The sequence below is a fragment of the Pseudoliparis swirei genome, chromosome 3 (assembly GCF_029220125.1).
Source record: "Pseudoliparis swirei isolate HS2019 ecotype Mariana Trench chromosome 3, NWPU_hadal_v1, whole genome shotgun sequence".
Lineage (NCBI taxonomy): Eukaryota > Metazoa > Chordata > Actinopteri > Perciformes > Liparidae > Pseudoliparis > Pseudoliparis swirei.
This window is the reverse complement of record NC_079390.1, coordinates 14,513,810-15,090,525: the sequence shown is the minus strand read 5'-3', so window position 1 is coordinate 15,090,525 and position 576,716 is coordinate 14,513,810. Positions and strand designations below refer to the sequence as shown.

The following is a 576,716-nucleotide window of genomic DNA, read 5'->3' as shown; positions in this document are numbered from 1 at the left end:
TTATTATACATGCATGTCTAAGATAAGATCAAATAAGATAATCCTTTAATTGTCCCACAGAAATTCAGCAAAAGGTATATTGCAAACAAGAGACATAGTAAAAAAGAAGAAAAAGAAGAGAAACAAGATCAAAACAAGTATAAATAACCAGATAAGCAAGAAAATAGCAAGAAAAACAGAAAAGACTCCACAATAACTGAAATATTAGATATATTATATATTATCTATATATTTACAGACAGAAAAACTATTATTGCACATGTATTTATATTTTTATTTTTTATTTTGTGGTCTATATCATGTAAGCACATGAGTACTACATTCATTTCATACTTCATACAGTAACAATTAGTGATTCATATCATAAATCATACTTCATACAGTAACATGTATTAGTAGTCATTCATATACAGCATACTTCATACAGTAACATGTATTCGTAAGCTATTAATTTCATACGTTTTTCAGAGTAACATGTATTAGCACTTGGCTCGAGCTAGCTATATGAATTAGCCGCAATCTTATGGTGAGCAGAAGGTATTAGCAAAACATGTTCTCCATCTCGAAAGACCTTCGACGATATTAACACATTTATTGTCTCTTTTATTTAGTAGGCCTACGTCTTCCTTTATTTTCGGTTGCTTTGCAGTGAAGGCAGTGGTTGTGAATGTTGGAAGAGAAACTTTTCCTACAGGTAGACTTTCACCATCTGAAGGGAGCTGCATTGGCGCTTGTCGAACCGCCAATAGGAACGCCCCCTTTCTGTCTGAAATTAGCTGTGATTGGTCAAAGCAGGGGCGTCTCTAGGATTTTGATAAATCTGGGGTTTAGCCAGTGCAGCTGCTCGCCATGTTGGTGCCCTAAGCATAACTTCTTCATGATGCCCCCCTGAGATAGAAAAGTGACCCACGGCGATCGTTGTCGACGGGGGGAGGGGGGAGGGGGTGCTAGTGAGAGTGTGCTCACCTGTGTGCGCGGATGTGTCGGCGCGCATCACGGCAGAGCGATGCGACCCGAGAAGTGTTAACGGGGGTGCCACTGCTGAGCGATTAAATATATCTCTTGTTCTGCCTGTTTTGTGATATACATGCCTAAAAGGCGCCTAATATTTCTAGACTGAAATAATATCGGCATTATAATTATTATAACTATGAGGATTTTTTTAGTTGCCTATTTTGTGGTGCCCCCTCAGGACTTGGTGCCCTACGCGCAGATGAGTGAAGCAGCGAAATGTTTAGACATAGAAACAGACACCAGCTTGCTGTTACGTGCGCCTGCTGCCAGCCTGACTCCGCTGTTTTGGGTGAAAGACGTCACGTGCGACCTGGAGGTGTTAACCACTTGTGTGCCAAATCTTTTTATTATTATTTTTTTAAATTAACATTCGGGGCTGGGTTTAGCCCAGAAGAGTGAAGCAGCGAAATGTTTAGACATAGAAACAGACACCAGCTTGCTGTTACGTGCGCCTGCTGCCAGCCTGACTCCGCTGTTTTGGGTGAATGACGTCACGTGCGACCTGGAGGTGTTAACCACTTGTGTGCCAAATCTTTTTTTTAATTTATTTTATTTTATTAACATTCGGGGCTAATTAAAAAACATCCGGGGCTAGATTTTCTAAAGCCTGAAGACAGAGCCAAGAGGGGGTGCAGAAGTCTAGTTTTCTCTCAGACCTTCTGAATAACAATACACTGAAAGGTTATTATAGAATATCTCCCATGTTAATACAAATCTCCCTCCAGCTGCTTTAAAGAGAAGGTATGAATAGGCTTCCAGCCAGTGGTGGATAACTCAGCTCTGTCACGGGGCTGGAGAGGAAAGATATGATTGATGGCTTCAGAGGGCATTATTTCACTTCATCACTTTCTTGGCTGAGGCGCACGTCTTACTTGACACAACACTGTTTTCATGACATTAATCACAGTGCATTACAGGGTCTATACTAATGCACGCGCCGCCGGGGCTTCACAACTCTCTGAGGATTTTTGAGATTGTTGTTTTTCAATTACAGAGGTGTCACATGATGCGGAGCCACACACCATTATTTAGTAAAGGTTAGGCTCAAGTTTGGTGGATTACCCCCGGAATTTAGCATTTTCATCGAAATGTCACACCTTTCAAAAGAGGAAAAGTAGCACTTAATGGCTCCTCTGGGCTGGGGTGGGGGTCTGGGGGGGGGGGGGGATCTTTCAATGTCAACATTATTTAATTGCCTCACGCGTTTTGAAGGTGCTCATTTTATTCAGCGGCTTTGAGAATCTCTATCTCTTTTCACTACACCCCACACACACACACACACACACACACACACACACACACACACACAAGCAGACATCTGATTAAAGGACGCCGCCTCTCCTTCTCATCCTCTTGTGCTCACAGGCTGCTCAGAGAGAATGGGGAACTCTCTCAGTCCCATAAGAACACACTCACTCACATGTCACATATGTCTTTCACACATACAGGAATCAGACAATTACTCGCATTAATAACACAAAAGATTTTTAAAAACAGGGAAGCATCATTTGGTGCAAATGGAGTGGGACGAGAGGGGGGAGGGGAGGGGCTGGGTTCTAAACGGGGGCATCAAAAAAGGTAAATTGGAATAAAGGAGAGGAAGAGCGACTGGGAGGAGGGCAGAACAGAGGGAGGGTTGAGTGCCAAATAAGCCGCCTTCTCTTCTCCCATCATCTCAGGCTGTGCGGCACCGGAGCGAATTCCCGACATGTGCACCTGCGCGCGCCATCCAGGGACGCTTCACCGCAGCGAAGGAGCGTGTTTATTTCATAAAACCGCATGAGCTCGGAGGCAGAGGAGACGGCGGCGGAGGGAAAGGAGAAGGCGACACGCAGGGAAGTGGATGAAGAGTCTACAGTTAAGGTCTGGACCTCCCCCGCTTCTTCTGATCTGTCATCCCTTTTGAAATGTGCGTGGCACGGAGACAGGGCACGCTGTATCCGGAGGCTTTTCTCCTGCTTTGCCGGGTCCATATTGAGCAAGTGCACGTTGGACATGGAGATGAGTTCTTCAACCCCACCTGCCATCTGTCTCGGTGAATTACAGAGAACTTTCACGTGGGTAAAAAGTCATTTGAAGAAGACTGTGTGGATGAATTTGTTTATGATCTGAGCTTATTTCTTATTACTTTTGCAGTTTTCACAGCAGAAAATATCATCTAACTGCGGTGAAATAACAGAAACATCATTTGTGTTTTGTACAGCCAACTTTAGTTTTCTGAGAGCTTGTGTTATTGCTGGCTCGGCCTAGCATCACTGAGATGTACCTTTATTTAATTAGACTTTGGATGATCTTCAAGAGGTCCTTTTGAAACGTTGCTGCCTAAACATACAACATCTTCATCTATTATGTGTCACGTATCGCCAAATAAATTGTTTCTTTGATACAGAAGCTCACATTGATTTAAAATTGAACATTCATTTCCCACTCGCAGGATATTTGTCTTGTTCTCACTATTTTAAAACTTTGTTCATTAATCATCAGCAACAGCAATGCCTACGCAAAAGCTGAGACAATTTAATGTGATCTTCCAGCATTGGGATATTCTAGTGATGGTGCTTAACACAGCACACACTGTACGTCAGAGTGTTATTGATTAACACTTACAAATGTGTTGCAAATAAAATTGCGAACAGGGATAGTACTGACAGTGCAGCTTTACAAAACGAGGCCGGAGAGATGCACTTTGCAGACATTGACTTTTGCATTCTTGATTCAGACATTAACAGCAGCATTAAATGTGCTGTTTGAAGGTAACGGCTTTTTTGCCTTGCAAAGCTGACTGCCGTGTAAAGCCTTATCGTTCTAAGTGATCAGCACAGAAGATGAACTCTTTACTCCTCTAGACAAGAGTTCTTTTTTACATCTCAAAATGTGTTAATTGCAAGTGTTTTTCACAGTTCACGAAACTACAAGCACTTCAAAAAGTGAGAGAATTCCCACAAATCTTTTTTTCTGTAAAACAAACTCTCCCCTGTTCCCGGTGTAAAACGTAAACCTGTACTGTATGCGGCTTCATATTCCACAACTGCACCAGCCTTGGATCATTGCCATTTGATCTTTATGGACATTTGGTAGGAAGTCTACGGATTTAACGCCTTTGAGTCAAATTGTTTGAGGTTGTTTTTGCCCACTTGCATGCTGGTTTAGATCAGAGGCAAATTCTGGCTTCAAGTGGAGGGAATGCTGCATGAGCAGATCAATATCAGACCGGCTCCTGGCAAAACCATCATCCTATGGAGCAGGATGCTGACTGCTCTGTAGTTCCCACTGTAGTCTAACAGCAACAGTATCATTAATGCTCATCATGGGAGTTTGTGATTAATGACGGATAGTTAAATTTACCAATTATTTTAAGTATCCAGTTCACAGGCACGCACGATCACCTCGCTACAGATGCACTGTAATGAAGTGTTTTCACTTTCCTTTCCTTAAAACATGTAAATCAGGGATCATTAATGCACTTTGTATATCAGCATCAAATTTCTGATTAGTCTGATTATACTAGAATGTGTGCAGCATCATCCATCTGCATGGAAACAAATGTGTCCAAAAACGCTGTGATTCAAGCCACACCAAATGCCATGGGCAAGGAGATACAGCATGTCCCGCTGCAGATTCTTGATGAGCTAATGAGCTTCACACTTCATTGTACCTCTGCACAAATGTGAGTGGCTGTTGTGTCGACAGCAAACAGCACAAGTGAGGAGCTATGTTTTTTTAACACACTTTGAGGTAGGAGCTTGCAGAACAGTAGGTAGGTGCAGACACATACCTGGTCTACTAGGCTAGGTTGAGTTCCACTGTGGTATAACATAATATTGAAACATTACGCCGACCAAATGTGGCATGTGGCATTTCCACCTGCAAAACAGGCTATTTGTGATTCGTCTCTTGTTCTCATATCCAGCGGTGGACATCTTGGGCATCAACTGGTTGAACAGGGGATGAACAAACACCTGGTGCACTCCAGACATCTAGAATTATATAAAGCCTTGCACAACTCAATTTGCGAAAAAGCAACAGATCGATCACTGAATACCTCCATCAGTTGTTCTATCAGTGGTGGAGGGAAAGAAAGAGAAAGAGCAGCAGTGTGTGTTTCTTCAACTAAATGTGCCCTTGTCATAATGATGAGATTAGTTCAAACTTATTGCACTTCTTTTAAAGTCCCCCCCCTGAAAAACTAGTAAGCAAGTTAATGTGTGTGTTTTGCACAAGTGTGTTTGTAATCAGGGTTGGGGGATTGCAGAATAATATGATTGTATATAATGGGAGCTGCTGTGTGTATTGCAATTGAGTTGAGGAACTCACATGATTACTGATTGTGCTTGCTGATTCTATATGGGGCTGTCTTTTTTTGTACTCGTACAATACTTTCAATCAGTGAAATGTGATTGAATGCAGATGTACTCAAATATACCAAGGAGATTGTACGCCGACCCAGGGGAAAATCTTGGGCCTTGTTATTTTCTTGTAAACGGGTTTTATAAATTAACCACGTTGAGAAATGATTGATTAGGTTTAGGCAACAAAACCATGCATCGACGTAGCGCAACGACGTAGCGCAACGACGTAGCGTAACGACGTAGCGCAACGACGTAGCGCAACGCCGACGACGTACGTAACGCAAGAAAAGTTACATTTAAAAAAAATTTAAATTCTGTGTTTGTGTCTACAATGTCAACATTTTTCCTGGGCAGCAGGGTGTGGAGACACATACATGCATGTTGCCTATTGTTTCACTTCAAAGTCTGCATTTAAATCTGAGCCTTATGTTGCTCACACCATTATGTTTTGTAGCTTAATGCAAGGTCTCTCAAAAATAAACCACATGCCTTGAGCAATATGAAGACACTTTTTTAAATTGCCCACAAACCTATTTGTGATTATTACCACATTTCTTTCAAATGTAGAGACGGGGACATTCTGATGTCACTTTAAGTCAAAATGAGATGCTGCTCCATTAACTGTGACAACTTGCACAGAATTGTTGTTTCTCGCTTTGATCATGAGAATAATTGGATTAACCTAATTACATGCCGAGCAGAATAGTACACTTGTCCACAGCAACGTGTAAACACTCGGATTTGTTATGGAGCTGATTGTCATTTGCCTGTAGCTGCATATTTGAATTATATTGCAAGAATACAGCAATTACGACATGGAAATATAGGCGTCTTAGAATAATAATTACTTTGATTATGGTCATATTTAGTAAACTGATATTGTGATAAGGCTTTCATTTTGATGAATGCTGATTTCTTCAAGGGAAACAAGCACATAATTATTCACTCCATCAACAAATGCTGTTTGCAAAATAGCAAAGAAAAGGAATATTTACAGAGGGAACAGCCTGGTCAAATTATTCTCAAACTCTAAAGTACATGCAGTAATTAAATTATTGTGTGCCCATAACTAAGATATAGTGAATGATTGGCTACATATCAGCAGTAATAAAAAGTTGGAAATAGGTGATCTAATATGTGTTAGACAAAAAGTTCTAAACTTTTTAATTAAATTAGTCTCCAGTGCAGCAGCGTTTAAGAGGATGATACAATGTGATCCTCACCTGAGAGCACAATATGGGAATTGGTGAAAGGACCAACAACTGTGATATCACCTTGACAATGAAAGTGGATTTTATTTTTGAAAGATGGGACTCGTGACGCGTGACGAGAGCCAGGGCAGTTCAGTGCGACACGCTCCTCATCTGCTTATCATAAATGTCAATGAACTGAATTTGATTTGGTCGTGTGATTTTACTGGCCAGCACAACAGCTTCTTCCAAACGGACCACAATCTAAAAGCACATTTAAATAAAATGACTGCAATAAATCGCAAGAGGATATTATATTTTATTAAGACTGTATTTCAAGGCCGCCGCATTATGCGAGGACTGCCGAATATGTAAAGGTATTGCACTGTTGCCAGTATTCTGCCGTTGTGTCTCTATCCTCAAGTTGAAGTTGTAATATGCAAAACTGCCCTGCTTGTGTTGGAATATATCATCACATTACTGGGTGAATGAATTGTACTATCTGTATTCAATCCTTTGAATGCCAGCTAAATGAATACAATGATTTTGTGGCACATATTCGTAGACAAACTTTTGAGTACTTGAGCTGATGTAAGTGAAATAAAACCGTGAATGTATTTGGCTTTATTGTTCCAAATGTTTGCCAAATGTTTTTGTGTTTGTTCTGTTTTTGTTTACTTTTACCACTGAAGCTACAACAATCAAAGGACCATTGTGTAGGATTAAGTGCTGAACTGCAATTTATCATGTAGGTATACATGTAAAGCTATTGTAACAGTAGTGCACATAGAGAAGAGTCATTAAGTCGGCAAACCTGCCCTGTAATGTCTGTTAATAGTGCAATATTTCCCTAAATATTACTAACTTTAGCTACTGGTCATACCAGACCCAGTAAGGCGGGAGCAGTAAAACCCCTTCATGTATTGGTTTTACCAGTGGTGTGTTTTATTGTTTATGAATTTAAAGGTTCATATCACCAGATTTGGAGCATTTTAATTTCCTCTCAACATGCCAGAGCCGGCGGCTGTTAGCTAACGGTGCTAAACGTGCTAACAGTGCTAACGGTACAAACTACGGACTGGTGCCGACAGAGCTAAAAGTGTTTATCCGGGGGCATACGCTCTCTGCTCAGCTAGACATTACTCTGCTATATCTTTATGGAGACAATACTTGTTTTTAGCTATATTCGTGCTGTGGATGTCTTTTATTGCACATTTATTCAATTCAATTGAGATTATTTTATTTTATATAGCCCTATATCACAAATTACAAATTAGCCTCAATGAGCTTTACAATCTGTACACATAGACATCCCTGTCCCAGGACCTCACATCCGGGGACAGGGATGTACACTTTTAATTTGTAAAATACTAATAATGTGTTGTTTGTAGTCTTGCTTTAGGTTATTGTTTTTTCCACTGTTCCCAAAAAAGAATAATGTGACCAACTTTCACAATTTTGTTCAGTGATGTTCTTCAGGTGCATTATATAACATTTGGTATGAGAGTTGTTGCGGTTGTTGTTGCTGTTTTCTTTCTTCAAGCCCATGTTTACACAAGACGATTCCCATCGCTAACTGTACTGTAAGTGGGAAGATTCCCGCGTCTGAGCTGTGAAATGCGTTGCTGGCACAGTGCTATGCGGTCCTCATTCACACTTTCACTGAAATGTCAGACTTTGCCCCGATCATACTTGCAAACACTCACACTAAAAAGCTGTAATTTCACACACACACATATCAAATGTGTGACATCACTTTCATCAGTGTTACATTGGCAGCCCTGTCCTCAATGCTTCCTTGTTGTCCCCTCACCATGATGTCATCTTTCCTTATAGAAAACAGTGTTACAATGTGTTACAACAACACAGGGAGGTTGTCAAGTATGGACTCCTCCCCCTCTTTGAGAATTTCATATTTGACAAGTTAATTTAATATTTACATAGACATGAAAAAATGACGACTTGCCGACAGTGAGAGGAATATTCTGTTCCGCTGGAAGCCAGATGAGAATATCAAACATCACTCACTGTGCTCACAGGAAGCAGTATTTACCCAACACTTAGGATCCATCTACAACGTTGGTCCACACTGAGGTATCTCAACAACAAAGAGAGATTGCCATAACGTTGTGTGCAGACATTCATGGTCCTCAGAGGATGAACTCTGCTGAATCTGGGGATCGTCTGACTTGTTGACCACTGACCAAGGTGGTTTACCATGACATGTTTAATACATGTTCATGTTCCCCTCAGAATTAATTGTATTCACTTTTATGGTCATCTCACTTCTTGTGTAATGCCACCACATGGTCGTAATTTAAATGTATCCAATAATGTTTTATGACCAAAATACCTGCAAAACGGAAGTAATTCTTATCAGCCGTTGCTGTGTTTTATGCAGCAAAAATCCGTAGGGCACCAAGGGTGTGTTTGTTTGCATTTAAATCAAACTTCTCAATTGTGTTGATTCTTCATTGAAAAAGTCACATAGTCTCTCTTTAATCTTTACGGTTTTAAACTGAAGAATGTTTTTGGGGTATGCGTATAGTTGATGGACATTTTGAATGTGCCCCCTCTTTTGAAGGGTCTTCTTATGGGTGTGTTGTGGTTGCGTGGTTCTGTTGGGAAAAAAATGTAAGCTTTCTGAATGCAACTTAGAAAGCTAAAACTAATGAGGCACAAACAATCTGAGTTGCCCTTACAACCTCAAGAATAATAGAAGCCAGGTTCTTAAAAGCAGCACTCATTGTGCCATGTCGTGTCATATTCTGCAGGATGTGAGAAATGACACCACAGAGATAGAGCTGTCGCAGTAAACACCACTTATTATCGCCCAGATGATTTTCAAAGGATCCACCACACTGGAAAATACAGGTGTTATGCTTCACAGTGTTTCCATCACATACACATCAATATTGCCAGCTTAAGCAGCTATTAATTGAGTTTCAATTTCAATGATTTACATTTTAATAGCACACCTACACCTCTTTCTGGATGTGACACCGTTGGAAGTGCACCGCCATCTCATTAATCGCCCATCTGTCAACATTGCATGGCATTCCTCTGAGCCTCAGCACATAAACAGATGCAGAGAGAATATTGATTGAATAAAGTGATTAAATAAGAGAAAAGAGTGAGAGCGCAAAGCAAAACCATCAGTGGCTCCTTTTGAGTCCAAACTTCTGCTTCATCTCACTTAAAATGTCCTCTTATCAAGCAAATGTGTTGCCGTATTTCTTTCTCCGGAGTGTCATGTGAGGACAAGGTGGCAAAACGACAAAGTTCTTCAGAAATGGGACTTAAGGCATTACATTTCTACTGGATATATAGACACCAGTCAGGGAAGAGGTGTTGAACTGAGACTAGCTATATTTTTACAATTAATCTGTTTACGTGCATTTGTTACTGTAATATCGCTGCAGACCACAATGCAGCTCATACGCTTGGTCATGAAAGGCTGCTTTTGAGCGTGCCATCTTATTTGGCTCCTTAATAACATATGCATGAATAAACAGCTTATTTCCTGAGGAAGATTCAGTTGAGTCAAGCGATAAAAAATACCCACAGAGGTGATCAGATGCATACATATTAAAATAGCCTTTTTCATATGGAAGATTATGATGACTGATTCGAATCACTGGCATAATGAAAACACATCATGGTGTTTGCGCTCAACGTAATTGAGGGTCATACGTCGGAGGAAGTGGGAATGGAGAAGTAAATAGAGAAGGCAGAGGTTGAAATTGAAGTACAAATACTGGTTCCATGTATGTCAGTCTGTGGCCTCACGCCTTCAGAAAGATGCAGCATGTCAGTCCATTTGACATACGAGGTCGGATATTTATAGAATATGTGATAATCCATCGTGTTGATGATACTGGTGTTTTTTCATAAGACTGCAGACATAGAAACAGAAAGCAACAGAACCTATCAAGGTTCTATCAGCTACCTTTTAAAAGGTTCTCGATACGATATTCAGAGCATTAATATGGCATCAAACATAGTTTCTGTGTGAAGAAACACTGGAGCGATATCTACCCTAGCAGAGAATCAAGTCACGATCAAGCTTTCTCTGCTTTGTTTATATAGTGAGCCGACCACGTGTGTCTTTAGGTGAGCGTTCCCTACTAGCTCGCTAATCGCCGCCGATCTGCACTGCACTCATATGGCACTTACAGCTGGAACACCATCCTGATTATCGTTGTGGAGCGTAGTCACCCGCCTTCCGGTTCCAACTCAGATAAACGCTGTTAGCTCTATCAGCACTGTTAGCGCCGTATGCACTGGTAATGCTGTGAGCACCGTTTTCTCGTAGCGACCGACTCAGCCTTCGAGATAAGCAACTTTAACTATTTTATTGTTCATGCCAAATTTTTGCGGTTGTGTTACTTCCGTGAGTTTACTCGCTGGACTATTTGTGGTTATTCATAGCTGGAAGATGGAATAAGTTATCATTTCCGACAGAGACAATGGACTAAGTTTCAAATTTCAAGTTTGTACACTACCGTTCAAAAGTTTGGGGTCATCCAGACAATTTCGTGTCTTCCATGAAAACTCACTTTTATTTATCAAATTAATTGAAAATTAAATAGAAAATATAGTCAAGACATTGACAAGGTTAGAAATTATGATTAATATTTGAAGTATTAATTTTGTTCTTCAAACTTCAAGCTCAAAGGAAGGCCAGTTGTATAGCTTATATCACCAGCATAACTGTTTTCAGCTGTGCTAACATAATTGCACAAGGGTTTTCTAATCAGATATTAGTCTTCTAAGGCGATTAGCAAACACAATGTACCATTAGAACACTGGAGTGATAGTTGATGGAAATGAGCCTCTATACACCTCAGGAGATATTTCATTAGAAACCAGACGTTTCGACCTAGAATAGTCATTTACCACATTAACAATGTAGAGAGTGTATTTTTGATTAATGTTATCTTTATTGAAAAAACAGTGCTTTTCTTTGAAAAATAAAGACATTTCAAAGTGACCCCAAACTTTTGAACGGTAGTGTATGTGTTCGAGAGGGAGCCGCAAGGCTGATTTCCATCGTCTGTCCCCCTGCCAGAATGTACAGGCTGAGTGTCCTGGAGGAAAAGGTCATGCCAAAATGCACGAGTAATAAACTACAATCAATTACATTGTAATGCTGATAATACACAACAGTTCGGTAATACAAAGTAAACAATGGATAAAAAAGAATCGCATACAATTGTAACACCCTGTTCTGTTTCTCCTGTGTTCCGTGTCTCCTATGTCTCCTCTGTGTCTTCTCTGTCTTAATTGTTTAATTTCCTGCACCTGCCCTCAGCCACTCTTGTCTCGTTACTGTCTGATGTCGTACACCTGTTTCCCCCCCTATATATTGTGTCAGTCTTTCCCTTGTCTGGGTCGGATTGTCGTCTCTAGTTCTGTGTCCTTTTCCCGTCGTCCTGTCCGTGTTCCTGGTTCTGCCTGCTTCGACCCTGCCTGCCTGCCTGCCCTGACTGACGATCCTCTGCCTGCCCCTTTTGGACCTTGTTTTTTTGTAAACTGTTTTGCCTCATTAAAGAGTGTTTTTTATTTTTATTTATATTGCGTCCAGCCTGTCCCTCTGCGCCTGAGCCTCACCCCATTACAAGAACCTGACAACAATTAAAGAAACAAGAGAAAACATCACCAATAAATATCCACTATTTCTGCTTTGTACATGTTGTGGAAGTTCCACAAACGTCAGAAAATCAGACTTAACTTGCACGGATCAGGAGAATTTTCCACTTGCGCCACTCAGCAGAAATTTGCATTACTCTCATCCATTCACGTCTTTCCTTGACTTTGTATGAAAACATTGCTTTGTGTTTGATGTGAGCGCAGCGTTATTATTAGGCATATCGCTTTTTCCCTTGTTTCTGGTCTTTGTGCTAAGGTCTTTTTAAATTAACTGAAATAATTTCACGAGTGCTAATATTGGATTTTATTTCGATATAACTTCCAGCATTGATGGTTTTGCAGCTGTTCTTTTCACCAAGCTGAAGATATCATCGCTGTCCAAACTCCAATATATTTCTGAATCGGATTTACTAGTTGGACTCTGACATGAATGGATTCCTCGGCAGCTCGTATATGAACAACATGATGTCAACGTGTAATTTTTCTGCAATGATAAGTCATGTCCTGACATTTATTTGCTTCCCTCATAACTCCTTCATGCTGGTGAACAAATTAACATTTCTCTGACTTTGCACCATAGGTGTGATTCATAGTCAATTATCTAGACCACCCGACTATAAGAAGCATCATTTACAGCAACTGCACTTTGTCACATGTCATATAACCATCCTCTTTAATTACTGATATGAGCTGTACTGTCTTTCACACAGCTGCCCCTCTCCATCTGAGTTATTTAGAGTACAGACATATTTATTTATTTGTTAACTCTACGCCATTATTCACGTTTTAAGCATAGGAACCCATTCAGAATGCACTCTTTTCATATGCCTTGTCAGGAAATGAAAGCAAAATGAATAGACAGGCCCATACTGTCTGTCTAGTGAACCATGTGACAATAGCTGTTTATGCCTTGGATAAACAACAACCACGTTATGCATGGCTCCCTCAATTTCTCCAATCCCGCTTCATCCCCAAGTGAGAGTTCCATTTGTGCGTCTGTGACATTTTTCATATGATTTATTCTATTGTCCCAAGTCCTCCGGCCATGGCTGCCCCTCCGCCCCGTCCCCTTGCCATCAGCTTTGATAATCCCGGCCTTTGTTTTTCGCAATGAGAAGCAGCATTCTTCCAGAGGGATGACCTCCTCTGTTTCTACAGGGGCTGGCACTAAGGACGCGACCCTACTCGGGGATTGGATAGCACCCCACTGGATGCTGCGAACCAAATCCGTGCGTTGTCACCCCAACGCTGATGCTCATATGTGCACCAAACACGCTCTCCTTCCGCTGGAAGACAACTTGATGGATCCCTCTGTTCACCACAGCTGACACATCAGCACCTTGAGCATTAGCACAGCATTACAGGATTAGATTATGTGACTACAAGTGGATCACCGCTCATTTCTGTAAGTATACATTTCTTACACTTATATTTCCTATTTGTATGATTGGAATTACGTTGCATTGTAGTTCATTCAATTGACAAGTCAGTTATATTGTTACTGTTAAACAGCAGTGAAATTCAACACCTTGTTTCAACATCTTGTTTCACAAAAGTTGAGCATCACCGGGAGGAGAGAAGCTGAGACGAAAGGTACTCAAGTGAAAAAATATTTCAGAGAGACTCAGCCCTAAAATCCCACCGCACCTGAACATTAGAATTTCAAACCACCCGCGCACCGAGGCACTGGGCTCAACTTTTACACAAGCAAAAGGAATACATCAGATTACCTGCAGCCGTCAATCAAATACAGACACATGCGCCCGTCACCGTTAGGATTGAAGAGATTAATAACAGTTGGCTGGATTCAAATGGCAGGAATCAGGACTAAATGAAAGGAAGTCACATTCCCATGCCATTTGGATCTCTTTTTCTCTTACTGTTTGTGACTCGGTCTGGCACCTGCCTGGAGGAGCAGCTCTGCTGTAACGAGGGTTCAGCCTGGATACAGTTTGCGGTGTCAAAGCCAGGGCTGATAAGTTGGCGGTTGAACACAGCGCGTGGTCCTTAGTGTTGTTGCTCAGCATCTTTGAAGCCATCTTACTAGATCCCGCTGTCTCAAGTTCCACGCAGCGCTCTCCAGGCTGTAAATCAAGGAGGTCTCAGCCTTCAATTCATATCTGCCTCATAGGCCTCGGCCATTTGACTGTCATTACCACCGACAACATTAATATAGAATTACCCCGCTGGGAGAGGAACTATAAGACGCGTCTCTGAGATGTTTGATATGTAGAAAGACCTATTTATAGCTTTTGCGCGGCTGTGCCATACATTTGAAACACACAGCGAGAAGCTTTCGATATTTTTAAGTGAGGCCGGCACCATCTGGCACTCATCCTCCTCAACTCCTGGTTCTTTGATCCAGTCGAGGTCTATTATTAGCGAGCATTGGGCTGGAAGCATTAGGTCTGTGATGTAGGCTGCAGTCGAGCAGGTTCATATGTGTAGCAACGCTAGTTATTAATGGCTGTTTGGGCATTTCTCATTAAGCCATTAAAAAGGCCACGAGGGCAGAATGACACCCTTTGTAATAAAGAGAGAAGCGTTAGAGAGCACAATCAAAGGATTGTGCTCAAACGGACACGAGTCGACTGCAATGTAAATGTGTACAGGTCTGTTTTGTGTCATATAAAGGGGTAGTGAGTCAGATGTGGCCACATGCTCCAAATAAATAGGGGCCAGCATTTTATCTCTACTGGATCTCTACAATCTAATTATACAGTCATCATAAAATAGGAGCTAATAACAAAGCAAATGACGTACTAACAGCAGGGAAAGAATACGCAACATTCGACCAGACTGCTTAAATTCTGAGAGCCCGGCAAAAATAACACGGCCGGTACGGTTTGATAGTGACAGAAATGAGATAAGGACTCGAGAGAAGGAGATCGGGAGCAGCTCCTGTAGTTTCAGCTTCAGTTCAGTTGTTCTAGTCGTTATTCCACCTTCTAGACTCTGAGGTTGTCGGTTGGTGTTTTGACAGGCACCACTTGACTTGGCTTCATGGCTCAGTGCTTGCACAAAGTAAAATTGCCATGTTCACCGCAGAGTTTCCACAGCGTCGCAACTGCTTTATTTTGCATTTGCATTAAAAGGAATTCAATGATGATCAAATATAAGATGCAGAGAATCTGGAAAATGCTTTACAGGTGGTTTTTGGTGTTCTGACTCATCTACTTTCTGGAGGTCATTGCTGTGCCACCAGATATATTGACAGCTGCTGCTGGTTTTCTTTGTTTGTTTATCTGTTGGCTGAGGAAAATCTCAAAAACTACTCAGCACATTGGTACTGCTTCTTAACAGGTGACATATTTTGGAAAGAAAACACTGATTAGTTTATGATGCTGAAATAACTTTACATTGTGTAGACATGTTTGGTGTTCCCTGCACTCAAAGAAATGACTCATTGGATGAACTCAATTAAATTGTTGGCAGGTTTTCCATCCAATAATTATATGCAACTCCAACTCAAATTTAGCACATCAGTGCAATAAAATGTAATTAAGTTAGTCCAACTCATTTGTATCAAATACATCTAAAATAAAATAACGATATTCATTAAATTTAATTAATTTGTGTTTGTCCAACTCAAAATATAACCTAACTAATTAAAAAAATATGCAAACTCCACACAGAAGGAATGCCCCAACTGGGAATTGAACCCACGGCCCTCTACACCACCATACAGAGTCTTCACCTCATGCAAACAACTGATTTTCAGCTGGCGCATGCACAAAGGGTAGTCCCCAATGAAACACATTTATTTTTAGTTGATATGCATACCATCTCACCTAAATAAATCTAATAAATGAAAGTATTCATACATTTTGTGTTACACCCATTAAATATAAATATCTATTTTGTAATTGATTTATTTAAATGTATCAAACAATATTTAAATGTGTCACCTCGAAGAAGGGCTTGAATCGTTTTTGTGAGTATAACCTAAATAAATCTAATAAATGAAAGTATTCCTACATTTTGTGTTACACCCATTAAATATAAATATCTATTTTTGTAATTGATTTATTAAAATGTATCAAACAATATTTAAATGTGTCACCTCTAAGAAGGGCTTGAATCGTTTTTTTGAGTGTGGATGCCTTGATTCAACACTAAATATCTTCAGAGGGCCACGCACACATATAGGTGAGATAGCTGAGCATGAATCCACGGATTACTTGTGGTGTGTATGCAGAGAAGAAGAAATTCTGAAATTAGTTTTATTAGCAGGCAGCACTAATATTGTTTTTGCTCTGTGGAGAATTGACAGCAGCGTTTGAAGGTGATCACATTCATGGATGGATGACTGAATTCAATTCAATTCAGTTTATTTGTATATAGCCCAATTTCACAAATTACAAATTTGTCTCGGAGTGCTTTACAATCTGTACACATAGACATCCCTGCCCCGAAACCTCACATCGGATCAGGAAAAACTCCCAAATAACCCTTCAGGTGGGAAAAAGGGAAGAACCCTTCAGGAGAGCAACAGAGGAGTATCCCTCTCCAGGATGGACAGGTGCAATAGATGTAATGTGTACAGAAGGACAGATTCAGAGTTTAATATATTCAATGAATATGACAGAGTGTATGAATAGTTTGTAGTAGGCATATTCCACGATGGAGACCTCCACGATCCATCAGGCAGATGGCGGAAGAGAGGAGGAGTGGGCGGAGTCTCAACAGTGGGCGGAGTCTCAACAGGGCAGTGGCGTAGTTGGTAGCAGGAATTCCACGACCCAGACCTCGATGATCCATCAGGCAGATAGGATCTATGCCGTCTCATAGGGTCCGATGACCCCATGAGACGTGAAGTCAAAAGGACTCCGGGGAGAAAGCAGAGTTAGTAACGTGTGATTGAGAGATGAAAATTCATCCCTAAGGAGAGAAAAAAAAGAGGAGATAGGTGCTCAGTGCATCCTAAACGTCCCCCAGCAGCTATAAGCCTATAGCAGCATATCAAGGGGCTGGACCAGGTGAACCTGATTCAGCCCTAACTATAAGCTCTGTCAAAGAGGAAAGTCTTAAGTCTACTCTTAAACGAGGTGACTGTGTCTGCCTCCCGGACTGAAGGTGGAAGCTGGTTCCATAAAAGAGGAGCTTGATAACTAAAGGCTCTGGCTCCCATTCTACTTTTTAAGACTCTAGGAACTACAAGTAGTCCCGCATTTAGTGAGCGCAGCTCTCTAGTGGGGCAATATGGTACTACAAGCTCCTTAAGATATGATGGTGCATCACCAATCAAGGCTTTGTACGTTAAGAGAAGAATTGTAAAAGTGATTCTTGATTTTACAAGGAGCCAGTGCAGAGCAGCTAGTGCAGGAGTGATGTGATCTCTTTTCTTAGTTTTAGTGAGAACGCGAGCTGCAGCATTCTGGATCAACTGGAGGGACCTAAGAGATTTATTAGAGCAGCCTGATAATCCGGAGTTGCAGTAATCCAGTCTCGAAGTCACGAACGCGTGAACCAATTTTTCTGCATCTTTTTGAGACAAGATGTGCCTGATTTTTGAAATATTACGTAGATGAAAGAATGCAGTCCTTGAGATTTGCTTTACGTGGGAGTTAAAGGACAAGTCCCGATCAAAGATAACGCCAAGATTCTTTACAGTGGTGTTGGATGCTAGGGCAATGCCGTCTACAGAAACCACATCACCAGATAATTGATCTCTGAGGTGCTCAGGGCCGAGTAAAATTACTTCGGTTTTGTCTGAGTTTAACATCAAGAAGTTGCAGGTCATACATGTTTTTCTGTCTTTAAGACATGCTTGAATTTTACTTAGTTGGTTGGTTTCCTCTGGTTTTATCGATAGATATAGTTGAGTATCATCTGCATAGCAATGAAAGTTTATGGAGTGTTTCCTGATAATATTGCCCAAAGGAAGCATGTATAAGGTAAATAAAATTGGTCCAAGCACAGAACCTTGTGGAACTCCGTGATTAACATTGGTGGTTATCGAGGCGTCATCGTTTACAAATACAAACTGAGATCGATCTGATAAATAGGATTTAAACCAACTTAGTGCCGTGCCTGAAATGCCAATCGACTGCTCCAGTCTCTGTAACAGGATGTCATGGTCAATGGTGTTGAATGCAGCACTAAGGTCTAACAAGACCAGGACAGAGAGGAGTCCTTTATCTGCTGCCATTAAGAGGTCATTTGTAATTTTCACCAGTGCCGTCTCGGTGCTGTGGTGTTTTCTAAATCCTGACTGAAACTCCTCAAATAAACTATTATGATGTAGAAAGTCACACAACTGATTTGCGACCACTTTCTCAAGGATCTTGGAGAGGAAGGGGAGGTTAGAGATCGGTCTGTAGTTAGCCAACACCTCTGGATCCAGAGTGGGCTTCTTCAGGAGCGGTTTAATGACAGCTACTTTGAAGGAGTGTGGTACGTGGCCTGTTAGCAGAGACACATTGATAATATCTAATAGAGAGCTGCCAATTAAAGGCAAAACGTCTTTAAGCAGCCTCGTCGGGATGGGGTTCAAGAGACAGGTAGATGTGTTAGAAGTAGAAACTGAATGGGCCTATTGTGCACAGGCCAAGGGACCCAACATGTTAGGCCTTGCCTCCAGCGACAAAAAAACATTCAAACAGACTCAAAAAGACACACAAAGACTGCAAAGAAACCCAAACAATAATCCACCATGGATATGGATATTAAAACAGTGGCTTGACGGATACAAATTATCATTACATTTGGACAGAACCAAGCTTTTGCTTCTTTTTTTAAAACTAATAATAAACACAGACTTACAAGTTAAGATAGATAATGTTAATATAGAAAGAGTATAAATAAACTTCTTGGTGTGATTTTAGAACACACATTTAGCTTGAAATTGTATTTGAGATATGTATGAGTAAATATGGCAAAGAGTGTTGCAGTTCTGGGACGAACAACGCTCATTCTTTATCTTAAAGCGCATCTGAATTACAGAGTGCAGGAGTGGGGTCACACGTACAAAGGCACATTGTGCTCATTAAGCTGGTTACAAAAAATAGCCTTGAGGAAAGTAAACAATGAAGGAAATCCCTAACAGAGTAATTTACAATTCTTAAAGTCAGATGCTTGATGATTTCAGATTCATGTGTCTTGTAGGATTTAAAGACTTCCTGGCCACCAGGAAAACATTTAGTCAGTTTTTTCAACAACAAAAAAGAAGAAGTTTGGACCACTAGAAAGAGTATGTGTATTTCAATGTGTGGTATGAGTTCATGGAATGGTTCAGATGAAGAAGAAAAAAAGAAGAAATGTATAAAAGAGAGGTACAGGGGTGAGGAGGGGGCCTTGTCTGTCTCAGGACTGTAAAGGTCAATGTAGTCATTTTTATTGTTTTCTTACATTAAGATGACAATTGAAGTTATTTCAGTTGTAGAAAAGGACAGGAACGTCAAATTGTTTACCTCCTCCTACTCCTTTTCCAACGTTCCATTACATTATCCAGCTTATCCTTTTTAGGGTCACTGGAGCCGATCCCAGCTGACATTGGGCAAAGGTGGGGTTCAGCCTGGACAGGTCGCAACATATAATATTTCTTTCTTTAATTAGTTCAAAGATTTCGTTGTAGGCGTTCACTTTTCATTTCATTGCTTATTCTTGTTTTGTTTTGTTATTGTTTGTTAATTGTTCAAAATATATCTTCCAACTAAATCTAAACATTTCAACATAGATAGATTATTTCAACACTTAATTATAATTTGCATCCAATGTTGACCGAATTGGCTCCACTGCATATTTAGATGAGCCCAAAAGAAGTTGTTTAATTCATTTTATTCACTGGTTGCTAAATTATTGCTAGCACGGCTTATTTACATATATCATACATTTCCATGACAAGGTAACCGCTGCACATAGACTCAAATTAATATAATTTCGCTTGTAGCTCATCCATGTACTGTATTTTTACAGACATTCGCAGGATGTAAGTGTGACCCAAAAAGTCTGTTTAATGTGTATTTAGATGCAGGTGAAAGGAGCAACATTCTAAATGTTCAGCAAAATACTGATTTATACACATTTAGATTGTTGTTTGACCTGAATCTGTGTCTAATGTAGCGGAGAGGACATCACTCCAAACAGCCGGGGTGCTCTCAGCTTTGACATAATTAAACTTAAAATGTGTGAGCAAACTGATGAGTAGGGGGAGAGCGAGTCATCTCTTATCAACATGATGCGAGAAGATAATCAGCTTGTCTAAAGCAATAACAGACTGTTCATACATGACCCCGTTAAACCTATCCCGATGTGTTAATTAGCTAGCACAACCTTTGATCTCAGGCTGGGATTGATCCTTTTTTAATCGAGGATTAGTTACGTCTAAAGCGTTGTGATTAACTGGCGGAGGATGCGTCTCATGAAGAGACTCCTGCAGAGAAGGGAAACAAAAGAGCTTAGTGACATTGCATATGTCTGTGCTGGAAATTGAAGAGAAGCTCTTCTCTCATATTTTATCTTCATTTTATGTTTAATTACTCCAGATGCACCACATGTTCTCAAACATCTAAATCTGCTCTTCCCCAAGTGCTGAATGATAAATCCCTCTTGATCATAAATTGGAGGCGTGTAGCCAATTGCTCATGGGAGGAGAGTGGTCGTCCCATAATCACAAGGTAGCCGGTTCGAACCCCGCTCTGCCCATAGTTGCCTGTTGAAGTGTCCTTGAGCAAGACACTGAACCCCCAGGTGCTTCACTGCAGCCCACTGCTCCTTAATAACTAAGGATGGGTCAAATTCTGACAAGAGTCTCCCCACAGGGATTAATAAAAGTGTAAATTTCTTATATCACTGGACCAATAGCAATTTTGTTATAATCCGGTAGTTATAAATAGTCTAAAACAAAAAATAATCTGAGTTTTTATGATATTAATGTTTTTTAATGTCACTCAAATTTAAAACGACCTTTCTTTGGATGACCAATTTGCAGACTGTGAAAGCAAGATGTTTTTTTCTTATCTTGGTCAGAGTGCTCTCGTAGAATGTAAAATTAGAAGCACATTAATAAAACAGTAGTGAATCCAAAATTACTAATTCGAACAAAAATATAAGGACATTTGTTCTCATGTCGCTTTTTGCATGAGACCCAATGTGTGAAATCTCTACAATCGGCATTTCCTTTTCCGACCTTCATCCACACAAAAGCCTGTATGACCCAAACAAATATCAACTCAACCATGTGTAGACGGCCTGGCTGTAAACTGCCTGAAACGCACTGCAACACAAATTATATTTTGGTAATGAATCATAACTAAAGCACAGATAAACAGCTGAATATGGAACATTTGCCCCGCAAATTCGGTCTGGAAATACCCGATCACAGACTCGTCATTGTTTAGATTGAACCCTCCGGGCAGGTCACATGACCACGAGAACAAATTCAACAGAGACAGAAACATCTCCAGAAACCTTGACCGCTTGTCTGCGTTGCTTTTCCCCGAAATAAATGAGAGATAGATTCTCATCCTACGTGTGTTTTCTCTCTGCAGGGATTGTCGGCTGAACTGGACCCTAACACACTCCCCTCTCCTCCGGGCCTCTTCATCCAGAGCCTCAGTCCTTAAACTGACCATGGGTGCTGGCTATAAACATAGGTATGATAATTTGGATTGTATTTTATATCAAGAGTGAGGTCCAGTAGCAAAGCAGCGGTGGTTCAGAGTCTCGCTAAAGAACTCGTGGACATGAACACAAGGATGGAGTTTGCATCAACTGGGGAATGGCACATTGGAGATAAAGGCATGGCTGTAATACAAGCCAATGTAAAGGCCAGGCTTTATATTTATATTTGAGAATTTACAGTATGAAGAACATATAGACCGTAGTTGTATCAAGCGTTAATGGAACCTACGGAAGAGTGAAACTGAAGACCTCTTCAAATTACAAGGGCAACAATCTCTGTAATACAGAAGTAGGCTTTTAAAATGACACGAAAAAAAAAAAAGCTCTGAGCATTTTCTGACCTATTTTCTGCCGTGCAGCAGCTCCAGCAGGCTGAAACAGCTTTCTACCACAATGCCTCCTTCCTTGTAGTTTGTGCCCTGCAGCCGCAGTGTGTTGACGCTCAATAGGCAACCACCAAATATGGACTTCAAAATGCAATTCAGATATAGCGATGGGCCTCTAGAATGGGAAACTCAGTCAACCAGCTCATGCCTCATTCAAGGGCTGAAGACAGCAAGCTAAGTATAACTCTAAAAGCAACACATTTTTCCTTAAAAAGAAAGGAATGACTGAATGGATTCGGGAGAAAGACACTTTTCACTTCATCCATCCATCCATGTCTGTCTGTCTGACGGCATGAAAACAATGTATTTAAAACATATTATTCCTTTTCTTATACAGCATTCTGAAGGAATGACACGTTTAAAATATGTTCCCTGATATAAAAACTCAAACAAAGTTAATAACAAAAATGTTATTAACTGAATATACCAAAAATAAGAATAAAATGTACAAAACTATAACAGTAATTGGATATGATATCAGAGATATAACTATAACTATAACATTTGATTTCCAATAGACGCTTATTTCGTTAGCTTGTTGGTCATTTCTCAGCTCTCCGGTTCTTGTGATGGTGGGTGACTGTAGGTCAGTGGTTCGCAGGTCCGTCTTTCATTGAGAGGATCGGTGGTTCGATCCCGAGCTATCCCTAGTCGATGTGTCCTTGAGCAAGAAGCTTAACCTCAAATTGCTCCCTGTAGCTGTGTGTAAGATTGTAAGTCTCTTTGGATGAAAGCGTCGGTTGAAATTAATGATTGTGCACCACATCTTGTGTCATGTGCCTCGCAGGTAGAGGCATGACTCAGGTCTGACGCTGGAGATGCCGAAGAGACGAGACATCGTCGCCATTGTGTTGATCGTGTTACCTTGGACACTGCTCATTACAGTTTGGCACCAGAGCGCCATCACACCTCTACTCGCTAAACGGAAGGGTAAGGGGAACGAAGCTGGGGAGGTTTTTTTCTTCCCCTTGCTCCACCTCTGATTGGCACTAACCCTGAAACAAAGTGTGTGAGCCACTGCCACCCTGATAAAATCACTGCCCAATTTTAAATTAAGAGCAGAATTGATATAAAAATGCTTCAGTGTCAAGTTACACCTCAAAGGCCCAATCCAGACCCGTCATCATCGGTGGCAGTTACGGCTCCACCATGGCTCACCTGCAAGATGCCTGATCCTCCTAATCAAATATCTTCAATGAAGTTTAAATTTGGGTGCACCTAAATTCTGTGATGGTGCACCCAAATAAAATTAGATGCACAAAAAAATCAGATGAAAAATGTCACATTGTGATAAAATGTCTAATACACCGAGGATTACCGATATCATAAGTGTTTAGCATCAAATTATCTTCGGATTAAAGGGAATCCCCAATTCAATTCAATTCAGTTTATTTGTATAGCCCAATTTCACAAATTACAAATTTGTCTCGGAGTGCTTTACAATCTGTACACATAGACATCCCTGCCCCAAAACCTCACATCGGATCAGGAAACACTCCCAAATAACCCTTCAGGGGGAAAAAAAGGGAAGAAACCTGGAGGAGAGCAACAGAGGAGGATCCCTCTCCAGGATGGACAGATGCAATAGATGTAATGTGTACAGAAGGACAGATTTAGAGTTAAAATACATTCAATGAATATGACAGAGTGTATGAATAGTTCATAGTAGGCATATTCCACGATGGAGACCTCCACGATCCATCAGGCAGATGGCGGTGGGGAGGAGGAGTGGGCGGAGTCTCAACAGTGGGCGGAGTCTCAACAGGACAGTGGCGTAGTCAGGAGCAGGAATTCCACGACCCAGACCTCGATGATCCATCAGCAGATAGGATCTATGCCGTCTCATAGGGTCCGATGACCCCATGAGACGTGAAGTCAAAAGGACTCCGGGGAGAAAGCAGAGTTAGTAACGTGTGATTGAGAGATGAAAATTCATCCTTAAGGAGAGAAAAAAGAGGAGATAGGTACTCAGTGCATCCTAACACGTCCCCCAGCAGCTATAAGCCTATAGCAGCATATCAAGGGGCTGGACCAGGTGAACCTGATTCAGCCCTAACTATAAGCTCTGTCAAAGAGGAAAGTCTTAAGTCTACTCTTAAACGAGTAGACTTAAGACGGAAACACACCTGAATATGTCTTCAGTGGTGGTCATCACGCAGAGGAGGCTCACTATTATCGTTTCCCCTCCTGGCTAGATGACCGACGGGATGGTCGCGCCAACTCTCGGAATACTTTTGCCCTCAAGGAGTCCTGTTCCCTACAGAACAGGGACATCGTGGAGGTGGTGCGCACTGAGTATGTCTACAGCCGGCCCCCGCCGTGGTCTGACGTCCTGCCCACCATCCACGTCATCACTCCCACTTACAGCCGGCCGGTGCAGAAGGCAGAGCTGACACGTCTGACCAACACCTTGCTGCACGTGCCCAACCTGCACTGGCTCCTGGTGGAGGACTCCCAGAGGAGGACCACGCTGGTCAGCCGTCTCCTCCAGGAGACGGGACTCAACTACACCCACCTGAACGTGGAGACGCCCAGGAACTATAAAGTACGCGGGGACACTCGGGACCCGCGAATACCTCGGGGGACCATACAGAGGAACCTGGCCCTGCGGTGGCTCCGGGAGACTTTCGGCAGAAACAGCAGCCAGTCTGGGATTGTCTACTTTGCAGACGATGACAACACGTACAGTCTGAAGCTGTTTGAGGAGGTAAGGGTGTTGCAGAGCAAAACATGACGCATTGTCTCCACCTCATCCTTTCACCGATGTCTTACTTATTTACACTGAAAAAATAAATAAATAAAAGAATGCATCAAATGAGTGATCCCTGTCTCTGTTTTCAAATACCAGATGCGTTCCACCAAAAAGGTGTCGGTGTGGCCCGTGGCCTTTGTGGGTGGCCTACGCTACGAGTCCCCTAAGGTAAACACCTTGGGCAAGGTGTACGGCTGGAAGACTGTGTTCGACCCACACCGGCCCTTCGCCATCGACATGGCTGGGTTTGCTGTGAACCTGCGCCTCATTCTGTCCAAACCCCAGGCTTATTTCAAGTTACGGGGAGTGAAGGGAGGTTATCAGGAGAGCAGTTTGTTAAGGGAGCTGGTCACGCTCAGCGATTTGGAGCCGAAAGCTGCTAACTGCACTAAGGTAGGAAAACTGGGCTCTCTGCATGTTGTGCAACCCCTGCACATTGACAATAAAACAAGCTGCTTGTATAAATGCTGGCGTAATAGAATGTGTCTGGAGATCGCTAGCTGTCATAACAACTTGTTCTTAAAGTCCATAAACTGTCAGTTTACAGCCCTGTTCAAATGTGCTTCATTCTGCCTCTAGACATTGGTTAGCAAGTATGATATAGTGTATTACAACTGCCCAGCTCTGCCAGCCAAAATGTAAGTTGTAATGTTTCATCATACTGGCTGTGTTTCTGCCTGTCTCCATCTATTTCTTTTTTACCCGCAGGTATTAGTATGGCACACACGGACAGAGAAGCCTGTGCTCGTAAATGAGGGCAAGAAGGGATTTACAGACTCTAATGTGGAGATATGACATCATCTGACACAGGTAATGGCAAAGATTTAGAAATGCAAATTACTGCATTTCCACACTGATTATTCTTCACTCATATGTGCACGATGAGATATGAACCTTTACTTGAAATAGATGTCTGACCTTTACAGATTTTTTTTAATCCTGCAGATTTAGCTATGATTGGTCACAAGCAAGTTCAGCCACACTAGCGGCGTGGCACTGAAGGTGTCAATGTTGCTCTGTGAGTCAGTCCACCACTTGGGCCCAAACTAATATTGGATCCTGTGAATGCTTGTTTTCACTGTCCCCAGAGGATGAATCCTACTGACTTTGGTGACCCTGTGACTCTTTCATATAGCAGCACCACAAGTTTGACATTTAGATTTTTGTGTGAAATAAATCATTGTCCACTCGACGGATTTTATATTTTATAAAATAGTCCAAATGACTTTGGTGATCTTCTGACTTTTCCTCCAGCGACATCATCATTTAAAAATGTTTAATTTGTCCAATACTTTGGTTTGTGACCAATTACTTGCTAAACTAATGGCATTTCCATCAGCCTCAACTGTACTTCGTATTTAGTGCTAAACAGCTAACATTGCATGCTAACATGTTAATTTACCAGGATGGCGAACGTGGTGAACAAACCTGCTTAGCATCAGCATTTCAGCACTGCAACTGTGAGCATGTTAGAGTGCTGTAGTTAGCTTACAGCGGGGCTGTATGCTCTCGGTTGATTTGTTTGTTAAAAGTACTAACATGTGTCTTTTTTTTCATGTCTGTTCCTTTAGGGGCACTTCTCCATTGGACGTGGATTCAAACCAACCTCAGAGCTCTTTCCAGTAATATCCAGGCGTCCAGAATATCATCGCATCACAGTACAGTAGATGTACTTCACCAATGGAGGCACATCTGTCCGCCCCAGGAGGCAGCACAAGCCGGGTGCTTGGACAGACCACGGAGCATCAAAGCACAACTGCACATAGAACGTGCTGCTCAGAGCACTGGTTGATGCGAGTCACCGGTAGGAGTTGCCAAACGGAGCTTGCCCACTGAGGGCTCCTCGGAGAGCCGAGACAAAGGATGTTACGTGACTTGAACTGCGGGAAGAGATGGCACGGCAAGCAATAAAGAGCCCTCTGAGCGCAGACACCACCAGCCAACCATTAAATAGGTCCTTTTTGTTCTGAGGCGAGCTGGCTGTTGGGCACAGGGCTGCATGGAAGAACAAAAGGGGCCCTTGTCTTAAGTGAGTCAGCACTGACTGACAGACTGCACAGAGGGGATCTGAGCCCCCCCCACCCCACTTGTACTGTACAACACTGAGCTATTTAGATAGCACCCTGAACCCAGCACAAATTAAAAGTCCTGATACTCCTCAAGACACATTCACACATACTCAGCACTGTCACACTGCACACAGTGAGCACACAGACACACATGCACTGAATAGCACGAAGCAATGATTTATTACAGTATAACAGCGACGTCTTCTCTTAAAGTCATTTACTCCAAGCTCTTGTTTATTCCTGACATGCTGTACACTACTGATTGCACTACTCATTATTTAAAAAGAAGATTCCGTATCCCTTGCCACCTGTTCACCTCACAGTCATCTGCATATAAGCTAATTAAGATCCTACTGAGTCAACTGATGGTTTCTCAGTTGAATTATTTATTGTTTCGGTGTAACTGGTACCATCACTTGTTAGTCGTGAGCTATGCATGTGCGAGTCAATGGGATACGAATCCATCACTCTAAAAATTGGATGTACATCCTTTCAAATAGCTGTATTACACAATCTAATTATCCTCTCCATGGATGGCTGGCTTGCAAGTGATGATTTCATACCCCATTGACTTGCAGTGGCACTGCTTACAAATGCTAATGTTCTCAGACTATGTGGCTGTAAGGAGTTTGGTGAGTTGCCAATGTTTCAGGCATCCAAAACTTTCACTCAAAGATGGGGGTCTGATTTTGCTACAATGCTGCTTGTGTTTCATTTGAAAGCTGTTCACGTTCACTCCTGCTTCAGCTCAGATTGTCCAATAAAGCATTTTTTTGTTTTTTGCACAGAAGATTTCATCAACTGCACTCTGCAGTATATTCACACAAGCAATACAAATTCAACAGAAATATCAAATACAAATATATTATCCTATAAGTGGAAATCCACGGGTAAACAAATATACTTGGTAATTTTGCTCTGTGTGAAGAGTCACCGTATCTGAAGGTACTGTATGTATAAAGCTATAAACTGCTCCCATGCAAACATGCCTATCTCTGATTTTAATAGGTGTCTGTGTATATGCATATTTTAAGGTATCATATTAGACAAGGGCCATGATATGAATAATATTAATAGTTTGAAGGTTCGACCTGAAGTAAGAAGCAATTTGTCAAAACACATTTTTACACAAAAAACAATGCCCATACAGGCAGATATGACATTCATTGGATGTCTGCTGCCATGCCAAGATCAGGCGTGTCCTCAAAGTGGACCTTGTAGTCACCCTCCTGCTCTTCAAACACAATGGCCTTATTCATTTCAACAGAAAAAAAGTGAGAGACAAAGAAGAAGTTACATGTAAAAATGTGTATTTTAAGTCCATCATAATGCCAAAAGTGAGTTAATAAGATTGATACCACTATCATGTCGGTACGCTGACAATAAAGCTAAAGCCAGTTAGGTTAGCTTAGCTTAGCAAAGGGAAAATAGCTAATTAACTTGGCTCAGTTTAAAATAATATTCCACCAGCAACTAAATAAAATGAATAAAGCTCTCTTATTACCATGTTATACAGCTTTGTTTAGTCCGTATAAAGCCTCAATGTAATGTTATTTTAACAGACATTTTCTTAGGCTAGCTGTTTGCCCCCATTCCTCGTCTTCATGCTAAGCTAAGCGAGTGCATACATGAGAGTGGTATCAATCTTCTTATCTAACTCTCAAGAAAAAAGCAGAGGGTATTTCCCAAAAAATTGCTGGTTTGTGCTCAGTTGTACCTGGTTGATTCCACTGTTGAGAAATGGACCGGGGAGGTAGAGAGCCTGCTGGGGCCCAATTGACCAGTAGCGGCCCAGATTCAGCCCATTGATAAACACAACACCTTTCTCCCAGCCCTGAGGATCCAAAGACAATTTCAAGGTTTCACACACGTGAAGTATTTTTCATAACGTGCACAAAAATGTAGATAACACAAAAACTATACATTTAATTTCGCTTACAGGCAGCTTCACAAATGTGTCACTCGGATACCGGAAGGCAAACAGCCTCCCCATGAAAAATCCAGGGAAGCTGGGAGTGTCGGGGAGAGATCTCCAAGGTGCCTGATAAAGACTGAAATAAGGAAACCACTTCAAACACACTCTTACGACAAAATGAAAGTGATATGCAATCCTTTAGATTAAATAAAGTGTACAAACCTATCAATAAAGCTGGGTTTCATATCCAGGCTGTACATTGTAAAATCCCTCAAAGGGGTATTGTTTAATAAAATGTCTCCCACAAGGCCTGCAAGAACACAAATCAAAATAGTCTTGTACGCTACCCACTGAGTGCTTGAGTGATTTAACAGCAGGCATAGCGATGCACTTCATATTCTCTGTCGATCACCTTTATGTTGTTTGTCAAGGTCCCTTCCATGGTGAACTCGTCCACAGTTTTCCACCAATAAACTCAAGGTACGTCGTCCCTGTAGGGATTCATTGCTTTTATGTATTTTGCAGGTCTTAACAGCCAACACTTCAGCATCCATCACACCTCATAACTGTGAATGACGTTTATTGAACAGTGTCCAACTCGATGCCATACCTTACCATCAGGAACCGCCAGCTCCAGATTTTGGCGCTTGAAAAGACCAATGTAGCTTCTATCTACAAACACCTAGTAGGACAAATATCGCTGTCAAATAGGTAATATTGTCATACATAACCCATCAATTCTGCTTCACTTGAATGACATATCTCAAAGGTGGCTTTAGGTTTGCCAGCAAAGACCACATTAATCATCAGAACACAATTTCCATGTGCTGTATGTCCTGAAATGTGTACTGTGGCATACCAACAACATGGAGTCACCACTGATATAAAAGGAATGGCTCAACATTTTTGGAAATGCACCTATTCTCTTTGAGAATGAGAATATTGTTCCAACTTTCAAATATTCATCCAGCAGTTGGAACCAAAGGGAAACAGCTAGCCTGATTATGTCCGATGGTAACAAAACCAGCCGACAAGCACTTCTAATTTCCACTAATAATCACATTATATTTTATATCTGAAGTCTTGCTGATTGCTAACATCAAGAAGTCCCTCCACCTGGTTGAGAAATTGTTTGGCACATAATCTTCTGTCAAACCATTGCCCTCTTGTGAAATGGTTTCACAGAGGGCAATCATATCTTCACTGCAAAAATTCCCTGGGCGTCAAATTCAGATGCTCGGTGACCAGCGACTGATACCGACGCACAAGACACCATAAGCGTCTGTATTAGATGCATTGGGCATTCAAGTCACTACTATGTAAACCCGTCCGCTTAGAAAAATGGATACAGGAATGCGATGATGAAATATAAAGACGGCTAGTTGGAATGAGAACATGTTGGAGTGAGATCATGCCAACACCGTGAGGACTCACCAGGGCACGGTCTCGGACATTGTCTCCAGACTTCAGTAATCCTCCACTGGTGATGCTAGCCTCATACAGCGTGTATCCATAGGACTGGCCGTTCCCGTTGTTCACAGGTAGATTCTCCATGCTTACCGGCTTGGCTGACTTAAATGGCTGGAGGGAACAAAATGAAATTAAAAAAGCAACATTTTCTTTGTTTTTCATACACATATAGACAACAAATAATCTTACATAAAACGTACTCCCTCAGTGAAGCTCAAAGCATCCCATAATGATAGGTGCTGGTACATGATAGCAGGTTCATAAGACTCCCTGTAATGCAGGGCTGGCATGTCAGGGAAACTGCCTCCTCCTGCACAGAAAGGTCAAAGACAGCATCAGGCGTAGAGGTTAGTCACAGCCCGTAATCACATACTTCATTCTCATTCCAATTTAGTGTTAACTTACTGTTATATAGAGAAAGTAAATCTCTGAGGAGGTGATACTTTGGAGTGTACTCCCCCGCCTCAGACAAGGGAGCATCATAATCTGAAAAACATTACAGTGTATCATAGATTTACTATAATCTGCTGCCACCTGCTGGGTCTTGAGGTCATTGCTGTTCTGTAGACGCCAAGGAGCATATTCTCCATCTCTGACATGGCAGTAGGGATGGGTAGAGTTTGGGTTGTTTCCGATACCGGTGCTAAACCGGTACTTTTAAAACGATACCGGTGCCTAAACGGTGCCTGAATCGATACTTTTTTTTTTAAATGCACAATGAGGACATTAAAAACCTCTTCGGCCATATTCCCTGTAGAAGCCGTTATCATGGAGCACTGACAAACAACGGATATCAGACTGTTAACATACACAATATATGTTCTCCATTATATGATGTGATATGTATTGTCATGTGCAGACGTTATAGGGTTAATCCTGTCACTGTTTTGATGGGCAAAGAGAACAACCAATCAGAGGTACTGAAGATGACACGTGACAAATAAAGTGTTGCTTCTGACAGCGAGAGTTACACTGAAACAAAGTGATGCCCCACGGTCTTTATTCCTCCGTCATTATATTCCCGGTAACACCGGGTATACAGCCGGGACCGCTGTACATCAACACATCTGCTAGCAGACTGTCACGCTCGTAGCTAGCGAGCTAGCTTAAACATGGTTATAATGGCTAATTTATTATTTCTTGGGCTACTTTTATGAATGCAAGACTTGCAATCAACGATACGGTACTAATCTGAGTTACGGCTGCTCGTCATAATCGGTATCCACGTGTTCAGGGGGACCGGTGACGGTTTCCCCGTAGCGTCCAGCCTGACGCTGGTGTGCTCGACACGGGCTCACGCCATCACACACCGCGCAGCCTCCGCTGTCAAAGTTAAATATGAGAGGCTATCGCAACCTGCTGACAGGGCGGAGTCACCAGAGAAGTTCACAACAATAGTTTTTTTCAATTTCAATCGGCTCAGGCACCGGAAAGAAGCACCGAAATGTGCGTTGCGTTTCGGTCCGGGTAATACCGGTTGTATTGGAACCGGTACCACATTGGCACCAGTTTCCGGTACCCAACCCTACATGGCAGTGCTTCATCACTATCAGCTTCAGTGTCTTGCTCAAGGACACTTCGACGTGCAACTATGGGAAGAGCGGAGATCGAGCTGAGTACCTTGTGGTTACGGGACGACCACTCTCCCCCATGAGCTACAGCCGACCCAAGAACATTTGCATCAAAGACAGTTTGTTTGTAACAGAACCAACCGTAGCTGGGGACCAGAGCTTTGTAGGAAGGATCGGCGTGTGCTCCGCTCATGAAGCCAAAGCTGGAGCCTCCGTGGAACATGTAGAGGTTGACAGACATGCCCCGCCTCAGAATTTCTCTCACAGTTGACATCATATCTGAAAAATGTTCAACACGTTCACACTGTTTAACACATTTACTCCTTGACATGAACATTAAGGTCCCTGATACATGGAAATCATAATACAGTATATAAATCAAGTCACTGACAATGTGGCCCTCTGCTGAGCTGACATTAGCATTTGCATTGTTGGCAAATAGCTTATGCAAAAGAAAGTGGTAGGGAAATGTATTTAATGCAAACTAGGGAGTGAGCTAGAAAGCATTTGTTTACAAAGCACCGTGACCTCATTATTGCTGGTGTGTAAAACTAAAGGACTCGTCTATTTTCGTGGGTGTGAGAGGCCAAAGTTGGCGTTCAGACTGAAAACAGCCTTTTCGTTAAGTGGTTGTGTTTTGAGTCAGAATTGGGTTTTACTGTTATGTATTTTTTTCGAAGCTTTCAAAAGGCCACACACAGCATTTGGACCGAGACAAACTTCATTAATCCTGTTAATATCAAATTATTTTGGAACCATAATAATTGTGAAATGTGTTTGGCCACCAACACAACAGTACGAAATATTGGGATATGGGAAAACCTCAATATGCAGAAGTAATATTGGCAATTTCTGAATGAATCGTATCATTGCAGGTCCTCAGGCAGTTTTCAAATAGCCAAGATCGAGGGATGCATTCCAATGAAAAATAAATTTGATTTATTTTTCATTTTCACCTTTATTAGATAGTTGATGGTGAGGAAACAGGAAACGTGGGTAGAGAAAAGGGGGTACGTCATGCAGCAAAGGCTCCAACATCTAGCCCTAGATTTAGCTTTATCTTGGGCTAAAGTACAAACAATTCAGCCAACAATCAGACCAAGGATGACCCATGCAGGCTACTTAGGAATAATAGGTTAGCAGAGACAGAAAGGTGACAAGGAGAAATCTTCTTTACCCTCTGGAGGAAGCACATGGTGGAGGTCCCCCCACACATCATGCCAGCCAGTCCAGTAGTCCATCACCATGGTGGGACTGTTGGGCTGACAGACACACCATCAGCTCACCGAGCCAACCGTCCAGTGTTTCATTACCTGTCTGTGTGACATTGTTCAGTGCCAGACGGTGGAACAGTGATGAGAGCTAAGATACACACCTGGATGGTGTTCAGATCCTGGATCTCCCTCTGATTCAGCTTCTGCAGTTTCAATGATCTGATAGCTACCAGATGGGAGATCACAAGGTAAGCTGTGTGTGTGTGTGTGCGTGTGTGTGTGTGTGTGTACTAATAAAAGACTGTACCTCCATCCACACCCCCAGACTTTAATGTGTTGTGGTAATCTGATGTGAGCAGGAGCTCACTGATCCCTTTGGACTGTAAGGCCTTTCAAAATAAAACAGAATGTCAGATACAATTGATTTATTCTATCAATATCAATCTGTTTATGCATATGTGTTGTCATTGAAGTTTAAGGTGGCATTTTAATCAAGCCAGCCTATTGCATCACCTCTTTAATGAAAAGCATGTATCTTTCATCCTTCGCAAAGGATCCATACTCGTTTTCAACCTGCACTGCAATGATGGGTCCTCCTTTCTTGAACTAAAAAACACATAAAGAAAACATATAGTTCAAGTATTTTCAAGTTAAACGACCTGCAGTCGAAACAGACTTGTTTTTAGCTTTGGTGACAAAAGGCGACCTGCAGTGGAACCACTCTTGGTATGAGTTTGTCAAAAAAAGTATTGACAGCCTGAGTAAAGCCCGGATGAGTCGTCCTCAGCCTCATGCTGCCGTCACGGAGGAGCCAGCTGCACGAGACAGAAGAAAAACAAGAGGTCACAGAGCTGCAAGTACAACAGGGGCACAGTACGTCTAAAATACCAGACGGAGATGCACACCCTGGGTGAGTCTTCGCTTACAGCAGCATGTGACTTTTGTGAGCCAAAAAGTGGCACGAAGTGGCTCACATTAAGTTGCTTTGGTGCATTCAGGGAAAAACTAGTGGGAGCTAAACAAAGAGTTTAAATCTGTATCTTACCGCAATATATATATATATATATATATATATATATATTTAGATTAGATTAGATATTCCTTTATTAGTACCACAGTGGGGACATTTCAGGATCACAGCAGCGGGTGCACATTAGAGCATTAATAAAAGATAAAAAATAAAACACAATAACAATACTAAATACTAATACTAAAATACTAAGGCAGTGACCAATGTGAATTTCCAGCAGGTTAAAGTGTCCAGGAAAATAAAGTGCTGAGTGTGCCAAGATCTCCAGCGATCTTATACACAACAAATCTGGGTTTCTATATGCAATAATGCTAAAATTGTTATACTCCAATAATTATAAGAATACTAGCGCTACCTTGGCAGTCCTCCTAGGTCCAGCTCAGAGGAAATGTAGGGGCCTGGACGCAAAATCACCCACAATCCCAATTCAGCAGCAAGGTTGATATAAGCTCTGAAACCAACACAAAGGAGACAATGGAAACACATTTTTTCATCTGCAAACACAAAGTTCAGACCCCCAAGCGGGACCCCGTATCTCATTGTTTGAGGAGCGTGAGACGTGCTAGGCAACAACGGCGGTAGGCCGAGGCGTCACATCCCATGTGTGGTTAGTTGCTTGATAAGCTGCTGTTGTTGGGGAGATGCTGCCGTTGTCAGGTGGGACCTCTCTGCATCCAGCTTCTCCCCGGAGCACCGGGGCTTAGATAATGAGAGGGAGGGGACAGTATTCCCCACACACCCTTACAGCAGGTAGTAGCCTATTGCTAGAACAGCGACGTTGGCGCGAGGTGTTTTCATTCTTATGATGGATGTATGTTGGTTGTGCATTTCGGTTTAATGCGACATACAATCATGAACACTAGTCCTTACACTAAATCCAGCTGTGTGTGGAAGTTGAAAACCCCTCTCTCCGGCTGGTGCAGACTCCACGGCACGTACCTGCGAAAACGCAGGATGTTAAACATTCGTGCCATTCCGGAGAGACAAAGCACATCCACAGTCGTTGTTCCCATACGTCGTGAGGGTGTTGATGCCACAGGCCTTCATCTTCATCAGGCGGTCTCTCCAGTAGGCCCTGGGCACGCGGAAATAGTGGACGGATCCCCCAAGGACCCGAAAGGGCTCTCCCTCCAGGGTGAACTGGGACGCGTTGGCACTCAGGCCCACCTTCCTGCTCATCCTCTGTCCCCCCACTGGCATGCTTGGAAGAGAAGTTCAATTGTGTCACACACTCACATATTGTAGCACACAGGCTATTGTGCCTGAATAAACCACATGACATCATTTTGACGGCATCTGTCATTGGCAAACAAAGTAGGAACATATTTGAGTTTTGAGGCTGGATGTACTTCAACAGATTTAGTAATGTTACATTTCATACAAGAGCTCCTATTTTCACTCTATATATTTTTTTCTTTAGCATCCTTTATGATATATTTAGAGCAGCTCTACATTTGTATTCCTGTAGTGAAACACATTCCATGAATAATAATGATACTGCATTGTGAGTACAGCCCAGTCAAATTATTTCACTTCAGAGTAGCTTTACTTAATAGCATCACACCAGAATAATAAAACAATATACTATTTTATAGTGTCTGTGCACAACAATTTAGCAATTCATTAAGGCACTGAATTAGTTGCAGTGTCAGAGTTGCTCGAACTGAAAAGACATAACATTGAGAACTTTACTTACCCGACATATTTGTAAACAATGAAGCCAACAATACACACGCAGATAAGTGCATATTTCCTTTTGTGAACGTTTCTTATCCTCAAGACAACCATCGGTGCAAGGAGCAGCTCTTCTCCTGTGACATGGGTATCAGTGGTGGAGGTTTACAGCAGCATCTGAACACAGAGCAATGCAAGACGCTGACTTGAGTGGCGCACCGCCTAGTGGGAGTGCCCCTGGGCAATCGAACACACCTCTTCATAAGGCAGTCTGTGCGCGTGTGTTCCTCTTCGGTTCGTAAAAGGTATAGGTGAGGGTGACAAAATAGTTAATCCACTATAACAACTTTCTTGGCAGAAATATAGGTTCAAGAATAGTGTCTATAATGTTGTTTATACTATTATACTTTACTATTTGAAAACTTGTTGTAAAGACGATCAACATATCTTAAGTTAACAATTGTGGGGTTTTAACATCAGAAATTGCGAATATAGAGAATGGTGATGCATAAGAAATGCAGTATAACTGAAACCGTAGTTATATATGAGGATTACAAAATAGTTAATCCACTATAATAACTTTCTTGTCAGAAATATAGGTGAAAATTAAAAGATGTATAGGTTCAAAATGAGTGTCAATAACAGGGGTGCTCACACTTTTTCAGCATGCGAGCTACTTATAATATGTTATATATGTATTTATTTATATACACACAAACCCTGAAAAAGCAGGGTTGTCATATTTTGTTTGACTGTAAAAAGTAATTTACAGTGAAAAATTGGAGTAAACTCATGAGCAAGAACAGCTGATGTGGTGACGTCATCAAGTTAGCTGCTGTTCCAATCGCAGAAAGACCGTCCTCCCGTCCTTCGGAGTCTGGACTCCCAAGACCAGACTCCGAAGACCAGACTCCAAAAGAACACAAGTCTGTACTCAGTGTACTTTGAATTGAGAAACGGCTATTGTCACTGTAAATAACCCCTTAAAAGGTGTATTGTTTCGTGTTGATTGCCTTCTTTTGTATCTGCTTTATTTGTTTTTATGTATGCCTTTTTATATTGTATTGTTTTAATGATTTTGTATATGTTTTAATCTACTTCCTCTTAGAGCTAAATCGGACTTTTATTTTGAAATGTTAAAAGGAAGCGCACCTTTATTTTGTTAAAATTCAAACTTGACGGTACGGCTAAATGTTACGGACGGATGCGCATTTCATATAAAGTTGTAATAGTTTGAATGGTCCCGTATGAGGCTAATGCTCTTACGGTGGTGACAAGGAGGTATTTAAGAAAGATTTTTGGTTCAATTGTATTCGCCGAAAGAAAGAAAATAAAGAAGTTCACCAGCAGTAAGTCTCACGCAGATTCAAATACGGGGATCCGTTACAGTCACCATGGAAACATTGTCACATGACATAAGCACTCTGGTTCTGTGCTGTGACGTCGTTAGTGAGTAGTGACGTCACGGAGCAGCGAACCAGAGTCTGTAACTAGCAGTGACTTCCAGCAGAAGTTACGTCTGTGAATCTCACAGAAACCCCCCTCCACCCAGGGAAGTGGCTGAATTGGAGAAGGGGGTGGGTGGGCTCTGCTGTGAGATCACAAAACGGGTGGGTGGGAAGGTGATTCTCAGAAATGAGAATTGCCAAGGACAATAGATAAAGAGAAACAAAGGAATTCATTTCTTACATAAAGAAATTTAAAAGGTCACTTGCACCCCCAAAAAGTGAACACTTTTTGGGGGTGCACGTGACTTTTTAAATTTCTTTATGTAAGAAATGAATTCCCTTTTTGGTTGCTCCGTCCCGATGCGCGCAGACACGCCGGCATCGGAGCTCTGCTGCGCGCGAGACGGCGAGGCGAGATTTTTTTACGCGACACGTAGACAGAAATGACCTGCTGTTGTTTGGATACGATCAAAAACAGACGGCTGTTTAGTTTAATACAAGAACAAAGACGTGCTCTTTAAGAAAAGGGACCTTACATTACTTCTGCTGTAATCTGGCGCTTTAGAGAAAATTATAGGGTGGCGGGCGGAGATTTCATAGGGGCGGGCCAATTTTTTTTAATGTCATGCCATCTACCAATACTACGCCGCGATCGACTGGTAGATCGCGGCGATCGACTGGTAGATCGCGATCGACGTATTGAACACCCCTGGTCTATAATGTTGTTTATCTCGGGCGATCGAAGTATACTATTAATAGTGGGAGCGGAGGCACCCTCCCAACATAGTCAATAATATTATACATAAGAAATACTTAGGGCACACAAACATTTACAATCATTGACAATACGCGAGTTTCCCGTGTTTTACTGTTATTCTTATAACAAATGAGATGCTCTATTCATCTCCCGTCAGCCTCCAACAATGAAGACTACATTTCCCATGATCCTTAGTAATCGGAGCTTGCGCAATATGTTTTGCACGGTCCTGGCTGCTCCGTAGTGTCTGTTTGGTTGTTGTTGTTGTTGTTGTTGTCACGTTGAGGGGGCAAAAGAAAGAATTGACGAAGTTAACACAAGCCCGGGCTGTCGCATGAGGTAAGGAGGACACCGTGGGCAGCTGAGTGCTCGGCCACTTCACGCGCGTGTTGAGTGCTCGTGCTGACGAACAACAGCTCGGTTAAAGGAGTTGTTGAGGGGTAACAGTCAGCTAGCAACAAAGACAGACGAGCTAGCAGAGCGTTAAACAAACCAGGGAAAGTCAAACTGTGGGAGCGGAGGCACCATGCTAACCACACTAGCTGCACACGAGGGGCTTCGCTTGTAACGCGACAGTCGTTCACACTTTAGTTGTGTCGAGCTAACGTCTCTCGAGCTAACGTCGACCCACCGAGTCGCTCACTCAACGTGGTGAACGTTTTCCCTTTGGGCTTTTTATACAACCTGTATAATCGACCGAGACCCAGTCCGTTGGGCAATAAAAGAGGGGACGTTATTACTGTTTAATACACGTTATTATTGTTTAATAACGTCACCAAGCAGACACGTTGATGGCTGCGTTAAACAAGCAATAGACAATAGCAGCATACATTAAGCAAATATTAGTTCTGCATTTCTCATTTCACAATGAGGATAGGACACAACACATTAATAATGAAGTTGGAAAGTAGTTTGCTTTATTTGTTTCCTTGTGTGATCTCCAACTGCAACTCAGTTGGAGATCACACTGCATAGTGTCCAAGACAAAGACAATAATTAGCTGTTATTAAAGTGTCACGACCAGAATAATGTGTGTCATTGTTCTTTGAAGTAAAATAATAACTATGTGATACTAAAATATATGTTTATGTATGCATTTCAAAAAAACTAAATTGAGAAATGCCAATATAGCTACGCTAAAAAAACAGGTGATTATTTTTCTTGTTGTACTGAATTCTATGACTGATATTAGATGAAGCTGACATGTGTGGGGCAGTTAAATGAACAAAACAATGTGCCTCTAGCAAGTGTATCTCCCAGCACACAAAGTGAGTCTTGTTCTGGTTAGATCTGCATCTTACAGGCTATTGTTCATTTCGAGAAAGAGTTCTCCGCCCATGAGCTCTTGCCTTCCTTCCCTTTAATCTGTTGGTTCTGGCTTGTGGCAGGTTACTGGCTGAGCCCCTCCTTGCCATGAGCGCTGACCACCAAGTTGCCAGCCCCCCCTCCTTCTGCAGTTGATGGATCTGCAGCTGGTCCAGAGATGACAGACAGCGTCAGGGCCTTCTTCTGCAATGTTGCGACGGTCAGCAGACACACACACAAACACACACACTGCTCACACATAAGCTATGATACAACGGTCAAAGGTGTAGTAACTGTTCATTGACAGTGAAACATATCTAGGTTTTATAAATTCAACGTTATTTTTGAAATAGCAAAGGCATACACCCACTGGCCACTTCATTATTAAAACTAAATCGAAAGGTGGTTATAATATTTTGCAACCTTCATGCATGTGAATGGGGATAAACATCACATGTCTGACAGTATCAACAGAAACTGAAAATGTGTGAGCTTCATAAAAGTTATACAGATATGTTGTATTAGACTGTACAGGTATACCTAATAAAGTAATTAGTGGGTATAGTCTGTTTGTAGGACATGTTACCACTGACAAATGTAATGCACAAACAAAATTGTGCTTTTTAATATAATGTTTTAAATACATACGTATAGCAAAATAGACTTTGTGGAGCATCATATGTGGTGTTCAATATTACATAAATAAAAAGGCGTAATGAACTGCTGCTGCTAAAACTGTTATTTCACTTAGTAAACCAAGCTCACAAATACACCTGCCAGTTAGTCAGCTAACATCCAGCCTCGCTAAGCCAAATAAATAGGAACAGATATTAGTTTCTGTCTGTGTGCAATCTTTACAGCAGCAGCATCTCATTGGTTGATTCAGAATAACTTTAGCATTGTTGATGCTTTAGCTAACGGGAGCTAAATTGGCTAAACGGGTAGCAGTTGGTGAACTTGATGCTTAGGAGGCCAGGGATTGGCTGAAAGAATAGAGGGCGGGGACTACACCACTGTCATGAAAAACGTGACTGTGAGATTATGTTATTGGGGAAAATAAGCTGATGAAATTAATTTTAAAAAATTGTCCTATTAAGGCATAAATAACATTTCAGAACGTTAAAAAAAGTTGAGTCTCAATAATATTTTTATTTATTGAGTTAGACATGTCATGAAATCTGCCTGACCCAATAATAATTGTAGAAAATATGTGTGGTTTTGTTAGCACAAAGTAAGAAATTTATAAAATTCTGGATCAATGACATAAAGCATCCTTTAAACCATCACATTCTAAAATATTTTCTTTGGGATCTGCCTTCAAATATCTGTCTCAGCCTAATTCTTGTGTTCAACAAGCACTTAGGAGACATGGCAAAGCTCCATCATTACAGCGGCCATTTTTTACAAGTTAGAGACAATCACCGTATGTGTATTTTATGTCACTCTGGGTTCTCTAGGGGATCAAGGACTCCATATTGGGGATTGGAACAATCTCCAAGCTGGATGCCCGCATCCAGCAGAAGAGGGAAGAGCAGCGGAGGCGAAGGGCCAGCGGGGCCCTGGCACAGAGACGGGCACAGAGTGAGGAGCGCAGACCAGACAAGTAGGCCAAAGAAGAAGCTGCATATTACGGCTGCACTGCTACTAATTTTCTTACTCAGCCCGAGTCAGATATGCTCATAGATGTCTGGGTCTGCATACACAATTGCTGTTTCTGGGATCAATAGCAGATCTTCTATACAAAAACGTGCAACTCCTCCTATCCTCACAAGACAATCTCAGGAGAACTCTCTGCGCACCATGTTGTGCACCATTTCTCACAAGCTCCACCAGTCAAATGGCTGTAATTACACAGAGTTTACACGGCTTGAAAGTAAGAGTCCGGTCAACAAACTCCCCTGAGCATGCGTCGTGGCTCTTTGCACGTGTAAACAAGAAGGGGTTGGAATTTGCTCCGTATGCTCAGGTCACTGTCAATACTGAAAATGACTTTATAATTGTGTCAATACAACATATTATTTAACATTTAATTAATAATAATGATTTAGACTTTAATAGCGCTTTTCTAGTACACAAAGACGCTTCACAGGGGACAAGAGACAAAGAGAACAAAACAAGAAAGCAGACAAAACAAACAAACAGGATGTATGGTAACAATAAGAAAGGAAAGCAAACTGGAGAAGCTGTATGGGTCATATCGGGGGCAAGTGAAAGCGAGTTGGAAGAGGTGTGTTTTGAGGGCGTGCTTAAATAATGGTAGGGTGGGAGCCTGACGGATGTGGATGGGGAGAGCGTTCCAGAGGGGGGGTGCAGCTGCTGAGAAGGCCCGGTCACCCCAGGTCCGGCGCTTGGTCCTGATGATCTTCAGAGCGGTTGTGCCGGCGGACCTGAGGCAACGGGTTGGAGCGTGGAGGGGGAGGAGGTCTGAAAGATAGGGAGGGGCCAAGTTGTTTAAGGCTTTATAGATGATGAGTAGTAGTTTGAAGTCTATCCTGTACTTGACCGGAAGCATTGTAAGCCGTTAGAGTATCCTCATCATTCGGTGAGAACATCCGTGTGATTAAAATGTTCCAAAAACTTCAGTCTGCAATCGGAGACGTGTTTACAGCATCCATCAGGCCGTCTGACTCTCGTTAAGGGAGGAAAGTCAAGTTTACCTGAAACCAAATTACACGTGTACTATTCAACAGTGATGCACATGAATGTTGTTTCATTTTCTCTTTCAGTGACCCCAAAGTAGCCAGCAGGATCTTTCAGTGCTGTGCCTGGAATGGAGGAGTGTTCTGGGTGAGATCTTTAAACTTACTGTGACAGAACACTCTTTAAATGCCCCCTCTGTTGCATGGGGAAAGCACACGTTGAAGACTAACTGTAGTTTGTCATTTCTCTCTCCAGCTCAGTCTGTTTCTCTTCTACCGGGTGTTTATCCCACTGCTGCAGACTCTCACTGCAACAATCATAGGTATGTATGGCTGCTAGTGAATCTGGGGTGGGCTCTTGGTATCGTGGTAGGGACCAGTCAGTCAACAGCTGTTTTTGCTCCAGGTGACCCCTCCCTCCATGGCAGCGTGTGGACCTGGTTAGAGTTCTTCCTGACCTCCGTCTTCAGTGCTCTCTGGGTTCTCCCTCTGTTCGTCCTCAGCAAGATAGTCAACGCCATCTGGTTCCAGGTCAGGCCCTGCCGCTTTGCCAGGCTGTAATGATGTGATGTCAGAGCAAGTGGTCTTTTAAAAAATCTTTTTTAAAGCTACGCATAGATCCCCTCACATAGTTTTACACGCCTCATCCACACACCTGCATCCTAAAGGCCTTTTTGGACATGCTGGTATTGTAGTTGCATTGTGAATTTTTGGAATAAAGTAGAGGAAGTGGAGGTTTCTGCCACAACTTCCCCTACTTCCAATGTGCATGGAGAAGGGAAGAAGCCTGATGAATGTATACTGTACTGTCATGTTATATTGCCATCGCAAAGCAAAAGACTGTGTCCCAAATCTTAATGTTAATAATGTTGTTGTTTCTTCATATGCTTTGCTGACACAGGTGTCGATATCAGGGTGTTGTTCTCTGTTGCAGGATATAGCCGACTTAGCATTTGAAGTGTCTGGATGTAAAGCGCAGCCGTTCCCCAGTGTCAGTAAGATCATCGCAGACATGCTCTTCAACCTCCTTCTCCAGGCACTCTTCCTCATTCAGGTACATCCTATGTAGACTGATGCCTTGGTCTTTCTTTTCTTTTGAATAAGATCATCCCTCACTGTGCCGGCAGTTTATACATGTGTACCAAGAACCTCTCCAGTCATCTCAGAGTGTTTGAGTTCAAACGGTGACAGTAAATGTTAGAGATGCACCGATCAGGTTTTTGGTGCCGATCACCGATCACTGAAATCAGTATCTGCCGATCACCGATAATACCGATCACCGATCACTGAAATCAGTATCTGCCGATCTGATAATACCGGTCACCGATCACGGTGTTGATTGAAGCATTCTATTTATTGTGTAGCATTATTGCCTAGGACTATGAGGAAATACATATATAAAGCAACTCAAACATTAAAGAAATTACCGATTTCTTCAAACATTTAGGACTTTTACTTTGAAAAATGTCCTAATTGATACATTAAAATAGTTTGATTGCTATTGTAGGGGATTTCAGATATGTATGGAACACATCTGCATCATTCATTTCCTGGAACTCTTGGGGAAATCTATTTACAGGACTTTTTTTAACATACAAAAGTCTGACTTATTTTTATAAACTCTTCCTTGGTCCTGTAAAAATGTTTTAATGTTAGCATAATTTAAGCTAAATCTCAGAAACGATCTATAAAGATACAAAATCAGTTCATTGTTTACTTTTATATGTAATAGTGTATTATTTGTCGACATCTTATTTTGATAAACGGATGTTGTTTCACGTGGTTCTTTCCGCTAACTTTGCAAAACCGGACATGTGAGTGTCGGCTGAGTTGACCCAGTGATTCAACTCGGGGGACGGGAACGCCGCTCGGTGCGTGAGGATCCCCTCGTGGACCTCTGACCTCTGCGGCCCTCGCCAGGCGTGTCGTCTCCGTTGCGATGCGCTGCGATTGAAACGTCTTTGATAGTTCTCGCAGATGTTACGTCATCTGATCGGCCTGCCACTGCTCCTCAACCAGAGTCCTCCAACATGTCAGGCCAACAATTACGTAACAGACTCTGACTTCAATTTTCCAGATATAAAAAAAGCTTTGTTGTTTTATTCTGAAAGTCAATAATTATTTTGCACCACAGCTGATCTGGATACATTTTAAACAAATAGTACGACAATCGAAATCTCTAAAGCATGAATATGTACATTCCTCTCTTCCTGGTGAATATCACTGTGATCTGTATTCCTGTGGTCCTCTAGGGAATGATTGTTAGCCTCTTCCCCATCGATGCCATCGGACAGATGGTTAGCCTCCTCCACATGTCGCTGCTCTACTCCCTGTACTGCTTTGAGTATCGCTGGTTCAACCACGGTGAGATACTCGCATTCAATTCTAGACCCAGATAATCTGGATTGATTGGAGAACCCAAACAAAACTGAGGCTGTTAATGTTTGTTCAAGGCATTGAGATGCACCAACGGCTGTCCAATATCGAGAGGAACTGGCCCTATTACTTCGGCTTTGGTCTGCCCATGGCTCTTCTGACTGCCATGCCCTCCTCATACATCATCAGGTGAGACTGCTTTCCCAGTGCAAACCTCATTTATTTTGTAAAAAACACTAGATTAAATGTGAAAAAATCATATTGTTTTGTTGATTGTTGTTTTTTACAAATATTTTTGTTGCGGTTCTATTGTCAGTATCACCTGTGTTACATTTTTGAAGGAAAGGAAATACCTCAAATGTTAATTGCTGATGAAAATAATAATTAGGTATATGTAGCCTTGTTTTTTACATATTCTTTGGTTTAAGAGTGATTGTGTATGTTGGGTTTGTTCTCCAGCTGTCTTCCAGATGTTTGTTTTACACATTATCATCATAGAAACAGTTAGCAGGTTACTTTGTTCTATACTGTACCTAAAAAAATAATAAACTCCCAAATATGTTTAACATAATTCATCAAGATGTGCACATGAATATTTCCATAGACCTAAAAATTGCTTATTTTTACTTGTGTGTTTTTTATTTATTTTTAAGTTCAAATGCAGTTTTTATGGCTGTGCCGTCAGTTAGAAGAAGAGGCAACTCTCCTAATTTGGAAGTTTTATTCTTGAACATTGGGAACAGAATATATAACACAATGATCTCAGCTCGAATATTTACAAAACGTCAATTCATGACTTCAGTTCCTCGGGATTGTTAAACTAAAAGATCAAAAAAGTACTCTGTAAATACTAGTCAGCAGCACATCTGGAGAATCACTCACGTTATCCAGGGTCAGGCTCCTCTCAAATCCAAAAAGCTTTTCAAATGTCAATCATGAAATATATTAAAATAATGATAAGAGAGTTGTTTTAGGGTTTTGAGTAACACAGGTTTTGAGTAAACATGACGATTTCTTTTTACAAAATACCACATAACATGGAGTAGTTATTAAAAGAGCAGGAGTGCACTCTGGGGAAACGGACCTCATGTTTTCTTTGGGCTAAGTTATCCTTTACTGCATTTACCGTATGCAATGTTGTTCTTCATTCTCTACCTAGTGGCTGCTTGTTCTCCATCCTCTTCCCTCTATTCATCATCAGCGCTAATGAGGCAAAGACGCCATCAAAGCCGTAGTGAGTCTGAAATAAAGAAAATTTTCCTATAAGAACATTTTTTTCTTGTCATGAGCTACTGATCACGCTTGTGTTCCCCCCCACTCTTTCAGCCACTTCCAGCTGCGTCTCTTCTCCCTGGTCGTTCTGATCAGCAACAAGCTTTTCCACAAGACGGTCCACCTGCAGTCCTCCCTGACGTTGTCCACTTCCTCGGAGAGGCTGTCGTCGCCCCACACCTCCCCGACCCGCCAGAGACCTCTCCCCACCCAGTGAAGGAACCGCTTGAAGGAGATAGGAAAAGCCCTCGGTGTGGAAAAAGTGATTCTTCCAGGCGGATTTCCTTAATTGAAGATGCCATGTGGTGTAGGACAAAGGGTTTACATCCATCTAATCTCTACCCCTTTACCTATTCGTTTGCAGAGCCCACCAGACACATTTTCAGTGTGACACAAAAAAATCGACTGCCCTGTGCCTCACTCTCAAAACACATTATATACTCAGCTCTTGACTTGTTTTCTCTTTTCAAAATTCTGTTGATTTCTTTTTTGTATAATGTGCCATTTGAGTGACTCCTTTACTAAATGACAGCACAAGAAATCTTTTTGTTTGAATATGTTTAAACAAATGTGTGACGAAAGGATTTTTTAAGCGAAGGGGCTTGTTTGTATTCAGAAGCAAAGCACAGTCTTGTTGTACCCACATTACATGGGTGTGTCACGTTGAAAGTCACATTCCTTCCTCGCAGATTGAATGTTTTGTTGCACATAGATGTGTTTTTATGTCAAATCATGGTGTCCTATCAGTTCCAGAAATAACCTTGTACAGTTAAAGGAAAAGAGAGTCTTTTTTAATCCTGTAAGAGCTTTGTTTATCGTAGAATATACAAACCAGTACAGGAGCTGCTAAAAAACAAAACAAGGATTGGTGACCTTAGTAATGGAAACCAAGTCACAAAGTCACTCTTGTCGTGTGTTGAAGCTTTCTGTCTCATCCCAAATTGAATCTCACTCCACCGTCCGATGAGATGCGCATGGTGGCGCCAGCGGAGGAAAAGCTGCCTGAGCGTTTTCAGTCTGAATAGAGGAGGTGAAAGGAGAGATGACACTGCCAAACTGTTGCTTCTATGTTACGTTTCTTTCACTTCAACCACTACAATGCTCAACTCTGCAATACAGGAAGGAGTCGCATAGTTAACGTATTTGTATCCTAACAAAAGAGTGATCGGCCTTGATCCCCTTGCTCTAGTCCCCCCCCCCTTCCCAGAGAGAACTGAAGTAAATATTCAGTAACTGGTCCAGAGGGATCATCGGGCTGTTTGATTTCTGTGCTGTACATAATGTCAATACACCCTGAATGTTCAACCAGAAGCCCACCACCACGCAGCCACCCAGATCTTTCTCTTTCTCATCAGAGCGGGGGCGTGATATTTCTTTTTTGAAAAACAATGTGCAATTATTGTAAGAAGAGCATAGTGTTTGTGCAGACTGATGTATGTGAGTGAGGTTTTGTAAAAGTAATATGTCTATTTAAAATAAAATTGGTCAGTATTCATTACTTTGATCACTGTTCAGGGCTTTTGATACCATGGTGAGGAGTATACAGGACATTCAATCTCGACAGTGAAAAGACAAGGTGGGAGGTTGGATCTCACACAAAACATGGAAATAATGTTTATTCATAATTCATTATTTCATAATGTAATTTCAGAGGAAAGTGGATTTGATTTCAATTAAATGTGACATCATTAGAATAATAGATTTGGGTTAAAATAAAGATATATTTTGAGTTTGCAGTAAATCTGCATCATTGAGAAATATCTTTATTGTGACATCTTCCAAATTGTTGAAATTATGGTTTTAAACTGTTAAACCAATTGTAGTGGTAGCCTACGTTAACCATTTATATTAACTTTTTTTATTTTTATGTATCTTAGGTTGCGCCATTGGTTCATTTTATCACCAGTGTCTCGATTGTTTTACCAGTAGGGGGTGTGACACGTTGCTCTCCTCACTAAGGACACGTCACTACAGGACAGCGGCAAGAGAGGAAACTACGTTTGAATGACAGCCGGAGGACCAATCAGATGGACGTGGCATTACTGTTGAGTGACGCTCAGCCAATAAACGCGCAGTACAGCGTTGTGGGGGCAGGATTAGTGCCTAGTGAAGGTTGTGTGTGAATAGTGTATGAGTAACAGGAGCGAAGCGGGTGAGTCTTGCTAAACATTAAACGTTAAATCTGTAAAATCATCCATGTGCACCAGCTTTTATTTTAGGCTCTTGTCCTGCTGCCATATGTGAAGGTGGCGCCGATACTATCCAAAAAAGCCAGAGAAGAGGCGCGTGGTTGGGCTGGTCGTTACACGGCAGCTAGCTTGTTAGCTTCGCTAGCTGCTCTCACTTTAAACAGGATGGGAGCAGCGTCAACATTAGCCGCCGGCCTGATGCTGACTGACTATAAGATGCTTTCTGCGCTAAAACGAGGCGTCCATTCATTATACATGTGCTCAGAATGCTGATCAGTAACGCAGTGAGCAAATATGACATGCTCATGTAGCTGCTCTGTGATGTAACTTGCCAGTAATAATTTAAAAAAAGGAGATGCTAGCTATCAAAGTTCGCAATACATGCAGCTGTGTTGAGCTTGATGGTTTGTGTGTTAGCTTTGCAAAAGCTCACACGATCTGAATAAAACGGGCAGAAACCCCTGCAAGTTGTCCAGTGCGGATGCTTCCTGGTTGCTGACGGCACATCGGAGTGCGTGGCCTTATCTGGTTGGGCTGGAGATGGAAGTTGACTCGGTGCAGTTGTGAAGACTTTGATTTCAGGAGTAACAGTTATCTAGCTGACTTGAAACCTGGCATTTAACGTGTTTGTATTTACCTGCATTTCCCTGTGCTGTGTGTACATGTTGGCCTGAAAGTGCATGTCTTCCCCCCTCCAGGTAGCACGGTGAGCTGTCCCTAACCTCGCCAAAATGACCAAGATGGGCTTCCTCCGTTTGTCCTATGAGAAACAGGACACGCTGCTGAAGCTGCTCATCCTGTCTATGGCGGCTATCCTCTGTGAGTCCTCTACTTAGCTCACACGTGAGCGTGGGTTCGCCAATACGCACAGCAATCCCATTGATCCATCTGCATTTCTCTCCCCTCAGCATTCTCCACCAGACTATTTTCCGTCTTGAGGTTTGAAAGTGTCATCCATGAGTTTGATCCGTAAGTTCTGATTGCGTTGTGGTTTTTTCCAAGGATTGCTACTAGTTCTGACCCCCCATTTTTTAAAAGTAATGTCTCACCTCCAGGTACTTTAACTACCGTACCACCCGCTTCCTGACAGAAGAAGGATTTTATAAGTTTCACAACTGGTTTGACGACAGGGCATGGTATCCTCTGGGGAGGATCATTGGTGGGACCATTTATCCAGGTAGGAATCTGAAATAAAAAAATTAAAAAAGCACAGTACAATGTGAATGATTACTGCAAACTCATTAACTTTATTCTGCGTTGTTTGATGCCAAAAGTAGAGCAGTACAAGCGCTATTTAAGGGTCGGAAGAGAGATTCATGTCTGCTTTTATTGGCACAAATGCAAAGCTCACTTAAACACCTTGTCTATTCTCTCTCACCAGGGCTGATGATCACCGCTGCCCTCCTGTACCACGGCCTACATTTTTTCCACATCACCATTGACATCCGTAATGTCTGTGTCTTCCTGGCTCCCTTGTTCTCCTCCTTCACCACCGTAGTCACCTACCACTTCACCAAGGAGCTGAAGGTAGAAAACGCATGACAAGATACACCACAATACACATGGTTAGAAATTCTTAATAAAATGCAACGCTGTGTTGCTTTAAAGGAACTCCAGAGATTTACCGTTACACAAATGAAATCAAGAGACTTAAATAAAAGTGGTCAAAATCAAAGCAGTTATTAGTATGGCTTAAACTCCCCAAAAAATACAATTCCCATGATGCAACACGATAGTGTCCTGGTTAGGCTCTCCCTGCCAGGTAAATGCCTATCTTTTGAACTCCTTACAACCACATGTAAACATAAGCTTTTGGTTAAATATTCGGTTCCTTAAGCGCAAAATTTATTCGAGAGTTATTTGCTCAGACATGAGACTGTTCTTTTCAAAGCTGCAGAAGACATTGTGCAACTGATTTCATGGGTTGCTGACTAGTATTTTTCAGGATAGTAAATAAACCGATCTTGTGAAATGGAGTGCCTCTTTAGAATCATATTAGTAATAATATAACTAGAATACACTTCATACGATTTAAATGAACTTTACTGAACACCCCCCTGCCGATAAAGACAAAAATAGAAAATTAGATCACCGTTTTTATTGAGATATGGATGCACACCCTGTTGCCACTAAATAGCCTGTTGTCTCTGTAGGATGCCGGTGCTGGACTGCTGGCTGCCGCCATGATTGCAGTGGTGCCTGGTTATATCTCTCGTTCGGTCGCTGGCTCCTATGATAATGAAGGTATGCACATGATCAACACATTATGTCAATAAAACTTAACAGAAAGATTCTTAATTATCTCCCTATGTGCTATTCTACTCAGGTATTGCCATCTTCTGCATGCTGTTGACCTATTACCTGTGGATCAAGGCAGTCAACACAGGGTCGGTGTACTGGTCGTCCGTGTGCGCACTGGCCTACTTCTACATGGTGAGGAGAGCTAAAGATGCACCTGTTTTATTTAACGAATTCAGACTTTACAGAGGTCCTGATAAGGTTTCTGTGGGTATCCAGGTCTCCTCCTGGGGTGGCTACGTGTTCCTGATCAACCTGATCCCACTCCACGTCCTGGTTCTGATGATCACAGGCCGATTCTCTCACCGAATCTACGTGGCTTATTGCACAGTCTACTGCCTGGGCACCATCCTCTCCATGCAGATCTCTTTCGTTGGTTTCCAGGTAATGTTACACAAGCTACTCTGATCCTCAGCAATGCCTCAAAAGTACAAAAGTCATTGGGCCTCATTCACTAATATGTCCATAGAAATGTTTTTACTTTGCTCACAAAACAAGCATCCACCCTTTGGTGGGAGTAGCTGATCCATATAGGGCGAGTCAATAATGAATTATGACAAGAGATTAAGGAAGGGCATCAATTCTACAGTTATGTTATGCATATGGACAATTTCTAAATATTTTTTTATTGGTTTATTTGGTAGGAACATTTCACATAAATATAACATTCCTGTAAATGCACCAATGTAAAGTAACGCTAAAACAGAATATAACAGTTACAAAGTTATGCATGTTTTACCCCTTCTCTTCTGTAATCTCTCGTAAACCAGCCGGTGCAGTCATCGGAGCACATGGCAGCCTTCGGCGTGTTCGGCTTGTGCCAGATTCACGCCTTCGTGGACTACCTGCGCAGCAAACTCAATACCGTGCAATTTGAGGTGCTGTTCAAGAGCGTTATTTCCCTGGTGGGCTTCATGATGCTGTCTGTGGGCACTGTTCTCATGCTGACCGGTAAGAGCGTGGACTTGGTCCATCAGTCGATACAGTAGCAAAACATTTCTCCTCCTTTCCTCTTGTAAGAAACTGATCATCAGTTATTTCTGCTTTGGACCATGTCTCCCTCAGGTAAGATCTCTCCGTGGACGGGTCGGTTCTACTCTCTGCTGGATCCCTCTTATGCCAAGAACAACATTCCCATCATTGCCTCCGTCTCCGAGCATCAGCCCACAACCTGGTCCTCGTACTACTTTGACCTCCAGCTGCTGGTCTTCATGTTCCCAGGCAAGTGCCCTCTCGACAGAAACACGCGTCGTCACGAGGGTTTCCTCGAATGGAGTGCCCAGCTTGGCGTGTTGTTGGGTCTCGACTGACGGTTACCTTCCCTTCCCTCACAGTTGGTCTGTATTACTGTTTCAACAACCTGTCCGACGCCAGGATCTTCATCATCATGTATGGAGTCACCAGCATGTACTTCTCAGCTGTCATGGTATGTCCTGTACAGAGCCTCATGCATCTCAAAGGACTCTTCAGAGAGCACTCCATTTGTTTGCTTTTGGGATTCGTGACATTTCAACCAGAAGGTGGCGCATTCGCGTCATAAACCAAAGCTACATTTATGGAATAACCTGTGTTTAGGAAAGCGATTTGGGTTAATTAAAAGTACTGCTTGTTGCCTCCTCAGGTGCGTCTGATGTTGGTTCTGGCTCCCGTCATGTGCATCCTGTCGGGGATCGGCGTGTCCCAGGTCCTAACCACATACATGAAGAATTTGGATGTCAGCCGGCCAGACAAGAAGAACAAGAAGCAGCAGGATCCCACCTACCCAATCAAAAATGAGGTAGGAGGCCATGGATGACTTGTTGGATGGAGGTGTCACGCACACGTTTGGACATGCTCCTTTACGTTTATGTGACCGCGAGAGTTACTGGCAGCATTTCAGATTAGATTACATCATGAAATACATACTACAAAAGATTAAACCAGTGCTCCCCAGACTTCTTTTTTTCCCCATTACTTTTTAAAATAATTTTGTGGTTAATTGATTAGAAAAAAGTGCAGACAGGTATGCGAACACATTCTGCGTCATTGATTATGTCACAGCCCCTCGCCCTTTTCTGGTGGCCTCAGGACTAAGCTACCTAACCGTATACAAAGAAGTTAAAAGTAGCTCTACCTCAACCAGCTACAGCTTTAAGATACTATCCATCCTATGATGTCATATTTGAGGAATTATAAATCACAGGAGAGATTTTTCTGCAAATTGTGTTGAGAGTACTTCTCTACTGTTACTTGGGTACAATTTTAAATACATGAGTTCTACTTGTAGTGCAGTTTTGTTTTCTTATGTTGTAGTATTGGTACTTTTATCAAAGTGTAAAGTCTCTCTTGGTCAGCTGTGTTCTTTCTTACTGATAAAATGAAACTCATACCAGCCACCATCGTTGGTTTCAGTAGTCGGGAATAATAGCATGTCGCTAGACAGAAAGGTTAATCCTGCATATTCCTACCAGGTTGCCACTGGGATGATTCTGGTCATGGCCTTCTTCCTCATTACATACACCTTCCACTCTACCTGGGTGACCAGCGAAGCCTACTCCTCCCCCTCAATTGTCCTGTCGGCCCGCGGAGGTGACGGCAGCCGCATCATCTTCGATGACTTCCGTGAGGCCTATTACTGGCTCCGCCACAACACCCCAGAGGTCAGGCATACCTAAGGAAATGAATATTATTCTCTTCAATAGGATTTTGAATAGTCTGCTTATTATGATGGACCATCATCTCAATTATATTTAAGGGCCGACACTCAATGATTTGAGTAAATTTGTGTTTCCAGGATGCCAAAGTCATGTCCTGGTGGGATTATGGCTACCAGATAACCGCCATGGCAAATCGAACCATTCTAGTGGACAACAACACGTGGAACAACACACACATCTCCAGAGTTGGACAGGTGAGCTGGGTAACCTTCAGGCGGGTAGAGGGTCCTGTTTTTTGGAGCGCTGCTAAACTGACTGGGCTGCTGTTTGTTCTTTAGGCCATGGCGTCCACCGAGGAGAGGGCCTATGAGATTATGAGGGAGCTGGATGTCAGTTATGTCCTGGTCATCTTCGGAGGACTGACGGGATATTCCTCAGATGGTATGTGCCCATAATCGGTAGCTCAGAGTCGGTACAGTACTTGCAACACTGTTGACATAAATACGCCTACACGCACATTCTCACTATAGATAGAAGTGTGACAGGTTTGGGTTTAAAAGTCTGTTTGCAATGTTTAAGATGTGCTATGAATGTTACCAGTTGGAATGACAATTATTTAAATAACAAGGTTTAAATTTCCACTCTTGCGTTGTGCTTTTGTTTTTAGATGTGATTTGATGTCTATTTTTTTAGATGAGAGCTAATGCATAAAAAATATTTTCTACTACTAAGCAGCTGCTTAGTATCCCTCCTCCTTTTTCTTGCGTTCACTGTGCAATAAGCTCCCAAACGGGTGTTTCTGAGTTATTTTTCAGGGATTTTCCAGACAAGAAAATATTAAGCTTGCACGTTCTTTGCATAAAGTAATGACTTTGATAGTTCACTGAATCGTCAAATGAGTCGGTCGTTGAATGTCGCCGAAAAGGCGGGGCAAAAATATAAGGCCTAACATGCTTCTCTAATGCATCCATCCGCCCGTCTCAGACATCAACAAGTTCCTGTGGATGGTCCGTATCGGGGGGAGCACGGACACAGGCAAACACATCAAGGAGCACGACTACTACACTCCCACCGGAGAGTTCCGGGTGGACCGCGAGGGCTCGCCCGTCCTGCTCAACTGCCTCATGTACAAGATGTGCTACTACCGCTTCGGCCAGGTCTACACAGAGGCCAGTGAGTAACTCCACAGCGACTCATGGAGCAGAACTGTGGACAAACACCCAGTGGAGAAGACTGTCAAAGCCGCAGCCTTTTGTCCTGTGATTCTGATTATCTCACTGATCTTCTCCGCAGAGCGACCACCTGGTTATGACAGAGTGAGGAACGCTGAGATCGGCAACAAAGACTTCGAACTGGATGTGTTGGAGGAGGCCTACACAACAGAGCATTGGCTGGTTAGGATATACAAGGTAAAGATGGCCGGCTCTTTCTCCCTCTGCTCTCGTCATTAGGAATCTGTCTGTAAGGGCGGCTTGAACCCCATATTGGTTTGTTGGTCAAGGTCAGATGTTCTGAAGCAATGTAGGAATTCACACGTTTAAGAGGAAACTGAACCAACATAAGTGTAAATGACATGTCTTTACAACTTAAACTTGGAATTAGAGTTGCAACAATTAGTCTATTTATCAATGTCAGTTGTCAGAAAGCTAATCAACAACTATTTGGATTATATTATATCATGTAACATAGTAGCATGTGAGAATCTGCTACTTTTTTTGGACTTGCGATATAGTTTTATTAAATTAAATAGAACAGTCTTTCTGAGGGTGGCTTATGCTTGTCTTTCCATATTTTAGGTCAAAGATCTGGACAATCGGGGTCTTTCAAGGACATAAACGTTGGTGAAACCGCCTTTTAGCGCACAGCACTGAACACCTTCCCCTGTGGTCTGCAGATGAGTGGCAAAAGAGTACTTTTTATACTTTTTGTTTTGAGGGAAGAAAATTGCATCAGAGATTTCTTTTTTGGGGTTTTGTGAATTTTTTTTTTTATTTTGTTATAATGAATTGCTCATCTGAGATCAGAGGGAGCTGGTGTCGAAATGTCCAGTCTGATGTCAGGAAGCGTAATTCACCGTGAATCGGTCAAAAGAAAGTTCCTTTAAGAGTGCTTTGGGTTTTTACAATGTGGTCTATTAAAGTGGGATTAAACATGATCAAATAGTTTGTCTCTTTCTTGTCTGCACAGAACACATAGACAATTAATTGGAGAACTCAAAAGAAGTTAACCCTCCTGTTACCAAATATACTAACACTATCCACCACCTTGACACATCCAGAATACCTGTGGAAAATATCACTGATTGACCTCAAACTTAAATAAAATATCTTGGTGTGTTAATGGCTTCATATTATTTCTAAGTACATATTTTTGTTATCTATAACATTAGAAATGAAAAACAATTTCTGTTATCAAGAATAGTAACACGTATTATGTTCAGGAAAATCACTTTCAAAATGTCCAACACTGAGGGTCTTCTCAGGAGGATGCCTCATAATCAGGGACCTCCTCATCTTGTCTCTCACGTTGTCACTTTCATGGTCAAAGATGTGACATCTCAGAAAACCTTAGTCATTTCCAGTTGAGAGTAGAGCACTGAGAAATGGTTCAGAAGGCTGTTGTGCAAACTAGTTTGTTCCATCCCCATGTGTGAACTATCAGTTCTCGCACTACAGTTATGGTTGTTAATTGGGGCCATACAGCTTTTTGAAGATTAAAAAATTGTTTAGTGACTTTTCCAAAAATCCCAAATGAATAAAATGTTGATGAATTAGGTCCAATTGACCCGAAGATCACCAATGCGTAGAGGACATTGAAAACATGTACATTTTGTTGAAGCGGAAAAATGTAAATGATTTAGAGACGCTAGATTTAAATTTACCCCAAAGATAAGGGTTAAACTAGCAGTTTAGGAATCTGCATGAGTCACAAAATGTCCTAACATTTTAATTCATCCATTAGTTAAACAAAGCTGTAAAGCTAATGCCTTAGGAAACTAGAATCCAGTGTTAAATTTCATTACCGAGGAATGATTTACTTTATTCTGCCAAAAGTATTTGGTTAGAAGCTCACGTACTTCCAAAATGGGCTGGATCAATTTTAATGTTTACAGTATTGCAATATATAGTATGTAGGATAAAGCTGCATTAATGACAGATACAAGATTTCTAGTTATTCAACCAGAGCATTACCAATAGGGATAAAGACATTCTTTTAATGCAGTGCATTTGGCAATACATGGAAACTTATACTAAAATAAACAAATGTCATATTACAGAACTAGGAATACGATTACCCTCCCAATATAAAAATTATTTTGATGAATAAAAGAACCATTTAACAACATCAGTATAAAGTGACCATTAGCTCCTGTCCCATACATTTAAATAACTTTTCTTTTGCACATCACACATTTACAGAGCCCCTCTCAGTCTGGTCTGACACACCGTCTGGAAGTGCATGGTTTTTTCTGTAGATGTAGGCGTTATCGTCATCCAGCTTCAGCAGCTCGGCCAGCGTCGACACGCAGGGATCCGGATCAACCAGCAGCGGCGGCAGGCGGGAGGCTTTCCGCTCGATGCGGCAGGAACGGCGAACCGGTGTGAGGAACTTCAGATCTTTGATGTTGCTCTGTCTCCTGGACCGACTTGTGCTGGCCTCCTTGTCAATCGTCTTCTTGACACTAATCAAAGGATGTTTGATGGAAATTAATACTCAAGTCAGACGTAAAAAGATAAATAATGTTGTTGTCATCGTTTAAATAAAAAGCAGATTGCAGAGGAAAAGTGGATGGACTCACCGTTGCAGGTACGGAGTGGTCTTCACACTGTACTTTATGACTGAACCATCCTCCATCTGTGGCACGGTCTCCTTCACGCACTTAACGTCAGTTTCTCCTACTTCGTCTTTCACTTGCTCGACATCCTCAGACATCTCTGTCCGCTCCCCTTCACATTCATACTGTGGTTTGCGGTCATCCATTACGACATCCGTCACCTGTGAGAGATCTAAAAAAAGAGACAAAATAAGACATTTGTGTACAGATTATTCATCAAGTGCCCCGAGTGAATGCATGAACCTTATTCCATTAACATCAACACAAATCCTAGCAAACAGCCACTAGTGGCCTTACCATCAGATCTAGAGGGCGTCGCCATGGCTTCCAAAGCATCACACAGGTTTACTACAATCTGTTAGGATGAAAGGGGGGTGGGGACGTGACGCAACATTAGAATTCAGATCAAATTTGAGACAGAAAAACAGCACGTCTTCTTACATCATCCACGTTGTCCTGCAGGTCATCATCAGAGGTTTCCAGCAGGTCCAGAGTGGTGTTCATGAATGCCGGCGTTCGGCTGCGTGTGTTAAACACGGCTCCCTCGGAGTCTGGCTCGCGGGCTTCCAGTCTGGGTTGAGGCTGTGGATTGAGCTCTTCATCAGGTTTGGCAGAGACTCTGGCTTTAGCGGGTTCCATCATGGCTGGTCTCTTGAAGGTCTTGCCCTTGGAGGCCTGCCACGCTGCCAGTTTCGCCCTTCAGGAGGAAACACAAAACCACTTTGAGCATTTCTAATGCAGTGGCACCGCAGATGGTGTGTGTGTACTATGCGTTACCTTTTCTCCTCTGCAGTCTCAATGGTGAATCTGTACTGACTGAGGGCACTTGAGACAGCAGGTTTGTCGACCTGCTTGTTAGTCACTAGAATCTTTGAGCTCTGAATCCCACTTCCCTTGGTGGAGGCCACTCTAACGTTTCTGGAGCTGGCACTGGCGAGCGTTGTCGCGAGGGTCCTGGCAGGAGGTCGAGCGGAGTGGAATCCAGCAGCACGGCTGACAGCAGGCTTGCTCACCTGAGGGGCGCCATCCATCACTGACTTGGACCTGGTCTGCGCAGGTTTGCGTGTGCCATGTACAGACAGGTCAGTAACAGAAGTGGACCTGCTTTTTGTTACATTTATGACCCTTTGACCCCCTGTTTTGGGTGCTGATGGTTTGGAGTCTGCCCCGCCCAAAGTGGCAGTTGACTTCCAAATGGATCCAATTTTTGACTGGACAATCTTGCCTTTGTACATTCCCAGAGTAGATTTTGATGACTGCTGAGCGGCCGGGAGCGTTGGAGCCTCTGTAACTATTTTTGGATGTTTCACAATCTGCTCGGTGATGAAGCACCGGCTGTGAGTTTGACGTAGTTTGACATCAGAAGCAGCACCTTTCTGCACAGTCTTCACCTTTTTCAGAGCCTCGCCAGACTGTGGGTACGCCTTGGCTTTAAGAGGACCGCTTCTGGCCCGGGTGTCCTTTGTATCGTTTGTCAGTTGGAAGGGTTTAGCGGACAGTTTGTCTCTTCGGATGACGGACTTGCTTCCATATGCAGGCTGAGCGTTCTCCTTGTTTACCTAATAATAACAACAATATAACATGGGTTAAAAAACAGCATGTAGTAGTATTATTTCAAACGATATTCATTGACGTAACGAACTTACCTTCATATCTGTGTTTCGTCTAGAAACTGCGACGTTGTCCATTGTGAAGCCTTGAGATGGAGACTTGAAAGGGGAAAAAAGCAATATATCATGTCCCCACAGGAGTCTCATGCACTCGCTGTATCTGAACATATATTTAGGTAAAGTTAGAAACGATAACGTACCTTGTTGTCATCTATGTTGTAAATTAGAGTACGAGGCGACAGTCCATCCACAGCAGCACAAGCAGCGCTAAATACGCGGCTAACGGCAAGAAAAGCAACATTCGATTTAAGTTTGGGTTCCTACGCTCCAATTGGTCACACTAGTATCGCGAGATGAGAGAGTTGGCCAATAGCGTGTCTTGAACTCAGAACGAGAAGAGGAGCAGACTGCGGTCATTCAGACTCCTCCCCTCCGTTTGAAAGTTTGAACCTAAATAGGATTCCATGGATACTGGGTCCGTGTACGTTTTGTTAGTTTGTTTTTTCGTTTCATTCCAAATACGGAATGCGGAAATCACGTGGTTTTTTCGTTTTCCGTCTGAAACCAAAAACGGAATACCACCTCCGTATTTCGTTCTGCCGTCTGAAACCAAAAACGACAGAACGGAAGTGCTTAAAATGAAAGTCAAAATAAAAGCCAGTGATACATATTCGTATGAACGTTAGAAGAATATTAATTAGTCAATATAAAGAATAAATAATTAAACCGGGATATTTTAACGATGCAAACACATAGCAGGGTAACGTTAGAAGAATATAATTTTGTCAATATAAATAGTAAATAATTAAACCTGGATATGTTAGCGACAGTGGTGACGACGGGAAGTTTAATATTCATGTACACAGCAAGAATCACCTTCTCACTTAATCGTTGCATTGTTTAATGCAACACAGTTCCTAATATAGATTAATCAAAGTAATTTGTCTGTGCAGAGTTGTTGCTGTTATTATATTTATATTTCCACCTCATTCTGCTGTTTCTTGGACGAGCACCGCAGAGTAACACATTTATACCGCTAGATGGCAGTATACCTGTTATTGATACATATGTATTTAACCCTTGTGTTGCCTTCGTGTCAATTTGACCCGATTCAATGTTTAATGTCGGTGTTCTTTCGGGAGTCAACAAACAAACATAAAGTACCTCACACTTAAACTTGGAAAATAATATTAATTCTAATAATTTTCTGGAGATTTTAATAGCTGGGGTCATATTGACCTCAAGGGTAAAATATGTTAGTAAATATAAAGGTAACAGGAGGGTTAAACATTGAATCGGGTCATATTGACCCGAAGGCGACAGGAGGGTGAAACATTGAATCGGGTCAAATTTACCCGAAGGCAACACAAGGGTTAATGCCGTTTATTTCCTCTGATATTTAATGTTCATGGTTAATTTCCAGCATAGTTGTATACATCATGTATTTACTTGTTTTATTTGGGACATTTTGGAACTAAACATTCCTACATGGAAGAGTGAGGATATGATGACCACGAGGCAATAGATATTGACAATTGAAAAATAAAGAGACAGTTGAGTTTTTCTTATTAAGCAGCCTTCAGTTAGCACCCAGTCACAGCACCACCTGTGCTTCACCTGTAACCTTCATTACTACATCATCATTACATCAACGGTTAATGGGGACAAGTTTTTAGTTTAGTTTTTAGTTTTATGTTTATATGTATGTGTGTGTATGTATAGTGTGTGTGTTTATGTGTATGTATGTGTGTGTATATGTATATATGTGTGTGTATATGTATGTATGTGTATGTATATGTGTATATATATATATATATATATATATATATATATATATATATATATATATATATATATATGATTCTTTGAAATAAGTTTTTTAGAGAAATCATAGGTTAGGGCACTTATAAGCTCGTTAGCTTCAGCCTCGACCCTTTCGGTCAGCCACTTTCTTCTTTTGTTGAATTATGATTGTTGTATATTTTGCTGATTGAAATAAACTAAATCATCATCAACATGTAACCTGTTCTGTTGTGACTCTGCTGTCAGTGTCTTACTCCTCTGACTACATCACATCATCATCAACATGTAACCTGTTCTGTTGTTACTCTGCTGTCTTAGTCCTCTGACTGCATCACATCATCATCATGTAGTACTTTGGTCTCCAGAAGGATGGAGCTCTGTGTTGTGTGTGTGAACATGTTTTGAGGAGCTGACTCCATGAGTTATTGTATCAGAGTCAGACTCCTCAAAACATGTTCACACACACAACACAGAGCTCCATCCTTCTGGAGACCAATATTTGATCATCAAAATAAATGAATCAATAAATGTAAATGCTGCCAGAGTTCCATTGATGATGTTGCATTGTTGTGGTCGCCGATAAAAGTCATAGCTGACCAAATATGTCGTGACAGTATATGTGACTAGTATAGTATATATATAGTATATACACTACCGTTCAAAAGTTTGGGATCACCCAGACAATTTCGTGTCTTCCATGAAAAATCACACTTTTATTTATCAAATGATTATAAAATATAGTCAAGACATTGACAAGGTTAGAAATAATGATTAATATTTGAAATATTAATTTTGTTCTACAAACTTCAAGCTCAAAGGAAGGCCAGTTGTATAGCTTATATCACCAGCATAACTGTTTTCAGCTGTGCTAACATAATTGCACGGGTTTTCTAATCAGACATTAGTCTTCTAAGGCGATTAGCAAACACAATGTACCATTAGAACACTGGAGTGATAGTTGCTGTAAAAGGGCCTCTTTATACCTCTGGAGATATTTCATTAGAAACCAGACGTCTCCACCTAGAATAGTCATTTACCACATTAACAATGTAGAGAGTGTATTTCTGATTAATTTAATGTTATCTTCATTGAAAAAAAAGTGCTTTTCTTTGAAAAATAAAGTCATTTCTAAGTGATCCCAAACTTTTGAACGGTAGTGTATATATAGTATATAGTAGTAGTATATAACCCCCACCTTTGGGGGGGGAGGTGGGGAGGGGAGAGGGGGGAGGGGGTGGCAGCTCTGTATGTTAATGACAGCTCTGTACATACACATGTGTGTGTGTGTGTGTGTGTGTGTGTGTGTGTGTGTGTGTGTGTGTGTGTGTGTGTGTGTGTGTGTGTGTGTGTGTGTGTGTGTGTGTGTGTGTGTGTGTGTGTGCGTGCGTGCGTGTGTGTGTGTTTTGGGGCTTTAGTTTGCAGGGTGTGGGGGCTGTTTGGGGCTGCCTTTATTTACACCGTTGAAATATCTAATAATAGTGTGCCTACTCCTAACTAGGCAATAAAAAACCTTGTATTCCCTTTTCTATTATTTTACACAATTGAGGGAAAAATAGGCCATGGGAAAAAACCTTAATTTTGTTATTTATTTTTAAAATGTAAACATATTAAGCGGTTATATGCAGTTAAGACACCAATGCATGTAGTCCATGCAATGTTTTTAGTGAATTAACTTAATAAAATGAACAGTCTGTGGTTTGTATGTGTTGTTTTAGGCTTTTATAAGTCCTTTTCCTGGGCTTTTATTATCGATATAGGGGTGTTTTTTCGAGGGAGGAGGAGGAGGTGTAGGAGGGGAGGGGATATTAAATAAGTATATATAATAAAAGTGTTAAAAGGGGGATGTTATTTGAATGGGCTGTTGTTTTAGGCTTTTATAAGTCCTTTTCCTGACCTTTATTATCGATATATGACTGTTTTAAGAGATCCTGTGCCGTTATTATCGATATATGGCTGTTTTTGAGAATTAGTAGCAGGGTGGCCTAAACCTTGGGGGGAAAGACAGTGGTCTGGCCTAACAAACCCTGTAAAGGAACAAGTTTGTTAATAAAATCACTTTTTATACATAATGACATTTATCCAGTTGGTGGGTTGACATTTGTCAACTCCAGCTGATGCCTTAGAAATCATTTTATTTTAATTTAAATGATTCAGTGACACTTTTAAATATTTAAATATCTAATAATAGTGTGCTGAGTGTCGTCTCCTTCTCTAGAGTGTCCCTTCTGTTGTTTGGATCACTGTCTATTCTCTGTCTTCTTTTTCTTTGCTCCTCCACTGACAGTTTGCATTTAGCCATGTCTGCCTACAGTACAGATAAAAGCAAAACATATAAATTAACATTTGTGTTGATCATTTATTTTATGCCAGTCAGTCAGTTTTGTATAAGTATTATGCCGCTTTATGTATTCGGATACATTTTATAAAGACATGCAATTCATTTCATCATGATATTTATTTATTAATTACATTTTTAATGACTTTTCTTTGCAATTAGAGCCTATGAGCTCTTGCAGAGGACATGTTAATTTGCATGTACTTTCTAGGGCAATGCATGCACTTGGTCAGAGGGCTATGAACATATATAAATATAGACAAAACAAACTACATTGGTGTAGTTAAGTCTTTCATGTTGATCTTTTAAAGTCTATTTCAATTCATTTATATCTGGATATTCAAGCCAAGCTTTGTATTTCAGTAAAATGTATGGCCAGTGTGTGTGTGTGTGTGTGTGTGTGTGTATGTTTGTGGTATTTTTTTCCTGAACTTTGGAAAATATTTAAAACTTTAAAATCCTGTTTATCCTTCCTCAATAAAAAATAACGTTGCATGTGGTTGCTGACGCCATCTGATCAGTTTAAAATTTGGAAGAATGTTGGCTTTTAAACATGTACACTTGCAGACACTAGCCCCTTCAAACAAGCTGATGGGGCTGACAGGCACATTAGAAAAGTGAAGGCCTGGAATGCCACATTTTCCTCAGATGTCACTAGAGATAATACGACTCGCTTGCTGTCCCCCTCTCTTCCAATAGTTACACCCCTTAGATAGAAGGGATGTCCGATGGCTGCCTCGGTTTCGCGATGTGCTGGTTGTCCTCTTGTAAAGGGGTCCCTAAAAAATGCTGCGATAGTCACACCCTCGTCTCTGATAGGCCTGGTGCTTGCTTTTGTAGCCAATCAAAACACTCCCTCTTTAACGACTACTTCTGACACCATCAAACAGGATAAGAAACATTCTCATCTCAAAAACTAGACAGTTTTAAAGAAGGTTTGCGTGGTATACAATAAACGTCGGGTATTGCGCGATGACACCCACTCTCCTATATGGCTACTGATATAGCGCAGGGTTTTGACGCTCGTTTTCAACATCCCTTCAGTTTGGTCGTTAGTGGCCCTTCAAATTGTGGAAAGACATTTTTTGTCAAGGATATTATTGCCAACGCTGAGAGGGTTATTTCACATCATTTTGATAACGTTGTTTACATCTACTCCTGTTGGCAGCCTCTATATGATCAACTCCTGCAGATACGAAACGTCAACTTTGTAAATGGCTTCCCAGAGTCTCTGTGCGATGACGTATTACTACCACCAGCCAAAAACAACCTACTCATTATAGACAATTTGATGAATGATGCAAGTAATAACATCGCGGTTCAAAATGTTTTTACTAAATATGTACATCATAGAAATCTCAGCTGTATATATTTAGTGCAACATTTATTTATTCAGGGTAAGGTTAGTCGTACTATTAGTTTAAACACCAACTATCTTGTTTTGTTTAAAAATCTGCGGGATAAATGTCAGATTCTATGATTGGCCAGACAAATGTTTCCAGGAAATACAAAACATTTTTTAGAGGCGTTTAATGATGCGACACACCCGGCCTACGGTTATCTACTCATAGATTATAAAGCCATGACCCCTGAACACTTGAGACTCAGAACGTCTGTGTTGTCAGAACAACCGGTTGTGTATATTGCTAAAAAGCAAAAGAGATAATGTCTCAGCGCATGCAGAGGAATCTAGCACTGCTCGAGTTGATATATAAATCGCCACCTAAGGTACGGAGAGTCATTGTGAGTAATGCCAACGCTGATTTTGTCAACGCCCTTTGTGAGATCGCCCTCAATGTGTTGAGAGGTAATATCCCCCTGACTAACAAACAATACACTCTCTCTTGAAGAAGAAGAACCTTATTAGACTGGTGGCCGCCAAAAAGGGTAAACTCACAAACAAGAAAAAGACGTTCAATCAGACCGGCGGCTTTTTATTCCCTCTGTTAGGGGCTGCTATTCCTTTTATAATTAGACTTATTAACAGGGGCAAGTGAGTAAAACCCAAAAGATGGACCATACCCAGAAAATGTTTCTGGTGCCACAGCATCAAATGGACTCTTTAAAACCCTCTCTGCATGACCAGCGACCTGGCTCTATAAGACAATCTGTGGAAAACGACCTTGATAGAGCCATGAGTGATGTATTAAAACAACCCGATACAGACATGTATGAGAAAGCTAACAAATATGCAGGTATTTTACAAAGATACTTGGCGGTTGTGAGACAAGGTGAACGAGAGAAGAATGTCTTGATGCTGTCATTACCTCCGGGCGAGAGTCATGAAGGCTCGAGTCTCATCGTCTCAAAAGAGGCACAGGATACTTGTGCCGATGCCCCTAAAAAGGATCTGATTTTGGGGCATGTTATAAAGCACATGCCTAAAAATAGTAAAAAACATGCTGAATGTATTTTGGATACTTTAACCAACTCAAACAATGCTGTATCCTGGACAGATAGGGGAGAGCTTATCATCAATAAGCAACTGGTGAGAGGTTCACACCTGTATGATTTGGTGAGAAGTGTCACTGCAGCCCATAATGTTTTAGACAGTTCTAGACCACCTGGGTGGTCGGTTTAAAAAAAAAAAAACACTCGCAGGATTAAATGTGCCACTATCGGCCATCCCCAACACGCTGGTCCGCAAGGCTGTTGCAGAAAATAAGATGTATGGTTCTGCTGACTTTAAGGCCATTGCTACAGACACCCGTACACCCACAAAGCAGAGAGGAGTTGTAGATAGTAAACACTTTAAGACCCACAAATCCTCAAAGTCTAAAGCCCATAGGATTGTTAATCCGTGGATGACCTTTTAAGTTTTTTTCTCATAACCATAACCGTCTTTTCTAACCCTTCTTTTTGTTTAATTTTTAACTCTTGTTCTTTTTTACTATTTTATTTTGTTTTCTTTTTTACTCTGACTGTATAACTGTGACCAACTGAATGTATTTCTATGAACTCATTAATGATGCCTGTACTTTTATGATTACATGAAGGTATTTCTATGACCCCAGTAGTATCTCTGTTGTTTTTTTACCATGCTACATCATTAAATGTTGTCAATTGTTTTATCATGAACTGCCTTACCCCATGTTGTGAATGAACTGATAATCATTTTTGAAACAAAACTGATATCCATTCTCATTTTTTGTATTAAAAAAAAAAAGTATATCATAGTACATTACAACTGCTTACGAACACTGTACACATGAAAAAGAATCGCCACAACACTCTGTAGGCCTGATTTTGTGAACGACTGCTGGACAATATTTTCTGTTGAATAATGTGCACGTTTAATTTGATAATTGAGAGCTGATGACCTCTCTGTGTGACATCCCAGATGGCTTTGATTCCCATCAAACTGCTCACTCAAAGAGTTGAGAGCTTATGACCTCACAAATGTGCGCATCGGGTGCTGATAGAAATGTCACGCTTGCCTGTCTTCAAAACTTGAGAGCCCTGCAGGCAGGGATGGATTAACCAACGGGCCTACCGGGCCCAGGCCCAGGGGCCCATGAGCTCAGGGGGCCCCTGGGCCTGAGCCTCCGCGCGTGACGTCGCTGTGATTAATTTGCAAATTTGCAAATTTGCAGACAGACGAATTGTATAGCCGAATGTCGTCTTTCAACCGCTGGCTGTCGAGGTGGTGCCCAGCGAATAATGTGGGCTACGTAGACAACTGGAAGACTTTCTGGGGAAAACCTGATCTGATGAGGAGAGACGGCATTCATCCCACGTTGGACGGAGCGCGTCTCATTTCTGCGAATATGACCAAGTTGATCACCGGACTTAATCTATGACAACCCAGGGTTCAGATCAGGAACCGGGAGCAGAGTTGTAGTTTAACACCCTTCTCTGCTCTTCCATTCGAGCAGTTACCCACCCTTGACTTTAGAGTAGAGACTGTGTCTGTCCCACGGCCACTTCAATTAAATAAATCAAAAGTAAGCAGAAGAGGAGTCGTACACAATAACCTTATACAAGTTAACACAATTATTTCAGCAGTGCAACAAAATAGGTCTATTAAATGTGGTCTCCTAAATATTCGATCTCTGTCATCTAAAGCTGTGTTACTGAATGATTTAATATCAGATAATCACATTGATTTATGTTGCCTAACTGAAACCTGGCTGAGCCATGAAGAATATGTCTGCCTGAATGAATCGACTCTCCAAGTCATATTAATACTCACATTCCTCGAGGCACCGGTCGAGGAGGTGGAGTAGCAGCCATCTTTGAATCGAGCCTATTAATTAATCCTCAACCAAAATTACACTACACCTCATTTGAAAGCCTTGTTCTTAGTCTTTCACATCCAACCTGGAAAACACTACAGCCAATTCGATTTGTGATTCTGTACCGCCACCAGGTCCATATTCAGAGTTTATATCTGAATTCTCAGAATTTATATCAAGTTTGGTTCTTAAAACCGATAAAGTTATTATTGTTGGAGATTTTAATATCCATGTGGATGTTGATAATGATTGCCTTAGTGCTGCATTCATCTCCTTGTTGGACTCGATTGGCTTCTGTCAGAGAGTACAGAAACCCACTCACAGCTTTGGCCACACGCTTGATCTTGTTCTTACTTATGGCGTTGACATTGAGCATTTGAACGTCTTCCCACAGAATCCTCTTCTGTCAGACCACAACCTCATAACTTTTGAATTTATACTACCGGAGTGTACTCCGTTAGTCAAAAGTTTCTACACTAGATGTCTAACTGATAGTGCTGTAGCTAAATTTAAAGAAGCGATTCCTTCTGTATTTGATTCGATACCACGTCTCAATATAACAGAGGACTCCTGGTCTAACTTTAGTCCGTCCCAGATTGATCATCTTGTTGACAGTGCCATAGGCTCTCTGAGAATGACACTGGACTCGATAGCCCTCTGAAGAAGAAGACAGTGAGGAAGAGGAGGTTTGCTCCTGGTATAACCTCAGACCCGCAAACTGAAGCAAGCGTCACGAAAGCTTGAACGCATATGGCGTCAACTAATCTCAAGAATCCCGCTTAGTTGGGCGAGATAGTCTTCAACCATATAAGAAGGCCCTCCGTAATGCCAGAGCAGCCTATTGCCCACCAATAATAGAAAAATAAAAACAACCCCAGGTTTCTCTTCAGCACTGTAGCCAGGCTGACAGAGAGTCACAGCTCTGTGGAGCCGAGCATTCCTATAAACCTTAGTGGTAATGACTTTATGAACTTCTTTAATGAAAAGATTTTAACTATTAGGGACAAGATTAATAATCTCTTGCCCATAACCAGTGCCAATCTGTTCTCAAGTGGAATGGCCTTGGAAACCGCTGTATGCCCTGGTGTATATTTGAGGATTTTCTCCTATCAACCGTGACCAATTATTTTCAACGGTTTCTACTTCAACACGTCTACCTGTCTCTTGGACCCCATCCCGACGAGGCTGCTTAAAGACGTTTTGCCTTTAATTGGCGGCTCTCTATTAGATATTATCAATGTGTCTCTGCTAACAGGCCACGCACCACACTCCTTCAAGGTGGCTGTTATTAAACCTCTCCTGAAGAAGCCCACTCTGGATCCAGAGGTATTGGCTAACTACAGACCGATCTCTAACCTCCCTTCCTCTCCAAGATCCTTGAGAAAGTGGTCGCAAATCAGTTGTGCGACTTTCTACATCATAATAGTTTATTTGAGAAATTTCAATCAGGATTTAGAAAACACCACAGCACCGAGACGGCACTGGTGAAAATTACAAATGACCTCTTAATGGCAGCAGATAAAGGACTCCTCTCTGTCCTGGTCTTGTTAGACCTTAGTGCTGCATTCGACACCATTGACCATGACATCCTGTTACAGAGACTGGAGCAGTCGATTGGCATTTCAGGCACGGCACTAATTTGGTTTAAATCCTATTTATCAGATCGATCTCAGTTTGTATTTGTAAACGATGACGCCGATAACCACCAACGTTAATCACGGAGTTCCACAAGGTTCTGTGCTTGGACCAATTTTATTTACCTTATACATGCTTCCTTTGGGCAATATTATCAGGAAACACTCCATAAACTTTCATTGTTATGCAGATGACACTCAACTATATTTATCGATAAAACCAGAGGAGAGCAACCAACTCTGTAAAATTCAAGCATGTCTTAAAGACATAAAAACATGGATGACCTGCAACTTCTTGATGTTAAACTCAGACAAAACCGAAGTAATTTTAATCGGCCCTGAGCACCTCAGAGATCAATTATCTGGTGATGTGGATTCTGTAGACGGCATTGCCCTGGCATCCAACACCACTGTAAAGAATCTTGGCGTTATCTTTGATCGGGACTTGTCCTTTAACTCCCACGTAAAGCAAATCTCAAGGACTGCATTCTTTCATCTACGTAATATTTCAAAAATCAGGCACATCTTGTCTCAAAAGATGCAGAAAATTGGTTCACGTTGCATACTTTCGAGACTGGATTACTGCAACTCCTTATTAGCAGGCTGCTCTAATAAATCTCTTAGGTCCCTCCAGTTGATCCAGAATGCTGCAGCTCGTGTTCTCACTAAAACTAAGAAAAGAGATCACATCACTCCTGCACTAGCTGCTCTGCACTGGCTCCCAGTAAAATCAAGAATCACTTTTAAAATTCTTCTTAACCTACAAAGCCTTGATTGGTGATGCTCCATCATATCTTAAGGAGCTTGTCGTACCATATTGCCCCACTAGAGAGCTACGCCCACTAAATGCGGGACTACTTGTAGTTCCTAGAGTCTTAAAAGTAGAATGGGAGCCAGAGCCTTTAGTTATCAAGCTCCTCTTTATGGAACCAGCTTCCAATTTCAGTCCGGGAGGCAGACACAGTCACCTCGCTTAAGAGTAGACTTAAGACCTTCCTCTTGACAGAGCTTATAGTTAGGGCTGAATCAGGTTTGCCCTGGTCCAGCCCTTGATATGCTGCTATAGGCTTATAGCTGCCGGGGACGTTTTAGGATGCACTGAGTACCTATCTCCTTTTTTCTCTCCTTAAGGATGAATTTTCATCTCTCAATCACACGCTACTAACTCTGCTTTCTCCTCCGGAGTCCTATTGACTTTACGTCTCATGGGGTCATCGGACCCTATGAGACGGCATAGATCCTATCTGCCTGATGGATCGCCTGGGTCGTGGAATTCCTGCTCATGACTACGCCACTGTCCTGTTGAGACTCCGCCCACTCCTCCTCCCCACCGCCATCTGCCTGATGGATCGTGGAGGTCTCCATCGTGGAATATGCCTACTATGAACTATTCATACACTCTGTCATATTCATTGAATGTATTTTAACTCTAAATCTGTCCTTCTGTACACATTACATCTATTGCATCTGTCCATCCTAGGAGAGGGATCCTCCTCTGTTGCTCTCCTCCAGGTTTCTTCCCTTTTTTTCCCCCTGAAGGGTTATTTGGGAGTTTTTCCTGGTCCGATGTGAGGTTTTGGGGCAGGGATGTCTATGTGTACAGATTGTAAAGCACTCCGAGACAAATTTGTAATTTGTGAAATTGGGCTATACAAATAAACTGAATTGAATTGAATTAACATTGTATTGATATGAATATGATGATATGACACGATGCGCCGTAGCCGGTATATGCTAGGCTTAAGTCATTCATGTCAGTAACAGGGCCCCAATAGTCCTACTCAGGGATGGATTAACCAACGAGCCTACGGCCCAGGCCCAGGGGCCCATGAGCTCAGGGGCCCTGGGCCCATGAGCCCAGGTGCCCTGTGATTCATGTCAGCAGGGCCCCAATAGAGGGATGGATTTCGGGCCTCCAGGGGCCCATGAGCTCAGGGGCCCGTGAGCCCAGGGGCCCTGAGCATAGGGGCCCATGAGCCCAGGGGCCCATGAGCCCAGGGGCCCGTGAGCTCAGGGGCCCGTGAGTTCAGGAGGCCCGTGAGTTCAGGGGGCCCGTGAGCTCAGGGGCCTGTGAGTTCAGGGGGCCCGTGAGCTCAGGGGGCCCGTGAGCTCAGGGGGCCCCTGGGCCTGAGCCTCCGCGCGTGACGTCGCTGTTATTAACATTGTATTGATATGAATATGATGATATGACACGATGCGCCGTAGCCGGTATATGCTAGGCTTAAGTCATTCATGTCAGTAACAGGGCCCCAATAGTCCTACTGAGGGATGGATTACCGAACGAGCCTACCGGCACCAGGGGCCCATGAGCTCAGGGGGCCCCTAAGCCAGAGCCTCTGCGTGAAGTAGCTGTTATTACCTTCGCATTGAAAATGCTGGAAGGTTATGTTTTGATCGCCGTGTATTTATTTATTTATTTGTATGCGTGTTATTCGCAAAACTCAAAAAGTATTGAACCGAATTGCATGCAATTTGGTGGGATGATTGTTTATTATCCGGGGACCAGTTGATTAGATTTTGGGATCGATCGGGTCAAAGGTCAAGGTCAAAGGTCATGAACAGGTCAAAATCTTTCGCAGAACTCAAAAAGTATTTAACCGAATCGCATGAAATTTGGTGGGATGATTGTTTATTATCCGGGGACCAGTTGATTAGATTTTGGGATCGATCGGGTCAAAGGTCAAGGTCAAAGGTCATGAACAGGTCAAATCTTCTTGAATCACATGGAATTTGGTGGGATGATTGGTTATTATCCGGGGACCATTTGATTAGATTTTGGGATCAATCGGGTCAAAGGTCAAGGTCAAGGTCATGGAAAGGTCAACATCTTTTTTTACCATAGCACGATACATTTTTGTCCAATTAGCATGCAACTAATGCCAAAATGTTCATAATTCAATGCCCAATCTTGTGATATGCGAAGGTATGCGCTCTACCGAGTGCCCGTTCTAGTTAACTTTGTATTGATATGAATATGATGATATGACACGATGCGCCATAGCCGGTATATGCTAGGCTTAAGTCATTCATGTCATGGTCATATAATTCGCGTTATGTTGTCTGCTCAGCTCCGGTATCGTTGTTCCATACGGACTGTTTTGTTAGCGATGTAAAAAAAAAAGTATATTTAATTTTTTTTTTGCGGGTGGGGGGGGGGGGGGGCCTTGACACGTCCAGGCCCAGGGGCCCGTGGTTTCTTAATCCGTCCATGCCTGCAGGCATGCCATTTACATGATATAGAGACAATAGGCTACTACACTCTCCGATGTTTGGTATGTCTCAAATTTGGAAACTAGACCAATTACAATAATGCCAGGTGGTTTGTAGAACATTCTCCTTTGAATAAACAGGCTGTAGAACGAGGATCAAATATATAATTGATATAGACATGTTTTAAATGGATATTCTTTTGAGAGCAACAGGACTGTTTATGGCTGTAACAAGCAACAGTGGACAATTCTATCCGGTAGGAGAAAAGAATGCAACGTAAATGATACTAACTACCGGGAAAACAGTTTCTTAATATCAGGTAAATCAGAGACCCGATGGCTAACCAACAATCAAACAAACATGAACACGTGGTCGCTGTGCTAGTCCGTCATCGAGCTTTGTTGAATTGTGTACCTAATATTATTGTCAGAGAAAATCAACGCCAGCTGTCGCGGTGTACAGCAGTGGACATGAAGAGAAAATAAAAATAATGTATTAAAGCCACAATCTTCTGCTCATTTGGGGCCTCCGTTTAATTCAGTCGTTTCCATGTTGTGATTACTTTGTGTGCAGGAGATGTAACAGTAAATCACGGCCTCAATTTCATTAGAACACTGACAGATTTTAGTTAATCGTGTGCAGGAGATGAATTCAGCGCACCGAGTCTAACTGGAGCGTCTGCGTCTGCATGAGGGGCCTGCGGGGGCCCACCAGAGGGCGCGAGAATACATCATAGGCTTTTCTCTATATCAGACACAATAATGGCAACAACTTCATACAGATTGCGCTTACCTAAACATTTTACTCTATAGGGCACAACAGACCTTTGCTGCGGTCGAAAAGTCCACACATTACAAATGAGTGGCGTCTGAGGGCCAGGGCCCCTAGAAGCATTTGATTGGTTGATTTTAATGGCGCTAGCAACCGAAAGAAGATATTGTACTTAAGCAGTGATGACTCCGATAGAATACGATTTATAACTTTACCCCTTGAGCAAAAATTGGAAGTAAAACGGTTAGAATCATATCCGACAGATAATAATACGGAAGAAGGAAAATATATATATATATTTTAAGATTCAACCATGAGTAGATCAACAGAAATAACTTGCTAACAAGGACACAAAGAGTAAAATGTGACAAAAAAATGTTTTGGACTTCTTCAAATTAGAGGATGTGTTTATTTATAAGATAACGACATTCAAGCATCATTCAGTGTGATTTACACTTCCTGAGAATATCGTCTCTTAAATCCAGATCTTCAGAATATACATTTAAGGGGTTCCTTTGTCTTCTTTTTGGTTCTGAGGAAACATACAAGGTGTTTGGCGAGGAGCAGCAGACTGGATGGAGACGAGGACATCAAGTTGATGGGATGCAGGTTTTTATTCATCGTTGATTTGTACCTTATTGTTACCTCTGATAACAAAGTAATGGACAGACAGTGATGGTCTCCATATATTTATTGCGAATCATTTTGAGAGTCTTAAATGTAAAAATGGGATCCACGTTTAACTCCTTGTCATCGGTACACAATGTACATTAGGATTACATTACCAGATTATCATTTTATGACCCATTCTTCCTCCCTGAGTTTTGTGTTGTAAGGTTAAAATCATATGTAGAAAGAAGTTATTGTATGTCAAAAAAAGATTATGAAAAGTTCATAGTATCGTAAATCAAGAAATTTAATTATTTAGTGCATCATGAAAAGTCATAGTGTATATGTGAATACAAGTGTTGTATACTATATTGAAAAAAGTCATACAAAATTCATATAGTATTAAAAAAAATAAAAAATATTGTCAATCATATTTCATATGTCAAAATCAGCAAATCTGTTTAGAGACCAAAAAAGCCTGTGACAGAATACATTTTCGACTGAACTGGTAATTTGTTTACATTAGTGGCTTATAACAAATAATACAAAAAGTATTTCTGTATCTGCTGCTCTTAAAATGTTAATGAATTCAGTAGTGCAAATCTCTGATACAGTGCATGCATGGCCTTTAGAGCCCATTTAAAACATTATGATGTGATAACATCATAATATTTTTAATCCTTTTTGTTTTTACTTACACTTATTAACTGGAGATATCCAGTAAATAACTTTAAGTTTAAAAAAAAGAAGGATGAAACTTCAAAATATTAATTACAGTGCATATATAAGATGTGAATGTGTAAGTCTAAGAGATTACACACAAGTATAAAGTTACCATATCTACAGGTGTCTATCAAATGTTGCCAAACCAGCCTTGGGAAATAGACAAATATGCTGCTTTGAAACAGAAACTTCTCTTTACTCTTTTCGATGATCCACAGATGGGTCCAATACCTCTTCCAGGTCCAAGGAGTGCACCCCCATCCTCTTGTTCTTGCGGCTTCCTCTGAAGTGGCCCTAAACACGACGCAGAGAAGTGGAACTGGAACACAAAACAAACAAACACACACACACACACACACACAAACCTACCTTTGACTTAGCCTAATACGAACCTTTACCAATGACCCAAATATCAGCGTCGGCCCCCAATGAACTGGACTTTATTCTGCAATGTGCCCCCAAAGTTAGTAACCACGTTTGGGCCTTGTCCCATGGCCATCCAAGATGTGTTGGCTTTATTTTAGGGGAACTCTCATGTCATCCATCTTTTTAATATACAATAAAAAGATAACTCGATATAGGCGGCAAATAAGTATGCAAGCAACTCGTTAATCTATCATTGAGGGTTGGTATTTTCATTCTAAATACGTCCAGATTAATAATGATAGTAATGTGTGAAATACATTAATTCCCTATGACTCAAACTTCACTTCAAAAAACGCGTTTATGATGTGAATTTGGAAACGTGGCATTGCAGAGAACATGAAATGATTTCAACCTTCGGGTTTTGAAAAGACTGCTGAGGATTGTGGGAAAGAAGCGCAGGGCGCCATTTGATGCATGTTGTTAAATACATCAACCCTCACAAGCGTGTTTGAACAAGGAAGCGAATGCGCCTTCAAAGTAAAATAACATTTAAAATCACAAACATGTATGCAGTAGATTATGTATATTTGACATCCTAGATGAATTGTAGACGGCTGTAAAAAAGGACAACACGAAAAATATAGATCATCTGGACTCGTTAGCTAGAGCATAAGTATAACTTTTATGTTTTTGCCACATGATTTGACAGCCAAACATAGCCTAGTTGGTATAGATATATTTTAGGGTGGTTATAAATAATGTCATACCGTAGAATATTTAGCAAAAAAAAGAAAGAAAGTGGGTTATTATACAAGGAAGTTATATATTTAGTTACCACGTACTTTACTTTGAAAGAACAAAACATCGGAAATGGTTTATCGACGTTTCAAGCTTGACAGCTAACAAGCGTTAGCAGCATAGAAGGGTACCCTGAAAAAAAATTGTTCCGCAATATAGTCCGAGTTTATTCTCACGAGCAAGATGCAGAACCACTGCGCTGTGCCGAACTGCACCAGTGGAAAGTCAGACCCTCAGCCCCTCTTCAGGTTCCCGCATGACCCAGAAAGGTAACTATTGCTAAAGATGCTAAAGCAAACAGGAAGCTCTCAGAATCCGCGGTTGTTTGTAACCCGACGTACAATACGACACGGCATTTAATTTAAGCCGCGGGGGGACTTTGCTTGAGTTATCGAAATTTAATTGTTGGTGATATTTAGCTAATGCATTTGACCCAGTTGCGCATAATGTATTAACCATTTTACAACACATAAATATATAACCCCATATACCTCTTTCCACGCGGACGTTAAGGAGGCTCACGTGCCCGTGCTTCTTGCTAAACCTAGGAATAACATCAGAAGAAGTGTTGCAGTTTGAAAAAGCCGGCGTTCAGAGATACTAGTTATTCTACACTAAAACAAATACGACAGTTGCATGGAGTAACTCTCAAATTCCAACAACTGCAGCGGACCTAATATCCTGATTGAACGTGCACGTCCATAACATTTGATAGCAGGAAAAGCAGAGGTGTAATTAATAGCATTATATCCAGGGAGGTGGGCTGGTTCCCGGGCCGTTGTCAAAATGTCTGCCCGGAAAAAAGGTCTTACATTTTCAGGATGAACACAGCGCAACTACTAGTCTATGATTGTATTAATCTCCACGTGGATGCTTGAAGGACTTTACTTGTCGGTGTATTTCACTATATTATATGCATCTGTGTCCATCCATCCATTACATATTAGCTGTATCCTCAGGAACATGCATTTGTAAACCAAATAAGTGACGTCTCTTATTGTTTGTGTAACAATCAACAGGTGGTGTAGTTTATAGTAGTAGATCATGCTATCCTCCGTTAAATAATCATTCCCTACTAACTAGAGATACGTGCACAGACATTATATTTTGAAAAGCAAGTTTAAAGCTAAATTAAATGTTTTAGTTTAACTTCTCCTTTCAGGTCCAAGAAGTGGGCTGAGAAATGCCAGAAGCAAGACCTCATCGACAAGTCACCCGGCCAGTTGTACAGATACTACAGAATTTGTGGGAAACATTTTGAAACATCTTTGGTCGATAGCGTAAGTTGTGTTTGCAAGTTATATTTGATTTTTTTTTCTCGCATTGCAGAGGATAATGTGTTCCCCAGACATTGCAGGACTTTTAATGGAAAAAGGGCTTAATCCAGTCTTGCATATTATTTCACAAATTATTGAATCAATACATAATGCTATGTAGTGCTTGGTGAATGTGTAGGTTACATAGGTTTTAACACAGGTTCAACATAAGTTTCTAAGTATTTCTTGTAAATGATGTTTTGTTTTCAGAACGCTCAGAGTACAGTGTTGAAGGATGACGCCATACCAACTATCTTTGATGTACCAATCCAACCTCAGAATGGACCGGTAAAGCGCAGTAAAGAGACAGTGGGTCAAATATATACATCTTAATTGATTTAAATAGGGGAAAATATATTTATATAGTTTCTATGACATCACATTTAATTTTCATTTAATTTGGATTTGACTTTTCTGATTGCAGACCAAAGATGATGAAATTGACAGCAATGAGGAAAAAAGTAAGCCAAAATATCAAAACATACATGTTTATTGCTCGCCAGTAAAAATAATGACTTCAACACCCATGTTGATCACATGATTAATAATTGATTTGTGCTCTATCTTGTAACCATTTCACGTTCCCTTTTTAGAACTCAAACTGTCTCAAGCAAACACCGGTCAGACCGATGTCCAGACACTCGCAGTGGAAGAGGAATACAAAGAGTATCTCAAGTCATTATTTGAAGTTCTCGTGCTGTTGGGGGAGCAAAGCATTCCTCCGACAGGGCCTGGTGATGACAAAGAGCATGGCATTGAGTCAAGCAACTTTCAGGCGTTGTTGGAATATCGCTTGACTTGTGGAGATGAAATCCTCAAGAAGAGGCACGACGCAAACAAGGAGTGCTGCTCCGCGGCTCTGTTGAACCAGTTGATTGAGGTGAGCGAGAAATGCATCCGCAGTAAGCTGGTGGAGGAGGTTCAACAAAATGGCTATTTTTCATTACTTACCGACGACTTGGTGAAGATCTTGGGAGAATGGTACCTCCCCGTCTTTCTCCGTTACGTGGACCAGTCTAACTGCCTGCGGGAGAGGTTTCTTGGCTTCTTGTCTTTTGAAGGAGACGGAGACGCCTTAGCAGAGTCACTGCTGTCTGAAATTACTGAAAAATGGGGCTTGGATATGGAGCAGTGTCGAGCCCACGCCCACTCCTGCACTGGGACACATTTTGGTCAAGTTAAAACATTTGCTGCCAAACTGACGGAGAGGTTTCCAATGGCAGTGCTTACACAAAGATCTACTCGTACATTGAACCTGTCGCTGGCAAATGGTATGGCTTTGTCAGGGGTTCAGCTGGTTTTGTCCACCTTTAAGAAGATTGAGTCTTTCTTCAGTCAGTCCCCTCTGCTGGTGTCGGAGTTGGAGCACGCCATTTCCATTTTCTACCCGGACAAAGAGGAGAAGGCCAAGGAACTGAAGGAGATCTGTGGAGCCAGCTGGACCAGACGGAATGATGCGTTTGAGGTGACGGTGGAAATCCTGGAGGCGTTACTACTCTGCGTGGACAGCGTTCACGACAATGAAGACATGAGGTGGAACGATCAAGTCACACACAAAGCCTTAGAGATTTCAAAAGCCCTAGCTGATTATGAATTTGTCATGGCGCTGATCGTGCTTAAAAATGCTCTGACAGTGACGCAGGCCTTTGGGAAGAACATGCAAGGGCAAACAGGGGATGCCCACTTTGCTACAAACAGTTTAAACGCTGTTTTGCACACCCTGAAGGAAGTGTCTGACAACATCGACGTGTATCACGAGTTCTGGACCGATGAGGCCGTCAACTTAGCCGCTGCAATGGAGATCCCAGTGAAGGTTCCACGGTCGTTCCTGAGAAAGCACCAGTTTGAATCTGGAGCCGTGCGGCCAGAGAGTCACTACAAAGAGCACCTGTCCGTTCCCGTGGTGGATCACATCATCAGAGAAATGACGGAAATCTTCTGCGAGGATCACCTGAAGGTTCTGAGATGTCTGTCACTGGTCCCCGCTCTCATAGAGCAGCACAAATCTATGCAACCCGAGGAGGAGAGTGTGCAAGTGTTCAAAAATGACATCCCTAACGCAGCGACCCTCTCCGCCGAGCTGCACTGCTGGTGGGTTAAATGGAGCAAAAAGGGCAAAGATGAGACCTTTCCATCCACTCTGCATGAGACACTGCAGCTGTCCGATGTGAAGTTCTTCCCAAACATGCTGGTGGTTCTGAGGCTGATCAGTATCCTGCCTACCTTGGCTCTGGAAGACGGCTGCGATGTGGCATACAAGCGCTTCCAGTTGTACATGGAGAACACGCCGGACAAATTAAAATCAAAAAGTCTCGCTCTATTGAACATGAACTATGATGTCGGGTTAGACTTGGACTCAATGGTTGAGGTCTACATGAATATGTACCCCGACAGGGAGGATGTGTGTCTTAGTCAGAAGTGATATGGTTGCTAAACCGCCACACAGGTGACCCACAGCTATGCTAATGTAGTATCTAGCTATCGTACTAAATTAGCATAATTGAAAGGCTGTCAAAATTCAGAATGTAAATTAAAGAATTGCTCGCAGAGTGGCATTAGTGAGTGAAAAATACCAAACGTCTTTGAAATAGGTTTTTTTTCTATGTTTGTATTTTGGGGAGAGTTGAGTTCGTGGTGAATTGGAGATCAGGACAACGTAGTGCGAGAGTTAAAGTCCCCTGTAAATAAGGCCGACAATGCTCAGCTACACCCGCGCTCTATCACTTTTCATCTTGCTCGTTGGTATTAGATCTGCAAATGGAGTGTATGCTTGTGACTAAACTGCTGAGTCCCCATCTGCTCTTTGACTCAAATTTCCACCATAGCATTTGGTGTTAATGATATCTGATATGATTAAAAACTAAACCCATTTGGACTACTTGCACTGTTTGCTGCAGTGGACACACAAAAATAAAATGTTCTCTCAGCCAGGTCTCCACTGCAAAGTAACATTTGGGAGTTTCTTGTTGCCCTCCCTTTTTTTTAGGAGGCTGTTCTCCAATGGAGGCTGTTTTCTTTCCTATTTAATGAAATGTGGCGTCATGAAAACCAATCATCTGTAGCTGAATACTTGTAGCTTATGAATTACATTTTATGTGCAGTCTACTGCAAGGGTTTAGAAAATAACTCTATAATTTGTATACAAAATGTTTCTTTTGTATAATAAAAATCATCCAAAAATGACTCATCTCTTGCTTGATTTAGACCCTTTTCACTCAAGACATTTTTTATTCAAGCAGAAAAAGCACTGCTGTGACTGATAGCAGCGTATTAATTCCTGGGCCATGAGCCAGATTGCTTCTGGGCTCTGTTCTGTGTGTTTTTTACGAGTCATAAGAAGAACTGTCATGCATACAGCACATATTTATGGAAGACATTTCTTCCACAACGACACATGCAGAAACAAGTAGACAGTTGCCAGTGATTTTCTTTTAATAAATACAATCAGAACATGCTATACTGTAGGTCCCAGTCAGTGTACACATTGTTCTTTTCTGCCAAGACAAATGGGAACAGAAATAAGATTACGGAAGACACAGAACCTAATGCAGACTGTTATAATAATTTGAAATGTCAGATTGAAATGGTCTATCCAAGAATAAATGTGTAACCAGGGTTTAAGGAGGGCAACATATCTACTTCACAAAAGTGTGAAGAAGAGGTAGATGTGCTCTAAATCAGAGAGAATCAAGTCAAACCAAGAGCAGTGCTACACTTCAAGATATTCATGTAACTCAAGTGTATATAGTTTTAATATTAATCAAACGTTTCAGCTTTTTCCTTGTGTTGTGTCAGGTATGATATAATTAATGAATATCTTACATAGTAGCCACGAAGAGCATGAATTCATGGTCGGATAAACCTAGAGTCGCTTGCACGCTTTGCTTGGTTAGAATCCAAAAGGGTGTGTACTATCTTGACGATTAAACTCTTTGGCAAGGCCCTACTGTGACATTTTGCCCTCTGCTGGTTAACATTTGCCACTGCACGGTTTAGTTCCTGGTTGATGGGATAACACGCTTTCGGCGACTCTTTGCTCACCACGCAACATCAACTTTTAAAAGCATGGAATAAGTAGGTTCTTAGTTTACCAAAGAGACATTTCAGCGAAAACTAACGTTGAAATTCAACGGTGTCGGTTGCAGGTCTTGCCCAAGGCATGACTCTGTAGACTCTCCCGCAGGTTTGCTCACTGTAGGCTTGCCAGCTTGCAACCGCCAGCGAAGCTAGCTAACTCGCTAGCTAGCAACATTGCAGTCCAAAATGACTGACTGCTGCGCCGCAGCGAACTGTGATTATCAGCAAGAGGGATCCGAAAACTCTGCTCCACTTCTCAGCTTCCCCCTGGATGCAGAGCGGTAAGATGTGTGCTTATTTCACTGCGACGTGGGTTAAAAACGAGCCGCCGAGCATGCCAAATGAATGTGTTAGCTACCCACTGTTAGCACTGTCGCTAGCTTAACATCATGTTGGCTAACAGTGACACAACTCTGTCGAAAATGGCGCAGACTAACGTTACTCTTGGAAGAAAAGTCCGTGTGAAAGAGACTCCGGGCCCGGGGACCGAAGCCAAAGTGTGATATTGGCGGATATATGTTTATCTTTGATCTCCTTTATTTCACAAACGGAGATAAAAATATAGTTTAAAACTTTTTTGTGTTGAAATTTAAATTGCCATCGGCACACGACACCGACCACCTCGGCGGTGCGGTAACGTTACTAGCGGCGCTGACGTTAGCTTAGCACAATTAAAATTCTTTCCATTGATCACGCTATTTGGCGTGATTGTGGCTTCCAAACTTCATACATTACATTTAATTTGAATGTGCAATTCACTGTACAATACGAAGTGAAACTTATAATTCCGTAGTTTTAACAGGTGTGAAGTAGCAGTCTAGCGCCCCCTTTTATCCCGCTGTTACCTCCAACGAGATGTTGTTTTTTTTTGCACTCTGCAATTGCGGTAGTCTTGCGCAATATGATTCTTGTGTTACATAAAAATTAATTGAAGGGCCGCTATCGAATGACGACTGCATTTCAGCTGGCTGTTACAGTCGTGTGGCCGTGGACAGGACACGTAACCTCCACGCCACACGAACACCTACTGGGTCACGGGGTCTGAAATGGTTTCATGTCCAGCCCTGCAGTGGGTTTGTTTTGTATTTGTTGACTCGCCTCCTTCTGCTCTGTGTACTCGTTTTTTAAGCTTGCCACAGCCACCCACACGCTATTGTGTTAAGTTGAGAGACGTACATCTAATGTCCTTGTGGGCAAAGCCACCCACCTTCTGTGCATATTCAATTAAATCAGTTGAAAGAAAGAAAGAATTGTGTTGTGAAAGCTTAAATAATCACACACATGCATGTGCAATAAGCACCCACATCGCCTCTCGCAGAGTTGTGTATGCATGTTTTGTCTGTTTTAAAAGAGTGTATTTGAGCTTGTATTTGCACAGTAATCTAGCCACACAGCAAACTGCAGTTTTTAGTTCAAACTGCCCAATACGTGGTTTGGACCAATGTAGTAATAGTGTCTGCATACACTTTCAATAACATTAAGAATTTGTTTTCCTGTTGAACTCTCTCAAGATGAATAGTTTTATTATTGAAATGATTATTTAATATATTCTTCCTTTTGAATGTTTCATAGCATTATAAACTAGAACAAGAAAAGTAGCCAAGCTCAAGCATTGAAGTCGATTATCTATCTCAGGGGTCTTCAATGTTTTTCAGGCCAAGCAGAGACCCCATACTTTTTTTTTATTTTTTATAAATTTTATTTTTATTACACAAAGTGTACATATTGCAATACAAAGGTTGTGATACAAATAGTTTGTTTTGCCCAGTCCCTTGTGCAACCTAGTCCCTGGTCAAAAACAAAAAAAACAAAAAAAAAAAAAAAACAAAAAAAACTAAAATAAAAGTCTAATCTAAAGTGGTGTATGTACACAGTGTAGAAGACGCTACAAACAAAGAGACAAGACTGAGTGTTCACACATATGCACTAACACACAACTCATATATATAATAATATAAGATAAGATATATAGCTACAACAACACGGGCAGTAGATCCTCTAAACTACAAAATACAATAAACTAAATAAAAAACAATAAAAACCCATTAAATGTGTGTGTGAAATTGCGTGTGGCGTGTGTGCAGTGTGGTTGTGTGTTTTTTGCTTTTAGGTTTTGGTTTTTGCTTTTTTTTTTTTGTTTTCAGTTTTGTTTGTCAGTAGTTTGTTTGTTAGTTCGTGTTGGTAAGTGTTTTTTGTTGAGAAACTTTTTTGTTGAAACATGACTTGACGAAAGTGGTTTTGTGCAGTTTGCTGCCACTGCCCCACCACTGGCTCCCTAGTGGCCTCTCTCTCACGTTTTCAACGTTACAGACAAAGTGTGCAGTGTAGAAGGTGCTATGTTGTTTGCACATCTAAAGAAACATTTTAGAGCTGAATAATGCTTAAAAGCTTGTAAAAAAAATATGTATTAAAAATTAATGTGTGATGTGTGGTTGGTCTTTTCCATTTATTTCAGTGCCTGTTTGTATGTATAATGATGTGACTTGTTTAACTGTTGTCTGGGAGGCTTGGCCATACAGTATATTAAAGATATATGAGAAAGAATCATTGCGTGAAAGTACAGCAAGGCTGCCTTGACTGGTATGTGATAGTGTATAGTGTATCAAATTGTGTTTTATATTAAACTGGGTCTAGTGCCATATATAAACATACGGTGGCACTCGATACAAAGCTATTCAAATAATACACAAATTCATACATTCATTTTTTTATGTGCATGGTACATTGAGTAGGGTGGCCGTGCCACTGCCATTCATAACCATGCCTTGTTAACATACCAATGCCAATTTACGTATATATATATATATACGTATATATATATATTAATACACGCAATATGTTGCTTCATGTTAATGTGTATTTAAAGACATTTCAATTTGGGGCAATAACATGAAAACTTGTCAAATCAACCAAAAATATCACAACCCCCTTATAATTGCATTTTGAACTACAACTAGGGGAACATTTTAGTGGGGGCCTTTGGTAGTGCTGAGAGTCACCATGCTCACCCAGTCATTATTTATTTTATTATTAATGCACACACATATTATGTTTGTGACCCTAACAGTTTATGCCTTTTCCCCGCTGTATTTTTCAGATGCAATCAATGGTTGAACAACTGCCAGCGTCAAGATCTGGCATCAGAATCTCCTGAGCAGTTGCATAAGCTGTACAGACTTTGTGCAAAGCACTTTGACCCCTCTGTGATCTCTCATCAGGTAAGAATATATTGCCCATTACCCTTTGTGTATTTATAATCCTAATAGTTTTAGTTTTACTCCGTTTTTTTGTTAGAATTCCACTTCTGCTGTTCCTAGTAAGCAAATACTATATATACAGGACTCTCAGAAAATTAGAATATTGTGATAAAGTTCTTTATTTTCTGTAATGCAATTTAAAAAAAACAAAAATGTCATGCATTCTGGATTCATTACAAATCAACTGAAATATTGCAAGCCTTTTATTCTTTTAATATTGCTGATTATGGCTTACAGCTTAAGAAAACTCTAAAATCCTATCTCATAAAATTTGAATATTTCCTCAGACCAAGTAAAAAAAAAAAGATTTATAACAGCAAAACAAAATCAAACATTTGAAAATGTGTTTCCAGGTGTTTCGAGTTAATTAGACGATTCAAGTGATTTGTTTAATACCCTACTAGTATACTTTTTCATGATATTCTAATATTTAGAGATAGGATATTTGAGTTTTCTTAAGCTGTAAGCCATAATCAGCAATATTAAAAGAATAAAAGGCTTGCAATATTTCAGTTGATTTGTAATGAATCCAGAATGCATGACATTTTTGTTTTTTTAATTGCATTACAGAAAATAAAGAACTTTATCACAATATTCTAATTTTCTGAGACAGTCCTGTAGGTCCAACTTTATACGGATAACCTGTATTACCAGTTTATTAGGGTTCAACAGCCAAGTAGTGATGCCTATCTTTGTGTTATAATTAGGGATGCACCGATCTGATCGGCCGATATTCCCATTATCGGTTTTGATCGGCGTTCTCAAAACGGCCGATCAAAACGGCCGATCAGATGAAGTAACATCTGCGAGAAAAACTATCAGAGACGTTTCGCGGCGCATCATAACGGAGACGATGCGCCCGGCGAGGGCCGCAGAGTGAGAGGTCCACGAGGGGATCCTCACGCAGCGAGCGGCGTCCCCGTCCCCCGAGTTGAATCACTGGGTCAACTCAGCCGACTCTCACATATCTGAGCCCCTATAGACTGATGCTGACGGTAAACGCATTCGATCGGGAGCGCGCGAGGGTTTTGATAAAGTTAGCGGAAGGATTTAAGTGACAACATCCGGTTTTGCAAAGTTAGCGGAAAGAACCACGTGAAACAACATCCGTTTATCAAAATAAGATGTCGACAAATCATACACTAAGATATAAAAGTAAACGATGAACTGATTTTGTATCTTTATAGATAGTTTCTGAGATTTAGCTTAAATTATAAAAAAAAAAATATATACACTTTTATTAATCCCCAAGGGGAAATTAGTTCTCTGCATTTAACCCATTCTTAGTTATTAAGGAGCAGTGGGCTGCAGTGATGCAACTGTGGGTTCAGTGCCTTGCTCAAGGACACTTCGACTTGCGGGAGAGCGGGGATCGAACCCACAACCTTGCGGTTGCAGGACGGCCCTCTTACCCCACTGAGCTACAGCCGCCCCCATTAAAAAAAGATTTTTAAAATTAAAATATGCTAGCATTAAAACATTTTTACTGTACCAAGGAAGAGTTTATAAAAATAAGTCAGACTTTTCTATGTTAAAAAAAGTCCTGTAAATAGATTTCCCCAAGAGTTCCAGGAAATGAATAATGCAGATGTGTTCCATACATATCTGAAATCCCCTACAATAGCAATCAAACAATTTTAATGTGTCAATTAGGACATTTTTCAAAGTAAAAGTCCTAAATGTTTAAAGAAATCTGTAATTTCTTTTATGTTTGAGGTGCTTTATATATGTATTTCCTCATAGTATTACGCAATAATGCTGCACAATAAATAGAATGCTTCAATCGACACCGTGATCGGTGATCAGTATTATCGGATCGGCAGATACTGATTTCAGTGATCGGTGATCGGTGATCAGTATTATCGGTGATCGGCAGATACTGATTTCAGTGATCGGCACAAAAAACCTGATCGGTGCATCTCTAGTTATAATGTTAAAACACACTGGTGTTTCTAATGTGCGTTGTGTAGATGCACATGGTGGAAATATTATTAGAAACACATCTATGCAATCAATCCATGTTATGCCATCACATCACCTGCAACTCAATGTATACCACAAGTTGGAAGTTTTTATTGCTATATACTCACCAACTTCCTTTAAAACACTTTGGTTTATTAGAAGGTCGGTTCGTTAAAAAATGTGGGTCAGTAAAAGTCACATTTTTGTTAAACAGCTGTTCAAATCAATATGGGTGAATCCAGTGATGCCAAGTGCTACTGTATGTGTAGTTGGAGTTCTTAAGCTCCAAATCACTCAATTGGAAATCCCTGTTTCACATAGAATATTGCAGATAAGCTTAAAAGTGGGCTCTCTTCTTTTTGCCTTTCAGAGCGCCTCCAGTTGTGTCTTACGGGATGATGCTGTTCCAACAATATTTGACTCAACAATGCCTGTAAATAATCAATCAATCTGCAACAGGAAGCGAGCTAGGGATCCTGTAAGTGTTTTATTCAATCTTTAAAAAGTCTCTTCTGAAAAAAATGTCAGCCAATACGACGCTAAATATGCAAACGTGTAATCATCCTTTCCATCTACATAGTCTGAAGAGGATCCTACATCTGTGAAGAAAACAAAAGGTACAGTAACCTGTTCACCTAATTAAGCCCCTTGAGTTGTAGTCTTTTAGAATACAATAGCCTCTGTTGTAAATATTTATTCACACATTTAATTAGCTTTTATTTATAATCCTCTCAGCTTTTCATTCAGGTTTTCTCTTTCCCATCAGAAAACACAGCAACAACAGAGGTGACTGAGGAGAAGAGCGAGGTACCTGGTGCAGCATCTGAACTGCAACACGAGAACCAAACCCAAGAGGATGGAGCCAGCTCTAAAGCAAAAGAGACTCTGAAAGTCTATTTCAAAGAAATCCTGGCACTTAATGGCTTCAGCATAAATGGTGCAAACGTCAGCAGTGACGAGTCGATCGGCGGTGCGAGAGGACAGCAGGCTCTCAATCGGATCTGCGTGGAGAAAATTGACAAGAAAGAAATCCTCCAGTTCAGCGAAGACCTCATGCGGGAGGAGATACAGAACAGCCTCAGGCTAGCGCGATTCTTCTCCATTCTGCTTCAGGATGTCACTAGTATAGAGGGCAAGGAGCAAATCCCAGTTTTCATCAGGTCTGTCACCGTCGAGGGGTTCCCACAAAAGCATCTCATTGGGTTCTTACCATGCGACATGGATACAGAGAATCTGTTTTACATGCTTCTGTCAGAGTTGCGAAACAAGTGGGGGCTGAGGATGGAGCACTGCAGGGGTTTGACTTATCTGGTTACAGGCAGCATGTGTCAGAAAATGCGAGACCTTACCTCCAGGATTCTGCTGGAGTTCCCACAAGTAGTTCTGTCACCAAGCAACCCATATGCCTTCAACATATGGATCATTCGCTGCATGCCTGTGCCCTCCATTCAAAGCGTTGCTGACACTGTAGAGGAGGTGGCCTCATTACTCAGGAGAACACCAGAGCTGTGCAAAAGATTGGAAGGAAAGATCCAGATGACGTATGGGCATATAAAAGGAGAAGTGGACAGGATCAAGACAGCCGTCGGTGAGAATTGGGAATATGGCACCGATGCCTTCCAGACCATGTTGGACATCCTGGAGCCGTTCCTGAACTGCATCAACGAGATGATTTCAAAGGTAGACGAAGATTCCGCCGAGCAGATGGCCAAGCTCAAGCCAGTTCTGAAGAATTTCAATTTCATCATCACACTTGTTGTTCTGAAGAACACCCTCTGTTGTGTGAGCATACTCAACTCGAGTCTCAGGGGAATAATTAGCATCAGCAGTACGTTGCAGTACACCATTTCCAATGCCTTAAAGCTGGTAAGCAAATACCAACAGGAGCTTGCAATATTCCACAGGAAATGGTTTTCAGATGCAATTGGCAGAGCAAAGAAGCTGGGAGTGGAGGTCACCAAACCAGAGGTGCAGCAAGGAGACGCAGAGGAAACGCCACTGGAGGACCTTTTTAGAGAAACTCTAAGCCGCCCTATCTTGCAGTATCTCGTTGCAGAGGTGAAGAGAGTGTTCAGCACAGAGATGGTAAGAATTCTCCGATGGCTCTCGTTAGTGCCATCTTACATGGCTGACCACAATTTCAGCATTCGTAGGGATAAAGTAGCGGACGCCAACTTGAACAACCTCGCAAGACCCGACACATTCTACGAAGAGCTCGGTTGTTGGGAGGTGAAGTGGAGGCATGCTAGCAAGCGCAGAATCCTGCCGACTACGGTGTTTGCAACACTCAAGATTCCAGATATTGGGTTCTACCCAAACGTGCAGAGCCTGCTGCGGGTGTTGGGCACTGTTCCATGTGTAAATGCAGAGGCAGATGTGTATGGTCAATACCATATGGTGCTGGAGCGGTGCCACTCCTACCTGAGGGGCACATCCGAGGACCAAAGACAGTGCAGCATGGCATACGTCTACGTGAACCAAGATGTCCACTTCAATGTCGAACAGATGGTGGAGTCCTATGCCCAAAAGCATCCAGACATCCTGCAGTTGCTGCAAACGGTGAGTAGATTTGTATTAGCAGAGTGCTGTTGAAATGTCACTGCCTCTTTAGTGATAAAACAGCTGTTCCACCTGAAATGACATTATACTGGGTGTGTTTTACAGGATGATGACACAAAGGAGAAGCCTCCCCAAGGTTAGATGGCTTTGAAATTATTTATTTCACAAATTTTCAGCATGCAAATATTTTGGTTCATTTCACAGCTATTCTATCACATAATATACCAATTATGGGAAACATTCCCTAAATAGAGCTCGAGACACAAAGATGAGCAGTGTAAGGTATTCTGAAACTGGGCACTACGCAGATGGTGGAAAACAGGCTTCCGGACGCGCGTGGATTAAGTTATCAACATTTAATGGCAGGAAATGTGAAACAAACATTCAAAGCGCTCTTTCCTCGTGTCCCGGCTCGGGAGCTCAGCCTTTCCCCTCGGGGCTTACCTGTGAAAAGAGGCCGGTCTCTCTGAGACACGGAGTTTTCTCTCACAGGTCGAAACGTCACTTCCGGTTCCGTCGCTTTCACAATAAGAATCTCGTCAATTAAAGTCACCTTCACAATAAAAGTCTCTTGTTATTGTAAGTCACGTCACGGATTTCAACCGGCTTCGTCAATCTATAATACTAACATACAGTCACTCTCATGCAACATACATTCATTCTTGCCATTTACATTTGCATAGAGTAAACATTACCCCTATGCTTCATAATACATTAATAACAATATCAATATTCTCCTTAATATTGTCTATTATAATATCTTTCTATATGTATTAATTTAAAACATAAGACCTCTGCAGATGTTATCAAAATAAACTATTACAACTTAACAGCAGCAGACTCAATATTGGCTTCATTTAAAAAATGTGTTTTTGATCTAAATGACCATTGCACCAAGTTGTTGTTAAACTACTATCTTAAATATGCCCACTTAGTTATCTGCTTATTTACTAATGTGTTCAACTGTAATGTCAGTTCACAATAGCTTTTTGATTTGTATTTCTCATTTCAGTGGCATCCCATGGAAACCATGCAGAAAAGGACACTGAAGAAGAATTACAGTTCCTAAACCTAGAAATGGACGCTGAGAGGCTTGTGGAGTTGAGGTGTGCAGAAACTGATAGAGATTCTCTCAAATCTGCTTTGCAAGCCGCGGTGACGGCTGCATACGGAAGCCAAAGCAGGCAACATGGGGACGCTTCCGCTCAGGAGGGAGAAGTCGAGTATGTGACCAAGTCGGAAATGAAAGAAGTTCTCACTGTGTGCGAGAAGGCCGTCAGGGAGGGAATCCTCTTGGAAGTGGGGACGTCATTTTTTTCCTTGTTCATTGACTGTGTGGTGAAGTTTGGGGAGAAAGACAATCTTCCACTCTTCCTGAGGTTTGTGGACAGTTTTGATGTCATGCGACTGGAGTTGATGGGATTCCTTGAGGCGGATCTTGATTGTGATGCCATGGGGCAGCGTCTGCTGGAAATAGTAACCGTCGAGTGGAGGCTTGATTTGAATAGCTGCAGAGGTCAAGCATACTTGGGCTCTGGTGACGTTTCCTACAAGCTGAAAGCCTTTGCCTGCAAAGTCCAGGAGACTCATCCTCTTGCTATAAGCACACACTGCTCTTCCTACTCCTTCAACACATGGTGGTCAAAAACCATCCCAGTGCCTGCTATTAAGAGAGCCCTGGATACATTCGAAGAGGTTTTGATGTTTTTTGGCAGCAGCGCTACTCTACAAAAACAGCTCGACCAGGTGATAGCGTTCGGTCTTAGAGAGAGCTATGAAAAGGTCCAAGAGCTACAGGGGACGTTCTGTGCCCTTTGGCAAGAGAAGCATGATTCTTATGAGGTGTTTGTGCAGATGCTGGAGCCCCTGGTTGAATGTCTGGAGAAAGTACAAACCAACCCACAGAGATGGAAAGCCTTTGTGTCCGACCAAGCTGGGGCACTCCTCTGCAAGGTAATGGAGTTTGATTTCATCATCGCCATGGTGGTCTTGAAGAATACATCTTCTTTCACAAGAGAGCTGAGTGCAGGTCTCCAGAAGGACCACTTCAGTGCTGCATCCCAACTTTGCCAAATCAGCGGAATCGTGGCCACTCTGAACCGAGTAAAAACGAATATGAAGGTGTTTCACCAGAACTGGTTTGACGAGGCCTGTGCAATGGCACAGAGTCTACAAGTGCAGATTGAAGTGCCTGAAGCTGCCTCGCAGACGGCAAGAGACGGCATGATGAAGCCAGTCGGTTTTTACAAAGATGGCTTGAGTGTACCTCTAGTAGATAACCTCATCAATGCCGTAAAGGATCATTTTTCAGAGGACCACAAAGAGGCTCTCAACTTCCTCTCCCTGGTTCCATGCTCGGTCACAGTGAGTTACATGTTTGAGAGCCTGAAGTCGAAGCCTCCTCTCTACAGCGGGGATCTTCCTGATGCTGACAACTTCTTCACAGAGCTGTGCTGTTGGAGAGTAACATGGAAGACCAAAGTTGCGTCCGTGACCGTCCCAGGCTCAATATTTCACACCCTGCGCCTGCCACTCATGCAGTACTTTGGCAACATCAATGCACTGCTGAGGATCATGTCCGTGCTGCCCAGCACAGCGCTGGAGGACTGCGGTGTCATAATGCGCCACAAGAAGTTCCAAGAGTACCTGAGAAACACAAATCCCAAAGACAGGTCCCCGTGCTTGGCGATGCTGCAGGTGGGCACCGACTTCAGCAGAGACCTGGACCGCATGGTGACCCAGTGTTTGAAGGTTACTCCGCAAGCCTTGGAGGGCATATGTCTGGTACGTGCTTGTGTATGATGTCATAGAAATGGCAGTGTGTTAAATTTCTATTTTTATTTATTTTACTCTATTTTATTAATTATGAATGACGGACTAATTTGTATTTACCTGGCTGTATTCACAGGACAAGGAATCCAAAAGTTTCAACAGAAACCCTGAAAACAATATGCAAGGTATGAATGTTTACATGTTTCTTTTATAACATCTAGTACAATGTCGATACTAAGTCATTTAAAGGAACTTTGTTGCCATGCTTTGAATGTGTCATAACGTTACATTTTCTCCCCCAATATATTTAGTTGATTGTGTCGAGGAAACCGAAGAGCCTAAAATGCATCAATCTCCTGACAAAGTGGAGGACCAGGACATGAAGCCAGCAGATGAGAATGGGCACTCTGGAGATAATCGTCAAAGTCTGGCGACAGTGTTCAAACTGGCCACAATACTGGGCAAAAAGAATATCGGTCTCTCTGACCTCTCAGAGGAGGACCGAGAGCTCTTCATCCAGGACCTCAGCATGTGCCACTGGTTTGGAAATGAGGGCAAATGCGCGCCCTCTATAGGTGACGATGAAATGGTGAACCACCTCATCAACGGAATCCGAGATGTCATACTGACTGAGATTCAGGAATCGCCGTTCTTCTCACTTATCACAGACAAACCTGTTAAGATTGCTCACAAGACCCACCTGCCGGTTTTTGTCAGGTTTGTTGCAGAATCGGCTCCAAAGGTAGAGCTCCTGGGTTTCTTACCATTTGATGAAAGCTGTCATGTTGATACACAGGCCAATAACCTGGCAACGATTCTGACCGAAGACTGGGGCTTACCAATGTCTCAGTGTCGCGGACAAGCATTCATGCACTTGGGCTCCGGTTATCAGAGCCTGAAGAAAATGTCTTTAGATTTCCTCCTGAGCTATCCTCTCTCCGTTGTAACGCCCAGCGAGTCTTGCGGCCTTGCCCATTGGCTGGCAGGAAGTGTGCCTTGCCCTTCAGTGGCAAAAATGTTGGACATCACAGAAGACCTGCTGCTGTTCTTTGATGAGTCTCCTAGTCTGGAGGGGCAGCTGGCGCAAGCTGTGGATGGGCTCTTGAATTGGCCAAGAGATTCGCTGGAGGAAATGCCAGAAACCTGTTGCTCGAGGTGGAAGAAGAGAGAGGACTTCTTTGACATCCTCGCCGACACATTAGAGGGCATCCTCAGCTGCCTCGATGCGGTCAGCTCGAGTGCCACAGGCGCCAAGTCGATGCATGCACAAGTTCTCGCCACCGCTCTGAGAAATCTGGATTTCATTGTCACCCTCGTGATTTTGAAGAATGCTTGTGCTCCTCTCCGTAACTGTAGCACCGTCTTCCGCTGTGGAAACCCTGCTGATATTCTCTGTGAAGTGGAAAAAATCCCCTCGATCATAGAGACTCTTCACAAAATGTTAGAAAATGTGAGTACTCTGCACTCCACTTGGTTTGAGCAGGCATTCCAGCTAGCAACCAAGCTAGCGCCTGAGCAGGTGTGCTTCTCGGAGGAAGCCAACAGCTATGAATCTCCTGAGATCTACTACAGAGAAAAGCTGAGCGTCCCTCTCCTCAGCAGTCTCGTTGACGAGATGAAGTACAGCTTCTCAGACGGCCACTTGAGGGCCCTGTCGGTCCTGTCCTTACTGCCCTCCTGCAATCCCCAGCCCATTCTGCCGGAGACCGCAGACAAGCCGTTTAGCCTCTACCTTGCAGATCTCTCTGAGCCCGAAGCAGCCGAGCAAGAAATCAACGCATGGGCCGCTGTCTGGGAGGAGAAGTACCAGGATGCTGCTCCTCCATCATCCATCGCTGAGACGCTAGTCCACCCTGAGTCGAAAAGCCACCCAACTGTCGCCTCACTGCTCAGGCTCGTCGCGGTCCTGCCCAGTGTCAGTATGGAGTGGGACCTGATGAAGACCACCCTGAATTCCACCAGAGACCTGCTAAAAAACACTGTATGCAAAGGCAGCCGACGGGACCATGTGGTGCTCCTCTCTCACTGCACCACTCTCCAGAGACTGCCCGAGGTCATTGAGAAGTGCATGGAGGTTGATCCAGAGAGCAGTCCATGTCTATCCCAGGTATGTTGCAATGGTTTGAACACTGTTCTTTGGTAATTGACAATGCAACGGAAAACTTAGTGAAACAGTTTTACAGCCATTCTAATCATCACCGCGTTTATATTTTTTTAGGTGCTTGGAACTTTGCAAAGACTAAAGTTGGACAGCGGTAAGTCTATTCACCGCAACTTGATTATCGAGAATCCAAGTGTCTTTGATTGTAATTAGGAGACAACAAATAATTAACATTTCTTTTCTTTTCTTTCTTTTTTTTTAAATCAGGAGGCTTTAAAGCAGACCCGGCAGCACCAACAGAATCGCATGCCTCCATCGTAGCACAGAAGCCTGCTGACGGAGAGGTGACATCGGCCGATCATGAAGTGGGCCCAAGGACAGCCGTGTCGTTCTATGAGCCACAACTGCGTGAGCAGATCCTCAAGGAGCTCTGGGACTCTCAGTTCTTTACAGTTATAACTGAGCGAGCTGTCGAAATTGACGGCGAACTCTATGTCCCGCTGTGCATTAGGTACCTGAACAAAGAGGACATCCAGTGTGAGGAAACACTGGCCTTCATCCCTTTTGGTGAAGACCCAGTTGTCTTCGCAGACGCTATTGAGACCGCCCTGTCTGAGAAGTGGGGGCTCAACATGGAGTACTGTAGAGGGCAGGCCTTGCTGAGTGTTGGTAAAGTCGGAGCTCAGATGAGGGTTGTAAGTTTAGCAATAGCTAAGAAGTACCCCCAAGCTGTCAGAACAGTCAGCTCAGCGTTGTCTCTTAATGTGTGGCTGGCTAGATCGTCCCCCGCTGAGGAAGCAGCCGGCGGAGCGCTTCTCATAGGGAAGATATTACACTGGCTCACAGAGGACGCAGAACGCCAGAACAAGCTGGAAGACATGATCATTCACGTGTTCCAGCACGACGAGGTAAAGGGCAACGAGCTGAGGGACAAGCTCGTCAAAAACTGGGATAAGAGTCACGTCATGCACGAGGTGATGGTGGAGGTGTTGGAAGCCGTCATGCTCTGTCTGAACGAGCTGAAGGGGGAGGGAAGCGCTTCGACCCGGCAGCAAGCGGCACAATTGTTCGATGCGATCCGAAACTTCGATTTCATCCTGTCGACTGTGGTGCAGAAGAACATCGCGAGTGTTACTAAAAAGCTAAGCCAGTCTCTGCAGGGCAAACCCTTAGACATGTTGCTTGCTGTGAATAATTTGCCTGACCTCAAAGCGTCCCTCAGTATACTGAAGAGTGATATTGACAGCCATCACAAGGCCTGGTTCGAGGAGGCCACCGAGCTGGCCTCCAAACTGCATGTCACCATGATGCACTCGGTGCTCCTCGAGCCACTGAGTGAGTTTTACAAGGAATCCGTCAGCATGAAGGTCGTGGAGCACTCGCTAGCAGAAATCGACGACCTCTTCACAGAAAAGGTATTGGATACCTTGAGGTGTCTGGAGATTGTGCCTTACGCAATGTCCAAAGTCGAAACCAGCATTCTTAGTGGTCTCGTGTTCCGCCTGTACAAGGACGACCTGCCAGATCAGGTCTCGCTTCACACAGAGATGAAGTCGTGGAAGGAGAAGTGGTTGGATCCCCTGGCCGGCTATCTCCCGACCACCGTGCTCGACACGCTCAAGACGTCGCAGATCAGAAGTTTCAGTAACATTGAAACTCTCCTCCGACTCCAGGTCATCTTGCCGTTTTCAAGGAGGGAGAGCAACTTCAGGCAGGGAAAACGAAGCTTACAGGAGTTCATCCAGCAGGAGAAGCGCTCCCTCGCTGAGCTGCACCCTCTGTAAGAGATGCCGGGCTTCAGTCCCTCGCTAGCGCCAACCATACCTAAGAACTCATGTGTCTCAGCCCTGATCGTGGTCCCGTGTTCTCAACCCAATCCTTCTGTGTACATTATTGATCTGAGTTCTTTGACGTTTCCTTTAGTTGTTATCCTGCAAACTAAGCCCTATGTTATTTTTCTTTTTTATCCTGTAGTTTGTACAGTTGTACTGCCCAATGGGACCAATGTCTTGGCAAAAAAAAAAAAAAAGAGCAATGCTTGTGTGCCTTGATGCAAAATAAATAATTCACCCCATGTAATCATGATAATTCAGATGTTGAAAAATGTCCCATTGGAGTTGACTGACTTCTGTATCGCTGTCATGACCTTATTCTAATGATTTATTGCACCCATAACCTTTCCTGGGCACAAATAGAAATGGTTAGTTCCATCATGTCTTCTGATGATTTCTCATGTTTCCTGTGTCTTTACAGGAATGAATTTGCTGTAAACGTATCTTTTGAAAGAATGTTTCCTCAAAAGGAAATCCTTCATATATATTTGTCAAAAAAGTAATAAAATTCTCCAAAAATATATTTTTGTTTCTTTCTTACTTTCTGTTGTAAGTTTGGACACAAGCATATATTTGTCATATAAAGTCCTCTTCACTAATATGTTATTTTGTACATGGAGAACACACTGCTGTCCAGGCTGACCGTTGAAAGGGCAGAAAGAAAAATAATAGAAGGAATCACTAGTCATTGGTCAGATTAATTGAAAATTGGCATCAAATAGTGTTGATTTAAAAAGGAAGAAGTTAGATATAAGTACACAAACATACCTGTAAAAAGATAGAATATTAACAGGTGTGTTAATATTGACAGCTATTCTTAAAACATCACAGTAGAACTTTGTTTAGGGTTAGCCGTATTGGAATTGGATCAATGAATATCAGATTGACAAAAAATCACTAACACTATAAAATCCCACCACTGAGTTGACTGCAGAGAACCCAAATGCACTGTTGTGTTTTTAAAGTAATTCTTCTTTTGGGGCCACAACTATTACAAATGTACATATTTAATGTAGTGTGGGAATTATATTCTTTGTGTCTCTAAAGTCGTCATCGTTGAAGGAAAGAAAAACATCAACATACCAGGTGTGTCCAGACCTTTGCCTGCTACTGTAGACGTGCAGGTGTCCTCGATGGGCTGCCATGTCTGTAAGTCACCACAAGGTGGCGCAGTGGGTCTGGAACTAGCCCGAAGAGGAAATGATTGAATTTGGTCAGGTCAGAAGTGCAACTCTAAATATATAAATATACCTGCCAGGTATCACTAAATGTAATGTGTACGTGTTGAATCATAATACTTGCGGGAATGGTTTTATAGTCATTACATTTCTTTGTAGAACTGAGAAGGTCACATTGAGATTCCAGATCTCTTCTGCCAGGGAGTCCACATGCAGTTATTGAATATGACTATATATTACTTTGGTAACACAACTGCAAACAATCTGTAGGAGTTCGTTTTAAAAAAAAGGTGAATGAAGAGATATTTGCTGTGATAAGCTTCGGGTCATTTCAATCGTGTTCAGTGCTGTCTGCCAGTGTTAATGATCGCTTACTGAGAAAAGGCAGTTCACCCTCCAGGGTATGAATTAAATATTAAATAACAAACAAAACTATTGCATGATTCACTCACTGATCAACAAGGAAGTGGGTTTAGAGAGAGGGTTGTCAAGGTCATATAACCACTACATTATCTCAAGATACCCGGTAAATATTTATTTGTTCATTACCTTTTGTCCTTTAAATGAAGTGGAAGACCTCTGCGATGCTGGGTATGCGAGAGGGACCGGTTCTACTCGAATTATCCAGTAATGCAAATCGAGGCTCCGGGGCTCCATTGTGCCTCTGTTAATATGTAATTTTAAGAACAAGTGTATTCTGTGAGGGCTGTGGCACAATGTCTGGCTTTCTTGTTAATTATTTGCTATGAATTCCAATCTGGTGTATAAGCCTTTATGAAAGGAATTTCAATAACACACAGCTACTGAACTGAGAACTAGAAAGGCACGATCCTGTTCGATGTTATGGGGGATGGTTTATTTTAAGCCATACGTCCTCTTTTATATAACTGTTGGCCAATGGCGATGTCCGCCCAAATGGTATACTGCAACTAAAGCTGCATGACGAGAAATACCTTTTCTAATTTATTCCCGCTTTCTTCACTAGAACAGCTGGTTTTTAGCCAGACTTAATAACTGACTGAGGCTACACTTACACAATACCCCAGGGCATATTTAAGTCCCTTTAAATTCCAGGTAGACATGATCCAGAGGACTACATTGAATCCACCCCCCCTCTTCCCCTGAAATCCTCTGTGACTTCATAAAGAGAAAGGCCGGCGCAGTTAAAAACCCCGCCATATGCATTCACTCTGTTGACGTGAAGCTGCCTTATCTTTTAACACCGATAACCCCACCGAGTGCACTTAAAAAGAGGAAGAAACACGTATTCTTCCTGTGAGCTGTAACAGCAGATGCCTCCCCGACAAAGCCCCGATTGTCGGTGCTCAGCTCAGTGTGAAAGGAGCATCTCCGTGTCCGCCGCTCAGCTGCTGAGCCGACGGATCTGCCTCCGCTGAGCCTCATCGCGGCCATGTGCGGCACGCAGGCACCGTCCCGTAACCCCATCCGCCGAGAGCGGTGGGGCCTCCACCGAGCGGTGTTTTATTTATTTACACGTTGGATGCCGAGGTGGACTTTGTTACGATTTCAAACCTCTGGTGCAGCCGGTGTGTTTGGGCATGAAGAACACATCCTCCATCTTGAAGCAAAACAAGGCATTGCCATAATTGACCCATGCACCAGGTTTCCTGCTGGAAGTCAAGGTTCTGCACTGATGTAAGACCCGTGGCACTCCGTAATCATGTCCATGCACAGCCAGGATTTAACTACACTCTGGAGGGGAAGACACAGGGCTTAAGTGGATTTTATTTCAAGGTTCCCTTTCAAGGAAAATTGGCAGCACAGGCCGGGATTCAGATCCTCCCCATATTACGAGCGGAACCTTTGGCTTGAATTATTCAGATGTCAGCTTGTTGATTGTTCTCTTTAAGAACACATCATTTTTACTTGCCATTGTAAAGCTACAGGGTTTTGAACTGGAAGTGAAATGTGAAAAGCTGCCTTTGGCGAGTGTGTTTTACCCGATACGGAGGTGTATAAGGGATTATCTGAACACAAAGCAGTAAATGCAATTTAAATAGATTGGTGACAAGCTTCACTTCAGGGCTCAGCAGAAGCATGCACACTGCATGTGGGCCTGAAACTTGCAGCTTGGCTTTTCAAATGCTTTCGCAATCCTCAAAGACGTACGCTTTAATCATTTATAAGGACGGTCTGGTGCTCTCACGCCTTCGCCAACCGCAATCTGAAGGCCAAATTCACGAGAACCAGATGCATCAATGGCAGTTTGGAGGCCCGCCGCCAGGCTGGTGCCTGTCCTCGTGATTCCTCTGACGCTCCTCTTCTCTCCGTTTACCATGCGGGACGTGCGCCCCCAGACTCTGCTGAAGACATCACCCCACCCACATGCTGCACCTCGACCCCCTCCGCCCTCAACACCTCTGGCTCCTCTTCAGCAACACCTCGTCAGACGCAGCGATGCGGCGTTGTGCGGCGTGATGAAGGACCTGTGTGAGACAGCGCTTGACGCTAGAAGCGATGTCTCTCTTTATTGGGGAAAGTACACCCCGAAATATAATTCCCATGTGTTGGTTTTGCCGTGACGTATGGCTCGGTTTTATACTTCATGACTTGGACCAGAGGAACGGCGGAGACCGTGACGTTGTCACGAGACAGATCGTGCAGCTGCTCCAGTAAATAATAAGACAAGATACTAATGTGATATAATTACCCCGAGATATTTCAGTGGATTGTTGGCTTACGGTAAGCGCTGCTCTACATTCAAATAAAACTTACTGGAGGACGATATCCAAAGATTCTGTGTCAAAACAAATCCAAATAACGTCATCCCATAACATCAACAACAACGGTCTTTATCTTCTAAAATGAATTCATCACTCCAGTCAACAAATGCAATAAATGCTTTATTTTAGGGGGAATATTCCCTTTAAATCGTGTTTGGTTCTCATGCAGCGATTCTTTTGATTTATGACACTGATGTACTTGTTTTGGAATCCTCTCCCTTTTGGCTGCTTCGCCCACAACGCAGGCAACTTTTGAAACCCCTTTTGGGGGTTCGGGAACGAGTGTCCGGTGCCGGTGAACTCCCGGGCTTCATGAGCACGCAGGCCCTTGAAGGCCTCCTGTAGGACCACATGACGTGTTCAAAGGTGCCACCCATCTGTCACTTGAAAGGGCTCCGTCCTCAAAGCACAGTAGAGACGGAGTTTGTAAACAAATGGCGTACGAAAGATGTGGGTCCAGTCCGGCAGATTGGACGCGGCTTGTTGTTTCTGAGGCGATCCCCACTGTGAGCTTCCACAGGAGGGGCAGCGGAGGCCGGTCTGATTTTCACGTGGCTGCGAGTCTGATTGAACCCTCTAGGAATACCGTTGGTAATCCATAAAGTTATTGTTCATTGGCAACAATCTGCTGGCAGCAGAGCCGTGCGCCGTTTACCGTTTGGTGGGGGATAAGAGGCGGCATGAAAACTAACCGTTACGGATGTGCTTTCCATTTGAAAATCCCCTTTTACGTTCCGGCTTCATTGTATTTACGTTGAGGCTGTTAATCAAACTCCTGGATTTCATTTTGATCAGGAATTGATCTATGATCAAATGGGTTTGGTTGGTAATCGAGAACAGACAGAAAGGAATGTACCTCATGAGAAATAAACATGTATTAGTTTATCATTGTGGTCATTTGATAAAAGAATTACAAAATAAAAAGGGACGAGAGCTTTAAATAAAAACATGTCTGATTATTTTTTTCCGATGAAGGTTTGGCAATAAAACTAAACTAAAGTTTACACAATTACATCTACTTCATTGTCTTTCACCTCCCTTTTAAATCAGGAAACATTTATAGGAGCAAAGAAAATAGATTCAAAATGTATTTTATTTGAGGATATTAGCAGCGATCATTAGAGCCCAGTTTGGGGTTAAATGTATCCCATGGGCGTAATAATAACCTGCACCCATTCAGGCTCTGATCCTCCTGCTGGGTGAAAGTTGAGTGCCCCACCCCTCACCCCCCTTTCCTCAGAGAGCCTCCAGATTTGTGATATTGGCACAATGCGGTGAGCCTGAGCACTTATTCTTTCCCAACATTATGCCAGAGCTGGGCAAACTCCATTTTTCATTTGGGCAATAATAACATATTTTAAAAACAGCATTTAAAAAAATTGTGATATGTACTTTTACACATTCAGTGTTTTACTAAAGACCAATAAAGTACCGTTTCTATTATTGTGCATTTACAGTTTGGGTTCTTAAAATTCGGGTTGTGATATCCCATAATGTAAAGGGATTTATTTTAATCCAATCTATTTTATTGGTTGAAACTCATTTGAAAATAAACGTCCAGCTCAGGCTCACCACATCAACCACATCGGGTTTAATTCATGGTGCCTCGAGGAAAAAGAAAGAAAAGTAAAAATAGAAAGTTTGTTTTGGAAAAGATCGAAAATGTTTTTAATCTAAATATAATACAACTTTTCATGCACATTTTCCTCCAGTAATCCAACCATGTCGAAAGCAGATTATGGAGACAGTTAAAAAGAACAACGTAACATTATCTCCATTTGGGCTGCATCCTAAATTCGGATTCTGCCTTATGTGACATGAATTATTTCAATTTGATGGACTCTTCTCACACACACACACACACACACACACACACACACACACACACACACACACACACACACACACACACACACACACACACACACACACACACACACACACACACACACACACACACACACACACACACACACCTTCCCTTCATCTCCCCCAAAAGGTGTCCTCCCCCACCGTGTTGCTTGGAAGGTGAGATGTGAAGATCAAGGGGCTGCGTGTTGATCCTAGCTCAGGAATGGAGAGACTGAGTGTAAGAAGGGTCGGACGCGCTCGGTCCTGCTGGAAGCACACACACACACGCACACACAACACACATGCACACGCACACACACACACGCACACCACACACACAGACTCCAACCTGTGCCCATTGGCAGTTGACTGCCATGTAAAGCACGTGGACTCACAGCCCCCCCCCCCCCCCCCCACTGTAAACACGGGGTCCCGGTGCAAAGCGTAACAGTGGGGCCTGTTTGGCCAACAGACTCCGACACACGATCCGGGTGTTCCCCAGAGGACGGGGTCTTGTCGTGGTCTGCGAACGTGACAACGCCTGATCCCCTGCTTCCCCGGGCGGAGCGGCTAGTGGCGCACGAGGGCGAGCCGTGTTAGCGACACCGGCCACAAGGTCAAGGTCTGGACAACAGCTCACTCTGGCCTTTGTCTGCGTGCTGGAGGTGCAGCAGATTCTCTGGGAAACTTTCCCCCCAGCTGGCTGAGCAGCGTATCACTAACAGAGAGGTTCATATTTAAGGAAATCAGCCGGTGCGGGAAAACCTGAAGGTTTTTATTTTGGAAAGAATGTAAAGAACACATGTTGGTTAGCATTAGTGAGCCATGTGTGTGCTTAGAATACCGCAATATGTCACAGTACATTACTTTACCTTTTAACTATTATGTGGAATACACACAAAGGAATAAAAATGAGTGAGTGTCGTTTCCGAAGTCAGAGCATCGTTCACATTTTAAATTGGAAATGATTCCTGTGTCGAAAAGAAATACATATTTCAATGCAGATAAAAGTGTGTGTCTGAGAGTGTGACATTACTATTGAAAAAATCTATTGTAAAGGCACAGACTCTCAGTACAGAGTCTCAGACCTGAAGAGGTTTGGATGAAACATACGAGACATGCACTTTTTCAGTAATAAAATTATTCAATCGTTTAATATTTTTCCCCATATGGCTGCATGTTTGAAAAGCGGATACAGTAGGAGCTAATTTCTTTTGTCATTTCAGTTTTGTATTTTTTTGTTTACAATAGTTTAACTTTGCCTTCAATTATACCAACACCGCATATCTGTCAATCTTTTTTTATCTTAAGAATTTAATGTGAAATAAAGTGTAATACCTGCATGTTGGCCTTTTAGCTCCTATTATAATTATAGCAATTGATGTGGTGCTAAAATTGATATTGGACATTGTTCTATATTATTAATATTTCAGCAGTGCATTGTGTATAGACAGTGAAACTATTTATAAAGAACATTGAACAATTATACAGGGATGTTTTTGGGGATAGGAAATACTTTATTCCAGAAACCCTTATAGGTTAAATATTCTCACACCAGTTTATAACCCTAACGTTACCGCCATTAATAATACCCTGGTGTCATGAAAATATTGGCGACTATTAAGCTTAATGATAAGGTCACTACAAAGTGTTCTTTAATAATCTCTATTGGCATTGTATGGGCGCATGATTCCAGAGCAGCTAACAAAATCCAATAAAACAGCCTTTAAAACCAGCTGAGTGTTTGGACTCTTCATCATCGCGGCCGCACTGAGACTCTCTCCTCCTCCCCGGGGGGAATAGTTCGGGTCTCTTATGTTTGAGCTCGAGGTTTCAATCCAACTGAAACGCGGTGTTTCTGTGCGCGTAATGATGCTCTGATGCTGATCTGAGATCAGCGGTGAGATCAAAGCTGGGCAGTGCCCCCCCCCTCCCCCCTCCCTCCCTCCCCCAAATCCACTCAGACTCACTCTCTCAGCGGTCTCTGTCCTGCCGCACTCACCAACCCGCTCTGCTGCGCACCATGCGGACCTGTCCGGAGCTCCTCCACCACCCCGCGCTGGATTGTACTCGTGCGTCGGGCTGACACCGACAACACGCGCGCGCACCCGACCAGAGGATATTGGGACTTTTTTATATTCTTCTTTTTCTTCTTTTTGAAAAGCAGAGCGCGGCGTAAAGGTGAGGATCAGGAGAGCGTCGCAGTTAATATACATGAATACATCTTTATTATGTTCAGTCGCAGAGTTTAATCTGTTCATTAAAACAAAAGTAAAGTGTGGGAAGTTTTGTTAAGTTACGGTTCGGATAAATAACGGCACACGTTATTGTATCCTTTGAATCATACAACAGATGACTTCCTCCTGCGGCTTATGCTTCTCTCATTCTCACATCTGGGCTAACAACTTTATTATGAAGGTTATTATTAAAAAATAAACATCTATTCACAGCCTTATCGGCCGGCGTGTCAGGTCATCGCCACTAATTCAATATGATGAATGGCCCACTTGGTGAGCCCGGTGCCGGCCCGGCTTATCGTGGCTCGGTGAGGGACACACATAGGATGGTGTGTGTCCGTGTGTGTTTGTGTGTGTGTGCGTGCGTGTGCGTGTGAGAGGCTATCAGCCTTTATCTTTCAGGGAAACAGGAGCAGCCATTCAGCCCACTTCGGCCTAATGTGAATGTAAACAGTCAAACCGACGCACATAGAGCCGCTCACTGCGCGGAGAGGATCGTATTTATAGTCGCGTGAAGGCTCCGAGGTCAGGGGCCAGGTCGGTGGAGGGAGACGAGTTTCACCGCGGCTCATTTCAATAATTAATATCGCGCAGTTTCAGCGGAATTCGCGCTTTAGAGGGAGAGAGAGAGAGAGAGAGAGAGAGAGAGAGAGAGAGAGAGAGAAAGAAAGAAAGAAAGAAAGTGATCATCTCTTCAGATCGCTTATCGACGCTTATCGCAGAGCGCTGCTGATGCTCCGCGTCCCCTGACCTCCTCCCTGGAGCCGGAGGGGGCGAGGGGACCACCACGACGGGCTGACCGCGGAATGCACTGAACACGCAGGGGAATAAAACAAATCAAATCAAAGCTCGTTACAACAACAGAAGGTCGCAGGAAGCCATTTGACATTGAGTTGCTCCACAGACAGGCCTCATGAGCATGGAAGAGAAGTCTTTGTCCTGGAAACTTGTTCTTTAGTTCAATAGTGTACGTAAACTGAGAAGTATTAAAACGTTTGATAATGTTTCTTTTTTCTTTCTTCTTCTTCTCTCAAAAACACTTCTTTATTTCATGTGTTTGACATTATTTACGTAAAACAAAAATCTTTTTCCACCATCTGAGATTTCCTTGTCGTCCGATCCGATGCATTTCTAAAAAGCTTCTGCGGCGGGTCGGGGAACAAACACTTCAAAAGCATCTGCATTGCCAAGCCATTGATGTTATTCATGTTATTAATTGCAGGGTTGAGAAGAGGAGGCCGTGCCATGAGAGCAGACTTTCCAGTCTGAGCCGAGAAGCCCGACCGGCTCCCCTTTGTGTTTGTGTCCTGTGTGTGAACTGGAGCCACCGTCCCACCATGAGGAGCAGCTCCCGTGTCCTGCCTCTTGGTGTGCTCACAGCTCTGCTGCTGTCTCAGGTCTGCTCTGGCATCAAATGGCTGTAAGTATTCTCAGGAGGGGCGCCGTCTCGCTCTTCGAGGGCCTTCGCGTTCAAACGGCGTCCAAACGGGCGACGTCACCAAGATACGAAGATATTGTGCGTGCGTCGGCAGGCTTCCGTGTCCCATGGAGAGCGCAGGGGCCCGCGGCAGCTTTGAAACAGGCCCCAGCATTCCCCGAGTTGCTCCTGATCAAGGGAGAGGCGATTGCATTCTGTACATGTGTATCTGATGAAGGGGACAGTAGATTAGCGAGAGGTTTCCTCGAGTTATCAAGGAAAACCCCTTCAGTAAAAGGAGCTCCAAGATCTCAGATCAAATGTGCCCCCCCACCCCTTCTGCTGTATAATAATAACAAGAAAATAAGAATAAAGAATAAGACGGGGGTGACACGTCACGGCGGCGCAGTGTGCGTCGTCTCGTTAGGCCTCAATCCCAGTCTAAATAGTGTTGGCCGCAGAGGGATGCTGTAAATGTTGACACAAATGTCGATCGCCTGTACCAGGCACCGCGATGGTTGTACGGTAAATTAACAGTAAACAATGACAAATATCTGTAAAATTCCCAGAGTTGCTATTTTATCCGAATTTGCTTATGTCTCAATCGAATGTTTTGCATGGCTTTGGTTGATGTTCTCATAAACGCTTTTTACATTTTTTACACCGGATCACAAAAGCATAAGCTTCTGCGCGGGCTTCCTCGGCCTCTTCCCAGAGTGCCTGTAGCTCTCCCAGCGGGCGGACCGCAGCAGAGGCTCATGGGAGCTGGGGACGGCATGTGCTCGCTCCGCGGTCCTGATGCACGGCGACGCAACGCAAAACAGATGCGGCTGTAAACACCTGCGAGTGCCGGGTTACCACCAGCCCAGGCGAGTCACAGCTTATCATCGGGCACCGAGCGGCGGCCCCCTCGGCCCCTCTAATGCAAAACAGGCCGAGGTGCAGGCGGCGCCGCCCGGTTCTCACGGGCTCTCTGCAGACCCGGGGAGCAGAGATCAGAGCTAACCTGCTCCGCCTGCGGTTTCTCCATGAAGTTAATACTCAATAACTTTCTAACGCTTAAATCAAAACGCAAACCTCTAATAGTGCGTAAACGGATGGTTTATGACAAACTGGGGCCACAGGGGACGGCGCCTTCTGTGGCGGCCATCGCGGCACATCTATGTAGTTTCTCCTGTGACTGTGGATCTGAATTTAGTGGGAGTTTTTTTTAAATATTCCATATCTTGAGGCCTCTTCTGTGCTTCAACAAAAGAAGAGCGCCGTGCCAAGAACGTGTCGCGTGTTTTATAAATCCTCAGCTTGATTTGCTTTTGGCATTTCCCCTGCGATAAGACGGCTCTTCTCCACAAGCGCGTGCCAGAATATTCCCCGGCGTGGAGCGTTATCCGTTTGTTCCTGCTGCGTCTCAGAGGCTTGAACAACCTCAAGCGGCCAACGCAGCTCTGGAACTAACTTACTCTTTCGGAGACCCGTAAACAAAGACAAATAAAGCGATGACATCACCACTGCTTGAGTACTGTGACGTATTGCAAAACGCCATCCCCTTCCTTGTGTTCGTCCCGTCCCCTGCAGGTCGATATCTCACGCCCCTGCGTCCTTACACATCAACCAGACCCAACACTGTAAGCTGCTGCCCGGCCTGGTGTCCTCCCAAGCTCAGCTGTGCCGCAGCAACCTGGAGCTCATGCAGACCATCGTCACGGCCGCCCGCGAAGTCAAGAAAACGTGTCGGAAGACCTTTGCCGACATGCGCTGGAACTGCTCCTCCATCGACATCCCCGCCGGCACCCAGAAGTATCGGCCGGATCTCGAACGAGGTACGGCCATTGTTGTCAACGGGTTGGAGGGACGGCGCGGATGCTTTGGTTTGCAAAGAGACGATCAAAGTTGAATGGATACGTTCTGCATTTATTGCAGTTCAGTAACTGGTGAAATGACCAGACATTAGTACCCCGATACCAACATGATTGCCATCTAAAGAACAATGTCCTTTCCAAAAATGATTGCCTCATCTTTCCACTTCTGCTGCAAGCCAGAAGAAAAGACACAGACAACAATCTGTTCATTTTGTATATTATGAAGGAAAACAACATTATCTGTTTGCTTTGCAGTCAGTCTTAGCTCTGCTAATGCCCAAAAGGACCTTGAGTCAGCCAGAGCAGTTAGTGTGTGAGTGTGTGTGGGCGTGGGGGGGGTGAACAGTCTGCACTGAACAGGAAACGGCTCATCTCTGTCCGGGGATGGTTTTGATCTAGCCAGCCCTCGGTAATACGTGATTTCTTCCCTTACTTCTAAATTGCTCCCCGGCCTTTAACATATGTGCTTTCCTGTGTGCACACATCACCCCCACTTACATCAGAGCTCACTCTGCGTTACCGCGGCAGCAGTGATGGACTAGGTTTGATCGTTTCATTTTGTGCACTCACTTTCTTTCTTTTTTCTTCTTTTCTTTACTGCGACGGGAGAGCTCTGGGAGGGAAACGGGAAAGATGGATTACTGAGAAGTCGATTACACAGCTGTGTTGGTTTGGGAACGTTGGAACCAACCAGAACTGTAAAAAATACTAATTAATCTCACAAAACCCAAACTAAAATGAGACTAAATATTCTGGTTGCTCCCTATATTACACACATACTATTTAATGTTTTACATTTCTGAATCTACTACTTTGTTACTAATAAGAACTGATATGATTATGACATTAATTAATCAGAACAGTCTGCAAGTATTGTTATCATAAAAAAATAGAATGTGAAGATTTGCTGCTTTTTTTTTGTTGGACAGAGAAGATGACGTCACCGAGGGCTGAGGACAGGAAACGTCACTATATTCTGATATTTAAGACCACAACATTACTTGCAGCCTTAATACCAGCTAACGACTGCTCACAGTGATGTGAGCCTAGCAGTTAGCATTCAAGTCAAGAACAAATTATATCTTAACGTCTCGGCTGTCAGTTTGCAGGAGAAGGTCTTCCCTTCTTTTACCATCATTTTGGTTTCTTCTTTCGTCGACAGGAACCAGAGAGTCTGCGTTCGTCTACGCCTTGTCCGCAGCGACCATCAGCCACACCATCGCGCGGGCGTGCACCTCCGGAGATCTGCGGCTGTGCTCTTGCGGCCCTATTCCTGCCCAGATCCCGGAGCCCGGCTATCGCTGGGGCGGCTGCGCTGACAACCTGCACTACGGTTTGATCATGGGCTCCAAGTTCTCCGACGCGCCCATGAAGGTGAAGCGCCCGGGCTCCCACGCCAACAAACTGATGCACCTACACAACAGTGAAGTCGGAAGACAGGTATGAGATACAGCGGTACTTTTGCTCGTCTTAGAGAAAAATATAAGCTTTTAAAATTTAGTTTTTGGCGAAATTAATAAAGTAGTTTGATCTTGAATATTTAAATATAATACAACAGTCTCTTGAATTGTGTGTCTTTATGCTCTCTCTTTATTACCGCACTGGTCGGATCGATGCTGGGCATCGATTGTTTAGCAAGTTCAGGTACTGGAACATTTGTGCCTGACATGTCAGGGTTTTTCCTGGGTCAAAATGGGTCTTCGGTGCTCCCAAAAAAAATTGTTACGCGCTGCGCGCGCACCATCTATTCGTGCACGTCAGGCTGTTGAGTGAGTGATCAGCAGCTGGTCGCTCGGTCCATTCGCGCACCTCACAGTTGCGTATTGATCAGACAAGAGGACACGCTTATCAACTCCAGTGTTTCCCCTCCCATTATAACTAGGGATTGGTATCGTTTGGGTTGTTTCCGATACCGGTGCTAAACCGGTACTTTTAAAACGATACCGGTGCCTAAACGGTGCCTGAACCGATACTCTTTCTTTTTTAAACGCACAATGAGGTCATTAAAAGTCTCTTCGGCCATATTCCCTGTAGAAGCCGTTATCATGGAGTACTGACAAACAACGGATATCAGACTGTTAACATACACAATATATGTTCTCCATTATATGATGTGATATGTATTGTCATGTGCAGACCTTATAGGGTTAATCCTGTCACTGTTTTGATGGGCAAAGAGAACAACCAATCACAGGGACTGAAGATGACACGTGACAAATAAAGTTTTGCTTCTGACAGCGAGTTACACTGAAACAAAGTGTCGCCCCACGGTCTTTATTCCTCCGTCATTATATTCCCGGTAACACCGGGTAAACAGCCGGGATCGCTGTACACCAACACATCTGCTAGCAGACTGTCACGCTCGTAGCTAGCGCTAGCTACGAGCTAGCTTAAGCATGGTTATAATGGCTAATTTATTCTTTCTTGGGCTACTTTTATGAATGCAAGACTTGCAATCAACTTTCCGGTACTAATGTGAGTTCAGGCTGCTCGTCATCATCGGTCTCCACGTGTTCAGGGGACCGGTGACGGTCTCCCCGTTGCCCAGCCTGACGCTGGTGTGCTCCACACGGCTCACGTCGTCACACACGGCGCAGCCTCCGCTGTCAGAGTTAAATATGATAGGCTCGTAACCTGCTGACAGGGCGGAGTCACCTGAGAAGTTCACAACAATAGCTTTTTTCAATTTCAATCGGCTCAGGCACCGGAAAGAAGCACCGAAATGTGCGTTGCGTTTCGGTCCGGGTAATACCGGTTGTATTTTTTATTTTATTTTTTCCATCGCAGACTTTTTTTTTTGCCTTAGGCGCTCGGGATTTGTCATAGGCGCTCGGGAAAACGGCGTAGGCGCGCGCCCAAATGTTGTCTATGCAGGAAAAACCCTGCATGTACTCTCTGTCGTCATGTTCAGGCATTGAAAGAGGCGCTGGTGATGAAGTGTAAATGTCATGGCGTGTCCGGCTCCTGCTCCATAAGAACCTGCTGGAGAGGCCTGCAAGACCTGAGGGAGATCGCCATGGATCTGAAGATCAAGTACCTTTCGGCCACTAAAGTGGTTCACAGGCCCACGGGGACGCGCAAGCAGCTGGTGCCCAAAGACATTGACATCCGGCCGGTGAGGGAAAACGAGTTGGTGTACCTGCAGAGCTCCCCGGACTTCTGTGCTAAGAACGACAAGCTGGGCTCCATCGGCACCCAGGACAGGTGAGGCTGCCTCGTCAAGACCTTGTGTTTGAGTGTGAGCGTGTATGAGAAAGACGGGAATCTTTGGCAGCGGGGCCGTTGTTTGGGGGAAGAGTTGTTCGCTCATCTCACTCGCCTGAGTGACAAGAGCGTTCCTGGGTGGCTGCTCGTCCAGGGTGTTGACTCTAGCGAAGTGCCGTCCTGCCTGGTGGCCACGCTCCGTCTGTGGCTTGTCTGAGCATGTGTCACTGAAAAGTCGTCATCTCGCTATCTGATGACTAATACCGTTATTCTTAGGGCTGAGTGGACTCCAGCTGATATCGGCTGAAGAGGGCCACACAAATGGGGAAACGGTCCGGCAAAGATAAAGGTTTATTTGCGCCGCTGGGCTCCGGTGTTTGAGTTGGGCCGGTGCTTTGTGCTCCGTGGGAAGTTGGTGGGCAGCGAGGAGCCCATTTGTCTGAGAGCTTGACTCATATCGGTCTAAACAGTATCAGAGAACGAGGGCAAAAATATGCAGCGCTTCTTGCAGACTCGTTGTATTTCTCAATTTTCCATAACCGAGTTGCAGAAATGGACCGCTTGTTTCTCAGGCTTTTCTCGTTTAACGTCCCGATCCCCCACTGATCATCTCTTCAACCAGACTTCATCAGTCTACAGCAAGTTGATTAAGCCCCTCAGGGTTTAAAAAGCTCCACCAATTGGCACGTGATGCTGTATATTTTAAATGTCATCCATCATATGACTGTCATATCATGTGTCTCTCACCCATTGGACCACTCTACAGATAACCAGAAGACATGCGTCATGTCAAGGACACTCGCTGCTCCCGATGCGCCCCCCCCCCTCGCAGCCCGATAACGGAGCAGACTCGCACAGTCTGCAGCATCGGTGCTTTCGCCAAATCACGAGGCGCCCGCTTTGCTGCCATGTGGCGCGAATGTTTGTGTTTGAGTTAGTGTGAGGGGATTGATTGTTCCCATATGACTCGATGTGGCGAGCGTAGCAATACGTGCCACCATTGGTAAGCTGCGGCTCAATCAACGGCACACGTTTGTTTTTTGGCAAAGTTGAAGTGCCATTGGCACTTATGTGGCCTTTTATGAATGGTAGTCTGATTGATTCTTTCCTATACTTGCATTATGTAAGACCCGCCCATCTCTGCATCTGATTACCTAGAACTCGATTCCTTCTTTGTAGAATTCATTCTATACGTTTATTGCTGATGAACTAGATTCGTGGATGGTTTGTAGGTCAATGACTTCAACTTTGATATGCCTTTCTGTATATTGCCCGAATTAATAATAAAGTTGGAGACAAAGTTTTGCTCCGCATATTGCCTTTCTGGATGGAATGAAATTACAGATCCTTTGGAGATTTAAATGTTGATGCGGTGTCATAATTAATGTGAATATGAATCTTAATGTTAAGCAGAAGTGTCCGATGGATAAAATGTGATTACTGATACGGAAAAAGTGTCACGTCATTGGGAAGAGATTGTGCTTTAGTCTTAAATGACATTAGTGTGCCTCTGCATCAACCAGCAGTGTGAACGGCACAACGCACAGTGCTGTCCTCTCTCTCCACTTACAGCCGGTGATATAACAAAATAATCTTGCTCCTTCTGCATACTTCCTGGCTCCCACCGATGTAATAAACCTGTCTTCCTCCTTCTCCTTCGCTCCTGCAGCCGCCTCAGTGTGTCCCTCTACGCGCTGGTCATTAACACCCTGCCATCATAAAACAATGCAATTATGTGGAGAAGACAAGCCAAAGAAACGGAGGGCAGCCCTGTGTATTCAGTGTGATTTACGGCAGGGCTATTCTCTGCTCATTCAAAGATGCTTTGGGCTTCTGAAACGCTCAAAAGGTTGAAGCACACAGGACGGTCAAGCGCTTTCACAAGGTCTATTGTGTGCTTCGTGCAAAATATTTGTGAAAAACATTGTTTTTAAGGCAGGAAACCACACTGAATATCTTAGCTGGTTGTTCAGCCAAACATGTTTCTCCCTTTTCTTCCTCTTGTTGAAGCCTAAAGGTATAGTTGTAGAACCAAAATAAATTATCTAATGTTTTCCCTTTTTTTGGTCTTATTTCAGGCAGTGCAACAAAACCTCGCTCGGCAGCGATAGCTGCGACCTGATGTGCTGCGGCCGTGGCTACAACCCGTACACGGAGAAGCTGGTGGAGCGCTGCCACTGCAAGTACCACTGGTGCTGCTACGTCACCTGCAAGAAGTGTGAGCGGATCGTGGAGAGATACGTCTGCAAATGATTGCGTGCCACCGACCGGTCCCCCAGCGGCCCTCTACTCGCAGCCAGCGGCCCCGAGGCTACAGATTAACCAAAGCACTACAATACGGAGAAGGCTTACTTTTGTCTTAAGCTTTTAGCATGTTTTATCTCAACGAGACCTGGTCTCTTCTCGGGTCAGTATAATTTTTTTGTATCGAATCTCCAAACTGCCGAATGGGCTTCTGAGCTTTTTTTCTCCGATTCACGAAACCTGGACGTGGAGAGCGTGGAGAGCGTGGAGCCAGTTTACGTGAAGACCGCCGTCCTCCTGGGTATTTCCTTTTTCTTGTTAATGATTATAAATCCCTCTAACAGGGATGTTGAAAGTCTATTTTATTATATCTCTAATAAAAAGAAATAATATAGGATTTTATGCTGAAGGAGAGAGTTTTGACTTTCCCCCTCACTAGACAGAGACTTGTTCGGCTTTATTCCACAGAAATCGAAAGGTTCTGATGGATCCGTGTGGTACTTTAAAAAAAAGGTACTATTACATTTTTCTTTCCTCTGCAACAATGGACAATAAAGGTGTGGGGGGGAGAGGAACACAAAAGGGAACTTCAAATTACTTTTCAATCATGGAACATTTTTGTGGTTGACGGTCTGGACTCTCGCCATGTGTCCTGTGTGGATCTGGACGTGCCTGCATCCTTGTGGACTGCGCGACGACTAGTAAGGACTTTGTGAAATGGTGCATTATCTCCTTCATGTCTAACATGCAGTTCAAAATATATTCTATTTTTCAGAGCGTATGAGCTGAACTCATGGATTTTGTAAACCACTATTGTGTGGGTGTACATACTGTTATTTTGTATACTGAAATAAAGAAATAAGTATTTATAAAATTAAATGGCATGGAACTTAAAAGTTTTTTCTCTTTTGCTGTAAACTGCAACCTTAAGGATGGACCGTATTTCTCGTCTTGCAGAATGTTGCCTAAACTGAGCAACATAATTCACTGTGAACCCACGTGTTATAAAAATGGAGTTTGCCACAACTTATAGCACACCGTGATTGTAACTCACAGTCCGTAACGGGCGGCAGGGTTCAACCTGACAGCCTGTTGGGAATCGCTCTCTGCATCAACCGAACCCTGGGAAAGTGTTTGTTTGGACATTCCACCTCCTCACAAAGGCCATTGCAAAGGGATTTGTGTCACACCTATCACACTCACACACCCATCTGTCTGGCACCAGGCCTCCAATGAACAAACAAAAAAGTCAGAAATCTAATTTATTTGGAGGATATAGCCAGACGGTTGGCCTCTCGGACGGGAGCAGACTTGGCGCGTACAGCCGAGGTATTACCTTCTGGCCAGCCGTGTGTTGGTTAAATTGGTTCTCATGATTCTACACTGACAGAAATAGCTGTGGAGGATGTCGGGCCCCATGCTGTGAGCTCACATGACACATCGGAGCACCGGCTGCACGAGCTGCACGCTCACTGGAGCTGGAGCACTCCCTGACCCCTACCCAGCCTGTGGACACGCACGGGAACCGCCAAAACAACCCTGTGTGATCTGGATCAACAACGCTGATAGGATTACTATCACCAGTCATTTAGCTTGTCGTGGCTAGTTACATGATGCTGGACTTTAATTTACATTTTTGGATGCAAAGAAAGGTTGAGAGGAGTTTATCAGGCACATCTATTTAAGGTTATGCATGACGATGCATGCAGCAGTTTGGCTGAAGCAAGTAATTGAACCATGAACTCTGAAGAAGTCGGAAGCAGTCCAAAAGCAAAACACAGGCAGTGAGGGTGGACTCAATGGACTGAGGTCTTCCGATTTCGGGGGCACGGAGGGTCGGCTAGTGCAGGTGAACGGGGATCCGCTCTGCATGCACACAGGCCCGTCCGTCGACAGCCTCAAGGACTCCTCAGTCACCGGCATTCCTCAGCCTGGCAGTTGGAGAGCATAGGGGTCTGTGTGTGTGTGTGTGTGTGTGAGAGAGAGAGTCTGTCACTGGGTTGACTGCTGTAGAAATGGGACGCCTCACCTGCTGCTTGTGGACCTGCACGCTGCCCTCAGATACAGGAGGCTCGGCCAGAGACGCAGGACCAGCAGCGAAATGTTGGTGTCACCGAGTATACAAGATGGTACTCTTCACACATTTGGTAAATCTCAAGCATGTGAAATACTCTCTGGACTGTGTAAAGCACTTTTGAATAAATGCTGACCACAATCAGCTCAACTCTTGACTCGCCTAGAACAGTCTCCCAAGTTAGGTCTAGAAATGTGCTAAATTACAAAATTGTGCTCAAATTCTTTGTCGCACAACAATAGCATGGAAGATTTCACGGCCGTAAACTAAACATGACATTCGGGCGGTTTAAGATTAAATAGTCTGACACGCTTCCATCTGGAAACGCCAACTGACCCCCTGAGCGGACATTGCTATCTTGGGCCGTGTGACTATTCAGCCGACCTCAGTCTAACCCTTCTGAAAAGTCTCACTGGGGTGAAATTTCACTATAAAACACGTCAGGTGAGGCCTGCGCGGGCTAACAATACGAACCAGCCATGAACATCGATTCGGTCCACATTTTTCGGTCCACGTATTTCTGCCGACACAAAGCCGCAGCGGGGCGGAAGAGTTGCCGAGTAGAAAATGGGTCATGAATGGGGTGGCCGTTTTGGAGAGGATGAGGTTAAAAAACAGCTTAAGCGCGGCCCTCATCGGGGCTGCTCGGGGCCTTTGTGTCTGACGACAAAACAAAAGTAAAGACGACCAAAAGAGAAAAAACGGAACTAATCGGCGCTGCAGTTTATGTGTCTTTTCTTTCTTTCCGTCTTTGTCAGAAAGTATCGAAGTATCTCTCGTGGTTGGAGTGACCCCCTCTTGCTCTGTGGGAATTGCCTGGTAATTGAGAAGGAAAAGAGAACTTTAATGGAGAGCAGTGAAAATATCAGGGGTTAATGTCAGCCCGGACAATATAATGCCAATTGCCTTTGTGAAGCCTGCGGCCCGGATAACTAGCTGTGAATGAGGGAGACAAAGAATTTGGCTGAAGTGGTAAAGGCTTTCAGATGAACTGACCCGTACTGTAAATTGACTTTTGTGGACCCCTCCCCCACCCCCACCCTCACCCTACAGCCTCTAAATAGGAACCCAGCTGTATGTGCTGTTAAAGGCCTTTTTTGGGGGGGGCGAGTGAGTGTGAGTGTGTGTGTGTGTATCCTCGGGCATGTTGCTGGGAGATAGCTGATCATGCAAAGCAGGCACCTTTTTTCTAGATAAAGGCAAGCCAAGCGGAGGGCTGAGGAGCAGACTGCGACACCACCGGGAGTTTACTTGGAAACTTATTTGGCCAAAGAGAATACAAATAAAGATTTGATATTTCACTGTGGAAAACTTATAACTTGTTTTGTCATCCTTCAATGTTTTGTGTGTTATGTTATTTATAGCCTCTTGTATTTCATTTCATTATTTATTTCCCTCTTTGCATGCCCAGGCCACTATGAAGATGTGGACACACGAGTCAACATATGTATAAACATATGAGTAAACCAAGCTTTGCCTTCATGTTATTACTCTTTTAAATGACACAACACTGAAACCTAATCCTGGAAGTAGCATATACTACAAAAAAGTCATCTACCTTGAATATATTGCAAAAAGAGATACAAAAAGTATAATAAACATAAAACCTATGCCAACATGCGATTAATATATTACACTTTAAACGGGATTTAATTCGGAAAATTTCGTTGTTCCCCATTAACCCTTGTGTTGCCTTAGGGTCATTTTGACCCGAATCAATATTACACCCTCCCCCCGCCTTTGGGTCATTTTGACCCGATTCAATGTTTCACCCTCCTGTTACCTTTATATTTACTAACTTATTTTACCCTTTGGATTCAATTTGACGCCAGCAATTAAAACCTCCAGAAAATTATTAGAATTAATATTGTTTTCCAAGTTTAAGTGTGAGGCACTTTATGTTTGTTTGTTGACTACCGAAAGAACACCGACATTAAACATTGAATGGGGTCAAATTAATCCTAAGGCGGGGGGAGGGTGTAATATTGATTCGGGTCAAAATGACCCTAAGGCAACACAAGGGTTAAAATATAAATCACTATTATTTTTACGACCACTATGTTCCCTCAATTCAAACGGGAGATGAGCTCAAGCGCAGACGTAACATTTTTTTGTCATGAGTCACAAGTTGATCGCAATAAGCCTACACTTTAATACAGCGCACAAATCAAGAACGCATGTGTGTGACTACTAGAACAGCTGAATGGCCGTACACATGCACATCACACTGAACTCCACACTGAAGGTGAACTCCAACAGCAAAGCCAGAATTATCCTCCAGAATTCTTTCAACTTACAAATATAGTTCAACAAAAAGCACTTCAGTTTGTCTGCATTGTTTGGGATAAAACTCATTCGTTCATCTTCAGACTAAACCCGACTTCAAACCGCTGCAACAGATAAACCTATGCTGCCATCATCTCAACATGCAGTGAATAAAGTGCGTATCTGGATGGAGGACCCTCGGCATAAACTAAGGGAACGGACAGATGAAAAGAGCCTTTCAGAGAAAGAGCAGGACTGAATTAGTATGAATAAAAGAAGCAGCGGGCTAAGCACGCTGGGAAAAGTAAACACCGGTCCGCGTAATCGCAGTCAATCTGGCGGGGGGGCGACGGAGCAGGCTGCACCCTCAGTCGAGGAGTCAACAAACCCGGAGGGAGAAGAAAAAACAGCGAGCTAACCACCATTACTGAGAGGGGTTAAAGAGGGGAGCGGCACGGCTTTATTCACAGGAAGATCACTGAAACAACGCCATGTTTACCCAGTTGTCTCGCGGCCGTACACAACGCACACAGGGAACTCTGGGTCGCACATTTAAAGATGACTTCCCAATCACAGTATCAGAGGGGTTTCAACTGCTGTGTGTGTGTGTGTGTGTGTGTTGGGAGAATATGGCGGAGACAGTTTCTGACGTGGTTCAAGGGCCGAGGGAGGGACATCCGGCAGCATTAAGATGGTAAATGCGGCGTCCCGGCCTCCCGCGCTGACCACAGAGCCGTCAAGGCGTCGGCCACATTGGCTCCATCTAACAGTCCGAGGTTCCCGATGTCACGCACAACAGATCAAAGAAATACGGTTAATGGCAGATATGAAAAAATAAATAGTTGAGGAAATCATGAGAACAAAGATTTGACGCAAGAGTTATCATTATGAGTGGTAGGAATACTTCTCCATCTGTCGATGCAGAGGAAACCGCGAGGGTATGCCAGATTTACAATAACTTTTTATGTGTGACAGATGTTTACTGTCAAATCATTTATTATAGTTTGAATATTTTCATGGGTCAACGAGAAGAAAACGTAGAACCGCTTGGAACAAACGAAGTCCCGCTTCATCCTTTTGTTTCAGTGTCCAGCTCTGGAAAATGAATGTATCGTTGGAAAAAGGGCTTTGTTTGTCACATATATTGATAGATTGAGAACAGATGTGGGCCCTGTTTATTTTTAATAAATATCCCACTCTTGTCGTGACGGTGGCCCAAAGGTTACATGCGAGAATAATTCTTCTTCTGGGGGTTTTGGTACCGCGTCGGCTAACTCTGTGGAGCTGCTGCCGATCGCTGTGCGGCTGGGCCGCAGTATTTAGTTAACACCGACAGTTCAAGGCCTAAGTGCTAGAAGTGCTCTTCCGCTTCCTTCGACAGTCCCAGTTGTTGAGTGGCTGAAACGTACACACGGCCCCTCGCCGAGGCCGATGCTCAGGCATGAGCTCAGTGCGGGGCTCCAATCCCGCCTCACCCGAACCTGCTTCACCGCCACCGCCGCTACTCTCTCAAGTCGCCTAAATGAATGGCCGGGACACTCAGACGTCTGTTCTCTTGCTGCCGCTCGGGGCGTATCGTAGAGAATCAATCCTCTGCCCTCGCTCAGGTTTGAAAAGAGCCTTTTTTATTGTGTACGCATGTTTGTGTTCATCTCCCCTTCACATGCAACATAATGGTGATATTGAGTGGTTGCCAGTTCACCCCCCCCCCCCCCCTTTCCTTAATTGCTCCCATATTTCTCAGTTTGAATGAGGTAATACGATTTATTTAGCAAAAGAGTGGATGGTAAGGGCAGCCAGCGAAGCCATTATGTGTGATTAGCACTACATGCAGCACTGATTTGATTTGTGAATTGTGTGATATATACACATTATATATACACATATATATATATATAGCATCCTTCATCAATAACCTGTCACTGAAAGTGAAACAGGTGCTGAAATATTGAAGGCTCCGCCGGTTTTGAGAGGTCAAATCAGCAAACTTCAGCTGATATGTTTGTCCGGATGTTGAGCAGTTTATGTTCTTGTCAAACACTTTTTAAATATCTGTCATTTCCCCCCCTAGAATTGTATCCCTTTAAGATAGAAACACAAGTTATGTTTTAGGTCCGTCTTTCAATCAGGGGGTTGGAGGTTCAATCCCCGCCCTAGTCGATGTGTCCTTGAGCAAGACACTTGACCCTGAATTGCTCCCTTGCGTCTCCAGTGTATGAATGTAACAGGATTGTAAGTCGCTTTGGATAAAAGCGTCAGCTAAATGACATGTAATGTAATGTAATGCTTAAAAATGAAAGAAAATGGTTGCTGTAAGTAAATTATAATTTCATTTTAGTACAACTTTGGTCTTTTGTGTATCCTTTTTATTGTAAAATATTGACAATGGTCAATATTAATATTTTTGTTGTCCCAATAAAAGTTAGTCTTACTCCACAAAATCTGGCGCTACTCGTCGGTGTGAGAGTTGAACGGTAAGGTTTTAGAGAAGAGGCAAGTGTTGGAGAAGTATTAACACACAACTGCATGAACAAGACTTAGATTAAACTGCACCAGTTAGTACATGTGGCCCCCATTCACTTCAATTCATCTTCTCACTGTTCTTTTATTCTCCGTTCAACGTGGATGCATCTCTTCAAGAGTTCAAGGTAACACGGGGTGAGTAACTGATTATTCCTTTACAAACATAGCATTAAAACATTGAACACAAATTGTACTTACTTGTTTACTGATATATTTATATAAATAACTTGTGTTCCTCTAGTGAGGACCAGTACTTTACTAACCCCCAGGGGAAATGTTTCCTTTTCACCGGAGGGGAGTGGCTTCTTTGACAAGGGATTGTGGGCGGAGCCCCGAGGAGCGAAGCTGTTCCACCATGCTGCTTCTGACCCAGAGCCCTCAGCCACAGGTCCACTATATTATACCTGCAGCCTGACGCCAGCCTGATTTACTGGCCTCCATTAGAGCTGGAATGGACTTAACCCTCGGCTGGGCTGTAAAGCTACATGATGTAGCCAAGAGTGGAGCCGTCACTCGGCGCCTCCACACACACACACACACACACACACACACACACACACACACACACACACACACACACACACACACACACACACACACACACACACACACACACACACACACACACACACACACACACACACAGCCCACCCACACACACACACACACACAGACGTAGCCCCCCCAGACACACACAGACACACACACATGCATATACACACACACACATACACAGACACACACACATAGCCCCCCCAGACACACACACACAAACACACATACACACACACACATATACACGCACACGCACACACAGCCCCCACACACACACACACGCCTTCTCCTGACTAACCTGCTCCATCCACTTTCCCGACCCGCTCTCACAACACAGACACTCCTGGAAATGCGTTCTCTAGATAGCTCCACCGCGGTTTGGGTGGGCCTGTCCAGCTCTGGCAGAGACGTCGGTCTCGGGTCCTCCAAATGAAAGAGTTCAGTTAAAAATACGGCCGTGAACACATACAGGGCGCATTGAGAATCCGATTCCCTCTGAGCACATTCGGAGGGGGTCATGGACACGTACCACTGCATTGTTAGTGTGATGTGGATGAATAGTGTACTTCTTGGCCACGTTAGTGTGTGTGTGTGTGTGTTTGTTTGTAGGCAACGGGAGCTTAATCTGTATTCAAAGAGGAATGGCCGGAGGTGCCGCTACAAGGAGCGAGCAGGTGTGAAGGGGTTAAAGCAATTAGCGCACGTCTCGGTCACTTCCTGCCGGGAGCAGCCTTTCCGATGCCCTGCCAGTGGTTTCTCCCGCTGCCCTCCTCATGGCCCTGCGCGGGGCTTCACATATCCAGCTCTATTCTAAATAGTGAAGTCCTAATATTTACTTCTCGCTTTTCAAGCCCAGGCGGAGCGGGGGCTGGGCGCTGTCAGTCAGAGCAGGCAGAGCGAGGTGGCAGGGAACTGATGCCCTCATCATTTCTGCCGAGAGAAACAAACATTTGTGCCTTTCAGGGCCTTGTGGAGCACTTTGTGGAGGACTTTGTGGCTCTGCACTGATGGGAGCGGTCTTGTTTGTCAGGTTCGTGTTTGCATTATGACGCTGTGTGTGTGTGTGTGCCTGTTAACCAACAAAAGAACTCATGCAGCTAATTCTGAGACCAACAGTAGAACTTGTGTTGTCTCGTGGAAAAAGTACCGCACTGCCTCACACCTAAAAAAAGACAGACTGCAGAAGTCCCGAGGCCGTGGTCACGTGACAGGGATGCCGCCGATCCGTGCTACGTTACGGACGACGCTCAAGCTCGGGATACTGTTCGAGGAATGCGAGGACCGACTTTAGAAGCTGTGGTGGAATGGGGTTGGTATGCTGGAGAGGACAGCCAGAAGAAGAAGAGTCTTCACTATTAGTTTGATCTGTTGTGGAATCTAAAATCTGCGTGACACCGTTGTAGCATTTAATCTTCTACTGTTCATCCTCACTGCTGTTGTTCAGTAATAGTTCATGATTCAGGAAGCTTTTCTTCCTCTTTGTTGGCACCAAAGTCTCACGAACAAACAAAGACCAAATATGAACCCTCTGTTGTGTGGAATGTTCCCCAGATATCTGATCAATGTCGCGTCAAGTCCCTCAGTAAAGCGTGTGTGTGATTGTCCAGCTGGTCACAAATGGTGTAGCCTAAAGCTTTTCCAAGCGTTGCGTTTCTTTATTACAGTCGATAAATTTAGCTGAAGAAGAGGGACAGATTTTTTCCTCTTGTTTTCCACTCCCCCCCCACCCCTCCCCACACCTAGAATATTTTAAATGTACCTAGAAATGTCATGAATATGTATAAAGTATGTTCTCTCCATGAGTTTCAGGATAGGGGTTTAAAAACACTTTAGCTTGAGTAAAAACCATAGAAAGAGAAAAGAAACCAATTAGTCTTTTCAGTTGCACGAATATGAAATGAGATTTGATCCCGAGCTCTCCATCTGTGGGCTTCTTGGCGTGAACCTCTGCCGGGAGTCAAGGCAGAACACACCTCGCTGTTTGACAGAAAGGACAAGGACACTTCTCAGTGATGGACGGCCTCTTCAATCCCAGAGGCGCTCACACTTCTCCTCGGCCTGCCAACTGGGGATTAGCACCACAGCCTCGGCTGCTGGCCCCAAATCCCCCCCCCCCCCCTCCCGATTCCTCCGCTAACCTCGGTGGTCCTCCGGCACTACCCTTCAAGCAGCGAACCTCCCTCACGACCCAACGTCGGCCTCCGGCATTCCTTGCTGGTCACATGGCCCTCGATGCTCGGCCGAGATCCGAGTACCGCGGGGTGCCAACATTCCAGCCTGACGGGCGTTTTGTTGGAGGGATTTCCTGTGGGCTTTCATGCCAGCGTGGAATGATCACTGGCCGTGACAGGTGGATCATCCATCTCTGATGCTTGGAGATGCCACTCTGTGCTCAAGAGGAGACCCATTTATATCTGCATGCAATTTATTTTTAAATGAATTGGTTGTACCAGGATGGACACATTTTATTCTTGTTAGAGAGTACGGACTAAACCAGACATGGGCAAACTACGGCCCGCGGGCCACATCCGGCCCGTTAGGCTTTTTAATCCGGCCCGCCGAACTTGTCCAAATCGCAACTTTGTTTACTTCCGGTGTGCGTTGGCGCGGAAAGTACTCGTCACACAAAACCCTTCACCATGATTTGTCAATCCGTTTGTCTGTCAAAATTTTTCGAAAAAAACAACCAATCAGTAAATCACAAAGGACCCGCCCACCACACAGTTGAGACTCATTTAGAAACAGCCGCAGTGATTTTGGCGAGCAGCGCGGAGCCTGGAGGGACTGCAGAGCCACGAGGAGGAACACGCAGCCAGAAGAGAGCCACTTGGACCGGGTAAGAGTCTTTACTACATGTTACGTGTCACGGTGTCCGTCCCGGTGTCCGTAACTTGTGCGCGGTGCTGACTAGTTTTGTATTTTACAGAGAGGATTCACCAGCGCCTACAGCGCAGCCTGCAGCTCCACCTGCAGCGCCACCTGCCCCGCCAGCAGAGAGGACTCGTGACATGATGTTATTATAGGGAAGCCATATTGTAAATAGTCTGTCAATAGTTGTGTTCTGTTTTCTATTTCACAACATGTATATAATGTGGATTTTTTTATTTTTATGTACAATACATACTTATAAAAAAAAAAATGTAATGGTCATTTTTTATTTGCACACACCCCATGAAACTTTATCTGCAATATGAAGTCATTTCTCAGTCCCATCTTTATCATTTTGGTGAATGTGTGACAAGACCACATCATTTTTACAAAAAAAATGTTAATACAAAATTTAGTTTTCCTCTTATTTAATTCAATTCAGTTTATTTGTAATTACAAATTTGTCTCGGAGTGCTTTACAATCTGTACATATAGACATCCCTGACCTTTGACCTCACATCGGCTCAGGAACAACTCCCAAATAACCCTTCAGGGGGAAAAAGGGAAGAACCCTCAAGGAGAGCAACAGAGGAGGATCCCTCTCCAGGATGGACAGGTGCAATTACATGTATCTAGCATTGTATTCAGATATTTCACTGCTTTTGTGAACCTATGACCTTTGGTAAACCAATTTCAAACACCAAAACAGTTCGTCCACATGAGTAAAGGTGTGTTTTCAGTAGAGATATGAATAATTTTTAAAAATCGAACTTCAATTGTCAGTTTTAGGGTTATATTTTCTCGAGTAAAGCGCTGTCAGTCTGTTTGTGACGGGGTTCATGCACATGCTGACCAGATGACGCCGCACATCGCCCTCAATTTAAAGACCCTTTTCTAGTTTCTGCTGCAGGCAGGATATTTAATACAGTCTATCTCTCAGGACAATCCGTCCATTATTTTGCGGGGTTTAAAACAATTAGAAATTATTGAGCTTGAGTATGTCGTTGGGTAATAATTTGTTTTGAATGTTGAAAGTGATTCCATTGATCTCTTTCCAGTAAATGTTTTTACTTTAACTTTGCACCTTAAATTGAAATGTATAAAAAACAGACGCAATCTCCAGGTTTAATAAATTACATTGCGTGTCCAAATGCTCCTGGCCCGGCCCCTCTGTCACATTTTAGAACCGATTGTGGCCCGCAGGTCAAAAAGTTTGCCCACCCCTGGACTAAACAAACCTGACAGACCCAAACAAACAAGCGGGTCTGGAGGAGCGGGTGCCAGGTATTCATGAGGAACGGAGGAAGGTTGCCCTTTCCGCGGAGGTCACTCCTTTTCATTTTGATTGTCTGAACTTGTGCAGCACGTTTGACCACACAAGGGCCATATTAGCTTTAAATTAGATCATGTTTCGTGCAGATTAAATCAGCCCGGCCCCTCAACGAGCTGCAGCTGTGTGTCCGGCTCTATTTTGACTGGGGTGCTTGAGGAGGCTTTGATGAGGGCCGTGGAACGGCTCTAAGAATCATTCATCCTTGCAGTATTTCACAGATTCGCCTTTGGTCCATCACGACGACTTAGCGCGGGCGCGGGTTGAGACACGAGAGGTGTCTCAAAAGAATGGGAATGGTTAAACGTTTCTATATTTGCGTGCGCACTCTTCGAGTTCTCTTTGTCACACACATGTGCAGACACTTTCGGTTGGCTGGTTTTATATGGAGGTGAAGGTCAGAGCGCAGATGTCACATAAAGGACTCTAATGGAGGATGATTAGCACGGGGACAGATGGAGGACTGGAGGCTGTGAATCCTGCTCTCCGTCCATCCCCACTCAGTTGGAAGTCCGTTTTCAAAAGAGTGTTCGTTCAGTTCTCCTCCTTCGCTCCTTCAGCTTGTTGCTCTCTCAGCATGCATTTGTTGCGATTTGTACAAATTAGATTCCAACATCTGCGCCGGAAAACTTTTGCAAAAGCAAATTCCTCCCTTAGTTGGTAGATTTCTGCCGAAGGTGAACAGATTCCGAGAAGGAAGAGGTCAGAAATCTTCTCTGGGCTGTAATTCTGTAAAGCGCCAAGATCCAAATTGCTCACAGCTTCGTGCTCTTCCCTAAGACCCTGGTTTCGTTAGTGGTGGCGACGGCTAGACAAGATAAACTAATTATTCGCAATGTCACTTTTAGTTCCGTGCTGAACTTTTTGCTTGGAGGGGCGGGGGATGGGGATGGGGGGGGGGGGGGTTGTGTAGCAGAAGGAATTGTCTGTCTGCATCGCCAGCAGTCAAAGGAAAGCATGAAAGCCGAGATGGGCACATGAGACGGTACCCTCGTTTCGCCACATGAAAAACACCCCGGTGGCTTTTTACATTAATCACGGCCGAGCCGCGGCGGGGAGGAACCATTCAATGTCTGCGCTTTCCGTGTCTCAAATATGGCATCTTTGTTTTCTGCTTTTTGTCTTCAGATGGACGACAGATAGTTTGTTTGTCAGGTCTGTCCTCTCCTCACTTCTGATGCAGGAGAGCTGAAACTGTGTGAGTGGAAGATAAACGGGAGAAGTGACGGACCATCTCCTCGACTTTCTGTTATTGCCGTGAGCCTTTTGATGGCCGCATCAGATAAAAAAGAAAATCCACTTGTTTACATTTAGATGTCGGTCCAACTGTGATCCATGGCTCTTCTGCCAGAATCAATTAGCACCTCCGGAGCTGCGGCTGCTGCTAATAAAAGCTCCAAGGGTCAGTAGAAAGCCTCGGTTCTACACGGAGGGACGTGCCGGGGATTCAGACGGGCGTACTTCCTCCTTCTCCACATGCCTGAGCAATGTGTCTGAGCAGTCATAGCCGGCAAATATGATTTATGAGCACCTACGCGCTGACCTCCCCTTCCTTAACACACACAGCCAAGAGGACAAGGTTACTTAACAAATCCAAATCCTCAAACTCAACGTCAGTCTCTTGGTCATAAAGCTCTTGTGTGTTTTTATTTCCCCTTTTTTAAACTCCTCTCCTCTCTGCACGTGTGGGCCTCTCGGAGCGTTGCTCTTGTGGCTCATTCTCTGACGCTCTACTGACCTTGCACTTTCCTCGTTCCCCTCAGCCCCAGGTTTGCAGGAGCTTGGACTGGCGGCACTGGCCTCTGACGTGCCTCCATGGGGCCGTGATCATTTCCTGTGCGCCCCTCTGCCCTTTCTCTTGCTGACAGTGGACTAATCCCCCTGGCTGCACTCTGCCTGCCAACAGTGGGGAAAAAATGCTTTTAAAAATGGAAATTATTACCCGATGGACATTAGGGATTTTTTGTTTCATTCATACAAACTTTAAAAAGTGACATGTGCTTTCAGTCCGAGCTCTGTAAAATGAATGAATGCATTAAAACCATGAAGTACATGAATTTAACGAGCACCATTTGGATTTTACTGAAATGACAGCAGTTTAAATAATATAAGAAAACATGCAGAAGATCATCAGAGTGAAGTGGAAATATTATAACAATGGACTGAAATATAATGGTATTCTGATGTAGTCTGTGGCTAGTAACGTGAATACCACATTTACTTATAAGGATGGAAATATTGTATTCGTTATTAAGAACATTCAAACCCTAACCCTGTTATTATTATTTAAAATGCATGATGTTGACTTGTAATGGAGTTTTTCATGTTGTGGTATAATACTTTTGACCATTTCATAGTAGGAGAAGCCCAGGTGTTACTCATAATATCAACAAAGGCTCCATTCTATTCATCCCAGTGATACGTCAAACATATTTTAATTATCAATTAAATGTATAGCAACTTATACAGTTCCAAACAGAAATGGGATTAGTTGCATATATGATGTCTGTGTCTGGGAGAGGATGCCAGCGTAGGAGTGCAGAACCGTGTGTGTGGCCAGTCCACCTCCATCAGCTGTAACGTGTTGTGAAATCCTCTGAGCATCCCTATGTCACACATCGGGAGACATCACTCACATTAAATCACGCCTGACTGGGTCTGTGACATAGAGTTGTTGTTATGATGCCAGACTTTTTCACAAAAGTGTCCATGAAGCCATGGAGCACAAAAGCGCCAAAAACAAAATGCTGAGAATGAACAACAGCCTCCTCTTCATCACCCGTGACAGACATGAAACTCCAAAGACACTTTTTAATAGCATCCTCTGATCTGGTTTGAGGTTGTCGGACGAGCCTTGTCTCTCTGGTCGTCCTGGTTCGTTGCGTTAAAACTAAATAGCAGCCATTCTGAATCAATGACTTGTGCAGAGCTTGCTCCTCCATAGAGGAGCTCCCACACGGGGCTCCTCCTTAAGGTCTCCTGTGAAACACACACTTCAGTCCCAACATGCAGACGCAGCACAATGTGGTGTCTAAAGCTGCATCCTATTCAATCTTTACAGTTTATACTGGGAGCCATCACCAGTAACAGCAACATTTATTAATGAAATACAACATAATTTTAAACATTAGGGATTGGGATTATGTTGCTAAATAATATTTATATACATGATCCTGATTTGGATTATCTTCATCTTTATAATCTTAACCTTCACGCTGATGACACAAATATATCATGTTATGAACTTTTCCATCCATCCATCCATTATCAATACCGCTTCATCCTCATTAGGGTCGCGGGGGCGCTGGAGCCGATCCCAGCTGACATAGGGCGAAGGCAGGGGACACTGTTATGAACTTGTGTGGACATTTATTGTGTGTACCAACTTTTTTTTAGGCTTGATTAATGCCTTTATATTTTTCGTTATTTTCCCGAATTAATTTGCAAATACATTTTTAATAGAATGTCAACAAATATTTAAATTTCCGTGGAGTTGAGGCTGCTGACTCCCGTATGGGTGTGTACATCTCAGCTGGCAAGAAGTGAGCTGGGCGACTGGTTGGCTCTTCAACCCGAACACGGATCCTGGCGGTTAACGGTTAGTGATTGATATATACAGGACTGTCTCAGAAAATTAGAATATTGTGATGAAGTTCTTTATTTTCTGTAATGCAATTCAAAAAACAAAAATGTCATGCATTCTGGATTCATTACAAATCAACTGAAATATTGCAAGCCTTTTATTCTTTTAATATTGCTGATTATGGCTTACAGCTTAAGAAAACTCAAATATCCTATCTCTAAATATTAGAATATCATGAACCAAGTAAAAGTAGGGTTTAAACAAATCACTTGAGTGTTTGTCAAGGCTCAGAAACACCTTGCAGGTGTTCCTGAGCCTTAATTACACAATCAGCTGTTATAAATCTTTTTTATACTTGGTCTGATGATATTCTAATATTTAGAGATAGGATATTTTGAGTTTTCTTAAGCTGTAAACCATAATCAGCAATAAATCAGAATAAAAGGCTTGCAATATTTCAGTTGATTTGTAATGAATCCAGAATGCATGACATTTTTGTTTTTTTAATTGCATTACAGAAAATAAAGAACTTTATCACAATATTCTAATTTTCTGAGACAGTCCTGTATATATATATATATATATATATATATTGTAATTACATGATGCACACCTCATGTTTGCTTACATCACACATGTGTGAATTGGGTATTGACCCACACCGGTCTTGGGTCATAAACTCCAGCTTGAGTTATTAATAACAGATTTCAGAAGAGCAGAGAAACTTTCAGCTGATGAATGTGGAGACAGGATGAACATACATCATTCTGCACGGTGAGTTAACAATCAGCAAACACACATTCTGGAGCAGAGGGGAACTTTAAACGATTTTAAAATGGTTTCAAAAGCAAATCGAAAAAAATATTCAAAATCAGAAGCACATGCGTCACGAGAATATTCCGAGGTGAAAATTGCTCTAACTAGATCAAAGCGGCTTTTTGTTTTTGACCTGTGACTTGTTGTCTCCTCCCGGTTTCACACCGCTGCTGCTGATTGTTGCTTTACGTTTACGCGCGTGTGGCTGAGGGCTCTTGGATTCTCTGATTGCGCCTCACTCGATGGAAACTGGCATGAACAATAAGAAGTGGATGTCGAGACACTCCGCGCGGACGGACCACCGTTCAAAAAGTTGTGTTTGTTTACTTTCAGGACGCAACAATGAAATTCTGGTCATCAGCTGGGTTAAACATTATCAGCGGTCTCTGATAGCAGCCCCAGCTGTATACAGGGGCCTCAGTCACAGCTTTGATGTTTATTCTACAGTTGTAAACATTTATGCTTCAATTAAAATCATATTTCATTTCTCGCACAAGCTGTTTGGAGTCGTTATGCTCCGAAGCCAAGCAATCTTTTGCATCTCGCTCTCTCTTTGTAATGACAGCTAGACAGAGCAGAGAAGCAAGATGGATCAAATATTTACTCTCCCCATTGTTCTCCCGGCGGCCTCTCGGCTCTCACATGCGGAGGCATCCGAGGGATGTAAACAGATTCATCTGAAGAATCATTAACAAAAGGGACTTGGCAGTGTGAAAAGCTATTTCCCCGCCTCTGGTCCTCTCCGCCATGAGGGGCCACGGAGAGCCTCTCAATGGGAGCCATACAGACGAGGATATATTCACAGCTGATTTAGAGGTCTGACAGCCACAGGATCATTACAGGAGAGCACGCAGTACTTAGCAGCAGAACAAATATTACCATAATTCATGCTGTCAAATCGAATTCCTCTCGGGATCTCAAAAGTGCTTCCAAGAGGTGGAAGTGCTAATTAGAAGGTTGTCTCAAACTATGCAGCCGATAAGGCCGTGCCTCTATTCTGCCACAGAGCCTCTTTCCTTTCAAACCCATAGCAACGTAAACAAACAAACCTTCATTTGACGATTACCAGACAGAGAAGTCACGTTTCTCTGTAATCACACACACCGCTCAAGATGGCGTGATGACAGCGTGTGATTAAAAAGTGCTCTACCTGCGAGGGATTCTTTTTTTAATAGCTGTGAAAAACCTGAACACACAGCAGAGACTTGTTTTACAGCTTTGCATGAGACGTAATGTTTGACCTGAGTCGACGTGAACAACAACACAATACATGATGTGGACAATGATCACTGATTCTTTTCTCATTATCTTTGTAGTATGAATACACTTCGAGTATTCCTTTATATTTTATTCAATAAACCTAAACTTCAATAGGACTACAGATGAAAAGATTAGTCAATTAGGCTGTTCTTGTCCACTGTTCATACTTAGACTTTTCTGTTTGCTGTTGCCTTTAATTGAACAAGATTCAAGGATATCAATCCATTTCTGCATCTCAATAATACATTTTATTTCTTTAACTGCATGACAACTTGTATTCTATTTCTTGCTTTTTGGCTGTTTTAAATGTTTTAATTAATGTTCTGAATTGTTTTTAAATCGTGTTTTCTTTTGCATGATGTTTTGATGCTTTTAATTGTTTTATGTGAAGCACTTTTGAATTGCCTCGTTGAAATGTGCTCGAAAAACTAGACTTGCCTCACCTTTCAAAAAGCAGCACACGTTACCGAGGGCCATAGGCTGAGGTCAGCGGACGCAGTATAAGAGCGACAGGTTGGGGTGGATGGACAGGTCAAACAAACACGAGTGAAATTGGATTCATGTTGACTTATTCTACCCTGATTTTATTTGTGTAATTGACACACTTAACAGCTTACGCAAACACACAAGGTGTGTATCAAACACTTATTTTATGTACAAAAAAAGCTTATTTATTTTACATATCAAACATTCTTATTGAACTTAACAAACTTATGCAAGTAGCAAACCAACTTATTTAACGCAACAAACACACTTATTTGAACCCAAATCCCAATGTTGTCCCGTGAGTTTTGTTCAGGTTCTGCTCTGCCGACGCTCGGCACTGATCACTGGAGTTGCTGGACATTGAGAGGAGAACACACACCACATGTAAACTAAGGTATCATTTGAACCATTATTTAGCCAATTGAAACCACACTAATGTAATACTTGATTAATAATTAAATCCATGAATTCATCATTTTATTTTGCTGTTGTTGTAGCCACTGTTTTCTCCTTTATTCTAATGGACTGAAGAGTGTTTTTGAGTTTGAAAATGTTGGTCAGAAAAGCAATTTGTTGATGTCACCTTGAGCCGTGGGAACTTCTGATAGCCATTTTTATAGAACAATAAACTAACCCATTAATTGAGAAAATATGTAGATAGACTGATAATGACCATTATTGTTGGCTGCAACCCTAAATCCCTACAGAGTGCCAAGTTATATATATCGACATAACAAACACAAGCACAACAGTCTTGATAATAAATAATGGAGATGATAAATGAAGGAAAAGATCTATGTGAAAAGACTCCGTCAGAGCTCAGTGACCAGCATAATCTCACTCCAGTCTTCCCTTCAGCCCCCTGACAAAGCAGCCACGGGGTACTTTGTTTCTCTTGAAACCCCAAACCGAGCATTGATGAGGACCTGAGATGTAGCGCTCACCGGGGAACAAAGACTTTTTATTGGAGTCTGTCCCTGCAGGGAGTTTCTGGCCTTTTACAGAGGCTGAGCCGCGTGAGCGGTCCCTGTCGCTCCCTGGTGTGGTGGGATTACGGGGTGAAGGCCCATCTGTCCAGCTGGAGCGAGCTGTAGAGGTCAAGCAGCCCCGCCCCCTTTTACATTCCTCTGCAGCACAATGCGTCTTCAAGCAATACTGTCACTGAAAGATAACAAAACATAACACAGGTATTCCAGGCAAACTGGTATCCCCTACTTCCTGAAGCGTTACTACATTGCATTCGTAAATCACAAATACATATATGTATGTCTATATGTCTATATATTGTATATATATATATATATAAATATATATATAATTTTTTATTTATTCATTAATTTGAAGTAATATTCAAACTTTTGACCGATACCCTGTGCACGGACCCTTTTATATTTGCTCCTCTGAACTCAGTCTTCCCTGGGAAAAAGTCCAGCGGTTCACAGGAAGTGATGTGTTTTTACTTTTCCAGTAACAGCTGCAACAGTGGCTTCTTTGTAATAAATCGATGAGCGGCATGTGTCGTTAGCACGAGTAGCAATAACTGTGGGGGAAAAGGACAAAGAAAAAAAAAACACCTGCAAAAAATCCAATAACATTTCATTTAGTCATCTTTCGGCGGGCGGATCGTATCATCAGCATCGTATCATCCAGCCGTCCACAGCGTCTCCCGGTGTTGCCGTTTTCCTCTTACAGACAGATGTGTTTTTACAGAGAAGTCTTTCTGCCCGCATCGCTTTAAGGCCTTGCCAATATGCTTTCACTTCTTTCATGAGCCTTTGTGTCTTTCCATCTGTTATATGACTTATTAGCAGAGTTGTTGGCCCTTGTGAGCCAGAACACCCAGAACTGACATTTAGGGAGGATTTGTTTAGCTCGCTGTGATCAGAAGAAAGGGGTCACACGCCGGTGATCCTTCACTCACCAAACAAAGATGCTCTGAAACTGTAAGCACCGGCCACAGGACTGAATCCAGCAGGTGTTTAACTCCAGTAGACAGAAAGCTCAAACATGTCAATGGTCTCTAATCTTCTATTGTTCCTGACGTTGGTATTTCTCTCTCTCTCTCTCTTTCTCTCGTTCTCTCTCTTCTTCACCTGAACACAGTCCAAAGTTTTGAGTAAGCCAAACTTGCTTGTCGAAATCCACCCGATTCCATTTGGACCCTGTGTGTCTGCGTCTCTAAGCTACGGCTCAGCTCTGCTATCTGTACCAGACTAGTTATATCCCTTTTTCTTTGTCTTCCTCCTCTCTCTTTTATTTCCCCCTCTATAAAGGTGAACCGAGGGTCTGAGAAAAACAGAACAAGAGGCCTGGCTGGTCAGGAGAGACCACTAGAATTTAGCTTATATAAACTCTGGGAGTTTTTACAAAAGAGCTTTACTGGTCCCTTGTGAGGGAACATCAATCACTATATGACTCAAATCATAAAATCCAACGCGTTGACGTATGAATCGATGGTTTCCCACGCAAGCGAAATCCAAAAATTTGCAAATTCCGCTGCACGCTTGGCTGACTCTGCCCACCGCGGTGGACGTTGCCTCCGAGCCCAAGTGTGACTCTTCCCTGAGGGGCTGTTGTGACTCAATCCCCATGATAGGTGGTGCAGTGTTTGCTATTCAGTGTCTCTGGATGGGGGACACTCAGCTAATTTGCAGGTCCTAATTGTACGCTCCAAATGATGCGTCGTAAATCACATGGCAGGGAGAAGGTTGGTCAGTGTGACACAGCGGCCTGTCGGAAGGACCCCAGTCTGACTGGCATCCTTTGACATGTTTTATTTGTTCTCTGTTTATTCTTCAGAGCAATACTACATTATAATGTCACCGTGTTATTGCCTTGTAGCCACAGTGTTGATGGAGAAATGGTCTTTTATGCCTGTGAATTAAAAAGCTGGCTGCATACCGAGCTGAAACTAGAGAGCAATCCAGGGCTCTCAAGTGTCACGCATTGAGCGTGAGACTCACGCATTTCGGTTTTAAGTCACGCACTCCCGCCACACATCGTATTTCTCACGCTGAAAAAACTCTCGGCTATTTAATGTTTTAATGTGCCGCAGCGCGCCAACATGAGCCGCGCTGCCCTCACCGTGGAGGAATCAAGCGCTCCCCTGGAGTTCTGCTGTGAGGAGCCACTTATCAGCCAATCAAAAAAAAGAAATGGGCTACACAATAGCCAATCAGAAAAAAACCTGTATCTGTTGTATCTGGGTAAGATTTAATCCAGCAACCAATGAAAATAAAGCATCCTGGAATTGCGCGCGACTGACTGATATCCGAAAATTTCGTTTTTGCCTGTCTTCAAAACTTGAGAGCCCTGGCAATCACACCTCTGGTACGGCATGGGCAAGGCTGCACTTCCTCAACATTTATTTTTTATTACATGTGGATCAGCATCAAATTATACGTCCTCCCAATTATGGGATAGATCTGCGAGTATTTTTGAGTGAGTGGTGCTTTGAGCTAAATGCTAACGCTAGCATGCTAACATGCTGATATTGAAGTTTAATGTTCCCCATGTTCATCGTTTTAGTTTAGTGTGTTAGCATGCTAACGTGAGCTCATTAGCACTCAACACAAAGCATAGCTGAGGGCAATCGGATATTTGGCAGGCGGCAACATCCGGGTCTGATAAGTGAAGCCAATGCGGCCGGGCCTTACACCTCCTTACACCTGCATGCTCGCTGATGGCCAGCAGAATACCATCCGGGTCAGACGGTAAGTCTATGAGAAAATGACTCTATCACTTTATTTATAACGCAGTAAACAATGTAAACATGTCATAGTTTATAATAACAGTTTATAGTCTCAAGTTTTCTTGAATAAAGCCTAATGTTCATTTAGTACATTATGGTCTCATAATAAGCAGGATATGCTTTAAGGCGGGGCTACCTTGAGATTGACCGGTTGCCCTCAGGTCGTTGTCCCGTCTCAGGGTCGTCAGTCTTTTCTTCTTACAACTTTTACCCTTTCACCGTGTTTTCAGAGGATAAAATTGATTTGTAACCATTCGGTCTCTTAAAAATATCGTATTCAGCGCGGCCAAGATGGCCATGACCAAAATGCCCGACCTGAGGCATCAAAACCATAACCCCCAAAAATAATTGCGTAACGTCGCGCTAAATATGTCCACTTCTTATTTACAGCCTATGGTAATTGGTCAATACAATTATTTATTGTAGTGAGGGGAAAAGTCAAAGTTGATAGAATTCATCCACAAGAGAATTTTAATATCTGTTGTAAATTACATGATGATTGATCCAACAGTTGTTGAGATATTTCAGTCTGCACCAAAGTAGCAGACAGACAGACGGACCATCCGTAGAGCGACGTCGCAAATCCTGGATGGAAAACAAAGTATAATCACACAGAAAACTTTACAGGAGCAGCAATGAGCTCATTGATTTACATTTTATTGAACGGATTTTCTGTCTGTTTTTTAAGGAAATTAGAATGAATAAGTCCATCTCTGATATATTTGACCTAAGGCGGCAGTACGTGTTATGTAGCAGAAGACGTGTCTGTTAGTTTTTATGTCAGTTGTGAGTGCTGACTTTACAAAAAGCAAAATGATTCACCTGATTAAGTCTTTTAAAGAAAAGAAAAGGCTGACTTTCCCCGAATACCATGGCAACCACCTAATATCCTGAAAGTACGATGCCACTTCATCAGACTGTGGTATTTCCTCTCTGGTTCGTCAAAGTCATCTTTCAGCCGCCCTCCCTTTTCTATGTAAAAGAGTGTTTACTTCGCTTCACAGGGGAACGGGACTGAACTGAACTGCATGTTGAGTGGAGTCGGGTTCAGAGGAACCTGGAAGCCCTAGGAGGAGGTGCCCGATGAAGACCTTTGACCGTTGCAGGACTTTGGTTTCAGGTCAGGCAGTGGACACACGCTGCCAGGAGCTGAATGGCACCCAGCCCTCCTCCAGAGACATAAGGTCAGGGGGCAGCTACATCAATACAGCCTCCTGACCTCCCCTCTTGACCCCTGGAGCACCTCATGTCTCCTTTTTTACCTTGGCCATCAAGGCCACGGCACTCGGCGGAGCTGCACATGTTACAGGTGTCATTAACAGAGAGATGGATAGACGGCCAGACATACAGGCCGTCACATATCTCCCGTGGTTGGCGACTTTGTTTCTTTGCAGTGGCTGTGACCCTCAGCAGGGTCGGCCTGATTTCGGGGATGACTCTTTCTTTCAAGCCTCAGGGGACCAGGCTGCAAGTCAGGCTTTATAGCGACAAAATGGATGGGCCGGGTACCTGCTGTGGCCTGTCGTTAGCCCCAAGACAGTTTTATCAGTTTAGACTCAATCTGGGCTCTCAGCTACAGAGGATTACATTTGCAGCCACTCCGGAGAGCCTTCCTCTGGTCCCCCCGCTGTGGGGAGCCGGAGAGCAAAGAAGCATCTTCACAAAGGATCCCGGTGAGGCAAAGTGAGAGACCTGCATGGGATTATCTGGCCCCATTCAGGAGTTGTTTGTAAGCACGAAACAAGACATGCCTCTTAAGTGTTGCTCATCCCCGCTCTTTGCCTCCGACTCTGCAGGAAACCGATTAACTGCAGTAATTAGAGGCTTTGATTTGACGTTCTGTGAAAGTGGGCAAAGCAGCGCACTCGGAGCGCTTTGAAGATACAGAAAGCGCATATTGTTGAAAAACTGATGACGATGATTAGTCGTCACAAAGGAGCGTGACAATCTGCTAACAAGCTCTATTCTAAACTCTAACGGTCCGCAAAGCTGCTTTTGAAAAGCGACACATCAATTTGCAAACGAGTTACAAAATGCTAAAACAGAGCGAAACAATGTGGTCAAATAAATAAATATGAAAAACTAGAAAACAGAATAAAACAATACAGAAATGGAGCGGCTACTCACAGCTGGAAAACATTTCAACAAAGAAAGTGTGGACAATGAGACGCTCCAGGAACAGCTCAGAGAAAACTAAAAAAGATTGATTTAGTATTGTGCTTTTTCTTTGCTACGTTTCAAAATTCAGAAAACTTGTATACCGTGTTTGTATAAAAGTTAATCTCTTATATACTAACGGCCGTAATAATACTATTCACACTGTCTTTTTGACTTCACAGGAACAGTACAGAGTGTGCGATTGGATCACAGCTCTGGAGTTTCACCCAAAATGGCTGCCAGCACATGGCGAACATGCAGCTTCTCTGTGGCCTTGATTCTGACAATTATGCTGCTCTCACACGAATGCTTTGTTTCTGACGTGTTCTTGGGGGCCGACAGAAACTCAAACGGAATCTGTTAATAATTTACAAAATAAGAAAGAACAATAAAACACTATCCTGAGAGCGCAGAGTCACAGAAGCGTGAAAGTGTGGCGCCCCGCTCTTTGAAGGAGGACGGCGCGTCAACAGTTGTTCAAATGTTCAGCCCGTTCTCATGGAACAAAGGAAAACTCCAACGGACACGTCTCGGGCTTTTATCCATTCTGGTTCATTTCCTTTGGCTTAAGATCTCGCTGGCTCATGATAACACTGAGCCAGCCAGCTCTGGTGTGATGTTGTGTTGTAAACACACAAGTTGTTCCTGTTTGTTCGGAGAGGCATTGTCTGTTTTCCATTGTCCTTCTCACGTGCTGCTGTGAGGTCTACTTTCCAGATAGTGCCGAGATGATTTCCTCAGACGAACGTAATAACTGGTTAAACACGGCGTGTCAGAGTGACACCCGTTGAGCTGTAGGATAATAGTGTTTCTTGTGAGCTCGTCATCCTTTCCTCACCGCTGAAGAGAAGAAACCAAACTTTATGCAAACCAGCGACTGAATAATAGAGAACATCGCAGGAAGAGAACGGGCTGTAAATAATAGATTAGATGTAGTTATTGGATCATTAAGATAAAAACAGACTAGCTTTGTTCATACAGTGCATTCTCAGTCGGCTATTTTAAAATAAGAAAAGTTGTAAAGAATGATGATCCACAAATGAAAATTCATTGCTTCCAAAATCTTGTGTTCATTGACCAGCGATCAAGCAGCCACCTCCGGACCACCGCGCATGCACGAGCGGGCGGCACGCTGACGGACAGCTGTTTGAACCAGATCTTCCACTGTTAATGTGATTCCACACAAGAATGGCTGCGCCACACACACACTTCACACTGCATGCTGTAAACAGCTGTCAATCAGTTGTGCAAAACCAAAAGGCCCTTGAGGTGGTGTGCTCTAAACTAGGGCTGCAACTAACGATTATTTTGATAATCGATTAATCGGTTGATTATTTTATCGATTAATCGATTAATCGGATACAAAAAATAAAAAAACTTTCATTTTCAACCCTTCATTCAAAACAGGGTCCGTACGGTCATGGAAAACCTGGAAAAGTCATGGAATTTTTAAATGGCTATTAGCAGACCTAGAAAAGTAATTGAAAAAAATAAAATCCCAAAATATTTGGAAAAGTAATGCAAATTTGTTTTATTCAAATTTTAATTTACACGGTATATATACGGTATGCTTTGGAATTCTCATTGTTAGTTTAAATACTACATCTTCTCACTTTGTCACGTATAGACAGAGTTTTCACAAAATGTTTAATCATGGAAATGTGGTTTAAAGTCATGGAAAGGTCCTGGAGATCCACTGGTCACCATGGTGATGAACCCGTCACAAACAGACTGACAGCTTTCCTCTCCTGAGCAGTGGTCCCCATGTGGACCGTCCCCCTGAACAATATCAGAGACGCGTTCCGATTTATAATTTTTTCACCTGGCCCGCTGCCGTTGAGATTGCAGTGAGACGCGGAAAAAATGTGAAGTGGTGCTCTTCGCAATAAAACATCTTTGATGGGACGTGTCGAGTCTCGGCCAATCAGCGTTCAGATGTCGACAGCGTTTGGGAAGTTAGGTTAGCTTGAATGTTAGTCCGCTACATCTGCTGCTATCCCGCTGCACGGTGTAGCGATACTAACAAAGTACCCGTACGTTAAAAACAATGTGATTTAGCATATTTTTAGTATTATCGATACTTCATTAAAAGAGCGATCAGAGCGCACGCGCTGCTCCGCTCCATTAAATGTTGTCTGCACGAGCAGCGCAGCGGTCACAGCGAGTGGCGTCGTGGTTTATCTCCGTTGCCTTTCTCCGTGGAAAAATATTTTCCGCTATCCGCCACGGAATAAATAACCACGTTTTCTACGTTATACTCTTGTGGAAATGCCACACACGTCGTGATATGTAGCGCCCTGGTGTCTGGGTTCATAACGTCACCCGTAGGCGCACTTAGCTCCGTGAATGTCTCTGACTCCGTGAATGACTTCCGCTTCCAGCGCCAAGAGGGCAGCAGCAGCCAATTAGATTCACTAACGGAGGAGCAGCTCAGCGCTGATTGGCTCTCACAACGCATCGTTCTCTCCTCTCCTCTCCCTCCGCTCTGGTTTCTCCTGCGCCGCTCTGCGCTCAACTCAACTTTGTTTATACTCCGCAACTTATTGAGCGCCGTAATAATCGCGCGACACAACGAATCGATAATGAAATTCGTTGCCAACTATTTTAATAATCGATTTTTAGCGATTTTATCGATTCGTTGTTGCAGCCCTACTCTAAACACTTAATCCAAGAACGGATTGTTTGATTTCACAGGAATGTTACATCGTTTTAGCAGATTTGTGGTTCAGGCTGTCTGTCTTTGTGGGAACAGATCAAAGACAGAAAGACATGCAGAGGTGGGGATCAGCGGATCATTGAGAACACTGCCTCAGAAAGTAAACAAAGTAAGTTAGCAAACAACAAAGACATGCCACAGGGAACAAAACTGCAAAACACATCTTTATATTCGACATCCAGTAAATTCTGGCAATTTTTAATCAAGACAGAACGAGACACATCAAAGTCGTAGGATCAAGAAAACAAGTACAGGAAATGAAAAAGACTCAAATGAACCTTGATGTTGTTGGAAATAGGCAACAAATAAATATCACTCCATCTTTGGGCTTGAGTCATGAAAATAATGTTTCAAGACTGAATTAAATTAAGTTAAACCAAGTGTTTCGTGAAAAGTTCTAGAAACCTGCATTACATCACCTGCCGCAGAAGGCCGCCTGGGACGACACATGTTTGTCTCCCAACCGTGGAAGTTAACGTCGCCCTGGTTCCCGCCTGAAGAAGCATCCTCCCATTGGGTTTTGGATTATGTCAGAAAATCAGCTCTAGTCCAGACACGTTTATGATATTTGTAAGTTTTGTTCAGCAAGATAATTATCACAAATCAACACAAATATTCTGATGTTTGAAGCGTCACTATAACCACGAGGAGTAAAACGTTAACATGAGGCGGTAAAATTACTCCACCACGGTCACATGAGCGTGAAGATACGCGACGAGGCTGTAAATTGGCATGATGATGATGTTTTGTTGTCATTTAGCCACTTGTGGCAACTGTTATTTAAAGCTTCACATTTTACAAGAGGGATATGTTTTGATGTATTTTATACTGTAGAAAAAAACTCTAAAATCTCTTAAGCTTGTGTTAACCACAAACCTTCAATCAGGCATCAAACCAAAGAAACTTAAAAAAACCCTGTTGACTTGCGTTAAGTGAACTGGCTACAACAGCACAGTTAAGACTCACACCTAGCTGAACTGAGACCAGACTCCACATTATTATCAGCCACTGCATCCGTGCAGAATCGTTCATGTCCGCGACGCATCTTAGAATTGAGAAATTGTCCACACCCCTAACTGCCATGGCGGAGCCTTCATCAATGGAGAGACCAAAAACAGAGCTTAAAATGTGAGTAACTATTGGATTTACAATTCACCAGTTGGCCCGAAAACACGACTGGAAATAAAGGATCATGGTGATCCATAATTGGGGATGTCAATAAGTTTGTGTATCAACATTGTGTTCCCAACTTGTTGTTCACAAGTGTCCCAAAAAACAGTTATTGCAGGTTTGAGTCAGAATGGTGAGCTCTTCTTCCACCACTGATTGCTCCCAGGTTTAGTAGGCCTAAGTACAATCAGCCCCAATTTGTAATAAATGTACACTTATAATTATACTCAAATGTTTTTTTCAAGACACTATTTTAAAAGTCAGAAAAAGAAGTGTCCACTTCTGATGACCTATCCTGTAGTACAGGGCTGTTCCACTTACATTATCAAAACTTGACCGGCAGAGAGGAACTCAACTATCAACGAGCAGGATGGCACAAGCATGACTTTGTGCAGGTGCTTTCATCTTCTCTCCTCCCGAGTGAATCATCCGCTGTGCCACCCGCCGGACGGCCGGCGGCTCTCATGCTAAATGCTCTCCCTGTCCTCACCCTGGGAGGACTGAGGCAATGCGGCTGAGGACTGAAATAAAAGTCAACTCTTTCTCCCCTGACCGCCGCTGACACCACAGGCCCTTTTGCATGCCGTATAAATGTTTTGACAAGAACAGGCCCTCGCCGCTCACGCTTATTAAAAATGTAATCGCCCGTCACTAAACGTGCAGAACGATGAGCAACACCTCAGGCCCCCCCCCCCCCCCACAAAATGGATATATTTGTTTACTTGACTTGCAGCTCCAAAATGTGCAGCGGAAAGCCCTGTCACAGCTCAGGAGCTATTGAGATGGAGGTTGGAGATTCAAAATATACTGACCTCATATTTGACTTGTGCTGACCATAAGCAGACATACAAATCACAGCCTGAACTCAGTCAACACACGGGTATCTGGTTTATTTGTGTCTCACTGGGCAGCGCACTCAGAGGTGATGCCTTTGTTGCTTTAGGCACTAAGATGATGAGGAGGCGATTTAAATTATGTTGAAAATATTGCCTAATCTCAGATATGCTGTGGCCCCTGGGTGCCCTGAGGGCATCTTGGCTCTTTGATGTCCCCCACCCCTTCTGTTTGCCTTGGTGGGTGGGGAAAATACAAAACCACCCCAGGGGTGGTTTGGAGCAATACTAAGACGCCGTTAGTGTTCAAATTTCAGATCATACTGACCGCCACAAATTCCAGTTAGAAATCCAAAACAGACGAGTCCTTTATTAATGTATAATAAGTAACCTATAAATGGTGTGGTTTGAAATATTTGACCAAACTGTATTCTAAGCGAGCTGTATTCTGATGGACTGTGATGAACTTTTAAAGACATCGCTTTCAAGGTTGAAGTTAAAACTAAGGTTTATTATTCAATAAAAAAAAGTTCCACGTGAAAATATGTTAGTATGACTAGTGGAACATGGTCTAGGAAATTAAATGTTTCCATTTCCTGGTGAGACTTTCAAATCCAAACCAACTATTTGAATAACAGAGTAGAATGAAGAAATCACAAGGGACGCACCGGTACCCATATCAGATATCGGGCCGCTACTGATTCACAGAGCAGGATCATATATCGGTGACATCTATGCTCTCTAGATCATAAACTATTTTAATTCCTGCTTTAGTTTTGACCAATTTTGTACTGCATGAAAACGGTTTGCCCTTGAATTGTAACTCCTGTCAATTTTTTTTGATTTTCTTTTGCTGGTGCTCCATTTGTTATTTTAAAAAAGATAAAATAAATTCAGTAAATTTACTTCTAAAATGTGTTACATTTTGTTTAAACAATGGTCAGATACCCAAAGCCAAGGTATGGGGACTAAAAAGGTCAGATTGGTGCATCACAGGTCTAAACCCAGGGTATAGACCTTTATTTTTTCTTGCGTCTCTCCTCGTTTATGTCGCTGATCTTTCGAATTCTTCACTGATTAGTGAAGAAGCAAGAATCATTAAAAAGAAACAGTGTTTCACTGTAGCAATATCCTTATAATCCAAATGTCTCAGAGTTCACCATTTACCCTGCAGTCCCCCTAAACCCGGCCTGTTTTTCTGGTTAAAATCTGTCTGTCAGTCGATGGTTATTTATGGCGCCGCTGACCTGCGTGCTGGATAATTAATAATAGCCTGATTCATCCCCGTCCAAATGTACACGTCTGCTCTGAGGGAGGACACAGCACAGCTCAGCACAGAAAATCCCCAGAGATGTAGTGCTCCCTGACTCCGAGGGCAGCCTGCAGGAGCACAGCAGCCCACAGTGCTCCTCCTGGAATAATTACCCCATCACAGTTTGTCAAAGGGAGGCAGACCGGTCACGGGACATAGGTTACATGTTGTTATTTTGTGATAATGGTAAAAGGGTTGGAGGGATGTGCGAGGTAATGGTTGGAGCACTACCATACCAAGGCCACAACATATGCAATCCACAAATGAACCAAAAATCGGTTTCTTGTGTTTTTTATTCTAGTCTCAAAGTCACTCCTAAATGTCTGGAGAGGAACTTAAATAAATGAGTGGACATGAGAACAGATTCCATTAACGTCTTGAAAAATACCAAAAGGGCTTTCCTCTAACCAGAGGCCACTGGGGAGCTGAGAGGGGCACCACGCCCGCCTTGATGCACGATGGCGGATCTGGTCTATATCTCCACAACTGCCGCAGGTCATATCCAGACACGACCTCTCCTCTTTCCTACAGCTGGTCCCTTAAACGCTATGTGGGGCGATCGGCGATACCTCTTTCTGTTGAAGAGGGAAATACAAATGTAGGCAAAGACTCTTGGAGAACAGCTTCGGAGGGACCGTATTAAAAAGGAGGGATGCTAAAGAGGGGAAACGTGTCTGGCTCTGAGGTAGACGGGAGGTGAAGAGTTTTTTCAGATTGTAAATGTTTTGCTATCCGTAACCTTGATTTCAGAGGGCGCTCTCGTGTATCTCAAGCATTGGGACCAATAATGCTGCAGCTTAAATACATTTCTCAACAATGGTGTTCGGGGACGGTTTCATCAAACCCCAAACTGCTTTCCAACAAGATTTGAACCAGTTTCTGGCGATTTCTACTTTTAGTGGGCCAGGTCCGGTGTTCTTTTCAGGACTGCACTCATCCACTTTCATAGAACTGGACATGTTGACACTTGGGAGCTGCCCAGCAGGACAGGAGCAGATGGAGTTCAACGCCTTACTGAGGACCCGGTGTGATCGGACATTGCTGTGGAGGGAGAGAGTTCCCACTTTCGAAGCAGAACCCTGTCAAAAACTGCACTCGTCAAACCCTAAATTAATACCTCCATTGGAATTGATTTTCTCAACAAAAAAGGCCATAATTCATCACAACATTCTGAGCACCCATCATAAAATCGAATATTTTGAAATGAATACCTTTATAACACCCTCAAACCGTCGGCAGCTCCAAAAACGCATATGGTACCAATAGCTATTGTTTTTCCAGTTCCAACTCCGATCTGGCTTGGCTGCGTTTCTCGGTGGGATAAAGAGGCCAGAAAATGTTCCTCGGATATCTAAAAAGTTTCCAAGAAAATCAGTGTTCATGATCCCTTGGAATTATGGTGCAAATCCGACACTGACCCAGCCTGATATTCACACTGGACGGGCATTTCCAGAATTATTTCACAAAATCCGAGACATGGATAGTCAGAGGTCTGAAACCAAGGCCAGCGCTGACCATATAGTTAGTTAGGCCTTTGTATTCCTCTCGGAACATCGGCCATTGATGAATTGTTTCCACCCTCGTCTGTCCTGAGCCATCCTCTCCAGCTGTTTCCACGTCAGCCCCTTCTTCTTGAATTCCTGCTCTGTGCTCCTTCTCCAGGTGTTTTTGGGTCGTCCTCTACCCCGTTTGCCTTGTGGGTTCCATGTCAGTGCCTGTTTTGTTATTGCTGTTGTGTTTCTTCGTAGTGTGTGTCCAATCCAGCTCCATTTTCTCCTTAACAGCTGTATATCTACTGTTTCTTGTTTTGTGCATTCCCATAGGTTGATGTTGCTGATTGTGTTTGGCCAGAAGACTCCAAGGATGCGTCTTAGACAGTGGTTTATGAAGGTTTGTAGTTTGTTTGTGATGTTAGTGGTAGTTCTCCAGGTTTCGGAGCCATAGAGCAGCACGGTTTTGACGTTGGAGTTGAAGATTTGAAGCTTCGTCTTGAGGGAGATGTTTTTACTTTTCCAAATTTTGTTTAAGATATTAAATGCTGTTCTTGCTTTCCCAATTCTTGTCTTCACATCATCCTCTGTCCCACCATCAACAGTTATCACACTTCCCAGGTAGGTGAATTTGTCGGCATCTTCCATCGTCTGGTCCCCGATGGTTATTGGGTCCGTGTTCTTGGTGTTTATCCGCATTACTTTGGTTTTTGGTCCATTTATTTTGAGTCCAAGTCCAGCTGACGTTTTTTCTAGCAGTTCGGATTTGTCCTGCATCTGTTGGTGGCTATGGGAGAGTAGTGCGATGTCATCCGCAAAGTCGAGGTCCTCCAGATGTTCTGTTCGACTCCACTGGATGCCAGTCTTGTTTATTGTGGGTTGATTGTACCATGATCCAGTCAATGCACAGAAGGAAGAGGAAAGGGGAAAGCAGGCAGCCCTGTTTCACGCCAGTGAGTACTTTGACCATATACTGATAATAATTGAATACTTTTCTCCATGGCTTCAACTGCTCATACGTTCCCAACTGACATGAGCCCACCAACCTCTTCACGGACTTCTAGGATACACTTAATACACGTAAGAAGTTAAGTAGTAAGAGTTCTCAGACTCTGGGGAAATTACACAAGAATTACTTTGAGAACCAACCAACCCAACCTCAATCCCACCATGCATCCATCCTGGGGACCCGAGGGAGTGCTCTGTGGAAGCACTCAATATGAATATTACTAAACTCTGAATAGACAAGCGAACAATGATCTGTGTAGCAGCGGAGGCGGAGCTTCGTGGCTCTGCAGTCCATCATGTCGTCCCCCGCCCACTCTCCGTGGCTCATTGTCTGCAGCTGACTTTACAACTGAACTCTTCTTCTCTTCCCTGAAGTCGAGACGAGCGGATAGCCAACTGGAAGTAGAATGGAAGCGTAGTGTAATCAACCTCTTTGACTGTGCGTGAGAAGCAACTTGGTGGAAAGCAACTTTCCCTGCGACTAACCCTGACTCAGTGTATTTTTCGGTGGCAGATTTAGTGATTTTAGACTTTTCACTACTCTAACTGGGTCTGTAGCATTATTAGTTTTACTATTGATAGTTAATAGTTTCACAGTAAAGGTCCTGAACTCCAATTAGTACTTGCACGTTTTCAACAGGAACTACACTCATACATTTTTTTGAACACTCCTGAGTCCTGTCCTCTAAAGGAGAATAATCAATATCAAGCAACTCCACAACTTGTATGTGAAAGGTGTCGCTCGTACTGAAGAACCCACAGATAATAATCACAGACTGCAGTTCATAAGCTCGACAGAGCGTTGTTTACAGCCAGCAACTGTTTTGTATTCTCTCATCAATGCAATTCAATTCTGTTTATTTTGTAGAGCCCGATATCACAAACTATAAATTTGCCTCAGCGGGCTTTACAATCTGTACACATAGACATCCCTGTCCCGGGACCTCACATCGGATCAGGAAAAACTCCCAAGAAATATAGAAAAAAATCTTTCACAGGGAAGAAAGAGGAAACAACCTTCAGGAGAGCAACAGAGGAGGATCCCTCTCCAGGATGGACAGAAGCAAGAGATGTCATGTGTACCTTTTCCACCCCAAAAAAACTTTCAGTGGAAAAGTGCTTAGTACATGACCTGTAAAAGATGGCAAACAGTCAAAGTTTGCTAGCGAGTGAACATAGTGGAAAGAACCATTGTGAAAGAGAAATATGTTTTTTCTCAGGGGTCACTGGAGACCAAATTGGAGCTAACCGTTATAAAGTAGACAAACATTCCCCAAGAGACACCGCTCCAAATAACTGCTAATGGGTCTCGGTGTAAATGAGCGTCCGTTTGCCAAGTTGGCCAAATTTATGAAGTAATAATATGTCAGTGCTGTGTTCACAGCTTGTTTCCTAAAGGTTATTAAAGGTTTACAATATGTCAAGTATTAATGTTGATAGCTTAATTAGCAACCGGAGGCCAGTCAATGTGCGTCCAGTTTCCCACAGACGGCTGGATATTCTATTTTGAACACTCCTTGCATGTAAACGTACAATTTTTCTCACTCAATAAATATATAACTGATCTCAGCAAAGAACAGCCATTGATTTGTCAATAGCTGCTCACGCCGAACGGACTGAATTTGAGGGGCACAATGGAGGTACGATGAAGCTGACAGGAATTGGCTGTGAAAAGGTGGAACAGGAAGAGGATAATAAAACGTAGTGCCAACGGATGACCTGCTGAAAAGGCATTCACACTTTACAGGCCGGGACACTCCATTCAGAAGGCCATTGTTTGTCTGTGAGAGAAATGTAGACTTTAATGGTTGCTCCTTCTTACGGACCAGATGTCATTAACGTTTGTACACTTCATGGATTGGGAGGCCGCTTTAAATAACCACGTGGACGCATCTGTTTAAGGTGATTTTTAAAGTGGAAACCTAAGCGGGACAGGTCAAAACGATCACTATAAGTGGTATTACTACAACCAAATGTTTTTTTCTTTTTCTTTATTTCTAATGCATATTGCCGTTTGACACTTTAAAATGACTTACCTAAAACCGTAGTGTGCTATCTGTAAATACAGTAAGTGGAGAGTGTGCAGGCGGAGGCGAGAGGAGAGAAATGGGGGTAAGTCATTTCAACAAATGCTCTGCATTAAAATACAAACAGATAACCATCAACCCTTTAATCCTTGTGTTGCCTTCGGGTCATTTTGACCCGATTCAATATTTAACCCTCCTGTCGCCTTCGGGTCAATTTGACCCGGTTCAATGTTTAATGTCGGTGTTCTTTCGGGAGTCAACAAACAAACATAAAGTACCTCACACTTAAACTTGGAAAACAATATTAATTCTAATAATTTTCTGGAGATTTTAATAGCTGGGGTCATATTGACCTCAAGGGTAAAATATGTTGGGAAATATAAAGGTAACAGGAGGGTTAAACATTGAATCGGGTCATATTGACCCGAAGGCGACAGGAGGGTGAAACATTGAATCGGGTCATATTGACCCGAAGGCAACACAAGGGTTAAAGCCAGAGAGTAACCACCTTGTTACAGTAACGATTCTGTTTTAAAGTCGCTTCCTTACTTTACAGACGTTTCTCAGCATTCTCCACAATCAGAGAGCAGTGCCTGCTTTCTGCCGGAGCTCCCTTCTCCAGCTGAGGTATGCCCTGCGCCAGCTGTCACTGGAATGACTTCTAATTATCACTGAGCTCCGGGCTTAATGTCCCTTTGAGTGTGTGTGTGTTCCAACTCTCTCCATAACCACCCGAATACCGACTCTGAACAAGGAGCTCTAGTGTGTGTGTGTGGGCATGTGTTTTTGTGCCCGTTTGTGTGGCACATAAAAAGTTAAAAGGCAGCTTTCAATGCCGCTTCTAACAGCGCGGAAAGTCCAAAAAACAAAAACGTTCCCGACTGTAACCAAAAACGGAGGCGATGCTGTTTTAATTAAGGATGAGATGTTATGCCCTCCCACACACACTGGCCGTATGTGAACACACACACACACACACTCACACACACGATGACCTGCAGTGCCAGCCTGATCTCGTCTTTCTCGCAGCCCGTAAAGGCAGCCTGCAGTGTGGACAGCCCCTTCACACTCACAGGCCCCGCTCAGATATCATTACACCGTATTACAGCTAAGCCCACCGAGTTCTCAGTGGAAACATTTTCTCAAGGTATGGCTGAGAAACCATTAACTCCACCTCCGACATTGTATGTTAAACCCAGTGAGAGCTCCCTGGGATTGGTGAGATACCAGCTCCACTATGACCAGTGAACGAGGGGTGCTGGTCTCATTGATCACGGAGGGAGCAGCTCAGCTCATACGCTTGAGGAATGGTTTGAGGGGAAAGAAGAGCAACAAAAAGTGAGATATTCTCTGAATGAAATCTCACAGGATGTAAAACCTCCAGCCGAGTCTGGCAGCACTAAATCAAGACAGAGGAGGGCTTCATTAATTAGATTTTTTTTCCTTCTTTTTTCTTACTCCCTGTGTCAACGCTGGTATTTTTAGAGTGAACGTGGAGTGGTTCATTCAACAGCTGTGACCCACCTAGAATGAGCGCTGTTATTAGTTCATGGTCACCTTCCCGGCTCTGCAACCAGTAATGGCTGGCTGCCCCCCCCCCCCCCACACACACACACACACACACCTCTATGGTGTTTTTGTCCTGTCGTTTCATCCTCAGCTGTATGGATTACAGTCAGTCAGAGGCACAGAAACCGTCTGGTTGAAATATATTGGGCTGTGCGGCCCCACCTGAGAGCTAAAGAGCTCGGATGTCCGATCCCCCTCACGCCGATACCGATGCATGACCTGATACTTTGTGCGAGCGCAGTCATCAAACCTGCTGCGGGGCGGAAGAGGCCCCAAACTCTGTGTCCACAAAAATAAGAACAACATGCTTCCTCGTAGCTCCCTCCGTGGCTAAATCCCTGCATGCTGCGATCACACGGGCGAGAAGGAATTCCTGTCTGGAGATGCCAGAAGCTGTTAGCCTGAGCGGCAGTGTTCAGCCGCTCCAATCGGACGAGAGGGAGGGATGGTGAGACGCTTCTTCTCTACGGAGGGTAGCTGAGTGTTGGTTGGATCGGTGGAGGTAAAGCAATGCAACGAGACCAGCACACTGAACAGGGTATTCCCCTCCTTGCTTCCTTTGCCCCCTCTCACTCTCTCCTTCTTCTCTTTGGAATATTTATTCTGCTTCTCGAAACTTTTTTTGGTATAACTTTTGTACAATGTTCCTTCAATCTTTCTTTTCTCCCTTTCCTCCCCATTTAACCCTTTTAAACATCTCTCTTTCACCATTTTTCTGGACCCCCATTCCTTCTTTCTGTCCCCTTCCCCCTGTTTCTCCTCCTCTTCCTCTCCTGTGTCCATCTCTTCTGTTGTTTCCTCCTTCCATACTTTTGTCCTGGCTTTCCTTCTTGTTCACTTTCTTCGCAGAGCACCGCAGACGTCTGAACTCATGCTGTATCTTTGTACCCGTCTCATAAAGTGATAGGCAGAGCCTGAGAGGAGGGGGGGAGGTGGGTGGGTGGGGGGGGGGGGGATCACAGTTGCACACAGAGCTTTATGTGTACATTGTGACAGCTCCTAAATGGTGCTGCCTCTGTAGTGACAGGCCGCTGAGCGCTGCGGTTAAAGTTACAGCGGCAGATGGAAAAGCGTTACAGAGAGGCATTCAGCTACTTCACATGCCCTCTGCAAGGACGCAGCAGCAACCTCTCTCTCTCTCATAGATATATATATATATACACTACCGTTCAAAAGTTTGGGGTCATCCAGACAATTTTGTGTCATCCATGAAAACTCACTTTTATTTATCAAATGAATTGAAAATTAAATAGAAAATATAGTCAAGACATTGACAAGGTAAGAAATAATGATTAATATTTGAAGTATTAATTTTGTTCTTCAAACTTCAAGCTCAAAGGAAGGCCAGTTGTATAGCTTATATCACCAGCATAACTGTTTTCAGCTATGCTAACATAATTGCACAAGGGTTTTCTAATCAGATATTAGTCTTCTAAGGTGATTAGCAAACACAATGTACCATTAGAACACTGGAGTGATAGTTGATGGAAATGGGCCTCTATACACCTATGGAGATATTTCATTAGAAACCAGACGTTTCCACCTAGAATAGTCATTTACCACATTAACAATGTATAGTGTGTATTTTTGATTAATGTTATCTTTATTGAAAACAGTGCTTTTCTTTGAAAAATAAAGACATTTCTAAGTGACCCCAAACTTTTGAACGGTAGTGTATATATATATATATGGCAAGGTATTAGAAGCAGAGGGCGCATATAGCATAGATTTTCGGCTCAAACACATCCTGGGCAACCAGGAAATGGAGGCTTGCAGCTTTCCCACATTGCACCTGGGTGAATTCTGACCCGACCTTGCTCGCTCACTCCCCTTCCTTCTTCATTTATCTTTTGCTCTTGTTTTTTCCCTTTTCGCAACCCAGTATCTGACACCTCTGCGCCGCCACCCTGACAGGTGATTTATTACCTTGAGGTGCAGAAGGGAGTCCCACCTTGAAGGATGTGTGGCACTGAGGTGAGTGGGGGAGGATGGCAGGTAGCGTGGTGTTACACCACAGGCGGTTGCGGTTTGCATTGTTGTCCTGCTGCACCGACGTCATTTGACATTCATACCTGCCTCATGCCCCGCAAACCGGCTGATCTCATTTACATTCAGCGGGCTAAAGAATAAATCCTTGGCTGTGTTAGAGTTTATTGGGCTCCCTGGATGTTATTTATCCCTGTAGCTAGAGGGAGATCCCCTGTGAATACAAGGCATTCAGGGGTTAATGTGAAATCCTCCTCATTCCCCTCATACGGCATGATTTATTCCCCCGACTTAAGTTGTAGCACATGTGTCTCGCAAGGACAGAGCAGCACATCGGATATGACTGCTGCCCCTGATGCCTTGGGAGTCGTTTGTTAAGGGTCCAACAGGGTCAGAAATTATTTCTGACCCCACAATCAGTAGAGTTTTCTGGCCGAGGCGCTTGTATCAGTCGTTGTGCATGTTGAACCCAAAAGATTCTTTGTGTCTCTTCACAAGCGAGAGGCTTCAACTCAAGCACCAACAGCTGGCGAGCTGTCACGCTGACAACCATCCGCGAGTACACAAAGGCAGAAGACGAGCACCAACCACTGACACACTGTTGTGTTAACACTCAGAACAGTCATCGGATGTGTTATTTCATCACCAGAAAGCCTGGACTGGAGGCTACAGACCTGCAAGAGACCTTTAAGTGAGCAGCAACGGTTAGAAATCACGATGTCAAAGCCTTGTCGAGGCTTAAAATACGGCATTGTCCACGTTGGAAGTGTATTTCCACCCTCCTTCGTCATTGTTCACGCCCGTCTCCAGTATCAAGTGGCTGCTATTCTTAGCTTTTTGGTCGCTGGGATTGTGGTGACATGTTGTCTGTTGTGGCTCTTACAGCAGCTACAGCAAGTCAAGTCAAGTCAAGTCTTTTATTGTCAGATACACAGAATGACACAGGGTCAGACTGGGCACTGAAATTCTTAGGACAAGGCACCACACAACAACTACCATAGCCTAACATAATATAACATGACATACACACTGTACAAGAACTCTGAACATAATACTAACATATATACATATTATACACATAATAACTAAACTACAGACAAATGGGAGTAGCAGGTAGTGAAAGCAGGTAGTGCAATAGAAAGTGTAAGTGTAAGGACATCCACAGAGCCGTCAGTGGAAGTTACAGGTGTCTTTACACTCTGAACCAGGATAATGTTTCATGTGTGTTTGACCAAGCTGGCTCACAAAGGTGGATTGTGTGGCTCGGGAAACACTTTCAAAACAGGACTATGTTTACCTCAACATTGTACCCGCACTGAGAGGAACAGTTTTACAATTTGGAAAACTGTTCATGTTTTCTTTCTTGCCGAGAGTTAGATGAGAGGATCGATAACACTCTCATAATTATCGATTAAAAACTGGAGCGCCTTCGTTTTCAAATTATGACGCATCCCACATCGTCTCAAATTCTAGGATTCTATTTAAGCCATGGGACCTTTGCTGTTCATACCCCTCTCTCTTCTTCCATTGTCTCTAACGCTTTCAAATAACAGCAACAAATCTCCCCCACCCCCAAAGAAATCCTCTGTACCTCTGAAACTCTGTGACTTCCTGGAGTCTTGTCGTCAAAGTTACTGCACAATGAATTTGAACAGATCTACAGCCTGGTCTCCTCAAAATGACGTTCCTATAAAACAAGTCTATGGAGGTTGGAGATGGAGTTGGGGGTTGGATGGATCAAACATGGGGCTTTCAGCCAGGATACGGGTGTACGTTTCTCGTGAGAAACTCAAAGTAGGAACTTATATTAACCAAAACCATATTTCACTAAAGATACCCAAGTAGCTTCTTGCTTAAACCTAAGCTAGAAGTAGTGCTGCCTAAACCTAACTATAGTCTTGTTGCCTAAACCTAAGCAGGTAGTCTTTACATTACATGTCATTCAGCTGACGCTTTTATCCAAAGCGACGTACAATACGTATTGTTGCCTAATCCTAAGCAAGTTGTGTTGTTGCCCAAACTGATCGGTCATGAGCGGTGACATGGCCGATCAGTCTCATAATTCAGATTTTCTGTTGTAACATCGACAGACATGTTTTGCAGACGCCATGTGTGTCGGCACACAGCAGCACGGACTATAACATCACAGACGCACACTTATGGAGAATGACAATCAGAAAGCAAAAGAGTTGAAAATAAATATATATATATATCCATATATAATAAACACAAACACACACATGTACATTCTACTTCTAACACGTCTACCTGTCTCTTGGACCCCATCCCGACGAGGCTGCTTAAAGACGTTTTGCCTTTAATTGGCGGCTCTCTATTAGATATTATCAATGTGTCTCTGCTAACAGGCCACGTACCACACTCCTTCAAAGTAGCTGTCATTAAACCGCTCCTGAAGAAGCCCACTCTGGATCCAGAGGTGTTGGCTAACTACAGACCGATCTCTAACCTCCCCTTCCTCTCCAAGATCCTTGAGAAAGTGGTCGCAAATCAGTTGTGTGACTTTCTACATCATAATAGTTTATTTGAGGAGTTTCAGTCAGGATTTAGAAAACACCACAGCACCGAGACAGCACTGGTGAAAATTACAAATGACCTCTTAATGGCAGCAGATAAATGACTCATCTCTGTACTGGTCTTTTACATTACATTACATGTCATTTAGCAGACGCTTTTATCCAAAGCGACTTTCAATAAGTGCATTTCAACCTAGAGTATAAACTAAGAACAACAAGAATACAGGAAGTAACATCTCCTCAACATAGTCGAACTACAAAAGTACCATAAGTAAGAGCTATTTAAGAGCCACTGAAGTGCAAATCTGTGTTTTAATCCAGATATAGTCGGAAAAGGTGTGTTTTCAGTCTCCGGCGGAAGATGTCGAGACTTTCTGCTGTCCTGATGTCAGTGGGGAGCTCGTTCCACCACTGAGGAGCCAGGACAGCAAACAGTCTGTATTTCGAGTGATTAGCTCGAGGTGGAGGAGTCACAAGTCGATTGGCTGTTGCCGAGCGGAGCGAACGTGCCGGGGTGTACGGTGTGACCATATCCCGGATGTAGACGGGGCCCGATCCGTTCAGAGCACGGTATGCCAGAAGAGTCTTGTTAGACCTTAGTGCTGCATTCGACACCATTGACCATGACATCCTGTTACAGAGACTGGAGCAGTCGATTGGCATTTCAGGCACGGCACTAAGTTGGTTTAAATCCTATTTATCAGATCGATCTCAGTTTGTATTTGTAAACGATGAAGCCTCGATAACCACCAACGTTAGTCACGGAGTTCCACAAGGTTCTGTGCTTGGACCAATTTTATTTACCTTATACATGCTTCCTTTGGGCAATATTATCAGGAAACACTCCATAAACTTTCATTGCTATGCAGATGATACTCAACTATATCTATCGATAAAACCAGAGGAGACCAACCAACTCAGTAAAATTCAAGCATGTCTTAAAGACATAAAAACATGGATGACCTGCAACTTCTTAATGTTAAACTCAGACAAAACCGAAGTAATTTTAATCGGCCCTGAGCACCTCAGAGATCAATTATCTGGTGATGTGGTTTCTGTAGACGGCATTGCCCTAGCATCCAACACCACTGTAAAGAATCTTGGCGTTATCTTTGATCGGAACTTGTCCTTTAACTCCCACGTAAAGCAAATCTCAAGGACTTCATTCTTTCATCTACGTAATATTTTAAAAAATCAGGCACATCTTGTCTCAAAAAGATGCAGAAAAATTTGGTTCACGCGTTCGATACTTCGAGACTGGATTACTTCAACTCCTTATTATCAGGCTGCTCTAATAAGTCTCTTAGGTCCCTCCAGTTGATCCAGAATGCTGCAGCTCGTGTTCTCACTAAAACTAAGAAAAGAGATCACATCACTCCTGCAAAGCTGCTCTGTAAAATCGAGAATCACTTTTAAAATTCTTCTCTTAACGTACAAAGCCTTATCTTAAGGAGCTTGTAGTACCATATTGCCCCACTAGAGAGCTGCGCTCACTAAATGCGGGACTACTTGTGGTTCCTAGTCTTAAAAAGTAGAATGGGAGCCAGAGCCTTTAGTTATCAAGCTCCTCTTTTATGGAACCAGCTTCCAATTTCAGTCCGGGAGGCAGACACAGTCACCTCATTTAAGAGTAGACTTAAGACCTTCCTCTTTGACAGAGCTTATAGTTAGGGCTGAATCAGGTTTGCCCTGGTCCAGCCCCTTGATATGCTGCTATAGGCTTATAGCTGCCGGGGGACGTTTTAGGATGCACTGAGTACCTATCTCCTCTTTTTTCTCTCCTTAGGGATGAATTTTCATCTCTCCATCACACATTACTAACTCTGCTTTCTCCCCGGAGTCCTTTTGACTTCACGTCTCATGGGGTCATCGGACCCTATGAGACGGCATAGATCCTATCTGCTTGATGGATCATCGAGGTCTGGGTTGTGGAATTCCTGCTACCAACTACGCAACTGCCCTGTTGAGACTCCGCCCACTGTTGAGACTCAGCCCACTCCTCCTCTCTACCTCCATCTGCCTGATGGATCGTGGAGGTCTCCATCATGGAATAAGCCTACTATGAACTATTCATACACTGTCATATTCATTGAATGTATTTAAACTCTAAATCTGTCCTTCTGTACACATTACATCTATTGCACCTGTCCATCCTGGAGAGGGATCCTCCTCTGTTGCTCTCCTGAAGGTTTCTTCCCTTTTTTCCCCCTGAAGGGTTATTTGGGAGTTTTTCCTGATCCGATGCGAGGTTTTGGGGCAGGGATGTCTATGTGTACAGATTGTAAAGCACTCCGAGACAAATTTGTAATTTGTGAAATTGGGCTATACAAATGAACTGAATTGAATTGAAAATTGAATGTAAAAAACATATGTACATAGCACATTTTAGGCTCATATTCAATCACACCATACATGGCAAACTGAACACTGATGTCTTTGAGAAGGAAGGTCTCAATCTCCCTCAGCGCAAAACACATCAGCAGCCAAGGTCAGGCAGTCAGTAAGTCAGTCAGTCAATAAATCAGTCAGTCAGTCAGTCAATCAGTGAGTCAGTCAGTCAGTCAGTCAAGCAGCGTTGCCTCACTGCAGTAATCCTAACTGGAGTAATCAGGTGGCATATCTTCATACTCCAGAGCAGTTGACCGCTTCTCTCTTACTGTACACCATCTGGACTGTCTGTGTATTTGTTCACCTGTAATATAAACCTGTTTCTTGTGCAAGATGTGAGGCCTGCGTCTCTAGCGCCAAACAACAAACAGAGCCCAGGACCTCCGGTTACTAAGATTACACCAGGAGGTTTAAATGGGTTAAAACACATCTGAGTGAGGTGGACTAGAAGTGAAACTCTGGGGGAAACGTTTATTAGCACTAAGCAGTGACTGACGTGTTCCTCCTTGCTTTTGTCTTTACTTGTCAAAAGCATGATTTTAAAGTTGGAATCATATGTAGAGTTGTCATTCTCTTTGGTGTACAGTTGTACATACTTTATGCAGGATTTTTTTGTTTCATTTAGAGATTCGTGCTGACAATATAATTTATGTAATGTTTTATCCATCCAGTCCACTAGGGAACCCCTGTAAAACAAATCTTGTTTACTCAGATGGGACTCATGTTGTGATACACAACACAACAGACATGCAGGTAAGAGTTCAGTTGTTTGATGGTCATCTTGAACAAAGTCATGTGTCTTTACTCTAATTCAGTTAGCCTCGAACCAGCAAAGACGCCGCATTGTTTCCTTTGAGGAAGGACGACCAATTCTGAGAATGAAGCCACATATGCCTCCAATAAGAAGTGGCGGGAAATGGGGGTCAGAGGTGACACTGCTAAGGTCGACGAAACATCAGAAGATGGAGATACAAATCTGGCAAAGTCAATATTAGTCAGATAGGAGATATGCAAACTTTGAAGGAGACATCTCTAGATCAATGTGCCGACTCTCTGGACTTTTAGAGCAGACCCCTTCGTCCGGCCCCACCCTCACCCCTCCTCTCTTTACTCTACCTGCACTCCAGCCTCTATCTCATCCATCTCATCTGCTCCAGTGCTGTTAGGCGGCTCCTGCTAGCCCAGAATCCACATACCCACCCCCCTTGGCCAAGCACCCCATTCAGTGTACAGACAACAAATAATTTAGCTCATCTGTGAAACCCGAGGAGGAATCTTTAATCCTGTCTGCAGAGCTACTGATGTCTTTACGCCGTTGACAGAGCTTAGATCGTGATGGAAAAAAAAGAAGATATTTACTATTGCCTTCAGACAATGGTTGACAATACACGTGCTCTACATCTACATCACATTGCAATTTGGATTTACAATGCATTCACATAAAGTTGAATGGGACGGCTGATGACACAATATGGGCTTCTCACTTCTTTACAAGTAAAAAAAGGTTTCCTTTATTTATAGTCCAAGCTCCCAATGAGCATTTTTTCTAAATACTTTAAGCTGTATCCAAAACTTAAAATGTTCACTGAGCTAGGTTTACAGAAACAGGAACACTACTGGGTCACATTTCACATTTTCACAGCAGAAAGTGCAGTTGAGTCGACCCTTTACGGCAGAGATGGAGTAACCCAACAGAGTGCCTGCATTCAGACCTCAGGCCAATCTTTGGTATAAAGTGCTTCCCCAGCCGTGCAGCTGAGTGGAGATCTCCTCCAGAGAGCCGATCCATGAATTGCGGAAATAAATTCCCTTTTGAACAGTTTAAGTATGATTTAGAAAAAAAGTCTAGCATGAAGTTCATTATTTTAAATAATACTGTTTGAATAACCTTCTGAACTAAAAGAGGGGAGCCTTTGGAGACACTGTGTCCTAACTAGCTATAACAATGATCATATTACTGAATGATAGCCAAGGTGTTCTCTCAACTCATAATTAGTTTCATATATAAAGACATTCTTGCAGATATTTGAAAGCAAAAGTGACGAGGTGAAAGGAAATCTTGGGAAAGATGTCGGACGTCGTGCTACAGAGGTCAGTCCCCAACGGGAGACATTTCAGTTACATGGACTGCGCCCTGAACCCCAAGGTCATGTGACACCCATACAGCACTTGCAGTAAAAATGTGCAACTGAAAATGTGGATGTCTTTCTTTAAATGGTTTATTTAATAAGGGACAGTGCACATTGATAAAAACATTGCAGTAAATGTGCCAGAGTTAGCCAAGAGGCTATTTTTCATCTGTAGTCCCAATGTTGCTGATATTAACCCTTGTGTTGCCTTAGGGTCATTTTGACCCGAATCAATATTACACCCTCCCCCCGCCTTTGGGTCATTTTGACCCGATTCAATGTTTAACCCTCCTGTTACCTTTATATTTACTAACATATTTTACCCTTTGGGTTCAATTTGACACCAGCAATTAAAACCTCCAGAAAATTATTAGAATTAATATTGTTTTCCAAGTTTAAGTGTGAGGCACTTTATGTTTGTTTGTTGACTACCGAAAGAACACCGACATTAAACATTGAATGGGGTCAAATTAATCCTAAGGCGGGGGGAGGGTGTAATATTGATTCGGGTCAAAATGACCCTAAGGCAACACAAGGGTTAAGAACAAACCTGTCCTGGTGGTCTTTGGAATCCATTAAAACCGCAGTCTCATCAACTGTACTCGTACTGACAGAGAGATTGCTATCCCGCCACCTCACAGTGCTTACAACAACAACTGCCCGAATGCGTTACGTTTGAAGTGTATATCACAACCGTTTCTGCCTGAGATCCGATTGTACTGCTATTGCCTACTTTTACTGTAACTGGGAGGGGCCAGGTGAAGAAAGGGACATCCCATATTTAAGCTGCAAATTAGCGGACGTCGATCATGATGAGACTTTCTGTACGGAGGGAGAAGACACGTCTGTCAGCAGAGGTACAGGGGGATGACTATATCCTCACAGATGAGATGCTTCTAATCCTAACAACAGTGTCCAGTCTCCATTGTCAACAGCATGCAGTTGTAATCCTTCTTTTCTGATGTGGGAAACTAAATCTGACCAACATTCAACATGTCTACGATGAACGTGGCTCAGAGAGACTACAGCAGCGCTCCTCACTCAATTTCCTGCATAGCCTTTGAGTTCATCAGCGAACTGGATAATCCTCCCACCCGTTCCAATCACTGATGTTTACACCTGCGTTGTAGAAAGAATAAATAATCTGTATGTTCTACTTCTGTTTGAGGAAGTGGTCATGCTGCTGCTGGCTCAGACTTTACCGTGCCAGCTAGGGCTGCAACAACGAATCGATAAAATCGTTTATTAAAATAGTTGGCAACGAATTTCATGATCGATTCGTTGTGTCGCGCGATTATTACGGCGCTCAATAAGTCGCGGAGTATAAACAAAGTTGAGGCAGAAGAAAAAATAGCGGAGCGGAGGGAGAGGGCAGACAGAACGCTGCGTTGTGAGAGCCAATCAGCGCTGAGCTGATCCGCTGTAGATGAATCTAATTGGCTGCTGCTGCTCTTGTGGCGCTGGAAGCGGAAGTCATTCACGTAGTCGGAGACATTCACGGAGCTGCGTGTGCCAACAGGTGATGTCATGAACCCAGACACCAGGGCGCTAGATGTTACGACGTGTGTGGCATTTCCACAAGAAGTATAACGTAGAACTAGTGGTTATTTATTCCGTTGCGGATGGCGAAAAATATTTTGCAACAGAGATAAGCCACGCCCCCTCACCGACGCGTATGACGCGTTTAACCCACAAATAGTCGGCTGAGTAAACTCTTCTCTTCTCTTCAGTTCTGTTTGTGACGGTTCATCCACATGCTGACCAGTGGATCTCCAGGACCTTTCCATAACTTTAAACCAAATGTCCATGATTAAACATTTTGTGAAAACTCGGTGTATACATGAACAAGTGAGAAGATGTACTATTTAAACTAACAATGAGAATTAAAAGGCATACAGTATATATTCCGTGTAAATTAACATTTGAAGATAACAAATTTGCATTACTTTTCCAAAAATTGTGGGATTTTATTTTTTTCAATTACTTTTCTAGGCCTGGAAATAGCCATTTAAAAATTCCATGACTTTTTCAGGTTTTCCATGACCGTACGAACCCTGTTTTGAATTAAGGGTTGAAAATTACAGTTTTATTGTTTTTTTATCCGATTAATCGAAAAATGCCTCTATATGACCTACATAAGCAAACAAGCCACGGAGGACGGCCCCAGATCCGGCTTCGCTGCTGCCTTTGACTTGCAGTCGGAGCTCCGGCAGGAGGTGACGGGTGGCGCCTCCTCCTCCTGTCAGGAGCAGAGCTTCGCCACTCTGCTGAAGACCCACTAGGGTCCACCGGAGGGAAGGGAGGCACGTGAGAACCGGAACCAGGACTGAGCGGGGACATTAGTCAGACACAGCTGCATTCAAATTATGCCTGGTGCTCGGGAAACACTACCGCCTTTGTCCACATGGACCGCCAAAACACCGATGCAACATTACGAGAGTAATGGGAATATATCAGCGGACGGTGGAAGTGAACCAGATCAGCTGGCAGCAGCTCGACTAGAACACGATACGTCTGTACAGTAACATTGACATGTGGAAATAAAGTTGAAAATGAGCAAAGTGTTCCTTTAATCTAAAATGATTTACCTTCTGCAGCGCGAAAAAATAAGCACATTAGCTGATGTTTCTGCCTACAGCGCATTTGTCATGCTGCTACTAAAGCCCGAGCGCCCAGTGTCCTGTGGACTAATGGACCAGCATGCTGCACTCTGACCAGTCCATTCGGCCTCCTCATTAGACTCTAATCAGACTTTAATATAGCTCAGTGTTGTTTTACAGCGCATGTGTGACTTATGTGTGACTGGTCAGTTACTCAGTGTACACTTACTTTAATGTACTCTTGATAGATTTGAATGAGTTCGCCCCTTGCTCTGCCGCTTGCCATCGAAACGTCATTAGTTATTATTGTTATGATAACCAGTACAAAATCTTTGGAACGGCAACGGCCGAGGGAACGTTTGATTAAACGCATCAATCTCTATTAGGCGGCCATACGTGGAGTCGTGTTTAAAACGTACAGTTGATGAAACCCTGTGCACGGCTGGTACAAATTAAAGTGACGTTTATCCAACGTATCACTGGAACAGACCATCATGTCACTGGGAAGAGAGTCTTCATGGGGAATATGAGTGAATTTCACACGCTGAAAATTGTTATTCCTCTGCCAGGTAAACCAGCACGTGTGGCATGAACTTCGGTTTTAATCATCTCTGAATAAGAGCGTTGTGACAGCTGCATGGCACACTGTGCACTATTTCTGATTCGGCCATTTATAACTGAAAAGTACACCTTCGGGTTAGCCACAGGCAACCCATGTTTTCTCTGTGCACTTTCTGCCGTTGCATGCAGGCTGTTATATGTGGCACTCGCTGACATACGCTGCCATGTGCTGCCCTTTTCATCCTCGGTCTTCCGGTTGAGGCGTGGTCAGTCTGCTGCTCTACGGCTGAGATATTGTGTCGGAAGTTCCATATAAAGTATTGAGCCCAAACATTGTAAATGCAAAAAGTACAATGTTGCCTGTTGTCATTGCCTCGCATAGCTTATCTCATCCTTTCTCCTTCCTGCTGCTGGCGATCGGCAACTCACCAGTCGACGTTGGAAGAGGTCCAATTGGACAGCAGCGAAGCGGAGAGCAGAGCCGTTCTCTAAATCTGCATCATAAGAAAAGTCCCAGGTTTTGTGGTTGGTTCTGCATCACTCTGTATCTGTAGATGCATGCTAGTTAAATTGACTTACTATCTAGGAACTAGGAAAGTATGCATGCCAGGCAAGTCCTTTGGATACACAAGTCTCCGCATCCAAAGTACGTTTTTATGCACTACATATACATCATCCTCTTCACGATTAACACTGTAAAGATTTTTGTTTTTAAACATATAACATATAACGTATGTATATATATACATATATATATAATAGTTTGTTATAATTTAAATGTTGTCTTATATTTATGACGTACACAGAGCTTCACTCTGTAGCCTATATTAAAACAGTGCTTGGTCACATGGGACAAACTTCAACAGACACGATGACAAAGTGCAGACGATGTTCCTGAAAAGGTTCAGCAAGTGTCCCGTTGGAAATGATGTCACGACGGCTTAATGGGGCGTCGTCACATGCCTTTTAGATCACATCCCTGGTCATTATTTGCACCTATTTAAATACCCTGTAAGACCCCTCATTGTAATATTACAACGTCACTTTTATCTCTCTAAAAAACACATTTGCAAAAACGTTTTTTGGGGAAAGACCATATTTACATCGTCAATGGGTCCTATTGTCTTGCCTTGCAATGCCATTGGATTGTAAATGTGTATATAGGTGTGGCCATAAGGCCATGAACTCACTCTACCTGCAAACTTTCCCGGAAGCACATCTCCTTGTTTTATTCAACTGGTTATATCAACATTGAAGTCAGTAAATTCCATGAAATATTTTTTTTGGTGATTGTTAGAATATGTAGTTCATGTAAATACTAAGTTATTGTGGAATTAATGCATCACATTAGATTTTCAGCTTGTTATGTCATTGTTGTAATTTTACAACGTTGGGTGAAAATGGTAGCTAAAATAGCAGGTGCACCTTGCACACTACATGGAGACATTCCACTTCTCGGATGTTCAGATACAGGATAAATATAATGTATTTGATGATTCACACTTTACAAAAGGGTTATTTGTTATAATTTTAAGTTTAGACCATATTTGAATAATTCTAAATGGGTTAGGGTAACCCAAACCCTATGTTATTTCTATGTTCGCAGTGAGATATAGTCAACTGTTTTTTAAAATCTGCACTTTGTTGGTTTGCCCAAATATCTCCTTGTTACACAAGCCAGATAATGTGTGTAGAATGCTTTGGAGGATGGTTGTTCAGGGACAAGTGTAAATGTTTTGGAATGTGGGAGTTGCATGTATTTTGCATTGGTCAGGGAGAGGGTAAATGTTCTGGAATGTGGGGATGTAAGAGTTCTGGGGGGGTTGTATTTTCCTAAGTAGAGAGCACATTAGGCTAGCCAGACAGTATTGTGTGCCATCAGTGGAGTGTATTGCCTGAATAGGATTAATTTGCATTGGAATTAGTTATACTTGAACATTCTCTAACTATTGTTTCCATTTCAGAATGCCACCAGCAAGGAGAGCAAATGCTGAAATTCTGCTACCAACTAGGCCCCACGTTGCAATATTACAACGTTTCCCTAAAAACGTACAACATTTTTTTTATTTTTATTAATCCTTCATTATCTGCATAAGAAGACTCTTACAACATCATCTGACTTAAAAAAAAAAAAGATTTAGATATTATTTCTATGCTTGGGTCTTACAAATGCAACCAAAAAATAAAATGCATCTCTTTGTAATTTCATATAAACATCCAATCATCTTGTCTTCAAGTTAACCTCTTGTGTTCTCACGTGAGCTGGTGCCAACCACTTGAGCGACAGGGGAGGAGCAACATGTCCTCTGTAGCTCCGTATCACACTACATTAAAAAGCACTCCAACTTTTTAGCCGTCCAATCAAATGCAATCAAAAGATATTTTCTCTCTGGATCAAAGTTGTAGACAAACGACAGACTGATCAACATTAGGATTCATAAGCTTTGCAAAAAAAAAGAACACAAAGAGATCTGAACTAATTCTTCATTCAGGTAGAAAACATGAGATCAAACATCCAAACAGGCTCCTGAAAACTGGGAGGATTCCTTCACAGATAAGTGCCGATGACAATAAACACCGAAGGGCAAATGCTAAATATTTCCAGAGCACAGCAATCTCAAAAAATAAATACAAAATCATTTTCTCCTGGAGGGGTTGGCCGACTGCACAGATTTAAATCATCTTTAACGAAAACTACGGCAAAATAATAAAACCTCAAAAAGGACTTTCTATGTGCTTTCTTACGCTTGGTCAAGATGATATTGTTTAAGATGTCATTCTTCACATTACATGAGACTTTGATACAGGGTCCGATTTCAGCGGTAAACCGGTAATAAGAATAATGGTAATGGCGTAATTCCACAATTTCATGATAGAGGGGCCGAGTATCCATTTCGATGGCCGCTAATGGACCACTGGTGTGACAAAGGAAGCTCAGGAATGTCCCACGACTCCTTTTGCAAACAAGAGAGAAATACGCGTCCGCTGACCAATAGACATGACAGCTGTGGTCTTTATGCTTGAGGCAAATAAAAACACCTAGAATAATTTGAAAACTCTTATTTTGCAGTCGACTGTCTGACCTTCTGTCCATACATACAGTAGTTAAGCTTGTTTTGCCTGTGACAACACATTCGACTCACCAAGTGCAACAGTTGCAATGTCTGAGAGATCGTTGGCAACCTAACCTCGACGGTGGTCACAGGCAGCGAGGAATCTGGGAGGTATTTGAATTCTTAGGATTATAAGAATGCATTTCTGGACAGAGGGTCGTAGCTTTGAGGACACGGAGGTCTCGTCCGCTGTGTTGTTGTTTTTCTCAGAAGAAAATGTACACATGTTGTAGACTGATTCCACCATTGGTTTGTGTTTTTGTAAATTATTGTTTATAGGCAGATACATTAAGTATTCTCCACTACTATTTTGAAAGCCAACTAAATAGGTAAAATATGAGAAATAGTCACATTTACAAAACATACTTTTTGGTGTCTGTTTGTCGTTTTTTGGGGGGGATTCTGTGTTTCTAGAATTGTGTTTGAACCTGATTCTTGTTCCAACCGGTTGATAAATAACTTTAAAGATGCAAATCAGTGCAGCTCTCTTTCCTTGTTAGTTGGTGATCATGACAACCTTAAAAGCCCTCTCATACCCCCGACGCAAACCTGCTTCTCCCCATTTGTCCCAGAATATTATTAAACCCAACATCAGTTTGGATTCCTCTCCAGAGGAAGGCGGTCAGGGTGGTCGCGGCTGTGTGTCACTGCTGCTTCAGGGTCCTGTATGGGATTTTCTGGAAGGGTCTTCGGGACCGGTCGTGTTTCTCTCCCCCCCCACCGTTGAAAAACTAGACCATGAGGCCCTCTAGAATAACACAGAATTCCTGGAGCAAAAATAATCCTCCCCATATCACACAATAAGGGAGTATGTGGACCTTGTCTCCAGCACGGCTCTCCGAAATGTGCCAATTGATAAGAACACTGCCTTCTTTCTCATAAAGAACCAGGATGTAGGTTTTACTGAGCAGGCTTACCAAGCTATCATCTGACGTCCTGGCCCCCTGTGTCTTGTTGCATGCATCACACACATGAGGAGACTGGAACTATACGATGCTGATCGTACACAACAAGCATGAGAGACACGTTGCCCCGCCGTAGTCTTCATGTAACAATGTGGACCAGTAACATGCTACTGAAGGGTTAGCAATATACAAACTACACCTGTTCAGTTTGCACACCACTAATTCTGATGGATATTTTTAAGAAATACTTTATTTTAACAAACAGGACATCTTTTGATATTTTGGATGTGAATGTAAGGGGTTATTATGACCTTGAATGTCTTCTGATTTGCACAAATATATGAATATATACTATTGACCAATTAGACCAGTTTTCTAAAAACCTCACAGAAATTTAACAAAGCATTCATGAAAACAATATTTCAATCGTTAATTTTAGGAATATTTAGAATTTTGGGAAATTATACAGTTTCTTGTTGACAGTTGGATGAGAAGATCGACTTCAAATCTGTTAAATATGAAGCTACAGCCAGGAGATTGTTAGCATAGCATGAAGAATGGAAAATATGAGCCTGGCTCTTTAATTAACATGGGCTTTTGGGCTGGAAGTAATCAAGATATGTTATTGTTTATACATATTGTCAATGCTTTTACTTTTTATATTTTTTGACTGAAGCTAAAGTAAAAAAATTACAAAACTAAAACTGAAAAGTCGGTCAGTTAAAACTTTACTGGATTTTAAAAAGGGTAGGTGGATGATGTATGATACAACTGTTACATTAGAGAACATATTTAGGCTACAATAAAAAGTAAAGATAAGTAAATACCAACAACACGCTGTCCGTGTGTCGAGGGTGGGATTTTAGGCTCTAGTTTAATTAGGAGGACAGATGAGGCAGTGGGAACAGGTGTGACAGTGGGCGGTAAGAAAAAAGGCCTCCTGTTGGTGGCCACACTGAGATCTAAGGTAAGAGAAACTTTACTGGAAACATGCAGTCGGAGAGGAAATGTGTCTCTCCTACTGCTCTTGGGAAAGCTGATTTAAAACAAAGCCCCTCCTCAGTCAAATAAACAGTTGTGGTCATGCAAAGTATCTTATAGGTAAGGCATGGCTTAGTACTAATGGCAATATATTTATTCAATTCAATTCAATTCAGTTTATTTGTATAGCCCAATTTCACAAATTACAAATTTGTCTCGGAGTGCTTTACAATCTGGACACATAGACATCCCTGTCCCAAAACTTCACATCGGATCAGGAAAAACTCCCAAATAACCCTTCAGGGGGGGGAAAAGGGAAGAAACCTTCAGGAGAGCAACAGAGGAGGACCCCTCTCCAGGATGGACAGGTGCAATAGATAATTTAGTACACTTTGAGGAGTTTTTAAGAAGGTAATCTGTCCAGATGAAGGGAAATATGAATACAATTGTATTTTCTGCTGATTTGTGCAATTAAATGATGTATTGAGACTTTTTTTTACTACTTTTCTGTCTTCTCTCTGATTAGACTCTAGTAACTGTTTGCATCAGCAGATATGAGTTTTAATGACACGTAAAACTGTTTGTAACCACGCTTGTATGCATGCTATATGTGCATACAACTCTATCAATTATATAAATGAATAACTGGCTTCCTCAGTGTCGCCTCAAATAAAACGAGGCAACATCTAAACCACCTTGCATTGTTCTCACCTGTGTGTGTGGCACCCTGCAACAGTCCTCCACAGTCCAGCAGCTCCAGCTTCAACGTCTCCACTCCTTCATGTTGGTGAACGCAGTCCCAGCGCGCCCTTATTGTGAAGGTCACGAGCACAGCGGGTGTGCCACTCACCTGTGCGCCTCAGGTTATGTAATACATCCGCCATTACTAAAGATGGCTGCTACGTCATTTTTTGCACTGCTAATTAGAAGCTGTTACTCTTGAATAGCTAGCCACCGGCCGTCAAATCCAAAATCGCAAACATTTGTGTTGATGTCTCATTTCCGGAGGCGTGTCTTCTCTCTGGAGCTCCGCCCCCTAGCGGCCGCAGACACACATGCAGCTTCTTGTTTGCTGCTTCTGAAGATTTGTTTTCTCGCTTTCTTCTGTTCCTTTCGCAGTTATTCTGGATTTTAATCTGATTTATTTTTCATTTGTTACAGATTCGACTTAAAATATATTGACGCACAAAGCCCGTGATGAATGGTAGGCTACTTGAGTTGCGATTTGGGGATTTTCAGAGAAATAGGAGCCCATATAATCCACTTGTGAATTAATAGGCTCATACTGTATAAAGTATCTTGGCACAGGCTCAAATAAAAGTGGGGAAAAAAGAGCAATTGAAAAAATTGCCTGGTGGTTTTAAACGGTCACAGAACTGGATTATATTTCATAAACCCAGAGAGAAAATTAAGAAGAGAAATAAACAAGGAACAGTCCCAGCAGCTCATGTGACGTCAGACTGATTGATGCTCAATGAAATATGGATATCTTAGATCACAAACAGTAACACTGGCTGTGTGTCTCTGGGAGTACAACTGGTTGGTTAGAAGTGCAGATTAATTTTTTATACTTTTCACTGGATTATCTAAAGTAACATACCAGTTCCTGATTACATTTCAGCTTGATTTACGCATCCGGTTGGCCAAACAAAGATAAGAGCTATTAGTCACCAAGCATTAGCATCAGCTGCTGCTGCTGATTTAGCCTGCTGGATATATTGTATCAACTAAAGTCCACATCCATCTGTCTATTTGAATTGACACTATCTTGGCTACAGCATGCATTGTCTTGTGAGGAAAAGGGTCCTGTTTCATTTTAACTTCCCCTATAGTAATACATAGCACATGTTGGTAAGTGACCACTTACAGGCTGGACAGGAAGCAGAACATTTGGCCAGAGCATGTCGTCAAAGTCAAGTTGTGATCAAAAGCCCATCACTTTAATATCTTTAAAAACCCACTGGTTGCACCAGTGGGCATACAGACGTGTATTTCACTGGTACTTTGCATCGTGGTACTTCCAAGTTTTCAACTCCCAATTTGTGGGATCATCCTAGTTGCTCCTGAAGTGGACAGATGTTGGGTTGATCAGACCTCCTCAGACTTATCTGAGTAATTGACCATTACTTGGCAGCACACACTGCACATTTGGATTAACTGGAAGTGATGGTCATAAAAATAAGTGAGAGAATAAAGAGTGACTCCACAAAACAACCGTCTAGAATGTCGTGTGTAATGTGTTTCCTCCTCTCTGCAAACGTAAAATCAACAGACCGTGGAGAGTTGGAATGACATTTTTATAGAATCCAAATTGGTTCCAAGATTTCTTTTATGTATTCATTAAAAGCTAAATGTGGAGAGGGAGGAATCAAGCTGACTTAGTCCATCTCCCATGTGACAGACTAAAGGAGGAGCGAGGGAAACGCTAAGCTGGATGTGGAGCGAGGCCAATCAGAGACGGAGCACAACAGGAGTTGACCAGTGGCGTGGATTAGAAGCATGTTTCTCTGGGGCTGCTTTAAAAAAAAAAAATTATAACATGAGACTCTGAACAGATCAGCTCAGAGGGACTACTGGAGGAGTGTATAAACAAAAGTAGTAGTTTTGGTCATCGTTGATCTTGGTTATGATCGTATTGTATGTCCTTTGTTTTGCTTGACATCCGAAGGACTGAACACTTTGTTGTCTGCACTGCTGAGGACCAACGAAGTGCAGTGTTGAGCACGACCGCCAAATGGCATGCTGGGTACAGTTCCTTCTCCGTCACCCACAACAGCTCATTCAAGGACAAATAAAGAGACGGCACATCGACGGCACACATTTCATGGTCGCCTACAGTTCGTGACATCTGTTCATCCAATCCACTTCATACTTGGCGGGTGTATTGCTCAGGAGCAGCGCCGCTCCTTAGTAATCAGCGCCGGTTCTATTAAGATGTCAGACGACGAGCAGTCGGGTTAGTTAAAACGTCGTTGGAGGCCGTTTATTACATTATTTGTGACAGAACTCCATCACTCCTAACTAGTCTTACAAAGCTTGTTAACTGATATCATTTAATAACACTGTGAAAGTTCACTAACTCAGTCATTTAATGTAAATGTGAACTTTCTATTTGTTGTAAAGCCACAATATGTCTTCACTGGGAGTTGTGCACAGGCCTCCGGACCCTCCGAGGCGAACACGTTGCAGAGACAGTGATGTGCTTGCTTTTAAAAAGATTAATCACAAATAGCAGTGAAACCTCCTCATGGTATTTGTCATACATACTTAAGCATCATCTCTGAGCTCTAAACCAACAAAGCGTGTAACTTTATTCTTTTTAGCACTCTGAAAATGTCTCTGAGGGTGTTGAGTGTTCAGCCCTGTTGATAAAGTGTCATCCTCACTAGGTTTTAATGTTCTCCACTGGCTCCTGCACCTCTCGCAGGAGTTTTCAGGCCAGGGTGAAATACTGGGAGCGCTCCCAGAATGACTCCGACCAACTCCGGTTCCACACACGGCTTTGGCAAGTCCGAGAGGAAGTCCAGAGACGAGTTGTCGGGAATGAACTGGACTCGTTGATGGACGGTCTTGCTGAAGATTTGACCGCCAGATACATATCTGTCAGCTTAGGGAAGTGACGGCGGTCGATTAACTTCTTCCATGAACGCGGATTTAATATCTGGAGAGGTGTGAGAAGCAGTGTGCGTGAGTGAGTTAGCGTAGAGCAGGCGGGAAGAACATACTTCCACGGGTCTGTTGTGGGAGAAATCGCTCACCGTCTTCAGGCGTTTCAAAGCCGTCGATGCGGCCAGGAGGACAACATTCTTCCCCTCTTTCACACAAGAAAGCTTTTATTCTCCGATCTGACCAGGAGGCTTTAGTAAATCCTCAGGCGAGTGTCCCACCTGCTGGGTGTGTTTCTAGAGAAGGGGTGCTCGGCCCCAAGCCCCTCGCCGGAAATCTCACCTCCACTACTTAGCACTCAAGTCTCTCTCTCGCTCTCTCTCTCACAGTTAATTCCTCTTACCCCCCCTGCCCACTTCACTTCCTCTCCCTCCTTCGGTGTAACTGGTCTCTCCAGGAGACGATGAGCATCAGATGTGTGTAATTGCTGCTGGGATCTAAAGGCCTGGATGCACCTGTGATGTACGAGACAATTACGCACATGACGAGGTAATTAGCAAAGAGGACATCACGTCAATTCCACGACCTTGAAGGTTTCCTCATTAGACCGCCGGTGCCGGTATTTGGGTGATTATCAGTGACAGTGGCCATGTGTGTCCCATTATCAGATGAGTGAGTTTGCTCAGCTAAGATGCGCTTTGGTCTTGGTTGGAGTCCAAACAGAATCGTCTTCCCATGCTGGACATTTTGAATTGTACTGCACACTTGGGCTGGGACTAACCCAAATAATAATAATAAGCATACCTCAGATTGTTCTGATATGGTTTCCATTATGGAATCATGACGAGGCTTATAGTACGCAGTATACCCTTGAAATGTATATTTTCAGGCAGACTTTTTGAAAACACATGTCTCTGATACATTTGCACACACGTGTTATTCATGCGATGCAAGTTACACAAACAGACACTGTCCCGACGCAGACACACGGATGTGGTGGGAATGACACTGTGACCCGTGTGTGACTTGTGTTTGTAATGGTTACGATGGGGATAACATCTGTAGTTGAATGAACGGTCTGCCCTGTGGAGGCTGACCTTTGAACCACTCTGGGTTTGACATCCATGCATTCTTCCACTTCCATCCACCTATCCGGGGCACCAGGCTAAGAAAGGTATTCCAGACGTTTTCCAGCTCTTCCTGAAGCGTTCCCAGACCAGAAGAGAGATATAAACCCTCCGGAGTAGTCTGCCCTCTGAAGGGAGGCGTCCACAAGGCATCCTGATCAGATGCGAAGCCCCTCAGCTGGCCTCTTATGGCGCAAAAGAGCAGCGGCTCTCCTCCGACCTCCCCCATGGCTCAAATGTTACTCTCATGCTAAGAGATGAGAGGCGCTAGGTGTTGGCCACAGTGGACTTACCGACTGACAGACTGGGACACATTCATGCTACTAGTACGGCTAAAATGCAATGAGTAAAGACAAGTTTCACAGAAATGTCTTCTCCATTATTTCCTGTGTTGTTACCCCACGGATGTATTAGTAAATCCTTTATTTGAATATCCCTGTGAACCTTTATAGCATTTCCCCTCAGTGTATTTGAATCAAATGAAGGAATGAATCGACACCGGCACCGTTGGGTTCTGACACTGCTCCTTAATAACCACATAGAGAAAAAGGACAATCGGTAACTGGGCATTGTTTATTTGACGTTGGGACACATGATGTTCTGAGGAGAAAGAGCCTCGATGTGAAGGTGCATAATACGAGTTTGGGAGCATTTCGATTGCCTCTCGACGGCCCTCAACATGGCGGTGGCTGAGTCGGTGGCTCGGGGCTAAACAGACGACTGAGAACATGCTGACAGAGCTGTGGGAGAACCGAGAGGTGGGTGCTCCTCTTCTGCAACAACACAGTGCGTGGAGACGTCGTTATTGGCTGTAACCGCTATATGAGTCCAGTGCAGAGCGGCAGCCGTGAGCCAGAGGGGTCACTCACATGCACGAGCATAGGCTAAAAGCCTTGTTAACAAAGCAGGAAGAAGCTCAGATTACAACCCCCCCACACACACACAAACACACACACACACACACACACACACAGAGGGAGAGTGACTTCATGCTCTGCTCAGGTAGACATTACCGCACTAGATGTGTAGGTACAGAGTTGTTTGCTGCTTCATTAATGTTCTGAAAGTCATATTGCTCCTTAATTTGTGTTTTTCAAAAGTATTTTAAATGAAGTGAAGCGAAATGAAATCGCTCTTTATTAAATGTAATATCATTCATACTGGGTGTTACATATAGGACTGTATACATGGGGGTGTGGTGGGGCTCGGTCAGTGGAAGAGGAGAACAAATTCATGCTGAAACAATTTACCGACAGCATTTCAATATGCGCAAATAACAAGCAGACACCACTCTTTCTTTTCAGTCTTCTCAGTTTTCGTCTCCTCAGATGCCATGCAGTGGTGCGGGAGCAGCCCGGCGGGACGCCGGTGTCCTTTGTGAAGACGGATGCTCAGTCACGAGATCGGGACCGTGAACCAAATCCCGGCTGAACCTCAAAGGCCCGCGGAGAACGGGAATCATTCCCAGAAATAAGAGGAGAAAACATGTTATCGATGAAAGCACATCTACTTTCAAACATGTACACCACATAGGGCACAATGGCTACTGCACAAAAGACCTTTCCCTCTGATAGGCCTTTTCATATCGTTTCCCAGTGCTGTCGCTGCAGGGAGGAGGTGTCATTGTGTGTGTGGGGAGGATTGTCCTTGTCGTCTGCATGTCAGGTATCGATGACGTCATTCACACTTAAGGTCATCAAAGAAAGCCAAAATGTCTTTGAGCACAAACTTACCCCGACATCCTCGTATGAGCACGATGACATCGGTCTTGCTCCGTTGGTTTTAATATCACAATGTCCGTAATAAAACTGTCACGGTCATTGTGATATTATTTTGTACCTATAATTTTGCACTCAACGACACCCCAATCCCAATATTAATATGGCTGCAATGAACTCAGCTGGATGCATTTCATTAGGCAACTGGAGCATGGAGAGAGAATAAGCCCTATAAAAGTCTGAGTTTGCTGAACGGCTGGGAAAGGTCGAGGCCAAAAAGTAAAACACCGGGAGTGAGAGCGAGGAGCGAGGTTTTACTGGCCAGAACATTGGAGAGATAGTGTCCTTTCAGTGAGCCGGGTCAGCACAGTGGTGACCAGCCAGGACGGGTCAAGATGAGCGGATCCGCCAGGGCCTGGTCGGAGCTCTCAGACAGGACACCAGGGCGGCTGCGTCTCCCACCACGCTTGTAACGCTGTCCCCCGATCCCTGTATTATGACTGCAAAGAGCTACAGTCGTAGCATGAGGTCTCAACTCTCTAATGAAGGAGAAAGTATTCGTGTCTTCATGTTGACTTTAAACCGCAGAGTTGACCGCTTGTCAAGGCCGGTTTCCGACTCCTGCCCTCCTCTTGTCCCGTGACGACGTAAATGTGGGGCATTCATGTTGGGACACACGTCAGATAATATCCTGAAAACTGTAATGCAAGGCGAAATAATAGCGTCGGGAATTTACTTATTTGCTTTTATTACCGAGAGGTATCTGAGAAGATGGATACCACTCTAATATCAGTGAGTTGAATATGATGCTACGCCAGTAAAATGGATAGCTTAGTTTAACTTTGTTTCATTTCTAAGATGAAGGAATGTAACCATGTTTACTTTTTTGCTTCCAAAAGTTTAACTTAAAATGCACAGACGTGATAGTTATATAGATAGATAGATATCTTCTGTTCCCCCACTGGAGTTACTACCAACAGAAGAATGATGGTGATTAATCTACACAACATAGTGTAATGCAGCCACCAAATACTCCCATGTGTTCACGGATCTCCAAAAATAAAAGTGCAGCACATGTCTGACGTGTAGCAACGACAGGATCCCAGTGCATGAGCGATACACTGGAGTAACGACGAGGGTATAGGGTATCACTGAGAGCGGAGAATGACACGGGTACGGAGAATGACTTTGACCTGGGGCCGACGCGTCAGACGATACGCTGCGGGATAAATGAGGTGCTGATGGACTGTGACGATTCTCCTCCCCGTGCACTCTGGTAATCCTGCTTGTGATGGAGGCTGAGATGGACTCTACTCGTATCTCAGGGCGGTCATCGGGATTAGATGGATTGGACAAATTTGGCCGGTGTCGATTCAAATGAATAATTAATGAGGACACACACACACACACACACACACACACACACACACACACACACACACACACACACACACACACACACACACACACACACACACACACACACACACACACACACACACACACACACACACACACACACACACACACACACACACACACACACAGTGGTGTAAAGCCCAGAGGCCCGGTCTGAGACAGCCAGCGGCGCTGGTTGGGCCGCTGTGTATTTTGCGAGGTGCCTGTGATGATGAACAGCGCAGCAGACTGTTCGCTGCAGCCGGGCTGAACTCTTTTAAACCGAGCACTCAGAAAATATGAAGATGGCTTTGCGAGTGAGGAAGTTAGGCCTGCTTACTCTCACCCTCGATGCCTCGGTTCTCGTTCTCGTAAACTTTAAACTACAATAACAACCTGCGAACTGTCAGCGGTCCGGGCCGTGCACCTGTGCGCGGGCGCTCGCTTGCTGCCGTTCCCTCGGGAGCAGGCCCGCCTTCCACGATGGCACACATGTCCCTTCTCTGTGTGGCGGACATGAAATACAAGTCCCAGAGGGCCGAGCGCCGAGGCCCTCGGACACCTGCCGGGGCCGAGCTGTGAGAGCAGACAGTCTGCAGCGGAGCACTGGGGAGGCAGGAAGTTGCTTTATGGGAATCTGGAAAGAGAAACACGCCAAACGAAACGACGCATTTCAGCAATCATCCGCATTATTGAAACGGGGACGACGATGAAGAGTCTAACAGGTGACTCGAAGAAGAAGGCTTTATTGCCATGAGAAATGGGCTAAAATACAATGAGTGGCCCAACATGAGCTGCCTGAAACAACCAGGCGGAGATGTAGAAACACGGACGCGCCACGGTTCCCCGGTGCTGAATGGGAACACATCGATACACGACATGGAGCCCTGACAACACCGTGACACGGTACTACCGCCAGGAAGGTTTGTTGGACTCAGACAAATGCCCAAGGAGGTGAAGGAATGCAGAAGGGCTTACTTCAAGCGGGGTAAGGTGAGTCACATGTTTGACCATGTGTCCATCCGAGTCAGACTAAAGAGAGCGGGGCTTCCACCCGTTCTGGCTGAGCGGCTGAAACGGCTCCAGTAGTTGTTCAAAGCTAAAATAATGTGATGAATCTGGAATAAACCGGGCCCCTCTGGGCGTCATTAAAGTTTCATCTCGTCAAATGAATATAATAAATGTGATGGAACTGGCCTCCACACAAAAAAAGCCACGAGTTACTCCTCCACAGTTCACATCCATTATAGACGGGGCTTAAGACGTGACTTAGTAAATTGAGATTGAAGCTTTGTCTAAAGTCTTTATGAACTTCTGAACTCCATTTTACTCCCCACGTTAATAAACAGGGACACAGCACGTCTCTTTAAGCTAAATAACGAAGCAGTGAAGCACACTGACACAACTCAGCCGCATGCAAAACAATTCCAAAGGGACGGACGAGCACATCGAAATGTGTTAAAGATTAAGAGCTCCATACCTGCCAGATTAATGCGTCTCAGGCGTTCCAAGGAGGAAGCACCTGGAGGCTTCATCCCCATCGGGGTCTCTGAAGAACACGATGCTGAACTACGAACCGATAAACACACATGAGCTCTGGTGAAGCGAACGTATCGGTTGTTTATGCACCGTCACAACAAAATGAAATCCAGTTAGAGGTCCAGCCAACAGGTGTTCCACCCGACTGGATCTCACGTCTCATCGGGTCCATTGGACCTGGCTGGGTCTGATGCCATGGCCCTGCTGATGCCCCGCCCACTCCTCACGGAGGTCTGGATCGTGGTCCATGCCTACTACCAACTATTCATACACTCTGTCATACTCATTGAATGTGTTGTAACTGTGTAATGATTCCTTCTGTACACATGACATCTTTTGTTCAGTCCATCCTGGAGAGGGATCCTCCTGTTGCTCTCCTGAAGGTTTCTTCACTTTTTTCCCGTGAAAGGGTTTCTTCTGTTTCTTGGGAGTTGTTCCTGATCCGATGTGAGGTCCTGGGTCAGGGATGTCTATGTGTACAGATGGTTAAAGCCCTCTGAGGCAAATTTGTAATATCGGGCTGTACAAAATAAACTGAATTTAAATTGAATGTCATGGCTGTGCTGGTGTGTTCAGGGCCGCTCGTACTTCCAGGGGCCTTTTATAATGGCTGCTTCCATCATTCATGTTGCTAGTTACACCTGCTCCTGTGCCACGACGAGTCAACATGTCTGCCATACACAAAGGTACCATGCGCAAAGGATTGTGGGTCAGGAGTCAGAAAAGCATCCCTGTCGCCTAGTGCAGGAGGACATCTTGGTATTTTTTGCATTTGACACACTATGTTTGAGGACATATTGCATTGCCTTCTGGCACACTGGACAGAATGGCAGGACGAGGACTGGAAGGCAGTTAGATGACGAACACATCCAACACGAGTTCTCAGCATTAGCATTTAGCTCAAAGCGTTATGGTTTCCCTCGACCAGCTGAGTCATAGTGTTGGATTTCAATTCAAACCAGATGCATTCTCAGTTTAGGGTATGATTTATATACATTTTTGTATTTATTCTCATTATTTACCCAAGTGTTTTGTTACAATTAAAATATATATATATTTTTTCCCATAAAATCTTAGGTATAAAAACCAAAGTATGGTGTACATGTTCTATTACCTTGTCATTTGCAAGTGTTGAATGTAAAAACAAATGTCCCAACATCACACTGATGTATACTTGGTTTCCAGGAGCAACGGGAGTTTTCTCCATCTTCATACCATTTTAAACGATCATATCCTCCGTGCGCCACATTCATTGTAATTGGAACCACCTCAAAGTAAAACTTCAAAACATCGATACAAACGTAACGGGGGCGACATCCATCCGTGCCATTGGACTGCAAGTCTTTAATAACAAAAAAAAGAAAGAAAAGGAAAACACCCCTCCATACAAAAGTATCTGTACATGGTCGCTTCCTGAACTGTAAAGCATCTTGTGGAAATGAGAGAACACGGTTCATCTTTGAACACAGTCAACGGTCGGCAGACCACGGCACCGGACCTGCTCCGCAGAGCGGGCTGCCGGGGTCCTGCAGGTGTCGAGTCCGTCCTTGTCATGGCGGGCGATGCAAAGCGGTTTCCATGACAACGGTGACATCAGTCTAACATTTGACAACATGAATGAGCGACATCCCACAAAGGTTGATTTCCTTTGAAAACAAAGCGCATGAAATTGTTGGGAGACATAAATAAAGCAATAATTGAATACCAGTGCAAGAAAGCATTCAGACGAGGAGACACGGGGCCAACGAAACACAGACGCTGAGACGCTCCAACCGAACAGTTACATTTGGGTTTCCTGATGAGACTCAGTGGACGTCACATTAACATTAATATCGATAGGGTATGTTAAAATTAAAGAATATTAAATGAGAATAATAGAGAACATGGACAGAAAAACAATTGCACCGTATCCCTGCCGTGTGCCGTGAGCACCAACCTCCTCTAAAGACCTGAAGAGAGACTCGACTCCCGTGTGGAGAGGGAGTCGAGGGGGGGGGGGGGGGGGGCGTGTGTCACGGTTTGGGAATATCTCAAAGGGGCTTTCACCTCACTTTGTGGCAGCAAAATCCTGCCAGGTTCAAAGGTCATCGGTGGGATGACTTGCCACTGCGGTTGAATGCTAATGTGAAGCCCCGACACACGGGTACACAACACGCCCCCCCCCCACCGCCCCGCACCCTGGAGGAAGGCTCAGGGAGCGTCCTAACACGTTCCTCTAACTGGGCGGCTAAAGGTGGAAGTGCTGGGACAGCAGACTCGATCGCTTTGATAAAACTGCTGCTTGCGACCATTCTCCAAGTGGGTTTGATAACTGACCAATTGTCTCTAAAAATAATCAATAAGCTGCCGCATTGAAACTGAAAGGCTGCACTGAGTGTGGATGTGAATCCTGTGATTGCAGTAAGCTGGAAAACAAAGTGGGAGTGGTTCACATATGTTCCCCAGGTATGGAACCAGCTACAATAACTCTGAATAATGATCCCATCCATTGTTAAAAAATATATTAATGCTGCCATCAAACAATAAAAAGGAAAGCTGGCTGTCCCAATACCTGCACTCTTAACTGTATTGAATTTGAAAGATTACGATGGAAATGTTTACATTAAGTGCAAATTGGTCGTTATTCCAGAATAGCTCATATGATTCTTGATGCTGCGGAAAGCAGCCGTCCTCGTGTCCCTCGAGTTTGTCCAAAGCCCCTGTGGAGGTTCTGGCCACGCCTCCCTCTTTATTCAGGTCCTCACTTCTCAGAGTTCTTGCGCGGCGTGCGGAAGCTGGACATGTTCTCGTTCAGCGCATAGATGCGCCTCGAGAACTCCTCAAAGCCGGCGGCGTCCAGCTCTCCCAGCACCTGCTCGTCACACTCCACGGCGACCGCGTGGTCCACGGGGATGCAGCGGTAGTCTTCCGTCTGGGACTCGTCTGCTATCTCTAAACCCAACCCCACCCCCATCCCCAGGCCTAAACCGGTGGCCTCCGTGCCCATGATCTCCTCGGCTTGCTCCACAGAGCAGCGCAGCTCCGGCGCCGGGCCGACTGGCGCCGTCCCCGGTACCAAAGAGCCGTTCATGGCGCCCGTGTGCTCGCTAGTTGCCACCATTTCCTCACCGGTCTCCGGCACTGTAGAAGAGTCGGGCGCGACGGTGCTGCTGGGCGGGAGCTCCTCCGTCTCTTCTCCTTTATCTTCTGAGGTGTAGAGGCTTCCGCGGCGTTCCGCCTCCACGCCCTCCCCCTTCTCTTCCTTCTGCCCTCCCTCCTCACTGGACTCCGTAGTCTTGGCCAGGTTAAGGGAGGCCATGCCGGCATTGAGGGAGGAGGACAGGTGTTTGGGTGAAGGCGAGGGTGGGGCGAGGCCCACCGGGGGCTGCTCCTCCCCCATGGCTGTGTTGTAGCTGGGTGGAGGAGTCGGCTTGTACTGGTCGGCCTCCGAGCTCGCCCTTTTCCTCAGGCCTCGGTCCGGGGAGCTGGTGTGGCAGGGCTGGCCTATCTCTGAGGCAGCGGACACGGCGAGCTGAGACTTGGTCGGCACTGGGATGGAGCTGGAGACATGGTGTCTGTCACTGTGAGGACCAAAGAGAGAGAGAGAGACGAGAAATGTTTAAGGACACGTCAAAAAAACAATCTCACTACTTCTAAGTGTGGAATCAAACTCCAGACACGACTTGGTCTGGATTTGATTTATTACGGTCGGCAACGATCTCCACAGCCAGCGTAACAATGAAGAGTCAAAAGAGACAGACAGCTATTGGGACCAGGTTCTCCATTTATCTCACCCCTCCACCTAAAGCGCTTAACTCCATCCCCCTGGTCCAGGAGAAACAGCTGCAGCTCTTTGAAAATCACTCCGACTTACAACACTCAGAAAACATTTGTACATCCTGCGAGACGTGGAAGTGCGGCGCGGGCGTCCGCCCAAGTATTTCAGACATTTACCTCTTCAACAGATAACAGACTCGGGATCTGGGGACCCGATGCTTGGCCCCAGTACAGGAGCCATGCATTGATTTAAATAAGGGCCTTACCGCCTTCTGCCGATCGGCCCGAATGAAAGGACTACTTAGCGTGGCCATTCCACTGTGTTAAGAGCCGAGGCCCTGTACTGTCGGGGTCACAGGTGAAGCTGGGCCTCCCTGTGCGCTCTCGAGATGGACGTGTGAGGACAAATCTCTGCTTTATTCAGTTGGACATACAGGTAAAATGGATGTGCTTGTACATGGTCTCCTGCAGTGTCGTTATGGAACGTGGACCAGCGCTCTGCCTGATGGGCAGCTCCACCACCAAACACATGACGGCTTGTAAGAAGGGACCTTGACCCTCGGCAGCACCGTGGCGTGCCGAGGTGGACCTGTCGGGGCTCACAGGCGGGACACTCTGCTGAGACGCTGGTCTGGCCTTAACCCTTGTGTTGCCTTAGGGTCATTTTGACCCGAATCAATATTACACCCTCCCCCCGCCTTTGGGTCATTTTGACCCGATTCAATGTTTAACCCTCCTGTTACCTTTATATTTACTAACATATTTTACCCTTTGGGTTCAATTTGACGCCAGCAATTAAAACCTCCAGAAAATTATTAGAATTAATATTGTTTTCCAAGTTTAAGTGTGAGGCACTTTATGTTTGTTTGTTGACTACCGAAAGAACACCGACATTAAACATTGAATGGGGTCAAATTAATCCTAAGGCGGGGGGAGGGTGTAATATTGATTCGGGTCAAAATGACCCTAAGGCAACACAAGGGTTAAGGGAAACGTGTCAAACTTCAAAGCGCCTGTGATACAGTAAGTGAGAACCATTCACGCTCGTCCTGAGGTACAACGGTAACGAGGTGGAAACACCTCATGACATTTAAGCTAATTGGAGGCATACAGATGAACATGTCGGCCGCCAGCCGAGGTCAGCGTGAAGACAATGAAGGTTTTGGGGAATGACTTGGTGCCGTGAGGGGGCCGAGCAGGAGAAGGACTGGGCTGAACTCGTCCATCAAAACACAACATTTAATACGACCGGCTTCAGCCTGCTCCCGCCCCCTTTGCAGCAAAGCCTTTTGGGGCTAAATGGAAACAATGTGCCCTTTAACACTTAATTTGATAAATGTAAGAGAAGAAGGAGTGATCGACCATCGTGGGCGTTCTGGAAGACAAAACAAATTAAAAATAATTCTGATTCGGTAGAAGGGAAAAAAGACGGATGAAAAGACAATTATCATTTAATTAAGTGGAAAATGTGATTCAGGCTCTTTGAAACCGGAGACAACTGGTACTGAGCGAAAAGTTAAAGGTTTCCTATCATTTATAATAAGCTAATAAGTGACTCCTACATATTGGACTTTCGGCATGATTGGGTGGCTTTGATTTGAATTATTATTAGCCCTTTTCTTCCATTCCCCCCTCCAGCTGGCTCTCTATTATGATCCAGTTGGTCTGATTGTAGCTAATGTATTTCTGACACTGGCAGAAAAATCACATGGTCACCACACCACGTTTGTTTTATGAGGAATTTTGGATTTGGCCCGTGTCATTGGGTTCCACTCCGTCTCTCTTTTGGCCTCTTGCTCTGCTGTTTGTGCGATGCAGCGCTGTGCGGGGAACAGAGAGGCTGGGTGTGTCGGGAGGACTCCAGCCAGCAAACCTCTGGGAAGTCATAACAAATGTTTCCCTCACATTTTAACTATATTTCAATGTTTTTTTTAATGTGAGCAATTAGGCGACACGGATGGCCACTGTGAGCATGTGGGCTGATTAAGGTTGCTGGGAGACAGAACCGCTAAAACACACGTCCTGATGTTATTTGGAAAAGCTGGAACTACGACAGGTCCAGTACTGAGACTGTATGAGCTGACTTGTTGACATTTTCATATTCTTGATATACATTTACTCTGTTCCGATTGTGACATGTCCTTCTCATTGCATTACAATTATTCTGAAATTCTTATTCCTTAAACTGTTATTCCTTAAACAAAGTTCTCGGGAGGATAACGTGCGTCGGTCTTGGTCCAGACTGAACCATCTCGACGAATATTGGATAGATTGCCATGAGGTTAGGGACGTAGTGTATATTCATTGTCCCCACAGGATGAATCCTCCTACTTCGGTGGTCCGTTGACCTTTCCCCTAGCGCCACCAGCAGGTCAAAGTCTTCAGAGCCGTCTCTATGTGTGCCCCCTCCCTCTGGAACTCTCTCCCCAAACTCAACCGAGACCGTTGATGACAGTGGGGGCTCCACGGTAGCTCTGACACATGACAGATAATCAGCAGCGGGCAACGCTTCGTGAAAACAGGTCAATACTTTCGTATTAATACCTGCACTCAAAGAAATGACTCATTGGATGAACTCAATTAAATTGTTGGCAGGTTTTCCATCCAATAATTATATGAAACTCCAACTCAAATTTAGCACATCAGTGCAATAATGTAATTAAGTTAGTCCAACTCATTTGTATCAAATACATCTAAAATAAAATAACGATATTTATTAAATTTAATTAATTGATGTTTGTCCAACTCAAAATATAAACTAACTAACTAACAAAATATGCAAACTCCACACAGAAGGAATGCCCCGACTGGGAATTTAACCCACGGCCCTCTGGCTGTGAGGTAACAGTGCTAGCCACTAAACCACCATACAGCCCTGAAAGTGTGTTCACCTCATGTAAACAACTGATTTTCAGCTGGCGCATGCGCAAAGGGTAGTCCTCAATGAAACACATTTATTTTGAGTTGATATGCACACCATCTAACCTAAATAAATCTAATCAATGAAAGTATTCATACATTTTGTGTTACACCCATTAAATATAAACATCTATTTTTGTAATTGATTTATTTAAATGTATCAAACAATATTTAAATGTGTCACCTCGAAGAAGGGCTTGAATCGTTTTTGTGAGTGTAACCTAAATAAATCTAATAAATGAAAGTATTCATACATTTTGTGTTACACCCATTCAATATAAATATCTTCGTTTTGTAATTGATTTATTTAAATGTATCAAACAATATTTAAATGTGTCACCTCTAAGAAGGGCTTGAATCGTTTTTTTGAGTGTGTAGGACTAATGATGCAGCGATTGGCCTCAGCTGTAGGACACATACTAAACACCAAACTAAGGCGGTGGACATGGTCACCTTTACTCTGGTGCAGCCTCACAGTTCCGCAGACTCGTAGTTTTGTTGAAATAAATTAAATATTCACTGCGTCAGTGTTCTGTGAGACTTCACTCCTGGTCTGCTGCCAGGCATCCCCGAGTCATGACACACACGTTACTTGATGACTGCCGAGTTAGATGCTGCGGCCGACTAGCAGCAGTTATTGAGCATGCAATGATGTTATTGGGCGCGTCTTTAGCATTCCTCATCCCATAAGTGTGCTTAATGTGTTCAACTTTCTGCCGCAATGGCAACTACAATTACTCTATCAGTATTCATTTGAGGAAAGTGCCGTCCATATGTCCACTATTAAAAAGAAAGGAGCTTTACAATAGGAGGCTCACATTTCAAACTCTCTGTGCAGCGTGAATGTGGTCTGAGGCTTCGTGACAAGCAAAGTGAATTCATAGCAGCAGCTTGATACCCCATCCTGATGGGAAAAAGGCCTGTTGCTCATCCAAAAGGTTGGATTCACAGCTGCACAGTGATAGGCTCCTTCCACTGGTAGCTACCACAGACAGTCAGTCAACTGCTGCATCAGCCAGACAAAAGCTTCAGTGCACACTGGAAGTGCAGCCGAGATGTCTCTGCCTTAATCACCGAGCAGAAAACCTGACATGCCGAGACAAAAATAGCCATAATTCCTTTTTTTCTGGTCCACTCTCTTCCTTTCCACCGCTGATGTCAAAGCTGGCATATTACAGGCCGACTCAGGAATTTTAGTAAGCCAGAACTTTTCGATGTCCAACCCCGGATCGGCTTCACAAGATTCTCCTGTGCATGTCAGATCCCCGCTAAGGAGCCGCGATGTTGAGCCAAAACCAACAACGGCAGATAAGATGTGTCCGTTTGATGTGGTTTAGGGAAATCCCTGTGAAACTTAAAGAGCAAACATTACTAAGAATTCGATATGTGCTGTGGTGGAAGCTACGTTTTCTTTTTGCTTTAACAGGGCAGCACTTATTGACCGTCTGGCCTTTGAAGACAGGGACTCACCACAGCGCCGCATGAGCACATGAGCAACACCATCAGCACCATCAGCAAGCTGACAATACCAACACCCCGTACACTATAACGACGGTTAGAACTATAATGTGACTTTTGTAAGTTACATATCACTCTTCGTACCATCTATCTCGTCACTACTGGTTTTAGAGCATTGCTCATGTATGTGTACTGTCCCTGTTAATTAAACAAATAAATAGGCTGTGTTTATATGTGTGTGTGTGTGTGTGTGTGTGTGTGTACAGTAAGTATGAAGCTACAGTCTGGTTATCGGAGCCTCGCCTGGAAACAGAGGAAGAATGGAAACTACAGGGAACAGCCTGGCTCTGTCCAAAGGTAACAAGCTCCCTAGCAGCACCGCTAAAGCTCCCGATTAAACAAACCAGATATGATGTGCACACGGTGTACACACGGTGCAACGACGACAACATATCTTTTTTGGTGCACAGCGACTTCCTGTTCTGCTCCCGATCTTTACTCTATGCTAAATGTTGATTCCACTTAGTAATTGATAAAGAAAAAGCTTTGGATTAGCAGTATTCTACACGATGTTTGTGGAGGGCAAACATGTTAAAATAATATCCATGTCATTTGTCAAAAAAGAAAAAAAAGATATCATGTAAAAGTAATGTGAACGTGTGCTTGGTGAGAGAAATGGTTTAACGAGGGAGAACTGGAATGGAAATGGCATTATTATTCCCAACGGATAAGGGGAAGTGGTGTTTGGAGAACAAGTGTAGCTTTACAGAATATCACATGAACAGGGAAAAAAAAAATATCCTTGATTAATCCTTCCAAAAGACCATCCGCTATTGAATAAATATAATAAATATGAATACATATAGTAAATCCAGAGAGCACCTGTCGGGCTTAATGTACCTTGCCAATGCTTATTTTAGATATATACATTCTCGATGATCTCCTTTGATCTTTCTGACGAGCCTGCAGGTTTCTTTCCTCAGGCCATCAGGATTGTGAACTCCGACCTCACCAGGACCCCACATAGACCCACAACTGCCCTCTTAGGCACACACACACACACACACACACACTTACTGTAAATATTGTGTTTTTGTAAATAGTGTGTACTTGTTGCGCTTGCACATTCCTGCTGAGCATTGCCACTTTCATTTCACTGCACACCCTGTGTGTGTATGTGACAAATAAAACATCTTGAATCTCTTGAATCTTAACAAAGAATCGGTTTCTGGGACCGTCTCTGTCTGCCTCTGGGTTATAGATTCACCATTTACCGCTGCGTTTTATCCTTCAGCAAGATTATTCCTGGACTTTTTCTATTATGACATGTTATGATGTGTTTCTGAGACGGTACTGTTTGGAAATGATATGATCAGCAGCTCACCAGACGAGAATCATATAGCTCACTGCACAACGGACATTGTGGTTACACCCTTCTCATTCTCACATGCACCCAGCTTTTCATCTTTATTCAATAGTATAAAATGTTCAAGATGAGCCCGCTATGCCCTCCTGGTGTGGGTCTCGGCGCGTCGGGACGGGCTCTCCCTGCAGACTGGATGCACGCTGAATTAGTTCTATAAGGAGGAGGAACCGTTTCCAAATGTGCTCTGGAACGTAGCCCTTGGTCATATCCTTCATCACATCATCCTTGTTGGGATGCGTGGAAGGAAGAAAAGAGGTGGCAAGGAGGGATAGAGGAAGCAGAGGAGTCTCTCTCGCTCTCGCAGCCTATAAGGTAATTATCTGCAGCTGCCATGCAGCTTTTATTTTTATGCATCCATATTTCATGAGTTGGCTCTCAGCGCTGGAAATTGTATCTGAATATAGGCAAGAGGGCGAAAGCCAGACTGGAACTGATACGGGCAGGACAAGAGAAGAAGTGTGAAGAACAATCAATGAAAATCCTCCTTATTACAGGAAATTGTGAAACGGTCACATCCTCACCCAAATCTTTCAGTTAGACTGTAGTCGCAATACGCATGGTCTTATGATGAGGTTTTTCAATATAGGAGCATATTGATGAATATATGTGTTGTTCCATAAGACAAGTAGCTAAGCCTCCTGTACAAAATGAGAGCGCTAATCTAACTTCTCGGTAAGAAGGCAGATTCACGTTATCCCTCCCGTTGAACTATTCCTTTCAGGTGTCGCTAAATCTCCCCCTGAGGAGCTCCTTGTGCCAGCGACTGATCTCAAGACACGTTTCAGAAGCTCAGCGCTGCTCGAGAGACAGCGTCTTGATTCTCAGCTTCAGAGTAGCTGTCGCTCCTGTCCCTGTGGCCTCGTTGTCGTACATGGAGGGCGGGCGGGGGCACACACACACACACACACACACACACACACACACACACACACACACACACACACACACACACACACACACACACACACACACACACACACACACACACACACACACACACACACACACACACACACACACACACACACACACACACACACACACACACTTCCCATTAAGGAGGGGGGATGGGGTGCGGTGGAGGGCTGATTTGAAAACTCAGGCTTTTCATGGCTTCTTTCCTTTCAAAACAAAAGATTATTCAATTAATGTGTGTAATACACATTTTCCCCTTTGCTGACCCCGGCAGAGGAGTGGAGATCAAAGACAGCTTTGTCTTCCATCGGGCAGTGGAGCTGAAGTCGGACGCAGACCGACTCGTGGGTTTTAGTGAAGGGTTACTCACAGGCCATAAGCCTGTAGAAGGAGAGGGCAGAGATCTAAGCATTCCACTTCAGGGGGACAAAGTGGCTGCTGCAAATCTCATCAAGCACTTCTTTTTCATTTTACAAGTGGAGGCACTGAGAGTGTGCAGAAGCGCTAGATTGCTACAAAGGCAAAGTAGGTTGCATTCTTAACATGACCTAATACACACATTTTCTTTGTGCTGTGTCAGAGCAAACTTCTGTTATTAGTACAGTTCTTACAGTGCTTACTTACACTAGAACAATCTTAAAGAGATTGCAAAACCGGGTGTAAATACATAATGCATTCCTATTGAGTAACTTACTGTGGTGAATCTGAACTAAACTTTTAAAACACCATAACACAGTGTACGAGGCAGCGGGAGACCAGCGACGTCAGTGCTCTGAGGCAAAATGACTGGTTTTGTTAATGGAGTCTCGTGGCTTTGACGGGAGCACAGATAACAGCTTCAGGTCCCCGTAGGAAAAGGCTGTTTTCTGGCAAGGTGAAGTGGTGAAAGTATTCTAACACGGATATATTACATATATATACACACACATACATACATATATATATGTATATATATTTTTTATATATATATATACACATATATATATACACACACACAGCAGGACATTGCTTTGCTCCCATGCTGGTGCTTCTGTATGTTTCTACAAACTCCATCAACTGCATGCACCGCGAGTACGGAGAAGTACTTCATATAACCCTGCTTCAGAAAAAGGTGTACTGTCCCTTTAAAAGAGGTATTTCATGTCTCAGTTAGTGTGAGAAGACCTCAGGATGTGGACTATTTTTACACCGCGCACCAACAGTATCCCGGGAAAAATAAATCCTAATTTTAAAAGCACTTAAAATCCTCCAACAAGTACATAGAAAAATATTGAGCCCTTTTTTCTGCTAAATTATAATGTAGCTATTTTTGTCTTTCAGTTGGTTGGGGATTGGTGTTATGGTGTGTTGGCAAGTGATTGTTTTTAATGTGGTTAGGGAGGAACAGATTTTGCACATGTCCCATTATTTTAAAAGCCAGATTCATACTCGTACATAAATCCTTCCGAGGTGCAAAGTGTTGTTCTGATTCTCACCATCGGACCAGCAGGCCGTGCTCCAGAAAGTTCTTCAGGTTGGGTAGTGTCTGCTGCAGGTCCGGGGTGGTCAAGCCGTGTTGATATCTCAGCTGCAAGACAAGGGAACACACACCGCGTCATTAACCTCAAACAACCTACCGCGTCCTTCAACCCGCAGACTTACGCATATAATGTGCGGCGGGTGGGCGCTACAGCCAATCACTCGGACACGCATGCACATTCTCCGTGTTTGGGTGTCGCTCAGGAGAAGAAAGAAATACCACCTACAGGAGAGGTCTGAAGCCGACATTCTTTCGCCATGACGCGCTCTTCCTCCCCCCCCCCCCTGATCGGACCATTACTCATCTGGACACACAATGGGCATCCTTCCCTGATAACAGGCATGCACGCTAATATGTAAGGTGTGTGGAAAGACGGGGGATGAGATGCGGGTGGCGAGGAAGAATAAAAAAACACTGTTAAAACATCTGGACGAAATGGTGCAGAGAGAGAGAAACCCGGTTATATTCTCCCATGATCTCTGCCTCACTCGTCTGTGGATCAACATCTACATTTGGCCTTGAATGTTCCCTCCCTCGTACCACAGCGCTTTATTTCATGACGATAGAATCAAATCCAGTGATCTTATTTTATTTTTTAAATAGAAAAAAAAAGAAATCAACAAGGCCACCTTGAAACTCCAGCTCGGTGCCAGAAATGTCTCCAACAGTCGAGCAATGTCACAGCGAGACAGCTCGTGTCCTAAGGAGTTTATTTAACCTACATTACTGAACAGCAGAGGAGAATCACGACGCACGTCCGGCCTATATCTCTGAGGCCCCCCACACACACACACACACACACACACAGCTGACATCTGTTTCATTTCCACTCGGGTGCCACGGCAACCACTCTGCTTTAAAAAACTTTTGATGAAGAGATGCAGCCCACATGACTCCGAAACATCACTCACCGGGGATGACTGCTTCTTTGTGTATGCGCACATAATGGATGACTGGCATGATGGCAGAGGACAGAGAAATACATCTTTGAGCCTTCCAGGGGCAAAGGTCACATTTCCCCGCTTTGCATAGAAAAGTTTAGGAAAAGACAAACGACTCTCAGGGTATCATCAGCCCCCAAAACCCATCCATACTCGTTTCCTTGTGGTAATTTCCGTGATATTCTGCCGTAGTGGCTCTGGTAAAGCTGGACTCATGGCGAGAGGTGTAGCATAGGATGGAGCACTCAAAGACCATGTGTGTCAACTTTGGATTCCACATAGAAATCCCATTTGGTGTGAATAGCTGCCAGGATAACGTGTAAACTGTGATATGGACGGAGGATTCAAGGATTAGTTATCGTCATCATGCAACACGGGAATGAGCAACTACTTACAGTTTAAGCCCATTTTCAGCACAAGAGAAACACGACTAAACACAAAGGGAAGTGCATTCCTGTTGTGCATTTTATTTTATCTTTACATCAGGGGGAGCAACAAAGACACTTCTCTGGGAGGATAACATCGCCGACTTCTTAAAAACTCAACAGGAAAACATTGGCCATCAACTGTGACTGTGTTTGAGCACCATGATGTAAACACAGAGTCCACCTCCTCTCGTCCCACCGGAGTCCTGATGAACGATGGATCCAGGTCTCTGAGAAGACGTGGGCTTAACGGTCACCGACCTCCCGTCGCTTAGTTTTATTTGATCCATCTCATTTTCCTGCAACTGGACACCAGAGACAGCCAGGAGCATGCTGGGTAGTGTTCTGTCATTCTGTCATACGCCGCAAGAGCTCCAGTAATAATAATAATTTTGACACTTGCCAAAATGTCAAAATTATTGTCAAAACCATTCTGTATCAATGTTCCAGTGTGTGTGTGTGTGTGTGTGTGTGTGTGTTCTGGCCTTAAACGGACAGACATGACAGTATCGGAGGAAGACTTTATCAAAAGAAGCTCAGATGGAGGGAGTGGGTCAAGGGTTAGTCGCCTCAAAAAACCCAGATGGTGATGGAACTGTCCAAAACCTGTGCGAAACAACAAGAGATCCATTCATGGCTCGGACTAAACCTCAGGGTCTGACCGAATGACAGCGGTGCGCCGGCCAGCTGAACGGAATTGGGTTTAAAGTGGCGGGCCAAGATCAATAACACCACCAGTTTAGAAACACACAGAGCACAGCAACATTGGGCGAGAGCGGGGGAGGGGGGGATCGGAGGGGGCAGATGCAACAAAAAAAAGAAGAAGGAAAATCCTAATCTCATGCCTATTTTAAGGATACGGTCTACTCTAGAGAATATAAATCGGATAATAGCTAAGCATAAATAATACAGCTTCAGTGAAGGTAAATCGCGTTCGCTGGGCATGCTGCCTGTTTCTTTAATTCTCAGACGAAAGGCGTGAAAAAAATGCTATCTATAAATTGCAACACTCGCCTTGAGCCATGAATTGTGTCCAATGGTCTCCTGTCAGACCCACAGTGTGGCTATGTCCCATATATATATATATATATATATATGAGAGAGAGAGCGAGAGAGAGAGAGAGAGAGCGAGAGATAAAGTCTCCTATTGTTCTCCTCACGTGAAGAGATGTTGCCGAGCTCGAAACTGGATATGGGTGCAGACAGGAGAGTAATTGGTGACATCATTCACTACATTACCATGCAGCTCGCTGTGGAGGATTAAAAATAGAGTCCAGGACTCTTCATGATGTATTCCTCCGTCAGGCCGGCACGGAAGAACTGGAAACTTGTGTACGTTCACGCGGGCTTTTGCCAAATCTCTGCCAGTGGGCACCAACAACACCTGCGCTAAGTGTCTGGTTGGCAGCGGTGCAGAGCCGCTGGCACCGGGTGTCTCTGCGATGATTCGCATTAAACACATCCAGACAGTTTGGAATAGTGCGGCCCCTGAAGCCGACCCAGCGCTCAGCTAGCCAGACACTATCAATATTCATAAACTGGTCTGGCCCTCCCTGGTGCAAGCTGCGTTAAGAGTTCCCCCCAGAGCGGCCTTTCACGGGTATATATATACGTGTTGCTCATGGCCTTCAGCATGGGAAGGAATATATATCCTAGATGCTGAAAACTTCAACCCCCTCCCTTCGTCTCTGAGCAGAAAGAAAATAGTACGGCAGAAAAACATGAGTGACATCTGAGAGAAAAGAGAGGAAACGTGTGAGGTGGCCTAAAGAGATAAATGCTGGTTGTCATCTGTAATCGTCACGAAGGTTTTGACTGTACGGTGGAAACAAACAGCTGAGCGGGGTCTTCTGGCCGCGTACGCCCAACGACACGGCTGTGGGAGTGTGTGGTAACGGATACGAGGCAGTGTGTTGAATGTGGTCAACCACAACTAATTGATTTCCATTGCACCCAACAGGAATACAAATGGAGATTTGTGATGGATGTCCTGGTCAACTTGATTCCCATTAGTGAACGGAAATAAATGTTCATGCAAATTACTCTCTAATGACCATACGCTAAGCCCCACCCCTCGCTGCTATTCAATCAAGCTGTCAGAGCAACCTTGGAGACCACACTGCCACTAAATTGCGCTCTCTGAATAAATACTTTCCAATTTTTTGGAAAGAAGCCATTTCCAAGAGAAGCAGACAGAAGGGTGTACACCATGTGTAACCTCGATGCAAAGTATCATGAGAGTAAAGAAAAAAAACGGAACAAAAATGTAAGTAATGTGAGCCAACCATAGCTCTAAAATGGTTTCCCATATGTTGTCACATATGTAAAGACCCACAATGAACACTGCAATCGGACTTCTTGACGACTATAAGCATATTATTTAAACATTATTTGTATGGGAATGATTCTATCCCAAGCTTCTTGATCCAGATAAGCAGTTGATCACTGGATCTGTGATCACTGTAAGTGGTTTACACTGTAATTTCTGAATCCGCGAGCCATTGAAGTGAGAATTCTTGTGAAAACACGGCAACGGGAAACAACCTCTGGGGGTTCCTAATTCAACAGCTCCAGACCAGATCACACAAATGGCTCAGAATGAGTCCACCTGAGACGGCTTGTCCTTCCTCGTTTCCCTTTCATACATCAGCGTGATGAATGCTGGCGGAGTCCTTTGCATGCTCGTGCTCATGTGTACAGGAAGGGTGCTTTCAAGCTGCTGGCCACGGGCTCCTTTGTAATGGGGGCTAACCAGATCGTGGTGAGAAATTCCCAGGGCCCATTGAGAGGGGCTGAAAGGCGAGAGGAGTTGACAGACGGGGAGATGGGGGGGGGGGGGGCCTTTCCCATGATGACAGAAACAAATCCAGGCAGGTCTCCCTCTGTCGCTGGTCACACCTTTGTGTCTGGACACGCCCTTCTCTGTTTCACTATCACACAAAACCCACGCAGGGCGGTGGGGACTCCTCAGCCTGCGCAGCCGTCAGCGGGTACGACTGCGTAGAGGTTTGCTTCCAGCCGGTGTGAGAGTCTCGAGGATGAGCCGACACATCTGAGAGTTAGGGGGATGGGGGCCGACTCATCCTCACCCGTCGAGGAGATAAAGTAACAGTCCGATGAACACAGCGGTGTAAACAGTCTCGGGCCTGCCAATCCGCCGGAGCCACGACCGCATGAAGCACTCTGAAGCTGACTGGAGCCGGCGGGGGAACCGCTCCGTGCCAAGAAACCTGCTTGTTTGGCCCGAGCTGTGCGGAGACTAAACAAACACGGCTCGTCGGATGCCACGTATCGCCGTTTCCCCAGAGTTGGTCGGCGCTAATCACCCTCACATCAGGCCCGCGAATGTGGGCGGGCTGCAGGGAACTTTGAGGTTGATTGGTGATGGCGTGGTGTAGGAGGAAGGGCCTAGGGAAAAAAAAAGAGAGAAGAAAAGCCACTCGTCACAGGCGGACGTCACAGCGGTTTCCCCGGTGCACGTCATTAGCATCGCTTGACACCGTCGCTGGAGGAAAGGTCCGTCTGGGACGCACGGTGTTTCCACCGAGATCGTTTCATGTGTCACGAGGGTCTAAAGTCTCGATAATTAACCCCCGGAGCATCCTGTGCATGTCTGACCTGCATCATGGACTGTTACCCTGAGATTTATAATCAGTGGGCTTTTGTCCACTGGGGTAAAAATAGAAACGCTTATTTTCAAGAGAACATGGGTTTCACGTGGTCCCTGCGGGGGCCAATCAGGGAGCTCATTAGCTATGACAGCTTGCTGTAGAGGGGATAACCAGGTGTTCCTCCCCACACCGTCCCTCTGGTCAAACTCCTGACTGGATACTTGAGCAGAGCACACGAGGTCGACAGACAGAAGTCTCCAGACCTTATATGTAGAGAAGTGGAGCTATGGTGGATAACCTGCCACTGACAATATTTCACAGACAGCTTACATTCCAGAGAAGAAGGAGGAAAAAGAAGAAAAAAAAGCTGTAAAAACAAATAATATTATAGGAGCGAAACGATAGCACGGCGTAAGAAAACATCCTGCAACAAATGATGAACGTCGGTGTGGACCCGTCGGTTGCGGTATCCCGCTAGTCCCGTTGTTTCTACTGATCCGGACAGGAAGTGCTCTGACGTTTGCACGCTTGGCTGTTAATTATGAAGTGAGGTGAAGTTTTACTCTCCTCATTATGGTGGTCGTTAAATCAGCGTGAGCATGTTCCGGTTTGATTCCTCTCATTACGCCGTCTGTTTGTTTCCCTGCGACCGACTCACACAGTGGCACGTCCATCCAATTATTGTCCCTTCTCTTTGTTTACGGCCCTGCGAGCCACACACAAGCTCGGGGATCTTCGCCAGCGGCTCTGTGGCTGCCAACCTTCTGGAAGTCCGGCTCTGAAGGAGTAAACAAGTCATTCACCTCAGCGGGCTGATCTGATTGGTGAGGACGTCCATCAGAAGGCCGTATTTACAAATGCTGAGATTTTTCATCTGATCTATTGTTTTGACGTTGGAATAAACAGTTTGACTTATACAGAAGAATTTACAGCGCTGGCGTTATCTTTTGTGGCCTCACGTGTTCTTGTGTTCCTCAGTATATTTATTTTAGCCCAAAACCTAGAGCATAACAGAACTATGCTCGACGATTGCTTTGGACATGGGAAACAAAACAATAAATTATTGTTGATTTCTCACCTCGCAGTCGAACCAGATAGAAGTGGGAAACATCTCTTTTCTCCACAATTCTGCATTCAAACTGTGAAGGCATATTTAAATAAGTAACAGATGCAGATAGTAGAGGTGGGAGAAGCTCTTTCTAGCTCACCGGTGGATTTGAAATGGTTGATTAAAGTTGGCTCTCCATTGATTCCGCCCATCTGGCTTACTGGGGGCACATAATGAAACTGGCTCTGTACAGCCTTCACTCATCCACTAAATAGGTTACAGTGAAATGTTGACCAGGACGCAGACGAAAACAGGCCGAGACGAAGCGGCTGCAGATGGGAGCTGTGACGCGAGTTGGAGGAATGGTTGTAAATAAGTTTCACGGGAGAACGCGAGAATGAAATATTTCCCCTCGCTGGGGATTTCTAGCCATACGCTCTGCCGTTATTCGCAGACCTCTTGTTTCTTGAAAGGCTCCGTATCAGACGCCAGTAGGTGAAGCCTCACATGGTGCACTGGAGGCCCAAAACCTCAACAATCATGTGGTGCGGTGTTGAATATGAGATCCAACTTGATTAATCACTGCAGCCTTTCATGTGTCTCAATAAATATACAGAGCCGGGCTGAGAAGTTGTTTGAATCTGGCTCGAGTCGGATAATTCATTCGCAGCAGAAACTTGCTTCCCTGAAACTCGGAGCAGTTTTCTGGCCTTGAATACGTGCAACGGTCATCATCATCATCATCATCATCATCCCGTCTTTGAGCCAAACTGGGAATCTGGATCCATAAACACCACAGGCGTTTGCTTACCACAGAACATATCTTCCCACATATTCACAGTGGGAGGAATCCCCAGCCGCCTTGAACGTGACTTGCAAAGAGGTATTCCATGAATGCGAGATTTTGAGTTAAAATTACATTTTGATTTAATTTCCTAACAATTCCACTTCCTACACTGGATGTGGACTTGGCGAGAAAATGCCGTACTGAAATGTTGACACTTTGACATAATGACTAGGACCAGGGCCTGTTGGGCGGGGGGAGTTCCTCCGAATGGCTTTCAAATGCTCCAAAGGGCAAACCGAAAGAGAAAAGAAGGATCAGCAAAGTGTCACATTATTACTTCTGTTTTGAGTTTGTTTTCAAATAAAATGTTCAGAGTTAGTCAATCGCCAACACAACAAACTGTGAAGGAACTCTTCAGCTCGACGAAATCCCTTCAAATGAAACACTGAATGTCCACCAGTGACACTTCCATTGCCAGAACTGTGTGTGTGTGTGTGTGTGTGTGTGTGTGTGTGTGTGTGTGTGTGTGTGTGTGTGTGCATGGTGTGTGTGTGTGTGTGTGTGTGTGTGTTTCTAACCCGATTGGATAGAAGTCGTCCTGACTCTTTCAAGTCATCCTCAGATTTTATGTCATGTTTAATGAGGCCGGCTAATAAACTGCTCCCATCAATTCCATAAATGTGTCAACACAGATGCTAAACAATAACTGACGTCAGCCCTCCAGGGTTCGAGAAAATGAATCACACTTTCACTGCAATACAACAAACACATGCTATGGATTGTTTATGTTCAGACATGAAAATACATTATTTAATATATTAGTCTCAGGTGGTTGTTGGGAAAACAGATGAAATGTAGCTCACAGTTTTCATTGATTTTAAGGATTGTTTGTGTTGAATAAAAGCCATGGGTGAATCATTTAAGGCTTCTTATCAACCTCTATCCTCTAACTGCCTTTTAATGGAACTTGTGTTTGCCGTTCAAGTGGTCGAGTCCCGAGAAAACCGGCGCTAGGCGACGATATAGCAAGCTAACGAAATGCAGAGGCGGAAAGATGAGGCCGCTGGGAATTTCCTCCGACGTGATAGAATCACGTAGAAAAACTCTGTACTTGGACACAAATTGCCTTCAGAGTCCTCTGAGGTGTGCAGGGGCCCCGAAAGCCTTTCACTTTCAGAAACATATCCACACCTCCAGGCGATTAGATAGCAGATAGTGGAGCGGTATGTTTGAGATTATGGTGTTTGACTAAGTTATTGACTTTAGCAGCGGCCTTATCGCGTAAGATGTTTAAGAACCAAAACAAACTCGACATGCGCGCGTCCGTGGGAACGGCCGCGCGGCATGGTCCGCGCTACATGTTTAAGCACTTCCTCCACAGATGAAATGTAATATTCTTTGCACTTCCTGTCTCTGTTGCCATTTCAAACAAGCGTGTAATAAAACAGTTTTTAATATCGCATGCTGGAGCTTTCTTCCACTTCATTTAACATCCTTTAACTCTGCTCCTTTAGCTCTCCCCTCCGCTCCGTCTGCTAGCGCTCTGTGGTAATGGAATACAGGTGTGGTGCCCAGGTTCAGATTCAAACGCACAACTCTAACTCAAACCAGACTCGACCGTTGCGGTACTTGTCGTTACACTTTGCTGCGGATCGGATTGCTCTCCAAATTCAGTCAACAGATTTACATAATTACGGGAAAGGCTGCGCGAGATGAATAGGAAATTCAGTTTGGGGGGGACCACCGGTGCAAAGAGACCAATGTCAGTCTCCTCTGACCCCAATCACCACGGGGAGGGTGGGAGGTGGGCACCGCCATGCCTATGGTCCTAATGAGACCTCTTTCATGATGAGGGTATCTGTGCGTGCCGGTCAGCATCCAGAGGAGGCAGTGTTGTGTGCTACAGTGACACCTAATGGACGAGCCCCCGTCCTTGAGGGTCCTCGAGGGCTAATTGCCCTCATCACTGTGACACCGGAGCCCGGCTATCGCTGGTAAGTAATCCGACTCCCACCCAGGGGCTGACCACGTTTGTGAAGTCACAACACTGGGGTCAACTTCCTGTTAGCAGTGTTGGCATGCGGGGCCGTCATCAATCCTCCGCGGCAGCCCCGGTGCCCCGGGCAGGACGGTGCTAATTCACCGCTCTGTAGCTCCCAGTTCAAAGCATTCGGACGTTTGAGGGCGAGCGGGTGTCCAAACAGTGAAGGGCACACGATGCGTGATGAGGGGACTGAAGGGAGGGAGCACAGCACGGGCCTCATGTCTCGTCCTCAGCTGGAAAGATACAGCAAAGGAGCGTTGCCCTCGTTCCAGTAAATGACGCCGCCTTTTAAATGAAGCTGACAAATAGTCGCTAAAACATTATTTTAATTGAGAGTCTGATCACATTCAGTTTACTATTTTATTATAAGTGTTGTGGTATTTTACAAGAGAAATCTTTTTTTATGTGCGTGTTGTGATTCCACAGGGCCCCTATGAAAATAGTAGCCCAGCGAGAAGGATGAATATCTGGTTTGTGGGCAGGTGCCTCTCTCCGGCTTCGTGCTGCCCACAATGTCTCCCTTCCACTGCTCGTGAATGGGCGCATTATATTTCCTTCGCTTCCTCTTTATTTTGTGGATAGCTTTAAGACTGATATTTCTCTATTAGTATTACCCCCGGATTGGAGGTCACGGGGGAGAGCCTGGGCTGCCAAAATGGTGTGCATTCCTCTTCATCCGTCCCAGTTACTAACTCTCACAACGTATTGCTTTCAAAATGACGGCTGACGAGAGCTACTTCTCCGAATGTCTGCAGTTATTCTAACAAGTCAAAAAGGGCGAGTGGGCCATAACAAGAAATGAGGAATGGATGATTACCGATCTAGGATTCACTTTGGATGTTTCCGACAATTCCTCAAGACATAAAAGTAGCCAATGTTTGCATCTGGGAAAACAACATTATTGAACCACGCTCAGCCTGCTTCATAGAAGCAATATGTCGAGTATGAATACAACTTTGATGACAGAAAAATGACCATGTCTGGCCTTCAGTCCAACAGGCTGGCCAACTACTCGCCCTATCAAAACAGTAATCAGAGAGCCCCGGATTAAAGCGGAGGCTTACAATATTTCACAGATCAAAGGGATTTCCAGACATATCCTGCTATTATTCTACCAGCAGAAAACACGCAGCACCAAACTACTCCGGGAAGGATTTTATATATCCGCACGGTGCTCCATGCATCACATGCAATATATGTTTAATGGACGTGCATTTAGGCACACAGGACGTGCTGAAGTTTTGCAATATTTCTTATAAGCTGCTATGAAACAAATACAGTATTATCACTTTTTGTGTGATGTAAAAGATGGTTACTACTCTTCTAGCAAAAAGGAAATAATAGTGATGACTCACAATTAAATTCACCATCTCCAGTCTCTGTCCCTAATTTGACTGGTGGAAATTGTCCAGTAAAATCCGATGTGTATGTTCTGCAAATAGATAAAATAAATAGCGATAAAAAAGGATTTCTCCCGACGGGGAAAATAAATGACAAAGCAGCAGAATTGTACAATAAAGGGAAGAAAATAAGGAACCCTCGGCTTTCCGTTTCATTGGTTCCAGGTATCACATTGGAAGCTGCCCCGGTGCGGGAGGAGCAGAGCCGTGTCCGGTTTACCTCGAAAGCCCGGAGCGTGCTCTGCTCATCTGGGTTTGTTCATCTGTGACCCGGCTGGGTGTCAGAACTCTGAGTGCCGTTCTGGCTGCAGCGTTAGTCCAATACAGAGATTTGGTCATAATGAATGGCCATAATAGAATCAAGGTCAATATATCGTATGCAATATTTGATCCAGAAATACTTGTTGCGAACAAGCCAACATGTGGAGCGTTTGCGGTTTTGTTTCTAATCAGATAAAACGTGTAATCTGTGCTTAGACTGGCAGATCCAAACTCACAATGTGCTCAGACTGAGGGCTGTCCAGAGTTCAAGCCGCTCAACTTTATGCTTAATAATAACAGTTCACAGCTCGTAACTTGTTTGCTCATGAGGACAATGATTAGATAAATTTGCTACACTTCATCCTCAGCCTCCATGCGCCACAGCCAGAGAATAAACATACTGTGACATAATAAAACACAATACGCAACAGTCCCTTTCATTTAGATTTTCACAAAATCCCTATACAGTCAAATATATATATATATAAATAAAATAGTATGAAGCTCGACGTCACGTGTCCAACAACTCTCCAGAAAGAGTTTTCATATTAAATAAAGAAAACACATACATACATAAATAAAGAAATATAGATAAATGGCTGAATTAAAAAGAAAAAAATAGATGTCAATTCTCAAGGAACCAAATACGCTGAGGAAACCGACTGATGAACAAGAAACAAATAGCTATTGTGTGGCTGAGTGTTTTCCCCCCCGACACACACACTCACACACACACTTTTGGTAGCCAACTCTGTGGATTGTTCCATTAATTTGTCTCGAGGGAAAGAGTGTGAGGCTAAGTGTGGTTTCTAACGCTCTAATGAGCTGGAACGAGGCCACTGCTGAATGGGAGGTTAAAGTGGAATCCGGCTCTCCTGCAACTGCCAATTTATAAAAAGAACTAACCACTGCAGCTTTAGAAAGATTAGCTGTCATACAGGGCAACACTTTATAATAACCACCCTTGATTCATTGTAAATTAGTAGTCAATTAAACTTGGGTTCATAGGGATTTTACTGTTTATGAACAATTAATTGTTGCATAAATTATATGTAGCATATTATGTTACATGTTCATAATTTGTAAAGTTTAACAAATTGTTTGGAAAATTTCTACAAACATCACATGTACATCTGTGTAATTCTTAAAGATGAATTAAACTTAAAATGCCAAAAATCTCTGGCAACTGGGTGGTTTACAAATGTCTTAAAGGTTTACAAAAAATTGATAATCATTAACAAATATTGAATATTGTAAGCATCATAATAATGTGTGCAGCAAAATAAAAATAAATTACAACAGAATTAGTAAAAACATTACAAATTATTTTTGCATTATTATGAAGGTAATTATTTAAGTGAAATTAACCATCAATGTACCCTTTATAAATGACTTATTTCAAACGGTACAGCGACATGATACATAACCACTGCTCACACACACACACACACCTCTCCTCGGTTGGATTCATGGATCAGGACTGTGCAGTCTACAGACCGACTGAGCCTTGTCAACAGGGACGGTGGAGATGAATTATGAACGTCTCTCCCACCGCCCGGTTTTCACAGAAATACTCTCATCCTCTCAAAAATGACTCAGCGCTCCGAACGGTCGTGAGGCTTCAGGCTCCGATCGCGTACAAAGCCAAACACACGAGCTGACATTATATAATTAGAGCATTTGTGTTTATATTTGTGGCTGGGTGCAGTTTCTGTGGACGGCATCCTAGTTGTTCTGGAAAGCCAACGACTTGGCCGAGACATGTTTGAACTGGTTTCCATGGGGACGACAATAGTATTGGCAATGAATTTGCACACACACATTTTAGTAGGTGCTTTTTGTGGCGTCATAATTGGGTGATTAACAATCTGGAGCGCAACAACAAACAAAACAGTTGAGATGCAATCAAAGTGAATCCAGAAAGTAGAAAAGCTTGTGTGTAGCTGGAACTCAACGTTTGGCAGGGCCTCCGACTTCACACACTCGGCAACGAGTCTCCTGTGAGAATTAAATCGCCATAAAATCATTTCAGGAATGTTCAAAATGATGCCGCAATTTATAACAACTGATGACGGAGGTCGTATACATATTAACACTCTGCATAATAATTAGCCATGTGCTTCTGATTGTTGCACTGAGAGCGAGGAACCCGGAGCATTTGCTTTCAAGGACTCTCGGCCCAACGGGATGTCTTTCAGACTTTTGGAGAGTACTGTGCCTTTAGAACGACGGCAGTCCCCTTCACAACACCCAAACAACAACTAAACACCTAGCCTGCCAAATAAAGGACTATAAAAAGATTGTTGTATAATAATGTCGCCGATATGCACTTCTATGCGTTACATTATATGTTCACGGAACTCGGCTAGCCACAAGCTAACGTTAGCATCAAATTGTATCCATCTAGCATTGTGTAGTTGTTATTAAAATCGGTGTAGGAAAAATTTGCCTGCAGTTTTTTTTCATATTCCTGCACCGCATTTCCGCATCGCACTGGTAATAAACTTTTAGTGTTCATACAGCCAAATTCTTAGATCAGTTATTCGGATTTACCTTTAATTATTTTCAAAAGGAACTCACTCGGCCTCTTCCTTTTTTTTAAATTATTTTTGTTTTTTTACTTGAGCTGGTGTTTATTTAACAGCTGCTTGCATGAGCCACTTAGCCCCTTTCCCCCCCAATGACTGCAAAACGATTATTTGGCCTATGGGGCAACAGGCCTCGGCTCATCACAGACGCTTCATTAATAAAGACCGAAGGCAGTGGCAGGATGGCAGAGTTAATGACACCACAGCGGTATCCTCTCCTCCTGGCGGAGTAATGGACGCTGACATCGGGGGGTGATGGAGAGACACACTGGCCTAATGAGGTGGGGCTGTGTTTGTTGGAGTGTTGGAGCGACGGACATTCAGAGAAAGAGACCAATGCTGACATGAACTTGATTAAAAGAAATAAAAAATGAGGGGAAATAAACTCAGATTCTCTTAACACGGTGATGAGTGCCACTGACAGAACTCTGTGGTCCAGAGGCGCTGCGCTAATTAAGATGAAAGGCTGCTGATTGGCCGGAGTCAGAGGGCTGTAATGAAACCCACATGGCAGCAAGAAACGGCACCGGATAGCCAGAGCCTGGATGGCTGCTATTCTTATAAATACTGACCAGATGAGGCCAGCATTGTTTTATTCTGAGAGCTGTTCAGTGTCATCGAGCCGCAGCGAGGCTCCGCTCGTGATGGAATATCTCTACTCCAAACACCCATGTGACGGCACACGTGGTTTGATGAATTAACAAGAAAAACAAGTTTTTCTAAACTTGCCGACAGAAAATATACTTGGTCTCTGCCCTTTGCCATTCTTTGGAGACGTTGGTGGTGGTGGGGGGTGGAACAGGAGGAAAGCTTGGCCAGACAAAAACAAAACGCTTTTGTTTTGGAAAAACTGAATGTAGATACAGTGACACAACTACCAGATTATTATTCAATTATTTTCAACGGTTTTCTTCAACAACATCTCTACTACCTCTCTTGACCCCATCCTGACGAGGCTGCTTAAGGACTTTTGCCTTTTAAATACGCTCTTCTATTAGATATTATCAATGTGTTCTGCTAACGCGCTAACGTGCCACCACAAAGTGGCTGTTATTAAACCCCTCCTCTCTAGAAGAAGCCCACTGGAGTCCAGAGGTGTTACAACTACAGACTCTCTCTCTTCTCTCTTCCTCCAAGATCCTTGAGAGAAAGAAATTGCTAAATCACTTTTTTTCTCATATTATACAGTGAGAAATTTAAATTTCATTTAGAAGAAAACACCACAGCACCACCGGGGACTGGGTGGTGAAAACAATGACCTTCTAATGGCAGCAGATAAAGGACTCCCTCTCTGTCCTGTCTTGTTACCCTTTTAGTGTGCTGCATTCACCATTGATGACCATGACATCCTGTTACAGAGACTGGAGCAGTTATGGCATTTTCAGCCGGCACTAATTTGGTTTTAATCCTATTTATCATTGTAAGCGATGATGCCTCGATAACCACCAACGTTAATCACATTCACCTTTACCTTATACAAATATCAATATTCCATAAACAATCATTGTTACTAAGATGACACCAACTATATGACACTCCACTTTACCAGAGGAAAACCAGAGAAGTAAACAACCTGTAAATTAAAGACATAAATAAAACATAAATGATGGATGACTTCTTGATTGATGTTAAAAAACAACAAAAAATTTTAATCGCCCTGAGCACCCCTCATCATTCATGGATTCTCAATGGATTGGATGGATTCTGCACATTGCCTGGCATCCACACATCAGACTAAAGGCGGCATTTATCTTTTGATTTGACTTTCCTTTAACTCCCACGATAAAGCAAATCAGGACTGCATTCTTCTTTCATCGTAATTTTCAAAAAATCAGCATCATCTTGTCTCAAAAAAGAAAAAAAAATTGGTTCACGTTGCTTTTTACCGAGACTGGATTACTGCAACCCTTATTTAGCAGGCTGCTAATAAAAATCTGGTCCTCCCTCCAGTTCAGAATGAATGCTGCCTGCACTCACTAAAAAAAACCAAAAAGAGAGATCACATCACTCTGCTCTGCTGCTGCTCTGGCTCCCCAGTAAAATCATCACTTTAACTTAAAAATTCTAACCTAACAAACAAGCCTTGATTGGTGCTCCATCATATCTCTTTAAGGAGCTTGTCCATATTTGCCACTAGAGAGAGCCACCACTAAAAATGCGACTACTACTTAGTTAGTCTTCTTAAAAAAAAAAAGAGCCAGAGCCAGAGCCTTTATCAAGCTCCTCTTTTGGAACCAGCTTCCAATTTTTCAGGGAGGAGCAGACACAGTCACCTCGTTAAGAGTAGACTTAGACCCTTCTCTTTGACAGAGCTTATAGTTCAGATATATGCTGCTATGACGCTAGCTGCCGGGGGCGTTTTAGCATCCACGAGTACTCTATCTCCTCTTTTTTTCCCCCTTTTTCATTCTCTCATCTCTCTTTTTCACTAACTCTGCTTTTCTCCTCTACGTCTTGACTTTGCATGGGACCTGTCCGGACGGCCCCCCCGACCTATGAGGCAGCCTGATGGCTATTCTGGGTCTGTGAAATCGTGGAATTCCTGCGCCCCTGCACTGTCCCTGTTCGCCCTCCTCTCCTCCTCCCATCTGCCCCCTGGATGATGGAAGTCTCCATCATCAAGAATATGATACTATGAACTATTTCATAACTCCTGTCATATTCATTGAATGTATTTAACTCTAATGTCCCCTCCTTCTGTACACACACATCCATCTGTCCATCCTAGGAGAGGAGGATCCCTCCTCCTCTCTCTCCAGTTTTCTTCTTTTTTTTTTCCCCCCTGAAGGGTTGGGTTTTTTTTGGTCCTTGTGTGAGAGGTTTGGGGCAGAGATGTTATGTGTGTACAGATTGTAAAGCACTCCGAGACAAATTTGTAATTTGTGAAATTGGGCTATACAAATAAACTGAATTGACTTGAATTGAATCCCAAAAAGAGACATAACCTCCAGTGAAGACTTTTGTTCTCCTTTCATCTGCGGAGGAGTTAAGCTTCCTTCTCACCTAAGCCGTCATTTTTAGATGTCGCCACAGAGACGTGAAGCGGATTCAGTCGCGAGAGAGAGGGACTTCAGAGCGGAGGAGCACGCAGCGAGACATCAGGGGAGTAAACCGGCCTCGGCTACAAATTCCAACCAGCTGGAAACTGCAGACGCTCCATTCAGTAAACGACGAAGCGGAGCGGCCAACACTTTTCTTAAACACCCCGAATCCCGGCAAAGCCCTCGTCTTCTGGAACGCTTTGCCAGTGGAACCCGCAGCCCGACCTGTGGCAAGGAGACATGCGGACTGACTAGAGGAGACGATAAGAGCGAATAAAGCACGCCACTTCATACATCATCCTACTAAACCTATTTATTATGATGTTATGAGATAAATTATACTATCAATTCAGAAACTGAATACTTTGGCCCATATGTCACAGACACAGGACTAACATGTACTTCCATCCTTATACTTAGTGGAACTAGCTGCTCTGGGGCTCCTTCGCGGTAATGGGACAAAACCTGGCACGACCAACCACAAAATGTGGAAATTCAATTAAACGAATTTAAGTGTTTCATAAAGTCATAGGTGGCTGTCCAGAGGAATTCCCATAAAACCCTGGGGCTCAGGCATAATCGTGCACCCACGGCACACACACCCGACGGTGACACACAAGTGTGGTCCGACACCTGCTCTGTGAACCGCTACCTGTGGCCGCTCCCTTCGGCGTGCTGGTCAGGACTGGAGCCTCGATGACTTACATTCTTGTTTCTTATCAAACACAGGGAGCTGCGGGAGTGGTTGAGGTTTGCAATCCCACTGAAGCCTTTCCACAATCTCCCTGATAGAGCGGTGCATGGAAAATGTCCCTTTATAGAAACGGGTTCTCCCGCTTCTGGTTGTAAAAGGCTGCCGCAACAACCGGCTCTGGCCAATGAGTGGGACTGGATGCGAGCTGTCGCTAACAACACACGTTTGTTGATGGAAAACGGAGACCACACAGTAGGCCTATGAAAACCCATGTGCATAGAGAAGTATACGTTAAGGTTTGGTTAATAGGTAGCTTGATCAAGGCGTTTCAGAGAGCCACGGCACGACTAAACCACTGGGAGCACCCCCCCCCCCCCCCCTCTCACAGGCGGTTTTTTTCAGAGCACTTCTTATCTCCAGTGAATGCAAGTTGTTAGTAGAGATTCCTTGTGGTGCAGTGCGGGGAGCCGGGTTAAGCTTCTCTTCACATGTAATTTACTCAGGCCGAGCCGAGAAACACAGACCTCAGGTCGCTCCCAACCCATGTTTCTTTTCTTTTTTACTTGCACATTAGTGCATGTGAGCGCGCCCCACTGGACGCCGCCGCGCTCATAAGGCAGTTATGGGTGATAATGCGTTTGAGCCCCTGTAAAGTAACTTATTTGGGGTTATTTCTCCCTTTACGGTCCTGGCTCCTCAGTGGTGGAACGAGCTCCCCGCTGACTTTAGGACGGCAGAAAGTCTCTACTTCTTTTCCGACTATATCTTGAATAAAAACAGATTAGCACCTCAGTGGCACTTGAATGGCACTTAGTTACTTTTTGTAGTTTGGCTTTCTTGAATAAATGTTACTTTCTTGATTCTTGTTGTTCTAAGTTTGTACTCACGTTTTAATGCACTCATTGTGAGTCGCTTTGGATAAAAGGGTCAGCTAAATGACATGTGACGTAACATCGGAGTGAAGAAACGGGTCGAGCGATGTTGCATTTATATCATAGATTGTATACAAGTGGATGAAGTCATCGTGGCGTCACCATCTTGGATTACAGCCGTCGCCGTGTGGTATTGTTCGCAACCAATGAACAAAAGTGACCATATTTGGACAGTGGAGGAGTGACGTAGAGACGGCTCTGATTGAGGCATTTGAAAAAGCACATTCAATTTGAGGTACTATAATCAGCATTATTTAATGCGCCCCGTTATCATAATAGGCTTCAGACTACATACAGCCGTTTGACCGATGTAATCTTAATTCCAGCATTATGAAAACAGACTCTCTCTTTGCATTAATTACCAGAGGGAGCGAGCAGACAGCCATCAGCCTCCTGTCTGTGTCAGCCCGTTGCACAATCTCCCAACACAATCCACACCGCTCTCAAACGAACACACTTATGACCTGCCAAAAATAATTCCTCGCTTGAACTGTGACAAATAAAGGACACTAATGAAGTGCTTTTCACTGTCAGCGGAGTACGGAGATCTGGTTCAAAGTGGCACCTTAATGGCGTCCAAATGCAAAACACATTGTCGGACGCAGGGGCCTAGAACTTCTCCTCTATTTGATACAAGGGGGCGATTATGCAACATTTGTACAGCATGTGGCCACGCGGGAGAGGACGCTCGCAGCGGATTCAGGTGGTTCTTCACCGCGCTGAAGCAGAAACATCGCGGTCGAGACGAGTACTTCACTCGTTCCTTCTTTCCTCCTTCCTGTCCGGACTCAGATTGGCAGATACATCACGTTGGCTTGGTGCTACATTTTCTGCCGCCTGTGCCACCCATTATGCTTCTTATCATATCAGCCCCTGTGGAATGGAAAACGGATGTGGCTGTTATTGAAGGACGGAGACAATGAGTGGCAGCAGGCGGTTGAACTGGCCTGATTACTTCCAGGCAGTGTCTGGAAGTGAGAGATGGTGCTAGCGCCCAGGGAGCCGTGGTCCAGGGTTCAGGTAAACAAACAGCGTGGCCTACACGGGGCCACATTATGATATCTGAACATTTCAGAGTGTGTTTGGACAGTGGAGATGTAATCATCTTTTCCATTTCTTTTCTTCTCTTTTCTGGAACGCACCAAGGAGTCAGTCTTTCAACCGCAAGCCGGAGTTGGACAAGAACAGGAAGACCAACAGGCTTCTGAGGCATATCTGCAATAGTTTGGTCTAAAAAATAATTCAAGACATGGAGAAGTGAATAGATGGCGATAAATACCGCAGATGTGGCCACCTTTCTTCGAGAATGATAAATAATGCATCCTTGTTAGCTGTGATGAAGTCGAGAGACACTAAAGGAGAATAGGTCAAACATTGGAACTCACATAAACCTTTCAAGTTAATTACTCACACAACATGTGTTTGTATTAAAAGGTGTTCTAGCCCGTAATGTGAGAAAATAAATCCACATTAAGAGTCCTGTGCAGGGACAATATATTTCACACGAGGAAGATGGGAGCGCACATTTCAACTGCATCGTCCTCAAAGGGCGTTGGACTGTGCAACATAAAACAAACATGAAATAACATGAGCCCGAGTGACACAGACGCAGCAGGTGCATGAATGCATCTCAATGAACATGCTCGGTCAACATAACAGCAAGACACGACATCCAACATCTGACTATTATGCAACCACTGAGCGTGCACAGCCAGGTCTTCATCACAGGCCTGTGGAGCAGCGCAAAACACACAACGGCTCACAAGAATGTCAACTGTGGAAAAACTGAGTTCATGTGCAAATATGGGACACCCATTGTTTCACTGCAGGGAGTCAACTATAATCACAAGCCCCAGTTGTGGACCGTACCATCTCCAACATTCGAGGTGGAGATACTTTCCATTGGGAAATGTCCACGGTCTTGACAAGGAGGGGGAGTTCTGGGGTGGGAGGAAGCTGCGTAATGTTATCTTCTTTTGCATGTCTTTGCGTGGGTCATATGGTTTTTATCCAAGCACGGTCACATGAGCTAATGGCTGCAGAGGGGCTGGCCGTGCCAAGACGACGTCGTATCTCTGTTGACTGGGGGTCATGAGCTTTCTCACAGGGGCCCCAACTTTGGAACATGTCAAATGAGCAGACATGACATGGATGAGAAGAAAAGAGCAAAGAGGAGAAGCGAGAGGGGGAATGGGTTTGCTTAGTCACTGCAGCAGACGACACGTATACTATAGCTTTTTTTAAGAGCAAACAGAGACCGCTCTGCAGCCAGCTCATTGCTCAGTTACACATCAGACTTGTGTTTACATCTAGGTTTCAGTGGCGTCAGTGGAGGAAAAAAGAACAATTTCTCTTCTCCTTTTTTTTATATAGCCAAACCAGGTCTCCTTGTAAGTTTGTGATTGGTGCCTGCGGATCATACCATGCAACATTCTGAGTCCGCCCTTTTGCTCCATGTAACCTTGCTTGTTTTAAATCCTGCCTGTTTTTCTCCAAACGTGACTATGCTAATGAACTAGCTGCAGATGAGAGTTAATAATGCATCATGTAATGAAAATGTATTCACATTTCACATATTCATTTTCATAATCTGGATTTATCAGGCTCAAGATTGTCAATACCTAGTAATAACTGCAAACCCCCCTCCAGATCTACCATGTCCATTGATAAATGATCCCCTTGTGGAAAACAGGAACTCTTGCTCATTATTTTGGGGCATTTCTAAGCAAATGTTAAAATAGCTTCGAAATGAATACCTCCAGCCAACCAGCCCCCGTTCCGCTTGCTGCCACCTCCACTAACCACTAAACACAGCAGCTTCCCCATGAGTCGGAGGCGTGTTTTATGGAGCCACAGTTGCCACTCTTAATGGCAGCCGGCGCTCTGAAGTGCGCCATCGGACCACCAGAATGGAACTCTGCCGGTGTGGAATGGCCCAGAGACTCGGAAGGTGGGAGACTGCAGGCGACCTTCCCCCAGGAGACGAAAATAAAAAGGTGAACCACGAGGTGACCTCGCTGAGCCTCGACCGGGATTTGGTGTTTTTTAATTCCCGAGGCCCGCAAAATATGATACACCGAGCTTAAGTGACTGATTGTTTAGTCCGACCCTTCCTCTTGAAAACCTAAAGGTTTTGTGTAGCATCCGTTGTCAACTAATCAGCCCCACATGCTGGTTTCACAACAACGCACACACACACACACACACACACACACACACACACACACACACACACACACACACACACACACACACACACACACACACACACACACACACACACACACACACACACACACACACACACACACACACACACACACACACACACACACACACACACGCTGAGGAAAGAGTTAATCAAATCACACTCCCCTTAATTCTCACACGTCGCTCAGGCATTGCAGATTTTGCAATATTTACTTGTTACACACAAGAAATAAGAGGGAGCCGGTGACACATTTCAAATTTCCCGAGGTGGCAACATGGCTGCGCGTTCCAACCAGACATCCAGCGGTGCTCCAAACAGCCGGCCCGGCCTTTGCCCCTGGCCTCATGAACACGAGGCACTAATAAAAGCAAACTTCTCCCTCGGCCAGATCAAAGCAGGGGCGACCTGCTGTGGCCCCCGAATCCTTTGCCAGTGTCCCCAGTATCACTTTCAAACGCAGCCACACAGGGCAATTTAAGAATAAGATATGGACAGCTAATGTCTCCCACCCAGGCTCTAGTCGGTCTGCCGTGAAACCAGACCTCTGCTTTGCATCAGAGCCAAACGTCGAACGAGCCGCGTAACGGCCGGGAGGCTCAACAAGAAGAGCCCGCTAAAGAAGGAAAGACTAAATATTAACTGTGTGCTGCAACTGTAATGATGTTTGTTGGCAGTCAACAGTAGAAGAATGCGTAGGGGTCAGTACGGCGAACATTTCCCGATTCAAACCTCAATAAATGAGCAAGAAACATCGAGCAGGAAGGTCTCGGCCGTGTGTGGATGCGAGATCCGAGCCGCTGAAAGAATGAGACTCACAGCGGCACGCGGTCTCATGCGACGTGCAGCCGACAATCTCTGTTTGCAGCGGGTTGCATTTCATCGACGGACACGTTTACCTCCATTTCAGTTTCAAAACGATGTATCATCACTATGGCACGAGGCAGACCGCTCTCGTTTAACCCTTGTGTTGCCTTCGGGTCAATTTGACCCGATTCAATGTTTAACCCTCCTGTTACCTTTATATTTACTAGCATATTTTATCCTTGAGGTCAATATGACCCCAGCTATTAAAATCTCCAGAAAATTATTAGAATTAATATTGTTTTCCAAGTTTAAGTGTGAGGTACTTTATGTTTGTTTGTTGACTCCCGAAAGAACACCGACATTAAACATTGAATCGGGTCAAATTGACCCGAAGGCGACAGGAGGGTTAAACCCTGCAATATACGCTGAAGCTCCATCAAGCTGGTAAAAGCAGAGCGTGTTGCAAGTGTTTTTCTTCCAGGTGACTCTACATTTGAGGTACAGTGAAGAAGTATTTTTCTTCTATGTGCTGGGGTTGCTTTTAGCTCAACGTGCACCCTTTCGGGCTTTGACAGAAGTAAGTGCTCAAAAGGCGTCACGCTGTCGGTTAATAATCCATCATTCGGCAGAAAGCGCTTACAAAGTCATCATGCACTCCTCACAGTTGCCCACCTGTGTAGCAGCTGATGCTTTGCATCTGGTTTCAAAACGTTACGTCTGAATCTCGTCTGCAGGGGTTTCACGGACACAGGTGAGAACGCTCGGCGGCGGCCTGGATCTCATTATTCATCCGCTGTGGGATAAATTCCTTTGAGGCTACCAGAAAAAGTCATCTCTCCATCACTGTGCCATTATTATCTCCACGGCGAGATAATGAGATCGGCCGTGTGCGTCTGTGTGTGTGTCCACGGCTAACCCTGCACTCTGCTGCAGCAAGGACCTCTCGTGGTTGCAGTGACTTAAACTTTCTCAAAGCACGTTTGACTTAATTCTGCCGTTGATTGACTGCTGACTCCTCGATCCCTCGTCTTAACGGGCCCCCGGCTCCAAGTGAGACACAGTGGGGGGAAACGGTTTGCTCACTTTTATTGCTTTGGGCGGTGTGTTTGGCTAACGGTTAACAGAACAACACACACATCTGACCGCGTGTCGCTGCTCAGCCGCCGCTCTGTGGCCGGAGATACGGTTATCCCGTGCATTTTTATTGGGCATCAACCTCACATCGACGCGCTTATTGCCGGATAAATGGACTTGAAGCCTCCATAAACGCTTCAAGACGCGGTTCCTGACAGAGCTGAGACGCCCACCTCCACAGAGCCGGGGCAGAACTCAGAGCGTATCTGTTCAGTGTGACTGGAAAACATGTCTGACACCAGCGGTCGAGACATTGTGCCAAACATTACAGCAGTGGTCTTTGCAGACACACCTGGCAGAGATCTGGGGGTGGCGGTTCGATCCCCGGCTCCTACTGTTCATACGCCGAAGTGGGAGCAAGACGCCTAACCCCAAGTTGCTCCCTGGGCGCTTCTCGGCAGCCCACTGCTCCCAAGAATGCAGAGGTCATATTTCATGTATGTATATCATGTTTAAAAAAAAGTTTACGTTGTTCTCCACTGCACTTTCTCATTTCAGATGTCTTTGCTGGGAAGCTGACTCAGATAAAGAATATTTCTCCTTAAGCCACTTGCATGTGTATTCCATCAGCAGTCAAATTAAACTTTCAGCAAGAGTGAGCGAGCACCGACACGGTGGATGCACCACATGGATGAGATTCATGAAACTGAAATGTCAGAGCTCAGATCGGCATGCATGGCTTTGATGAAAAAGGATTATGGGTGGGGGTTATGCGAGTTGAAAGGTAGGAGTATGCATTGAGATGACTGCATGCCAAATGTTCCAACATGTGAAAAAGATTACATAATGTCATGCACATTTCAATCCGTGTCTCTCATGGTGCATAGCTAAAGTGTGGTGGTGACTTATATAATGCCATCACAATCAGCTGTTTTCTATAGTTAGACGGGCCAAGTTATTCTATGGATCACTTGTTACCTCCCACACTAAAGAGTACGTCTCGCTGGAGAACAATCGGTTCAGCTTGTGGGATATATGAGCGGTATCATTCTTTTCTTTGAGCTTCACTGCCAGGCGTCTGTTAGAAGTCACAATGGTGCAAATTAATGCCCAGTGTGTCAGAATCAAACACACATGTGTGTTCAGACAGTTATTGAGAGTGCTTGGATTGATGAGCGCTCAGATATGTTAATTCATCCCTGTCATTTTATACTGTGTTGGTTTCCTCATGCTGGGAAGTGGGATCCTCCTCTGTTGCTCTCTGAGTCGCTTCATTTTGTTTTGGGGGAGTTGCGTCCTTATCTGAATCGTGGATCCAAGAATTTAACGTGCAGTTCGTAAGGCCCCTTGAAGCATATTTGTGGTTTGTGATATTGGGCTACATTTATACAATTGAATGACGATTGATGGAATAAGTGTCATATTGGAGTTTGGCGTCAGTGTACGACGCACACCGAGCCAACAGCGTATGTCTGATAATGGCTTCCATTTTGTTTCAATTAGACTTTTTCGAAACCCGACGGGCTGCTTTGTCGTTCCCTTTGGGGGATTCCCGCAGCACTTCTTTTATTTCGCCGTCTCGAATGTTTTCTTATCTGACTTATTTTCTTATTATTGGAATCCGGTGGGAAGATGGCAAACGTGGATATTGGCTCGCAGCTTGTGGTCTGGCCTCAGAACTAAAACCTCCCAACGTGCAGAGGTTTGAAGTCAGCCACCTGCTCACGCTAATTGCCCGGTCCTATTCAGCGGAGAGGCCCTTCACTCCCGCCCGGATGAGGAGGAAAAAGTGGGAATGGAATGCAAATTGTTATAAGCCAGTGGTAAATGTCTGAGATGAATGGAGGGAGTAACCCTGGTCAACACATTAGGAGTACTTTAATAAGCAGGGACAGGTCAAGAGTTCAACCCTCCCGAGGTGTGTTTATGAGAGATGGGGAGAGAAAGTGAAACTAATTTAGGGCATTAATTCAACTTGCGTATCTGATGTCAGCCTTACACACAGAGACTATCTGCTCCTTAACACCAGCTTCTTTTTAGGCTTCTGCTCGGAAAAAACATACCCAAACTAAAAAGAGTGTATCTTCTCTACTACAAGGGCTATTTGAATATTATTTTTATAAAAGTAAACACTAGAATACTCCAGATGTGTAAATATCAGCCTATATGTTACTGGTTAAGATTAAATGAAGATGGCACACAGCACACATTAAGAAAGTTACAGGTTTGCCTGGTAAAAAGCACTTATTATTATTATGATTATCTCTTTGGAATGATGCAGCTGAAAGGTTTAAACTTCCTCAGCATCCTAGCACAATATTTGAAGAGTATCTCTGCAAAGTTTAACTTTGAAATTACAACCTGGTTAGTAAAGACAGTTTAGGCGAGGTCACCAAAATGGGCCTTTGGACACTATCTGTGTGATTTGAGTTTTCTCATGTACCAGACTATATACTTCACTTTTATATTACCAATGGGGTTCAATACATGGAAATACAGCATTTAAAAAAAGTATATATATAATAAAAACATATATTTTTATTATTTTGTGGGTCGTCGTCCAGACATCTCTCAAGATGAACTAAATAGACCAGTCAAATATCCACCGCAAAAGTTAGAGAAAACTTGGTGTCTGTGAGCTGTGGCTCGTCGTGCTGCACCAAGTGGCTGCCACATGTGGATTACGCACGGCACTATCTGTCAAAGATTGGTTGATTCAAATAAACGACACCTCTCTGGAATCATTAGAGCCAATAGAATTGATGTGTTCACACCTGAACAAGATTGACAGCAAGGTGAGCCAATAAAATACATATAGGCGTCGTCATGTGTGAAACCTTGGAATCTGATACGCTGAAAGTAACTTCCTTACACCAATCAGAACGGCCCTCTGTGTCAAGAGTGATTTGTGTAGGACACCGGGGATCTGAAGAACATTTATCAGTCTAGATTTGCCGGGAAAATTCCTTTTCTTCATCTCAACGTCAAAGGGTAAGCAGAATTTGCGGAGCGTAAAGTGATGAAGCGGTTTGTGTTGCTGTGTACTTTTGCTTGGATTTCCGTGATGGTTTGGTTTAGAGGATTTTTAAAACTATGTCTGGAATCCGTGTTGAATCCTCTTGGTTTCTGCCTTTAAGATTTTTCGGGCCAGGAAGTAGCGACGGGTCGCTAGGCCAGAAAACTGGACAGTGAGCTGACTCACTGTTAATTATGAATATGACACTTGAGTTCCTACTTTTATTATTGTGTGAGTTGTGTTTGGAGCATTTTAAAATGGCTAACTGATTATCGTAGCTTACGTTGTGATGTTTAATTTGATCTGATCCAAATCCCACAAAAAGACCAAGACAAACAATGAATGGATCCCAAAACCTATTAACTCCACTCTGTGAGGATCTATGGAACACAGTGGTTCTCTTTGAGCTTCATGCCAACATGTTCTCAACCGGTCTAGCATCAGCATTGGTACTATACCAATGCTAGACCGGTACAATGGTGTTGCTTGCATGCTAACATTCGTTAACTACCTCCAAAGACAATATTTTTACATGAATCCAAAACTACTGGACTAATGTATGTATGTATGTATGCATACATAAATACATATATACATACATACACACATACATACATACATATATATATATGTTGTTCAATCCTTATGGACTAACACTTTTAGTATTTTTAGTTGTTCCCACATACACATCCTGCTGGCGGAAAATTACTCACAAGCGCACATTCCAAAACAAATGTGTGCACTTGGCGTCTGTTCATACCTGGGCGATGTTCTTGTTGAGCAAGTAGACACCGTATTCAAAATGAAAGCGCTCTCCTCTGGGGTACAAATGGAATCTGGTGGAGATAGGAGAAGAAGACAAACACGCGTTACACAGGAACAGAGGATTTATTCCACTTGATCCATTACAAACATCAGCCATCAGTGTTAAGACACTGGTAGGCCAACTGAGCCCAGTCGAGCTTACAGCAACATTGAATCCATACTGTATATCATATTGTGGCTCTATGCATGTGAAAATGTCAATAAAGGGTGCTGGGATTAAAAGGGTCAATTGATTATTAATCTTACTTTGAGAGACTCGAACGACTGTTGCTTTTTGGCTTTCGCAACAGGCATTGAATTCTTTCCTATCATTGAGAGTGGCCGTCCGTGTAGCCAGCGGCACTTACATTGGGTAACACTTGCCGCAGGCCGATGAAACCGGGTCTGGGTCTATGATCCCCAACCCACAGACACAACCTCCGTACCTTATTAAACAGAAATATCAAACAGGAGCGGAGGCGTCTGAGTGGCCCATCCATCTCCCTCTGAGAACAAAGAAGAACTTCTCCCTTTCAGCATAGTGGGAAAGTCCCGTCGGTGCCAGTCAGATGTCTGAGCTCACAAAGACGTCCCCATCCTTCTTGCTGTGTTTAGGTAGAGAGGGGAATACGCTGACATGTGGGGATGGAAAACTATCTTTGCTATCACAGACTTAAGACTGGACTCATCCCTTCCTGTCATTATGTGCTTATGTCTGCTGATCTCCCACGGAGGAGGATACAGAGACTCAGCTCCATGAACTGACACACACACACACACACACACACACACACACACACACACACACACACACACACACACACACACACACACACACACACACACACACACACACACACACACACACACACACACACACACACACACACACACACACACACACACACACACACACACACACACACACACACACACACACACACACACACACACACACACACACACACACACACACACACACACACTTCAGAATAGCCTAAAGCTAATCCCACATTTAACCTCTCACCCAAACTTTGACAAAGTGCTTTTTAAGGAGTGGAATAAAAACCTTCTATTTAGAGGATTTGCTCCTTCGCTCATGTAATTAACATCTGGGGTTTGTAGGAACAAAAGATAAATAAAAATCCAACAAGACACGCAAGATGTTACCAAGGCCAGGTACATACATACCGACATTAATATACACAGTACATAGAGCTGCAGCATCCACACAGTTAGTCACATAAACAGCTGTTGCTTTTCAATGTTACAGCAGTTTTTAATGCTAGAAGGCCACGTGAAAGGAGAACGATGAGCTGAGGAAATGTTATTGCAAAGCCGTTCCATCTGAAAACGAACTAATGCAGCTTGTGTTGTTGTCTGATGCCGTGCTATATCATTTATAGCCTGATTTAAAAAATTTAATTCCTATGAAATGGAGAAACTGGATTTTTTGTATTGCTGTTGACATTGCTTTCGGATTTCTGGAGTTATAAAGAGATATCAAAACCTCACTCTAAAAACCTTTGACTCAAATATGTCAAAAATAGTTATGCAAGTAAATGCTTATTTAGCATATTTAACTTGAAATAAATAAGTGTCTTCATGCAAGTAATCAACTGGCCGAGTGTCAGTGTTTATAGGACAGCGCTTTCATTTCCGATTGGCTACTTAAACACAGACATTATTGATTATAACAAAACTGAAGGAGGGTTTGAGGCTCTTCAATGGCCGTCTCAAAGCAAATTCTGAACTGTGACACATCCACAGGATTATTAACAAAGCGATAACCTTAGAGGCAAATATAAGTGTGACCAATTCACAAGACATGAGCCTCTGTCGTTACATGACAGCGCTGCCAGGAGCAGCAGACGTGTGTGTTCTGTACAGTATGTGCTGAATGCTATACACATACTCTGTGTGTGTGTGTGTGTGTGTGTGTGTATCCATCCAGCATGCCTCCTCTCTGCATGTGCCCTCTGGTGACTGGGTCATGGTCTTAAGTTAATCCTTTGCGACTGCATATATGCCCCCCCCCCCCCCCATCTTCCCCCTAACTATGATCTGCAAGTGCTCGAGGCGATAGGAAGTGTGTTTTCTGCTGTATTCTCCTCAGGGCTGCCACTTCACTGGACTGTCAACTGAGATCCCGCTAACTGCAACACTTGATGTATTGATTCAGATGTGACCGTGACGTTTCGAAGGCCAGATTGGAGACTCCGATCTCGATGCTCCCGGATCTCTGATAAAACCCACGTTTCAGCATGTCAGCTGCGAGAGCGTCGGGCCTCGGGAACATGAACTCACACGAGGGCTTTGGTTCCATTTCTTCGGTTTGTGTGCAGGCAACATTCTGAGCTGGCGCGTACTGTAAACACCGGCGCTCACACATTGCGCTGCAACCCGGGGACGTGAAAGAAGTAAACCCGTAACAGATGGAGGTCGTGCTAGCCCCAGAATGAATTCCGACAGGATGCTGCTTCTCGGGGAGTAAGGTGTGAGGCGCTGTAGCCTCTGGGGCAACACTGCCAGACACTTTCTGGCCCTCCACATCCCAATGCGCGGCCATGGGGGGGCCCCCACGGAGAAAGCATCATGCCGGAGGCCATATCTCAGCACCGGGAAATAACTAACAGAGAGAGGAAGAACAACAAAACAGGCATTCCCCGTGTGCCTCTGGCATTCAACTATCGCTTCAACACGAGCAGATAGGACTTGTTTACTGATGAACACTCTCGAATAGGAAAACAGCACCCTGTCCAACACACGCACGCACACACACACACACACAGTCACGGCAGAGTGATTAATGGCCGCTGTCCACTGTGTCTGAAATCACACTGGAGAGACTCCGGTTCACCAAACACCAGGAATTCCTCCCGGGGACGTCCAGCAATGTCAAATATATTATTACATACCAGTGGGGTGGGGAGGAAGTCTGAGGATGGAGGGGAAGGGAGGAGGCGCCAAAGCAGTGTGTGATTCACTTAGCCGGCACATTATTATTTTATATATGATCTAATATGACCAGAAAAATAAAAAGGACAAAAGAGGAAAAGAATGCACTCAAAATAAGCAAAAAAGATGAAGATCCAACATACAACAAACAAAAAGTCAGAATACAAAGTCACATGAAATAAACAAAGAGCACCCAGAAAGACTTTTTGATGTCAAAAAGTAACTTTTTCTTTTTTAGATTCAATCCGAGTCGGCTCTCACCGTCGGGTCGGATGGATACATCACTGATATTTTTTCTGCTGCAGCAGTAGAAGAAGAAGTCAGTGGCGTTTCTGTCCCGGGGAGAAGTAAGGAGCAGCAGAGGAAGAGGAGACGCCATTTTCAATCACTCAGCCAGTGGCGGCAGCATAAACTGAAGCGGTCCTGCACACTAAACAGGATGAAATAAATTACAGTTCCTGGAGGAGAATGCCAGTCAAAACCAGTACCCCCATCCCTCCATCAGGACCGAGGGTCCAGAATAAACAGACACAAACCAGAGAGATCCACAGGCGGGCTGGAGGAGAAGCACGGGTCGAGGCACCAATTGATTTTCTGTCGTTTCCAAATGAGCTCATGCTTACTTTCGCCTCTTTCACCTTGTTCTGTTGGTTGTTTAATTCTGTTGTACATATAAATCAAATGCAATCATCTTTATCTCAGCAGCTCCTCCTCAGATTTCCTCACTTCCCTCAATCAGGCCGTTTCTTCCGTCGGCACATCCCTCCGCTGCTCCCCTCGGCGGCGGCTCTGTTGAAGGGTCGTGTCCGTGAAACTAACACAGCAAACCGAATATGACAGGCGCCATAATCAACACACCGCTCCATTGCTGAAACATGAAATGTGCTTTCGTTTAGCTAATATTCAACTCTGTGTGCACTGGGAGAAAAAAAGAAAGAAAAGAAGAAGAGGAAGAAGAAAGGAAATGACAGCGAGAGCACAAGTAAACCACTCGAATAAAAAAAAAACTAAACATTTAAAAAGCCCTCATCTTCTCCTCCAGAGCAATCTCATCACGGGATGTGCGAGTGCTGGCTGTGAGCGCAGATACAATAAATATGGAATTAATAAGTGTGGAGAAAGAGAAAAGCTGCATCTCGCAGGAAAGTCCCCCGTCTTTATGAGCGAGCATACGTGCGCCCCGGTGTGGGCAGAGGTCTAGACACAGGCAGCTTTAAAATATAAAAGCAAGGACTCTTGTAAAAGGGAGGATACAACCAATAAACACATCGCTACAGGGATGAGTGAGAGGAAGTCCTTTGCTCTTTCTTCCTGTCCATTTCTTTTTTGATTTGAGGGATCTCTTAATAGCAGGCTGACTGTTACGTCTTTCATCCCGGAGCTCCACCACCACCAGTGTCTCCACCGTCTCCGTGCACTGGGCCCCGGCGGGCCTCTTCGCCGGTGTCAGCAGCACCGGGCACCTTTTACACGCTCTGGTTAAAAAGCGGCCACATTTGTCGGCTGTTTGAGCAAAGAGAAGCGCTGAGGTTACTGCGGCACAAATACTCCAGTTAAAGCTCGGTATACAAGTCGTGTAAAAGCCGACATTGGTGTCTGGAGTTTCACCACAATGTGGGAGCCAGAAATGGAATCCACCTAAGCTCTGTTCCTTGGTCTGGTTTTTAATAGTTAAAATGACCATCGTCTCCACAGGCAGTCCTGTTAAAGTAGTCTATGAGAGAAGGTCACAAGGGCAGGAAGGGAAAACTATGGAGAGCATGTATATTGAAACATGGACTCCCGTCTCTTTCCTCTTGGGTCCACTGTATTAAATGTAGGAGGACACAGCTATGCAGGTGGGTGGTCGTGCTCAGCTTCACCGTGGTTCACGAGGAAAACGGTGGGAGAACTCCTCGCGACCGGCTGACCTGCAGTAATGTATACACAGGCTGGGGTCGCCACATGTGGTGGCCTGCCTGTTTAGACATCCTAATTAATACTCCGAACGTGCAAAACAACAGTTCTGGCTCACATGTTGCGAGGCTTGGCCAGTACGTACAGCCACTATTTTAATGGTGTGTGTGTGTGTGTGTGTGTGTGTGTGTGTGTGTGTGTGTGTGTGTGTGGACGCAAATGTCTTTAATGGGCAATTTCAAACAGCATGGGACCATGAATCATCTGGGCCTGTTTTTTAGAAGAAAAAAAACACCTGCCTTGCAACTGTCAAGGCTCTAATGGCAGTGGTTACTATATAAATCACAGTGAGCTGTAATTTTCAATATCTGAGAAATGATTACACTGAGCATCTGTCAGTGAATGCTGTTTTAATGACCGCGGCTGCACTTAGGACCCCGCTATAACCATTTCGCCATCTTGGCCTGCGACATTAAAGCGCCCCCTGAGCGATGTGGCGGTTGTTCGCTCTGTCAATCTGGGTTTTCATCACAGCTCTTAAGAATATCCAGGGGTCTGCTGACCCCGGGGCTCACATTTTAATATATTCTTTCTTCCATTGTTTTAAATCCCATCCGAGAGGGAGCTCAATCTGACCAGAACTGAGACAGAACATAGCATTCTCTCTCTCCAAAAACTTAGCGGACCATCACTTTATCCCCAAACGCAATCTTTAAAAAAAAGAGAAGGAAAAACATGAAATGCTAACTGGTTATGAATCAAAAGATCATTAAACAGATTTCGGATTAATATTCCGACCCCACGGCTGTTTCGGGTCAACACCAATTTTCATAGCTACGCTACAAACGAGAGTCCACAGTCGTGCAAGCTGCTCTGAGGGATTGTACCTCAGCACAGCAGTGCTTTGAGCCAAATACCACAGGCATGCTCATAATTCAATTCAATTCAATTCAGTTTATTTGTATAGCCCAATTTCACAAATTACAAATTTGTAGGATGGACAGATGCAATAGATGTTTAGAGTTAAAATACATTCAATGAATATGACAGAGTGTATGAATGATAATGATAATTATAATAGCAATTGTGATACGTTTTTAGATATTAGAGGGAATAATACATTTATGGCATTATGGAATGGTTGTTCCAGGGATCTGCAACAAACAGTTGTTTTCTAAAGTCTGCGACACCACAATATTTAATCCAAAATGGGATTTTGAAACAGCAGCTGAGGCTGATGGGAAAGTCCTTATTCTGCATGTTTTGGTCATAAACCAACGCATTTGAGATATTTAAATTCCGACCTGATATATGAAGTCAGAAGAACACTAAAATCATGAAAATTCAGGTGGACATTAATATTAATGGCAATCCAACCCGTGGATGTAGGAACGTTTGACGTAAAACCTCAAACATCAACCTTAAGGTGGCGCTGGGTGAAAGGTCAGGGGTCAGCAAGGGTTCATCCTCAGGGTACTATGAATGCCTCTATGCCGATCCATTTTATAGTTTTTGATATATCTGGGCATGGGCTAAAAAAAAAGAAGAGCCAATACTGAGGAAAGAAAACTGACAGGTACGTTCATGTTTTCCCCTCAACCCACAAACAAGAATATACTGTTATTAGAAATGCTCAGCATCGTTCAGAAAGCCATTCAGCGCAGATGCTTCTAGTTATCTTTTTAATGAAGTATGGACATTGCTCAGATATGCTGCGCAACAGCAGGGCTCCGAGATGAAGGAGATCAACCTGTCAACCTAGAAGAGCCTCCTCAGAGCTTCTTCTCAGCACTATCATAAACATAGTATTTATGTTATTGTCCTTGAGTGATTTGGCAGAAACCCTCAGAAGACAAGTAAACAGTCAGTGCAGTCCCAGGGTGCCTTTGTAGTTGACATACAGACCTAAGTAATGAAGAATTCGCTGGAATTTGATTCAAACTCGCTGGCTCCCAAGTTGATCACGTCTTTCATCTCTTCCATGAAGCACACAGTAACTATGCAGTTGAAGCACCACCATGTGCTCATCACACGGCTTGAACAATGAGTTATTTCATCATGCCAGACAATGTGCCGTCTCTTATAGAACAACAGTTCAACATCAAATGATTCTCATCAGATATTAAACTTAATATTCATTTTGCAACGGGTGACTTGAATTCCAGTTGGAGCAAAATGAAATGAGTCCGTCTTGGAGGACAGAATAAGGCAAAACCATCAACATTCAAAGACATTGATCAATGTAATCCCATTGACCGGCATCGTACACCATTGGCTTGGGAGCCGAAATGCCCAGACGGATGTCTTCAAACCTCTGGAGATGAAAATCTAATCTGTCTGCATGGCTCGATACATACTCGCGGTGAGATGGAGAACCTGCCTGAGTCATTTGGGTGAACTCACCCTTTTAATCGAAGGTTGGTAAATGTCTTCAACACATTTGTTGAAACTCTTCTAACATCCAGTGAGCAATTAATTAATCAAAGAAAAGGATACAAAGAATGCTGTATCTGTGGCAGAACTTTAATAAGCCCGTCCAATCCTTTCATTATCATGTGGCAACCTCCAGTTCTGAAGAGTGAAGCCAATGCAGATTAACTGGCCTTCTCTCTAATTGGCCATCATCTACTTCCCTCTTGATTCATTCCCTCAGTAAACATTGTAAACATTAGTTTATGGCTTCAGTCTCTAGACTAAAGTCACTTCCATTCAATGACTGCACAAAACCAAGATGGCAACGGTAAAATGCCAAACTCCAAACCGCAGACGACAAATTAATCACAACAACGACGTCCACTTCTTATATACAGTCTATGGTTCATAATCATCGTTTGGGGGAGTGGCTTTGGGGGGAGGCCTGAAGGGTAATGTTGCCGACGTGGCGACTTCCGTGCTCGATTGAGCCGGTGCTGCTGCTTCCAATGTCAAAGAGTTGGCAACACTGGGCTGTTTATTTTTTGTTTGCTTATTTCTCAATATTACCACCGCTGGCGTTTCCTACAGCTAATTAATCCCCTTCAGTGATTGCCAAACTTGACTTCTGTGCGTGTGCAGGCCTTCCTCTGGGACGTGCTTTCCCCTTTCTCTCCGTTGCCGGTTGTTCAGGGAGCGCCCTCTCCTCCTGTGCACATGGTCCATGTTAAGAGACATGAAACCGCTGAAGCGCTGGAACAATACCCCCTTTGCTTGGAGCTCACAGGTTCCTCTCGTCTTAAGCCCCCCCCCCTCCCCTAGCATTCACATCCACTGCCTCTACCAACAGTTTATTTTGCATTTGAACCAAGCAGTGATGTGTTAATCCCACTTGGTCCTTCTTTTCCTGAAAACGTGATAAAGCACAGCAAAACAAAAAATAACAACCTGATGTGACTCAATATTTTGGGGCAAACGAATATATGAGGCAGCGCTTGCTTTTTAATGGCCGGGCTCTGGTCTCAATCAGACACTGGACATCTGGATCGCATCTCCCTCGTTCTCCCCCCATAACAATCAGAAACACTGGAACCAGGCTCTCCACGGGACTAAATGTGGGCGCAACATGTCGTTAAGAGTCCAGAGAACTTCTCGGACTGGAGGTGTGTGTGTGTGTGTGTGTGTGTGTGTGTGTGTGTGTGTGTGTGTGTGTGTGTGTGTGAGATCCAGAATAGACCAAATCATACATTCCAGGCCATACCTTACTTTGAAACTCTGGAGGGGAACTCAGTTCCGATCAACACATGCCTTGACGTCTTTTCCTGGGTCAAAAATATCAGACTGCATGAAAGAAGGCAGCCATACTTGGTGTAAGGATTCTTGCTCAACTATATTCAGGGCTCTGAGAAATCAACATGAGGGATTTCATGTCGGATTGTAACAGCTACCGAAATCTGGATCCACACCTGGCGCTGCAGTCGAGCCAGAGAAGAGGGGAATGCTGAGCCCTACTTTAAGGATGCATGGACGGCGTACAGTTCCTATGTGCACGGCATTATAATTGACCGACTGCTTGCTAATCCCACCACGCTCTGACGAACCGATCCCGAGCCACCTCACTTATCACCGCTGGCTGCCTCTTTCCGACACTTTAATCACCTCTTTTTTTGTACACTTTTAGAGCTCGGCTAGTTGCTTTCCGTCTCCCCACACATCATTTTGGTGTGTGTCTGCAGCCCGCCGGGACCTCAGGGGTCATAAACATGTGATGGGGGGGGGGGGGGTGAAAGTTTGTTAGAGCGTTCGGCCCCACTCAGAGACACCTCAGAGCGAAGCGGGACTGTCGCGTCTGTTCGACAGCCATGCAGCCGGTGAGTTTATTTTTCGTTTGCTGGGTGTAAATATCCTGCATGGCAGGACCAGGAATGTGCCTCCCAGTGAGCCCCTCCGGCTGTTGCCGTGACATAATCACCCACACAGAGGAGACGGGCGCTCCATCACCGCGCTGCCTGATAACGGCTCTCCTTTTTCTCACACACTTTCTCCCGGCTGTTTGTCTTTTCAGTGCGACACATGTGGATGTGGACGTGTCAGTGCTGATTTACACGTCATACACGTGTGTCTCCCTCAGGATAAGAAGTCAGTGGTTTTGGGACCGAAAGTAGAACACAATGGAGGTGCTGTAAACACAGGAGCTGGGAGAAGCTGTTTTCATTCACGTTTTTATATGAGGAAGGAACCATATAAGAACCGTCGTGTGAGGGCACTTTCCCGTCCACCATGCTACTCCACGAGCAGCTACACACTACAGCATTGAGAGAGAACGAGCGAGAACGGAAACAAAGGGATGGCGAGGCCTCCTGCAGTCCTGTTATAACGACCTGACTTAACGTCGCTATGTGGCCTGCTTCTCTTCTCCTATTCATTTAAATAATTTACTGGAATGAGCCAGGTTTCAAACGAACCCAAGTCGCACCAGAAAAACCCGGCAGGTGATCCCAAAGTGCTCCTATTTGTTCAGATTCACAACTCGTAGATTTAGAACATGTGTGAAATGTCTTTACATGACAAAAAAGGACTGACATATTTTGCTGACATCAAGGCCACGGGCAGTAAAGCAGAATATTGGGAATAATGGAAGAGCTAACAGGGAGCATGACTCTTTGAACCTATCTCCCTCCAACTCTATATTCACCCACAGCGGTTATAGTAACACTGCATCATCTTCATCCCATCACTCCCCCGCTCACACTCATCTAAGGTGGTCTTGCACGTGTGGAATGTCAATATGCACGTATGGTGGTTCATACTTGAGCAATTGTGTCCCGAGCGTGCAATCATCATAACACTTCTTTATTTTTATTTTTATCCCGACTTGATGCATAGCTACGAAATCATAACAAACACAAATAATAATTTAAAATCGCACTGGCTGTCGCTGTAATTGCAGCGTCTGTAGAATTCAAAACCCCAACAAAGGCCCTGGAGAGGTTTCATTCTCTGTTTATTATTTGCCACTCTCCACGGCAACATCGTGTTATCAAACCTGAATAGTTCTCGCTACGAAAAAAATAATGCTGGGAAGGCAGGAGGCAAAGAGGACCGCCGCTGGGTGTGACTGATTTACAGTCCCAGCTGAGCTTCTTTATAGATTCTCTGAACACCCGAGTAAGATAAAACAGCAAATGTGGCAAATGAGACCAAGAACGCAAAAGCCCCGCCGCACTCCTTGGAATCTGTTTTTGCTTGAAGACAGAATACCAGCAGCGAGTGGAACACCGGCTACTGGAGTGAGATGACAAACAGTCCCTCTTGTGTTCTGCAGAGGAAGCGATGGTTACTGCAGACTCTGGACGGGACAAGATAAATCCATGTATAGATGGACACAGGCACTGTATCAGGTCACACCGCTCTTTTAGAGCATGTTCACACTTTTACAAGTTTTTATTTTTTTTGTCTTGTGGTTCACAATATTTTTTAAATGTGGCTCACATCGGATTCCAGTGTAAACCTGGTCATGAACTGACCTGCATTCGTAGATCACTATAGCATGGACGCAGCACACCGGAGATAACGAGGATGAAGGGAGGGGGGACACATTTCTAAATTAGGGCCTTTTGTTGAGCATTGGCCGCTGCCACTGTTTGAAGGTGTGTGTGTGGAAGAGGTGTCAGAGCGCAGGAGTGGCTCACGACAACCGTCATACAAGACGGCAAAAAAAATGCCAAACTCAACTCTTCAAAACGCTTCTCTTTTTTTTAATGCAATGGGTGATGTCACGACGATTACGTCCACTTCTTAAATACAGTCTGTGCTCACGAGACGCCGGAGCATGGCTCGGGTCTTGAGGAGTTGTAGCATCGACTCACCGACACACTGGACTGCCACATCCAGAGTGTCATGACGAAGATGTCTCTCGACCGGACGCTCGCTGACGTCACGCGAGGCTTTCAATGCTGACAGAGTATGCCAGGCAGACACACACTTCAGCCATTTTCAGACGTACTGTATTAAATAACTGAGTTAATGATCCGTTTTAATCTTAAATACATGGCCTCAAGAAGAATAACAGAATAAAAAGGCTGGCAATGTATTGACTACAATAACTCAGGTCTTTGAGATCTGGCAGCACAGAGTTATTTGATGTTGCTCTCATGCTTTGATAGATTACTTGAAATGTAATCAATTTAAGAGCGGTGGGATCGTGTAGCGCTGATGATGAAAGGAAATTAACATTCAGCATTTACTCTAGGTTTCAACATATGTACTGTATTATGAACAGTGTTATAAACAGTAACACACTTCGAGTGTTGTTTTAACCTTGACTGTTGCAGAGTACAAGCTGAGATGTCTGATTAATGCCGTTCCATTTTACAACCTTTATTTTATTTTCCACTGAGCATTCAAATGATTGCACAGGCTTTGTTTCTATCGAGACTTTCCTGTGAGCACAGCGAGGTTTCTGCAACAAACACAACGATGCAAGTGTTCGATAGAGTGCCAGTGAAGACATGTTCACTCTGAACTGCCAACTGACGGGATGGATGAGGAACACACAGGCAGACGGATTTACGACAAAATCAAAAGTATAATTAATTATTTAATTAGGAGAATTGTTTGAAGAAAAGGCTACTAGGCGAACATTAAACATATTTTCGCTCAATGAGCAAGTAAAGATTAAAAATCATGGGAGGGAGGATCTGTGAACTTGGAACACGTTTTGAACAACAACTTGTTAAGTGCCTTGAATTTGCCAAGAATTGGTTGCCAATTGCTCAAAATAGTCGGCAATGGCAACCTGGCAACCCTTTCCGTCGAGCCCTGATTTTGTGTTTCTCACTATATACAACAATAAAACTACCGTGGCTGCCAAAATCACTGGGTGCTGCCATAGTCTGTTAAAGTCCTTTACATGTTGGTATAAACTGCCAATTTTCCACAATAACCTTTTTACATATTTTGTGAAAACAAATAACTTGTTTGTTGACTCACTGCTAACAGATTCAACCCAACAGCAGCAATGAGTCAGGATTATGGCCCATCACACTTGGTCTTCAGTGGAATAAAACACTTCAGGATTGTATAAAAGTGCTAATTTGTATTGTTTAGTATTGCTTCACCTGAACACGAGGCTGAGAGAGAGCTATAGCATGACCTCAGCCTCAAGAGGCCATCTGCTCTCATTGAGGAATAGTTCAGATGTTTTGAAGTGAGAATGCATGAGGGACTCGGCCATAGTCAGTGTGTTGCTATGGTAGATTGGTGGTCGGCACGGTACAACCATAAACCGTGGATAAGAAGTCGACGTCTGCATTTTTTAAGCCTTAAGTTCGACCATTTAGCAGTCACCATTTTGGCTTTTTCCAACCGATGAACAGAAGTTACCGTATTTGGAAAACTGTCTAAGTTTCTGGTAGCTGCAGCGACTTGTCAATCACAGTAAGCCCAACCTAAAGCACACCCTGCTTTATGGTCCATCTGACTCTGAATGGACCATTATTTACTAAATGAACATCATGCTGTATTAAAGAAGACTTGAAACTAGAAATGTAGACTATAAACTTCATATGTTAACTGGGTAAATAAATATAAGAGAGAAGCAGTCATTTTCTTATCGACTTCATACAATCCTATTGCAACCAGAGCAGTCGCCCCCTGCTGGCCATTAGAGAGAATGCTAGTTTTAAGACACTTCCACTTTGGCTTCACTCGTCAGGACTGGAGGTTGCATTCACAGACGATGAACGAGTGCCTCATACAAGCCCACTTCAAAACACCTGAACTATCTCTTTATTGCATAGAACTAGAATTACCACCTTGTGGTTTTTGCCTTCGCCAACCAGTCTAGTTGCCGTCTGTCCAAAATGTCATCACATCATCATTTTATCCTATTTGATATTTGTGTGAAATTGTCATGATTGGAATTATTATTATCAAAGTTAAGGCCCAAACTTGTTTGGTGGGGTCAGAGTGACCCGAGACCTTTAAAAACTAATCAGCTCATCCTTGACTCCAAGTGGACGTTTGTGCCAAATTTGAAGAAATCCACTCACAGCGTTTCTGAGCGAGACCACAGTGACGTTGACCTTTAACCTCCAAAATCATTTGATGAATTCACTTCAAGATCAAGTGAAAAGCAACTTCAAATGTACATGTATCCGTTTGACAGGAAGGCAGATCGAGTATTGAGCCCACTTACTCTCTCTCCTTCTCCGTGAGTCGGTCAGTGATGGTGTCCTTGATGGAGGAGCGGGAACCCTTGTGGATCACCGGATACCGAAGAGGGATCTGCAGGAAGCACGAGATCATCAGGACCAGGTGCGACGTGTAACCCAGGGCGACCGCCAGGCTCCCATCATCCTTTGCTGCGGGGGACAGAGCAAAAAGAGAGGAACCGGTTATTGAACATCAGATAAGAGTCGCCCAGCAGGTGAACTGCATCACCGAAGCCTCCAAGGCTATAATCCAATGCAGATTAAATTAAAAACAGCATTACCTTCTCACACCAACAACTTCAAAGCAGTCAGAGATATCTCACAAAAATGTTGTTTACATACACCAAGTCCACATCTTGAGAATCACAAGCAAAAAATTTACAAACAAACATCCAATCCAAGATAGCTTGGCAACAGAGTATCCACAGGAAGAGGAGCTGTTGCATTCATGTGTTGTGAAAGAGATACAACATTCGGCACGGCACACAAAGTACCCCAACAAAAGAAAACAGCGGTTGCAGTGGGATACCCAACATCTCTCTGATATGTGCTCAGAAAGCGAAAGCATCACGTATAAATATTCCCTCTGAGCCCGAGTAACTGGAGTGGAAAACTAAACCGGCAAACCACCACGCTTTAAGTCAAAGGAATGGGTTCAAGACAACAAACAACACTCTTCAACAGCGGCTGCTCGAGGCAAAGGCTTAAAATCATCGTGGTTTTCATCTTAATGCATTAAAATAATAGACTGTGGCAATAGTGAGAGGTGTAACTGTCTTTTCACACATGGCCTCTGATTTCCCTCCTTGCATTTTCTTGTCCACAGCACCAACAAAACAAACAAGATAAAACACAATGGAGTGAACAGCTTCTCGTGCCTCTGGTGCTTTTGGATAATGCTAAACTCTAACATGTCAAGTAAAGGACACCTTAGGGTGCAAGTGGAGACGGCTGGTATCTTGTCAGGCTGAGCTGACAAGGGAAGCTTAGTTAAATGTAAAAACCCTGAAGGGGCTCAGTGGAGTGATGCTCTGCTCCACTTCGACCCCCAGCGGGATTAGGACTGCAACTAACCCTGAACCTGGTCTCTAATTTGGAACATCCTCCTCCTGTGGGCGGGTCTAGACATGATCAGGCTGTTTCCTGGGGTATACCTCACACCAACGATAGCAGGGGGTTAAAATGAAGAGGGTAAAACACATGCTTCTCCTTCCTTTCTTTCTTAAAAAAGGGATCTGCCTGTTCCACTGCCCTTTGCAAGATGCCCTGATGTTAGAGGGTGAATATTAATGGCTCCTCTAGAATGCACAAAACAACAAGCCACCTGACCGGGAGGGCAAAGGTAGTTAGCCGTGAATGCATTAGGATGTTCTCTGTTAGGCCTTTCATCCTCCGCCACAGCACATGCTCGGTGGTTCTACTCACTGCCAGGGGTCCACCTACGCAGGACCGGGAGGCAAAGGCAGACGCAGGCCTCCGCCTTATGGGAACGAGCGATTGCTGCGAACATAAAATGGGCTGGCTGTCACTGCTGCCTGCTCCGCTGTGCTGCTGAAATATGCTGCAACAGGTGGACTGCAGCAGTATGGTAGTCGGGAGTGGTATTTTTTTTTGAGTTATGGGCTTCAGAGGCCCGCCGAGTCTCACCAGCTGTGAGAAAGGAGAGCTGGAGAATGCCGAGGAGACAGTGGCGACTGTGTTCTCGGTGTCAGACAAGTGCTGCAGACCGAAAGCTCACCAGTCGTTGGCCATTCCATCCCGGCTATTAAGAAGTCATGAAGTCTTCACCTCGCTGTGACAGCAAACCCCATTTCTCCGGTTGCATCCAGCGTGAACCTCACTCTAACCTGCCAAATGTGGCAACAAGGGTTTTGTGGCCTAAAGCCCAACGTCTCTGATATTACATTGAGTGTTTATTGCGGCGGTGTGTCTCTCGGGGCGGAGGGACCCGTTACAGAAGTATCTCGAGACGGCTCCTGGGTCAGAGTCCACGAGCAGATCAGAAAGGCTAAGAGAATGCACCAGAATAATGCATATTATGAAATAATGATTTTTTTCTAATCATCGGCGTATCCACTCGGGTTGTTTTTGTTGCGCAAATTGACAATTCACATTAAATCAGGTGGAGAGAAATGTTCCTTCCGTCAGGAGGAGAACGACAAAACGCACAAGCAGAAATACGTGGGTGTGCGTGCCTGTTCATTTGAATTCAAAGACAGTCTTTGCCGCAGGAAAGTGATTACACAGGTGTTCAATCATCACCATCTCATCCCACACACAGTATCGGTTGTTAGGTGGGTCTACTTTGGCTAGTTCTGGCCAATAAAAAAAAGTTAAGAGCAATGTCAACCTTTCCCTGCTAGTAAAACTAGTGATATTTACAATTATGTTATTATGTCTTTTATGCATTGAAATGGCACACTGTGCCAGTGATTATAAAATTATGACATTTATGCACGTTGAAGACTGTAATACCGTAGCACAATAATGCCAAATTGCTACGTATAGTTGCCAACGTTATGATCTCATAGATGCTGTATGTCTGAGATCATCGGCCTTCAGACGGGGTTCTATTCATCAAACATTTACAGAGAACCCTCGAGCGTTAAAGCTAAGGCCAAACATTTCTTCTGCATGCCTTACCACAGCGCGTCCTCCTGTAACCCTGAAACACACACGCAGCCACATAACACATTACCTTGAAAGTCTTCGGAGTTGGGCAGCTTCACTCCGCAGATGACATAATCCGACTGATTGGCCTGCGGGTATAAATAAGAGGTTTGCTTTAAAGACGAGATGAAAACCTGGTGTGAAGGAGACACTCGTTTTAAATCGTTCCCTCATTGTCCAGTGGTGTCGGCATAGGAACCGTTTGCTTTGTAGGCAAAAGAGAGCGACTGTAGTGTTGATCACGTTAAACAGATAGGTGATAATTCAAAAGACATAACACGCAGAATTAGACATCCCTTTGGAAAGGATCTGCGCCCTTGCTGCCCGATCAAAGCCTCGCTTCTGTCAGCAGATAATCATTTGCAGTTGCCTCGTCAACAAATGTGTTGTGCAGCAGGGACCCGCCGGGTGGAACTCACCACGTCGATGGGGTAGATGTAGGAGAGCTCAGAGAGGAGCTGACGGCAGCGGAACGTGAGCTGGGCGTTGGACTTGAGGAACTGCTCTCTGTGGAGACAAACGCCGGACACAATGAGAAGCTGCCGGCTGGCTGAGTCACGAGTGGAGGACGCTTGGAGAGCAGAGATGAGATGGTAGGGGAAGGAGCGGAGGTGATGGAAGGGAGGACGCAGTGCTGCTGTGACAATATAAAGGATTCATCGCACACAGAGAGGATAGTCGATTCATGCAGCACAACGACGTGTGACAGCAGGTTCATGTTGGTCATTGGCTGTATGAGAGCTGACTGATCATTTAGGGCAATTTACTGTAATCATTTTATTTTTAAGCCAATATATATTACACTTTCCATTTTAAACAAAGCTGAACATTACCCGACATACAACCTCTCAAAAGAGAAAAGAAAAAGAAAGAAAACACCCTGTTCCAGTGCAACACAAGTCCACCGTGGTACACAACTCGGATCTCTAGGCGATAAAATGACACTGTACAGTATTGTGTAAGAGTCCCACTTGCTTTCACATTTCTTGTCTGACAAGTTATAGAGGGCCGGTGTGCTGCTGCAAACGGCTCGCGTGTCGACTGTGTTGTCCAAACACGACGGAACACAAAAGGTGTTTATAACTGATTTATGCCGCCGCACTCGAGGGCGTGGTGAAGAGATGTCCGTCACAAAGATATCCGTCAATATAGAGACGTCACGATGCCATAATCCCCTTTTCTACACCATTTTTGAATCGGCCAATACCGATCTGATACCTAAAATAAAAAAGTTAAAACAGGTCTATTCGTTCAAGATGGAAAAAAACCTACATTTGACAAGATTTGAACACATCATGATAACGTCATAATTTACCTTTGCTCAATACAAATTTCTACGGACTACAGCTTGAAAGCATCATCATGGATCAGGTGTGCAGTACTAGTTTGCACATGTGCCGACTGGGCAGGATGTACGGACCCGATCCAGACTTTGAATCTGTTGTGCATGTGCTTCAAACGGTCCCGTTAGAAGTCTCCTCACAGCCAACCGTACTGTAATATGCGGCGAGTGCTGGAGATTTAAAGGCTACGGCTGTGAAGGTGACCTTCTATGGGAAACAAGACCGTGCATGTACAATTAGTCTCGCTATCGAGCCGTGTGAAACCCATTCCAGACGTAAAACATCCATTCAATTTCTGCAGAAAAAAATAAAAAAACAAATTAATATTTAATACAACATGGCTCTTTCAGGATTAATGCACATCTATTCCTGGGACCTCTTATGTCTGAGAAACACAGACGATCGGCTGCTTTGTATAAAATGTTTGTGGGTGTCCTCTCCAGAACCAACAGTCCATCCTCTCATGCAGATGAAGGAGGATTTCTTTGGGGGGGGGGGGGAGGGGGAATGGTTATCGAATGTGACGCACCCATCCATGCTTCTCGCCTTACACTTGAATCTCCTACTCGGCTTTGCCTTGGGTTAGCAGCCTCTTGTCATTTCCTTTCCCGGTGTTCGACCGCCCCACGAAAGAGGAGACAGATTGGTGTGTAATGATCGCTTGATCTGAAACCCTTCATCTGTCTGGCAGACTTTGCCCCGTCTAATTGGTTAAGCCCGAGGTGCAAGCCCCTCACAAACCCTTTTCCTAAAACATGTGAAAAACATGTCCGCCCCGCTCCCCCTCGTAATGTATAGTGACAAACAAAAGGCTTTGTGTTCATCACCATGTTCCCTGGCCAAAGTAGGCAAATACACATATGCTGGCACGTCACCAACAATTCTTAAATTAAGTGAAAGTACCACGATGACCTTCTAAAAAAAATACTCCATGAGAAGTCAAAGTCATAAGTACATAAGTATTGTCGGCTAAATGTATGGAAAGGAGAGACGAGAATACTGATTGAGAAGCATAACACATTTTCATTTTCAAGTGAAAATACTCATTTTGTAGGAAAATGTGTGTCACACCAGTGCAACGATGCAGCAACGCAGAAGGAGCGTATCGCGGTTGAAGCTAGTCAAGGTGGAGCTACAGTAGTTTTGATTACTACTCATGCAGTTAGGTTGTTTAGTCTCTTGGGCCCAATCTAGGGGTCGGGCTACATCAACCTGCCACTGTGACCTTTCACCCTTTATATGGCAGGTGCCAACTTCCCTCCCTGTCTGTATTCACTTTTGTGACCATTTAGATTGGTTTTGAAGGCGTTAAATACCAGATTGGGAGCATTTCTATTGCCTCTCATCAAGGGGGCGGAGCCGGCGACTCAAAGCTAACTGTGTTCACAACACTTGCAACGGCAACAGTGCTGACAGAGCCAACAGTGTTTACCTGAGGGGGAACCGGAGGGAGGGCGCTACCCGTATGCGAGTAGTGCAGAGCGGCTGCCGCCAGCTGGCACGCTCACGGGCACTAAAATGCACTAATACGAAGTTCAGGCTACAGCGCACACAGGGGAGTGGCTTCTCTGATCAGATGGACATTACACCTCTATATCTTTACATAGGCAAGAGCGGTTTGCTGCTATATTAATGCTCTGAGTATCCAATTTAGTACCTATAATGACATTTTGGATAGTTGTTCCACTTTTGACCTTGCACTGTTCTCTAAATGAAACCGTCTGGGATGTTTAGAGGGGAAATATTTGGTGGATCTGACGACAACTCTTTGACCTCTGGAACATGACAAGGGGCCCCACACCGCTTTAATGAAAAGGTTCTCAGGCCAGGTGAGGCTGGGTATCACTGACTTAACCTTTAACCTAACACTGTATTTCATAAGCTTATCATGCGTTTTTACAGGTAATGTTAATCAGCAAAAGGACAACATTTCCTCTGAAACGTATTGGAATGAAGTAGCATCACAGCGGTAGAGTAAAAAATGTTAATAAAAAAAAGTTGCAATACAGGTGAGCAAATGGGAGCTGGTTTAACACCTCGATTTGGCTTCTGGGATCTAGAATTGCAAAGTAAGGTCCTGTGATGATTTTTCTTTTAACCCTCCTGTTACCTTAGGGTCAATTTGACCCCATTAAATGTTTAACCCTCCTGTTACCTTTATATTTACTGACATATTTTACCCGTGGGGTCAATTTGACCCCAGCAATTAAAACCTCCAGAAAATTAGTAGAATTAATATTGTTTTCCAAGTTTAAGTGTGAGGTACTTTATGTTTGTTTGTTGACTACCTAAATAGCCCTTTAAATATATTAAAAAGTTGATATTTCTTATATGTTTGACAGTGAAAAACAGCCTGGGGTCAAATTGACCCGAAAGAACACCGACATTAAACATTGAATGGGGTCAAATTGACCCTAAAGGTAACAGGAGGGTTAAAGCACACTGAACAACTTAAGTTACGATGGCTTTGCCTTTTAGTCCCAATGTTGTGAAATAGCAGATGTGAAATATTAAACAGGAATGTGGAAAGGCTAAAAAAAAAAAAGATTGCATGCTCAGCATAACTTTTCCCTTGCTAAAGTACAAAAAGTTAAGTTAAAAAGAAACATGTCCATGAAAAAACATCGACGACACAGATATTTCCAAAGAATGGATGTTAGGCAGATGCACGAGTGTCGGTGTTAATTTCCTGTTTGCTGGGTCTCTTGGCCCCTGCTGGCCTTCCTGGGGCTCTGGTTTACCCTCTGCGACTGCCAGGTACCTCTCAGACAAACAGAGCTGTATCCAGGGCCGGCACCCGCCGAACACGTCTCCCCACAGGCCAAGGCAAACACAGGCCAACGTGATTTTTAGCACAATGTGCAAACTCTCCGTTGAGAACACATAAATAGGCAGTGCCAGCCGCGAACACATCGCCTTGTTTTGAAAGAACGCGGTGGGAGGCGGGGAGCAGGGTGTAGTCCCATCGCAATTCGGTGGGATTGAGCAACACATCGGGTCACATCTGGGCAATGTCTGACGGGGATAAATGTATTTAAAAAGTGTGTTTTTTGTGCAGACATAAAGCAGTAGCTATAGTTACAGGTTCACACAAACCTCTTGGCAGTGCATTCCTTCTGCAGCTTGGTTAAGGATTCTTTCTCCTCCTTCAGACCCTCCTGCTCAGCGGAGAACCCTTCCTCTGAAAGAGACAGAAAGAAAAAAAAAAATAGAGGACATTATCGTGTGTGTGTGTGTGTGTGTGTGTGTGTTCTGCTTCATCTGAACAGCCAGGTGGGCTAGTGTTTGGTTGGCTGCCATCCACTGTTCAATTTAAGCAAGCTCAAGCAGCCAAAACCATTTCCTTTTGACAGCACATAAAAACCGACCAACACAAGTATGCAAATTACAGGATTTGTCACAGTGTAAATACAGAGCTGGGCAAAAAAATAAAATCCGACAGATAAGGGGCAGTGATGACACAGCTTATTGAAGTTGTGTAACTGCAGTATTGGCAAGTCACAATAACTCAGTGTGAACTGGATAGAAGTATAATCTACTGAATTCTCCTCTGATCTGTGCTCGTTCAGCCTCGCATCTACAACTACAATATGACAAAATCAGTCAAAAATAATTTGGTTATTAAAATTGTAGCACGTCATTTAATTTTGAAATGTCTAATGGGTTCTGCTTTGCAGCAATTATTACATACGATGCCCAATCCTGGAAAGTAGGTTGACAACGCAGTGATTCAGAACAACCAAACCAGGCGTGAGCTCAACACGTTCTCCTGCATGTTTCCATAGAAGGTTTGCCAGAGTTGTCTGAATCTGAAAAGGGAAAAAAGCATATGGAACACTGTCTGTGCCTTGTGATAATTATTAAAACATAAGGGTCAGGTGCAACAGCTACAGGACGGCGGGTGCTGTATCAGATGGAATGGTGGTGAAGAGAGAGCGAAGCTCTTCATGCCAAAAATCACATATGCTTTATGCTCAGACTGTGAATATAAACATCGGTAATGAGGTTTCTCCCCGAGGTGGCTGGCCTCGCTCATAACGACCAGGGAAAGATTGTGGGGCCATCGTGTTGCATTGTGGGTAAAGAAAAAAGGCAACATCTCAGGTGCTGCTGCATCGACTTTGATTGTTTTTCCTCTTTCAAAAGGTTCTCAATACAGTGCAACACGTAGCAGTGCAGAGCTAGTCCACAAGCTAGCTAGCTAACAGACACTGAAATGTGTGGCCGGCCCGGCAACTATGTCAACAGCACTTGGATAACAACACGGAGGGCGTGTGACTTTAAGTAGACATGAGAACGGTTGTTTGGTGCTCTATTAATGTTCAGAAACCCTCACATACAACTTTTAAACGATCCACTGTGAGACCCAGAATGTTACACCAGTACAAGACACATTTACAGATAATAATAGAAGGGATTCTGATGAAAATTAGTGTGTGCTTTATATATATATATATCTACATATAGCACACACTAATTTTCATTCCCCATTAGGCAACAGTATTACAGGTAGCCCTCTCTATATTTCCTGATCTTTTGAGGCCAGAGCTGTAATGAAATCTGGAAATGAAACTGAAGTTTTATTCATGCATGTAAGCACTAGCTATGGTCTGCATTCCTCTATCCAAAATAGAAAAGAAACCCTTAAATCGTGTTAGTGCTGGGAATCGACTATCAAAGAGATGGAGGTGATGACAGCAGCTGGCAGAACAGCGAGAATAAGACGATCAAATCACATCTGTAATCAGATCACAGGACCTGCTTTTGAAAATCACATACTTTCTCACATCCAGGCCGCTCACACTGACCCCATGAGGGTTGAAGAGATACCTTCCTTAACCCTCCAGAGGGAGGAAGAAAATAAAGGTACTCAGCGGTATCCCCATCAGATTAGAATGGAAGACAGATAGACAGAGATCAGACGGGCCATTCCCTGTCGTGAGGGACGACATGAAAACATATCTTAACACCGACTGTGTGGGCCTGAACGGCCCTGTGTTGCTTTCATGTAACGCCCCAGCTGTGTCCTATCTCCTCTATCCGTCCCCTGATCCTTTCATCCCTCTAAGCTGTTCCAGTCGCCCTCACGGTACGGACAGACAAACTGCAGCGTCTGATACGATAGGGCACACGCGGCGTTCTGGCCACACGCTATGTGAATATCATATTCTATATGAAACATGATCCAAAATGAGCTTCAAAATGCTACAATGCTGTCCCAACCTGTCGGTAAATCAGATGTTGAAAAATGACAAAGCAACAAGAAAGAAAGAAAGAAATGTCAAAGAAATGTACACTTTCATTTATCCACGTGGGGTAATTCTCCCCTGCATTTGAGCCATCCTTAAGGAGCAGGGGGCTGCAGTGAAGCACCCCGGGGTGGGATGTAATGTACGGTCCTCTGGCTGCAGGCGGACGGCTTTGTGGGATTCGAAAGGAAATCGAGCTGCAGATTGGACGACCACTCTGCTGGTTTGAAGGTTTGCTCAAACTGGCCGACCTTTGTGACCTCTTGGGGTGTTTCTGGACTGGGTGAAGAGTCCCCGAGAACATTCAAATTGGCACACACTATCAGACGAAGATCATCTGGATTGAACACTGGACTGGTTTAAACTTGACTGGCGAGAACGAGTTCTGTTGTGTTCAATGCAAAAAGCTCAAGAGGTAAACGCTCTCTTGTCAAAATGTTACTAGAGTCTGCAGTTAAAAAAAAACCGAAGCTTTAGATAAAACACAAGTGATCAGTGAAGCTATATAAGTCATAAATCGCACAGCAACATGTCCGTGAGAAAATACCACAAAAGGAATTGCTAACAGGCGCAAATAATCTGGTTCACATTAAAAACAGTTGATGATTTTACGGCTTATTAAAAAGCATCCTGGTGTTCAGCTTCCCTCTGGGACATCGTTATCCGGTCTGAAATTAAAATATGGTGCGAACACCATCAATTCAAAACAGAACCACCACAAATGCAACGCGATGGAGAGCGCTTGGGAAAGCGTCTCTAAGGAATGAAACGATACAAGTGTCTGGTGAGGACCATATAGGATGCAGCAAAACAACTGGAAAGAGCATTCCTTGTTTTCAAACTTCAAAAATAATCTGTCGGAACTGACAAACATGGCTCTTCATGCTACACAAAGGAAACTTTAGGCTGTGACCTCCAGAGAGAGTGGGGCCGTCAGGGGGGTTGATGAAGAACCTGGAAAAATATCCTTGTGAGTCATGAGAGCGGAAGGCCACCGTACATATCGACCTTTATTCTCAGTCACGAACGCAGCCAGTAGCCTGGCGTAAAACGTGTAAATCTGCTGCTTGCGGAGCCCTAATGATGATGGCTTCAACATGAGACCTTTTTCCTCTGAGGTGACAAATACCTCCTCACACCGAACCTTCGCAAAAACTGTGCTCCTCGCACTCGAGAAACCCGACCACTGACATTTATTGGTCGGGAGCCCTGGCTGTGTAACCGAGCGTGAGAATAACTACTGTTACCGAGTAAAATAAACGCTGCACGCAGACCGGATTTATGTCATCTGCTCGAGGTGCAGGGAGGGAAAATTAGGCTGGAGGAAATTGTGACAAGAGTGTGACCCCCCCTCCCCACCCAAACCGATCACTCTGGAGTAAAGGAGAGACATTTTATATTTTAAAGTCATAGGCGTAAGGAAGAGGGGTGAAACAAACAGTGGTGATGCTCATATGCCCTCTGTTATGGATCGTGGGAAGGACGTGCAGAGGACTTTAGAATATACGTGCAATTGCAGGAGAATTGGAAAACTTGACTGAAGTCGACTCCCCTGCTATGATTTCTATTACAGTGAATCAGCGCTACAGTTGCCAACCAGCCGTGAGGAGGATGCGACCGCTGACGTTTACGGTGCTTATGATGCCAACACTGCAGCGCAAAGATCAGCAAGTCTGCAAAAACATTCCAGTTGATACTTCACAAAAAACATTAATTTTTTCGGGGCCACTCGGTTTTCCTGGGAATACGGTTGATAAAGAGTTGCCCACTAATGAGCCCGTGGACTGTGTGAGAGATGGGAAGGACCACACAGCCAGGTACAAATAATATCCTCGAGAACGTGACTCAAGAATGGGGATTAATGGCCCGATGTAGGATGCCCTCTGGGGGGATATATTACATAGCACAGTACTTACACGCACTGTTAAACAGTCAATAAAACATACAAAGAAACCCTGTATCTAATAAGCGCTGGAATGTGTGAAAATTCAACAAATGAAACACTTCTAATTGAATAAAGGTTAATGTAGCTGCCAGCTCGTCTGATGGGCAGTTCATGTGACTGAATGGGAATAAATATGCTTTTTCACATTACTGCGTAGTCAGACCAACGAGCCAATGGAGTCCTGGAAGGAAATTTAAGCTACAATTGATAACAGAATTTAAAAAAGTAATGGAAACATGAGATCAGATGAAACACATTTTTCGTGTGGCCAATCTAAATATAATCAGACAAAATCAGCTGCTGCATGGAATACTGTAAACGCTTGTCTCCGAGAGCATCCTGTCTGTAATTAATGCGGGGCTGCTCTCCGATCGCGGAACAAATGGATATGTGCAGGCTGATTAGAAGAGTTAAACAACAAGCTGGAAGAACAGCAGAGCTCGGCCGCATGTGGCTTTTAGCTTTGGAGTTAAGAGTCTTGGGTGAAAAAAAATGGTAAACGCCCAACAGAAAAAAATTAAAATAATTTTCAGCGAGCCCTATTCAGCTGGAGAATTTCAATTTATCCTAAAATACCTTTCCCATCTTTAGCCAGCTGTAGGAATTTTTTCTTCCGTTTCTTCATAAGTACTTGCCCAGTCTGGGGGGAAAAGCCAAGCTGCCAAAAAGGAGAGCAGCGAGTTCTTTTGGCTGTAGACGCAGTGGTGACAGGTAGAAAGGTAGAGGATTAACGGACTTTTCTCCTTCTCTTTGGATCGTAGCACAAAGGAAACTTCTCTCTGACCCCGTCCTCATGCGTTCTTTGTGTTTGCGTCAGCTGATCAACATGTGCCAACTACATGATGATCATTAGCAATCCGCACCTCAGGTCTGGTGGCTCAGCGAGGTTTTGGCCGATGATCTAGCTGATCAAGGCTCTTAATCACGGCTGTACCAAACATCATCTTTGGGGCTTCGAAGCTTCAGTGAGAAGCGGTGGCACTGAAATGGTTCTTTGATCTCTCTCACACACAATGCATGTATATCGCTACATACATGCACACACGTAGATGAAAAGAGGCTGTCCAAAGGAGAACCTTCTCTTTACGAGCGTGGGTCGTCAGTCAGTAAGAGAAACAGATCTCTCACCGATAGAAAAGGTTGTGTGGTTGTGGAGCACAGAGCCTTCTGACCCGTTCAGCCAGGACGACAACACAAAGTAACAGGAGAAGGATTTTTCCGCCTGTGAATCCCATTTGCTTTGCTAGCAATGTCCAAAGAGAGATGAGGGCAAACATTTGACGAAGGATTCTCCTATATATTGAAAAGAAAATGCCAAATAAAATGTGCAACAATCATATTAAATACATTACGACCATAAAAAAACATATGGAGGCCTATAAACACATGTATAAACTAGAACGGGCACTCGGTAGAGCGCATACCTTCGCATATCACAAGATTGGGCATTGAATTATGAACATTTTGGCATTAGTTGCATACCAATTGGACAAAAATGTATCGTGCTATGGTAAAAAAAAGATTTTGACCTTTCCATGACCTTGACCTTTGACCCGATTGATCCCAAAATCTAATCAAATGGTCCCCGGATAATAACCAATCATCCCACCAAATTCCATGTGATTCAATAAGATTTGACCTGTTCATGACCTTTGACCTTGACCTTTGACCCGATCGATCCCAAAATCTAATCAACTGGTCCCCGGATAATAAACAATCATCCCACCAAATTTCATGCGATTCGGTTCAATACTTTTTGAGTTTTGCGAATAACACGCATACAAATAAATAAATAAATAAACGGCGATCAAAACATAACCTTCCGGCATTTTCAATGCGAAGGTAATAAATGGACCATAGCCAATACCAGACCCGTCTCTGTTGAGACTACCCGTCTAATGACCTTGGCTGATTCAGAACCCGGGACACCCTACACACAGCGCCATCGGTACACTGATAACAACCACTGATAATAAAGATGCATGAGGATTAATGTGGGATCTATTTGAAATAGATAAATAAATACAAATCTGGGGTAACAACGAAAAACTAGAATTGTTGCCTCCACAAACTTTTTCCTATTGGACAATTGTGCAAAATTGTCAATAAATGAATGAATTCCTGAGTTACGGACGTAGAAGTGATCCTGAACCACTTACAGTTCACCATCAGTGCTGATGGCCCATCTAGTCAGAGCACACAATGCCTCTCCAACATCGGACCTTCAGACTGAAAGTGTTGGACAGAAGGAACTTCCACTGCTGTTGCTGTCGTTCGTCTTGTCTGACAGCTGCTAGCCGGTTGTTCTCGTCTAAGCCCACGAGGCTCAGACTCGCTGTACAAAGCAGTAGATGTACGTGGAATCTTTACGAGCACCACGAGGAGCACAGAACCAAACATCAAACTACGGAAGTTGAGAAAAGAAAAAGCTGAAAGTTAATGTGCTGCAGTCAATGAGGAAGACCTTGAAATGACACCACGCATGTTATGTGTACATGCAACTTCAGAAAAGCCGAATTAAGAGTTAATTATCAAGCATACACCTGCATATGTCTTTGGGTTTAAGTGTGGGTGCACGCTTGTCGAGCCCAGGCTCCCAAACGCTGCTTCTTTTATGTGCCTCTGAGCGGCAACAGGCAGCAGTAAATCCCTCCTCGGCTCTCCGACATCAGAGCGAGGAGCCGCAGACTTCACAGGGTTAAATAAATGACACCACTGCACAAACATCGTCGCTTCAGCAGCCTGGCGCGGGCTGCCCCGACCACAGGGCCGGCTCTATAGAGTCCATACTGTACGTTACGGGCATGTGTGTTGAGTGACGGGCGTCCTCTGACAGAAGTTTCCTGTGCGCGACAACACTCCCCACTGTACTGCACCGTGAGCAGGTAGCAGGGCGCACACGGCCCACCTGCTGCGGTCAGAAGGCGCCGACACCTTCACCGAGGTGTTTAAAATGAGTTTCCTGGACAACAAAACCACTTGTTGACGGTGACAAAATGGGAAAGGGAATACATTTAGGACATATTATTTCAACGACTGAATTTAGAGTTATTCAGAGTTACTTCATCTGCAATGTTCCACGTTTAACTCGGCGCTTCTAGAACTGTTGACGCATCAACACGGAAAAATGACTGACGACAATAATTTAGTGGCGGGACAAGGTACTTGATTAAATTGTAGAGCGATGCAGCTGAGCTTATTACAAAGGCTTTAATAAAGAAAAATGTGTAATCTATTTTGGCATCTACGGTGTCATTCTAACAAAAAGAATATTCTCTCTTTAATTTAGACATACTGCAATAAAATGTCTCTATTATGTCTGTTGGTAAACATTCAAAGAACTGGGGATTGTGGCAGCATCAAAGTAACAGTACGTCAGCTAGAAGCACTTGTTGTTGCCCCCGACTGGCTCGGGCTGCTGTTCTCAAGTGTCTGACAACATCATGGCAAGGACTCTACAGAGAAATACGACCTTTTTCTGTACTTTCTCTTAATCTGGTCCGTTTGTTATTGCGTCCCAAGATACAATCAAGGCGATCAAGTCTTGTGAAATTATCAGGTCCCACTCTTTACAGCTCTTTTCCTCTAGGATCATCGGGTCACAGCACCCAAAGGAACACCACCGCCCCCCCTCCCCCCACATCTCTCAATCCCTCACAGTTCGTAGCATCTCTTTATCTGTATACCTCATCTGATAATAACACATTTATAATAACAATCAGTGCCCGTCTGTGGCAAAAACAAGCACCTTAAGTGGACGTAGGTTAAAAAATACCAACGTTTGAGTTGTGGAGCTCCATTGGAGACGACCAATGAGCTGCAGCAGGATCATCTCATGTGAAGCTTTGTGTGAACACTAAATCCCTTTCATTGCTATTGCCACCAATGTGTTTATGTTAGCTAGCCTATAGCACAATTTGGGGGTAAAAACACAAATCAATATGCATCCATTTGCATTTGAATTATTCTCATCGTTGGCTGAATTGATGCAACTTTGTGTTTCTGCAAAGGTAAAAAGAGTGAGCCGACATTTCACCTGAGATTGCAGGAGGAGAACACTAGCTCAGTGGGGTGGGCCCGCCCAACCGCAGGGGGTTGGGTTCGATCCCGCCTCCCATTAGTTGCAAGTCAAAGTGTCTCTGAGCAAGGCTGAACCCCCAGTTGCTTCCGGCGCCCAAACGCAGCCCACCTGCCTTAATAACTAAGGATGGGTTAAATGCAGAGAACTAATTTCCCCTTGGGGATTAATAAAAGTGTATATTCTATTCAGTCTTCAGGGCAGCACAATGTCGTTTATAGGCCTGAAACATTAATCAATTGAACGAGTAATAACCCCATCAACATAGTGTATGCAAAAGAAGAGCAAAGGAATGTATACTAATGCCCAGCTCCCGTCACATCCTGTGAACAGGTCAGAACAGTGACACTCGTAGTTCCAGGTGTCGTCTGTGCACCTGTTGCTTTACCTTTCTTCTGAAGCTGCGCTCTCTCCTTCTGCCGCAGGTCGATCTCCCGGCCCAGGGCCTTCCTCTGCCGCTGCAGTTCACTCCGCAGCACGGCAATGCGCAGCTGCATGCACTCTCGCTCCTTCTTCTGCTCGGAGCGAGACAGAGAGAGAAACCAGAAAAAGAGGATGAAGGGGAAATATTTAGTGTGTGGGCACAGCAATTCTAGTGTTTATTACCCTTTATAATGACCCCCAAATTCCTACCAGCTCCTTCAAAAACAAGCTCTGCTCCCATGTGACATTGATCTCATGCACATCTACTGAGCTCATTCCCGCCGACATGCACCGATATCGATACCGGTTCAAACAGCTGGATCGGTGAAAACGGGGGCCGGTCTATTTAATTCAATGCTTATATGAGATTATACACTGTGATTTTAATTCTTGTGGAGGTTTTTACCAATTTGATGCTGCATCAAAAACGTTTTCATATGAACTGTAATTTCTGTTCAATTGTGGTTTTTTACTGAGTTTCTGGCGTACAATTTATGTCAATAACAATTCAGTGAAATTATAACTATGTTACATTTTGTTCCACACAATGAGAATCCGATTGGTACTCTGTATTGGCCGACACCTACAAATCAGGCATTAGTATCTGGCCTGAAGAAATGGCAGAGAATTCAGAGAACGGGAGGGAGAGAGCTAGCTGGCAGGATAAAAGAGATTCAGCCTTTAATATTCCCACTGCAGTTTGCAAGCAGGGACGGTGGCATTCCCTACACACACACACACACTTAAGATAGTGATTGTGGCCTGCATCAGAGAAAACACAGATATGCTTCTTCTGGTAGACTTCTGAGGGCTTTGCAGTGAAAAACAAAGCGGGGCATCAGTTTGCGGGAGACTGATAGAGCCTCCATCCCGCCCACGTGTCACTCCCTGATGCTCGCATGTTAACCGCCGCTGGCTTTGGCACGAACCGCGAGCCTCCTACACTTTAACTGAGCGACACAGTTGACAAGTGGGTCGGAGCCACGTTGGTGTGTGTGTGTGAGAGAGAGAGAGAGAGAGAGAGAGACTGTAACCGACCCCCAGGGCCCGCCTGACTTGCTGAACATCAAAGAGCAGTGGGGTCAGCTGAGTAAATACGTAGCGGGCGTGGTGGGGGAGCGTGATATAAGCCAGCAGATTAATGGCAGAGTGTGGGTGAGAGGGTGAAAGGGCCATGCGCTTGGGGTTGGTAGCCTCCACTATGTCCCCCACTTTGATGGCTACAACGCCACACAGAAGCATCGGGCTGAGCTCTCTAGAAGGCTCCTGAGAGGAGCCACACAATGCTTCACTCACTCTTACCGTTTTTTCCGACGGAGAGGTGGAGGACGAGGATTATGTGATTTATTAGCTGATGTGAGCTCTGAAAAGTTTTTTTTTTTTAAAGGAATGTTTCACTGAGGGGGAAATATCAGAAGAGTTCTTTGTAAGGGATCCTTTGTGGGGAGGGGGGGGGGGGAATGAAGCCTCAATGTTTTTTGCGAGAAGGCTTGAAAAGGCTATAGTGGGGCTGAATTAATAGGTAGGGTGAAGGTCCGAGGAGAGTAACAACATTTTTTTTTTAAATAGCCGATGAGATCGTGATGGAGAGCAACAGATGTAACAGCTGTCTAAACCTTTATGTTCTGTCACACACACACACACACACACACACACACACACACACACACACACACACACACACACACACACACACACACACACACACACACACACACACACACACACACACACACACACACACACACACACACACACACACACACACACACACACACACACACACACACACACACACACCTTTTCTAACAGCCGAAGGGACGGTTCGATTTTGAAGGGAATGTTTACAATGAACAGAATGTCAAACCTGGAATCAGCACCGCGTTTTCACAGCTGCAGATTCCAAAAATGTTAAATATGCTCCTTTGCTTTTGCTGTGGATCACAGTCGAGGATGTATGACAGGAGGTGGAAACACAAACAGTGGCTTTTTGACAAAGCGTTACTATTTAGGCATTAGGGGGTATTGCTGTCTCCACTTTTTAGTTGAGCCATCCAAACTAATGGATATAGTAGCTGCCCAAAGGTAGAATTACATGTGACATCACTTTACGTTCCAATTACACATGGGGATTTGGGTGAAACGAGCTCTTAAGTCTCACATAAGTATGTTTGTTGTCCGTGTGGAAGCCAATGGGTTCTTTGAAAACATTGACTCTCAATTTGCTTCGCGTATTTATCCGTCTCTCAAAACCTGAAAACGTTTGCATGTTTCTACAATCACATACGCCGATCCAACAGCAACTGCAGCCTCTGAAAATGAGCGAGTACTCAGCCCAAACACTGCTCCCGCTGATTTAAAGGGGGAAAGCTGCAGATGAGCCATAAACTCGCTGCCGATTGGTCGTCGTCGCTCACCCGCTCCGTGCATGTCGTCGTCGTCCTCAGCTTTTCCTCGATCTCCTTCCCGATCTTCTGCACCGTCACTTGGGTCTGCTTGATGGCTCTCTGGGCGGTGTGAAGCCTGGAGGAGGAGGAGAAGTGTTTGTGACCGCACACTGGACCACGAGGACAGCCGCATGGCGACGCTGAGCTTCCAAGAGGCTAGAACAATAGTCATCGTTACGACTGCACCGGTAATTCATTTTATTTGGACTGTTTAGGGAGCATCGCAAGAATCATGACTGTCCCCATGCGGACGACTCGGGTTTGTTATCCCTCCTTGTTCCCTTTCCAAATTTAATGGGGTTGATTCTTTGTCCCAGCCCGACTGCAGAGTCTCCTTAAAACCTTAAAAGTTAATGACAGGTTTTGACATGAAACAAAAGGACTAAAACAATATTGAATTCATCATAATAAAAAGTCTACAGATGAAGGCCTGAAATACCACAAACCACACGTATCACTACGTCTAATCAGCAGTATTTTCTAATAATCTAACCGGAAAGGGAGATCAAAAGTTGTCCAATAGACGTGAACCCATAAGTCCTGGGAGCAGAGACAACCGAGAAAATTAAAAATAACTAATTTAACGATACCACAAAGATGTCACTGTCATCAAGAAGGAAGAGCAACATCAGAGCTTAAATAACAAGCCGGCGCGTTATTGAGACCATCAATCACACGGACAATTCACTTCCAAGTTGGTTTCCCTTAAGTCCCTCCCACCTCCCCCCCTACAGCACCCATGGGACTCGGCAACACAGCTGCAGACAACAATCCCGCGTGGTAGGAGTGACGGAGGACACAAAGGGGGCACTGGCCTTCATACAGCCAGATTGGTTGATAGGTCATTAACTTCTTGATAAATGTCTCAATCCCACTCGGTTACCTTCCTCTCCTGATGAGAGCCAGAAAGACTCAACTATCTGGACCACATATGCGATGAGTCCTTCTTGTTTGCATGTTCTTGCCTCTCCTAGCCCGGGCTTGATAGCGGTAGTAGTTTTCCTAAGCCATGCTTTGAGCCCCAGTGGGTTTATTGTAAGAGGCTTTCTAGCTTGGCGGGCTCATTTTACAAATCCTCGGGGGGCTTTTTTAGTTTGTTATGAAACTCACACACTCACCTCTGGATATTATTGCCTCTTTCTGGCAACTCAAGAAAATATTCTATATACGATATACAGATGTATTGGGGAGGAGTCCTCACAGGATACATTTTTTTCTGCCCACATTTTTTTATCTCAGGTCTCAGGTGACAGCGATGGCCGTTGGAGATAAACATCCGGGACATCAGGGCCTCTCGGTTCCGACAGCTTCAGTTTAGGAGATTGCGATGGCAGAATCTGATCTGCTCTTTCCCCCCCCAGGTGAGAATAGTCATCTCCTCTCCTTTTCACGCATGCTTGCCCCACCCCCACCCCAATACCTGCCCATCAGGCTCTACCACAGCCCGTGGATGGACAGGGGGACAGGGATGCGCAGCAGTTTCATGTCTAGGCAACTGTCCAAAAAACGCCTTCTGGCGAGCCGTGACAACTTTCCTTTTCCAGGTTGACTTACGGCTCTGCCACATGGGATTTGCAGGAAGTTATGACTGAGCCTGTGCACTCAACCCTTGATGCCGATAAACATCTGAAAAACAATAACATCTTCCCTTTTAACCGTGGCACTATGATCCTGCACGGGTGTCGGGTGAAACTTTCAAACTCCCAGATTAGATCTTGAAAATGTGGACTTTTAGGACGAGTAAAAAGCACCCTGATAAAATGTTGAATGTTGATGAAGGATTTACAAATCAACTAAATGAAAGTGGATGAAACTGCTGCATCCTGTGTGTGACAGAGCAGGTCGGTCGGTAGCAGCCAATAAGTAAAATTAGCAATCAGGTGGGAAAAAGAAATGTGCCATTCAAAACGAGCTCTGAGGCGTTTTGTGATAACAGACTGAAGACAATGTGGCGCAATCACACCTCTGCCCGGCACTGAAAAAAGAAAACAAACAAAAGTGCTCAATTTCGCTTGTGAGTCATAGCTAAGGAATGTCAACACATCTGACCACTTGTTATTCACCCCACTGTCTCCCTTTTTTACGTAATGGAAGATAAGATTGCTTTTGTGGTAAGCCGTGTTCACGTGGCAACTCCTACTGGAGGTGTGAGGAAGCAAAAAGAGATCTGGAGAAACGATATGCTTTGGTCCTGAAAACACAAAGAGAGGATAAGGCTTTGCGTGTAATTTGAAAGGTTGGAGTAATGCACACTCCATCAACAAGCTGAGATAACCAGACAGCACCGCGAGGCAAGCGCTACAGGAGCTGGAGAGAGAAGCAAAACAAGAACGAATTGGGCAGCCAGTGAGAATGGAAGGCCAAGCGCTGCAGAGCAATGCATGTCCGAGGGCTTAGCATCCAGATAATGTCATCTCACATTGAAAGAATGAGTCAAAAAAAAATCAAAAAAAATCACGGCCTAAATTGAAACAACAAACCTCCTCTTAAATTATGTACATAGGGGTTTGTTTGGTCTCTGCGTTAGTCCACTCCAGAGGTGTGACACCAAAACAAGAGCATCCCAGGCCGCTTCTCTGCGGGGATTTAAAGCTCAGGCCGTCGGTTTGTTTCTGTAGTTGCTGCTCGAGACCTCCGGGATCAGCCGTACACTCCGAAGCGGCTGCCTAGGTAACGTAGGACCAAAGCAGGGCCCCGCGGCTGGAGAGACCCGGGGCCTTGGTGCGCCCAAACAGCGGTCCAGTGGCCTCTGAGGGGGGCTGCCTTGCCATAAAGCATTATCACCTCGGTAGCTTCGGCGGCGTGAGAGACCGCCCGCGGAGCTCCATGCCTCTGTGCACGGCTTCTGTTGACACATACATAGTGTACATGCATACTCCACATAGGAGCGGACGAAGGCAGATCAGGAAACACGGGCAACATGTGGCTCTGATCACGGGAGGAAAAAAAGAAAGTCTCCGGCTTTTGGCTCCAGGAGTTAGAAACAGGTTTAATCTGCAATGTCACAGCGCTGAGCTGTGAAGGTCGGATCCAGAGTTTACCATGCTTCACATGGGCCACAGGGACGACGGACCTGAACCTTTCAACAGTCGGCGTCTACTTTGTAAACACTGCTGTGCATTTTGCAGTAAGTGCTCGGCTCCTTGCTCTCGAGAGCTGCGAGGAATAACTGAGGGGCCGCTCGAGTGTTTCCTCTTACACGCTTCAATGTGACGTTCAAGAGCACATCAGGCCGTAAAGGATCTTGACCTCTAACCATTCTAAACTGGAACAGTAAACCTCGGTAATGTGATGACAATAAGTCAAGTCTGCCACCGGCCCTGTCAGGTCCGCCTGCCTTTCTCACTGCTCAAACATCAAACCTTTCCCTGGTAAGACAGAGGAGCATACTTCCTCCTATATTAATAAAGTCTACTGGGAAGATTCGCATAATTTTTATTTCTAACAGCTGGATCATCTTTGTCACCGTCTCCTTGGTTTCCTCTCTATCCAGACAAGGAGCCCAGCTCTACTGCATGTCGGAGGCTCAGACTCTATCTCAGCCTGGAAGACTCTGGCAGAGACGAGACTTTGCTGATTGATGATCTGTACTCTCCCTCTTAATCTCTCCGTCTGAGACGTGATGCGTTTGCAAGCCCACGCCGCCGTGTAGCTCATACAGCGACCCACAGAGCCGGGTCTTGTCAACAAGGGTTGAGACAGCAGACAGCGAGTCTGCTGACAAATTGCCGTTGTTAATGGAGAGCAGCGTGCTCTTAGAGAGAGAGAGAGAGAGAGAGAGACACTTTGCACTGGGCAGAGGGACGAGAGTTGGGTGAGAATATCCGTCACTGTGGGCGTCCCAGGTAAACATGCATTAAAAACAAACAAAAAAAGGACAATGACAAAGAAATATAGAAATGACTTTTCACCAGTAGCATGATTAAAAGTCAATACATGGCTAAGCGGCACATAAACGTGTCTGCTAAATATATCCTGTATATCATTGTTCTATGCATGCAACCATGTAAGTGAGTCAATAACACAAGCAGAGATTTCCACACCAAGCACGGCTCCACGAGCAGGACTTTGAAAAAGGGTCAGCAACTGAATGGTGTAATAATAATCCCTATTGGAGTGTTCAGTGTCTGATGAATCATTCTACAGAACATAATCATAAACTATGTGCATATGAGCACGCCGAGCCAAGGAACAACTCTGACAGGGGTGAGGAGCAGCAGGCAGAGCGTTGTGTGGGAAGAAGGGGGATCAATGCGACTGTGTTAGACTCCACAAAGTCCCAGAGGGTGTTGATAGAAGAAGAGGATGTGGAGGAAAGCTGCAATAATAAAAAAGGAGCAAGAGCAGAGGTCATAAAAGTTATGATTCAAACTGGGATTCAAACTTTTTTTTCTTTCTGCTGCAAGCTGCTGGGGAGGCAACCGTATCCTCTCATTCAAACACAAACCATGACCACTTCTGGATGAGGGAGTGCTGTTTAAGTTCAGCCGGCTTTGGCATGACTCCCCTTTTCATGATGCTGCAACGGCCTATTTACTTCTTATAAGAGGAGAATGTCAGCAGAAGCCTTTGTAATGCTCCTAATGACAGGATCATTATATTATTTTGGACACGTCGAACTTTCACATGCATCTTTACTTAGCTTAAACAGCGTGTAATTACGCCGTTTTGTAAAACGGCCATGATCACAGGATTTTCCTCTGGGGAAGCCCTCCTGATGCCAAAAGCAGCGTTTGCATCCTACCGCATTTAAATATAAACGTGGAACGGCAAGGCCATGCTTGTCAACAGATGCCTGGACTGCCTCGTGTCGTTCTCTTAATTTCTGCCCCAGGGTTCCCCTTCTAACGAGGGTGACGGTTGATTTGTTTTGACAGAAAATCTCGTCTCCTTCCTGTGGTGTTAATTTTAATTGCATTTCTTTTCCCACCCCCCAGTCAGAAGTGAGTACTTTAACTCTAATCACAAATCTGACGCTGGGTAGACTGCTCAAAATGTTCCATATATTTGTCCCATCATTCCCAACAAAGACTACAGGCTTTCCAGAAGAGCTGCCCTGACGGCGGGATTAAAATGTCGGCTTTCCTGTGGCGCCATCTGCTGGAACACAAATACTTAAAGGAAAAAAATGAAAAACACATCAGAGAACGTCTTGTCACGTGACCAAAAAAAAGACTAAATAAAAGATCTAATTGATGAATAAATCAAACATACTCTGGAGCATTCTTTGTCAGGAGTTGAAATCCACTGGAGTAAAGGTTGCTGCATTGTAGTAATGTAATGACTCCTGATATGAAAACGTGATGTGAAGATGATTCATGGAACCTTACCTGAGCAGAGAGAAAACACTGTAGGAGTTCCTGACTGAACTCTGGTCGACCTGAAGCAGACTGTTTTTCTTCCGCTGCAACGGGTCCTGCAACAGCCACAAGTGAAGTGTTTCAGTGCAGGGGCCAAACAGCGTGTGAATAAAGCTAATGAGATTCGCACCAGGTATACCATCGTGATGCGGCGCTCTGGGAAAATGGACAAAAAAGGGGCTGTACCTTATGATCAAAGTCAGCCACATAGTAGCCGTCGTTCAGCCCGAATATTATCTCGTTGGGATTCCGGGATCGAATCTGCGGACAAAGAGACGACAGCAGAGGCTCATTGTTTGCGAGACCGGGAGAACAAACAGCGGGCATCTGTCAGTGCATGAGAGTGTGCGATCCGTTTACGAGCTTTTCAAAGTGGCCTGGCACACACAGACAATGGCTTTGAGTGCTTTTACTGCATTTTACACAAATAGGACTCGGAACTCGTTCGGCCCTCGGAGGACGGGCGCCTCGATGTGAGCAAATGCAACATGCGTTTGCTCACATCTTCTCAGTTTAACACAGGGGTCCCCAAACTTTTTCCTGTGAGGGCCACATAACGTTTGCCTTGTCTGATGGAGGGCCAGCCGGAGAAGGGGGAGTGAGAAGTGAGAGTGCTCACCTGTGCGCCGCATCACGGCTGAGTGGTGCGCGCATCACCACGCCGCTGTGGCTGCGTGCAGACAGCATTTAACGGAGCAGCGTGCACCTGATCGCTCTTTAATGTAGTATCGATACTAAAAATATGGGGAATTACAGAGTGGCGGGTGGAGATTTCACCCTGTTATAATAGTAGGGATAACACTGGAGTTGATAAGCGTGTCTTCTTGTCTGATCAATACGCAACTGTGAGGTGCGCGAATGGACCGAGCGGCCAGCTGCTGATCACTCACTCAACAGCCCGACTTGCACGAGCAGACGGTACGCGCGCAGCTCGCAACATTTTTTTTGAGAGCACCGAAGACTCATTTTGACCCAGGAAAAATCCTGGATGCGCGCGCCACTCGCTGTGAGTGCATGCACGTGCAGACAGCATTTAACAGAGCGAAGCAGCGCGTGCGCTCTGATCGCTCTTTTAATGAAGTATCGATTCTAAAAATATGCTAAATCACATCGTTTTTAACGTACGGGTACTTTGTTAGTATCGCTACACCGTGCAGCGTGACGGCAGCAGATGTAGTGGGCTAACATTCAAGCTAACCTAACTTCCCAAACGCTGTGGACATCTGAACGCTGATTGGCCGAGTAGCGACACGTCCCATCAAAGATGTTCTATTGCAAAGAGCACCACTTCACATTTTCTCCGCGTCTCACTGCAATCTCAACGGCAGCGGGCCAGGTGAAAAAAATAATAAATCGGAACGCGTCTCTGGTATTGTTCAGGGGGCCGGTCCAAATGGGGAGGCGGGCCGTAGTTTGGGGACCACTGGTTTAACACCATCTACCCTGGTGAGTGGTATTGCAACGTAACGGTTAATTACTCCACAGATGTTTTCCTTGTGTGTGCTATGTCCAAGGTCAAACTGAAACTCTCTTTTCAAAAAACTGGGACGCAGCAACTATAAGATACTGTAAACCAGCCGCTAAGGAAGGAGAACTTTGCAGAGTTTGGACTTCAGACAGTAAAACAATTACTTGTTGCGGTTTCTGATCAGATTTGGCCTGACTTGCTGTCGACCATGTGAACAAGTGGCAGCTGTGTTAACAAACATCCCTTTGCATCCTGCACACACATCCTACAGCACGTGTAGTTGCTGACCTGCTGTCCAGTGTATCTGAGGCCATCCAGGTTGACCTTCCATTCGATGAGGAGCTGGTACCGTTCCTCCTGTCCTCCCCAGATCCTCACCACGAAGCAAGACACTGAGGTGTCCAGGAGGTCCGGCAGCATGCCGAAGTCCAGGCTCCGCCAGGTTGGATTCTGACGGACACACACGTGATGATTTGCTGATACTTGGTGAGGACACAGTAGAGTAAGAGCACATAAATACCCAACATTACAGCTGAGGAGCACAATAACTGATGTAATCATGAAAGAAATAATCATACGTAAGCTTCAACTAAAGCTACACTTTATGTCAGACAAGTAAAAACAATTCAAGAGTATTTTTGTGGGCATGCTGAAGTTTGTATAATTTTTAAGCGGTGCCTCTGTCAAACTCAATGTTATAATGTGATCCTTATAGATTGCAGAGTAATTGAATCAATCTGTTCTTTGTTAACCTTAACGTTTTGATCTCTGCGTCCTTGAACTTCCAGACTGACAGAACCGAGTACCGGCTCTACAAAGCACTGCAGTCATTTACATCATTCAATTATGTATCATTTCCCTCCATCGAAGAGAAGGGAAAAAAATCAAATCTCTGGCTTGTACGGAACACTTTTAAGAGCAGGCAGGGGAGGAATGTCAAAAGCAGAAGTAAAATCCACAGGTTAGGGGGAGGGTAGAAAACAAATCTAGTGAGAGTCAGCAGCAGAAGCAACAGGGGCACGGCCGTTAGAACGGAAACAGGAAGACAGACAGGAAACGTTTCCCAGAGACAGAGGACTAGAGGACTAGAGGACGAGCGGCAGCAAGGATGTTAAATTCAACAGGAGGAAGTTGGGCCGTGAAAGAAAGACGACAGAGGAGTCCCGCCTCTCTGCCAAGGGCGAACGAGCAGCGGGCCTGGAAAGCAGCTTAGCGCATGACTCGGCAGCAAGCCCAACAGCAATGGCTCGCTCTCCTCGTGTTGCTCCTTTAGCTTCACGCAGAGCTGCATCTGCCGTCCAAATATATAGAATTCATGTTCGGGTTAGTCAACGAAGCATGTTTCAGCATTTAAGGAAGCCGATAGCGAGACAACAAGTTGGCTAAATGTGCGATTGGCAGATAGGCAGCCGGTAAGAAAGGCCGCAATGTGATGACAGCATCCTGATCTACTCCCAGGAGGCAGACGTGGACAGTTTGATGGTTTAAGGAGGCGCACTCACCAGCGAGTCCCGTATGACTTCACTCTTGTAAAAATCTAAAAAGAAAACAAAGAACATACATGAAAAGAAGTTTGGGGAAATTTCATGTGCAACCAACACGGTTAAATCTAACCTAAAATATAATCGACAAAAGTTCCGCTTTAATTTGTGAACCTAGGTCAGTTTCTGATCGGAGGCCATAGTGTCGTCTGGAGTAAACACAGCGAGGACACCACGCTGACTTTTAGGGATGATCGACGTGTTCTCATTCACAGCTGGGAGAAGTACTTTTAAAAAATAATCAATAGGAAAACTTTTTTTTAATTTTTATTACTCCCGCAGAACAGAGACGTTCACATGTTTCATTTCATTTATTTATTTATTTGTACAGGGGCCGTACACATTAACCAACCCAGGGGTAAATGTGTCAGTCTTAGCTAAGGCTAAATGTTCAATGTCCATGCAACAAAAAAATGAAAACTGATGACACTATGAGCTCAGGGAGACTCATCTTGTGTGTGTAGATGCTAAATTCATTTCATGAAAGCATTGCAAAAGGATATAAGTTCTATTTCATTTTATTATAAATTCCTTTTTGTTTTCCTATTCCCGGAGAGAGGCAATAACATTTGTGTTTAAGCCGCTTACTGAATTGCTTTAAAACATAATACACAGTGCAAACTTTTTTAGACTCGTATATAAAGCCATTTGGGATGACCACCTTAGCTTCAGTAAATGAGTTCATTGGGCATGTGGAGTGGTAGCCTGAGAAGAAGTATAGTGTGCATCGTAAACGTTGATGCGTTTTACATGTGAGCTTGTAGAAAACACGTACAGCCCGTACATACTGTAGAAGAGCACAAGGCTGGAAGGTGCGTGTGGTGTCAACACTGACCTCTAGATATGCGGTCCCCTATACAGAGGTGGAGGGTGAAGTAAGTGTCCAGCAGTGGGGAACCATTCTTGTTGACAATGTTTCTGGCCGCGATGCTCCGGAGATGACGCAATCTTCTCTGTTGGGTCGGCGGAGAGAGGGGAGGAAGGGGGGGGGGGGGGATAGAGAATAAAGAACAGATATCAGGGGGCTGCTGTGTTCAGTTTCATTCCGATCAAGTGACGCTTGCAGGCAAATACTTTCGAGACAAATTCCTGACTGGGTCACAGGACAAGTGGAAAGTCATGCCTTTGGGTCAATGGTGTACCTCATTCTCCATTCGATACATAGTCAGCTTAAAATAGCAGTAATGTATCGTGCACATAGGCACCAGCTGTGACCGTCTGCTGGATGTGAGCTCAAATAATGGTGGCGTTACATATTCACGGCTGACTGAAGTAGCCTGTTCACTCAGGCAGGCATGACAGTCACGCGAGGTGTGTCAACACTTTTAGCTCGAAAGTTATTAATCAAAGAATCTACAAATCTAAATGAGCCAATTACAAATTATTTAAATTGTCTCCGTCCATGCAAAATAAGTCAGTTTATCTTTAAGCCAGCCTACCGGGGATGCACAGTAAAGACTCATTATAGAATTTTTTTTAAACAATCGACCAACATCTGCGTTGTTTTTATATACACCGCTTCCAAAACCCTTCATGGGTCCACTTCAGTCAAAATATAATATCTTTGTTATCTGCGTGTGTGTGTGTGTGTGTGTGTGTGTGTGTGTGTGTGTGTGTGTGTGTGTGTGTGTGTGTGTGTGTGTGTTCACAAGAGGCAAACGAGAGATGCCATTTCGCAAGTTCCACGTCACCCGGGCACAACTTCTTTCTTGACCAGCAGACCTCTCCTCCTGCAGTCATACTGAGACTTAATCCGAATCATGAGATTACTTATTAAGATTACGGGGCTCGCAAACAAAAACCCTGATTGTTCCAGGAACTTTTAACCCCCTCCCTTCCTTAAAAATGTTAGTGCACATTTCTGAAATGGGCTCATGTGGACCACAGGCAGAGAGGAACAGTTGGTATGAAACAACACTAAACCACACTAATAGCATAACAGACTAAACAGGTTTAATGCAAATATCTCCAATCGTTCTCCGCAGTGATCCAAATGCTGCGATGGTGTACGGTATGTGAAAAAGAGATTAGCTGGTCACAAGCCAACGTAACGCGTGAACACACGGACAGCCCGTTTTCCTCACAAAGCAGTCACGGCCTTCAGGCTGTGCTGCCGTCTGCCCTCATTGACTGTTCGCTGGTTGAGCTGAAGCTAATGAACGGGTCAGAGTGATGTCACAGCATCAGGTGTTCACGGAGGCAGGCGGGCAGAGGAACGTCCAGGCTACGAAGTAGAGCAGAAGTCAAATCGAGGCTTGAGGTAAACACATATAGTAAGAGGTAGTTGTTCCGCTTGTTCTTTGGGATGAGACAAATTCAATAGGAACATCACAGAAAGACATTATATTATGAGTACTCGTGAAAGACTTGGTTGTGTAACCCCTCCATTGTCGCTAAGAGCTGAGGGGACTAGGTTGTGCTCGGGGCCAGCTTGACTAATAACAGACTGTTTGATTCAATATTTAGGGAATAAAGTTACAAGCAGTTATCTTCATTGTCACATTGTACAAACAAGTTGGAATTCAACTTCACAGGATAGATAAGCAGGGTTTTTCCTGGGTCACAATGGGTCTTCGGTGCTCCCAAAAAAAAAATTTGCGTCGAAGCTCTGCCGTGATGCGCGCACACAGGTGAGCACACCTCAGTGTTAAATTAAGTTTAGGACACCAACATGGCTAGCGACACTAGTCCCGCCCCCCTGAAGCTCTAAACTTAGGGAAAACACTGAACTTGATTACTATTGATCAAAACAGAACGAGGGTTCGGCTATAGCCGACTTGAAACATACTATTGAGAACATATTCGCTGACATGCACGTAATAAACACTTTTTTTTATTTTTTTCCATCCCGGACTTTTTTTTGCCTTAGGCGCTCGGGATTTGTCAAAGGCGTTCGGGAAAACGGCTTAGGCGCTCGCCCAAATTTTCTCTATGCAGGAAAAACCCTGGATAAGGATACATTCCAAACTCAGAAAAATAATTCGGAGCACAGCGTCATAAAAATAATTAATCTCTAAATCTCTAATAACAGCAAACTTTATGGTAACAACTTTGTTACTATGCAAAATACCCATGAAACTAGTAATTACCTTCGCATTGAAAATGCCGGAAGGTTATGTTTTGATCGCCGTGTATTTATTTATTTATTTATATGCGTGTTATTCGCAAAACTCAAAAAGTATTGAACCGAATCGCATGAAATTTGGTGGGATTATTGTTTATTATCCGGGGACCAGTTGATTAGATTTTGGGATCGATCTGGTCAAAGGTCAAGGTCAAAGGTCATGAACAGATCAAATCTTCTTGAATCACATGGAATTTGGTGGGATGATTGGTTATTATCCGGGGACCATTTGATTAGATTTTGGGATCAATCAGGTCAAAGGTCACGGTCAATGTCATGGAAAGGTCAAAATCTTTTTTTTTTACCATAGCACGATACATTTTTGTCCAATTGGCATGCAACTAATGCCAAAATGTTCATAATTCAATGACCAATCTTGTGATATGCGAAGGTATGCGCTCTACCGAGTGCCCGTTCTAGTTTGAAATGCAATGGTCACAGCACCATACCTTTGCCATAGGAGATCAATCATGTGAGGGAGCACAGGAAACATAGATAGAACTAGAACGGGCACTCGGTAGAGCGCATACCTTCGCATATCACAAGATTGGGCATTGAATTATGAACATTTTGGCATTAGTTGCATGCCAATTGGACACAAATGTATCGTGCTATGGTAAAAAAAAGATGTTGACCTTTCCATGACCTTGACCTTTGACCCGATTGATCCCAAAATCTAATCAAATGGTCCCCGGATAATAACCAATCATCCCACCAAATTCCATGTGATTCAAGAAGATTTGACCTGTTCATGACCTTTGACCTTGACCTTTGACCCGATCGATCCCAAAATCTAATCAACTGGTCCCCGGATAATAAACAATCATCCCACCAAATTTCATGCGATTCGGTTCAATACTTTTTTAGTTCTGCGAAAGATTTTGACCTGTTCATGACCTTTGACCTTGACCTTTGACCCAATCGATCCCAAAATCTAATCAACTGGTCCCCGGATAATAAACAATCATCCCACCAAATTGCATGCGATTCGGTTCAATACTTTTTGAGTTTTGCGAATAACACGCATACAAATAAATAAATACACGGCGATCAAAACATAACCTTCCGGCATTTTCAATGCGAAGGTAATAACAGCTCAACTGCATATTTAAAAGTTCCAGTTCATTTAAATACAAAAGAGAAGCAATGTTTTTGAGTTTTCTTTTTACCTTCGCATTGAAAATGCGGAAGGTTATGTTTTGATTGCCGTGTATTTATTTATTTGTATGAGTGTTATTCGCATAACTCAAAAAGTATTAAACCGAATCGCATGAAATTTGGTGGGATGATTGGTTATTATCCGGGGACCATGTGATTAGATTTTGGGATCGATCGGGTCAAAGGTCAAGGTCATGAAAAGGTCAAAATCTTCTTTTTACCATAGCACGGTCAATTTTTATCCAATTGGCATGCAACTAATGCCAACATGTTCATAATTCAATGCCCAATCTTGTGATATGCGAAGGTATGCGCTCTACCGAGTGCCCGTTCTAGTTTGTATATGTTTTAAGTCTCTGGGATTGATAGAAATAAATAGAATTTCAGCGGAGATAAATATTTCAAATGTGAGCTTTGAGGAGCACACCTTCCTCCACATAAGGACGGCTGGAGAAAGACACATTTTCAAAGCTCGACACATAAAACTGAACTTGCATATACCACATGACAAGAGAGAACGCATGTGTGTTTGTTTTGTAGTTTGGGTAAACAGATCCTTTGAAGCAAGTGGGTATAGACAGAACGTTTAGAACATTTTATGCCAGATCTTCATACTCAGTAGTTGCCACAAGAATGTCACCATGCTAAATACAGCACATCGGATATTCAAACATTACCCTTGAAAAATATACATATTGTATATTTAATCTAATTTAATAATGAATAACAATAATAAATGCCGGGGCAATATACAATGTCATGTTTTCCCCATCAATATGTAAACTGCTTAGAATAACTCACGCCATATGGAGAATGTAATCTAACCACATCTTTGCAGTGACTGGAGCAACATAACGCAGGGGCTTCCTTCCTGTACATACAGGGATTATTGATGTGCACTAAAGTGGTTTGATGTAGGCTTTTAGCTGAAACAAGTCCATTGCTGCATATAGTTAGATGCTTCACTCGTGGAATATTGAGTGCCGATCAGGTTTTGGCCCTTTAAGCTGCGCAAAAGTTATGTTTCTAAGCCTGAAATACTTCCAACAATGCATATTTCTCACCTGAAATCAATATCCAACTACTGCTGAAAATGACAGTGACGTGCTGGAATGAGTGTCTCCGAGGGGATGAGTTTACACTGAGGTCGGTGGCCCTCGTGAATGACCTGACAACTGTTTTACATGTCGTTTCCAAATGAATGAACGAATGAAAAAGACATGTCCCTTCCCCAGAAAGCACACACAACATGTGCTCCTGGCCTTTTTATTCACCATGCATCACTAAAATACCTGCATGAGCAAATACAACATCAGTTATTATGCCTGAGCTGTCACCTGCGTGCTGACACGACGCCAAGTTAAGTTGCCATGAGCAAAAGCACACTAGCTTCGAAGACAATTAAGCGTGTTCAAAGTACACTTTCATTTTTTTCTTCTCAAAATTGGGTAACACGCTCACAAAAGAGCTGGGGTCAGAAACGCTGAACACGAGCCCAGCAGGTGGTCAGCGCCTCGCGTGACAGTCCAGTTATTCATGTACAGTAAGCTAGCTAACTGCAAGCTATCAGCTGCTAACTCGCTAGCTCGCCTGACAGGCCCGCCGTGGTGCTCCAGGTAGCGGTTGTAACTGGCGTTAAACTAGCACACAATACGCTGAGGCGGCCCAGTCAAAGTCTCCCCGTGTCATTTCAAAAGCAGTGGGCTCGGGGGCTTTGCATTTACCTGCTGGGACGTGAGCTCTACGTGTAGTGCTCGTGAGGATGAAGCTCCAGAGTTGGTGACAGAGGCGGCGGGGATGGCAAGAACCCGACCGGTGATGGAGTTCATCCTCCTGTCGGCACCGAGCGGGTCCCCCTCATTCAACAAAACAACCCGTCTGCAAAGCTCCAGGCAACCAGCAGAGGCACACAGACCCGGCTCTGCGCGTCGGTACAGCGTTACACCAGCTGTCAGCTAACCCAACGGGACGTAAACAAAGTACAGGCGATTTCGCTACACTTGGTTCGGAAATCCGTCTCCGGTTTAGAGGCGCGACGTCAAGGCTTCTGATTGGCTCAAGGCGACGTCCGTCACGTCAAGGCGGCTCCTTACACTGAAAACTCGTGTTCCTATTGGTTGTATTGTCTGGTTTTCGACCAGGATGGGGACGACTTCCGTTGAAATCTGTGAAAGCTGCAAAATATAAGGAAATTGCACAGAACAGCGTGACCTGTAAGTGACAGTTGAAAGGTGGCTCCCAGACAATTTATCACATCGAATCTTCATTGTTGGTTAAAAAAGTGAAACTTCTACAATGTATGTTGTACTGGCCACGAAGGGGCTCTGATCCACTTTATGTCACTGATTTCCAAGTCGTTATCAGAGGAAGATAGAGGAAGTACGGAAACGGGGGTAAAAGTGTCAGTGTAAAATGACTCCATAACATGTAAAAGTACTGCATTTTAAATTGATACTTAAAAATATAAAAAAGTAGATAAAAGTACTTATTTAAACAAACAAATAACTTTAAACTTTCAGAGTGTTGTACATATATGTCAGTCTTAAAATATTATTGAATTATTACTGTTAAATATGTAACAATGTATCATATTTATAAACTGATTATATGTTTTGTTTGTGAAATATGAACCTGCAATACAACACCGAATTGCCGCTGTAAGCTAAATGTAGTGCATTACAAGTATTGAATAGTATAGTGTGGAAATATGTACAGTTCTTGAATAAAAGTGATTTACTTTCCACCACTGCATGATCCCCAACGCCTATTCGTGTAGTCTATGAAGGATGTGTGGAGGCTTTGACCATCCTGACTGCAGGATATTAAGCACCCATCAGGGGGCAGCATCACACACAGAGTTCTGATTCCTCTGGGTCATTGGACTTCACAATAAAATACTGAATGCTTTCTGCTTATAGGAATTCTCTGTATTGTGTATTTTAGACAGAACTTGCATGGTCCGGAACATTACTTGTTTGTGTAAAAAATAGGCTTATTAGAAAACACTGATTCTTCGATAAAACTTTTCTGTCCTCAACATTTTCTCTTCAGCATTGGCCAGTTTCCAACACTTTTGAGTATTACTTTTTCCACAACTACAAGCACAACATTTTAAATTTCAAATATTAAAATGCTGGCCTCGTCAGTAGGTGGTATGTCCTTCTATTCTCAAGCCCCACTTCTTTGTAACCGTCTTCTTACCCAAAATCGAGAGGCTATTCTGTCGACTTTGTGTATGTTTTTGTGTATATCTTTTATGTACTGTTTGTTTGTTTGTATTTTTGCGGTGCTTTGTATGTACTCATGTGTTTTATTAATGTTGCTCATTGCCGTTTTTATTATATGTGCAGCTCATTCAGACATTCTTTGTGATATTAAACTTTGACCAGGCTTAAAATTATCTTTAGCCAATTACAAAATATATATATGACGAGTATACAAGTTCCCGTAATGTACTTTTGTAATACATTAAAACACAGTAAATTATATCTAGCATATATATACTGTATATATATATATATACACATATATTTATGTGGTGAAATCCTATGAGCATGTGCCTGTAGCTGTCAGGAGCCAACCAGTGCAAATAATGTTAAATATATACATAAATACTTACATACATTTATAAACTGTATATGTATATATATATATATATTCATTTATATATACAGACACACACACACACACACACACACAGATACACACAGTATTGAGGACAATGTTTCCAAAAACAAAACATAAAAACACACATCTCCTTCTGAAAACATACAAAAGTTTAATTTAAATATTGGCAGACGGACAATGGCATTCATTATATTGATACATTTCTCTCTATTTCTTGCAAATGTCTTCAACAAGGATTACAATACTGTCTTTAAGAAGGCACCGTGGTGAAACCAGAAGAAATGGCTCTTCAAATGACAATCTGATAATTAACTTCATGGCCGTCATCATCACACACGCTTACTCACTCCGATAATCCCCTGGATGTGTTCCATACATACTCTTATTTCATAAAAGTACTTGTGGCACTCTCAAAATATAACATAGTACCAGTAGTACAACCAGTATAATCCCTTCCTTTTTCAATTATCACCCATGGCACAGTTACAAACACATCCCGTGTATACCGGAATCGCGAACATTCAGGATTTTCACCCACAAAGATCTCAAGATCTTCTTCAACTACAGCTTAATACATTAATTTTACTGAAGTTACAAGACATTAGTGTATTTTTTTGTTGCTTAAACAAAATACACCCATCCAGACCTGAACACCAATAGGACCAGGAAGGGAAATCAAGCCAAGCAGCACTAGGACCGTCTTGGAACATCTCTGACATCAAAAAGGCACAAAAACCTCAGAAGGTAATCAGCAATACGAAAAGTGCATCAAAAAATCCACTCAGGGAGGGTTCTAAACTAGGCTTGTTCCTCTCTACAGAATACAATTAATACTTTATGGCGTTATACAATCACATGCACACATGTACATGCGTATGCATTCATGTATATATATATATATATATATATATATATATATATATATATATTTCATTGAATATATATATATATATATATATATGTATGTTTCCTGTAGAATTCCTTCACTTTTGGCTTTTATACAGTAGAAATACAAACCTGTGTGGGGATAACCTAGGTCTTTGGCTCAATTGAACTTTGGGCTTATCATCCCAATAATAAAGTGGCATCTTCCATTTGCATTGTTTGTGCATTACACATATAATTGGATTTAAAGAGCTTGAGGGGAATTACATGGCTGCATGAGTGAAAGACAAAAGCGTTGGCACTTCTCTTAAGTTTTGCATGTTACCTTTCAGCTCCACCTCGTGGAACCTTCCCCCCTCTGCACAGATAAACACAGCCCAAACCCGATGCCTTCAATGAGGCATGGAAACCACATGGCACAATTATTGATTTGGGAATGCAGCAGCAGGGAGAGGTGACTGTTTTTCCTGAGAAGAGCTATGTCAATAAGTGTGTTTGTGTGTAATGCTGCAGAGAGCAAAGGTTTGCAGTCCAGAGATAATCCAAAATCAGGCATCAAGATAGGACGTGTGCCGGGGTGAGGAAGGGTGCGGAGGGGTCTGAAGATGCTATTAAAAGTTCAGAGCTTCAACAGGGCCCCCTGGTCCTTTCACTGGATGTAGAGGGCGTCACTCTCCTTCAGGCCGAAGCGGGTCTTGTACTTGTCAAAAAGACACTGCAGGGACCTGATGTACATTGCGTGGTATAGGTTCACCATCTCATCACTTGGATCCTCAATCTTTGGCACTGTGATTGGCTCTCCAACTAAAATAAGAACAGGGGAGAGGGTTAAAACAAAGAGTTGATAAGAACAAACTTTGATTTGAAGTTTAACCATTAACAGAGCGTGCTTGTTTGACGAAGCAAATATGGTCAACTGTACTAAAAAAGCAGACTATTGTTGACATTTTGACTGATAACCCTAATATGTATCTACATCAATCGTTCTAACCAAATATTAGCCTTAACAAACTTGCCGATGGTGGTGATGGGATTGCCATAAGGTACAAGGCCCCAGGAGTTGCCGAAGAATAGGCCACATCCATGGAAAAGGCACGGGGCAAAGCCTAAGATCTTCTGCAGCCTCCTTTGAAGGTAGCGCCAGTAGGTCCCCTCCTCGAAGATCACCTGCTTGTAGGCATTGTTCTCTCCAAAGGAATACACTGGAACCAGGTCAGACCTGAGGAGAAACGGAGGAGGTAACTCAACAAATGTCCCCAAAATGTCCACTGACAATAGCAGCATGTTTCGAGCTTTTAAACATTTAAATTCAGCAACAATTTAAAAGAAACCCAGTCACATACATAGCCTACAACAAGTGCTAGGTGGTGACATGAAAGAAGAATAAATAGAAAAGGAGAGGAACATAATTAGCAAGCTACCTCACAAGCCATCTCTCCACTAACTAGCTACCTAGCTACCTAGATAGCTTATTCACTCCACCATGCTTTAACGCTACACTGGTTACAGGAAAAGAGCTGCACAAAGTTGTCACTCATCTAGCGATAGCAATGGGCTTTCCTGTGTGTGGAGGAAGCATCAAGTTGATAAGTTCTGTGTTTCCGAAAGTCAGTTTAGTTTGTATGGATGTCAGCTCGGTAAAAGTTCACATTAAACCGTCCTTCGCTCTCCCCATCCTGCTCCATTGATTTGAATGGAGATGGCCATTCTACTCCTATTTCATTTTGATGGGTGGAGAACTAACTAAAGTGAATATAAGTTTCTGATGAGTAAAAAAACTCACAAAAAGCCTATTAAATAAAACGTTCCCTGGGCTAAAACATGAATGTTGCAAACTTGTTTGTATAACTGTAAACTGAAATTGTATGCACTGATTTTTGTTATTATTATATTACAGTTATATCTCTTAATCCAATGAATTTGAAAACACTCGAAAACTCACTTCATCTGAACTAGCCATCGTATATAACTGAATGACTGTTTTATATACGTGTCGCTATGTTACAGAATGTTTACCTCAGTTGGCAGATGAGAACAAAAACATCCAAACAGGAGTTTTTTTAAGCAATGTGATCATTCTTATTAATCAGTAAATCATGATAGGCCGACTGCTGTAGTTTCCAGCTTTTGGACCTCGACAAGTTTTGGAACTTTTAATTGTTCACAATATGTGTGGATGTTTCTTAAACTTTTCCATTAATCAATCATTGCATCGCGAAACCGTCTCCACAAGTAGTGTACACTAAGGCTCTCAGCCTCTTTGGTTTGTACCCATTAAAAGAATACAACGTCGTCTCACGACACCCTCGTCACAAGTTTACAGACTTCTGTGCGTTAAAATATGAAACTAGCCCCGATTCTACAGGCGATAAGAAAGAAAATGTCCCCAAAAAGTAACATAATGTTGGTTGGTAGAAAATTGATTCATAGAAACTAGAATAGTATGTATCCTGTTCTCATATCTACTTTGGACAAGGTATTTCTTTTAAAGAATTTGTGATTGCAAACCTTCAAATTGCACTTTTTCTGAGTGTTGTTATTCAACTGGATTTAACATCAGCTCCATCTTATAAGCATCAAAACCAATACGTAAAAGCTCCACGAAATTAACCAGAAGTGACCTTAGTTCACAGCCGTGGATTATTTTCAGTTATGAATGACATCCTGCATAATTTAATGTCTATTTTAGCATGCTCTAAGCTCCTTTTGACTCGGTTTACCCTGTGATAAGCCACAGCTATCACTATAATCAGGCTTGTTTGGGTTATGGAGACACAAAGTGGACCAACTTTCCCCTTTAGTTCAGTTTGACATTGTGGTTAATGCATGGCTGACCTCTTCCTAAAGGGCAGCTCTGTGTGCCATAAGCAGCTCCGAGCTTCATGGTGGACAGCACTGCACATTCATAGAAGAGTTGGTGATGCTCTCTGTGAGGTCATGTTGACCTTCTTGCGAGTAATAATCTATTGGTTATTCATTCCAATGAGTCACCGCAGCCCTGAGAAGGACATCTTTTCCTGCTCAGCTTTGGTCGAGGCTGTGTTAAGTCACGGGGAGCGCTCATGTCCTTGTCTGCGGGGGTGTTGTGCAGCCAGTTCACCCCTTCTGCAGGGCCAGCCTCACAAAGCCTTTACGGTTCTTCAGGGTGACGATGTTCATGCCCGGGGCGCACTGCAGAGACTCCGACGCTCCTCCGACAACGATGACCACAGCATTTCCTGTTCCGTTGCGCGACAGCAGGTAGTCGATGGAGTTCTTGTTCACAGGACAGATACCTGAGGATCAAAAATACGTGGAAAGATGATTAAAACTGCATTAAAGAATCAGTGCACAACAGATCAATTATCTGGTGATGTGGTTTCTGTAGACGGCATTGCCCTAGCATCCAACACCACTGTAAAGAATCTTGGCGTTATCTTTGATCGGGACATGTCCTTTAACTCCCACGTGAAGCAAATCCCAAGGACTGCATTCTTTCATCTACGTAATATTTCAAAAATCAGGCACATCTTGTCTCAAAAAGATGCAGAAAAATTGGTTCACGCGTTCGTTACTTCGAGACTGGATTACTGCAACTCCTTATTATCAGGCTGCTCTAATAAGTCTCTTAGGTCCCTCCAGTTGATCCAGAATGCTGCAGCTCGTGTTCTCACTAAAACTAAGAAAAGAGATCACATCACTCCTTGATTGGTGATGCACCATCATATCTTAAGGAGCTTGTAGTACCATATTGCCCCACTAGAGAGCTGCGCTCACTAAATGCGGGACTACTTGTAGTTCCTAGAGTCTTAAAAAGTAGAATGGGAGCCAGAGCCTTTAGTTATCAAGCTCCTCTTTTATGGAACCAGCTTCCACCTTCAGTCCGGGAGGCAGACACAGTCACCTCATTTAAGAGTAGACTGAAGACTTTCCTCTTTGACAGAGCTTATAGTTAGGGCTGAATCAGGTTCGCCTGGTCCAGCCCCTTGATATGCTGCTATAGGCTTATCGCTGCCGGGGGACGTGTTAGGATGCACTGAGTACCTATCTCCTCTTTTTTCTCTCCTTAGGGATGAATTTTCATCTCTCAATCACACGTTACTAACTCTGCTTTCTCCCTGGAGTCCTTTTGACTTCACGTCTCATGGGGTCATCGGACCCTATGAGACGGCATAGATCCTATCTGCCTGATGGATCATCGAGGTCTGGGTCGTGGAATTCCTGCTACCGACTACGCCACTGCCCTGTTGAGACTCCGCCCACTGTTGAGACTCCGCCCACTCCTCCTCTCTACCTCCATCTGCCTGATGGATCGTGGAGGTCTCCATCGTGGAATATGCCTACTACGAACTATTCATACACTCTGTCATACAGGCACGTGCACAGACATTTTGGGGGGCAGGTGCTCAAACCAAAAAAAAGGGCACCCATCGCCAAAATGATTTTTCCAAGTTAAGGAGTTGGTTGCTAGCAGCACTTGAAACGCATTGTGTCGTGAGAAGACATGAGAGTTGAACAAAATGACATGTTTTCTATTAACAATTACAATTTATTTTCATTTACAAAATAATAGGAGCCAAACATGCTATATAATAAACAACGTACTAACCTCGACCGTTCGGTCATGCCGGGAAATATCAAACTTCTGTAAAAACGTTATAAGGCCTCAATCTGATATTTCCCAGCATGACATCACTCTTGGTTAGTAAGAAGCTATTACAAGTGTTGTTTTTCTTGCGTTTACTCTTTTCACCCTCTGCAATTACTCATACAAGATTGATCTTTGTAAAACTGGAACAGACAAAACAAAGAGAAACATACCACATAAAACAATGTGGCACATGGATAGCATGACACCGAGAGCTATTGTTAGCATAGTGTAGCTGCTCTGTTCTAGCTGTGAATTATTGTGACATTTATAAAATGAATTAATAAATTCAACATACTATCGAAATTGCCTAAATTGCATTGATAAAACAGATCTCTCTCTCTCTATTTATATATATATCTCTCTCTCTCAAACATGACGTCAGTAAACAGCTGGACTAGGCTTTGAAATCACGGATTTCGGGAATTTGTGTTTGTTTATTTTTTTTAGGAAACATCGGACCAGTTGAGACGTAATATTTTCAGTTGTGGTTAATTTATCACCAAACAACGTCAGGGGACAAACACCGTCATGACTCATGACCTGTGTGTCTGATGCTGCGGGTCAGAGGAGAAGGAGGTGCACCAGTTTGGTGGCGCGAGGAGCACTGAGCGGAGGAGGAAGTGGAGGAGGAGGAGGGAGGGGCGCGGCGGGGGCTCGTGAGCGCCGCGGAGCATGTCGGGGCGAAATTCTCACAAGAACTCCAATAAATGCCCCGACAGATATCCAAACACATTTGGGAGGACTTGATGACAGAGACTATTTTTATTCTTAAATACTTATTAATGAAGAAAAAAAGTGGGCTCCAGCAAAAAGGGCACTTTTCTCATCCAGGGCAAAAGGGCTGGTGCTTGAGCACCACTAGGGCTCTATCTGTGCACGTGCCTGCTGTCATATTCATTGAATGTATTTTAACTCTTAATCTGTCCTTCTGTACACATGACATCTATTGCACCTGTCCATCCTGGAGAGGGATCCTCCTCTGTTGCTCTCCTGAAGGTTTCTTCCCTTTTTTCCCCCTGAAGGGTTTTTTGGGAGTTTTTCCTGATCCGATGTGAGGTTTTGGGGCAGGGATGTCTATGTGTACAGAGTGTAAAGCACTCCGAGACAAATTTGTAATTTGTGAAATTGGGCTATACAAATAAACTGAATTGAATTGAATTGAACAGGTAAAAAACTGACCTATTAAGTCTGTTAATATCTTCTTAATCCAATTAGATCTGGTCAAATACTGTCTGAAAATATTGCAATTCTCAGTCTATTTAGACTCTGCTTCATTGTACTGAATGCAATGTATATAAAATAAAAAAGATCCCATGTGAAAAATCTGATTTTTCGCAGCTGGAAAAACAACAACCTCAAAACAACACTACCACACACCCAGGTCATAAAGAGTGTTCGATGGGAGCCGTTTACCGATTAAGTCTTCTGAAACAACATGTACAATGACCTATCGTACCCTGAGGAAGTATGTACAGTATCTGTGGGTAAACAGCCCTTCAGAACAGAACAGTTAAAGCTTTATCAATCAGTGGAATCAGCAGATCCAGGCAAACAGAAGCGATTTCAGCTGTGCAACAGGACAAAGGTCCGCTCTTTTACAGATACAGCTATCAAACTTTTTAAGGATTCAGACGAGCCTCTGTTGCTTCTCATCGCCTCACCTCCAGACATCAGGTAGTCTCGAAGGACGGGCAGGCGGAAGTTTCCCGCCAGGGTTGCCAAGGAGGGCTGGATGCCTGGGAATTTCTTGGTGAAGCCAGTAGCCTCGGTCCCAAAGTTGCAGAAAGCACCGAAACAGAAGATGCCATGCGGGTGGTATCCAAAGATGTAGTTTCGGCTGGGCAGCAGGTTGTGGGTTTTAATGAGCTGCAGGACAATAGCACAAAGAGGACCAGTGTGAGGCTGATTTCCACACTCCTAGACTGAGAACATCTGATAGGAATTTTTTTATCTTATTGACCAGTATGGCTTCAGGGCTTCGAGAACAGAAGCTGTGAACCAGTTCCACACTGGATATGTATTCTACACATTATAAAATACAGTCTAATCTTAAACTTGGTGTTAATCTGGTCTGATTCAGCTTTCGCTTCACCTGCGAGGAACGATTACTTATATTTTGGAATAATATGTAGATTATTTTGTTCTATTTATCAATTGGTTGGTCTATCAGTTATCAATCCGTTTTCTAAAATACGATCAAACTGTGAGGTTTGAATTGACAGTGGAGAAGAAAGAAAAATGATTTCCAGAAAAGAAAAAAAATATCTTCTGTTTTTTGAGTTTGCATCTATACCTGTGTGCATACCCTAAAAATAATAATAATAGAACTCAAACTTAAACAATAGACATAAACTTTATCGTCAATAGGATTAGCACTGTGTTCCGTATCATATTCGGGACACTTGCTTTATGAAATCCTCAACACATATATGCAAGAAAAGAAGGATTGAGCTGCACAATGAAGGCCAGCTTAGAACATAAATTTGGGATCCAGCTTGTTTTTAGTGCAACGAGGACATCCTTATCAGCTCAAACCCCACATGACATGACCCTCCTCTGTCTCCTCAAGTGCAGTTATTAAATAATGGCCTACTTGTTCACGTACATCATATTGACAGCAGCACACTTTGAACACAATATTATTTTAAAACTCTTGGTTTGATGTTGAACTTGAACAATTGAGTAATCTTAAAGAAAGATATAACTGTGCTCTGATCCGCATTGTAAACTTGATTCCATCACAGTGTGTACACACACCATTGTCGCTGGTCAAACACAATCGTTGCATAACCACATTAGCAAAGGAGACCACATTCAAGATCTCCATAGTACCGCAGGACTCCCCCTGGTTGGCATGGCAGATGTAGGAGGAGTACAGGAGGACCAAGGGAGCTGTGACCAGTATTTAAAAGCAAATGGTCAATTTTGCAAAAAATAACATAATCATATTTGCTCAAACTCAAACTAAAGTTCAGTCTCTATATCGATAGAGGTATAGAAGTCCATGAGATAAAAAACGTCTTTTAAATCAATCCTCCTCTTGGTGCTCCTAATGGTGCTTCCGAGATTTAACCGCCCCCGAAGAAAACCAAACAATCAGAGCCGAAGAGTCTCCAGCGCAGCTCCCAATCACTGCTCGCCAACCTCGTGAACGCCAATCAAACTATCGAAGCTCGGTGGCGTTGATCAAATGTGAATCAAGATTTTGTTGCTGCATCGCCCACTTCTTCCCTCAAACTACTTTGGCAAAAGTATTGTAGCGGCCCGGATGCCATGTCGATAACAGTCGATCCATAGCCACAAATATCCAGCAAATATGAAAAAAGTCAAATCAAATGACCAACACCTTATCGAGGAGACAGTACATCAGGCCTATTCAACTAGCGGCCCGCGGGCCGGATACGGCCCGTTTGAGTTTAACTACGGCCCGCAAGACTGCCTGCAAATCAGTATAGCTTGGTAAGAAAAAATAAAACTGACGGACACGCCTCTTTTATACATTGAGACATCTAACCCAGAGCCATTGAGTTTCACTGTTGCCTCAACCAAACCTGTATGGTTACATCTTTATCTTACGCACCCGTGTTGGTTGCCGGTGTTACACCCCTACTGGTTTTCAAACCTACTGGTTTTCAAACCTACTGGTTTCCCTACGCGTGCCTGCGTTGTGTTCTCTTCACATCTGCAGCGGGGCTCTGTCTCGCTCACCAGATTCGTCACACATTCACAAACATATTGCTGGAGATCTTCAAGCCACCGTTCATATCCATGTCGGCGGTTACGATTGTATAAGCGAGCAGCGCATCACAGCCACGGATGAAGAAATACATTTTCGAAAAAATAAAAATAAAAAGATCGCCCGACCTGGTTTCGATCCCTTTCACGCAAAAGGAGTCTGCACTGAAAGACATGCTGTCTGTGCACTGCACCACCAGACATTAGTTTCAGCTCAAGTAATTTATATATTGATGCATTAAGTCACATTTCTTATGTTTTCATGGGAACAGTTTCATTGAAGGGATCTGAAACAACTGGTTACCTTGAGTGGATATTTACACTTTGAAACATGTTTATCGTGATGCTTGTTCGCAACACTTTTGCCACACAATACCGACGCATTTTCGTTTGTGACTGTTTACCTGTGGAAATATACATTACTGTTTTTCATTTGTAGCCATTATTTTATCAATATTCTGTGCGGCCCTCACACCCCCCGTGATTTTCTTATTCGGCCCACTTACTACTGAAGTTGAATAGCCCTGCAGTAGAGAGATGGAGGCTACAGATTCTCTGGTTACTGCAAAGAAGCACGAGGATCACAGAAGAGTTTTTGTTGGCAGTGACGATGATGTAACACTCAAACCTTCTTACAGTGCTCACTTTGATCTTAAGACTGGTTTGACCTTGACCAGTTGGCTTCCAACTCATATAAATTATAGTTACACGCTCATAAGCGATTGAGAACCCTTGCCCTCCAATCAATTGATGCCCCGTTAGATATACTCTGCTTATTTTGAGCTACGAAACAGTAGGCTATGTGACCTTTTCAACTCCAAGAAATAAACCTTACACTCTCAGCTCATGTCAGCAGCTAACCAGCAATATTTCAACATTTAACAGGAGGAAAAAACTTCACACAACAGCAAAAACATTGCCCAATTTATGTCTTGTTGCGATATTGGGATTAAGACGAGAGTCGTGTGAAGACTCAGCAGTACTTCGCTAAACAACAGTGATGATTCGTTAAAAAATCCCATACCATGTCATGCAGGACACACTCCACTCCACCCATATTTGAGTTTAGTTTGGCCCAGTTACGGTACAGTGTGTTTGAGATAATCAGCGTTGTCCTAAAAGATGCTGTGGGGAGTACCTGAAGGCCAAACAAGCTCCTTGGCCTATCAGGTAGGACAAAGTCTAAAACGCCGGAGCGACGCCAAGTCCTCGTCACAATCACCGCGGGGCAAGGAACAGCATGGAGCCGAAAACTGATACCCCACCCAGCCCTGATAAGCGTATCTATATTGTCGAACCTGTGCATGACTGGAGATCGATGAACTGACTATATCTTACAATACTGAAGCACCAAGTCTTGAGAACCTTTTGTGTGATGACATGAAGAGCTTTCTTGGTTCATCTCCCTACTGGTCGTATCAATCCTGACGTCTCCGTTGCTCGACTGTTTCTTTGAGTTTTCAAGGTTGGGGTTGGATGGTTTTAGCGTTGGCACACAAATAATCTGCCAGATGTACCCACCCTGACTGGGAAGTAGTCTCGGAAATATGTCCACACTGTCCAGTTTCTCACCCACGAGGACCTCCTGCCACCTGAGGAAGACGTTGCATATTAGAACTCACTCACAATTATTTTCAAGAGCAATTCCGCCGTTCAGCGATGTTTTTGATTGACAGCTTTTAATGTCTTGCCTTGTTTCGGGGTGTTCCAGTCAACGATGAGCCAGGCGGTGTAAATGGCTGAAATAAACCAGCAGTCAGTGCAGAACATGTAGATCAGTAGCACAGTGCAGGCAGCACCTGGAGGGAGAGAGGAGAGACGGCACATGACCAGGGATGAAATTAAATCGTGGGCTAAACGAAAGGCTAAAATATGCTGCTAATGGCTGAGAGAGCAGTGTATGCTGCAGCTCAGAGACTAATAAGACTTCAAGCTAAATCGTCCAGCTTTCTTTGCTTTTCTTGCTGCTTAAGCTGAAAAGGCACACACTCACTTACCCAAGGCCATGAAGCTGATGACCCACTGCAGCACCGAGATGACCTGCAGATGTTTTTCCATCTTGGATCTGCAGGGCCAGAAAGCCAGGGACAGGTCCTGCAGTGCAGAGAGGATGCTGCAGCCGGTGCCTGCAGGCAAAAGGTGACAAATGAGGAAACGGAGAGTTTATCAAAACTGTCAAATGTTTATGCCTGTGGATTATAGAAGGCACTGGTACGGAGGCTTAAATAGATGAGGGAGGGAAGCATTGACAAGATGCAGTATCACTTTTATACTCCTGAGTTTAACAAAACCCATAAGGTGGTCAAACAAAACAACTGGGCAGCCCTACATTGCCAAACATTTCAGCCTCAACTACTCACCAGCTCTTTTCAGTCACCAGCTATGTGTGAGGAGAGACCGCGAGCATGAAGCAACGGACACATTCAGAGCCTCCGGAGCAAGTCTCTCAAACGCTGAGAGCCAATTAAGAAGATCCTCCCTCAGGAAAACACGTCTGTGCACACTGAAAATAACCCAACACCGGGCTGCTGCCTGTGGTAATGCCATTAAACTATGATGCTATGGCGGCTTAAAGACTGTCGCTTCTTGAATCAGTGCCAGGAAGAGGAACAGACACTTGGTCGGGATGCAGCCAGCGACTGGTTCATGGCTGAATGTACCCACTTACAGTATGTGCTCTTTGAGTCCGGCTGGGAGCCAGATCAAACTGGTCGGCATGCAGAGAGGTACACAAACACTATCAGATAAAGCAAGGTGGACCATGTGCTCATGGATGGATTACTAAACGGGTCCAGGGGCCCACGGTGGGGGGATCCTGGCCTTTGCTTGGAAAATGTCACTTGAAGAGACACATACCAACCAGAAAGACTCAAATTGACCACAAAGACAAACAACTGCAAAGACACACAACAATAAATACAAACAGGGGCACATCAACTACAAAGAGACACAAAACAACCACAAAAAGAGGCTTAACAAGTTGACAGTCTGCATGTAGAGGCGTTGGGGCCCCAGTCCGTGCCGTGGGGCCCTTAGCCTCATAATCAGCTCATGCATGTGATTGTTGGACAAAAAACACAGTTTCTTTAAATGTTCAGCTTAACAGATCTGCCTTCATGATTCTGTAACTGCACTCATAATATAAGATATAAGACTAATTTCCAGCTTCTGAGTCGACTTAAAGGATGTATTCACATTCTTTCAATCCCGATAGAGCTTTCCGTCGCTGTAATTGTGTCAACTTTCCCAGACAGGACATGCATAAATCCATTCCTAAATACCTTTCAATTACCTAAACATAAGCAACGGAATGCTTTAGACTTTGTGTCACTTTAGCAGAACCGCCTTCCCAATTAAAACCTCAGACATTTTTCAGGACTAAATAACATTCATATTTAAAACTTCACTCAGCCTAAAATTCCAAATAAAATCTAGACTGCAGAAAAAAAATCTTTGCACATAAAGCTGGTTGTTTGATAGGAAGCAGTGGCATTGAGAGACACCGTCAAACACTGAGATGTCATGACATTCTGTAACTGCGCTTTTTAAAATCTCCTTATATCACCTGTCCTTGTGCATCATACCTTTTAAACGGTTTAATATATATATATATATAATTATATAATATATAATTATATATTGCATTTCAGAACAATAATAACGGTATTTTAAAATAAAAGTTTTGTTTGGATGACACCAATACATGTGCTATTTATTCTTTAATTATTATTAAATTCCACATTAAATGATGGGTGTCTGCTTTTGGATCATGTTCCCAAATTATAAGATCGTCTATGAACTTTGGCACAAACCTTTTACATGAGATAGCAGCATTCTGATATTTCCAAATGAAATGACTTTTCAACACACAATTTGGACGATGTGTGTGCCCCTGCTTACCTTTGAGGACGCCAGAGTATGCAGCAAGAATGGTCTTCATCGCTGAGCCTTCTTGGATGGAAAGAGAGGCATACAAATAAACTCTAGATGTTTGGTCGCTGTCAGGAAGGTACAAGTCCGACCCTACGGCTCCTCTGACACGGCTGCCTCCAACTGCGACAGGCAGACGCGCGGAGCCGGCATTTAATCAGCGCAGGGAGGAGCAACAGAGAGGCACGAGAGAGAGGAGAGTATCGATAATGTTGGAGGGGAGTATGGACGAGTCTCTCCCCCCTCCTCCAGACCCCTGGACAGCAACGTGTAAGACCTGCAGGTGGGAACTAGTAGTGCTGCTGCGTCTCTCTCTCTCTCTTTCTCTCTCTTTCTCTCTCTCACACACACACACACACACACACACACACACACACGCACACTCTCTCAATCTCTCGTCTCTGTGTGTACGTGTGTCTCTCTCTCTCTGTCTCTCTGTATTTATGGGGGCAGTCACGTGGGTCAACTGTGAAAAACACCCAGCATGTATTGACCATTGATCCTACGTCACACAGGTCTCAAGTCTGGATCATTTGGGGGTTGGATGAGCCAGATATTTTTCTGAACGTGCTCTGGCTAGTCCGCTTTTTTGATTTTCCTGATTTCATTTATTTAAGGAATCCTTTATTTAAGGTGCAACTTCTGATATCTTTTGATATCTGAACTCTGAGAATATTCAATTCAATTCAGTTTATTTGTATAGCCCAATTTCACAAATTACAAATTTGTCTCAGAGTGCTTTACAATCTGTACACATAGACATCCCTGCCCCAAAACCTCACATCGGACCAGGAAAAACTCCCAAATAACCCTTCAGGGGGAAAAAAAGGGAAGAAACCTTCAGGAGAGCAATAGAGGAGGATCCCTCTCCAGGATGGACAGATGCAATAGATGTAATGTGTACAGAAGGACAGATTTAGAGTTTAAATACATTCAATGAATGTGACAGAGTGTATGAATAGTTCATAGTAGGCTTTTTCCACGATATGGCAGTGTTTGAAGCCTGGATAACACATGCTGTCAAGCGGCGCATGTGCCCTTGTTGCACATGTGCATGTGCCAATGCAGCACGCTCTTTTGGATGGCAAAAAAAGCATCTCTTACTAAATCTATTTGCATTGCCCACATATCAAATTGGGGAGGTGTTGCATTCGTCACAGTGGCACCGAGTGCATCGGTCCGACCAGAGTGTGAGTTCAGAGGTCTGCATTGTGAAAGTCCAAAGAGGCCACTCCTGTGCGAGCCTCCAGGTCATGCTTTTGACAGGGACTGAGTCTATACCAGCTGGCACCACACAGAAACTCACCAAAACGCCAAAATGGACAGAGAACTGATGTACAGTGGCTGCTTGAAATGTATCTAAGAGACAAAAAGACATGTACGGCCGCTGGCTGGAGATGTCTCCAAGAGACCTGTACGGCCACTAGCTGAGGTGTCTCCAAGAGACAAAGAAACCTGATTGGCCGCTGAATGGAGATGTACAATGAGGGCGACAGCTGATTGGTTACAGACAGGTCGTAATTTATTTATGTGTGCATTGGAATGTATTTGTGAATCGCTCTGCGTGCATTTGTATACAAATGCACACAGAAGGATTTACAAATATATTCGATTTATAAATCGAATATATTTGTGAATTGTTCTGTGCGCATTTGTGAATCTGTATGTTTGCATCTGTGAGTCTCTCTATGTGCATTTGCAATTATTGAGACCGATCTGACCACATAAAAAGTACCCAACTACAGTATATCTATAAATATATAGTTGACCATTTCTCTCTGAAATGTAGTGACGCACCTTCAGACTGGAGCGCTTAAAATTAGTCCCTTTCTTCCACTGGTTATGATCATCATCATCAAAACCAATTTTCCTCAAGTCTTGAATAAAGTCCCAGCACATTCCCCATTCCGTGTCCTCGCCCCCTATCACTTTATCAAATTCAATACTCTACTGGAAAATCTAATTTATCTTTGCACTTTGTATCGAATGAAGTTCATCCCCAAAAAGTTGAACTGATAGCACATATCTTGCGGGCTTTTGGCTAAAATTGGCCACACAGTCCTTGACACCGCCCGGGCTGCTGTTGAGAAATGTCACTGTCTACTTTTAGGCCATAGTTGATCAAATCATGCACATTTACATCACAGTCTCAGCAACCCACCTCTGATATCCCTTCTGCCTTTTTCCTTTTATCTTGGGTTCAAACAGTTATTTTGGCCCATGTCCCATTTTGTTGCGATGAGTTCAAGTCTAGTTTAAGTTTAGTGCAACACCCCAATTAATCCAACCTGTTTACAGTTATTTTTGTAGTGTTACATAGGTGTAAAGCATACTGTATCTGAAGATACAAAATTATCTATTGATATGATGTTTATTGCCATGGCAGTTTGCTTTTGGTTGTTGTTTTACTTAAGAACTCAATACGTTGTCTTTTTGTTTGTCCAAGTGCAATGTATAATTTGTTTAACCTTTCATACAAAAGTAAATAATATCAGGCCACTGCTGTATGTACAGTTTATGTATATGTTATAATGACTTAGCGGTAGCGTAACTCCATCTGTGTTTTGTTTTTCCTTTCTGAAAAAGCCAAGATAAGATATGAGCCCAAAGGTCTCTGTGAACACAGTGCCTTGATTCTTTTGTACCTTGACCACTGTCTTGAAAAATAAGTCAATATTGTTGTTCCCCCGACAAACCAGTCACCCTCTATCCGAGAGGAATCTGAGACCAGACAATTACTGACTGCGGAGCACTTTTGTCCAAACAGCAGACCCAATGTGACAGATGACCCAAATCCCAATGTTGCTGCCACCATCAATGACCAATGTCTCTAAAACGCAAAACCCTGGTGCATTGATGAATATAAATGTTAAGATTGCAGCTCTGTGGGATGTGAGACGTTCCGATATGACTTACAGGTTGGCCATTGTGTTCTAGTCCTGACACACACGTCACTAGTGACTGCTTTTTTTTCTTTTTAAATCCCCAATTCTTTCTGTCCGTGTATCACAGTAGGCTACTGCTGCAAGGCTTTTTTTTTAGTCAGCATTTTAATCAGCCCAACACACACACACACACACACACACACACAACTCGTCCAAATTGTGTGTTGAAAGGTCATTTCATTTGGAAATATCAGAATGCTGCTATCTCATGTAAAAGGTGTGTGCCAAAGTTCATAGACGATCTTATAATTTGGGAACATGGTCCAAAAGCAGGCACCCATCTTTTAATGTGGAATTTAGAAATAATGAAAGAATAAATCATGATACATGTAGGCTATTGGTCTGATTGAGCAGATTTCATGACCCTACTTTATTTCATGTCAAGCATAAATCCAGTAAGCTTAGCTTAGCACAAAGACTGGGAAGAGTGTAGCTTTAGAGGTGCTGGTAGGCAGATTTTGTTACGTTTGAACAGAGCAGCGATCGACCAATCGATCACGATCGGCGTATTGAGCAACCCTGCATTCAAACATTAAGTAGCCGAGTTTTTTTCAGCGTGAGAAATACGATGTGTGGCGGGAGTGCGTGAGTTAAGACCGAAATGCGTGAGTCTCACGCTCAATGCGTGACACTTGAGAGCCCTGCTTATCTGTAGTTTAGATATGATTGCCAGAGGCTAACAGACTATGGTTAGCTTCGCTTACCTTAAAAGCTGGGAAATAGCTAGCCTGGTTCTGTCCGAACAGTAATCTTCTTACCAGTAGCTCTAACGTTCACAAAGCTACGCTAACAGCCTCCTGCTGCTAGGTTCATTTGTCAACTAAAGATATGATTGAGCAACTTTATGAAGCAGCATTTTACTCTAGCAACTAGTTGTAACTAGTTTGTTGGTTCAAAACCTAGGGGTCACACCCCCTCCAAAGAAACATCATAAATGGGTGAAATGAATAATGGGAAAAGGAACTAAGAAAAAAAAGTTCTGAACCATATATTTGTATTCATTTAGCTTTGTAGCTTCTCTCTAATCTGTATGTGGTGTTTTGGGGAATTCTGGATTATTGGAACACTTTTGGCCTCAAACTGTTATGGAAATAAAACCAGGAGAGACGTTGAGAGGGGAAAGTTCTGTTAACCCTTGTGTTGCCTTCGGGTCAATTTGACCCGATTCAATGTTTCACCCTCCTGTTACCTTTATATTTACTAACATATTTTACCCTTGAGGTCAATATGACCCCAGCTATTAAAATCTCCAGAAAGTTATTAGAATTCATATTGTTTTCCAAGTTTAAGTGTGAGGTACTTTATGTTTGTTTGTTGACTCCCGAAAGAACACCGACATTAAACATTTAATCGGATCAAATTGACCCGAAGGCGACAGGAGGGTTAAATATTGAATCGGGTCAAAATGACCCGAAGTCGACACAAGGGTTAAAGGGAACCGCTCATGATCATGAGAGATGTGACAAGGAACTGCTTTTATGTTAAGGGTTCACAACCTGAAACTATAAACTATAGCAGAAACTGGAAATACAAGTAAAGTACAAGAAAGTCAAATTGTACTTTATAGCACAGGATAGCTACTGAGTAAATGTAATTACATACTTCCCAACACTGACATGTGGAACTATTCCTTAAATCTTTCAAGGGCATATTGTAGAAACAAAAGAGAGACCATTTATTTGAGTACTGTATAAAATGTTTTAATTTCCCCTGTTGGTAGCAGAGACCAAAACCTGAAATCATTGGTGTTTTATGACAGTGCCTCCCATATGATGTTGCAATCCAAATGCAACCTCTGATTCTGTTTGAGAGAGCGCCAGGTCTTGCACAAAGGCTCAAAGACCAGACCGATGCCACCACTGGGAGAAGGAGATGAAAACCTGAACCCTTTCCCACAGCGCCGTGGCCACCAACAGCAGTCTGAATGAACAGCAATGTCTAAGTTATGGATACATAAGCGTGTGGATTGTGGTTGCTTTTCTCTCATATGGTCGTCGATGCTCCCTTAACTGATACAGCATCGTATCAAAAGTTAATTACTCTGAAATTAACCATTTTAGACAAAGTTTAGTTGTGTGTCCTTGTCCACTCCGTAGTTGCCTTTGTGCTCCTCAAACAGATTGCTGAGCTCGTCCATGTACAGCTGGTGGAGGGCATCGAGTTCCTCACCCGATGGCTTCTCATTCCTCTCCACCCGTATCGGTCGCCCAACTGCAGGGAGGACACAAGGTGAAATAAAACACACTTACATAAACACAGAGTCAGGGAACTTTACAGTTTGAGTTCGATCAGACTGGTATCACTCGTGTTGCCTCAAAAAATTATTAGCCAACTTGGTGATATTAGATGCTTTTGCCAAAATCAACTGCAGGTTGGGAAATAGACAAGTCCAAATACAGCTGAGGTTGTCCCCTGCCAGACAAAGTCTAATGCAATGCATCTTTTATTTGATATACGGCAGGTGGCTGATCGATACACTCACCTACTGTATTAATGGGTTTTCTGTAGGGCAAGAGACCAAAGGAGTACTGGAAAATGCCACGTGCGTGGAAGAGAGGCAGGGAGATACCCATGATTCCTTGCATCCGCTCCTGTAACCACCGAAGCCAGGTCCCCTTTTGGTTTCCCACTTGATCAAACAATTCATTTTCTCCAAAGGAGAAGACTGGCACCAGATGAGCACTGCAAAAAAAACAAGATTTGAATGAAACGGTTGTTTTATTGATTCACTAACATCGTCCCGTGTTTGAAATGTTTCACTGTTGTTCCTCATTCCAAACCCATAACAGACAGTGTGCTTTTCCAGGAGATTCCACACGAGTTGCTTGAATAAGCCTCTGTTTCAAGATGCCACGCTCAAGCTGCAAGTTACGTAAAATGAATGGACACACTCCTTTTCTCACAAGCGATAAGACTTTGGAGAATAACTGTATTTAGCAGAAAACCTTCCTCATTCCCCCGAGGGCGCTCTGTTCTCACCCGTTCTCCATCGCCAATTTGATGAAGCCTTTCCTTTTAGCCAATAGAACAGTATAGGTCCCGGGGTGGGCATCCAGGGCCTCTGGGGCCCCACCCACTGCTATCACCACAACGTTACCGCCCCCTCTTTTGCTGAGCGGATAGCTGGCGCTCTTTTTGTCCGAGGGAATCAGACCTGCAGTGTTATAACAGAAAATAAGAAGGAGTCAAAATGAATGAAATAGTAACTTGTATGCTATAACATATAGTACATTTTGTTCTCGCAGAATTGAGAATAACATCTTCACTATCTATCCGTAGACTCAGTTGAATTTAGGAGGTAGACGGATGGTCAATTGATTGAAAGGGCCGCACCTGCACTCATGATGTAGTCTCTGAAGAACGGGGTTCTGAACCAAAGGGGCAACATGAGCAGGTAGCTGGTGAGGCCGGGAAACAGCTGCTTGAAGCCTGTGGCGTGGGTGCAGAAGTTGGTAAAGGCCCCTGTCACCAGCACGCCATGGGGATGGAAGCCCAGGACGTAGTTGTGCCTGGGATCCAGGTCAGCCGTCTTCACCAACTGGGCCAAGAAAAGGAAATGTGTCTGAATATGGATCGTAACCGTTTTTTATAAGTTGTGATCATCTGCTTCATCCTAAACCAGCTGACAGTTATGTTGGCCCAGTTTGGCCAGTGGCAGCCTTCTGAACCCACTCACATCCCTCCTGCTCTATCAAGAATATTCAGAACCAGAATACTGTAAGACACACTTCACACTACACAGAGCTACAGAAGTCTAGTACCTCACTTCTGTCTAACTCCACACTTTCTATATATATTTATTTTCATTTTCAAACTTGTAGTCTGCCGGCTATATTGAGGACAATTGAGGACATGCATCAGACTTCACACAGTTCCCTCAGGAACTGCAAAAGGCTTTATACAACTTCTGATTCTAGACTAAAGAGAACATACTTATTCATATTATTATATTAGATCCCTCTATAAATCTGAGCCAGCTCTTCTAATGTATCTAAAAGTAAAAAGTAACTGCAGGTGTTACCTGGAACAGTACCAGATGCAATTTGTTTGTCCCTGGGCAGGAACAGCAAAGAGATGAATAAATATGTACACAGAGGATTTTGTTATGTTGGACTGGTAAGGCCATTCTAGTGGTGGACAAGCCTTAAACAATCCTTGGAAATTGAGTAATATGTAGAGAAAGTTAGTATATGTAGAGCCAGAAATGATGGTTTCTTGATAATCAGCTGTAAAGGACTGTAGATAAGATATGCCTCGGAGCGTTGTGTGCGTGTCTCCACCGATCCTGAGCGTACAGGAAGGAGATAGTGAGAGGCACCAAAGGTCACTGCCAAGATTCAAAAGTTGCTCGTTGTGCGCTGCCGTGTTGTGCTCACTTGTGTGAACAACAAATCTGCTCCCCTCACTGTTTGTGAGATTAATATCTCAAGGCCCCGATGTTCTTATGGCCAAATGCACAGCCCTTATCTGGGGGCCACACTCTCTCTCCTCAGGTACAGGGAGGCAGCTTCAAAGAAGGGAGCACCTTCTCTAATGACTATAATGTACTGAAAGCATACTCATAAATGTGTTACAATCTGCTTATTGCATCATATTATTATTCAATTCAATTCAATTCAGTTTATTTGTATAGCCCAATTTCACAAATTACAAATTAGTCTCGGAGTGCTTTACAATCTGTACACATAGACATCCCTGCCCCAAAACCTCACATCGGATCAGGAAAAACTCCCAAATAACCCTTCAGGGGGGAAAAATAGTCAGGAGCACTCATAAGCATTCATAAGGCTTTACAACAATGATTATTATACATTATAAAGCAGTTATGTTCACTGAAGGTCAAGTATAATAATTCATAATTGCTGGCAGACACTTTCCTGTACATGTGATAGAATATAATCTGTTTGTAATGTTAAACAATAAATTATAAAATGATCAACACTAACCACTTTCTAATCCCATTGCATTACAAAATAATATTATGTACAAATATGGGAATTATAAAACACTCTGATCCTGCTAAGGAAATATCAGCCGGTCATTATGAAGTATTATATACGTGACACATATAAGTCACTATACAATGTGTATATTGTTATAAAACATTATGAATATTTACAAGCGCTTATAAGGAAATGATGCCGTTCTAAACAGATAATAACGCATCATAAGTATATACACTGCTTCTTTTCAGGCGCACATTGAGTCCTTGTGTCGGCGCTAACGAGGCTTACAGTCAGATGATGATTCACTTTGAACTGATATGAGAACCGGAGACGTTCATGAGTCCTCGGTTGTTGGAAATAACTCCACAGTTATCTTTACCGGGAGAGAATGTAAAATATATTTCCAAGAAACCGAAAGATAGACACGGTCGTCCTTGTCTGATGTATGCGGACACGCACGTGCTCTCTGACGAGAGACTGCTACGATAATCAACCCCAATAACTCAACTGGCCTGTCAACAACTCTGTTTACGGCGTTATAACGCTTGTAAACGGAACTATTCAATGTGCATGTCACACTGTCTCTGCTCAACATGTATTCTGTCGACCAGTGTGACTTCGACATGCAGGTGTTCAGGGGTGGACAGAATATCATGAAGGAGTTCAAAACAACAATAAAAGCCGTATTTTGTAATGTGTCAAATGAAGATTCTGTCAGAAAGGTGTCGACTCTTTTGCAGTTTGCAGTGTTGCATTGTTTTGTCAGCTGTCCCTACTATTTTTCTTCCATATGTCCGTATATCAACTTTTTTATATAGATTTTTTTTAATGCTAAAAGACGGTATTAGTATGATACAATGAACAATGTATTGTTCTTGTTATTGTAGTATTATCACTTCTGTGCCGATATTATCCTGACTTCTTGTATGGTGCTGTGTTTATGGTGCTGCAACTTCCTTATTGATAATAATAACATGTGTGTGCCTCTGTTATTATTATTATTATTATTTGTATCATTATTATTATTATTTTTATTATTATTATTATGTTTAGGTTTTACTGCTCTTTTTTTTCCAGATGAAGAACTGAATTGAATTGAATTGAATCGGTTTGCTGCAAGGTCTGTGCAAAATCACTCGAAATGTATCTGCTACAAGATTAGAAGGATGTCTGTTTTGGAAAATATACACTGACACTTGCCAAATATTAAGATGAATCGATGTAACACTCTCATATCTGTCTGGTAAACATGAAGCTGCTAGAAATGTCTCATCCGCCTGTGGCTCAATTACTTAAGAGGTATTTACTCTGGGATAATATTTGTTTTTGGTATCACAAATAATTGTGTAGTCCGCAGAACTCAGTGTCGAGAGGAGTTTGTGGTGGATGGTTGAATCAAACAAAAAGGACTTTCACCGAGGTGTCCCACGTGAAACGAAAAGTCAACATTGACGTGATTTGTAGCTTAAATAACATATACAATCAAAAGGTAAATCCACCTAACCAAGTGGTTTTGTTGCCAGAATATTTCTGAGTAATTGTGTTGTGTTTCACAATCCGTGATAAAATATGTTGCCCTCGAAAAGCTATTGAGACTGCAGTTTAATTGTTTGATAATGTAATTTTGCTGAAGTTTTTTAGTACTCAAAACTGAGTCTAGTATTGACCGAGAAATTGGAACATAAGTCAAATACATAAAGACAACAATAAAGGTCTGCTCTTGAGGATTCAAGGAGGGTGTTGTACACAGTAGTACATGACTGTAGGGAACACAGTGGACCCAGGCATCGGTTAATTTGCTAACGGAAACAGAGATACGGGCTGCTGTTGGCATGCATGAAGATCAAAGATAAGATCAACTCAACTGTCAGAGCAGATGTCCTGATGTCCTCTGACACTAATGTTTATGCACAGATTTGTTGTCTGACCTGCAGCGTCAGACTCTCACCTTGATGGGGAAGTAATCCCGCATGTATTCCCACATTTTGAGGTCGCAAATCATGGACACCCTGCGGCCTCCACGTGCAGGGGTGTCGTAGTCGAAGAACCACCAGACGGAATACAGCACACTGACCAGCCAGAAGCGGGTGAACAGCAGGTACAGGAACAGGAAGATGCAGGTGGGTGCTGAGGAGAGAGGACAGCAGGGTCATGAGCAGCAGCACTGAACACACAAGGGAACAAGTGGATTACATGTGCACCCTGATCCGGCACGCCAAAGGCAAAAACACACTGTACGGAGTGTTACTAGATCATGTGTTGAGCAGGGATTAGTCGTTTTATGAATGGCTGACGTCTGCTGTCACGGGATGACGTCACAAGATGTGTCCGGTGGTTACTGCTAGCAGGGCCGTGCTGATGTTGTGATGTCAGTAACATGTAATCTTTTATATAACAGGGTTGTTGCGGTTTTCATCCTTAGCTCTGGTTTCTCAGTCATCACACAACACCACGTTCATTCCTTCAAATGATCACACGCATCAGGTGATGGTCACGTCAGACTGTCGGCAAGTATGTGTGGTGAAAAAGTACAATTTGTTCTGTTTTAGTGGAACCAAAGCGGTCTGAGTCCCCTCTCTGTCTTTATGTAATTAGATCGAACATCTTGATTTGTATATTTTAACTTTCAGATTGATCTTTGGTGGATTGGTAGGTTTTTTTTAGATGACATTTTTGATATGACTGTATTAGAAATGTTATCATGGAGTCATGTTATGAGTTTTCATCTTGTGTGGCATAGTTATCTGTTTATATTGTTTATAAGTCATTATCATTGCTGCCTAAGGCGATGATGATGATGATGATGATGATGATTCATCATCATCATAAAAGAAAACGAGTTGGTGTGAGATTTGATCTTAAGTATATTTATTGTCACGTTTATCAACAAGCTGACTACAAAGGACTCACTTGGAGTCACCTGAACACCTCGTGCTGGATCTCTTTGTCTTGTATTAGAAGAAATAACTTCCATTTTGGAATGTGACAGGACTGTGGAGGTATGTCAGGCAAACAATGTAGAATATAATACCTGGTATTCCAGGGTTAAACAAATACACTAGGTGGACAAATTCATGTGTATAACATGTGAAATAGTAAGTGTTCTGAATAACCCACGATGTGACCTGAGGCCAGTTGACAGGGCACTCTTTCGTGTGCAGGCTCAGGCCATGTCCTACTTCACTCCCTCTTCCAGCTATGTCACTCTTTAAGCAGTCCTCTATCGCTCACATTCACTTACACTTTACCCAAGAGTGGCCGGGCCGACATGTTCCAACCGCGATCGCAAGGACACAAAGACTACCTGCACTGATGTGCACTTCATGAACAGCACCGCCCCGTTGGCTTCCAGATGTTTCCAGCGGACCTCCATGCAAACATGGACACTCACCCAGGCAGAGGAAGGAGTAGATCCACTGCAGCACCGCCGCCGTCTGCAGTCTCCGGTGCACGGGCACCTCCACGGGGGCGAAAGCAATCGTCATGTCTTCCACGAGAAGAAAAGAGGCAAACCGAGGCGCTACAGCCGGTGGCTGAAGAAGAAGAAGGATAAAGTGGGTCCAAAGTCTTTCCTTCTCGCCTCTACACCACCACCTCCTATTTACAGCCTTATCTCAGAAACCCTAAATGGGCTATGATTTGTCAATCGCTATCTATTTCTGACTTTTGCCCGCATGAGGAAGACGAGTGCTCAAACACAGGACAGCATTCCAACATAAATCTTAAGCAATAATTCAGGGAAGGAATTGGGAATTGGCCATTTTTGTTGCTCTCGCTCATTTGTTCAACCCCCATGCACTGTGTGGAAGTCAGTCGGTGGATAGTATGTAACTGTGTGATGTATTGGTCAATGTAGTGCTGTCAAGGCAGCCCCATCTGCTTGAGCAATCATGTAACTGCACCTCAGTGTGCAGATAGTAATGAAGGCATGTAGGTTTGTCAAGCAGGCCCATCAGGGTTGTGCAAAACACACTGGGGGTTAAAAGGTGATCAAAGTTGTTGAAGAAGGGGGAAACAAGGTGACAGGGAATAGTGGAGGGATCCACCCATGGCTGTCATCACCAATCAGCACAAACAGCGCTTTCTGTTCATCTCCTAATCGGTTCCCTATAGTTAGCTTCCTTCAGATTGACATTTTACTGGGCCAATATGTTTAACTGCCGCTACATTTAGTTTGGCCCTTGGAATGGATGATATGATTCTTTTATTACCTCATTTAACATATAATCTCTTCAGCATGTCATTAAAACCGCCCAGAGATACACTACCGTTCAAAAGTTTGGGGTCATCCAGACAATTTTGTGTCTTCCATGAAAACTCACTTTTATTTATCAAATGAATTGAAAATTGAATAGAAAATATAGTCAAGACATTGACAAGGTTAGAAATAATGATTAATATTTGAAGTATTAATTTTGTTCTTCAAACTTCAAGCTCAAAGGAAGGCCAGTTGCATAGTTTATATCACCAGCATAACTGTTTTCAGCTGTGCTAACATAATTGCACAAGGGTTTTCTAATCAGATATTAGTCTTCTAAGGTGATTAGCAAACACAATGTACCATTAGAACACTGGAGTGATAGTTGATGGAAATGGGCCTCTATACACCTATGGAGATATTTCATTAGAAACCAGACGTTTCCACCTAGAATAGTCATTTACCACATTAACAATGTATAGTGTGTATTTTTGATTAATGTTATCTTTATTGAAAAAACAGTGCTTTTCTTTGAAAAATAAAGACATTTCTAACTGACCCCAAACTTTTGAACGGTAGTGTATATCATTAACAGAGCATCAGTGATATCGGTGAGGGGAGGTGGCTGCGTAGAACCCGGAGGATCTATTAAAAGATAAAACCCACCTCAGCGAGAGCCTGTTCACCCCCTGCTGCCGCCTTGCACGCGATACAGAAGTATCCGCTACCATACCTCCGGACTACAGAGAGACTCCTCAACTCATCCTCCGTGCTCAGTATATACAAAAAATATTTAGTTTTTCCTGCGAGGCCTATAAGGATTACAAATCGCATTTAGTTGCGCAATCTGTCAATAAACGAAGCTTGTAACCTTCAATACGCAGACAGTCCGTCAGTTAATATTTTACCCATGCACGACTAAAGTAAATACAGTTAAAGGACCGTGCCTGTGACATTTTGGGAGAGCTATCGGCAGAAATGGAATGAAATTGTCACACTATGTTTTCTTCAGTGTAAAATCACCTTCAATTTAGAATCTTTTTTTGTTTTGTTTCCTTCCCTTCATCCTCTTCTGTTGATGAGTGGACTTTAGTTTTCTTATTATTGTTGTGAATAAATTGATGTTGCACCCAAGGTTTAACTTTGCTGCCTGCGTGACCATCACCATGGAAACAAATAGATAGAATCTCAATGGATATTATCTGGTGGAATAATAATAGTGGCAGCTTGTGTATTTGCAAGCTTGATTACAGTGCAAAGTTCCTGAATGCCACCAGACGGGGGTGGGGGAGGAGGAGGAGGAGGGGGGGGGGGGTTGTAATTCAGCTGCAGTCCTGCCGCTAGATGCCACCAAATCCTAGACACCGGTCCTTTAAACAAAAGAAAACATCGCACTTTAAAGCTTGCAAGAGCGATTGCTTCTGAAAATGAGCTGTCATTCGTCATTATAAAATCTTCGGCTCAGATCATGTGCAATTAGAAATTGTAGTCCAATGTAAAACAGGCCCCCGGGGTTTTAAATGAGTTGGCATTATTCATGTGTTCTATTTGTTGGCACAGTCTGCCTGCATGAATCAGTGGCTCATATTTAACAATGCAAACCTTTTTCATGGCTTTGGCAAGCTATATTTTATTTATTTTGAATGAAATAAGATAAGTACTTTGCTTCATAATGTCAATCCCTTTATATTAATGTCAACGTTATCTATCTATCTATCTATCTATCTTTTATTTTCATATTTTCTCATAACCAAACGTTGACACGGAAGCCGAAGGAAAGTGATGGCTGGACCTGAACGTCGCTCCTCCTGGACCATCATCCAGAGTGCGTAACAAAACACACCGTTCACATCAAGCTCACTGTGTTCATCGGCTCTTCACCGGAAATGACTATTCTCATTTCAAAATAAAAGCAGCCGACCTCGGTGTATATGGCTAAAGATCTGCAACGAGAAGATACTTTAGGATATATTAGTTAATGCGCTACATTTTTTTTTCATATTCTTAATTATGCTGTTGGGAATTCTTTTTAAATCACACAATTTCAAAAGAGCGTCATTTTTTTAGACCGCAAGCTAAGCCGGAAGTACTTCCATATTCTCTCTGACTTGACCCCCCCCCCCCCCTCCACTCTCTGTGTCTCCGGGATGCTGAGCAGGCGGGCGGGGCTGTTTTTCGTTGCAGTGCCATGCTGCGGAGTGATGTAGCAAGACGTAGCTGGCACATAGCAAACGTTAGCAAGGTTGTTTTTTTAATATACAAATCCTTAAAATCTGTCTATTTTAGAAGCAAAATGGATATACTGAATTCCATCTAACGCCAACGGCCTGCTGCGCCTTTCCTGCTACCTGACACACGGACATCTTGTTTCTGACATATCAGGAGGAGTGCAGAGACATATTTTGACTTCATTTTGTCGCCGGTGCAGATCGTGTTGTCGTGGAGCTCTCTCCGGCCCACCATGGCGTGGCCCTGTATCAGCAGGGCGTGCTGCATGGCCCGCTTGTGGAACCAGCTGGACAAGGCTGACATTGCGGTGCCTTTGGTCTACACCAAGTACACGGATGCTTCGGAGATGCAGCACATCAAGCTGCAGCCGCCGCACCACCTTTCCCAGGGCCGCGTCGCCATAGAAACGCAGCCGTCTCGCGCGGAGACCGGGGCCACAACATCTGCTCGGCCGCCGCGCAGGTGCGTCTCGGAGGACCGGGTGTGCAGCTCGGTGATGCGCGAGGACTTTAAACACTGGAACGTGCGACCGGAGCCGAGCTGTAAACCCAAGAACGAGTACCACGAACCGGAAACCCCGTTCAACAGCGAGACCCAGTACCAGAAGGACTTCAAACCCTGGCCCATCCCGAAAAGGTGCGACCATCCCTGGATACCCAAACAGCTTCCCTCCGCCGACCGGGCTGCGGACAGGTCCAGGCACGGGAAGCAGCCGGCGGAAGCGGACAGCGGCGTGGAGAAGAGCGCCACCGCTGACCAGGTGCAGGAGAAAGACCTCCCGCAGGGGCAGGGAAGGAAAACGAAGTCCAGTAAGCAAGAGGGGCAGAAGAAAGTTGTCCTGAAGGTGGAAGAAGAGGGCAAAGGGAGGGCGGCGGCGGATGCTGTGAACAGGCAGATCAAACAGGAGATCACAGCCGACAGCTCGTACAAGTGAGTTCATACACTACCCCATATCTGGTGTCTTCGGAACTGGGGGGTCCAGAGGCCTCAGGCGTCCAAGGGTCATAGGGGTCAACATTAGTAGTAAACCGTGTTAACCATTCATTCACTTGACTATAAGAAGGAGCAGAGCTTATTTTTGGAGGGGAGGGGTTTATCATTATTCATATTTTCTCAATACACATAATGAACAAACACTACGCTAATGTAATAATGAATTTAGGGTGTGTTTACTTCATTTCAAACCTTTCTTTGTTGGTAGAGAAATGCTTTTTTACACAGCCACCAGATTGCACAACAAATATGGAGTTTGCATTGTCAAAATTATGGCAAACCTAAACAAATGGTGCATCCTGTGTGGTGAGCCAGGACCTGCATGGGCCGCCTCTCAAAAAGTCAGCTGACGTGTTGTTAAGAGGGACAAGGTCAGTGTGGACCGGAGATTGACAGGTTTGGGTTTGACAAACACATCACTTTCACCCAGGGGACCACTGTGTATCCTGGGTGAAACCAAAAGTCACTGTTGACTTATTTTAACTTCATTTTGTTATAACAAACATAATTAATTTAAACCAAACCACAATCTTTTTTTCAAAATAACCAAGGGTTTTTTGTTGCGCATTTTTTGCTTATGTCGATGTCATAAAAAAAAGACCCCAAAAAAAACGTTTTAAGAGAAGTCTCATTAGAAGCCATCATTTTGGGGAACTCATTTATCACTAAATCTCAGGAAAACTCTAAAAGCTTGCTTTGCTGAAACAGGCCGTCCAGAGGTACACGCAGCATGAGGAAGCATTACAGATCAGCTCTAATTTACCCTGAAGAAGGTAATTAAATTAAATGGAAAGGTCGAGTTGACTGTTGATGTTTCGGTCCATGAGGGTACAGGTCTCTTATGCAATGTTCCAGAGGATGATGGGGACTGGTGGATGGATGAGCATCAAGTCACGCACCCCACCGTCATGGCCTATTGAAGCTGTGCCTTGATGTTACCGGGTGCATTTATCTTCATGTGAAGACTTCTGGTTGTTCGAGTGTAAGATAAACGAGATCCATTTCACACTTGGGGCGTGTGGGGATTTGTTGTTCTGTTTTTGTTGTTGCTGATGCAGAAAACTGTGGATTTGGGGAATTTTCAAAGCATTCAGCATCTCATTCTTTGACTCACTTTCAGCAGAGTCGGATCTCAGCCTTTTTATTGCACACTCTTATATCTGTAAAACATTTTCACCGGATTCATAGCAAAAGATGCCCAATGGTATGTTGAGTCGGTGCAGATGTGGGTTGAAACAGAAACCTCGTGATTCGGCTGGTAGAGGTGAGCGAGGCCGGGCGAGATAAGTGAGCGAGTCTTACAGCTGTTCGGTGCATATTGCTGCTGAGCCTTTGTTGTTGAGCAGCAAGGGTGTAGCGACTCCCCCCCCCCCGGGCGGAGACTTGAAGCAGGTCAACTGTGGGTTAATATTGTGGATAGTGTGCCTATAGTGTGGAAACTGCACGCACACACACACACACAGACACACACACACACACACAAACAAACACAGACACACACACACTAACATTTAAGACATGCACACACAAAAACGTATGTTTAAGTAATTTTGGGCTTTCTTCTGTTTTGTTATATAGTTATAATACACAGAACTGCAATTTAAAAAACCAAACATTCCTCAATTAGGGCTGGGCGACTTTGTTGAAATGATAGTCACGATATTGATTTATAAAGTTAACTGTTACATCCAACAAAAACGTTTTGGTTTTTTTTACTACAATTTGCTTGGAATTATTTAACACAATTTAGTAAAAATAGTAATGCAGTACAATCATATCATAACAATAAGATCTAAATGTCAGACACTATATAGACACATCATAAGGTTGAACCACTTCCCAGGGCAAACAGAATCAACGTCATCTCAAAGGAATAATCAAACTGAGGGCTCATCTGTGAGTCCATGAACGAGGCGAGCGTCTGTGGTTAGTGTTCATGTCTGTAACTACAGCAGGACACTTGAGTGTCTGTTATCTAAACTGCCAAAGTCCGTTCAACAAGTGAAGTGGCGATAACGCTGCCGGTGGCCCACCGGTCTCAAGCGGGCTCGGGTTTGAACGACGCGCTGGCGTGCAGATGGATTCTGTGTTTTTGTGCTTTTAGCAGGCGGAGAACGTTCAGTTCAAACAGATCAGTGGTGCTGATTCATCCCCTTGCTGGAAGTGATGGAGGCCACATTTAGTTTTAAGTGTGAGAACTAAAATGCTATATTCCTTGTCAGCAACCAGTCTTATGATAACTTGGGAGGCAAATTTGCCATGTAAGTGAGTAAGTGAGTGAGTAAGTGAGTGAGTGAGTGAGTGAGTGACTAAGTGAATGACTAAGTGAGTGAGTGTGCACCTCTGTGTTATCTACGCCTAATCTGGCATTTTGCTCCAGCAGACTGCATCATATTTTTAACGGTTCCTGTGCAAATTGCTCCACACAATATTTAAAGTAAGCCATAATTCAGAGATATTTATGTGACTAAACCATTTCAGTTTGAGCAGTATTACATGAACGGATGTTAGTTGTCGGGAGATGCAGAATTGAATTATAGGTTCTTGAGAATAAAACACATTTCTGTGTTCAAGGGGCAGATTGTAATCCTGAGACAGTTGGAAAAAAGTCTCATCAGAAAAACGGCTATTGCAAGTCTGTGCTGGAGTTGCACTATTGTTTATGTGGAGTGTAAATAGTAAAGGGACCCAGCACAGACGCTTGTGGTGCCCCGTATTTATCCCAAGGGAGGTTTTTTTGACACCATCAGTATGGATTGCCTGTGGACTGTGAGACAACTCACCATTTCTTCAACTTAGATATCATTGTTGGCCTTCAACAATTGCGATATGGTTGCACTAATGTGCACAGTAGCTCCATTTAGCCAGCAAATATAGAGACTGGAGCAGGACTTTCAGTCGGGAGCCACATTCACAGTCTATTCGAAGCCGTCCCCCCATTCCTTTGTGCTCGTTTGCACACGGAGTCCTGTTCCCCTCAGCTGTATTTTCTGCCGTTTAAAAAAGATGAAAAGACTTGTATTTATCTGCAGAGCACCCAGGAAATGCTAAAGAAAAAACTATCGCACTTTTCTGACAACTACTGTGAGAACTATTTAGTTTTCTTGCCACCGACAGCCCCCCCCCCCCCCTCACAAGCCCCTTCCAGCCTGCATCTCTACACCAACTCGCTGCATTATGTTTCAAATGTCTTCTTTTTTTTTTTGCATGAAAAGATAAGTAATGAGCCTCAGACAGCAGCAGCTGGAGTCTTTGTTGGTGTCTTCTTTTTTAACTACCAGCGCTGCTGTAAGAGACAAAGGCCATTCTTCATCTTATCAGCATTATTTGTTCAATTATGCGATGCGTCAAATAAAAGCCAAATACAATCGCCTCTTTATTTTGGTCTTTTATTTGAGTATGACTTGAATTTTCATCCACAGTGAGGCAGGTAATGCAGGTTCAGTGAGTACAGCAAGGGAGAGAGAGAGCGAGAGAGAGAGAGAGAGAGAGAGAGAGTGAGGCATGACTTTGTTTTAATTTGCGTCATGTATCACAGCTCAACATTTTCACAGCAGCACTTAGGAGATTCTTCTTTTGGTTTTCTTCTCGCACGTGAACTCATCCCTCCCCAAGACAAGGACACCCCATCAACTAAAAAAGAGTTTGTCTGTTATGTCACGGAACGGACACACAGTACGCTTGTGGTATTGCAAATTACACTGTAAAGAGGCCAATGGATTTAGAAAGTATCCTCTTAGAGTCAACCAAGCCTCATGTTTATACTGACAAGAAGTGAATGCAGAAACTCAATTCATTAAAATGTAAAAAAATTAACTAATTTGACGAAAAACCAAACCACCTTTTATTTTTTATTCATGTAGATGACAATTTTATCCAAAGCAACTTACAATCATGTTACATTCATACACCATAGATATAGCTACAGGAAGCAATTCAGGGTTAAGTGTCTTTCTCAAGGACACATTGAGCAGGGCGGGGTTTGAACCTCCAACCCCGCGATCTGACCCACAATTGCTGCCTGAAAATAAAACCAGGCCAGGGTAGTTGTGTGGGATCTATTCAGCGCCGCCGCTCCCATAACGTGCACTACGCGCTGTGTGTAGGGCACCAAGTCCTGAGGGGGCACCACAAAATAGGCAACTAAAAAAATCCTCATAGTTATAATAATTATAATGCCGATATTATTTCAGTCTAGAAATAATAGGCACCTTATAGGCATGTATCTCACAAAACAGGCAGAACAAGAGAGATATTTAATTGCTCAGCACCCCATAAGACAGCCAGCTAAAGCTCACTGTCTTATGTAACCAATTAATCTGATGTATCACATCTGATTACAGTTCATTTACAGGGAAATGTCTACAGATCTGATTCTGGTGATGAATGAATTACGTAAAATACTGTAACCCAGTTAAACCTGACGTTCTGACTGAGCTCACCATAGCTAGACACTGAGAGGCTGCCTTTCTGTACTTCATTATTACAAAGTGTGCACCAAAAATGCTCAAGTCAACACTTTTGTCGTTGTTTTAAAATGGAAATTAGCAATACAAAATTAGAAAATTAGCAATACAAAAATGTTCGTGGGAGCCCCCTTTTGTGACCCTATGACAAGCCCCTGTCATACTGTGAATGCAGTGTTGCATCTCTCAGCATATATACAGCATAGTTTCCATAAGCTGTTGCCTGAGAAGCTTCAGAGAGGCCGAGTGTGAGAGACGAGGCCGACTTGTCGCCGGAGGGAGGAGGGAGTATTGGCCAGAAGCCAGGAGCTCACCCGCTGACACACCAAGACAACACTGCTAGCAAGGGAAGCGACAGTTCCCTTATGCACAGATTGATTTTCTGGAATTCTGGGAAAGAAGCACTCCACTTCCCCTTTATGTGAAGTCAGCTCTGGTGTAGGATTAGAGCCCGTCACTGTGGTCACCATCAGTCATAACTGTACAGAAGTTCTGACCCAGCAGATGTATTTGACCATTTACCATGTGCAGTATATCCACCGTCCAGAGCATAATGTCTCAACAACTCCTGGATGGATTGCCCAGACATTTTGTGCAGACATTCGATGGTCCAAGGGGAGCATTGTGACATCGTGATCCGCTGGCAGAAACACACGTCGGGCAGGAAAATAAGAACACATAACTTATACATAGGACAGGGACAGATGTGTAATAACTTTGGTGACCCCTTTTTCAATTGTCCACTACATTAGTACACAACTAAACACCTGACGACTTTGTAGTTGGTGATAATAACCAATAGCATCAGCTCAAAAAAGTATTATTTCCTTAAGTAAAATATTCTTCTGGCTGTAACGTGTTATTGTACTTTTTATCTGTTATGTCAGCTCGTGCAGCTCGACAGTTTTAAGTTGCAGGCATCTGTTTTTATCCTTTTTCACCCGCAACCCCTCCAGATTGTGCCGTGTTAGACCAGGGCTGCAAGGAGCTGAGCAGTGCTGTTACCCTGGCGTGGTTTCACCCCTGTCGCACGGCAGTGTTGGGTTGCAGCGACGAGGCCTTTCTCTGCGCAACCCCTCCGCCGCAGCGGGTCAGCGGGGTCAGACGTCCAAAACGGCTTTAGTCACAAAAGCAAGGCGATGACAGCAAGGTGGTATGATAGCGTTGCCTGAGAGGCAGTGACTCACAGATCTGAGCAACTTCCCTTAATAACGTTGGGGGAAACAATGCAGAAATAAAAGATGAGGTTTTTTGAAAATGTGTTGTTAGTTTTGGTGTGAGTTTCCTGGTGTTGGACGTAGAGATCTCTCTGATGGCAGACATCTGGCATGTCTCTAGCAGCATGTAGAAACTATTTTTCATTCTACCGTAGTTCTTCCATGAAACTGCTCTAACAGGGTCTGTGGCAGTCACATGACTGATCAACAGACCTGACTGTCTGACTGGATATAAGAAGGGACGTTGTTTTCACAATCGATGAACGAGGAATAGACAAGAGTAGTGTGAGTTGTAAGATGTATCTTTTTCATGACAGGTACTGAGTCTATCACCTTCTATGACATAAAACTAATGTTTTTTAACAGTGACCTTTTCAATTCCCGACACTCAAACGAAAAGGTGAGCTTCGTACCTCTCAGCGAACGGCTGGTTTTGCAGACGTTGCGCAGCAATCTGCCCGTTGCGTATGTGACAGGAGACGCCCGCTGAACCAAGCACACCAAGCATGTTTTATACATAAGTACCAAGTACACACTGACCTCAGAAACACAGACTTTATTGTCACATGTCCATGAATAGGAGCAATGTTACAGTACTGGCCGGTGTTTCACACTGTGGAACCTGTCTGCACACACAGTCTGCCTCTTTCTCTGTCATTCTCACACACGGACACACACACACACACAAACAAACAAACAAACACACAAATACTGTGATGTCACGCTGTGAGTGCTTTAAATCCTTGGCCTGGACATTGTTGTATAACCTGTCTTTGTGGCTTCTTGGTCCAGCCGAGCATTGAAAATGGACTTCAGTCCGGTTATGTAACAGCGCTCTGTGACTTCCTCCGTTCCCCGGTGTAAAGCAGTCATGTCACTGTTCCCAGCCTTTGTGTCGTAAATGGTTAGCTTACCCTAAAACGACTCTTTACGCCTCCGTTTCTTTTAAACAAAGCTTAAAAGTTAGCGACTGATAGCTGATTTAGTTTTAGATGAAAGGGAACACATTAAATAGTGATGTGATGATGTGTAAAGTTTAGGCATTCATGATGTGTCGGCTAAATGTCAGCTCTCTTCATTGCTGGTCAAATGATAAACTTGGAGCAACTATTACTCTGCGGTTTTCCCGTGGAATTGGGCTACTTTTGAAGTGTTGCCGCAAGGTTGAATTTTTTTGTCCGCTGGTTCGGCTAGACCTATTTTGCATGCAAAATTACATGAATATCTTTAAATAAAACTCCATATTTTAAATGAAATCATTTATTTATCCCCAAATCCTACCATAAACTTATTTTAATGCTGGCATACTAATCATTTGGTGTTACTTTGTAGATATTACAATACATTTGGCAATGATAGCAATGCTGTTGGACTTTAAAAGCAGTGCATATGGTTTGGCACGGGCATATTTTGAGTTCTGATATTGGGCTGGTTTTGATTGGCCATTGGGCTGTTTTGTCACACAGACCTGGCAACCCTGGCTAGCACACTAAACTAAGATGGAGAACATGGTAAACATTATACCTGGTTACCATCAACACATTCGCATTGTCATTGTTAGCATGTTTCTTAAGGATTTACCTTCCAAAGGCACACACGGTTCCACAGCGGCTTTTCACCGCATGGAGCAAAGCTGTGAGCTGAACTCGGAGGCGGACGCAGCGCAAATGGCGTCCTGTGTGAAAGGCGCTCGACGAGACGGAGCCGCAGAGCGCCAAGTGCTGTGTGAAAGCTGCTTGTGTGCCACTTTATTTCACAACGCGTTGTCACGTCACGGGCTGTCCCGAGTGCCGTCTAGGGTGGGGCAGTGCAAGGGAGGAGTAAAAACAGGCAACATTGTAAGGTTTAAAATGAACAGGACGGTGTCTTCATTCAAACAAAATAAAAAAAGTCCAATGCTCAACAAAAAGCGTCCTGGGGGAGAAAAAGGTTCTTTAAACAAAAAACTTATCTTCAAACAAAGTCCACTTAACAAAGTCCTCCTCTTGTTTGTTCTCTTGGGCTTGTCCAGCTCCTTCCCTCCTTCTGCTCTCCCCTCTGTCTCCTCTTAAGCTTCCCAGCCCTGCCTCAATTAGCTGTCCTAAGCACCTGCAGCTGGGTGAGTGGTGAGGCAGTCTGGGAGCTGTAGTTTCCACCCGAGCGGCCATTTTGTCAGGTTGTCGCTGTAATCGAGTGGGAACATAGCGTCCCTCCAGTCCCTGTCCCCTTGTGATGCCACAGCGTTTAGCTAAGCTAGCTGCTTTCTAACTGCTAAAGTTAGCTGTAGCCTACATGTTGTACTTCATCGGCATATCGTGACAGGTCTTATCGTATTCTTTGTCATCACCACTGGCGCTATCTAGAATTCTGCTAATCGATGTGAGGTTTTTATTATAACCATTTAATTTGCCCGTTCGTTATTTCACGTCGAAATGGAGCACTGTTTCTTTGAACGATGGTGCTCTTATTTTCAGTGTGGTTTATTGTTTCGCGCCCACGTGCTATCCCATGACAACCCACCTCAAGAACATCTGAGGTCGGAACTCGGCTGCTCTCTCATTACACCCTACTCAAGGTAATACATTCAAGATGTCAAATCAATACAACCGTCATTGAAATGTAATTGCGGTAAACAGGAACACACTGTCTGAGGCGGATTTCCACAGTTATTGATATGCGATGTCTTTCCAGATGACTTGGCCTTACATTTGGTTCTAATGAGGCTGTCGAGCAGCAGCCTGGACTTGCATGCTCTGCCGATGTTGCCACAGGGAGCGGAGACCTTTCCCTGAACCTTGGCTACGACTGCGTGGTTCTCAGCGCTCGCGGTGAATTGTGCTGTGTGAGGGGAAATGTGTGTTTTTGACTGCACTGGAGCCACAATGGGAGACGAACCTGAAACACAGAGCTGTTTTCTGTTTTCCTTTGTTATTACGGTATCATATTGCATATTACAATTTGTATTTATCTTTTACGAAATAGGAAACTTGGGCCACCTTTTTCTTGAAACATTGGCAGAAATGTTAACAGTTTTATATAAATATTGTATGCTGTTACATGCTGACATATTGCATTGTTTCATTTTTCATAGAGCCAGCCGAAATTAATGCAAATACAGCATAAGACTTGTATTTCTGTCCGTTAAAAATAACATCAGTCAAGAGAAAAAATGTTTGCCTTCAGTCATAAACAGATAGACACAAAGACTAAAAGACTATTCTTCTGATATTAGGTTTGGCAGATTTATGTTTTCTAAGGCATCGCCCGATGACCTTTTGTGAAGATTAAGGACCCTTCCAAGCAGTAACCTATAAAGCCAAAGGCATGCTTCAGCTACATCTGTTTTCCACAACAATTACTCATGTTTGTTCTGAAAAGCTGTCCAGATTCTTCTGTCAGGTGAATTTTACAACAAAACAACGTTGTTTGACAGACAGAAAAATAATCTGCTTCCACTCCAATAACTAACTGATCCATCGTTCCATTGTTTTTCTGTTGTGAGATATTTGTTTTATATTTTTATACATTTTATGGAACAAGTTAATTAAAGAAAATAATCGGCATGTCATTCAATAATGTAATTATTGTTAGTTGCAGCCCACATACAATGGAAATGGTGCAGATTAACAGTTTCCGTATTTGTGACAGATGTTCAGTTGACTTCAATATGCACCTGGTTGTCCTCTGTGGTTCACCCAGAGAGCACAAGCTGCAGGCCAGCCTGCTCAGAGGGCCCGCCATGCTGCTGACCTTCTTCAGATCTGCTGTGTGAGAACTACAAAAAAATCCCCCCGTCAGACCGGAGTGAGACCTCCTCCCACCTGCTGTACCTCTGACGTACTAAAGTCGTAATGCGCCACTTCACTTCACACCTCTTCTCCAGACGCAGATTACAACATTAGAATACAAAATGTTGAAACGCTATAATGGAACAGCATTAGAGGTGTTTCATTCAAAGTAACCAGCGGAAACTCAACTGGCGTTTCTTTGGAGGGAGCCAAGGATAGCCGTTTACCCTCTTTCCAGCGCTTTATGCTAAGCTAACTATCTCCTGGCTGTGGCTTCAGAATCAGAATCAGAATCAGAATCAGAAACAGTTTTATTGCCAGGAATGTTTACACAAACGAGGAATTTTTTTTGGTGGAAGGTGCAACATTTGGACATGACAAACAAACAACAATCAACACGACAGAAAGACAACAAATAATGTGAAAGTGTTTGGGTGTGTGCTTCAAGTGGTGTGTTTTAGTTAAAAGTGTATGTTACGCGTGGCGTGTGTTTAAGTTAAAGTGCATGCAAATAAAGTGGCATGTGTGTGGAGGAGGCCTCAGGTTAAAGTGCATGTTAAAGTGACGTGTGTGGAGGAGGGAAGAAGAAGGAGGAGGGAGGAGGGAGGAAGAGGGAGGAGGAGGAAGAGGAAGGAGCGGGAAGAAGGAGGAGAGAGGAAGGTGGAAGAAGAGGTGGTAGTCCTGGGGGTGACAGTCAGTCAGTCCCGGGTTCCATTGATGAGCCCGACCGCCGACGGGAAAAAACTTTTGGTGTGGCGGGTGGTCTTTGTCATGATGGACCGCAGCCTCCTCCCCGAGGAGGGACTCGAACAGGGAGTGTCCAGGGTGGGAGGGGTCAGCGACAATCTTTCTGGCCCGCTTCAGTGACCTGGAAGTGAACAGGACCTGGAGGGAAGGCAGATTGCAGCCGATAACCCTCTCGGCCGAGCGGATGATGCTCTGCAGCCTGCACTTGTCTTTGGCTGTGGCTGCAGGGTGCCAGACGGTGATGGAGGAGCAGATGATGGACTCAATGATGGCCGTGTAGAATTGTACCATCATTCTCCCTGGCAGGTTGAATTTCCTCAGCTGCCTCAGGAAGAACATCCTCTGCTGGGCCTTCTTGGTGATGGAGCCGATGTTCAGCTCCCACTTGAGGTCCTGGGTAATGATGGAGCCCAGGAAGCGGAAGGACTCCACAGCGTCGACGGGGGAGTCACACAGGATGAGAGGGGCGGGTGGGGCTGCATTCCTCCTGAAATCCACAACCATCTCCACTGTCTTTAGAGCGTTGAGCTCCAGGTTGTTCTGGCTGCACCAGGTCACCAGGTGGTCAGTCTCCCACCTGTAGGCGGTCTCGTCCCCACCAGAGATGAGCCCAATGAGGGCTTCACGTGTATCCTTCAAATATGAGAGTGTTGTCCAGCTATATGTCATAAACATTGTATGTTTTATGATCAATACCTTTTTTAACTTGTCACTCTTACTGTCATAACTCTTCATTGATATCATTATTGATGTTTTTTAAAGCTCTACGAACCAGTTCACTTATTTATGTCACCCTAACTTCCTTCTGTCCACAGAACTGAGTACAAGGCGTATAAAGATGTGAAGCCGGCAAAGATGATCCGGGCCCGGTCCCAGTACCTGCCACCGGATGAGAGGACCAGCCTAGAGACCAGCTACAGTGCCACATACAAGGGCCAAGCCCCGCTGAAGCCTGCTGACAACAAGGCCCTGGAGAGGAGGAGGATACGCAGTTTGTACAGCGAGCCTTACATAGACCCTATCAAACAGGTAAGAACACGCCTCTCTGACTTCAATTCAGGGAGGGGCAATGGGAAATTCCTGACATGCTCATCTCATTGCACAGCACAGTTTTAGAAATGACCAGCCACAAATGGAGCGTTCCACCTCAGAAGTCTCATTTCCACGATCTGACGTCCTTAGGTTGACAGGTACAGTGCCCTCCGCACTAAGCCCAAAAGGCCTGGAGCCGCAGCGGCGGCCAAGCCAACGAAGAAAGCCAAAGATAAGCAGAGCGCCGCGCTGAGGGGCTCCAAGAAGACGGCCTCTGAGAACCAGCTCGAGAACCGGCCAGCGGTGGGGGACAAGGAGAAAAGTAAAGAGATGAACAACAAACTGGCTGAGGCAAAAGAGTAAAAATCATTTAGCACTACTTCTCCTTTTATTCCTTTCTTTTGCGGGGTGGGGTGGAGGGCAAACACCAAGGCTGCAGAATGAATTCTGGTTCTCCTCATCTCTCCCCATCTGGTCTCTTTCTTCTCCCCTCTGTTCCGCATCCTCTCCTTCTCCTCTGTCCTCTCTCACTACCTCTTGGCTACGTTTGTAGAATAATAACAAGATGTCGGGGTTTTAGACATGACACCTCATGCTATAGTAGATCGCTATAGTAACGAGTGGGCGGGAGCATCCTCTTCCTCTGGCATTTGGTGCCCCCCGCCCCCACTCTCCTCGCCTCCATCTCCAGGTTGTCATGGCTACAGGCTGCCAGGCTATGCAATGGATGGCTCTTGTTGCACGGGTCCACCGACAAGCAACTCTGAAGGCTTGGCTTTGATCAGCTGAGCAGATTGCTCTGTTGAGTTTATCAAGGATTTATTCCCCCCCCCCCTCTTTTGTTTTGATCGTTGGAGGAAAAGATAATCAAATTGGCACGTTGGATCTGATTTTTTGCGCCTGCTAAATTAACAACAACTCTGAAAATCTTTGATAAACGTCCTGCTTGGTTAGTCATGAGTGTCTGATCCCCGGCTTGTTCCGGACCTGCTGCCTTCTCTGTTCACGGCTCACAGGGCTCAACGTGTGCGTGAGCTCTGTGTGTTCATCCCATTCAGCGTTTGCTCCACTTCATGCGAAGCCCATTCATACGGCGGCATTTTAGTTTTTTTATGCCCAATGTGTTGCCAAGGAAGCATCTGGGTCACACCAAACTGATTATGAATCCAACACCAGCCATTTGAACGGCAGTTTCCCCCGCAGTGGTGTTGTGCAGACGTGCTGAGATGAAACGGAAGAGGAACAACAGGAACAGAGAGCGGCGAGTGTCCTGCCGAGCGCACAAGCGTGCGGCGCTGTCGGTCTCAGCGGCCATAACTCAGTGTAATCACCTCTCGTGTGCTCTTTATTAAGGACCGATCCCTCTGCAAGGCTTCACCGCTGTTACGCAACTGCAGTAGCATGCAAACAAACGCACACCTCCTTTTGGCCTTTTCCGTTTGGTAACTGCCGAGGGTGACCGTAACCTATATCATTAACCTGCCAAGGGACGATAGCAGACAGCTCATATTGCTGCTTAAGAGCGCTTTCACATAACCTTTAAAGAGGAAGTCGTATGGATGAAGCACAGATCCACGTTCCTAATACATTCACTGCCATTCGTTCACAAGGATAAGAAGTTTTATCCCTTTTCTACATCTACGTAATAAGTTCTAAGTAATATCTGTTCCAACCACATCTTTTATTTTAATTCAGCCCCAATAAGGGCACAGTGATGTGATAAGTGTGACTGCTTCTGTTTTGTGACTCCAATATTCATCTCTTGCTGTTTTATCTATGTTGTTCTACTTTTTCTGACCAAATTCTAAAAGCATGAACACGTATAATGGTTTGGTGAGGTTTAGGATGTTTATTTAAACTCTGGCGAGTTCAACGCGGCGTTGAGTGTACGAGGTTTCTTGCAAAACATACAAGAAACCAACTCCTAAATTCTGGTTGAATCTGAATCTCCTCAGGGAGATGTGTTGAAGAAAAGGGGGAAGGTTGTATCACAAGACTAATTATAACCTCTCTTGTGTAAATATAAATATATTATCGCGGAGCGACATGTGAGTGAGCACCCGGTCCCAATCTGTTTTCACTGAGCACACATAGAGAGAGACATCACTGGTGTCCTTGTTTTTGGATTAGAAGAGCACTGTATAGTCCTGTCCCCCATACACACACACACACACACACCTCACTGCTCTCATTAGCTCTGCTTCTCAGCATCCTTCCCTCCATTATAAGTGGAACGACTGCACCATCTCTACATCGTGTGGTGTCTGACAGCGACCATCACCACCACCATGTCTATCCAAGCTGCCCCATCAGGGACGACTCATTAGCATTTTGCAGCCTTTGGTTGGGGGACGCATTGTCATGTAACACAAGAGAGGGGTGGGGTGGGGTGCTTGTAGAGGCGGTGAATGTAAACAGCTGTCAGCACACCTCACACCCTGTGCTATATCTTTGTGACTATTAGGCAAATAAGGATAGAACGTATGGTTATAAAGAACGTTCTGTATTGGGCCCAAAAAAATTAAAAATGACTGTGACGTGCTTGTGTTTCTATCTGCTTGCTCATAATTAATGAAACATTCCAAATAAATGCAGAAAAAGCAGTGTCTTCTTCTTTTATTTCTTAAAAAGAAAAGACAGATGAGCGGTTGCAGGTTTCTGTCTGCATTTCTCCTGTCCCTGTCTTTGTCTTTGTGAGACGGACGACATTGAATGCATCCACATGGAAGAGAATTTGTTGCTCTCACAACTGCTTTCTATGCTTATCCCAAACCGCGCCCCATTCTGGCATGAGCTCTGACGTCCTCTCCGAGGCCCCGCATGTTGCCCTCGTGTGAGAACTGAAGAATATATTTTTTTTTGCATCGTGTCTCTAATATATTCCAAGAACTCACCTGACATGTAGAGCAACATGCGCGTCAAAGGACGTCCAGAATCGCATTCCAGAATAAGATGTCATGCTTCTTAGGCTCATAGTTAATGTGAAAATTATGCTATTTTTTGCTAAAACAAACAAAGACACCCACAAATGTGTGATATTACATTTGCTGAGATCATATTGTTCTTTCTTCATACTGTGTCCAATTTGTCATGTGCTAATGAGTGACATTCTGATTCATTTGAAGGGTTGTGCTAAAACAGTACCACTACATACAGCTCTGCCAGCCAATCCGAGATATTGGCTGGGTGCAGACTCTAAAGCAACACCTGTGGGGCTGTGCGCTACCCAATCCAAGGTAATCAATCGCGAGAGCAACCAAAGGGAAGTCGACCGTGAGCCGCAAATACCACTCATTCCCATTCATACATGCTCATAGAGTTGTGATTTGTTTTTGTTTTCTTTTACAGTCACAGTTTTTTGTTTGTCTCACCGCATTGCCTCCGGTCCACTCCTCCGGTCACAGCTCTTATTAATATTTATCTCCCATATGGACACTCGAGTGTCTGACTAGCTGCTGTCACACTCTCTGTGTAAGAACCTTACATGTGAGGAGGCCCCAGATTTTGCTCTACATTTCCCCCCCCCCCCCCCACCGCCGTTATGATTTCAACATGCACGCAGCACCAGACGGATTACAACGAGCGGTGAGTATGAATGGAAAGAGGGAAGCTTTGGGAGCACACAGTGCAAAAGGATGTTGTAAGAGCATGTTAATGATCTTCACTCTGTGCTGCTTATTGATCTTTATTCAAATGTGTCTTGCATATTGTAGATATTCTGTCACAGAACACCCCGAGACCCTCATTGCACTATTGGTATCCTGGAGTTCATAATGTTACAGTGACTTACTGGATGGGTCGAAGTCGAGATTTAAACCAAGGGCCCGTATTGATCTCAATGCGAAGCGGTCCAATGCATCGTTAGAAAAAGACAAAAAGCTTTGATTCACATGTGTATTCTAAAACACAATGGCTTGTATAGGAGTTTGTTTGTAATATTAGTGATAAGCAAACAGGCCCCCGTGGCGATGTTGTGTCTTCGTCTCATGTTAAGCTCTGGGCCCGAAGACAGAGGCCTGGTTTTCTCCTCTGAAATGAGCGGTCACCGGGTGCTCCGCCCAATGGCTTGTTGTTGCTCGCCCGGGACAAATGCCTCATCGTGTGTCTCTTTCTGTCTCCTTCTTCTCTGCTGTCTTAACCATGTGCTGCCTCCTAGAGATGCTAAGGACGAGGTTCTCCGACCCGGTCATCATCATACCCAGGGTGCTGCTGGAGGAGAACCACCAGCACCACTGCTGGAGAGAGCCGAGCCTCGGAGGAGCACCGGAGTCGTACGCTTTTCCCTAGATGGCAACCAGACTGAGTCGCTGTGCCCGTGAGGATGGAGGCAGATACTCCTTCTACAGACTGATGCCCTGTACTGTAAATATCTAGGATTTGCAACTAAGTTGGATTAAGACAAGAGGTGAAATATACACCCCCAAAACAACATTCAGCTATCTTAGTGGCAGATTTGAAACGTGCATGTTTGATTAAGGTCACAGCTGTTTGACCCACGGCATTATTCCAGAGGTGCTATATCATTGGTTTTTATGCCATTTATTTTGATGGAATAATGTCAACATCATTTGAAAAACAACAATTGCAATAGAAACTGTTCTGTATATCCATCGGTTTTAGTGTAAATAAATAATCATAACTTGCACATTACAACACTGTATTGTAGTTTTTGTTGTACGGTCAGTAATTCACAAAGAGGGGGTCTGAATGGTGTGGAGAGATGAGTTCAGCATGGAGCAGAGGGATGCTCATAAGTGCGGAACAACTGTGGGATGGAAACATTAAACATGGATGGTTGAGTGATGATGAACTGAGGGTTTTGCATTTGAAAAGAAATCTAATACTAATATCAGTTTTTGGTATCTTTTTGTTATCTTAACAAAAGAAACAATTTATTAAAGTACCCCACCACTCAGAAATGTGTTTACCTTACTGTTCCTTCACTTGGATATTTGAGCTTCAATGTGTAGAATTATTATGTCCACAGTGTATTTTACATTAATTTGCTGAAGGGGGTCAAATGTCTCTGAGCTCATATTAAATCTGCATTTAACATCATGTGACATCACAGACAGTTTAGAAGCCACTCAGCACCCAGTATGCAACTTCCATAAGTGTGATGTGGAAAAAATCCAGTCACTAACCCGACCCACCAGACAGTTTGTTACAGAGAACCATGTGAGAAGGAAAAGCACTTTCAAAAACATACGTGGAGCTGATCGGATGAACCATTCTTGCCGAAGTGAGTCAGGAGACGAGCGACAACACCTTTACCTTTACCTTTAAATGCCTTCAGTGTCGCTCGCCTCTTAACCTCTTAATACTTTTGATTTAAATCGAGAAGTATCTGATCAACGAATATGCAAACAACGTGATGATACCAAGCAGCCGCTCAAGGCTCTCAGCTCTGACACTGGGCTTTAGATGCATCATAACATCAAAGAGGCAGAGATTGATAAATTACCTGTACTTAAAAATCACACGCAGCATCCTTGGTGCCTCAATAATGCAGATACTCATATTTCATTTATGACCTCCTGTCCAGGGGGCAAAGCGAGATTAGGAAACAAGACCGAGCAGCTAGTTGGAGCTCTTGGTGCAGAGAAGCTGTTCCCTTGTCACAGCTCATGTCCTCATTAGACTGGCGGGGGTCTCATTACTGCTGTGAACTTCATAGCCAACTGTCCATGACAGTGTATCTTCTGAAGCTCACATGCCCTCACAGAGACACTCGGCAAACACAAAGGGCAGCGTAGCTGAGCCACCGACGGGCACAGCTCGCATTGGTGCTGACGTTTTCGGGAACTTGTGTAATTTTGATTGGAGAGAGCGTTGTTTACAACAAGCACTGGGAGGAGGGGGAAGTCACCCTCAATCCGTCAGCGCCAATCAGCAATTCAGCCATCTTAATGTCCTCCTCAAAGAGAGAGGACCATCTCTTGTTCCGTTACCTTGTTTTATACTTGTTGTTAGTGAGAGAAAGACCGGGAAAAGGTCTGTTCCAATAGCTATATAAGCATTCATGTCACTATTAAAGGGATTTCAGATTCAACAAGAAAGCGACCCTCACATTACTTTACCTACCTGGAGGAGGAAGTATTCATATACTTGACTTTAAGTAAAACAAGCAATACCACACTGTGAAAACTATGAAGAAAACTGCTGAATACATTCATGTATAAGTAGCGTTTGACTTTTGTAGATGGAGGCGTAGACAATTTAGTAACACTTTATCTATATATCCCATAACTATATCCCATACCAATTTCAGGAGAAATAGAAAAACAACATTAGCTGGTTCCAATGACCTGCTGTCGAAGTCTCATACTCACTTATCACAGTTTTGGTTGTCCCTTCATGGAAATGAATCTGCCCAACATAACTTAATAAACACAAATTACTGATGCTTTATCTATAATTTGCAGTAGAGACACAGACATTTCCACGAAGGTCCTAATGTATTATCAGAGAAGATAACAGGACATGTAAAAGAAAGTGTTAACTTAAACTACTTTGTCAATAAAAACATATTCTCATATATTTTTTATGAAAAAGTCATGGTACACAAACAGCTGTCAAATAAATCAAGAGGTAAAAGTATGAATTGGCATGAAAAGGAAACACAACAGTAAAGTGCAAGTGTCAAATGTTGTCAGTTCCATTCCAAGTCATGTCACAGGTGACTGAGCTCTCATGACGAGAGAGAGAGAGAGGAGAGAGAGAGAGAGAGAGAGACTGTGGAGACTTGGATCATGTTGCAGGGCCATTACAAGGCTGCTTTCCGGATTATAGACGTAGAGAGTGGGAAATAAAACAACTATTTTCTTCTCAAGCAACCTCCCAATCCCCAAGGCCTCATTCGCGTATTTGGGAATATTACTCCCAATACACTCGTTTTGTGTATAAAACAAGGTTGGATTGATGCTGGGGCCACTCATAAATGATTTAACTCCTGCACAGTGCTGTTTTCACAAGGCAGTGGGAACATGGCCATCCAGAGGAGATGAACTGTGAAAACACTCAAACGCTATGCAGCAGAAATTCGAAGTTGAAGCCCAGAAAGATGCGTTTCAACCTCTGAATCCTGTCGTTGCTTCAAATCAAGAATAAAGGCACATTTATACCCTTTGATTGCAGTTGCTCTCCCTCCCTCCATCCCTGCACTGGGCTGTTGCCATAGCGACGGGTGGCCAGGTCTCAGATGGTGAATGGGTTAATGAGGAGGCAGGGCATTTGCAGCCCCCCAGATGGTAGTGTAGGCCTCCCTTCACCGCAGGCCTCCAAGGACCTCCTCTCAAAGAGAAAGTTTAGTATTCAGTCCCTCGCCGTCGAACCAGGAGGTGCATTTATGACCCTGGGGGGGGGGGAGACAAAGCTGGAGCCACCTCTTCAACTCTGTTCGGCTCAGAAAGGCTTACCCTGGATCATTTTCTCAAGCCTTGATGATCCGATTACAAATGAATGCATCCGATGGTCTTCCTATATTAACTGTATAATAGTGTATATATGTTACAGTATACATGCATCTTGCCTTGTTTTTACAGAGCCGAAGAACTGTGACAGCAGCACCCCATGAGTGCAATCAACAGGACTCGTGTTTATTGTTCCACAGCTTACAGCACAATTAATATTTCAGATGTGTAACAAACAGTATAAATACAATATGTGTAAGTGAAGAAAAATAGCAGCTAAAAGACAATAAAGTGATGACTGTGCTCGAGTAGTATTAAACATGAACAGGATTATTAAGACAAAATATATGCGACACAATCTAGTTTAGTGCACTCATTACAGCTTTTGATGTGAAGCATGGAGTGAAATATTCTGAATTCTTATTTTCTGTCAAGTACCATAATATCTCTTGCTTCTCTGAACGTTCAACACCGATAAGTTTACCTTTTAAAATATGTAGAAATGTGTATTCTTTAATGCGAAATATTCATGAAATATTTATATTTATCTCTATATTTATATATATATATATATATATATAGAAATATATATAGATATATACATATGACATTCCAGTATGCAATTACTTTATCATTTAAATATCTTCCATATATGCTATGGGGACATACAATATAAATATAAATAATCTGTATTCCATTCTTTGTTTAATATGTTTCATTACAGCTAATATGTGAATGGTGCAACAGCGCCCCCCAGTGGCAGTTGAACTTGTAATGGTCGGCCAAATTGGTTTGCTGAAAGATAGCTTCTCTTTTCTAATTCAGTGACTTTGGTTGAGGGTGCCGCTGCACCTTTAGGTGTTAAAGACAAGGTAGGTGAAGGTCTCCTGCTTGGGTTTGGTGCTGAAGTTGTAGTGTCCAATGCGGTTCCTGTGGAAGTAGAAAATGCAGACGAAACCGATGATGACGAAGAGCGACAGGCCGATTCCGAGACAGGAGAGGCCGACTATATAGAGAGTGCTAAATTCATCCTCCAAGGAATCTGCAAGAATATGTTTCGCAGAATTAGTAATCAGTAAACGTACAGTCAAGGGTGGGTAGCCCACCTAATCAACAAAACAAAAGAAAGAGATTATTTTAAATACTATGACTGATGAATACTGGTTCTTGTACCCAACTCCTGCCTTCAGCACACTTTCAAAAAGATGAAATGTTCAAATCAATTCATGAGTTCAAATTAAGATACTTTATCAACTTCAGGGCTTTTGAAATGTGCGTTTTCCAGCACGGCCACTTGAACAGGCCTCTCCACCACACCGATGACATAATACGACAGATAGGCCCATTCCAGTTTCAAAATGAAGAGACACTCAAGTTTATAATGGATACTGCAGATCGTGATAGCTGCTCTGCTTGGGAAACGGGTCAGTGAAGTGGTTACTTCAGCTGCAGTTTAACACCATGTTTTGTGTCCCATTCAAAAACACTTTAAAAACCCAAAGAGATTGTTCTGTAAAAAACAACTCACAGTCATATAACTTCAGCAGAGCCCCGGAAGAACCGACAGCTGATCCAATGTTTTTTGAAGAGCGAGCCGTTCTTTGCAGACAGTCCTGTAAGAAAGCACGATGAAAGAAGAAAGGAGAACATTGTTCAACATTATGAAAATGCTTCTGTCAGATGCTTCCGTCATTAGTTATTTAATTCAATTCAACCTTATTTTATATAGACCAATATCACAAATTACGAATTTGCCTCAGAGGGCTTTACAATCTGTACACATACGACATCCCTGTCCCAGAACCTCACATTGGATCAGCAGTTATGTGCTGAAGAAGCAGCAGGGTTGTCTGGTAATTACATTTAGTCTAACGGGTTGCACTCACAGGCACACAGCTATCGGATCCAGTCTCCTCACAGATGTAGACCAGGCAGTGCAGATAGATCACATCCAGGTTGACGATAGAGAAAATCTGCACTGACACACGAGATGTGCTGGAGTTGCCAGTCATCAACACGTTGGTGTGTATGTTCAGGGAGCAGCTGTGGAGGACAGACCGATGTCTTTTATTGAAGATGTGTGTCTGATTACAAGAAAGGACCGTCTGAAAACAATGCCCAATTATCCGTTTCAGGTTCCAATGAAAGACTTTGCTGCGATCGTAGCTAGAAATATACAAAAAGTGTATAAGGAAAATATAAATTCATGTTAATAGTTCAACATTTTGGGAGATATACTGATTTGCTTTCTTGCCATCAGTTTGATGAGAAGGTCGATGCCACTCATGTGTTAGTTGAAGGAGAAGCTACAGCCAGGAAGGTCAGCTTAGCTTCGTTACAGAATCGACTTCAGAGCACTTCTAAATCTTGCTAAGGAATATCTTGTATCTCGTTTGTTTAATCCGTACAGAAAATCTTCGTGAGAGAAGCAAAAAAAATCAATAGCTATAATTCCCTTTCATCCATTGAGATGGCAGGTGTATTCACTCGTTATTTCAGGATGAAAGGATGAGTTTCTCGTGATAACAGCGTAGCTAGACAGGCCGTTCTTTGCGTGAACATTCTGCATTTGTTGAAACAAACCTCAATATACAGGCCTAAATGTCTAAGAGTTGAGACATTCTGATGTTGCAGTAATAGTAAAATGATAAGTAATAGCTGTAAATTATGTGAGGGGAAAAAGTAAACAAATGAGTCGTCTCAAAGACTGATAGCAATAGAAATAGTGGCAGTTAGGTTGAATCTGACCTGTTCTCCAGGAAGGTGTTGCTGTCGGTGTCTTTGGGATTTTGGGTGGGGGTAGGAGTGGGAGTGGCCCAGCATTTGTTGATGACTACTTTCATCTGCTCTGAAGGGGTGTTGAGGCTGACCTCCACCACCACAGCCTCGTCAGAGGACAAGCTGTGGTTGTTGGGTAGAAGCATTGTGCCGTTTGTCAGCCGCACTGTCACCTGGAACGACCCCGAGCCGATGAAGACATCTGTGATGATGTCATACCTGGAGATGGATGAGAAAAGAAAAAAAGAGATATATAAATAGGGCCATGAATACAACACAGAACCAGCACCTCTAAAGCGCACTAAACAACATACTTTATCGTTGTTTAATCTTAGCAGAACCCCAAGTATAAAAATGTAAAGTTTTGTTTAACGGATTCAAGGATGTCACTGGTGAGATATATGCTACTTGTCAGGCTCACTAATTGCCGTTGTTCCCAGTCTTTTAAGGCCATCTAACTCTTGTTAATAAGGCAAATAAAAACTGTTTTCAGATGCTCTGAGTCTGTTTAGAAAAATGCATTAAGAATGCTAAGTAATAAAGACAGCGAGTTGGTACCCCATGGAGCCAAAGTCAGCAGAGATGAGCAGGCTCTTCTTGAAGGTACACATGATGGGAGCCTCCAGACGTATTCTGGGTACCTCCATTTCTCCACTGTCTGACTTGTACATGTCCATGATGTTGAAAAGGGTTACAGATGTCATGTAGTAGGTTTCATTCTAAAATACCAGATGAAGGAAGCAGTGTGTTAACTCATTTCAGCATAACAGACCAATTACTGGCAAACATGGTGCAACATGTAAAAGTGTAGGAGAATGCAAATGTGTCCCAAACATATCACTTTTACAAAACTCACATGCACTAGGCTGGTACCACACTCATTCCAGGCCACAGTCAGCTGGGCATGGCTGTCGTTGCCTCCATTGAAGGTACAATTCAGCAAGCCCAAATGCAGAGTTTGCTCCCTGATCTTGTTGCTCGTCAGAAAGTCCTTGGCAACTGTCACAGTGATGGCAGCAACCGTGCAATGGACTGAGATGGCCCCCATCATCGAGATATTCTTGGCAGCTCTCAGGAAAGTAGCGGTGGTCACAGGAGCTGAAATGGTGGTAGTGAGGCTGGCAACAGTGATTGTAGGGGTAGACGCTTTGGATATCATTGCAGTAGCTGTGGTTGTTACGGCAGTAGATGTTCTAGGAGTAGTAGTGGTGATCGCGGGGGAAGTACTGTCGGTTGTCGCGGCAGTAGGGGTGAATACAGAGACAGAAATGTTGCTTGTTGTGGCAATAATGTTGGTTGTGGGAGCAGTTGGGGTGAATTCAGGGGCACTATAATTGGTTGTTTGGACAAGTTCAGTTGTTGGAGTGGAAGTGCTAATTTCAGGGGCAGCAATGTTGGTTGTTGGGGCGGAAGGGCTGATTTTAGGGGCAGTATTGTTGGTCGTTGGGTCAGTATTGTTGGTTGCTGGATTAGTATTATTGGTTATTGGAGCAGTAATGTTGGTTGTTGGGTCAGTAATGTTGGTTTTTGGGTCAGTATTGTTGGTTGTTGGGTTAGTATTATTGGTTATTGGAGCAGTAATGTTGATTGTTGGGTCAGTAATGTTGGTTGTTGGGTCAGTAATGTTGGTTGTTGGGTCAGTAATGTTGGTTGTTGGGTCAGTATTGTTGGTTGTTGGGTCAGTAATGTTGGTTGATGGGTTAGTAATGTTGGTTGTTGGGGCAGTAATGTTGATTGTTGGGTCAGTAATGTTGGTTATTGAAGCAGTAATGTTGGTTGTTGGGTCAGTAATGTTGGTCGTTGTGCCAGTATTGTTGGTTGCTGGGTTAGTAATGTTGGTTGTTGGGTCAGTATTGTTGGTTGTTGAGTCAGAAATGTTGGTTGTTGGGTCAGTAATGTTGGTTGTTGGGTCAGTAATGTTGGTTGTTGGGTCAGTATTTTTGGTTCTTGGGTCAGTAATGTTGGTTGTTGGGTCAGAAATGTTGGTTGTTGGGTCAGTATTTTTGGTTGTTGGGTCAGTAATGTTGGTTGTTGGGTCAGTATTTTTGGTTGTTGGGTCAGTAATGTTAGTTCTTGGGTCAGTATTTTTGGTTGTTGGGTCAGTAATGTTGGTTGTTGGGTCAGTAATGTTAGTCGTTGGGTCAGTATTTTTGGTTGTTGGGTCAGTAATGTTGGTTCTTGGGTCAGTAATGTTGGTTGTTGGGTCAGTAATGTTGGTTGTTGGGTCAGTAATGTTGGTTGTTGGGTCAGTATTGTTGGTTGTTGGGTCAGTACTGTTAGTCGTTGGGTCAGTATTTTTGGTTGTTGGGTCAGTGGTGTTGGTTGTTGGAGCAGTGGTGGTTGTTGTTGGAGCAGTGGTGGTTGTTGTTGGAGCAGTGGTGGTTGTTGCGACTGCACAAAACAAAAGACTCTGGTTATTTTGTGCATGTAATCTGAGTAAAACAAGTCTTTCTCATGACCGCATTGTGAGACCGTACCTTGACAGGCTCGCCCAGGCCTTTCTAGGTTATTGTCAATAAATCCATCCAGGCAAACACATGTGTAGGAGGCCCAGGTGTTGTTACATGTAGCCCACTGAGAACAGTCATTTTCCCCTGAAGCACATTCATTAAAATCTGCACAGAGCAAAGATATTGGGCTCAGTAAGTCAGGTGTTATGTTGTTGTTGTTGTAGTAGTATTGTACTGAAGGTTCCTGGTTTACAGATGTAATCTACTTGATAACCAGACCAGACTAGACAAGGCATTACATTTGAGTTCGTCTGACACTTGTTGACCACAATGACATCATCAGGTTTGATATTACCAGACTTTGGGAAACTCCTATCAGAGCCACATAAAATATTATACTAACCTTGAGTAACTAATAAAAAAATATATTTTTGTGTAAAAGGACATTTGTGCTGAAGAATACTTATTATTAGTATACTTACTTGGTTTCATAAAACATTGTTCCAAAGGAGAATATGAAGGGACTTACCATTCGTTCTTGTCTTGTTTTTATCCACCGTGTATTTGGTGCTGTTCATCAGGGAATGCAGCAGAGCTGTGGACACATCATCGATGTCTTGGCTTTGACTGGGGGCGAAGACGATGGTGAAGTTGACCACCACGCTCCCCGGGGAAAAGCTTCTGATGTCGATTCTCACCCGGCCGGAATCCACCATGGCCTTCATCTCTGGAGACAGACTCTGGTAGATCTGTTGGCGACATAGGCAACAGCGCAGAATAATGATAGGTGGATGAATCAAATATAAAGAAAAATTACATTAAGCCACTATACAATCAGTCGGTGAAAGGACAGTCCTACCTCCTCCATGATGCTTTCAGTGAGGTTTTCGTAGGCCTGGCTGCTGGTGTTGTGCAGATCAGCAGTGAACCAAATGTTGGTGAGTAGCGCTGTGGCGTCGAGAGTCTGAGCATCTACAAGGGACAAATGTACTTGGTAAGCACATTAACCACAATTAAATGTCAGCTCTCCTAACAGCATTGGGCCCAATGATTAACAATGTCTTCTCCTATCTTCATCACACATTAGTCATCAAGGGCAATGTTATCGCTTTGCTTACTGTATTAGCCTGGGACAATAATCAGTGGTTGCATCTAAGCTGCGAGGACTTACCGGTCTTGATCGATACACCAAAGGGGACTCCTTGGCTTGTGCAGGAACACGGCGTGACGCTAATGTTGTAGAGCACCCCTGGCTGCAGGTCCTTCACCTCCACCCAGGTCTGGTTGGTCATCCAAGACTGTACGACCTCTGACCTTCTCCTCAAAACAACCTGGTATGTCTGGACCGTCTGACATCGGCTCGACCAGTAGACACTGAAGGAGGTTCCAGTAACGTTAGCCGACCACGCGTTGGTGATGTTGGGAGGTGCTGGGAGGCGGTGAAAAAGGGGTACATATTAACTTTGTTTATTCGCAAGCAAATATTCTCCAAAAAGTCAAACGAGTCCTCTACATTTTTTTACATCAGCAAGAGAAGGAATTGGATCAAGAGATGTGAAGCAATGATATACACCTTATTTATCTAAATTTCTAGAGACCAGATGTAATATTTGCCCTCAAAAAGCAACACAACAGACGTTTAGCCTCAAGAAAATAATATAACTGTTTCTTACAACATGATGTTGTCTGCAGAGGTGGTTCTCCGGTAGAGTTGATGCTCAGAGGGTCAGTGTTTGTGGGGGTAAGGGAGGAAAGCGGGAGCTCTGTGGTGGGCGTCGCCCCAACGTCAGCTGGGAGGAAAAAGTTGTTGGTGTTGAAATCAAAGCTTCTGATGCAAAATATGAAAGTGTGAGGAATGTTGATGAGAAACTCAACACAGTGTTCATGGCTAACATTACAGTGCTGTAAAAGGAGAGAAGTGGTACCATTTCTCTAAATACCACATAAGAATGTATTTATTTAGTCGCCCATTGGTTTGTGGACTACGGTTTTGGAGCCTCGAATTCGGCATTTTGGCGACACCAGATGGTGAGGTTGAACGGACATTTTTAGGCGACCAAAAATGCCTCCAATTTATTTTCATGAAGTAAAAACATACTGTGGAAGAGTAAAAGCTACAAGACGTGAACAAAATAGCGACCTGTCACCTTGTAGCCCCACACTAAAGCATACTCTGTATGGTCTGTTTGACTCTAAATGGACCATCATTTACTAAATGAACATCATGCTGTATTGAAAAATACTTAAAACTAGAGATTGAGACCATAAACTCATGTTCACAATGTTTACTGAGGAAACAAATCAAAAGAGAAGTCATTAGACTTATTTTTGCAACCAGATGAGTCGCCCCCTGCTGGACATTAGAGATAATGCAGGTTTAAGTCACTCCTGCTTTGGCTTCAATTTTCGGACCCTGCAAAGAACCCAGCCTCCTGGTAAGATTTGTGGTGTTGACAAAATGTCGTCACATTAAATCTGACCTCAACTTCCTGGTTCGAACAGTGTTGAGAAACTACTTTGACACATGTTGAGGCCTGCACTTCATCTAACGCTCAACTCTTAGCGAGATGGTGAGAATCTGAGGGCATTTCCCTATGATGTCACCCTGAAATGAACATGAAGCGGAAACCCACATAAACGTAAGTAGAAACAAAGAAGCGTGTGTCATTTCAGCTCACTCTTTCCTTCTCTATCTTAAAAGAAACACAATAATAATGTATCATACATCTCTACTTAAATTTTATAAGATGTGTTTCTGCTCTAGAGGGGGTATCAAAGCAATTGTAGATTTATGATAAGAGGTGAGGTTTGCTTAGTTAAAAGAACACGGAAGTAAATGTCTAACCTGTGCAATGGGCTCCAGGGTTCCTGGGGTCAACGTCAATAAATCCCTGTTGGCATGCACAACGGTAGGAGCCCACTGTGTTGCTACAGTCTGCATGAAGGGAGCACTGACGGAGAGCAGACTGAGCACACTCATCTACATCTGCAACAAGAAATAAAGACAGCAGGTTACGAGGACATGTTTATGCTGTTGAATCACAAGATGAAATGTGAAATACAAGTTGGACTTGATTCCCTTGTCTTCTTGTACTTTTTATTTATAGGCTAAGTAATTCAGAGGTGCCTTTGAAATAATAAAAGTAAATTTTCACGTTGGCATGAAGTGATTAATTAAATGTGTGTTTACAGTGTGGAGAAGGAAATTAACTTAAAGAAACATTTGGAAGGCGACTTAGTGTGTGTTTGATTGTATGTTACTGTGTCTTGTGCAAATGTGAAACTATGACTGATTCATGATTAATGTGTGTGTGTGTGTGTGTGTGTGTGTGTGTGTGTGTGTGTGTGTGTGTGTGTGTGTGTGTGTGTGTGTGTGTGTGTGTGTGTGTGTGTGTGTGTGTGTGTGTGTGTGAGTGAGTGAGTGTGTGTGTCTGCGCTCGCTCTGGTGTTATTTTCTGCTATAGCAGGAAACATCCCACAGATGACTGTCACTCAAACAGAAGTGGTGGGAGAAGGAAACTGTGGTGCGACTGAGTCATTCTTTCCTGAACACTGTGTTCTCTGCAACATGAATCATTTTCAAAACTGTACAAGAATGTCGTTTCTCTGAAGAAAGAAAAGAAAGAGAAAACAAAGAGAAGCCCAGAGCATCTTCAGGGAGATGGGACTGCTCACCTTCCACGCTTACAGATGTCACCTCCTGTATGCGATTGAGGAGATGGTGCAGCTTTGATGTGACATTGTGCAGCGAAAGAGCAAAGTTACAGCTAATCAGCAGCGAGGTGGCGCTTCTGTAGGGATGCACAGGCTGTGAGCTGAGGTAATAAACCGAAACATCAGACTGCAGAGCTCCAGTCACCTAGAGACACACACGCACACAACAATCTGTTTGAGTTTTTTTTATTTTTTAAAGTGGATGTCTTTGTATATGATATGTTCTATGGTTTCATAAACAGAGAGCACATATAAGCAGCAGAGGTATAATAGCTGTAGTAGAAGCCGTATTATATGAGCAGTTGTATTACCATTGCTTGGAGCAACCGCGTGTGGTTCAGAAGTCCTCTTTCGCTGGACATCAGTTGCAGGTAATCTGTCTTCACTGTCACTGTTGCGTTAAATTGGTTTCCACCAGTCTCAGAATAATTTGCGAAGCCTAACAAATTAAGTTAAAAGCATTAGTAAACCCACGATGTATTTTAACACGTTACATCGAGGATGCATGTATAGGGGGCGTGTGAAAATGATTGGGATGGGGACTTTTCTTTTTAGAAAGCAAGGCGTTCCTCAGCTTTGTTAAACGAATCCAATGGACCCTCCCCTTCACTTGGAACGACTAAACAAATCAATCTCACATTTAATACATAGTCATTTAAAATGAGTAATTTCAGACATCCCTCTTTTCGGCAAAGAGAAAATACTGAAACTAAAACGTTTTTGCCCGCTATATTAGGCTAGTTATTTTTGTTAAGTCTCTGAATACAGAAACGTTTGGATTTATTTGCCTTGGTATTGAAGATAAAAGCAACAGTTTCTAAACCACAGACCTTCTTCACCATCTCCATCTCCATCACCTCTGTCTGAAACTATCTGCAGGGCAATGACTTTTTCAAGGTTTGGTAAAATGATCCGTCAATAGAGCACAATTCAAAGCACACTTGCTTACTTTTGAGAACAACTTATTAAAATCAATTTTTTTAAAGCAATAAGCTCAACTAACTTGTAGGATCAGTGCAGAGAAAGCGGCAGCATTTTTGCCAGCCTGGGCAGTCCATGTCCCACTCGCAGTCCTTAGATCTGGGACACAGTCCATCTGCAGTTGGACAGGATCCTGGCTTGGCAGTGAGCTCATCACTCCTGTTTACAGCTTCATTCAGAAGGAAATAACACATTACAGGCCATATATTAGCAGCAAGATTTTTTTTCTGCGCTCCCATCTGGTGTCTTGCACACAGCGCCACACTCTGAAAGGTCACGCCAATCACTTGTCTGCCTCCGGCACTCCACACTTTGCAATACCATCACATTTTCATCAACAATTGCACAAAGACGCGGAGCAATCTGTGCTCTACTTTGATGGGTGTATGTGATGTGATGTGCACTCACGCCGGGCGCAGTAACGGCCGACTTGTTCATAGCCACTGCAGCATCCGATCACCTGCTCCATCACTGTCTTCCGCTCGGTCTGATGGGTCACCCTGTAAAGTGTGACCGTACATGTCTTCCAGTGGAGCCAGCCACCGCAAGGCTTCGTCGTGGTGTAGGGGACCGTGTGCATCACCAGGAAACTCACATTCCTTGTCACATTGTGAACACATAGATGGTAGCCAGACACAGACAGGCTATTCCCTAGAACACAATATATCTTGTCAATCCAACTGTTGGTTTCCATGGTAGCCTAATGACATTTTGAGTTTGTCTTCTACGATGCAGCTTGATTTGGACTTAGTCTATGATTTAAAATAACAAAGCAAATGAAAGCAGGCAAAGCATCCACGCAACTAATCCGTACATATTGAGTTTCATGATAATTGTATGTGGAGGCCTACCTTCGTTCACAATGTTTTGTCCCCGACAGAGAGCCAGCAGGGCCGTCGCCATCCAGGCGGAGAGCATCCAACTCATTTTCCACAGATCAAAATCCCAACCATGCATCTAACGACCACATTGTGCGTGCATGCTCCTCTTTGAGATGATGCTAACTCACTGTTCAGGGCGTACTCAAAGACTAAATCCTCTGTGGCTGTCTTTCTCCTCCCTCCCCCCCACCACCACCATCAGTCCCTGATGGAACACAACATCACTACTGCCAGCAGGTAGGTATCACATTTATGAAAACATTTGAAGTCACATCTGTCAGTGTGATAAAATGATATTAGTTTTTGCAAGAATATTCAAATATTCAGACAATTTGTTACCGTGCATTGTCGTGCCGTATGGCAGCTTGGCAAGCTAGTGAGGCAAGAACAATAAGCTTTGGGTCACATGATTTTCACAGGCCTCACTTTTTTAAATCTTTTTATAATACATAAGTTGTCAGTTTGCTCGTTCTGTGGTAGTGTCAGTAAACATGTTTATGCTGGGTAAGAGACATGGGATGGGAGGAGTCCCTCATGACTTGGTTTCCACACAGGTAACCATGGCAGTGCTTACTATGCTGCTGGAACTAACAGCCTGTGCCAAGTATGAAGGAGTGAGAACTTCCATGCCATGTTCACACATGTCTTCTTTCTCGTTATATATGGAGCAGCAAAGAGATATTCTGTCACTTTGACTTCATGAATGTGAACATATATTCCACGTTTGATGAAAGAAAATTCTACAGATTGTCTGTATTCCTTCAAATCTTTTTATGCATATTTTCCCAATTATTTCTTCTAAATGTGCGGATTTATGTCGGCGCTCCTTGTTAATTAATGAGCTGTAGAACTGTGCTTGATTAAACTTATGTCAGTCATTAACTGATAATGATACATGCTGATGCAGTAGAGCATGTGGATGCAGGCAGGTGCAGGGCTACAGGCTGAGTCAACAGAGGGCGCTTCACACAATCACACCACAAAATGAAAATCAGCTCAATAGAACATGGTTTGAGGCCGTATTGCATTTGTTTCACCACCAGTGCCACACCTGATTCGGTCATGGCACTGTAGCTTCCTGGGAACCGGCCTGTAGGCCAAATAAGCATAGCAACAAGTCCCCACTGGATGCCAGTAATGACACCAACTCACTGCTGTTCTGAAGTGACTTCCATTCAATCAAAGACCTAATTGGTTTCATTGGGGTTAGTGGGAGGATTATATCTACCTTCTCAGTTTAAACCGAGCAAAGACAGTCTCTATGTTGTTGGATACATATATACCTGTGTGAATATTTATTCATTTATCTTGCTACAATTTTTAAAGGTGGGGTCTGGTCATTTGAAATGTATACACTCGTGTTTCAAACACTAAGTTTAAAATAATAAACAGTCTCCACCCTTGGACTGTACTGTGATTTAACATCAAGTTAAATAGAGAACTTAAATAAATCTAATTTAAACCATGCCTAAAAATAATTACAGAACAGTGCTCTCGTACAATGTAAATGACAAAAAGGAGTCTAACTTCAGTGATCAAGCTTTGGCCAAAAGAAAAACAAGGCAAGGAACTGAAAAGAAAAATATGACCTATCTCTTTAAATGAGCTTCAGTGTCATGTCGTTGGCCCCGCCTCTAGGTCCTCTTTCCGGCCTATCGGAGCGCAGTGCACGTGACGAGCGGTCTGTGCGATGACCTCATCCCTGGTGTGGGATGACGTCAAATTCAAGATGGATGGAATCACGACCAGCGGCAGAAATCTACACAGCACTGAATAAAGTCCCGGCTGTGAGGAGGAGAGCGTATTGACGACGGGCAGGGTAAGTGTGGCCACATTACCCAACTCCGCGGGAGGCTGAATTAGCACGAAGGGAGAAAGAGTTGAGAGATTGCTGTGAAGGAGAAGCGTTTTTTTTCTTTTTCCTCCCTGACGTAACTCGAAAGGGGGCTTGTGCTGCAGTAAAACCTCTCCAGCTACAACGCATTTTGCAGTCGACAACTAACGCGACGCCATATCAGGCCGCGTTGAACCGTTTAAACCTTCAAAAAAACAAAAAAACATAACCACGGGTAGGGTAAGTTAGCGGGCACCCCCCCTCCCCCCTCCTCCCTCCTCCCTCCCCTCTCCTCCCTCCCCTCTCGCTCACAGCTTCTCTGCCCGCACTGTCTGTGTTTTCATTCCGGGATTTGCCGCGGTGGAGTCCATTGAAACGCGTCCCCCCCCCCTCCCTCCCCCTCTTTCTTGATTCGGTAGAACCGTTAAAGCCAAGCAGTCGTAGCCTCGGTTCTTACGCCCGCTGTCCGCTAGAAACGAGCAACTCGTGACCGGTTCAACTGAACTGAAAGTGGCGTCTCGGCTGGAGAAGTTTCGTGTCATGAGCATTTGAGCCACGTCTCACGTTGCGATCCGACAACGAAAGCATTCACGCGACTTCCTCGCGGAGAACTGACACGAGCGAACATTAGCTGTTGCTCTCTCAACGTGGGCTACAAGTTTGGACGGAGTGGGTTTTTTTTAATGAATGAAGCTTTTGCCCAGTGCCCATGAGCCTATTTTTAGAAAGCGTCAACATAAGTGGGGCGTTTTCCGGTCACCTTTTTCAAATTAAAAGCCCGAAGGAACCAGAAATAAATATGAAAATCTCTTTTTTTTTGCACGAGAAGATGCAATTGTTCTCGTATTTTAGCATATTTCCAAGCTTGTGATTTCTGCAGGGGCCATGCCCACTCACTTTTCAAACTCATTTCTTTTATCCCCCCTGGCTTTCTTATGTCGGGTTAATTTTATTAAAAAATATATATTCTTGGTTTTGCTTCTCAGATTAATTGCAGGTAGCCCAAACTCGTTATTGGAGGTTGACATGGCCATGCAAAGGCTGAAGGGAATAACTGCAGTGTGCAGGAATGTTTTTTTGGTTACTTTTTTAATGTAAATTATATTTAGTTTTTACAGTTGCTATTCTCATTCAAACAAAGTGTCCCTTGTTGGGAATATGCCAATACAACATTATGCATTCTGTTAATTAAACGAATCATGATTTTGAGTTATTGCCATAACAATGCAGTAGAGGTTAAAATACAATCTCTATTGTTTTATATAAATAAATGAAAATATCATTGCTTTAATTAAATTTACCTCAAATTGCAGGTCTCACACACACACTTTTAAAACTAAACCTGTGTACCTCCAAAAACTGGCAATTTATTGCAAATTGCAGTGTAACAGAAACATTCTCACTGTCTACCAAAGCACGGTACAGAGGGAGACGTGTGTCACCAAAACAGGCATTCCCTCAGGACAGGTGGGTCGTAAACCAGCCTGATCCTGGTGCATCTCATCTCACAATCAACTTCGTAGATGACGACCTAAACAATCGTCACACTTGTGAAGTGTCGGTCGTTTGCTGCATAAACTGCTAGTTCTGCTTTTTTTCTTTGAGAGTTAGTTATATTTTATAAAAGCATGTTAAACCTGTTTATGCTGTAAGTTGAGGTGATGCTTGTGAGCTGGAGCCTTTTATTTTAAAGGCCAACTTTTTCAACTTCCTCCATTTGTCTGTTTTCACTGAGGATGACTTGACAGAGCTGCATGTCCATATGTCTGACTCCCGACATGATGTAATGCACATAAACTAGATCTGCATTTCTTTCTATATAGTCAACATCAACAAAAACCAGGAAGAAAAAGAGGGTTAACGAAAGTCAGTCTTTGTTGACAGTAGGCCTACAACCAGCGACTTTTTTCATTATCAATTAATCTACCTATTGTAGGTGTGTAGGTATTTTATCGCACAATTGAGTGATACAAAAATAAATCACAGTAATTATATTATACATTATCAAGTGTCATGTCTATGCCTAAAACTGTAATTCATTTACACATAGGCCATACATGTATCATAAAAGATGCTTAGATAATACTGCTCAGTAATGTCTTAACTGAGTTAAGATCGTATCCAAATACATTTATTTATTACATTTGTAAAATTAATGTCAAGGCTTTTTGTTGCCTCTATTTACCATCAGCTGACAGCTGATATCTTGCAAATTAAACTTGTAGTAAAAAGTAAAATTATTCTTTGAATGTCGACAAACAAAAATCGCCCTAACATAACTAGCATTAAAATAATATATATTTTTCAACAAGTCTGTAATAGTCACACTGTTGATCAGTCTTTTAATTTAATAGAATGAATCTCATAAATTGTTAAATCATGCTGTTGTGAATAAAAAGCATTTAAACACTGTTTAACTTTTCAATTCTGTTCAAATGCATATTGATTTTGTTTTAGACACTGTTTGAAATGATATTTAACCAATTGTTACCTCAACATAATTGGCACATGTTGGGCTGGATTAACTATGACTGGAATAATAGAATGGAAATTCACAGAGTCCGTATCTTTGACACTGACGGTGTTGTAACCCTGTAGAGAAAGACCAGCAGAGACACTCTCTCTCCACTTCATGATCTCCCTTTGTGTTTACATGGCGGCGTTAAAATGCAATCCTCTCATCTTGTCTTACAGCCATGGAGAGCCTAGTGCATTACAGCAACCCCTCCCATGCCCTGTCAGTGTTGGGGGTTCTGAATGAGCAGCGCCTGCGAGGCCAGATGTGTGACGTAGTCCTGGTCGTGGCGGACCAGAGGTACCAGGCCCATAAAAGTGTTCTGGCCACCACCAGTGAGTATTTCCAGATCCTGTTCACACGGACGGACGCAGATTCTCTGAACGTTGTGAACTTGGACTTCTGTGAGCCCGACGCCTTCGAGATAGTTCTGAATTACATTTACTCCTCCTCACTATTTGTGGACAAAGGCAGCCTGGCAGCCATTCAAGAGCTGGGCTACAGCCTTGGAATCCCTTACCTCACCAACATCGTGTCAACAAGGCCCCATGCGTCCTACTGTGTGTCCAGAAAAAGGCTTTCGTTCTCAGAGGGCGATGAGATCGATGTCCAGACAAGGAGTGTCATTGTGCGTCGGGTCCGGAACGACACAACCCATCCCCCTCGCTCGAATTATGAGAGGAAAGCATCAGAGAGATCGTCTTCCCCTTTCTCGGCGAAAGAGTCCGCTATGCCGCCATCGGAATACAACGTGTATGAATCTCTCAGAAACTCTGAAGCCATCTGCAGGAAGTCATCTGAGCAGAGTAAAGCTGCCGAGAGGAAGTCCATCTATCCGTACAGCTCCATATTAAAAGGGAACTCATCCGTTCGGCCCCAGCTGACATCATCTGTGTCTTTCTGTGATGCGGAAGTGCAGTCCACCCGGCTGCAGGACACTAAATTGGAGGACGAGGAGCTGCAGGCTCACTATCACACCCAAGTGCCCTTCCGTGGTCAAGCCAGTGAGCCAAGCCAGACCATTGACAGGAGCGGGCCGCTCATTAAAAGCCTCCTCCGAAGATCGTTGTCCATGGACAGTCCCGTTCCGGTCTTCTCGCCCACGCTGGAGCTCAAGGGGCTGCAAAACCGCGAACACTCGGTTGTCAAAATGGCATCAAAAACATCTGAGCCAGAAACATCTGCTCACAATGGCAATTCAAATAGAACATCTCCCCTGGTTCTCAGGTCAAAGTACCCCAGCAGGTATGATGAAAATACTCAGGTAAAAGGAGAGTACAGTGTAAAAGATGAGCCCAGCAGTCCACTCGCTGATCCCATGGACATTATTCAAATCACAGTCGGAGATGCCTTGCCTGTCAATCTCAGAGACTTGCAAACGGATTGCGAGCAAGATTCAAGGTCAGACTTCAATCCCTTTGGGAAAAGAAAGGATAGGCCGGACAACCGAAGGTACCCGTTCAAGAAGAACAAAATATTTAAGGAACACACCCTCTCACTTGATGAGAATGTGTCAGACACAGTACCTCAGATCGCCGACAGCGATTCCAATGAAAACAGCGGGGAGATGCCCCAGAACAATATTTTCAAATGCTGGAACTGTTTGAAGGTGTTCAGGTCCAGCGCCGGACTACACCGCCATGTAAATATGTATCACAACCCCGAAAAGCCGTATGCTTGCGACATCTGCCATAAGCGCTTCCATACCAACTTCAAAGTGTGGACTCACTGCCAAACTCAACATGGTGTATTACAAAACCCAGCGTCGTCCTCCAGCTCCTCGGTGCTGGATGAGAAATTTCAGAAGAAACTGATAGATATCGTGCGAGAGCGGGAAATCAAGAAAGCCCTGCTTTGGAAGTTAAAGAGGAATAAGCAGGGTCTGCAATCTTCTGCACTCGCCAAGAAAAGATCAAGGCCCAGCTTCATATGTCCTTACTGTGGGAAGGTATTTGTGTTCCAGTCTCAGTACAGACAGCATTTAAGAACGCACCCGGCTGAAAAAGCTGACGAGGACATGGAGAGCGAGAGCCTCCTCTACCAGGAGCAGGATGAGAACATTCAACAGCAGGACGCAGACGCTGGCGTTTACTCCTGTCGACTCTGTCATATGAAGCTGTCGTCACTCTTCGAGCAGGGCGACCACGAGAGGGGCTGTCGACACGCAACGGTGTGCCCCTACTGCGGCCTCCGCTTCTCGAGTCCAACGGTCAAGACGGACCACGAGGCTCACTGTAAATACAAGAAACTGACGTGCCTGGAGTGCATGCGGACCTTCAAGTCCTCCTTCAGCATATGGCGCCACCAGGTGGAGGTCCACAACCACAACATGATGACGGTCAAAGACCAGATTCACCTGAGGCAGCACAGCGACGAGGCGTCTGAAATGCTCGGCGAGGAGCAGTACGCCGACGAGCCTCTGGCCCCCGGGAGCTCAAGAGAGGTCATCGCTTACAGCGACTCCTCGGGCCCGCCCATGTACGATTCTGAAGACTCCTCGTCCTATGTGCCTGAGGACCTGAGCATGGCCCACCATGGCAAGCTGGTGGTGAAAGAAGAGCCGTTTGAGGAGGCTGTGAGTGAGATGGAGAACGCCGAGTCAGCCAAAGGGGGGCCCGAGGAACCCGGCGTGTGGCCGTGCGAGAAATGCGGAAACCTCTTCAGCTCTCGCAAAGACCTGGAGCGACACCAGGAGCTGCTCTGCCACATCAAGCCCTTCATCTGTCACATCTGCAACAAAGCCTTCAGGACCAACTTCCGCCTTTGGAGCCACTTCCAGTCCCACATGTCGACTGCGAACGAGCCCGGAGCCAAAGAGATCGACAGGGAGCTGTCGTCCCTGTCGCCCTCCCCGCCCGCGACCCCTCAAAGCGCTGACCGCCCCTCCCCCGAGGCCGCCGTGTTCAAGTCCACCCAGGCGGCGCCGGTGGCTGCAGCGATGGCCGAGGAGTCCAGCAGCCCGGAGCCCTGCGGCTCGTCGGCGAGCAAGGCCAAGAGGCTGGAGCTCGAGCGGCAAGCCGGCAGCCCTCTGTCGAGGTCCAACAGCATGGAGAACGCAGGCGGCCCTCAGGATTCCGACACGCTCTTTTATCACGCGCCGTCTCTCTCGGCCCTGACCTTCAAGAGGCAGTACATGTGTAAACTCTGTCACAGGACCTTCAAGACGGCCTTTAGTCTCTGGAGCCACGAGCAGAGTCACAGCCACGTGTGAGCACCAGGCCGGTTGTGGTGGTGCACTTGAGACGAGACTTCATCTTACAATGAACACACCTCAGCCGACAAAAGGAAGACTCTGAATGTATAGCTTGTTTGCTTGCCTCCAGTGTCATATATATTGAATGTGCTAGAATTCTCTGTGAGATGAGATGATGATAACTGTTTGGTTTTCTTTCCCCTACAAAATGAGCTATAAGCATTTAGCAATTTTTAACCATGTTTAGTTGTTTTCTTGTATTTACCTATCTTGGTGTTTTTGAGAAAGCAAGGGACAAAGTTGCTCCAGCTGTGCCACTTTTACAGTGGCAAACATGTACATTGTTTTCTCAGAGTGGAAAAAGTGCTTCAAATTATAATGGCAGTCGCAGTAAATTCAAAAGATGTGATTTTTGACCCTTCTACCGGATTTATCTCTCGCAGTGAGCGACATCCCTTCATATGATATTGGTGGCCTCAATAATGACTTTCAAAATGCACTTTGTTTAACAGTTTGATTCTGTTAGAGAGAGGGGGGGGAGGGGAGTCCCAAATGTTCACTAGTCCTTTCACTGACTGAGGTTTTTTAGGCTGCCTTAGTATACATGATGAATAGTCACGTAGTTTTGTTTCAACATACTTAGCATCCGTCTGCATTGGTTCTCTCACGTTTGAGTTTCTTATTGCATTTGCGTCATTTTGTGTAATGGGGCCGATTGAATAATAAATTGTCAAAACCTGCACATGAAACCCACCTCAGACACCTGTTGTTTTAGGCCTCGCATTTCAGGATGCAGCCTCGATTAGTCGTGTACAGTCTCATGCAGTTCCTTACTGCTCGCCTTGAGGAATATTTTCTTTGTATGTATACAGATGAATGAGAAGTGCAATCATACGATTTGAAAGTTGTTTTCTTCATCACATTAATGTCTTTGAATCATTCTAACTTATTGTTAAAAAGCTCATTTGTAAAAGGTGCTCAGACCAGCTTAGTAATGGAACACAAAGGGGGGGGGGGGGATTTCACAGTATCCTAAATACTAGATGACATCATTTAAACTCGAAGAAGAATGTTTGAAAAAGCACACTGCAGGATGGTAATGCAGTTTATGGTTATACTCAAGTAATAGAAATGAAATAAATGACATTTGTTATATATTAATTAAACATTGTCACAATTTCTCAATCACTAAAGTCCACCACTCCAGTGCAACACCAGTGTGGCAATTAATCAAGCTTTGCAGTTCTTTAATGGCCTTATGCAATTTTGTAAAATATTTTGTCGATTTTATTATTTTACACAAAAGCACAACAGAGTTTCAGATGATTTATGACTCAGGCTTTTCAAGAAGAGGGAAGCATGAGGACGCAGATCTTTTATTCTATGAATGGTGAGAAAGTGTTCCTGCTCCCTAACGATTTATTATTAAAGGTTGTGTTGATTGTATTCCAGTTGTTTCACAATTGTATTCTTGTACAAGTATATAGTTATGCTTTGGCTTGATGGATTAGACCTTCGTCATAAATTATTACAGTTGCTACAATTTGGGAGATGTTGCATTCAAAGAGTGCTCCAAACTATGGGAATTTGTTTTCCTCTGAGACGCGAGCTGCATTGTGATGTTAAATTCTTTGGAGAACGTCTGTATTGATAATAGTGCTCTTAATTTCTCGTGATGAAAGACTTCCTGAAAGTTTCACAGAAATGATTAGAAATCGTGTACATGGAAGTGTTTGTATTCTCGATTTTGTACCAATTTTGTTAGTAAACAAAGGTTTTATCTTTTTAGTATCCCTGTGCTCTCACTGCAATAATGAATATTTGTATCGGCATTGGTTGCATTATTGTTGCTTTTGGAAACTTGCAGCTGTTTTGTGTTTAGGTTTTTCTACAGTTTTTGTGCTTCGATTCTGTAATAAAGAGTAACAATGGAGTATATATACAATCTTTTGTGGAATTCAAATGTTTCAGGAACCTTCCCATTAGCTCATCTAAGGTGTAATCAAAAAACATTTAACTACATTTGCAGGATTTTCCTTGAAACCCTAAATGAGCTTGTGTTCTGCCGCTATCATTCAAACTCACTTCTTCACTACTTGTGGGTATCTGGAGGGCCTACCAGCCCACATACTGGGAAACAAGACAGTCCATTTTTTGCGGGTGGACTACTACTTTGCAAAGGTGCACTATATATTTATTTGCAAGCCAATCTGAACTTTTTTGAGGTGGCGGGCTTAAAGAGAGGTGCTATAACAGAGTGTTTGATCAAAAAAATAGAAAACTGCTATAATCAGACAGAATGAGAAAAGTGTGTGTGTGTGTGTGTGTGTGTGTGTGTGTGTGTGTGTGTGTGTGTGTGTGTGTGTGTGTGTGTGTGTGTGTGTGTGTGTGTGTGTGTGTGTGTGTGTGTGTGTGTGTGTGTGTGTGTGTGTGTGTGTGTGTGTGTGTGTGTGTGTGTGTGTGTGTCAGACATAAAAGTAAACATGTTTTGGAGAAATCCGGATATGAACCTGGAACGGAGAATGCCATGTCCTCTTTAATTGTGTCTTGTTTGAAATGCACCGTGGGGCTCTGAATACCCTTTACCCCGATACACTGTTCATGTCATTATTACCTTCGCATTGAAAATGCGGAAGGTTATGTTTTGATCGCCATTTATTTGTATGCGTGTTATTCGCATAACAAAAAAAGTTTTAAACTGAATTGCATGAAATTTGGAGGGATGATTGGTTATTATCTGGGGACCATTTGATTAGATTTTGGGATCAATCGGGTCAAAGGTCAAGGTCATGGATAGGTCAAAATCTTCTTTTTACCATAGCACGGTCAATTTGTTTCCAATTGGCATGCAACTAATGCCAAAATGTTGTGATATGCGAAGGTATGCGCTCTACCGAGTACCCGTTCTAGTTTACTGTATTTTTGTCACCAAAAGTTGGATTTAGGGACACACAAAAATAATATGTATTCCCATAGCCAACCCATCAATGTGATTTCTCGAGAGGAAAAATACAGCGTGTCCACCTCTGTAACTAAGTCTGTGAAAACGGACACACGCATTATCCAGTTGGCAGACAACCCGGCGCAAGGGGGATGTTTTTCAAGCTCGGGGCCACGGTGACAATTTCTGGCTGGAAAACTCAGGAGTGAACTAAGGAGGCGTTTGCTTTCATTTGGAAAAAATGGCCAACTGGAAATCCTGTCCTACGTGTGTAAGGTCAAATTCTCCATGAAACTGTGTGCACAGAGGAAGTTTTCACAGATGAGGAAATCTGCTCGCCGACTCTTTCATGAAAGGAAAAAGAAAAAGATCTCAATAGGTTTACAGAATTGATCGTTAGTTCGAAAGAGCTGTGATTGTAGACGCCAGTTACATCACACATTTATTTTAAAGATTAACAATCATTTACCGACAATATCGATAATATCTGCAACACAATTTATGAAAGAATTTAACTGATATATATAATGTTATTTGCTTCTGTGTTTAAGTTACATTCCAAGACGGTGAAAAGTGAAGATAATTTGAGAGCTTGCAAATGAAATGTCTTAAATCAACATGACATAATAGAAGATTCTTAAAAGGTACAAGCAATACTGAAACCACAGCAGAGACACCAAACTAAGTTACTGATTAGACGCGTACACAAACACTGCTTCGTTGTAGCAGCAGAACAGCTGTCGAATTGTGTTTATGAACTTTAAAAAAAAAGACTTGTCAGGCATCACTGTAGATACAGTGATGGGTAAAATCGTCCAGATCTTTCTGCTTTCTGTCTTGGAGCACATCCTCACAGTGCCAGGGTGTCTTTGATCAGCCTTCTCATGGTCGTGCTCACAGAGGTGCCCAGAGAGTCTGTGATCTGGTATGTGATCTTGTAAAGGTAGGGCTGGACATCCTTGAGGCTGGTGTCAAACACGTTGTCCACTTCAGACTGGGTGGGCATCTTTGGCAGGTACTCGTGGCGGTTTATGACCTCCACAACGTTGATCACCTTCTCGCCGAGCTTCTCGCCCACTTTCTCCCTGCAGATCTGCCTCTCCTGCTCGTTGGCCAGGTTGACCATGTTGACCTTGATGCTCCACACCTCCCAGGGAATGCACTCGTCGGAGAAGGGCCAGCGAGACTTCTTCTTCTGGTAAAACTCCAGGGAGATTTGCCCCATGCCATCGCTGCTCAGCGCATCCTGGAACCAAAGCGTGTAATAAACTCGTCAGATTATAGGCCTGCAGCGGTATTACAGACAGTCATACGTCCGAAACCACCAATTACCTTGAATTCAGACACAGCTTTCCTGATCACTCTGTCCAGCTCCTCCGAGGACACCCTGACGAACGTGAAATCGATGAAGTCGCAGTCGATGTCAAGTGTGCCCACCGTACCTATGGAGTAGGTGCCCTCCTTTTTGTAGTGAAATTTCCCGGAGCTGCGATGCAGTAAAATGGTGTGCAGCAAAGCCAGCATCGCTTCTTCCACCTGCCTCGCCTCCACCGTTACTTCGAGAACCTCGGAGCGGCAATTCATTGCGAAAGGATTGTTGCTAGCTGTGTAACAGCTCGATCACGTTAGGTGACGAAGCTGTACTTTGTTTACCTCTACGGATGGGCGGGGCCTATCACACACATCCTATTACTGTGTATTACAAAAACCAAGAGTACTTTCCCGAAACGCTACGTACTTCCAGATGTAAAGTGCGCGAACCGAGCACGTAAACATTGAAACAAAAGCTAGCAAGCATTAAGTGTTTCCTACAAACGGGACAGGAAGATATGGTGACGATGACAGCAGCACAATCTACGGCAAGTCGCGAGGTTCAGTAAACTACTTTCAGAGTTTGTGAAATTTATATTGTGTTTTACCTCAACTTCGTATTTCTAATGGTTCTAATTTAAATGGACTTACAAAATCAAATAGAATCGATAGCAACAATAATTATATGATACATCCTAATTTGGGTCATAAATTAAATTTCGCGAGACTACCACAAAACAACAAACTATCGCAAACTGTCGCGGTGCATTCTGGGACTTACAGTTTGTGCCACATATCCGTTTCAGAAACGCAACTTTGTACAGTCAGCTCGAGCCGCCAGGCGAGTCCGGCGCCGACAGATGCACCCTTTGCTTCCAGGATGTTTCCCCGGGACTCTTGTTCAACGTCCGGTCGTCGCTCTGTGGAACTAAACCGCAGACTTTGGAAATAATTCATATTTTGGAAACTTTGGCGGCTCTGTAGCGAATGAAGAAGAGCAAGTTAAGCGAACCGTGGCGGAGATTAGCTCACTAAGCTAATGACCGTTTTCAGTAAGAGACGAGGAGAGTGCGCGTCACTGCAGTTGATCTGAAGCCGGAGACCTTTAGCTCCTGTAACATCGCTCTCGGTCAACATGACCAGCTCGGGTAGTGTGTGACATCTAACTCTATCGCTTGTTAGAGCTACCATATAGTACTGCAACATGGATCACAATAAGCACAATTTGTTTTGGGGCTTGAGATCTGTGCTGCTGTCCACTGTGGGCGATCGCTTTCCTTGATTCCGCCTCTCCTTGATCAAATACGGTCTATGATGTGGCCAGGGTGTTCCTCGGAGGAGGCGTGTTAAGCTCTGATCACCTTTCTCATACGCAAAGAATGTCCGACGTTGAAAGTTCCGGTTCATATTTGGGTTTGGAGGATCCGCAGTGGCTATGCATGGTCACGCTGTTCTTCGCGTCGCTGGTCACCCTGCTCCTGTACTTCGTGCAGTCTTTCCAACAACGGGGCGGGGGACGCGAGCGGCCAGCGGCCCGGGACGATGCGGCGCAGGAGGAAGCCGCGGCGCTGCTGGCATGGGCGCTGTCACTGGAGAGCTGGAAGGGCCAGTGGAGAGGAGCCTGGTGCAGTGCTTTGAATGAGCGGTCGAGGAAGAGCGGGGTAAGTGTCATGACCGCCGAGCCACGACCCTCCTGCTCGGTGGCAGGCGGGGGACTCGAGGAACAGGGTCATAGAAATGAACTTCAGAAAGCCCGTCTCATTTAGGCTCAATTGCATCAAGTCTCACCCTATCATTTTGACATAAGACACGAGCACTGCCACTTTACTCCTTATTTTAATGCACACTGAGTTGTGTAACTTCCATTAATGCCCCACCCCGATCCATTAGAGTGTTCTTTCTATTACAAGGTGTTATCAAGTCACAACACATGCAATGAAAATGTGATGCATTCCAGCCAATATAGTCATTTATTGGCAACAGCTTCATTTCCCTGTTCCTGGAGTTGTATACTAGATGTTTGCTGTCGATTTAATGTTTCTGTCCTCTTCTCTCACCCAAATCAGAGTCCGGTTCTGTTAACATTTGAGGAGGATGATGATCTGGAGGCATCGGAGCTCAAGGTCAGCCACGTGTCCAGCTTTCAGAAGTCTGCCAAATACAAGGTACACTGATTATAAAGTCTTTTAGTAATACTGACAGTGGCTTTTTTTCTGGGAGATATCTGGATCATTATATCCTACGTTTGGTGCAGATGAAATGTCCTCTTCCTTCTCCCAACCACTGGCAAGATAATATTTATTTTTTCATGGCAGCTTCAGCATTCATTTGGGTTATAGCAGCAGACGCATATCGATGTCTAATTACTTCTATATGTACTTGATTGATAAAAGATCCAAAGGACTCTCCCCTTCTCTTATTCAGTGGAAAGGGAGCTGCACTTTGACCAGTGCTGTATCTCAGCCTGCAGTGGACAAGCACTGAGTCATCATCACCTGGCCAACTTTTGTACAGACCTGTCCCAGATTTGACAAATTAATGTGCTCCGTGATTATTCTCATGTCTACAGCCTCTTTAAACAAACACTTCTTGCTTAAAAGAGGCTGGTATGATGCAACCTTTTTTATTATCAGACAGATGTGTGTACAGCAAAACATGTGTCAGAGGTTGAGAGAGGTCAAATGGGTACAAATTGCTCAGTGTGTTGCTGGCCCGCTTGGCTTTGCACTACTCCCGATGCAAACTCTGCACTTTTCTTTGTGACGATCATGATGTGCAGCAAAATACCAGGTGCTCTGTTGTTGAATGCGGCGAGTTTAATGATCTGAGGCTTTTCTGCCCACACACTGTATGTGAGTGTGCGCTATAGACCTCTAAGAAGCTTACATGGCTGTCAATCTCAGCACGGCGGAGGAGCAGGGACACAGGAATGCACAGTGCTTCGGTTTCCCCTCACGGTGATCTAATACCCAACAGGACACAAACACGCCCATCCTCTATTCTGAAATCAAAATGAATGCAATGAATATCTATTCATTGTCTCAAGTCAGAGGACACTTGTGATTCTGTGGTAATTAGCTCCGTTCCAGATGCATTCCCTTGCAGTGAAAATGAATTGAAAGCATTTACAGATGTTCTTCCCTTTTTTACAATTCGCCATGAACTCCATCCAAGGCAGATGTTCTGTCTCTGGATCAGTTTACGCTAAAGTCTAAGACAGACGCACATCACCTCTCAGTTTAGTGTCCCTCCCTGTTTGCTTTGCTTCTCACGGTATAACTACACGTGTGTAACATGCAAATGCAGTCACGGCTTCAGCTACGGCGGTCTCAGGATATTTACATTGCGCTAACACCTACATTTTTCCTCCCAACAGACCGCCCGCTGCAGTGTGGTCGGGGAGCGGCTTCAGTTCTCCCTTGGTGCATCATCGGCAGCCACGGCTACAGCGGACCCTTGTAAATACACCGTCTGTATAGCTCCGGTGGAGCTGCAGGTAAGTGCTCTTCAGCCTGTCCCTAGGCATCTATTAATGCTGCGAGTATCGTCAAAGTAAGCAATACTCATCTTGTTTAAATGATTGTTTCATATGTGCACATCTTTTAGCACTGTCTGAACACAGAGTTACATCCTTTGGAAGTCACTGGGTTTTAGATTAGTGGGAGATTCTACTGAGTATGTGTCGCCCAGCACTGGCTCACTGCTGACAGGAGTCTCAGATGAAATGGTTGTGATATCTTTCTGTGCTCGAGGACCTCATTAAAATCACTGTCGGGCCCTGTTTCCAGTGCGGCTGGCCCACTTTGTCAACATTCATATTTGTCAGAGGGCCTGTACAGAATTGATCAAGGTTTGACTCAAATTACTGCCATGTTCTTTCCTGGAGATTGCAACTATTTTCTTTCTTTATTTCTTTATTGATCAAGCTCAAACCTGACTGGACTCTTTGTCTCCGTAAAATGTTACAGTACTAAAATGAAGCGACTCAAAGTAGATTTTTCGCGGCTCGTGTTCATTAAGTCGTGGTAAGCTTTCATCCTGCTCCTAGTTTCAGTGTTAAATCTTCAGCATGGAATCTATGGATGCAGGCTACTATGTAAGCCAACCCTAGTGTATTAAGGCTATTTATTTAAACCAATAAGGGGCGTGTCTCTCCAGCTGGACTCTTTGTGCCATAAATACAACCTGAGCAAGCGAGAGCCTCGAAAGGCGGAGTCGGGATTAGAGGCCGGCAGTTTTGTTTTGATTGTGGATCAGTTGTGGCAGGAACATGAAGGAAGCCTCTCGTATCCTTTACACTAACTGTTTCAGCTTAGTCTGGAATAGTCTGGGAGCCCTTTTCAAATGTCTCCATCCACTGAAACAGTTTGTTAGCTGTTGGCCCAGGGTGCCATGCTAGAATGGTCCTGGCTCGTCCTGTTATGAGGGCCGGGGTGTGGACCAGAAGCCCCGGGGCATTTGCTGTACATAGACACAATAACCCCCCCCCCCCCCAGTGTACTGTGGTTGTGCTGCTGAGTCTTTCAACACACCACTGTGTGATGAGGGGTGAGACACATTTGACAAGTGCTGCCCCCAACATTTACATGTCTGTTTTATGACATCACAACAGGCACGTTACCCCTCGGGGAGATATTAAATCATCTTAATGGTTATATTTTATCATTTTAATAAGCAGCTTCTCTGCCAAGTATTTGCGTTCTTCAGCTCATGTGGTTTGAGTTGTTGTTGTTGTTATGCCAACGTAGCCTTCCACACAAAGCCGTTTGCATGAACTGATCCGGGTCGTGTCAATGCAGCCTGTGATATTATTCTGCTGGATCCATCAAAGCATTCTCATTGTTATCTGATCATGAGGCCTTTGTTCGGCACCACAGAGGCGGTTGTTCAGTCTTCCACTGGAATCCAGGCATGCTGGGACAGGATGGCCCAGTCTGTCTTCTCTGTCTTTCTCTCTCTTTTATGCTCTTCTTATTCTTCTGTTTCTTTCACTTTCACCATGTGAGCAAAGTGTTGATGTGAACCGTTTCCTGTTTGCCTGGCTACAGAGGTGCTGCTTCTTGTCTGCTGTAGAGAGCACGTGGTTGGCCACGGCATCAGCATTGTTTTTAAAATTGAAATAGTAAATTAGCGATTTTGAAGGTTTCATTATATCTGATTGAGAATAGGACTTGATAAGGAAAATATATATATCAACCAAAAGTTTATGTATTTAATGGTATCCAATGACTCCCATCTGGAGATGGCAGCTGTCGAATAGATGACAGAATAATAATAACATAGCCACAGCAACCGAGCAATATTATTATAGTCGATGGAGTACAGAACAGCGTTAACAATTAAAGTATTGTTGCTCTCGCAAAGATAAAAATACTTTTTGGTTTTCCTAAGCCTTTTTACGACTTTATTTTGGTTCTTATTGCAAGCTGCTTTTTCTGGAAAATAATTGCACACTGCACAGGACACACTGCCTCGTGTCTCCACCGTTACTTTGGTTGTTCCTCCATCTGCTACTGGGGATAGTAACTACAAAGAACTTCCACTGATGCTCTTTGGCGACTGGGGGTAGCTACCGAAAGCTAGTTGGGAAAACAGAAGCGCTATGTTCTTCCTGTTTGGTCGTGCAATGGTTGATGCACTTCCTTCCTTTTCCCAGGAGAGCTCACCCGTTGCTACACACACTCGCAAAGTCAAAGTGAGGCTATTGGGAACCAATCTAGACGCTGATGTTGTCATTATTCTACAGACATTACATGAAACAAACAGCTGTTCCTTTATAACGAGCTTAAAGCTAACACTTTTCTTTGCCACTTTAAAACCGCAAACTGAAACTCATACGTTCTAAATGTGTCGTGAGATCAAGAAAATCCCAATTAATCTTGCAAATTGCAAGATTGGCGGCTGTAGCTCAGTGGGGTAAGCGGGTCGTCCTGCAACCCCAAGGTCGTCGGTTCGATCCCCGCTCTCCCCATTAGTTGCAAGTCGAAGTGTCCTTGAGCAAGACACTGAACCCCCAGTTGCTTCCCGGGCGCATCACCGCAGCCCACTGCTCCTTAATAACTAAGCATGGGTTAAATGCAGAGGATACATTTCGTTGCCTGCGTACCTGAACTCTGTGCAATGACAATAGATTGAATCCAATCCAAATTGCAGTTTTATCTCATTTAAATTGAAATCTTACTCTAGATACGACAGTGTGTGACCTCTGATCCCCATGGCATCGCTTTTCTCTCTCATCTGTGTTCCTCAGCTTGACCTGCAGATGCAAGAAGCTGCCGATGTGGTCAAGGTGAGCTGGGGAGTGTCTCAATTGGAGCCACGGGAGCTGCAAGTGAAGCCGACCTTCCCCCAGGTAATTTGACTGAGCTGTTCCTGTCGTCTGCGTGAGTGCTGCCACAATAAAGGCCGGCACGCCAACCTAGGGAGAGACGTTTCCCTGTTATGCAACAATACTTTGACTGTTGAAGTAGACAATTCTCAACTGACAGGTAATATTTCTTTAATTATATATTAAATTTAAGGGAGTTGAGAAAAAATAATGAAAATCATATGAAATGTCAAAAGTCCATATTGTTTTTCATTTTGTTATCTATACAAAGGAGTTTAAGTTTTTGGTTTAATACCGTCGATATGCGTTTAATATGTGGGATATGTCTGATATCTTCATCGTCTCTGTCTCTCTCTCTCTTTCTCTGTCTCGCTATCTCTGTGTGTCAGAACAACGGCAACACCTCCAGTGTGGCAGCTGTAAAGGAGCAGTTGACGCAGCTGCTGTGTGCGACGCGCCCCTCTGTGTTGCTGAGCTGCAGGCCCGCTCAGGCTTCACAGGTCAAGGTGAGCGTGGTTTGCTGACATGTTGAGCGGACAAGTTCATTTAAAACCTACTGAGCCACTGTGTCTCCGCAAAAATGTCAAAGATTCACGATTGGAGCATGTGATCGTGGTCGCTGTATGAATAATTAACGCCTGCACAAACTTCGTAAAATGAGTTTATTGTGCTGACACGCATTTACGCAAAGGTTTTTACCGATGTGCCCTTTGCCCAGCAATCGCATGATGTCATGTCCCGTGTTCCTGATATGATCACGTAACATACATTCCGTGTCACACATGGTGACAAATGGAGCTGCTGACCTGCTATCTCCCCCTAAATATACCCTGTCCTCCACCCATACCCCTTAAAAAAGAGGTATGGGGTTAGAAACATGTATACAGTCTGATTGTTTGTTCTTTCTGGGTTAAAACAAAGACTTCTGCAGCAAATGCTCTGTGGTCGTAATGCTCGGTTGTTTTCCTGCTGTGCACAGAATATTCTAAATATGTTGTACATTCACATGCTTAGGATGCTCAGAAGTTGTATTCACCTATACATATCTTTTGTTTAATCTTGTCACATTTTCGATAAGCGTACTGTAGATCGCCGCTGAGGTTAATGATGCAATTTGACCCGTGAATGGCATCGTGCCGCTTCTATTTAATCAAGCTGGGAAGGGGGTATTTTGCTGACATGGGTGCTGTTAACATAACACCCAGTACATCAACGTTGTTAAGTTGTTCCCCGATGGTGGTTTCTCCCAATAGGAAGCATGCAACAACTTGCTTTCACCCCCCAAACCCCCCCGCGCCCACGACTGGAAGCTGCTGGTGAAGAACATCCGAGTGACACTGAACCAGGAGGAGGGTGCTGCAGGTTGGACGCTCTTGTTCTTAGAAATTAAACCGCTAGTGTCCTTATTCTGTCCTGAGCGCATAAAGCAGCATCTGTCTGCATCACCGTGATGTTGCTGGTTTATTATAATCCTTTTACACTCGTGACAGAGCGGGATGTAAACAATACCGGCGTCCTCCTGTGAGCGCTAACTTTAGCTGAGCTAATACTCTCTCTCTGTCTCTGTCTCTCTATCTCTCTCTCTCTCTCTCTCTCTCTCTCTCTCTCTGTCTCTCTTAATCTCTCTACTCCACACGGCTAGATGAGCTAGCCGTGTGGAGTAGAGATGCATGCAGACGTCTCTACGGCCGATGCCTCTACTTCTCTGCAACTCGCACCAAAACACTCCAAATTAAAGCGTCTCTTTAATACCCGGCTGGTTCTGTTTGTGTGTTCCATGTAACTGTTACACTGGTGGGACGTTTCCCAGCTTCACTTATTTGATCACTTTGGTGGGACACTATTTCTTAAAACATAGGTCTGATCGGGTTTGGGTTAAGTCCTGTTTCTAATTCGTACAGTAATTTTATTTCAGGTCTTGGTTCAACTGTTTTAAAATATCTGGGCGTAACATACATTCTGTGAAAGCTAATCAACACAGAGTTTATCATATTTAAAGGACTGTTTCTACCTTGCTTTTGTTTATTTTGCCAACTTGTGGCACAGAGGCTCTCCAGATAATGTTGGCTGTCAAAGGTGGTAATCTGCTTCTTAAAGCTAAACAATGTTGCAGGTTAATAATAACAATAATGATAATAACAATGCACTCGCACTATTGTCCCTTCACCCCGTGTGTTGGCACGGATCTGCACAAGAATTATGATTAGGGTGAAAACAAGGTGCTGTCAGCCATGACGACAGAGGACAAGATGTCCTTAGTTACAAAAGACTGTTCAAATGATTGTGTCACTCTCTAACTGTGAGTCAGCGGTTTTCAGGACTCCAGACGTCCTCCTCATTCTGCCCCAACTCTTGATGATGCACAGCAGGGACGTGACACAGCGTTCAACGCCTCATTATCTGTTGCGTGAAGAGCAGTTATACTTAGCCTCTCTTGTGAGACTTCCTGCGGACTTGCCCCAGAAGGCCGATCCAGAGCTGAAGATGATGTTCTATTCGTCAAGACACAGCGCTCTCACTGCGTTTGAACCCAACGTGGCTAATGGTTCCGTTTTGAAGGGCTCCATAGTATTAAGTTTGTGCTGAAGAAGAGCTCTGTCAGTACTTTGAGTCTCCTCTAAACTATACATAATTCATCATAAATATATATACATACAACTTGCGCCAACCTCTCATTAGTCCACTAAGGTGAAGCGGAAGAAGTGTCCGAAATGTTTTATTGCAGCAGCACATTTTATGTGATGAGCTGTGAAAAGCCGTTGAATGAATTTGTAGCTGCATCTTGGATCCCACAGTGTTTTGTTTGTTGTGACGTTGACTGTGTCCTGCTGTGTTTGTAGGCAGCACGAATCCCCTGTGTGTGATGCAGCTCGACGATCCTCCACAGAGGCTGAACACCACCGTTCTGAAGAACACAAACAATCCTGCCTGGGACCAGCCGTTCATCTTGTAAGATTATCTTTTCTTTTTATATTTGTTTTTTTGTATTTATTTATTTCTTCTCTGTATTCCACCAACATCTGTAATGCATTCTTTGTCCCTCCCTAATTCTTTTATTTTTGCTATCTCGCCAGTGAATTGAACGGACGATCAAAAGCGCTCAAAATTCAGTTAATAAATGATGGACAACCTCAAGAGAGTAAGGACAAATACCACTGGCGGCATTTAGTGTTTCATTCATTGCTGTTTTTGACCCGCCAGACTAAAGTAGGCGCATTTCCCTTTTTCAGGCTCATTACTCGGCGAGGTGTCTGTGCCTTTTGACCTCGTCAAGAAGCAGCCCAAAGGACAGCAAACGTTTGCTCTCATGACTAAAGACGTAGTGACTGGATCACTAACTACTGATGTAAGATCACATCCCAGCTACCATTGGGATATAATCACACGTGTTTAATATCAACACATGCACATGAGCTCTTTGAACCTATCTGAGGTCTTAACTGTGGTCGGGGGGTGATTGAATCCTTTAGTTTACCTATCTGGAGCCCAGTGAGGTGAGGTTGTGGCACCCTCCCACCCCAGCCTCCAATAAGAGGGTGGAGATGGACCGTACAGTCATGCCCTGTGGCACGGTGGTCACCACCATCACCGCCGTGAAGAGCAAGCCGGGCCGCCCCCCCCTTCTTGGACTCAACTTAGGTACAAGCACCACAAACTGCAAGACCACACAGCACTGACACCGATGACATGTACAGTGCAGGAAGGATCATCGAGGTATACGTGTTGATGCTGTGATAATTGTCTTCATATCGATCTAATCCAAAGTATTATTGAAATGCAAATGCTACGGAAGCCTTCAGAGGAATGTGACACGTTTTCTTCTTCTTCTTCTTGTGATCCATCTTCTAATTCTGACAAATAGTTTTTCTCTCCTGTGTTTATTACTTTAAAAATGATCTTTACTTTTTTTAAAGTGTTTATTTTTGTAATACTCATTCCAGCCACAAGAGGCTCAAGTGCCCCTTTTTGACTCCTGCTATGAAATCATCAATCAAGAAGAATTGAGATTACAAGAATGTTTTATCATCACTCTCATGGCTTCAGTTGAATCCTTGCAAATTGCATCAACATTTCCCCCCAAAACTATTTTATATTCTGCAATAATTGCAAATAACCTCTGAAAGAAAGCCACAACGTATTAATAAACACAAGCCAGCAGTGTTGCTCTGTGGATGCCAATGTTCAAATTATACTTCCCATTGTTGCTGACATTGAGCCCCAGTGCAGCCTCTCAGTCGATCGTCGTGGAGACCAAACACCTTGGAAACCAAAACATTGCCAACTGAAAAAGGAGTAATTAGAGGTTTTCTGTATGACAAATCTAAAACTTAATTATATTTACAGCTCAAATACAAAATGTAAGTTTAACATAACAATTTATATTGTTCCCATGAAGCAGTCCATGAAACCAACTTTGTGCCAAATCAGATCCTGCCCAGAAAGCGGTGGCCACCAAGTCTAAGCTGTCGGAGCGCCGCGTGTCGGAGCAGGCGTCTATGATGGGGGCCACCGTCAGCAAGGCCTTGTCCTCCTCGGACACCGAGCTGCTGATGCTCAATGGCACCGACCCCGTGGCCGAGGCCGCCATAAGACAGCTCCACCAGTCCGCTAAGCAGAAGCTCAAGTCCCCGGTGAAGAAGAGTACAATCATCATCTCTGGCATCACCAAAGTAAGGATACCTTCTCAGCACCAGAGGATCTCTCCACTGGTGCTTTATTACTGTTTCACTTATTAAATAACGGGGAAATAAATCAAAAAAACAGTTCACACCAACACTTGCTAGCTGTTGTGTTTCCAATCAGTGGATCCTTAAGGAAATAATCCAACCGTAAAGAGCTAGGAGCATTATCCTATCCATAAGCTTTAAAACAGCAGGTGAAGTTCCGAGGCTCCGTAGGGGACGTGGTTACGCCATCGTGTTCTGCTGCATTGATTGGTCTGGGAACCCCATGTAGTTCTTAGTCCAAATATCCTGAGTCCATTGAGGCGTGGCACTTCATGCTGATGCTGAGTAGAATTGTAACAAATACAGGAGAGACAAGTGAACACTGGTCCTCCGAGCTGCTAATGTAACTAGTTGGTCACACATGATGCTAGAGGAAGGATTTGTATTATCACATGCAAGTCCAAAAACCCAAAGGAAATGTTCTTTTCACCCAAACACTGATTGTAACGTTTCAATGCACACCATTTTCCCAGACGCGCTTGTCTCAGGACGACGAGCTCGCTCTGATGGCGGGCTACGCCGCGGCGATGGACGCGTCCATGTCAGAGAGCAGCGCCACTCAGGACGTGACCACGGCGATCGCAACCGGGTCCAGTAGCCCTCCAGACACGTCCGAGCCTAATGCGGTCCCCAGTGGAATCGGCCGGCCCCCGGAGGACTGGGAGAGCCAGACCGGAGAGGGGCTGGACAACAGCTCGCTGTCCATGTGCATGTCCGAGGCCAGCTGCAAGAAGAGAAGAGGTGAGAGCCACAGACCTGAAGCCACGAGTAACCGTGGACATGCTGGCACAGCTGGTCCTCAGTCGTATTGTTCCATAAGATATATCACCCTAAAGGCACAACTTAATGAATGTCCATGTGGTTGTTTTTGGTTGCTCTTCTCACAGATCAAGTCTATTGTTTTTTTTGTCCCTTTCTCTCTTTCCTCCCGAACGTTTCAACTTGTACCTTTATTTTATTTGTTGTCTTAGAGGAAGGCAGTGCTAAGCACACGTTATGTCCGGATGAGTAAGTTGTTTCATGAGCTCCTTGTAGTACCCATGGTGCTCTAGTATGTGTTCCTGCTGCAGTAGATGCATAATGTAGTTGTTCTGCAATGTCAAATTCATTTGCAGTTCGTGAAGAATCAATTAGATGAAAGCGGATTGTATAGTTGCTTTTAGAGATTTAGAATAAGTGTTGTGAATAAGTTGTGTGGCTTAACAATATATACTTGCAATATGACGTATCACATATTAGGACCTTTGGTACCTGTGAGTCTTTTGGTATCTCACGATTCAATGAATAATCGTTTCTCGATTCAAAATTGATTCCCAACTTAGGATCTTCAGTCTGCTTAAAGGGCGGCCAATGAAAGCAGAGTAGCGTGTAAATATTACGGAGTATTTGAAAACAACTTTACTCAATCAACTGATTGCAATAATGTAAACGCATAAAGGCAACCCTAAGACAAAAGGTAACAGTCATGCTAAACATGCACAAATTAACACTTTTGTGAAGTTGTGAATCGATTCAGAATCTTAGACGGAAATCTGGATTCTTACATGAGTCCATTTCTTTTCCCACCCTCACTGTGGGCAAGAAGTGTGTGTTAGCTGCTCTTCTCCAGAGGAGGAACTAGTTGTAGGAGTACTGAACTCCAACCTGTCCCATCCGAACCACATTTGATCACCATCAATAATCCACAATCTCCATCTAACACAAATGCTGCCGCTGCTTCTGCTGTCTTCAAATCGCTGCCACTTGAATGTTGTCCGTGCCCAGAGTTTGATTATTTCCCTTTCCTCGTTGTCTTGATGTCCCGAGGCGTCACCGTTCATATTCCCTGTCTTCTGCCCTCCCCCGCTCCAGGCAGCTTCCTTCAGAAGAGCGCCAAGCTCTTCTTCCGGCGCCGTCACCAGCGCAAGGAGCCGGGCATGAGCCAGTCGCACAATGACCTGGTGTACCTGGAGTCTCCGGGCGCGGTGGAGCAGGCCAGCCGGACGGCCACGCTCAGCCGCATGCTCAGCCGCAGGAGTAAGAACAAGGGCAAAGCCAACGGCGCTACCTCCACGGGGGAGCCACTTGCGTGACCCCTTCAGGCCCTCCGCCGAACAACTACTACCATCACCGCCTCCACCTCAATCTTGCACTGGCGTACTTCCTGGCTCAGCAACTCCCCCGAACGCCCAGCATGCAGCCGCCTCCCGTGTTGGGAAAGCTGTGCAGATGGGTGTGGGGGGGGGGGAATATCCTCTTTTAAACTGCTGTTTCCTGCTTCCTGTTCCAGAGGCAGATATTCCACCGAAAGCAAGCGTAAAGTTCTCCTGGCTTAGTTTAACGGCATTTCAGAGGATATTGTTTTGCATGTTTCTTTAATTCAAATTGTATGCAACATTTTTTTAACTCTTTGAAGCGCTTTTGTGGCCTTTTTTTACCGGCAGACGGACAGACGTGGCCTGTCACTCTTTACCTCACTGACACTGAGGGCGAAGGTAAACTCCCTGCTGTAATCCGAACGCTTCCAAAGGTGGACCAACAGGACCAAAGATGAGCGGCGTTTGTATGATTTGCACAATTGGAGTATCTTTTATTTAAAGTGCAATGACGGGAGCTGCTCTTGTATCACATTCACAAAGCCAGATGGTAACGCGACTACTCTTTTACACTAATACGATCAAATGTGGTATTTATATTGGAAAAAGAAGCAGTGAAACTGTGGTTTACATGGAACTTTAGCTCCATGAGAGCATTTTCAAATGATATGCAACTTTCTTTGTCTTCCTAAAAGAGTCCACCTGTACACTACTGTCATCAGCAGGGTTGTTAATGTGTCTAAAGGGAACCCGGAAGAACCTTTAATCCAGGGACTGTGACGTTGCACTCGGCCGTACTCGCAGCATAACGTACTAAGGAAAATCCATCCGGAATGAAGTCCTCCAATCTTTTATCGGATTTGTTGTTGTTTTTAAAAGAGGTAGCTTTGAACACATGAACAAGAGAACACGTGAACAAACACCTTTTGGGAGCAACCAAATAGTTTGGCTGCTCTTGTTTCTTTTTCATCCAGCTAATGATTGTAGTTTTTTTTTTTTTTACGAGCAGCTTGTTGAATACATTTTCTGTACAACGCGTTAAATACTGTCAATAATCTACTCCGAGAAGGCATGAGACGGACAAACATATTGCCTTACAATTAGTCAGGATCACGTCACAGCTGAGTCGACTTGTCCTTTTGGTTCCTGAGGGCTGAAAAAACAACAGTTGTCAACAAGTGTCATTTGAAGTACTTGCACAAACTGGGAGTCCTCTCTTCTCACCATCCTGCAGTATGTTCTAAAACATATAAAAGCCCAGATTTATACTGAAAAGATCTTTCAGACAGAATCACATTTTAACTGAGAGGAGAGAGGGTTATTTTAATCAAGCTCAGCTTCAGAACTTCTAGCAGCCTGTAAGCTTTGGCCGCTGTCATGCATTCAGTGAGCAGAAGGGCTGCTTGTGGTTAATAACTTCATGATAGGGTTTTTATTTTCATGGGCATCTGCTCTGCACAGGAGCTGACTGGCAGGACGTCAGTCATTTCCCCTGCAGGGATTGTAACTAATATACCTGTCGAGTTATTTTATTCTGAGCAATAAATATTGATTGAATAACTGAGTATGTGGTGCCACTCTGGATTCTCCTGTGACTCCACGTTGACGAGTCGTTGCACTTCTCTTTACAGAGGAGGTTATTGTGTTTGCAGTCTGTTCCCAACACCAACCCTTTGGAGTCCTAGCACATGCTGATTGTTTCAGGGAAAACAAATCCCCCTCTTATCAAGACATTTTAGTCTGGAATTGAGTTATCATCTGTATATTTTCACAAGTATAGTATTAGATTTTTCTTTTATTCTTATTTATCCTCTTATTTCATGATATATACATTATTTGGTAATTTTTTTCATGCAAAACAATGAAGTATAATAAAGTAGATCAATACTCCAGCTACAACAAACGTACTCAGTGGTAATACTTATATAACCATGAAGAGGACTACGGCATAATGACTACTTCTACTCATCTTACGTATAATACTGTGATGCTATTATATAAGACTTTGTGGTCATTAGGACGAAGTCTAGACATTAAACTGCATCTCCATATCTTTATGTGTTGCCTTAATTACGCCACAACCTCCAATACGTCTAATTAACGGCTCCTTGAGTCGCTTTGTAGCGATTCGGACGAGCCTACACTACCCACAATGCACTGGGCGCATCTCATTTCCGGTCCTGCGCCGTTTCTGGAGCGGATTGGAACCCGGAGTCAGGATTCGCTAAATGAAGGGTATTTTACAGAAAAAGTAACGTGTTTCCCTCTCAATGTACATCGAGTAACCTCAAAATGGCGACGCAGTTCTGTCGTGAAGCTGCAGCCGGTCCGTCCGGTTTGCCTCGCGCTTCCGTGCGCTGCCTCCACCGCCGACTGCCTGTCGTTGAAGAGCATCGACTCCGGTTTGGCGGTTCGCGTCCCCGGTCCATCCGCCATGCCGACTGTTCTTTGTTACATTTTACCGGGGAGCAGCCGCTCAGATCGGAGTTAAAACCCGGCTAGCGTTTGGGAGCGACTCAAATCCCGGATCTCGTCTCCTGCCCGGACTGCACACATTAATATGCACGCGCCGACTGTACCGCTTAGACCCGAACCCCGGCTAATGTGCTCATAATACGCCGCCGTCTGGCCCGGAGAGGTGTGATGCATTCAAATGTCCCAGGTTAAATGTGCGTGCAGGCTGGGAAGTTCCACACGCTTGAAACTACTTCCCTCCTGTAAGGCGCTCTGTGGGGCACTTGTTTGCTCTTCGTGGCATGATGATGGTCTGATGAGCTTCTCTCCCACTTGTAGGTTGGCATAATGGCTGAGCATGCGCCAGATGAGTTCATCTGTGAGTATGAACCCAGCTGTACTGCTGACGGTGTGACTCTGGGCTGCGGTGACAGGTGTGATGTGTGTTTGCAGGGTGTGAGGACTGTGGCCAGTACCATGACTCGGAGTGCCCCGAGCTGGGCCCGCTGGTGACCGTCCAGGACTCCTTCGTCCTCAGCCGGGCCCGGTGAGTCTGAACTTCACCGACTGCAATCAAACAAGGGATTCCTTCCATTTAACTTCAGTCCATTTTCAGAGATTCAGCCAGAGCCAGAAGAGGAGTATACTGACCTCTGTCCTTCCTGGAGAGGAGCATGACAATACAAAGCATGTCCAAGTGACATGTTATTCATATTTCAGACCTTGAAGACAGATTAGTTTTTCTGGTACTTGATGTTCCATCCCACATGGGCTAATTCGTCAGGCACATCCACGTTCTATTTTAAAAAGCCCCATAAACATCAAATCAGTTCGTTTGATCGCACAACATGAATTATAAAGGAAACAATATAAAGGACTTTTTTTCTGTTTTTGTGCGAGTTCATAACCATCATACCAAACTGCTCTTCTCCTTGTTCGAGGTCGTCTTTGCCAAACAGCCTGGAGATCCGACAGGTGGCCGACGGGCAGGAGGGAGTGTTTGTGATGCGCCGGCTTGTCAAGAGGACCCGCTTTGGGCCTTTTGAGGCCAAGAGGGTCCCCTATCTGGAGAAGGAAGGAGCGTTCCCTCTTAAGGTGCAGCCTGATGAATCCTGGAGTTTACGTGTAGAACACACACACACACACACATATGCACGCTTGATGCTCTGCACTATCATAACTGCATTATATGGTAGTCATTTATGCTTCCTCTTCTGTTCCATCCTCCATCCTCCAATGGGCAGATCTTCCAGAACAACGCCGTTGTGGTGTGTTACGACTCCAGCAGTGAAGAGGACTGCAACTGGATGATGCTGGTGCGGCCCGCCGCCGACCACACACACCAGAATCTGACAGCTTACCAGCAGGACGATGGCGTGTACTTCAACACCTCCCAGGTGCGTGAGTCCATCCCGGACCTGAGCTTCGGTTGATCTTAAGATTTTAGTCATTCCTCTCTAACGGGAGATTGGCGTCTAATAATGTTTTGTTTCCCAGGACGTGTTCCCGGGAACGGAGCTGCGGGTCTGGTACGGGGCTTTCTACGCCAAGAAGATGGAGAAGCCCATGCTTAGGCCTCCACTTCTACCAGCACCTCTGCCAGGTAGATGACACTGCCGGCCGGATGCTGTCGTCCCGTGGCGACAGTGTGGGTTGTGTCTTATCGCTGGTCTCTCTTATTTACTCAGATTTGGTGGAGACCTCAGACACAACTGGAACAAACATGCCCCCAGTGGCTGAAGAAAACAACGCAGGTAAGGTCGTTCAAAACCATAAGTGCTCCTTGAAGCTGCGCCATGTCGGGGTCAGCTGTTGGTGACAGGGACTCAACAGGGATGGAAGTCTGATCAAAGCTTCTCCAAGCTGAGGGAAATGCTGCGGCATGGTTACACGCTCTGATTCCCCTACTTCCTTCTGTGGACCGCAGGCGACATGCTGAGTCACCTGGATGAGACGGCGACAGCAGCGATGCCCCAGGAGGAGGAGGAGGAGGAGAGCGAGAGCCTGGTCGGCCCCAATGAGGAGAAGGTGTTCAACCCCCCCGCAGCTCAACCGGCCCGCAAGAGAGTGCAGGGCCGAGGGAGGAGAGCTAAGGGACGCAGGCCCGGAGCTACGGCGCGCAGAAGCAAAGGTGAGAGAGGTCATGACCCTCAGCGTGAAACCCACCAGAGTTAAGAGAGAACCTGCTGGATATGTTGAGATGGCAGTTGTTACGGTCTAATCATCAGCATTAGAGTTTATGACGGAGCAAAGCGCTTGTTTGAGACTCATTGGTGCCGGTGTTCAACAAACTATAATTAGTAGTTCATCTCGGATACATTGGTTATTCCACTGCGGTTGCATTTCACATTGCACTACAGTTCTCACTCATTTTATTTTCTCCACTTGCTATCAGATTTAGAATAATTCATGCCTCCGCATGCAAATCACTTTCTTTGGTGTACTGGTGCTAAACATTAACATAGTAAGTGTTGCAGGAATCATCAAAGGAAAAACACCATGAAAGTACTATAAATATGTGTACAAGAAACATAAATATAGAATAAAACAATACTATACAAATGTGACGATACAATAAAGATATTTACAATATATCTGAATTGAAATGGAAGCTTTGTGCACACATTAGAAAATGTTCCCATGGTTCACAGTACGAAGTATCAAAGAATATGAAATATGTGGTGTCAATGGGTGGAGATAAGAGTCCTGGGCCTGGTTGGTGGAGCACATTGCTGTCACGCCACCTCCTTGTTCCTACATGTGTAACGCACACAACTCTGTACAATGTGCCTGAACCCGTTGCAACTTGATCCCTTCAGAGGTCGTCGAATGGCATTCTGGGAAACAAAACTAGCTTTGGCGGTCTTGCCCTGAGGACGAATGTGTCCCAGTGCACTGCTTTGGTCCAGATTAACATCGTCCAGTTACTAGATGAACAGCAATGACCCACTGGCTGTACATCATACCCTCACAGCTCACACAACCTGTCTATGCCTCTTGGATTATGTAATGTAATATTAGTGAACGGGACTGCCTTCTATTTACTGTAATTAGAAGGAATACATGTTCAACTGTATGATAATATCTTCAGAAGCCAAATTCAAGATCCTGGACAAAAGTATTTCATTTACAAGTAAATAAGAGATTTCCCGCCAATATGTGTTTTTGCTGTGTTTCCTCTCTTGACATTGTGTTCCCGATGTGCAGATGTGAAGCCCTCGTTGTCGAGCTCGGAGCCAGCAGCAGAGAGAGGCAGCCTGCGGGGCTCCGCCGAGGGAGGGCCCGCCCTGAAGAGACTCAAAGCCAGAGAGCACAAGAGGGTGTACCGCTGCTCCCTCTGCAACAAGGTCTTCCAGAACAGCAGCAACCTCAACCGGCACATCCGGTCTCACGGTACGCGGAGATCAGTGTGCCGAGGAGCTTCTCAGAACAACGTTGAATTCATCGCATACTTCGACGACGCTTGGCATTTGGAATGTGTGGATGCGGAGCTTCAAGCGATCCCTTTCTCTGTGCGCTGTCCGCAGGTGATAAGCTGTTCAAATGCGATGAATGCGACAAGTTGTTCAGCCGCAAGGAGAGTCTGAAGCAGCACATCTCTTACAAGCACAGCAAGAACATGGTGAGTTAGTCTCCGGAGCCGCGGGCTCAGCAGCTTTTGGTTGCCTTGCTCGTCGATGAGTCGTCTTTGCATGTGCTCCCAACAGTCTGACCAGGACTACAGGTACAAATGCAACACGTGCGAGAAATCCTTCCGCCTGGAAAATGCCTTAAAGTTCCACAACTGTCGCACAGGTATGTTAGACTCTCAGGAACTGATCATCTCCTCGCTTGTCTCCCTTTGACAGGTGTTGCCCTCCATCAGATCTAATCATCGTCTTCCACTTTCTCCCCCCCCCCCCCCCCTCTCTCCAGACGACAAGACGTTCCAGTGCGACATCTGCTCGCGCTTCTTCTCCACCAACAGTAACCTCTCCAAGCACAAGAAGAAGCACGGCGAGAAGCTCTACTCCTGCGAAATCTGCAACAAGATGTTCTACCGCAAAGACGTGATGCAGGAGCACCACAGGAGGCATGGCGTGGGTGAGTTTTTTTTCCAGGGGGAGAGCTTCGTCTTCATTCTGTCTTTGTCTCTCTGTGTGGAAAATGTGCTACGTGTTCAGGTTTAACAATCTGGGGGGGTTTAGAAACATGGGACTGGATTTTAAAAAAAAGTCTGCTTCTAAGTCAAAAACAAAAGCATTCATCTTGACAGGACCAAAGCACATGAAGCGAGAGGAGCTGGAGGCCAATGGAGAAGAAGGGACCAGGTACAGGAAGGAGCCGTCCCCCTGTCCCATCTGTGGCAAGGTGAGCCCGACGGCTATGAGTCATGGCGGCAGGTCAAAGAGCTGCACGCGAGGACGGGGGGCGGGAATGCATCAAGGGTGTTCAGCTAGGACTTCTCTCTGTGACGAGTGTGTTTGTGTGTGTGCACAGGTGTTCTCCTGTAGGAGCAACATGAACAAGCACCTGTTGACTCACGGCGATAAGAAGTACACCTGTGAGATCTGCGCTCGCAAGTTCTTCCGCGTGGACGTCCTTCGAGATCACATCCACGTTCACTTCAAGGTGAGACGGGGGGCCGAGCGGCGGCCCAGGGTCTGGTTTCCATTTATTTTCGGAATCAGCGAGCGACTAGGCACAGGTGTGGGGATCTCAAGGAAACCAGCTTATATTTGTTTCTCCAATTAATATGCTAAAATAGAGCATGAGTAGCTCTCTGCCTACAGTGTGTGGGTAAGGGTTAATGGTCTGTGACACGATGTCGTGATGCATATTTACAGTGGTGGAGAGTAACTAAGTACATTTACTCAAGTACTGGACTTGGGTACTATTTAGAGGTACGTACTTTTAGTTTTTCCATTTTCTACTTCTACTCTACTTTAATTCAGAGCGAAATATTTAGCTATTTATTTATTGGGTTTATTAAATACCGGTAGTAATGTTGCATATTCAGGTAAATAATACAAAATATAATAAGAAATACATCACAATGGTGAATTATTATCGATTAAGGCAAACTTGACCCAAGGTACCTGACAGTGTGTCAAAGAATTTAACCAACTACTACAATAAAGTGATGAGCACATCTATCAATCAAGTGATAATAATAAATATATGATTCTGAAACATAATGAGTGCTTTTACACTTTTTAAAGAGGAACGCTTATGAATCAACTCCCATGACACTCATGCAATGTAACAGATGTACATAGTAGGTTCTGGAGAGACGTATTCCTCGGATAGGACTAAATGCTGGAAAAAAATTAGGTTTGGACCCCCCCCTGTGGGTCCTCGCTGTCACTGTGCTGAATGATTTCACAGAGCTGTGTTTGCTCCAGGATATAGCCTTAATGGACGAAGAGGAGAGGGAGTGCTTCATCAAGAAGATCGGCATTTCAGCCGGAGACAGCGACGAATCGGATGACGACAGCGACGAGGAGGATGAGGATGAGGAAGACGATCCTGAGCACCACAAGTACAACTGCAAGAAATGCCAGGTAAGCTTTGTCCCATTGCACCAAGCTACTGGACGATGGAGTAACACAAACTGACAATGTGTGCCCTGCCTGGTTATTCCCCTTCACACAAATCCTCGGACCTCCCTCCTCTTCTCCAGCTGTCGTTTGCAAAGGGCAAAGAGTACCTGAGGCACATCCTGGAGCAGCACAAGGAGAAGGGCTACGGCTGCGGGATCTGTAACCGCCGCTTCGCGCTGAAGGCCACGTACAACGCTCACCTGGTCATCCACAGGGAGCAGCTGCCTGACCCCGCGGTGCAGAAGTAAGCACTGCTCATCGTTGGTACTCCAAATGTCGTCTTTCCTGTTGAGGTTCAGGTCGGGCTGCATAAGAGCTCTCGGGTAAACGCTGCCGCTAGGAGGACGTGGCGATACGGATCAGGAGAGGTCACATTTCAAAGTGACATCGTGAAGATCAAATAAATGACCGTGCGATGCAAAGTAATCGTAGTAATTAAAAATTCTGGTCATGTGTCCCTGAAGGTACATCCACCCGTGTGAAATTTGCGGCCGGATCTTCAATAGCATTGGGAACCTGGAAAGGCACAAGATCATCCACACTGGTGAGCGGCGGCGGCGGCCCGAGACCCGCTTCATACGCACGTTTGTCCCATCCTGAGTGTGATCGCGAAACCATTCAGCGTTGGAAGTTTCCTCCTGAGGTGGATGGTTTGAGACGATGGACGCCCCACATGGTCACATGTTGTAAAAGCAACGCTGTGGAAACAAACGCCTGTGTGTTATTTGATTGAGGAGAGGTGCTGGGATTTCATGACATTAGGACATTACGAGTCTCAGTATTGTCAAAAGACTCCATTGGTGGTGCAAACAAAGAAAAAACTCATATTTGCATATTCCTATTGTGATAAACATGTTTCACTTCCCATAATGCTTTGGGGATTGGAATGTAAGCAGGAAGTACAACGTTGCCATGGTGTTAGTGAGTGAGGTGGGAGCTCCACCTCAACTATATTCTGTTCACATTGGGCCGAACCGTGCAGAATTTTTAAACAACTTCTAAATGGGATTATGAAGAGCTGAAGTTATAAAGTGCAGCTTTTCTTTTATTTTAAAGCTCATTATCGGGTCTCCAGATGATGTTCTTGTCATGCATGAATTACATGAGAAGAAATGAAAAAGTTGCGCTGTTTTGGCATAATAACAGAAAATGGAAACGCAAGTTACTTCCAGAGACACGTGACGACAAGACAGAAAAGCATTTATCTCATTTGTATTTCACGTGCTTGCTAACGCGTGTTTGGTCACCCAGGGGTGAAGAGCCACGGCTGTGACAAGTGTGACAAATCATTCGCAAGGAAGGACATGCTGAAGGAGCACCTCAGGGTCCACGACGACATCCGGGACTTCCTGTGTGCGGAGTGTGGGAAAGGTGAGGCCCTCGCTGATGCAACACACTCGTTTCTCACTGCAAAGGGCGCCGTCAGCAGGGAGTTGTGCTCCAGCGGCCATGTTGGCCTTACAAATAAGTTGCGGTCAGCCGGCTGTCTGGAGGCAACCAATTCAATTCAGTTTATTTGTATATAGCCCAATTTCACAAATTACAAATTTGTCTCGGAGTGCTTTACAATCTGTACACATAGAGATCCCTGCCCCAAAACCTCACATCGGATCAGGAAAAACTCCCAAATAACCCTTCAGCCAGAAAGCGATTGCTCTGTTGACCAACAACAGCCTGCTCTGAAGTCAGAGATGCTGTATTTTCCTGCTATTTAAAGAGCACATTATGAGGCTACACTCTATATTATATTATTAGTATTCATAACTCCAGAGTATTTCTTAAGTCAAGCTAAATTGGATGAGAATTGACGTAATCCTTTCCAAAGTCCACAACAACAAAATTCTGCTTTGATACTAGATATTTAAAAAAATCCCTGCAGAAAAGAAAACGCTCCCTTTTCCAATTTGTCAAATCTGCCATTTAAAAAGCGACGAGCCAGCTGCACCTGAAAGGAATGGGAGATTACACTGATTTGTTTGATTCATGTTCCGCCCAACACACGGCTGTGATTAAATACCAGACTCAGGCGACCTCTTTTACCCCTCGCGCCGGACTCTGCGTCCTGGTCATGTGCTGCAGATCATTAAATAGGATGTTTGGATCATCGCGATATCGAGCGGATGTTTTCCTGCGCAGGCATGAAGACCAAGCACGCTCTGAGGCACCACATGAAGCTCCACAAGGGCATCAAGGAGTACGAGTGTAAAGAGTGCAACCGCAAGTTCGCCCAGAAGGTCAACATGCTGAAGCACTACAAGAGACACACAGGTGAGACGCAGTGTGTGTAACTCTAAAAGGTTTCGGACCACCACACCCGGCGTGGACATGTGATCGCTGCGTGTTCGAGGGATGTTGACAGACGAGAGCTCACCGTGTGTCTGGCGCTCCGCTTGCAGGGATCAAGGACTTCATGTGCGAGCTGTGTGGAAAGACCTTCAGCGAGAGGACGACTCTGGAGACGCACAAGCTCATCCACACAGGCGAGTGTCCGTCAGGCCACGAGAAGTTAAACACACTCAAAGTTACAGCGATGTGATCTCTCTCTCGCTCGCTCTGCAGTGGGTAAGACCTGGACGTGTGCCACGTGCGACAAGAAGTACCTGACGGAGTACATGCTGCAGAAGCACGTCCACCTCACCCACGAGAAGGTGGAGGCCCAGTCGTGTCACCTCTGTGGGACCAAGGTGTCCACCCGCGCCTCCATGAACCGCCACTTGCGGCGCAAGCACCCGGAGGTGAGCCCCCCCCCCCTCGGGAAAAGGGTCCCGTATGATAGGGTCCCGTATGATTGCCCCCCCTCCCCCACTGATCCTTTTGTGTCATGGCTGTCCGTTGCGCCTCCAGGTGGTGTCTGTGAGACTGGATGAGTTTGATGATCTTCCGGAAGCATCGACAATCAACGAGTCATCCATCAGCATCGAGCAGGTTGGATTACAGGATTACTCTCACGATGCATGATCCCCGTTTCTTATCTGTGAATTAGTTGGATGCTAAAATGATGCCGACATCTGGCCGACTGGGCATCATGTTCCTTAGCCTCATCAGCTTTTTGGATGGGATGTTGAATATAGAACTCTATCATATAAAGACTTCCTGTTCCTTCACATTTTGAGCTATGGCACCACCGTACTAGGTTCTCTGTGCATCCTGTTGACTGAAGCCCCCCCCCCCCCCCCCAATAGCCCACTCTGATGCTGGAAAAAGACGGCCCGCCTCAAGAGAGGCTCCGCCGCCCTTCCAGACAGCACAAGAAGAAGCAGAGAGTTCTGGCTGAGCCGGAGCTCTCAGAGTCCAACGACTACGTTGATTTGGCCGAGGCGAGGCACGAGGCCATGGCGGAGTACAGAGCCGTCATCGTCGGCGACGAGACCGAGACCAGCTCTGCTGTGCAGAGCATCCAACAGGTAGACGGGAAGCTCTTCACAAAGGTTCTGAGGAAATTGTCCAATCGCTTCTTTATTATTTTTATATACACGCGTGTGTGTGTGTATATTAACTAGCTGTTTTGGCTAAATCTGGCACATTAATTGTGTTTGTGTGTGTTGTCCCTTCTTAAATAAAGCATATATATAGAACATGTATATCTGCCCCGCTGCTTTTTCAGGTGGTGGTCCTGGCCGACACCAGCGCTCCATCAGACTCTTTGCCCAATAGCTCGGTGGGTCTGACCAACGTCACCGTGACGCCCATCACCGGCCACGCCCCGGCCCAGTTCACCAGCCTACGGCCCGTAGCCGTGGGCCACCTGACGGCCGGCGACCCGCCCCTCACCCTGGACAACTCCATCCTCACCGTCACCTTCGACACCATCAGCGGCTCCGCCATGCTCCACAACCGGCCGGCCGACCTCGTCCCAGAGACGGTGGGCCCCGGGGGTGCGGCTTCCCAGTCGGTCGCCCACTTCATCAACGTCACCACTCTGGTCGACCCCATGGGCCACCAGCTGGAGACCCAGACTCTGGCCTGGAGGCCCGTACCGCCGGCCGAAGGCAGCCAGGTCTCCCACGCGGTGGAGGGTGCAGAGGGGGCCGGTCAGGAGAGCCAGGGCCCGGAGCCAGGCAGGCCCATCCAGAGCCAGGCGCCCACACCGCAGCAGCAAAGCGGCTCCGTGCAGCAGATGTTCGGCTACTAGGCCAGAGACTGGAGGTGCTGGTCACCTCACACTCACAGATATTGTAATATAGTAGAATAGATTTTTATCAATGTCACCCTAATGCCTCTCCAGCCCCATGGAAGTGAATGACAATTGTCATGTTTTTTATACTGACAAAAGTCACAGCTGTAAATAACTAACATAATATTAAGAAGAAGAGGAGAGAAATGGTACATGTAGCTTAAATCACTGACCCAAAGCAGCATGGTGAATATTCAAATGCCTTACCAGCCTTTTAAAATCATGCATGTCTTCAAGATAAATCTGCTGAAGGATGAGAAAGGACCTGAAAGACACACGTGGTGCGTCAGTGTTGAAATGTTGTTTTTGAATGCTGTAAACTGTCTTTACTGACGAGCTGGAAGTACTGGAAGAGTTTTTGTATTGTTATTTTCAAACAAAATACCTCTTTGAAGTGGTGGTTCTTTTGGTTTGTCTGCGTATGAATTGAGTTGGTCAGCAGTGGCCGTCAGCCGCACGGCCACGGAGCCGCGCTCTGTTTATAGCTAGCGGGCTCTGCGCTGATCTCAGACCAGCCAGTCCGCTTGTCCGTCAGCAGCGGCTGGCTGCCCTGCGTGTGCGTGATCGCCATCGCTCCCATTCAGTCAAGTTCTGCAGAGAGGAACAGAAACAGTTTGATCTCCGTTTTCTTTCCCTGTGTCAGGGCTGGAGTTATGAAAGCATTTCCTCCAGAGATTAATCTAAACGGTGCACGGCTTCTACGCATCAATTAAAACTTTCATTCAAATTCATAAGTTTACCAATAATGATTTTTTTTTTTTATACATAGAATGATAAATAATTTATGATAATTAGCAATAACCTTTAAGCATAAAATCTGCATCTTGTGTCCTAAATATGAAAGAAAATGAGTAAATATAGTTTGTGTTTTCCTTCAAAGATAACAAAATAACTAATTATTTAATGGTATCCTTTTATATTGTTGAAACAATGATGTGATTAGTTAAAACATGAAAAACTTTCCCCCAAACTAAAGTTCTTTCTTCATCTAAGGCCAAACGGTAATTATCTTTAAAGATCCTGTGTCTTTACTGCAGCAACTAAATTGTATGAACACCTTTTAAAACAGGTTTCTTTTTGTTTTCTAATTTTAATTAAGAGCCAAACAAAGAGACACAAAGGCTTTTGTCCTGGGTGGAGACGGCGTTCTCCTCTCCACCTTCATTTAGCGTCTGTGGACAGCGTAGAGACCACAATGCACTTAGGAATGTGTGAGAGATAAATATGACAATGCTGTTGAAACATTGTTTTTTTAATAAAAAAGCACCAGGAGCAATTGTATGTCTAATCTTGGGAAGCATATTCCCCATAATCATAAACCTTGTGTTTGAACACACCTCAGTTGAACCGTGGCCTTCATACTCTCCATATCTCTCACTGGCGCTTAATGTTCAATTTGAGATGTCACCCAGATGAAGAATGTCAAATTAGCTTTATGCTTATGTTTTCATAAATAGATGTGTGTGAGAGGTCCAGTCTTATCACAGAGCTAAATGCAGTTCCATGAACCCTCCGCTAGGGGGCGGTAGTCAGGCAGCATTCTGCACACAGGAGGGGGGAATGAAATGTTTTAAATATTCACAATCAATGACCAGCAAATACTCAGAAAAATACTAAGCAAGATGTAGGAGAACGATTCATCTACAATCAGAAGTACACTCAATGAACAGCCATCACGCGTGTATGTCAACACTCGTGCTTCAGATAAATAAGCCCCCTCTTTATAAATAAGCCCAGAGGGAACCAACTGAATGATCGGCAGCGTGGACTCTAAACATGGCGCCAGCTCACGTCTGAGCTGCCAGCTGAGATCTACTGAGGGACGTTCTCCAAACACCACACACTGGCTGTGGTTTGTTGTGGTTTTGTTCACTCGTGACGGTCTACCTTTTAGTTTGTGAGGGGGGGTTATGATTCCTTGGCCTCACTGGTGCTGTCAGACCAGTGGATGCTCCTAATGTATTCTCTTGTTTTCAATCAGAGCAGACGGAGAGAAAGAAAAGAGCTGATTTAATTATCCCAGTGATCAAAGCTGCTCTCTCATGCTAATAGTCAAGAGGTGCGAGGCCGCCCAAGAGAGCACCTTACATGGGGGGTGGGCCCTCTGCTCACGCCCTCTAAACAACTTCATGTTAATGCGGCAGCCTGGGGGGGACTGGTTTCTGCCAGACCAATCAGATGTGCTTATTGGGTCAACAGCCTCGCTGGCGACATATTTACAATCTTCCCGCACTCCTCGTCCTTCCAGTTTCCTGCTTCGCACCCGGCTCCCGGCTGGCACGATGAGCTCATGTGTTATTCTGCTGGAGCGGAGGTAAATAGAGAGGTGGGGCTTTTCAGTTGCTGGTCATTAGAAAAGCCAACAACAACACAGAATAAATAACTAATGAAGATATAGTGAATGCAGCTTTTCTGTTTTCAGTCCATACATGTGGACGTGCAGGTAAAACATCATTCAGGCCGATTAGGTTTGGAGGGTCTTCTTTGAGGGGAGGGCCCGCAAATAGAATAAAACCTGGATCAGGTTGTTGTTTAAATGAAGTATAAGCTTCATCCCAATGCTTTTTACTGTCCCTAAGACTAATGTTTCTGATCTAACAAGCTTGTTTTTTTAAGAGTTATGATCTATGAGTTACTGTTTCTGTTTTAGGGCCTACATTTGACTTCTGGTGTCTCACCTTCAGGGGCTCTATGAATTGCGTGTTTGATGTCTTCCATGAACTTTATCATATTTATTTGGGCTTGAAGAACTGCGCAGGCGGAAGATAAGACTGGTTTGAGCCAGTCAAAAAATAAATCATTTACAACCGCCCACCAGAGGACGCAGCGGCTCTGCCGCTCTCCTCCTTCTGACCCTCCTTGATGTCACTGGAAAGAAGACTTCCATGTCATAACAACAACCGGCTGTTAAAAAGAAAGTGACGACCCCCCCCCTCTGCTGAGGAGATGAGTCCACACATTTTGCAAACTATGTGTTCAATATCACATAACCCACCTCTGACCTCTAGGGGCTTCGAGTGGGACAACGGTGTGTTCTATGACATCACACATTCCTGGGTTCATGGACTCCGGCTCAGTGTGAAGATTATATTCCCCCTTTCATGGCAGACACGTGAGAGAGAGAGCGCTGCGGGGCATCGGAGCGCTGTGGCAGCGCGGGGCCTTGTTGCTTGCCTGGTTTTCTGAAAGCTTTCCATCTCTTCCACTGTGTTTCTAAACCAGGAAGTGGTGTCACTGCACCAGGCCCGGCCCCTCTTCACCTGAACAGAGGGAGGGGCCTCACTGAGCTTGACATGGGGAAAAACAAGGAAGAGCTCACAAGCAGGCAGTTCAGTGTGTCTGTTCATAAGCCCAGGTTGTGCCTTGGAGACGGATATAAAAGAGGAGTTGATCCTGCTGGTGGGTTTCTCAACGTGGATATGGACGCACCGGATTCCCCCCTTGGGAATATGGGGCTGTTGAGGACCTTTCACTCCCCTGAATTTGGCAGCTGGGAGAAAATAGGCTCAGGTGGATTTGGACAAGTATACAAAGTCCGGCACGTACAGTGGAAAACATGGCTGGCTATCAAGTGCCCTCCCTGCCTTCATATGGGTGACAAGTAAGTCCCAGCTGTTGAGTCACATGGATTATCTTTATTATGATGCATTCATGTTCATGTAGAATGATATGAAGTAGTATAACATATGTTATTTCTTTCTTTTTTGCTTTCCTTCTGTGGTCCTTCTTAGTAGCAGATCAGAAGCTGTGTCTTTACCCAGCTCCTGTCTCTGGAGGACCGGGTTGTGACTAAAGAGCAGACAGACGGAAGCTTACATTACAACTATGATGGCGAAAAGTCATTCATTCTTGAGAGGTGATCACCAGGCGATGTGTGACTCACCTCCTGCTAGTCTGGGCAATCAGTGCAGCTCTGAAAGGGGCCACAGCGGCAAACAGAAGGCAATGTTTTTGTATATCTAGGCATTGTTAAGTTGTGTTGCAGTAACCACTGACATGTGGATTCATCTCCTTTTGAGAGCCTCAGCTGTTTACTTAAAACCATACCTGACATGAAAGGGTCACTGCGATTGCCCCAATCAACAGTAACGGGTTTATCTCGGGGCCCCAGGGAGTGGCGCATTAATCCTATGTGCATTTCATGAAGAGAAGCAAAGTGGTCTTCATCCCCCTCAGGCTCAGCGAGAGATGGCCTCTGGAATTCTGTAACATTTAGCATAACTATTGTATTTCCGCTCTGCGGTCATAAAGACCTCCATATGTATATGTATGTATATATATATATTTTGAAATGAATTATTATGGGCTGTGAGTAGACACGCTGGGTTTACCTGTGTTCTTCAGATAAATGCCACCTCACAATAACTCTCCGGGCTCCAGTCCCCTCAGAACCTGTAGTGCCACTTAAAGCGTCCGCTGATCCCGAACCCAGATGTTATCATCGCTATGATCTGCAAAGTGCAACAAAGCTATTTGACTGCAGCCTCCAGTGACCTGCAAACAGCATCCAGCAACAGGGACTCAAAGTCACCTTTGTCTGCCTGTTGGCAGGCGCTGTGTGGCACAGACAATAAGAGAAGCTGAGGAACCGGTCTTACCGGGCCTCTCGGTTAAAGCGGGGACATTGTTTGGTTTTTGAGGAGCTGCTCAAGGAGCATTTGGGATTAGATGACGGATTTAGCAAACAAGTGCTTGCCCATCCTCCCGTGTTTTGTTTGATTATTTCCGCCTGGCTTGGGCCTCCTTCATTTGCGCAGAAGGACAATTATAGCCAAGCTCCGTCCTCATAGAACACGACTCTATTAGTAAGCCGATACACTTTGCACATAATAGACTCTTCTGTCCTTCTAATTTCATTTAATGAATGGCAGATCAACAACAGAATACCCCAGGCCAGGCCCCAGCTAATTCTGCCTGCGGAGCCGTGAGTGATTTATCCTTCTCTCATCTGTCCTCATTAAGTGTTTACGTTTTCAAGGGAAAAGGGAGATATGTGCGCTGAGGTCATGGATGACCTGCACACGTTGTGTTTGAGGCATGTCAGCATGAGCCGCTGGACTGATAAAGAGAGAGCTGTGCAAAGGTTGTGCAACAGAGAACAAGAGCTCTGTGTACGCCTCCTGGTGCATTCCAGGCTGGTCGGGGCCTCCGGTCAGGAGCTCCCTGCACATACTCTGATCTGAACTGTGGTGAGTTCTAGACGTCTGCAGAGGTCACCGCTGAGGTAAACGCCCGTGGACATTTTACATAGCTGGGAACTGGGACATGACTCCAGCTAACGGGCTGGAATTTGGGTTTGGACAAAAGTTATGCAAATTGTTCCTGGTCAAAGAGCAAAGCATGACCTCAGAATCATTAGAACTTTATTAATCCCCAAGAGTTACAGTTAACCCCATCTTTAGTTTTAAGGAGTAAGCAGTGGTGTGGGCGGTGAAGCCGCAAGGGGAAGGGTGGGGCCTTGCTGCTTGCTGAAGGAGACTTGCAACCAATGAATGGGAGGGAGGGAACCCACCCACAACCCTGCGGTTGCAGGACGGCCCTCTTACCCCACTGAGCTAAAGCCGCCCCATTAGATGAATGTTTTATGAGAAGGTAGATTTGAGAATTACCCGTGAGACCAATGGGTGTGGAAGGTTTGGTTCCAAACAAGATTAAAAGACAATGCTTCATGGAAATTGCTTAGTTACCAGCACAAGAGCCTGACTCAGAGTGGACACAATTAATTGGCACTCATTTGCATTATCTTCTGAATCACAGAGAGCGCTTGGAGCTGCTGGAAGAGGCCAAGAAGATGGAGGCCGCAAAGTTCCGATACATCCTGCCTGTGTACGGGATCTGCGACGACCCCCAGGGCCTCGTCATGGAGTACATGGAGACCGGCTCCCTGGAGACCCTGCTGGCCACCGAGCCGCTGCCCTGGGAGCTGCGCTTCCGCATCATCCACGAGACCGCGGTGGGAATGAACTTCCTGCACTGCATGAGCCCGCCGCTGCTCCACCTGGACCTGAAGCCAGCCAACATCCTGCTGGACGCTCACTATCACGTCAAGGTAGAGCGTTCGTTCCAAAGCGGCCTCATTAGTGGCGTCCTTCGTGCCCTTCGGAGGGTGTTCTCTTTCAGCCTGTAATGAGTGGAAACAACAACTGTGCCCCTCTTTATTTATGTTTTAAATGTCCTAAAAAGAACGACTGAAATATGGAAACAAAATTCACAGCTTCTACGAAGTGTAATGATTTTTGTTCAAAGCTGGTTGAAAGTAAGAGTCGTCGGGTTTTTGAGGGAATTTCCGCCTGGAGGTGGTTTGCTATTCCTTTTCATCCTTTTTGAATGACAGCTCGCCACACGCTCTGGGCAGACAGGTGTCTCCCTCAGCCTGCTGTCCAACCTCTAATCAGCCCTGTGTGCTGTGAGTGATGGGTGGGAACCAGCGTTTCTGGAGTTTAATACGTGGATGTAAACACCTCACCCGAGCCTGTCCCGACAGGATTAACCCCGCTCCTATTCAAGCCCCCCCCCCTGTGAATGCGTGTGTGCATGAACGTGCGTGGGCGTGCACTCCTCAGCACAAACGTCAAGGGCCTCTCCTCTCCGGCAGGCTGGGACACGGCTGTGTTGCCCTCATCGTGCCACTGAGTGCACATAATGGGAGCTTAGCAGCCTGTCAGACTCGGAGGGCGAAGTTAGTCATTAATGTCACGGTGCTCCATGAGAAAAAGCTCTGTTTGAGGGGCTTATCTGATCTCGCCCTCTCAGATATCTGATTTTGGCCTTGCCCGGTGGAACGGCCTGTCACGGGCTGATGACATCAGCAGAGACGGCTTCTGCGGCACAATTGCCTACCTGCCCCCCGAGAGCATCATTGAGAAGGACCGAGTGTCGGACACCAAGCACGACGTATACAGGTTGGTTTTGTCAGCTCTTTGCACACCACCTTTTTGTGTGAATGTGGGGTTTTATTTTGTGTGGGAGATTTATTTGGTAGCCAAAGAGTTATACCATGTTTACCATTCTAAAGATAGATTTCTTTTAAAAAGTCAGCAACAATTTCATTATTTTTTAAATCTGACAGCGTTGGTTTGTGGGGGACGATTTCAACAATAAGCGAGCTCAGCTTGAAATAGAAAATCTGCCAATTTCTCTGGAGCAATATGTTTGATTTCTTTCTGTGTACTGACATCATTAAATTTATATTTTACCTCTATTCCAGTTTCTCCATTGTCATTTGGGGGATTCTCACTCAGAAGAAACCCTACCAAGGTGAGACTGCTATTCTAAACTACTATTGATGCATGGAACCAATTATTATTTCGTTTAATGCTGATGGAAAACTGTATTTAATTAACGCTATTCCTGCCCAGAGAAATCAAAAGAGTTTGGAATGCGAGATATAAAAAACCACTGGTAAAAGATGAGGATTAAGATAGTTATGATAAGTTTGGGTAGTAAATAGTATAATGATGTGACTTTAATGGTTTGCTAACATGATCATATGTTGTTGTTTTGTGTTTTTTTAAATTCAAATGCATGATTTCAAGCAACATTTAATTAACGACAATGAGTCTTCAGCTGTACTGAGGCACAGGGGTGATTCAAAGGGGCCATATCAGCCTCACTTTGGGTTTCTACTCAAACACATTTACATGCTTTCATTCTCTTTTCTCTCATACTATCTTGCCGAATATAACTACATTCACAGAGGGATATGTCCTAAGTGCTAAATATGACACATGCCCACAATGAGAATGCTAACATGGTCATACTTAGCAGGTATCGTATTTACCATTATCACCATGGAAGTTTAGCGTGTTAGAATGCTAACATGAGCTAATTAGCACACAGTTTACAGGTGAGGATGATGCCGTAGAATAGATTAATAACCTCATGGTGTTGCGAGAGCTCGAGTCAGTAGGATCCATCTTCTGGGGAACATGAATGTCATAGCAATCCAGTCAATAGTTGTCGAGATATTTCAGCCTGCACGTCTTTCTGAGTCATTTATTTACTTCGTAGCCGATGTATTTTACATTTGCCCTATCATTATGTAAATAATCTTTCGAAAAGATATGAAAACAAATATTCTCAACCAATAACCCTTATCTCACTCGTCAAAGTTATGATATTGTGTCTTATATTTTATACTTGGTAAGTCAAACATTTGACATTTAACTTATCCCTCCTGCAAGGAAGTGTGTGTGTGTGTGTGTGTGTGTGTGTGTGTGTGTGTGTGTGTGTGTACTCAGTGCACTCAGTGCATTCCAGTGCATTCCAGTGCAGGCAGGAGGTGCTTAGCTAGCAAGTAGAGTGTATTTTCTCCCAGGCGTATCAGGTAGCAGTTCATTCCAAGGAATTTGGCTGCTTTTATAAGAGCAGTGTTTGGATGAGGGTTTCCAGGTTGGCACTGGCACCACCTATGTTTGCCCAGACCTAATTAAAAAATGAGAAATGGCCTGGTTGCCTTTCCATCCCTTCTTCCTCCTCCACCGGCGACTGGTATTATGGCCACAATAGGAGACGAAACACCTGTGATTAAGGCCTCTATACCTGTTTATTCTGAACCACTGACTTGACTAATCCCACAGTGAGAAAGAAGCTTTCCCATTTTTCTCCCATGGGAAACCACAGCACGCACACACACAGTCTTATCTGAGCACATGGCAAGATGGCGATAAAGCTGTGCATATCGATACAGGCACTGGCTCCCACCAGCACTTAAGATCAACCAGTCATATACGGCAGAATGTCTTTTGGGATTTGTCTTCAAATCATTTGTCCTCATCAGACAAGATACAAAACCTCTACATACTGTGTTTTACTGATGCATGTCTTTTTATAAATGTATTAGGGATGAAACTGAGCTGTCTGATTGTGTTCTCCCCCTAGGTGAGAATAACATCCTTCAGATCATGGTGAGGGTGGTGAAGGGCGTGCGCCCCGACCTGGCTGCTGTGTCCCGCTGTCGGCCCTCAGCCTGTACAGGGTTCCTGAGCCTCATGCAGTGCTGCTGGACCACAAACCCTGACGCCAGACCAAGCTTCCAAGGTAAATTGTGCCACTTTTCTTCGATCATACAAACAAGTCACTATGAAACCAGAGTCATCCTGACCCTTTAACTAAACACTGTTAAACCTCCTGAAAAGCCTCCTGCTTTCTTCATTTGGTGTTGCCTAATGCCTCCCTGCTGGGACTGAAACGTGATCCCTAGATCTGTTGTCCTTGCAGAAATCACATCTGAAGCCGAGGAGCTCTGTTCTAAACCTCAAGAGGAGCCCAAGACGACCTTATCGACGTCGGAGCCCACGTCGCCTAACGCTCTCACTAGTGACCAGGTACGACACCACGGCCCCAAGTGAACTGCTCCCAAGGATGTGGTCTTCTCTGGAAGACCTAGCGTGTGTTTTTTGTCAACTTTTCTTGGTAGAACATGATGATTCATGTGAACTTCCACTGTTTACATTTCGTTGCTTTTAATGTTTAATGTTTTCGGTTAATGTGTAACTACACACCCAGACGTTGGGAGCCTTTTCGCGAAGTTGCTCTAGACATGATTATGACTCTTCAAGTAATATGTTGTGCAAATGTTTGAGCTGGAACAAAAGTTGCATCACAAAGGAGGAATGTTGACTGATGGGATTGTTTGGTGTGTACGTGACTAGGAACAAACAGCCTGATTGTTGACAAGCGACAGCTGTTTTGAACTTCCGCATGTGTTCAAGTGAATGGAAATAATCACAATGTCAACATTCAACAGCTGTCGTAAAAGAGCGGCCGCCACATACCCGAGTGTAGCTGTCACGCTGCAGAGTCAAAACATCGACTTGACCAAATGTGCTGCTCTGTTTTTTTTGCTCTCCAGGTTAAAGAGAACAAGCTGGTGCGTCCACAGTCAGCCATGTTGCCAGAAAAAGACTACAGCCTGTCGGAGCTGTTGAACCAGGTGGATTCTGGGATCTCGAGGAGCTTTGATCGAGTGAAGGAGGACAGCTGCCACAGCAAGGGGAACACTTGCAAGAGGCTGTCCGGCATCTCCTCGGCTGATTCCGCCTTCTCCTCCCAAGACTCTATCACGCTGTCTTTTGAGAAAGAAAACACATGTGGTAAGAGCCGATTTAAAGACCTACAAGGAACTATTATTCATGTAACCTAACGACAGTATACGATCACGAGTTTTTTTGTCTCAAACCCGTCCAGATTCTGCCGAGGTCCAGAGGCGGAAGCTGTGCGAGGCCATCAGGACCAAAGACACTGCCAAGCTGATGAAGATCCTCCAGCCTCAGGATGTCGATCTTCTCCTCGACGGGGGAGGCAGTCTCCTCCACAACGCCGTCGCCTTGGCCAATGAGGAGGCTGTCAAGTTCCTCCTCATGAACAATGCCAACCCCAACCTGGCAAACGCCCGAGGCTCCACCCCCCTGCACCTGGCCACGGAGAGGCACCTGAAGCCCATGGCCGAGCTTTTGCTCGGGCGACGCTGCACCAACGTCAATGCCAAGGACGAGGACCAGTACACGGCTTTGCACTGGGCGGCCCAGAACGGGGACGAGGCCATCACGCGCCTGCTGCTGGACCGGGGGGCGGCCATCAACGAGACCGATGGCCAGGGACGCACACCCGCTCACGTCGCGTGCCAGCACGGCCAGGAGAACGTAATCCGGGTGCTGCTGAGCCGCGGCGCTGATGTTCACGTCAAGGGGAAGGACGACTGGACGGCGCTCCACTTGGCCGCCTGGCAAGGGCACCTGGGCATCGTCAAGCTGCTGGTCAAGCAGGCCGGCGGCGACGTCGACGGGCAGACGACAGACGGCCGCGCGCCGCTGCACCTGGCTTCCCAGAGGGGGCAGTATCGAGTGGCGCGGATCCTGATCGAACTCGGGGCGGATGTTCACATGACGTCTGCTGGTCTAAGCGCCCCCCTGCACGTGGCGGCAGAGACGGGTCACACCAGCACCTCCCGCCTCTTGATCAAGCACCGAGCGGATATTCACGGACAGAATGGCAACGGACTCACCCCTCTCCACCTGGCCTCCCAGCGAGGCCACCTGGCCACTGTCAAGATGTTGATAGAAGAAGGCGCGGACCCCTACAGGTCCGACCAGGCCCTGCGCACCCCCTGCCACCTGGCAGCGGAGAACGGTCACTGTGAAGTCCTGAGAGAGCTGCTCCTTCACTGTCCAGGTGGCGGCGCCCTGTCGGACGAGCAGGGACTCAGCCCGCTCCACCTGGCACTGCGAGGCGGATACTCAAACATCATCGCGATGCTGCTGCCGCAGGAATGCCGGGACTTAGTCACCGAGAGCTCGGTGCAACCGGTGGCCGAACGGCCTGCGCCGCCAGAGGCTCAGCCGCTCCAGAGGAAAGTGGTCATTCTCAAGCTGACGGAGCACAAAGACTGCCCACAATCCCCCAGCTCACAATGCGCCTCAGCGCCGTGCTAACGAGAGCAAAGACACTGCCGAGGCTGTACAGAACGACCCTCCCCGTGTTTCTTTTATACTCCACTGGTGCCTCAGTGTTGGGCTTGAGGGGTCGTATCAAACATAAGAGAGTTTCTTTGGACTTAAATGCTCTTTCAGCTCTGTAGGTATTTCATAACGGTCAAAAAAGCTTTAATGTATATATGTACACTGTGAATAGAAAGTATAAATACTCTGTTGTGTTCAAATTTTTGTTTACTTTTTTACTTAACAAGCACAATTTTCTTTTCATTTTTACTCAACAAGCAGCATCATAATTATGATCAGGTGACCTAATGGGGACGTTTCACTGTGCACACTGCAGCTGGTATGCCTGTCAGTCATATTTAAGAGAGCACAGACTTCGAGGAATGCTGTAGATCATCAGAGCCATTGATTTATCAAAATAAAAAATGTTTAACCTTCAGTGTTCTGAACCTGTTACATATCAGTGCTGCATCATCCATTAAAACATTTTAAACCTTTTATTTTGTTTGACCTCGTCAGTTTTTTTCACACTAATAACCTAAAAAGAATGTTCTGCACATTCTGTTTCTGCACACACACGATCTATTTTCAAGACGTACATTATGCTGCGTCAGCTGCAGAACATTATAACCATGCAAAAGAATGAAAGTTATTTTCTTGTGTTCACTCTTCATTCTCTTGATCGCTTACTCTGGAGATTAGCCAGCATTACATAATCATGATAAAAAACATTTTATCAAAGAACAGCCGGAACAAAGTGTCTATTGTTTTGGGTGTAAAGAAATTCTGTGAACTATATTTCTCACAGTTGCATTTATAGTAACAATATAGATTTTGCCTCTCAAATGACTCCCCACCTCTTTCCCTCCCCTGCCTGAGCCACAGCATCACATGACGATGACCTCATCTTTACATGCGTCTGATGAAACAAAGCCGGCCAATAGAGGTCTGTTACCTCTGCAGCGTGATCCGTCATGTGAGAGTGGCCCGGCCAGGTGGTGACTGTATCAGCAAACAACCCACCTGTTATGAAACGCGGCACACACACACAGACAGTGGTGCTCCTCTGTCCTTTGCAGCCCCCACCTGTCTAGTCATTCGCCCTTTTCATTTTCCCTGGGCTCTTTACAGAATTTTTTCCCCCATTGAATCATGATTCTCAAGGTTATTGTGTAGTTCAGATTATTTTTGTGCTAGATGTGTGCATGTGTGTAAGCACTTCCCATCTGTGTGCCCGTGAAGTGGTCGAAGCTCAAGTGAGCGTCTTGTCTGGTTGAGCTCGGGCAATTTAATTTCCTCTCCTTCGTGGTCTCATCTCACATATTGCTGTTATTACTGATATGTTGATCCCCTGTAAAGTTATAGGGATGTATTTCCCTCCCCTGAGAACCAGGTGGAATTTGAGCTACAATACCTGTTTACATGGCTAATATGAACAAGATGAACATGGCGAGCATGCCTTCCTCGCAGCTCCAGAAAACGAGTCTTTCAGTTTGAAAATGGTGCAGCAAGACGACTTGCTCGAGACGCACCAGAACAGCCCTGACTCTGTTTACCTTTTTGTTTTTGCTCTTTTCTTGCTTCCTTTTCAAGTGATCTGCCTCCTCTGATGGTTAATTATTATTCCTCTCCTCCTGCCATGTTTAGCTTTTCCTCCTCCTATTCCTCTCTACCCAGGGGTATTTGCTGTGCATATGCCGGGCGTTAAACGTGGCACAGAAAAACCTGTTGACTGTCTCCATGGAAATGTGCAAGAATATGCTCGTGTCTGGGAAAGAGAATGAGAACTCTTTTCATCGTTGTTTGCTATTTTTTTCCCCTCCTTGTTCTTTTCCGTATGTTATTGTTTTTTCCCCTCCTCCATCACCCCAGCTATGAGGTTACTAGTTGGCGCTGGTAGTGGTTATCGTTCGGGGAGGTCTCCAAGAAATAAATGTTCTTTGTTGACACAGCAGGTGTTGATTTAACTCTGCAGTGGTCGCGTTGTTTGTTCCACCTTCATTAAATCTGGTTTAGGTACATTGAAAGTGACTGAAAAGTGGTTGAATTTTACTCCTGAGATGAATCCTGTGTTAAATAGCCTAAATATGCATACATATGTGCAGAAACATGGGCAGCTTATGCACCCACTATTAGGACTTTGTTTTGTTTAAGCCAATATACACGTTGTCAAAACACATGGATTTAGTTTTTAATTCAATCTAAATTGGTCTTTGAAAACGAACGAGAACGGACCTGTTGATAAAAGCACGGCACTTTAAAAGTCTGAGAATGAACAATCTTGGTCCTCCAATTTTTTTCACATTTTTTTCTTGAAAACATTAACTCTTCATGTCTCTGCAGGCTTGTCAGAGCGCGTCTTGTTTCAGTCAGTCTCGCCACCGCTCCACCTGCATGTGTGTCAGGCCGGGTTGGCATGTCTGCATCTGCAGCCCTACCTGTATTATTATTATTTGAATGCCTCTGCTCCAGACCCCACAGAGCACGCTCAGGTTGGCACAGACCATGGGAACTGCCCCCGAGGGGGATCACAGGCTGTAAGATGATGGATGAGCAAAGAGGGGTGCTGATGTTCAACCTGCAACTCCAGCCTGTTGGCTAATTCCTGAGACCACTTCTCCTTTTCATCACTGTAAAACCAACATGCCATCCCTGACGCCTCAAGGGCTCGGCTTTTCGAAATCTGAGAACAGAGCGTTTGCTCGCAATTGTCCCGTTTTTATAGCCGGTGTACGCCGGAGAGCCTGGAAGAAAACTGGTGAAATGTGTGTAACCTGAGGCCCCTGTTGTGTGTACACAGCGGTCTACTCTGCCGGTTGCCTGGTGATCTGTCTGGGCTCCAGCTATGGGGAGGACAATAGTTCTGCTGTTGCCTAATCTCAGCTCCTATTGCCTGTCAAGCCTGCTGTCACGTTTAATAGACTGGGGTGTTTGTGTCATACAGTAACTTACAGTAGATGTGATCTTATTCATGCTGAGCTCCAGTTCTCTCTTCAATTGACAATAAACCAGGGACAATGTCATTTAAAACACCAGACAAATGTGCATTTATTTTCTGATAGATTATTGTTTACTTTAATTAAAAACATGTACTGACTGTACAAACAGAAATGTTTATTCCATGATGTATGGATTTAAAACATTTGGAAATTTGAATTAAATCTAAAAAATAAATAAAATAACAACTCCGAACAAGAATATACAGTAATGCAATTTAGCAGGAAGATCATTTCTAATGACCAACAAGTTGAATGCGGGCTACAGTTCTTACCATTAGATATATCAACACAATTTGTTTGCCGAATATATCTTCAGGGTTTAACTGTCTCCATTCATAAGTCATTTATTTTGTGTTACGGTTCAGCTCTCTTCAGTTCAGAGTTCAATCTGCTCATCACCTACACATTAGTCACAGGGCCGAGGGGGAAGAAAACCAGTCCGAGGCCCAGTCTCCATTATGCTAAGGAACATCATTTTTCCAGCCTCAGGAGTGTTCGGGTTGTCTGTTTGTTTTCGGTCCAAAATGTCAGGTGGTCTAGCCACTCTGCAGTCCTCCGGCCTGTGAGTGGACATGTCATGCTAATGGCATGGTTCATACATGTACTTTGGTATTTTAAAATACCATGCTTATATACTTTCATGTTCAAAAAACATAATTTTTTCTCATACTGTATGTCTGAATATTGCTGTATTTATCTTCTGTCTGAAACGCTGCTTTTTAGCACCTGTCTCTTTAAGTTTGTTGTCGCAAACCAACAACAATTCATTCAACATTTATTTTGATAGTTATGATTACTTTGAAGACAAACACATTATTAGTGTAAAAACATGTCATACATTGTTTATTTAAAGTGTGCTTACGAAAGTAAAGTGGGTTAAATTCAAGGTTCACCAGGTTTTTTAATACTTCTTCCATCCCTGTCCTCATAATCGTAGAAGGACTGAGCACTAATGAGATGGATGGATAAGTCTGATCAATCAAAATTACTTCAGCAGTGGCAATGCAATTAACTAAATGACCTTTAGAGTGGTATTTAAAATGGTACATCTATCTGCACACATCATTAGATGCATCATAACAAGATACAATACTTTACTCATAATGCAGCTATAAGGAATTTGTGTTATCACAGTTTCTAAATAATCGTTGTGTGGCCCAGTCGTCTGGACTGCCGAGAGTGTCTCCAAGATTGTGAGACTTCCTTCTCTTTCAGAAGAGGCGTCTCGTCGCTCCTTTGTTTGATTATGATCGGGAGCATTCAGTTTGTCTGAGTCACACCTCTCTGCTCTGATGGAGCAACAGCAAAGCCCTCACAAGGCCCTCAGCACTAACAAGGTGGGTCAGTGACAGTCATCTACATGAAGGTTCCATTTACAAATCAAAGTATATCTTTCAGAAAGAAAAGAACTTTAATTTATCCTTTCGTTTCCACCACATACATACACACACACAGACACACACACACACACACACACACACACACACACACGCCCCTTTTTATTTTATTTCAGAAGACCTGGAAACTGGAGCAGCAGCCAATGGGAACAACATCTGTTCTACACTCTGTGACTGGTTGCTGGGAGCAAAGAGCTCCTACTGGTTGCTTTGAGCTGTTTTTCTCCCCACTTTTTTTCTTCCTCTCCCCTTATTTTAACCTCACAGAACTCGCTGAGCAAGATCTGAGGCAAGCTGTAACATGTGGTTGCAGCGTCAGCGTGTAAAGATGGATGTGGCCGCACTCAGCATTGATGAGCTATAAGACTTATGGTTAATAAGCAATGGGTAAATGCAGCATTGACATGTGGGAAAGTAATTCAATGATAAACATGAGAGAGGAAGATAGGGTCACTACAGGTTATGAGGTCAACATTTTCACTAATTATATGTCACCATTAAAATTTCCTTAGTTCATTACTTAAATTAGACAAATTATTTGACCGAGAAATAACCACCCATGGTCAATTATTACATTTTAAGAATTTATTTAAAAATGTCAAAAAATATACGAGGTGATTGAATTGTTTTGTCTCATCATGGTCACATTAGGAGAGAAAAACCGACTCCTGAAGGTGAAATCTGAGAAGATAATCTTTGAGTGGTGAGGTTAAAGTCCACCCTCAGGTGGGGAGAACGCATCTGTGAAGCTAAAATAGCACCACACAATATCCAGTGTGTTGCCACTGTGTCAACACCTGTTCCTCTGGGACGTGTCTCAATCTGTTTCTCGATGACATTGGTCTTGGCACCCCTTGATTCCAGCTTTGCCATAACATGATTTGCTCATAAATGCAAATGTGTTTTGATCTGTGGAGGCAGCATGCCATCATACGATGTTGTCTTCCTATTTGGAGGGTAGTTGGGCTTATAAACCATGTATTGGTATGAGCTTTACTAGGGATGTGTTAAGAATGTTTGAGAATAGTTGAATTTTGGCAGCCTGTTGTAGTCAAAAGGATGTATGACTGTGTGACTGAGATAAACAATGAAGGTGGCTGCACAGCTGACCGTGCCCCGGCTGCCAGATAAACACACAACGTGGAGTACAATATGAACCTGTATCCCGCTAGTGGCTGCGTTTCGGCCTTCTGCTCCAGGACATGTAGTGATGTGCAACATATAAAGTGTGTAACCTGTGGAATACAGCTGTATTTTGCAACTATTTACCTTCAGAGTAGAACGTTTTTGGGGGGGGATCACAGCGAGCTAGGGGACAATGCAGAGCGAGAGAGCTATTACATCAACTTTTTGGTGGGCTTTTAAATAAAATAATAACCAGGTTTATTGTAGGTCTAAGATCATTATTGGGATTGTAACTGTACTTCTGCACTTTGGTCAGCAGGTGGCACAAACTCTCTGGAAGCTCTATGTTTGTGAGCCTATTATCCATCGCCACTATGTCACATTCCAGCACTTAACCGCATTAAATTTTCATTTTTCATTTTAACGACATCAGTGTATCATGCGCGCTTGTCACTGATTATTGATTGAGGTAAATCCATTCAGAGGAGCCACAGCTGCTCGCACATGCAACAGGAGAGCTGTGACGTGTGAATTGCATAATGCTGGCAGTCTTGCACACATTAAGATGCGGAGTGGCCTTCTTTGGATCACCCTGAAATACATACAGCAGCTCATGACACATGCAGGATGCACTGAACAGACAGACTGCATTCTGAACGAACCACCACTGACACGTGCATCATGTTGGCCTACAATGGTCAGCCATTGTAGATGCAGTGGTTGTACAGTATAAATGCCAGTTCCACGGGGCCATGCAGCTATTCAGTAAACTACTGAAAGATAAACTGAAAGCAGCATGTGAGATATCAGCACAATCCATGATTATGCAGAGGCATTTCCATTTTTATCTTAGTCATGTCCTAATTGAACTACTCATTTAGTTGTTTATAAAACCACAACAACAACAACAAAATAACAACCAATTTAATTAAGATTTCGAAGATAAAATTCCAAAATCTGATGTTTTCATTCCGAATAAAGTGTCAGTGGATGTATGAAAACTTATGCCATGTAGTCATTTTAGAATTACATTGATTGTTGTTCCAGTTCTAGCTCTTGCTGTATTGGAACGAAAAGTGTTGTCACAAAGTCCAGAGGTAGTGCTATTGTATTTGTAAATGGTTGTAAACGTCTCATAAAATGTGTTGTATGAATTGACTTTGAAGAAATTGGGGGAGGTGTTAGCAGGACAGCTAGGTGACTCTACAAATAGCACTTCACCATTATTAAAAAGTAAATTGAAAATACTTGGGCAGACCACTTTAAAAAACATGTCTAGTAAGTCAGTTATTCGAAAATAACAATGGCACAATTGCCCCTAAAGCCGTCAACGGTTATTGCTATCGGTCTTTCCCGGGAAATTCCCACGTGTGACTTCACGTGAATGAGAATAAAAACAGAATATCATGAAAAGGGAAGAGAAGGAGGAAATACATGCATGTTGCTTCACATCTTGGATTCAACAAAGGGTAAACGCTTTACTTTCACTGTGTTGTATTTATTAGACGACGATGCATAGGTATACAGTAAAACCCCAATTATTTGTTTATAGGGAAATGTTTTGATGATGCCGGGAAGATGTACATTGACTCGACCGTAGGGGTGTATTCACGGGTCCAGCTTTCAGAAGTAGCTTAAGTATTGAAACGAATGCATAACATGAAACAATTATACGTATTTACTTCAGTAATAATGAATACACATTGTTTCTGTTTTACTAGGGCCAGAACTGTCGATAATTAAATTAATGACGACTGACTTCCCCCCCAAATATACGAGTGGGTCATTCCGTCTATCGGGGAGCGAGGTTCCTGTGTATCCTCTGGATGCGTCGTGACGCGCTGGATGTTTCTGTGCTCAACGCGGCGAACGAGAACCGAGGGGTCGGCACACGCAGGGGACAGCCGGCCAGCATACACTCTTCAAGATACAGGTGAGTTTCACAAAAGTGGTGTCCCGAAAATACCGACAGCGCCCTCCTTTCGTCGGCCCCCGCGCTGTTGAACAACGCCATGTAACGGTCACGAAGCAGCCAGACCAGAGGGACGTTTGTCGGAGGATGCCCGTTTGCTGCTAGCTTAACTTCTAGTTAGCCTATATTTGTTTAACGTTAGTACTTCAGTAACTTCAAGCTGCTTCTAAACGAGCTGTAATTCCACGGTCATTGAGGTTTGTAAACTGCTGTCGAGGAGGAACGTAAATACGTAACGGCGAAGGTTAACGTTGTATGTTAACCCAACGAATGGAAAAGTTCAGCTGAAACCCGATCCCCCCCACGTCGTTATTGTCTTCACTGGCTAATCTTCTGTGAGTGTCCAACAATAGATCTCTAGAGTTAATCTGTCCATTTTCACGGTTCCTTTACTTTAATTTCTTTATTTTGTTGTACTGGAAGTCTGTAGATATGTGTAGATAACCCCCACAACTGTTGACTAACTCTGCCTCACGTCGTGTGGCTTTAGTGCGGGTCTCATTGTCCTCACCGAGGCTCACAATGACTCAGGATCTGCAGCACCTGTATTATGTGCAGCTTCTAACAAGACATGGAGTTTTGTTTTTCAAACCCAGGTGCACATACAAATGTCTTTGTTCAAATAAACATGTCATGTGTTTTTTCTTTTTCATTTTGTTGCAACGCTTTTTTCCTGATCACTCAGGTTGAAATTCATTTCCACAACCCTGGAATACCCTTTTGGAAAAGTAGGACAAGTTGAATTGTGAAGAGAAACATCAGACTAACTAGTATGTAGCTTCTCCAATGCAATTAAAAGCATGATGGGTCCAATAAACTTATGCAGCGGTGCATCTTCTGGTTGGTCGGCTGCACAAATGAAAGCTACAGATACCGCTCTATGGTTTCCAGCTATCTGATATTGTGACATTTTGTGAGGAAAGCTACACCGGAGCATATGCTTATCTTTAATCTAATATTTAGTTTCCTACTGCTTTTTGACAGCTTGTGGGTGTTGTGCAGCCGACCAAACGTGATTCCCACTGGGCATTTGTTCACACATGTCAGTCTTGGGCTGGAGCTCACAAACTGAAGCCAGAACAAAGATGCACACTGTGGTCATTTCTCTTTTCCACGACTCTGAATCTTTCAAAGTGTATCCATCCTTTCCGTCCATGTCGTCTTAAGTCAAACCAAATCGTCATACTTTCCCATTGTAGATGTGAGTCCAGTCGTGAAGTGTACACTCTTCCCTAAAGAGATTATTGTTATCTTCAGATTTGACTGCTTGTGTTTGGATTGTTGTTGTTGTTTGTATGGGGATGACATCTGATTATGTTTAACACCATGGGATCCATTATTAGCGTGTTGTCAACAATGAATAGTGAGAGAGCATGTGTGGTAAATAATCAGACTAAAAAACATTTTAAAAAAGACACTGCCTCTTTTACTGTGTTTCGTACCAACAATAGTGTGCCATCCGAAGGATATTTTCCCCGAAAACGCATTTTGAATACGTTTATTTTAAAATGTGACCTAATTGCAAAGCAAATGGCGTGGTGGTTGTGCTAGCTGCTGATATTTAGCCATGTGCTCTCTTTCTTTCGCTTCCCCCTGAAGCAAAATGGATGAAGAGGAGCAGTTTGTGAACATCGATCTGAACGATGACAATATCTGCAGCGTCTGCAAGATCGAGACGGAGACGGGGACCATGTCTTTCTGCCACGTCTGCTTTGAACTCAGCATTGAAGGTAAGAAACCGTACAGCTAATATATTTGTGTGAGCTAATGTTTCAATGCAACATGCACACACACACACACTCACACACACACACTCACTCACTTACTCACTCACACACTCAATGTGTCTGACTGTCTTCAGCTTTTAAGTCATCGTCATCCCTCCATTTTCTCCGGCTGGATTCACAGCCTATCGTGGATAGGTCAGCATTGGTCTCAGCTGCCAAGAGTCTTCATCATTTGGATCACACAAACAAATCACTTTTGCATAAAAAGATCCAGATTCTTTTCGATCTCTTTTCCCATCACAGCAAATATGCCCTCGCGCCCGGAGCTGTAATGCAGCCACAGAGTTGTTCAGATTTGTTGATGTGTCGTATGCTGATCCTCCACAAACGCTTCTTTTATTCTCCCCAGGAATAACATATGAGATATGTGCGGGGTAATGGGCATGCAGGAGAAAAACCCTCTCTCAAGTCGACCGCTGTTATCCGCCCGTTTGATGTGCCACTCAGACTCAAGATCATGCGTTTGAAGTTTTTTTATTAATGAGTGGCCTATTTGAAGAAGAATGACAAATCAGAAGGGATTAGTTATGCCTCTCATTGGGCACTTGTCTCATAGATCCACAAAGACTCTTTTCTGCAAGAAGTGCATGCATGTTTCTGTCTGCACAGTTTGATGATTGTCTTGCTCAACGGTGCAGTGTAGCTGACGAAGAGCTCCCGGAATGGTATATCACTCTGTTGACAGCGGGAGAAAATGCTTATCCACAAAAGATTTATAGGTCTCGTCTGTTGTGAGACTAGATTACATTTCATTTTGCTGCCGTTTATATTCAAAGTGACTTACAATCTAGGGTTAAGTGTCCTGCTCAAGGACACATCGACTAGGGCAGGCCTCTGATTGAAAGACGGACCTGCTAACCATTCAGTGCGTTTACATGATGGTATAATTCTAATCTTGCTTTAGTCGGACTATGCTATCTTTTGGGGGATCTGCTGTTATCCCAATATACATGGCAGTGAGTCATTCGAATCATTGGTCGAAAGCATGTCATATCCGATACGATAGGTGGCGCTGTTTTCATTACAACTCGTGGTGATACAGCCATTTCCGCTTGACCTCTTCACCACCACCAACAACAACCAACAACATCAACATTTCGAGAAAGATGGCGAACAGAGAGCAAGGTTAAGCATAAATTCTGTTTGCTCTTCGGTCCAGAAATGTGTGGTGGCTCTTGTGTTCTCCATAGCGTTGTTTGTTTGTTTTCTGCCGGCCAGGCAGTGACAACTTATCGTCTCTTTCGACTTCCGGGTCACGACATGGGAGGGAGGAGGGCGGCGGGATCTCGAGCATGCGCAAAGACGCAAAGTCCAGTTCCTAATCCAATTCACCGTTACATGCCGCGATAGTCGAATTATCAACCGGATCGGATCGAGTTATCCAGGGGTGTTAATCGGATCGTAGTCGGACCGCACATAGTCGAACAAAGGTGTTTACATGAAACGGATAATTAGATTTCAGTCCGACTAAGCCAGTTATTCGAATGCATGTAAACACGGTCACTGATCCACAGGCGCCCAGAATAAGGGAGCTGGGCGGGGGGGGGGGGGATTAATCGCTTTGCCCTTTGTGGGCTGTGAATGAGTCTTCAGTTTTCAGAGTCACAGCCTTACATACAAGCATTGTTAGAACAATACTAAACTTAAGTTGTGTTAGTAAATTGCTTACCCGCTCATTAATCCTCACTCAGCAGAAATATGCTGGTAGAATGACATAGCCTTTGTTTGCTGTTCACAGTATATGCAGTAGAGTTAGACGTTCTACTTATTGAAAACAATCAGCCTTCGTAGAATATTTATCTGTGTAATAAGTAGCATGTAGTACTACTTACTGTCATCTGTTCTGCCTGGACAGCAGCTGCATTCAATGCACACTGTTGCGTGTTAGAAAACTAAATGCAGTTTTCCAGGTCACATTTATTTATTTATATATATTAGCTCACTGGCATCCAATTTGGACGCATGGGTCACTGAATGCCTTTTAAAAGTAATTTAACAAAGATGGTTATTTATCTGTTGGCGTTCAACAAGGAATGCTCGTCTGGTTCAGTCGGGGCGTCTTTGTTGGCTCTCTTGAATGTTTCAGCCAGGATGGTGATTGTTCAGGTGAGAACAATTCAGCTGGTGGTGCATTTACAGAAGTGCGTCTCCTCTTTGTCATTGTTTTGAGAACTGGGGCACCCTGGGTGCTGCTGGCTGTACGCCCGTGTGTGCGTTTGTGAAGTGGCGGTTATGTCGATGACGATTGGGTCTGGGGGCTTTGCAGACGAGCGCGTGTTCCTGATGCAGCCGAGTGTTTCTTTGTGCGATGGCAGCCAAACTGCACGCGGCTACTTTAGGCACGGCTGATTGGAGACGAAGGCCGAGCCGTGCGGCCGCCGCCTGCTCGTGTCGGCCTCGTGGCCACGGAGCTCATTCATGTGCTGTCCTTCATTCGATGAGAAAGAAGAGAACACAAGTGCTCCCACGCAGACACGGTGTACGAGAACATGTGACGGGGGGAGAATGTTTTTCATCTCTTATTTGCACACAAACGCACCCTCCCAGTGCCTCTCTGTTCCAAACCACATCAGGCCATCTCAAAGGTTGATTACTGCTGCTGAATATTCATTGCCATCTTGCTATATCTTTCGAAGAAGACATGGAAGCAAGATGGCTTTTAGTTGTTTTAAGAACGATCCATTCTCTACCAGCCAGAACTGTAGCTTGCTGAAAATACGTATCGGCCTGTTGTAAGGTTCCTAGTCAAGAGAAACAAGGGAACATCAAGGGGACGTCTTGAAGCAATCCAGTTCAATTTGTTTTCCTTCATTATAAGGAAAACCCACCCATCCGGCATCTTGTATGAGTTGTTTTATTAAATCACAGAAATTCTGAATGTTCATGTGTGACATTAAAGGGCGCTCTGGTGATTTAGGCTCGTTCCTTAAGGCTGGACACCCACGATGAACATGAAGGCTGAAAATCAGAGCCGCATTAGCAAAAACAACCTGTTTTAATAATCGGGTTTTAATTGACATTTTCTTAACAAACGTTGCTCCCACTAGAGTCACAAAGACACAAACTGTTCTTCGGCTGTCTAGGACGCGTCATGATGTGTTAAATCAGAGGAACGTCCCTTTAAAGTCTAAAGTGTTCTTTAAAAAAATGATTTTGAACACATTGTCTGAGATCCCCGCCAACAACTGGCCACTGCACCAATGTTTTTCACAGTTGGCTGCTTCCTCTTCAGTATTCCTTTCCACCCACAACCGCCCTGAGATCCGCTTGGAGGCCTGCATGACTCGGGGATGTTCAGACTTGTCCGTCTCAAACTTCAGCTGGCGACGCACACAACATTCACCGTTGAAGTTCGGCCGCGTTGAACGTGAACTTGAACACCAACAAAATCCACGAACGCTGAAGCGTCCTGTGTGTTTGTTATCAGCCAGGCTGCAGCCCACAGTCCCGCCAGGTGCAGAAGTATGTGAAGGCGGTTTGTGGCACACAAAAAAACCTTGAGCACAGTTCGACGCAGGATTGATTGTTCAGCAAATGCAACCTTTGTTGTAGCTCCAATGGTTGTTTCCTGAGGAAATTGCTCTGGCCTGTGTGTGCTGAATCCATAAAAAGACATCGTACAAATTGTGTCTATTTATGTGTTGTTCTTTTGTTTCGGTGCACCACTTGAGCTGTGAGGCCACGCAGCCTTGAGCATCAACACTGTGCGCCGCTGCAGTGAGTTGCCACACCGAGAGCTCGTTCAACCAGTCTGCAGTCTTTGGTAATCTTCTGTGCAACGGATGTTGCTTTTAACAAGCTCAAGTAATTTGTGTAATAGTTTTCAAATGAAACAAGATTGTGGTTTTTTCCACCCATTGATTGCTAGATATGTCATTTTTATTCATCATTGCTGTTTGTATCTGATTGATCATTTGCAGTCTTATTTTAAATCGGGCATGGCTTTTTTGATCTGGCCTTATTGGAAGTGACAGGCTGTGCTATGTACACACCTGAGAGATCCGACACTCGTGAATAAGCGTTGAGCCCTCCAGCCTCTCAGACCGTCCCTGGTAGTCGGTGCTGATTCTGGTTGCTCCACAGGGGCAGTTGTAGCCCCTCTAAACAGCTCATTCATTGGGGTGAACTCTTCACCTTGGGGTGCAGAGAGGTCATTATGTTGGGCTCCATGGAGATGCTGAACACGGCACCGCTGTCCAGGCGCTCTAACTCGGTGCGATACGGTTGTATTGATAATGGGCTTTTTCATGCTGAGTGACTTCTTTCCCATGAATGTACCAACATGTCTGGTAAATCAATATCTAAAGTGGTGCTTCTGTGTGATTCTTTGTGGTGAAGTTCAGTTTACAGATCGGTCGATTAAATAATCAATAAATTGACTGTTGTTTAACAAACGCTCAATTTTACAATGTCTTTGTCGAGGACCGTTCTATCTTCAATAAGACATATCACTTAATTTGTCAATAAAAGACGTATTAAATCTTTGATTTTTGAAAAGCTTTTGTCAACATTGTTTTCTGTTCAGTTCTTGCTTTAAATAACCTGGACCACTCGATTTCTGATTTGATCGGTTTCTAGCGGTGGTCTTATTTACATCTGTTCCGTGGAACAACTTATGAACAACTGAACACCGTGAATATCAAAAGCAGATGTTTATATTTTTCATGTTTAAATTTAACATCAGACCAAAGGGGTGTGTGTGTGTGTGTTGCTTAGCTGCTTAGCAGTAGTGAGTCTTTGGCTGGTGGTGCACTGCTGGTTGTGGGCCAATGAGTTCTCTGCTCGGGAAGTGGTCGTCGATGTGCTTCTGTTGTCGTCCCAAGACTGCGGCTGATCGCGTCAGACCACGGCCGCTTCATAGGCAGAAAGCTCGTGCAGCTATTAGCAAAGCATCTGGAGATTCGGTGGCATTCTTGCACAGAAGACTTGTATACCTTCATGCTGCAGGTCTGTCACAAGACTAATCAATCGGAAAGGTCTGTCTTCCTAGGCACTCGGGTCACAGCTATGCAGAAGCTAAGAATAAACCTCTGGGCTCGGTTGCGTAACGGTTTAAAACCTTCCTGTGTCCTGAGGCATATCAAATTTGCGGACGGTCCCCACTAGGTGTGGACTGTTTGTTTTGATCCTGCAGGTGTCCAGAAATCTTTCAAGACATGCAAGGAAAGAAAATGAGAGAGATATTACAAGACAATTCTCCTTATAACAAATTGGTGCTTTTTTCTGTCAACAATACACTGAATAGAGTAACACTTCAGTCCAGGTTTTCACACTACTTCAGCAAGAATGCTAAGGTGATGCTCGTAGGATGCTCTGCTTGTAGCCACTGCTGTTTGCTTTAAAAATACAAAAGACAAGTTTCATTTCCTAAGACTACAACAAAGAAACTCATTTAGTCCTGTTTCCTACATTGTGTGGGACCTGCCAGCTTACAGGTTGTCAGTCACAGACCCGATGGGGTATGGCTGGCAAAATCCTGTGTTAAATGAAATTAAAAGCCCACATTTGTGTGTGTATTCCAGCCTTTAAACGGGGCCCTGCAGACCACACGAGACACCAGGCCCCTGTGTGTGACTCTTTTACTGTGCTCATGAAGTGTTAGTTAGTGTTCGTAATGTCCTGTGGTTTCCTGTGCTCATTGGTCTCGAGCGCCAAGAGACGCATAACCTCCCCAAGCGAGCTGTTAAATCTATACGAACAACGGGGACTAATCTCCTCACCGGGCTCCGGCGCGTTCCTCCTGTCTGCTGACAGATGCTGGCTGTGAGAAGAAGGCCATCACACACACACACACACACTCACACACACACACACACACACACACACACACACACACACACACACACACACACACACACACACACACACACACACACACACACACACACACACACACACACACACACACACACACACACACACACACACACACACACACACACACACACACACACACACACACACACACACACACACACACACACACACACACACACACACACACACACACACACACACACACACACACACACACACACACACACACAGCGTTTTCACTCTCGTTCTCTTTCACCCTCAGCTTCTCTTTGTTTCTCAAGCCCTGGACCATTTTACTTTAACATTTTGAGCTTATTTAAATTGTGGTCCACTTGCTGGTTAATTCCCTCTGCTTGCACTAAAGGCTGGATACAGGAAGCATTACTTTCCCCTTTCAGAGGCACTTCTGAGGAATGTAGTTGTAAGTCTGCCCACGCAGTTTGGCAAAGGAAGTACGGTTAATTGCAGTAGCTTGTCGAGGCGTGCAAGTGCATTCGCCACCAAAGATCACAAATGCAACCTAAACAAGTTCAGCTTATCTATGCCCGCAATTTACTTAAGTGGCTACAAGCACACCAGACGCAGACGGCTTCAAAGTCACCAGTTAACACGGTAGCTTGTTAAACTGAAACACCACCGCTGTCGGAATATCGATTCTGACAACCGAATGTATAACAAAAACAGATTAATGAATGAAACGCCTTGCTTCGTGTGGATGGATCCCACCCTGTGCACCTTCCTCCCAGTACACCTCTTCTAAACCTGCTCTGTGTGTCTGCAGTGAGTCTGGGTCCGACGATGGTCTCCGCTATCTCAACACATCCATTAAGCAGCTTTCACAGAGAGATCAACACACGTCAATCTGCCAGTTGTAGCTCTCTTTTATACCGTTTTACTTTTATTTGTTGAGTCATTAATTTCTCAATAACTTTTGATCACTCTTTTTATTGTCTGTTAACTATTTCAAATGCTTATTTTTATTGTTTCGGAAACCTGCTTTTTGGAGTTGGCTCTATTGTTGCACTCATAACTTTGACGGTTCTCTTTGTGTGGCTGTGTCCTTTAAATGCTTTGTGCCTATTGGCTCATTGCTTTCCGTCTTTGTGAATGCAGGTGTTTCCTCCGCTGTCTTGTTGCACTCAAAGTCCCTGCGCGGCCACAGAGACTGCTTCGAGAAATGCCACCTCATCGCCAACCAGAAGCTGTCGCGTTCCAAGCTCTCCCGGAGCGCCTACGAGGGCATGAGGCTGGCCTTCAGCCAGAAACTGACCCGCATCATCCAGTATGCCCAGAACAAAGACTCCGTCTCCTCCAGCGGCCCCGGCAGACGAGGGGCCAAGCTCCTTTGTTACAGCCAGCAGAGCGACTGCAAGCTGCTGCCCCAGTCCGACGCCCAGGTGCCCCGGTACACGCCGTGCTGGGACGCGGGTAGAGCGGCGGGGCTGCCGGACTACACCCTGGGGATGCTGGAGCGCCGCACGGTGGAGGAGCTGGGGCTGCTGCAGGAGTCGCGATCCGACGTTTGGGCCGGTGACGGCAGGAACGGCCTTCGCAGTCGGAAGCAATTGTCGGGACAAACACCGCACAGGCACCCAGGCAGCAGCGGGGATGAACGTGAGCGTGTTCAAAACTTCACTCTGTGTTTTTTCCGAGCACTTGTTATTTCAAAGGCGGCAGACGAAACGGTAACGCAGCAACAGAAAATACTTTCCTACCCGGTCTGTCTCTCATCTTCCACTTGTGATCAGTCCAGAGAAAAGTTTAATTCTCCTCTAACCTTGAGATGCAGTTTGTCCCTGGCTTCCTCATGTCTTGTCACTGAAGCTGCTTATGGCTGCAGGAATGAGAGTTTTAGGCCTCTTATTAATATTCTGCGCCTTAAAATGAAAGATGACGGGCATTTCACAGGTACACGGTTTGCGTTTTATTTATGAATATCTCTACATTTGACCGTCGCCGCACTCTAATCTGAATATCTTGCAATTGAACAGGAAACTAATCAAACACTTCCTGCATTTTGGTAAATCATTACGCACCAGCCTATGGTGGAAAATGTCATTATTTATGTCGCGGACATGTAATAATGACATATGTTATGCAGTAGGGCTCTGAAACATTCTTTATTTCTTTCAAGTATTTGTTCTCTTCCAGATCAATTCAATGTCATTTAATGTTATCTCTGCCGAGTCAACACGCACGAGTAACTGTCTTAGAAGTGTTCATGTGGCTCCTATTCACCCCACTGATGCATGAATTCATTTTAGCCTATTTTAGCTGATAGCTGATAAACCCCTGGACTTCAGTAAACCCATGTGTGTCTCAGAAAGATTTCTGAATCTTGACATTTAAAACGAGGGATGATGAGAAGTTCATCATTGAGCAACTTCAAACAATAATATGAATGTTTCTGCTCCTCTTTAAGCGTTTCCTCTCACTTATCAAAACTGTCTGTTTTTTTCTTTTAGTGACTAAAATGAGTGTGGACGAACTCCATCAACTGAACACCCAGCTACTGATGCAGATTCAAAGTACGTGTTGTTGTTGTTGTTTTTGTTTCACTGGCATTCTGTGTTAACTCGTGCAAAACAGCACACTGAGCACAACCTTCGGACCTAAAGTTCAAAGCTCTTGGAGCCCTCAGGAAAAATCTGTATGACAAAAAAAAGAAAGAAGTGTTAAGAGAGATAATCTGAACAGAGGGCTTCTTTACTCGACACATCACGGTCGTAATAGAGCGTTGTTTCGGCACACTCGTGTTCAATTGGTTATCATCAAATATTTTCATTTTCAGTCTTCTGTTGAGACGGACTGTGAAGAGGGAGATGACACGAGCAGCTCAGATAAGATGTCCGCTGGTGAACTCTAGTGGGTGTCTGGCCCAGTCACATGTTTTCATGACTGAACACAGAGCAGATGGGGAGGTTATCGATCATTGATATTTAGGAGCATTTCTTTTTATGATACATCGTACAATGAGTCCCACTGACATCGTTTTTTGTTGAGGTATCTTGAGCGGATGCATTTTCTGTCATGTCGTCTTGCTCTTTGCCCCTTCCGTAATCCGTGTATTGCTTTTCTTTATCTCACTTGTTTGTCTGTATAAGTTGATCTTGGGTGTGAATGAAGCCACTGATTCTCTCTCTCTCTCTCTCTCTCAGAGGTATTCGAGGAGCTGACGGATGCCGTGCAGGAAAAAGACTCGTTGGCGTCCGAGCTCCACGTGCGTCACGTCGCCATCGAGCAGCTCTTTAAGAACTGTGCCAAGCTGCCCTGGCTGCACATCAGCAGGGTCGGGGTGAAGGCCAGCAGCAGCAGCACCGGCCCTCTGGAGTGAGGCGCAACGTGGCGGCTTCTGGCTCCTCTGCTGGGAGTAAACTAAGAAACACTTCAAAGTCCTGGCTGCAGCGAGGCTGCAGGGGGAACAAAGACGCCTTTGTGTACATTGAGTGACTTCTCCGAGGGACGTTGGGTTGTCAGACCTGCTTTAGAGCAGCATTAAGGGCTGGGGTGACGCGGCCCTCTCTCTCTCTCTCTCCGTTGCAGTGATGATGCAAGGATGCCTGGTCTGGCATGTGACCTGAATTCAACCCAACTCATGTAGCCAGGATGCATGTAATACCAGGTGGAAGGAGGAATCGGCCTCCTGGCCCCGGTACACTGCGAGGACATCTTTTTAAAATGTACCGGGGGAAAAAAAAAGTTAATTATCATAACGTTACAGAAATGATTGCTGTTGGTTTTAGTTCCTTTGGTTTAGTTTGCTGTCAAACTTGTCAGTGTTTAATTGTTTGGATGTGGATATTCAAATACTCCTTTATATGTTACCTGATGGTTCTGTTTTTAGAAAGTGGTGAGTTACAGTATTTCCTTTATAACATGGCTGAGTGCAGAACGCTCGATGCGGATTGGCTGAACGTTGCCCGTCATATTCATACCAACAGGAGTGTTTCATTCCTCTTCTAATGTCAAGCATTTTTCTTGCAGCTGCACACTAGCATTACAAAGGTTTTCTGCTAGCGTGACATGATGGTTCATGAAAACTGCTGATCAGATTTACCAGGAAAATGAATTATAAGATACTGAAGAAGGATTAAGTCTAATCCGGGAAAGGAAGACGGGCGAGTGCAAGACGACACCCAAAAGTCCCCTAAAGCGTCTCCGCAACTCCAATACATCCCAAGTGTGAAGTCAACGGGGCCACACTGGCCGCGCAGGTTTTCTCTTGTTTTCCTTTGTGACTATTTTGGGAGTGTCCTTGAAGTATGACTTTGTAACAGCTGGTTGACAAGTAACAGTGATGAAGTCGCAGGTATTCCGTTTTTAATTCAGCCTTTTGGTTTAAAAGAAACTTATTGCTGGTGAGATTTCCTTGATATGAAGCAAAGAGCGGTCTTTCATGGCGCCACCCTGAATGGGGGCTATCGGAAGAATAATGGTTTAGTTATTGAAAAATAAATCCAGCTGCCAAACCAAAGTCTGTATTTGTTCCATTTTAAATGTGAACTGCAACCACGGGATTTCCTCTAGCGGGGGAAAGATGCAATACCAAACTGATTTTTAATGTATGTGGCTTAGGGAATTCCTTCACTGTGTAATAATGAACCATTGATGGGGAAAGGGTTTGTTCTCGTGCTACACGTGGCGTGTGTTTTACAATGAGTTGGATTCCTCTTCCGTGTGCAGTGTTGACTTCTGTTGCCCTCTCTCCTGCATGTCCCAGCAACACATGGAGGTGCCTGGTTTTTGAACAAAAGGAGACAAAGTAAGCGACGGTATTAACAGTCGAGTGGTTTTAAAGCACTTTTGGTTGACCTATTATTCAGGAACCCTATGCAAGGAAGAGAAGAATGAATCAGAAGCCTTATTAAATAGCAAATATCTAAAAGAATAGAGCTGGTAGAGTGTAATATGCTGGGGAAAGACCACATTGTATTCAGATTGATGTTCGTATAACACGTCTCTTTTGCTCTCTCTCTTTGTAAGAGATTAAATGTATTCAACCCCGTTTCAGGGTTTAAAGTTTTAGCTCCATTTTAAACTTTTATCTTGTTTTTCTTTGTATAACTATTCGATGTGCTTGAGGTGACTCAATCTTATTCCAATCTTTTTTTTAAATCTTGTGATTATGAATGCATGGTCCTTTTTGTATGCTGCGACAACATGCCCGGGCCTATACCTCTGCTCAGCAGAACATTCAAGAGGGATCCGGTTGTGTCATTATCTTTTACTGAAGATGTGCGCCTATCTGTTGTACCTCCTTCCTTTAGACTTGACTCTCATCTGTGCTCTAACTGTGAGTGTGAGTGTGTGCGTACCTTACACATGCTGTGTGCTTAAGTGACAGTTTGTATTTTTTGTAAAACATTTCAATAAAACTATTTTTACTACACATGTGACATGCTTGCATGTTTATTTATCGTGGCCACTTCTTTTGGGATAATAAGTCTTACAAATGAATACCAAAAAAAGTATCTTAAAAAAAAGCAAACAAAGCAGCAGCTTCTAAGAATCAATACGTTTTTGGGGGGGGGGGCTTTATAAACTGCAATGTAATGTAGGCGTTATGCACAGTGAAGCATTACATTGACACATCTGCACTTCGCCCCACATGTTATTTGCAGATGTGCAGCTCTTCCACACAAAAAACACACAAATAAAAATACATTTTTACCCATTTCTTATATATTTTTCTTCACATTTTCTATTGTCGATGGTTCTAGTTCATATTTCGCCTCTTAATACCGAAACACCAAGACAAATTCCTTGGCAATAAAAACGTGTTCTGATTGTGACTGCATCGCACTGACGCGTTGCTTCATACTACCGTCAACGGACAACGCGAGGACCCGGTTGGTGACTTCAAAACGGACTGCTGAAGACGTGTGTATGTGGTAAATGGAGGGTGGGTGCCCCCGTGTGGACGAAATGTGTTTATTAAATGGCTTAGTGGTTGTATTGAGTGTAATTTCCGGGAAATACGCCCACTGCTGTGTGGTTAAGTAAGCTTCTCAAGGATCGAATAGCCTGAAGCATATCCTTTTAAGAAGCATTAATATCAACAACATGCCATCAAAACAGAGGAAATTGCATGTAATGGCGCAACCTTAACAATTTAAAGTTCTACAAGTTATTATTCTAGTGAGCTTTATGATAAAGGATGCGATCGGAGTACAGAGGATGAGTTTAGGAGTCTTCGACCTGAGGAAAGAAGTATACTGTGAGTATAGAGTAGCAAAGGGACGATGGCTGCGGTCGAGTAGTCCAAAAAGTACCTCCTAACTTGATATATATATATATATATATATATATATACAGGAGCGGCGCTAGCACATTTGGCGCTCTAGGCGAGCTTCACCCGTGGCGGGGGGTGCTAGTGAGAGGTGAGTGTGCTCACCTGTGTGCGCGCATCACGGCTGAGCGATGCGCGCGCCACGGAGCGGAGCAGCGCGTGCGCTCTGATCGCTCTTTTAATGAAGTATAGATACAAAAAAAACTGCCCAGCAGTTTTTTTGCGCCTCCCTCTGAATGGCGCCCTAGGCGGCCGCCTATACCGCCTGTAGGAAAAACCGCCCCTATATATATATATATACAGCGGATCGTCAGGTCTGCAGAAAGAACCATTGGTTCCAGCCTCCCCTCCATTCTGGACTTGTACACCGCCAGAGTCAGGAAGCGGGCAGGAAAGATCACTGCAGACCCTTCACACCCTGGACACAAGCTGTTCCAACTCCTGCCCTCTGGTAGGCGCTACAGAGCACTGTACGCCAAAACCACCAGACACAGAAATAGCTTCTTTCCACTGGCCGTCACCATGATGAACAATTAATCAGACTCTTCCATCTGCACTATCTGCACTTTTTGACTACTGTCTTTAATGTCTTTTTTATATTTATCCCGCTTATTGTATATTGTGTGTGTGTATAAGTACGGAAGAGCAAAGTGTAACCGGAGTCAAATTCCATGTATGTGCAAACCTACATGGCCATTAAAGCTGATTCTATTCTAGATAGATAGACATTTTGACATTTGTTAAAATGACCATGTCAGGTTGTTTGTGACATCAGTTGTAACTGCTCTCAGGCCCATCGATGTAGAGGGGTGTGTGTCTTCACCTCCTTTTGGATTTACACTTAGGCCCAGTGTGCACATTTATCAGATTCATGGAGGAAAATAAATGTAATGCTGAGCAGAAATCACGAAAACTAGACTACTCTGTTGAAGGCGTTGTTAGTTGTATATCTTAACGAGACACAAGCAGGCGCTTTGGGTAGAGCAGGGGTGGGCAAACTTTTTGACCTGCGGGCCACATTCGGTTCTAAAATGTGACAGAGGGGCCGGGCCAGGAGCATTTGGACACGCAATGTAATTTATTAAACCTGGAGATTGCGTCTGTTTTTTATACATTTCAATTTAAGGTGCAAAGTTAAAGTAATCAACATTTACTGGAAAGAGATCAATGCTCACTTTCAACATTAAAAACAAATTACCCAACGAAATACTCAAGCTCAATAATTTCTAATTGTTTTAAACCCCGCAAAATAATGGACGGATTGTCCTGAGAGATAGACTGTATTAAATATCCTGCCTGCAGCAGAAAATAGAAAGGGGTCTTTAAAGTGAGGGCGATGTGCGGCGTCATCTGGTCAGCATGTGTATGAACACGTCACAAACAAACTGACAGCGCTTTACTCGAGAAAATATGACCCTAAAGCTGACAATTGAAGTTCGATTTTTAAAAATTATTCATATCTCTTCTGAAAACACACCTTTACTCATGTGGACGAACTGTTTTGGTGTTTGAAATTGGTTTACCAAAGGTCATAGGTTCACAAAAGCAGTGAAATATCTGAATACAATGCTAGATACATGTAATTGCACCTGTCCATCCTGGAGAGGGATCCTCCTCTGTTGTTCCTGATCCGATGTGAGGTCAAAGGTCAGAGATGTCTATATGCACAGATTGTAAAGCACTCGGAGACAATTTTGTAATTTGTGAAATTGGGCTCTACAAATAAACTGAATTGAATAAATGAGGAAAACCAAATTTTGTATTAACGTTTTTTTAGTAAAAATGACACATTCACCAAAATGATAACGATGGGACTGAGAAATGACTTCATATTGCAGATAAAGTTGCATGGGGTGTGTGCAAATAAAAAATGACCATTACATTTTTTTTTTTTATAAATATGTATTGTACATAAAAAAATAAAAATTCTACATTATATAACTATTGACAGACTATTTACAATATGGCTTCACTATAATAACATCATGTCATCGTGTCATGCTGGTGGTCCTCCGGGGCACGAGACCTCTCTGCTGGCCGGGCAGGTGGAGCTGTAGGCTGCGCTGTATGCGCTGGTGAATCCTCTCTGTAAAATACAAGACTAGTCAGCACCGCGCACAAGTTACGGACACCGTTACGGACACCGGGACGGACACCGGGACACATAACGTTTAGTAAAGACTCTTACCCGGTCCAAGTGGCTCTCATCTGGCTGCGTGTTCCTCCTCGTGGCTCTGCAGCCCCTCCAGGCTCCGCGCTGCTCGGCAAAATCACTGCGGCTGTTTCTAAATGAGCGTCACCTGTGTGGTGGGCGGGTCCCTTGTGATTTACTGAGTGTTCATTGGTTGTTTTTTTTCGCAAAATGTTGACAGACAAACGGATTGACAAATCATGGTGAAGGGTTTTGTGTGACGAGTACTTTCCGCGCCAACGCACACCGGAAGTAAACAAAGTCGCGATTTGGACAAGTTCGGCGGGCCGGATTAAAAAGCCTAACGGGCCAGATGTGGCCCGCGGGCCGTAGTTTGCCCATGTCTGGGGTAGAGGAACGATGGCTGGTTGAAGCAGGTGGGAAGACAAGCAGGGTGAGAACAATCATAACAAACTCATTACTGTGACTATGTTTAGTGTAGAATGTACTTGGTTATGTTAATCGATTTGCTTTTTCACTTGTTATTAAACAAATGCTGCCATTGGATTGCAACAAACAAAAACAATTGCCAGACGATGTGAGTCATGACAGTGATGAGGATGATTCGCTCCATAACGGGCATGTGCTCGACCAATAAATGCGCTATGTTGGTTTGTTTTAAACCAATCAGAATGATCGGGAGGCGGGATTTATGTTGAAAGGGGCGGGGTTGACAAACCATCCTCAAGAGTTGTTCCGCTGTCCAACTTCCTATTCCTATTAATGTTTTATACTCACACGCTGAACGAGAGCTGTCATAAAGGTATGTCAAGATGCACAAAAGTGTCTCTTAATGTGATTGGTCTGTCCATTGATCACAATTGATTTTGACAGTTTGTAACTTTTTCCATGATACTTAAAGTAACGCTGTGTTTGGTATGTTAACTTAACTGGGTTTATTTAATAAGGGACAGTGCACATTGATAAAAACATTTCAGTAAATGTGCCAGAGTTAGCCAAGAGGCTATTTTTCATCTGGAGTAGTGTACTTAGCGCTCGTGCATTAACGTTTAATATGAAGCTAATGCTCGTGCCTGTTTTAATTATCTCTGTTCACCATGAGTTCGGTTTTAATGCACGTCGGTGCGGTTTGACGAGATAACGCCATGCCCGTGCCTTTAGCCTGGCTAGCTAGCACGCTGACCAGCACTGTTATGGAGCGTGTTGACGCTGGATGACCAACTCTGCGTCGCAGCCCGCCTGTCTGCAGCGTCCATAACGGCCGCTAACGTGAACTGACAGCTGGAGCACATCACAAACAAAGCGAAATAGCCTCGACATGTAGTTTGTTATTGTTGTTGTTGTTGTTGTTGTGTTATCCGTCGTAATTTTAATGATAAATAATCTCCAAAACAGCAACATGGTCACTTTATATATTGTTACCAAGATGACAACATCATCTTTAGTTATTTATTTCTACACTTGGCTACAGTTTTTTAGTTTTATGGATTATATGTAACGTTAGTGGACTCTCGTCTTCAGAGCAGTAGACATTAAGTTAACGTTATTAAAAGTCTGTAACAGCGGATCGACGGACAAGGATATTCCAGAACAGGAGAAGGGAAATGTTCCACCTGGAAGTTAAATATCTTTTCAAACTATATTTTGATCTGTCGAGGGATTTCGTGTGGTGTTCCACTCATCCAGAGAAATGCCTGTCATGTTTAATGTCACTTGGTTACTGCTGCCAGTCTGACCGAAGTGGATTTTCTTACAGCGGTGTAGGAGATTTATGAACCATGAAGAGAGAAATTGCAGCTGTGGTATCATTCTTCCTGAAGGCGCTTGTGAAAAAGGGAGGGAAGTTGGAGTTGCAAAAGATGGATCTGTTTGTTGAGAGGCTGGCTGTTGCACTGCAGGAGAAGTTCAAGGGGCACTGGTACCCTGAAAATCCCAACAAAGGACAGGCTTACAGGTCCTGCTAATCATTATACACAACTTTCTTTTATGAAAGTGGACTGTGTTGGGGCTGTTTCCCCCCCTAAATACTGAAATCAGCTTTGTGTGCTCTGCAGGTGTATCCGCATGAACAGGCTCCACAGGCAGGATCCAGAGCTCCTTCGGGCCTGCCGAGAGAGCGGCGTTCAGTTCAATGAACTTGTACTGGCCCTTGAACTCACGCTGTGGGTGGACCCCGGCGAGGTCAGTTGCAGGTGAGACTTAGGAGTGAATTTGCTGCTAAGAGCTTAAACAAAAGAACATGTTCGTAGCAACCTGTATATTGTTATTAGAAGAACTAAAACATGTTTTACTAGTATCTGCTGTGGCCATTGGTGCAATTAGTGGAGTGTTGCTATACCCACTAATTGCCTTGTATAATATGTGGCATCAAATTAAATTATTTCATCTTATTTACATCTCCTAACCCAACGTTTCAAGAATTGCCAGTTTTTTAACGTTCTAAGTATATTTATACTCTCATAACTACCGATGTGTTTTCCCTCCCTCTATTCCCTTTAATAATCAGGTACGGAGAGCACAATCCCAGCTTTTCACTTGCCAGCTTCTCTTGTGATGATAAGGGAGACACGGATGTTGCAAAGGTAACCGGCGCTTGGGAGAGTGTGACGTCGGACTACCACTCGGGTTCCTCCTCAGATGAGGAAAGCGAAGACGTTCCCCCCCACCCTGTATACAACGGCCACAGTCCTTACCAGGTATCTCAAAATGCGTTTTAGAATTATTCCCATGACTAAGTATCCCATGCCGGTCTGGAAAATTAGCGAAAGTTTCCCCACAATAAGCAGGTTTTGGTGAACCACACTCGTTGGTTGCAATATTGTGTTCAGATTAAATAATTTTTCAGCAGTTGGATGATGGCTTTAATTAATTTCTTTCCTGTTTTAAGGTGATTAATCCCGCTGTTCCTACTTGGCATTGTAAGAAGATGGTACCAGGGAAAGTTCACCTCCTTCCACGGCCGCACTATGGCTCCAGGTCTCTCGTCAGAGCCCCGCCCACTTTCAGGCCCGGTCCGTGGGTCCCTCCTGGCTTTGGAGACAGGCCTCCTCGTTACTGGGACACAACACACAATCTGACCATGCGTTACAAATAGGAACCATGGTGCACAATGTTTGCACCAGAGTAGACATTAAAGCTGAAGACAACTTTAAAATGACTGAACAATGTTTCTTTTTCTGAACATTTATAGATTCAATAATAATTGTTTTTTGACCAAAACAATTCCCTTTTGCACTTTACACCATTTTTTTATACTTTAAATTAATCACTTGTATTTAATTATATATTTATATTGGAATACTACATGTTGAAGTACTGTATTTTTACAATGGGAGATGTTCATGTATGCCACCTACTTTACTTTACCTTACTTTTTTGCAGTAATATGTGTTATTTTTTCATTGTGTAGGATTGTCAGATGTCAGACTTAAATTTATGGAGTTTTATTCAACACAATTTCCAAGCATCATGGTGCCTCGTGTATTATTTTGGTGTGGTTGCATTTTAAAAGTGTTTGTCTTTTGAAAGCATAGAGGAGAGAAATATGTATAACATGTAACAAATGTCCCTGGCTGGAAACAAACCGGAAACATTGCGTTTGTTATGATTTGTTCTGCTCAGCAGGACACTTACCGTTAACACATTTAGTGGTTAATGGTAAACTCAAGGGACATAAAATATAAACATAAAACATAATCTTAAAATGCTTTGAGCAACACAGATTACATTACATTAAAATCTGTTTCTCCGTGTGGTGACAGCGATCTTGTTGCATATAACCCAAAATGATCATGGTTATTAGATATCATGGGGTAAGTGGTAAAGTGAGTATTTCTGTGACTGAGTTCATAAATGTACTCATAAGCATACTTTATTACTCTGTCTCTGATATCAGTGCTCTAGTTTCTGGACCCATCACCACAATGGCTGAGACGGTTTCTTTAGAGTCAAACGATTAGTAACAGCATTGAACAGGATTAATTTAAATGCCATATCAATCTGCCACAAGCAGCACTGAACAATGCGACAGCTGCATATGAATGTTAAACATTTTTGGACAAGTAGCTCAACATAGTGATTCATGTATTTTATTGCTTCTGTCCATCCGGGGAGAAGGATCCTCCTGTTGCTCTCCTGAAGGGTTCTTCCCTTTTTATCCTGTGAAAGGGTTTTTTCCTGATCCAATGTGAGGTCCTGGGACAGGGATGTCGTATGTGTACAGATTGTAAAGCCTACTGAGGCAAATCTGTGATTTTCGGCTATATAAATACTGAATTGAATTATTGATCCCAAAAAATGAATCTAAGGATTCAATTAAAAGTATTTGCATATAAATTATTACAAATAGGAATATAAATGGTTTAAACACGATTTAAAACTATATAAAATATATAATTTAAAGTTTGACGATTTTGAAAAGTAGCAATTTATCCCCTCATGTTATTAAAAAAAACACATACAATAAGCCGTGGTTAGGAGCTTCAGTATTCAGTAGTCCCTGCAATAGAGACTGTTGGCGTGGCCATTTGAGAAACGTAACTAAGAACATGTTGAGAAACCTCTTTGAGGGCTGCACCGCATAGGGCGCAAGGGAAAGTTAAACAAACAGGCCCCTGGATGAGAAAACACGGGCGCCATTGTGCCGTCCACAGAAACGGGGAGAGCTTCTCTTCCCTGCCGCCAGGGGGCAACACTGGCTTTCGTTTGGGACGACCGTGTGTCACGTGACACCCTGCGGCGCGCTGGTTCGGCTGTGCACCTGCAGAGAGGCGAGGAGAAGGAGGAGTGGAGTTTGGATGCTTCGGTCGAGCTGGGCTGCCGCTTTTTCCCCTCTCGAACTCAGCACAAGTTCTCCAACCAAGTTTCACTGAAAGAAGTCGTAGAATGGCTGGAAGAGGAATGGAGCTTTCGCCTCGCCGGTTCTGCTGTGTACTGTTGAGCCTCTTCGCAGGTAAGTTTTATGACACCCAACTGCCGGTGGAGCTACTTTGATTATAATGAGGTTTTTTTCCTCCACCAAAACGACAGCGCGTTCAATCTCGTAGCGTTACACTCCTGGTATAATGAACGTGTCAGGTTAGGTTAGGTTGCGTTACCTCGAGCTGCTCCGGTTGAACGTTGAACAGGCGCCGTGAAGAAACGGACCACGTCTGAAAACACTTCCAGGGACTCCGGCTCCGAGGAGCCCCGACCCAAGGTCAGTTTAGTCCGCTAGCAGGCGGAACAGACGTCCGGCTAAAACACATAACACGTGTAGCGTTACATAGTTTAACTGACGTTACATCCACTCCAGGTCATTTGTAAAACGTCAACAGATAATTGAAGTTGGCAAACGTTTAAAACAAATGCTTTTTATAGCGTTACAAACGGTATCACCATTAAAGTTCCAGTGGTTTAGCTACATTTATTATTATTTATTTTTTAAACCAGGTAAACCATCGTATGTCTCGTGGTGATTTGTACAATTGCTTGACTAGTTATTTAAATATACAGCGTTGTGTTTTATTTTCCCGCAGCATATCCATGGTGGGTGCTTCTTTGCGGAACCCTTTGCTCTTTCCCTGTGACGTCTTTTGGTTTCATCGTGATCTGGTGCACACAATGGCTTGATCCGCTCTTAAAAACCTGTGGCTGCAGGACTTCAAAGTTTGGCCTGTTTGTCCGCCATCTGCCGCCAGTACTGACTGCGGTCAACTCAGCCGACACTCGGATCTCCGTGGTCAACTCAGCCGACACTTACATTTCTGTGCACCTATAGACTGATGTTGACGGTAAACGCATTCGATCGGGAGCGAGCGAGGGTTTTGATAAAGTTAGCGGAAGGATTCACGTGACACAACATCCGGTTTTGCAAAGTTAGCGGAAAGAACTACGTGAAACAACATCCGTTTTTCAAAATAAGATGGCGACAAATCATACACTAACATATACAAGTAAACAATTAACTGATTTCAAATCTTTATAGATCGTTTCTGAGATTTATCTTAAATTATGCTAACATTAAAACTTTTTTACTGTACCAAGGAAGAGTCCCAATTGGGAGATATTGCAAAGTAAAAGTCCAAAATGTTTAAAGAAATCGGTCATTTCTTTAATGTTTGAAGTGCTTTAAATATGTTTTTCCTCATAAGCCCCGGCATTGACTGATGCAGCTGTGTTCAGGACAATCCAGACTTCCATTATCCTGGGAATCAGACAAATCTACGGTCCCAATTGGGAAATATTTCAAATTAAAAGTCCAAAATGTTTAAAGAAATCTGTCATTTCTTTCATGTTTGAAGTGCTTTATATATGTTTTTCCCCATAAGCCCCGGCATTGACTGATGCAGCTGTGTTCAGGACAATCCAGACTTCCATTATCCTGGGAATCAGACAAATCTACGGTCCAAATTGGGAGATATTTCAAATTAAAAGTCCTAAATGTTTAAAGAAATCGGTCATTTCTTTAATGTTTGAAGTGCTTTATATATGTTTTTCCTCATAAGCCCCAGCATTGACTGATGCAGCTGTGTTCAGGACAATCTTGCCTTCAATTATCCTGGGAATCAGACAAATCTACGGTCCAAATTGGGAAATATTTCAAATTAAAAGTCCAAATGTTTAAAGAAATGTCATTTCTTTCATGTTTGAAGTGCTTTATATATGTTTTTCCATAAGCCCCGGCATTGACTGATGCAGCTGTGTTCAGGACAATCTTGACTTCCATTATCCTGGGAATCAGACAAATCTACGGTCCCAATTGGGAAATATTTCAAATTAAAAGTCCTAAATGTTTCAAGAAATCGGTCATTTCTTTAATGTTTGAAGTGCTTTATATATGTTTTTCCCATAAGCCCCGGCATTGACTGATGCAGCTGTGTTCAGGACAATCTTGACTTCCATGATCCTGGGAATCAGACAAATCTACGGTCCAAATTGGGAGATATTTCAAATTAAAAGTCCTAAATGTTTAAAGAAATCGGTCATTTCTTTAATGTTTGAAGTGCTTTATATATGTTTTTCCTCATAAGCCCCAGCATTGACTGATGCAGCTGTGTTCAGGACAATCTTGACTTCCATTATCATGGGAATCAGACAAATCTACGGTCCAAATTGGGAGATATTTCAAATTAAAAGTCCTAAATGTTTAAAGAAATCGGTCATTTCTTTAATGTTTGAAGTGCTTTATATATCTTTTTCCTCATAAGCCCCAGCATTGACTGATGCAGCTGTGTTCAGGACAATCTTGACTTCCATGATCCTGGGAATCAGACAAATCTACGGTCCAAATTGGGAGATATTTCAAAGTAAATGTCCTAAATGTTTAAAGAAATCGGTCATTTCTTTAATGTTTGAAGTGCTTTATATATGTTTTTCCTCATAAGCCCCAGCATTGACTGATGCAGCTGTGTTCAGGACAATCTTGCCTTCCATTATCCTGGGAATCAGACAAATCTACGGTCCAAATTGGGAAATATTTCAAATTAAATGTCCAAAATGTTTAAAGAAATCGGTCATTTCTTTAATGTTTGAAGTGCTTTATATATGTTTTTCCCCATAAGGCCCAGCATTGACTGATGCAGCTGTGTTCAGGACAATCTTGCCTTCCATTATCCTGGGAATCAGACAAATCTACGGTCCAAATTGGGAGATATTTCAAATTAAAAGTCCTAAATGTTTACGAGTAATCGGTAATTTACTTAATGTTTGAGGTGCTTTATATATGTTTACCCGGAAAAATCTGGGAAATAATTTGGGAATTGTTAATAAAACATGATTTACCCTTCAACTTCCACTGATATGCATGCAAACTAATACATTGTTTCACACACACACACACACACACACACAAACACACACACACTGACAGAAACACTGTAGCGGCGTTCCGTCGTTGTTGTTTTCTTAATCCACTAAAGAGCTGCAGACACAGTGAGTTTCCTCTCACATGCATGACAGGAGACCGTTCATTTCCTTTTCTTTCGATTTTATTTTAAACAGCAAAAAACGCTGACAAAGTAAACAAAATAATAAACGTTCAAAACGATCTCATGGTCTTACGTTAAAAAAAACTATATCTCTCATGTCTAATGCGGCTCTGTTCTTACACCTGCTGCCGTCATGACGTCATTAAATAGCCTGGCTCGAGCGTCAGTCATTAACATAAAGATCTTGTAATATATTCAACTTATAGTTCCTCCAAAATGAGCATAAATCTAAATATTAAATTATAAACAATTCTGAAACTTAAATATACTAAAAACACACTTGTGGCTCTTACACTCACATACATACACACACACACACAGGCAGAGACACACACATACTCACACACACACACACTCCATACACACACTCTTACACACACAGACAGACACTCACACACACACACACACAGAATGACAGACACACACACACAGAGACACACTCACACACAGACACACACATACAGACACATACATACAAATACAGGCAGAATCTCACACACACGCATACTCTGCAGACTGACCCTTGACCTCCCAATTGTCTCTCAGATATAACCTTACTGCTTTATATTTAATATATTATATTTACCTAAATACGTACACACACAGTCTTTTAGTTAATTGTTCAGTCTTTTAATTGTTCATAAAGATCTGGATTCTTTTCAGATTCAAAGAGGGGCCTCTGAATATGAATACCCTACAGTTTTGGATCGATAGCTCTGAGCTAAGGGCCCCAAAACAGGTCCAAAGGGTCAAATTGGGTAAACATGTCAGAGCTTAGCTTTCTTTTCCAGGTTGTAGCCACTCCCAAATTGGGTAGAATACAATTGAAATTGTTCATATAGTACACACATTTGAGGAGTTGTTAACCTTTGAAGGAAGGAATTTTGTTTTTTCCGGGTATTTAAACCCTTCCCAAGCAGGGATGCTAAGTGCTATATGTTGCCAGCCTACATGGTTGGGCCCCATGTGGGAGGGGCTACAACCTGCAAAAGAAAGCTAAGCTATGACATGTTTAGAAGAAAAAAAAGCTAAAATCAGCCCAAGCTCACAACAGGGTCTCAGATTTATTAAACCACACACCCTCTTCAAGTCCTGGATTTCAGACAGCCAATTAACTCTTGTGGGTGTTTCGGAGGAAATTTCACCCCATCACCTCATTGTAGGCCCTGTCCTGAGTGTCTGTGTTCAATTTGGGATTTTCAGGACAAATATTTAGGAGATTATGGCCATTTTTGCACTTGTCAAAAAATATGCAAATTTAAGAGAATAAGGCACAATTTGACCCTTTGGACCTGTTTTTGGGGCCCTTAACTCAGAGCTATCGGTCCAAACCTCTAGGGTATTCATATTCAGAGGCCCTTCTTTGAATTTGAAAAGAATCCAGATCTTTAAGCTAATTGAAAGTATGACAAATTAACTAAAAGACTGGTTTTAAGGATCGTATAAGGGTTATTGGCACGGTGACAATTCTCTCTTGTGAAAGTTTTGGAGGGGATTCCCCTCATGACCTCAAAGTATTGTATTTAGGTAAATATAATATATTAAATATAAAGCAGTAGGGTTATATCTGAGAGACAATTGGGAGGTCAAGGGTCAGTCTGCAGAGTATGCGTGTGTGTGTGTGTGTGTGTGTGTGAGTGTGTGTGTGTCTCTGCCTGTGTGTGTATGTGAGTGTAAGAGCCACAAGTGTGTTTTAGTATATTTAAGTTTCAGAATTGTTTATAATTTAATATTTAGATTTATGCTCATTTTGGAGGAACTATAAGTTGAATATATTACAAGATCTTTATGTTAATGACTCGAGCCAGGCTATTTAATGACGCCATGACGGCAGCAGGTGTAAGAACAGAGCCGCATTAGACATGAGAGATATAGTTTTTAACGTAAGACCATGAGATCGTTTATTATTTTGTTTACTTTGTCAGCGTTTTTTGCTGTTTAAAATAAAATCGAAAGAAAAGGAAATGAACGGTCTCCTGTCATGCATGTGAGAGGAAACTCACTGTGTCTGCAGCTCTTTAGTGGATTAAGAAAACAACAACGACGCCTGCTACAGTGAGTGTCTATGTGTTTCTGTCAGTGTGTGTGTGTGTGTGTGTGGGTGTGTGTGTGAAACAATGTATTAGTTTCCATGCATATCAGTGGAAGTTGAAGGGTAAATCATGTTTTATTAACAATTCCCAAATTATTTCCCAGATTTTTCGGGTAAACATATATAAAGCACCTCAAACATTAAGTAAATTAATTACTCGTAAACATTTAGGACTTTTAATTTGAAATATCTCCAAATTGGACCGTAGATTTGTCTGATTCCCAGGATAATGGAAGGCAAGATTGTCCTGAACACAGCTGCATCAGTCAATGGAGGAAAAACATATATAAAGCACTTCAAACATTAAAGAAATGACCGATTTCTTTAAACATTTAGGACTTTAATTTGAAATATCTCCCAATTTGGACAGTAGATTTGTCTGATTCAGGATCATGGAAGTCAAGATTGTCCTGAACACAGCTGCATCAGTCAATGCCGGGGCTTATGGGGAAAAACATATATAAAGCACTTCAAACATTAAAGAAATGACCGATTTCTTGAAACATTTAGGACTTTTAATTTGAAATATTTCCCAATTGGGACAGATTTGTCTGATTCAGGATAATGGAAGTCAAGATTGTCCTGAACACAGCTGCATCAGACAATGCCGGGGCTTATGGGGAAAAACATATATAAAGCACTTCAAACATTAAAGAAATGACCGATTTCTTGAAACATTTAGGACTTTTAATTTGAAATATTTCCCAATTGGGACCGTAGATTTGTCTGATTCCCAGGATAATGGAAGTCTGGATTGTCCTGAATACAGCTGAATCAGTCAATGCCGGGGCTTATGGGGAAAAACATATACTTCAAACATTAAAGAAATGACCGATTTCTTTAAACATTTAGGACTTTTAATTTGAAATATCTCCCAATTTGGACCGTAGATTTGTCTGATTCCCAGGATCATGGAAGTCAAGATTGTCCTGAACACAGCTGCATCAGTCAATGCCGGGGCTTATGGGAAAACATATATAAAGCACTTCAAACATGAAAGAAATGAGATTTCTTTAAACATTTTGGACTTTTAATTTGAAATATTTCCCAATTTGGACCGTAGATTTGTCTGATTCCCAGGATAATTGAAGGCAAGATTGTCCTGAACACAGCTGCATCAGTCAATGCTGGGGCTTATGAGGAAAAACATATATAAAGTACTTCAAACATTAAAGAAATGACCGATTTCTTTAAACATTTAGGACTTTAATTTGAAATATCTCCCAATTTGGACCGTAGATTTGTCTGATTCCCAGGATCATGGAAGTCAAGATTGTCCTGAACACAGCTGCATCAGTCAATGCCGGGGCTTATGGGGAAAAACATATAGCACTTCAAACATTAAAGAAATGACCGATTTCTTGAAACATTTAGGACTTTTAATTTGAAATATTTCCCAATTGGGACCATTTGTCTGATTCCCAGGATAATGGAAGTCAAGATTGTCCTGAACACAGCTGCATCAGTCAATGCCGGGGCTTATGGGGAAAAACATATATAAAGCACTTCAAACATGAAAGAAATGACGGATTTCTTTAAACATTTTGGACTTTTAATTTGAAATATTTCCCAATTTGGACCGTAGATTTGTCTGATTCCCAGGATAATTGAAGGCAAGATTGTCCTGAACACAGCTGCATCAGTCAATGCTGGGGCTTATGGGGAAAAACATATATAAAGCACTTCAAACATGAAAGAAATGACGGATTTCTTTAAACATTTTGGACTTTTAATTTGAAATATTTCCCAATTGGGACCGTAGATTTGTCTGATTCCCAGGATAATGGAAGTCTGGATTGTCCTGAACACAGCTGCATCAGTCAATGCAGCGCTTATGAGGAAAACATATTTAAAGCACTTCAAACATTAAAGAAATGACCGATTTCTTTAAACATTTTGGACTTTTAATTTGAAATATTTCCCAATTGGGACCGTAGATTTGTCTGATTCCCAGGATAATGGAAGTCTGGATTGTCCTGAACACAGCTGCATCAGTCAATGCCGGGGCTTATGAGGAAAAACATATTTAAAGCACTTCAAACATTAAAGAAATGACCGATTTCTTTAAACATTTAGGACTTTTACTTTGAAATATCTCCCAATTGGGACTCTTCCTTGGTACAGTAAAAAAGTTTTAATGTTAGCATAATTTAAGCTAAATCTCAGAAACGATCTATAAAGATTCGAAATCAGTTCATTGTTTACTTGTATATGTTAGTGTATGATTTGTCGACATCTTATTTTGAAAAACGGATGTTGTTAGTTCTTTCCGCTAACTTTACAAAACCGAATGTTGTGTCACGTGAATTCTTCCGCTAACTTTATCAAAACCTCGCGCGCCCGATCGAAATGCGCTATCACAACATCAGTCTATAGGTGCACAGAAATTGAAGTGTCGGCTGAGTTGACCACGGAGATCCGAGTGTCGGCTGAGTTGACCGCAGTCCAGTACTGCCCCCCCAGCCTGATATCCCAGCCTGATATTCCAGCCTATCACATGTAACGTAACCATGTTTGCAGTTTTGTTTATTGATCTTTTACTTATTTAAACTATTTAAATGGAAAGATCATCGATAGTTCAGTCCTAATGCCCCTAAGTGGCTTCTTGTTTTGTTTATACTGTAGGTAGGTCGATACGTGTATGTACAAACCTATTAGAGAGATGTGGTGTATATTGTGGGTTCCACTGATGTACTTTTCTTTTTAATTTGTAATAAGTCAGCGGACAGATCTGAATTTGTAATGTTGATGAATTCAGACTCAGAATTCAGAATTGAAGTCAGGTCGACTATTCCGGTATTTATTTTCATTTAGAATCGTGTCATCCTGCCACTAAGTGCAGGGTGGGTGATTTATTCATCATAACAACAGTTATTCATCGTGAAGGCATCTGAGTATTTACCACTATGGCTTTTTCAAATTTAGCATGACTTAATTTTCTGGGTGTGGCTTCACCCGGAATTTACACTGAAACTGGCAGGTCACTCCTCCCACTCCAAACAACTACGTGAAACTTTTGCTTCACAGGATAGTGTGGTGGGGTCTATCAGCGGCGTGCCACGGCACTTATTCACAACATTTTTTACATTTTGTTGGAGAGCCACGGTCAGAGCAATGACATTCCAGTGTGTGTGTGGTGTGTTGTTTAGCCTTCTTTTGCCTCACGATTCACATTGCTTTGTACACTGGTTTGGGCTCATTACCATCTTAATGGCGTCATGGTGTCGACATTCGGTCACTGTTCTACTTGAGGAGACAAGAACAATATCTGCTCGACTTGTCGCATTCTTTTAGCCCGGGCTTCGTAATACACAGCAAATTGCTAACCTCTCTTAAATGGAAAATGAACAGTCTTTCTGCTCCACTTTCCTTGCTGTGTGTTTGTCCACAAGGCACCACATGGACTATGCAGTGTTGACGAAGGAAATTGTAGAAAGGAGATCCTGAAATCCTTGAAGTTGTGTTCATTAAGCCTTCACAATATAAGTAATGTTTACTAAACCAAGTGATGCCGGGAAAAGGAGAAGCCTTTCTGTAAATGTTTGCACACATTGAGTTGTGAAAATGCTTCTTTCTGGGGTCCATGTTTTATTCTTCTTTGTGGTGGTGATATCTTCATATGACAATGTCACCAGAGACCACCTGCTGTGGTGTCTGCTGCTACTCTTAACAATCACATCAGATCATGGGATAAGAAAAACAACTGGTCCTTGCACTCGACAGTTCTGCTTTCCGCATTTCCAACATATTTCCAAAGTTCTTCCCCTCGTTGACGTACTCCTCTTGATTTAGTCTGTCCAGAACCGTCATTTCTCCTGCTTGTGTGCAGCAGGACTTATCATGTCACTCCTGTATGGGTCAAGAGGGAAGCCACTGACCACGGATAAACAGAAACCAAAGTTACCTGATAAGCCGACTAACAAAGGCCCTGGCTAGGAACTGGTTGCTCGGTTACCTTTTTGTAAACAGAAACGCAGATCCAGGGAGTGTACGTGTGTGCTCTCCGGTGGCTCTTCAAAACTACCCTCCCCCTCGCCTGCATGCATGTATTAGGTTCTCTTTAACAGCAAACCATTGACGATGTTTTAATTTATTGTGCGTGTGTCTTTTACTGGAGATGTGCGCATACCTCCTTCCTTTAGACTTTTCCTTCATCTGTTCTCTAACGTTGAACACGGCTGCATTTGTGGTGTGTGCGTGGGCTCGAGAAGAAGTAGTTACAACCAGAAAGATGGGCGGAGGCATGTGCGCCTGAGCCATTGTCATTGGCCCCACGCAGACACTAATGATTTGAGGTCACATTCACTTGTCATGACCCAGCGGTCCGACGCCGCTGTTCACCTCCTGTCGGCCGAAACGTGTTGCAGCTTCACCTCCGGGCAAGACCTCTCTGCCCCGGAGCCCCCTGTCCTCGGCAAAACGAAGCAGCAACATGTAGAATCCGATTTCACTCTGGGGACACGGCTTTGTCCTCCACAAATGACGGCGGCGCATGAATATTCACAGGCCTGGACATTAATATTTTAGCATGGCAGTGCTGCACAAGCCCTGTGCCAACTCCTATTCGCCTATACGGCAGTGTGACACGCTGATCCCGCCTTTACCTCGCCAAATTATCTCCCCCCTTTCATTTCACATCTGGTTTACTGAAAGAACAAATTGCTGCCGGCTAGAGAATGAGTGAAAATGATTAAGAGTGGTTCTAGTTTCTGAGTTCTGTTAATGGCTGTGCGGCCGCTCTGTATTCAGAGCTCATTCCTTTTTCACAGGTAGGGACTAAAACTGCCTTCTCGGGCTGCTGCCAGCGCATTCTTGTGGGAAGATGTATTGGCAAGATTATGCGTGATCCCCGTGGTCAGAAAGTCATTGTTACATCGACAGATATTTGTAGTTTGTGTGTCTTGTAACTTCTGTAACACTCTGGCCACGGTATTGGCTTCCTGACGACACTCGGGTCACCAGAGGCGTGCAAGTCATGTGCTACAGTTCCCAGTCAGCAGAGCTCTGGAGACCCTTCACATCAAGTTGTGGCTGATCAGTTCATGAAGGTCGTGCTTTAGCGTGTCTGTTGGACTAGCGGACCTCGAAATATTGGTTAGATCAATTGACCGAATCTCAAAGGTACTCGATTTACAATAATTTGAAAGCAGCACATTCTTTAATTTGAGAAGATGAAACCAGCAGTTTAGATTTGTCTTTTAAGAATTGAATTGGAAAGAAGCAGAATTTTACAAAATTCAAATATTGAGCTAATATCATGTCAAGGACTATATGTTGTGTTACAGTGATGTCTGTTGAAATGAGAGCATGTAGCCAGCCGGCACCGTCTTGTAACACCACTTCTACCTGGAGAAGCGGGAGTGACTCACTGGAGCTTCCAGTCTGTCCCAGAGGGATCGTCAATCTCGGAGAAGGTACAGGGTCGGGGTACGTTGACAGTTTGTTTGTTGGATTAAGTCTAAAATGGCAGAAACGAGAGAAGGACTTGTGTTAGTGACACATGAACGCACAGGGTACAAAAAGTTGGCCAGCAAAGTTAAAAGGTCGGACGTCATTCAACCAACTAGCTTAATTTATCGGCAGTGACTGTCTAGAGATTTGAAGCCCACTTTAGTTTACTTTTTCCCATCGGCATTCACAGGACCAACCCCTGGTAAAATCTACGAGTCGTAAATGTATTTGTTGTTCTCATAGAATCTATTTTGTGCGAAGCGAAAGAAATCTCCTCTGCTACCCATGTAACCAATCGGTTAAAACAAGGTCACTGGCAGCACTAATCCCCCCCCCAACCGCTCGAGTCCATCGGTCATTATCGCTGTGTCACACAGTTGGGGTAGGAAACCTGCCCAAAGCACATTCATCCCTTCGCTACTTGATGCCCGGCTCTGCAGCGCCCGCAACGCCCTCTGCTACTAATGAGGAATAAGCTGTTCCCCGCCATGATCATAAGAGTTTTTCCATCTACCGCGTATCCGAACTGAACATTGCCAGAATGCTGTTGTCTGAAGATAAACCAAAGAGAAGAGGCTGCGCACCAAGCAGTGAGGGGGATTGAAATACTGTTTGATTATTTGGAAGAAGTTACACTGCACTTTATTTAACTTTCAAAATGAAGTAGACTGCTTAGGATGCAGCTATTTTGTCAATGAGGCTTAGACCTGATATGATCAATGTTTGACATTCCTTCAGTCATTGAAGTGTTTTCAATTTGCAGATAAATCTGGATTTGAGATTATAGACCAAGCACAATAAATGTTTTACTTCTTAAGAAATGGAGAGGATCTCTTATTTACACTGATGCATGGCATTAGAAAACATTCCACCGCCAGCATCCAGACCTGTTAAGCACGACTCTACTCGTGGTTCTTTGCCTTATGACGATGCATTCTGGTTGTTTTTTGCGTCATGTTCTCGCGGCTCCTCGGCCATGTCCGAGTGAGGATACACGGTGAGGCAGGCAGGTCCCCGGGGTGCTGCATCTGCAGGTGCTGGTGGCGCAGTAGTTGGCTCGGCTTTGCACACGCTTGAACCTGTTGGATTATCCTTTCGCCAATGTTGACAAACTGGGCTTAGCTGTAGGCCACACAGGAGGAAATGAAATCTCGCTATCGTGTCAAACAGACCTGACAATTTATTCTGAAGACAAATCTTTTCTTGCCACTTCTGACTTCCAATGGACGCGTTGGTTTTGTAGATAAGCGTTGTATATTGTGTTGTGCATGTCACTCTATTATCAGCTAATGCCCGGGAATTGTCTTACACAGAACTGGGTTGTGGGAAGATGATTATATTTTGTCCCCCAGCAGTAAGCCCCCTTTCTCGCTGCTAAGAACATTAGCGTTAATTGTGTGTCTAATCTCTGAAAAATATTATGGCTCAGAAGGAAAAGGACATAAGCAGAAGGTGGGGTGTGTTTTGGGAGGAGGAGGGTGAAGCAGCTGTGGAGGATCCATTTTTAGCACCTATCTCATTGAAAAACATTAGACATTGTCATCTGTGGGTACGGTGGAAAAAGCAAATAATAATTGTCTGGAGGAAGCCACTTTCTTGACTAAGTCCCACTCCATTCCGCTCCCTGTGGTGTTGATATTCATATTAGTCTTTTTCTGTCTTAGTCTGATGTTTAATCATCATCAAATTATATAGTTATGCTAATAACTCCTTTCCATAGTAAATAAGGGTTTTTTAAAGAAAAAGGTCCGTTGCCGTACACACATTCCTACATTGAACAATTTTACAGGACTATGATTGCTTGTATTATAGATTTTAGAATTAGGCTGTATTAAAGAGGCTGTGTAGTGGAATTTTTCGACTCCCGCTGAATCTCATTCGCAGCGTTAAGGGAGTATTGAAACAAAGCGACACAGAATTAGTCCCAGAAAATCCCATTTCTTAAAACATTTGCATCCTCACAATCGAGCCGATGTTAAACTGAAGCCAAGAGCGCAATCAAAATCGTTAGAATTTGGACTCTCAGGAGGTAAAATATTCCATGCAGGTTTAACGTTAACCCAGATGCAGCTGTTCATCTGGAGCAACATCTGTGCATTCTTTACAACGGATCAAGTGAAACTTCGCCATTTCTCTGATGACGGGAAACCCTTTCAGGGCTGCATATCACAGGGTGCTGTGGAGATGTTTGCAGGTGTACGAGGGTGTGAAGGAAGGAAAGCCACTGTACGGGCAAGCTGGAGCATTCTTTTGCAAAATGTCACTAATCCGCTTTGGAAATACCAATGTAAGGAAACGCTTGGGTTCATGAAAGAGAGCATTGGATGAGATGAAAGCGTTCCCCATGTGGGATCGGGGTCCTCGCAGAAAACAATAGAAGAATATCCACCACACATCTCGGGGTGATTTGGAACTGTAACAATTAATATATACGGGCTCGGCGCCTGAACTACAGCAAGGTCAGCAAGCCACACCAGACATTTAATTACCGTAGTGCATCTCATCGCCATGCTAGGAAACCGGCAGCTGGCCTGCTCGCCCTCCAGAGAGATGAGATTGAACTGAAAATAGCTCTGACTGGTTGGCTTTATGGATGGTCAGAACGCACATTACGGCATAACCATAATCACACGTGCTGCTGTTTTTAATAAGCAGGTGCACCGGGCCATTCAGGCTGAGGTTGTTGTTGGTAAGTTCCAGAGGAACCAGCTGCTAAGTGTCTTTTTGGAGGCTATGTATAATTCATAGGCACACACAGAGCTGCGTGGCTGGCTGTCTAACTCTGAGTGGCTGATAATTGGAAGAAGTAGAATAAACCCCCAACCCATCTCCAGGCACCCACAGCACCCAACTATATTCCCTCTGAGGTAAACAACAGCTCGACAATTAATCCCTCTGACAGGTTATCTATTTGATGGGAGTAAAGGGCTGATTTAGTATCTTTATGAATGACCTGTGGATTTATAAACAAGTTTCCGACTGCCTGCAGAGTAACCCGGCATTTTGTCAACTATCTCTAACCTGCAACCGAATTAATCTGCCACTCATGTGTTTGTTAGCGCTGTAACATCCCAGGACCTTGTCAGAAATATATGTGAATTTTGTTTGGACGTGAAAAGTCTCCGATAATCCCACTACTGTAAGAAACAAGTGTGTGTGTGTGTCTGTGTGTGGGGGGTGAAATTAGCTAGATAGCCTTGACCTGGATTTAAGTGAACAGATATTCATGTAAGACCCTGTGGGATGTCTCGAGTCCAACGGGAAGTCTTGGGTTGCTGTCAGTACAACCCCAGTGGTTTCTCCATCAGGACTTCATTTTCAACAGGGAATCGGTCGTTTTTATTTTCCTTCACAAGCCCCGCCACATAAGGTGAGCGGTCGTCGTTATACTGCGCCTTAGTCACTTTCCCTGAGATTATATACTCGTCAGCCTGATCCCAGATGCCCTATAAGCAGTATTTGGCTGCCCGTCCAGACTATTCAGTGGTCAGACCTTTTTAGATGTCATTAAAGCCATCAGAGAGTTGGCTGGTACGGCAGGTTTCAGGCAAAAGCACTTAACCACATCCACTAAACACTCAACAGCCAGACAACCTTGCGAAATCTTTTTTAGGTGTCAGGCTATTTGAAAGGGCCTTTTAAAAAAAGAAAAAATGACTGTGTACCTCCTTAATAAGTGGAATATTTGATCTTGGCCTATGTGATGTCTCCACTGACGGTAATGTTCTCGTTTGTCCTGAAAAGCGGGGACTGTTTGAATAGAACGCAGCTATGTTGAGGAACTTGAATCCCCAGTGAAGCGGAAGTCGGAGTCTCTTTTCCGTGACGCATTTCTCAGTGAAACAGAATATGTTTGCTGTGTGCAGTTACAAGAGGTATTTAAATTATAAGCGTTGCATTCGATTGGACCGCTTAAAAGTGGGCGGGCTTCGAGTTGAACGCATTTCGGAGCTGCAGTAGACTGTTTTCAATCTCATTTGATTGTATTTTTTTTAGTAAAACCCCCTCGGTACAGGATGCTTCATCAAACATTTAAAACTAACAGAAGTTAGAGACATTCTAAATCCTGTTTCACTGGGATTGTTTAAAAAAAAAAAATTCTTACGATTGACATGAAATCCAATTTGTCTACTCTTTATGGTCCCGATTATTTGTGAAAGTTATACAATATTATTACATTCTGTAATTATTTATCTTTTCAGGAAGTAGACGTCTGACTTCGTTATTTAGCTTTTTCACTTCCTGTAGGGCAGGGGTGTCAAATTAATTTTCACCGTGGGTCACATCAGCATCATGGCTGCCCTCCCAAGCATATTGTTAAATAACTGTTTTTGCATTTGATTATTGTTTATTTGAGTGTAAAAATATTGGACATGTATTTATATAAATGTAAAAATCTATATACAAGCAAATTTCTCTAATATTATTTTAAAAAATCCATTTAATTATATTTATTGTAACCCACATTACTGTATCAAAGATCATACGCACGTTATTACATTCGCTTTGGATTTTATGGATTGTCTTGTGCTCCCGGTCACCTTGTGCCGTCATTTTAACACGTATCTCACCAGTGTTATGAGACAACGTACGACGTAATAAGAAAAGGAGACTTTCTTCTACAGCCGTCTTGCAAAACACCGGCCGCTATTTACGTTGTGGCACTAGTTTGAGCACAGCTCTGGAATCAGCTGTTATTGTCGTTATGATGACTGGTCATAATTAGTTAGTATTTGTGTTTTTATTATTACATTATATTCGTCAGACTCTAGTTGTACATGTCATGGATTTATTATAATATTGTTCAAAATTCTATTGTCAATAATATCTATACTACGTAGTTGGGTGAAAAGATTTGCTTGAATTTTTGAAATGAATAAGGTTATATAACAATACATAACAACAACACACAACAGAAATGTATGGTAAGCTATGTAAACCACTTTTTGCTTTTATTTTGTAATGGCCGGCATCAGCAACCAGACGTTAAGATATGGAAAATAAGAAGGCTGCAAAAGGTCAAAATAGTAGTTATTATTGTTAATGGCAGGTTCCGCCATTGTTGTTACCCTGGACCCATTTTGAGAGGGATACTAAGGGTGCTAAGTGCAGCATGTAATCGCAGCGTAATTTGATCTTATTGATACCAGCCTTATTGTTACTTCCTTTACACCATAGTAGAGCTGCAGTAAACCACAGTTGCTGTTACCAAGGTAACCACGGGTTTCACCAGGTTGAAATACTCAGGATTACAGCTTTAATGACTTGAAAACTTTTATTTAACTCAATTTATTTAACTGAGAATATTGCACCATCTTAAAAATATTGCGCTGCAACCTGTGGACAAAGGGCGGATGTTAATGAGTTTCTTGCTGCCGTCCTCATTAGAAACACATTAGGTGTATGTGCAGTTGCTTTTATTTGGGTGGGTGGGCTACTCGTTGCATTCCGAGCATCAGTTTTATTCTATTTATTACAAAATAGAGCTGCTGCTTCCCTTCAATTCTGAAGCAATTTCATGCTCTCGAGTCCAATTTAGTGTGGGCTTGACGTATATGTTGATTGTGTCAAGTTTGCAGAGATTGTCTCATGGTTCATTATAAATGTTTTTTTTAACAGATGATTGGGCTGTTGAGATGGATCTAATTGGTCTACGAGGATTACCGGGGTCAAAATAACAAACTCCTACAATCTTGAATCCTTTTAAAATCTGAGATCTGAGTCCTTTTTACAGATCTACCGCGTTAACTCTTGCGGTCTGGACTCTGTGCTCCTCTGTATGAGTCTGGCGAGCCTCATCTCACGTTAAAAAGCATAGAGAATAAATGCCATCGCACCATGTCAGGACTGAAATCGTAGGATTTCCTCTTTACTGCAGGAACGCTAAGCCAGTGCAGCGAGTTATTTTTAACATCCCAATCGCATCTTGTCATTTTTTCCGTGGTACGGCAGACTGTTTTGAGCGCTTTCCCCTCATGTGTAGGCTGCGAGTGAGAGCTGGAGGCATGAATAAACCCAGCAGTCCCAGTTAAGCTGTAACAACAACCGACAGTCGTCGCCTGAAGCTTCCTACGGGGCTCAACACTCGGGTGCATTTACTACACCTGCCTTCAAGAACCTCTGAGTGAAGAAGATACCCCAGCCTTGAAACATCAGGGCCTGTTCCAATGCCTGCGTGGCAAGAAACAATAAGAGAGAAAAGAAGCAACAAAATCTTGTTATCTTCTACCGGCAGCCTTATCTTGATGTCCTGGTATCGTGTCTCCCCCACGCAGAGGACAGGAAGGCACTGTCTGTGTTGTTACACTTTCACAAAGACCTCATTCTGCCTGGACGGGAGTGCTTTGGTCAGGATGAGAGGGTTTAGAGAGGAGGGATGTTATAAATGCATTTGAAAAGGAATTGACGTTCAAGCAGTTAGTACAAAGTAATCTGTCAATACAGCAGTTTTTGTCCTGAGGCTTTCAGCAGCAATCGGATACCTTTTCACTGGCGGGCTGTGTTTGTTCTTTAGACCGAACACTCCACGCATAAGGAACTGTGTGTCTTTTTCCACCGATGTCTAGAAGACCACCATCCCGCAATGTCCTTCAGACAGGAGACCTAATTTTAGACCAACGCCTTGAGGAAACGGCGTGAGCAAGGCAGACTCATTGACTGCCTCCCAGCCGAACGAGCTGACAGCCACACATGCCTCGGCACCGCATGGAAAATAGGTTCTGTCTAAATCTCTCATAGGTGGGGTGATATCTTAATTCTGCAGGAGTTTGCCTTCTGCATGCTAAACAAAACATGAGAGAATCTTCTGCTACCTGACTCACTTCGCAGCATTTTTAACCAGAAAACAAAGGTTGACTTTTGTGAATCCGTTATTTAAAATCGTGCCTCATACTTAAAAAAAAGATATGCTGCCCTATATCTAATGGAACAAGGGAGGATCCCAGGAATTCATTGGGAGGCATTTGTATTTGAATTCTTGTCTTGACTTTTTATACTTGCCTCTGTCAGCAGTTTGGCCTCACACCTTAATCCTTTTAGTGGTTTGGCAGTGAGCCATAATAGTCTTTACCTCTCGATAGGTGTTTACTTTACGTATATTTTGTGTATATTGGACCACTTTTCTTTTTTTTAAATGGTTGAAAGTCAGTTGAGTTGACTGAAGCAAGTTGCCGGAGTGAGTGTCAGTGATTTGTTTCAGATGCTTTGAGAAAGTTGTTTCTTATCTCTGAGATTAAACTTCCCCTGCTTATTCTCACAGCCTCTATTTCAGCGAACACGGGGCAGGGAAACATCCAGCATTGTTTAGTTATTGTACATTTCGACATTTTGCTTGTCTTCTGCATTGCCAATGCCCATGTTCTCCCTCTGTATCCACTCTCCAACACGTCCTATGCCACAGTTGGAGTAACTCTGGATGGAGTAGCTGCACTCTGCTTGTCTCAGTGTGTGATCAGCGATGCTGCCTCCTGATCACAGTTGGCATTGTGCCTCGGGGGCCGGACAAAGGCTGGGTCTGGGGCGCAGACAGGGGCCTGGTCTGTATCAGACACTTTATTTGTTTTGGGGGGGGGGTGTGGATGGGGTTGTATAGTCAGCGTTATGGCTGCCTCCCCCTCAGTGAGGAGAAGGAGCGAGCCGCCCCAGGACTACATCCCACTGAGACATTTGGCTTTCATTTCTCTTGATTCATTGTAAACTGCTGGAAGCTTGGAACACAAACGCATGCCTGTGATGAACAGGATTTCTTTCAAGAGCCTTACCCCAGTCCTCATTTGTTTTGTGTTGCATCGGAAACATAGAACCATATTTTAGAAAATTGTGAGAATTGTACAGGGTTCTCTTTCTGGAGGTCACGCCACTATTCTAATGTCATAATTCCAGAATGTAACATGCATAATTGGGTGATCCTCCTGATATAACTGGATAAAATAAAACATCTTAAGATGCAGCCCTACTGTACCAAATGCCAAACCACCTAGGAAGTGGCATTTTGTCACCGAGGCAACATGTGTTTGCAGTGTGTCGCTAATCCGTTGGTGTTAAGTTTATGTGGAGCATATTTGGATACAATATTGATAGCAGATATAGCGGGGATGATAATGTTTCCTTTGAGCCAACAAATACCTGCCAAACAAATGCTTTGGCACAAGCTTTCTCCATCAAACACCGGCTGGTGACTGTTTTAAAACCTGTAATTAGGATTAAATGGCAACAGAGACGCGTGCATGTTTTTTGTGAGACATATTTCAGTTTTGCACCAGTTCTCAAGTCATGCAAAGCGCTTTCACGTGTTCACTAATTGCTCGCAAGGAATTTCCTTCTTTTTTTCCTTCTTGCTTTCCTCCTGCAAAAGTGAGGTGAACATGATTTTTTAATTACTCTTCTGGCATCTCTCGCTGAAGAAACCAATCCAGCTGTTTCATGTTCTCGTACCGCCACTGTGTCACAATTACGTCTGCAGACAGGTTTTTTTTATTATAATCGAGGCACACCAATGTTTCTCTGAAACTACTCAGAAATGGCACCTTCACGTCCCTTTGCTTCCTTTCTGTTTTTAATTTCCTCCTTGCATGACAGTAGCGGCACATTTGCTGTCGCTTCCTGTGGGCGGGGGGGGCATTATCAGAGGGTTATCTGTGTGCTGCTCCTCGGACTGGCGTCTTGCCTATCGGCTTTATGGCCCTGCGTGTGTGTGTCTCTCTGTGTGTGTGTGTGTGTGTGTATTGCATTGCATTCTATTTGTAAGGCCCTCTTCATTCAAGAATCTCAGAGTGTGTGTGTCCACAGGTCTCAGAGACACTAGGAGGTCTTATCTGACTCCTCAGGGTTCTTTAGATAAACCCTCCTCCCCTCACATGGATGGGGGAAGGGACGTGTGGTTGGCCCGGGCTGCTTATCGTGGTTTTGTGTTGAGCTTTAGAAGAGTTTGCGGTGGCAGAGAGGTTAAACGAGCAGCTTCTGCCAAAATGCAAAGTCCAACACTTAGTAAAAATGCTAATGCTTTCTAAAAATAAGGAGCACACATCCAAGGGCTACGAGTTATGAGTCCCTGTGATCAGGAAAGCCTTTTTTCATCAAGCGACCATTATGGAACATGTGAATTGTCTTTCTTCTCTCCCGCCTTACTTTGCTGTAATTCTTCAATCAGTTTTTACAAACCTGATGATGGGATTAGGAATCTAATTTGAATGTACACAAACTACGATGAAGAAAAATTGCCCCCTTTTTAATGGTCGGTTGCTGATGACATTCACAGCAGTGGCGTTAACCACATCCCCTAGAGGCCTGTCTGAAAGCTGTCAAATGCTCAGGCGGTCGAGTAAAGTGCCTGTCATTCGTCACCCCTCTCGTCGTTTATTGTTCAATTATGTCAAAACAGCCTTTAGGTCATCTGCACTGGGAATTGATGGTAGCTCTGTGGCAAGCGGAGCGTTCAGGCTGCATTACAGCACAGTCGGTATGGTTCCACAGTCCGAGACACTAAATAAGCCACGGCCCGGCTTGCTCTCCGGTGCACCCACATTGCATCAAATGTAATAGTTCCAGCAATGCCACTGGGGCGAGCATTTGGAGGTTCTTTTTCTTTTTGGCAGCAACCAAGTTGAAAGAAGTTATCCTCTGCTGAGTTAGAAATAATTGATGTCCTTCATCGTGGTCATAGGGGATTGGCTTGGCTGTTTTATGATGGGGAAGAGCGCCGGTGCTGTTTTTAATTTGCTTCATCCGGAATCCAGAGCCATCCCGGGCTGTAATTTGACGATAATGAATAACTGATGTTCCTCACTGCCCATCCTAGATAATGTGTCACAAGCTCTTCTTTGTTTGTTTGTTCTTTTGAGTGAGATGCTTTCTTTTCAAACTAAAATAATATTTTGTTTTCAAGATTGCTTGGTGTGTGTGTTTCAAGAAGGTAAACCAAAGTAAATCCCAGCATGATGTCAGTCACCTCTTCCACCGACCCAAGCCTTTTCCCATTGCTGTTGTTGTGCCGTGAGCCTGAAATAGCCACCGCCTTTATCTCCCCATGGTAAGACTTGGCTGGTCAGACTTTACTCTCAAGGATGCCCTTTAAGGTCAGAGGGGAGAAAGAGGCGCATGATCCTCTGCGGCCGCTACCACGGCTCTGGGAGCCTTGAGCTGGGTAGCACATGGGTCAGCGGAGGTTAGCTTGTTAAACGGTTCCTGGTTTCAGGGTTTAGTGCTGTCTGCTGGAGCCGCTCTATACACTTGACACAGTGTCTGCTTCGAAAACAAAACACTTGCTTCAATGGTATCCATGTACACTGAGAAACTAATCGGTCCCGGCCGCCGACTACAGCTATAAGACCGAGGAATTTGCCTTGCAGACATGAGCTTATTGCAGGTATATGGGTCCTGGTGTAGAAACTGCAGCACAGAAAACTCAACCTAGTCTCATCTCATCGACAAGTTGATGTTTCAACGATATGCATGTTGGTCCCAATTCTTTAAAAGCACACACACTCGCAAAACAGCAGATTGTAAAGCACTCCGAGACAAATTTGTGAAATTGGGCGATATAAATAAACTGAATTGAATTGAAAAACAGACCTATGGCATGTTTATGTTGTGTTTTCAATTCTTGTCTGTAGTCTACTGATTGTGAATCATGCGTTTTCTCTTCTGTATTGCTCATGGTTCCCTCTCTGTTTAAGCGTTGTACATCTCCAAAAAAGAAAAGTAAACAAACGGCTGAGACAGGCGTCACAGGCGGAAGAGACACGATAGGGAAGGTGGAGACGGAAGTCGTAAACGGCCGGGATAAGTTTTTATGTTATTTGGTTTTGAAAACAGCCATGTTGTGTTTTATGGGCGATGAATGATTCTTTTGTTTCGTTACCACATTTTCCTGTCATGAATCAGCGCCATTGAATTCTGGACTGTTCGAGGTCACCCTTATTGAGTTGGTGATAATAGCCCAAAGTGAGGTCTCCGCATTGCTCTTTCTTTTCTCTTTCAACTCGTCAAAATAAAACCTCAAAGATATTGTTCAGTTCCCAATTTAGAAAAATAGGAAACAAGCAGTGAAAAGTGGATTTTTAATGCGGTTTGATTCATCAATCGGCAACATTTCTGTTGAAACCAAGCCTGTGTTTACAACGTTCCCTTGTCATGAAACCATGTGGCTGGTTATGAAGACGGCTCACGTTGCTTTGTTCACTTCCACAAATGCTTTTTATCAGAGAAGTAACGTTAACTTCTGTTTTCATAACTCTCCCCAGTGTCTCCACCTACTTAACCTGCCTCTCTCTCGCTCACGCCCTCCCTCCCTATCCCTCATTGTGTCTCTTAAGCGCCACGGCAACCTTCTCAGAGGGATTGGTTGCCAGGAGACGGGATTCGCTCCCCATTGTATGCCGACAAAGGTGGAGTGGGTGTGGGCGGTGGGGGTTTACAATCAGAAGGACCGGAGACAATTGTAGGCCTAGGGGACCGGCACTCCACAATCATGGGTGTGAGGAAGAGGAGGATGGACAGGCGTGGTGGGCGGAGAGGGGGGGCGGGTAGAGTGAAGTGGGTGAATGGCAGTGTGGGTATTGGGTGGAACCCGCTGACACCCTAAATTCCTCTTTTTCATTCCCGGTCTCCCAGTAACCACAATGGGATGTGCTGTGTCAGACACTGTGGTGGAGACTGGCGGGAAAGAGACACAGGCAGCGATGAATCGTTATTAAGACAGACTTTTTAATTAGCCAGCGTGCCCTCCCCTGCTGCTCGGCTCTCCCACTACGTGGACACACACACACACACACACACACACACACAGTTGGACACATTTTTACTACAGTAGCAGACATCTCAAGAAAGGTGTGTGTGTGTGTGTGGTGTAAATGCGTGAGTGCTTTTACCAGCAGTCGATTTGTCATAGTTTTCCTCGGCTGTAACGATGGTCTCTCTTTTATACGGCGGAAGAAGGCCAGTTTACTTTAGTTCTGGTGCTATTACTCTAAATAAGGACTGACGGTCACCCTATATAAGCCAGTAATTATACGGAGTGCGCTCTCACCGGGGCAGAGACTCTGAGCTCAGTTAGATCATTTGTGCCCTCAGTGACATGCCCCAGAGTTCAAACACAGTGTGTACAGTGTGTTGGTAGCTGATAGTTACTGATTAACACGGTGAACTGCGGTTTTCCCCCCCAGGTTACAGGGTTATTTGGGTCGTTCCGCCGTGGGAAGTTAGTGAAAAGGAAAGTTTATACCGGAACCAATTATTAGCCATTATTTCGTCATCTTAAATTGCCATATCTAGGTTAGTATGTAGTCATGATCATTTGTGATTAGAAAGCACCTGCAAACCGATTAGTTCAAAATGTGATGGCGTCCGACATAATACACAATTTTCTGCCAAAGTCTAAAGAGTGGCTTTATTTTAAGGGAAAGCTTTCCTGGGTTCTCACAGATTTACAGCTGGAAAATGTTAACGTCATGGACTTGCTTTCACCAATCAGGTTTTCGCAACCTTTTTATTAAAGTTTGACAGTTTTTGATTGTTTGCTCATGTTACCTATACCACTGTCAATCAGATCAGATATTTTGTATAGCCCAACATTACAAATGGCCATGGCAGGAGGCAGGGCCACAGAGGGAAGAGTCTGGACAATTACGCAGGAGGCGGGGCCGATGAGACATGAGGAAATGCACAAAGAAGGCGGTCGGGCAATGAGGAAGGAGGGCAGAACGCAACGGCAGGGAGGCAGGGGGCAGGAGCCAGGACTGGCTCCAGACACAGCCAGATCCAATGGACCCTGTGAGGCGAGAAGGAACAAAGACTCCGGGGAGGAAGTAGAAATAATAATGTGCAATACAGAGACATGAATTCGCCCATAAGGAGAGAGAGAAGAAGAGAGTGGAGCTCAGTGTATCCTAAGCTTGATAACTAAAGGCTCTGGCTCCCATCCTACTTTTTCAGACTCTATGAACCACCAGTAGCCCCGCATTTAGTGAGCGCAGCTCTCTAGTGGGGCAATGTGGTACTACACGTTCCTTAAGATATGATGGTGCATCACCAATCAAGGCTTTGTAGGTTAGGAGAACATTTTTTAATGTGATACTTGATTTTAAAGGGAGCCAGTGTAGAGCAGCTAATACAGGAGTGATGTGATCTCTTTTTTAAATGTTAGTACATAAGCTGCAGCATTCTGGATTAACTGGACGGACAGGGAAAGAGAGCAGCCTGATAATAAGGAATTGCAGGAATTTAGTCTCGAAGTAACAAACGTGTGAACCAGTTTTTCTGCATTACTTTGAGATGAGGTGTGCCTGATTTTTAAAATGTTATGTAGGTGGAAAAAAATGCAGTCCTTGAGATTTGTTTTACGTGGGAGTTAAAGGAGTTTGAGTCACGATCAAAGATAATGCCGAGACTCAAAGCGCTTTACACTACATGTTGTCATTCACCCATTCATACACTGATGGGAGGAGCCACCATGCAAGGTGCCACCTTTCCATCAGGACTCACTAACATTCACACACCGTAGACACAGTGGGAGCCATTTTGGGGTTAAGGACACATCACCACGGGCCAGCGGAGCCGGGGATCCAACCACCGATCCTCTGATTGAAGGACGACCCTGCTCAGTCGCCCGGGGGAAATTTAGAAATTGCTTGTGGGGATCAATCTAGGGCTGCAACTAACGATTATTTTGATAATCGATTAATCTGTTGATTATTTATTCGATTAATCGGATACAAAAACAAAAACACTGTAATTTTTAACCCTTTATTCAAAACAGGGTTCGTACGGTCATGGAAAACCTGGAAAAGTCATGGAATTTTTAAATGGCTATTTCCAGGCCTAGAAAAGTAATTGAAAAAAATAAAATCCCAAAATGTTTGGAAAAGTAATGCAAATGTATTATATTCAAATGTTAATTTACATGGAATATACACGGTATGCTTTAGAATTCTCAGTTAGTTTAAATACTACATCTTCTCACTTGTTCATGTATACACAGTTTTCACTAAATGTTTAATCATGGAAATTTGGTTTAAAATCATGGAAAGGTCCTGGAGATCCACTGGTCAGCATGTGTATGAACTCTGGCTTATCTCCGTTACCTTTCTCCGTGGAAAATTATTTTCAGCCATCCGCCACGGAATAAATAACCACTAGTTCTACGTTATACTTCTTGTGGAAATGCCACACACGTCGTGACATGGAGCCCTGGTGTCTGGGGTCATGACGTCACCCGTAGGCGCACACAGCTCTGTGAGTCTCCGACTATGTGAATGACTTCCGCATCCAGCGCCACCTGAGCAGCAGCAGCCAATTAGATTCATCAACAGAGGAGCAGCTCAGCGCTGATTGGCTCTCACAACGCAGCGTTCCGTCTCCTCTCCCTCCGGTCTGGTTTCTCCTGCGCCGCTCTGCGCTCAACTCAACTTTGTTTATACTCCGCGACTTATTGAGGGCCGTAATAATCGCGCGACACAACGAATCGATAATGAAATTCGTTGCCAACTATTTTAATAATCGATTTTATCGATTCGTTGTTGCAGCCCTAGATCAATCCGTCAGTTTACACTTTTTACGTTATGTCTGTGGTGTTTATTTCTAATGTGACATTTCTGACTGCAGCGACTGATTCATCTGGCCTTACCTAGTAATACAATCTTTATTAGGACTCATTTTCCTTCTTCCTGCCCTGTCTAGCACACCCATTTTGTTGACTTTTCATTCAAATGATTTCAATTACTTAAATCTTTTTACTGAGTTTGTATCTCGATTTTAGTGATTTGTAGTCCATAGAAAGGATGCCATCTGGGTGTTTTTACATGAATTGTAAAAATGCTTTTATTGCGAAGAATCGTGATCATAGTTTAACTACGAGCTGGGATACGTTTGTTATATTTATACGATGCTTTGTTGATGATTTTATGATTTGAATCTCCTACCTTGTAACACATTTCTCTAACTATCATTATATATGACCAAATTCTCAACAATCAAAGTAAAAATGTATTGGAATAAAAAAAAATTAAAAATAGTTTTTATAATTTAGTTTTTTAAGAGTTTCACACTTCACAAAAAGCTTAGCTCAGCTAAACGCCCTCAATAGGAGAATGTGCAGTTTGATCAGATTTTATCTACAGTGCTGTAAATGTAAGAAAACAACCACACACTTGTCATCGCATTTAGATTTTAATAAGTTGTTAAACTGTGATCGGTGCACAGAATTATGTGACATCCCTTTTTTTCCCCCAGCAGAGTCCACTTCAAACCAAGAGAGAACAAGCAAAGACCACAGCACAAATCTCTCAAGAGAGGATCCAAACTGCGGATCCGACAGTGTGTGTGTTTATTGAATCACTCGCAGTAAGAATAGGGTTTTATTTTCAGGGCCTTGAACGTCACTATAATTGCAGCTTTCACCTAATTATCTCATTGGCATTTACCACAGTTCTCCTCCAAGACTGTGTGCGTGCAGTAGATGGATTAAATGGTATCCTGTCTTTTGATTGAATGTAGAATCAAGCTTAGATTACACTCATTGTATATATATTTCTTTGCCTTGGCATTGCTATCACCTGAACCAGCACACGGGCAGGTTCATAAGCCAACACATCTGTTGGCCAGTTGAAGGGATGATATCTGAACTGTCATTCAAAAAAATGCTCTCTTCGTGCCTCAGAGATCCACCATTGCTTTAACCGGTACACCTGATAAACTGTTTGAGCTGAAATACTTGTTCTCACCGAATGCAATTGTCTCTCCTTTCTCAGCGACTTTTGAAAAATGCCCCGTCTCCTTCAAGTGCTTGATGAATTGACACCACTTTCTGTCGTGCAGATGCCAAGCAACGTCTCTGTTTTGACAGTGACAGACACGTTCTCAGTCCTCTCCGTATCACTCCTTGTTTCCCTTGCTGCTGCTGAAGGCGATGGATCGCTCACATCAAGGGCGTCTGTCAGAATCTGTGAGCTGCAACTCCCAGCTGCAGCGCTGACGGATAGGGAATAAAACCACGCTTGTGCTTTGCAACCATATCAAGTGCTCCCAGGCTGTGAGCTTCAACAATAGCGGGTGTGACTAAGATTGTCACTCTTTAATGTGCGTGAAAGCCTGTGGTGTGTTCTCCAGTCAGTTGTCTTCGCGCCCAGGGGGAAGGGAGGTTTGAGGCTGAAACAGAGTTGATGGACATGAGATGTGGCAGGCACCTCCACCTGTAGCTCGCGCTCGTCCTCCGGGGGCCAAGTCCCTCGCATAAATACATTTTATTCATGAAGGGGAAATTGTTTTATTACTAGAACATTTCAGTTATACATGTGTTGTGTATTTGTGGGATGTGATAAGTATTTTTTACATGCACACGTTGTTTTTTTTAGCAGCAACATATTGTGGTGTATAAAAAAAAAAAGTATATATATATTTATATAAAGCTGTTCTCCCCCCACTCGCTGACTGGAAGGTGGCAGGCTGTCAGAAGGATTTAAATGCGTCGAGGCGCATGTGACAACTCCATTCTCTGTGGACTGTTGCGTCCTGCGGCTTAAATCTCTTATTGAATGGAGAATCTTAACCCAGTTGATGTCACCAGAAAATTATGTTTATTCGTTCTAAGAATAAATGCTTGAGTCTGCTCCACCGTGCTGATGGGCTACAGTTTATTTTATTATCATTATCACCCTTCCTCCAGCTAAGCTGTGTTCTCATCTGACTGTTTTCACTGCGTGATTTACATTATGCATGTTCCCAGAGTTACTTGTCCGATGAGATGGAGCTATATTTATATCATGAGTGACGCATTCCCTGAATCAAAACTTTGAGTGTTTCTGAAAAGCAAGTCACGAGAAACATTCTCTGCAATTTTCAGCAACTCGGTTCAATTCAATACAATCGACAGAATTTTCCATCACCAAACCAAAAACAAGAAGAACGTGTTTTACAATCTGCACAATCAGAATCAGAATCAGAATCAGAACAACAATGAATATGAATTAATTCAGGCACAGCAAAGAAGTAAAAACCTGAAGCTGCCTGAGATCGTGTGATCTCGTGGCGTGTCGGTGTCATCACAGGTTTTTCTTGTTTCTGAAGTCAATTGCACCGAAACATGTCGACGGAGCTTTCGCTCATTTCCTCTCGGGACGGACAAACTGTTGAGGCTGCCGAAACGAGATCACGTTGCAGGAGAAGTGGCGCTTATCGAGATCATTCAGGCCAAAGTGTTGCACAGTTAATTTATGATGTGGTTTTTACCCGTGTTCATGATTTTCTAGCGGGCATCATTACGTCACGGAGTCTAGGTGTTTTTTATATTCAAATTGTCACCTCAATGCTCCGATGCTGGTTCTAATAAGTTTTCCCCTGTCTGAGCCGGCCCACCACCTATCAAAGCCCTGTTCAGCGACGCTCTCGGCTTCACAGTCGATGAGCCCCTCTGTCTGCATTCAGGGTACCTGCAGGTCTTACATTTTTGTAAAGCACTGATTTCAGTTCCCACAAAGCCCTGAGGTATTACGTCTTACAAAAAGCTAGTTTCAAATAAATATTACAAAAGTCTTGAATAGCTTCCCCAGCAGGCAGTGATGCCAGTTCTAAAAGGTTTCGTATCGGTTTGCAGGCTGTTGGGAGACGTGACTGACTTGACTGATCGTGCTGCAGAACGCTGTTCCTAATGCTTTTCTAAAAAGAGTTTCGGTCGGCACCAACAGACCTGGAGCACGCTCTGCTCCTGTTGTGCAATAGCGCATCATCTCACGACAGGCATGTGTCGCGGTTAGCAAAAAAACAAATGACACCTTTGGAATTGGTGAAGACATTTACTGCGACTCATCTGGCTTCATGTCACGTTAATTGATTATTAGATTTGTAGTATTTATATATTTATAAACGGCTGGTAAAAATGCGATATCAATGTGGTTAGTAAATAATTATAGATTTTTCTTATTGCTTCCGGGTCTCCATCATTCTATTATTCATTCAATGTTTTTATTATTATTGATGTTGCAGTGCATTAACTTCCCCTGTGTGTGTGTGTGTGTGTGTGTGTGTGTGTGTGTGTGTGTGTGTGTGTGTGTGTGTGTGTGTGTGTGTGTGTGTGTGTGTGTGTGTGTGTGTCCAGGTTTGGCCTCCGGTCTAGAGATCACATCCTCGGTGCCGACGTCCATAGAGAAGGCCAGCGGTCAGAGCGTGAAGCTGGACTGCCAGTTCACCCTGGGCCCCCAAGATTCTGGCCCGCTTGATATCGAATGGAGCTTGCTGTCCTCCGACAACCAGAAGGAAGACAAAGTGGTACGCACAGTTGTCAGTTATCTGTCTGATCGACTCTCATTTGTATGTTCAGAGAAGACCAGCTCTGCTTTTGCTGTGTACTTGATGGGATCTTTTCCAACGTGGTCTTCTGTATGGCAGCTTTAGAACTTCTTTACACACCCCTCAACAATACGTCAAAAATAGAAATCCTTTTATTCATCATGTCCCTCATTCTTTTACAGTGTCTGGTTTTTGGACTCGCCTGTTCTGTTGTGTGTGTGTGGTTTGGCAGGAGGCATGCTCTGCGTGTAACGTAGGAGCTACAGTGCTCAAGGCAAATGTAATTTGAGCCTTGTGTACTTCTATTGAGCATTTTGTGTGCGTATGCAGTGTTCTCACAGACGCATAGTGGGAGCCCTTTTTATTCTGTCTTTCCTTTCCAGCATGGCCCTCGGCCATGGAAAGGGAGAACTACACATCTCTACAGGATCTCCACATGCCCTCAGGGCTTTCACAGCCAGACACAGATTTTTGCTCCTGAGCGTTTCACCCTCTCCCATGGTTCTCTCCTCCCCTACCTGTCACAAAGCCTTCTCATCCCGCTCCTCGACTCTTTTTATTCCCCTGTATCCTGTGGATTTAGCCTTTTTTTTGGGCCTAAATGTTAGAAATAGGTCAGGAGCTCATCATTGGGTTTCTGTCATCCACTCACTGCCCTCTCTGTCCACTGACCCAACCAATCCTCTCATCCAGGTAGACCTCTGTACTCCTGGTCTTGTGCCGTTATGGAGACACAATGATTATCCTCCTCGATTCGTTTTTGACCTACTTTGTTTTTACTCTGATTCATTAACTGGAGTAGTGGAGAAGGGCGGTGGAGTTTAATATTCTGTCGTTATGCTCGGTTGTTGTTATGATGAAACATTGTAAATGTTCTTATTATTCATTGTCTCTGCACAGTGTGGGTGTTTCCCCAGTTGGGCCTCTTCCTCTCCAGGTCTGAACGCAGCTGTAGAAATATAGCAACTGTTTCTAAATTGCATCTGGTTGCACTGTTTTTTTGTTGTTGTCACGTGCCATTTGGCTGAGGTCCATCTGTACACCCGTTAATGTTACCAAAGTCTTTTGTTGGAATTTAAACGGGTCGGACATCGTTCTCTTATAACGTTTGTTCTCACTGACCTATCTATATATACACGCACGCTCGCATCCGTATAGCCTTTTACCGATAAGAAGTCAAGCTCGCGGGGAACTCTGTTATAATTAGCTGCATATTAATTCCATGGGGCTGCTTTAACAGTTGTGACGGTGTTAAATGGGATTAGGGCCGATCTGCAAGGACCAAAGCTACTAGATCAGACAAGGAGATGAGAGTGGCGGCTAAACTTTATAGCAACGGGCTCCCAGATGAGACCATGGTGAACCAATCCAGGCTCCTCTTAAAGGAGCAGCCACTATCGGATCTTACTCAAAGAACGAGTCAACAGGATCAGTCCACAGCGTCGTATAACAGGGAACATGATGCCCTGTTTCTGCGAGCAGGGCGATAGGTTGTGTGGCGTGAATGTGCAAGTAAACCTCGCTTTAAGAACTTTATTAATATTTATGAACCATGTGGTCCAGTATCTTTCTCTTTGATGCAATCAGAAGTATTCTATCCAAGCCAGTATCTGGTGGGGAATGACGGCCCCCTTCATCTCACATGTCCCACATATCATCAGGGGTCCGGGTGGCGAGGCATAGCTAACGCACGTTGCTTCGGTGGGCTTGAATGAGCGATGCCAGGCCTGCCTGTGGCAACAGTCATTAGCATTCTGGCTCTCATGGCCTGGCCACAGATTAGCTGACAAGGAGGGTGTGCGCTAAGAGCTCGCCGCCACTGTGAGAACAACGAGGAACAACAATGACGAAAACCAAATCCGACTGGTGTGAATAGGAAAATAAATCTACTCCGGAAAACAAAAGACGCAGCGCTTTATCCCACATCGTACAACCTGTCTCCTTTGTCCTTCAACTCTGCAGCACAGCCTTTTGTTTACTTAACTTATCGCGACAGGAATTTGTGCGTGTTGACAAAGTATCCGAGGATTTGGACGCGAAGCACTGACACGGTTTGGTGCAAAACTGCATTGTGTGTTTGTACAGCAGCGATGACCGTGAATGGCAGTGGCCACGGTTAGTTGCCTTCTCTACCGCCTCAACGTTGAAGGACGTTTAATCCGTTGGTGATTCTGCTATGACCTTGCAAAAGCAGTGTTTGGAGGAGCCGCCTGTGAAACGGCATTTTGACTCGTTCAAGTTCAAAGCCTCCGTGGGAGCGCAACAGACACAGTGCTGCACTTCGTGCTCCGCAGGTTGTTTAGAGTACACGGCTATCGCGGCGCCCTGCTTTGCCTCTCAAATGACTCCCCACCTCTTTCCCTCCCCTGCCTGAGCCACAGCATCACATGACGATGACCTCATCTTTACATGCGTCTGATGAAACAAAGCCGGCCAATAGAGGTCTGTTACCTCTGCAGCGTGATCCGTCATGTGAGAGTGGCCCGGCCAGGTGGTGACTGTATCAGCAAACAACCCACCTGTTATGAAACACGGCACACACAGACAGTGGTGCTCCTCTGTCCTTTGCAGCCCCCGCCTGTCTAGTCATTCGCCCTTTTCATTTTCCCTGGGCTCTTTACAGAATTTTTTCCCCCATTGAATCATGATTCTCAAGGTTATTGTGTAGTTCAGATTATTTTTGTGCTAGATGTGTGCATGTGTGTAAGCACTTCCCATCTGTGTGCCCGTGAAGTGGTCGAAGCTCAAGTGAGCGTCTTGTCTGGTTGAGCTCGGGGAATTTAATTTCCTCTCCTTCGTGGTCTCATCTCACATATTGCTGTTATTACTGATATGTTGATCCCCTGTAAAGTTATAGGGATGTATTTCCCTCCCCTGAGAACCAGGTGGAATTTGAGCTACAATACCTGTTTACATGGCTAATATGAACAAGATGAACATGGCGAGCATGCCTTCCTCGCAGCTCCAGAAAACGAGTCTTTCAGTTTGAAAATGGTGCAGCAAGACGACTTGCTCGAGACGCACCAGAACAGCCCTGACTATGTTTACCTTTTTGTTTTTGCTCTTTTCTTGCTTCCTTTTCAAGTGATCTGCCTCCTCTGATGGTTAATTATTATTCCTCTCCTCCTGCCATGTTTAGCTTTTCCTCCTCCTATTCCTCTCTATCCATGGGGTATTTGCTGTGCATATGCCGGGCGTTAAACGTGGCACAGAAAAACCTGTTGACTGTCTCCATGGAAATGTGCAAGAATATGCTCGTGTCTGGGAAAGAGAATGAGAACTCTTTTCATCGTTGTTTGCTATTCTTTTCCCCTCCTTGTTCTTTTCCGTATGTTATTGTTTTTTTCCCCTCCATCACCCCAGCTATGAGGTTACTAGTTGGCGCTGGTAGTGGTTATCGTTCGGGGAGGTCTCCAAGAAATAAATGTTCTTTGTTGACACAGCAGGTGTTGATTTAACTCTGCAGTGGTCGCTTTGTTTGTTCCACCTTCATTCTTGTTAAGCGCAGAAAGGGGAGAGCAGCACAGGGCTGCCAGGCTGAAGGGCATCGCAGAGATAAGAGAGGGTGCTTTCTCTCATTCCATATGTTTTGGTTGGTTCAGTGAGCAACTGAAGCCTTATCTTTTTTTCAGAAACCACACTACTGTCATTTCAAGGCTGTTGCCTGATGTGTTTTTCGAGGAAGATGTTTTTTTTGTTTTTTCCCAAACCAATAAATCGGATACAGCAGTGCATCACATTATGTAAAGCTCTTAACTCAAACCCTCTCAAATCCAGGTGATCCTGTACTCAGGCGACAGGTCCTACGAGGACTACTACGAACCGATGAAGGGCCGCGTCCACTTCAACTCCGCCGACCCCAAGAACGGCGACGCCTCCATCAACCTGACGGGGCTTAAGTCGTTGGACTCGGGCACTTACCTGTGTAAAGTGAAGAAGGCTCCCGGTATCCGCAGCAGGAAGATGCTGCTGATCGTCATGGGTGAGTGGAACAAACCACAGGATACATTTTTTCTCTCTACACAGAGGAAATGCTCCAAATCACACGGCCTTCGCCCTCCCTGGCTGTTTTGATGTAATCCCTTCTCAAATCCAGTGCATGACCTTCCTAAGGGCTGCAGAGCTTTGCCCCCTTTGTGATACAAGTCTGTATTCACTCTGTGATTATGGCAAATGATATTTTTAGATGATTCAGATCTATATTTGTATTTAGTCTTGATTAGTAAAATGATTGGAGTGCTAGCTCCTTTTTCTTAGATTAATTGAATGTTTGCAGATATTTCACAATATTAGCGATATATAATACATGTATGTATATACTGTATATGAAAACGACTACACTATTACTCAGTTTGAAACCGGGAAAAACGAGCCAAATGCGCCGCAGTTATCTGTGTTTCTCAGTTTTGAAGATCAGAAAAGGGTACGCTGTCCTTGTTTACATATCATGTGCACAAAGTACTTTCCAGGAGCTTACTTCTTTCTGGTTGAGCCGGTCGGCGCGGTACAAACAGGTTTCTCAGTAGCTGCATTGTGGCGCCACAAAGCAGCTCTCTGTTAAAAGACATGAATGGCCACAGATTATCTGACCATTAACCGTGAATACAGCTGACACAAGAGCCACTGACGAAGCCCTTGGGGAGGCTGGTTCACATAAAAATTGATCTGACCAGAAGCAGCTTGAAAATAGAATCACAGCTGAAGTCATCGCTGATTCACACACATGCTTTTGCTGCGACGGGATTTCCTCCCTACAACAGTTCCACATTCCTTACCAGCGAGGGAGGTTAACTACCTTGCTGATGTGTCACTCGTTTCTCATGCTTATTGTCATATTTTGCTTGATTTGATTGTTTAAGTTGATCGTTTCATCTAAAAATAGAAGCTCACGGCTGAGCTTGTATGTTAACTATCATCTAATTGGATGCACAAGCAAATACAAGTTATATGGATACTATATATAGATGGATAGATGTATAAGTTCAATTAACTTGTCCATCGTATCCTGCAGCGGGTAAGTGCATCAACAAGTGACTAAAATGCAAATTATTATAGTTTTGCAGATGTCTTAAGCTATAGCCTGGACGAGAGAGAAAGAGAGCGAGAGATAGCTGACAGACTGCGAGCTATTGACCCCGAGGGACAGGGGTGTTCTAGCAAGGAAACATTGACACGGAGAGGGGAGGACATCTCGCTTGCTCTGCGTTTTACCTTCAGGTCGATCTTGTCACAAGGTGGATGGTCCCGGGAACAGGGGAGACGGGGCCTGCGTATGTGTGCACAAACATGAGCGCACCTCAGTCTACACACCGGGAGTTGCCGTGGCTTGTCACATAAGGAGGTATGCACCCGTGCCGGCCCCCTGCAGTGTGCATGGTGTCCAGCTACTGTGCGATGGGTAGCATCCCCTTGTTGTGTATTCTCCTCTGGTTGCACCAGGACATTGAAGTTCACAGGAGGAGAGTACCCACCTGTAGCCCAGCACTGCATGTCAGCAACTCTCTCAGCTTTTTCTGACTCGAGCCCACCGTGACTCTCAACAGCTCGTCATCTTAGCTCTGCCTGTCGGGGTTTAGTGCCCACGAGCCGCTCATACGTCACTTCATCATTCGACTATCAGCGGTCGCTCCTTGGAAGTTGGGCGCCTCCTGACTACGATGAAAACCACGATCTAGCAAACCCATTCTGCTTATCTCTTCCATAAGACAGCCTTGTGCAGCGCATAAATCCCAACCCATTGTTTGTCTTCAGGAGCCAGGTGTACGGCTCTGCGCCTCTCCAGCCCGATCACCTTCCTCTTTGACCCCATCTTTCAAACAAAGAAATCTACTCATCTGACAGCGGCCCTAATAGGAGGAGCTGCGTGTTACAGGATGCGTCAAGTTGACTTACACCTTTTTTTTTTAAAGGCGTCAAAATGTTACAGCGCCTTCTGTACACATGACATCTCTTGCTTCTGCCCACCGGGGAGAGGGATCCTCCTCTGTTGCTTTCCTGAAGGGTTCTTCCATTTTTTTCTATTTCTTGGGAGTTTTTCCTGATCCGATGTGAGGTCCTGGGACAGGGATGTCATATGTGTACAGCTGAGGCAAATTTGTAATTTTTGATATCAGGCTGTACAAAATAAACTGAATTAAATTGAATTTACTATTCGCTGTGCGACACAACTGCCGCAAAGAGTAGACCAGTGAGTTAGGATCTGCTCAGTCTTGGCGCCCATCACTTCACCATCTGTCCATCATCGCTTGCTTAATTTTTGCTCTCCCCCAGCCCCCTCCAGCCTGACCCCCTGTGTGTTTATTAGATTAGTAGCAGCGCTCGGGACTGTTGGTCTACTTTTAATCCTTACGGTTATGCCTGCTAAGCTTCCCCCTCCCGTCTGACACCTGGTTCAGATCTGGAGAGCCCCACTCCAGTGTTTTGTTGTTACAGAACACATTATTACCGCACCAGGATGTCTGCTTTCTGTCGGTGAATACACAGCACGGACTTAGATTGTGGCCTCAGAAACGTTTATTTGTTCCCTCTCTCCCTCACTCGGCTGTCTGCGTGTCTGTTGGAGTCGGTCTGCTTTTAATTTGAAGCTCTGTTTGTTTTTGAACCCCCCCCCCCCCCCCCCCCATCATCTCCTGCCAGCACTCTGACTGACTGAGGAGGGATCGCACACGGTCGGCTTTAAAACCAAGAAGCTTGGCCTCCATCCTTCAACACTGAACACCACGTGCCTGCTTGTGACTCCCGTCCTGCCTGCGGTTGCTCGTGGAGTGACAGCTCCTGTATTGACTGCAGCTGTATCAATGACTCTGATTACTGCTCTCATTACGCTGATGACTGCTGCTTTGAGCGAGGGAGGAAATGAACAATACACAGACTACACTTGCCCACAACATGACATATTGAAGAATAAAAGTGTTGGAGGCGCCAGGCAGGGCACCGTGTTGTTCTGAGCTCATACCAGGTGACCACCTGGTTGTATCTGTTGTTTTTCACCTCCCTCCAACATTCTCGATTCGTTCTCTCTCCACAGTGAAGCCATCCAAGCCCAGGTGCTACGCCGAAGGCCCCATGCTGGAAGGCAAAGACATCGTGCTGAGGTGCATATCTAACGAGGGAACCAAACCGCTGCAATACAGCTGGGAGAAGACCAGCGACGGCAAGGTGCTGCCCAGCTCCGCTGTGATGGGTAATGGACTCTCATTAAAAACTCCAAAACAAATAGTGTTCCGGTCCCACACACTGTTTTCCACTTTCACCTCTTCATTGATGTGTTCTCTGACCTGCCGACAGATCCAATGGGAGGCACCATTAACGTGAGGAACGCATCTGCCAGCGCATCTGGCACCTACCGCTGCACTGCCAGGAACCGCGTCGGCGCTGAGGAATGTGTACTGTATCTCAACGTGACGCCTCGTGAGTGCCCAACCAACCTCACCTTGAAGCACTGATAGTAGATCGTGTTTGCAGTACAAATACACGTATAATATGGTATTCTTTCTTCTTAACCCTAGCATTTGAACCTTCCAGTAAGACTACGGTTATGTATTCAGGTGACCAAAACATAGGTATTAATACATGTGTATGAGGTAATATGGAGAACCAGCTCGCTGCTCTGTGGGGTTGTCTGTATCACAGCATCACCTAAAGGCTAAATGCTCAGCCCTAACGGGTGTGGGCTGTTGGACGGTATAATGTGTAAAGTGTTAAATATTTGCTTAAAATGCTAGTTTTTGCAACATGAAAACACAAACTGCAGCTGATACAAATGGGGAAACTGTTTGCAGTTAAATCTATTATGGCATTCAAAATTCTGATTAATTGCGGGTGTATGAACTATAACATCATTAATATGCTGTCCACAGCTGCTCCGCAGCTGAGAGATGCTGTGTGAAATTATTCCCATGGAACGGCAGAGTAGCTTTAGTGGTAATTTCAGGAGTTTAAAGTTGAGTTTTTTCCTCTGTCGAGCTCATAACTACAGTTGACTTTCCCTCTTAAACCTCCCACAATATTTGATGCAGTGACTTGTGCATGGAGACCTTTACAGGTCCTGAAAGCATCAATGAAGTCATTAAAGTAAATCGTTAGAAAGAAGAAAATGTAAAAAGGCAGCATGACCTCCAGGACCGAGTCGAGGAGTGAAATGTCCATGCGAGTCTATAAAGAAAATAATTGATCTGGCTGGGAGGTGTAAGAATGTTTTATGTTCCTTCGTTCACGATGAGGTTTATCACAGCTAAACTTAGCGTCGCGAGGAGGACCGCGTTACAACACTGCCACTCGTCTCTCAGAAGACTTACTGAACACCGCATTTGGAGAGCTGGGATACATCTGATTCACATGTGCTGTGGAAAAGGGTTTTAAGAGGTTTAACGTTTTAGTGGTAAGTGGATCTCTCAGGTGACATTAGTAATTCCACAATGAAAAGAAAGGTGCTAGATGCCATAAAACGGACGCTAATTTATTGAGTCATTGTCACTTTCTGCCGGGGTCAAAAGCAAGCACCACTTAGAAAATAATTCTGCCGTATATTTTGAGTTTTTAGTTTGATTTACTTCCCAAATGACATTTACCAAACCTTCTAACCCCCTTGTCTTCTCCTTGTGTCTAGCCCCCAACACTGCAGGCATCATCGCAGGGTCCATAATTGCTGTGCTCCTGATCCTCCTCATCATTGCCTTCATCCTCTTCTGCTGTTGCCGCACCCGTCACAGGAAGAAGTACGAGAAGGAAATCTGCAACGAGATAAGGTACATTCATTAAAACAATGTGTGGCACTCAAACACACAAAGCTCCTATTTAATGGACTATTTTATTATACTTTCGTCTTTTAATATATTGAGAAATGTTTCTCGAGTTAATGTATAATACTGGATTAAATGTAGGCATAGAAAATGGAATGACCACAGGATAATTACTCACAGCTCACCATATAGTCTTACCTGTGGTCCACACACACACACACACACACACACACGGCAACACGACAGCCCCAACAAACATGAAAATGTTTCTCCATCAGCGTTTTTGTTGTTGTTGTTGTTGTTTACCCCTCAAATAAACAGCTGTGGTAATCAGTTTGAAAGCTTTGTTTGCTCTGTGTCATGTCTGCTGCTGGCTGCCCCATCCAGCCCACGAGCTCTGAACAACCCCTGGGCTTACTACCACTCTGCTGCGGACTGAATCTGTCCAAGACCACAATGTGACACTCGCGCTGGAGGACAAAGAGGATTAGACCACTGGTCTGGTCTCGTGCACGCACGCACGCCACAGCACCAAGCTGCGGCCTGAACAAGCCCCAGCCCCTCGGGCTCCATTTGATTGAGCATTTAACTGGATTATTGCTGCTTATTAGTTGTTAATGTGGTGGCAGAGGGAGGAGAGGGCATAGCTGTACTTGGTTGCTCAGCTCAATCTCTTCAGGCTATGACAGTCAGTGTGGCTGAGCAGTGCAGACACTGCTTCAACCAATCAAATGGGCCAACTTTATTATTTGTCCCTCTTTATTGAGTCGGGTCATGTTTCGCTCTTGAAATGACTCGTGTGGACTCCTTAGGTATAGGTTGATCCAGACTTTGGATACCTGTGTGTCAGCCAACTTCATTCAGATGTATAGCACCTTGGATAATATAATCCTGTTACATATTCAAAATCTCTTGACTTGGATAAAGCGTGTGAAAGTGAGTTTTTCTAAATGTGCCGCTCTCTGTTTCCTCTCAGAGAGGATGTGCCTCCTCCGAAGAGTCGTGCCTCAACGGCGCGCAGCTTCACCGTGGGCAGCCAGCGCTCCTCCCTGGGCTCCATGTCGCCCTCCAACCTGCACGAGTACGCCCTGAAGCCCCAGTACGACAAGATTCCCTCATCAGAGGACTTTGAGAGGCCTCCAAGCCGCGCCCCTCTGCCCCCGCCCAACGGTCCTGCCAGGATGGCCGGCCCCAACCTCAGCCGCATGGGGGCCATCCCCGTCATGATCCCTGCCCAGAACAGGGAGGGCTCCATCGTCTAGCCTGTCCGCTTCTCGAGGAGGGGAGGTATGACACAAGCCAATGAAGACGGCGCTGGGTAGACTGACTCGCCTGACTATTAGCTCCTCGTTATTTACAAGTCGGAGTATACTCCTCTTATAAAGGCCTGGTTCTGCTACGGTACTGAGAAGAGAAATTGAGTTGTACTGGAATCATTACAGAGCACATTAACTTTTTATCAAATACAAAAAACTTCTATGAATTTTACTTCCTGGACTTTCTCACTGAAACATTAATCGGTGTGGATATAAAGCAGACTGGTCAACATACAAATGTCATTGTACATAGTGAATGCATGTTTTTTTTTTATATATATAGATGACCCTTGCTGTAGAGACATTGTATGTTCAAAACAGACCCAGGCCCCTAAGTGTCCAGCTATACAGCTGTATGCACACACCTGCAGCTGAATGTGTGTATGTGAATATAAGTGTATGTTTGTGAATGAGTGTATGGAAAATGTATAGTTAATTTCTCATCTTTTAATGCCCACATATGATCATCTTGTCAGGCAATCCAGTCTCTGCTCGTTTCTGACATTTTTTTAATTCCATGAATTGATTTTCAAACTATCTTCTGACCTTTTGGAACATTTGTAAAAACGACTTATTTAGAAGGACATTCACAGATTTCTTTAAGTAAGTATTTAGGTCAGCAGGTTTTCTGTTTAACAGTTTGCTGTTTGAATTGTCCATTCTGGGTTGGGGGGGGGGGGGCTGAAGCGGACAGGATTGGCTGGCGTGGAGGGGGAGGCTCAGGCCGCCACACATTGTGACCGGGTGGATTATTGCCTCTTGACTGAGATTAAAAAGACTGTCATTCCTCCTTTTTTAGAGGAGGTAGCATATAGGGGGGGATGGGTGGGGGGGGCAGCTAGGTTCACTGAGCAATCTGCTTTGATTGTTTGATGACCAACAGGCCCCTAACCCCTGTGGCCTCCCCGACACAAACTAGCAGGACACGAGCACCAGGTCTTCATCCCCCCCCCACCAGATGTCCAGCATATGTGATCCTCCTCATTTGCAGTCACATTGCAAGGAGCCAATATCGTGATTAACCTTCTCTCTTCTTCCCTTCGTGGCTTCTGTGGCATTAGTTAGACTTTTTAAATGAAGGATGTGAAGCCTGCCTCCACCAAGGCCACAAAGGGGAACACGTGAGAGAAGCCGTAGCTGAATGGCGCCGCTGATTCCACTTCACAACCATTCGGTTGGAGTTCATTGTGCAAGCTCAGTGCTGGATGACGTAAATGTCCAGTCAGTCGGTGTCGGGGAGTTGCCACAGGTCAGTCCTTCCAGTGTGTGGGTTATTCTTCTCTTAAACCGAGCACAAATAATGATGTTTGGAAGCCCAACATCTCATCTTGTCTGCGACCAAAACAACAACAACAACAAAAAACCAGTATGAACACTTGGAGTGGGCAAACGGTTTATTTTTGCTCCGACGCCTTATGCTGCTCTCCTGCAGCCTCCCCCCCCCCCCCCCACACACACACACACACACACACTCAGTTCACCTCCGCAAACCCTCACAGCTGGGTTCTAATAACTTCTATTGTGCCTTGTCGCCCCAGTTGAGTTGAGTTGTCGTAGCACCTACGCCAATGTGCATCGCCCCGGATGGCCATCGTAGCCCACAGCCACGAGCACCATATAATAATTGGTACACGTGGCCTACTGATTGCTTTCTGTTGCCTCGGTCACTTCCAAGTCCAGGACTTCCCACACCGCATACTAATCCCCCCGTAGCTTAACGAACCCTCTATCACCGTCTTAAAGCTTTTGATTTTGTACTCCACAACATGATGTCATGTTTTTTAATTTTTTTAAATTCTATTCAAGATAAAGTAAATGTATGCTTTAAAGAAAAAATAATAATAATTTCGTTTCTGGCTGAGTAACTATCCTGTTGGGTCAACCGATGTAATCACAACATGATATAAAGAAGATGTTTTTATGTATTCGTGTGCGCTGCCGTGCTGTGCTTGGCCAGTCTATCGAGAAGAGAAGAGGGTCTCTAGTTAGTCCAGTATGAAGGCTCCCTAGTGTGAGTACAATCTCCTGGCATGTATGTGTGTTGTAAGTCTTTTTTGTGTGGGTCCTGGGATCTAAGGGGAGTTGACAGATGTTGAACATCTCGGGCCCTGTACTTCCTGGCAGATTTGTTGTTGCACCTATATTCTAACACCAAGGAAAGTAAGACCCGGACCTGCTGAGACTAAGAAATGACATCTGTCGGTTCCTCTTAAATGTGTGTGTGTGTGTGTGTGTGTGAGAGGGAGTGTGTGTGTACCGAACATGAAGGACGTTTGCTGTCAGGATGTGCCCCTGTAGAATTCTAGTTTTACCTGCTGAAAAAACTGTCCAGAGCTCTCAGGGGGACGGTCCCGTCTGTCCCCCCATGTGCTCAGAACATTAACTACTTACAAATATTCACTGTAGCTTGGAAGTCGGCGTACTAATATTGTATCAATATCTCTTTTTGAGGTTTGCACACTGTGTGAAAACCATTTTCTTTCTTATTTTTTTCCTTTTGTGTGTATTTTTTTGTGCTGTATTTTTGAATAATAAAAGTCCATGAAATCAAAATTGCATAGCCAGCCCCTCTTTGTTTGTTTGTTTGTTTACTGGAGCAGAAGGATCCTGAGTAGATCTAGCGTGGATAAGACTCTGTCTCTCCTCTCCGGGGGACTCGGCTTCCTGCAGATTTTTAAATCCGATCAATTTTAATCAGCCAGTGAATTCCACCCTTTCCTCCAGGTGAGGTGACTTTCTCCCCACTTAATGACTAGTTAATCAATTACGCCGGACAGACCCAGCCGCCGCCCGCCGTCTCCAATGCTCACCACGGAGCTTCAGGATAAACATGGATCGGTCTGTGGCTCGGCTACCAGCTCTGCAGCTTCGATGTATTTTTTATTTTCCTCGATGTTGTTGAACCCGTTGCCCTGCTGCGCCGTTATGGCCAGAACATCGTGGCCGTTTGTGCTCGGCTTATTTTATTTTTTCAATTGCAGCTGATTCCCCCCCCCCCCCCCCCCCCTGTAGTTAATGTGCTGGGTCACTACTTTCAATGCAAGCCAGCACGAATCAAAGCTGAACAAAATTCTCCCTGAAATTCCGGCTGCTGAATGCAGAGCGATGCCTGCATGCGGCGGAGGGTAAAGCTCACGCTGCATTCTTCTCTCCGCCCGCTGCCGGGTCCTCGCTCGCTTCCTACACTTAACTACATGCTGGTCACTGACGGGTGGATGGATCGATTATCAGCCAATAGCTTCACTGTGCAGCCTGTTGACAGGTAGTCAATAAAAAGACTAAAGCACTTAGTAGCCGTGCTAAGCGGACAGCCATTGCTGTAATTGGATGTCAGTAATAGATATGAGGGCTGATCTGGGGGCCCGTCGAAGTCCCTCGTGGACTCTAATGGCCCCCCAGCAGCTCTGTGCGACAAGGGTTCCCCTTCTCTACACGACGGGTTCATTCGGCTGCACCGGTACCTGCCCATAACTGCACTTACACACTCCTTCACCGTCCTACACACACCTTCACAGTTCTACACACACCGTCACATACCTACACACTCCTGCATAGTCCTACACACACAAAAATTCACCAGCCGCCACTGATGCCACAACGTACACAAGTATTTCATATATATAACATTGATTTATTGATTATCTGTAATTTACAGCTCAAATTAATCATCAATCACAAATTCAGTTTATTTGAGCTCTTTAGATTATATATCTAAATAAAATATATATCAAATAAATAAAGAGGTCTGTGTATTCATTTCCGCGGCCTTCATCCTACTTGAATGATCTTTATATTAATGCCACACACGGAAGTGAGCCTGGACGACTGAAGCAATTATAACAAGGCGACCGCTCTGTCTGAGTCGACCCTCCAATTAAAGCTGACGGTCTGAACTTTAAATGCGTCGTCATGGTCACGGCATCAATGTGTCACCACGCACGCCCCCGCGGCACTCAACCGGATATCGCCTCGAACAACCGGCGAGCGCGAGTCGAGTCCAACCCGGAGCCGATCATCCCACTCGGCCCGGAGTTCTCAGGAGGCGTAAGCCAGCTGCCGTGATCATGTGTCGGAGGAGGAGGAGGAGGAGGAGGAGGAGGGTCTGGTACCCCACGTCTTCGTGTCGGTCGATACGAAGTAATCTGTTCAGGGCCGCCCGCTGCATCTTGGCGCCGTTCTTTGGGGGTCACCAATCCGTCCCCCAAGCTGCTCACATTCCTGAGTCACATGTGGCTCTTTGATGGATGACCTTCCCCTCCGTGTCTCAGGGAGAAGCAGCGGCGGACGCACGCCGAGATTACACTCCAGTCCAAGAACATGTCACCCCCCCACTCTCTCTCTCTCTGGCGGGACTCTGTCTGGTGAGCTTCTTGGATCAGTGAAGTGAGACTCATCAGCAGATGTGACATTTAGAGAGAGAGAGAGAGAGACACACACACACACACACACACACACACTTGGCTCTTTACCACAGGAGACATCCCTTTCGTGAAGGGGAAATTAACGGCATCAGAGTTGCTCGTCCTTCTGCTTCCATGTTCAAAGAAGGGGACAAAGGAGAGGACACAGGATGGTTCAGAGTCAAGCCCACCTGGATTAAATCCTCTCTTGTGTACTGTAGACACACACACACACACACACACACACACTATGTTATTGTGATCTGTTGTTATCTATCTTCGATGGCTGAAACCTCCAGACCAGGATGGAGGTTACACAGTGCAGCCCAACTCAGTCGTTTACAATGTGATTTGCACTTTTAAACTGATCCTCGGTTAGACTCCATTAGAGGTGATCACCCACCAATGTCATCAGAAGGTCACAATAGAGGCCGGCAATAAAAAGATAACCTTGGCCTGAGAATGGGGCTCAGGCTCCCCTTCTTCTTCTTTCTCCTTCTGATGATTGGGGTCATCTCTATTATTACCACAGGATGTCAGTGATATATCGTGTGTGTGTCTCTTAGCGTCTCCCCATGTATGTGTTCATATGTGTTAGTGCTGGTCGTGGATCCATGTGCAGTAGCATCATCCTTAGTGGCCACAGTGAGGGGGCAAAGGTCAGGGTGGTGATTTAACAAGATGGGGCAATCCCTTTTCCCTCTTCCCAAGAAGACTCATCCCATCACCCCATCCCACCATCTCAGGCTATTTCCAGCCCAGCAATAAGACGATGTCTTTTCCTCATGCTGGACACGTACCTCGGGCCACCTTCACAGACTGGAACCTCCCCTTCCTGCAGCGCTCCCGCTGTCACAGCTGTTAATGGCAACTGAGGCTGTGGATGGGATCGTCTAGAATTGTTCAACATAGAAACTGTATTCAAACTTCTTGAGCTATCTAAACATATAAATGTGTCTGCGATGTCCTCAAATTTTCAGCCCCTGTTTCTTCAGAAATGATATTATCTAGTTATGAATTGCTTTGCAAATTCCCGTAGCAATCATCCATCTATAGATTTGCATGGGCAGGATTGTCCAGCAAGCAGAACTCTACTGAAGAGAATCTGCTTCTAAAAGAGGGATATGATGGATTTGATTGTGATATTTTGTTGTATGAGACACAGTGTAGAGTCCCACCAACCACCGTGCTGCTCTCTGCTCCAGTCAGCACATTACGCCTAGCTCAAAATCCCAGTAGTTCCCCAGTGGTTCCCCAGTACTCCAAGTGGTTCCCCAGTAGTCCCAGTGGTTCCAGTAGTTCCCCAGTACTGCCAGTGGTTCCCTAGTATCCCCCTATACAGAAGGCCAGGGCCAGTCTGAGAATAATGGAATTGTAAATTAAATACTTTGAATTGTTTGTTCCTCCAAATCTACCAGAGACATAACCAGAAAGTATTTTTACTCCAATATGTATGCAGTATAATTTGTTCACGAGTGTGTACATTACATTTAATTTGGATATCGTCTTCTTCATGCTTTTTGTTGTTAAAACTTTGTTATAACTTTAATGTTCAAGGCTACTTAAATTGAAATGATTTCAAATGAGTCAACATAATTAAAAGGCAATTATTATGAGTCATCTTTTAAAAAATAGTAAAAACTCTCCAGCGTCTTAAGTTAGAAAGTGTTTATTTTCTTGGTCCTCGGACAGTAAACTGAAGACCTCTGAGTTGTGGAGAAAACAGGACATTTGAGCTTTGGTGAACACTCGACTCATTTGTCATCATGTTGAGGAGATAATCCACAGAGTAATCAAAAAGCAAAGAAATTGTGAGTTGCAGCTCTACTCGTGAATCCAAGCCCCATAAAATATAAGATATTGTATATTTTAGTTGTCATCATGGAACCAGTCCCCTGCTGTGGGCCAGGAGGCTTTCAGCAGCTTCATGGCTGTCACTGTAAAAACCTCTCAGCAATACAAAAGGGACTCATACAGTGTCATGATAATCACGCCTCTTTCTTTTCTTCCACACGGAAACGTTTCCCCGTTGACGACTTGTTTCTGTGTCTGGACTCGCTGTCACCGCGATGCAGCAGAGGAAGCTTGGCCACCGTTTAGAGATCCAGTTGAACCTTTGAACTCGGGCCAACTTCCTCTGCTGCCTTCTGGGATCTGTGTGCACACGGATGATTAGGATCCACCAATCACACAGTGTGAAACTCACACTCGCACATGTTGTGGTGCAGTTACTACAGTGAATATGGCGCGAAACACATTGGCTCACCTGTGTGACCAGCATCCACAAAGCAGCAGAAGCGATGTGTGTGTTTGTAGATTCAGACACTCCCAGAAGCTAGAAACATGAGTGTGTGGAAATAGATTAGCATAGTGATTGGCTGCAGCACACATGTGCCCACTGGCAAAAGATGTGAGATATGAATGATAGTTGGTTGCTGCTATATTAATATATATATGAAACTGGAATATATGGCACTATGAACCATGTCCTATTGCTTATTACTAATGCAGTACAAGCTGTATTTAGCGCTGCTTTGCTGATGTAGGCTTGTATTAAGGACAGATGCCAGTTCAGCCAGTTTGCATCAACCAAACCGGTTTTAGCTTTCACACGGATCGGCATAACCAGAAATTGAACGGTTATGGTTTTTACCAAAAACAGATTACATCTCACTGAATGGTTATTCATCTCTCAATGACTTTTCATTTTTGTTTTCTCAGTGATTCAAAGATGTGTTTTTGTTACGTCTGCAAGCCATTAAATTTTTTGGATTGTGATGACTTCAATAATTCTGGAACATTTTACACGACAACATATCATGTTAGAGACAAATAATAAGTGACGGCACATGTAATGGTCTGAGTGTGTGAGAGACTAAAAACAAACAAGAACTATCAACAAAGAAAGGTATTTTTATGTAGTACACACTTGTATGCAGCTATATATCAGCTATCTGATGTGTGATATTAGTCTATACAAATAGAATTGAATTGAATTTCATGCAAAATACTTTAATTTCAGTTCATGACATTCAGACTTCATTTATTGTGACTTACACTTCCCAAGAATCTGAAATGTGAATGATTTTGTGTCTGTCATGTATTTCGTTGTGTATCCGTCCTCCGCTGGAGGAGATGAACACAAATGGTTTAGAGAGGCTGACATATGTTGTTCCTATTCAATCTTTGTCTACTTAATTTGTAAAATATATACAAAAAATTATGAAGAGTATAGAATTGAATTTTCCAAAATCTGGGCATCAGTATCTATTAAAGTGAAGCTTGGAGAGTCTAGTTGTAGGATATACATTTGGAAATCTTAAGCTCCATAGGGGTTAACATGTTTATTTTTGATATACTGTGTTACACATGAACAACATGAACATATGTTGCTCGACTGCACCACCGATGTTGTTTTTAATCAATGTGATGCTCTGAACTGCACCAATATACTGTAATATATTACCTCATAGGTATACCTATCGGGTATGTGCAAATTGAACAAAATCAATTCTGCCAAAGAACTGTGTGAAAGATCCGTGAGATGGTGGACTGAAATGTTGTGATGAAGAACTGAACTGTCTGAAGCTCACGTCTAATGAGGCTGCGGCGGGTTGGAAAGGTCGTCCGAAGCATCCTGCTGGTGAAATGAGACGACATGAAACCTCGAGGATTAAGGTGTGTTGTTTTCGTGATAATATCTGGGTCAGCACGATGAACCTTGAGTATCTTGTTGGAGCAATAATACATTACACCAGGAGCAGGGTAGTAACATGCAACATGTCTTCAGGACAATGTCTGTCACATTGTAGACTCTTGAAGGTCACCGGCCATGTGAGAACGCTCCTGTTTTCATTCCCACCCACAGAGAGTCAGCTCCCAAATGTTTCTCTCCAGCTGCTGTATGTATTCATGTTAGTCTGACACACAACTTCTGCAATATAATTCCGGCCTCTTCAAACGGCACATGTACCTCCTCCCAGTGGTGTGGGAGGATCAAATGAATCTATGAAAGTCAGTAAAACAATTCTGTATTTTGACAAAAGGGGCGTGCCGCTGCAGTCGGCTTGAACCTGGTGTCAGAAAAGCTTTACACGGATGTTTAAGCCAATACGCCTCCTCACAAAGGGGCTCGTCTCATTCTGCCCACTGTGAGCAGCCGGTGTGAAAGATGATCGGAGACGTACGTCTGATGGAGGGCCGGACCCACTTTGATCTCATCCCTTCCAGAATTTAACATTAGATTTTTCAACTAATGATGACTGAACACAGCCTGTTTTTGGAGGCCTGAGCAGCAGCTGAATCCCAGTAGACGACGGACAGCGGTACTGGTATAGGCTTGTGTTTATGGGCTTTGTCTCAGGAGAGTGGAAACACCAGGGGGATTGTACCTCTAAAAGTGGGATGCCTTCCCATTTATAAACAAGAAAGTATTTTTAGTAGCGTTCCAGTGTATTTGTTTGGATGTGATTAACTGTTGTCAGCAGGAAGAAAATTCCCACATAATTGTTTTTCTTCTCTAAGGCGGTGTATTAAGGGCCAGAGCATTGTAGGTACTAATGAAGGTGATAGTGAGGATATGTATAGAAAGGGGTATCGAATGTGTCCACACAGTTGTATTTACTCTTATGGTATATAGTCCTGTGTTTTGCATTTGACCCAGAGACTCCTCTCCCAGAGACAGGCTTTGTTTACAATAGCGTTGAGGCGTCACATGTTCTTGTTTGCTGATATGAGCGCAGAGAGGTGCACCGCCCGCTGTGGGAGGACTCCCAGTATTGGGCTGAATTCCAGACTTCGGTGTCCAGACAGCTGACCAGCGAGGACCGGGGCTTTATTTGTTTATTTATTCCTGGCTGAGCTGAACTCCCCAGAGACACGCACAGGAGTGTCGTGTTTACCGCGCGCGCGGCTCTTCCTGTTCGGCAGCTTGTGTGACGACGGTGTTCCCTTCACATTCGGCGACATAGCAAACATGTGACACATGTCAACCTGCCGGACTGGTTCTCCTCTCTCGGGTCAAACGAGACGACATTGCCACTGTGTGCTACCTGCTGCACGGCATCCTCCACTGAGGCTCTCCATCCTCACAGAGCTGGAAGTGCTCCGGTGCCACCTTGTGTTCAAAAAGCTACTCGCATGAGAAGTGGGGCATGGTGTCAGTGTAAATAAGGACATAGATGACGTTTCTCGTCATGGTTGAGTTATGAACAATAACATCATATTCACTCAGCGTCTCAGGGAATCCCCTAAAGCATTCAGAAAATGTTGTCTCTCAACACATTGACTCAAAAGCACAACACATCTTATTTTAGCACAACACACAAGCAAACACTTCTAATCAGTCAAATGAAAGTCAATCTGAAACACGTTTCATGAAATGATTAATAATCGAGGTAATTACAAAAGTGTAGAGCAAAAAAACAACTGGTTCCAGCTTTACTAATATTTGATGACTCAGTTTTCTAGGTTTGAAAATGTAAAACTTTGGGTTTTTGAACTGTTGGTTGGACAGAACAAGAGACGTGGACAAATGTGATTGACAATTTTTCAACATTGTCTGAGAAACATACCTCATTTACTCGTTTTCTGGCCTATATATGCAACAATTACACTGAGCTACACAAAAGACAGATAACATACAGCACACCCTTATTTTGGAATTACAAATCGTAATTACTATTCTTGTTGTTTAAAATACCTCATAACTACCTCATTGGCATATTTAAACACTGGTTCATTGAGTGTTTGTGTCATTGTCAAGCTTTCCCTACACGGATCCTGTAATCCACAGAGTGAACATATCCATCGGCTCAGGATCTGTAAAACTCCAAAGTAGTGGCTTTGTTGGGTTTTGTCTCTCTGTTGTTGTTTTTATGTCTGTTGTCAGTGTTTTGTCTTATAAAGAAGTCACAGGATCCCCCATCAGACGCCCGGCTGTCAGACTTCATTAATCTGAAGCCGTCTGTCAGCACTGTGGATAGAGTCTCTCTTCTCTTTTGCTTCCAGCAGTTACTTCATGTGATTCTTGATAGCGACTTCATCTGGCTGCAGTGTGTAGCTTTCAGCTAAATTAAATTGGTGTGAAAACACTGGCTGGATGCTCAATGTGTGCACCTTTTCCTATAAATGAGTATTGCAGGATTTCCCAGTAGTTATTTAAATGCGTCAGTAGATTCAATTCAGTTTATTGTGCATAGCCCAAAATCACAAATTTACAATCTGTACACATACGACATCCCTGTCCCAGGACCTCACATCGGATCAGGAGAAACTCCCCCCAAAAAACTGAAAAACACCTTTCGCGGGGAAAAAAGGAGAGCAACCGAGGAGGATGGACTGAAGTAATAGTTGTCATGTGTACAGATGAACAGCGTTACAGAGTTACAACACATTCAATGAATATGACAGAAATTCTGAATAATGAATTGGCATGGACCATAATCCAGATTTCCACACAAGTTGCAGCATTCTGGATCAACTGGAGGGACCTAAGGGACTTATTAAAGCAGGCTGATAATAAGGAGTTGCAGTAATCTAGAAGTAACAAACATGAGAAGCAGCTTTTCTGCATCTTTTTAGGACAAGATGTGCCAGATTTTTAAAATCTTGCGTAGGTAAAAAAAAAACATCCTTGAGATTTGCTTCACGTGGGAGTAAAAGGACAAGTCCTGATCAAAGATAACGCCGATATTCTTTAAAGTGGAGTTGGATGCCATCTTCAGAAACCACATCACCAGATAATTGATTTCTGAGATGTTCAGGGCCGAGTAAAATTACTTCGGTTTTGTCAGAGTTTAACATCAAGAAGTTGCAGGTCATCCAGGTTTTTATGTCTTTAAGACATGCTTGAAGTTTTAGCAAGTTATTTGGTCTCCTCTGGTTTGATCAATAGATATAATTGAGTATCATCTGAATAACAATGACAGTTTATGGAATGTTTCCTGATAATATTGCCCAAAGGAAGCATGTATAAGGTAAATAAAATTGGTCCCAGCTAGGGTTGGGTACCGAAACCCGGTGCCAATATGGTACCGGTTCCAATACAACCGGTATTACCCGGACCGAAACGCAACGCACATTTCGGTGCTTCTTTCCGGTGCCTGAGCCGATTAAAAAAACTATTGTTGTGAACTTCTCTGGTGATTCCGCCCTGTCAGCAGGTTACGATAGCCTATCATTTAACTTTGACAGCGGAGGCTGCGCCGTGTGCAGTGTTGCCAGGTCCGCGGTTTTCCCGCGGAATTGGGCTACTTTTGAAGTGTTGCCGCGGGTTGAATTTTTTGTCCGCTGGTTCGGGTAGACCTATTTTGCATGCAAATTACATGAATATCTTTAAATAAAAATCCATATTTTAAATGAAATAATTTATTTATACCCAAATCCTACCAAACTGACTCCAGATCAGCACGTACACGCCGACACATCCGCGCAGTGCCTTCGATCTCCGCGACCTTGTCCGTCACCATGGAAACATTGTCACGTGACATCTAAGCACTTTGGTGCTAGTGACGTCACGGAGCCCCGAACCAGAGTCTATAAGTAGAAGTGATTTCCAGCAAAGCAGCAGGGATTTGTGAATCTCACAGGAGCGGTGGACGATAGGCGGTTCAGAACCGCCTACACGGGAGGAGCGATTCATAGGCGAGTATGATTATGAATCGCCGACCTCCCCAACGGGGTGGGACGGTTTGGCGAGAATCACCTCGTGTGATTACTCCTACACCCCATCCCGGGGTGGGTTTGGTTCTGTGGGATTCACAAATGGGGCCCTTTTAACCCCTTAGTTTAGTTTATTTTAGTTTACTTTAGTTTATTTCGATCAGCAAAATATACAACAATCAGAATTCAACAAAAGAAGAAAGTGGCTGACCGAAAGGGTCGAGGCTGAAGCTATCTAGCTTATAAGTGCCCTAACCTATGATTTCTCAAAAAAACTTATTTCAAAGAACCATATATATATATATATTAGTGCTGTTAACGCGTTATGATTAAATTACAGGATTAATTAGTTTGTTTTTTTAACGCATTTAACGCATGTGCAGAATGAGCTTCCAATCCGTCTGTTGTTGGTCGTCTCTACAGCAGCATGTCATTCTGTCTCTACGTGTCGCGTTAAGACTCCGATCTCCGTCTCGCGCGCGCCGCAGAGCTCCGGTGCCGGCGCCTGACGAAAAAAAGTCACTTGCGCCCCCCCTGCCCCCCCCCCCCCCCCATCATGAAGGAGTTATGCTTAGGACACCAACATGGTTAGCAGCGGTCCTGGACATGGACTTTAAAAGCAGTGTATATGGTTTGGCACGGGCATATTTTGAGTTCTGATATTGGGCTGGTTTTTGGGCTGGTTTTGTCACACAGACCTGGCAACCCTGGCCGTGTGTGACTACGTGAGCCCGTGTCGAGCACACCAGCGTCAGGCTGGGCGCGATGGGGAGGCCGTCACCGGTCCCCCTGAACACGTGGAGACCGATTATGACGAGCAGCCTGAACTTAGATTAGTACCGTAACGTTGATTGCAAGTCTTGCATTCATAAAAGTAGCCCAATAAATAATAAATTAGCCATTATAACCATGCTTAAGCTAGCTCGTAGCTAGCGCTAACTACGAGCGTGACAGTCTGTCTACCCGGTGTTACCGGGAATATAATGACGGAGGAATAAAGACCGTGGGGCGTCACTTTGTTTCAGTGGAACTCTCGCTGTCAGAAGCAAAACTTTATTTGTCACGTGTCATCTTCAGTCCCTCTGATTGGTTGTTCTCTTTGCCCATCAAAACAGTGACAGGATTAACCCTATAAAGGCTGCACATGACAATACATATTACATCATATAATGGAGAACATATATTGTGTATGTTAACAGTCTGATATCCGTTGTGTGTCGGTGCTCCATGATAACGGCTTCTACAGGGAATATGGCCAAAGAGGTTTTTAATGTCCTCATTGTGCGTTGAAAAAAAAAAAAAGTATCGGTTCAGGCACTGTTTAGGCACCAGTATCGTTTTAAAAGTACCGGTTTAGCACCGGTATCGGGAAAAACCCAAACGATACCCATCCCTAGTCCCAGCACAGAACCTTGTGGAACTTCGTGACTAATGTTGGTGGTTATCGAGGCTTCATCATTTAAAAATACAAATTGAGATCAATCTGATAAATAGGATTAAAATCAATTTAGTGCCGTGCCTGAAATGCCAATCGACTGCTCCAGTCTCTGTAATAGGATGTCATGGTCAATGGTGTCGAATGCAGCACTAAGGTCTAACAAGACCAGTACAGAGATGAGTCCTTTAGATGCACACTTCTGGAGATTGGATCGGCAGTTGCTCGCCGCCTACCAGAGTTTTTCAACTCTTACTCGGACGTCCCGCCAGGAACAGTAGCGGAACTATCCCCGTCCATTTTAGGCGCGATCTCACGCAAGCGTCGCCGACGGAGGGGGAAGCGAGCTGGCGTGCTGGTCAGGCTGAGACGTCGAGCCAATCGACCCCCACTACCCACCATTTTACTGGCAAATGTACAGTCTTTGGACAATAAGCTATGCGAGCTACAGGCTCGTATTCAATTCCACCGGGAAACTAAGGACAACTGCATCATCTGCCTTACGGAGACATGGATGTCGGAGGAGGTTACCGACTCAGCCATCGAGCCGGCAGGATTTTCCGTCCACCGCGCGGACAGAATTCAATTCAATTCAATTCAATTCAGTTTATTTGTATAGCCCAATTTCACAAATTACAAATTGCAAAGAACAAAGACTCTCTCTGGTAAAGATCGTGGAGGGGGGGTATGTCTCATGATAAACAGATCTTGGTGCAACCAAAGTCATGTACATACTCTCAAGTCGTTCTGTTCCCCGGACCTGGAGTACCTAATGCTCATGTGTCGACCATTCTGGCTACCGCGGGAGTTTACAGCAGTCACCGTAACTGCTGTGTACATTCCGCCTCAAGCTAACACGGACATAGCGCTGAAGGAACTCTACGGGGCGATCAGCGAGCAGGAGTCGGCACACCCCGAGGCTGCTTTCATTGTGGCGGGGACTTCAACAAAGCGAACCTGAAGAAAGTTCTCCAAGTTCTACCAACACATAACAAGCAACACGCGGGGGGAGCGGATTCTCGACCACTGCTACATTCCCTTCCGGGATGGATACAAAGCCCTCCTCCGCCCACCGTTCGCAAATCGGACCACCGCTCCATCCAACTACTCCCGCCTACAGGCAGAGGCTAAAGCAGCAACCAATCGCTGTGAAGGAAGTGCAACGCTGGTCGGACCAATCGGAGTCTATGCTACAGGACTGTTTTGAACGTGCTGACTGGGATGTGTTCAGGGTCGCGTCGGACAACAACGTCAGTGAGTACGCGTCCTCAGTCACCGGGTTCATCAAGAAATGCATAGATGACGTTGTTCCTACCAAGTCGGTTCGGTTATATCCCAACCAGAAACCGTGGATAAATGGCGATGTTCGCTGCACTCCGACGCGTAACACCGCCTTTGACTCGGGAATATGGCGGAATACAAAGGAGCCCGCTAGGACCTCCGTAAGACCATCGGCTCTGCCAAGCGGGAGTTCAGGAACAAGGTGGAGGAAAAGCTCAAGAGCCATGACGTGAGAGGTGTGTGGAAGGGCTACAGACAATCACGGACTTCAGAGAGAGAACCAGCGGTGAAGAGAACTCCTCTACCTCCCTCCCAGGCGAGCTAAATACATTCTTTGCTCGGTTCGACGTGAACGGCAGCCCGCCGAAGGCAGCGCCGCCCGAGGAGACCAGCCTGCTGATCATCTCAGAGGCTGACGTGCGCAGAGCCTTCAAGCGGGTGGACATCCGGAAGGCGGCAGGTCCCGACCACATCCCGGGCGCGCCCTCAGAGCATGTGCAGACCAGTTGGCAGGAGTCTTCGCAGACATCTTCAACCTCTCCCTGTCCCAGGCTGTTGTTCCTGAGAGCTTCAAGATGTCCACCATTGTGCCTGTCCCCAAACACCCCAAGGTAACCTGCCTGAATGACTGGAGACCCGTAGCCCTCACCTCGATTGTCAGTAAATGCTTCGAGAGGTTGGTCAAGGACTTCATTTGTTCCATGTTGCCTGCCACGCTGGACCCATGGCAATTTGCATATCGTCAAAACAGATCCACCGACGACGCAATTGCCATGGCACTTCACACCGCCCTTTCCCACCTGGAGGAGGAACTGTTGTGTCGAATGCTGGTTGTGGACTACAGCTCAGCGTTCAACACTATTGTTCCCGCCAAGCTCGACACCAAGCTCAGAGGTCTAGGCCTGCACTCTACCATGTGCAGCTGGATACTGGACTTCCTGTCGGGCCGCCGCCAGGTGGTGAGGATGGGCAGTACCACCTCAGAGCCGCTGACCCTCAACACGGGAGCCCCTCAGGGATGCGTGTTGAGCCCTCTCTACTCCTGTACACCCACGACTGCACGGCCATGCACAGCTCCAACGTCATCATCAAGTTTGCTGACGACACAACAGTGTTGGGGCTGATCCACGGCGACGACGAGACAGCCTACAGGGAGGAGGTTGGATCACTGGTACAGTGGTGCCAGGAGAACAGCCTCGTCCTCAACGTCAAGAAGACCAAGGAGCTGATCGTGGACTACAGGAAGCGGAGAGGAGAGCACACCCCATCTCCATAGACGGAGTTGCAGTAGAGAGGTCAGCAGCTTCAAGTTCCTCGGCGTGCACATCTCCGAGGACCTCACATGGACCACGCACACCACTCACGTGGTGAAAAGGGCCCAACAACGCCTGTATTTCCTTAGGCGACTGAGGAAATTCAACATGGCCCCCGCATCCTCAGAACATTCTACACCAGTACCATCGAGAGTGTTCTGACAGGTTGCATCACCGTCTGGTACGGGAACTGCACCGCCCTGGGGCGTAGGGCACTACAGGGGGTGGTGCGGTCGGCACAGTACATCGTTGGAGGTGAGCTTCCTCCATCCTGGACATATACACCAAGCGGTGCGTGGCCAGGGCCAAACGGATGATGAAAGACAATAACCCAGACGGCCACAAACTGTTCACCCTTCTACCGTCAGGCAGGCGATACCGCAGTATCAAGTGCCGCACAAACAGACTGAGGGACAGCTTCTTCAGTCAGGCCATCAGGCTGCTGAACAAGGACTGAGACCCTCATTAACACTATACACCAGAACATATTCTGTGAATATCTATGGCCATGGTGTATATTTTATTACATTGTTTTATATATATATATATTGTATATATATATTGTATGTATATACATATATATATATATGTCTCAAAAAAGTGTATATTTTATTACATTGTTTTATATATATATATTGTCATGATGTATATTCTATTACATTGTTTTATATACATATATTGTTAATACTTTCTTCTTTTTTGTGTGGATATTGTATAGTTTATTCTCATTCTTATTCTTTTTTTAGTCTGCTACTGCTGTCGGGTGTTTTGCACATAAGAATTTCACAAACCGATTATACTTGTATAAAAGGGGATGTGACAATAAAAACTTGAAACTTGAAACTTTATCTGCTGCCATTAAGAGGTCATTTGTAATTTTCACCAGTGCTGTCTCGGTGCTGTGGTGTTTTCTAAATCCTGACTGAAACTCCTCAAATAAACTATTATGCTGTAGATGGCTTCTCAACGTTGAACATAATAACAATAGTCTTCTTGTGCGTTTCCTCATGGCCCTCCATCTATCTGTTCATGTGGTCTGGCAGACGAGGCACATCGAGAGAAGAAGCTTAGATACATTAAACCTGCAGCGGATTTTCTGTCCAGTGGATAAAGGATTTGTCGCAGTTTACTCAGCGACAGTTTGGGATTTCCTTTGCCGGTGCTTAGATGAGGCTGAAGAAAGAGCTGATAGAAGCAGCCGGCAGCTCTGGCTGAAGCGGAGCACAAGGTGGATCCCGTGGCTGAGGCAAACGACATACCTGCATGGAGATGGCGTCTGAACTGCTGAGCAGGCTGGAGCAGTTTCACAGAGCAGCAGTGAGATGATAAGTTGAACAATCAATTATGTTTGACAGAAAACTCGTCCGTGACAGAATTCCTCTCATGGTCATTTTGTAAGTTGAAAAATAGCAGACAGTTTCTGGTTCTGAAATGTCTTCATTTTCTATGATAGTAAGCATCCAATATCAGCTTTACACTTGAGAAATTATCAGCATTGTCACTATTTACTGATAATATTGACGAAATTATTATTTAAATAGTCAGCAATTGAACAAAAATAGGGTTAATGTTCTAATTATTTACTCGATTAGTTATTTAGTCTGTAAAATATAAAATATGAGCCAGAGGCCAAAGTCCAAAGGTCTTCATTTACAGAGAAATGCAGCAAATCCTCCAAGAACCTAAAAGCATTAAGCTTGAAAATGACTATAATTTCTTTGTCGTCATCGAAGCGTAAAATTACCAATTCATATCACAATGGATGAGCGGGAACCATTGCTTAAAGAAACACGGTTAGATTATGGTACCGTCATCCCATTTAGTCTGGCAGCGGACATGCAGCATTCTGGCGCCCCCTCCTGGTCCAGAGCCTGAACTACAGCACTTCTGCAGCTCTGAAAGGGAAAACAAGTGTCGGTCCCTGGAGCAGGAGGCATTTACTTGGCAGGAGGAACAATACAGGCAATTCACATCTCCCATCAGTGATGGAGCCACCATTTCATTGATGCATGACCCGGGTGCTTCGGCGCTAAACATCAATCAGAGAAGGGTGCACCAAAGGTGTGGTTATTCAGTGTAATGGGAACGTCAATAACTCTTGCATCCACTGATGATTACACAAGTACCGGCCCATGACTCAGCAGTGACGGCTGCTGATGTCTCAAGCCCCGTTATTGAACCGCACGCAAGCACTTACTTGTCCAAGTAGCTGACGTGGTGATGACGTTTCTGCGGTTTTAAGCGTTACAAAGTAATGTTCTAGTCAGTCGGCACCTACTGGTGCAGCGGAGATGTGAGAAACGAGACCAGCTTCATTATCTGGCTCTCCAGACGAGCTGAAACATGATTACAGGGACTGCCAGGAGACAGAATCCCTACATTTTAACGACATAAGCAGGAGCGCTCTTAAACACAAACATACTTACACAAGGTGGTTTATCCTCCATGGGGGTCTGAAGCGGAAAGTCATTAACTGAGGAAGCGGAGTGTCAAACAAGAAATAAGGCCTGTTTACTCACCTCAGTAGGAATAAATGCCCCACAGACAGGGTTAGTACACATTTTTTAATAACATGGCACAATTTACATAACACAAGTTTAAATGAGGAGCATGCTGAAGATTCAGTCGCTTCATTTTTTTCCTCATCTTTGTACATGATCTAGAAAGACTTCACTTTTTTTCCCTGTACACGGTTAACAGCAACAAAAGAAAAGAAATAAAATCTCATTTAACAATCTTTTTGCAATACGCATCGACTAACCACTATGGCTCCGGTGGACATTTTTATGTTGGATTAAAAAACACTGCACGACATGATATCACAGAGTTTGAAGCGCACAACTAAACTTTCAGCGGACTACTAAAATAGATCTCTGCTCATTAGAAACAAACTGTCCGTAGTTTAGACTTGCTTTTTTTGTCTTTTGATTTTGTAGGTACAACAACTCAGGAAAGCGCTTTAATACACCGTCTGACCAACAGAACCTATTTCCAAAACATGTACTTTACACTCCTTTAGTCGGGCCGATGGGCGGTCATGGTGTTCAATGTGCTGCATTCTCCCCAGAACAACGAGAGTGGGGATGGGGGTGGGGGGTTGGACATTTGGACGTTTGTGCTGCTGGCTTTTTTTGTTTTTTACATTAGAAAACCTTTAAAATGCAAAATGTCCATAAACTGATTGTTTGGGATTGTCAATACAATTGATCATATTTGAGACAGAATACTTCTCAACACATAACCTTTTTATTCCAAATCGGTTAAAGCTGCGATCGGTTTGGTGCGTCTGAGTTGTGGAGAGAATACAGCCGTTTGTCCGGTGTGGTCACAGTCAGTGGTGAGAAGAAGGCCAGCTTTCAGAAAGGGAGCCGAGACATTTGTTGCATAGTTGAACACGGGGTCTCTGGTACAAAGATAATCAGCTGCGTCAACTGAAAAAAATGAAAGGAAATAGCAAAAAGCTCATTCCGAATCACCGCTGTAATACTCAAAGTAAAGCTTTCAAAACATCCTTTTGCATATTTGTACCATGATTTGTAGTCCAGACAGCGTGAGCACAGCGACTGTACACGTTATCTACACACTTTGCTGTCTGTCAGTGATGAAGTACCTGTACATTCCCAAACTGTTCATTCTCACCGCCTCACGTCGCCGTACGAGAGGAAGAAACACGAAAAGCTGGAGCAAACCGGATGGAAAACCGTTGGAAAATCTTGTTTTTTTTGTTCCATAATTATTGTCTCTTTGTAGTTTAATACAAAAACAATTCCTTGCGAGGGCATTTCTGCGCCCACATAAATTATTCACAGCTATGTTACAGTCTGGCTTTGCCCAAAGCTAAGTGCTGGGTGGGAGTTCAGGGTGTGAGGCACGGCGCTGCCGGGTCGCCTCACCGGGCCTCGATGTCTTTGTGAGCCGATCTGTCTCGGATATCTGTGGCCAGGGGAGTAGTCCGTCTGGGTGAGCCGGGCCGGGCACCCAGCGTGGGGATCAGGGGGGGCGGGGCACTCAGAGAGGCAGTGGGCGGCGTTTTGTTCATGATACCGTTCTGATGGACGGCGGCGGCCGCTGCGGCAGCCGAGGGACTCACCCTGGAGTAGTGCATGCCCGGGAGTCCAGGGGCCATGAGGCCGTGAGCCGGGTGAGGCAGGTGTCCGTCCAGGGCGGGGTGGTGCATGGCGGCGTGGAGGCGCCCGTGCTCGTAGTCCTCTCTGAGCATGTTGAGGCGCTCTCGCTCCTCCAGATGGGCGCGCTCATGCTCCCTCCTCTGCTCCAGGGCCAGAGGGTGCATGTGGTCACGGTTAAAGTCGTGAGCCTCACGCTCCCTGTAGGAGCGCTCGGCCTCGTAGAGGCGAGGCGCTGCCAGCCGGTGCAGAGTGTCATTCCTTAGCAACAGGTCCCTGGTCAAAGGGTCCCGTCTGTGAATGTCCAGACCCCTGTAGGGGTCCCTCATTGGGTCCCAGTGGAAGGCAGGGTAAGGGAACCTGTCAGCTCCTGGGATGGGGCTGATACCCATGAAGGGCGCAACCACTCGAGTTCTCTCCAGGCCGCTGATGCTGTTGATGGGGTGAACGCCAGCCATGCTCATGGGCATAGGCATCGAGGAGGGAGGGTGGAGATTCGGCGTGGGCGGCGCCTGTGGTAGGTGCTCACTTGCCCTCTCGGTGGCTCCATCCAGCTCCTCCTTCCGCTCCTCCTTCCGCTCCTCCTTCCGCTCCTCCTTCCGCTCCTCCTTCACCTCGCTATTCTTCTTCTGGTGCTCGTACGGCACCTCTCCCTTTTTCTCCAGGACCTCCCGGGTCAGCGCGCCATTGGGACGTTCGAGGCTGGTCTGCCGGATGTAGGGCGATGGCGTCCCCCTGTTGGACACTTTGTCCTCTGACACTCGCCCGTCGTGGATGACGGGTGTGTCCTTGTCGCTGTGCTGCTTGTCTTTGAGCTTATGGTCATCTGAGCCGTTGTCTTTCCAGGAGTCCGAGTGCTCCCTCTCCCTCTCCATGTCCTTGGCCTTCTCCTTGTCCCTCTGAGGCTCTCCAGAAGCAGGGGGCAGGTGGTTCTTGTGGTGCTCTGGAGGCCGGGTGTGGCCCAGGAGGCTGATGGCGTTGACAGGGACTGGGGACGGATGGCTCGAATGGCGCTTTTCTACAGAGTCCCTATATGCATAAATAAAGCTTGCATCAGTATCAGCAACTAACTGATTAATCATTTGTATTCATTGAAATAATAAGCTAAACATCCAGTATACAAAGAAAAACAGAAAAATAACACAACTGATGCAACATATTCCAAATATACCTCAACTCCTTTTTAATCTTTTTATGTTCACACTTGGCAACCCCCACCTGTCTTTGTCGTCTTTACTGGCCAACGAGTCCCTCTTGTCAGAGTCCCGGTCCCTCTCGTGCGAGCTGACCGAGGCGCTCCTCTCAGAGTCTCCAGGTTTCAGCCAGGGTGGCGGCGTGGGGAAGGAGGGCGGCGTGCGGTGCAGGCGGTTCCACGGCTCCTGGTGGCTGCTGTTGGTGCCGCTGTTGAAGTGCTGCTGGGGGTTGGGGCCTTCTTTAAGACCGAACACGGCGTTAGCCGCTGCTAGGGATTCAACACGTGGAAAAACAGGGCAGGACGCAAGTTAAATGCGTATCTTGGACCGTTTGCACATGGGAATACTCAACTTCTAATCTGCTGATGCTCTTATGTAGCATGAGAAACAATCATTTTAAAACTTTAATTACTAGATTGGAAAGATTGCAACAGCAACCATGACAGGTTGGTCAGAAACAGAAATTGAGAGCATGAAAACCAACAGCTTCATTCATGAGGTTGAAACTCACTTAATGCTGGGTTGCCCAGTCCCCCGAAGGCCGATGAGCTGAGGGTTCCCAGTCCGCCAAACGATGCTGGCCTACCGAAGGGTTCTGGAGGGAGACACCACATGTTACCACAAATCCAACTATCTTAATGTTCCTTTTTCAGACTGAGAGGAACTGAAGTCAAGGGTACCTAAGTGAGACGCTGGGGCGAGGAAATTTCCAGGATGGTGGGGCGGATGACCGAAAGGACCTGCTGATAGGTGAGTGGGACCTGAGAGAGGAGCATCACAGAACACACATCAACCTCCTGACTCAGTTAGGGTTGTTTTTAAACTACTGTTTGACACGTACACTTAGTAATATTGCAAAATCGCCCTATTTACCTTTCTAAATGAACTAAAGCCTGAGCGACTGACAACAACTGTAGTTTAGAAATGAGTCCGTTTAATGTTGTCGCCATAACACAGTGTGTCCACTAGAGAGCACTGACAAGGTAGTTGTTTTTTTTTACTGTAAAATGTCCAGTTCAGTAAATGTATCTTTCAAAATGTAAGTGATGCCCATCTAAATGACTGTTTAGCCTATGAAAAGAAAAATATCTCATTATATTGTTATCAGAGTTTGTATATAACTCTAGTGATTCCAACTTTCTCTATTGAATTTAAAGTGGTGTTAACTCTGGATATTTAAGGTCGATGTGCTGGCATGATGCTGCATCCCAGAAAAAAAGGGACGTATTCAATAGGCTTCAAAGGTATACTGTGGCTTTTTTGGGTAATATTTTGAAATAATAGTATTAAAATAGTAATTGTAAAAAAATAGTAAAAGTAATAAATGAATAAATATTTTTTCTTCCCCTATTTGGGATGAACCTTGGGATGGATGGCGGCATCATCAGGGTTTTTGTTTGCCTTTAATATTTGGTTTTGGTTCCTTCACAATGGCAACCGCATCAGAATGAAGAGAGCCTGGTCCTCAACTGCCACTTCTTCCTCAGACCACAAGATGAGGTTGAAAGCTCCAGTTAGTTACTGAGTTGACCTTGAGTTACAAACTGTGTTTTCTATGTCCAATTAGTATTCATTTAATCAACAGATAGAAACACATTATTATCATTTCCCAGGCGTGCTGGCTTTGCTGCCTCAGCTTGTTCACAGCTGAACTCTGGAACAATAATATAAGCCACAGACTGAGTTGACTGCTGCTGTGTGTCAGAGGTTACACACACACACACACACTCACCTGCGGCGGAGAAGAGCGTGGCGGGCCGGGCCAAGTCGTTGGGGTGATGGATGGCTCCGAAGAGGCTGGGGCCCGGAGGTCGACTCAGGAAGTCAGGTTTGAGGCCAAAGTCGAGCTTGTGAGGGTCGACCTGCATCTGCTGCTAGAAGACGGCAGATCGACAGAGAGGGAGACATGTAAAACCTCTTTATACAGGATATAGGTTTATGATATTCAATATAGGCTCATTTGAAAGACACTACTGTAAGTCAAAGACTAGTTAGCGGTCTTAACCAAGGGCTGTTTGTTTCAGGTGGTTGCAGTGAAGCGTGAGATGATATGAAAATATCATGTTGTTATTATCCCGGCCCAGAAAAATACCGTAAACGTACATTTGATTTATTATTATTATTCTTTAGCATGTCTGTTCTTTTATATTCTTTATCTATTTTAGGGAACATCGTTTTTAGTGAAAAATTATGAATACGGACTGGACACAGTTACGGTCACGCTGTGTTAGCAGAGGACCGGAGAGGAATCGGATGAGTCCTCACCTTCACTTTCTGTTGGTGGTGGTATATCTGCCAGGCAATATGGACATGCATGGCACACCACTTCCCCGGTTTCTGTGGATACAAGACAACAACTATTTAACACGCAGATCAATGAGGACATCACTGCTGCTAACTAACACACTGACGTACATGGTACACGGTTGTAAACTGCGTGGCGAAGTGTGGAGCATCTTTGTATGCATACATAAATATTCTGTTCTTATCCATCTTCACATCCGCCAATGTCTGTTGTTCATATTAATTAAACTAATATTTATTGGATATAGTGCAACCGTGTCAATTACCATTTACCCCCACACGTCATGTGACATGAACACAGCATAGCCGTGTGATAGATTTACAGTCATGTCGCATGAAAATGACATACTGACCGCTCAAATATGGTCCCTTTAATCACATAGATAAGATATGATGGTAATCAGAGGAATAATGATTATATCCATGATTTTTAATGCATGTCAACGTCGAAGCAAAGTCTATCAAAAGCATTTGTACAGAGAGAGTCTGCACTCTTTGAGCTTTGTTGTGGTATTAAAACACTCCGTCTCCAAGTGCAGTGCTCATTTAATTATAGACATCTTGCCATTAACAAACCCCTATAAGGAATCATGGCTGTTATTGTGTGTGTGTGTGTGTGTGTGTGTGTGTGTCGGGGAGTTGGACCCTGCAGGGAGTCAACACTCACCCTGTGAACGGGCCGAAATGGATCCGTTAGCTACAGGAGGGAATAAAAACAGGTTGAGTTACTTTGCTGTCAATCAAATGGCCTCTAATTAGTCTCAGTGTGTGGCATTCATTATGAACCAAAGTAAAATGTATAAATGTTCCTTTTAAATTAAGCATTTCAGGAGTAATTAACACATGGCTTCATCTTGTGGCCCCTCCATCTGATGACTCAAAGACTTATGCAACGTATACAGAAGATCTACAGGTTACATCGACACTGCGAGTGTTGTCTGTTAGTGTGTGTGTGTGTGTGTGTGTGCTCTTACCCTGGGGTCCTTCTGTAAGAATGTGTGGGGGACGCCTCCTGGTCTTGTGGACACATCAAGTGGATTAGGGATCTAAAGAGCACCAGAAATGGATGGAAAGAAAGAATCTCTGTAAATAACTCATAGTTTCACTTTGTCTCTGTGTGTGTGTGTGTGTATGAGCGAGAGTACGTGGGTGCGTCCCTGTGTGTCTTACCTTGGGCTGAAAGGCGCCCTGCAGCGAGCTGAAAGGCCCCGTCGGGGGGATGACGGGCGGAAGGCCAGACATGGCCGGTGGGTAGGAGTGAAAGAGCTGAGGGAGCAAAGAGGAAGAGGAGGAGGAGGCGTGAGGATGGTTGGGTCTGTCAGGGAAATGCAGGACAGCAGCTAAGTAGGGCAGATGGAACGAACACGTTACAGTGACGGATGAACCTCAACACTCAAGTCTTTTTCCCCCGAGCCTGCTTGGATGGGGACCGTTTCAAAAGGATGCCTTCACGTTTCATAAACTGCAAGTTTATAAAACATTTCCTGCTCATTCTCGGTGGATTTACATAAGAGGTAAAACACGCCGAGAATGTTGTTATGCAAGCAAAAACCCACGTAAACCAAACAAGTGCTCAAGGCTTCCATGAAACTGTCCTGTGGAGAAACAGATCGGCAATCAACCGCTCACCATTATTGCTCTTGTCAATCAAATGAACATTTAGTGGAGCGTTTTCAACGTCTCTGAACTCTTTAATCATGGATGGTGCAACAGAATTATTTAAACTCGGGATGCCAGGAGGAGTTATTATGAAGCGCTCGAGGAGATGCAGCGAGGCTTTTAAATGAAACTTCTTTCTCCTTGTGCATTACATTTTAAGATGTCAGTATGTTTTACAGAGAGGAAACGGCTCCAGGGTATTTGCTGCTATCATAATAACATCGAGGAAGTACTAAAAATCTGAAATGAAGCACTAACAAAAACAACATTCTGCAACATCTATTTGACTCGGGGTTGGTCGGAATACAAACGCCTGATATTAAAATCTTTTACACACACACACACCCACCCACACACACACACACAGTAGGGAAACTCACACTGTGTCTGTAGAAGGGGTCCACTTTTGATGGGTATTTTTCAAACTGGAGGAGAAAGGAAACAGAGCTAAGTACAAAGTTGCAGGGAGACAGCAGTGACCTCTTACATTCATTTCAGGCTGACACAAAATACATCACAAAGTGTATTTTAGTATTAAAAACATGCTTAGAGTTTTACATTATGATTCAAGATCTAAAATTTCAACTGAGATTCAAAGTTTAGCAGCTCCCGGATGATCTGAGGCCCTTTTTGTGGGTTCTGTGTCTCATTTGGTCTCCTTTTAGTGTTGCAGCGCCGGCTCAGGGCGAACATTTCCCCAGTCAAGACTAAACACTGCAGGCATAAAGAGCCTTTTTATGGCCTCATTAGCTGTCAGAGGCCTCGCCATGCTGCCTTTGAGGTATCATCAGAGCAAAGGGAACCCTCTATGGGCCAGACAGTTATGAATGTGTGTGTGTGTGGCGTGTGTGTGTGAATTTTAGGTCCTGCCGCCCCTTGTCTGTGGTCTCCCCCAACAAGCAGTGGGGCTCTTAATGCAAGACATTTGCCAGTAATGAAAACCCCCAAACGGGACCAAATGATGTCATTAAATTCAGAATGAATTCAGTGCATTATGCTCTGAAAGCTGGCTCTGAAGTTAACATGCCTCAGGCGAGTTATTGCCAATTTAGAAAATAATGGCAAGTCAAGTTTGGAGTCGAAGAGTATGCCAGAGAAAACACTAGAAAGGCTTTCTGGGAAAATCAAGGCATGATTATAGTGTGGACTGACACACATGGTCATCATTGAATAGCAGTCACAGAAACCCTCAGGCTCCAGCGGGCCGCTCACACACACATGTCCAACTGTATCAAACTTTCACTCCAAAAACCACGATGTAAAAACTCCTCCACACATGTACAACTCATTAAAAGAAGACATATGAAAACATTTTGTCCCCGGTGATTTGACCCCCTCCAATCCCAAACGGCATGTTCTACTTATCCTCACATTTCTTGCAGGGGTACGCACCATGGGCGGTGCTGGGGTGGGCATGATGGCGTGGGGGAAGGGCGTGAAGGTGTGCTGGTGGGTGTGCTGATGGGTGTGTTGGTGCTGATGCTGGTGCTGGTGCTGATGCTGGTGCTGGTGGAACTCCGTGCGCAGGTAGGGTGGAGGGCCCAGCGAGGCGCCACGGTCGGAGTTCTGGGAGGCCAGGAAACGGGTGTTGAGCTCCTGGTGCAGAAGCTCTTGCTCTGGAGAAGGGGGAAGGGAGAGGGGAGGGTTAGGACGGGTAGCCCACTTTCAAGTTGTCTAAACTAGGCTGTAGTTCAAGACAGAAATATAATACCACTTGTTTTGTGTGTCTCTAATTCATACATATAATTACAGTATAATTGCAGTATTCCTAATTTCGCCGGGTCCCGCTAGAAGCCCCTCAAAGACACACAGGAGAGCTCTGGACTCCAATGTCAGAGCACATGTCATCAAAAAGGAAGCCATGTCAAAGTTAAAAGAAAAAGAGAACCAGGAAATGTGTGTGATTACCAGCATGTCATTTTAAATGGAAGCGAGGCCCGAGATGATTAGACGTGTCTGACTGCTGGAAATGTCAAACGCTGTGATTTGATACACTACAGGCCCTCAGGGACAACAACATCTGTTTTGTTCTAATAACGTCTGCACAGCCTGTGGAGAAGGAATGGATTTCAAGTAATCGCTGGCTTTTCTTCTAAATTCAACAAAACGTGCCTTGAGAGATTATATCTGCTCCAGGGTAACCTTATCCTTCCTATTCCACAGTGACTCAACACAATATTGTTTCTGCATTCATTTCAAGCTTTATTGGGCTGGGAGTGGGGGTGGAATTTTCTCTTCATAAAAATGTCATTAGTATCTTTAGAATGAAATCCAGCGAACACAGTCCGTATTGACCAAATTGATTTTCTCCGCACATGAACAATGTTCAAGGTGAAAATGGAAGTTCTGTGAACATTGTTGAAAGGTGAGCACCCCCCCCCCCCACCCCCCTTACTCTTTGCATGGGTCTGTCATCGCTGTTGCGATGTGGCCTGACCGGTGGATATTACTGGTGTGTTGAGAGTCGATCAGTCACAGCATGACAGAAAGAGTGTGCGCTGTCCTCACGACTATAAACACACAAAACTGCTGGCATGGAGAACACGTGAATTATCTTGGACTCAGTTGCTTGTTTCTTTAAATAATTACCGGGGTATCATTCAATGCTCTGCATCTCAAATGTTGCTGAAGTGATTCCTTGTATATACTCCTCATATGTCTGGCTAAAATAAGAGCCTGTTTTATGTCGCTGAATGTGCAGTCCTGTGGCACATCACTTGGGGGCGATGTGGCGATGCTTGGAAGCAGCTTGTGTTGTTTACCTGAGTAGGCACTCCCAGCAGCAGGATGTTCGGGTGCTGGCAGGGTGCTAGACGTAAGTGGTGGTGGTGGAGGCAAGGCCGGTGGAGGAGCGAACATATTGGGGTGATGTGGGTGCGGCGAGGACTGCAAGGCAGGGGGGCAGCTGTGGGGGGTGCTCTGGTTAGCTGCCAAGGGCAGCGGGACGGTGGAGGCGGCTGCTGCCGCAGGAGGAGACGGGTGACGTGGGAGGTGCAAAGTGGAAGCAGGGGGCCCGCGGGGCTTGGTGCCTGGGGTGCTGCTCCTGCTGCTGCTGTGAAGAGAGAGATAAAAAAGAGAAAGATGGAGAAAGGAGCCAGGTTAAGCCAGGCATGATCAGTCAAAATTAACACTTGTTCCTCCGCATCCCCTCATCTCCATCTGCTCCGATGCTCAATTCCCAGCACAGTGTTTTCACACCTCAACTGTCCCCCATCGACAAACGCCTCCCTGATTCTCGCTCACGCTTCACAGACTCCAGGGCAAACATGATGCGTGGAAACACCACGTTCACAATCACCCTCCAAGCAAATAAACCACAGCTGGCAAGCAGAACCGAACGTGCATCTGTCTGTGAACGGCTTCTGTGAAGGCACTTCCTCCAGAGCCAGGTAGGAAACATGTGCATTGGAAATGGGATGAGAGGGAGAGAAGGCGTGTGTGCATGTGTAAGCAAACATCTTTGGTAGCGTGTGGGTTTTCCCCGGGCAGTCACAGAGCGTCTCCACAGCTCCGCACGCCAAGCCTAAAAGCTCCTTTGCAGCGCGCGATCTCCGCCGTGGGCCCCGGCCGGGATTATTCACAGCAGGTGCCAGCCCTGTTGGTGCACTGGCGGACTGGCAGGGCTGGCACAGGGAGACGGAGGCAAAGCCAACTCCTGAGAGCCTGCGAGGCAAAGCTGTTGTTGGGACTGAGTGGATTCTGAAGGATCCTGAAGTCTTAAATTAATGGAAAGAGCTTCATAAGGCGCGTTGCCTCTCGGCAGACAGACGACCGGCTGGCTCTGCTGCTGTTGTTCTTAATAACATGCATAACTGTGATCATGATGTATTTTAAACATACAATGTGGAACACCACTGATGAGTTTGACTCTTTAAAACTTCAACAAATCTGAGGTATTTCATACTTTTTCCATGACGAATATCACCACTTTTAACCCATTTTCCTCCTGCTGTCATGCACAATAAAGTAAAGGTTGTACTAAGCTATTGCCCATACAGCCGGTATAAGAAGCTATTGCACATTCAGTATAATTGGGTGGGAGGCCTGAAATCTATACGGCGCCCCAGTGACGATGTAGGCGACTAATAAATCACAGGGTGCAGTATGGCCTTTTATTCCATGTTAATAATCAGTGCTGCTGTTTGGCTCAGGGAGCTTTAAGCTCTCCCTGATAGCGATTTACATACTGATCATGCGTACTTCCAGTTTAAGAGACTTTTAGCATTTGAAAGTGGATGTGAATATGGAGGTTCTGCCGACACCGCACTGCACACAGTCTTCTGCATGAGAGCGTGTGGTTTATAACACAGTGATGCCCCGAGGTGTGAGGTTGTCTGTTATTAGCCTTACCTTTGACCGTTGAGGCTGAGGCCGTTGGAGGCAGAAAGGGGCCGGGGGTGGCAGCGTGATGGGGGCCGGTGGGGGCCGGCCTGGCTGCGGTGCTGCTGGTGAGGGTGATGGGTGGGGAGGGTAGGCAATGGTGGGTGTGGGTGGAGGCTGGGCGTCGGCGGAGGCCGGGGGTGGGACAGCAACTCGGTCTGCTGCTGTGGCCGGGGATGGGGAGGTGGCGAGGGCTCTCGGCCCTGGGCGAGAGGCAGGGCTGCGGGCGTCCGAGGCCTGGGGAGAGCCTCTGAGTGGGGGGGCAGGTTGGTGGAGGCCGGAACCTGAACCTGGGTCGGTCCGGTTGTCTGGGGCCGTTTCGGGGACAGGGGCCGGGGGACAGAAGGCTGGGGCAAGGGGAGGGCTTGGGGGGGCAGAGGCTGACTGGGGGGGCAGGATACAGGGGCTTGGGGGTCCCTGCAGGTATCCTGGCTCCTCTCCTGACTGCGCTCTAGGCCTGACACCTGAAGGAGGCCTGGCCCGTGAGGCTCCTGGCTGCCATTGGTGGAGAGCACATGGATGCCAACATCTGGAACTGTGTCAAACAGAAAGAGAAAAAAAACTATCTTTAGTTTCAAAGCTGGTGATCAACTCCAACACGCACTTTTACTGAATTAGAAGCTGCTGACACCAAACAAGATGGTGGCTCTCAGTGAACACGCACCAAGCAGAGATGCTCAACTCTGTTTGCAGAAGCCTTCCCAGGTAACGCAAAGGTTGTGTGTGTGTGTGTGTGTGTGTGTGTGTGTGTGAGCGAGCTATAGGCCTTTCATAGACCTTGGTCGTCCTAACCGCCATCTTCCCCACTGTGCATATTAGTGTGTGTGTGTGTGTGTGTGTGTGCTTTGAGCTGACAAACTCACACACATCTTTTCCTACTCCTCCTACCGACACACCCTTCTGGGGTTTGCAGCTGTGCCAGCACAAGCACCGATCCCTGAGCCCTTTCATGCAGCCTTTAACACCGTCCCTGGGGACAAACTACACAGCTGAAATGTGTTTTTCTTGTTCGGGCTGAATTAGTTTGTATCGTACACAAAACAACGTCACCTTCATTTCAAGGTTCTAGCCTTTTTTTCGCTTCTCTTTCCCCCGCCTGGATGAAAGAACTCCCATTTGCCCGACAAATTAAATGGATTCTGGTCCGATTTGTTCACCAGGCATTTCAGCGCGTGCCTCCTGCTGACTGGTGCAGCTGAGGTCTATTGTGTGGAGAAACAAACCGTGGCAGACTCATAGAGGTTAGCATTATAATTTGCATAGTAGCAGATACTTCAACCCTGACTTTCATTCTTTCACTTCTCCCACGGTCAAGAAGTCACTTTATCCAAATAAAAACTACGCAATAATTCTTCAGTAATAATCATCTTTTGAAACACTGCTGTTTTCCCTTTACCAAATGCAAACAGTCTTGAGAGTGATGACGGCTTTATTATATTGCTCATTTAAGGACGCTGCAGGATAAGAACGCTGTATGCATTTATTCACTTCACCATCGTAAAGGAGGGCTGAGCATTCAGCTTTCCGTCTGACAAGGTGAGGAGACGTTTTATGGACTTTCAGTAATTGCCAAAAATAGCAATTATCTGCGATTAGAAGCCCTGTTGGGCTCCATTAAGAACAAAGTGTGAATTAATCCAGAGAATGAAGAATAACGTCTGTATAATGTTGAAGTCGCACAGAACAATAGTTAATATGCTGCGTCCAGGGTATTTCTCAGCAGGGACCATCTCCTCCAGAACAAAGTGCTCAGACATCAGCAGTCAGCTCGGCTGCTCCTGAGGGAAAGAGGCTCACGGGGAATGACAGTGCATATATAAACTGTAATTAACTCTCCCGAAGCCTCCGGAGGGTTTAGAGCTAGGAGCGAGGGCTCCCCCTCCTCCCCCTCAGGAAAGCCTGTTAAATCCTTTTACCTGCCAAAGAGGTGAAGATGGGACCCGGTTCTCCTGGGCTGCACTCGAGAGCGGCAGCCTGTCACAGCGGGCTGCCATCTCCCTGACACACTGCTCCCTCCAGACCAACCCCACCGGGAGCAGGCTAACAGGGCCCTGCCAGAACCGTGGCCATTAGCATGACAATGCAACGCGGGGTATAAGCAGTCCCCGATGCACGCGGGATCGTAGTTTAGGGTCAGAGGAGGCAATTTCTAGTGGAGAATGTCAATCGATACCTACAATAACAGCTATTGAGTCCTGCTCCGAGAGGGAGAGCTTACAGGGACATCTGCCAGCCTGTCGGGAGACAAAAGGCGCACTTTGCCAGGTTGAAGTGTTTTTGTAATTGGTCGACTTTGGACAAGCACAAATAAGAGAAGTGCCCTCCTAATGCAGGGAGCGTTCTCAAGGCTAGCTAATCCTTAGGGAGAAACCATATCTCTTCTTTGGCAGTGCGCACACAAAACGCATCCCCGAACAGGAAAGCCCAGCAGCCCCTAAATCCATCCCCCTCACCCATGTCAATCTTCTCCACTTACAAATACTATTACCGGTCAAGAGAGACTGCTGCTCGCAAACAACTTCACCGCAGCAGACGGGGAGAGGGGAAATTCACACTTCTCAAGTCTCTCGCTGCACCTCTCAGTCCCTGAGGTCCACGGCTTGTTTCGCGAATGTGCTAACACACAATAAAAAAGGGGTGTCTATTCTGGTCATAATGAAGACTCCAGGGCCGGGCGGAGCTGGGACGGAGAGGCGCCAGCTTCCCTCCCGCGAGGGTTCATTTGTCAGTCTTCTTCATCCCTGGAAACAAATAAGCGCAATTCCCACTTGGGTTGCTCAAAATGCAGAGCCCTGCTGTTTCAGGAGGATTGTGGCTCCTAACTACTGCGCGCTCCGCGATGGAGCCTTGCAGCGGAGAATGAGGCCGGATTTAGGAGGTGAAGAGGGTACAGGAGGACTTTGTGAGTGTCAGCTGTGTGTGCGCGCAGGAAAGCCTTTCATTACGGCTGGATGTCAGGGGACCAGCATGGGGCTTAGGGGGATAACTCATTATCCCGGGCTGAGCCATCTCCTTCTGTTCACACACACAAACACCACCACTCCTGATTTGTATCTCCCTATGTGGTGAAAGCTACACTGCAGCATGTAATCATCAGATTGGCCACAACTCTGATTTGGTATAATGTGATAACATGAAAATACCAGTACCAATAACACAGTATGAGGAATGTGGGGAAAAAAGACACGAGACAAGTTCCCTTTGTCACGACAGTCCTGCACGGCGTACGACTGTGGCCCACAGCTCATCAGCTCATCAGCGCCATGCAGCTGTATTCACTGTTTGCATTTTTTTATGTGCTGCTAATATCACGTTGAGCCTGCAGAGTCAATAGGCCTGAGTAGTGGTTGGTTAAAGGTCCTTCATCAGCAAGGTATTTGGATTGGTACAACCATGCACGAGACAAGCGGCTCAAATCTTTACACTGTGTTAAGATTCACAGGAAGTGAGAGGAGGCCTGACAATGTGAGATGCACAACATTAGGAAGTTGAACGTGGTGTCAGGTCATTACTGCAGAACATGAGGGGATTTATTTAGCACACTATATTTCACTGTCTCCCCTGGATACAGCTCGGTCCCCTATAAATGATTAACAAACAAGCGCCGACAACATCATCTTTTTAAAAGCGTGACTAGCAGGCCGCCACCTGCCCTTTATAAAAATACATCAGCGTTCAACATTCTCTCATGTGTGTGGCGGTATGGCAGCCTGCACCCCGGCCTGGAGACATCCTGACAAATTGATGGCTGTTGAGACCTCTGCGACATCCCAAGCCTCCTCCCCTTGCCGTCACCCCTTTCATCTCATCTTCCTTAAAATAGCACCTTGACGGCATTTTAAACCCTCACACTCATTTATGGGATTTCATCAAGGCAGGGGTCGCATAGCTTGAATCACACAAAACCAACAACCTAACACACAGCAAGAGTCGCGAGACTGACAGCTGAGCCGAGGTGAAATGCAGAGAGAGCTGAGACTGAGACGCACTGAAGCCAGAGCCTCTGAGACGAGCTGCCGTCTGGCCTCACGACCAGGAAACAGCACCAATCAAAGCCAGACATGCTGCGCAGGAGGAGGTGGAAGCAGCAGTCTCAGTTTCTCACTTTATTCAACTTTATAATGAGGAACACTGCAGTGGTGGGAGGAGTTTCCAGATTTTTTACTGATTTAGAATAAAGAAACTAGTAACCACAGCTGTCAGAGAATATAGTGATTAACAACAATAATACATCAAACTGTGCTTAGGTACTTGAATGAATAGATTAGGAGTTTCAAAGGGTTACAGGAGTACAAAAATACTCAAATCAAAATGATGGTTTGTCTTGAGATGAGGCCAATATAAGGTTTGTTATGTCCCAACACGTCAGTGCCCGTAACCTTCGTGATATTGCACTAAAGAGACAACTGTACCAAACACAGTAACAGATAAAGCTCAGAACAAGCCCTTTTCATGTACTCACAACAACTAGACGTCATAAATAGAAGCCAGACCGGAGTGGCTGAGCTTGAGGCTGCGACAGCTGTGCAGTTGTTGAGAGCATCCAGGGAACAGGTGCTAACAGGGAGGGAGGGAGGGCCGCCTGCTCTGCATTATGGACTCAGGGGCACGCGCATATGATGCAATGGTAGGTAACCTGTGGGTGCTGACTGCAGGTCTGTCCTGTGCCAGTGTCATGCTGCAACACTCGCTGTTACTACTACCATCATGTGGGGAGGCAGACAGACACATGGGGTGAGCAACAAGGCGTCGAGTCAACAGCCAACGGTGAGGCTGCACGTATGCTAATGTCAGCATGCTAATGTCAGCATACTAATGTGCTGATGTTTAGCAGGTGACTAATTACAGGACTGTCTCAGAAAATTAGAATATTGTGATAAAGTTCTTTATTTTCTGTAATGCAATTAAAAAAACAAAAATGTCATGCATTCTGGATTCATTACAAATCAACTGAAATATTGCAAGCCTTTTATTCTTTTAATATTGCTGATTATGGCTTACAGCTTAAGAAAACTCTAAAATCCTATCTCATAAAATTTTAATATTTCCTCAGACCAAGTAAAAAAAAAGATTTATAACAGCTGAGTGTTTGTCAAGGCTCAGGAAACCCTTGCAGGTGTTTCGAGTTAATTAGACAATTCAAGTGATTTGTTTAATACCCTACCAGTATACTTTTTCATGATATTCTAATATTTAGAGATAGGATATTTGAGTTTTCTTAAGCTGTAAGCCATAATCAGCAATAAATCAGAATAAAAGGCTTGCAATATTTCAGTTGATTTGTAATGAATCCAGAATGCATGACATTTTTGTTTTTTTAATTGCATTACAGAAAATAAAGAACTTCATCACAATATTCTAATTTTCTGAGACAGTCCTGTATGGTCACCATTGTTATTTGGCCTCTTATTACGCCAACATTTAGTCATTAGCATTAAACACAAAGTACAGCTAAGGCCGATGGGAATGTCATTAATGCAGGTATTTGGTCACGCACAAGTTGCATGAATTTTAAATGTCAGCCAGTGATGGTGCTAGATGAGATGTCATGGGAAAGGTTATCTTGAGGGGACCATGAACATCTGGACCAAATTGATTGATCCATCTGATAGACATTTCACGCAAAAAACATAAATGTCAACCTCATGGTGGTGCAAGTGGGGATCATCAAATTCGTTAAGATGCATCATCTAGGAATCACGACTGACGCTCTGCAACTCTTTTTCCCCATCTAGTATTCTCCATCCCGCTCCTGTTGTGCAGCAGTAAGCAGAATAATGCCCAAACCTCTCACGGATTACATCGCTCTTCCAGCGCAACAGCTTTACCACACTCCAGCCGACACAATGTATTTTCAGAAAAATGCACCAAGACGCCGGTGAATCCCAATAAACAGATTCATTTGGTCCAGAGACATTTGTTTTGAAACAATGGCGAGGTTGTTGGGAGGAGAAGTTCTTTCTCCGCTCGGTTTTGTCCTCTTTCCTACGCACACATCATCACTCTGCTTCTCCTCAGAAAACAGAAGAATACAGACTGTTTGCTCAAGTAAGTTGAATCCATTAAAGTGCACACTGTGTAGAACAAGGACTTGTGGTCCTCATTGTAAATCCCATCTCGTATTGGTAGGTCTCACTAAACATTAATTACAATCAGGATCTCCCTGTGCTGGTCTTTCAGAAGCTGGTGGAAGACAAATATCCCAAAAACATAATAACTGTGCCCAGTTAAACACTGTTTTCAAAGACACTTTGCCTCAGGGCGTAGTCTGGCAACCATTTAGTTTACCAAAACAGAGGAGGAAAACGCAGCAAACTCGACCCTCTTCTATCTCCATATTTTGTCTGACAACAAAATTAGAGTAGTAATTGAGCAGCAAGTGTTGACAGTGGGCTGACCTCAGTCGTGGTTTAGACAGCATGTGTTCCTCAAAGAGCTCCCGGTGAGGGAACAGGCTGTTTATTTGTTCTCAATGGAGCCTGCAGTCGCATCAATGGCAGACATCTTTAACAGATCTTCCTCCCACACGGAAGAGAACAATAAACAGCAGGCCGCTCGCTTGCATATGATTATAAAAGACCCACCAAGCCAACATAAAACACACCGGCCATCCCTTTGTTTTGCCATGTGTTGTGTGTCTTTACAGTTTTTCCAGATTTTTGACGCAACGACACCCTGTCATGAATGCGGCCCAATGCAGGAGCCCTATCAAGGAAAACTACCCGTGTTTAAACCTGCAGCGCTCACACACTCGGGAGTCTGTCCTTCTCCAGCTCTGGGATCTCAGTGGTATACCCTGGAGTTCACATTAGTGGATGACATCTGAGCTCAACTCCCACATCTGTTGGATTTGAAGGGGCTTCAAGATCCCAGATGTTATAATATTCCTCTCTGGTGCTTAAAGTAAGGACAGTCCATCTGCAGAAGCTTTACATGAAACGGATGACTCCTGGTTCGCCTGCCTTGCTCCACGCACATGCCTACAAATGTAGAGTGGAAGAGCTGAGACTTGCACTTTGGTCTGATATTGGTTCACGGAGAAGTTAAAACCTTGTGTGGGTAACCTCAGCCGGGGAAGCTTTCTCTCAGATCTCATAGCCAAAGCCTCCAGAGAATCCTCAGTCTGTTAGCTCCTTATCCCTCTCTTCTTCAGGCCTGAAGACTTTAACAGCATTAGCAGCTCTAAGAGCAGTAACACCACACTCTGTGATACCCTCCCGTGTCTCCTGAGTGTCAGAGCACCTCACAGCAATGAGTTCACAGCTCACAGGCATGCGTGTTGGACATGCCCCAGATGGGAGCTCAGGGCGCTGGGGCCTGATAATGATGGACGCTCCCTTGCTGGCCCTCCCAGACTCTCCGTCATGTCAGCAGCTCTCTTAAGCTCGAGCCCAGAGGGGTGTTGGGTTACACAGTCTGGACATCCTGCCGTGTGGAGGGTCTTGGACTGGAGCTGTTTTATTAGTGCTAGACTCCCAGGGGTGGCTGGGGAAGGGGAGTGGGAAGCCAAACAGAACTAAAGATGGGGTTGGGGGTTAGGTGAGCGGGCCAACTATTCTGGCTGCGGGAGTGTGACATGTCTTTCAGTGAGAACAGGCCAGCGTGCCGATATCCCCTCACAGTAACACAAACCGCTGCTTTAACAAGCGCTGATTGAGCAAAAGGCCAAAAGCAGGCGGGAGGCTGGGGAGAGAGCTGTTAAGCCGTCCCTTTTAACATCTATATTTCATGCCTGTCTCCTTTGGTTTATGAATTTTGTATTACAAGCTGGAAAGTCAAAGTAAGTGCGTACGTAAATGTAAATAGTGTGTGTATATGCTGTGATGTCATGGTGTACGCGGTTAACCGAGACATAAACGCCTGACTCCTCTCCTGAGATGTGACGGTGATCTTCTGTGAAATGGTAGCAATTGGGGGGTAATTGGGCTTAGTAAGCCACTAAATGTTCTGAGCTCTTCTGACAGATGCAACGCCATAGAGGAGCGGCTGCCAGACCGCTGGCTACAAGCATTTAGGCATGTTTACAGTACAGCACAAAGCGCTACCTACCTTCGCTAGTATCCATTCATACTCTGTCTGGTAGAGCCACTGTCTCCTCTCTCTCTCGCTGCATAATGAAGCCATTTACTAACGGGGAGCTCTTCCACCCACGGAGGCTCTGATTACAGCTGCTCATGTAATGACCCTTAACTGGTTTGCTCTCACCCCACCAGCATGTGGAAAATCTGCTGCCTAAGACAGCTCCTGACGCCTAAATGCTTGAACACCCTCCCCCTAACACTGCCCCCCCCCCCAACAAAAACACCATCACCATCTTCTACGTACACATGATGATGTATGGGTGGGATCAATGGCACCGGGGTGTCCCGTTTCCAGCACGCCTTTAGAGAACAAATCGTATATATATCCCTGAAGGTGTGTGGTCAGGCTGTAGGGAGCGTAACGGGAGAAGAGCTGGGTCAGGGCCCTGATGACGGGCATGCTGGCACAGGTGGACCACCAGAAGGGGTGGGCGGACAGCCAACCAAGGAGCCAGACTTCTCCTGCCAGGGGCCTGAGCAGGGCAGACCTCAGGGGGACACTTGCTACCCACGGCTGACAGATCCTTCGCAGGTTTGACTGTCATGCCCAAAATAACAGCAGCGTGTAATGGGGATCCATCCAGTGCACGGCAATTGGTCAGCGCACACCATCACAGTCGTGTAAAACTACACGACGAAGGCAGCTGTGGAGCGAGCCAGACCATCTGACCTCAAACATGTAAGCCGGCTGATGGGGCTTCTCCCAGGGCCAGATGTCTCTGCCGGTGAGGAGTGAGACATGGTAGGCGTTCATTCTTTGGGTGCATGTTGTTCCCCAGAGAGACGCGCGGACGTCTCACCGATGGCCGGAGAAGTGAGACGCTTGCTGACATGTATACGGCGCTGTGGGCCTCTGAGCAGCCGCTGCACTCTGTCACCCCGGTCAACGTCACAGTGGTGCGCACATAATACACACTGCGTCTGCCTCTTCAGTGATTGTTCTCCCTCTCTTCTAAATGTGTCCAAACCCTCCTCTTGAAACAGTTACATACATTGTTAACGGCCATGTTTCTTATAGTCGTCTTATTTACTGCCTTCATGGGCAACGTGCACAATTTTTTGTTTTTGCTTGTCACTGCCATTACACGTGGATCAGCGGAGTGGCAGCAAAGGAGGCCCACTCATAAAAACATTGCTCCATAGTGTAGCAGTGATCCACAACTTTAAGAGGTAGTATTTGCCACGTAAAACCAATAGTGCGTTAAGTGCACTTCTCAAAAGAAAGCATTGTGATCTTTGATCTAAACGTTGCTTTGTTGAATTGTATTTGGGTAGGTATTGGTACAATGTGCTGATGTTGCAAAAGCGCAGACAACAACAGCAAAACAACAATACTTTGATGTTATTTATGATCTTAAATCCCTCATCCTCATTTCTACGAGCAGACATTTACAGCTGAAAGGCATTGAGGGCCACAACTCAAAAGCATAAACCACCTCTGACTCCCATGTGTCAATGAAAACGTTGAGCACGCACTTTTGCCATTGCAAAGCTCAGCCGCTGATATGCAATCCTGTCCAGGAGAATAGAAGTGTCTTATTTCTGTGTAGAACTGATCCAAGGTGAGGAGCCAATCATAAGCTATCTTTCAAGAAAACAGGGGCCTTTGAAATTTAGGCGACGGGTTGAAATGATTTGACTTGGTGTGTGATGGGCATTCAAAGACGTGCCTATGATCCATCACCGACCCGTGCTCCAGGCCTAAACACGGCTTCACATCCCCCCCACCAAAGGCAACGTGATAAGTACAATGTGCAGGCGCCTTTTCAGTGTCTGAGGAATGTTAACTAAACTAACGTGTCAAATCACTCACCCAGAGCAACTTAGTCAGAAAACAACAACCAGAAGGTCAGGAAATTTAAAGTATTTCAAAACTGGCAGTTCCACATGTGTTTCCTGTCAGTCACTGTGGCAACAATAGACGATCGCCTGTTGGGCAACACAACTTCAAACAGACATGCTAAAATCTCAGTTACAGCCACATGCTCATAAAAACCCAAACCCGCTCATAAACACCTCGCAGCACTCTTTTTCTCTCACACACACACACACACACACACACACACACACACACACACACACACACACACACACACACACACACACACACACACACACACACACACACACACACACACACACACACACACACACAGATACACTCTACCAGTCAACAGGTCCAATGCCACTCTAGTTGAGGTGCATTCACTGCCCTACTGTATGTCCGCTGCCTAAATCTGTTCAATGTTGGCTGTCAGCTAAGCTCAGTGGACTGTACCAAACCAGTCGACAGGGGGCGGGTCTGTTAATTGTACTAGTGTCTCTGAGGTGATACACAACTGTGGCTCTGTCCTTCTGTCCTTCTTTTCTTTTGAGACTCTCCAATTGCGTCACGTGGTGTTGATGCTCTGCTCAGGAAGCCAGTCTACAAAAAGCCCAGTTCTCTTTCTCTCGCTGCTGCTCTCCCCCTTTCCCTCTCTTCAGCCAGGAGGCATGAGGTATGATCATAACTGTCTTGCAGCAATAAAGAGAGTGACAGCCTGAGCTGACAGACTGACACCACCATGATTTCACCGGGGAGAGGGGCATGGAGAGCTGGATAGAGAAATCTGTCCCCAGAGAGTCAAATGCGGCCGACTGGTTGTACACACATACACACCGGCTGCTCGCACGGATCAGATTCAGTGCAACCTGCACCGAGTGTTAAAACGGTATCAGGAAAAGTCATTCCAGAGAGGGCAATGAGTCCATGGATCAAATGTCTGAAAATCTGGTGAAGTATCTTAAATCTTCATCGGCATTACAGAAGCAGCCGATGCGTCTACGTGCATGTGTGTGCGTACGTGTCAAGTGCCGTCTCATTACCCACGAGCTCAGGTTTCACTGCAGTCAGATTAGCGGAACACCCGCGGCAGAAACAAAGCTGTTAATGGCCAGCTCTTTTCTCCTCTCCACTCTTACTTTCATCCCTCTTTCCCTCAAGCATGGAAATGCTGTGTGGTCTGTCGGCGGTGGAGGTAAACACACCCATCGCTCACAAAAGGGGAAATGGGAGATGTAACCAGGCCTAATTTCTCACCTGCTTCTATCTATTCGCAGCCCTTCCTTTTCAGGAGACCTCAGTGCAGCCACATCAACATGCTTTTCAAAATAACACCACAAATTAGCTGAGAGCTGTTGGCAAGCTTCAGGGCGGTGAGCTATGGCTGTGGGACAGCGATGCTTGGCAGGGGAGGGTTAGTGTAGGGGAGGCTTGTTGGGATCTGAGCAGTTTATTTGAACTGCACAGTCGTCCAAACAGTCAGCTGCCTCTCTGCTCCCTCGTCAAGCCTCAGAGCTTAAGCTAGGATTGTGTTGTCTGTGGGGAGAGAACAACTTGATATCCCCCCTTGGACAGCAGCCGCACTGAGCTTGGGTTACCTTCAGGCGAACAATGCGGCCTCTGTCCACGGACTCTTACTCAGCGAAGACATGCGCTCAGACAGGCTCGTCAGTGTCAGGCATGGCCACGGGATTCATACATCACCACACGGCACAGTGGGGTTTAGGGAAGAAGCTTCCAAACACGGCTTCCCAGCTTTGCCTCTAAATAGCCCAGCAGAGGCCCGTCTCAGTGTGCTAGGAGCTAAACCAGACATGCAGCCCAAAACCGGCGCAAGGCCCCGTTTGCTCTTGGCTTGAAAGGCCTGAAACAGCAATCCCTTTTGTGATTTTGATTTTTGTACAACAGTGTAACCTGACGCATAGAATAAAGAGGGGATGCTGGAACCCCGATATCAACCCCCCCCCCTGATAACGCTGATAATGGCTCTGTGATATTCAAGTGCTCCAGTGAGCCAGCATGCACAATACCTGGACCTTGAAATCAAAGTGAGCTAAACGGAATTCAGCCCTCATCCATTTAATTATCTACACCTGATCTTTTATGATCTGACAAGTCATAATATCCTCCGTTATCTACCTTGAGGTCATGTGCAACACCAGGGGGCGATGTTGCACTAAAGGTCCGATTGCCCCATTAGAACTTCCAAACTCTGCTGGTAGCAGTCAGTAGCCTGTGGAAATGGGCTGAGACAAATGAAAGCCAGGCCATGTGTGTGCAGAGCAGAAACACATGCAAGGGATCTGAAAACTGCTGCTAACAAACCGGGATCCTGCTCTATAGTCCTGTCTAATCTGCCCTGCGGCTCATCTGGGCTTTTTTTCTTCTTTTCCTTCCCCCTGCATATTTATGAGGCTCAGAGAGGGTGAGAAGGAGAGAGAAAAAAGATAACCTCTTTTCTTGTGGGAGCAATTAAAGCCTTGCTATCATCAATCCTTCTCAGAGTCCTCATGCTCTGTCTCTCTCCCAGCGTTGTGTGTCTCTTAAAGGCTTTCACCTCACCAGCATTGACCCGTGTCTTGTACCGAGGGAGTGGAGAGGGAAACAGAAGGAATCCTTCTCCACACCTTTTAGAAATCAATCAAACAGCAGAAGATGTTGTTTATACCACAACAATTGACTAAAAACTTTTACATACATGATTCATACAGCTACAATTGAGGACAACAGAGAGATTGCAGCTTCACAGTTAACCATCTTTAGCGTGGGTGGCCTTCCGGCATTGTTTTGTTTGATAAACTCTCTATGACCATATAATCCAAAATGGGTGGTTCTATAAACTTTGGGTCGTCATTCATTCGTCATTTCATTTCAAAGATCAAATCCTGCTTCATGCTCCTCAAAGCAGCACCTCCGGGGTGAATCGTTTCACAGTGAACAGTTACATCTTATCCGCTGTGTTAATCCCATTTTTATTTATTTTTTTAGAATGTGTGCCTGCAAAGCTGCTATGCTCCAATTCTGGGACATGGGCCCTCAAGTTATTCAGAACCCAAATCAGTTTGCTACAATAACATCATCAGACAGCAGCGGTTACTTAAAAACACAGAGATTTGGAAAGGCGGCGAGGTGGAAACGGCTCGGGGGGATGGAGACCTTGAGAAGAGAAAAGACAGACAGAAGACTGGATTATAGCAGACCGGCACTCCTGCTGTTGTGCACGCACACATGTGCTCACGCAGTATTTTGCGCATACACCTCTAAGCCACCATGAGGCCTCATTAAAAGGCGGCCCGCTCTCTCTCCCTCTTTGGCAATGTCACCCCTACCGCAGGGACCAAAGACTGACACAGGCATAATTGGCCTGAACACACCAACAGTGCACTGGGAATGGCTGGGTCGAGATAAGTGGTGTGTGTGTGTGTTGGTGAGTGTGTGTGTGGTGTTTTGACCCTGTTAATGCTGCAAAGTTGGCAGAAGAGTGGCTGATGTCACATTGCATCAGTGGGTGCTGGTGATGGCGATGGGGGAGGATCTCTCCTGGGAAGAGGAGACTGGTGCTTTCAACAGCTCCATCCACCCGTCCACTTCCACAAGTCTGTAGCATCTCCATCGCCAACACGCGTCAAGGACACGGTGAAATGCGGGAAATAGAGAGATGCTTCCATTTAAAGCGACTTGGCTGAACGCCTTTATCAAGGTTCAAACTACTGCTTGGCCAAAACCCTTTTTTTGTATTTGACAATGAAAATGTTTTTAGGTGAAGCTTTTACACGTGACACATAAGATCATCACAATAAAAAACAGATGAAAAATAAATCTGGTGTCTTTCTCATTGAAATCCTTCTACTTTACCCTGCCCTATAAAAGACATAGTACAGAGCTTGATCTGAGAGAACGGAGACAAACAGGCATGTCCAGTATGCAGTTGCTCACCATTCAATGCTGACTAGCTGCTAAACCGCTGCGTATCTCGGTGAGGGGGCCGGCAGAAAAACTAAGGCCTTTCACTTTGATCTCTGGACTGCAGCCCATTTAAATGTTTGTGTTTGAGATGTAGACCTTTCATTTGGGGGCTGATGGGTTCCAGGCTCTTTGGGTTTAGTGTGGCATGTCGGATATCGCCGTGTTTACACAGTCTCCCTCCAGCTCTCCTGGTGCTGAAATAAGTGCATTAAGATGGATGGATTTACTTAGTCTCTTACCTCGGTACTCGGGAAACAAACTCTGAATGACCTCTTTGTGTTGCTGGAGTGGACGACAGACTGGTCCACACTGCTGGATGTGTGTGTGTGTGTGTGTGTGAGTGTGTGTGCACACCAACATACCCATTCACAACATCTCCTTTTAAACGGATCCCCAATCAACTGACCTCTGTTTGGGCACCAACGAGACCTGTGCATTCAGTAGTTACCTGATGGAGTTATCTACCAGAAATTCAGGAGTAAGGCTTGACTGCATATATTTTGAAATAAAGTAAGACATTCATTGGGTTGATGCTCAGACCAAGACTGATCAGTACATTTAATGATTTGGAAATATGTACAGTTGAAAGTGCTGCCATATATCTCTGCTTGCAGACAGACACAGTAAATGTGAGCTGGAGGCATGGGGTCCGGGGCCATTGTTTGCGACAGCGAGGCTGTAAATCAGCCAGCGCTATCCTTGATTTGTTCACCTTTGTTTGTCCGTGTCAGCAGATGAGGCATGGCTGGAGCGGCCCCTTTCATGGTCATGAATTACAGCCTCTCTCTGTAGTTACAGCCGTGGAGAGGGAGAAGGGGGCAGGCCTTCTCTCTGTGCAGCACAGGATATTGAGCTTCCCTTTACCCCCCTTAGAGAGCCACTGGATTGCTCCGAGCGGGGGCCGGGTATCCAACAGAAGTAAGGACCACTGGGGAAACACCTGGAGTCTGCTTCAGTGATGCATCCTTCAGATCCCTGACTTATTTCTCAAAACATGCATGGTTATTAACGATCAAAAGAGGCGTTTCATTTGATTTAAGCCTGTACTTGAGCCAAAACAACAACGCTATATTCCAGCAGTTATGTCTGGAGAGAGGTGGCCCCCCCTTCCCCTGCCAGGGAAACAGAGACCGTCCTTGACTGCGCCGGGTCGTCAGAATGCAGGAATGGCCAACGGTAGTCAGGTCATCTTTCCACTTTGCATCATGCCAAGTTCCACAGGCAACCCTGATTCCTTGACACACCAAACCCCACAGACTGCAGAGGTCAGCGCGAGGTCAGCCTGGGGCCGTAAACCAACACTGGTGCTGTGAAAGGCCAACCTCCTCGCTCCAGTCCACTGAATAAGTTAGGGAGCTGCCTGGGTGATTTGTGGCGTGATTGCTGCTCTCTATATCAATTGAGATTATAGCAGGTGGCGGCCCACTGCCTGGAAGTACACGTGGCTCCATCAGTGGTCCACCTCTCAGGAAACGGAGAGAGAATGAGGCGGAGGAAGAGAAAAACAAGCCCTCAGCTGCCTCCCACACAGCAGTAATATGCTCACAGGCAATTTCGCTGCCAGCAGAGCTCTCTATGACAATCCAGGGAGCTCTTCAGCTCTGATATCTGCCACAAAAGTTCACCTCCGCTTTTCTCTCGCTATTTTTTTAAAAACAATGCCATCAGCACTGCAAATTACCCCTTCCACATCGCACATTACTCTCTCCCCCGGTGACAGACGCACTCAAGCCCGACACACTTCACCAGCGGCGCTCTTCACGCCAGTGTCGGCCCGGAGTCTCGCTGTAGCACCGCTTCATTTTCACATTAACTCCAGTAAAGCATGGTGAAATCAGTGTTGTGCTGGTGGTGGTGGGGGGTGGGTGGGTACTTAAATTCACCCACACACTGAACTCGGTCTCACATTGTAGACACAGCTGCAGGAGATGTCTCACAAGGGACTACTTTTATAGGAAAAGAGTTAGCAACACAGGGCTGGGTTTTCAGGTTGGATAATTGTTTTAATCTAGCGTAGGCTACTCTTGCTTGTTTGTCAAGATTACTGACCCCAGCTTTAAAATGAAAAAACACCCTCGAGGAAGTCATCTCTAATTGCGACCACGGTGTCTCCGTCCCTGTGGTCATGTGTACTCAGGTAAAAGACAATTCAGCATGTTCTCAAGAGGATTGTGGCATTACTTATTCCATCGTCTAGATTTTTGTTCACTGTTGGTCCAAAACATAATTTCTACTCTAAATAGGTTCCACACACTCAACAATTCACTGACGAGAACATTATGCAATCCTCTCTTGATAATGGCACTGCGGAGGTTTATTTAAAATGTCATCCAGTATTATCCTAATCTTGCTGCTGAGGCCCGGCTCCCCAAACAATGCACAGCAAGCTTTAGTCTCTGCTCTCCAAAGACTCTGCAGAGTTTCTGGGAAGCTTGTGGATTGACAATTTCATAAAGGAAGGGAATGTAAACGGGCGATGAGATATTACTGCCCTGGGACAGCGCCTTAATGGTTTGATCCATCTGCAGACCTTTGTGCTGTTTTCATCATCAGTACCTGTGCAACCCAGCACTTCAATCCACTCCCTGGACAGCAGTCACTGTCTTCATATGGCGAGTTACCGACCTCCACCCATGCCGCCTTGGAAGCACGAAGACTTTACAAAAGTTGTTTATTTCACCGGCGGCAAATAGACTACTACACCGCCATCTTTTCGAAGGGTGCTTACTCTCTTGCACAGCAAATGAATCAGGTTATCTGGCGCGGACACCTGTGGGGCACATTGACAAGCGCGGTAATTAGAGCTAACATTTAATGACTCTTAGTTAATGGAATCCATTCCTGGGTTACACTGAACCCAGAGCGAGCAGGAAGGAGGGAGGAAAACAGCGAGGCAAGCGGAGAGTGACGGTGACTTTAAACCAATAATGGTTGTCTGGTGTGGAGGTGATGGCGACAGAGGAGGAGGGGAAGAAAACAAATCAACGTCTGTTGACCCAAAAGCTACATGCTCATCAGTTGGATGTTCTTTTTCAAAATCCAGTGTTTGCCCCGGGCAGAAAGACAGAGAGAGGAAAAAGCATTATGGCTTTGGAGAGAGCATGAGAAATACACTGTAATTAAGAGACCTGAGGTTGCCCTGGGCTGATTTCTGGTCTTGCTGCAGAGAATAAAAGCCAACAGTCAGTCATTACCAAAGCTGAATAACAATGGCCTTCTCTGTTGTATATGTGATATATTCATGTTGGTTTAACATAGATTGTGTCTGATATTGTCCCTATCTGTCACAATGTTATTAATAATAATTGCACTAAATCTGAAATAAGCTTTTGGCTCATCTGCCAAAACCAATATATATGATGTCAAGAAATATTACGCCATTTGGTATTTTGTATATCTTACTCAAGCCTGATTTTTTCATCAAAGACCAGCTTTTGATATAAATATTCATAAAAATTTTCTGAGTCGTGAGTAAAGTTGTGTTGAACTGAATATAATGACCGAGCCATAGCTTTGTTTGGGGGGCCGTTTTTGTCCATCTAGCTGAACTGCAGCCCAATGAGCGCTTTATGTGCATCAACAAGACGAGCGCATGCACGCTCAAACAAACGGAGCCCTTTGCACCTGCCTTTCTGTGCAAATATTGACACTCGTCGGCCCACAAATGAACCTCTCTTGACGGATTTGTCGGAGCTGTTGCTTGTGCTCGGGTGTGATTGTATTAGAGCAATGGTAATCCCCTCTTTAAAATCTCTTTTAATCTCAACACCACCCTCCATAAAAATACCATTAGCCCTGGCTCTCCCTGCACCTGGAATATTTTACTAGCCTTTTGCAATGGCGGCAGGAATTAACATATGGCAGGAGAGGAGGAGGAGGCGGAGATGGTAAAAGGGAAGAAAAGAGGGATATTCAAATGGGGATAGGGGCCAAGAGACTGGACTATCATGCAGCAGAGAGAAAGCGTATTTTGTGTACTGTTTCCCCAGTCAGGCCCTTTCATGGAGGGGAGAGAGGGGGGCCCGCTGTTGATTTAGGCTGCACAAAGGGGGCCTTAATCCTTTCAAGGGAACCAAATCAGTCCACAGAGAAGCACGTTCAAAAGGAAAGCTCCCTGTCAAGCATGGCCATTGAGCCCCCCCCCCCCCCCAATGGATGCCACAAATCAAGCCTCGAGGGAATCAAAGGCCAGAATGTGGGAAATGTGTTCGGAGGTCTGCGCGGCGAAGAGTGCGGCGCTACAAGGAAGCGGCGGGGGTGTTGAAGGACCTTTCATCGTCAATCGACCCCGTTCCTGCCACAGCCCTGAAGGGGTCATAACCCTGGTCTCCTCCCCTCTCTCCTCCCCTGCATGGTAACTCCCCCCCATTACAGAGGAATGTCCATTCACGCAGGGGGACCACCATTATCCCTGAGCCAGAGAAAATGGGGCTGCTTTTAACAGCAAATTAGTGACTCGATAATGAGGTCACATGTGGTGTTGGCACACTGAGGCCATAAACAGATGCCCTTCATCATTCTCTGTAGCATGAGTACATCTTCCTCCTCCAGCTGCTGCACAAGTCCTGGTGCATCTCAACAAAGTGTCTAAAAGCAAACATTGCCTCATGTCACACATCTGTAACAGCCTACATGACCTTTTTTTAAAGTTTGCACATTTTAATGTTTCCATCTGATAAAATACTGGCAGAGAGAGAGCATGAGAGAGAGAGATATTTTCATCTCACGTCTCGGTGTCGAGACAGCAATGAGCAGTATTTCATTGCTGTGCATCTTGGGTAAATTGGATCAGTTTTATGGATGCGCTGTGTTATTGCTGTTGCATTATCTTAAACGACCAAACATAAATGTGTCGCCGCACCGGGACAATGCATAGCAATTTCAAGACGGTAATAACACCGAGGGGGATGACACCTGAACCATCACATTGAAAACATTTTGGCACCGTAGAAAGACAAAATGTCTGTACCTTTAACTGCAGCTGTGCTGAAGAATTTCTCTGAGCTGGCATCAGAGATCTGAAACAGAAGAGACTGGAATTAGAACAATATCACAGTGAGATACCCTTTTATACCAAGACGTCCAAACCCGCTCCGAGATAGTCTTCCTGGGAACAGCGCAGCCGTTATTGGGTTATGGTTAATAATTATCACGCTAAAGTCATCAAACTGTCATGTAAAAATGAAGACGTAATCCTTGAATTTAAGAAGATTCATGATGGGCTTTTAATTTAAAGCCTATCTCTGATCATTTAATAATTCAATTTGAACACTAGTCAAGGTCAAATGTAACCCGATTCAAACAATGACATATCCAGAGTCCACATCCTGTCATGCCCAAAATGATGCCCATAATTAGGTGGGCAACCCTGCATCATGGTCCAAACCGATATTGGATCTCTCGGACTGAAACAAAACAAGTGGCTCTTCATAGTCAGGCCACTTGGTGGCATTGTTGCTCTGCGACAACGTAACTCCATCCCTCCTGCTCAGCATCACAACGTGTAGTGATGGGATTTAAACCTGAATAATAATAATGAAAAAAAGCCTTACAGAGGTGAAAGTACTGAGTCACAGATTACATTTATTTCACGACATTAAGGTGAAAGTTGTATTATTGTCATCGCAAAGTAAATACAGGATGTTGGAGGACCGGAACTATTGTGGACAATACCGGCTGAGCTGCACATGGGAAGAAGACAGGTTTGTCTGAATAAAATAAATTTCTGATAACTGGCTATGTGGATTTTCTCACCTCGATTTCGTGTCATGCTAAATTATGTACAACTAAATATGATGTTCAGGCCTCAGCAGGGCTGTATTTTTGTGTGATATAATGACTGAATATTAAAATTTGGCGTCCAGTGACAGCTCACGCAATATCCCCCTGATGTCTGGGGTTGACGCTGCAGGAGCGAAGTATTGTAATAATAAAAGGAAAATGAGGGGGAAAGTACTGAATGAATGCTGTTTTAGTGCTTGTCACTCACTTATTTAACACTGACAGGACGTAAACAAGGAACGCTGCTGAATAAATGACAGCACAAGCGGTGACATGAAAATGAGTTACCATGAAGAGGAAGAAGAAGAAAAAGAATCCACTGAGAGCCTCACACGCACGAACGCGCGCGCAAACACGCACACGCACGCACACACACACGCACACACACACACACACACACACACACACACACACACACACACACACACACACACACACACACACACACACGTACAATGCAATCTGAGATTTTAAACGGCTCGGAGCCAGCGCGCATACCTTTGATGTGGCAAGGTTAGCGAGATATTACTTTCTGGTCTGGTAAATATGGCCTCGTTTCACATTCTGCTTTTCAAATAATATAATCCACACAAGAGGCGGCGAAGTCTACTCCGGTTAGAACGAGGAAAGCCATGCGGAAAGAGAAGAAACCTTTCCAAGAAAAAGGAGGAAAAAAAAAAAAAAAAATCCAAAGCCGTTCACAAAGCTACTGCGCCTTTTGGACAAAGGGAACCATGTGTCTTGATCGCCACGGAGAGCTTCTGCAACAGCACTAAGGCGACAAGCGAGAGAGAAAAAAAAAATATCCCTTGATCCACCTTTCTTTCCTTCCTCGGGACACAATGTGATTTCTAACGTATATATATTCTCCTGTTGGGAATATCCGTGAGAGGTAGCCAACAGGATCCGGGATGGAGTGTGAGTCGGTGCGCAGAGCGAGAGGGGCTGCGTCCGACGGCGCAAACCAATCCAACAAAGCGCACGGCCGGTTCCCCTCTGGAGAGACCGAGCCGCAGCCAAATCACACAAGCGGAGAGCACAACTTCACACCGCCAAAGCCCGCCGCCGCTGCTGTGTGCCCGCGCTGTCTTGACGGATCCCGGTCGTGGGCGCACAAGAGCCTCTCCCCATCCGCTACCAAGAACCAGACAAACTCCCATTCATCCAGCGACTGACTGCCAGAGTGCTGCTGCCTTCGGGGTCGGGTCCTCCCACTTCCTGATTTCCAGGCGGACTTGGTTTCAACCTCAGCCTCCAGAAGACAAACACACGCGTGTTTTGGGGGGGCTTCTGGAAAGCGGGCAGCTCGATTGCAGAGGCGCACATCCGCGCTTTTACCTTTTGCGTAAATGGCCCGCAATAGGAGAGGCGGCAGCGCACCAGAGCTAGATAAGGAGACAGCCAGCGAGAGAGAGATATTCTTTCTCTCACTGTAGTGAGTGAGATGATGTCAGCCCCTAATGAATTCCCCAGTTGGGTGCTGCTACCGTGAGGGGAGGAAAAACAAAACGCTCCTTTATGAGCAGCATGCACCTCCTTGCAGCCCACAGGCTGGTCTTCCTGTTGGATTGACTCCCACCCCACTGTCCTGAAGGGAGGTCAGCTGCTAATAGAACAGCGTTGGATCATTCAGCCTTCAATTTGAGCTCTCCCCAGCCCACCCTGACGGACCAAAAACCTAACAAGCTACTGACACTGCAGACATAAATCACGACTACCATGTTTATAATTTTGTTAACCAAAGCCCTGGAGGTATTTTTCTTAAGCCTGCCCACCCAGGGTCACAAAAAAAGCCAAGACTTGCTGGAGCTGGCAGAGTTCAGCGTCTTGCTCCAAGGGACTACCTCCTAGTCGCTTCCAAGTATTGATGCCATAGAGCGTGTATTTAAAAAAGGATCACAGTGATTTAAAATGGGGCACTATCCTGTTAGGATTCACACTGCCTGAAAGTAACATTGACCCGAGAAGCAACGGCACTTATCCTTCTTTGCCTCGGTTCATCTCACTGGGCGAATCCTGATCCAATGCCGGACATTACTGAAAAAATCCTCTTGAGCGCAGACCCTGAGCGTTCTATAGTCTAATGAGCATTAACCCCGCTGGCTGGGAGGTCAGTGTGTGTACAATAGAGTCACACTGCAAAGTCTCTCGCTGCCAGTTCAGCCCAAGCAACCACAGAGCAGAAAACAGACTTAGCTCATAGCTGAGATGCTAATCCGTCCCTCGGTAACGGAGACCGAGGGTGCACTGGCTGGCTGGCTGCGACCGGCCATACAAACATGAAGTCATGGGAAATGTGAGATACAGTTGTCTGAGATTCAGGCAGGCAAAACAAATCCTCACATCCACACAGCACTTTTCTCCAAACCACAGTCAGATGCTGGGGCTGGTTAAACGGAGGAGTTTACATTTAGCAGGAAAGTGTTTATCCATATGGAGTTACAATGGGCTTGGCAGAGCTGTTCAAGGGTACACAGGTTTAAAAAACAAAAACGTGAAATTCCATCAGGGGGTGTGAGGGATGTATTCTCAGGTGCCGCTTAAAGTCCAGCCACTGGGTTCAGTTACAGAGGACAAAGGCTGTGGTCTAAAAAGGGCTTGGGAGACCCAGCAGCCTGCGTGGCCATGTGTTCATCAAGTTCCAGGTTTCTTTCGATGCCGCCTTGTATCTATGCACTGGCCATTGAGCAACTTCAACCAGTGAAGTAATTACGCCTCTGGCTTACGGCTGCTCATAGGCTGTGGGAACACATCTTTGACATGCTCGACAGCGACATGCAAACGCAAATGCAGTAAATCTCATCTAAAATTAGTTGCAAATGTACTAACTGTGGTTACATGTAAATAGATGAGAGGGATTCTTGTGTTTGAAGCGTTTTTTGCGATGAAGCATCAAGAGCGTATCGTGGTTTGGCTTCAAAAGGATGACATGGCCGGCTTCAAGATATGTATTTATACGTCTGCAATCGGCAGAAAATGGCTCCCAGTCGTTTTTTCACGGGCCTGTGCTCAAGCAGCCGTGTTCTCCATTTTAAATGCCCATTATCAGATTTGAGAGCGACCACAAGTCTGTGATTACAGCCACGCTGCCAAGCAATCGCCATCCAGATCTCTCACTGCACATTATTTTTAATTCAAATGAAATGACAGCAGAGATGAACACACATACAAAATGAGAACCCTGCACAGTTTCATATAATAATAAAAAAGCATTGCCTGTGGGAGAGCATGAAGCGCTGAGATCAAACACAATGTCTCTATGTATGCTATGTATCTCAGTAATTGCTGTCTGGGCACGCACATTCTGTCTATAGACCATCAGCTTCACATTGACGTTTTGTCATCTTTTATTCCTTTTTTTTGGATGCTGATTCTCCACTTCAAAGAAACCAGAGGCCTGTTTCCCCCCCCCACAACCATGGTTTAATTTGACAGGAACTCTCTCCTAGATTACAATCCCAGGGGACCGGCTCGCCTTTATGAGCCTTCCTGCCATCATGCCAAATCTGCCCTTGTTTAAAATATTACAGATAAGTGTAACATGAGTGCTGGCAACGTAATATGTTAAAAGCTTTTATTACGTTTGCCTGTCGACTCAGGGCCCGGCCTTTGCTTTCCAAGGACTGGAAAAAAAGATCTCATGATTCAAAGAATAGGATTGGATGCAGAGGCCAGGAAATGGAAAAGACTTTGCTCGATGACATTGAACAGAGTCGTCATGAGTGTCGAACAGCAGTCATCTCAGGTGGGCGGAGTACTTCAGAGACAGTTTTCTCTCTCGGTGACATCTTTGTGAGAATCAAATACTCCTGAGCACGTAAAGGGACGACCATGAATGTGTGGACCAAATGTCACGGCTCTTCACCCTGTAATCCCGAAACCACAAACGTGAACCTCAAGGTGGCGGAAGATTACATTTCAGAGGATCACCAGGGGCCGGTATTTCAAAATGATCCACCAGGATTAATCCTCCTGGATTGGATTAAAACCTGATCAGATCCCAAAAACGGGTATTTCAAAGCAAATCTGATCCTGAAGATTCAGATTCGGATTTGGTAATCCAATCCTGCCTTTTATCTGGATTAAACACTGCTGTTGAGTATTTCAAAACTTTGGTGGGAAATCTAGATCAGTTTGATCCTAAAAATCAGGATTATCCTGATCCCACCTCAGAGGTGGATTTGAGGAAGATTACATGAAAAGGTTGGACCATCCGAAGTGTAACTGCTCCAAAGTTCATTGTTTGATACAGATATAGCTAGACTGCTGTTTGATCAATGTTTATTTTCTTTGCACGTTCCTTTCTTTTTCAGAAAACAGTGAAAAATTGAAGTAAAAAAAATAATACAACGTATTGGTTGAAAATCAGTCAAATGTATTTATTAACATGCATTCAGCACACACACTTAATGTTCATAGCCAAAGCTTAAACGGTTTTGGCATTTGGAGCAGCTCTGTGTTAACTGGCTGTCTTCTCTTTCCACAAACATCTATAAAGAAAACGCATATTAAGGTTTTATCTCTTTTGTTGACAACTGTTTCCTAAAAATGCAATTTAATTGAGTTTATTTTGTGTAGCCCATTATCACAAATTACACATTTGCCTCAGAGGGCTTTACAAACTGCACACAGACATCCCTGTCCGAGGACCTCACATCGGAGATATGTACAACACATTTTAAAATCTACACACAATGCATTGCGAGTAAATGCATTCAAATGTGGACCGCGACATACAGACACTAGCCTCTTTACTAGCTTGTTAGCTCCTAAACACAGAAGTCAATGGAGCAGCGTTAGCGCAAACTCGGCTTTATTTGACTTCGCCGAGCTATTCTTTCAACTTTGTGCGGATTTACGTAATTTGTTAACTCAATATAGTGATTGCCTTTCATCTCGTTTTAGGACGCATCAACACTGACCAATATTATACTTAGATTTAGAGACAACACTCGTGCCAGCTTCTCCTTTTTTCCGTAAAATGTTCGCTCCGTTTCCGGTTTCCTGTCTGATCCAGGGGGCGGGGACGGATTTGGAAATCCCAATCTGCCGATATCAGGATCACTCTGATCCAATCCCGCAACGTTTTGAAATACCGGGATGGATCAGGTTGATCCGTGGCTGAGGAAAGGGGGATTTGGTTATCCGGATCATTCTGATCTGGATTACAAGTTTTGAAATACCGGCCCCTGAGGACCACCAATATCTGTATTAAATGTCATGGAAATCCATCCGGTATGGATACAGGAAATTATCAACTCAACATTCATCTTCTGGGGACCATTAATGTTGACTGACCCGCTGATCCAAATTTCCACGCCGTTAGTGTTTCTTACAATAAGTTATGTCTGTCCGACATTTTCTGACTCGCTAAAGAATATAATATATCCTTTATTGATCCTTGTGAGGAGACTCTTCTCTGCATTTGACCCATCCTTAGTTGTTAAGGAGCAGTGGGCTGCAGTGAAGCACCTGGGGAGCAACTGGTGCTTCACTGTCATGCTCAAGGACACTTCAACAGGCAACTATGGGGAGAGCGGGGATCGAACCGGCTACCTTGTGGTTACGGGACGACCACTCATCCCTATGAGCTTGTATCAAATCTGCACTTTGGATGTCGTTGCATTCATACGACAACTGAGAGGCCTTGCATACGTGCACAGTTCGTTCATGATAATGTTGTTCCAGGAGTTCAACACCATTTGCCTTTCATTGTATTCCTTGCAAAACAAATTCTGTAAATGTGGGTAACAACTTTGGTCAATTTATTCTGGACACCAACTCGAAATGCAACCGCCACCAGCTGTACTGGAGTGTGGCCGTAAAACATAATGACAGGCATGTTTCATTGTGTTCCAGTGGTCATGTACACACAATAATCTCACTATTGGAATTCACAAGATAATGCTTGTTAAAAAAACACAGTTCAAAGAAAATAAAACCTTTTTTTTAACATGGATTAGCAAAATAAATCCATTGTCCTCAGAGGAAGGGTCCGGGATTAGATCCCACCCTCCGTGTAGCTTAATATCTGAAATGTCCAAATGTTGCGGTGCAATCTAAGAACTGTGAAATATTTCTAATCGCGCAAACACATAAACCCACACACTTGGAAACACCAAAATCTCTTTTTCTCCCAGCCTTTCGAGGGTGGAGGGAGGATGTTTTTTTGAAATTAATTGTATTTCTATATTCGTTTTTTTTTTACAGTCATTACATCCAACCTTATCTCTCCGAGCCTGCACTGGGTTGTCAATGACAACTGGCTCTAATCTCTACCCCCTCCCGACAAGCAGCACAGACAGGCCCTTTCTTCCCAATTCCTCAGACATGTAGCCAGACATAAATTAATCTGTCACTCATTGCTAGTATTAATGTGGGGATGACACACGGCTGTGCATGCAAACAAGCACAAAGACAAATGTACCCAGCATTAAAAACCTTTACACAAACTGGGACACCACGGCATGCCAAAAGTGGAAAAAGCCTTTGGAAGAGCTGACAGTGTTTTCTCTTAAACTGCATCAATCAAATATCCTGACAAAGAAAGAGCGATTTCAGGATCAGCATCGCCACAGACATGCTTTTCAATATTTAACCTGTAGATGACAATGCCAAAAAATTAATCTCTACTTTCTATGTCTTTGCCCACTTATTTCAAACAGGGCTTTGCACACAGGATGCGGTTGGCATAGAGGGCTGCCGAGATGCCTGTTTTCTGTATAAAGTTAGCATGACACTGGTTCCCTCAACAAGAAGCCAAAGGGCTTTTCCTCTTGGATTTTGGATTAGTGCGCAAAATAAGCTCTGTGGCAAACAAATGTGTAGGAACATTTATGATTTTTGAAGCGTGAATGCAATCAAAGTTAAAAATAAGTTATCCGCTATAAACAAACTCCACCACGGCTATATGAGCGCGAGTATACACACCGAGTCTGTGAAGGTGGACATGACAGTGTGATGGTGTTCTGTGGTCTCATTTAGTCACTTGTTAGTAAAAGCTTACAAATTCACATGGGCTTTACTGACGTATTTTGTATGTTGCTGAAGACATTAAAACCCACTAAAGCTTGCTTTAATCACCTTATTTCAGGCATCTACACAAAAAGTCAAGAGAAATCCAAGACTTTGAGACAAGGGATATTTGGACTAATGCCTGCAGCACTCCATTCTGGGAACATTTAGGAAGATTGACAGACACAGGGCTGAAAGCGCTTATCGGATCCGATGACGATAACTCTAAAAGCAGACCCTTTATGATATAATGAAGCTTCCTGAGCCGAGTGATATGAAACTCACATCACATGCCAGCCGGGAACACAGCAGAAAAAGTATTTCTTCCGGTTGTTAAAAGCCTGGAGAGACAATGTCATCTGCTTATCTCCCTGTGGTCTCTGAAAGCAGGCCGGGCCGTAGGAGTTCAAAATAAATGGCCTGATCAATAGCAGACATTATCTGGATCTGGTAGGCAATAATCAGATCCAGTTGACATCGCGGCGCGCATAAAGAACTGGCCTGTCAGCGGGAACAAATCTACGTCACTGGCCATCAGTCTCACTGAGGACTCACTGTGGAAAACAATGCAGGCAAGAGAATTGGTTTAACCTTCCCTGCCTCAAATGCTTCAGTTACATCCCTAATGCAACCCCCTCCATCACACACACACACACACACACACACACACACACACACACACACACACGCACACACGCACACACGCACACACCTCTCAACAATCCTCTGCCCAGTCACGAGAGAAATGGGAGACCCTTTTGCCTAAATTACAGAAATGGCTGTAGAATGGGGGCTGTGATGCCGTGGATAATTTCAGACCAGTCAATTACTCCCCTTCTCACAGAAAGGAGCATATGTAAGCCCCGCCTCAGAACATACACTCGCATGCGCACACACACACACACACACACACACACACACACACACACACACACACACACACACACACACACACACACACACACACACACACACACACACACACACACACACACACACACACACACTTTAACATGTTCCTTTAATGTTGGTGTAATTTCAAATTCCCAAATCAAATTGTTTTAAAAGGCCCAAATCTGTGTCCGTATTCAAAGTGCTGTCACTCAGTGTTTACATAGATATTAAATAAGCAGAGGAAAAGAATTGTTGCTTTTGGACCAGGCATGTGACAGGAAAATCTGAATTTCAATGTGCTGTATATTTTGCTTTGTGACCCTCACTTTCATCTCTGCATGACGACAGTGTCCATATAAACAAGACTCAGTGCTGCTTGTCATACAAATCCATTGATAGGCTTATTTATTACAACCTCATCAAGCCCGTCGTGGCATTTGATCCCGATGACAAAAAAGGATTATCAGCTGCTTTTAATTTGACCCCAATTTTTCCTCTGAAGCATTACAGTCGAGCCATATCCCAGACAGACAAAACATTCTCGACAGATAACCCGCTGCATGACGAACCCCCAGCTTTAATTTTTCTCCCTAATCTGCATGTCTTTATATTTGTGGAGACCCAGCAGACATCTACAACCAAAGCACCGTTGGCACTGGAGCCCCCCAGCGAGGCCTCGACTTAATACTAAGCAAGAGCAACTGTGCTGGCAGGGATAATACTTTCCCTTTTTGTTTCTTTCTTCTCAGTGGCGCGATGGGAGCGAGGAGACACGGGGAGGCAAGGAGATAAAGGAGGAGGAACTGGAGAGGAAGAGAGCGGGAGAGAAAGACTAAACAGGAGGAGATGTGGCGAGACAGACGAGACGGGGAGGGGGAAGGAGCCAAACAGGGAGGCAGTGGGGATGAAAAGGAGGGGAGAGAACCAGCCTGCTGTGTGATTTAAAAAGGAAGGACTCCAGGAAAGCACTGAGGAAATCACCACTAAGGCGTTGTATTAAAACCTGTCTGACCCTCTGCAGACACCCCGAGTGATTTGCCCGGCTGGAGGAGCATGGTCCGAGGGATTAGGCCTCTGAAACGCTCCGTCAAGGCCATTCTGTCAGGCACCGCCGGAGACAGCCCAGTCATCCACCCGCACCCCCCCCCCCCCCGCACTCCACTCAAACAAGCCTCTCCAAGGCTCTCGCCCTGCTCAACAGCTCCGGAGTGGGGCCTCATGATAGGCTCTCTGGGGGGACACCAGATTGGCCACCGACATCAAAAGCCAGCAGGGTGACAGACAGCAGGGAGGTCTCTGCCCGCCCTCCCTCCCCCAGCCTTCCCTTTGCTTCCTCCCCCTTTCTGTCGCTGTCCTTCTCTCTCCCTCCATTTCATCCCAGAACCCCGCTGGCCATTGAGGGGTTTCTAATTGCATTTTGCAGGGCTTGAGCTAAATAAGGTCGTTGTTCTGTCTACAGTGGCCTCCCTGCTGGGGGGTGGGAGAAGGACGGGAGGGAGAGAAATGGGCAGTTTAGGCCCCTTTGAGACCAAAAAAAACACAAGGGGAACACGAGAGCTGATCTGCTGATTGTTTGTTGGCTGACAGGTGATCCGTGCTGGGTCCCCTGAAGAGGTCCTCAAAAATGGCTCTCGCTCTAAAAAAAAACCTGAATGCTAGGAGCCTTTCATACCCGCTAGTAGGTGATAGTGGAGGCCTCATGCTTGCAGTCGGAGGGGGTTGTGTGTGTGATCACATGTGTCGTGAGGATCTGAGTGTTTTAACATGTCAGAGACAGCGCTGGGAAATCCTCCCTGACCTCGTCACCTCTCTGCTCCCCTCCGTGGAGCACGAGGACGCACAGAAAGACTGAATGTGCACGTCCATGGAGACGGGAGCGATTTCATCTGTGAATCCCCTCCACCTTCCCCTGGCGTGGTCCGTACAGCCGATAAGCGCACTGATGGTTTGTGACCCACATGTGAAGCTGGTTGAGGGCCAGAGACTGGGGCCACGGCGGGGCCGCGGGGGGGTCTGTCTGTTGACAAAAACCCGGAGGCCTCTTCCGCTTTGAAGCCCTGTATATTTAAATATTTCATGACCCTCATCTCAAGCCCCTTTTATCAGATGTGCGCTCTGGCTTGTGGATGCCTTTCATTAAAAGCACAGCGAGAGGAGTTAGTGTCGATCTAATGCCCCCATCAGCGAGGCAGATCTGAGGGAGCCTCTCCCATACCCGGGCCCCTTTGGCACTTCCATATCTGGAAGACGATCTCGTTAAACGCTCGTAACAATTATACCAATTACAGATAAGCCTAAGTGTGTCAAAGCCACAACACAATGTTGACAATGATTAGCATGCGGCGTTATCAGCAGGGATGGTAATCAACGCCAGTGCCTGGTGCTTCACAGATCACAGGGCTCTTTATCCGTCACCATCGATACCAGTTCAGCGGCTGGAGGCAGCCCTGTCATGTTGGGCACTCGATCATGCCGCCGCTACCCAGCACCGGTTAACGCAAACCAGGTTCGACATAAGACTTTACAAGATGAAACAGAACAAAGGAATCAAAAGGAAGAACAACACAGCTTGCAGCACCCTTATTTCTGTTCATTATCGTCACAGGCATCACAAAGACGCACTCTTCATGGCGCTGAAGCACTCGGCTCTCGCAGGGAACAACCCCGGTTGCCAGATCAGCGCTTGTGAACGTGTCTCCAGCAGTGTGGCCAGTAGATTTCCAGGAGGGCGCGTGCTGGCATGGCGCGGGGCACCAGTTTGTATCTCCGAGGCTGGTGACCATGACATAAGGCCCCGCTTGTCTGCTTGTAATAGAGATGTCTTTGAGAGCGCCCTGCTTCTGCCCGCGGGACACATTCCACGTTTTTCCTCCACAAACTCTGCGCCGCCGCGAGGCTCCGGGTCCTAAATGTGCACATTGTGTGGCGGCCCTGCTGGCCGCCTGACAACTGCACATTCATTATGGGGTTATGTGAGTGGACCCAGGCTCCCAGGGCGCAGATAGAGTGTGTTCTCTCTCTGTAAGTGTGTGTGTGTGTGAGACTGAGTTTAGTTTTGCTGTTAAATTGATACCAGCAGAAGCATGAAGTACTGACAGTGTGCACAGGGCCATCACTGCGAAGGGCCACCCAGTCAACAGGCAGCGCTAAGCCCAATCATCAGGGCCTGTCTCTGCCGGGGCTTATCATGTAGTGTTTACCAACACCAAGCTTCAGCGAGATGATCTGGGGCGGCTTGCTGTCTGTCACGCTTCCTCTCTCGCCGCCACACACGCACAAACACGCACCGCCAGTAAAAGGATTTACACTGGCAACAGGGACAGGCTGGGCTGCTTATCCAGAGAAAAAGCTGCAACACCACACACACACACACACACACACACACAGACATCTGACCCCTTCTCACATGCCTGAGTACATAGGTAAAAAACCCTACACACACACACACACCTACACACACACCTATACACACACACGCACGCACGCTTGCTCGGTCCACTGACATGCGGATAAACAGTTTGTTGTATTACAGTGTTTTTCATTCAGCTTGATGAAGGGTTGAATGAAAATAGATCACATCACTCCTGCACTAGCTTCTCTGCACTGGCTCCTTGTAAAATCAAGAATCACTTTTAAAATTCTTCTCTTAACGTACAAAGCCTTGATTGGTGATGCACCATCATATCTTAAGGAGCTTGTAGTACCATATTGCCCCACTAGAGAGCTGCGCTCACTAAATGCGGGACTACTTGTAGTTCCTAGAGTCTTAAAAAGTAGAATGGGAGCCAGAGCCTTTAGTTATCAAGCTCCTCTTTTATGGAACCAGCTTCCACCTTCAGTCCGGGAGGCAGACACAGTCACCTCGTTTAAGAGTAGACTTAAGACTTTCCTCTTTGACAGAGCTTATAGTTAGGGCTGAATCAGGTTCACCTGGTCCAGCCCCTTGATATGCTGCTATAGGCTTATAGCTGCTGGGGGACGTTTAGGATGCACTGAGCACCTATCTCCTCTTTTTTTTTTCTCTCCTTAGGGATGAATTTTCATCTCTCAATCACACGTTACTAACTCTGCTTTCTCCCCGGAGTCCTTTTGACTTCACGTCTCATGGGGTCATCGGACCCTATGAGACGGCATAGATCCTATCTGCCTGATGGATCATCGAGGTCTGGGTCGTGGAATTCCTGCTACCGACTACTCCACTGTCCTGTTGAGACTCCGCCCACTGTTGAGACTCCGCCCACTCCTCCTCTCTACCTCCATCTGCCTGATGGATCGTGGAGGTCTCCATCATGGAATAAGCCTACTATGAACTATTCATACACTCTGTCATATTCATTGCATGTATTTAAACTCTAAATCTGTCCTTCTGTACACATGACATCTATTGCACCTGTCCATCCTGGAGAGGGATCCTCCTCTGTTGCTCTCCTGAAGGTTTCTTCCCTTTTTTCCCTCTGAAGGGTTATTTGGGAGTTTTTCCTGATCCGATGTGAGGTTTTGGGGCAGGGATGTCTATGTGTACAGATTGTAAAGCACTCCGAGACAAATTTGTAATTTGTGAAATTGGGCTATACAAATAAACTGAATTGAATTGAATTGAATGAACAATACGGCGGAAACACACCGAGGAAACACTTCATGGACTGTATGTCGAAAAGGAAAACGTGTTTGGCTAACAGCTAACGGATCTACCCACACGTCTGACTGCATCGACGCTTCCACGCGGCCAGACACACCGTTATTACAAACCTTTTTACTGGGCATCGACCTCCCGTTTTTACGATGTCTTTTATTTTCGCATCTCCACGAAAACCTGTTTGCAAACTTGGACCCAATAAGGTTTTCTGAATGGAATTGTGAGTAGGGGCAGCCCTGGCTGTGCGCCCCTCATTAATCTGCTCTGGTGGCCAAATTGTTCCGAGATAACAATGGCCGGTTGGTCGTCTGGCCCCGAGGAAGTCATTGGGTGTGGGTTCACTGACTCTCTGACCAGGGATATTAGAGGAGCGTCTTTTAGTCATGCTCGATGGAGTCCAGGCTCTGACTCCACTAAAGCCTCTGCTCTGCAAGGGGCTCTAACGGGGCCAGGGAGGCCTGCGAACACCTGTCATCCTCTAACACCGCGGGCACAATAGCACCTGACACTGCCGATGACTTCACACACGAGGGGCTCACAGCACATACATGACAACCCGCATGTTTTTCTATTTGGAGCCATACGCTGGAGATCTGCATTAGCGGTGGAAATGTACACAACCGACACGTGTGATTCGCAATTAATCACACCATCGAACACACACAGACCCCTCCGCCCCTCACACACACACACACAAACACCGTCACCGCCTGTGGGAGGTGTCCTCCCGAGACCCCCGAGGTGACAGATGTGTCAAAACAACATATTGGTTTCGCTCCTCTTTGCTGTGGTGTTGCTTTGTTCCTCTACCCCAAAAACATTGAATGTGATTTGCTCTGCATATTGCTGATGCACTTTTAACGGGTTACTCTGAAAACACCATGTACCTCGACATTAAAAATAAATGTAGCCCTCCCAGGAGTAAAAGCGCATGTTAAATTGAAGGCTACACTTGGCGTGTGCATGAAAAATTGAGTGGCTTCTTATATTAACCAGGTTGAGGGCTGCACACAGCATTTAGAGAGACGAAATGGAATCTTTTAGCATTACTAATTCATCCACAGGAAGACTGTGGCTTAGAAGTTGTGCACGATTCAACGTTACAATGCTGAATACAAATATTAGCCGGCTTGCAGTTGAAGCTGTGCAGCGCCTGGAGAAAAGTAAAAATACCAGGTGGATGTCTATTAGTAGGGATTGTTAAAAGTAACCTACTTTCAGTTCTCTTTCATTTCAGTTAATCTCTGCGTCTTTGGCTCCCTTAGACGAGCTGTGAACTGTCCTTCAACCCGCATTGCACACATTCACATACTGTCCATACCTTTTTATACTTGGCTGACGGAGGAAGAAAAATGCTCAAAATCTAGCATCAACATCTGGGATCTCTACTTCTCATCTGACTTGAACCAGAGCAGGGCGAAGCCTTTTGTGAGGCCTGGTTAAAAATGAATGAGGGAGCTGTCGGCCCTTTTGGGAAAACGTAGACGATTCGCCCCGATTCCAAAAACGTCCTCTGATGTTCCCTCTCAACACACGGAGGAAGCGATGGGAGAGAGCAGATAAAAAAGTGCAGGATGAACACCCGGGTAGTGGACCGTGGCCCCACTTAAACATAATGATGGATGCTAATGATGCCCATAATTACCGTTTCTAAAATGGTGATAATTACAATTCCTTTACAGCTCTTTATCCGAGGCCAATCTTGATAATGATTGTCGACGTGATAAACAGAGATTGCTCGTGTTTGACCTTTGAAAGCACCGACATAACAAATGAAGCATTGCAGGATGAGACCAGCGGCTTACTTTAGATGACTTGTACCAATTACTCCGAATGGTGAGAAAAGTTATTCACAGACGCTTGTATATAACCTCATATTATAATACAATAGGAATGATAGAATACCTATGTTAGACAATTTACATTAAGTGATTGTATAGCCACTTGGGAGCACTTTATCTACAAGACCAGAAAAAAATTAACCCATGTGAATCAATCCCTGGCCTGATATCCAGGTTCTCTCTCCCTCCATCCAGCCCAGTGCTGTAACATTGGCCCGGCTCCCCTGTCACATGGCATAGATTATGCCCGTTACACCAAATGCCTGATAATGCAATCAAGCAGCTTTGAAGCCTGGTGAGTCTCCAGTGCCTGCTGTAATGAGGGGGAAATGAAACTGCTCCCTCAGTGTCTGAGTAACCCCCCTGATGAGACCTTCATCAGAGACGGACGGAGAGCGAGAGAGCGAGAGAGCGAGAGAGAGCATTTTGAGTATTTCCGCCATGAGCAAAACAGGCTGAGGGGGGCAGACCACCACTATTGGACTTGTGTTACCACCTTTGGGTGTTTGCGAACAAGTCCATCTGGAACTGTATCAAGCTAGGTGGGATATTGTGGACATTTGGGGATTTTCTGCCAGCACTGGGACAGAAAGTCTGCAGTCAGATGCAGCTTAATCTGTCCATGTTCATAAGAACTAGGTATTCCAAATATAACGCAATCTTTTATAAGCGGTGCTTCTACTGTATGCACTTCTTATGTGATACTATGCTCTGAGCAGTCTGTGACCAACCAGGTATCCTACTCTAAGTGTTTTCTATATAAATGAAACAGTGGTAGCTAATCAATCGTGAGACAAAGAGCTCGCAGAAACCAAACCATACCACGATTGTAGTGCATTTTTGCAGCATGCATAGTGTGAGTCCATTTGAGTGTCGCCGCCACCGCGTCTTCACATGCTGGCGTTACTCAGATAGAGATGGAGGTGACTGCTGCCTTCTGCCTGCAGCTTACAAAATTCCAGCTCCAGCCTTCACCACTGATCCTCGGACGGATCTGGGCTTTCACAATCTCGACTTCTGTTGCCTCCATCAATCCAAATGTGGCTCAGTGGTGAGCAGGGTCGTCCTTCAATCAGAGGATCGGCAGTTGGATCCCCGGCTCCGCTAGCCCAAGTCGATGTGTCCTTGGGCATGAAACTAACCCCAAAAGTGCTCCCGTAGCTGCGCCTACAGTGTGTGAATGTGTGGGAATGTTAGTTAGTCCTGATGAGCAGGGGCTCCTCCCATCAGTGTATGAATGGATGTGAATGATGTCATGTAGTGTTAAAGCACTTTGAGTGGTCGGCAGACTAGAAAAGCGCTGTACAAGTAAAGATCCATTTACATTTACTCTAGCTCTCCAACTCCTTAATGCAACATCCTCCTGTAGTGTCGACAAGCCGCGCCCTTCCAGGAGAATACAGACTTTATTACATTGACTGCTCTCTGCACTTGACCTCATCTTTCGTTTGAACCACTCTGGAAAAATAAATGTACGCATTATGAGCAGAGATGGGAACAGTAGATTCCACAATGAAGACCACCTGGGATTTGAGAATGTACGATTCCTACTTGAATAAATACAAGGCAATGAGAAATAACCACATTTAAATGAAATGTGTTCAGCAAACAGGGGGGACGGATCTATTTGCAGAAATGAAATATATTATTGATGAGTATGTTTTCTGGATGTGTTTTGGTTACCTTAGACTAAGCCGTATATAGCCCCACATATATATACATATATAGTCATTTGCATTTGTTGTGTCAGCCCCTGTCCTCTCCACTAGGTGTTAATACATCCTACAAACTGTCCCTTTAAGTCTGTTCAACTAAAATAAGTGAAAACAATAATCCCTTTGTGTATAGTGTCTGTGTGTTTGTGTGCGCGCCTTTGAGTAGAAACATTTCACTCTGCTGTCACACTCACAACGAGACACAGTGATGGAAGGGAAGCAGAAAGCAAAGACATTTTTTTCCACAAAGAAATGGCTGGTCTGCAACGTGATGAGATAACACTGAACTATCATTTACCGCAGAACCAGCCATCACAGACACACACACACACACACACACACACACACACACACACACACACACTAATGAGAACCAGGTAGCTCCAACAGCCCGTCCGGTCCCATCAGCAGCCCACCTGCTCCGAGCTGTGACCCTCAGCTCTTCTTTTTCTTCCTGAAACACACCGTCGGCCCGTCTCGCTCCGTTCGACTGATGATTCATGGCTGCTGATCGATGGAAGCTCCCGTGTCATTTCTAACAACTGTTAACTCGGGATCATTTTGCTGACACTTGACAGGAGGCGGACCCGGGGAGGAGGAAATTGGACGTGGAGGAGCAAGAAGGATGTTGACTGCCTCCCACATGAAGAGACAAGAACAAAGCTGGCAGTGTGCCCCCAACTAAATCAAATGTTTGACCTCAAACTCCCAGTGAATACAGAGCAAACAGCCACAGACTCATAATCGTTGCCCGAGTGAATAGGGGAGCCTTACAACTCCGGCTGTGGGAGAAATGAGGCGCATTACAAAAATGTATAATATCACAATGCAAGGAGAACATTTGTCACGTAGAGTTAAAGGTGCTGAGTTCAACATTCTGAGTATATATCTGAATGTGTAGGATTGTCTCCACACGGTTCACAACATGGAACTGCTGAGCCAGCACTAACAGTTGTGACATGAGGGGGAACTGGAGGCTGGGTAGTGCCCTTCCCCGACCAGGCTGTGGGCCTGTAGCCGCCGTATGAGCGCAGTGAAGAGCGGCGGCCGTGAGTCAGCCAGTGGGGCACACACTGAGGTTCAATACAAAAATTAAAATTCATAACCAGCGTTCCTTTACGTCGATGGAAAATGTCATGAGGTGAGTTGTGAAGGAGAATTCACTGGAAACTATTAAACGTGCTATAAACGGACACATTTGGGCGTTGCATTGTAATAAATTTGGCTCCTGCAAGGAATTGTTGGACGGCAATACCTTCTTTCCTTTGCTAATGGACGGAGCAGAGGACCATAGTACTGTAATTTTTTCTAATTCGGGACTTGTTGACTTGCCAAACTGATGTGTAACTGAAAGCATCAATAACATAACGGCTGTGTCCCATGCAGTTATACCGGTTCCAGTTCTGTGATTTTATGGACTCATACCGCCGTACAGCTTTTCGCAGTATTTCGACTGGTTTCACATTCAGTCATGTAAATCAGTTTTCTGAGCTTGTCATCTTGATTTTATTGTTCCTTTGCTTGTTTTCTGCTTCGTTTTGTTTTGTTTTTGGATGAAATGTTCTTCATATTTCCCACAGGATGAACTCATCTGCACAAATTAACAAGTTGCACAGCTTCTGTGGGGGTTTTCCCTCACCATATTTATTCATTACAATGTTTTTTTACGATGATTCTATGTTTTATCACTGCAAATAAACAAAAATGAATTGAATGAAATTAATGTGCTGCAAAGAGAAACTGTGTGTAGATGATGTACTTCAAACACATTTAATGAGCAGGTCTAGAGACAAGTATAACAATGGAAATTGTTTTGAAATAATGATTCTTTTTTAACTGTTTCAAAGCTAAACCGTTATCCTACATTAATTATTTAAAATACAATCAGAGAGAGCAAACAGGACTAACACATATAACCTCTACACTGCCAGAACAGGGGCCCATATTACAAACACATGTAATTATCATAGCTTCGTAATACTGTGCACACCTTACATTCAACAGAAACACCCCCTTAATTAAGAATGTCATTTCCATGGCCTCAATTAATATTTGTTAACATTAGCTACTGTCTCCTAAATCCACAGATCAGAGAAGTAGTGATGTCATCAAGTATAACGTCTGGAGCTGCATAGACAATGAGCAGGAGACTGATTTATTCTTATAAAACTGTAGTGGTCTCAGTTGTGAAACAGAAAATGTCCCATTCACTGAGAACATTCCCCTGTCTTCTATGTCTATTGTCTATGGAGTAGTTTCCACTTAATACTTGATGACATCACACATTTGTGTTTAACTAATAAATTGGATTGTTTGGATTTAGGAGAGAGGTGCTAGTGTCTGGACTGTCTTTCAACCACAGGAGTTACACGTATGGATTAAAAAATGGCCCCGTAGTGCCCCTTTAAAACAACATCCTGTCGCTGCAGTAGAGCCTTTAAAACGGTCTGCTCTGCTCACATTCTGTCTTCGATGCTGAGGTTAGGTGAATTCAATACAACACACTGAGCAGACTTTGAACAGTCGGCTCCCAAATCCTCTTAATTAGGTCTAAAATGGCATGAACACCATTGAGCACCACTCCACTGCACAGCTCTGTAGTTGTGGGCCAGATCTTGTATCAGCCAGAAAAGATAAAACTACAGCCCATTCAAGGGCTGGGTGTGGAAACAAGAAGAAGCACCACTCAAGGTCCCTTTACTTCAGACGGACACAATTAGATTTCCATTTAGATGCTCTCCATTTTCACACCTCCTTTACTAACGCTCACACATGATCTTGACTGGACTATATTCTAGCTGCACATCTATATCGCCGAGTACAGCAAAGCCTGCTGGGTATAAAACAATTCATGAAGGAAAAAGCAGAACATTAAAAGTTAGAATCCCAGTTAGTATACAAAGGAAAGTGTAGCGTTGCATCGTTTTGCAGACAGGCATTGGACTCGGGGGAGGTGCCGAGTTGTGAGTCGCACGTTGTTAGGGCTTGAAATAATGCTGATGAAATCTCTGAGCAGAAATTGTTTGATTAGTGCTTTCAGGTCTAAAAAGGGACCTGGATGCGTACCAAATGACTGTGGAGAGGGAAGGTGCGACAGAGCTTTTAATTGCTGGAACTGCACCTAGAGACTTGATGATTTGTGACATCTTATCCGGTGCTCTGCGCTAACACTAATAACTGTTAATTAACTGAAGCAAGGATGCCAGAGAGGAGGAAGCAAGGGATGCACGCACACACACACACACACACACACACACACACACACACACACACACACACACACACACACACACACACACACACACACACACACACACACACACACACACACACACACACACACACACACATCTAGATTAAAGGAAAAGGCATCTCTAGGGATGTGTACGAGATGGAGTGAAGATGTTGTGGAGGTCAGGGTGCTTGCTGTTCTGTAACGCTCATAGGCACATTGGAGCCACGCTGCTATCTAACGAGAGGAATAACAGCGATGTCGTTATTGTTACCGAATTGATCCGACTGTGTAAATCTGTTCGCCCGAATTGGTCCACGAAGACAGAAAACAAAGTCAATGTTCCGTTCCAGGGCCGGCTTCAATTTCCAAAGCAGATGTTTACAGATGTCGTTTTTGTCATCGGAAGCGTCGACAATCAACTCCTCCGCACGGTGACGGCGGGAACGCATGTGCTCAGCGCTATCGCCGTGAAAAGGCAAAGTGCCTGGTGTGGCCTCCCTCTCTCCCCTCTGCGTGACTGTGCATGCAGACAGCTTTGAAGACGCCCTCCACCGGAAACGAAACGCACGACCCTGTGTTCTGTCGCCTTCCAAAGCCGTGCCATTTTCACGGTGATTAATGATGAATCACACAGGGGCCTCGTGAAATTGAGGACTTGATGGAGCATTTTCGTGTTCATGCATCAACACAAATCCATTAGTTGACATGCTTATGAATGGCTAATGATGTCGCCAACAGACGACCAAGTAAATGTATAGTGTGGCAGCGAGGGGGTCGGGTTCCCCACAGCATGCATGCAGAATCAGACACAACGTTCTGCTGGTTGTAATGATATGATATTCATATTATTCATATTATTAGTATTACACTGACCCTGAAAGGAATGACAACAGAAGATCAATAAACAGAATTATGAACTAGATGAAAGATAGCAATAATGATGTATAACTGAAGCGTGTACATGTGTTAAATACTACTTAAAAAAAACAAACAGCTGTGACCTTTTAAAATAATATCATACAACTATTTTCAACTAACACATACTGTAGCTTCCAGACTGCTTCTTAAAAATGAGTTAAGGAGAGAAAATGTGAGCTAATGCTAATAGTGCTAAACACTGTTCACAACCACTTACATTTCTTTCATTCTAACTTTAGAGGCCCTGAAGGGTTATTACAGTTTTTCGGACACGGGCACGCTAAACTACAAGCAACTACAAACAACTACAGTCTGCAACTCAGCAACAGTGTGCACAGCAACAGTTAGTTTTTTTTGAACTTTGTTTTGTTTTCTTTACTAAACACAAGTTTCAAAACTTAAACAACTACAGCACCTGCACAACAACCACAACACACACAACACAAAACACAACACACACACTGCTGTCAAACTAAAACAAACTCAAAAAAAAAAATTCAAAAGCCTTCAAGTTCAGCGAGTTCAGCCTCAAACACTGCGGATTCAGCGGTGTCTAATTTCAGACTTTGTTAGTGAACATAGATATATATTATATATATATATATATATATATTATATATATAGTTAATAAATCATTAAAGAAGGAAGAAAGAAAAGGAGGGAGAGAGGTGGAAGGAGAGAGGGGAGGGAGGGGAGGTGAGGGGAGAGGGAGGGGAGAGCAAAGAGCTGATGAAATAGAGGAAATATAGTGTAATGATGTAATGAATATGTAAAACAAGTGACCCACATGACCATGGTCACCACATGACAAATGTCTGTTTGTCAGGACACAGAGGAGGGACACAGCCAGAAAGAAGGATCCCCAGGTGCATCTTCCCAGAGAGGAAGAAGATGAGATGTGATGTGATGTGATGTTGATGACAACATGTGGCCTGATGATAGAGAGCAGGATTATTTGTTGAATTTTTTGTTGTTTGTTTTATGTTTTTTTTTTTTTTCTATTTTTTTTAATTATTGTAATTATTACTGCATTAAGCTGAAGCATTCTATTCTCTTTTACCTTAAAGAATTGTAAAAAAAAAAAATAAAAAAAAATCTAAAATCATAAAGAATTTCTTTCTCTTGAAACTTTGTTTGAAGTCACTGAAATTGAAATTGTTCAAACTGAAAAAAAAAAAGATGAAAAGTTATTATTTTCTGTATTGGTGTTTGCTCTGTTTTTTACTCTCTGTGTGTTCTGGTGACAGAACACACTCAGTGTGTGTTACAGTGAGGAGTGTGTGTAGTGTTTTGGGCTGCTGCGTGTTTTGTGCCCATGTGTTAAGAGTTGTTTGTTTTGAGTTGATTTTTTTTGTGATGTGAACTGTTTAGCTCAGGTGACTGTTGGTAGTGCAGACTGTGGTTAGAGTTTTGCACATGTGACTCCAGTTGTGCCAACTGTCGTTTAGCAATCGAAAAAAACTGTAAGAGCAGCACAACTATATTGCCGGACAGTGAAGGCAAAATATGGATGTGTCATAAAATATCTATAATAGATATTTCTTCTTTGAGTACTATGAAAAGCGCTATAGAAATGTTATGTATTATTATTATGATAATAGGTATTAAGGACGAAAAATAATCTTTCAAGTCCTGATCTAGAGCTCTGCCCTGAATCCAAAACTAACCCGAAGCTACAATTTTGTTTTATGTCATCCTTTACTGATGGTTAGCTTTCGAGTCTCTTTCCCTTCTTCCACTGGCCTTTGCATATCTACTCATGACATTCGTGGATGGAGACAACTGGCACAGTCAGAGATAAACAAAAATATTTTTTTCTGAACTACTCACATGACCCTGGCCCAAGCCAGAGACTGAACGCAGTGGAGCGTCCCGAAACCCAACCAGAACATTTGCTGTTCCAACTTTAGTATTGCACAATGGGTCAAAAAGGGTTTCTGATATTAAATCAAACAAAATTCACACAGAGGTTTTTAAAAATATGCTGCTGATTATAAAAATGTATCTCTACTCTTCCTTTTTTTGTGCACATTTTCTTGCCGCAGTCAGGACATTACCGTGCACACCTACAGTGTAATGACTGAAACGGCATAGCAAAGGGTATTGACTGTTAATTGTCAAGTTCTTCGGGAGTGATGTTGAAGGCTGATTCTCTATTTCCCTCCCTATCCAAACAGCTGTCATGTTTCATGAATCCGGCATTGCCCTCCTCGCCTGGAGAGCTGGAGCTGTCTTGACAAACAAACACGTCTCCACTGTTATTACCGTGTTTCCATCCCTCCTCCAGTGCTTGCTGCTCCGGTGACAGCGACACAAAGAGACACGAGGAGCGTGGCCCTGGAGTAGATAAACAAAGAATGCCATCGCGTGTCACTCCTGCTTGGACTGATGCACTGGCTGGAAATTTAGGGAGTTTGAGGGATGGCTGCAAGGCACCAACACGTGTGCATATGCACACACACACACACACACACACACACACACACACACACACACACACACACACACACACACACACACACACACACACACACACACACACACACACACACACACACACACACACACACACACACACACACACGTACGTCTCCAGTAAAAGCTTTTCATTTGTCTCTGACATGCCTCGGTCGAGCCATCGACTTCAGATGTCTTGGGTTAAATAACTACGACGAACAAGGTTACGCATTCTGATGGGCACGTCCACATTTTCAATTGAGCCCTCTACAGTCTATTAAGCTCCAGGATACAGTGCGGCCTAGAGAGACGGAGAGCGCCGCGAGACAGGAAATGGAGCAGACAGACTGACAGGCTGGCGAGTCGCTCATTGTTATTGTCCTCGGTGTGCGCTTGTCACCGCACAAAGCCTCAGCGAAGGACGCGGAAGATCACGCCGCTGTCTGCTAATCAGAAGAGGGCACACTGCATGTTTTGTTTGGTTGTGTGGTACCTCACTTCTATCGCACATCAAGGCAAGGCCCCGGAGCGCTGTTGGAGCTACGCAGGTGGCCAGCAAGTCTGCTTCCCACATTTCAATTTGACAACATTTGCGCTCCAGGGCCTTCAAAATGTGCGAAGGACTGTCAGTGTTTCACTAACAATAGCAGATAAGCCATGTGATGAATGGAAACGTGCCTATATTCAGAGCTCGGTGTTCTTTAAAGATTAAGAGCTCAGAAAAAACAAAACTTTTCCAAAGAAAACACTGCACATGGCAGTTGTGTTTACCCAAAATCAAATTGCCTGAAACAGGACTATGACAGGCCTTTCTACTGCAGTGTGATCTGGAGTGTTTGTACACGGTGTTGAACAACTTGCCGGCATGTGTCCCTTTCATTTTTGAGATCCGGCCGACGTTTTTGACGGATGAGTGACGCCGCTACGCAGCCGGTCTGAAAACCAAGGAGCTCAAGAGAGATGGGGAGATTACTCCTTACAAAGCCAATTAAAGAACATTTAATGGAGATACACTCAAAAAAACGATTCAAGCCCTTCTTAGAGGTGACACATTTAAATATTGTTTGATACATTTAAATAAATCAATTACAAAACGAAGATATTTATATTGAATGGGTGTAACACAACATGTAGGAATACTTTCATTTATTAGATTTATTTAGGTTACACTCACAAAAACGATTCAAGCCCTTCTTAGAGGTGACACATTTAAATATTGTTTGATACATTTAAATAAATCAATTACAAAAATAGATATTTATATTTAATGGGTGTAACACAAAATGTATGAATACTTTCATTTATTAGATTTATTTAGGTTAGATGGTGTGCATATCAACTCAAAATAAATGTGTTTCATTGAGGACTACCCTTTGCGCATGCGCCAGCTGAAAATCAGTTGTTTGCATGAGGTGAAGACATTTTCAGGGCTGTACGGTGGTGTAGTGGCTAGCACTGTCGCCTCACAGCCAAAGGGCCGTGGGTTCAATTCCCAGTCGGGGTGTTCCTTCTGTGTGCAGTTTGCATATTTTGTTAGTTAGTTTATATTTTGAGTTGGACAAACATAAATTAATTTAATTTAATGAATATCGTTATTTTATTTTAGATGTATTTGATACAAATGAGTTAGACTAACTTAATTACATTTTATTGCACTGATGTGCTAAATTTGAGTTGGAGTTTCATATAATTATTGGATGGAAAACCTGCCAACAATTTAATTGAGTTCATCCAATGAGTCATTTCTTTGAGTGTAGGTTAAATCTATCCTCTACTCTGTGCTTCTGATAGCACACTCTAATGTGAAAGAGGAGTTGTCAATTTGACTTAAAGGAGTCCGTCAAAGAACCGCTGTCTAAAAATAATAGATTTCATAGAGTTAAAAAAAACACATTCTTGACGCCCTATTGTCGTCTTGCCGTTTGTATCGAGTCGTGAGAAACGTATCGATGACGGCCGAGATTCCTTTAAATGACACCTTTAACACCGCAATTGTGCCGATGTAATGTTATATTGATCTACACAACGTTGCCTCCAGCTGTACTCCAGGAAATATCCACATTCAAAGGCCAAGGTAAGAATAACACTGTCTGTTTTTTCTCTCCGGCAGTGTCTTTCAAGAGTGTCGGACAACTGTGACAAAACCAAAGAGAAGTGGCCAGATGTGCTCTCATTGTTCAAGAAGTGAAGGAAGTTCACGGTAAGAAATCTCAAGCGGGTCTGTGTCTGAGGGGAGGGCTCCTCCAGTCAGCCTCTCTCTCATCTTCCTTTCATAGCGTCGACGCTGCGTGACCTCTCTGTAAGGAGGGCGACCTTAGTCTTACTTATAGACCTGACACCCACTGACAGACGACTAACCCTTGACGGGTCAGGGCAGACGGGGCCGGGAACACCTGCTACTCAACAGAACTACAACTTCCCTAAGTGCTCAGAGGGGCTGTGGGAGCATGGATCGGGTTATTGAGGAAGGCTAGGAACGCCGGAGAGCAAAACAAAGTTGTTGTCAGTCAAAAGAAGTTGAAAGCAGCAGTTTGGAAGGAAAACACTGAGATGGAATTTCCTTCACGAGGCCAGCAGGAGAACACTGGACGGGGTCACAGGGGTCAACGGAGCATGCCAGGGACTGGTGTGCTTCTAGTAGTTTAAGATTTAATCTTTTAGTATGAGTATTTATGATGGAAAAGTAACAGGAGAGAAGGGACTTCCTTAATAGCTCTCAGGAGAATTCTCTTCCTATGGAACCAACCGACACTTGGTTACATGATACAATATTAAGCTCTCAACTGCAAAGGTCACTGGCAAAACTTTATTTCCTACTTTACAAATTCACCTCTTCTCTGACTACACTCAAAGAAATGACTCATTGGATGAACTCAATTACATTTTTGGCAGGTTTTCCATCCAATAATTATATGCAACTCCAACTCAAATTTAGCACATCAGTGCAATAAAATGTAATTAAGTTAGTCCAACTCATTTGTATCAAATACATCTAAAATAAAATAACGATATTCATTAAATTAAATTAATTTGTGTTTGTCCAACTCAAAATATAAACTAACTAACAAACAAAATATGCAAACTCCACACAGAAGGAACACCCCGACTGGGAATTGAACCCACAGACCTCTGGCTGTGAGGCGACAGTGCTAGCCACTACACCACCGTACAGCCCTGAAAGTGTCTTCACCTCATGTAAACAACTGATTTTCAGCTGGCGCATGCGCAAAGGGTAGTCCTCAATGAAACACATTTATTTTGAGTTGATATGCACACCATCTAACCTAAATAAATCTATTAAATGAAAGTATTCATACATTTTGTGTTACACCCATTAAATATAAATATCTATTTTTGTAATTGATTTATTTAAATGTATCAAACAATATTTAAATGTGTCACCTCGAAGAAGGGCTTGAATCGTTTTTGTGAGTGTAACCTAAATAAATCTAATAAATGAAAGTATTCATACATTTTGTGTTACACCCATTCAATATAAATATCTTCGTTTTGTAAGTGATTTATTTAAATGTATCAAACAATATTTAAATGTATCACCTCTAAGAAGGGCTTGAATCGTTTTTTTGAGTGTAGTTGGTTAACATCAAGCCGAGCAATCACTTAGAGCTACAGACCATTAGCATATCCTATCTATTAGTATTACTATTTTTATTCTATTGGTTCATTTACTCATTTGTGTATATGTTTATTTATCTATTTAATTTAAAATGCTTCTTGTTTATTACTTTATATGTGCAGTATTTTCATCTATTTATGTAAGTATGTATCTGAATATGGGGTTATATGAACACATGTATAGGCTCTGTATTTAAATATTCAAACCCACCTATAGCACTATAAACGGTGATAAGCCATCTCACAGGGGGATGCGGGTGGAATGGGGGTTGGTAGCTCACGTTTGGGTGAATGCCCCCAATATACAAAACGTGTTATGTGATGCTAATACAAGGTACTGTACTATTGTAATACAATGTGTTAAATAAATAAAGTAAAATACAGCCCAAACCCTAACCCTAACCCTAAGTAAAAAAGATCTAAATCTATAGATATATATAAGGGTTATCTTTCTTATAAACTACAGCCTGTTGACCGAGTGCAGCTATTAAAGCTAGGTTAGTTCTTCAAATCCCTCTGCAGTATCTGGTCAGCTTTCATTCAAATCCATTTATTTGTATTTGTCCATGTTTTTTATTATTTTTTAATCGTGTGGCAAAGCACATCAGCTGTGGGCTTTGACATGTTCAACATCCCAAGGTCGGGTACACACAAAGCTAACCAGACACAGCTACAACTAGAATGGGCACTCGGTAGAGCGCATACCTTCGCATATCACAAGATTGGGCATTGAATTATGAACATTTTGGCATTAGTTGCATGCCAATTGGATACAAATTGACCGTGCTATGGTAAAAAGAAGAATTTGACCTATCCACGACCTTGACCTTGACCTTTGACCCGATTGATCCCAAAATCAAATCAAATGGTCCCCGGATAATAACCAATCATCCCGCCAAATTTCATGCGATTCAAGAGGATGTTGACCTTTTCATGACCTTGACCTTGACCTTTGACCCGATCGATCCCAAAATCTAATTAAATGCTCCCCGGATAATAACCAATCATCACACAAAATTTCATGCGATTCGGTTTAAAACTTTTTTTGTTATGCGAATAACACGCATATAAATAAATAAATAAATACACGGCGATCAAAACATAACCTTCCGCATTTTCAATGCGAAGGTAACTACAACCAAAATGAATAGATGCTTTACCACACCGCTACAAATCTGTGTTCCTGTTCATATAAAACTGAACTATGAGCTTAAAATGAAAAGCCACACATTCCGTGCTAACATGCAAGCTCATATCGGGCTCAGCGCAGGCACAAGTTTCTAATCTTCAAAAAGCCGGTTTTATAAGTGCGTAATGAGTGAGACCACAATAGAAAAACAAACCATTTATTTTCCTCCCCCGGAGAGTAAGTGGAACCATATGGAGAAGTGCGGAGCCAGATCCCAACATCTGGGCGGCATTGGAGAATCAAAGCCAAGTGGCGCTGTGGACCCCGGTGAACCACAGCAACCTTTGCCTGCCCTGACAGAGCTTTGCTCAATGGGAAAAACACACTGGAAACACGTTCTCCTGAGCGTCTGAGTTTCCCCTCGATGTTTTTTCTGGATAATTGCTAATCAAAAGGTGACTGTCGGCGAAGCTCTGGGCACGGTCCACAGCGGTAATCATGAACAGCTGGGAGTTTGACTGCACTGAAAAAACCCCAGCTGGAACAGAGAGCATGGCAAATTCCTGTGAACCCGTTCCTTTAATATTGGGTGGAGGTCGCAGACAGTGTTATCCTGGGAGGGGAATTGAATTGATAGGAGTTTGACATACCGTTAGGCTGCTACTGTGGGGTATTACCATGAGAGTGCACAACCAAAAATAAAAACATCTATTTACGGGTTTGTTTGATTGCTGAACACGATTTAGACTCCGAGTGCACAACAGGGTGAGAAATCTACTGATTAACAACACTCAGGCAAAGCTCGCTTTAATAGCCTTTAGCTAGTCTGCATTACTCTCCAGCCAACAACAAAGAAACACTCTTATCAGACCAAGCAGGCTGAGGTTAAGAAGCTGCACGACCTGAGGGCTATTTATTTTAGCTGGGGATTTAGAGACTTACACTAAGCCACTCTCCCTCTTGCTCTCATGCTCCAGTCCTCCCTTGGATCACATTCAGCCACCAAACAAACAGGAAGAAAATGGCTCTGGAGAAAATAAAACACTTTTCTTATTTCCTTTTTTGACAAGATCAACTAGTACGTTCATTGTTATTATTGTTTGTATAACTTACAAGCAATATCTTGCTTTGGAACCGCACAGCTGCAGAGTTTATAATCTATGATTACTGAGTGGATGGCAAGATGAGTGCACACAAAGGACAGATTTTGTGTGTATGCCCCGGAGGTGCAATCATGTATTTTAATACTCAACAAAGATAAGGTTGAGCACTGAGTCTAGTTGTCCTCTGGGACGGACAAGGGGTGGGGCCGCCTCCCTCATGTCCAAACACATTATGCCAGAAGGGTTGTGGCCATGCTAATTTATTCCTGAGTGCTCCTTAGGGAGAGTGTCGAGTCATTAAGACCCTGTCAGCCCCTCCCCTCAGTGGGCCCTGGGGAGGTGGGCCTGCAGGCATATTCTACTGAGTCATATGCCACCCTCAGCTGTCTGGGCACCTTTGCAGATGAGGTTGGAACAGCAGTGTCGTATGACTTGACATATGACATCATCCATGTTGAGGTGGGGTTTTGGCTGCCAATGGAGGACGGCTGCCCAGCTTTTTCCTTCCGGTTCCTCTTCTACCAATGCTTTAACGATGAATGTGCAATGGCCCCGAACACGATGTAGACCCAAATCCTGGGAGGGAGATAGCTCCTCATTACACGGGAGCTGCCAGCTTGTCAACAAGGAGCCATGGAGGAGGCTGCTTGCTCCGACACTAGAATAATGTCAAATGAACTGACATTCAGGCTTGGTAGCCTATGAGACACCCAACTTCATCTTCTTCATTAAAACCAGTTTAGAGAGTGGGAGTAAAAAAATTAAATAATCCAGGCATTTTCCTTCAAAGTCTACAGAACAGACGGACCCAAATGAATTGCACCATTAGGCCCCCAATAGACAATGCTGGTGTGGTGTTCCTTCATAGATTCATGTGTGCAAACCCATTTTATATCAAAATAAATGTGCGTTTAATGTGCAATAAACACAGGTAGGAGATTGTATTACTTTAAAGGACCAGACATTGTTCACAATTTAGGGGTGCAATTGTAAAAGGTGTCTGTGTCTTTGAACCTGGCTAATTCTCTCTTATGGTAGAACAGTAGCTTAACATAACCTCAATATGAAACCTGATTATTTTCAAAAAGCACACAACAAAGGAATGAAAATGAACACTATTGTATTCTCTGCTGTGTCAATGAGTAAGATGTCCGCTAAAGGGAGCGGATTGCAAAAGCCTTTACATTACCTGTAATTCCCCCTTATATAATCATACATGTTTGCCTTTGGCATCTAATTAATGAGCTCTCATATCTCCGTCTAATTGCTCCTAATATATCTCACAAGAGATCTACAAATGCAGACATTGTTAGTCTGCAAGGCAAAAGACTCCATCCACTGTGCGGTGCTTTCATTGGGCACTCGTGGGAGGTAAAGAGGAAGGAGTCCCACAATGTGACACACATCCTGTTAGCGTGTCCCCGTGAGAGAAGGTGTAGCAACACTCCATTTTCGCCACTGCTCTCAGGTGCATGGGATCATGTCCGATGCGGTGCGCAGAGGACGTCAGCAGCATATGTGGGGAATGCAGTGGGATCCCTCTCGAGATCAACCGGCACAGTGGGCCCCGCAGAGAGCATCACACCCTGGACCAGGAGACCTTTGCAACAGCACTACGTTAATCGATGGACCTCTTTGATTGAAGCTTAGTACCCCGGTGCCTCGCCAGTAAGAACACATATCTTCCTCCTCTCATTGTCCCCCCCTAAAGCTCCATTGCAACCAGCCATGTGCAGCCCCTGACTGGAACCCCAGCGTGTGATCTGAGGGAGACTGAATCGTACTGAAAGATTAAGGAGATGTAAGGGGGAATGGGGGTTTTGTAGGTGCATTGGGGGTAGGCCTGCTGGGCGCAATAGCAGTAAGGGCTCCCCAGGCCATTAGCCCGGGTCCCGAGGACACGGCGGTATTGCAGGCCCCTGCAGAGGAGAGCTCAGCTGGAGCTTCACATCTCACTGCCTCACAGCCAAGAACCTCCCCACCCCCATTAGAGAAGATGCGGCTCCCATCGGCGAGTAGCACACAAACACACTCACATCCACGTTCAAGTGGATGCGCGAGCCACACAGAGTAATGTCATTGCCAGGAGTCATGGGGCGGCTGCAGACACACTTCAGTGTCTGAGGTTGTTGTGATTGTTTTGTCCGCAGTTTCACTTTCTTTGAGAGCATTGTTTGTGATTTATAGCCAGCAGCAAAGCAACAATACATGTCATATTGATTAGTTTTATACTGTCTCTGTGCATTATAACTTTGTCCTAGTTCCTCACAAAAAGTGAAAATAAATACAAACTGTAAGTGACTTCGATTTGAACCCTACTGTCGCTTGTTATTGCTTGTTTTTTTTTCATAAGCAACCCCACTGGCAGCCTAAACAAAAAAAAGCATTTGGGGAATCATAAAAGATGCTATTATAGTGGATTCTGACCACATATTTGTTCTAAACCAGACACTGGGGAGAATACAACAATTATGAAAACATTGCACAGGTCTATTTTTTTTCTTTTTAGAAACGTAGTTTCACTAGATAGCCCTTCTTCAGGAAGAAAATGGCCCCTTTCCTCCTCCTTTTTTTGTCGGTCTCACACCTCCCTCCCTCCTTCCCTCCCTCCCTGAATCCCTCCCAGGGCCCTGCGCGCTCCTTTAATGAGTAGCTGGAAATGACAGCTTTAATCACCGCCTGTGGCCACGGCGAAGGGCCCGTTAATGATAGAAAAGAACAGAGGGCCATTTGCATCAATCAGTCCTAAATCACTTTTTATGATAATGCAGTAGAGAAGGAGGAGAGGCTACCCAGATGACTGCTGCATGATGATGATGATGATGATGGTGATGAGGCTCTTCTCTCCCCACCCTTGTACCCATGAAGGTTACTTAAAGGGATACAGCAGACATTCCAGACTGCAACAGAGCAGTATGGCAATATTTTTTATATTTTTACAGCATCAGGCACACAGTAGATCCATCATCCCCAGATACCGATCAACTATGAAAGTCACAACTTGTTATCTTTGGACTAGATTCTTAACACGATAACACACACACATATATATATATATATATATATATATATAAATACCAAAGACTGGAAATAGGAAGTGGACGTAGTCACCATGGCTTCAACTGTTGGTTTGTGGTTAAGTTCTTGGCCTTCACCATCTTGTCTTTTTACAACTAGAAGTGACAAAAGAGGGAGGAGCTAAGTACAGCTTAAAAAGATATATTTCGGTGACCAAAATGTCACAATAACTTTCATGAACTAAAAAGACACTAAAGAGGTTAAAGCTCTAAAATAAAAACAACCCTCAGAACAGGCAACGCTCTAGTAGCGACCTGTCAATCACAAGATAGCTACGCCCTAAAGCATACACTATTTTACGGTCTATCTGACTCTAAATGGACCATAATTTACTAAATGAACATCATGCTGTATTGAAGAAGACTTGCAACTAGAGATTGAGACCATTAGCTCATGTTTACAATGTTTACTGAGGGAATACATCAAGTAGAATCATTTCCTCATGGACAATTGGAACTCCTTTTGCAACCAGGTGTGTCGCCTCCTGCTGGCCATTAGAAATAATGCAGGTTTAAGGCTCTTCGGAACTGGTTTCACGGTTCTGACCCGTAAATTGCCACCTGCTAAATATACATGATTCTGGGACTTGTTTACCGTGAATGGTACTTTCAAGGCAGCCCTTAATTTTAGGCTGTAACCTTGCTGTGGGCAAGGAGATAGCCTGAGAGGTTCAAAACAGGGTAGGAGGGTTAGGCTTAGCCAACTGATTGCCGTGCTAATCTAGCAAAGTAGTAAATTGTGATAAATAAAAAGTGGAATTTGTAATGGTTGCTTTGGGGTGTAACACTCTGCCAGAAAGCCTAAAGGGCAAAAGTGTCATTGTAGTTTTGTTTCTTTAATTGGCTGGCAAATTATATAAAAATAAAGTATACAAAATGTCATAACATAGATGCTCATGACTGTAAAAAAGGAATATACTAGCCAAAGGCATTATGTTAACTTTAAGATTATACTTGGGAACACATTATTAGAGCAGAATATTTCTTTTCAGTGAAAATATAACTGTATGCTGTTTCCATATGTATAATATTACATTTAATAATAAAGACATATAAGTAAACATATTAAACTACACACAATACACATTTCACTTACAGTGGTTTAAATAAATGAATACATTCAAAGACACTTCTGTTCTTCTAAAGAGATGTAAGAACTGGGCAACAGCTCTGTGTGTGCATGGTTCAATAACAACAGCAGACTGACAATGGTCTCACTATATGGCCGACAGAGAAGTACTGATGCACGTGAGTAAGTATTCCACATATAATGAGTTCAATAAGCATTGCTATCGTCATCATTTCGTCAACAATCTATCTACTTATTAATTACAAGTGATGTGACATTCTGAGTTTCCATAATTCCTTCAGAAGTGCTCTGATTAAATGCAATCAATTCAATTGTTAACACAGCAGGGGCTTCTGAACAAAGATCATCTGTGGAAGTATAATGAATGCAATCAAATGACATAACATAACATCTCATTTGCATATTGCTGTATTGAAACACGCAAATTAAATATGAAGCCTGATTAACCCATATGCTCCCTGTAGTCTTCAGGAGAATAGGCATTTAAATGTTACTTAATAATGACGTTGCAGAAGGAGCCCTGCATTCACAAAGCCATCGGGGAAAGGTTTCGGACGCTTTCCTCTTACGAGACAAAGTATTCAATCAGATCCAGTGAAAGGTGATCAACACACTGATGAAGGAAAGTGGACACTTACCTGAGTAATGCTATTCCCCGCCTCTGTGCCGGAGAGAAGGTAATATTAAGGAATATTAAGGCGATATTCCAGAAAGACGTAAAATAAGAGACTCCCCTTTGAAAAAAGGAAAATAATTCAAACGTCCGTGAATGCTCGGTTAATTAACTGAAAGGCTCGCCAGTGCTTGGCAGTTTAAAACGGCAGGAAAAAAACGTACCAATTTGTCACAAAAGGAGACTGTGACAAGCGCAGAATCCTCCCCGACGCACAGACAGGCGTGACAATGCCCCTTCAGGCGATCGCCTACTTCTGCTGACTCTCTCTCACTCTCCCTCACCTACACTCTCTCTCTCCGCCACAGATGGCTTCTTGTGAGTGCAGGGGAGGGCATGGCTGTTCCACGGTAATCCCCACCCACACAGACGGAAAAGCTTGTTAGAGCACTTGCTGATCACCACAAAAAGTCAAACCAGAGCCAGGGAAAGGTCACCAGGAATTAGGCTATGCTCAAACTCCTAAGGCTTGCCTAATTCCCCCTGATAAGCCCCTTTGAAACTCAACCTGCTCTGGCTGTGCCATGGGCTCAGCCTGGCCTAAACTAAAACCCTTCCACTAAATCGAGCTGGAACTCATTTACACAGAGGCGCGCAGCCACATGCACACACAGACCCGCAGCTGCACACGGCGCTGACGGCACAGGCGAGGCTTTTCCCGATGACTCGGCTAGAACAATCGACTAAAGAATCAATGATTCCCAATGTGTGCGAAAGGAATTGAAGCGGCCTAGACGCAGCGCGGGGGCTTTAAGTCTAAGCTCCCTTGGACACGAGAAAGCTTTGAAGTGGAATGAGTCTTGGTTTGGACTTCATGCTGCTGTTGTTGTCAATTATCCAATTTGAAAAGGACACCAGAGGAAAATAAAATTGAAACACGGAGTGAGTGAAAACAGACTTGTGGGGCACAAACAGCACAGGCTTTCTAAAAGACAGAATCCAAATGGTCCTGGGCTACTGCACTGAAACTGAACACGTCGAACAATATGTGCTCCAATTTCCCCCTTTTTTTTGCCCTCAGGCAAACAAGTGTAAACTGTCTAACCATGTTGGAACAGACCAGCAGTCTCACACTCACGCACGCTGTTTACATTATTTTAATTTCCACCCGCGCGGAATAATCGCAAAACTATTATAGCGGCATTATTTGCATACTCCTTCCTCCCTTTCCCTTTCTCAGACATACATACCCGAGAGGTAAACAAAAACTCCTCCCGAGGGAAACAAATTAATAAATCATTTCACCAAAGAGGACTGATGTTTATATCTAAGAGCGCTGTTGCCTTTATTCTCACAGAGAAAAGCTCTTAACGGTGACATTGAGACCAGAAAGTGGAAAGGCCTTCAAAGTCTAGCGACTGTAAACACGGAACGCTTCCCTGGATGTTAAAAAGAAAACTCTGTTGGCCTTAACTTTCTATTCAGCCAAAGCAAAGTGCGCAGGCAGCTAACACTTGGAAGACATTCCATCACGAAGCCAGCAGACCCTCCCCTGCGATCGCATCGGCATGCTAGTCCCCATGTCTTTGATTAGCTAAGAATGCCCAACACGGTGGTCAGTGAGCTGAAGCAGAGTAAACTGTTGCAATCCTTGTCAGGTACCGTCCGTAACTAACAAGACGAGCACTCGTTTCTGTCAACATCTTAATTACGCACTACAAGCCCAACACTTTGTGACGTGGGGAGTTTACAATAATTTGGCTCCCGGGATCACGTGACGTGCAAGCTGTTTGGCGCCTGTCATGTTACTGCAGTCAAGCAGTACTGGAAAAAGGAAAGAACAAAACCACCGCGTGCACTTTGATAACCTTTCAACTCTTTGGCAGTTTCAACCACACACTCATAAGGTGCAGCCATTAGTGTTCAAGCCCACGGGTCATTTGAATTCCAACTAACGATCCAAAAGCATTGAAAGATACTGAATTTGGTCTGTCAAGCTCAACTCGAGGAAACGAGCAGAACGTTTTGAGCAACATATTGAGACTATTATTGAAATGAGTGCAGCCAAAACAAAAAGGCACATCGTGTGACACAATTCCTTCGACGATTGAACAACTAAGTATAATAAAACATTGTATGTTCAAGCCAAGGTTGATTCACAGACAAAACATTGTTGCCTCATGATCCATGAGGAAACAGCTCAGGTTAATGGAGCTTGTGTTGAGTTACATTATGATGCGTTCAAGCTCTAGTTGTTCAAATGTAATTTAGCTAAATGTAGTTTTTGATGAGAAATTTCAGTAAATGCTGTAATTTGAAAAAATAACTGTTTTTACCGAAATTTTTAAAAAAGACGAGAGATTTATGCACTTCTAAGCACTTTAAGAAGCGTATTATACATAATTAAAACACTTTGTTTAAGATCAAAGAGATATTTAAATACAAATACAATCGTGTATTTCCTACTCATATGATTTGTGTTTTTATGCAAATAAGCCAAGAGACAACTATGAGGAAGTAAACAATCATAATTTTGACGGTTTACAACAAATTCGGGACAATTAAAATTATTTTTCGGGATGGTGGTGAGCCTTGTATACCAGCTGTTATATAAAAGAAACAAAAGCAACAACAAAAACAATCGGTATCGGCCCATATGGCTAAGCAACCATCGCTCTCTCTCTACTAACTACGCGTAATCGCTCATCCCTCCACAGAGATGTGTTTCCATTGTGGGAGCTACTAGGACCGAGGGATTCACATTACATAGAGCCAACGGTGCCTGGGCTTCAGGCGCCAGTTCCAACCTGGAAGGAGGAAATAGGCTCACAGCTTTGCTACCTGCCCTTTCCGTCACGCGGCCAACAGGTTCAGCAGACCCCTCTTTCCTGGCCAAGAGCAGGTGACGTGCACAATGATGGCTGACAGTGGGTTGGCGCTGAGTAACAAACTAGATGTGAAGACCATTATGGTAATAGGGGAGTAGCCTGCCAGGGACAATAGCAAAGAACAGAGGACCACTGCAGGAGGTTGTATGAGGTTAGCCAACTAAACATAAGCACTTCACCTGGGAAATAGCTCATCATGCTGCTCTTTGAGTGAATAGGTGCCAATAAACAGCCGGATTTCACCTACGACAGACAGAATGTCATTGTCAGTAGATGCTCTGAATGCACATGTAACTAAATGTGTGTGTATGTAGCACATGAATGTCCGTGTGCCGGAGATGACGGCGGCAGTGGCTGATGGCAGCAGGCCTAGGCCAGGGCCTTTCTCGAATGCTCCTCATTAACAGCTCATAATGGCTGGCAACATCCTTGCGCCACCCTGGCTCACTCTCATTAGCAGCTGGCAGCGAGGTGGAGAGTGGACGCTGGCATCAACCCACCGACACTCAAGTATAGCATGGGAGCGAAGCAGGGAGAAATCCTCATCTCAGTAGATTTAATTAAAACTGGAGTGAATGAACAGATGGGGAAGATGGAGTGAAGTCCAACAGGAGACAGCTCATCTGTGTGGGTTTCCACATTTATCTTTCCATCCCTCCATCTCTCTATCTGTCCCCATCCGCCCCCTCCCTCGCCTCCCTTATTTTTTAGATACATTATTGGCTTCCAGAATTTCCCAATTCAAAGCATCTATGCTGGCAGTGTGACAAAAACAAAAAAACTAAAAGAAATTGACACAGCTCAAATGGGCTCTTGAAGGAACGTGGGCCTTTAGCTTGCTGTGGACAATTATGGGCTGGGCTAGTGCTGGCCAGCCCAGTCCTGGGCCCGGGATGTTGTGCTGAGAGTGGCTAAGCTCTTATTAAAAGGTAATCCAGGCAATCCCTGTGAAAAATAAAAGAGCTATTTGTTTTAAATAGAGCTCCGCCAACCACAGATCCAGCCAGACAGAGGGGAAGGTCACTCAGTGTAGGGTTTTAGATCAGAGAAAAAGATCAAGCCTGCCTGTGGCTCTTTTTCTCTCCCCGCTCCCAGAAGAAGTCGCTTTTCATTCAAATGTAATCATCACCGTGCAGTAATATGACCTTCATGGCTGCATGTTAAAAGGAGCAAAAACAAAGCATCCAGCTCCTTTAGTCCCTGTGGCCATTCCAGAGTATACAAAGGGATCATAGAGACAAGCGAAAACCACTAAATGAATTCAAAGCATCGCTGAATAATGGCCCTTTCGCTTTGCACTGAAATGTGAATGCACATGCAGCGCATATGTGTTAAACCCTGCTACGATTCCTGCTATGTTTACCCTCTGCTTGACATACTCTTTATCTTTGATTGACGTTTGCTACATAAATGACGGATTGGAATATATATATATATATATATATATATATATATATTCACCTTGTGCAACAATGCCACTAGTTTTGCATTTTTGTCAGAATTTTTTTCTGCCTTAGCTTAACTCCCCGCTACATTAACCTCATTATCCTTTGAACCTTTTCACTGTTAATGCCAAATGCAATTTGTATTCTAAGGCCAGGCAAAAAGCTCTAAACTGATTATCCCAATTTGAACCGTGGCAATCTTAGATATTGTTGAGTCTGAAAGGGCCATCGAGCTGGTGAATGGGCTTCTCATATGCCTTCTGAGTTTCATGACACAATGTTGCGTCTGCTTTGCAAGGGATAAATTAAGCGTGTGAAAGTCTAAGCAAAGCCCTCATTTTCCAGTTAATCAAATCTTCCCCTAATCAAATTAGCGCAGATAATTCCTCTGGATGCGTGGTACAAAAACAGCATTATCCCCCCTCTCCGGAGCTGAAAGGCAGGGAATCAGCGTGGTGCCTCTCTCTCCTCTGCATGAGCGGCCCTCAATGGAAGAGGAGGGCCGGGGTGAGGTAGTAGTGGTGGTGATGGGGGGTGGAAGAGACCAGGGGCGAAAGGGGCGAAAGGGGAGGGCACGGCTCTTCCCAGTGGCCTAACAGTGAAAGGCAAAACCGGGGTAAACTTTGGCGGCGTTTAAGTTCCCAGCTCATTAAAAAGCCTGGCTCAGTGGCCACCTCCAGGGAGCACTGGAGCGTTGGCTATAATGAGGTACTTGTTTAATTTTCTTTCAAAAGGCTGGACATCTGTGGAATCCCCCCCCCCCCCCCACACACACACACTACACTCCCTCCCATTTCTCCACTCAGCCTTCAACCCCCATGCCTCATCTTTTTTCCTTCGAACCCCACACAAAGCCCGTCTATCAATAGGCCGCAGGGCTCTCTCTGGTTTGATGAAGTGTCTCTTATTGAATAAGGCAGATAATACATTTGGAGGAGTGCAGAACAATCGCCATTAACTCTGATCGCTCCCTCCGAACAGTCAAAGACCATCATGGAAATCCAATAGTGGTCAAGCTAAATAGATAAATGTTCACAGTCCACCGTAACGTTCTAATTGATTTCCCTTCATGAGATAATCCACTCTCCTCAATAGTGGTCCCCGCCACTCCCTTTCACCCTGGCCGCCCTCTGTGGGTGGAGAAGAAAAGGGAAGAAGAAGAAGTATGTATTCGTCTGTTTGAGAGGTGGCAGGTTCAGCTCCTCATGTTGATGTAGTGGACAGGTTTGAGTCCATTTTCTGTTACCTACCAACGTCTGCCACACTGACCTTAATGTGAGGCTCGGGCTCCATATCCGAGCCCTGCGACACCTCGGGAGACTGTAAAAGGTACCTCTCTCTCTCTCTCTCTCTCTCTCGCCATCTGTAATTGGAATTCAAAGCAGCAAGTGCCGCGTCGCTCTTCATTGGTCACTTCCACTTATTTCATAATGCGTCTCGATTCTTTCATTATGAGAGCTGTCTGACTCATATTTGCACCTTGATGCCCCCATAATGTCCAAGATCATGGGCAGAATACAAATGTGCTCTTTCCACTGCCTACATTTCCTCCCCGCAGTCCATTCTGTGTGATCTTCAGCGAACAATGTATTTCAAGAAAGGATATGAACTCGTTACAGAGGGAGTCGGAGAGGGAGAGGAAGGCGCTGAAGCGGGCATGCCAGAAACATGTTGAAAACCAGTTAAAAGGCCTCATGAAAACATTTGTCAATTTGCACAATGTAAACAGGCTGTAACAATGTGTGTTGGGGTCAGCAGGTCAAACCCATGGATCATGCATCAGCTGGCGCGTGGTTATTGTTCCACTCAGCCTGTCAAAGCAAGGGGGCGCGGGTGTGAGCATGAGTGTGTGTGACAGAGGGAAGATGTGGAGAAGAGGCGCAGGGGCCTTCGGGGTGATCGGAATGAAAAACGCCGGGCTATTATTAGGATGCCACCAGGAAGCACCATCTGGGTTGTTTAATGAGCCTTTACCACAGTGTTAGAAAGAGCCGCAAGTTAATTTCCTGAAACAATATGCGTTTAAAAGACTGTGCCGTGTTGTAAAGCAAGAGCATTATGCATTAGTAAATCACAGCTATTTCTACGAGTCACACTGGAGCACACGAGGCTTAGCGGGCAGCACTCAGCAGGCAGCGCTGCTTTGCAAATGTCATTTTATCCTCGTAAATGTCATTTTATCCGCCCAAAACTTTTACGAGTTAGATTGCCGCCTATTTTTAAAATTAAAACAGATAGCTGCTGCAAATGTCATGTACATTAGGGAAGACTGGCTCAATATAAGAAAACACTAAAGGTCCTTTCACACATGAACGTATCTAGACATCACTCAAATGAGCTGCATGGGAGAACTCAAGTGCCTGAACCAGTTGGAACGGACATTAAACTGACTTTACCCTGCCTGCTCCCAAGAACAAAAGTCGGTGTAAGAGCCTCTCCCAGCCAGCGAGTGGAAGCGCTGCTGATCTTTCTATCATGTGTGGAAAGAAAACAAACATCCGAGGGTGAAGAAAATGGGCCATAGACGTCATAGGAATGGAAATGTCGAACTAAGGAGAGAACAAGATTCAGGCACTTCTGTCGGAAAGGGGCGAAACCGAAATTGCCAAAATCAAACTTGAGTATTCACAAGAGGTGAGGACTCTGACACTGCCAATGCCACATGCTTATAGGGCAACACACACGAGGAAACGGCTTCAGAATCATTCAGCTAGCAAATAATTATTTGGTGTATTAGATTGATTATTTCCTGGTATTTATGTTCATTTAAAAATTGCAACATTATTGAAACTTTCTCTCTTCTTTGTATCACAACAAAAAGAGAGGTCATAAAATACAAATGATTTAATCTAATTTAGCAGCGAGCTACGTCAGCCCACTGGCAACACATGCCTTACTTTTGCTGCGCCGTGAGTTTGTAATGTTACAGGGTCTTTCTTGATGGTGGGGGGGGGGGGGGGGGTGCTCTCACAGTGACCCTTGGCACTGGGTCACCAAGTAGCTCCGCCTGCAGCAGACAACCAGGCTGAATTGCAGACCGTGGAGGCGGAGTTCAGCACTGGGGTGATGGCGCGAGGGCAAGGGTGCGGGGGCGATGGTATCTAGCTCTGACAGCCTTCAGGCTATCCCTCCAATAGGTCGGCTCACACGGGTTAGACTGGAGGGGGTTGCAACTTGACCAAAGCTGCACTGCACAATGTATAACTGTGAAAGCTGTGATTCAACAAGCCGCTGGGATAAACTGATGGAGTGATTGATGGATGTCTGCACACCTACATGTTGCATGTGTCAAACAGTACGAATGCGAGGAGAGACACCCGACCACCATGTTTCTGAGTTCATCCGATAGAGCTGTACGCAATTATATTGTGCCGGGGAAGTATAAACCCGACAGTCAAGTCAGCGGCTCCCAGACTGCACAGCATAACCCCGTCTGAACGGGGATGTCGGAACACTAGCATGCTTGAACAGGGCATTGCCTTCAGCTACACTGCTGCCCAGAGCCAACCTTGGAGGTGGGAGGATGTCAGTTTGTGTTTTTTTATTTATTGCTGAGGGGGTGAGGGGGAGGCGGGGAGAGGGTACAAATTGGCTCCTGGAAACCTGCCAACGCTTCCACCAACTCATCAGTGAGGACCCAGGAGGAGACCTTGAGACAGACGGAGCGTTTTTCCTCTCTAATGCCTCAGATCTAACTAAGTGTGGGTTAAGCCATACCAGATTGTTGCATTGTGGTTTTCATTCCAGAACTCCTGCAGGCATCATGTAGGCAATCATGCATGACACGGCCCGAAGCCCAGACACGCGGGTCCAGCACTGGTCCATAAGCCCTTAGAATCCATGTCTGTATGTATTTGAGCAGACTTTATTGGACCAGGCAAGACAGCAGGGCCTCAACAGTAGACCTCAGAAAACACAGATGCTGCATGAGTTCAAGATAAAGCGAACCACTTGCACCGAGGAGGATTACAGACTCATCACAGGGACCTCGTGATTGAAAAGTCTTCAGTTAAGGAGTGAAAGCCACAACGCAGAGTTTCAGAAAATAGGTCCTCCATTGTGTCCGACCGAAGCCGATGTTCAAACAACCTCAAACAGGTCACTTCATATTTGTCTTTCTTGAGACTGAGTGACAGGCAGAACAATCAAATGAAGTTCCTCCCAGCGAACCCACAAGTGTAATTATGCACTAAGTAGGAACCAATCAACACACGCAGTGCAGTTGTATAGTAACATTGACACATGCTACTTCCTGAAGGGAGAGTGAATAGAACTCAATAGACTCTGAAAGGAGCAGTTGTCTTTTCCACTGTCATTTTCAATTAGTAATTTAAGGAACAAGCCTCTTTTCATGATGAAGAACGATAATTAAAAGCTGTTCTAAAAGATTATATATAATATAATATGAAAAGAACGCAGCTTTGGTTTCTATTGTGATTCAAAATGTGAAATGTCTTTTGCAGAGGGCCCTTTGTTTCTAATTTTGTCGTATTTCATTTAAATTCTTGTGTTTCAAGTTGATACTTGTGCTATTGTTGCGCTAAAAAACGAATTTGAGAAATGAGGCTTCTGGTCAGTACAGACACCACATTGTGTACAGAACATGTGGGTGATGGCGGCAGCTCTGATCCTTATCATGGGAATGCTTCAAATGCTGAAGCAATAATTCGGCCACACGATATGCGACTAGGAATCCAGCTCCATCCCAAGACAAACTCAATTAAATGGAGCCATACGATAATGTGACTGATAATGTGATGATTGTGTAGTAATGTACAGATAGCAGTGTAAGAAGCTGTACTGTGCAATGAGCACTCATCATTATCGTTGAGATACGGGGATGTTTAGACACATTTCCAGGCAGTGAAAGGCATTCATAGTGTTGAACGTAGATGACGAGTACCACCAAAAGTAAATAAATAGAGCTAAAAAGGGACGATCAAACAGAGTGTTGGATTGGCAGTTTCCCAATGTTTGAGGAGACGTTGGTTGTGAAGACATTCGACAAGCCTCTTTTGACAGAGCACAGTTAGGAGATGATGTACAGGACATTTTTAACACGATTTGAGTAACCTGCATACTAGTTCATATTGGTGGAAATGGGAAGGTTTTTATTTTGTATAGGAAATGGAGGCACTTTTAATAAGAGATACATGTATGTCCACATTAATAATGACGGGAAAATGTCATTGACATGAATCAAGTCCACAAATGTCTCCAATGAAATAGACACTATGAAAAAAAAAATCACTATTTTTAAATTGAATAAACATGGCACCGATGGGTGCCATGATGTTTAGGTCAGTGCTTTGGAAACAACGGCTCGCTGTGTGCACCTGACGGGCTCACAGAATTTCTTTGGCCATCTGCACGCGTATGCATTCACAGACACCGGGGTCCAGGGGTCTGTGTAGCACCGCTATGCACCAGGAAGACTTTCAAACGTTATCTACACTAGCTAAAAGTTAAATTGCGAGGCAGTGCCTGCTGTTGGGACATATCACTGTGTGCATATGCTCAGATATACAGCTGTATTTACCACACAAACACAGCGTGCTAATTGGTTAAGCTTCTCGGTACAGTCTATTTACACACACTACTAAGTGACATACAAGCACGACAATTTTAGAAAGAGAAAGAATGAAAGTAATTGACACTTTTTTTTCCCCTGTGGGGAAGTTCTCCTCTGCATTTGACCCATCCATGTTATGTAAGGAGCAGTGGGCTGCAGTGAAGCGCCCGGGGAGCAACTGAGGGTTCAGTGTCTTGCTCAAGGACACTTCAACATGCAACCAACGGGGAGAGCGGGGATTCGAACAGGGTACCTTGTGATTACGGGACGACCATTCTCCCCACTGATTTACAACTGACCCCCAAAAGAACCACTTACATTCTAGACTATTTTGTGCATTAAACATCTTCTTCTTCTTCATTTCTTTTTTAAACGATAGTTTCTGCTTCACTTCAAACATTTTATCCAGATGATTGCAGCTCATAACCGTCTCACCTCCATCAAAAGGCGGCCACGGTGACAGGCGAGGGGAGCGGCGTGATGAATCAAGCGGCGGGCATGTTCATGTGAAAATTTCCCTGGCAGATGTGGTTGTGTGCGCGTCTTTGATTAACTTCATTAATATACATGCCTCGCTCTGATACACAGGCAGCGACATATGGTAAAAAGCAGGAACAGGAAATAAGTGATTTGCTGTTTGCTCTGGAAAACAAACAAGCCAACAGGTCCTCGCAGATGGCGCTGTGTGCGATGCTGGTGGGAGGCAATGTGCTGCATCGGCGCTGCCGCCAACCAGGAGCTCTCCTGTGGATGAAGAGAAGTCGAACTATCGCCCTCGGCCTGCCGCATGGTAAACAAATAGAGCCTCCTTCTGCTTTCCTGTGTTGAGCTTTTTATCCTGCGCTGATCTTAATTTCAAGGCACAAAAAAAGAGCTTGTTTTTGGCAAGTTAAAGTGCTCTGGGCTCGATGCTCCTCAGAAAGCGGCTCTAAGAAGAACTGTGTTTAATAATGGCTTGTTTGTGTGCAGCTCTCATTCCCCTCTCTGCTCCCTTCGTCTTCCCTCAGCATGCCTCCAAGCGCACTTTCCACTTTGTTCCCGTTTAACCAGGAAAGTCGGCGGCTCATTTACACTGAAAATAGATGTTAGCAAGAAATCACGGCGCAATATACAAGATTCAGAGCATAAATATATCATCAAACAACCTTTAGCTTTGTGAAGACACAGAGTAATGTGTAGCTGAGCAGAGAATGAAGTCACTCCCCCTCTCTGTGTGTGTGTGTGTATGTGTGTTGGAAACCCATCTTCCCCTGTATTTGTTGACGTTGCCGTGCCGTGAACCGTTTAGTGCATGTGAACAAAGCAGCGCCGCTCTCATACGGCGGTTACAGCTGATAGCCGCGTCCCGACCAACGGCACCGCAGCAGAAACGTGGCGCCAACCCTCCGATTCCCCCTCAGGTGAACACTCCGTCAGCTCTTTTGACATAATGTGCGCCGTTAGCTGCAAGCGACCAGCTCAGCCGTCACCATGTGAGCGACAGTGAAATACAAGTTGGGTATCGGATCTGCTCCAAAATAGAAAGTAAAACAATCACCGACACAGTAGAGTGAAACCAGGATTCGTAAAAATATGACATACTATATAACTCTACTATAATACAGCACCAGGGCTCTCAAGTTTTGAAGACAGGCAAGAGTGACATATCCATCATCATCATCACCCCCCCCCCCCCCCCCCATGCAGCACCATACATAACTACGATAAGATTCAAAGCTCAGAGCACAAATTTGTTGACATATATTGATTCAACTACATCTCACCTTTTTTATCTGAAGCATAGGATGGGCCAAGTATGTGGAAGGATCAGATGGAAATAATGGGGGGTACGAGAGAATAAAGTGCTTAGCTGGCCAGTTGTTCACAAGGGACTATTATCATTAGTCCCAGGTCTGCAGAGCCTGAGGCCGAGTCCAGCATATACTTTGTCCCAAGCCAACACGCTCCTATGGAGCAACGGCTGCAACTATTGATGTGCTGAATAATTCAAAGAATTAGAAGATGGTCAGGTGGGCTGACTGTAGTGTTTACATGAGTGGGTCGGTCCTCGGCAGATGGAGGTGTCACCATCTGTCTCTGATCACAAAATGGCCAATCGGGTAGAAGATAACGGGCAGTAACACAGCCACCTATTGATAGACATGACCAAACCCAAAGTTCACTGTTACTATTCAATTATTGCTTATCTATAAATCTATATTTAATTCAAGCTACATTATTGTAAGTTGATGGATGCAAAGACATTCCCTCATGATTCATTTTCTGATTATTACTACTTATTACTTTAGAACTAAACTATTATCTAAAACAGATAAAAGTGGGATCGAATACACAGCTTATATATCTTCTGCCTCCTCACTACTTTAATCTTGGGCTCCAGCACGCATGAAATGAGGTTCTTCTGCAGCCAGATTTTCTTAGGACTATTAAACTGAGATGATTTCTATTTCTTGTTGAATTCCTGCTGATGAATACAGTACATGTATAATATATATATATATATATGTGGTTCTGCTTAATGGCAGAAGTGGAGGTAATGATCTACAGACGGACATCTCATCAACCGCATCATGGGTTGGTCACAGGATTGAAGGATTTGGTAACATTGTTCCAAATGAATGCGTGCACAATGCACTTATACGGTATATTCACAATCTTATTTTTTAGGCCGCTTTCTTTCTCTTAACTCCATTTCAACTACAAATACATAAAAGCATTGTCTCATCTTCAGATGAATGTGTTTTTTGACAATATCTTGCATTTGTTTCTTGAAAGCGTTTTCTTTTCATGTGCTCTAAGTGGTTTGGTTTTATGTATGGGAGGTTGGAATTCATGCAGAAGAAGAAAGCTTTCCTAGGCTTTTATGTTTCCTGCATGCTCGATATCCGAGGCTGCGATTAAGATGTAGTTACTCTGGTCTAGACCTTGATAGTGTTCATTTCTTCATTTGCACTTAAGACTGTCTATCATCACCTTGCACTATATATATCAATTAACATACACTGTTTGCTGATGTTACTGATTAAGAAAGTTGCAGGCGCTGATTAAAATATTTTCCCTTGATTAGTGAACGGTAAACAACTTACTGTGGGCCATCGCTGATGAACGCATCGCTGCAATCAGTCGCTAACGGAGGAGGAAAAAAAGAAAGAAGCGCAGCAGCCACAAAACTGAAGGTTTCAAGTCCATAATTAGGCAGCAGGTTTTTCTTTCTAACCATTTTCCCGAAAGAGAAGAAGCCTGACTACTTAATTGGAGGAATCAAATTTAGTCAAGCGCCCCGTCGGCTCAAACCTACATCATTAAAGTTGCCAGCTAACAAACATCAAACACGGCAGCATTAATGAAGCAGATGTATTAATTTTCCATTTATGAGCAGCTAAGCAACTCACTGCCGCTCCCCGCACTCCCCTCTCTGTGCTCCCTCTCTCCCTCTCAGCACTATTAATGATCTTTAATGCCCCACAGGCAGTAATAGGCCCCACTGGGAGAGCCGAAGCACTGCGATTTGTATTGAGGATTTAGACATAACGGGGGGAAAGGGAAAAGAGTGAGATCTTGGGGACAGCTCCGAGGCGCTTGATCAGGCCCAGGCCTCAAAGGGATGGCTGCCGCTCCAGAATAATAAATGACAGCCTCGCGATTAAATCAAACCTTCTGCTCCAAAAGGGCCAGAGCGGCTGATTCTCACTAACAATCAAGCTGCTTTTTTAAAACACCTCTGGGAAAAGGAATCAAAAGCAAACAGCGTGAAAAAAACAAAAACTTCAACGGCAGTTTGGTTCCCAACACCTGACAGTTAACACGCACAGGGAGAGACAGACCAGAGCCAAGTCCAGGGAATGAAGATCTGTCACTGGCAAGACTCAGATCTGGCTCATTATGACACTATATCCAAAATGCAGCAGCCGGCACCGATGATTCCACATCATGCATCGTTAGCGATATGCACATGATGAGCAAATACAGACAAACTGGCTATTTGCTGAGGATTTTCAGCACAATATCCCATCCTTTATTAGATTCTCATATTTGCAAGTAATAAATTCAATGTCAGCAAATTAAATTATAGTGAAATCCGACAATAGCAATCTCTTTCTAATGTCAGTCTAATGCTAAAATTGACAGCGACTCTACTTTAAGCTCTTATGACATAAACGAACAGAAACAATAAACGTCACAAATGCCAGACATGAGCAGGACCTAATTTGACATTGTCCATAATGCTACGTGGCCACATCTAATTATCTGGAGAGGCGGATGACCTAGATAAATAAGCCTGCAAACAACATTAACCTACAAATTAGATATGCCAGACCTGAAGCTTTCTGAGGCTTCCCCTGCAAGATGTTTTTGTTGTTTCTTCATTAAGCTCATTTACAGCTCTCTGGAGACGAACTGGTTGCCATCTTGTTACAAGTATTTATGAGAGAGACAAAATGCTGATGAATTCTGCATACAGACTCTGTACAGTACATACTCTGGGTCGCTGCCACTGCGTCTGTTGGGTTGGTCCAACTCACATTAAATTAATACGTGTCGTTCGGTTTTCACGGAGCAAAAATTGAAGTGGGCCAAATAAAAAATAGGTATTTGCTGTGTGTACGAAGGAGCAACGGTATCTTTTTACCGCCTCGAAAGCTGCCACGTCTACGCAGGGGATCAAAGACTTTAATTATGATTGTTGTCTTTTTCACTTAGACTGTGCATGAATCTACTGTGCGCATGAATCCCTCTGAATTGCATTACTTTATAAACAGACCTATTTTCGAGGTCAGTCCTCTCACATTAGCGCTAGCATTCACGTCTTTTACCTGCGTCCATCTTAACAAGGCATTACGTTCTCACTGCAATCGAACCGCACTCGGCTTTGCTTGGAAACAGTCCGAGACCACTTCACGCAAGCGGGCTTGGACTGCTTGTACTGGTCCACACCAGACTACTGGGCACACAACTGCCAAAACAAACCCAGTTTGATTTGACCTGGCTAGATGTCGGCTGGTGAGAGCGCAACCTAAGCATGGTTAAGCGTGATTGATGCTTGCAATGCACGAGGGGCCGCGCAGCCAAAGTGACATCACTCCATCGGACTCTGTTTGTATTGTGCGCTGGAACACATTCAAACGCTAAGCTCCCACTTGTCAGAACGCGGCCCAGATCCTACATGTGCACCCTGTGGTGATGAAATTGACACTGTGTGTTCGTGTGGACACAAGTTGTAGAACTTCGGCTTTATAGGTCAAGTCAACGCTGACCAGGACTGTATTTGTTTGTTGACGGAGGAGAGACAGAATGTTATACACTGCCTGATTAACTGAAGTCACATACTCACATATTAAAACTGAGGATGATGCTATTGTCAAATATATGTGACCATTTTGCAGTTAACAATGTGATGTCGGTTGCAATGGTAGGAGTTAATTCTACAGACTGTCACACACTTGACAGGCATACAGTGAGACACTTGTGATGCCAAAAACATAAACACAGGTGCTGGAGTCTCTCTCTCTCTCAGCAGCATTGTCGTCATCATCATGTCCTCCGTGCTTCACTGTGGCAGGCAGCAGTGGGGTTAAGCTGCCAGCGATGCAATGATAGTGAGAGGGAGTCTGCAGCTGGGGGTTGCAGATAGCACATTCTGTCAAATAGCGTCAGGCTGCCTGCATAATGAAGTGGAGAGAACGACGGTGGGAATGGGAAAAGGGGGATGGTTTCATTTGTTATTGCTGAAACTGATACAGCTCCATCACATTCTGAGAAGCAGCAGGAGCCGCAGCAGGCAGGAGGAGATGAAACATGAAGTTGTGGCCTGATTAACTATCTGTTCTTCTTCCTGCAATGTGTGTCTATGGGTTATGGTCTCAATTCCATTTAATAGAGACTCTTAGACCCAGGCTACACTTGGTGACACATTTGTGTCACTGACATTGGTGGTGCCTGTTCACAAAGATTCTGAACAGGTGCACAGCCCAATACCTTGCAATTGTTTAAAAAGTTTTGTCCATCACTTCCTTCAGTTGTAAAACATCTTACTCGTCAAAGTAATTGCTCAGATCTGGGAACACTGCGACATCAATAACAATAAGTCAGATGGAGCAAGTTGTAAGAGCAGTTTGGCCAGATTATAGAAACAATTTAATTAAAGCCCAAAGTTAATGTCCCCAAAACATTGTTAATAATCACTGCACAGGGAAATTATGTGCATGCACAACTTCTGCAACCTTGGCCAGACAGTTTGACCACAAAGTGGTCTGCAAACTGTGACTGTCGACCACAGATGGTTTGGGTGATGCTTTTATCTTTCTTCTGTTCCCTCAAATCAGTTCTGAATCTCCTTTTTAGCAATGTTGATAGGTTCAAGCAAATAACTTGATAATGTACTCACATGTTAATTTACCCAATATAACAAAAACAATTCTAAAACGGCACGAATAGCATCGGGGTTACTTGAAGGAACTTTAGCTCGTTATGAAATAGTCTCAATTAAATATGAATGCCTCTATTTAACCCATCAGCAGGAAGCTTGGCTATTATAGCTGTTTGTAATGTTTATCATCCATTGCACCCGGATGGACTTCGGCAAATCAGACAAAATCATACCGGTTAACCAGAAACTGTCAGTTCAGACTCCAGCCTCCTGCGGACAGACCCAGGCGGGGCTTCACTGCCGCCTTCGGCCTGCAGTTGGAGCTATGCTGTGCGCCTCTGCTGGTTTTTAAAATGTAATCATTAAACCAGTGGCTTTTACATTAAAAAAATTGAGACACAATTTATGGTTGATAGACAAAAACATGGAGCAGCATTGGTCTGGCCTTTAAAACATTTTCAATAAAGGTGTTAACTGAAACCTTTACAACAAAGCTTCATTTAAACTGAAACCTATCGACCATGTGAATCAGACAGCAGCCACTCTGAAGGAGGCATTGAGGACACGCTGGCTGATGCTACTGAATCCCATTATTGTTGCTTTAGGCTATTTATTGCAGAGCTGTGGCATCTGTCATCATTGGACTCCCCCTGATCAATGCCTTCTTTATCATGATGTGTTTCTAAAAGGCTCTTATCCCCCCCCCCCCCCCCCCCACCGCCGCCACAAACACATACACCACACGCACAAAGGCCTGCACGCACACCTGCACATCTCATCTCAACACCCACTGATTTCATTAGTTTCACATTAGGATTGATGGGGCTCTACTGGGGAATATAAATCAATTTGGGAACTCTTTTCTAAATCTCAGCCTCAACCCGCAATGGAGCCATCAAGCAGAGGGGTGGCTGAGGGGCAAGAAGCTGGAACAGCTACACCATTGGTTTGCTTTTGCTGGATGGGGGTGTGTGCAGGGTGCACAAGTAATTTTGCCTTCAGGGTTTATGATCGAAAGAGTTCCCCCTTCATGGTCCATCTATCCCCCCTAGAAAGCTCCCCGTCTCCCCATTCTCCTCTTCCACAGCCACCTTCTCCTTTCATCCCCAGTGCTTTCCATCCATCCTTCCATAGCGCCATGATTTACAACTAGTACTCATGCGCTTCCTGGGAATTGATTTCTAGGGAACTGCGCCTTGTGCCCATCCTTTCTGTGGGGGCCATAACGATCAGGTTGTGAATCATTAGTCTGGACCACTGTTTTCCACTGCTCTGCTGGCTGAGCGCCATACATCTCCCCCTCCTGCCGAGTCACAGGCGCTGTTAAATCGCCTGTCCCCTTCCCTCCTCTTCCTTCTCTTCTACCCCCACCTCCCCAGCCCCTGTCACACCTCAGGAGCCTCATCTGTCCTCCTTTGCGCTATAGCATTTATTGAAAAGCAAGCTGCGCCCAGCCAGAAGCCAAAGCTGGCACCATTCAGGTCTGAGGAAATCCCCGTCATGTTTATCATCACACGCTGACCTTTAACCTCAGCAGACAGACAGATGACACATCCCTCATGTTATTTGTGGGAGAAGAAGTCGCCAAATGATATACAGGGATGCCATATCACCACAGATGGCTTTTCAAGACTGCGGTAATATGAATAAGAAAGCGATGGAGTCAGTTTGTCACCAAGAGGGCATAAGTAGAGCAGTAGAGCAGTAGAGCTCATGGTTGAAAGGCTCTTATTACGCCCCCTGAGGAACAATATGTTCTGATTTGTTGCATTTTCTTCTTGACAATGTGCCAGGAGTGAAGGCCTGATTGAGCTTCCAGGGGTATTTTGAAAGGCCGAAGCCAGTATTTTTCTCAGAGTGCTCAGAAAACTGCTGTTTTTCCCTCATTCCACAATCTTGAATTGAACAATACAATGACACGCAATGACTCTAGTGCTAATCATGCTGATTCAGTCTCAGGACCACAATCACGCAGGCGGCGATGTGGCCCCTTCACATTGAACACTTCAATTGTTTCTTAGAAAACCGATCAGGATTGGCTAAACAGCGGCGTCCTGGTATTAATAAATGTTTCCGTGCCTTCAAGTTGAAGTCATCGTTACTCATGTTGTAAGAAATTACAAAAAAATCATCTCCAGCTGCTGTCTGGTGGTTTCAACCTTTATGCAGCAGGATCAGCTTTCTCAAACTCACCCATGTCTCCCAGCTGCTTGATTAATTGCATTTTCATGTGGGAAATGAATTCAAAACTGGTCAAACAAACATTCTGCTGTATAAAGAGACCGAGGTAAAAACAAACAGCAGCACAGACCGCCAGCCTCAGCTGCCTCTAGTGGCTCTCACTGTGCTCTGGCACTGGCAGCGGAGGCTTCTCCAACTAGAGCCCGGGCCTGGCAGCGATGATTTACAACAGCATTTAAGTGAATCTAATAAGCAGAGTGAATGCTTGCCGTTGCTTTGGCATGGCCCGTGCTTGGGCTCTAATCATTCAAATATTTTTGCAAAAGGCAATGCCCCGCTCCTCTCAAAAAGAGAATAATGAGACACGGAGCTCTTAATCACAGCAGATCAGTTCAAATAAATGAAAAGAGAATCAAAAGCATTCTTTGCCGAGGCAGCCACGCTCTCTGTCCAAATGAGTTGACAGAGGGCCAGGTCCGGGAGATGGGAGATTTACCCAGGAGATGGAGCAGATTTTCCATGACTTACTCTGGCAGACTAGAAAGTAGTTCTGGAGGAAGCGAGCCACAGCTTTTGTTCCATTTCTTTAACTTGGATGTTCAAAGTAATTATGTACATTATGCACACATATACAGACACACCAACACACATATTCTGTCCAGCCCAAGAAGGCGATGCCCCGAGATCTTTGCAGCTCTTTGTAATCATGCACTATTTTTCCACACTTGTTCTCCTATCACACCTCAGAGGCTTTTCTGGAAACCCACGCAAAGCGACCCGGTGGCTCTGACACCTCATCCAGACTCAATAATTCACCATGCTTTCGCTTGCCAAGTCTTCCCGCTGCCAATCTGAAAGCCTTCCACGTACTCCGCTTGCTGAGACAGCGCTCTAACAAACGATGCTGTCAGTTAACAAGATGGAAAAACATTCTGTTAATTTTTTTCTCTCCCTTCTTCCCTCCCCTCCTTGGAGTCTTGATGTGCAGAGATGAGGGCTGGATCACAGCTTGCCTGGGGGAAGCCTGACACAGACAGGCTGCCGCTGACATGATGAGCCTCGAGACTGCTGGCAAATTCTTATGATGTCACTTCCCGCTCCCGACAGCTCTGACACCGTGGCGTGGGGTACTGGGAAGACGAGGAATAGAGGGAGCTGCCGGAGGTGGTGTTTGGGAAGGGGAGAGGTGTGGGGGCGGCCTGATGAGAAGAAACACTGGTGCGTCGACTTCGTGGCTCTTCTGTTTTCTTTAATGTTCCCGCTTTTATCAGCAGTTGGAGCTGTCAGCGGTAATCACGCTTGTAGCGGAGAGCTGCAGAGACGATAAGCCCGGCCTGTCAGCGCTGCATCCACCACGGCAGACATATGCTGCTGCCTCTCTCCGTGTCTTCCTTTATGCATGACGGTATTCTCCCCAGAGAGAGCAGAGAAAAAGGAGCTCAGAAAGAGGTGGATCATCCTCACCGGGAAGACAGAGGGGAAACTATCATATCTTCCTTAACCCTTGTGTTGCCTTCGGGTCAATTTGACCCGATTCAATGTTTCACCCTCCTGTCGCCTTCGGGTCAATATGACCCGATTCAATGTTTAACCCTCCTGTTACCTTTATATTTACTAACATATTTTACCCTTGAGGTCAATATGACCCCAGCTATTAAAATCTCCAGAAAGTTATTAGAATTAATATTGTTTTCCAAGTTTAAGTGTGAGGTACTTTATGTTTGTTTGTTGACTCCCGAAAGAACACCGACATTAAACATTGAATCGGGTCAAATTGACCCGAAGGCGACAGGAGGGTTAAATATTGAATCGGGTCAAAATGACCCGAAGGCAACACAAGGGTTAAACTGGGGTGCGTTGTGTGTGCGGTTACGTGTGTGTCATTTGTTACAGTAAAAGGATCTTATGATACAGAGCAGAGGGATAATTCACAAATATCACAACATAGTCAACCATATGTCTCTTACAGTAGTATTTAAATATTATAGTGGTGCGATAGAAGGTAGAGCATATGATAAATTCTGATTAAGTACAAAGTCAGGAATTCCTGTGTGTCTGTTTGTCTGAGAGAAGCACAGACGGACCGTCCGTCCGTCTGTGCTTCTCTCATCTATGTCCAAAATAAAAACAGGAGACCCAGAAAGACATGAGGCTGAAGACACAACATCAAAATTAACTGATGCTGTGCTGTTGTCATTCGTTTCCCCCTGTGGCAGCTTTGTGTGTAGAGACTGGTGTGTCACGAATAACCGTCACATCAATCCACCGAGATGATGACAAATGTGGCCTTGTGTCAAAGCTGCAGTCTCTTTTATGGCTACAAGGCATCATCATTACAGACATGAATAGTAATTACATGCGCAGAAAAACACGGGGACGCTGCGGTCGCACCATGTGCATGACAGGTGTCGCACGACATAAATTATGGAACGTGTGGCAGTCAAAAGTCGCTGGGTATTTGGTTACCAATTATCCTTTTCTTTTGAGCTTTAAAGGGCTGTGCATTGTTTACCGTTAACAGACGTAATTGAATAATAATGCCCTGGCCCCACCTGTTCTCTGTGTATAGGAGATAGCTCTTTGGTTGGAATGAATGAGCGCCGCTCTCCCCTCTTCCTCCCTCCCATGACCATTAAAATAATGTGGCCTAACCTGAGCAGGGGTTAACCAGCTAATGTCCTCAGTGGACATGAATAATGCAGATCGGGTTCCTAAACAAGCACACAAATGAATCTATAAATCACCCAGGTCAGGGCAATCTTATTACCCCCCACCCCGACATCCTCCTCCCATCTCCCCGTCTGATTCGTCGCTGTCAGGCTCCTGCTGGGGGAGCTTCCTTGTATAAACATGCAGTTAAATGTCCTGTTGGTTTAATAAGTAGGCTGTGGACTAACAACACAGAGAACCTGCCATGCAGAATTGGATGCATTATGCAGTCGCTCACCTGCTTCCTTTTCGAACCGATGTGTTTAAAAACAACAACAATGATGTCAAACAATTAGTTGATGTCTCTGTAAAAGAATAAAGTCTGGTGAATGTCAAAACATGGTGAGTCAGCCATGTGTGTCTTGTCTATTATTAAATCAGTTTGACATAATCACAAGCGCAGGTTGGGGAGAATGTCCTATGGATTGCATTATCTTTTAATATTCTGTCTAATGTGCATATTTACAAAAACTTTACATCAAAATTCACAGAATTCTCTAATGGATTACAGTATTCTGCATAGGCGTTCTAGTTATTGTGTCCATCCCCTTGACATGCAATGAAAGAAAAACCTATAGTTTACAATTTGTGTGATCATTTCTCTTTTTTTCCCCTTCTAAAATCATATTCGTCTCATACTCTGTATTACCAGTCCAGCACCAATGTTAAAAAAGAGAAATATTTCTCGGTTTTATTAAACATTTTCTGTTATTGTTGCAAACACATGCCAAAATAATGTTGCACCACAACGGCACATTTTGTTTTAATCCTCCTGGAATTGGGGCATAACCAGCAAATCACACTTAGCGTCTTGAGCAACGCTGTGGGGACAATGCGAATAGAAAGCGCAATTAATTAAAATAATGAGAAATAGCAAATAAACCTCAGCAGTTAACTTTCCAGATGTCGCTGACATGAACTGAGGAAGAGAGATAAGTTATGAATGCTCTACAGTGAAGAGGGAGAGTGGATCAACATGGATTTCATGTAGTCGCAGATGAATTGCCGGAAGAAAAGCACAACCAACAAAACAGCCGAAGGCTAAAAAGTTTCCGGGTGCCTCCCCATGAGCTCTTGCCCTCTAGTCACGGCTGAATAACTTCAGGGATAAGCATGTGTTTCACTATTAATCCCAAGATTTAGAAGGTGACCCATCCAACCCCAACAAGTCAATTTCAACCCTATTGTCACCTCTAACAAATGTATCCCTGAATAACTCATCTGGCACGTCCTGTGGGTCTCAAAGATTGATGGTCAAACCCTGAGGCCCAACCCCTCTCCATCAAAAGAGAATATGAGCAGGCTCGTGGGAGTCAGGTCACTGCTGGACCTGGACACCAGATAGGGATGATGGTGTGTGTGTGTGTGTGTGTGTGCCGTGATCAAGGAAGCACAGTGGTTAAGCTCACAGAGACAACTAACCCCGTTTCATTTGTCAAAACGAGTATGCGCTCCTCCATACTCCATCAAACAAAGCCACTGCTAGCTCACAGAGTCATTTCCCTCACTCCCAATTACAAATGACTCCATTAGTGTGTCTGCAGTGAGCCCTGTGCTGTCTCCCAGTAATGGCTTGTGAGATTTCCATCATAATCATAATGGCTCCCAGAGCAGCCATGAGTGCAGATGGAAGGTCGCTCATAGGTAATGAGCTATCCCACCACCCAAAGGGCACATGTCTTTCGCTTTGTTATTTAGAACTGTATGCCTGGCATGCGTGTCGTGGCACGTTTCTACGTGTGAGGAAGAAGGGAGGATACACGTGGGCTGATTAACATCAGTCCGACCAGCCGCTGTAGAGATGATAAAAACTGTAACGTCAGTGAAAAGTACGTGTGGCGGCTCACGCCAAGCGACAGCCTCACATTGGTTTGCATGCTCTCATTCTTTCCGTCTCTCCCTCCCCCTGGTAGCGTGGCTGTGCCAAGCAGAAACATCATTAATGCCAGCACTGTCAGTATGAATCACCTCCACTTGCCATGCGAAACGCATCAGATTCTTTTCTCCGGCCTTCGGAGCATGGCAGCTGGCACATCTGCATCATCTGCCAATTATTCTCTGGTTGCTGGTCTTGGTAACATGTTAGAGCGCCTGTGCTCACTGTAGTGAGCTGGCTGTCTGCATGGCCTTGGGGCATGTGGGACCGGCTGGAATGGGACGATGCAACGCTCGCTCTGCCCCAGAGAGCTCTGTGTTGTGTCAAATCAAGGAGGGAACCTGGCATTTTCATGTATGGTTCAGGTTTCATCAAGGCCTGTGTTTGTCAGATGCTTGTACAAACCTCCATATGAGCAATCAATGAAGGATAATCACAGTAGGCAACATTGATCTCCAGAGTATTGCAGAGGAAGATCTGACCTAATTGTGTGCCGCTTGCTGGAGCCATGTATAGAGCCATATAATGATGCTCAGTAAATGCGATTGGTAGCCCTGACATGTGCCTGGATGCTATTCACTTTGTTCTTGTGATGCTTTATCTCCGAACCAGCTTACATGGTGTAGTAGCTACAACACAATCCTTTTCTACATAAGAGTGAGACACAGCTACCTTCTTAGAAATAATTGAGCTAACTACCACATAGAGCTCTTTACCTTGTGCCCCTGGGAAAAGCCTCTTTGGTTCCTGGTAGAACCTTTTATGAACGGCGTTTCATTATAACAATCTTTGATTTCAACAATTGTGGAAGAACTCTTTCCTTTTTGGATTAAAAAGGGTTTTTATTGAATGAAAAATCCTTTCTTCAAAAGAGCGCAACTAAGAGGCAAATGTTCTGGGAATCTGAGCCCTTCAGGAAGAACCCTTTTGGAATTCTATGTCCTGGATGTTCCAGCATCTTACAACATAATATGATCAATTATTAATGGTCATAAGAATGATCTAGGCAGACCTCGAGGATTGGTCCTGCCCCCACAGTCTGGAAATTCAAAGACAGCTAACACCCAACTGTGCAGAAATCAAAAGGAATGGAGTATTTACTGCTGCTTATGCAGCCTTTTTGTACATTAGCCATTAGGGCGTTCTAATGATAGAGAAATATACATAAGGGTCAGGAACGGTTCTATACTTAAGTTCACCCGCTCCCGGGAGGTCTGCCATCTCCCTCTGCTTTAATTTGAAATCATTCAGAAGCAAAATGTTAGCCGTTTGATTTATCCCTTATTACATTGCTTCTTAAGAATCTGTCAGGCGGCCTCATGAATTCATTCATCTCCATAAGCTTTCTCAGCGCCACTTAGGCCTTGTGTAATCTGGGTGAGACCCCTTATCACTTCATTTGCACAAGCAGGAGACTATCAATTCCTGTCCAGTATCTGGGCCAGGGGAATTAGAGCAGAGGTGTTTGGATGTGTCCAGGCCAAAGCTGCAGTGACAAGAAACTGATTACACAATGAAACACCATGCAGGTGTTCCATTTCACATCCTCTATTTACAATATTAGTGAGCACTAGTTAAATATATCTGCTGCTTTACTGCGTACACTTTTTTTCACTGTAGATTGCAAATGTCAGGCAATTTTCCACCATGAGTCCTTGCTGTATTGCCACTGTGACAAGAGAGACACTTAAAAGCATTTAGCTGGTGCCTAGCTGCACACAGCAGCCTCATAAAGCCAGACAATGGCTGAGCTTAATAAGAATCAGAATGGATCCCATGAGTGTGGAGGACCCATCAAGCTGGGGAATTTCATTTAATTTCCCCGGGGCTGTCTATGTCTTGTACACATAATTAGAGCCCAACATGCAATGGTCCTTGTGTTTTGTCAATAATTCCCCAAGGAGCAATCAGGACAAGGGTTGGACATGCCTCTGTGACCTGGGCTACTTGCAACACGCCACCTAATTACACTGCCTCTAACAAGCAGTGTGGTGGTGGTTGGAAGGGCAGGACGTGTGTATGCGCACGTGTGTGTGTGTCGGGGGTGGTGGACGGCCTGAGCCCTGGAGCCAACAGCATACAGCCCCTCCTCAGAGCCCCTGATGTCATTAGGATTGTTTGTGGCTGCCGCCATGCATGCTGGGACAGCGTTGTCATTCTGACAAGCCTGTTCTCCATTTCCCTCATTTAGGAACCTCTTCTGTAGTGCCTCACTGTCTCTGGTGGTTTCCACAGCAGGAGATCTGGGATGTGGTCCTCCACTGCAGTTATTATACATTTCTGTGGTGCATAATTATTTTTCTTCAGTCCGTGACGACAAATACTGCTCGACTATTTTAGTCAATCCAAAGTCAGTTTCCACATTATCCTCACATATTGTTCAGGTGGAGTAACAGATAATTCCCTGGAAGTACAGCAGACACAACTGAACACTGTAAGCCTAAAAGGACACTAAAGACATCAAGCAGGAGGTAGAAGAGCACCGTGGAGCTCAAATACAACATCATAACATGTCACAGATCTTTTGATGGAGTCTGATCAAATGTTTACGACATTATCGCTGCCATAGACGGCCCTACAGTCTGCAGCACTGCCAATGTGGCTTCATTTACAGCCTTTGTGTTCAGTGCACTGGGTTTGACAAATGGCAGATTGAGAAATAGTGCCGTGGCTGCAGGGATTGAAGACATTTATGTGGGTGAGCTGAGGTTACTGTGGAGAGTGGAGACACACAGAGCCAGGAGCCAGTCAATTCTGAAGCAAGTTGGCTGCAGAAATCATTGGCTTGACAAAAGGGCATTGAGGGGGCAGAGGGTTGGTGTGAGAGTCACTGGGCCAGTTGCTAGGGGGAGGAGGGGGGGGGGGGGGTGCTTATGTGCAGGTGAGCCGGACCTTGACAGATATCCGCCGAATGCAGCGAGAACATTTAACCTTGGCGTGTCGAAGAACTCACTCTCAGCAGGGAGAGAGGGCAGAGAGAGAGAGAGAGAGCGTGAGAGAAAAGAGCGAAGGGCTTTCTGCATAACAACAACCATTTTCTTTTTTTCATAAGCAGCCGGTTTCCAGAGACACTGGTTTGAACCCAAGGTCTTACTCCATGCATTATTAAAGACCGGTAACAGGCAACACCGCCTCATAAATAGAGATGAGGACAGACACCCGAGGAGCCGGGGCGCTGCTCACTCTTGATCGGCCACAAATCCACCGGCCTAACATGACCCAGAGGGTTCTACGTACACACGGCGTCACAGCACGCTCCTCCAGCCAGCAGCCCCCCACTCCACTGTCACTGCACCTGACAAATGGCACCACATGGAGGAGGTTCAATAATGCGCACGTCAATTGTATAAGAACATGTATGTAATGTAGTTTGACTCAACTTGTTTGGCAGCATGGGTGTAACTTTTGGCTTCCAGCTTAGGCCGATTTAAGCTGCTAAAACAACATTAGTGACATTATTAGAAATATGGGGAGAGCTAATGATGTGCTTAACAGATGCCGAGGAAAATAGTTCAATCAGTTAATAAGAATAATATGCCATGCATCGACATCTTATTAATAAACGAGCCTCGCTGCAAGAAGCCCAACTGTTATATCATGTGTGCTTCACCAGTGGAAAATTACTGTCACATTCTACTCCGATATATACAGGATTTAACATTTCTTTAACTGCGGTTTTGTTTCCGTTCCAAAGCCTCTCTGTATGTGGCCAATCTCATAAATCATTTGATATATCTACACCATATGAGACATTTTTATTTTCCAGGTCAAGAAAGATGGAAATGGATTTATTCGTGATTATCTCAGTCAAACAGCATATTTATGGTTTGTGTTGCTGATTGAATTATTTTCCATTCCCTGTGTTCTCAGCTTGCACTGGGAATTGAATCATTGCCTTTGAAACATGATTCACCGCTGCAACGTTCCCCCCCACCCCCCATTCAATTTCAAGGACTTCGCAACCTTGTCCTATTCAAATGTGTGCATTATTAGCTTGTATTGTTGTCCATAAATGAATGGTGAGGTTGAGCACTCTAGAGGCAAGTGTAACACATTAGGGCTTGTATGATATCACGTCTCAAGGTAAGCGCGAACCTTTAACAATTCTGTGTCTCAACATAAAAACTGCCGCACCAAAAGCTTTCACAAAGAATCAGAAGGCAATCTGAAAAGTCATAGTGGTGCTTTTTGTGGATGAAAAAGAGGTTCTGATTGCATTCCACATGCTTTTGAATAAAGGTGCTTTTGAGAATCTGCACCGTTACCAACAATCATCACGACACTGCTGTGTCAATGCAATCAGCATTGGTCCAAATGCTTTCACCAAAACTTTCATCACTTGGCTTGCCACCATTCAACAGCTATTTAATGGATCAAAACATTTAGCATACCAGAGTTTACAGATTACTGAGGCACCTGGGACAGATCTCGCAGAAACTCAGACACGTCTGACAAATACCGAGAAACAAGTTACCTTTCTTGAACTGTGGACACCTTTACAGACTTAAACCGCTCTGCATGCAGATTGAATGCCAATTGTGAGCAAATGTATAAACAGTGACATGATTGTTTTGGCAAATTGGAAATTCCTGTCAAATGGGGGGGATTAATATGAAGTGCAGGACGGCATTGACACAACTGCCCTATCTTGGAAACTAGTGTTGCTGGTGATCGGCTGTAGTAGTTAAGCTTAAATGGCAAAAACACAATATTAATGACATATTTATTACTGTCCACATTTGAGAGTTGTGCTGTGACAGAATGAGAAATAATCAGCTGGGACAAAGCTGGAGCCAGCTCTTGCAAATGGTCACAGTGGATTCTGCATTCATATGTAAAAGCTGTTGAAACCGGGACAAGATTTTGTCATTTGAAGTGTTCTGGTTTCCGTTTGTAGTCCAGGAAGTATTGACCAATCCCATTGTCCATGTCGCCTCTCAACTCACCCAAGTCTTGCATCTCGGACTGTAAACAACGAGCAGTGCATGGGCAGCACGGTGGCTCAGTGGTTAGCACTGTCACCTCACAGCAAGGAGGCCCTGGGTTCGAATCCCGGTCGTTCCAGGTCCTTTCTGTGTGGAGTTTGCATGTTCTCCTCGTGCCTGCGTGGGTTTACTCCGGGTACTCTGTTTTCCCCCACCATCATAAAGACATGCACCGCAGCCTCACCCCGGTTCGTATGGATGTGAATGAATGTTGGTGGTGGTCGGAGGGGCCGTAGGCGCTGATTGGCTGCCACACTTCCGTCAGTCTGCCCCAGGGCAGCTGTGGCTACTGATGTAGCTTACCACCACCGGGATGACTGTGTGTGTGTATAACTACTGGACTCTGGACTGTAAAGCGACTTCGAGTGTCTTGAGAAGCGCTATATAAAATAAATGATTATTATTATTATTATTATGAAAAGTCTTGGCCTGGATATCTGCTGACTTCACTGGAACCCCAGAAATATAACCACTTGCCCCCCAGAAGCTTCTCCATCGTCAGACCGAACGACAATGGGCTCCGACATTGCTGTGGAGGATGGAAGACGGTGAAAGCCCTAGAGGCAAGCAAGCCTCGGCTCCTCAAGTCTTCTCCAATGCAACAATGGCTATGCTGCTTTTTGGGGTTTTGTGTGCTTGAAAATTTGTCACAATGAAGTCGATGGTGAACCAAGTGGAGATGAAGAGAAAACAATCTGATGGCAGAGGAGTATCACAAACAAATAATAATAACCTGTGAAGTGCATACAGACTTTTGTCACCATCTAATTTCAGAAGGACAAAAAGGAACATGGAAATTTGTGTCAATTAGGTCGCTTCGATTTAATTACCAGTATGTCAGTCAAAGGGTGAAATGTCTCTCCTCTGACCTTCTCTCTTGTGGCCTTACACTCCACGGTGTCATTACTGTACTGCTGGGTGATGAGTTGCAGTAGAAGTTGGGAGATGGGGAAGAAGAAGGGGAAGGTGGAGGGGGAGGACAGCCGTGGGTGTGTGTGTGTATGTGTGGGACTGTCTAGGGAGTGTTGCTGCATGCTGACCCGGCTATCCATCAGACAGGGTCCATCCATCCACCCAGCCACACCTACACCCCTTTCCCTCCCCCGCCCCGGGGCCCATCAGCGCAGCTCTCTGCCAGGCCTGGAATCTCCACATTAATTTCTCATCTGTGACACCCTAATGAGCTCCGCCTGCTCGCCCACCTCTGAGACCCTGCTGATTATCGGACAGGGAGGCGGCCATTTGTCATTGGCAAGAGGTGGCATTTACACTGCTGACCTTGCTGCCAAAGAGAGAGGAATCAGAAAAGGGGGACAAGAGAGAAGGGTAGGAAAGAACAGAAAAGGAAGGCAATCAACAGCGCCACGCTGTCGGCCATCACCAGCACTGCATGGGTGATCTTTATTCATCATACTGAATGTGGCCAGATTCAACAGATTCAGTGTCCACACGCCCATCTATCTGTCCTCCTTTCGTGAAAACTGCTTGAGGATACGCAAACCTGGAGGTGTAATCATTTATTTTGCTTCTCGCAGCCACAGGAACTTGTCAAATGACTTCTCAAAGGGGAATATTCTTCTTCCTTTTCATTGCATCTCTGTTTGAGTGCGGCTGTGGAGGCGAGTGGAAGCTCGGGGATTGGCTGAAATGCTGAGCCGTGGGCCAGTGTGCATGCGCCACAGAGGGAGAAGGGATTTGCCGGTTATTGGATGGAGGGGAGCGTTGTAGGTCTGTGACACCCGCTAACCTTCGCCAGGGCTACTGGGATATCGGGGGTATCCATCACTGTGGCAGCCCCGAGACCCAGGCCGGGGGAAAAGCCACTGAAGTTGCCGGGGGGAGGGAAAAATGCTAGTAAAAATTTAATGCACTCCGCAGAGCGGTCATGTCATACTTGGTTATGGAAAATAATCCCAGATGCCTGCAGTGCTAAAATGGAGCTGTAATGTGCTTGCCTCCTAACCCGGCCTGACAGCCATGATGTACGACTACCATTACCGGAAAATATCACTTCAACTAACCCGTGATCCAGCTCCGCTAAGGGTCATATTATCCATGAGGAACAAATTACACTCCCCCAAACTAAATACAAATTTCCTACACTGACTGGGTACAAAGCACAGCGGGGGGAGGGGGCAGGCGGGATCGCTACCTATGACAACGCTCTGCGGAGTGACAAGGATGATAAAGTACATGACAAATCTCTGGCTGACAGGGTACTCTGGTGCAATCAGCCTCAGCCTCGGCCTAGCGAGCACCCACTCAAGCCTGTAAACACTACTCTCTTCCTTTGGAGGGGGGCAAAACACATAATCTTTTAACGCTGACAAGTTGCTCTCTCCTTTTTTATTACTCATCTTTCCCACTGCGGGGGTAAAGAGGGAGGGTTTGAGGGGGTTAGGGGCAGGGGGGGGGGGGATATACAATGGTTTTATGTGCAGCGCTGCCGAGTGATTGAGAAACTCGACTCTTCTGCTGTAATTGCCTGAGGGCAAACACAGCAACACAATAAAGGGAGAGAAACAGAAAATATATTACCAGTTCAGATCTTTATTTTATGTCAAGGACAAACAGGTTCTCTCGGCTGCTCTAAAGCACCCATTTAGATCCCTCGCCTTCAATAAGAGGAAAGCAAGGCAAATTACAGCACTTTGTTGCATAGCCATTAATAAGACGCAAAACGTTTTCAAAATGGCATTTACAGCGTTGAGCTGCTGATAGAGCGAGTAAATAACACTTAGGAAAGGTGTGGTCGCCATAAAAAAAACTCATAAATAAAGCGGCAGCGTGATGAAGTCCTGCAGATTACAACACAGAGCTATTGTCTTCTCAGAAGGCTTAAGTAACACAACGATGAACAGTTAAGCTGGAGGAAGCACTTTAGCGCCAGCAGATATTCATACTGAACTGTTTGATTGGCACTTTCAAGTTGCCACTGACGAGCATAAAAATCACTTAAGCATTAGCAAGTCCAGACCGAGAGGGAACCTGAGCGCTCTTGACAATATTACAAAGACTGTTGAGATGAGATACAGATATTTGCCGCTGTTAAGATTCCAATCAGAAATGATTAATGCTGAGTGAATGTTTCAGTGCATACCTTTTTGCAAAGCACAATTCAAATTAAAGAGGCACTTGCATTCATAAATAATGTTTCTGATATTCTACATACTTTCCCTGAATGGGTTTGGAGAGGTTCTTCCTCTGGATCATACACATGTTGAGGCTATGGAGAAAAAGAAGGCCTCAAATGGTTATTGGGGCTTTGGTGGATGCACATGAAGGAAAACTGATTCTGCAGAGCTCATTTGCAAGTGTGCCTTCCTGCCAGTATGGCGGCGCATCGTAACCGGGAACAAGCTGCTCCAAATGAACAGGCCGGCCCTGCCTAGCCCTCATGAAAATGGCCATCTGATTATTTCTGGATCCAACAAAAGGGTGAGAGTGGGAGAGCACATTTTGATGATGGTCCAGGTCTCAGGCGTGGAAGATGGGCCAAGCCGCACGACAGGGACAGACACACGTGGACGTCCTCGCCAGCAGAAGCTCTGAGAGGCTTTTGGCCACTCAGCGGGCCTTTTGTCTAAATGGCCCAGTAAAGGATGAAAAGAAGGTGAATCATCCCATTTTACACCTGCAACATAATAGGAATGAAAAGACCTGTAGATTTAGATGACTGTAGTTTATCTGGGCTTTTGTGTGAATAAGGAATCAGACAATCGACCATGTTAATGATCAAATATTAAAAACCACGCACGCAAAAGTATTTATGTCACATTTTCCACACAGTGTTTCCCTTTGAAGCAGAAGTGTTCTCAATGGACAGCTCTGATTGGACTACTTGATAGTGGCAGGGGGAAAAGAAGACCGGTGGTAATGGGGGGCCGCTGCAGAGCTGCTAATGATAACGCATGCAGAGCTAATAATACCTGCGCTGTGTGACGAGCGGCTGCAGCGAGTCTGCCTCCTACCTGTCTCCCACTATGCCATTATCCTGTCATGTTGGCCAGGGCCCGTCCTACAGGTCACTTTATAATGAGCAAATGCTCTGACAGTTTCCAACACAATCGCACACAAACACACCGGCAGGATTGTGTGCACACATACCCTGAGATGCGAATAGTTGTCTCTTATCAGAGTCTGGCAGCTCCAGCCGACACGGCAGAGGCCTTCGACACCGAGCAGAACATGATTTCTCCTGGGAACACTTTTTCCATTTCCCTGCTTTTGAAGGGGAGACCAAATAAGCCACGTTTGTCCTCATCTGAATACATTTGACCCATTAAAACGACTCCGCTGTCCCGCGTCCTTCTCTGTTGCCGTGTTGTTAAGGAGACCGCGTCGGCCCGCAGAATGCTAAATGGCAGCGGTGGCGGTGGGCGCATCGTGGCGGCGCCTGCCAGGTGCAGATAGTGGCAGAGGTGACGTAGACTGAGGGGGGGGGGGAGTGTTGAGTGGGAGCTCCAATTACTCCCTCACATTGAGGAGGAACACATGAGTCAGCCCCTGTCATAGGGGTCTTCCTATTTACTAATTCACTCCTCTGTTACCTTAACACACAATTAATCAATGACAGGAAGGTGTAGTCGGAGCTGTTCATCAGGAGCGTAACGTGAGCCAAGGTGAATTAATACAGTCACTGGGGGCCGGATAACAGCTTACCATGCTCTCCCTCTCTTCCTGAAACAAAAAGGAATTGCCACCAAGACAGGAGCAATTTAAATCGACAACACTGAGTAATGACTCAATTTGCTGCACAGTCTAAACACCACAAGCAAATGGCATTACTAAATCATTAGAGTGGATCTAGATCTCTGGTTAGAAGTCATTGGATGATGTAGCTGCTCTTAGGATCGAGGAGTTCCGCTTAAACTGTGAATACCTGGATATTAGAACTGGAGCGGCACACAAATACTGGAAACAATCTTGTTGCAACTTACAGTAGAAGCACCTGAATATCATAATGCACCAATTTGGCTTACACCAAATGGGGGGGGGGGGGGTATTCAGAACAACAATAATGTGAATAGCCAACATATTTGTGATTATAAAGTCAAAAGGAAATGTTTGTTTTGTTGGTTGAGAAACTTTGCATGTTCTCAGCAACCTCCTCACACCTCAGATGTAACCGTTAAACACTACAGTTACATGAGCCGCCGAGTAATATCAACATAATAAATTGCACACTCTCCATCCATCCATCCATACGTTTTCAGCTACTTATGAGGGCCGCGTCACGGAAGCAGCAGTCTAAGCAGAGTAACCCAGACTTCCCTTTCCCTAGCAACCCTAAGGACATAATTCACCATAAACTGTGGTTTCCCCCTTCACACTGACACCGCCCTTAACAGCGTCGCTGTGTAACTATGGTGACACATTGTGTTTGGAGTAACCTCTGCAGCTTTTTTATTGTTATCTGTGCAGATATAAAGACAAACCCCTTTGGGTGGTTGAAGATAGAAGTAGTTTCTCTCTACTGTCCTAATATTTCTAAGATATTACTATTTATAGATGTTCATAAAAGAACATCAGAGACATCAATCGGTATCTAATAACTAATTGGCAGAGTAAAACGTACAATAGGTTTAACATGAGGATAACGTGCAATGCATACGAATGGCAGCATTATGTTAATAAATAATATTAAAAGGAAACACATATTTTTGCACTCACAAGTTTTTTTCTCGATTCTCTGAATATTAATCTCCTTCCCTGGCTCCGTTATTATTATTTGTATCTACAATGGCTCTTATACGTATATTATGTCAGCCGTGTTCGAGTGGCAGAACAATAATAGGGGTGAATCAGGCTTAACTCGACACCTTCCAGAGACAGCTGATAATGAAAAGAAGGCAGTGATTTTGCTCTAGACTGCATGAGATCTCTGGAATTTAGTGACATTTTCCGTAATGCAATCATAATGCCAGCTCCTCAAAACTAATCTTTTATAGTGAAAACTTTAACAATTTAATTCCACGGCATCCTCATGATATTTAAGTCACAATACCATCTATTTTTTACACATTTGTATTGCAGCAACATGTTTTTTCCAGTTAAGCAGACTGACTAACACTGTCGTAGTCATGCACCTGTCAAACTGAGGTGTTTGTATGAGGGTCTACATGGTCCAGGCCCACATGAGTTTACCCATGACCAAGCCAGAACACACTCACACCAGCAATTGACTAGCAATTGTTAACAAAAGGTTATATTTGCATTTGCAATATCAATATGAAAATATTGATTTTCGGCATCCGTGTATCGAAACAATATTGCCGTATTGATTTTCCCCACCCTTACTTTTAAACTTGGAGAACTTGTTTATTGGTGACCCACGTGTTTACCTGGAAATGTTTTATTTGTTCATTATATTTCTTGCAACAAAACCATGAACTTCTGAGGAAATATAGAGCGGTATTACACCACGGGAAGATTTTGTACATCTCGACGGAAGGTGTTGGAAGCAATGATTGTGTTAATGTACCTCTGGAGAGTGTCCAAAAACAGACGCGAAAAGATAAGGCAGACAGGCGGACAGACAGATATGACCCAAGGTACGCAACACTTAGATATGGAAGTGCTCAGCTTCCAGCAAAGGAAAGTCTACACCCTCGGCCACGGCTGTCACAGCAGTCTCATTAAATGTCATCTAAATCCTAAAAACCCAGAACAGTTTGATTTAGACTTTGCACATCATTAAACCATTTATAATTAATGTGCAGCTAATTAAGGGTTTCACACAGTTATTAACACAATGTTTAATTTTAATTACATTACATTCTCTGCCTTAAAGAAAGTCTGATATTTGAATATTGCTGAAGCCCAAAGAAAGTCTGTCTGAGGGGATCCAAGCACAAAGGAAGTCACGGTGAATGGCGGGCTTACCTTGTCGTCTTGGTCGCTCTCGGTGTCGCACTGCAAGAAAAAACAAGAAAAAGAAAGACAAAGATGAAAATGAGGAATAATGTGTCTACATTCTTGTTTCACAACTGTGCCTGATTCCATTCCCACACGCGTGGGTGACATAACTTACCTTTGCAGATGGCAAATCTTTTTCATCTCTTTAATTACGAACATATCACATATTCATATTCAGTGTCTGAATATCACCAGATCACTTCAATAGCTGACACGAGCGCCAGCATGCCAAACAAAGCTAACGTCTCCCGAGCAGCAGTGCTCTTGTTAACATTGAAGCCTATGTGAAATTCAGACGGAGCTGGAATGCACAAACACCATCCGCCATTACAATTATAATTCTGTGATGTGTGTTCCTGCTTGAGGCTGTAAATGGAGAAATGACAAGAGGAGGAAGGAAACTTTGTAATGGAGGGAGGAAAAAGTGGTTGGATTTCATTTTTTCTTTCCAATTTCAATTTCAAGGTCCACTTAATTCTTTATCAACTAATTAGTGTGATGCTGGGTGACTGGCGGCCCTCAACGTTGTGCATATGGCTGAGGTGCAGAGAAGCACTGGAGTCGGTAATGAAGAAGGCACTGGGGGGGAATATGGGCAGGGGTTGGCACAGTGTGTGTGTGTGTGTGTGTGTGTGTGTGTGTAGGCAGGGGGACCGGGAGGGCAGGGAGGGGTTGGTGGCTGTCGATTAAAGTAGGGAGGGAGTGGAAGAAAGGGGGGAAATGATTGACAGCCCAGGGAGTGAGCGACAGACGGCCCTGCCGTTATTTCTTTCTCTCCCCCCTTTTTGGGGTTTTGTTTCCATCTCGTGTTTTTTGCTAATCTGGAGCCCTGCAGATCTCAAAGGTAGGTGAGCTGAGCTCGTGCCTGGTCTGTTTCTGAGGCTGGACGGTAAAAAAAAGAGGTCATTGCGAGCTCAGCAGGAGTATAGCATCCAATTTACAGGCCTGTCCCACACGGCCCCAGGGGCCGCCCGCGGCACACTGCCATCATGGTCAGCTCCAGCAGCTCATAAATTATGCAGAGGCAATAAACGCACTGGGCAAACACTTCTCAGACGTTTCCCTCGCTCTCTATTTCTCGCTCGCTCGCCAACGACACACCATCCCCCATTTTAATACAGTGTGCAGAGAGCCAGCAGCCCCGAAAGATTGTCAGCCAGAAGAAAAAACTAAGGGTGATGCACGGCGAGTGAAGATTGTGAGTAAACGTGGATGTCTGTGTAATTCAAGAAGCTGCACACCGTGTGCATTGCAGCTTGTGAATAAACCGGCGTGCAGCCGCGTACCGCTCTCCCTCTCTCCCTCTCTCCCTCTCTCCCGCACAGCACTGACTAATGCGGCGGCAGACGAGATCTGATGAGCAGTATTTGCCATCTCAACTGCTTCGATGTATTCAGGCCTGTCTGAATGTGACAAGAGTAATGCCACGTAGTAGTCATTAGCTGCCTCTCTGCCTGTGCACACTACACACCCGGGAACACAGGCACGCGAAAAGGTTCGCATAATGGACATCATTTGAGTTTTTCCACTGCGTTGTGATTCATGAAAAACCTCTACAAGCCTTTCTTTCTCGGGTTCCCTTTTTGTCTTCTTTTTTTTTTATTTCCCCGCTCTCCCTCCTTTCAGTGTTCGCTGGCTGTGCAGCCAATTGCTTTGATTGCCGAGATAGAAGTCGGCTGGAATGACTTGCCCTTGCTTGTGAAGCAAATGGAACATGCTAATGGAACTCATCGTATTACCCGATGCAAAAGTGCCATAGCTCATTACTTTAAGATAAAAGGATATCATTGTAGACGGCAAGCAGAATTGACTTTCTGTGCTGCGACTTGATCATGATTTAATCAACTGCTCTCTTTCACTTCTCATCCCAGTGCCTGTCGCTTTCGCAGGTGCCACTAAACGAAGCCCTTACACGGTTCGTGGGGGAGAGAAAAAGAAAATAAATTGCTGTCATTATTTTTTCTCTCCCTAGGAACAGAGGTATGCAAATTTCCCAGAGCGACAAAGGGTTGAAAAAAGGGAAAACTTAATAAAATGGAAATACCTTTATAATAAGCAAAGTCAAAAATCCAGAGATCGGGTCTGACAGGCGAGGGCAGGCAATTTGATCGTCCTCACAATACAGACGCCGAAGCTGTTACACCCGCTGCTCAAGTAAAGAGCAAAAAGTAACAAATAATAACACCTCTAAGAGATAAAAAACACAACCCAGGCTGACAAACAAGTCAGAGCTGTCACTCACTGATAGGTGATCATAGTGAACTAATGCGCTGCCTCGTGCATAAAGCAACCTGAGGCGGGGGAAAAGAAGCCCCGCATATGTGGAATGCCTTCGCTCCTTGTATTTCTACTCACTGACTTGTGCATTAGAAACGCAGACGGAAAGCTAGAAAGTCTCGGCTTTGCACTCGCAAACGCCGCGAATGATTGGTACACCTCATCATTACTAACCGAGGCACGGTATTGTTTTAGGAGGTAAGCACAAGCTCAACAATTCGGTTATTGCAACTGACGGTTGAGCATATAACTCTGCAGCGCTATGGTTAACTGTAATGTCAAAACCACTTTATACCGATCCTGCGAGGCCGTGTCTAATGAAAAGACATATGTCAGAGGTTTGGAATGACTTACAATAATGAACAGATTATACCGAAGAGAGAGAAAAAACACAACAACAATTGTGCTATTGAGATCAATGGAGTTAGCTCTCTGACAGGCGGGAGGAAATGGGTCTTATTTAAAGCAACAGTCATGAACAATAAGGAAACCATTAGTCCTGGGACAGAGAAAAGTGATACTCTATCCAGGCCCTCTGCTGTTTACACAGGGCCGGCATTATACTGTACAGCTCGACCCCAGTGTTAAGTTTAAGTAACACAAGAATGTCAAACATTAGCGTCAGCCCTAAGAGCTGTTGATGTTGGCCTGTATCCGGAGCACTTCTGATTGCCGCTCTGCTCTCTCGCGGGCCTCTCTTTTGGCTGAGTGCTCTTACAAATTTCCCTACGTGCCATCCAAGCATCGGGCCTTTTGTTTATATTGGTCTGAAAGTAGGAGTCAATTATTCTTGTCCTAAATACTCTCCAGCTGAGAGTAATACTGGCCCAATACAAAAGGAGCATAAGGAGCCGTGGGTCGAATGCTACATGATGCAGCTATGCTATCGTCCGTAGCAGCAGGGCTCACCAACGTCTCCCGCAGAAAAATGTCTGTGCTGAGAAGGTAACCACATCACACGGGCATGCGTGCAAGGCAAGTATGCCATGTTCCCTTTTCCAACATAACCTTCTGGAAATCCACTGGTCCACAAATAATAACAGATGTTAAGTCAACAAAAAACATTGTGAAGGCAAACAGTGTGTTTATCAGGCTTTCAAAAATAATTTTGTATCCGCTGTGTCTGGTGTTTACTTTCAGAAATGGCATCCTCTTCGGTCAGGATGTGTGATGGATGCGTATTGTCGCCCTCCCATGTGTGACATTAGCCTCAGGTTATGCTGGTTGCTATCCATGACCTTAGAATTAATTATGGCAGATATGGGCTTCATTAAAGCGCCCCGGTGCACAGAGGATGGTGTCTGTTTATCAGCCTGCGCCAGGTTGTCCTGCAGGAAGGCTGAAGGGGTTAAAGCCCAGGGAGGACGCCAACCTGCCTGCATGCCTGGGAGCTGGAGAGACAGCATGAAGGATGGCAGCCATTGCCAGGGTCAGCTATGACAGTGCCAATTTGATGCGCTGTCGTCAAGGGTTCCTCATTCCCTCCTTCTAACAGCTCCGTCTGATATAGCTGCGCGTCCTGATGGTTTTCTGATGCAAACAGTCGCATGGCAAAATGGTTTCCCCCCTCCCGCCGCATCCTCCTCCATCTGCTGCTGGGGCCTGGGTGCCGCCGACCGCCTGCCTGTCACAGCGTGCGTGGAAATTAGCTGGGGAGGAGGTGCTCGCTTGTGCTAATTACATTTTAATCATTGGAAATGTGTTGGCAAATCAAGCCTTGATTGCCATCTTGGAGCCCAGTGCTCCTCTCTGCAGGTTGGGGAGCGTGGTGGGGGTTTGTTGGCCTAGAATGTGGCTGAGCCCAGGCTCGCCGAGCTGGACGCATCGCTCTCCACCGCGGCTTGATATGGCAGCATTCCTGGCCTGCCGCTGGGTAGAGGCTGTGCCGCATTATTCATGGGGAATAGAGGGAGACGAGCATGGCGAAATGGTGATCTGTGCCACGCGTACTCTCCAATCCCCCGCTCACACCTCCCGTATATCCTTCTCTTCTCCTCGCCCACACATTATACAGTCTGCCAGTCCCGCCACTGTGAATTGAGGAACAACAAATAGAGCCAGGCAGGAGGAGACTGATGAGCTCAGGGTTTCCTACACAGCACCTGCTTTGGCACACAAAGCTGGAGCAGCAGGCGCCATTACAATACGCTCCCAGGTAACTTTCTTATAACATATATACAGAAATAACTTGGCTACATCAAATTCAGACTTTTCCAGAGAAAATAGGAATAACCTTGAATGTGGCTGATACATGTTGCCGACTAGAGATGCTGGTATGGTCCAGCTTGTGAAACTGTACCATAAAAACCAACATGGCTGCTATGATTAACTGCCGCATTGATATTAATGAGACAGACCTTCTGTTAAAAAGCACAGATACTGACTGGCTGCTTTTTTTAGGTATAAGTGTGAATCAACACGCACCCTGAAAAACAGTGTGACTTCACGCTGTAGTGAACCTCGAATGAACTAGAAATTAGGCCAGCAGACCCACAAGAAAGAGCGATCCATAAAAGACACTTAAGCAAATTCCCCATGTCATGGCTGACTGGGACAGATCATTTAAATAAGCAGAGTTCTGCGGCGATGACATCCAACATCTAATTCCACCAGCCTCTGCTTGATGTCGAACTGTCATAAAAGTATGGCAGGCCTCAAGAAAACCGACGAGGAAAAGAAAACAGCGCAGCTTAAGTCCATACAGTCACATAAGGCAAACGCCTCTTTTATTAGCCAAGAATGTTTAGTCAGGGAGGACCAGACTTCTGTTTGGACTAATATAACCAGGTCGGATCCACATGTGCAGCACTGGCTGCAGCGAGCTAACATCTGAACACAATTTCCCTTCAAATGTATGACTTTATCCAGTAGATATTCAATTTCGACCACATACTCGCTGTGGCAGCGGAGCTGAAGGAGGGACGGCAGCAGAGGAGGGCCTTCCATAAAATAATAAGAACTTTATAGTCTGTGACCCCTGGTTTCATTACTCTGGAGTACATTCTTTTTATGTTTTATTTCCTTGGAACGTGTCAAAACGTACCGAAAGAACATTTGAGACTTTTCTAAATCTCCAATGATGTCACATCAGAGAGCGGCTTGCAACGTCTGCAAAGGGACTCCTTGTTGAGGTGTGAGCAGGAATGTGTCAAGCAGAAACACAGAGGCGTTCACACACTTCTGGATGCATGTGATGAAACGATGCATTAAGGAAGCTAACAAGTGGTGTGTGTGTGTGTGTGTTTGTGTTGCTTTATGTTTTGAGTGCGGAGGAAGGTTGGACATTTAACTCAACCGGGAATGTGGCAACGTACAACTGAAGTGATGCTTGGCAAAAACAGATGTTGCCGCAGGGTAAACCTCTCTGTTGATCACACACACACACACACACACACACACACACACACACACACACACACACACACACACACACACACACACACACACACACACACACACACACACACACACACACACACACACACACACCAGGGTATATGAACAGAGAGGTGCAGCACTTTGCTTTCTTAAAAATCCATCTGTTACACAAGCAGGTTCAGCATCTCACCTTCTAGAATCATCTCAACACAGTACTCCCGGCTAAATGTTAGAAAACAAACAATATCAATAACACAAGAAACAGCTGCAGCACACAAGGGCACATACACAAACACCCACCTTGCCTCACCCCAACCCTGCAGTGTTTCCATGAGCCAATAGGGGACTGAGGCACAAAGCAGATGCTGGATTAATCAAAGTGCAATAGCAGGATTTTGAGATAATTACATACATCAAGATTGCATTGTTTGTGCAGTTATGGTGACTCTCCTGAGATGAGTCCTCTTCTGTGTCTGGTAAGTACCCCACATGCTACACATTAACTATGATGCGATATGGCATCTTCTTCACAGCGATCTGGGCACACACATAAACATTAGTGAATCGCTACTAAAGAAGGAGAATTTCCTGTGGATCTTAAAGACTAACCATGTATGCAGAAAGAGGAAGTATAGGCACGTGTAGTGATGGCACATGACATTGAAATTGCACCTCTGCTCTGTTTTTTACCCCAGAGAACCTTGAATCACTGACATGTACGATTGGTCATTGAACCGCGATGCTTTTTAGTATCAACTGAAACGTGTGTGAAGCATATCAAATATCAAAAGCTGCCACTGAATGCTTGCTCAGATTCATACTGTGAATTTCGAAGTTACATCAGTCAATTTAGTCTTTTAGACAAGATCGTCTGCTTTTGATAAATGAAAAAAGGGTTTCTCAGTAAGATATACATGTTATAATATTACGCACAATGAAGCAATTATTAAGAAAATAATCTTGGCCGTCCTCCTGTCGTATTACTTCTGACATTCATCGTACGCATGCACCTGGATGCACGCTTAACAACATGCAATCCCCTGTTGTCAAGAGATATAAACCTCGATTGCTCTGCTCCCCTCTCTCCCTCCCTCCCTCCCTACCTCCCTCCCTCCACACTGATTCATAGCTGAGGGGGGAGAAAAACATCAGGATTAGGTTCTGTGCCTCTAATCACTTAACTCCTCACACCTGATGGCACACTATTAACTTTGACTGTCTCCAGTGACCCCGCGGGTCGTTGCCCATCACATCAAGTTTTTATTAGGGAATTTTCCTCATCATTAGCCATGGCCTGGAAACGAGCCATTAATATTCATACTGGCAAACTGATTTTGTCCCACTGATTTTCCATCATCCAGGCTATCTGTGCAGCTGCCGCGGTTAACAGTCACCCCGGTGCAGCACATTCTCCACGTATCATTATGGGGGCTCCATAAAGCTCTTTCTCTGGGTCTGCCATAATGAGAAGGGGACCGAGGAGGAGGAGGAGGAGGAGGACGCTGTGAGGCTTGCAGCCAGCTGACGCCCGTCTTGAGAGAAAGCGCCCAGCTCTGCCAACAATCTGCCTAGAAGTCTCATGCATTAAGGCCGCCCCTGTCAGTGCTAACAACCCCTGCAGGCTCTGCCAGGGACACAGCTGAGATACTGAGTTCCCTGAGTGCGCCGACATTAGAGCACACGTTGTTCATCAGTCTGTAATGGCAGCAAGGAATGCATCTCTTCGGAGAGACTTGAAATCCCTTCTGCAAGAATTCTGTTATTTGTCCAATTAATACGAAATGGTCCACATAGTGTGTTCCGGTAACGCGCCCTGACATATCTTCAAAGTAAGAGGCATTTTACTCTGCATGATGTCAGATGGCCGGGAGTCGGAGTAAAAACTTCCAGTGCATCCAAAATGGCAGCCTGTGTTTCCACGGACTGCGGCTCCTCTTCAAAGCGATCCACCCGGTTCGTCTTGGCTTCTCTGTTACCGGAGGAGGGCATCTCCCATCTCTGGTGCCAGCAGGAGCAGGTGCTCCGGCTCCACCCGGTGTGAACAGACATGGCGAGGTGCCTCGGAGCAACACGGTTCCAGGCCTCTCCTGCTGATAAGACTGCTCTCTCTTCCCCACTCACCCAAGCTGAGACTCGCTGGCCCCTATGCAGGAGACGGCAGCCTCTGCGTCACGGGTGGGAGCAGCAATTAAGTCGCAACGCCCTGACAGGCCGAGATAAACGTCCCCCTTTTGCTCTTTCACTGCGCCGCGTCCCGCAAAGTGTGAGGTCGAGCCCCTCGGTGCTCCTCACTGAATTAAACATTAAAATGATATCCACAAATCAGTTCCGTGGGCCAATATGTGAGAGGCTGCACCCCACAGTCAGTCTGTCGGGTTATTTAGTCGACCTATTATATTTCCAGTGAAGGCTGGATCCTATTAGTTTGTCACCCTGTTTTGAAAATGCCGTCTTGATTTCATAAACAGATTGCGACGACGACAACTTTCAGCAAAATGAGGATATGAGGTGAGACACCGAAAACAGGTGCAGCCGCTTCGGCGTCGTCTTCCAAATAATTAAAGCTGCAGTGACAAAAACACTTTGTTATCCTCCTGCTATGATTTGCTAGCTGTCGCCGTGTGCCTCTGAGTTACCTCATTATGCAGAAACAACTCAAATAAAAGCCTGCACACTCCTGTCACGAAGCTGTCTCGCACACATGCAAACAAGCGCAGATGAATAAACATTAGTTGTTGTTGAGGGCTGGTCTTTGAGCCGCAAGGCTCACAAAGATCCGCTTTGTACAAAATAAAAATATTTAATTTTAAAGAGTGATGCAAGGCAAAATGAATTTAAAAGGAACCCATGCTAACTGCTAAAACAAATTACTCGCAGCGCGCTAAATTACATTGGCTCCTCCATCAGCGAGATCAAACAAGCCTAGTTTGACTCTCCTGCGCTAATGATTTCCTGCACTCACCTCCTTTTTCATCCCAGGGGTGTTAATAAACACTCAGTCTGGGTTTTTGTTTGTTTGTTTGGTTTATTTATACATTTCCCTGCGTCTACGCCTCAGCTCTGCTCTCTCCCTCTCTTGTTCACTTTGCCCACGCCGGTGGCAGGCTGGGTGAATTAGAGGGATATAATGTAATCCCAGGGACAGCGGGCCTCTGAAAAAAATTGCTCAATTAAAGCAGGATGAGCCCAGTGGGAGCGTCCCTGGCGGAGCGTGGGGTGACTGACGCAGCCCTTTGGTTGGGATTAATTAGCATGCTAAGTGGTAAAGCACGATAGCAGGATGGAAGCCGCGGACGAGTCATCTGACATCTGCCACCTCCCACAGTACCAGCAGTGCAGTCACGGTTCAACCCAGCCCCCCCCCCCCTCCCCTCAAAGCCTGATTTACCCTGACAAAGGCATACAGGAATGGACAGCGATGAGGAGATTGAGGCTCTCTGTGGCTAAACCCCCAGATCAGAATCCATATGTGCAGATCTTTAAAGTTTGAGAAAATTACAGATAAAATGTCTCGAATATGCTAACTGTTAAAACTTTTCAGTAGTAGAGAGCTTGTCAACAAGCTGGATCACAGGACGCTCGACTCGACTAAAGACTGGCTCTAGGAAAAGGAATGCGTGTTGATGGATTGTTTTGCTCATGCAACCATTCGCAGTATGCAAACATTGGGTCAAACTGTTAGTGGTGATGTGGAACTTTGATTCTTTGGAGCTGTGCTCTCACAGAGTTTCCAGACATGTATCAAACTGTTATGTGTTGCAGTGTTTCATGTGTTTTCTGTTTGATTTCTGTACAGCAGAAAACCACAGAGCTCAGGCCCTTAGGCTCAATGCTCATACTGTCTGCCACAGCAGGGGGGGTGGACTTCAGAATGAAAGACGACCCATGCATAAAAAAAAGTTGGCCAGCAATCTGGGACCACCAGTACAAACAATGTGAACACAACAAAACAGCAACATCTGCATCAAATTCACATTTCTGTTTTGTCAAAGGTTCTTCTCCTGTTCTTTGGCTGGAATGGTTTCTAACTTGTAACTACACTGCCAAGCAAATATCTTCATATTACTCATTGCTTATATTGTTTTACTTTTTTTGTATCATTAGCTCCTCAAACATCTAAGCTTCGTGAATGACTGGTTAGGGAGCTTGACAAAAGGAGAACTCAGCGACAAGAGAATAGGCTCAATAAGTCAAAAGAGCGCTCAGCTTTTTGTTGGGGAGACTGATGTCTTGTCAGTGAGTGAGGGTCAGCCGTCATGCGGTGCACTGGTGTTTTTCTAGGCCACTGGTTACTGCTACCCTCGGGTGTTGTTACAGTGTCTCTGAATAAGCAACTGTGCTCCAATAAAAAACAACCTACCCTTGGCTCCACTCAAGAGCTTTCAAGCCAACTCAGCACACAATATCCCACATGGTTTATGACAAGCCCTCTCTGGGATTTCTTACAGCCCAAAGACACCGGGGAGGAGAGAAAATCACTGTGTGAGTGTTTTGTCAGCCGTAATTACTCTCCAATTATATGGTCAAAATATGGCATTACAGGGCACTTTGTTGTCCAGACAGCCTGGCTTTGATCAAGTTGTGGCAGAATGTGTTTCACATTAGAGGCCCCACTATGATGTATGTTTCCTGTCATGGCAAGGATAACAGTGAGGTCAGCAGAGCAACAACCCCATCCCCCTGCTGTGAGCAATAGCAGTCTTGGAAAAGGATAGTGAGGAAGGGAACAACAGCAGGGAAGAGAGTCGTGTGACTCACAGAAATGGTCTGAACTGTAACTTCTGATGACAAAAGTAGCAGGAATTAAAAAAAACAGAGCGATCCTATAATTAGTGTAAACCAGGCGGCAACATTTGTTCTGAAAAGTGATACCAATCCGGAAGTGTCTTAAAGCCGCATTCTCTGTCCTGCAGGGGTTGCAAAAAGAAGTCTGGTTATATAAAAGTCTCTGAGAATGACTCGACTTCTCACCTGATTTACTCCCTCAGTAATATGTGTCAGTGTCATGTGTTCTCCTCTCCCTCCTTGTTTTCCCTTCAGGAGCCAATCAGTTGCCACCTGTACAAGCCAATCTGTCTGCACCTGGGTTCCTGGAGGCAAGCTGGCCAATCACCTGAGCAGGCCCCATTTTAAAAGGGAGGAAGCCAGAAGAGTTCAGTTTTTTGTTGCACTGACACTGCTAGGTGTGCAGGTTTGTGGTGGGAGGTTGAGGACACTAGCTATGTGTGGTGTACCCTGTGCACTCACGTAGGAACTTTGTGTCTAGAAACATTAGATTATTTGTTGGTGCTGCCTCTGTATTGTTTTGATAGAACATTGTAAGAGAAGCAGGTGAAGCTATTTTGTTTGTTTCTTCCTTATCGGTAGTATAGCCAGGCCTAGTTTTGTTATCTTGATTTCTATCGGTTTGGCACAACTAACTGTCCCAACCTCTTCCACTTCATAAAACCTTTGTTTTGTTGTTAACCCCATGAGAATGAATCTTATTGGAAACCGTTACTCCTATTTTCATGTGTTCGGCCCCCAACTTATCCCCTAGAGCAGGGGATGTAACTGTAAACATGAGTTTATGATCTCACCGCTAGGTCTTCTTCAGTACAGCATGATGGTCCTTTCGTAAATTACGGTCCATTTAGAGTCAAATAAAACGGGGTATGCTTTAGGGCATGGCTACTTTGGCTAATTATTCATACATTTCTGTCATATTCATTGAATGTGTTGTAACTCTGTAACACTGTTTATCTGTACACATGACATATATTGCTTCTGTCCATCCGAGGAGAGGGATCCTCCTCTTTTGCTCTTCTGAAGGTTGTTTCACTTTTTTTTTCCTTTGAATGTTTTTTTTTTGTGGAGAGTTTTTCCTGATCCGATGTGAGGTCCTGGGACAGGGATGTCATGTGTCCAGATTGTAAAGCCCTCTGAGGCAAATTTGTGATTTGGGGCTATAAAAAAATGAACTGAATATAATTGAATTATTTAGCATTGGGTTTACATCCAATCCTTATATACGACATTTAAACAAAGTATATTTTCAGAATAATGTGAGTGCAGGTTATGTCAAAACCTGATATTATCTCTGTGGCCAATGTCATGGTTGAAGTGAAGCCTGCGATTCGCTTCAGTGGTGTGAAGTTGATAGACCATGCCACACTTTAAAACACAGCCAAGGTAAGAGCCCGTTGCCCTGGAGCACCACAGCTGACATAATGTATTAACACATGGCTGTTCAAGGGAAAGTGCTCGTTTTCAGCCAACACATTCTCTGTTGGGTCGGCCGGGCTCTGACACAACACACTTATCAAAGACAATCGTGTGGGGAAAGAATAACATTTCACTTCACTGAGTCAAGCTTGCCAGGCTCTTGCTGGTCATCTGCTGAGGGCCACGGAGAGCTCCTCCTGAGGGATATCAGTGGCATCCCAGGCCAGGCAGGCATGTGCTCTCTCCAGTAACCTCCCCCCTAGCCAAGCATGCTGTATGCTGGCCTACGCTGCGGACCCCACCATCTGTGCTGCCTCCCGTCGGTAAGTTGGCAAACGAGGCCGCACAAACAGCCCTCCCCTGAATTGGGCGTTGGGCCCGGGGGTTGGAGAAAGAGGAGGGTGGCTGTGGTGTGGCGAGGGATGCTCCCTGGTGTTTCAGAGAGCCACTCCATAACATTTTTCTCATGAGCGCTCCTCCGGAGGGCTGCTGGAACGTCTCGGGGCCATCTGGGGAGAAGTGGAGTGTGGCAGGGAGCAGCTGGACGCTTACAGCTGCTATTTAAGCCCTGGCAGCAGCGCTCCATATCAGTCAGTCAGCAGCAAACGCAGGGAGCACAGCAGAGCGTGACCTAGCAGAGGAGAGCTCACAACACGGAGCTCCTGACATGAGCCTGCTGTGTCCTCCACTCGCTAAACTGAAAGGAAAAACAGCAGCACATTCTGAGATCACACTCACACTGCAGCTGATTAAAAAGTACAGATTCTGTACAGTTCATTGTTGGAATCGGCAGATGTCACATCAGCTAGAATTCATGCCAGATGGAGATGTGTTGGATATAAACTTGAAGATGCAAGTAAAGAGCCAAGAGGATGTCATGTTATCTTAAATTAAAGATGTGACATGTGGTTTGTGGAGCAGTGTACATGAGATGCTATCTCCGGGTGAAGACAAGTGAGAACAGGGTCGAGCCAGATAAAGTGAGGCAGGTCATATTACGCTCTGGGAATCTGCCTCGGTTTACATTAGCACTTTACTACAAGTAAACACTCGTAGTTTATTGAAAGAGAGAGGGAGGGGTGGGGGGGGTATTTGAACCCTCTCCAGTTGGAATTAACATGCTTTTCTTAAAGGTACTTCATTCTGAATTCAGAGCATACGTATGATTGAGGGATGACTTCCACACAGTTCTTTAAACATGGCAACTGCTGAAGCACAGATAACAATAAGAAGACGAGTTCTCAGTCTCACAGGCACAGACAGAAAAAACGTGCACCAACAATCAACAAAAGAAAAATAACTGGATCTTCAAAAATGTCGATTGGCCACTAGAGACTGCAGGGGAGGTTTTCTCACAAAGCTTTACAAGTCCTGATTCTGGTGTGGATCCCAGGAGCTCACGATGCTACGGGCTAAAAAAAGCTGCTTGTCAGGGGAACATTAATTATTGTGTTAAAGGTAAAAGAAGTATTGACTCCCTCTCTACTGCAACCTCCCAAACCGCTCGCAGCAGGCAAACCCCACTGCCCCCCCCAGGGTAAAGTCTTCTACAAGCTCAGGCCCAGGAGCTAACTGGAAAAAAGCCCCACTAAGACCAATTAAGGCCTTCACTGGGAGACTGAAAGGAAGACAAATGGAGGCAGAAGGCCCGATTACAAGAAACCTTTGTACAGATGTAAAGCAATTAGAGCGGTCTCAGGGGCCAGACAGTGCGGTACCTGTGAGTCATAGATCCTACAGCCAGTCGAAAGTTAGAACAATCCCTCTTTTCTGTTTAGGGGCCGAGTAAGCCCGTGTATTAGTGTCATATATCAGCCGATAGGCCTGGTATTGGTTTCTCTAGTGCAGGGAAGAGGCAGTAGTCTGCCAAAGAGGACCACTCCACCCTCCATTATCCGTCTGTTGGGAGAACAGGGGCTCTATTATCCATTCAGGCGGGGCCTTTTCGATAAAACAAGGGCAGATAGGAAGTGTAGAAGCTCTCAGGTGTCTCCTTCCACCAGGGAAGTTTGTCAGAGATGTCATTCTGATAAAAGCTGGGGTAATTATACTGCACAGCTGCACCGATTACCAGTCAAAGCACATTTAACCGGGATCACACTGTGACCTCTACATCACAAAGGAGTGGCAGAGAATCCACCCTGACGTGGCTTCACCGTCGGTGGAAAAATCAATATGGTGCAATCTATATGATTGTGGCAAGGTGTAAAATTCTTCATTGTTTGCCTAATGACTATCGTCATCACCTTAATTAAATGCAACATGCCGTCGTTGCCGATTTGTCAAAGTCGTCATTGCAGTGTGTCTACATTTGTCATTCACGGTCAAAATAAGAGCAGAAAGGGTCAGAATCTGCAGAGAGTAACAAATGGTTGCTAATGAGAATTTATGTTCAGTGGTCCAATCTACAATTAGCTAAAGCAAAAATCCTCCTTGTGACCTCAGATTATGAAATAATTCTGACAAATGGAGGCCCGCTCCATAATGACCTTTTTTCCCCTTCTTCCAAGACGAGGCAAGCTGCAGTCCTCATTATTTATGGATGGCTTTAAAAAGCAGGTATAGGAGAATGAATGTGCGGCTGTCAGTGTGTGTAATGGGGCTAATAATGGTATCCTGTGCACTGCATAATGAACCCCACCCCTGTAGAAAAGCTCTCTCCTCTTTTCTGCTCGCTTGACGAGCAGCACATTGTTCAGCACTCTCCTGCTTTAGAGCGAAGGCATCTTTGGGAAACGACTATCGCAGCCATTTCAGCTATTTGTCTGCACCCTCATTTGCAGATACTTAACACTTACCATCAAACTAACGCAAATAGATTTCCTGTCTGCTAAATGTTCTTTCTAGAAGTGATTTAGATGGATTCAAAAGAGACCACTTTGTCAAATTTAACTATCAAGTTATTTTAACCACATAAAAACAGCTCTTGAGAAACCTGGCTGTCATTAAGTGCAACTTCCATAAATGCAACTATGTACTGCACTATAAAATATATGTGTGATTGCTTGGAAGTGCCAGTGGAGTAAATCTGCACAGCAGTGCCTAGCTTGATTTGGGAGCTGAAGAAAACCATTTGACTTCACAGTTCAAGCTTGATGAAGTCCCTGGATGCTGCTGGTTAAAGACTTAAGCAGATGGCCAAATACTTGGCGCAAGAAAAGAGCTGCTCTGAATATTTTTTGGCAAATCTACAGGCATTATGGCAAAGGTCCATGCCAAACACTCTATTTCACACAAAAAAAGAAAAAAGATCCAGCTTGTGGGAAAGCAAAAGCATATTAGGAGAGAAATAATAAGAGACCGAGAAATGACAGAATGACAGAAAGAAGTTAAAATGCCAGAAACATATATGGTTTGGTCTATACACATCTAATTTACTGCAGGCATAACCAGATATTCTAAGTCTTAAACAATCACCATCATAATATGATGAACCGGAGGGGTTAAGCTGGGCTCTGCTTTAGATCAGGGTAGAATCTGCAGCTCCGAGGGGCCGAGTGAGGGAGAACGTGCCCTCGGCACTGTTGAAAAATCAGACTTCACTTGGCTGGATCGGCCAATGCTCACATCCTTTTGTCTGCGGCCAAAAGATTAGATGCAAGGACATTTTGTGGTGAGTGGATACACATTTAAGATCTGAGGCGATCACTTGCGGGATTTGATATCAATAAAGACACAGATAGCAGAAGACTATAATCCCTGAGGTGAAAAATAAAATAAAAAACTCATATCCTGTGTAACCCCACCCAGAATAACAGAGCATCAACTGTATGATCGTCGATTCACTCTGCCTTTGACTTTGTATAAATAAGGAAGTTACGTGCGCTTTTAAAACAAAGACACATCGAGGAAAACTGGGGGAGCTGAAAGCTCGGAGCTCGGTAACCACTGGAAGACAAAGGATGATTGGCAGCAGAGGCAACATTAGTGGGAGGAATATCTCTCTCAGGAGCTTGACAGGCAGAGAGAGAGTATCAATCATGCTGCTGCAGAAGGTGCTTCCAACAATACAATCCTCAATCACTCACTTTTGTTCTACTTGTGGTCCTGCTCCATTGTGTAACACAACACACACTTGTTTGATCCGGGACAAAGAGCCGCAGCACTGTCAACGCAACATCCACTTGTTCTTCTCTTTTTCATGAAAGGCCCTGAGCTTGTCATCGGCAAAATATGAGCTGTTCCAAAAACAGATTGACATGCTCTCAAAAGACAACAATGCACTTTGTTTGAGGGGGAATCTTTGGGATCATTGTATGGATTCAGAATAACAGGAATTTATTATCTTATTGTCCTCCCCTTTCTTTAATTAGGCTTTACAGTGTGGAAGGAAGTCTACAGCAATGTGTACTTGTGTCTAAATATACAGTACTGCATAGGTAGAGACATAAAACATCACCTTAAAAAATTAAAGCAGACAAATGCTGCCTTTTTATTCCCAAAAGGCTTAAAAAACTGACGCAGCACCTGAGGAAACAAATTATCTGTGAACCTGACATTAAAGTGAGACCAAGGACGTTGTATCCCAAGCGTTAGATTGCTTTCACATCTGATGATTAGCCTCATCCATGCTAATTACAGTGAATGGAAGCTAATTAAGAGAAACTATGTGTCAGCTAATGAGGATTTGGGGCTGTGTCCATCTTATAACATCATTTCATTGCACTGCCCACCGGCTACCTCTACTCCTAAACAAAAAACCTTCTCTAACTCAGAGAGCCAGACGAAAGCACCGCTTGTGCGTCAGTCACAAACTAGCAGTAATAGAATGAGCAATTAAAAACTCAGTTAGAAGAACAGAGGAAACATCTATTATGACGACTACCCAGAGAAGGGTTGAAATCAAGAGAGCGCTGAATCTAAGCACTGTGTTTGGCTACAGAGAGTTCCCGTCTGCACAAATCTCCTGCTTTCCTCAGTGCTATGTCCTAATGATGTGACTACTGGTGGCGGGAAGTTAATAAGCAGCTCAAGCAGGATGGGGAAACTCTCGCAAAAGCTTGCCAATTACTTCAGCGCTGGTCTTTTCTGCCAGGTCTGCCACCACATGACAATGCCTGAAGGTGGGAGGGGGAGGTTGTGTTAGGCAGGACCCCTGACTCTGAACCGCGACACTGGTACATCTGGTTCCATCTGGTTTCATCTGGTTTCATCTCGCCTGATTGGGCCTTCACTCGTACAGGAAGGCACATCAGGAATGTAATTAGGCCAAGATGACATGGCTTATGCGAGCAGCTCAGCAACAGTCAAGACAGCAAGCCAGGGGCCTCTTCCAGAAGCTACTGCCACACTGACACGACTTTTCTAATGACTGTAATTACTGCAGGACCAACTCCAAACACTGAGGATGAACATCAGATTGTCCGGATGACAGCTCCGTGTTTAGGGGTAATGACTGAATAGACCACAAGTGTCGAGGGAAGTCTTTAAAGAAACGGTGCCATCGTGTGAGGCTTTATAAAGCTAGCTTGTTAGTGATGCTAATATAAAGCTACAGCTTGCCACATTCTCTCTTCTAGATTAGTCCCAATCTAATACCATTAATCTGAAAGCGAGCATGCTGTTCCTCTCGAGACAGAGCCAGCCCTTGACGTTTTCATTACGGCGACATCTCAGCCAGCTGCAGGTTTAACTCCCAGGTATTTACCGCCTCAACTCAGTTCTCTCTGTTTGGGTGGCAAACACGACTCAGCGAATTCACTTTGCACTTTGAATAAATGAAAGGGGACGGTTGATGTCAATCACTACTGCGAGCAGCAGCGAGCTCTGACTGCAGTACACTAGGCCACAGGAGCTTGTTTGAACACTGTACAAGCAAACTCACATACCTAAGCTCTGCCTGGCTTTACAAGGGAGCTCAGGCTTATAATTAGCCATGAGCTGCAATCAGAGCCCAATGACAATACTTCTCCGATGGCTTGTTTTCCTAACCTCTGTGAGACCTCAGGCGGAGGTCCACTTACCCCGCCAGAACCAGCCCGCCGCTGAAATCAAAACAGTGAAATCACTCCATTCCTTTGCAGCGCCGCTGATTAAATGTGCAGAGTGTAGAGTGCAATTTGCTAAATTACAAGTATTTTGCGCATGTAAATATAGTTTAATTACAGCAATTAAAGAAGATTATGGGAGATTGGCAGATGGGGAATGTAATGTTGTTTTAATTAGAGTTTGAATGCACTGTAACACAAACAGAATGTTAACAGAATGGGCTGTTAGGCCCTGACAAATTGTATCCTGATGCAGCTTTCTCAAAGCTTGTAATCACCTGCAGAAAGAAAAGAGAGGCTGGGAAAAACAAAGACAGGGAAAATTATGGCTGGGAGATAGAAAAAGTGAGAGGCATAGAAGAGCGGGAATACAATTAAAAACAGATGTCATGTACCTTGACCATGCTGTTCTATAGAGTGCTAAATTAGGATGACAAGTGAAAATATTTTGACAACAGTTAATATAGCATTAAGGGCAATTACATGGGATTTAAATGACCCTGAGATCAATCACAGAAAATTAGAAACAGCTCACGTTTGGATATGAAGAACCTCGGAAATTGAGACTAACAATAGGTCTTGGAGCGACATCAAAGCTTCAGCAAGAAAAAGATTGAACTGAGCCGACATGGATGAAAAGAAATCCTGACCACAAATAAAAGGATACCAGGATCTAAAGGCTTTGCAGAAATGACTGTGGATTACAAAGGTGGGCCGACGTAATGCTGTTTAAAGTAAACACCTTCACATTTAGCAGTTACAATAAGAACCCCATGCAGGAACTTAGAGAGAAAACACATGTTCAACTCAATCCCCACACACATCAGTGGACTGTGGAGAATGTTTGTGTATCTCCCTCTGAGGGATTTTGGGGTCATGTACCCTGGATGGAGAAAAATCCCCTCTTAGGATCTATCTAGCTGTGTAGCAACGTTTAATACATTCTAGTCAATACCCTATTAGAAATTCTAATTGAAAGTTCAATGGCCTTACTTTAGGGCTTGCAATAAAGATTGCCTTAGGAAAGCCATTTAAGGGCTTAATCTCTTTATCATGCAGTATTTGGAAACCTAACTTTTTTCTTGTTTGGCGGATCAATTGCATTCATTTACAAAACAGGGGAGAATGTCAACCTTCATCCATTAAATCTCTGCTGGATGAAGGAGGCACATTAAAGAGGGAAACCACTGCCTTCCCCCTATATCAATAGAAATAGGTGTCATAGGAGACTTGACCTACACATTTTAATTACCGCATGAAATATTCAGCCTTTGAGATAAATCGCGACATCCAGTGAGCAAGCAACACCCGTCTCTGCCAGTTAACCCTTTCAGGGCAAACAAAACTTTTCCACACATGTCAAGATGCACACAAAGACAATACAGTGTGATCAAATCAGAGAGTTTCAGAGATGGAGAGAAATTGTTGCTAATTGTTTTGCCTTTTTCTAACTGTCGCCAAAGGTTCACGGCAGCCTCTAGCTTGCGACTGCTCACACAGCTCCGGTTAGCAGAAGGCTACACTATTAGCAACATAGTTCATCCTTCTGCGTAAGTTCACGGCAGAGGTGAAACACTTCCCCGATATTCTAGCTCACTAGAGCCTTGAATCACAGTATCGCTTTTTCAAAGGGCTTTACAGCCCACAGGTTTGTATAGAAAGCCGGACGGTACTTCTCATAGAATTCGGCTTTCGGTCTGACAGCAAAAACGTCTTTGGGGACAAGGGGAGATATCTATAGGCTTCCTGTGCAGCCAGCAGATATGATCCTTTAGCCAACAGATTCTACATTCATAGCACACTTATATTTAATCAAGTACTAATACATATTACTGTACGAAGGATGTATGACATGTATGACATGTAGTAATACACGTTCTTGTATCAAGAACATATTGGTATGAATATAGTAGTTGTACACGTTGGTGTATTAGTGTGTGCCCATGCTCGTCTTGGACATGGAGCATGGACAAAGAGGGGAAAGCTGCAGAAGGAACATTCTGGCAGGGTTTTGTCTGCTTCCTCTGTGGTGCCACTTGACTTCCAAAATGCTGAAAAGTTATTATGGAATTTTGCTCAATGCACCCAAAAGTAAACTGCTTCGCCCAGCTTTAAGTGAGACACTAAAACTTGCATTAACAGTAAGTTTTCTGGCTCTTCTTACAGTGTTCATGAGCAGCACTCTGGATTTGTTTTTATGTTTAACTTTAAATGTAGAAAAAATAAACATATCTGCTTGTGTCATCAACCAAGATGTGTTAGATATTCATCCAATTTCCATGAAAATGACTGCCTGTAATGAGAGTAAACTCACTTAACTCTTTCGGCAGGTTTTCCTGACCTTCTGGAAGTCATATAGTCACACTGTTCTCAAATATCCATTAGAAACCATTCCGAGACGTGCTGCTGCACTGACGATCATGATCCATCATTTCAAATGAGACACTGCTATGGTAATTCTCCATAATATGAGGTTACAACACACCTAATTGTTACATTTCTAATGGGGAAAATTTTTCGTTTTCCATTTAGCTGTACTCGAATGTTCCTCTGCAGTAAAGCAACAGCTAGGCGATTATTCTATCCTTTTAGTCATGTCCATAATATATGCTAGTATGCAATGAGCGAGCCATTGGGCCACAACAGAGAGACTCACATGGATTGCAATGCACACACAGCTGGAGCGGCTAGGTTAACAAAGCACAGAAAAACACACTTTTACAACACACTATAGCTTTAGATTGCAAATAGTTGTTTACTGCTAGTTTTATGTATGAATTAGGAAAGTAATGAGATGATAGACGCATCTCTCAAAAACATCTTAGTGTACCCAAAGCCTGTTGGTTTACCCTGAACTAAAAATGTGTTTATAAAGAACAAAAATAGTTTATGTTGCATTACGATTCATGTTCTTTTGCTCAAGTGGAAAATCTCACTGACATATGCCAGTTGAAAGGATCCTGAACCCCTACTTGAATGCAAACAAAGTATAATTGGAATCATCTACTCAAACTCTACTGTACTGCTGTCTTCTGCTCTGCCCATCGACCCGCGTCCAAGCTTTGATTGGACAGTTGATTGTTTTTGTTTTGGCAATGACATTTCCATTTTTCTTAAACTAATGACAGTATTGTCAGGTTCATGTTGCCGCCTGCGAGACAAATGTAATACTCCACTTGGCTTTCTGCTCTCCTGTGATCCAATATTAATGTAGCGTAGTTAATACAAATTATATTGTGTTTCACCTATTTGATTTTCTTTTTATTCAGGCCTTTTAAATTTTCCATAGGGTGTTGAGCATTATTTACACCTTGCATTGCTGCCTTACCTTAACTCTGTGTTCATTTCGCTTCAGACATAATAGCTTTTAACAGTTGGCTGCACCTCCATTGTGTGGCTCTTGTTCTGCATGTGCCTCAGGGACAGTTCTATGGTTAGCCAGTAATAATGAATCAAAAGCCAGAGAGAGGGACAAGGCTCTGTGGACATGATCTACATTTCATGTGGGTGAGGTCGCTGTATCCATGTCAAGATGCTTGAATGCACAGGGAACCTCCTCAATAACTGTTATTGACTGTCTCATTGTTGGATATGGAGGGAAGGCTTGAAATGAATAGAGCTTTGTTAAATATGTTTGGCGATGTAACACCGACATGTTATGTTAAACTATATTCTAAGGCTGTATAGCAGTGGCCGCCAACCCGTCGATCGAGATCTTTCATGAATACCACATTTGCCCCGAAAAACTCGTCAGTGAAGTTGAGAAAATCACCAAATCAAAGACCAGGAGCTGGATTACTGACAGACAGCTGACCGACTGCCTAAGACTGTCTGTCTGTGATTATGAACTAACTACAAGCTCACAGACAGAGCACTGACTGGAGTCACATGACTTGATGGCATTATGATGAGAGCTGAACTTACATGAGTTGCACTGACTGATCATGTTGTCAGTGTTGTGTTGTAATGTAAATAAATTAGGGCTGTGAAACGATTAAAAATTGTAATCAGGTTAATCACAGGTTTCTGTGGATTAATCATGATTAATCACATATTACCGATATTCTCGGTATATTTTTGTGAGAACATAAAGATTTATGACAAAAGACGGATATATACATTTATACACAGGGGTACACAGAACTTGCTCACCAGTTTTGTGCGCGCACACGCTGGCATCGGAGCTCTGCGGCGCGCTAGACGGAGATCGGAGTAGCGTTAACGCGACACGTAGAGACAAAATGACACGCTGCTGGTTAGAGACGACCAACAACAGACGTATTTGGAAGCTCATTCTGCGCATGCGTTAAATGCGCTAACATTATTTTACTAATTAATCCTGTAATTTAATCATAACGCGTTAACGCGTTATTTTTCACAGCACTAAAATAAATACAACATTTATATTGGTAGTTCATCCAGCTGCTCATTGTAAATGTGTTTTTTCTTGTTCATATTGTGCGGTGAACAAATATCTTACTTTTTATATTGCACTTAAATTCTGTGTTCCTGGTCTCATCAATTTGAAAGCTGGACCAAAGTGTTTTGATTTCATTCAATTACAATTAGGCCAAATAAAAAGCCTCAAGTCATAAGTCCGGTCTGGACAGTCGTTTTCTCTCAACGCCTCAATACGTAGATCTTGCCGGTTATGAAGACGGAGGTCAGGGATCTTGGGCTCAAAAAGGTTGGTGACCACTGCTGTATAGAGTTTGTCTTTACAACATTGTAATTGAGCACTGCAGGGATGACATATGTCAGGAGGCCAAGCCTGAAGTTCCTCGACAAAAAGCCAATGTGCTCTGAGCTCTGTGGCAAACAAACCTTTTATAATACTTCCTCGATTTGTCAACAAGATAACCTTCACAATTGAAAACATCTTTTATGACTTTTGAAGACTTAATGAAATCACCAGAAAAGCTAACGTTAAGGTATAAACCACTGAGAAGATGAGTTTAATGCCACCTTATTCAATACCGTACAACAATATGTTAAAATATTGTAAGCTTGTGTTAACCACAAACCTTAATTTAGGAATCTAATATTTAAAAAAACATTGACTTAGAGAAAAGGGAGCCGGAAGTGCAAAAATGCTGACTCACTTCCTGGATTAGGGTCTCATTCCTGCAGTCGTCAACTCGTACATTTTTATCATGCCCATCTGATCTCATTAGTACATGTATGGAATCTAAGGGGCTCTGAGACATATCTCAGCCTCCTCAGGGATCATTTCCTGTAAACTATAACTGTGGAGAAGCCAAGAGTCACATTTGGCTCGCTTGTGGAGTCAGATCAGTCGATCTGTGCAGCTGAATAATGCAAACCTCATGTGGAAATGGACACATTGGAAGGGCACTAACACTGAACCTAACCCAACATTCTCTCAGTTTACCTGCTTTCTCCAAAATTTAAGTCAGCAGTGCCCCGGCCATCTGTGACGAGCTGCCACCAAGGTGCCCTCTCTGCGGCTTTCAACTCTCCTCTTTATGGAAGCGTGATGTGGAAATGACGGACAGATCACAGGGCAGGACAAAAGAGCCATTCAGGTGTCGTAGGGTTAAGGAAACTTTAACATCCAAAGTCTTTAAATTGTCACATAAGTCAACAGCTTTTAGACAAATTGAACCAAATGGACCCTTTCAGAAGCCCCAGCAAAGTAGCATGTCAGCTCTGGGCACAAAGGGGGGCCCTGCTAGAGAGAGCCTGAATGGCTGCATTATCCTCTCCATGGCTGCCCTGTCCAAAGGCTCATTTCACATCTACCGCCACCTGCTATTAGCTTTCATACAGTTCTCATGGGAGGCTGCTGATGGATTCCATTGCTTTCACAAAAAACTAAACAGGCGTGGTAATGCTGATTGAAGACAAAAAAAACGTCACCGTCCCCAAACTCTGCTCCGCTTTCTCCTGATCGACAACCGTCACTGCAACTTGCCCCGTGAGCAGGAGGCAGAGAATTGCGAGAGCATGCACTCACTGAGGAAAAAATAAAATGTTCCTTTCAAATCTGACTTTTGCTACCACCACAATGTTGATTCCTTGGGTAGTCGCCACACGCAAAGGATGAGGGGCGCCGAGTATGACACGCATGGACGCTTGTATAGAGTCGGAGAATACACAGAGCAACAATTAAAATGAAACATAAGCAAGTGAATAATACAGTTCATTTAGAAGAGAGCATCCACCCAATCCGAAGGTCCAGGACAAGAACATTTTGTACGGACAACCTAACATATCATTATCAGCCCATATCATCCCAAAAAAGACAGAATGTCGCAGCTCTCTAAAGATAAATAAAGCGCTTCTTAACCACTCTACTTCACATGGGAAGCAGCTCTGCTGGCATTTCAGGCCAAGCAAGAGCTGCATGTCACCATAAAGCACAAGCGAAAAGAGCAAGAAATACCCTACAACATCATCATCATATCATTTTAACATCACTAGCTGTATTGGGAAGATGTTTTTAATGTACATATTTAGAGGCTTTACAGCTGACTGTGCTCTTATTCTGCAATACGGCAAAGGGATTTACGCTGACCGTCATGTATCATTGAGTCAAGCTGCTGCTTCAATAACTATTGATTATGAAAGACTTTTCATGAGGGTTATCGAATAAAAGAATGCTTTGAATGAGTGGATCGTGGTGGACTAATGCTGCGTTTTAGACAACTCAGAGGTTGGAATTTCCCCTTTTAAAATGTCCAACATGGGAACGACAGGGTTCCAGGTGCACAACGTCAAACGTGAACAAAAAACATTGCTTGGTTAACCACTGACTATGACAAATGTTTCTTTGGCAAGTGTAAACATAGTTTAACTCTCAGAAATGTTGGCCGTTTTAAAAGTTTTTACAAATAACTTTATTTATTTAAAGGTTTATCGTTACAATATAAGCTCCTGTTGTTGTGCAATGCCCGACGAATGCTTCTTTGTGAAAGTCGGGGTT

At 44.2% G+C, this 576,716-nt stretch overlaps 22 protein-coding genes across 37 annotated transcripts in view; 14 read left to right on the top strand and 8 right to left on the bottom strand.

Annotated features, from left to right (window-relative positions):
• The first annotated feature begins 23,020 nt into the window (after window positions 1–23,020).
• On the top strand, window positions 23,021–27,095 carry b3gat1b (beta-1,3-glucuronyltransferase 1 (glucuronosyltransferase P) b). Its single transcript, XM_056443235.1, has 5 exons — window positions 23,021–23,145; window positions 24,411–24,922; window positions 25,064–25,360; window positions 25,676–25,777; window positions 26,539–27,095. Exons 1-4 carry the CDS (start codon window positions 23,034–23,036, stop codon window positions 25,760–25,762), a joined length of 1,008 nt encoding a protein of 335 aa, XP_056299210.1. The 5' UTR covers window positions 23,021–23,033; the 3' UTR covers window positions 25,763–25,777; window positions 26,539–27,095.
• A 95-nt stretch (window positions 27,096–27,190) lies between these two features.
• Window positions 27,191–36,024, bottom strand: LOC130212018 (beta-galactosidase-1-like protein 2). Its single transcript, XM_056443108.1, has 19 exons — window positions 35,933–36,024; window positions 35,252–35,437; window positions 35,107–35,175; window positions 34,592–34,687; window positions 33,913–34,021; window positions 33,720–33,812; window positions 33,514–33,595; window positions 33,368–33,432; window positions 33,170–33,254; window positions 32,134–32,271; window positions 30,827–30,907; window positions 30,622–30,731; window positions 30,386–30,532; window positions 29,562–29,633; window positions 29,364–29,442; window positions 29,174–29,261; window positions 28,976–29,087; window positions 28,754–28,870; window positions 27,191–28,286 (listed from the first exon to the last, which is right to left on the bottom strand). The coding sequence occupies exons 1-19, from the start codon at window positions 36,022–36,024 to the stop codon at window positions 28,200–28,202; spliced, it is 1,908 nt and encodes a 635-aa protein (XP_056299083.1). The 3' UTR covers window positions 27,191–28,199.
• Window positions 36,025–38,337: 2,313 nt separating this feature from the next.
• On the top strand, window positions 38,338–47,205 carry ei24 (EI24 autophagy associated transmembrane protein). The gene is made up of 11 exons (XM_056443227.1): window positions 38,338–38,454; window positions 39,504–39,640; window positions 40,878–41,023; window positions 42,147–42,207; window positions 42,316–42,382; window positions 42,466–42,590; window positions 42,994–43,113; window positions 44,312–44,423; window positions 44,513–44,624; window positions 45,595–45,669; window positions 45,762–47,205. The coding sequence occupies exons 2-11, from the start codon at window positions 39,599–39,601 to the stop codon at window positions 45,922–45,924; spliced, it is 1,023 nt and encodes a 340-aa protein (XP_056299202.1). The 5' UTR covers window positions 38,338–38,454; window positions 39,504–39,598; the 3' UTR covers window positions 45,925–47,205.
• Window positions 47,206–48,594: 1,389 nt separating this feature from the next.
• Window positions 48,595–54,992, top strand: stt3a (STT3 oligosaccharyltransferase complex catalytic subunit A). The gene is made up of 17 exons (XM_056443097.1): window positions 48,595–48,715; window positions 48,805–48,865; window positions 48,952–49,073; window positions 49,278–49,423; window positions 50,050–50,140; window positions 50,223–50,329; window positions 50,414–50,578; window positions 50,965–51,145; window positions 51,260–51,415; window positions 51,529–51,620; window positions 51,816–51,971; window positions 52,645–52,833; window positions 52,968–53,084; window positions 53,169–53,271; window positions 53,815–54,003; window positions 54,124–54,239; window positions 54,627–54,992. Exons 1-17 carry the CDS (start codon window positions 48,628–48,630, stop codon window positions 54,663–54,665), a joined length of 2,118 nt encoding a protein of 705 aa, XP_056299072.1. The 5' UTR covers window positions 48,595–48,627; the 3' UTR covers window positions 54,666–54,992.
• A 1,032-nt stretch (window positions 54,993–56,024) lies between these two features.
• si:ch211-266i6.3 (cytoskeleton-associated protein 2) lies at window positions 56,025–58,542 on the bottom strand. The gene is made up of 7 exons (XM_056443119.1): window positions 58,476–58,542; window positions 58,312–58,374; window positions 57,443–58,224; window positions 57,107–57,362; window positions 56,963–57,020; window positions 56,630–56,837; window positions 56,025–56,512 (listed from the first exon to the last, which is right to left on the bottom strand). Exons 2-7 carry the CDS (start codon window positions 58,351–58,353, stop codon window positions 56,236–56,238), a joined length of 1,623 nt encoding a protein of 540 aa, XP_056299094.1. The 5' UTR covers window positions 58,354–58,374; window positions 58,476–58,542; the 3' UTR covers window positions 56,025–56,235.
• A 16,304-nt stretch (window positions 58,543–74,846) lies between these two features.
• On the top strand, window positions 74,847–79,258 carry thap12a (THAP domain containing 12a). The gene is made up of 5 exons (XM_056443086.1): window positions 74,847–75,028; window positions 75,922–76,039; window positions 76,286–76,384; window positions 76,500–76,536; window positions 76,669–79,258. Exons 1-5 carry the CDS (start codon window positions 74,943–74,945, stop codon window positions 78,495–78,497), a joined length of 2,169 nt encoding a protein of 722 aa, XP_056299061.1. The 5' UTR covers window positions 74,847–74,942; the 3' UTR covers window positions 78,498–79,258.
• An 805-nt stretch (window positions 79,259–80,063) lies between these two features.
• si:dkey-250d21.1 (uncharacterized) lies at window positions 80,064–95,156 on the top strand. The gene is made up of 11 exons (XM_056443060.1): window positions 80,064–80,433; window positions 83,250–83,370; window positions 85,742–85,849; window positions 85,952–85,988; window positions 86,138–87,930; window positions 88,036–88,066; window positions 88,943–90,714; window positions 90,839–90,887; window positions 91,014–92,809; window positions 92,921–92,957; window positions 93,071–95,156. The coding sequence occupies exons 1-11, from the start codon at window positions 80,339–80,341 to the stop codon at window positions 94,585–94,587; spliced, it is 7,356 nt and encodes a 2,451-aa protein (XP_056299035.1). The 5' UTR covers window positions 80,064–80,338; the 3' UTR covers window positions 94,588–95,156.
• Window positions 95,157–102,408: 7,252 nt separating this feature from the next.
• On the top strand, window positions 102,409–112,248 carry wnt11 (wingless-type MMTV integration site family, member 11). Its single transcript, XM_056443216.1, has 6 exons — window positions 102,409–102,589; window positions 103,868–104,065; window positions 105,638–105,882; window positions 107,084–107,361; window positions 108,833–109,125; window positions 111,204–112,248. Exons 2-6 carry the CDS (start codon window positions 103,983–103,985, stop codon window positions 111,376–111,378), a joined length of 1,074 nt encoding a protein of 357 aa, XP_056299191.1. The 5' UTR covers window positions 102,409–102,589; window positions 103,868–103,982; the 3' UTR covers window positions 111,379–112,248.
• Window positions 112,249–174,728: 62,480 nt separating this feature from the next.
• On the bottom strand, window positions 174,729–259,065 carry uvrag (UV radiation resistance associated gene). The gene is made up of 15 exons (XM_056443074.1): window positions 258,433–259,065; window positions 253,262–253,379; window positions 252,388–252,422; window positions 251,174–251,335; window positions 249,604–249,678; window positions 249,388–249,473; window positions 244,028–244,133; window positions 241,576–241,702; window positions 233,012–233,096; window positions 228,992–229,079; window positions 228,601–228,661; window positions 225,887–226,052; window positions 212,378–212,453; window positions 185,697–185,788; window positions 174,729–177,307 (listed from the first exon to the last, which is right to left on the bottom strand). Exons 1-15 carry the CDS (start codon window positions 258,535–258,537, stop codon window positions 176,488–176,490), a joined length of 2,202 nt encoding a protein of 733 aa, XP_056299049.1. The 5' UTR covers window positions 258,538–259,065; the 3' UTR covers window positions 174,729–176,487.
• Window positions 259,066–260,463: 1,398 nt separating this feature from the next.
• dgat2 (diacylglycerol O-acyltransferase 2) lies at window positions 260,464–273,887 on the bottom strand. The gene is made up of 8 exons (XM_056443173.1): window positions 273,486–273,887; window positions 271,583–271,711; window positions 271,277–271,384; window positions 271,107–271,177; window positions 267,512–267,716; window positions 264,321–264,495; window positions 262,237–262,439; window positions 260,464–262,024 (listed from the first exon to the last, which is right to left on the bottom strand). Exons 1-8 carry the CDS (start codon window positions 273,523–273,525, stop codon window positions 261,870–261,872), a joined length of 1,086 nt encoding a protein of 361 aa, XP_056299148.1. The 5' UTR covers window positions 273,526–273,887; the 3' UTR covers window positions 260,464–261,869.
• Window positions 273,888–278,144: 4,257 nt separating this feature from the next.
• mogat2 (monoacylglycerol O-acyltransferase 2) lies at window positions 278,145–286,517 on the bottom strand. Of its 2 annotated transcripts, XM_056411863.1 has the most exons (7): window positions 286,271–286,517; window positions 284,798–284,939; window positions 283,355–283,533; window positions 279,794–279,998; window positions 279,440–279,614; window positions 278,943–279,142; window positions 278,145–278,671 (listed from the first exon to the last, which is right to left on the bottom strand). In XM_056411863.1, the coding sequence occupies exons 1-7, from the start codon at window positions 286,436–286,438 to the stop codon at window positions 278,517–278,519; spliced, it is 1,224 nt and encodes a 407-aa protein (XP_056267838.1). In that variant the 5' UTR covers window positions 286,439–286,517; the 3' UTR covers window positions 278,145–278,516. The 2 variants fall into 2 exon arrangements, with proteins under 2 accessions (XP_056267838.1, XP_056267839.1); XM_056411864.1 differs by having other exon boundaries at window positions 284,798–286,517.
• Window positions 286,518–287,780: 1,263 nt separating this feature from the next.
• On the top strand, window positions 287,781–304,864 carry map6a (microtubule-associated protein 6a). Of its 3 annotated transcripts, XM_056411688.1 has the most exons (5): window positions 287,781–288,763; window positions 299,839–300,052; window positions 300,206–300,414; window positions 303,181–303,291; window positions 303,404–304,304. In XM_056411688.1, the coding sequence occupies exons 1-5, from the start codon at window positions 288,066–288,068 to the stop codon at window positions 303,501–303,503; spliced, it is 1,332 nt and encodes a 443-aa protein (XP_056267663.1). In that variant the 5' UTR covers window positions 287,781–288,065; the 3' UTR covers window positions 303,504–304,304. The 3 variants fall into 3 exon arrangements, with proteins under 3 accessions (XP_056267663.1, XP_056267665.1, XP_056267664.1); XM_056411690.1 differs by lacking the exon at window positions 303,181–303,291 and having other exon boundaries at window positions 300,206–300,377; window positions 304,212–304,864; XM_056411689.1 differs by lacking the exon at window positions 303,181–303,291 and having other exon boundaries at window positions 304,212–304,864.
• Window positions 304,865–308,116: 3,252 nt separating this feature from the next.
• On the bottom strand, window positions 308,117–318,413 carry umodl1 (uromodulin-like 1). Its single transcript, XM_056409341.1, has 17 exons — window positions 318,242–318,413; window positions 317,799–318,041; window positions 317,413–317,559; window positions 316,721–316,848; window positions 316,371–316,554; window positions 315,541–315,681; window positions 314,369–314,485; window positions 313,867–314,124; window positions 313,555–313,667; window positions 313,225–313,444; window positions 312,723–312,860; window positions 311,102–312,636; window positions 310,804–310,964; window positions 310,216–310,464; window positions 309,354–309,510; window positions 308,996–309,080; window positions 308,117–308,509 (listed from the first exon to the last, which is right to left on the bottom strand). The coding sequence occupies exons 1-17, from the start codon at window positions 318,315–318,317 to the stop codon at window positions 308,322–308,324; spliced, it is 4,140 nt and encodes a 1,379-aa protein (XP_056265316.1). The 5' UTR covers window positions 318,318–318,413; the 3' UTR covers window positions 308,117–308,321.
• Window positions 318,414–319,362: 949 nt separating this feature from the next.
• On the top strand, window positions 319,363–327,758 carry zbtb21 (zinc finger and BTB domain containing 21). Its single transcript, XM_056411554.1, has 2 exons — window positions 319,363–320,090; window positions 322,800–327,758. The coding sequence occupies exon 2, from the start codon at window positions 322,802–322,804 to the stop codon at window positions 325,829–325,831; it is 3,030 nt and encodes a 1,009-aa protein (XP_056267529.1). The 5' UTR covers window positions 319,363–320,090; window positions 322,800–322,801; the 3' UTR covers window positions 325,832–327,758.
• A 1,425-nt stretch (window positions 327,759–329,183) lies between these two features.
• On the bottom strand, window positions 329,184–330,338 carry atg101 (autophagy related 101). Its single transcript, XM_056442408.1, has 2 exons — window positions 330,087–330,338; window positions 329,184–330,000 (listed from the first exon to the last, which is right to left on the bottom strand). The coding sequence occupies exons 1-2, from the start codon at window positions 330,336–330,338 to the stop codon at window positions 329,605–329,607; spliced, it is 648 nt and encodes a 215-aa protein (XP_056298383.1). The 3' UTR covers window positions 329,184–329,604.
• Window positions 330,339–331,429: 1,091 nt separating this feature from the next.
• Window positions 331,430–344,760, top strand: LOC130211565 (C2 domain-containing protein 2). Of its 2 annotated transcripts, XM_056442394.1 has the most exons (14): window positions 331,430–331,726; window positions 332,132–332,230; window positions 333,442–333,561; window positions 336,316–336,417; window positions 336,783–336,899; window positions 337,647–337,755; window positions 339,234–339,342; window positions 339,468–339,532; window positions 339,624–339,739; window positions 339,864–340,032; window positions 340,822–341,063; window positions 341,594–341,861; window positions 342,092–342,128; window positions 342,972–343,138. In XM_056442394.1, exons 1-14 carry the CDS (start codon window positions 331,445–331,447, stop codon window positions 343,054–343,056), a joined length of 1,920 nt encoding a protein of 639 aa, XP_056298369.1. In that variant the 5' UTR covers window positions 331,430–331,444; the 3' UTR covers window positions 343,057–343,138. The 2 variants fall into 2 exon arrangements, with proteins under 2 accessions (XP_056298369.1, XP_056298361.1); XM_056442386.1 differs by lacking the exon at window positions 342,092–342,128 and having other exon boundaries at window positions 342,972–344,760.
• A 98-nt stretch (window positions 344,761–344,858) lies between these two features.
• prdm15 (PR domain containing 15) lies at window positions 344,859–355,799 on the top strand. Of its 4 annotated transcripts, none has more exons than XM_056442356.1 (24): window positions 344,859–345,446; window positions 345,989–346,028; window positions 346,103–346,196; window positions 346,609–346,744; window positions 346,894–347,046; window positions 347,147–347,252; window positions 347,338–347,403; window positions 347,577–347,780; window positions 348,857–349,042; window positions 349,177–349,271; window positions 349,357–349,444; window positions 349,565–349,732; window positions 349,905–349,999; window positions 350,129–350,260; window positions 351,034–351,192; window positions 351,312–351,475; window positions 351,696–351,775; window positions 352,483–352,602; window positions 353,368–353,499; window positions 353,628–353,711; window positions 353,791–353,966; window positions 354,076–354,156; window positions 354,414–354,635; window positions 354,836–355,799. In XM_056442356.1, exons 1-24 carry the CDS (start codon window positions 345,348–345,350, stop codon window positions 355,361–355,363), a joined length of 3,408 nt encoding a protein of 1,135 aa, XP_056298331.1. In that variant the 5' UTR covers window positions 344,859–345,347; the 3' UTR covers window positions 355,364–355,799. The 4 variants fall into 4 exon arrangements, with proteins under 4 accessions (XP_056298331.1, XP_056298326.1, XP_056298339.1 ...); XM_056442351.1 differs by having other exon boundaries at window positions 346,591–346,744; XM_056442364.1 differs by having other exon boundaries at window positions 345,412–345,430; window positions 346,591–346,744.
• Window positions 355,800–357,903: 2,104 nt separating this feature from the next.
• ripk4 (receptor-interacting serine-threonine kinase 4) lies at window positions 357,904–367,341 on the top strand. The gene is made up of 8 exons (XM_056411451.1): window positions 357,904–359,006; window positions 361,163–361,454; window positions 362,159–362,307; window positions 362,613–362,662; window positions 364,286–364,444; window positions 364,625–364,731; window positions 365,259–365,499; window positions 365,594–367,341. The coding sequence occupies exons 1-8, from the start codon at window positions 358,699–358,701 to the stop codon at window positions 366,835–366,837; spliced, it is 2,550 nt and encodes an 849-aa protein (XP_056267426.1). The 5' UTR covers window positions 357,904–358,698; the 3' UTR covers window positions 366,838–367,341.
• Window positions 367,342–374,225: 6,884 nt separating this feature from the next.
• c3h21orf91 (chromosome 3 C21orf91 homolog) lies at window positions 374,226–387,336 on the top strand. The gene is made up of 5 exons (XM_056411553.1): window positions 374,226–374,297; window positions 375,936–376,066; window positions 383,054–383,554; window positions 384,406–384,468; window positions 385,099–387,336. The coding sequence occupies exons 2-5, from the start codon at window positions 375,940–375,942 to the stop codon at window positions 385,272–385,274; spliced, it is 867 nt and encodes a 288-aa protein (XP_056267528.1). The 5' UTR covers window positions 374,226–374,297; window positions 375,936–375,939; the 3' UTR covers window positions 385,275–387,336.
• A 3,405-nt stretch (window positions 387,337–390,741) lies between these two features.
• On the top strand, window positions 390,742–393,850 carry btg3 (B-cell translocation gene 3). Of its 2 annotated transcripts, none has more exons than XM_056407233.1 (5): window positions 390,742–390,814; window positions 392,138–392,335; window positions 392,436–392,573; window positions 392,888–393,077; window positions 393,269–393,850. In XM_056407233.1, exons 2-5 carry the CDS (start codon window positions 392,160–392,162, stop codon window positions 393,473–393,475), a joined length of 711 nt encoding a protein of 236 aa, XP_056263208.1. In that variant the 5' UTR covers window positions 390,742–390,814; window positions 392,138–392,159; the 3' UTR covers window positions 393,476–393,850. The 2 variants fall into 2 exon arrangements, with proteins under 2 accessions (XP_056263208.1, XP_056263198.1); XM_056407223.1 differs by lacking the exon at window positions 390,742–390,814 and adding an exon at window positions 390,829–391,183.
• A 1,305-nt stretch (window positions 393,851–395,155) lies between these two features.
• cxadr (CXADR Ig-like cell adhesion molecule) lies at window positions 395,156–436,780 on the top strand. The gene is made up of 7 exons (XM_056409488.1): window positions 395,156–395,332; window positions 423,977–424,146; window positions 427,945–428,149; window positions 431,195–431,350; window positions 431,455–431,577; window positions 432,776–432,914; window positions 433,885–436,780. The coding sequence occupies exons 1-7, from the start codon at window positions 395,266–395,268 to the stop codon at window positions 434,168–434,170; spliced, it is 1,146 nt and encodes a 381-aa protein (XP_056265463.1). The 5' UTR covers window positions 395,156–395,265; the 3' UTR covers window positions 434,171–436,780.
• Window positions 436,781–452,865: 16,085 nt separating this feature from the next.
• auts2a (activator of transcription and developmental regulator AUTS2 a) overlaps window positions 452,866–576,716 on the bottom strand; it is a 302,294-nt gene continuing 178,443 nt past the window's right edge. For 3 of the 8 annotated variants that reach the window (XM_056440702.1, XM_056440711.1, XM_056440741.1), the window contains 15 exons: window positions 551,892–551,921; window positions 482,814–482,862; window positions 463,946–464,510; window positions 462,358–462,647; window positions 460,967–461,211; window positions 459,976–460,020; window positions 459,107–459,202; window positions 458,911–458,982; window positions 458,604–458,633; window positions 457,898–457,969; window positions 457,365–457,506; window positions 456,313–456,393; window positions 456,144–456,227; window positions 455,658–455,910; window positions 452,866–455,468 (listed from right to left, as the gene is read on the bottom strand). In XM_056440702.1, the coding sequence (XP_056296677.1) occupies window positions 454,205–455,468; window positions 455,658–455,910; window positions 456,144–456,227; window positions 456,313–456,393; window positions 457,365–457,506; window positions 457,898–457,969; window positions 458,604–458,633; window positions 458,911–458,982; window positions 459,107–459,202; window positions 459,976–460,020; window positions 460,967–461,211; window positions 462,358–462,647; window positions 463,946–464,510; window positions 482,814–482,862; window positions 551,892–551,921 (3,318 nt within the window). In that variant the 3' untranslated portion in view covers window positions 452,866–454,204. Of the gene's footprint in view, window positions 455,469–455,657; window positions 455,911–456,143; window positions 456,228–456,312; window positions 456,394–457,364; window positions 457,507–457,897; window positions 457,970–458,603; window positions 458,634–458,910; window positions 458,983–459,106; window positions 459,203–459,975; window positions 460,021–460,966; window positions 461,212–462,357; window positions 462,648–463,945; window positions 464,511–464,838; window positions 465,107–482,813; window positions 482,863–515,314; window positions 515,377–517,008; window positions 517,263–551,891; window positions 551,922–576,716 lie in introns of those variants that run through there. The other 5 variants (XM_056440763.1, XM_056440758.1, XM_056440721.1 and 2 more) reach the window with 5 other exon arrangements.

Coding starts and splice junctions, on each gene's coding strand:
- b3gat1b (XM_056443235.1), top strand. CDS start 23,034: ATGCCGAAGAGACGAGACATCGTCGCCATTGTGTTGATCGTGTTACCT. Junction 23,146..24,410: donor TCTACTCGCTAAACGGAAGG/GTAAGGGGAACG, acceptor CCTCCTGGCTAG/ATGACCGACGGGATGGTCGC. Junction 24,923..25,063: donor GTCTGAAGCTGTTTGAGGAG/GTAAGGGTGTTG, acceptor TTCAAATACCAG/ATGCGTTCCACCAAAAAGGT.
- LOC130212018 (XM_056443108.1), bottom strand. CDS start 36,024: ATGGTTGTCTTGAGGATAAGAAACGTTCACAAAAGGAAATATGCACTT. Junction 34,022..34,591: donor GACCTAGGAGGACTGCCAAG/GTAGCGCTAGTA, acceptor TGTCTCGTGCAG/CTGGCTCCTCCGTGACGGCA. Junction 28,287..28,753: donor TCAACAGTGGAATCAACCAG/GTACAACTGAGC, acceptor GAAATGAATAAG/GCCATTGTGTTTGAAGAGCA.
- ei24 (XM_056443227.1), top strand. CDS start 39,599: ATGACAGACAGCGTCAGGGCCTTCTTCTGCAATGTTGCGACG. Junction 41,024..42,146: donor GAGGAGCGCAGACCAGACAA/GTAGGCCAAAGA, acceptor TTTCTCTTTCAG/TGACCCCAAAGTAGCCAGCA. Junction 42,591..42,993: donor TCAACGCCATCTGGTTCCAG/GTCAGGCCCTGC, acceptor TCTCTGTTGCAG/GATATAGCCGACTTAGCATT.
- stt3a (XM_056443097.1), top strand. CDS start 48,628: ATGACCAAGATGGGCTTCCTCCGTTTGTCCTATGAGAAACAGGACACG. Junction 50,141..50,222: donor TGGCTCCTATGATAATGAAG/GTATGCACATGA, acceptor TATTCTACTCAG/GTATTGCCATCTTCTGCATG. Junction 51,146..51,259: donor CACTGTTCTCATGCTGACCG/GTAAGAGCGTGG, acceptor TGTCTCCCTCAG/GTAAGATCTCTCCGTGGACG.
- si:ch211-266i6.3 (XM_056443119.1), bottom strand. CDS start 58,353: ATGGACAACGTCGCAGTTTCTAGACGAAACACAGATATGAAG. Junction 57,021..57,106: donor TGCAGGACAACGTGGATGAT/GTAAGAAGACGT, acceptor TCATCCTAACAG/ATTGTAGTAAACCTGTGTGA. Junction 56,838..56,962: donor GACGCCCTCTAGATCTGATG/GTAAGGCCACTA, acceptor CTCTTTTTTTAG/ATCTCTCACAGGTGACGGAT.
- thap12a (XM_056443086.1), top strand. CDS start 74,943: ATGCAGAACCACTGCGCTGTGCCGAACTGCACCAGTGGAAAGTCAGAC. Junction 76,040..76,285: donor AAACATCTTTGGTCGATAGC/GTAAGTTGTGTT, acceptor TTTTGTTTTCAG/AACGCTCAGAGTACAGTGTT. Junction 76,385..76,499: donor TAAAGCGCAGTAAAGAGACA/GTGGGTCAAATA, acceptor TTCTGATTGCAG/ACCAAAGATGATGAAATTGA.
- si:dkey-250d21.1 (XM_056443060.1), top strand. CDS start 80,339: ATGACTGACTGCTGCGCCGCAGCGAACTGTGATTATCAGCAAGAGGGA. Junction 85,989..86,137: donor ATCTGTGAAGAAAACAAAAG/GTACAGTAACCT, acceptor CTTTCCCATCAG/AAAACACAGCAACAACAGAG. Junction 88,067..88,942: donor AAAGGAGAAGCCTCCCCAAG/GTTAGATGGCTT, acceptor TTCTCATTTCAG/TGGCATCCCATGGAAACCAT.
- wnt11 (XM_056443216.1), top strand. CDS start 103,983: ATGAGGAGCAGCTCCCGTGTCCTGCCTCTTGGTGTGCTCACAGCTCTG. Junction 107,362..108,832: donor ACAGTGAAGTCGGAAGACAG/GTATGAGATACA, acceptor CGTCATGTTCAG/GCATTGAAAGAGGCGCTGGT. Junction 109,126..111,203: donor TCCATCGGCACCCAGGACAG/GTGAGGCTGCCT, acceptor GTCTTATTTCAG/GCAGTGCAACAAAACCTCGC.
- uvrag (XM_056443074.1), bottom strand. CDS start 258,537: ATGAACTCCATCACCGGTCGGGTTCTTGCCATCCCCGCCGCCTCTGTC. Junction 244,134..249,387: donor AGTGTTTTCTCTCTGCTCAG/GTAAGGTTCCAT, acceptor CTCCTCCTCCAG/GCTTCACACCGCCCAGAGAG. Junction 226,053..228,600: donor CAACTCCGAAGACTTTCAAG/GTAATGTGTTAT, acceptor TGTCCCCCGCAG/CAAAGGATGATGGGAGCCTG.
- dgat2 (XM_056443173.1), bottom strand. CDS start 273,525: ATGAAGACCATTCTTGCTGCATACTCTGGCGTCCTCAAAG. Junction 267,717..271,106: donor GAGACTACTTCCCAGTCAGG/GTGGGTACATCT, acceptor ATTGTCCTGCAG/CTCATTAAAACCCACAACCT. Junction 264,496..267,511: donor AGACTACCTGATGTCTGGAG/GTGAGGCGATGA, acceptor TTTGATCCTCAG/GTATCTGTCCTGTGAACAAG.
- mogat2 (XM_056411863.1), bottom strand. CDS start 286,438: ATGCGATTTGTAATCCTTATAGGCCTCGCAGGAAAAACTAAATATTTT. Junction 284,940..286,270: donor GTGAACAGGCTCTCGCTGAG/GTGGGTTTTATC, acceptor CTTCTTCTTCAG/CCACCGGCTGTAGCGCCTCG. Junction 279,999..283,354: donor GGGATTACTTCCCCATCAAG/GTGAGAGTCTGA, acceptor TTCTTGGCCCAG/TTGGTGAAGACGGCTGACCT.
- map6a (XM_056411688.1), top strand. CDS start 288,066: ATGGCGTGGCCCTGTATCAGCAGGGCGTGCTGCATGGCCCGCTTGTGG. Junction 300,053..300,205: donor ACATAGACCCTATCAAACAG/GTAAGAACACGC, acceptor TGACGTCCTTAG/GTTGACAGGTACAGTGCCCT. Junction 303,292..303,403: donor TGTGCGCTACCCAATCCAAG/GTAATCAATCGC, acceptor TTTCTTTTACAG/TCACAGTTTTTTGTTTGTCT.
- umodl1 (XM_056409341.1), bottom strand. CDS start 318,317: ATGAGTTGGATGCTCTCCGCCTGGATGGCGACGGCCCTGCTGGCTCTC. Junction 314,486..315,540: donor CCCTGGAGCCCATTGCACAG/GTTAGACATTTA, acceptor TTTTCCTCCCAG/CTGACGTTGGGGCGACGCCC. Junction 309,081..309,353: donor GATCCGATAGCTGTGTGCCT/GTGAGTGCAACC, acceptor GCTTTCTTACAG/GACTGTCTGCAAAGAACGGC.
- zbtb21 (XM_056411554.1), top strand. CDS start 322,802: ATGGAGAGCCTAGTGCATTACAGCAACCCCTCCCATGCCCTGTCAGTG.
- atg101 (XM_056442408.1), bottom strand. CDS start 330,338: ATGAATTGCCGCTCCGAGGTTCTCGAAGTAACGGTGGAGGCGAGGCAG. Junction 330,001..330,086: donor AAGCTGTGTCTGAATTCAAG/GTAATTGGTGGT, acceptor CTTTGGTTCCAG/GATGCGCTGAGCAGCGATGG.
- LOC130211565 (XM_056442386.1), top strand. CDS start 331,445: ATGTCCGACGTTGAAAGTTCCGGTTCATATTTGGGTTTGGAGGATCCG. Junction 331,727..332,131: donor AGCGGTCGAGGAAGAGCGGG/GTAAGTGTCATG, acceptor CACCCAAATCAG/AGTCCGGTTCTGTTAACATT. Junction 333,562..336,315: donor TAGCTCCGGTGGAGCTGCAG/GTAAGTGCTCTT, acceptor TGTGTTCCTCAG/CTTGACCTGCAGATGCAAGA.
- prdm15 (XM_056442351.1), top strand. CDS start 345,348: ATGCACTGGGCGCATCTCATTTCCGGTCCTGCGCCGTTTCTGGAGCGG. Junction 349,272..349,356: donor ACAAGCACAGCAAGAACATG/GTGAGTTAGTCT, acceptor TGCTCCCAACAG/TCTGACCAGGACTACAGGTA. Junction 349,733..349,904: donor CCACAGGAGGCATGGCGTGG/GTGAGTTTTTTT, acceptor TCATCTTGACAG/GACCAAAGCACATGAAGCGA.
- ripk4 (XM_056411451.1), top strand. CDS start 358,699: ATGGGGAAAAACAAGGAAGAGCTCACAAGCAGGCAGTTCAGTGTGTCT. Junction 361,455..362,158: donor ACGCTCACTATCACGTCAAG/GTAGAGCGTTCG, acceptor TCGCCCTCTCAG/ATATCTGATTTTGGCCTTGC. Junction 365,500..365,593: donor TGAGAAAGAAAACACATGTG/GTAAGAGCCGAT, acceptor AAACCCGTCCAG/ATTCTGCCGAGGTCCAGAGG.
- c3h21orf91 (XM_056411553.1), top strand. CDS start 375,940: ATGGATGAAGAGGAGCAGTTTGTGAACATCGATCTGAACGATGACAAT. Junction 376,067..383,053: donor CTTTGAACTCAGCATTGAAG/GTAAGAAACCGT, acceptor TTGTGAATGCAG/GTGTTTCCTCCGCTGTCTTG. Junction 383,555..384,405: donor AGGCAGCAGCGGGGATGAAC/GTGAGCGTGTTC, acceptor TTTTTCTTTTAG/TGACTAAAATGAGTGTGGAC.
- btg3 (XM_056407233.1), top strand. CDS start 392,160: ATGAAGAGAGAAATTGCAGCTGTGGTATCATTCTTCCTGAAGGCGCTT. Junction 392,574..392,887: donor CCCGGCGAGGTCAGTTGCAG/GTGAGACTTAGG, acceptor TTTAATAATCAG/GTACGGAGAGCACAATCCCA. Junction 393,078..393,268: donor ACGGCCACAGTCCTTACCAG/GTATCTCAAAAT, acceptor TCCTGTTTTAAG/GTGATTAATCCCGCTGTTCC.
- cxadr (XM_056409488.1), top strand. CDS start 395,266: ATGGCTGGAAGAGGAATGGAGCTTTCGCCTCGCCGGTTCTGCTGTGTA. Junction 395,333..423,976: donor ACTGTTGAGCCTCTTCGCAG/GTAAGTTTTATG, acceptor GTGTGTGTCCAG/GTTTGGCCTCCGGTCTAGAG. Junction 428,150..431,194: donor GATGCTGCTGATCGTCATGG/GTGAGTGGAACA, acceptor CTCTCTCCACAG/TGAAGCCATCCAAGCCCAGG.